The following is a 556,307-nucleotide window of genomic DNA, read 5'->3' on the forward strand; positions in this document are numbered from 1 at the left end:
TTACTGGTGACATGGATTCAGGTTTTTATTCACAAACAGAAAAAAGTTACTGATTTCATTCTATTTTGTTACTTGAGAGAAATAAAATACAATACAAGGTAACATACTGACAATCTCTGAGTAAGAAGATTATGGACAGAAGTGTCAAAATATTTTAACCGTGAACAACAGCAACTGCACAAGAGAAAAAATGAGAAAACTAAGCTTTGTGCATACTTTAAAGTACTAAGCATTTCAAACAACCATCTTGGTAAACAGTTGCACAACAGCCTGGTACACAATTTAATTATAAAGGCAGTGACTAATAGATTTAACAGGGTTGCTGACGAACAGCACTATTCCATGATTAGCAAATATAATTCATCTAAACAAATCAACCAACATTACACTTTCCCTTTAATTTTCAGCTTTGGAATATTTTTGGATCAAGTTATCACTAATTCATACCAGAAATATTCAAAGGCAAGGAGAAAAAAAGAAAAAAAAAAAAAGAAAAAGGAAATTGTGAAATCTATTTCCTCAAGAAACTAACCAAGTTTGATTTGGTGTAACAGCTCTTACTATGGTTAGTCAACACTCAGAACAGGATTCAGTCAATTTGATCTTTTAGGCTGACTAGCATTTAAGAGCAGTCAAATGAAACGCCCGGTTTTGAATGAAGGCATTGAAAAATATCTTCCAAATTAGATGGATTTTTTTTTTTTTTTAAGGTCTAGACACATTAGCCAGGGTATTGAGAAGGCTACTCTATTTCTCCTTGATCAAGCACTACATTGGTCAATTTTAAGACAACATTTCACCAAAATGCCTAATGTGATTTTCTTACATACTCATACAATAAAGGCCTAACACCTAAAGGAAAGGTGTACTAAGAGGTCTGAGATTACTGGCTTTCTCTGTGAATTATTGCACGAAAAAAGCAGCTAGAGGGAAATCAAGGAATCAAAGGCTTAAAGTAGGAAGAAGGCTTCTTTTGATAAATGCTGCAATCACAGATATTTTCTAATAGTATTTTATCAATCTTGTAAAGTTCATATCATAAGTCTGTAAAATAATGTGGCTGGAAAATAATATATCATTTCTAATTAGAAATAAACAATAACAGGCAATAATCATCCCCAATAATGAACAAACTTTTCGGTTATGAGAAATATCAAAAGATTTAAAACTTTGGATGAAATGTACTAACTCATTTGACCTCATTCAAAGACCTATTCGTGCAGGTAATCCCTGGAACTGAACCAGTCAACTCTCTTATTTGCAATAGAGCAGAAGCATAGAAGTTTTGATGGTCATTCGGACAAATATAATGAGGGTGTTGAAACTGACAGGTTTCTCTCTCTAGGAGAATTATCTGGAGTGCCAGGTATGCATATAAACTTATTTTGAATGTTTTCTACAAAACACTTCCGAATAAATTTGTTCTGAAAACGTTCCAGTAAATCCTTTGGTTTTGCAAGCTGTCTCACAGACTCTGGTACTATCATTATTATTGAGAACATAGCAAGTATTGGCAGAAGTCGGATCCTGCAGAGAGAATGGAGGAATTCACTGGTTACTGGAGGGACCTAAGAGGAAATGCCTTTAAAGGATTATTTCAAGCAAAAATGAAGTTACTAGATTAACCACATAAAATCTACTAGAAATGTTTTTTTCATTCTGACTCCCCTTAATGCCATTTGCTGAACTTAAACTGCTTTCAAGACTATCTTTTGTTTTATTCCACCATTGATTCCTCAGGTACAGATGAGAGCTACATGCTAATAACAAGAAGTAAATCCCATAGGCTTATTTACAGGATTACTTCAGGTATCATAAAGGTATGAAGAAAAAAAGTCATACGATTCACGCAAGTTATATGATTCATAAGCTATTTAACAATTTTCTGCTGACAGTCCCAGCATGATGCAACATCTCTAGTTTCTAAATACGGATAACAGAACCATTTTAGCACCAATTGTTGAGGGACTTCTTAGAGATAAGAGGCTTTCCCCAATGAATGGGTCACTGACAAGATTATGCTTGCATGATCTTAAACATCTAAATTCTACATGCACAAAAGTGTCCACTGATCACGACAAAAATACAATGTAAGAAGCAGAACAGGTATTTTCTATAAACACAATACTAAGCAGAAAAGAACTTCCTTATCTGCATTTGCTATTTGCCTTGAAGCAAGTTAGAAGATTAAGTTGCAGGGAATTAACAGGGAGAGCATGGATGTAATTTGGCTTCTAGGGGTTATTGCTGTAAATTTAGAGCTCAGCTCAGTATCATAAATTGAGAAATGCAGCAGAGATCCAGGCCCAGACCAGAAGGAGGTAGAAGTTGCTCTCTTAACCTGAGTGATAGCTTTGAGCTCACCACGTGGGTGCAGTAGCTGCCAGTTTACTATAGATGGCCTCTTCCAGTGGGTGAGCTCCCGTGCCTAGCCAAGCAGGCTACTACTAGCTGCTGGAGCAGCGCTAAATCCAAGATTTTGTTTACTTTAAGAACTTGAGATTTCTAAAAGTGCTTCACAGTTTGCACAGACAGACAGACAGATAATTTGAAGAGGATGATCAAGTCCACTAAGATTTGATCTCAGATATTTTTCTCTCGCCACTGGAAATAGACATGTAATGTGAGCAGTTGCTTAGCCTCAGCATCTCTGATAAGTGCCTAGAATTACATGACGTTCTTCTGGGCCTAAATAACTACAGTACGAGTATTAATAAGTTTCTATCCTCAGGAAGAAAATCTTTTGTCTGGAAACATAGCTATCAGGAATGACATCTATGTATATAATACTGCCTAGGGGGAAGAGAATGAATTCATCCTCCTTACTTCTGCCAGTGCTATGAAAACAACTATTTTTCTAGCTTTCTTCATCTTTGCACCTAGCGAACTATCTGAGATTCTGATAGCATATGACTGGCTATGAGTATTATTAATTTCTCAGGGTATGGCTGTTCAAGAATTTGTAATAAATGTTTCATCCTTATGACTTATTGGCAAAGGTGAACATTGCCATTGGGAAGAAGTCACCTCATCTTTCTCCTCCCTCCCTTCAGTACACTTTCAAAATCAATTTAAGGGAACGCATAATTGGACTTTAGACTTGTACTGGGGGGGGGAACAAAAAAAACCTTTCCCCTTGGTCCACCCCCAAGATAAGAAAAAAAATAATTTTCAGACATACCAGAAAGTACTTCTCAGCATAGTGCAGAGTTAGGATATTGAACTGTAATTTGGGATCAGCTCAGGCCTCATGAAAAAAGTGATGCAAAATCGCATGAAAAATATGAGCAACTCCTGTATAGTGTACGCCATGATTAAAATGGGAAGTATTTAAAAAAGTGACTCAAGTAAATATAGTTATGTTGATAGAAATGAATGATTAATAGAAAAGCAGTGCTAGCAAAAAAAAGCACACACTGGTTTGTGGGAAATAATTTTGTCCCAGAAAAGATGGAGACATTATTTTCCTATATTTTCATTAAGATATAGGATCAACATTTGTAAGACAACAATATGCTAATTAAGTCAGATTGCATCAGTCCAAATGTTTACCTCTAAAAATTTTTAAGTGACTTTTTATTCATAACCTTTATCACTTACAGGGGAAAAAAATCAATTATTTTAAAGTTAAATGTTTTCACTAGAATTTTTATATAAGGCAGTATTTTTCTCAGAATATTCTTAGAGATTTGCAAAAATTGGTCTCTCATAACTGTTTCTTATTTCAAGAGCAATTGATAAGCTCAAAAAATTTCCAATATCTATTAAATTCCTTACAGATATAACATAATTAAAGCAGTATTGATTCCCCAGAGAACTTAAACCTTCCTTCAAACAAGACTGATTACACCATAGACATTTATAACTTCCAGATTACTTAGATCAAGAATCACTATATTGTAGGATGAAGTCTATCATGCAAAAAGTATTTAGATAAAAATACCAAGAAGGGGTCTTACAATAGGTGTAAGGCTGTTTTTTTCCTAACCAATTAGGATTACTTCAAGAGGGTCCCAGAAAAGCACAATGAGAAAAGAAGCAGTACACATATGAATGGCCTGCAAGAATTCTTAAATCTTTTCACCTTGTATAAATTGCTCTTTTTTAATACTGCTTTTTCTTTCCTAAGGTATACCATCATAAAGGATGCAAGGCAGGAGACAGGGCTTTGAAACTTCTTAGGTCAATTTTTGTATCTGGGAAACTCCCTGTGCCTCAATAATAGGATATGAACCTGCAAATACAAAATACTTATACTCAAGATTCTATATGTATGACCATTTATTTAGGAAAACTATTGCTGTTTTAGCTACCTATTTATTTCTAATTATTTCAGGTATTAAAAAGTGTCAAATGGTAAAGATATAGCCAGGTTTCATAAGATGTAACAAAACTATGCTTGCTCAAAATTGTGTGTTGTGGAACATAACAGCACAACAGACCAATAAATGTTTTGATTGTGATAAATTTACCAAACATAACTCTTTTACACTGTTTATATATAAGGAACCCTTTTTGGTATTTAGTTTGACCTTCAAAGGCACTGACAAATACTGGTGCAGAAAACATCTTGATATGAAGGTTATTTCTCAGTCATTGGTGATCCTTTATATCTTCTCCTTTATTCACTTTACCTAGTGCCATAATTACTTAAGTCTGAAAACAACAACAAAGCAAATGACCACCTCCTGCCACCCTCTCCCTCACCCTCCACTTCTCAATCTTTTCCAATCAATAACATTCTGGTGTTGTTACCAAACATGCTCTGGTTAAAGAAAGCTATGACAGAGATATCTGCTGTTGATTTTAGAATTAGTAGAATAGAAATTAATAGATATAGAAATAATTCAATACTTGATGCCTTTTCTATGTTTCAATCATTTTTACTGCAGCAGGGAACAAGGAACCTTCAGAGCATCAAGTACAAGTGGAAAAGTTTAAGTGACTTAGTGCTATCTATGATTTTCAGATTTGCTAACGCTAATTTTAGCTTTCCTCTGTTAACATGTTCAAACTTAAATGAAAGATATGTTGACAGACAACTAAGGACAGGTAGCATCACTAACTGTAGGGAAAACATCCAAGAAATACGAATTCAAACACTATTGTCCAAACAAACATCCTCGGAGCACTTGTTCAACAATCACATCCTTGGCTTTAGATTTTTTTTCATGTTGCCACTGATAGTATGTTGTAGAGGTACCAAGTATGTTTTTTATAGTCCAATAAGAAGGACGTGGTAGTAGTTTATTGCCTGTATCAACTCCTGCTTTAATGGTTTCATCTTTCTCTTCAGCAGTTAGTGCAAGACTGTTTCAATTATTAACGCACAGGATATGCTTCTAATATATGCTTACACTGTACTACGGAGGTCTCCTGGCCAGCACTAAGCTAGCAAGCCCCCCCCAGCAGGGCAAAGGCTGTGCAGTTGTCTGGACTTTGGAGCAGAAGGGCTATAACCGTGTAAGACTGTGTCCAAGCTGACCAGCCCTGCAGATGAAGCTCTTCTGCTGCCTGTTCAGGAGCTGAAAGGCCTCAGAAAATGAAGCCCCTGACAGTTACATTGATACCTCCATACCCCACTGTGATAGTGCCAGTAGGAAGGAAGTCCACAGAATATAGACATGCCTCAGATCAAATTAGGAAGATAACGCTCCTAAAAGTGATGCTAACATCAAGGGAAAGCAAGAGATCTATCAGATGCACACAAGAACAAAGAATCAGGACTTCCAGATCTGTCCTGTTCTGGGGAAAAAATGAGGTGTATTTTTCTTTTCCTTCAAGGGAAAACACCCCTCTAATACTAAGTTAGCTGTACAGTTCTCCCCAAATTCCACCAATAGAAACACACATCCAAGCCGCTATCCTGCGGAGTAAAACCAAAGATCACTTGAGAAAGGTCGTGCAGACAACTGTTGAACTCAAACTGGGAAAAGAATTTTTGAAGGTTTTTTTTTTTTTTTTTTTTTTTTTTACAGTGTGTGTGTTTTGTTTTTTGTTTTTTTGTTTTTTTTAACTGAAATCCAAATTGCTTAAATTTTTGTCTGGGACATTGAAAAGAACATGAAGGAAGTGAATTATAAAATTTCCTCTTACCCAGTAAGCCTACATCCCAGGATGTGGAAAACCTGGGCTGGATCTTTTTGCATGTCTTAAAAAGATATGTAGTTGTCTGAATAGTAAAAAGATGCGAGTATTGGCAAGTGCTCTAAACACTCAACAAAAGAGTGCTTTAAACCTTCTTTCCCTCCCTTCCCACCTTTTTTGGCATTAATCTACTCAGCATACTTACAAAATCCAATGTAAAGACAGGGATTGGATATTTTCTGAACATAGCTTCCTGTACATGAATCTATGCTGTACCCTAGCTATCCAGAAAATTGTCATGTTAGAACTTGTAACCATTTACTTTTAGTTTTTCCATACATTACAGAAAATGGAACCACTCCAAGTGTGCGCACTGAGAGCTCCGCTTCAAAATATTTGACAGTCTAGTGACTAAAGCCCTTAATACTGATGTGCAACATCTCTATTCAATAGAATAGAATGAATTCAACTCACTCCCCACCCCCAACCACCTCTCCAGTAAATATATTTTGAGTAGCAAGATATTGTCAAGCACCCCTGCTGAAGCGCAATACCAAAACTACAGTAACCAGGCTGTAAATTTGCAAAGCAGAACTCTCTCAGTAAGTACTAAGTGTTGAAATACAGTATGAGGGGAATTTACAGAGGTTTTTCTTCTTTTCTTTTTCCATTTCTCTCCAAGTTCAGCTATCTACTATCATTTCAAATAGAGCTTGAAATCTCTGCATCAGAAACAGACTTGCAACCATCAGCTCTACACACTGCCTGTATACTTTCTCATTCTTCAGTTTTGTCCATCTACTTATTACATCTCTCTCCTGTAATCAGTAAGCTGGCTCAATGATAACATTTGTTTTTCATAAGCGGATATAGTAGAAGGAAAAAGGAACACAACTGAAAGGTAGATTGGCTTTTAGCTATCCCAGTTTGTTTACTTTTTAGAAAATACGGAATTTTGTGAAGCGATCCACACCTACTACCTACAAGAACACTTCAAAACAAACAAAGGTTTTGAAACAACAAGATTTTTTTCTTTCATCGATGCAGAAAGACTTTAATCTTGTGGCCTAGTCAGTGCTGGTTAATTGGTTGCTTCTAGAAGGCAATTCATAGTAGAGTCCTTTTTTGATTGCAAGGTAGGGCAGCTCCTTTATGATTGTCGATGCAGCCTAGTGTCCACAGACCAGCACATCACCACCCTTACTGAAAAGGGGTCTAGTGACAACTGTACTCTAAGGAAGTAGCTAGTGCTGGATGTTCAGATAGTACTCATTTCTTATGTGGGAAACCTAAAAATGAGTGGTAAGAGAAAGAGCCAGTCAATCCTAGTAAATTTTGCTGAAACACAGCACAGTAGTTGAGGCCTGTGTCTACTAAAACGCCCAATTCTATCTGAGGGGAAAGTAGGCAAGTCCTAATACTCAGAGCAAGCACATGAAGTGCTTCAATGCTCCAGCTAAAGTATCTTGACTATTCCTAAAGAGATTATGTGATATCTCTTTCAACCGAGTACCTCACTGAAGAGCCAGAAGAGAATAAGGAAAGATTTATGAAGTCTTTGCTTCACTGTAATTGATTCCTAACTCTTAGAGCACTACTCTTCTACTCCGCACGGTGCAATAATTATCCTAAAACATTTTAAAGAGTAAACATTCAATAGTGATGTTGATAATTTGAGAGGCACTTTGTGGAATAATCAAAAGTTTGCTTTCAAATTCAAATAATATATGTTCCCCCCAACAAATATTCAAGTGAATTTTCAAATCCCATAGGAAGTTCAGAACATAGCCCATGGACACTCTTGAGAAAATATTCCAAGTTACACATACTCTCTTTGAGATTTATTCGGTTCTTCTTTGAATATATGTTTGCAAAAAGGCAGTTTTCCATATGCTAATTCTGAGCTCCACATTTAGTTCTAACATTCAAAATTTGCAATTCTTCTTGTACTTATTTACATAAATTATCCAGCCAAAAGCAGAACTAACATCATATGACTTATGGAACTAGTCAACACATTCCAAATTATGAATATTTAAAGAAACTACTTTGCAAGCTAGACATGAAAGAGCAAATTACACATAGCAATTAATGAATATTTGTGAATAACTCTTATAGTGGTAAATTTCACAACGCATTTGCAAACAACATGCAAAAGAAGGAGCTATGAAAGTCTATAAATATTAATTAGTATTCACTCTCTTGTTTGACGTTCACACACTTTTTCCTCTATTTAGTTCAGGAAAGTTATGGAGTTTCACCAGATGACAGAATTTTGTTCACTACATGCTTTGCAATTGGTATTCATACACAGCCATGTTACAGCGTGCTCAAAAGCAGTGTGTTGACAGAACATGTATACATGTTCCTGCTATAGCAAAAGAGGTTAAACTATAACATATCAGTTCATCCTTTGAATCTGCAATAGGTTTGGCAATGTTATTCTCATAAAAGGTCCCCCTAATTATTGCACATGCAGCCAAAACAACAACTCATAAGATAAGCTTTCAAATACCTTTTAAAATGATCAAATGCTGTTTGATATATCAAGATCTGCTTAATCTCAGGGAAAGTGTATTTAAAAAAAAATTCTATAAAAACATGTTTGCCCCAAGCAGGTTATACAATCAAAGTGATATAAGCAAACTATCACAGGCAGACAAGTATGGAAAATGATCTGCAGATTAAGGAATCAAATGAGAATTTGCAGGCTGACTTTTAAAACAAGTTTTATTAGTAGGACTCCCACACCTTCCCACAATAATATGCCATTAGCATTTTCTGTACCAGAATATTGTCATTTTTTAGCCATTGGTTGCATTTGTCCTTATTTCTTTATGAACAAAAGCAAAAAAGTGGTAGGTATAAGATAGCCTGTGTTTTTACTTTAGCTACATTTTCTTCAGTGTTCTAACTGAAAACTAGATTTAACTAGAAATTGCTGCATTTAGCCTGTGCTTAGCTTTATTTTCTTGTTCCTCATCAGATGAGACCCAAAAAGCCTGTCCATTTTTCCAGGTATCTGTTAACTCAATAAAAGGTGTTGTGCCCCATACAAAGTTTTCCTAGTCTTATTCGCACAAATATAGCAAGTTATTTAGCAGAATATGTCATGGTCTAAAAAGCATAATAAAGGTAGCATCAGTAAATTGGCTGACATTAAAGGATAGAAGTGACACATTGCTGTCTTTTTTTTTTACAGCTTTTCATGTGATTTGTGATTTTAAGCTTTAGCAATCTCAAAAAAAAGTTCTCAAAAAGTTCTGAGTATCTTTTATTTAAAGATTGCATCTAAAATTGTTTAAGTGCAGTTAACATTATACATTTATCACTGTAGGAAATAAGTATGGAAAAAGATTGATGTTTTGATACATCTCATTATATTTACAGCAGGAAACAGGAGGTAAACAAGGGGTTAAAAATGTAAAGGTCAAAGTAAACTGTAAACAAAAATTAAAGCAGAGGTTTTCAGTCCAGTTTTGATTCACTCCTGCTCCTTATTTCAATTCTCCTGTAGAAATCTGATGTCCATAGCAATCACAAAAATGTTTCCTAAAGTTCTATAATCTGTTCCCGTAAACAAAAAGCAACTCATTTGAAGTCAGTGCAATTTCAGTGATGTAGAATAAGTTTTATAAGGAGAATAATCACGGCTGAACAGCCTATGGCCATGCAAGGCTACCACTGCAATAAATCCTGTATGGCTTCTTGTCTCCAAGTTTTTATATTGTCAGTTGTGATGTTTATAGAAAGTATTAAATTTGAGATACTATATTTTGACATTAAAGGAATATAGCTGAAGAGCAGTATTTAATTCGTAGCTTGAGTTAACCCTAAAGAGTTTACCCTCATTCTCATCTTACACATAGGGTCAAAAAATATTTATTAGACAGTAAAAACAGTATTTGGATTGTCTTGAATAATTAACAGGAAAAAAAATCTCCAGCAGGTCTAAAGGTTTCAAAAGGAGTAAAAGCCAGCATGCTGTTTTCAGGGACTGTTTTCTTTGATTGAATTGTCACTGGAGATATTGTCAGACCTGCTCCAGAACATCCACTTGAACTAGCGTAGGTGTCTGTTTCACCAGTGAGTTAACATATTCAACTATTTCAGGCCAAGGAACAGAGCACATTCAAAAGCTCTGAGATACTCTTTAAGGCACAGGAATGCCTAGTACACCCCTAACATGGGGCTCTTCTGGAGTTTAAAGATCATAGTCTGCATTAGAAACACTAAACAGGCAGGTCATGTAGAGTGAAAAACACTCCAGATGTGCAATAGCTAGTTTTCTGACTGATCATGTTTCAAGGAGCAATTTCAGATAGGAAGCACACAACCCAGGACATGCTTTGAATGCCATGTCATTGTAGACCTTGCTTTACATCAGTGACATTACATCATATTAGCTTAAATGAGTTACACAAAAATGCATATTCTCAGAACAGAGGGAACCTTTTGAGGCACTGCTACTGATAACATATAGAGAACCCACATACTGCAGCTTTAGATCTAATACGATCATAAAAATCTCATAGTAGTGTTCATTCTGTGCATACAAAATCAATAGGAAAAAAATGTAGCTCTTCTGGAAAGAGTGATTTTGCAGAAGGAGGAGCATCTTGCTTCTTGGAAATACTTTGTCTATAGATTCAGAGTTATATATACACACTGAGTTCGGTGACAAAAGTTTACTGCTTGCTTCTCCTAGTATCAGCGTAGAGCCAAAACAAATTAGTGTAGAGCTAAAACTGAATGAACTGTAGATTCCCCCATGTTGTGCACTATCAAAAGATTTGTTTAATAAGTTTCAATCAGTTGTGAACCCTACCACATATCTTCTAGCAGGAAAAAAAAAGATACCGAAGTAACACACAATCTTAATGATTGAGGCATTGTATGGGCACAACGGAAGAACAAACTTGTGTAAAAAAAGTTTGATAAACCTAATGCTTTAACAGAATAAGAATTTGAGAATTTACAGTTCAGACTTGCTATAAAAAAAAAAAAAGAGATGAAATTCAAATCAGACGATAACTCTGACAACCTTAGGCTGGATTTGCATAATTTGATTCTGAAGCTCTTAAAGAACGATACAGAAAAATCTAGTATCATTGAAATTCTGTCCTGTTTTGTTTGATTTTAATTAACAGATGAGCAGCTGAAGCATCAGGAGTTTTGCTCAAAGCTGCCCAGCAAGCCAAGAACAGGAAGAGCAGTATTCAGCTATCCTGCACCCCAGGTCCAGTAGCATTTGCTAGAAGACACATGAAGACTGCTATAGTATGCTTACAAGGTCATATTTCAAAAAGTATCAAGAATTTAAAAGGGATTTCCTTCATACATATGAGAATAAGTCACATTTAGCAAAGTTATATTTGCACACCAAGAATCAAATTCAATCAGTTACCATCATCCATAGGGGCAGACTGGACCAGCTTAGTCTGATTTGCTCTTGCTTTCCCTCCCCATCTTCTTCTATCAGCATTTCTATATAGATATCATACACAGAGAAGAGAATGATTATAGTTAGAAAAGCAGTACTCACAGAGATTAGGACATCCTTCATATGTACATCCTTGTCTTTCAAGGTCACCCTGACTTGTTCAGACTATCAGGAATACTAATGAGGAGCGAGTGTAAAACTACCATTTTTGCTACCTACTTCTGCACTCGTTTTGGTGTCCAGTTAGTATTTTCTTTAAATTCAGTCCTTAGCATTTATACATTCATAGTGAATAAATTTCAAGCATTTCTAATGAGGACTGAAGAATTCAGAACACTTTGGTAACAATTTGTTCTCTGCTGATATAAGGCTTTATACAAACAAGAGTTTCCAGAATTCTTGAGGATACTGTTATTCCCTCACACAAATAATAATTCAAAACAAAATGAACATCTGAATTTTCAGACTGTTTTCAGTGTCACCCATCAGAAACAGAAATAAATATTAGTCCTTGTCAGGAAAGCCACACATTTTTTGGCCAGCTATTCAGATGATTTAAAAGTGGCCTTGACTGAAATTACTTGTATGCCCAAAACACTCTACAATAATGTTTTCAAGAGGCTATTAAAAGGCATAGAAATCTCAGATTTCCGTATTTGAAAGACAGGCTATTAGAGGAAGGGAACACATACATGCAGTCAAGTACAGAAACAGATTTGAACAAAAACTGGTTCAGCTCAAGATTCTGCAGTCATTCAAAGCTGTCCAGACATTCATATCAAAGTTCACAGGTGGAACAAATTTTTCACCAAGTGACAATCACTTCTTTCATTCAAAAATAAGTAGTATACATTTATATTTTGATTACAGGGAAAGCAATTTTCAATTCAGAAGCAGACTGATCATTGTTTTCTTGTGCTGTTGGTAGTTTCCTAGACTTTCATCCTGAGAAAGGAAGTCCCATAGCCCTCTTTCCACTATCTGCATTGAAGTGGAAGGACAGGTATTTGCCTACATTTGCCAAGAGAACTGCTATCTGATGTTAGAAATGGAAAATGTTTTCTTCTCATATTTTCATTAATTTGAAATAATAAAATGCTAAAATCCTCAACTTTATTAAAAAAAGAGTTATTAAACCCAACATTTATGAAAATGCTATTTTATTGCAACAGTAAACAGTGTGATTGCCTCATACTATTAATTAACATTTTACTGTTATCTACTATTTTGGCAGTGGATTACTTTTATAAACCCTGGTCTCTTAGAACAATGAGAGATAAAGATAGCCTAGTTTAAAAAAGGGAACTGACTTATAGCTATTACCGAAAGTTTCTGCTTACCCTTAAAATAAGACCTAATTCAAGCAGCCCATTCTTGGCTGGGAAGGAGCTAGCATTTCCTCAATAGCATTGTTTGCCCCAGAAACACATTATTCTTAAGTCCATCTGTATGTCCATTCTGATAAAATGAAAGAATAAAAAACTGCAGCAGAAAAAAAATTGGTAGGAGGCATTGATTTGGAAAGGCATGCAGGGCATCTATATTAATATACCTGAGAAGTAGGAAGCAGAGCACATCAGTAACATTACTCCTTCACCACATAAAGGAAGTAGCATTTTCCAATATCAGCAAAACAGAATACTTTCTAAAATCTACTAAAAGGCTTCAAGTAAGAGAAGTTAAAACTCAGATGGTACTGTTCACCTAATTAGATGCATCTTTTGCTGTATAGTAAACTTTCTTGCACTGATGATAATTATTTTTAGACTATCAAGACACAAGCACAGTGTTTACCTGAATAAAGGGATGACTAAATTACAACCTGCTATCATGGAAATAAAACAAACATTCTTTCACTTCATAAAAACCCACAGTCTAAGTCATTCAGTGAACGAGTGTGAAGAGCAAGCTACCTCACTGTCACAATACACACTGAGGAAAACACTCAGGAGCACCACCTGTTGAACTCGACTGTGATAGATTCGGGAGGAGGCAATACTTAAAGACATCAGATATCTTTAGGTCAGATAGAAATTTAAGTCAACCTAGCAACAGCATTAAAAAGATACTTTTGGTCTGAAAAGTGGAATCTATATAGATTTCCTTCTACTAGAAGGAAACAATTTTTTTAAATGGAGACATAGCTTATCAAGAGTCTGCTGTAGATTTTCTGACAATAGGATTGTTTAAACAAGGTTTAGATAATAAATAGAATTTTCAAGGTCATGACAGATATCACTGCTTCCCTTCCCTTTTTAATTGATATCTCTTTAAATCAAAGCCTTAAAATTTCGCATTTGTTGTTTTAAATGCAATAGCCTTTGAGCGCAATATACGCTTATTCTTGGATGTGCCATACACTGTGCCCTGTCAAGATAGCTCGTTTTCAGGGCTGCCCTATTCAGGCAACTCCACAAACAGCGCATTTAGGTAGTCAGGTCACAGAGCTGATACAGCTATAGTATTAACAGAGGAAACACACAGCACACCTGTCTTTTGGGGTAACTTCGAGGGTTTTTTTGCACGTAAAAACTTTGTTCATATTCTTCATTTTCTACTACACTTAGACTTGTCGTAGCAAAGGAAGAAAGTGTACTAAGATAATGCAGATTCAACATTGTAACCAGATGGGGAGACAGGATTGACAGCCTCAATTCCTCAGCTCTTCAAAAAAGAGCATAAAACAGTTTTGGTGTCCTTTCCCTTCTTCGCACTGTAATACCAGCAGCAGGAAGAGGAGGATCAGAACATGAGTTACCGGATTCCCCTAGTCCACACACTGATCCTCCTCTTCAAAGCAGGAGACTGCGCAGAAGCAGCAATATCTTTTCAGAGAGCATGGCAGAGAAAGGGGTTTAATACTGCTTAAACCATTTCCCCAGCTATTGAATTGGGTACTCCATCCGCTAAGCTATTTTATCAGCCTAGGTACATGGGCATATCCTGCTCCATTTTTTTCCTGTAACACTGCCAGCTTGCTAAGAGCGCTGCATTACATAATTCAGTATTTCTTACGGGGGGGAAAAAAAAAAAAAAACACTGTAAACCAGGCAAAGAGGAGACATGTATCATGCATCTCAGTATTTTAAAGATGAAGGATGCTTTTCAAGCTATCTTGCAAAAGTGAATATGATGACACAGATTTTGTTCACATCCTCTATTCATCTTCCATATAATCATACAGTCTGGTTTTGCTGGTAAAAAGTAGGCTGCTCCTGCCCTTTAGAGACTGACAGAGAACAGAAATTTGCATTCTAAACAGAAATGTCAGGTATTATAATCTGTGTTGTCAATCAAAAGAGTTCAGTGCTTGCAAATGGCCACTAAGTGTAATAAACAGAAGTTTATGCAAGAAGGTTGAAGACAGACCCAGAAAAAAAATTGTTCCAATTTATTTTGGCACCACTCAGAATATTCAGCTGATGGTAACATACCTTCCCAGACATGGCTTCACAGTCTTATCTATAAATATCCTTCTACTCAACTATATCTCCAATGATGTTAATAAGGAAACAAAACTGAACTGAGATAAATAAATCTAATCTATCTTGGAATTCATGAATAGAGCTGTACACAAACAGCATGCTAGAAAATTCACTATGGATTAAAGAATGTCATATGGTTCTGCTTTATGAAAATAAGCCTAGAGAAGTCTGGATTTCTTTTTAACTGTTAATATATCTTCTTGTAAAAAGGTCTTCTGAAATAAGTCAGGACAGAATTAGTACGAGACTACTGCATTTATTCTAAAATCTGTACATACAGAAGAAACAAACTAGAGAGGAAAGAGACTATCACATGGATTTTTATAAAATTCTCTTAGATTTAGTATTTTGGGTATAGAAATATGCCTGCTTGGAAAAGTTAAGGTGTCTTTAGCCTTACTAATATATCAGGCAGGAATATATCTGTCAATAATATTACAAAATCAAATCCTTCAATTCAAGAATCTTAGCAACAAGCACTGAATTTAAATTCGTGTTTATCCAATGCCTTCTTGAACATTCACTCACCTGATGTAAAATAGTAACTAGATAAACATCTTTTTCAACCTAATAGAGGGCAGAAGACTAACAGAGTATGCAGAAGCAGTTAAACCTTCTTTAAAGCAGAAAACTAATCCTACAAATCACATTAATTGGTTTGAGCTTCTACATTCTACTCTGATATAATAATGACAGTAAAACATCAGCATCATAACAGAATATCGACATAAGTGTTCATTAGTTGCTCTGCTATAGAGACCCATGACGCCACTTTATGTCACCAGAATAGCTTTCTTGTTGGGCACTTCCTTGAAATTCTTTCACTAAGGAACATCATTGATTCAAACTTAGAGCACATCAGACGAGAGCTATTTGTAATCATCTAGATCAAATTGTTACTAAACAACTGCTATTTCAGCACAATAATGCTATTCAGCTATGTAGGTCTATATACAGTGTGCATGTCAATGCATATAGCTTATATAGTGTGTATTATAATAGGCATTATAATTTAAGTTTACCATATAACTATTGACTTAATACGTAAATTCCAACCGGCCAAATACTGACAAAAGAAACTCTTAATTTTTCCATTCTTTGGTCCCTGCAACATGGGCAATTAGAAGACATACAGAAATGTGACCCTGTTTTCTCTCCATAAGGGATCAAAGTCAACTAAATGAACAGGGGGTAAGATCAGGACAAAAAGAAAAGTGCTTCACAGAGAATAATACAAGTTATTCTAAATATACTGGTTACAAGTACAAAATCATTAGTCATTTAAAATAAGTCTCCTTGAGCAGTAATTGTGATCCTGTATATCCATTTAATAAAGTGAAAGATGGACAGAAAGAACACTTTCCTCCCCTCTCTCATTTCACTCTTTCTTGAAAGATATCCCAATAAATTTCCAAAGTTTTTAAACCAAATGTCTTGACAAGCAACAAACCAATATTTTTCCAAATATAACCATAACCTCCTTTAAAAAGGAAAAACAGAAAACAATTTAAAAAAAAATCAGAAACAGTTGCTTAAGAACAGTTGTCAGCAGGACAACCCTTCCTTAATACTACTGAACTCCTAGAAGACATTTGGGAATCACCTAGAACCTAAATATCTGAAATTCTATAGTGTGACATGCCAAAATGACTACAGAGGGAATAAGTGGTTGAGGGTTAATGCAGAAATAGTTCTCCTTTTTAGCACTTCACCAATCACTCATTTTCATGTAAATGCAGCTTTTCTCAAATACATCAGGAATATTTTTAGTGTTTAATTTGAATGGAAGCTTCAATAATCTTTGAAAGCTAAACAGAGCAATCATTCCTCAAGTTATTCTTAGGTTAACACCGTGGCTGCTGTATTACACCATCCAGCAGAAGACAGCCTCACAGTATTTGCCTTTGGCATGGCCTTACTATAAAGTCGTCAGCTTTTTGTATCACAATACCCTTTGTGTGTAAATAGAGGAGCTAAAACACAAGGAATAGAATAAGCAGAAAGAAACAAGAGGCAAGCGGTCACAGTGGATGCCACACAACTAACTTTCAGTAAGTCTACAGATATGGCAACTTATAACACATGGCTGGCACCACAAAAATTTGCAGTGACAATATTATTTGTTTCTAGTACAAGTTTTGCTAGGCTTTAATAAATTTTCACTGAAGTGATTTTTTTTTCATGCTCTATCAGCCATTTATGCTAGACAAACTCCCCACAGTTTAAATCTCAGTGTTACTTTAGTTACTAAAGTAAGTTTTTCTTGTAGTTGAGGAAAAGAGGAAAATAGTTTGAACTGCAAATATGCAACATTAAGATCAGTTCATTTTTACTGAACTGTACCCACACACAAAGCTGGCAGAAATATAGCTGGTTTGAAATAATTTTTTAATTGAAAGCATAAATCAATTTTTTTCAAGTATTCCTTTTTACTACACAAAATGGCCTGATAGATGATTAGATAAACCTTGGAATTCATGGACAGATATATGCTATGCTGATTGCACGTGGCATTTCACACTAAAGCAGCTGAAGAATTACCAAAAGAATCAGGATTGAAACAAATGCTGTGGCATCTTTGATCAGTGATATGAAGCAATATAGAGTTTTACTCGCATTGTCACTTATCAACTAATCTATCGGTCTGGCAGAAAAGAAAATATTATGCAACTGAGTTTCTCATAGTAAGTGATTATCATCATCTTCGCAATAACCGTAAAGACTGAGATTCTAGTATTCCAAAGTAAAACAATAGAGACAGACCAGGGTGCATGTCTGAATACTGCACCTTACCACCAAGATTCATTTCTTCGAAAAAAATCTACACGAGCTTCCCATGTGTGACCCCCATTTCCATAAAGAAACCATAGATGTAAAACTTAACCCTCTTCTATGGCGGGGTCTGCAGATAAGAGTTTTATATTTATATACAAACTTTATCATTACATTTAATCTATTGAAAATTTATTTTCAATTTTTTTAATCTTATAAATTCAGATGCAGATTTTGTTCAGAAAAGCAAGAGGTTCATTTTCAAAAAGAGTTCTGATGTAGGTGAACATACCCTTCAGCAGCCACTGTTTAAGAAAGTCTATTTAATGAATAATTTCCTTTAGAAATAGACTAATCTGCAAGGCTCCTGCTGTAACAGTCATCGCCCAGAGGAGAAACAACATTAAAAACAACGTTAAAGACTACTGGATAAATATTTGCTTAAATATGACTTTTTATGAACAGTATAAACTAAAAAATTATACATATGTATCATGTGCCCATTCGATCCCCATAGTCCAGTAAATATGGTGTTACCACTGCTTATAACTGGCCACAGTCTTGGCACCAAGCTAACAACATGGGCCTGAGGAGGTGTCAGGCTTTAGTTAGGCTTGTCTCGACATATCCAGACACTTGTTTCAGCTAGTAATAGCAACCATGTAATGACTGGTTTTAACATTTGTTTAACTATCTAAAGTCATGTAGCAAGACACATGTATATCTGTAGCTAATAGATAGCAATGACATCTGTGACTGTAGAATAAAAATAATGTAGTGCAGTACAGGCATAGCATGATAGCGGAGGCCTTAGAAGTGCAGGCAGTGGGCTACAGATAACTCAAAGGTCAATTCCGCTCAGAGAAATGCAACCTTGGGAGCTAGGTAAAGCCAGTTCTAGGGAAAACAAATATCCAACATACGTATATATGAAACATCTTATATAGTAAATTTGGATGTAAAGCGGAACTGCAAACCAGTGAAGAAAGAACAATGTGTAATCAGCAAACTTAAATGGCCTTAAACAGATCCTAGAGCAAGGAGTTGGGTTTTTTTGTTTTTTTTTAAAAAAAAAAAAAAGCATCAAACCAGCAAACCCTTCTGGCAAAGGCTACCTGATGCTGACAACTCACCATACTCCCCTTCCTTCCCTGCTGAAGCCCTCGATCTTAGGGCTCCAAAGGGGCAATAAAAAGATGAGTATAACACCACAAAAAGAGGTAAATAGTAGTAAAAACATGTATATTAGCTTTCACTGTACATGATTTGAAGTGTTAACATCATTGTTAGTGGATTAATAATAATTCTTTCATTAGATTGTTAATTTAATGAAAGTTAACAGTAAATTCTTGATTATTTAATTCATTTCCTTTTGGATATAAACAACTTGGTGGAAATTCGTGCAACCGGCCCAGCAACTTGAACGCAAGAAGTCAATAACATTTGTAAATCAGCTTAGTTAAATCTTAGTTTTGAAAATTTAAGTATATAAATCTAATGCACACCGAACTTTTCTCTATCCATATCATATCCAAACACAGTATCGTACAGAATATTTTCATCTTAAGTTTCCTAAGTATAGTTTAGCACAAATTTGTGAAATTATAGATTTAATTATAGGCTTTTATCTTTTAAATGGATACGTTTAGTCCGCTACAGGTAATTTCCCCCTCCAAAATAGCTTTGTCTACAGCATTAAAATGAAATCATTCAAATGCATTCACCCTTCTCTCCTGGAAAGAGGAGTGAATACTCCTACTCCAAATGCTAATTATAGTACTCAATATGTGTACATTTCTATTAGGCTCCTTATCTATTATTTGCAAACTCAATGAGCAGTAACTAATGAAAGCAAAAGAGTAGTGAACAAATTAATAACAACTAGAGATTATTATTTCTTACCATCTCAATCTGTCCATTGACTCTGTCAGAGCTATAAAGAACCAATCTGCTAATCAAAGTGATATGCGAGTTGTACAGAAAGAAATTCAGCTACAGTGAAGACTGGATACTTGCCAACTTACACCATTTTAGAAGTCAATCTGAGAAGCAAAAGCAATCAAAGTATTAGAATATTAGTAGTGAAAAATGGAACTCAAGCATGAAAAGTTAGCAAAGCCTTCTAATTCTGATTTTACCAGTTTAGCTACTGGCAGTAGATGAACCTCTGACCCAGTTCAGCTTTTCTTAAGCTCTAGACAGATTCAGCTCCCCTCCAAATAGAGGAATCTTTTTTTTATTACACTGAGACTTCTCTGTCTCAGAGATGTTCTTCCTATAAACACGGAAGTAGTTTGTTGTCAAACCATAAATGTATTATTTTCTTCATGGCAGCATACTATCATTCCTAATTGATAATCAAACAATCTAATTTCAATTAGAAATTAGAATTCAATTGTTTGGTACTAGACAAGTCCATTCTTGTGGAATTCTGAGTGGGACAATATTTCATGAGTTAAAGAGCAGTAATAATCATTTTCCTCTGATACAAAATTGAAAAAAATATAGCAAGAGCACAACTTGGGAGAGGGGGGAAGGTTGGTGTTGTCACCTGCTTAGGACAAAATTGCAAAGTATGAACTCCCTCATCGATATTCAAAATGAGATCGCATTAATATAGAATCACAGAATCGTTTAGGTTAGATGGGACCTCTGGAGATCATCTAGTCCAACCTCCCTGCTCAAGCAGGGTCCTCTAGAGCAGATTGCCCAGGATCACATCCAGACGGGTTTTGAATATCTCCAGCGAAGGAGACTCCACCACCTCTCTGGGCAACCTGTTCCAATGCTCTGTCACCCTCACCGTCAAGAAGTTTTTTCTCAGGTTCAGATGGAACTTCCTGTGGTTCAGTTTCTGCCCATTGCCTTTTGTCCTGTTGGTGGGCACCACGGAGAAGAGGCTGGCCTCATCCTCTTGACACTCCCCCTTCAGATACTTGTACACGTTGATGAGATCGCCTCTCAGTCTTCTCTTCTCCAGGCTGAACAGGCCTCTTGCAGTCTTTCTTCATAGGAGAGATGCTCCAGCCCTCTAATCATCTTGGTAGTCCTCCGCTGCTCTCTCTCCAGGAGTGCCATGTCTCTCTTGTACTGGGGAGCCCAGAACTGGACACAGTACTCCAGGTGAGGCCTCACCAGGGCTGAATAGAGGGGCAGGATCACCTCCCTCCACCTGCTGGCAACACTCTGCCTAATGCACCCCAGGAGACCATTGGCCTTCTTGGCCACAAGGGCACACTGCTGGCTCATGTTTAACTTGTTGTCCACCAGCACTCCCAGGTCCTTCTCTGCAGAGCTACTTTCCAGCAGGTCAACCCCCAGCCTGTACTGGTGCATGGGATTATTCCTGCCTAGGTGCAGGACCTTGCACTTGCCTTTGTTGAACTTCATGAGGTTCCTCTCCGCCCAACTCTCCAGCCTGTCCAGGTCCCTCTGAAGGGCAGCACAGTCTTCTGGTGTGTTAGCCTCTCCTCCCAGTTTAGTACTTGCTGAGGGTGCACTCTGTCCCTTCCTCCAGGTCATTGATGAATATATTGAACAAGACTGGACCCAGGACTGAGCCCTGGGGGACACCACTAGCCACAGGCCTCCAACTTGACTCTGCGCCATTCACCACAACCCTCTGAGCTCGGCCATCCAGCCAGTTCTCAAGCCACCTCACCGTCCACTCATCTAGCCCACACTTCCTGAGCTTACCTAGGAGGATGTGATGGGAGACAGTGTCCAAAGCCTTGCTGAAGTCCAGAAAGACAACATCCACTGCTCTCCCCTCATCTACCCAGCCAGTCATTCCGTCATAGAAGGCTATCAGATTGGTCAAGCATGATTTCCCTTTGGTGAATCCATACTGACTACTCCGGATCACCTTCTTGTCCTCCACATGCTTAGTGATGACCTCCAGGAGGAGCTGTTCCATCACCTTTCCAGGGATGGAGGGGAGGCTGACAGGCCTGTAGTTTCCTGGTTCCTCCTTCTTGCCCTTTTTGAAGACTGGCGTGACATTGGCTTTCTTCCAGTCCTCAGGCACCTCTCCTGATCTCCAGGACCTTTCCAAGATGATGGAGAGTGGCCTAGCGATAACATCCGCCAGCTCCCTCAGCACTCGTGGGTGCATCCCATCGGGGCCCATGGATTTATGGATGTCAAGTTTGGACAAAAGATCTCTAACCTGATCCTCCTCCACCAAGGGAGAGTCTTCCTTTCTCCAGCCTTCCTCTCTTGCCTCCAAGGTCTGGAATTCCACAGGACTGGCCTTAGCAGTGAAGACAGAAGCAAAGAAGGCATTCAATAACTCTGCCTTCTCTGTATCCTTTGTCACCAGGGCACCCGCCCCATTCAGCAGCGGGCCCACATTTTCCCTAGTCTTCCTTTTGCTATTGATGTATTTGAAGAAGCCCTTCTTGTTGTCCTTGGCATCCCTTGCCAGATTTAATTCCAGCTGGGCCTTAGCCTTCCTTGTCGCATCCCTGCACGCTCTGACAACGTCCCTGTATTCCTCCCAAGTGGCCTGTCCCCTTTTCCACATTCTGTATACTTCCTTCTTCTGCTGGAGTTTTGCCAGGAGTTCCTTGCTCATCCAACAGTATTCTACATCATAGTCACTAAATTGCTACTACAGCAGTATCATCTTGATACTATAATGTTAAGGTAGCAGTGGTTCCTTGCATCATATCCTAAAAAATTTTTCAGGATTATACACACACACACATATGTATACATGCAACCAAACACAGTAGCTCCTACCACAGAACTGTAGTCACATTATTATAGTCTAGTTATCACATACACAACACTTTCAGGAACCAAAGGACAAACAAAAAAACATTCTTGAGGATTTTCTTCTTTTAAAGTTAGTCTGTCTTTTTTTCGTTTTGACAATCTCTAATCAGCTGAAAAGATTTTCATTTTGTAATTTTTGACTTCAGTTTTAGTTACAGTTGGTACTTAAGGCATTTCCTGAATTATTAGCATTTTGGAATTGTGGCTGCTATAAACTGTTTTGACATGTGCAAGATGGCAGGAGGGGAAATCAGCAGGTTACCTTACTTAAGCACAATTTATTTTTCAACATCTGCTGTTAATGTACGGTTTCTGTAAGCCAGCAAATTTTCACACTTTTGAAGCAGTCAGATATGAAAGTCAGTTAAGTTGCACCAGGGCAGGGGGGAGGACCTCAACTGTGACACCCTCAGTCTCCGATTTTACCAGAACACCTTTGTCTTGAAAGAGTCTTCAGTGTAACTAAAGATTTTGGAAATTTTGCTAAAGCAGAGGAATGAATAGATAAAGGAAATTTGGCTTGAAATAAAGTAGTAATAGCAAAAGAATTCTGTACTTACTTTCCAAAGGACAATGGAAAATGACTATATAGGCTTTATGCGAACTATACCATCTACAGAAAAAGGAAACTTCTATTACACTGTGCAATAATGGAGTTAAAAATACTATCCTAAAAAAAAAAAAAAAAAGCAAAACAAGTAATATTAACCTTAAAGATTTCAGGCGATTATATCTTTCATGGTTCTGATAGTTCATATATATAACTTTGCATTAGAAGTACCTGTGCTGACCCCCTGATTAAAACCATATTGAAAGTAGAAACCAGCTAATGATATGGATTACAAACCATTTCTAGATTATCTTTAATGATTTTTTAAGTCAATAGTAACAATCCTTTTTTTCCCTTCAAGAAGGTGCTTCATCTCTAAATTAGTTTAACTTTTGACAGTTCTTACTTCAAGTTTTTCTGCCTCTCAATGGTAAAGACAGGCAGCTTTCTTCATTGATCAATTCTTAAGAAAATTCTTAAATTCCCCTTCTTCAACTAATGCTGATATTCATGAAAACTATGGAATCCTTTTCAGGACAGAGTTCCTAAGTATCTCCTTGAACTCCTCAATTGCACTTAGCACACTGCTATTTCCCATATTTTATCCAATTTTGCCCTTCAGAAATAAAATTAGACCTACTTTTAATTTAATATTTTATTTAAGCTGAATCAACTCCTTACCTCTTCAAGGCATAATTTAGTACTACCAGCTCATGTGGCATTTTGAAGTCACTTAGTAGCTTAACAAAGATTTAGGGTGGGGTTATACTATACCCAAGCGTACACAATCTCTACCTCTAACCTTAGAGTAGTGTAGCTCTTTTTGTCATTCTGTAATCTAGTTAAACTTGCCTGCAAATCATATTTGCTAGCAGTAAACCACTTTGCTCACCTTTATTTGTGCAAATATCTTGCCACTGAAGATATTTGAGATGAACAAATATTTGTTTTTACTGATAATAGAGTCCTACCTAATTGCAAACATAATTGTCAACTGCCAAACTACTATTCTCATCAATATAGTCACTTACTTTCTTATTCTCATGCCAATTGCCTCTTCATATAGAGTCAATTCTTTTACTCAGGAGTTTATATTAAGAGTTAATATTTATATTGACTAGCTAATATAGGTCAAATGAGAATAAGCAAGCCCCACATGAGCTGCACAGCCTGGGTGAATTCACAGAACCCTCAAATCCAATCCTCTTAACAGATCAAGTAATTCAAACTAAGCAACATCTTGTATTGTGTCAACTTTGCAGGCACCCTATTGTAACTCAATTGTGGCATTACCTCCTCTCCCATAAGATATTCCCAAAAGCCATTTCTGAACTGTCTGAAAAATGTGCAAAAGATCTAACACAGAACATTTGATGCCTCCTCCTTTATCCATTTCTTCACTGTACTTCACAACACTAAACATAGCAACCCTTCTTCAATATCAGGAAGGGGCTACAGAATCACAGCTGTGAGAACATGTCTTTCCTTCAGCCACATAACCAGTTAACTGTGTTATTTCTCTCTAAATACAGACAATTGTTTGGAAAAAAAGAAAAAAAGAAAAAAGGGACAGCTGTCTCCCCAGGCATACATACCTTCATGGTGCAAGACAGTCCTCACTAAAAAATCCTTGTCTAGCTTTAAAAAAAAAAAAGTAAAGCTACACAGCACAGTGTGAAAAGTTTGCCTTATATCCCAAAAGTAGTGTAGTTGCCTTAATGTGGTGCTATGCTTGAGCAAATATAAGTCCTGCATATCAGGATCACCAATTACTACACATGCTGTGCCACAAAGGCAGAATCATACTGCTTCTGGTTCCCTAGCTAGCTCATTTGCAATTAGATGAAGTATCTCTTTGTAATATTAAATTGTACACAAGTCACCCTCAAGAAAGGAAGAATGATCTGGCATATCGAGTCAAGTACTGTTATTTTAATAGTATATGCTAAGAAAGATGGACTCATGGAGAGCCTTTTCCTTATCTTTCTTGTGAGGAAAAAGAACCAGCAGGCTGGTTACTTCACTGTGCAGAGAACAACAGAGGTTAAAACTAACTCAGGAGTCGGTTTAGACTACAGCCTTGCTTTCTTAAAAAGTATGCATCTGTTTCGAACAGATAAGTCTCCCTTACAGGACTGATTTAATTAAGGCATTTTATTTTTTGTCCAAGAGCAACTGGACTTCACTCTTACAACTATATGTAATACTGTACAACATGCCAGTTTTTGTGATAGTTATCCTTGTTCACAAGCAGGCCAAGGTAAGGTGGTTGCATTGCATTGCTTGTGTCTCTTCAGTTTGAGCGTCTGACAAAGCAGGCAGTGCTTTTGCTCTGTCCCATTTCTTATAACATGCCAGAATCAAGAGCTGGATTTCACAAATGAAGTCAGGTAGTCCTATCTCTTACAATATTTAGAACAGGCACAAAAACATACAGAATAAAGTTTTAGCAAGTACAACAGGGAAAAGAGGGGAAAAAATGTATTTTTCTGGCTTTTTTTAAGTTTACTTTTTCAATAGTTGTTCCAAAAAGCTACATAAAGAAATGTTAAGAGACTTAATCTGTATTGTTCCTAATCCCACACCCAGCATCATACCTGGAACAAAATCATGCAACATCACGAGGCAAATGATGGCAATGCTTTGTCCAGCTACTCACTACCAAATTATGTGATGTTATTCTGAGCAGCTAGTAAGCGTGAAGGTCACTGACGTATTTGAAGGACCATCCTGGAAGCGGTACACAACTTGAGGACAAGGTTCCCTTTTCAAAGGCAAGCGGCTGCCAGAGTTCTTTTGGCAAGCAAGTCTCCTTTTAATCAAGTGTTTCCCTCTCCTGAAAAGATGTTTTCTGTAAGAAGTTACAGGGTACTTTGAGTCTAACTGTAGCTATTTGTAGCTCTAGTTATATTTTATTGTCAGCTTTTGTCATATGCAAAACCTGCAATTTCTAGATAGTACAAATTAATAAAAATGGAAATATTAGAATATTAGTACTAATAGTATATTGTCTAACAATATCTGGCTTTATTAGGAATAGAGTAAAAAGTATATACATTTTTATTTTTGTCCTTGCCAAAGTCTTTTTTTATTCCCTATTGCACATAAGCTTTGTTTAGTGCACCTAAAAATTACAAAATAAAAAGTCTTGATCCACTAAATACCAGCATTAGCATTCAACCGTACCTCAAGACGTAGGACACTCACTTGGGAAGTGATAGTTGTACATCTATGCTGTCCATTTCAGGAAGGAGATTTGACCACTTAGTTAACTGTCTGAGCAAAAGTATACTGGTATTCTGAACTGAATCTTTCCTGTTGAAGCTATTTTACTGCACATGAAATATTAGTCATCATGATGAACAAAATCCCCCTAGTCAGGCCAATTTCCACTCTAGCAAGATTTTTTTGGCATAGCTTCTTTTTTGCACATAGCATAGGACAGTGTTGAGAAGAGTGAAGGGGAGCAGCTTGCAGCAGGACAGCATACACTTGACCAGTAAGGAACTCTCCTAGAATGAGGAAAATTGACTTCAACACTCTGCAAAGGAGAAAAGAATTAAACCTTCATTGGACAGGCAACATCTGTTCATATAGAGTTTATCATTTAAGACTTTTTTTCCTGTCCATGCATAGGTGTGGCTAAGCAGCTGGGTGGACACTTGCCTGGTCACCACTCCCCTGACCAGGTGGCACCTTCAGGAGGGTGAGGGAGTTTGTCCTGGAGGGAGAAAGGTCTCCTGCACTGGGCAGGGAGAAAGACAGCAAGCAACAGCCTCTCACCAGAGGCTGCAAAGGGAACAGAACCTGAAAACACGTTTGAGTTGATGGAGAGAAACCCAGAGATTGCAGAGATGTTACAACCTGAGATATTACTAAAATTTAATAAGCTACAGACATGATAAAGAAAAATTCAATCTACAAGAGCATAGCAGACAGAAAACGTTCTCAGACATGCCCTGTTCCCTACCACCCCAGCACTTTTCTATTTTTCTAAGAAATAGTCTCTAGTTTCTAGTATGCCTCTATTTGAAAAATTTACTCTTTCTAGAACCTACCTTCAGATATTGAAACTATTTTGAGTTTTGACTTGGGGGCTGGTGGGGAGAGGGAGGTGAAAGACAACTTTATGGGGTGGAGTAGTAAGCAGTTCTTGTTTCAAAGCCCTGGCCATGTTATCAGGAGCTCCAGGCTCTGGATGACCAGCACAATTCCTCAGGTACTGGAAAAGGTGAACACAGGATTTGCCCTGCACATACATCTGAGCCTACTTAATAATTAACTCACACCTATTTAAAATTTCTTGACAAATAGAAGCCAACTGAAAGTCACATCACTAATTTTACTACAAGATTATAAGCATTTAACAATAAAAATGCGCGAAAGAGCTACAACCACACATCTTTTCTTTACAGCCTAATAAATACTGTCTACTTCCACAGACACCTATAAAAAGCATGGCACACTACAGCCACATTTAACATATAAATGCAAGAGCCTTCTTTCTAGTATTATATTTGCATTTCCAGTTTGTGATGAACAAACCAACTTTTACTAAGGTCGGTCTGAGGACTGACTGAAGATAACTGCCATACTTTTAACAGGTGCCAGAATACTATAGATACAGAAGAAAGGCTATGCAGAAATCATGTTAATACTACAAGAAAATAAGTTGTCAACATTACAGGTAATCTAATTTCATTCAATTGCAAATTACTGTAGTCAAAGCAGTCTAATACCACATGCAGTGAAAGAATTCTTGCTTCCAGAAAGATTTCTGTCAAATGCCTAACAAATTAATTTCAAGATTCTTAAGGTTTTCAAGATACAAGGCAACTGGCAGAGTTGGAAAGAATATCAGCGTGATTAAGTCTTTAATTTATTTTATTCCTGCTCAGTTATGCTTACAAAAAAAGTTGCATTATAACAGCTACAGAGCATATGACCCTATTTCTACATATATCAGTTCAAATTACTTTTGAGCAATTAAAGAAAATATATCACAGTATAGAGCAATATGTTTTTAAGTGCACTTTGTCAAATGAAAATCATGAATATTCAAATCATGTTTGCTTTAATCAGAAAAAATAATGATGAAAAATAGTGATATTTTTCAAAAAGAGAGCCCTTATTATTCAGCAGCTGCATTTTCTTTAAACAATACCTTTCAGGAATATGTGAATTGCATTGCATGCACAATGTTCAGACTGTGACAAGATGTCAAATGTAGCTCAAATAGAAAATTCAAAGTAAAGAGTTAGTATCTGTTACTACACTGCAGGCCTCTGGGAAGAGATTTGGGCAAAACACTGATTGTTTAACAAGTGGAATTACCTCAGTGTATCTGCTACTGAAGCGATCTGACCACTTGCAATCTCTCTTCTACCACAGAGAGAAAATTAATTACTTGTATATGGGCTAAACATTATCTAATCTTTTTCTAACAGATGGGGAAATAAATCTAACAATTTATCCTGTAGTCCTAATGGTTTGGATCTGTTAGTTTTGTTTAATACCATCTATTAACACTAGATAAACAATAATAAAGCTTGTATTAATATTGATACAGTTTTTAGTCCTAAATCCTTAAGATGACTGAATTAATAGATATTGCCTTCAAAACTGCAAGTATAAAATTCAAAAAGTAGAAGCTTGCTATTCCTGATACTGATGTGCAAAGACAAACTAAAAAAGTTGAAGTTATAAATAAGGTCAAAATATAACCCACTTCCACCTTCAGACAACTCTTTCACTGCTACTGAGCTATTTGTTTTACTTAATATTTGATATGCTTTGTTCTCCACACACACCTCTGAATGGCCTAAATTAAAAGAGGCTGACACTTAAGGCTCCTCAATTTTCTTCAAGTCCAGAAGCAGAGTCCATGGAACCTCCATTCTGTTTTAACACAAAAGGTGCTTCTGTACCTATTTAAGCTGAGCACTGAAATTCTGCTCAAAGATATATTAAGACTCCAGGCTAAAAAACACAGTATCTGCAAAGTAAACATTTCTCTTTCCCAGTACCATAACAAAATTATGATAAATAATTTATATAATTAAATAAATTTAACATATATGTAATTATTTGGTAGGCTAGGCGCACCCAGAACCCAGCTGATCAGATCATGTACCTTACAAAAGGCATGTGGAACTATTTTCTCTTGAAAAAGGCAGTAGCAACAAAGACATTTTGTATACACATCTTAGCTTTCACTAAGATATAGCAATACTCACTTCAGTTTAAGGAGGGGAGGGGAAGGCATGGACATTCGAGAAAGACTTTAACCATTAGCAGGCTCTAGACTATTTGAAAAGGTGTAAAATTCTTCACTTTGTTACAAAACAAGGTATTTGCTCAAAAAAGAGACTAGCCTGAGGAGGGAAAAACGGAAAAAAATGCTAGAAGGACTTCCTATTCCACTGGTTAACCCACTCCTCTGAGCCTTCTTCCAATTGTTCAAAGATCTAATAGCACTTTAGCATGGAATAAAAAGCTACTTTCTGGAGCTGGAACTCAGTGAATCTGCATCAAAATAACAATAACCTGGAAGTCACAATACTTTCCAGAGATACAGGCTAAAGTTCTTCAAGCTGGGAGGGAAAATAAATCTTAGCCTCCCCTAGACACTGAAATAGCCTACTTCAAAGGCTAGAGATTTATTGCTACCCTTGATTTCAAATAAAAGAACAATCAAACAAGACATGACAGGAAGAGATCCTATACTGGAAGTATCAACTGGAGAGAGGTAAAAGTCAGATGAAAGCACTAAAGGCAATGATATGCTCTCTCCACCAACCTTCTCTTGGTTGGACAGATACAAGAGACAGCAAACCCTCAAACAGCTGGGAAAAAACAACAGACAGTGATATCAAACATTTAACTTGTTTTCCAAGATGGTCAGTACTTCCTGTTCCACTGACTGCTGAGACAGCCTAATAACCTTTCCATGTACAGAACACTGATTTAAGAAAAGTTATATGACAGAAAATAAAGGCAACAGCCTTACAGAAACTGGCCACTGCACTTCCTCTCCACAGTCTAACATAGCACCATTCAGATTTAATCATATTTCAAACTGTCAATGATTACTCTTTTTTTTTTTTTTTAAAGTGCTGGTTTCCACAGAAAACAGAGTAATATTATATTGCTATTACTCAAGGAATTCTGCAGTGAATGAAGAAGAAAAAAATATATACAGCTTGTTGCAAAATTTGACAAATTTAGTGTTGCCAAAATAACATTGCAATCAACTTTGATTCAGCTTAATTCAACTGGTAGTTGAAATCATACGTTATATTCCTACCTAGGCGTCCTGCCATTTAGATAAAAACTTCCACTAACATCTAGTTACATATAGGAGTAGGGAAGTATATGGTTTTAAAAATGCTATCTGAAATGCTTGTGTTCAAAATACTCATAAAAATTATCCTAATAAGAACCTATTGTAATTGTTTTAGTTTATAATTTGGAGTTAATTAAAATGTGTTAGATTCAGTATTGCTCCTTACTAGGTTCATCATTGCTTTTTCAATAATCTGTTGATATTTAACAAATACAAATAGCATTTTATTATACCTGCACTAAAACCCTATATGATTATAAACAAGCTGCAACAATATTCAGCAGGCAGTAGCCTTTGCTTTGTGGTTAACACTGCCTTATTCAGGCTCCTAATTTTATTTCGTTGGAGATGAGTAATTCACTTTTATTAAGTCCTAACGTAAGATATTAAAATGAACAATTTCATCGCTAACTCAGCTTTACAAAATTCAAGTACAGTAATGTTAATCAATGTTTTTCAGCCAGTAGATGCATCATGAAATACCTTTTTTTTTTTAAACTAAGAAGTTAGCCCTTTCTGCTTTCCCCATATGCTGCATGTTTTTCTTTTCAAGTAATGACTCTTCTGCAGAAAAGCACCACAAATGCTTTGCCAGATCTTATAGGCCATCCTAAAGGCAGCCAAGGACCACTAGTAACAATACTAATAACTAGAACGCAAATTAGTTTTAGTAATAAGCTTTGGAATATATTTGATTATCTTTGTCTTATTCAACAAGGATAGTCCCAATAAGGATAATGATTTGTCTGAACAGAGAAGCAATGCTTCCTCAAAACACTTTTTAAAGATTCATTATAACAACACAGAACACTGTCAAAATGTGCCACTTAGAGTTTCTCCACAGAAAAGACGTTATTGCTGGTTCAAAATATTCTTCCATACGTAGCACACGCACTTGCCTTCTGGAGCTCCTGGAAGTGCTGTGTGGCATGAAGCCCCCCTGCCCCAGCCATAGGAGCCCAGCGTGGCAGAGCATGCCAAGCCACGGAAAGCCAGGAGGCACCAAGGCCAAGCCTCACAAAGGCTGCAGGGGGCGACTGGTGGTTCAATCCCACTGTTGCCTCTACTGAGGCCAGGATTTCAGTGTCAGGAATTCATCCTATCCATAAATTAGTATAATCAGATTGGAAGGAACGTCAGGATGTCTCTGGTCCAAAATTCTGCCCCAAGTAGGGCCCGCTCTCAGGTTAGACCAACTTGCTCAGGGCTTTATCCAGTTGAGTCTTGAAAATCTCCAAGTCTGCAGACTATATATCCTCTCTGGACAACTGGTTCTAGTGCTCGACTGTCCTCATAGTGAAAAATAATTTCTCTTAAAACAACTGACCATAAACGTGCAAGAACTGCCAGCTAAAAGGAAAAGTAGTAAAATAGAAGCATACTTAAAATTGGTGCTCAGGCAATCTTAAGTGGTGCTGCTCCTATACAGACAGGTATTTGAAGAAATTAAGGCATTTAAAGCAGGAACAATGAAGAGCTCAAACTCTAAAGGAATTTGCTAGAAGTTTAAAACAAGAAAAGGCTTTAAGGATTTTAACCTGCTATGATTTCCTTCATTCGCCTTTTTTTAATTAGAACTCTATATGTCCTACTTGCAATCAGAGAAGCACAGAGCTTGTTGATAACATGGTCTTTAAAGACCTAATTTATTTTCATGAAGACTGCTAAGACGATGAGGAAAAAGTAATTAAGTATTATCTCTTTTTTTCTTAATAACCATGAACTTATTAAATGACTAATAGTCAAAGTGTGCAGATGCCACATCCTTTTTAGCATCAGTTAATCCTGAACACTTAAAATGCCTAAGTTATTTACGGAACTACAATACATTTGCATTAGCATACATACATACTCTTTCACATGGACTAGAGTTTCAGGTGTTTTGTTTTGGGTTTTTTTTTGTTGTCCCACCACCCCCCCACTCTAAGGAACAGTACACCTTACAACTAGCTAGTCATACTATACTAAGTATCACCTGCTTTCAATCACTATGCTGTGACTTTAGCAAAGTATTCTCAACTCATAAATAAGAACTGATTTTATTCATAGTTTTTAGAGACATGTTTACCAAGAATTATGTTATTTTTACATTAAAATAAAAAATTAAGTATATGCTAAAGAACTTAGCTAAATACTCATCCCACTTCTACAAAATATAGACATACAAAAGGGAAATATCTACTTTGATAAACATTGCCCCAATATGTTTTAACATCTTATAGGACATATGATCCAGTTAATCTGATTTCAGTAGTCATTAAACACACAGATGTCCATAAAAACCCATGTAGTCAATTATTTGACTATTTACACCTTTGCAACCTGATAACAGCGTAAACTGAGAAAAATGCTTGGTTTAGGCACATCCACTCCCATGGAAAAGATATCATGTTAGTTTGTCTGTCCCTTTAGTATCCTTTTACTCTCTTTTCATCAGTAAAGGGCAATATTTAAAAGTCAGAAGTTTTCTCTGTTTCCATAAAGTTGATACTGAAGGTGAAGAAGCAAGGAAGTAAGGTATCTTATTAGTCTGGGTAAAGAAAGATAAAAATAAGAAACCTAAAATAAGTTATATCCCTCTCTCCTAATGGGAGATTTTCTTATTTCTTACTGCATCCTACAGTATCTGTACCTTTTGCATAAGCCCCCATAAAGGGGGCAGCTATGCCCATCTTAGTGCCTCATCATTTTGGAGGTAGTTGTATTTACGTTCCACACTGAGGCACATTGCTTAATGTCAACAGACAAGGTATCCTAAGCTCACTCTTTGAGGTCTTCTTTCTGCTTGTTTAGAATGGGAGGAGAGGGAAGAGAGGGTAGCATTGATTTAGCTATAGGTTACCAGAAGAGTTAATTGAGATAAGTAGATCTGAGATTCTTCCACTCAAGACAGTAAAGGCTACAGGCCTCACCCTTCTCACAAAGAAATCCTAAACTCAAGTTCTTGACTTCCCTCTCTTTTTAGTAGGGCAAAACAGCTCTGAGAGGAAAAAAACAGCAACAAGAAAATTTCTGCTTCTAGAACTGACAAAATGATAGCTTTTCCTCAAAGCAGACTTTTGAAAATAAGCAAATATTTGTGCCAAACTTTTTATTGAATACTCAGTGTCATGGTCACTTCTTATTGATGATCCAAAAAAGACCAAGGGTTTAAAGAGATTCAGTATTTTCATTAAAAGACTGGGTCATCTCCCAGACGCATTCAAAGGTTACGGAAAATGGATCTCACCCCCATATTCTAACCATGTATATTCGGCACCACTTCCAAAGCCAGAGCCTTTGCCTCTGCTAGCCCCTTCTTTTAATGCTAGGAAACTACATTTAGAGATGTTCATCTGTGGAGGGTCGAGGGAGGAAACCACTCATAGAAAGTTACAATATTATCCCAGATCCCCTAACACGCATTATTGAACTTTTTATGGAGAGCTCAGTCTTTCACTGATACAACATATGGACTGTTATCTACCCTGGCATTTCTGCCTGCTTTGGTAAAGGAGAAGAGCGCGCTTTGTTATAAGCGCACAAAAGCTGCCTTGGTAGTCGTCCAGCGACTGCACCCTTACTTGCAGATCAGACAAGCCTCAACCTTCCCTGGCATCACGTCAGGGTAGTGCATCCAGTTAGGCACAATAGGTTAATTCTTATCTGTAGATTTGAAATATGTCCATAGCTCTGCCAAGTCACATCAGATATAAAGGGATGGATTTTACACCATAAATGAGTAATGTGTGGCATATCTTGAAGTATAATTAGAACAACTTCATTAACTAATGTATATTTTAAGACTTTTTCATAGAATGGGCTTGACTTAATGAAACTGGAATTAACCATTTCCTCAGAATAAAGAAAGTGTCTTTAATATCTAAAAAGAATTCATAAAGAGATTTAATAATATATTCTAATGATCATTTAATTTTAAAAATATTTCCTCCTAGCTACAGGTTGGTACAAATACTATCACACTTGATAAATAGTCCTAGTTTGCACCAATACTATCTAAAACTTAATTTTCTGAGAAAAGTACAGTTCTCTAATCTTTTTTAGATTTTCAAAAGAAAGTATTTGCAGGTACAAACCTCCCAGAAATCATTCAAAGTTGATAAAGGCCAAGAAATACCATTTTTGTTTCAAACCATTCAGTGCTAAACTTCTGTGCATCTCTTCTCAACTAAAGTCAGAAACATGTAAGTGTCTATTTCAGTTCAGCTACCTTCCTCCCTCCACCTCATGGCACAAGAGCAGTATTAATATGTTGGAGTAAAAATGACAGAAAAGTGAAAGAAAGTTGCTATTATTCAGGAAAGCAACTAAAACAGAATATATTTAACAATACGCAATCAAAAAAAAATATTCTGTTCAACTGGAAAAGAATCCTCTTTGGGATGTTTAGTTCCTACATTTGCTTTGAAGTGACATTGATCTTTTTATACCGTAAGCTATCTCAGATATTATCATGGAAGTATTTAATGATGATTAGCAGACAAGAGTTTAATTATTCTGCTACTGATTTTTTCTTAAGATTCAGCTTAGAGAAAAAACATGACTTATCGTTTAAAAAAATATTTTCATCTTTCACATCCTGTCAGGACTGTTGAAAGATGCCATCACATAGTCCATGTCAAACAAAACTTCTCCTTTTCGTGTCAGTGCAGTATATTTAAACAAACAAAGCTAGTCTCTTTATTTCAGTAAACTGCATAATAAGCAGTGAACTCAGAAGAACACTCTCCACTTCACATGCACCATGATAATCCAGTTACCAGTTTCAAACTCAAGCTGGACTTCTCTGCTATTACGCAGAGAAATTAGTGTCAGACAAGGACAAAAGATCAGAGAAACTTCCAATGAATTCCAGAAAGAAGTGATGAAATTATGAGAAATTTCTCACATCAATGAGGACAAAGAACTCCCAACTGTATCTCCCGATCTGATCAAGGGGTAGGAATTTCTTACCAGGATACCTTCCTGGTATCTAATTCAGATACCAGACTTCATTTTAACCACAAATTTATTGGCAGTACTCTCATCTGAAGTTAACAAATTCCAGCAACACCAGCATCCTGCACAGGCCACATCCCTCAACATCTTAGCTTCAGATAGATTTTTCAGGAAATTTGCAATGCTTTAGAGAAAAAGGAAAAATATAGTAGGTGAGCTAAAAATAGCTATCCCAATTTACTGTTCTGCTAGATTTTGGTCTGTTTCCAGAACAAAAATGCATCTGAATAAAAATTAGTATAATATCAGAATAAATAATTAGTTCATTCTGTGTTTTTCTGCCAATAAATTTTCAAATAATCTGTCCTAATTGTTAGAACATTGCATTATTAATTCACTGCACTTGATTAGCTGATCCACGTGAACTTTGGTGCAATTCTGATCCCTAACACAGTTCGCATTTTTTAAAGAATTAATTTGAATGACAACATCTGCCATGCTTTTGGTCCGCTACAAAGGTAGAACAGTTTTACCATACTCTTACATCCAGCTTGATCCCTGACACTCACAAGGATTTTCCTCTCAGCCAAAAAAAATTACTTCTTTTATATATTTCTTTATAGTGTCACGCCGATGATAAGCCACTTTCTCCACATTTTAATATATAGCAAGTATTCATTTAACCTTTTTCCAGCTATCACCATGTATATTTTCTGTATAGATATCTTTCCTCCATTACTACTCTATTCTTTAGACTGCGGGGAAAACTACATTTATGAAATTATATTCTTCCAGAATATTTTACCTGATTGAAGACAGATTACCTTAAAATAATACAAGTGAAATGCTTCCTACCCCTATTTTGAGGATCTTATTCTTTCACCATTAGGTCACTTCACTCAGTAACAGTTGTATATTCTTCCTACTTGAATATACAGAGCTATTCAGCTAGTCACAGATCATGAATATCAGTTATGCTTGATATTTGACTTGTTTTCTAAACAAAATTATTTATGAAGAAGCTTTCACCATTTCTGACAAATGAGTGGCTAGTGTCAACTACAGGATATATAGCCACTCTCTTCCTGTCATTCCCCATATTTTCATGAGAGTAATCTCCCGAGTCAGTAGGCTGTCATGCCTGAACTCCACAAAGTTTTCCAACAGCTGGAGAAAGAACATAAAGCAAAACAATCAGGGTCAACACTGGAGATTTCCTTTTACTTAAGTCCTTGGCTTTCATGCTCATGTGGGTATGTAGATTCAGGACATGCTCAGTACTTAGATCTTGCATCTGGAATTTAACATGCATTTAGAATATAAATTATAAATTAACATAAATATTTAGACCTACTAATAAAAGCTATGATACCTGATTTGGGAAGCATTTCACAATTAAATTTCCAAAACCCTCATCCCATCAAAACTTATTTATCCTTGTGAAATCATACCATCACAACATGGGTAGTGGGCCTAAGGTGCTGGGTGCTATCGGACATAGAATGGAATAATCCCTGTTCTAACAGCTTTCTAAAACACAGAACAGATGGAAACAGAGATCTGAACATAGCAAGCAGTCAGAAGGCCAGAGATTAAGAACAGGCACAAGTCAGTTACCTACAGGTTGTACTGAGAGTTTTTTTTTGTTTGGTTGTTTTTTTGTTTTAAAAAAGCTTGGAATAAAGGAAGTATAATGAATATCAGGATGCTAGGGTTACTACTAATAAAAAAATCAAGAGAAGCATTCTAACACCATTAAGGGAGCACGAAAAGGAATACAAGATGGACGTTTCAGATATCACACACAAAAATAAAATATTTCACAAAATAAAGCTTCTTCATAGATATATACAATTAGAAATATAATGCCCAGAAGAAAAAAGCCTTTCCACTAAGGAAAGGCAAATATAAACAAGAAACATAATATCTTAAAGTTAACGTATGAAGAGGGTATCATATACTTGCCAAAGTTTAAGATGAAAGCCTATTGGACTAGATTTGAGATTCTGTCTAAGACCGCAGGACATTGCACAGATAAACACAGCAACAAAACTGCAAGATACTTATGCCTCATGTCCAAAGTCCTACATTTTCTTTTATATTTCTTAACCAGATCTCAAAGAATACCTCAATTCCATTACAGTAAAACTGCAAATTCTGAGATTATGTGTAAAGGTTGAAATCTTGAAATAACCTTAGTTACTGCACTAAAACTGCCACAACAAATTTGTAGTCTACAACCTTTACAGGACCTTGATCATGGCCTGTTACCAGTGGTTAGAAAATACTATTTTATCAGTTTTTCTCCTGCACTTTTCCTTATGCTATTTTTGGAGCTATTCGTTATGTTTTTATCTCAGTTATTTTAGACATGAACATACATGTGCTGTTATTAATACTAAGTCTAAAGAGCATTGGATAAGTGATTGAATTCTGCAGTGTTTGTTAGAAACTCTCGCTGTTAAACATGAACTTTGTTATAGTAAATCCTAAAAAAATTCCATACTTTTCAAATTCTAGGTACAAAGAATAGTTCTATATCTTGTAGCATTAAAGAAAAGGATGACAAAAAGTTCCTATGCTCCCAATTGCTGTGCCTTAACCTCTATCAGAGGTACTGAGTGGAGACAGATTAATATATTTGTGGAAAAGTCCACAGAGCATATGCAGTCCATTCATATTTAACGTTTAGAAAGCCTTCTTATACTTTCTCCTTTGAATAGTTTTATAGCCTTTTACCAAAGCACCACAGAAGGCAAAAGCACAACTGGGACTGACTCTCGTGAATTTTTCGTCTTTTAAACTACGCGCTTGCTTTAGAGCCGTGCAAACAAATTCGCACTCTTACATGTACCAGCAATGTAATGGATGTATCTACACTTAGATTACACAGCCCCAGACGGCCTAGAAAGGGCTATTTTCTTTAGATGTAGATATAAAAAGGTAGTCTTTTGTTACAAAAAGTAAAGACCTAATACATTGAGGAACTATTTTTTTGCAACACTGCAGGAAATATGTCAAGATGTTTACAAGCATCCAGCACTCCATGCCTCAGGCACTGAGTTTATTTTAAAGTACCCTCTATTTTTATGCCTATTTCCTACAAGTTTTTTGGCAACTTTCCACTTCTCATATACATTTATTCAAGGAGGATTGTGCAGAACTATTGACACAGAATTGGAAATGCGTCCTTGAAACTTAACGATAATGATTATAATGGTGATTATTATTAGGTTTTTCAGTTTAAAAGCTGCAATTTATTATCCTATGTTCAATAAATTATGCCATATAAGTTCCAAAAAAAAAAATTAGAAATAGCACTATAGCATATCATTTCTGTTGAAATATACTGGCATATAGGGTAGCCTTTTTAAATATTCTGTAAAATGGTCAAGCAAAATACATGTTTATTCAGCAATTCAAGCAGCTACCTCCCAACCTGGTTTCACAGTATGCCTTGACAATTACTATGACTTCTAATTTTGGAGTAGAAGATTTTGTACATTCATATTCCATATAGCTTAGGGGATATTCTAACTTCTGTGGCTATTTCTACACTTCAATACACAAACTCTATTGAAAACACATTACAATGAAATATCTTACTGTAATACAGCATGTCAGACTACTCTTATGTAGGAGACGTTCAGAAAGATTGTAAATGATTTCAAGTTCTGCTATACTGGAATGTTCTGCCATCAGAAAACTGTATTACTTGGTTAAGCCTATGAAGTAGTTTGATGTATTGGCAAAAAACAGCAAAAAATATGCAAGGTACATTACAATGGCATCTTCAGAATACCGTACTAAGTAGTTATATAGCAGAAAAGAATGCCAAAACAGACTCTAGAAAATGCATCTATCCATCCACAATATTTCTCCATAAGCTTTGATATATGCATTTATTACATAAATTCTCACGTGTGTACACTGTAACAAGATATGGAAATAGGGCAACTGGCTGAGGCACATGCTATGTTTAACCAGTAAACACTCACTGGCCAAATCAGGAAAACCCCATTTTGCTAAAGGTTTCAACTGACATGTTTAATGCCAGTACGTGAAATAAAAAGCAGTTATTAGATTTTTGAACAGGATTTCTAGAATATAACTTTAGGTTTATATTTTAGAGAAGGCAACTTTGATACAGCTTAAGCAGTCAGCAACAGCTGTGACCTTATGCGGGGGGGGGGGGGGGGGGAGGAGTGACACACAATTCCTTAGCTTTGACCTTTCTCCCCAGTGAGCCTTCCACAGTGCACAGTCCTATTTTTATTTGAAGTGTTAACCCATAAGGAAGATTTTTTTTTTTAAGCTACTAGGGTGGGAACCATCATTTTCTTTCTAGGTAAGTGTAGGTATATAATTATAAAACTCAAATTCCAAAAACCTAACTTCAAAATCAAGATAACATTTAAAAGAGCCTGCAACTGTGTCCAAATATTTTACATGCAGTGTACTGTATAATCAAAAGTTGTTGTATACCTAGTAATATCTTTTAGTTTTCTCATTTGTATACCAGTAATGTCATCAGCTAATTTAATCTAGTGGCTGTGACATTAAACTCATTCAGAATTTACCCTCTAATTCTGCCAGTGTTCCAGCCTCCGAGTTTAAACAAACTGTATGACTTCCCCACGCCTCAGCTTCCAGCCCTGCAAAATACACAGAGTATTTGCTTCTCTGACAAAGCTACAGCGCTGAGTTAGAGTTACATAAACTATTTGTATTATCATCAATTTTAACTCTCAGTTAGCTGCAATTAGCATTACATTTCAGTTTTTTTCCCCTAAGACTAGCATTCGAAATAACACTGCGTTTAGCTTTACGCTAAAACTTTTTGGCTGAAGTTCTTCCACACAGCTGAAGAACTGCAGCACAATGCAGGACAATGGTAGGCATCTCAGTAGCTTACTAACATTAACTGTCCTGCGTTAGTCAATAGTTGCAAAGTGCTACTGAATTCCACAGCTTAAATTTACCTCATAGCAAACTTCAGTAGTTTTAAGTTTATTTATTTATTAAAGCCTGTATGACCTGACTTCCTTAAAATGAGCCGTGGAAGATCAGAAAACTGTAGAAGCCACATGAACAGAGTGCAAATCTCTCAACCATGACTGTCAGTCTTAACCACACAATTATCTTTCCTTCCCATGCCTTGTTCTACCAGTCCCATTAGGTAATTGTCCAGTAAAGCAGAGATCAGCTTCTGAGGATTACAACAAAAACTAAGATTTGACCACAGGCTGCAGCCATCAACATCTCACAAGCCTACACATGACATCTATAAGATGAGCTGAGGTGCCGATTTATTTCCTTAGAGGCAATCCACACACTGTCACGCCTCTGTTTGTGGTAACAGCCTAGCTAAATGTGAGGCTTCGGGTCAAGTAGCGCAGACAGGGAGTTTTCCATTGATGTTGACACAGTTTGTTTCATTGTTTAATCAGTGTCAAATTTGACTATGCATGCACCACTTAACAGCATGGCTGCAAAACTGTTGTCTGTCTTCTTTTAACTGACATTGTCTCAGCTGAGCCAGGGTACAGCTCAGCCTGTTATCAGACATGTTCTTCCGTAGCAGTCTCAAGTAGTTAAAAAGAACACCTGGCAGAGCTGAAGAAATCCCAATAGATCGCAGACAGAGCCATGACACCTGCTATGTTTTAATCGCCAACATTTTTTTGGAGTGTGGAATTTCATCATGTGGGAACACCTTAAACAAGTTGGTATTGAGTTGATTCTTACTGCAGTTATATTAAGTCAGAACAGAACTTTAAAGAGCCTTTTTTTGTCCCCTATCCCTCCATTTTAAAGTATTTGAATATTGTGCCTTTTGTTTACAGACTTTACTACATTAATTCAGGGAGCACATATGATCTTAATTCATGCTGACTTAGGAGATCTTTTGGGAGTTTTCATCAATCTGTCTAACCCTCCCTTTAGATTTTCAGTTTTCTAGCTAACACTCACAAGTTTTTCAGCCAGTCAGGCACTCCCATAATCTGAATATCTTTTGAAGCTGCTCTGTTCAGTTGACAAGTAAATACACCTTAATAAGGTTAAAATAATTTGACTTTTACAAAAATAGAGACTAAAGTTTTTTTTCAGTACAAGTTCAACTGCTTCCCCCATCCTTCCAAATCATTTTTACACAACTCTGAATTGACATTGAGTAAGTCTACTTTGTTTGGTAATTCTGTGACCAGTGAAATTTATTGTTATTATTAATAATTATTATTTTTCACTGGGAAACATCACATTTAAACTACATTGCATTGTAAAAATTATAAAGCAAAGTAAAATGCTGATTGGTTATCAGTGGAAATTCATAAAAGGCAGTTAATACATGTAGAAAAAAAGTTACCACCATCAGAAGTGTTCTCATTCCTGCAGTTTTTCATCAGATTATACAAAGTGCAATGAAACACCATACCTCCTCAGCACAGTTTCTGCAATGTAATAAAGTTTTTGAAGTGCTTCTAGGCCAAAAGGGAAAACAAATTCTGTTCTTGGAAACTACTTCTTCAAAAAGGCTCATAAGACATATCCATGGAAAAGCTATAATTGTGCAAGTGAGGTCTGGCAGGGAAAAATCTATTCCTGGTCTACAGCCATTTGCAAGCTACAGACTAGAGAACATAACCAAGTATTGGATTCTCTTTTGATTGTGGGAAAAGAATAGTACCAGAACTAGAAAGATTGCTATTTGCTTTAATAACTCTATACCCTGGTCAGATACTACTATTTTCATATGACAAGACGACTAACTGTTCTGCTTGCCTTCCAAAGGGTTTCAAGTCAGAAGTATTAATCTACAGCTTTGAGAATTATTTTTTTCTTTTGGTGATATGGAAGGGTGGTGAGAAGGAACAGAAGAGAATTCACTCAAACTAAATTCCCACATTTTGAAACTTGATTTTAGTTTATAACCTGTGTAAACACTTGCAGTGTTCTGTTCTTGTCAGTAGATTTGAGCATTCCAAAGGCCTGTTCGTGGTGTTAATTCACTGAACAGAATATGATTTGTTTTGCACAACTTAGCCAAATGTGGAAAAACAAATAAGAAAACTACTCATTTTGTTAGATGATTACTTTGTAGAATATGTCAAGTAATACTAATGATTGCACATCAATCTGAAGGTAAAGAAGTTAATACCAACTATTCTGAATTATTTGCATATTTAGGCTTTAGAAAAAAGGTCCCCAGTAGATCTATATGGGGATAAAGCAGTGCAGCTAAGCATGTAACTGTAGCTGGGCCTGAGAAAGTTTCAAAGGACCACAATACTAGAAGCAAATGAACTACTTTCCAGGAAGAAAAATTTGTTTTTCTTTCTCATGCAAATATTTGTCTTCATAACAAAGTCTTCATACATACATAGATTATCCTTTTCTTGTAATCAGAACCTTTCTTTGTGGAGCAGGAGCCCTCTAGTTCACTTCTTTTCCAAGGAGAACTTGGAGTAGTTTCATTTACTTTGACTCTTTTAGTTTATTACTCCTAACCCTCAAATCTCTTGAAGCATACTCACCTGAAACATAGTGGTGCTTCTAGATGACTGCAGCGCTGGCATTAATTAACTACGCACTCAGTGTTACATTTCTAAGAAGCCACAACAGTATACTTACTGTAAGCCATGCAGTTGTATTTATAGCATAGAATTACCTCAGCACTTCTGCTGAAGCAAAATAGCTTTTCCAACATTAATACAAAAAAAAAGCCACACACACGCTCCTAGACTATAGCTGCTTGCTTAGCAGAAGTATTTTAATGCAAAGAAAGTCATTCTAATAAAAGCTTCCACAGTTGCCTCTAGATATAGTGCTATTATCACCCTTCAGAGGGTTGAGGGGAAGGGGGGGCCCACTCAAGGACTCAAGGCTTCCTGATGTGTAATGCACTGTGCCATGCACAGATACACATTGGGGGTTACTCTGAAGTCATCAAGTGGCACATTCAGAAGTCTCACCTTTCAAGCATTAACAGTGGGCAAGTTGCCTAACAAGGGCAGACTCCTCACTATTACTTACCAATTTTAATATATTAATTGAATTCCACTAATGCCATCCTCTGAACTGTGAAACTGCTGTCTATTCCCCATGACCCTAAATTGTCCTGTTTTAAATCCATTAAATTAAATTATGTGATACAAAGGTTAATTAATCATGCATACCCAGCAGCAGAAAGTCAGACATATAAACAGAATATTGATCTTCAAGGAGTCTGCTACTGCTTGAAACCGTAATGGAATTAACCACAGGTATGTTTCGTGAGCAATAGTGATATAATTAACAGTAAGAAGCTCTGGCCTTAGTAGTTAATTAAATCAGTTGCAGAGAACATTTCACAAAAATGATTTTAGGAGTGTATGTGCTTTTTTAAAAAACAGCAAGTCATTCCATTTTTCATATGGATAAAAAGGATTGGAAATATCTGTCATTCAATAGTTGAAAGAATTGAAAGTTGAATGGTAAGTCATTAGGCAACAGTTCCTTTAATGGCTCACTGCAGTAAAGCTGACATCATTAACGTTACTGTGCTATAACGGTTTCACACTACCAGTTGCTATTTTACACTTCCTTTTAAAAATGCTGCAGTAGTGTTCTGTCCTTGACATAGTATCATTGCTGCTGGCTAAATATACTCTTCCATTACCACCCTTAAACTAATCTAACTGAAGCTCTGTGCAAATCTTTCTGTAAGCCACATTACTTAATAGGAGATAATCACTTACAGGGTTTCTAGAGACAAAAGATGCAAGTTTTATAGCAATAAATAATTGAAAACATTTGTTTGCATAATCAATTAACATGGTTAAGGTAGCAAGCAGGCCACACAACTAACATAGTATATTATACAATCTGAGACAATATTAAATATATATAACCTATTTAAGACTACAGATGTTGGGGTATCTTAATATGTACTTCCTCTGTATTCCTTTTGTTTGAAAAACCTGCATTAGGCAAGCGGAAGGAAACTGATGCTGCAGAAGCCAGTATGGTCTCCTATAGTCCTCTTGGTGTTACAGTGAAGTCTGATATGTTTTTGACCACACAGACAGGGTAAACTCAATTGCACTATTAAACTAGAAAATTTAATATTTAGACAGATACTCCAGGGCACTTATTTAATTGATATCTAAGAAAAGAGACATTCAGATAGGACTGCTTCTCCTTTTTTAAACTTTCTGGGCATTTGCCCAATTATTGGAACCTCATACTGTAGCTCTATATTTTCAGTATCTTTTATTCTTATGAGAGGTTTTAGTTTTCATCCATTACTAGAAATTTGATCACTAAAGAAATCTTAATCAATGCCCTCAGTCTGCCTAGAAATAATACTTTAAGTTAATTGGGAGTTAGAAATGAGTCAGTATAAAATTATTTTATATGAACTTCATAGGGAAAGATCAGCTTATTACATGATCTGTAGCAGACACAGTAGCATCCAACATATTAAAAAAAAAGCAAATGAACATATATTAAAAAAATAGAGAAAGAGAAAGTTCAGGCTACATAGAGATTGGAGATAAAAAGAATATATACCCAGAAAACAATTTAAGAAGTAGGTAAGTTACTCCAGAAGTTTTGCTTAACGAACTCTAGACTAAGAGGACCTACGCGAGGGCCTGTGTTCCCCAGGCGAAAGAACGAAACACGCAGTTTGCCTTGAGCTTCAATTCTACTGGTCAGGAAGCTACAGGAGTTCCTAGGATAGCGCTGAAGTATTGAACGCTGCACAGCAGGATTCAGGTAGCTTCAGTAATAACAGCAAAGAAAATAGTAACTTTTTGTTGCTTTTGTTAATGCTTCAACAGAAAGATTTTATTCCAGGAAGCCGGGAACTCGGCAGAGAACATCTGTTAACCTGTGGAGAGGCATTCAAAGCTACCTATTCTACTTCCAGAAGAGTATTCTCAAACTATAAACAGTAAGCTTCTCATTGTACCTGGACTATTAAGCAGCCAAGTGGAAAATAACTAACTCCTTAAAACACTCAAGTCAGAAGATGTAGGCATGAGTCAGGCCCCCTGCTTCCCATGTTATCAACTTTCATTTTTATTCACCAAGCAGTGGGGAAAGTGCACACAATCACAGGGCTGAAGACCATTCCAAATATTTTCTTACCAGTCAGACAACTTAAGCGTGCGTCTGGAGTCACATACATGTTTGTTGCATATACTATGAACACTTTATATCTTTATACACAGTGGCCCAGTTTTATCAGAGAAAAAAAGAATGCATTTCATCAGCACAGTTTTTGCCTAGGGGTAGGAGAAACAGGATTAAACACTTTTCCTTCCCAGCCTCCTATCCCAAAGGCTAGGTAGTCAACCCGGCTGAGGCCTTGGGGTAAGGTTTACTGACTGATGTTAGTAAATACAACTACTTCCGTCAGCCACAGGCTACGTTTTGTGAAAAGTAAGCTCTTTCAGGATTTCTGTGCATCCCCCTTCATCAAGCCCTCTGAACAAGTAGAGGAATAAGTATTAGCTGCTGAGCAGCTCAGACTGTAATAAGCTCTGGACATATTTGGCCATGAACTAGCTAGGAGACTGACAAAAAGAGGTGGCAGATAAACAGAAGCTTTTGTGGCTGTAATTTTCAATTGAGGCATTTCAAATCTGCTTATATCCTGCATTATAAACTTTAGTCCTTTACTGGATCCAGCCCAAAGACCTTTTCCCTAAGCATCTAATAATAAGGCAGCATTCACCTTTGAACAAGCCTCCATGAAATGCAAATTTGAAAAGAAGATAAAGAGAAGAACTCCACTTGTAGGCATTAGGAAAGGTTTGACACCCACCAGAACTGAGGGGCAGAGCTAACATGATTAGCAAAAGAGCTAAAATGAATGGGGCGATGCCAGGTTACTTATACAAACCAGAGACTGAAGGGAAAGAAAATGTACATATATTACTCAGCTGGCTGCATAATTGAACAGCTTTCATACTTGTTTAGAAGGTCGTGCTAAGAGCAAAGGCTACAGCTGCCTTCTACCTTTGAAGAAAACAAAATTCACCCTGGCAGCAGCTCAGGTTTTTTCTGAAATACAGTCATCAGGGTAGCATGCAAACTTTCTCTTAAATCGAAGTTTGAAATTTAATCTCTCTACAATTTAATAACACTCCATCAGTGAAATTATAATTTACAGTTCAGCGTTCCTCAGCAGAAATTGTTTATTGCGATGGGTAGCTGTCCACTTGAGCTACCTTCATTTGAGGAAAATAGACATAGCTTTAGTAACTTATACACTGACAGTGTGATTACACATGCAGTTTTGCATACCTGAAGGAGTTGCTGTATGAGTCAGTAATGTAAAAACCTTAAACCCCACTGCTCTATATTCTGCTAGAGCAACGCTGTGCTCTTGCATAGCATTTATCAAGTAAGTACCAAAATATTCACAAGTACCAGGTCATTAACAGCACAGCTATACAATGATTTACATGCACTCTATAAATAACAGAATTCAAGCAAAGCAACTGAATCTACCTTTTTAAAGTAATTTTCCAAAGGAATGCAAAAAGCAGAAGTGCAATCATGCAAGAAAAGTTCAAAAAAACACTGATTTTTAAAGTTTGTAATTACATAAGTATGATTGAAGAGAGGCATTAGCTAAAGTTTCAAATCCATTCCAAGGCTGGGTTTCCTAGGTAATCAGTACAGAGGAGTCTGAAAATATTGATCTCCCATCAGTCAATGGAAACATGATACTCATAACACTATATGCAGTCACATATACCTCTTTTTAATCATATTGGTCCATTTTTTCAACAAATGTGTTATGTTACTTAGCTGGAGAAAGCTTTAAGTAAATTAGAGAAGTTAAAAAAAAAAAAAAAAAACACACACCTAAGACCATGAACTGTATCTTTCATAGAATATTTGGGCTACTGTGCTAGAGTACCTCAAACTCCCATTTACCTTTTGAGACTAAGCTTTTCTTTGTGTAACTTACCTTCAGAAACAATAATTGACAATTACTGGTGGAAAATGGTTTCCAAACTACCATAGGATAATGTTGAAACCCATACCCTAAACTGGAACAAGTCACCTTTATCCCACAGACCCAGAAGGTAGATTGCCTGTGGTTAGGACAGTAAAGGATAACTCTGTAACCCAGTAAGTTGAAACTAAGGCTCAGATTGCTCGGTTTCAAGGCTGAATTCTGTATTCACCAGTTCTGCCCATTTCCACAGCAATAGATACACATGCTGAGCGAAAGAGTAAACAGATCTTGAAAACAGCATTTCCACAACTCTGTGTGTTAATAGTTGGATGAAACATTTTTTCAGTCACCAGAGCCAAAGCGCTGAAAGATTAGCTACAAATTGCATACATCTCTGCCCAGTAATAACACCCAATGGTGTGCTGGCCTGTAGCGTCCCAGCCAAACACAGGTACAATGTTTTAAGATCATAAGGCCCCGAGCACAGAAAGGACACGTCTGTCACCTCAGAGCCAAACAGCAGAAACTGCTGGGAACCCAGAGGACCATTTCTTTCTGTGCCTGAATTCTAGGAGTTATACAATCCTTTACAATCTTTGCTCCAAACCAGTCCATATCCCAACTTCTTAAGATTAAATACTGCAATTTTCCTATTTCATCCATAGAAGCAGTTATATTATTACAGATCTTAATTTAAGTGATCCATTAACTCAACTGGCAACTAACACTCACTCTGATATAACCGTACAGAATAACACGAATGATGAGTTCCCCAAAGACATCAGTATGTTCTGCTTCCGTTAAAGATTAACGAACGGCACAGCTGTGGGATAAGTTCTTGTCATTTTCTAAACAATAGCAGACACGAGGCACAGCAATGGAACTAGTTTCTAGAATTTTTTCCAGAAAACACATACACCCTAAAAATATATATATATATATCTCGATACAAAGACAGAAAGGCTGAAGAGCCTCACTTTGTAAAAGAAAGATGCAGAGATAATAAATAGTAAACCAAGCACCATTGGAGCTCAGCTCTCTCAATGTGCTGCAGCAGTCACTTGATAAGCAACACACGGCAAAGCAACCATACCACCTGCAAGCCATAAGGAAGCAGAAAGCAGTCACTACCTGCACCAATGTGAGTGCATATGATGGGAAGCACAGTATTTCACGCCACCACTTCAGTCAGGATCATATTCTAAATGCCAGGTTGGAGGATTAGCAATGCATTTGTCCAAAGCTGAAAACGGGAATTCAGCACTAATACCACTCAGGACACATGTATCTACACAAGGAAGTATTTTCACTTTCCTTTTGCCTTAGGATCAATGTTAAACATCACTAAAAACAAAATATGATCCCTCCTGGCAACAGTTCTTCGGCAAAACAAATTCCAAGGTGACACACACAGGACTTAAGTTTCCCCTCCCGGCAAAGGGGAAACAAATCTTTCAGAGGTTAGACCATTTGAATTCTGGGGAACTGAAGTGCAAATTGCCCCTCCTCCCCTGAACAGCAATGGCACCACTCCAGTATTATAACTTAGAAATGGTCAATTTTGATAAGCAGCTGCTGACAGGACATACCAATTACAAAGAGACAGGCTACACCAAACAAAGGGGTCAGCATCTGACCTTTATCATAGTACTATGGCTTCACAGAATCAATATTTTCCATTTCGTTATACCTGAAAGCAAATCTCTTGCCATTCACCCAGAGACATACTGTCTAGCACCATTACTTAATTTGCTTTGTTGAAGGCCACTCAAATATTTACAAGATTTATTCTTATCTATTAGCCTAAAAACAACATTGTGCAAGAAATTTCACTTTTTCTTTCTGCGTTCAAAAGGTATCTTTAGGCCCTGTTTAGTCAAATGAAAAGTTAATGTTTTAAAACAACTTCCATTGACATTATGTTACTAAAATCCAAAATTCAATTCTTCTTGCAAGATTTATGAACTTAGAAGATGCTGAAGCATCCTCATACATAGGAAGTAAGAAGTGTAAGGTGTATGGAAGGTATGCATGTAAGGTATAGAAATGTCCCAGTGTCCCTGCGGATCATTCTGTCTCAGCTCTCTTATATATGAGGATCTCTGGGAACAGAAAATTCAGACTCAGTAGCCAATAAAATGGCAAACACCCCTTCCAATAAGTTATGTTAATTATTTTTCTACATAACTCTAGGAGAAGTGTAAACTCAGAACAGATGTCAAGTACAGATTCTGCAATTAAGACTCTTGTCCTAACAGATCCTTGAATGGGTCAGACATAATACTTTACTCAGTGTATTACTCTCCAATCTGCTCTACGCAAAAATATATTCAGGACTGAAACTAGTTTAAAAAAATTTTTTTTAAACTAAATAAAAAATTCTTATATGTACAACACCTTGAATAGTCTGGAGAAATAGATGCATGCACGTACCCTAGCACAATTTATCCCACCTATTTAGGGCACCAGCCTCTCTATGAATCACCCTGACACCTTTTCATTGTTTACATAGGTATCTCAGACTGGATGGCTCAAGCTAGGGGCAACAGGACTGAAGCCTAAGGGTCAAAATTTCAAAATCTTTTCAGTACCTGAGCCAGAGAGAGAACTCACTTGACAGACCCCTCAGGAAAGGCTAAAAAAACTCCCATCCAATTCACTATACGGAGAGAATTCACAAATGAAAGACTAAAGCAGAATAAAAACTTACTTGGCAACTTTCTGATAGCAATTTAAGAAAGAGACTTTAAGGAGAAGAAATGAACTACTTCAATCAGTTTCCATATAACGCAAATCCAAAATCAATTGGCAGGATCCTACAGGCATTATGCCTCACTGGGTGAAAATGGCTCTTCTTTTGCAGTAAACACATTTTCACTGTTACCAACAATTTCTACACCTCTTCAGAATCTGCATTTGTCTTTTCAACAGGTATATGGAAATAGCTGCATACTCATTTTGGAAATGGGCAAAGGCTAGCATTTTAGGAATAGCACATGTATCTTAGAATTCTGTTTTCTGATTTTCAGTACTTGCTTCAAATCTGAGCTTTCAGACTTCTTTGGGTCTGATGAATCCCAGATGGTTTTACAGACTAGTCAGAATTCTTTCCTCCATGACTAACTTCATAGATTTAGAACAAGGGACAAATTACCACAGTGCACTTCTAGAATATCTGCATACCCCTTCAGAAGCTCTATGATTACCTAGGTAAATATAGACCAGAAAAACTAAGTTATATAAATTTAAGGATCAAGAGACCAAGAATTCAGTTTTACTTTTAAGATTCTCATTACACTGATGCAGTGTAATAACTTCCATTTCTCTAGCTTAGCATTTCTTTCTTCAGTTTACTGTGTGCCAAATATTGGCCTCCTTAACAGTGCAGCATTACAGCCTGACAGGGCTAATTTGGAGCTGTCTCCAAACAGCTTTGTCCTCAGTTTCTGGGAGGATTCTATTAAATGCACCAAGGATACTAATATAAGGCTTAACACAGCAGCGAGATCTCTCATGCCAAGATGCCTACCATTGCGCTCAGATAAATTTTAGTTAAACATTACAACTCGTTATTAGAAAAACGGTATGTTTTGGGTTCAAGCTAAGCTTATATAGAAGACTACTTAAAAAAAAAAAGAAAAAGAAAAAAACAACACTGATGAACGCTTACTTTTCCTTTAAGTTTTGGTTATAGTCTTCGCAACTAGTCAGAAAAGGTGTTACAATTGTTTAACAAAACTTTGTAACAAAAACCTTCATGCAGTGCAGCAACTTGTTTGGTTTTGGAAGTCCTGCCTGATGATGGCTATACGTTTACTTCACGATGTAATAGGCAGGTAGGGATCCTTTTAAAGGAACCTGAGAGATCAGCCTGGGGGAAATATATTGCAGGTGTCCTTGTCTAATACAAGAGTTCAGCTTGTCTATCAAATTATTTTTAACATAAGTGGAATATTCAAGAGATATCCAGGTATTCAGTATTTGGAAGAGAGGGGGAAGCCTACAGGAGCTACATTTTGAAAGAAGCATTTGGTACCAGAGTTGTTAAGGACTACCTGCAAGAATTCATGCCCAGGTCCTCCAAGACCGTACAGTCCCTAAGAGCCCTAGTGGACATCCTGTTCTGAAAGCCTTGCCTACTTGCAAGGTGAATACCTATCCCTTCTTCTCAAAGATTTTCAGGAGGGGGAAGAGGAGAGAGAGGAATCAAGATATTTACCAGCCACAGTGACCAAGACTGACACTCCTTCACTCTAGTTCAATACAACACTACAGAAACCTGAGGCGAGTTTACCTCAACGTGCACATTTTATTATGTTTATCATTAGCAAATCACAGGGTCCTTTCATCATACCAGTTCAAGTCTGAAGCCAATCTTAATACTAATCACTAATCCGGGATGCAAGAACTATATTTGAATTAAATCTTAAACCAGTCATCACTTGCAAAATTACCACATGAAAAGAAATATCATATTGTTCTTTACCTTTTGGAGAACAGGCCACTTAATGCTGGGACCTCCCACAGTGAATCTTCATCCTTTGAACAGGTTGAAATTTCATTTTACTCTGTCCTCTCCAACACATAGCATCCACTCCAGTGCAACCTCTTCTCTCAATCCACAGGTCTCCAGTGACAGTTAAGTAATTGTTTTCTCACCTAATATCTGCTGGAAAGGACTGCTGCCAGCAGTCCTTTCAGAATACAAGGATCTCACTAACAGCACTTTCCTTATTTTGCTGAGGAGGGTGACGGCTCGGACACAACAGAGCCTGGCAGCAAAGACTGGAACTGTGCCAGTATCAAAATAATATTCCTTGATGCCACGTTCATTGAGATTTGTGAGATGAAAGGGTATAGGTATGTTGTCCATCATTAAATTAGATTTCTTGTGATACTAGGAAGAAATCTTCACAGCAAGCTGGCTTACTTGTCTGCAGCACAGACATAGCTTCGCATATGCAGGGCCACGGATTTTGTTAGTTAGAGGCAAAGAATCTAAAAGGTGTGAGAAAAACAAAAGCATTAGAAAAATAAGAACATAGCTTTCACATTTGTTACTACATGCACTTTCCTTACAAGTAACATCACTGAATCTGATCAGATCGGTAACATTTACAGTGAGATGCAAAATAAGAAACTAATTCAAGGTAAGTAAAGCTACAAACCTGAGGGACAGTATTAGCCTTCATTATTTCAGTCACTTTAATAAACATTTCACAAGGAAGAGAACTGTATGAAGAAGCTAACGTTTACCAAAACCTTCAAAACCGCTGCTCTTCCAGTTCCAGAGATGAGCAGCCATAATGGGTACCTCTCAGCAAAATATTCAGTTTGGTCCCATGACATTTTGAAGACCTTCCAATAAATTGTTGCATGCTCACATGGAACACCACAATATCATTAAAATAGATGTTTTAAATTACAGAGCACCCAATAACTGACATCTATATATTTCTGGTTTTCAGTCAATGGGAAGTGTTGGCCAATATCATTCACATAAGTCATTTAGACTGAACTAAGATTTTATATTATCACAGCACAGAGTCTCAGGACTTGCCTTGGCCCAAGCTAGTTTTAGCTGTGGTGCAACTTAATTACAAGAAAGTTGTTTATTGCCTAATCTGTTTTAGCATACACTCTATGAATACCAATGGGAACGAACCTTGGTAGGTACCACATAACAAACACTAGTCTTTACAGTAACTGAAGGTGAGGAAAATAGTAAGTCGCTTTCAAACTCCACTTTGGAGTAATAATAAGTAAATAAATAAAGCCAATCAAGAAAAAGGGAATCAAAGACTGAGGAAGAACACCCGCACACACATGCACATACACACACTTATCATTCTTCCTGGTGAAGGACTCTGGAGACTTATTGCTTATCATGACTTCTCCATCCCCTAAACTTCACAAGAAAGCAAATTCACTCTCCTCCCCATAATTCCTCCTTATGCTTAAGTCTAGCAGGTCTTATCATTGTGGAGAACACACTCCTCACCTTCAGAGGGGACACAAATTTGTTCCCCCCTATACTTTAAGATAGCACAGTACAAACTAACTTCAAACCAGCCAACATTGTTCACAACTGCACAGCATTGTTACCAAGCCCTCATGAAAAAGTAAGTTCATTAGATCAATCACAGCAACACATCAAGTAACATTTCCATATCATATACACATCTAACACACATACATCTAACAAAGATTAAGCAAGGAAATTTAAGCTCATCTTCACATGCTCTAGGGGCATAAAAGCTTTCTCCCCAGTTACACATGCATCCCCCAGCAGCACTCTCTAGTCTTTACAGCCTGAAGCCTCAAAGAACTAAGACTTCCCCTTCCACTAATACTTTCTGCATACTGCTCCTACCTTCACTTCCCATAGGCTTCCTGCAAGCACTAGACCATCTTTAACCTTTAAAATCTCTTGCTCCTAATCAGCTGCTTGGTCACAGCTGGGGTGTAACTATGCCCTTCAGTAACCCTTGAGATGCTGTTCTTACTTCTGTATGTATGCATAGAGGTATGGTTACAGGATAGAAGATTTTGTGTATGCTCTATGAGGCTGACATTTAAAAGCAGATGCTCATTCTATATGGCTACTAGATCTATACTTTTTTCATAACCCTGAAGAGTTTATTGAAAATTGGATTATACAAAAGTTGAAGTCTTCAGACCAAATACAGACACATTTTAATATATGTAAAGTGAAACAAGCCACTTTATTCCTTAACCTCTGGTCTAATTAAATAGAGAAGTTCAAAGTAAGCAAGTTAAAATTTTATTTCAACAGAAACTATAACCTTTTCATTTTCACACTTACATACCAGCTACTAACTAACTGTATTTCAATTTCAGGTTGATAAGAGCTGGTTCTTCAGTGACCTAGTAGCATCCATCATTTCAAAGGAGAAAATATGAATATATATGATATGAGCCCTTGGATAAAACAGGTAGTCTGTCAGGTCAATATGAAATCTTCAAGTTTTATTTAAAAAAATAGGGAAATACACAACATTTCTATTCTTCATGCTTATTGTTCTGCTGTATACCTATAATTGATCAAAAAAGCAATATTTTTGTGCTAATCATGGATGAATCAGTATAGCTTTAATAACATGAAGAAACTAGATAGCCTATGCATAGTCTATACTTGTGCCATGGCTATTCTACACTTTTCATAAGTAATTGAATCACTAGAGCATTCTGTATAAAAAAACTTTTTTTTACATTAATTAAACTTATGGAGATATTTGAAGTGATCTTTTAGGAATAACTTTTTTTTTTTTTTAAATCTCCATGTTCTGGAGCTATATTTCATTATGGAGATGTGAATTAGATTCTTCTGAACAGGAGGTCATTGATTTGACTGGAGTGATGTTTTCCTTCTCTTCATTAAACTTGTTGTTATCTCATTATGGATCAGATGGTTTCAGAAGGACTTATTAACACCTTTTTTGTAGAGACTATTAGCACTCTGGGAGTACTTGTTTGTTACTACCTTTCGTCTGCTAGCGTTCTAATCTGCTAGGAGAGTATATCTGGCTCTCTAGGCAACCCTAAGCGTCAAACACATTAAAAGAATTCATTTCCTGCCTCTATAACTGTACAAACCAGATTTAAAATGATAGACCATGTTTTACACAATTAGGAAATAGCACATGGGCCTGCACCTGTAATACCTAATTTTGCTAGTCCTTAATTTGAGAGTAAGCCTGAAAACTTTAAATCCCTAAAATATTACAGATCTATTAAATTGCTTACTTTCTGACCCCACCCATCATTTTTAAAAGGTGAGAAGAAGACAGACCTAAGAATGTTCATAATATTGTAATGGGATTACTGTCTGCTGAAACATGAAAAGGCTAACAGCAAAACAATTGTATATATGTTTACCCACACCTATGGCTTTCCTAATGGAAGATTATTATTCTCAAGAAAAATAGGTTTAAATGAATTCTGCCAGTTCTCTTTTATAATTTGCATTTTTTCTGTGTTCTTTTTACACACTTTATTGTTTGTCTGTAATAATTAGAAGCAATCTATCACATTCCGGTTCTGTTTACCTCTGGTAAATTACCTTTTATCGGCAGGGATATTTGTATGGAAATACAAATGAGCAGTATAAATCTTCTTGAAAATCATTTAAGACAGATTCGTAAGATGCCTGTTTATATGAGTATGAAACAAATGAGAAATATGATAAAGCCTAGGAGAAAAAAAATCAACAGAATAAAGCAGTATCTGTGTGATTTCATAAGAGATGCAAGAGCATTCGGAGGGTTGGAAATTAGAGATAAGTTGTTAGCATTTGAGGAGCTTGTGAAGTCTTAAGATTAGAAATCACTCAGCCTTTTTCACTTTAGCAGAGCCATTGAAGTTTCTGACTAAGAGTAAACAAATTTCAGAAAGCAAAGCAATGCAAAAATAATATAATTTAGCTTTTAGGATCTCTGCTATCCGGATGGAATGCCTTCTAACATGATCTATCTTAAGACAGGCAAAGATATCTTTTCAATTGCATCAAGGTACATCAAATAAGAAAACAGTTTTGCTTACCTGTAAAAAAATGCATTTACTGCAGGGTTTTTTCTTTGTGTCTAATTCTCACGTACAAAACACTACAAAAAACAAAGCTCTTGCCTGCAGCAAGACACAGTTCTATAATGAAGTCTAAGAAGCAGCAGAAAGACTTTCCTAGAGATGACGGGCCTAATGTATCGTGGTTTTAGAGCTCAAGAAACCGCTTCAAGGTTGTGCACCAAACTACACTGACACAATGGACAAGATTAGGTCACAGAAGAAAAAACATTTCAGTACTTTTGTTTTAAACTGTTTCATCAAGCAGATTGTTTACTTACAAGTTATCTTTTTCTAGTTAGTAGAGTACATAACTATAAAGCTATCCAATCAGACTGGTTTAGGTAGGCCCTGGGACAAACTATCACACTAAATAAAAGATCAGGATGAACCTCCCTTCACAAGTGAATGAAAAGCACATGATCCCTATGTTACTGAGGAAGGGTGTAAGGAGGGATAAGAGAAATCCTTTTAGAAGATATCACTAGGTTGCGCTATTCCCATGTACTGCATTTTGCAGATATCTTAGCTGATGTCAGGTGTGAACTAAGTCAGGGCACTAAGAGCTCCTAATGGCCCTATGAGCCTCAGCTGGAGCTTTACCCACATCTCCCCACCCCTTCTCCCCACTCATGGGTCCAGGAGTTCTATTTAAGCTCAGTCCTGGATATTTAGTCACTGCTTGAGCTATGTTGTGGGAATGCTGGTCACTGGTTTAGTTGTCCCTAGGCTATTGAGTTTATTTATTGGCACCCTGACCTATAGGCTGATTTTCTGGCCTACTTGGCAGTTGCTGGACAGTGTCTGATCCTGGATATTCTCAATGGACCTAACCAGCAGATTATTTTCCTGTGTTGACCTTAGACCTGCCTCAACACCATAAGCTTGCCTGATGATCTAGACCCTTGGCTGAATGTGCTCATTTCCCCAGGTCTGTCTTGTTCAGGTATGGTAGGCCTAGGCCCTAGCCAGCAAGGCTACTGCCCTGCTGGCTACGTTATCCTCTTGTCTCCCTCTCCCTTTGGGAGAAGCCAGTCCTTGTTGGTCTCTGGTGAGCTACTACTTCTCTTTCTGTCCTCTGTCTCATCCCACCTGGTGTAGGGTCCCTGGCATATCTCTGCAGGCTTGGGGCTAGACCTGGGTCTGTCATTGAGCAAAAGTTCACTAACTGCCTGCTCAAATTGAACACTTACGCTAAATGAGATTTGCCTAGTGTAGGTCATGGTTTAACCTAATTTTTAGCTGTACTCAACTACATTACTTGTACCCATATCTCATGTTTCAATGGTAATATTAATTAGGACTATAAATGTATATTTGAAGAGTGAAAAACTATAGCCATAATGATTTCTAGAGAAAGCAAGAAAAAGGTCTACTGTTTTTTAGTATATATCTCATGAAAAACATACTGCAGCAACACCAAGGCAACTGAATTCCATTCAGTTGTCTAGGTAGTAAGACAGCTGCCTTCACAGAATTACAGAATGACTGAGGTTGGAAGGGACCTCTGCAGATCACCCAGTCCAACACCCCTGCTCACGCAGGGTCCTCTAGAGTATATTTCCCAGGATTGCATCCAGGCAGGTTTTGAATATCTCCAGGAGATATTCAGGAGACTCCACAACCTTTCTGGACAACCTGTGCCAGTGCTCTGTCACCCTCACAGCAAAAGAAGCTTTTCCTCATGTTCACGTGGAACTTCCTGTGTTTCAGTTTGTGCTTGTTGCCTTTTGTCTTGTTGCTGGGCACCACTGAGAGGAGTCTGGCCCCCATCCTCTTGACATATACTTCAGATACTTGTATGCACTGATCAGATTCCCCCTTCAGATACTTGTATGCACTGATCAGATTCCCCCTTCAGCCTTCTCCTCTTCAGACTGAAGAGTACCAGCTCTCTCAGCCTTTAATCATAGGAGAGATGCTCCAGTCCCTTCATATATTAGAAGTTGGACTTGCTCTGGGAACTCCATGTCTTACTCCAGGTGAGGCCTCACCAGGGCTGAGGAGAGGGGCAGGATCACCTCCCTCCACCTGCTGGCAACACTCTGCCTAATGCAAACCGGTATATCATTAGCTTTCTTGGTCTCAAAGGCACACTGCTGGCTCATGGTTAACTTGTCCACCAGCACTCCCAGGTCCTTCCCCACAGAGTTGCTTTCCAGCAGGTCAACCCCCAGCCTGTCCTGGTGCATGGGATTATTCCTGCCTAGGTGCAGGACCCTGCATTTGCCTTTGTTAAACTTCATAAGGTTCCTCTCCGCCCAACTCTCCAGCCTGCCCAGGTCCCTCTGACTGGCAGCACACCCCTCTAGTGTATCAGCCTCTCCCCCCAGTTTTGCATGATCAGCGAACGTTGTTGAAGATTTACTCTGTCCCTTCCTCCAGGTCATTGATGAATACATTGAACAATACTGATCCCAGGATTGGCCCCCTGGGGGACACTGCTAGCTACAGGCCTCCAACTAGACTCTGTGCCACTGGTCACAACCCTCTGAGCTCTGCTATCCAGCCAGTTCTCAATCCACCTCACTGTCCACTCATCCAGCCCATACTTCCTGAGCTTGCCTAGGAGGATGTGACGGGAGACAGTGTCAAAAGCCTTGCTGAAGTCCAGGAAGACAACATCCACTGCTCTGCCCTCATCTACCCAGCCAGTCATTCCATCATAGAAGGCTATCAGGTTGGTTAAGCACGACTTCTCTTGGTGAATCCATGCTGACTACTCCTGATCACCTTCTTGTCCTCCACAGGCTTAGAGATGGCCTCCAGGATGAGCTGTTCCATCATTTTTCCAGGGATGGAGGTGAGGCTGACTGGCCTGTAGTTCCCTGGGTCTTCCTTTTTTGAAAACTGGGGTGACAGTGGCTTTCTTCCAGTCCTCAGGCACCTCTCCTGTTCGCTATGACCTTTCAAAGATGATGGAGAGTGGCCTAGCAATAACATCCACCAGCTCCCTCACACTTCTGGGTGCATCCTATCAGGGCCCATGGATTATAGGTGTCAGGTTTGCCTAAAGGATCTCTAACCTGATCCTCCTCGACCAAAGGAAAGTCTTTCTTTCTCCAGACTTTCTCTGTGGTCTCCTGAGTCAGGGATTCCTGAGGGCTGGCCTTAGCAGTGAAGACTGAAGCAAAGAAGGAATTCAATATCTCTTTTTCTCTGTGTCCTCTGTCTTCAGGGTCCCTATCCCGTTCAGTAGCAGGCCTATGTTTTCCCTAATTTTCCTTTTGATAATGATGTATTTGAAGAAGCCCTTATTGTCCTTGACATCCCTTCCCAGAAATAATTCCAAATGGGCCTTGGCCTTTCTTATTGCATCCCTGCATACTCTGACAATGTCCCTATACTCATCCCAAGTGGCCTGTCCCTGCTTCCACTTCCTATACACCTCCTGCTTATGCTTGAGTTTTGTCATGAGGTCCTTGCTCATCCATGCAGGTCTCCTGCCCCATTTGCTTGACTTTTTACTTGTAGGGATATACTGTTCTTGAGCCTGGAGGAAGTGATGCTTGAATATTAACCAGCTCTCCTGGACCCCCTTTCCTTCTAAGGCCCTACCCCATGAGATTCCTCCAAGTAGATCTCTGAAGAGGCCAAAGTTTGCTCTCCTGAAGTCCAGGGTACTTATTGCCTCGCAGGATCCTGAACTCCACCATCTCATGGTCACTGCAGCCAAGGCTGCCTCCAACCTCCACATCTCCAACCAGTCCTTCCTTGTTTGTTAGTACAAGGTCCAAGAGCACCCCTCTCCTCATTGGCTCCTCTATCACCTGTGTCTGAAAGCTATCATCAGTGATTTCCAGGAACCTTCTGGATTTTGTGCCTTGTTGTGTTGTTCCTCCAGCAGATGTCAGGATGCTCGAAGTCCCCCGTGGGAACCAGGGCCTGTGATCATGAGACTACTTCCAACTGTCTGTAAAAGCCTCATCTAATTCCTTCTCTTGATCAGGTAGCCTGTAGTAAACTCCCACAACAGTGTCACCCTTTAATCCTTACCCATAAGCTCTCGACCCACTCATCATTCACCCTGAGGCAGAGCTCCATAGATTCCAGGTGTTCTCTCACACAAAGGGCAACTCTACCACCTCTCCTTCCTGGCCTGTCTTTCCAAAAAAAACATGTAGCCATTCATGACAACATTCTAGTCATGTGAGCTATCCCATCAAGTCTCTAATTGCAATGAGATCCTAGCCCTGTGACCACACACAGATCTCTAATTCTTCCTGTTTATTCCCCATGCTATGTGCATAGGTGCATGGGTACATCAGAGAGGTATTCAAACATGCTGATTTCCCAGGAGGAGTGCAAGAGGATACACCATAGTCATGTCTTGTAGGTGCTTCCTTGTCTGCATGCGCTTGCTGGAGGTATCCCCACCTGAGCGCTGTTTTTGTCTGAGTGGTCTCTATAACTCTCCCCTTCCCTCATCTTTCCTAGTTTAAAGCTCTCCTTACCAGGTTGGCCAGCCCATTGGCAAAGACATGTGCACCCTGTTTGGTGAGGTGGATCCCATCTCTCCTAATCAGTTGTCGATCTTCAGACAGGGTCCCGTGGTTATAGAAACCAAAACCCTGTTGTCAATATCAGCACTGCAGCCAGTTGTTTACTTGGAGAATCCATCTTCTCCTCCTCTCATCCTTCCCCCTAACTGGCAGGATCAAGGAGAAAACAAGCTGGGCCTCCAGACCCTTAACCACCATCTCTAGAGCTCTGAAATCCCATTTGATAGTTTCCAAGTTGCCCTTGGTCTTATTGGTGCCCACGTGGAAGAGCAGCAGGGGATAATAGTCAGATGTGTGGACAAGCCTCCGCAGTCTTTCCGTGATATCTTGGATTTGAGCCCCTGGCAGGCAACAAACCTCTCTAGATAAGCGGTCAGGTCAACAGATGGGTGTTTCCGTCCCCTGCAGCAGGGAGTCACCAACAACAATCACTCACTGCTTTTTCCAGGTGATTCTGCATGGCACAGGGTTCATCGGCTCAATTGCTTCACTTGAAGCCATGTCTAGCTCCTCCTCAGCTTGGAGGGCACTAAACCTGTTCATCAACTCCAAGTCTTCAGGAGGAGCAAGAGCCTTTCTCCTCATATGAGAAGTGACCAGTTTCTAGCCTTCATCTTGCACAGATTTATGATCTACTGTTTCACACGGCACAGAGTCCACCTGCATCTCCACTGCAATGGGGGGCTGAGAATACTGAAGCTGTGGGGTCTCTGAGAATATCCTGTCTATCTCTTGCTCATATGCACAGATGATATACAGCCTGCTCGTTCCTCCCATAATTCCCTGACCTGGTGACATAACTCATCAACAACAGCACAGTTTCTGCAGAAAAGATGACTGACATCCCCAGCTTCACAGAGAGGCCACAGGCACTCCTTGCCTCCTGAGACCTGCAGAGCTATATCCAGGATCAGAAGGTCGGTCTGGGTGGAAGCCTCTGATGCAGCAACTCCAACAGCTACTGGGGAATGAGCTCTATGGTGTGCCAAAACCTTACCTGAGGAAACAGATGCTGCTAAGAAAGGTGACGAAGGGGCCTTCTTGTGCCCCTCTGTGCAAACTGCTGTGCAAACTGTTGCATCTGCTGCCTCTGTTAGCTGTGCTTCCTATTAAAGGTATTTCCTTCTGGAAGACATGTTTTTGGTCATGGGAGGAGTAGAGTACTTAGTAGTTCCTTTTCTTCTCTCTCCTTATCTAAGATCTTTGTAAAGAGTGAAGTCTCTTGCTTTCTATAACTGCATTGCCTCTCTTTGACTGTAGTACAGTAACTGTTTTGACAATGTTAAAGTGCTCTCTATTGGGCAGGTATTTATTTATCTGTTGGTAAAAGGCTGTTGGAGGCTTGGGCTTTATTTTCCCTTCCGTTTGTAGCATCCATTGTAATATCCTAGATGTCAGATAAACATGTTTGATTTCTAACTAATCTACCTCAAGAATTTCAAGGCTTTACTATTACTGCTTGTTCAGTCTTTTGCTGGAGGTTACAGCCTAACAGACTACATAGAATGGAGCTTGTTCGCTTATTACAGCTACCATGATTCATAGCTTAGCATGTTAAGTTAATATTACAAGGACTTTCACAAAGGCATCAGATTCCTGTTGGAACATCTGAGATAGTACAATGTTCTGCCCTTTAATTGCTTATAACTCAAATAGGCAGCTGATAACAGCATAAGTAGTCTCACCTTGACCATTTAGATAGTGTGATTTTTGTGTCTTTGGACCTGACAATAATTATTTTATAAGAATTCTTAGTTTGTTTGACCCCTGTGGCTAGTGTTCAAACTGGAAAGGACAAATGGCTATCTCCAGAAATGAAGTTAATTTTACTGAAGCTGTACAGATTAACTTTGCCTCTTTGAAGAAAAAGAGGACCAGAAGTTTTTACAAGCTAAAAGTCCACATTTTTGTAGCTCTCCTCCCCCTGCCCCTTACATGGTAGTGGGAGAAACTGCAAAACCGAATAGAATACATCTAGCAAAGTAGAAAAGTGTAAGTGTAACTATTATATAAGGGGACCTTGTCATTCACTTAAAAGAAACGAACGCACGCACACACACACACACACACACACACACACACACACACAATCAATCAAAAAGGCTATGATCTTTATGCTGAACTGCATCCCTTCTCTGGCCTCAGTTACCTATTTGTTTAAGGAAGCCAACATCAAGAACACCTACCATGCACAAATAAGATAAGAAATGGCTCTATCATTACACAAAATGACATACTTTTCCTCCTAACTTATGGAATAATCAATATATTTAATGATGAAAAGCTATACAATTACTTAGGGAGAGTATGGCTTAATAGTATACTAAACTTAAGCTAAAGCTTTAACTAATTTTTTTGAATCAGGGTGATGTTGAGTGTTCTGAGGAACCATTTGAACATTGTTGACTCTTTGGACAGCCTCATGGCTGAAGTCTGCTAACATACTTAGCATGAATTTAGTGTTTATTTACTAGGTTACTTATATCTATATCCATACTGTATCTTTAGATAAAGGTTGTCAGTTGTGAAATGATTGAATTCAACCATGGAAAATTCATTTATTTCCAAGCACTTTTTCCATGTGTAAATCCTCATGCACAGAAGAGAGGACCTCCGTCTGGAAAGTCTAAATATTTTTGGACACCAGAAAGGAATTTGATTGGGTGATGAGATAAAGGAGATCAAAATATGTGGACAAACTGATCATAGAGAAAATACTCTCCTTTTATTTCTTTGAAATTGAAAGCACAAATGTTAAAGATATTTCAGGAGTCTACAAACCACTTTTTTTTTTCTTCTCACTACACTTTCTAATGTTTGACACCTAAACATTTTCAAAATTAGTGCTATGAGGGACAGTTTTAGAGAATGGTGGCATAACTGTAGAAAGCTCTTTACTTCTGCCAGAACATCTGTTTATAAATGGAGAAGATCTGAGACATTACCAGTGAAAGCAGCCAGTAAAGAAGCCTTGTGGGAGTTCGATGGATAAGTTGGTACAAAAGCCATAACTGAAACTTAAACTGAAAGTCTATCATGCTGATGCACCTGCTGGATTTTAAAAAAAGCTGGTGGAGAGTGGTCAAAAATGAGTAATGTTTCTTCCTTAAATACATATAGACATGGGGATCAGAAAAGAGCAGCTGGACTGTAGAACCAGTATTAATGGGGAAAAAATTCTTAAGAGAGCGGCCAGAAATAAATTCCTGAATAAGAATTTCAGCAGCCTTCTTAGTTAAACACTGCAGGTATGTTCGTCTTCAATAAAAAAAAAAATGAAGAGAATGACTAAACTCTAAGATACATAAAACTCATGGGGATTCTCGTAAAACTCCAAAACTTTTTACTCCTCTAGAGGACGGCTGTTTTGCAGTAGACAGCCTTTTCTTAATGAGAGAAATGCACCTGTACTATTATCACTTTTAATGATACTGTTGATTACCTAATAACAGCAAATAATATTGCGATGCTAAGGAGGGGTTTGGAATATGGAAACTGAGACTTATGGAACGTCTGGGAGACTACTGCCATAACTGCTCTGCTTCTGATCTGACTAAGACTTAGACTGGTGTACAAACAGAAGGGGGTCAGGAGAGGAGGATAAGTTATTTCTGCCTTTGTATCTGGAAATAGAAAGGGTATAACTTGAATATTTTATCCAAATTTTTTAATGCTAAAATACAGCTGTCCACAAAAAAGCCAACTTTTCTTCTAGATGCAAGACATGATATGTAACTGAAATTTCAGCCTCTTATTGGAGGCTACTCTCTTCATAATCAGATGTATACTATGAAAAATACCTTTCCACAGATGTTTGTGGTATCAGGTCTCATGGTTTAATAGAGACAAAGTAGTAGATTTTTGTTAGGGCTTAGTAGTTTCTTGCACATATGTGCTTTCTTGCTCTGTGAATGAACTATTTTCTATGCATTCTGTTTTCTCAAATATATCAGTATATACCTTCCTATTCCTCAAGATACAGAAATTTCACTTTGTGACTTAATGTTTACTGTCTTTAGTGCCGCAATAGTATTTTCCTCATGTTAACTATATGAAGTGCATAGGCATTACATATGCAAAGGTCCACAGCACGATCTACTTCTTGCCATTACTCATGAATGTATTTAGCTGAAGATGGGAAAGTATAGTTTCAAGGATCATAAAAAGCATCACAATTATCCATTAGTATAAGCAAGGTGGAATGGAAAAACTGTTTTTAAGGCTACAATTAAAACTTTCTTCTAGACAGAAGACCCAAACTCAAGACCTATCCACATCTTTGATCATATTTAAGCTTTTCGGATAGGTGTAAAAATGCTAATATAAATAATCTTAACTTTCACATCCCCCAAATCTACACTCACATTTTACTGGTCTTGCCTGAAAGTCTACAAACCTTGTATACAAGGTTGTAATGATATTTATGCAATACTTATCCAATGAAAACTAGGTTCAACTGAATAAATAGTACTTTTCAAATATAATTGCCCATAGGAATTTTTCTCCTGAAAAAAATGATTCTAGTGGGAGTTATTCTCACAAAATTTTGTATATTCTTTTCAAAATTGGAGCTAGTTAGAATGACTTATAGAACTTTAGGCAATGTTATCAGTTGTTGTCCAAATCAATTTCTGGTTTGTTTTTCTTCTGAGTTTTGTTTTTTACAGAAACAACAACGTTTTGAGGAAGGGATTTAAAGTAGAAAGTATATTTCCTCTTTAAAACGTTACTGTATTTTAGCAAAGACTGTGTCATAACCTTTTGCTAATGGACACTAATGATTGCAGCCAGCCATCATTATCTTTCCATTTTATTAAGGGGCAGTGCTGCTATGCTTTCAAATAGCAAAGGCAAATACTACTTTTTTTTGGAGGGTGAAGGGGGAGGATGTTCTCCGGGTAAAAATAAATTAGATTTATACCTACCTCTAAATTATGCTAGATATGAATTTTCCAGTATGGGGGAGGGATAAAGTTGGCATGTAGCAGATTTGTTTTCTTGCTCCTAACTTGACTTTCTCTACCAAATTTGACTTTAAGAATGGCCTAACCATAATTTTAGAATACAATTTATTACTGTTTGTAGTTCATGAATTTGAAGCATCGTCAAAGAAGAATGCAAGAAATAGTTCTAGGAAAATTACTCTTCATTTATACCCTGAAATCATCTTTCTTTGTGGTGGAAGAGTAATGCTACATCTGTTACCTAATTATGTTAGTATGTACATTCTTGCACTTGCATTTAAAAACATAATTTTAGATGGAAGTTCTAACAAAACTTAAGTCTTATTTTAGTGGTCCATTTCCAAAGATGCTGCTGAGATTTAATTATGAGTGAATATGTATATCCAGCTTTAAAGAGAAGTTTATCTTATGTAATTCATTAAAAAGGATTTTTACCTTTATTGAGAAAGGTCTTGACTTATTGCAGGACTTTGCATCTTGCCCAAAGCAAACTGAATGGTCAATCAAAAATGAGAAACTGCAGAGAGATTACTCAGTTGGACATTGACTCTTTCCAATTTTGAAAAATATTATGTTCAAAAATGCAAGTAAGACTTTAGAAGGACAAGACTTGTGTACCTGAATGACTGGTCAGAGCTTCAAGTTATTTTTCTTCAGACATTATATTCAATACTGCCGCAGGACTAGTATGTCTGTGCTAATGTCTGATGTACAAGTGCATAAACTTACTATGATCTATCATTACTAGCTACAGCATTCAAGGTATTAGTGTGTTTGTTCAGTAAAAATGTGTTACTGTATTAGCAATTGCTTTCACCTTTAGACAGGAATATATGTTTGGGATAACTCTGGGATAACTTTGCTCTGGAAGCAAAATTTCTTTCCAAATAATACTCTATATAGTAGTCCTTAACACTGAGTTTAGAATGTAGTAGGACATTGCATGTTAAATTTAGGCAGCATAGACTCTATTTACCTCTTCTGAATGTTAGACAATAGAATGAACTGCTGGATTTGTCTCAGTTTAGTGACTTCAGACAATGATTTTAAATAAATCATCACAGTCTCAACATTTGTTAGAACGTCAACTATAGCCTCAGAATGAGTTAGTCTTTTAACCAATTTTGTTTAAAATGCCTTAAACTTTTTCTACACATAAAACATACTTTTGATAGGCTTGAACCTTGACAGGTTCACAGCAGATTACTGGAAATATTACCGCTAATGACTTTATGAAGGCAATCTTTCAGTCTCATCCTACAGCATAGGCTTTAAAGGCTAAACTTACCCTTTTAATGGACTCATTTCCAATTGATCTGGGCTTACTTTAGAAACTCAGTTGCAGTCATATAATCAAATTATAAATGGGGACAAATTACATCTGTTACTACATGCTGGATATTTCAACTTCAAGAGCAGCTAGTAAGTGGAAAAGAGTGGAATTATCTCTTCAGATAATTCCAGTTTGAAAAAAAGGCTTTATGAATTAAACAACTTTAACAAAATACTTAGATTTTTTTTTCCACTCAATCACAAAATTTTGAAATTTCTAATGCAGTTTCCCTTTTTTGATTTTGATATTCCCTACAACGTCTGAGATATAGTTTTAATGAAACTGTATGTTAGGGAAGACATTTCTCTTACATACTTTTCAGATTTGCTTTTCTTTCTAGATGCATACCTTCCTATTGGTTTAAAAAAAATTTTTTGGAAAAGTATTTAATTTAAATTTGAAATATCTGTACAGCTATTTGATACTATTTCAAAATTATTTGAAATAATGATTTCTTCTGTTCCAGAAAAATATTATTCAAGTAGGATAAAAAATAAAAGCTAATATTGACCTCTGAAATTAATATTTGTTGAGTTAAAATGAGGAAAAACTTGCATGAAAAGTCCCTTTCAGCTCCTTTGGATTCTTCTGTGTTTTTCTGAAGCAATCTTCATAACTTTTATCACATGGTCAAGTATATATCTTTGGCATTGTAGCTGCATTTGAATTCCCAGAAAGCTAAGTGGCCGACACTAAAATTATGGAGCTAAAAAATGTATCCTGTATTTCACATAGCACTGAACTGCCACAGAATCCCCATTTACATAGAGTTACGTTTATACATCCAGTTGTTAGCAAAGAATCTTGCTTTGTATTTCATGGCTGCTTTTTGTAAGATAGTTTCCATCACTACTTACGTTATTGCTGCATCTGTCTGACTGAAGCTAGAGTTTCATTGTATATTCTAGTACCTGAAATGAAAAATTATCCATTATTATGAAAACAGTGACAAAGGGAAAGTGTGAGACCACATTACAGGTGAGAAATCTTTTTATACTACAGTCCAGGCTATCTAATGATACCAACCTCCAAATATCCATCTACCACGGCATCCCATGATTATTTAGATTCCTTTTGTAAAGACTTAAATCTTTCACACCTCTAAGAAAAGAGTAGAGTAATTTAAAAGCAAAAAATGGCTAGCAATAAATAATAATAAATAAAAAAATGAATAGCAATAGATGCAATACCTTCATTGAAGAGGTGTCGAAATATTGATGTTTTAAGAATTAACCCGATAAAGTGTGGTCTATTTACAAATAAAGAAAATTCTTGCCACTTTCCTTTCTGGTTTCTGCTTTCTCATCACAGTTTTCGTTTAAGCTTCTAACAATCCCTTGTTAAAATGTTATTTTACTTGTTCATAATTTACCCCTGGTGTACAGATACATGCATATAATCAATTTTTTTCTGAAAAGTCAGTTCTCATTTAGACCCTCGTTAGAGCAGGATGGTTTCTTTTATTTTAACTTCTTAAGTAAACGTTTTAAATTTGTGCATTATCTGATGGAAAATATCAGGCCAATTTCTAAATATGGGCTTGCGTCTTCAAAGTGAAGATGGGAATCCACCTCACTTGTGTCATCAATGGCAACATTCATTAACTTGATTACAGTTATTAATATGGCTGATAGTCAATCAGCAGTGTTTCGGGCTGCCTAGGCTCTTTCAGTGGCCTCTTATTCCTTACAGAGGAATTTCATAATGTGTTCCTTTAAAGGAATTTCAGTGGAACAGGCTGTCAAATGTGCTGTTTCACACAATTGCTTCCTTGTGTGTGGTGGTGGTGGGAAGGTCCTCACGTTTCAATAAGGTGGTTGTCTCACATATGCAATTCTGTCTTGGAGATTAGCCAGATGTTTGCTTAAATGTTGATCTCCCCAAGTAGAAAGCCTATCTGAATAGGATAAAGGCTATATATTGCCAAGTAAATAAAAATGTAAATCATCCTCTTTTCCTGTAGTCGTCCAGAAATTCTCATTAATATTATAAATTAAACTGAAATCTCTCATATGTGGGGAAAAGCAGCAAACCGTATTTATTTTTTTTATCAGACCTAGTTCTAGACTTTTAAAGTGCCAGACGTCAGATCACAAGAACAAACTGAATGCAAACAAAAGTTAACATATCTAAAGAGACTGTCATATTTTAAAACAGATTTTGCATCATATTTATTTTCTCCTGCTGCCAGTGTTACCAAACTAGATATTTCTTCAACCTTCATATTCTCAAGAGGCCACCTTGCCCTGCCCAGCTGAGACCCCAGCCACTGCCACCAGGTTCCTGTCCCCTGCTCCGGGGCCTCCCCCCCAGGCTTGGAGGGGGACCGGCTCCTCACCTCCTGCCTTGTCTGCTGCTGCCCACCCTGCTCCCTGGCTGGCTGGGATGCAGCGCGGCCCCCGTGGGGCCCAGGCATAAAATTCCTCGGAGACGTGAGGAAAATCGCACATTCTCGGAGGGCAGCGTGAGGCTGGGTTAAGCCCTGTCGCCCAGGGTGTCTCCTTCCTCAGAGGACAAACAGGATTTGCTCCATCATGAGAAAGCATGTACATCTTCAGAACGGACCCTAGCTAGCCGTTAACATATTTTTCCTTTAGAGGAGAAAAAACGGGTTAGGATTAAACAGACATAATAGAGAAAGAATTCGCAAATTGATTCTCTTGTGTGTGTGCCTATAACTCCTCTTAGATACAACTAATCTATAAATTTAAGTTTACATTAGCTTATATTTTAGAGTATGGCTCAATCAAGCAAGAAATATTAATCTGTAGGTTTAGGGAACTGAAAATAGTAACCTATCCTTAAAAGTAGTTCTATATGTAAAGATCCGTACTCAAAGAGTTGCTTCTGACTGTTTGTTACATTACTGTAAGTATTTCTGATTTATTTTTAGTTTAGAGTTGCACTTTGATTTTGATCCTTTTCAGTAACTGCATGTTTTAATCAAAAAACTAGAGGAAATTTTGAAATAACAGTTTTAATTTTTGAAGTCTCAATGTTTACTTCATAACCCATCTATGCTTGCCTCCTGAGTGATGCCATCTGTTGAAAATAGATTGAAGACCTAAATTAAAGATTAAAAATTGAGCAGCATATCAAAAATATTACATCAAGATATGAAATAGTGTGTGATTAATAGGAAATTGATTTTAAATTCTGTTGTTCTGCTACCAACAGCCCAGTTCTAATAGGAGACGCGTTCATGCTACGCTATGGATGCCACCTGTCATTTCTATCTCTGCCATATCTCCTTTGAAAGTTACTTATATCTCTATATTTATATCTTCTTTCCTGAAAATCGTGTATTACCTGCACCATTTGTTGTATAGTAGACATTTGTGGCTTTTCCCTTTTCATTTTGCAGAATGCTTCCTCAGAGGAGGTCTGTCTGACTGACCACTGCCACCACTTCAGCTTTGCGGCCCCGATGCAGGACTCCTCACACATGGCCCCTTGCAGGCCATGACAAAACACCCCAGGAACCACCGCAGCCCAAAAGCAATTCTCTCAGATCAGAATGGCTGCATTCATCAAACAATGTAGTTTAAATTACAGAATCTTACAGGTATTCAGCGCACAGACCAAGAGCCTTATCTTGACTCATCTATATTAGGTTTTTGATTTTTATGCTGGGAGTCCTGAGTCAAACTTTTATTTATAAATTGGAGTTGGTCGGGATTTTCTGCCAGAACTTTCTTTGTTGAATTAGCTTCTGCCAAATTAAAATGCACAAAGGGGAAACATCTTCTTCAATGTTTTCTTTCTTACACTGTAAAATATATTATTTTGGGGTAGCAATATTTATGCATATATATGTATTTTGTTGGCCTAAAATATTTCTTTCTTTGGCAGATCAAGCTAAAGCTATTTGCAAGTTTATTTTTTCAATCCCTCCTACTATTTCATGGTGTGGGTTTTCTGGAGTACTCAGTCATGTAATGTACCTTAGCTTGTTCTCAAGTTATTCTCTACAGGACAATAAGAGTCTACACAAAATAATTATTCAGTTCCATAGAGGAAAATTGTCAAGCTCTTAATGCTTTTTCCTGCCACTTCAGGGCAAGAAAAAGACCTTTAGAAAGTTTTCATAAAATCCAAGTTATTCTGGCAAAGCTGGAATTTGCAAAGAATTGTCCAATTTCAAATTTAGCTTGTGTCAGAGGATTTGGGCTGGCACATTCTGAATTGCACTTCATACATCTGGGCCCTTGATCAGGACTCTGGCCCAGTCATGCCGTATTTTCTTTCCAAACCATTTTCACAAGTTTTCAGCCTACGCAAAGCAAGATGCAATGCACCTTTCCATCCGGCATATAGTCAGGGCATAGCTAGGACAGACAGTCACATTCAAGAGGCTGAAAAAACTTTGTGGAGCACCACCACTTAGACATCGCCAGGTAAACAGCTGAACCAAAGAACAATGCAATAGTCCTTCTGGATCTGTGCTGGAGGATGGCTAGCATGTCATAATGAAATCGGACTCAGTGGTCCTTATATATAAATTTAGACTTTCCAATATATTCATTATTTAAATAAATGCTACAGATACCCACTTTTTTGTGTACTTTTGTGTTATCTGAACAAAACTACGTGTACTTTTGGAATATTCTGAAGGGAGAGGCATACATGAATTTGACAGCAGTCTTGTGAGAAAGCAGCTACCCTTCTGTTTACTACTCTTGGTCACTCAGGAATTATTTTTTGAACACTTTCAAAATGCGTCCTTATGTCAGCTGTTTCCAGCCTCTGGAACATTTAAAGAGAAAACTGAAGCAGATGTTAACATGGCCTAAGACTGCATTTAAAAACAGTGTAGACTTTTATATTTATCTCCAATATTTTCCTTTTTTTTTTCAAAAAAAATAAAATACACAAAATTGAAAACCCTGTAACCTGTTCAGTAGGCCTAGAAGATAGAAAAGTACCTCCAGTGACTTTTGAGTTCTGTTTTCATTGCTTTCTCTTCAGAGTATAGCCATTTATTATAAGTTCATGTTCTGCAACAGTACTGATGCAACATCAAATACTGGTATGCAAAGCTAGGCAGAAGAAAAGGCGAAAGGAAACTATGTCAAAATATAACACCTTTTGAAGATGAACTTAATAAGGAATCTTATTATGCACAAAACCAAAATATATTACGTAGAAGTGATTTGAATTTCACATACTTGTAGCTGCTGTTGGAATCTTGGTCCTCGATATCTGAATAAAGGTAGAAAACACACTGTTAATGTACGATATCACACTTCATACATACTGATATACCCAAACATACCACATACATGCAGCAGTTTTACAAGTAGCAAAACTATAACCTTAGTTGTCCATTTGAAGCAACTGGTGTCTACTAGCTCATTACTCTTCAGATTATGTTCTATTCAAATTCTTTAAAAATGCTTTTCCCAGGTTTTTTGTTTTGGTTTTTCTTTTTAATTTCATTAAGTTCCACACTAAAAGAACAATATTTCCCTCCTTCCAGGAAGAAATTCAAAACTGAGCTGGTGTGAAGTTGTCACTCCTCCTTCATCCGGTCCTGTCAATCATGGGGTTGTTGGAGGGTGTGCCCCCAGGCTGCAGTGACCCCACAGTGTGGTGGTGTTGGCTGTGGTACACCCGGGGTGTGGTAACTCCTGGAGAGCCCCCAGAGCAAACCTCTCTGCTACGGGCTGCACCATCCAGAGTCTCGCGCTTGCCTGTGTGGTGCCTGTCAACTTCATAGGATGAAATGTTTTGAGACAAAAAGCTAAAAATTGAGACAAAGCTAAAAATTGGGTATTTTGCATGATTTTATATGATTTAAGTTTTGCAAATGTGTGGCACGTGTATATGTCTTAGGTCAGATATAAATTTCTGGTTGCCATTAATTTTTTTGAGTCATAAGGAAGGGAAAAAACAAGAATTGACGACAGCAACAAAAGCCCAAGCTATAATCCTTTTTAGTCACAATCCTTCTTCGAAATAGCAGAACCAGACTCAGAAAATGATTTACATGCCTAAATGAGCTTTTCAAGACCTGAATCCACTATTTCACTAGGCTTTTGCTCAGTTTCCAGTGGATTTTAGAAGACTGTATTAGTCCTCGGTATGACTGATAAAATGCCCCAGGAAACTAAAGTCCTGTTTCTTAGCGTGCTCCAGACGTGGCACTGCTGAGCAGCTCAGGGAGAGGTGAAGCTTAACATCACAGCTTCTCAGAAGGTTTCTCTAACGGTTTGGGTTCCTCATCTTCAGTGCATTCTCCCAGCATGTGGTACACTGCTCGTTCTTTTATTTTTCCCCTCAGCTCTTTTTGAAGGAAACTGAGCCCAACACCCTCCAACTCACTGAGAACTTGTCAGTCATCATGCTAAGGCTATGGCGGCACAGCATCCTTCCAGTCCTGGCAGAAGGAGCTCAACTTTCTGTGGGATTGTGAAATATTAACCAGATCAGATGATAGAACATATGAATGATTCTCCCTCCTTGTTATTCGGGCAGTCACCTGTAAAAGTAGAGACCCTTCATGTTCTAACTAAAAGTTCACGATTTAAAATATTTTACAAAATAGGAAAGTGACCTGTTCATTAGACTTCAAAGCTGTACTTGCGCTCTCACTTTCTTTCTCTCACTACATCAATTAGTATGCAACTATTCTAAGCAAAGTTTAACTGCCAACTACTCCTTGAAATGCTGTCCAAAAAGAGAAACCAACTATACCTTGAAATACTGTCTGAGAATGCAGTGTAAGCTGGTATTTAGGGCCCTATTACTTGTTGTCAGAGAATCTGACATAATAAAATGACAAGCCTAGAAAGATATAACATGTTTCAATGAGCAATGAACAGAAGATAAAATTGAAGCAAAGAAATCAATAACAGATACCATATAGATTTTTGTTATTTTCTACCTTTTCTTTAACAGAACACATTTTTTGAACTTCCATAAATGTTGATAGCCCACATGCATCTGCTAACTAAAACATTGGATTCACTTAAGATCATAATTATTAATTAGAGCTGCTTCTTGTATTTCTTTACTGCCTGTAGCAGATCCAAGCTAACCAAGTACGGTTCTATTCATCTTTGACAACTCTGTAGTGTGATTATAAATGTTACATTAGAACACTAAGTAATTGAAAACTCTTTCTTGTGAACTATAATCTTGGATAAAAAACATTAAAAGCAGCAGGATAACTGCAGATGTTTATATACACTCTACTTTTAGAAATAAATAGGGATTCCTAGCTTCTGGGGAGCAACTTCAAAACCACAAACTGTGGGGCTGAAATAAAATCTCAACGTTAGTGCCTATAAAACTGTAAATTTTAATTTTGGAGTCCAGATGAGTTACTAAGGTTGAATATAGAGTGATCTACGTATGAACATTCCATACAAAAATGACCTACTGAAAAACTCAAAGTGCACTACAATTTTTTTTTCTTTTTAAATCGAGTGCTGTTGGGTTAATGTTGTAAGAACATTAATCTAGGCATAATGGCTGGTGACTTTGAGGTTAGTTGACGATATTATTCTTCTACCATTACACAATTCCCAACCCCTCAAGTGAATTGGGAGGAATTTCAGTGAGCAACAAAAAAATTCCTAGGCGTTTAAGACTCCTTTATACCAGCTCAGGACCAGATCCTCCAGCGTATTTAGATACCAGCCTCCCCCCGAAATCAGGAGGTGTTGTATCTGTAAATACCTTTGAGGATATGGACCTAAGTAAAGCTGAGTTAAATTTCAGTAAGTCAGTTTATCAGTCACTGCATTGTATGAACAATCCATCTGCAGGAAGTCGAATTATTTTTTGAATAAGGTGTTATTCTATGTGTATAATATTATCGTAATCTGAACTTTTTTGATTTCATCCTGTTATCTGCTGTAATGCAAGCAGTAAGACATGCATGTTGAAATCTTTCAGAGTGCTTACAACTGCATGTATCATTGTGTTACATACATGACAGTTGATTGTACAGGATCACTATTACTAGACACAAGCAGAACTGCTTTCTCTCTCTTTTGAAGACAACATAAAATAAATATAAGAACAAAGACGAAATGATGAGATGTAAGTAGCAAAATTTTATAAAAGCAGTTCTGAGACTAAAATAGATTGCCTAATATTTTACCAGTTTTCTATTGTATTAGTACACTGTAGTTACAATGTCAAATATACCTGGCCTAGTCTCAATTTAAACATAAATAAAAAAGTGAAAAATAAAATGTAATAAACCCTCCCCTCACCACAGGTGACAGCATCCCATGCCATTACTCTGCTTTTCATTTGGCTATAATACTGTGTAAAAAGCATCTCATTACAGCTCAAAGTGAACCATAATCTTGCAGGATCATTTTATAGTCTATTACCACTCCTCGTCTAGACGCTGTTTTCTTTAAGACCTTTGAAAGTGGTCTAACAGCTAAATCATTTTTATAGGGCGTGCATGCCACATATACATTATAACTCTTTGACAGACCTATAAAAAATTAAAGTCAATTAGCAACCCCAATAATTGTTCACTGACCTTTAGCATGTCATAAACCTAGATCTGTTTGCCATAAGATGTGACTAGCCTTTTCTAGAGCTATCATGAATGATTAATTCACTGAAATTAATATAGAGAAAATTTAAAAGTCACTAAATACCTATGAATAGTTATTGATTATGTGAATAACATGCATACGTGTGCGTGCAAATGCTTAGACAGATAATAGTTAAATGAACTATATAGAGCTTTGCTATGCCATTTAGCAATACTTTGAGTTTCAAAAACACACACATTCAGAAATTTTTAAACACTTATTGATATAAAGCAACTGCATGAGTAAACGGCAGGAGACAGAACGTGTTAATTGTTTTATACTTTATGTGCTGACAGAACAATGTTAAAACGTACAGTATATCCCTTAAATATCATACCTAATATAATAAGCAGTAGAGATGGAATGGAAGTTACCTTTTCTTTCTTTCAGCTCCACATTTCTTCTGTCGCTTATGTTGCCTTCTGAAAACATCTCCTTTTGAAGAATAATAGACATAATGGAGGGAAAATGCTCTCTTGGTAGTTCTAGAATAAGGAGACTCATGAATTCACCCTGCTTATGAGTGATGGTATGGATACATCTTCTCCCCTAGACATAGATTCGAAACTCTCAACTGAGCATTTTTTCTCATTTTGTTCTGGGAAAGGTACAGAAGCCGGTGCTGCTTAGTAAGTCTATACCCTTTCCCAGACATATCGGTATTTTTCTGTTTCTAAAACTGCGATATCTCTTTGACACCTTGCTGTTTTTCAGTATTCTTGTTTCTTTCTTTTTAAGAAGTATTTTTTCCAGGAATAATCCCTCAAGTTATCCTCAGGAGAAAGAAGAAAATGGAAGTCTGTGTATCACGGCATTATACAGTTCCACCCCACAACCTGACTTCATGATAGCAGATCACCTTCTTTTCTTCCCTTAGAAGCTTTTGTCAAGACTATATTATTCTTTCACTAAACTAGGCCTTCACTTCTCCAGCTCGGAGTGGTAATTAGACTTTTGAAAAGCTGCACAAAGGACTGTAAAATCACTTTCCCTGTTTCTAGCAAGGGGGGAGGAAGCTTTTATTAAAAGGGAGCAATATATCTTATAAGCTTCTAGGAGCAGAAGTGACCCTTTGGAGAAGAGTTGCCAATGCATCCATGCAGTCACTGTCTCTTGCTCGCAACACCTCTCTGTGCTGTATGGCATTGATTAAGGGGAGTGAAGAAGTGAAGGGAAATAAAACTGATCACTGCATGCAAAAGAAATAGGCTAAATAGCTTTCTAGCCTAAATAGCAATAAATTGCTTTTCCAGAGAGAAAGTTTTAAACAGCTATACACATTGAATATGCTTCTTACATCTTTCTTTTAATCTACATTTCCCCTTTTCTCTCTCCTTTCCCTCTCTGCCTTCCCTCTCTGTCTTCTCTCCGATTTTCTAACTAATCCCTTTCCTTCCCTCCCCCGTCAACACTATTCAAGGAAAAGTGATAATGTTTGTTCTGCTTCTATGCCATATACTGTTCTAACACACCTGTTTTGTCAGCTTCTGCAGGCACAGATTAAGATCTGTATTTACACAGGGCCTACTGCAATGAGGGTTTGTTTTTGTTTAGAACTTGGGCATCTCTGCAGTAGATATGTTTAATAATGACAATTTCAAACTACCGAGAGTCAAAATCTTGTACTGTATCTAGTGATATTCAACAGTTCTATTGACAGATTCTTGACTTGGAAAACAGGCAGGAACATGATTTTCAGCTGGACCTTCAAAGATCACTAATCTATACTGAAATCTGAAAATAGCAAGATCACTTATTAATGCTGAGATTTTTGTCTTTATGCACAGAATTATTTTGGCAGTTGCTTGCCAGTTGCTAACTCACAGGCTTGTGCTCTAGCTTGTATGTCCTCTGATTTGCTCAAAGCATTGTTCTTATCCAGCCTAATGACCTTCAGACTGTTTTGAGGCTTTCCTGATTCTCTTGTTTTTCCACAATAGGTTGTGGCTTCCAGCTCCAGAAATAATATTCTGGCCCTTATTTTAGTCAGAGGAATATTTCCAGTGTTTACTAGAACACAGCCACAATTTCAAAGCTGCTTTTCTTGCCTATTTATTCTTCTGTCCTGCTTAGGACCAAATGAATAATATACTCCATTACACGGCTGGGAGATCATAAAATGTACACTCTTCTTTTCTTAATATAAGGAATTCAAAATAGAGCTAACATTTAACCTATTAAAGTTAATATACGTTTATAGATCTTTCTGAAATACAAAGTGAATGAACTCTGTTCTGTTTCCTAAACCCTGATTCATCAGTATGAAACAGAAAAGCATGAGAATTTTGCTTCAATATTTTATAGATGCATTTTTCACTACAACAGTAATTGTCCAAAAGAAGTCTTTCCAATTAGTGTCAGAACTTTGGATTAGATAAACAGAAAGCTCAGTATCCCAGAACTGCCCACAATATGTTTTTTAATATTGTTGGAGTTAACAGCCAAAAATTACTTTATGATAGCAATATTAATATTACAATTTTATTTTGGGAAAGATTTAAAAGAAGATTCAGTAGATCAATAAAGACATTTTGACCTATGTATTGCTTGAATTTTTGTTTAATCATTTAGCTGGATCATTTATGCTGGCATTTATTTTACATATCATCTGACAGCAAATAAGGATGAAAAGACTTCTGACAGACTCATGTAGAATCTGTCAATATTTAGGCTCCTCTGTGCCACAACACTGGAAATGTGAACATTTTCTAACTCTTCGCAAGTTCTGGTTCAGAAAGTGGTGGAGTATGAAGAGCTAAGATTCTCCATAAACGCTGTGTTAGTGTGTCTTTGGAGTTCAGACTTCCATGTTGAATTTTCTGATGATTTCAGACTTTTCTTGCAGCAAAATTTGTTTTCAAATTCCTATTCCTTCAGTTTTTCAGCATTTGTTGCAAAATGTGTATTCCAACTATAATTTTGATCAGTTTGATTTTTTAGTTTCATGACTAAGCCAAAAGAAAATTTTCTAATTCAAGAGTTAATTAGAAGAAATACTTTCAGTGTTTTAGGGAATTCAGATAGTACTGGTGGCTAAACATATAGCATTGCTCTGGACATTTTTAACAAGGCAATATGAAAAGCTGGAAACAAAGAACAAGATTTCTAACTTAACTTATGCTCTGTCATTCTCAAACTATTGGCAGAGCTGGAAGCACTAGAAATTCCTCACATTCTCCCATTAAAATTAATAATCACTAGGTAAATATCACACTGGGACCTGATATGAAATTTGATGGAGTTCTACATTCTTCCCAAGGAAAGATACTTCTGGTAGGAGCTTCCAGTAACTTACCGAACTATACTGCAAAACAGTAAGAAGCTAGAAATATTTTTCGTAATCTTTTGAATCAAAGGTAAGTTTCTAAAAGCAGGTCCGACTATGACATAGTGACATACTTCAGAGAGAGGTAAGACTGCATTTGTCACTTGTGGTTCTGACAAGTTATTTTAGAAAAGCAGTAAAGTGAGCTGTTTCTAGTATCTTTTATCAGCGATATCCAGAATTAGTTTGAATAACAAGTATGTAACTTTTATTCTGTATTTCTACTTTGTCCTTGTAAATGAACGCGTTGAATTGTGTGAAGGGGTAATGATGTTTCATGAATGCTGTCAGTGGATAGCTATAGTCAAGAAGATAACTTCTGTGCATCTAGTTCTTTTGAAGAAACATATTCACACTTACCTTCATGGTCTTTTGATTGCTGTGAGGGAAGTCTGGAATGCCACATTTCAAGAATTTTTAAAATTTTATGGAGCAGAGTTTATTTAGCTCCTGCAATGGAAAAGAAGAAACATTTCATAAGTTGTAGCTACACTTAAAAAGTAGAAGAGAAATCACAGCATAAAAATTCACTCTTCATACTTACACAAAATCCTTTCGACTTTTTTTCTTCCTGAGTGAGAGCCAAGAGATCTGTATGGCTGGGATAGGGTGCACTGTCTTTTGTCTATGCCAATGAGCCCTTTATCAACTGCCAGAAATACGGAGAAAATATTAAGGATTACCATTTTCTTCCCTATCATTATTGTACTCTTATGGTTCCATGATCTCCAATCTATGTAAGTAATTACTACTGATGTTAATTAAAGACTGAATTTGATTCGGAATATTCATAAGACATAGATTAGGGATTGAGTTTCTAATGAAAGGCCAGCCATTCTATTCTTTCAGTCTGGCTCTGTTAAAACTTCTGAAAAACTACCCCACAGAGGACATGTGCTGAAGCTTTGTTGAAACATCAGCATAATTATGCCATAGAATTTTGACATCCAGTCTTTCAGTTTTCACACAGAAGTGCAAATCGGTGTTGTTGCAGTGCTATAGTGATCTAAAACATGATCTCAGAATGCTGAAATTTCTCTTTGTATAAAGAACAGGTTACAGATAAGGCCAACAGAGTCCCTTGAATCTGAAGGTAATATTCAGACATGAGAGCAGAACTCTCTAATCTTCCCAGTGGAGATACTTTTTTATCAAAAACCTAGAACTAGAATCTGCCACATTTACCTTAAGCAGAATTCTTACACGAGATAGAAAAGTAATTTCGTGAAAACAGTAAATGGAATTTGACTTTTGGGAGAAGGTAAAGCAGCCTATTTTATAATCTTAGTGTTCTAAGTAACCCATTCAGCCTTGCCCCACCACCATTCACTTATACATGAACAGAGAGAAATTATTGTTGCATGTACATTCCTTCTCTGAAATTTTGTCCAGGATCATTTGGGATTAACACAGAATATTTACTTCTTTCACTGCCTTGAGCACTTTGTTCCATAACATTAATTCAGTGACTTAATAACATCAAGAAATATCAAAGTTACAGCCAATCCAAAGAATTACTTTTTCTGCCTTGCTCCTAACTAGAGTTCTGTAAAGCTCAGTGGAATATAAGAAAAAGGAGGAGGGGGGAAGAGAAGGAGAAGAAGGGGACCTATTACGTCTCTTTATTCCCATCATATAGCTTCAATCCCATCATATAGCTTCAAATAGACTGGATTATGGCAGGTTTCATAGGTCATAAAGTAAAGGTTATGGTCAAATGCAACATTGCAAAGTTAGATAGAACCATGCTTTAATAACAGCACTATACTCGAAGATCAGTAAAAAGTAGTAAACTGTCAAGATTAATTTGCTTGATGTATTTGGGAATACTATTTGGACTTTCTGAAGTATAAAATTGTGCGGGAGTTAAGCGTGTTACCTAATAAGAACAGTAAATTTTATATACACCACCACAAAGAAGAAACAAAAGCAAGACTTGTCATGGTAACTTAGAAAGTAGAGAGAGGGAGGATTTTTTCAAAACAGGTTAGTTTTGGAGATCCAGGTTATTATTTCAGAAGCATGAAAATATAGATCATGTAGTACCTGGAAAGACAATCAGCATTATCATTGTGGTAACCTACTTAGAAATGTTTATTTTATAAAGATATTTTCACCAATTATAATAAAGACAAAAAAGTTAACGTGGTAAAATTATGATATTAATTCTTCATCATATTATATTTCCAATTTACCAATTATTTTTAAAAATAGCATGGCAGTTTTTAACCTTTTTGTTTGCTTTCAACAATGCATTGTTCTGATATCATAAGATACAATGACATCATCAGGCTTTTCTTACAGAGAATGACTTTCAAATACATGCTTGAAATATACCTTGTCATGGATGTGCTGTGCTGCTGACAGAAAAGCTTCAAAAGACTAACTGATCTTTTTTTATGGCAGACAGCATACTGTATCAAAATGTCAAAATTCTCATTTCACATTTATATAGTACGGGAATTAAATACAGTAATTGTTCCCGCTGGGCTCATTGCTTTAAGAATTAATAGTAGCAGCAAACATCATAGTATTTCATGTATATTGTCATTATTTTTTGCGATTATTTATATTATCATTTTACTAAAAATATTTTAAAGCTTTTTGTTGTTTTACAAAACAGTTCTTGTGGATACTGTTTGCAGTAATCATTACAGATGAACTCAACACATAAAGCTACATTCTTGTATATTAATACAAAAGCTGAAAGACCCGAATACAATTTGTGTTATATTTATTGTGAGAAAGACTCAAACTTTCATTTAATTTGAAATACAGAAACATTTAGTGTGCATGTGAGAACCCATTTTTGTTGAGCGCATTTTTACTAGTTGAAAAACAAATGTACAAAGCGGAGTTACACAGCTGTTACAAGGAGAAGACTGCTCATGTGGCAGCCGCAGACTGGGAGCTGGGCCAAGTGGGCTCCTGAGGACACAGCGAGGGCTGCAAGGAGCCGGGGCAGGGAACAGCAAGTCCGGGTCGGGATCAGGGCTGGAGACGGGGGCCGGGCACAGCCCCACGATATCCCAGCCAATCCACAGTGACGAGGCAGGCCCAATGGCTGCAGACTAAACATTAGCAAAGAAGAATTGTTTATTCTTTGAGATATTAATGACACAAACTGAAACAGATGCAACTTACGCATGAATAATTTTAAATTGGAAATTAGTGGGAGCTTTCTAGCGATCCAGAAAATGAAATTCTGGAAGAGATTTCCAAATGGGGCTGAGGGAATAGGAGCCTTAATTTCATTACGATAGAGCTGGATGGAAATGGAAGGGAGTGCGTGACAAGACAAGTGAAAACCTAGGACAGAAATTTTAGCTTGTAAGTCTTGTATATTTTATCTGTTGGTATTCCAAATGAGATTTAAAAGAATACTAGTTCTCCTTTAAAAATACAGTATTTTTTGTTAATATTACATCTCATGGTAGGTCCCAAGAAGGGCTGCCATTTGTTGTTGAATTTTTGCTGAGATTCCAGGGTGCAAATGAGTGTTCACAGTTGTCTGAAGCAAAGTTGATGGGATAATTCAGTTTATACTAGTATTAGTAGTAATTTTCTCCTGTCTGGTTGATATGTCTTCCTTATGTGCCCAGATCTGAAGGCAAAGTGGATGGTGGTGGCAGCATTGGCAGAGAAGAAGTGGCGAAGAAGAAAAACAAGCCCCGTTTCATTTTTCCCACTGGCAAAGTTTCATTTTGCCACTTCACTGTCGGATCATTCAGGAGATATTAGACAGACAGAGAGAGACGGGAAATTTTGAAGAAGGGAGACAAGTAATGGGCAGGCAGATAGAACTGCAAATAATCTTGGCAGCAATGATACCCGAAGCCATATAGATAGATTTGACCAATGGCTGGAATGTTCACTTCAAAGTTATGCATGCTGAGATCTGCAGAAACACCTTCAGTTTTGCTTCCAAACATAAGTATTCATGATGGCTTAATGAAAAATATGCCAAATAATAGAAAAAATAAACCCATATAATCATTTTCTTTACATTATAGAAATTCTGCAAATAAAATACACTTCAGGAAGCCTCTTTAACAGAATTTGAATTATCATCAAACGTGAGCTATACACAATCTATTGGTGTCAAAGTAGGGGGGGAAAGTGATACATACATCAGCAGTTTAGAACAACTACTCCAAGAAGGTATATTCACTGTCATCTTAGAAATAAAAGTAATCTGAAATTCCCTAAAGCTGAACACTGCCGAAATACAATCCATCAGAAAGGTTCTTACGGTACATTTGAAGCAATCTTTGGTAAGATTACAACCACACTCCCTGCAAAATCATCTGAGGGTATTTTCCTATTACAGCAATAATTTTTATTCAACAATGTACTTCCAACCTCCTGCTCATGCAGTCTTTATGTCAAATCTGCCCTAATTTAGAGGCCTGAATTTTATTTGGTAATGCAGAGAGAGAAAAAAAAAAAAACACATGTTCTTAGGAGCTTTAACTTTGCTCATTTATTCCAATACAGCCTGCTGCTTTACAAAATTAAGTGTAATACTTTACAGGAATGTTCCAAGCTATCTTATAATTACCTACTGAATATAGCATACGACGAGTATAACCCTAATTAATTTGAATCTAAAACAGAAGTCTGCAATATATTACTATTGAAATAAAAATGAAAGGCATCATATATGCCAAAAACATGACATTAAATTGTCTGGGAATTCATTTTTGAATTTGAAGCAAACCTGCAAATTAAAAAACACAGATTAGATCATGTCACACATTCCCTTATGTAGTAGCATAAATATTGCAGATGGGGAAAGCTTCAGTCTTGCTGATGGGTATAGAATCCACTAAACTCTGCTGTACTGAAATTCCCTTCCATATGCAAATTTAAAAATTAAGTTGTCTTTTATTAGCATTTTCTTCTTTAAATTGCCGACATGATTCAGTCTAATGCACAAAATGGCGAGTCTTAAATTAAGTCCAGAGGCTTAGCACTTCTGAGTTAGAGCAGAGGCAATTTTAGCCTAGCTTATTCTTCACATCCGTTCAATTAACCTCTCAGAGCTTTAGAACAAAAGTCAGCATGACGAGTGTCATTTGAATTGAACAAATGCCATCTATCTGTCAAGGTATTGACTTACATCAGCCACTCCACGCCAAGACCAGGGTTTGAAATGAGGTGGACAAACTATGAGGCAGTGGGAGCTAATTTTCAGCATTTCAGAAACCTTACATTTCAGATTACATGAAGCTTGGCATTTGATGAGCTTTTCCAACTCGTCTGCAGAAGCAGTAACTCTTTATATACTGAATGGTATTTGCAAAATAAGTATTTTTCTTTCTGCTGTGCCCTCATTTGCTGGGGATAGGCATCTTGTTTTACTGACGGACGTCAATGGTTTCTAACTGAGCAGGGTAAGCGCATGATGTGACTCAAGTCTTCCTTGCTTTATGTTCAAGGCATTAATGTGTACTATTTTACAAACAATTAAACAGACAGTCCAACAATGATTCTGGGAACGACTTTCCATTCTGCAGGACTTTGTTGCTGCCTGCGCACCATTTCACTCGAAACCGAACAAGGGCTTTTTAACAGAAGGCAGACAAACCACTTTACTATTTTGTCAATGCCACAATGTGGCATTGCTTAATGCTTTCTGTATGGAAAAACTGATTACCCTATTTGCTCTGCAATCTGAAAAGTTACAGGGTGGAAGGTGATAGAACACAGATACTTTGATTAACCTTTCTTCTAATAAGTACGTGGTCATCCACCCTGAATTTGGGCATAGCGTCTGGCACCAAAGATGCATGAAAATGTGCTGGCTTCTCAGTGACTTTTTGCTAGGACCAAGGGGAGGGAATACTACAGACCACAGTGACCCACTCCGGAAGACCAGTTCCAAAAAGCCCAGCGCACCCAATGCTTTGCAGGAAGTGGCAAGAAACTCAGTAATGGACTGTTTGTCATTCTGTGAGATGAAAAACAACATTAAATAGCCTTAACAAATTATTTAGCTTTTTCCCTCACATATTTCCTACTGCTTGCTTTAACAGAAAGCATTTATATTTTGATGTAAAAGTTAAAATTCTATTAACCTCAGCTCTGAGAGGGAGCAGCTGGTGCAAGGGAAGCAGTCTGGGAGCGGAGGCAGTGCCCTCACTGACAAGGGACATCTCACAGGACCTGAGCAAGAAGAGCAGGGCAGGTCTGGCAACCATAACTGGGCTCAACGGAGAGTCCAGCTCACCAGGTAGGTCCACAGCAATGCAATAGGTCTACGTCAAGCCAGGAAGTCAAGTCCATGGGTCCGGGAGAGGGTCGGGGAGGCACTGGGATTTTGCTAGTTCAGAAGCTGCTTTTCCTCCTGTTCCATATGAAAATGATTTAGAATAAACTGTGCAAACTTTATTTTTATATAGTTTTGCTAGTATTGGGTGCCTTTCGTGCTTCTCAGGTTGGTCAACCAAACTGTGGCACGCAGAATTAGCAGTTATGTTGGTTTCTTTTCATCTGTGGCCTGCAGTACTAAAGCTTTGCAAAAACTCTGGCATTTGCTAGCTCTGGCAGAGACTCCACATGGCTATCATTACAGATGACATTGATAATGATAGTTTATGTATTTATCAACAGCAACAACAAGAATTCTGACTGAGGGTGACTGAACAAAGAAAACATGAACATCTGGGTTATTATAATAACTTACACTGTCACAGTCTCTTAAATCACTTCTATTTTTATGTATCTTTCTAAAGGGCTGAAGGAGTTGAAATTTAACTAAAGATAAAAGAAAAACAACATTTTCACTTTGAAACTTCAGAAAAGTTGTACCACATACCCAAAGCTGCACTAAATGCCTTTGTAACGGAAATTCAGCAACAGCTCCCATAAAAAACAAAAACCAATAGTCTCCCTGCAGAAAAATCCAACACACTGATAGTGCCTCACAGCAGGAAATGGTGCTGCAAATCTCTGTTCCAGAGATCCAAACCAAGCTCTGAATTTACTAGAGTTTCTCCTGAGAACTATAGATAAAGCTCCAGATACTACTAAATTTCAGGAAAGTGTTAGTGTTGGCTTTTTATATATATCTAATCTTTTTAACATTACAGCTGATCATACGTTTCTGTATAACAGGTAGAGAAAAGTTCAACTCGTGAAGATTTGTCCATTTCCCAACCTAAGGACTATTAGACATCAGCTATTTAGAGTAGTTGGAGTTCAGCCAAGGCTTCAACAAAATGACAATATTGATTCAAAACCCCTATGTAATAATACTCATAGATTTTATTAGGTAATTCTGGGTATTTCAGGTTAAAGGCACATTTACAGTGAGCACGCTTTTTAAACTACCTTCAAGCATCAATATAATTAGAAAGTTTCATTTCATCATATATTGACTTGTAAACGATTAACATAAAAAAAAAATACAGCAAGTGATGATCATTAAGAGGAAAAGTGCTAAGAGTACCTGAGATTCATATTTCTAATAATTCTAAAACTGACCTCACAATCAATTTGATTGAACTTATATACTCTATCCTCCAGAAAACTAACTTACTCCTCCTTTTCACTCAAAAAGTGGCATTCTCTATGTTAAGAAAAATGCTATTTTCATTTCATCCAATTTTGCAAACATCGTTGCTTTGTACGTGTATTTTTATTGTTATTGTTATTGTACAACTATTGCAAATCAAACTGATAAGATTTGCTTAAGAAATGATGCTTATGTTAGAAATGTACAGAAAAACCATAGCAACATGAAATAGTGTAGCACTTGCAACAAGCACACAATGTGTATGAAATAGGAGATGGCCATAAATGCCCTTTTATTTTAAATTGTCATTATTTAATTTGGAGAGTAAATGCAGGGTCATTTGTAAACAGAGAGATTACTAAATTGTTAGCCCTTTCTTCACAGAAGTAACACAAAAGTCTCTGAAGAGATTTCGTGTTAGCCGGCAGTACTCCATTTCTGTAAGCAGACAAATATAGCTCCAGACAGGAGCGCATAATTACAAAAATGAATAAGGAGATCCACTTTTCTCAGGACACATCCAGAGGCTAAACAATAAAAATGCACATTTAAATAATGAGAAATTGGTGCAAAGAGAAATGCAAACCTATCATTAGGTGTATTTTATTCATAGACGTTATGTTTCCTAACGTTATTTATTTCCAACCCATTTAGAACTAACGTACAGGCATCATGATTTTCAAGAGTAAGTATAACTAACTATTGTGAGCAGTCCTAGAGCCAGGGACATCTGAGCCCAACACACTAAGAACAGCGCAAACAGATTTGCTACAGTAGCTTGTGATTTCCTGTGATTCCAGTTTGGGTTGTTTATGTTATTGCTATTAATTTAAATTGATGTTGATGAATTTGCTTCATCAAACAAATAAGTCTATAAATTAGATTTATCTGTGCATTACACAGTATGTCACATTTTTCATTTTTTTCCCTCTGTGACTCTCAGCTCTCAATACTCAGCCTTTAAATGCTTTAGGCCCTGCCACTGCGATTGTATGGAATCATGTTTGATGACATGAATCGAAGCTATTGAATAAGCAAGATTCGTGACTATAACCTGAGGCAATAACTATGAGTAGTTGAAATCATGAGTTCAAATTTTGGAGGAGAAACTGGCGATGAACCTGAGAAGCAGCTTATTCTGCTGAGAAGAGGAGACTGAAAGGCTCCCCTGAGAAGCAGCCAGCTGTTCACCAGGGAGTCAAACTCTCCAGAAGAGCCTCTCAGCGCGTGTGGGGCTTAGCATGGGAGATCACTGTCTTTGCCCCCTGATGTGCACCCTTCACTGAAAGCTAAAATAGTAACTATTCAGTGTCAACTCTTGAAATGAAGAACTTTTCATGAAAAACTATTCCTGTGAGCTTCTGGGAAATTCACTCTGTTGTCAAGATTAAAGCAAAAGGAGCAACGTAGACAGTAACATTCTGGATGGAAATACGAGGTTCTATATGGAAACACTTCTCTCATTTTATTTAATTTTATTTCGTTTTTTGTTTTGGATATCTGCATCATATGAATTCCTTAAGGAATTTGGTAAAGAAGTAAAAGTATCAGTGCATTGACAGAAGGACAAGGAAAGCCATATTTTTGGAAGTGTTAGCTACTTTCATACTTCTGAACAAAAGACAGTCTTCTGCTTGCTCAGATGTTTTGGTACTTTCACAACAAAAGTGTTTTTATTTGTTGTTTCTTGTGCAACTATAGAAAGTACTGTAAAATCAATAGGAAATGTTGACTTGTGTGGAAGATTTAAATAATTAAGTAAATCCACAGAACCTACGGTAACAACAAAAAAAAAAGAGCAAGTATTTCAAAATAAAATTAGATGAACAGTTCCCCTATCTGCAATACAATGTTTTGGGTTTGAGTACTGTAACTTTACTACAAAAGTTAGGAACAGTAAAACTGCAAACTTTGCAAATAAGATTTAAATTAACCTCTTTGTACCAAATGGGAAACAGGATCACTGTTTACTGACACTTTCAGCATCACTTTGCTACATTAGTCCACTGATTTCTCAAGATAATCTCAGTGCTCTCCCATCTTGTGCCTTTGCTTTCTTCTCCTATTAGCTTTAAGATAATAACACTGATCTAAAAGTGTTCTTATTCTGAATCTTTATGCTTTCTAAAAAAGAAGGCATCCCATAATATGATAAAATATTTTCCTTCTATTTAAAGCATTTGTTCCCTAAGGTAAACTTCCTAGGCATATAAGAATGGATATTATCAGAAAATACAAGCATTTCTCTTATTATTTAATACCAAACATCCACAATTTCATAGTTTGTTTTTTTTTTTAAGAGAGTAATTTTAACTGTGAAGTGGTTCTTTAAAGGAGGCAGTTTAGTGTCAGTTGTAGCTCATTAGATACCTCCTATATAAGGAGACTGTGGTACAGCTGTGTGGCTTAGTTTGTTGGTTTTAATGGGGATGGGGTGTCAAGCCTAAAGAGCCATCCTGCACTTGGGAAGGGTTGCACTCTGGGCAGAGGAGGTAAGTTTCTGAGGAAAAAGGATGTGGAGGGGTGGTTGGATAGTGTTACATGTTTTATGAAGTGGGAATCTGAAAACTTGGTGTATGAATGAGCAGTTGTGGGAAAGAGGTATTGATTGTTTGTATGATACATTTAAAAAGTGGATTTTTTTTTTCCTAAACATGTAAAAGTGCATGTGTAGTCTCTGAAAACCAGACTGGAAAACTACCTTCCAGGGTTAGCGCTCTCGGAGGAAAATTTGTCTGCACTATTCAAGCATGTGATTCTTCCCTATTGCTTTCTTGTTTTGCTCTTATCCTTCCCGAGCAAAAGTAATGGTGAAAAAACTTCACCAGAGCCTTCTGCCCCCTTGCAAGGATGGCTGGCTCTTCTAGCAGCACTGATTGCTGCTCATCCCCTTGCCCCTTCTGTGCCCTGTCCTCCTTTCTTTTACCATGATTTCAAAGAATACATTTAGTGCTCATTAACATTATTAGAACAAATGATGTCACAGAAATGTCTCTTTTATCAACTAAGATATGTATATATCCGCAAAGGTGGTCACAACACAGCCTTTAGGCTGCAATTCCCTTTTAGGCTTGCAGTTTCTTTCCAGCCTTGGACTGGGAGCAAGTATGGGTTTACCATCTCTCCTTTTCAGGCAGCTCCCACTTTTCTAACTCCTGTGGTGTAATTATAGCTCTGTAGCCTTATCTATATTAAGGAAGCTTATGTTCTCCTTTGCACAGAGAACAAGGAGAACTAAAATACTATGGCTTGTTGGGTTGAGTTTGTCTGTTAAATTTACTTAGTAAAGAACCACTCACAGCCTGTACTGAAGGATAAGATCTTTATGGAGAACTTGATATTCTCATGACAAATTAAGATTTTAATTCAGTCAATTTAAATTCAGAAATTGATTTAAAGACTCTTTAACTTAATGCAATAAATAAGCGTTGTAAAAACATAGCCGCATGCAAAATCATTTTTGCTTTTGGAAGCATTAATGCTGATATCCACTGATGTGGATGAGAGACTTCCAATGAAACACAGGCACAACACATGTGTAGTGTGTGCTTTTTAATTTGTGTGTAGAGCTGGACTGTGTAGCTATTCTGGTAGCTCTGTTGATTAAGTCATAAGAACTCAAAATCATAAACACATTCAATGGGTCTAGCATGGTAAAAATCAGCATGTTTCTTTTCCTGTCTGTCACTTGTTTCCTTTTGAGTTTTCAGCTTCAGTTGTGGTTGTTCAGGACAATAGTGCAAAGATCTCCAAAGAAACCACTGCATCTCAATACTATCAAGCCAAAAAAGAAGAATCTAATTTGCTTCTTATCTATTTCTAGCAATGCACATCTTGCTGACACTGAGCTTTGATTTCTACGCACACCTTTCTTCAGTAAGCTTATTTTTACTGTGATGTTCTTGGCAATTCAGTGTTATAATGTCTCCTTGGTTAAAGTTCAACATTGGCTTAAAAAAAAATTTGGTTAAAACTTATTACAGAAGACCCTCAACCTTTCCTGCACACTTGGGACAAAAAGAATGTAGTGCAGCGCTGGGGTAGGAGTCATTCTAAATTGCCTATCTGGTACTTGAAAGCCTTACTGCAGAAGAGCGATGGTGGCGATTAGCCTGGTCGTCTGCTGAATCAACAACAGCTAGTCTGCAAAAATAAAGGAATTCACAACTAATTCTTGTTTTGCAGGGGTTCAAATCTGAGCTGGTTTCTATAAGACTATTTTTGAGTGTGCATTACAGGCCACAGTAACTTCAGGAGTATTTTTTTCTCCCCTTCAATCTTTAAAATTATGGAGAAATAAATGTGTTTTTATGCATCCTCTGTCATTTCAGAATAAGTAGCTAAATGAAGGCTTTGATGGTGCCGTATGTTTATCTGAGATGTCTAGGTGACTCTGCACAGATTATGTCATAACTTATTCCTACAATAAGCCTCTATATACTTAAGTGTGTAGATGGAACTAGGCATACATGCAATATAAATGTAAAATCTTTGTTTGCTTTTACACTGTCGAATGGACTTTATCTTCAAATTTTTCAATGCATTGCACTTCCAGATAGCTGAATATTTTTATTCATATAGGTTTTCAAATACATATCTAGAGAGATGAGTGGTCAGCAATCTTTCTATTTTACTTGCTGCTCTAATGTTTTCTTACTGTATGCCCAGCTGTGATGACAATTGTAGTAATAAGCTGCACTAAGTTTTCATGAATTTTACTGAGGCTGTTCTTGTGCTAGAACTTTAAGCAGCGCTTCTTGGGTTCATGTGCAATTTCTGTCAAAGGTATACAATACCACCTGGGGTCAGAATATAAAAAAAATTCTGAAAACTTTATTTTCCATTCTCTCATCTCACTGTGCAAATCTTTTTTGATGTTCTATTTTATTGTACTTCAGTTAAGCATTTGTATGTAAATAGAAATTAATTGCATCAGGGATATGTAGAACTAGAAACAAACAAAAAGGTAAAATGCTAGGAAGATGCTTCCTATTGTCTGAGAAATATGCAGAAACCTGGCTCCATTTTTTCACTTGTAAACAAGAGATTGAAAACAACCTTTTTCGGTCTGCATTTACTTTGAGGCAGAACATAAAACATCATTTTTCTTAACTGCAGATTTGGAAAACTATTTTAACTGTTTGTAATTTCACAAGAGGAATGCAAAGCATCTTGATCCAGTTTTACATCCTCTGCAGTTCACTTAAACTTCATGGCATTTTGTGAACTCAACTGATTGTGTTAAGGCTTTTTGTATTTTTCAACCAGAAATACATGCATAGTCTAGGTGTTTTTCACATTTGCACGGACTGGGGTGTTCTGAACCACCACTTTTACAGTGAATCAGTACAGGGCACATCTAATAAGTCAGAGGAAGTGAAACAGGATTGCCCTATGGAACTTATGCACTATCATCATATGTGCTGTGCTGGGAACTTATACACATGATAATACCAGCCATGTCTAATTTGTCTGGAGTAATTGCTAACCTGTGTGACAGAGGCAGCTTGGGTAAATATCTGAAGATCTCAACTTCCACCCAGTCAAAACATCTGGATGTAAGGAGGACTTGTCTAGGAAAGACAGGCAATACCCCTGTGTGCCAAATGAAATCAAATGGATTAGATTTTCTGCTTCATTCTTACCTGTGAATGTGTTCCTTTCTAATGGAAATCATTGCCTCTGCTTAAGCCATCATGGCAACAGTGAAAAGAAGAAAGCTAAGAGAGGCTCCTCGCATTTCAACCCTGTGAGAAAGTCTGTCACTTTAATCAATGTATTTTAAAATCAGAATCAGAATTAAGAACTTCAAAGAGCAAAGAAAGCAATTTCATATTATTGTGCAGCTCTATTTTTTTCCATTCTTGTCTTAAACCATAGTATAGCACTAAGAATAGAGACTGGGTCTTTAAAATCTGAGCTAAAGGAACCAAACAGAATGACAATTAAAACTCGCATATCTACAAGGGAAAGAGTGACTGACAGTGACAATTCCATTCACTTGCAGTATAGGAACACTGAAAATGCTTAGTGTTTATAACTTCCTGAGAGTGGGAGAATAGGAAGGCTTTGTCCTGGACGTTTAAGTTGTGCTCACTTCAAACTTTCAAGCATCTCTGATTATGATTTTCAAAACTAATTGACAGCATATCAATAATTGCAGGTGGTGGAAAACAAGTTTCATGTTTATCATATTAATATCAGTCTAAAGATGTGCGATGATTACATTACATTTTGTGAATGCATTGCTTTAGATTTGGTTTCCTAAGCATCCATAATTGGTGGCTAGAGTTTTGATCTCTAGCTCTTGATGTTTAAAACCCTGCTTTCTAAGGCTGTTTCCTGTTTCTCCTACACAGGAGAAAGTGTGTTCATCCCTCATCACCAGAACTGTCAAAACATACCAACTACCATACTACTACCACTGAAACTCATGCTCACCAGAGGCTAGAGAGTAGCCAGATGTATTAATGAATAATATGTCAGGGTAGGTCTCTTTGCCAGTTTGAATATAATATATTTACCTTCGCTGGGTTAATAGCTTGGCCAACAGTCTGATGGAACTATTTAAAAACCTGTGGAGGAAACTCAAGTAGCCATGTGTAGAATACCTGATATATTTACTATTCACAGGTATTATTACCTTGTATTTGAAACTTTCTCAGTTCAGCACTGTGAAAGTCATTTTAGTGCCACTGGAGTAATTCCATCCAGTGTTATTCTCCAGGCTTATCAAGTCAAATAAGAGCTTTCAGCTAAAAATCTTAACCACCTATTAGCCCTGTTTGTGACTGCATATAATTGTGTGTATTGACTCAGCTGCTCTGTGTAAGAGTCATGTTGCAGCTTTTGGCTTAGTCACAAGGAACTTTATGCAGACAGACTCTGAAGAACCTTTTCTGGCGAAGCATAGAGCTGTAGAGTAGACTCCATCTCTTTCAGTTCTGGTTGCAGGCAAATAATCAACATGCACTTTTTTTCTTAAATTCAGAGTATCTGGATTCTTTCTGGACAAATTTGAAATTGGTCTTGCTATTGAATTGAATGTATAAATAAACAACTCTGCCCATTTGTACCAGTAAAGAAATCTCTTCTTTCTGTGAAGCATTCTCTATGCATGCTTTCTCATCCCTTGCTAGAAGGGTCGTGTATTAATATCTCCCATTGAAAAGTCATGATCTTTAATTACTTCTATTTTGTAATGGCATTAAGATTCCAATCAATTATTAACTTTCAGACAGATTGGTTTGAAAAATTCCTGAAGATATGCTTGTATCTCAAGCTCCCATCATGTTCTTCTGTATATTGATGTTTATAGGTGTTTGTGGAAGTAAGTAAAAATCCTCTAATGCTAGTATCGTACATTTTAGCTGTGAGCAATATATAATGGAAAAGAACAATGGCTTCTCCATTTTATGAATAAGTCGGCGGGAAGCAATGTGCATTGAATGTTTATTAGAGTAATCTGTGTTTCTGATCAGTTAGGCCAGTAAATGGATATGCCTGGACCTTCTATAAATGTGCATGCAGTAGAGCGATTTGTATTTGGGTGTTGAAGAATATTATTCAGAGGAAGGGGAAGATTAACAAAAATGCAGGTAGTATAAAATGGGAGATTGGAAAATGTAACTTTGAGGGGATGGGAGACAGGGAGAATGAAAATGTTGCAAGAATAGCTGGAGACAAAGGCAAACTACCATTTGTGATCCCTTGAAAGTAAACATACAAGTGCAAGGGGAATAAAAACCCAGGAATAAAAGAATGTCTCCTTTCCCTTCACATTTCACTATCACTTTCCAGACTGCACCATTTAACTGGTTTTCAAAGAGCTTGTAAACTAAGACAAATGTGATTTTTTTTTTCTTACATGTACAAGGAATAATGAAGTGAAGATGGGGAGCACAGATCAACTGCAAGGTATAAGTTCTTGGTTCTGACCGGGCTACACTAGGCTAGAGACTAGGCTGGCTTACATTTGGTTAGTGTCTCTTACCCCCTTCATCCAGAGCCCTGAAGGCACCATATGATCTAGAGCTGCTTATTCTGCCTTCACCGAGTTATGGAGCTGATGCTTGCTGGAGGTTCAGTGACATGGGCTCCATATTGTGGAAATCCAGTTTTGTAGCTTCCAAGGCTAAACGGTTTTCTGGTCATGTTTCTGAACTGTTTTTAGTTAATAGCTCTGCTATTGATTGCAATGGAATTAGACTTGTGAACAAAACCATGCTGCTACCAAAGTGAGTAGGTTACTGCTTGTTTCAGTAGAATCCAGACTAAGAAAGGAAGTAGATTTAAGAAGTAAAAATGTCAGTCTTCCTTGTACTGATAGAGTTAAGATTTAAATCAAAGCAAGCGTATAATTTTATTTGAAAAACACCTAATTGTTTTTTGTCTGAGAAGTTTAAGCAACATTTTTTTTCTGTCTCTGTTCTTGTGACCATAGCTCACTATATTTTGTCCAAGGCAAGAAGAATAAATGCTGCATTGTCAGAAATAACAAACTTTACTGCTAGTTGGAAAAGGCAGTAGAAAACTCATGGGCTTTTATTGTGGAGTGCCTGCTGCAGCCTGTGCAGCCCTTATGGACTTCCAGGAATTAGTCAGAAGTAGTTTAACACAGCATTACACATGCACAGCAGAATTACTTATACAGGTGGTTAGACTGATGTCATGAATTTCTATTCATAATTTAATATACTTATATAATATGAATATGGTACTATTTTTACAGCAACCACTCTACTTGCCTTAACATCTACAATTGTCTAATAAGACATCTCCTAATTGGTCTGTACTTGTGTTGTATATAAAATATTTTTTATACTATTGTTAATGTATGAAAGCAACCCAAAATTAAGAACATTTATTCTGAAAAATTAACTTAGTTTTTTAAGAAAATAGTCACATAAGATGCAATTATTTATAAGTAGGATTGATTACAGAATGATAGCTACTGAGAATTATTTAGCATCAGAAGGAAATTAAATTGAGTCCAGTAGACTGCCACTCTTCTCCCCTCAGGGAAGAAGAGTATTCTCTAATGTAGCTGTTCTATATTATATTTTGGTGAAGCTTATCACCATTTTCTAAATTTCTACATGTTTATTCCTTTCTGAAAATTATTTTGAAGTAGTCAGAGTAATACCCTGGAATACAAAATAGATGCTCCATGTCTCTTTATTGAGGCTTCAGAATAAAATAAGTTATACTGGGTTTGGAAGAAAAGGGACTTGAAGTGTGCACTTGGGCAGGGAGAGGAAGAGAGTCTTTCCTCATAAAGGAATAAGAATTCCTTATGCCTTGAGCCTTGGTTTAGGGTTTTCACCTATGCCTCTTATAAGGGTAAAGATGGCTATATATGTGATTATGTTGCTATCTAAAAAATGAAGAGATATAGCACTACATTTGTTAAATGTTAGGATTTGTTCCTATGTACCATATGCAACAAAAGTAAGGTTACTCGAAGGCCCACAACATATATTTTCCATATTAAGATTAATATTAAGATATTAAGATTAATATTGAGATATTAAATTGTTTTTAATAAGAATTCCTTCTGTATTGGTTCCAAAGTAATATTTGGCAACATTAGCCTCTTCCAGCAGAACATGGAAGTACATTGTTTTACTCCAGACTTAACTCCATTCCTTTTCACTAAGATAATCCATTAAATCTTATCTTATATTTAATAATAAAAAGCCCTGTAAGTTAAAAATGTGCAGTTAATGCCTGGAAAAAGTTTAGAACCTCAAACACAAATCAATGAAACAAATACTTATGTCCACGTAAGATTTTTCAGTCCAGTAAACATGAAATTGGATGTATTTCTAGATTTACCCAAAGCCAACTTTTCATTGCATTTATGTTATTAATGGTTTCTTCTGAATTCAGTACAGAAGTTTACATTTTATTTGAATACAAACTCTGAGGATTTTATTTCTGAGTACAGCTGTTTAAGTTCTATTCAAATTCTCTTTCTAGGACCTGAGCCTTAGATTCATGGATGTCAGCAGGATATATACTTAGTATAAAGCCAGGAATGTGTTTTAAGTACCCCTCAGAAGGAATGGATTCAGGCAAGCTTGTTGGTTTTGGGCTTTTTTACTGAATCAGGTCAAGATAAGAACAAGACGAAAAAAAATCAAACATCATTCAGTTAAATTTGAGATTCCCTATGAAACACATGATGCAGCCCAACTTCTATGATACCAGAACTTGACGTCGTCTTTTAGTAGCAGATGTTTCAAGAGAACAGAAATGCTGCGCTAAAAATTGATTTTTTTTTTGAAGCTCTAATCTGACATCTGAACTGTAGAGAAAGAGCTAGAGATTAGGATTTCAATGTCATGTCACAGTAAAGAATTTCAGTTTTCTGAGCTCTGTTTAGTTTGCCTCTCGATTTTAAGGCTTGGTCTAACTATAAAAAAGTAATAGTTGAATTTGATTTTTCTCTCTATTGCAATATCATAACAATACCTATGTGTGCTGATACTGTTCATGTCCCCTGATTTAAAGGATTGCTTCCTCTATATAATACCTCCTTTCCTCTGCTATTCACTTTTAGAAATGGGAAAAGTGTTTGGTAAATTCAGGGCTAGGATTAGGAAGGGAATAAACTGTTTTCAAACCCTCTTTCTACAACTTTATGAAAGGACTAAAGCATGTCTTTTGTGCTTGGCCAATTTTCAAATTAGCTTTTCTCATCCTTTTATTGGTGGAGTACTTCCATTGGTGGTGGATCTTGCCAATATCTTCATTGCTCACATATTCAGCATATACATTGAGTTACATATTTCTAGTTGTCTTCGCTTTTGTTGCGAAAACTTCATTTGTATTTTAGATAATGTTTTTATTAGAGCCATTTTCTGAAACGCTTTAGCACTTTTTGTCTTCCCAGATTTAGCTGGAGTTAAAATTCATGTCAGAAGAGTCCAGACGACCTTAACTCAATATTAAAGCCTGAGACATTTCATAATAATCTGAAACTAAACCGTTGAAGAAGAGTTAGTAAAATCAAATAGCTCTTCTTACAGTCTTTGTCAATGTCGTCATTATTTTTCTGGGATTTGGAAGTTGCTGAAGTATTACTGGTTAAAATTAAATTATTTTCATTTTCAAAGCAAAACTATTGCCATCATTATTTGCAGATGCACGTCAAATGGTGTCTTATACACAAATATCACAGTTTTTTCATAGTGATATTTGATTTTTAAGCATTTATAAACACTATTTTGTATTTCAGAACCTTCTATCATTAGAACTATTTCAATTAAGCTTAACTCTGAGAAATACGACTTAAACTATCTCTTCTACTTTATCCTCATCCTTAAACTTCACTCTTTAGGAACATGCTCTTATTGGTTTGGCTGTTGGTTAAAGCTAGCAATATTATGAAACGGGATACTTAAATTTACTAACTTCTATTTAGATCTCTATCTACTACATAAAGCATAAACAGTTGGTAACTGCTCATATACATTTTTCAAACTAAGGGGACTGGTATAAAACTAATACAAAGAAAAAACCATGAGATGTAAATTGTCAACTTAAAATAGAACTGTTATACCGTCCAAAAATGTTATCTTTTCTGGCACATCCATGTCCGTAAGATGCAAACAGGAGAAATTTCTGATTTTGACCTAATTAGCCTAAGAACTTGGTATAATCAACAAAAAATATTAGCATAAAAATTTTCAGATGTAATGACAAAGAAAACAATTGTAGATGTGCTAAAATCAGCAAAGCATTGCTTCATTTCAGATGGTCTTTAGACCATTTCAAATGGTCTAAAGTTTAAGGAATAAATTATAATTTTAATAAGCATTCCAACACTATTATATCCCTCCATTGGATTCTCAAAATCTAAAGATGCAAGAGTCTGATTTTAAACAATTTTTACTGGCTAGCATAGACAACTTGCTCCCTTATTGCAACTGCTTCTGGATCAGGCTCTTCTGGCATTTTTTTTAAGAATGGTAAACACACAATTCTGTAGTGTCTGAAAGTAAACTGCAACATTTTCCAAGAACATTCTAACATCTTGGCCGTCTCACTTTTGGCATGTTAGCTGCTGCAGAATATCATATTTTTTGTCTAGTTCCCAGAGATGAGTTTTCCCTCTGTTATCAAAGGAAAAGGCCCTTTAGAGTCTGAACCTTTCTCCTTTGCATGGCTCAGAAGTAATGAGAGACTACAATTTATTTTCATAATTTGAAAATGTTTGTATTATACCCCTCATGTTTCCCATCTCAAAATAAAATACTTTATCACAATTTTAGATTCCTGTAGTATTACTACTTTAGCCCTCAAGACAGTATTTCAGTGAAAGAAGCTGTGAAATGCAGAGAACATAAGCCCCACCCTTATTTTCTGCAGGTGAAACTACTGTTTTGCATCTTTAAACATTTGAGCTTGCAGCCTGTTCTTTAGACTTGATTTCACATATGTATAATGAAAAGGTTGCTACTCCTAGACTTAAATGGAACCTCTCTTTAATTAATGGTTTTAATATGCTGCTTTTTCCTTCAGGAAATCTGTTATTCTCTGAATAACTATTCAGTCTGAAATAATTGGGTGCAGATGTCACATGTGAGATAGAATAAAAAGGAAAATAAAATGCTTGCTGTTCAAAAGCAGTGCCTCAATCAAGCTTGTTTGCCTTCCTGCTTGCTCGGAATATACTGACTATAACTTCAAGACACTAACATTGTTTGCCTTTGGGCCTTACTTTTGTGTTCAATATTTGGCCAAGCGCTATGTCTTGCTGCAAAGAGGTGCAATAACACAATGAATCTAAAGTAACTAAAAGGGCAGAATGCAACTATGAAGGGTACGAAAATACAGGTTTTTAAACTCTATGACCATGAAGTAAATCATGTCTAGGCAAAGTGTGCCATTTCAGGTTCTGATGAGACTGATGCCTAATTTTCTGAGGATAGTAATCAGTCTTTATAAATGAAGACCCATGCTGACACTATCTATGGTTCAGAATTGTTATGTTACATTAAACAGCATTGTGCTGTTGCCCCTTATTAATTATGGAGCCTCTTGCTGATTCTATGATTGCTTTGTTCTGACAGTACTGTTATGTGGAAACAGCTTCTTTCAAAGAAGCCCATCATGCTGAAAGCAGCTCATTAACTTCAGTCTCCTTCTCAGTTTGATCTGACAGACTTCCTTAACTAACTTTAGATGTAAGATCATAAAGTTTTATCTCTTTTCACAGCTTTTTCAAGACTGTTCATCATGCATTTCACTTTCAGTTGGCATCTGAACAGACTTGAGCACATCCAGGAACCCTCTGTATACTTAGATGCCTACAAAATTCAAACCATGATGAGGAAATGGACCTCCAAAACTCAAATGTTTGTTTTGTAGAGATAACAAAATTGTTTCCTGATCTCCCAGTGTTCTCGCTTTGGAAGGCCTGAAACTTTCTCCTCTGTACATGTTCATTTGGTATGAGGATGGATGTCTGTGCAGAAAGCTTCTTGAGACACATAGGAGGTCATGATGCATTCCTACAACTTCAAGCATAGACTGTTTTCAAGGATGAAGCAGGGTAACGGTCTTGTCTCCACACACAATAGTCCAAGAAGGGGTGATGGCAGCAGTTGCTCCTACCATCTTTGTCTCAGAGAGGTTTGGTTTAGGGGAAAAGTTAAGAAAATGGGTTTTACTCAACAATGGGTATGAGGTGCTAATCATCCTGTCCCTTTTGTGACCCCAGTTAGCCTGCAGAAATCTCCCACTACCACAATCTAAGCTCATTAGTGGAGGGCTGACATGTAACCTAGCAGCCCACACAGGTCAGTCAGGCAGAATATTCCAGAAGGAAGGCGAGTCTGCACGGCTGTCTGCAAACAGGTCCATGTTATAACTAAGGATCGAATCCAGACCACTAACAGTGGAGGTCTAGACCAATTTAACCTATCACTTGCCTGCGGTCCCAAAGTGGGATAGGGATAAAAGGGGCACAGGTGAGCCCAGCAGCGGCTTCTGCGGCGGAGAGAAGAGAGCTGAAATCACTGAAGAAGCGGCAGCAGCGAAGAAGCTGCTGAGAGCTGAAATCACTGAAGCGGCGGGGAAGAAGCAGCCTCGGTGGCCTTTTTCAAGGCTCCAAGATGCCAAGCAGCCTTGTCCAAGGCTCCCCACACCCCACCAGGGGAAGCTCTCAGCCCTGGCAGGCTGCGGGCAGCCAGCACTGCTGTGCCCCCTGATCCGGGACACCAGGTCAGACAGCTGGGGATCCCCCCATTACTAACACTGGCAGACATGTGAGTACTGCCCTCCTCCCCGCTCTGGGGAACAGTGACCAAAGCGCCACACCGGCTCGGCTGTGGCCTGCTTGCTTCAGACCATGCATGGCGGCAGCACACCGTGCCTGCAGTGGCCTGCTGAGGTACCCTCGGGCTTGAAGAGGCACCAACCCCCCCACCCTGGGCATGGCCTGCTTGTCCCTTCCTCTCCCTCCCCGCGCCTTCTGGCGCAGCCGCCAGGCACCTTCACCTCACCGGGTTGAGCTCATGTCTGTATTTGTAATGACTGTAATTGTTCCTGTCACGTGTTGTGTGGGGAGTTCAATGTGTGGTTACGGACTGATTAATGGTGTGTTGTTGTTATTACTAGCTTTTAATTGTTATTGTTACCAGTGATACGTCTTAAACTTTATTTGTTTCTGGCTGTTACTGTGAACCCATTCATAAGTGACAGGGACACCTGTACCGCCACCCAAACCTTTCTTGTGGTGTGTGTTTGGGGGGGGGAGGGGGACCAGCGTGTGAGGATGCTCTGCGGTCGGCTCTGCCACCCCTCCCGGGCCTCCCGTGACAATCTTGCAGTATCTTACGTTGTGAGCAGGAAGCAGAGTCTGCTTTGGGAGATTATGCTGGAGAAGGAGTAGCAGCATCTCAGGACAAGATGGCTTTTCCAGGAGAAGAGCGGGAAGGGAACAGCATCATGGCTGTTGCCAGAAGGATTCTCCAGGATGTTCAAGAGTGGTGGCAGCAGTCCTGAGCTTACCTAGCCAGCTTTCTGGCAGAGGCTGGGGGGGCAGGAGGCTCTGGGAAACTGGAATAATCTGCAGCTCCTGCAGGAGGCTCTTCTCCCTCCAGAGTTGCCACTGCTCCTGGGCAGAGTTGTGGAGAAGGGAAGGCAGTGCTCCCAAGGGCGAGCTCTGAGCTCCTCAGTACCTCATGCAGTCCCCGTTTGCACAGCCCTTGTTCATGTGTCCGGGCCCCAGGGTTGCAGGTGCTGTGGCTGACACTTTGATTAGGTCACATTAACCTAGCTAGTCCCAAAGCAGCTAGGGAAACTACTCCGTCTGGTTTTCTGTCTGTCTGCCTTTAATGCTTTCAGATACTTTAGGCTCTGGTTCAGTAAGGTGTTAGAGAAAAATGCTTAGAGCAGCCTTACTGATTTGGTCAGAATGGATTCACAAAATGTCTTACATGCCCCCTAAAGACTGATCTGAAAGACTTTCTACTCAGTTTCACAGGCCCATGAGAGAATGCTGCTTCCCCCCTGCCCTTTCCCTGTGCATCTTTTTACAGCTTATGGGCCACCTTGGCCCTATAAAAGGTTATATATTTCTGTTTTTAATACTCTTGGGGACCATTGTTAGCTATGGTATTCTACCATTCAGCTTCTTGGTCATTGCCTGAAAATATATGCTTTAAGATTCAGAGGAGGGAAGAAGCAAGAGTCTGGGGTGTTGCTGGCTCTTCCTGGGGCTGCGTTTAGTCTCTGAATAGGGGGATAGGCTTACAGAGAGCTGAGGCAGTCTGAGGTGGTGAAAACGCTCTTGGGCAGGACACTGGGGTGTATTGACAACCCGCAAGGTGGCGTGCCTGCTGCTAACCCTGAAGAGTCCTTCTGAGATGAGGCTGAGGACACAGGGGTGGCTTATCCTGAGAGTGGAAAAAAGGAGAGGAAGATTGTGCAGAAACTCATGAATGACTTAAGGAGTGAATGCAGAAGCATTCCTTTTTGCTCTCTGTTCAACAGCAGGCATGCAATTAAATACCTTTTTCTGCAAACAGTACAAGCAAAAAGTGACTGGCTAAAGCTCAGTGTTATGGCATTCACTTGATGTGTTTAGCTCTTTGCCCTCATAATCAAAGTACATCATGTGAAACAGCTTAAAGGATGGAGTGAGTAGGCATGGTTTTTCCTGCACCCTACTGTGAGTCTCTTAAAGAGCACCTTGCACAGGCTGTAGCAAGTGCCTCTGCCTGGAGGAGGAATAGTCAAAACTTTCTCTTTCTAAAGAGTATTTCTCTCTGACAAATTTTACTTTGGTAATTTGATTTTACTTCCATCATTTTCCTGAGGCTCTAAACCTGGTTCAGAAAAGAATCCAGACATAGTTGGAATTATTTTTGTAAATAACACATGGTGCAAATTATTTTTTCTACCAAACTGGCATCACTACAAAGTGCTGCGAGCTTTCCAAGTTATATGGCAACTTATCAGGTGCTTGGAAATAAAGCTCTCTTTTTCATCTAGGAACATAAAATACTCTGTATTAAGCAGGAAAACAGAGTTGTTACACTGAGTTAATACACCCAGTAACTTATGAGTATATATGAGGGTGACAAAGTGTATGACATGCTATCTTCAAATTACTGTTTGTGATCCCATTTAGGTTGGAATAGGCCTGCATGCCCTATGCCTATGTGAAATGCCATGTTATTTTCAATCTGTTCCACTTAACAAATTGGTGCTCTGTAGGAAAGCTAGTTTGATCATCCTTTACATGATCCTAATTTGCATAGATAGAAAATGTCCCTTTGTAAGTCTTCTGAAGAGTGTTAGATTTTTCCCTGTTCATTGCTAGAACATCATCAAGCGTTACACTCCTGCACCACGCTATCTCTCTGGCCTTTTATTGCCTTTTCCCACTGTTTGAATGTTTCTTCATGCTATGAGGAAAGGAAGTTATAAATAAAAATGGGTCTGTAAGAAAACATTTCTTCTATTGAAAGTATATGCAGCTGTCATAAAATGTATCAAAACTCAAGTATCTTGCAAATAAAACAGCCGTTCTCACCAATAACACAAAGCGTTCTATTTCTGTATCTTTCATGAAAGTTGTCATTTCTGTCTGGTAATTTGTGTACCTTATTGCTATTAACGACCTCTGAGGAAAAACTCTGATAATTAATATGAATACAGAAGATGTAATATGACTACTGATGTGAAACAAAGTTTATAATATAAAATTCTCCCAGGAACAGTACTACTTGTTTACATCATGAGACTGGCTTTGGATTTTTCAAAAGTTCACATTCTGGAATCGTGACTATGAGAATATTTGCTTCTGGAGACTGACTTATGGGTAGGGGTTATAGTTTTTTTAATTTGATTAAATTAAAATCAACATTGCAGTGGTCTTCAAGCAGTCATAGTCTACAGCTCCTATAGGAAATTAAGTCTAAGTAGTGAGTCCTGAAAGCAGCAAACCTTCTGTCCATGATTAATTCCTTCCAAGAAAGCAGATACTCCGTAGAACAATGAATTCTTGGGAAATTAGAAATTAGATAGCTATTTGCATGTAACATCTAAAGAGCAGATTGGCCAGAGAACTAGAAGAAGAAACATTGTGTTAGGATTCTCTGGTATAAAAAATACAGTGCAAATTCAAAAAGAATCTGGATAGCTGACTCTGCAAGAGCAGAGGTAGGCACCTCAGGATGGTATCTGTTAATGTAAGTAAGGAAATTCTTCAGCAGCAAGCTAGGGAAACGTTGAAGCTCCTGAAGGAGTGTGGGAGGGGGCTTTCTAGCAGAGAAAGGAAGCGTTGGGAGCTTATTCTGCCTTCCACATTATCTTTCTATGGTTTGAAATGCCTGGCCAATTGGAGCAGCCTGTGTAAATGGCCACTCTGCCTGTTCATTTCAGCTGTGCATCATGATGACACTGTCTTGAGTCCAAGCACTTTTTATGCATGCTCATGAAACTGATACCTGTGCATGCTGGCTGTTTAGCTCATATGAAGTAGGTCTCATTCTCAGATTTAACACAATTGTGGTTCATGGTATAGACGCTTATCTTTGTCCAAGATTATTCAGAGAGAAATCAGTTCTATGCATGGTCTGCCACTTTCTTTGATGCCTTTGCTGCAAAGGCCCCTCAGATTGGACCTGGAATGCATCCCTCCTTCCTTGGTTTAAGAAGAGCAGACTGGCATTAATTATTTTTTTCGAGAGGTACAAGGTCTGGATTCTTTTTAATTTCATTAGTTCTTTTTAAATCAGTTTATAAATGCTGTTTGAATTCCCAAACACTTCTTTACTCTTTTCCATAACCAAACCTTGTTTATCCATAGCAAGATGTTTCTCATGGAAGATTTAAACATGTCAACCTGAAAAAAAGGCCACAGTTCTTCAACCCCTGCTACTGATATGCATTGATATAACTAAAATTGGGATGAAATAACTAGGTCAGCTTTAAGGAAAAGAATTCAATTCAATAGAATTTCTCCCCTTACTATTTATCCCCATTAACCAGATCATCCTCTGAGAAATCTCTATGCAGAAACTGGTCTTTCTTACTCCTGGAATCTGGTGTGCTACTGGTAGCTTTGGCTTGGGAAAACCACCTGGAACAAAAGGAAGAAATGAAGCTGAGACATAATGTCCTCACATTCTTATATGTGGAAAGCTATTTGGAGAAGCCTGTATGGAACTAACCTTATTAACTAAACATGTGGATCCTTTCTCCCCTATTATGTTTCATAAGGGTTGCAGCTGCCATGGAAAAATTTGATTGCTGAGTGGCTTCTCCTGAAGCTGCTTTGGGGGTTAATTGGGAGCAGAGTCAATGTGGAGAGGTAAATGTATTCCCTATGAGGGGCCCTGGCTTCCTAGGGATCTTCTGTGAGCTGTCAGTATCAGGATAGCATTTTTTTCAGGTCAAAAGCCACATAATCACACCTGATGGCACAGAGGCAAAAGACAATATGTAAGGTATCATTTGTTGAGACTATTAAATATCTACAAATCTGTAAATATATATGGCTTTTTTAATGTTCATATGGGAACTTGAAAATCTGTTCTCATTCCTTTGTCTATTCGTTCTTTTTTCAGCATTTTATTTTCTCCAACTCTTCTTAGCTCTTGCCTTCTGCTCTTTTGTGGATGGCTACACCCACCATGAACTTATTTTTTGAACAATTTGAAGTTTTAAATTAAGCCAGACATATTTGACAATGCTTAATTTCCTCTACTTTCCTCTAGAAGCTAAGAATCTAATAAATTGTTCTGAAAAAATGAGTCTGTTCTGTCCAGTTTTAGGAAATGATACCAACACATTTCAGGAAGTTTTAGCTTTTGGCTGTAAGGAATGCTCCAATTAGGGTATTTTCATAGGGTATTTCTGTTTTCTTTTACGTAACTTCCTCCCCACTGACTAGCTTTATGTGGTACAAGAGTGTAGAAATCCCTTTTTCTGACTCATATGTTCATGTTTTGGAAACAAGAACAGATCGGATGCTAATAGCTTGCACTCGTTTAAAATCTTTGGTACCTACTACCTCCCTTTTTCGTTCTGGGTGACTGGATTTGGAGGTCTAATGTTTGTAGCTGTGGATTTCTAACTCAGAAGTTCAATCTGGCTTTAGGGTTGAATTTTTAAATCCTGCAGAATCTGAAGGCATTTAGATTTAGAATTATTTTATGATCCTATTCATAGGTAAAGAGAACCTAATCCTTCCTTCAAAACCTGCTATAGTTCCCACTCACTCAATGTGGTGACAGTAGATCCTTTGGTGGTTATTTTGAAAGTGGGATTTTGTAGGTTTATATATTAGAAGCTAATTACTTCCTTTTTTCCTCCCTTCTGTTTTGTCACTGATCACAAAAGTAACAAGCAAACAAAATCTTTAAGACTGCTAAGCTTCTTTTTTAGTAACGTCCAGTCAGTAACTTGATGCTGTGCAAGTTACCTTCTCAAAATAAAAAGCAAAACAACTTTGAGATTTTTCTCCATAGTAAGCTAACAAATGAAAAAGTTGTTCTGCTATAGGCAAAACTCTTCTAGATTTTTTTCATCAAAAGTTATAAACAATTTTATTTAATACTACATTTGGCATAGATGATCTTTGTAACTTTAATTACATTGCCTTGTACCATACCTCCTAGCCCTTTCATAATCATAGGTATTATTGCAGGTTAATAATAGATAACAGGATATCTAAGAGGAAAGAACGAGACAGACATAGATGGCATATGACAAATTTGGCATAAATATGTATAAACATGTAGAATGTATTTACATGTAATATAGTAAACCATATCTTCAAGAGTCAACATCTTTCTCCATAAAGACTGGATATGCTTTCCCTTTGACTTTTTAAAAATTTTTAAAGCATCTAGAGTGCATATACTTCTGGAACCTTCAATAAATGGAACATTAAGCTGTAAACCTCACTGCCTCAAATTTAGGTGTACAAAACATGCAGTTCAGTGGCATAACATTTTTGCAGCTAAATACACCATGTAATTCAACTCCCAGTATCCTACAGAAATAAATGACTGTTAACAGGGTACAGCATTTTTTTTTACACATTTAAACATCTACAAACTGGCTAGAAAAACACTGCAAAAGTAATCATACTCATTAAAGCCATCGACGGAATTTGTGTGTGTGTATGTATGCGATTTTTTTAACAAGAATGTTCTTGGAAAGCTGAACTCGTAAGCTGAAGCTAGACTTTGTCCAGACAGCCAGGTTCAATCACCATATTTATTCAATAGGCATAACCTATGAGTTGTCAGATCGGTGGGCCTGATGCACGAGTCCCATAAGCCTGTGCCTTAAAAGAAACTGAAAGAAGCAAGTTCGGAATAGAGGAGGTGAGTAAGAACTACTTACTGCTAAGTTGCAGTAAAGTGGAAGGATGGGATGTTCAGGGATAACTTTCCAGCAAAATGTTTGTCATCCGTGATATTTTCAATACAGAATGCAGAATAAATCAGGTTTGGTTTCCCCTAACCCCTAAGAAGTGTGTGAAATACACTGACTTTCTCTTCCGTTTTTCAACTTGTTCAGTGCAATAGGAGCCAGAACTGCTCTATTCCAGTCAGGCTCTTTGCACCCAACTCCAAAGCTAAAAGAATGAAGCAAAGCAATTCAGTCTACTAGGGAAGGGCAGGCGATGTTAAACACCTATTTCTAACAGTAAGGGCAAACTTAAATATCTAGATCTTACTTTAGTTTAGTTTATGTGTGGAGTTTCGTTTCTGTGGGGAGGCTAAGCTTTTTTGTCAAACTGACCCTCGCTCTCTAAACAGCTTGCCTAGCTGCGTAGAAAGAACTGGAAGCTATATTTTAGCGCTTTCTGCCATCTTTTGAAGTGACGGTGGGACTGGGGGGGGTGGGTCTTTTAACTACTGCTAAGGGTCTGCTAGAAGATAATCAGGAAGAATCAACCCACTTATTCCTGGATTTAAATTCAGTAGAAAGCTCTCTGTACTTCCATTACAAAGCTACAATAGTCTGCTAATCAAAGGAAGCTGAAAACTGCCATTCCGATGCAAAACATTCCTATGTGAATCAAAGATGTCTGGAAATACCTTTACAGCTCTCCTTGTGTAGTACATATAATAATCTTTGAGTTTATATTTTCGGCATCTTTGCTGCTTCTTCAGAAGTAAAACTATGGAGGTGTTTAAGTGTATGATTGTTTGTAATTGAGTTTCCTTTTCCCTAGTTGGCAGATGGGTCTAAGACTTGTAAGATCACAGGGTTCTTCAGGCTTGCAGTTTCAGCATCTTAGATCATATTTCCATCAGGTGTGACTGTACTACACTGAAAATTTTGCCAATTTATCTAACAATAAAACACATCTATTCCATATTGTATGTGACCTTGAGTTGCTCCGCAAATTGTTACATCGCAAGGCTTTTTGTAAAGGACAAAAGGGTTTTGCTATTTTGGTTTTTATAATAAAACTCCTTATTCAAATTCAGTTTCTTCTTTATAAGCGGCAGCCTGAGACTTTTTCATTCAAGTTTCTCAGCTGAGCTTTATACTTATTAATACATACTCACTTGAAACTGCTCAATTCCATGGATGTTGGACACAACAGGATATTATTCTTTTTATCTTAATTTTTAAAGTTATCTGTATGTCTTTTATCAGGTAAACCTCTAGTCCATGGTAATAGTCTTCTGATTTCATGTATGTGTCTTTGGAAGTCTGAAGCATGTGCAAAGCCTACATAGTTCTTCATATACATATCTCTATTAGCTGAAACTATTTAATCAAAAATAATATCCAGAAAATATTGCCTTGGCAAAATGCTGGCTAATCTTTGTCTAACAGCTGGTAGTTTTCTATGGGATCAATCAGTGAGTAGGCAGTATTGCCCACTCAGACATTTCTAGTGTGAATATCATATTTGAAGCTCCAATTACTGAAATAACTTTATTAGAGATTTTCTGGTTTTCTATGATTTTGGCTTGTATTGCAACAGCAAAAATTTTCTAGTAAACAAAAATAATCAAGTTTTTATTTTAATGATTTTTAAAAAAATATGACTTTTCAGGGATTTTGAAATGTTTGAGGTTGTCTATGACGAAAGTGTAATTGTAGTAGCTGTGCTCCAGCTGATAAGCCAAAAATTCTGCAACCTGATTTGGGAATCTGGAGTTAAATTTAGCATCAGACCTAAACACATTAAAATTGCCAGGTTAAAAAAACTATGTGAAAACTAATGAGTCAGCTGAAAATCATGAGACTATATGGATAAAATACTTTGCCAGAGTATATGCCCACTATTACATTATCCTTCTTTCAATATCCCTGCTTCAAGTCCAATAATGGATTTTGTCTTTCTCAGAGTATCCAAGTACTTATCAATGAAAACTGAAGCTTTCCTTGCATAAGTCAATCTACATAAGACGTCTCAAGTAACAAACGATGGGATACTTTTTTTCACGCATTCTTTGTTTTTCACTTTTTATTCATGCATCTAACTAGCACAAACCACAAAATATCAATTCAACACAGAAAAAAGACTTTATCTTTGACTGTTCATCACTATAAATGTAACTTCCTTATTTATAACAGGTATGAATTAAATTTCAGATTACTCCCTGTGTTAAGTGCCTTAACCCAAGGGACAGGAAGAGGCAAGTAAGGTTGGATATAACCTTGACTAGGGCCAGGGATACTTTGCAAGAGGAGAGAAAATGTCGATACCCCCAGTTGTGCCATTTCTTCAGGAGATGACAAAATCTATTCCATTGGCTGTAAGCAGAATTATGAATAGGGCTAAAGCCTTTCTAATTTTCAGGAAGAAAAAGCTTTGGAGATATTTATTGGAAAGCTATTGCAGAATCAGCTGGTATAAGCAGGAAAAAAGTTAATGTTATAGTAGGTGCAAAAAGTATGTAGAAAAATGTATATTTCTCATTAGTTTACCTTTTCACTTTTAAGGTTTTAAGAAAACATAACTTCATATTTGGAACTCTGAACTTTTCCAGAAAACTAACTTACAACAAGTTTTTGTCCAATATTCTTTAGTGTAGCCTTTAGCGCTTTCACAGTTAGATCCAAGGTGGGCAGTGCTGGCTTTGGATAGAACCAAATAATTTTAAAATGCTAAACAGGGTAGGATTTAACAGAGTATTTCACTTCCTTCCTCTAATTTGAAAAGATGAATAGTTCAGAGAGCTATGCAGAGAAGTGTATCTCAGCATGGCAGGTAAGAGTTCCCCAGCTGGACGCTTTATACCCAGCATTTAAAACCCTGCTGATATGCATCCCAGTAGTGGAGCATCCTCTCCTGTGGCTTTGCGTCACAGCACCAAAGCCTCCATGAGCATCAGGGGAAGAAGGGAGTTCAGTTCATATGGGAATTCATCTACTTAGACAAACTATTCCTACAACCCGAAGGCATATCCTGTAGCACTATGAGTGCTATTAAATTTCCTCAAGGGACTTTCATAACCATTTCTGCAGAGTTGAGTCTATAGCAGCTTTTAAATAAGTTTTTCATGATTCACCTCCTCAAAGAATTCCCCAGGCCCTTTACTCCCTGTCTAGATGAGAAGCCAATGAGTTGGAAATTATGTGAGAAAGCCTAATCTCAAACATTTCAACCTTGTGCTTGCTACTGCTCCAGTAATAATTTTAAGAAATCCATCATCCACTCTTCAAGATCAAGATTTCTGGGCACACTTTGCAATCAAACTGTTCTAATCCTTCAAGCTGACCTTTCGAGTTACATATTCAAGTTGATTGCATTTTTATGTAGTGTTGAGCAAATGAATTCTATCAGGATAAGAATCTCCTTTGAATCTTTATTCATTCTTGTATGGGCTTAAATCTGAAACTTTTGGGAGGGTTCAGGGCTGAATAATAAATCTATTAAGGTCTCTGCTCCTTTCCAGTTTGTTCTTTGGAAACTTCTTTCCTCTTCATTATCTCATCCTCTGTTCTCAATATTTACCAAGAGAGGCAGGTTGTGCTAAGATTACACAGTGTTAGGGTAGCAGCAGGGAAGGCTGAGCACTGGCAATGTAGAGCATTTAAACCATGCAGATATAAGTTCATTTGTGTTTCTGAACCTTTTTTGCATTAAGTCTTGTGGCACATTGTGATCAGCTGATACTTTATGACAAAATGACATTCCATCAGATGCATCCAAACTTCTCTTATTTTGCCGCTTTCCCTCATAATCGCGTTTGTAGAAATGTCAGCACAAGAGACATCAAATGTGATAAAATGAGTAATAAAATAGGTAGTAAGGTACAGTACCTGTGCTTACTACTAAAGGTTGAAGGAACTCTCTTGGATGACAGGAAATGAAAATGCACAAATGTGAAGAAAAATTACATATTAGAATAAATAAAAGAATATGGCAACATTGGGACTTGTTGCTCAAAGGCATGTGAGCATTCAAGTTCTACAGTGCTAAAAAACTATGTGGTGTAATTAATATGCTATTCACTGAACAATTAAAGTGCAGTTATTGCATCGTCTGGATTCTTATGCTTGCTTAAGAATTACAATAATTTATTCATCATAATTACCAGCTTTATTTAATCTATGCTTTCAAGATATCTTTTTCAATAATTGGCAACATTAGAACTTGAGACTAACACTACCTTAACCTGGCAAATGCAACGTGTAAATATTGAACAGCCCAATAGGCAATATGCAAAGAAATAATTCGATGGAAATTCTTTAAACAGAGTCTGGAGAAACTGCCATAGGTTTCATAGATTATCAATGGCTTTCAAGTTCCTATAAGACAACAGAAGAGGATAAATTCTCCCTAGTATGAAAATAGTAAAAATCAGAGTCCTTCAAGGCTGTGAAGGCAACTTGGTGTGTTAATTTAGATCTCTTTCAGAAAGACTGGGAATCAAAAAGGTTCTCAATGGAATAAGCCTGCTGAGATGGTCTGTGCAATGACCATAAGCAGGCATATACATTTATATAAGGATTTATTTTATCTCTTATCAAGAGTTCAGCCTAAACATGTTTTCTGCCTTTTTTCTTCCTCCCTTTTAACGATAAATATACAGTAGGAAGATGGCATGCGTCTTCTGTCCTCAGTTTCATTCTTATCTGATTATGAAATGCAGAAGAGGTTCCCAATAGTTTCAGTTAACAGTTCTTTTTTCAGCTTTGTGGTTATGGTGTGTTCATTTTGATAGTTACAGGAACCCATAATTGTAGTGTGAAGGAGGCATTGTTCAGGTTTTCTTTCTTTCTTTAATGACTTCATACTGTCAAACCGCAGAGCCTCCTCTTGTTCTTATTCCTTTTAGACAAAAGCAAAGATTGTATTTCTCAGTCATTTTCCGAACACTAAATCTTAATTACTGCTAAAATTAAAAATTGGATGCTGTGTGACTAGATGCATACACACAGGTGGCAGTGAAATTGGTATTTTTCTTATATTGTCAGACTTATTTTTTTCTTTTCTATACTACTGATATTAAATGAGACAGAGGATCAGAAACAAAAGAAATTAAGCAGTTTGTCATAAATTAACATCTGACTTTGGGAAAGTTTGGGGACTGGATGAAGTATCAGCAAAAAATCATTCTTAATTTTTGTTCACACATTGTTTGGAATAAATTATTTGTATATTCAGCTTCATTATGACATGCATGCAGTTCAAATAATATGTAAGTAACATAGCCTGAAGCACAGGGCTTTTTAGGGGGTGAAGGGTGGTTTGGTTGTTGGGTTTTTCTTTTTTTTTCCAAATAGCAAAAATTACACAGTTCTTGCTTATATGTAATCTACTAATCAACCACAAATTACTAATCAAATGTGTGCTGTCTGGGTTATTTTTATATCTATTTTAAGCATGTTCTTGTCAACAAGAAAACATTAGCAAAGTTAGAAGGCAACAGCTTTCCAGGTGTTTCAGTTGTTACTCAATAGCAAGCAGCTGCAAAGGAAGAGTAGAAGGGGAAAAAAAAGATTTCCCTTTCTCCCCCTGTTTGTGCTACCCTCTTAGGGGTGGAGGGGGAAGAGGTAAAGGTGTTGTGCTGACAAATAGAGGCGTTAAACATGGTCAATTTGGATGTGCTACTTTATTCAACTCTGTTAAATGGGGAGAATTGTATTCCTCTGTTCGTTCATTGCTACCTTCCTCTTCTGCTGAGTATCTTTAGCCACTGGCTTCTCTTGGATGTGGAAGTTCTGCCCACAGCAGCCCAAAGCATCTGCTTTATTGGTCTTGCAGGTGAGACCTATGCAAACAGCGAAGGTCCATCCTTAGTTCACTTAAATCCAGTTCTCTTCATAGAGCAATGCTCCAGAGTACTTTAGTGAAATACTCATTTGAATCAATTCATCTTGATCTGTATTTCACACCTATTTAAAGAGATCGATTGCCTTTCACAGGTGAGTCTCATGTATGAAAAATAAACTAAAAATTTCATGTCTTACAATCAATCTTCAGTATTTGAAGAGCTGAATGGTCACCTACCAAACCACCACTAAAAGAAAATAGTGTAGCACCTGTGAGTCTTTAATGGATACTGTGAAATCCAATGTGAACTTGAAGTTTATTCTTCATAGGGTAGCTGAAAGAAATGACAATGTCAAAATATTAATAGACAAACCGCTCCTAGAGATGTTGAATGTCAGCATATTAGGCAGTTTAATTTTTATTGCAAAGATTTATTATACAATAGCTCAAAGAAGGCTGCTGGATGGGATACTGTGAACATTTCAGACAGACAGATTTTAGGAGAGGTGACTTTGACAAATGAAGTAATTATACACTGCAATCAAATATTACCTGTATAAGATTATTCCAGTTGAGACCATATGATAAATATGTGGTCACGAGTGTTTAATCTGGTTGGCAGTAGTATCATCTTTTTGGTGTGTAACATGATAACAGCAGCGCTCATCACAAACCATGTGATTTTAGCTTTCTGCATTTTTCAGTCAGATAAGAAAACTAGCGTACAGCTACTGACTAGATGTGTATACCTTCCAATCTTTTTTCAATTAAGCTTCAGTCTTAACATATTTTCAATGCTCAAATATGGCTCTATGGCAAGGAAAAGGTAGGAAAAGTATTTGATCAGAAAGGTTTTATAAACGCTTGGGGTTTGGTCTTTAATACGTTAATATCAGTAGCTGAAGCCTCTGTGCTGCAGTGGGTACCTCCGTAAGGCGTATTCTCTTCTTGGCAGAAGCATGTTCTTTGCTTTCCCAGCATTTTTCCCCCGAGAATCTGGCTAAAGCATCACCTCCGCTGCCGCGGTGTCTGTGGCAGTTTCAGGCGTTCCTTTCTCTAGAGGTTCATGTGAAAGTAAAGTACCAGGTCGCACTGGGTAGCTTATCCTTCTTTTACAGCTAAGGACTCTTTTACAGCTCTGTTCAAGCACATAGACTATTCTTATACTTTCTTACATTCTTATTCTTTCTGGTTTAACTTCTCCATGTCAGCCTTGCGCAGACTAAACAGATGAGCATATTGGTGTCACAGGACTAGGAATCTTTTGGGTCTGTCTTTACACTGGTATGCAGAGGTGAATAGAGAAGTACAGAGGGGAGAAATATGGCCAAAAACCTGGGGTGGGGAGGGCACTGTGGAATTAGTAAACAATTAGGTTAAAAAAAGGGGGGGAGGGGGAATTGGTTAATTTAGTCATATTTAGTAACTTACCTCAAAGCTTGTTTCAACTAGACAAAGAAAGCTCAAAAAAGGCCAGATTTTCAGATGCTTATGTCCTGCAGCTGCCTATTGATTTCATGAAGTAAAATTTCTTGAACATATATTGGAGTCTGACTTTTAAGGTGATTAAAATATTCCACTCTAAAGGCAATGGGAGCTATAGCTGCCTGTTACATCTGAATAATCAGACATTTAATCCTTTTGTAGTCACAGCACTTTTTTTTTTTTCCTTCTCATAAATGAGCACTTAAACTCTCAAATCCTTCCCTGAACTGCTGGAAACAAAGGAATACTTAACATTTTTGAAAAAAAAACAGACCTCTCATGTAAGTGTTTAAAAAAAAAAAAAAAAGGGTCTTAATATTAGGGCCTCCTTTAAAAAGGATATCTTACATAATATAATCAATGTGTGATTATAATATTAATAAGCTCCTTCTCAAGGACACACTTTACTAATGTATACTCAGGTACCTCAATAATTGAATTAAAAGTTTATCCAAAAAAACCACAATACAGAGTACGAGTCTGTTACTTTATAGGCAATGAATGTAAACATGTTTAAAGTGTTAGAAGTTTTAGAATATTTTAATTTTATTTTTAATACAGACCTCTTCCAGTGTCCACTATTGTGGATTTGGAGTTAGAATTTGCCTGGGATATCAAGAATATTAGAAGTCCATGCTTCTGAGGAGGCAGCACCTGGCAGGGTCTCATTTGCCCTCACTTGTCAAAATCCCCTGATGCTGAAGCTGTGAGATTTCATGCTCCCTGTGCATCTGCCCCGCAATGATCAAAGGAAGGCAGGCCAGCTTGGCAATCAGCTGTAGAAAATGCAGAAAAGGGCAACAGGAACATTAAGACATATAGAAAGCACAGCTTCTGAAGAAAGGTTGTGGGAATTAAGATTTTCTATGCTAAATATAAATACGATAATAGCCTTCAAGCTCTTCCCTCTGTTCACCAAGGATAAGACAAGTAGAAATAGAAGTAAATTACAGCCAAAGACATTAGGAAAAGAATGTTCTGAGTGAATATAGTACCGCACTGAAATGAGTTGTCTGGGGAGGTACTATAAAATCTCTACTAATGGAAACTCTTAAAAACAAGTTAGATATGTCTGTCAGGAACGGTTTTGGCATATTTGATTCTGCCTTGAACAGTCATTGGCTCTGAACAGTCTGTGTAGTAGCAATATATATTTATGAACAAAGTGTAGAGAACTCTTAGCTGCAATGCAGGCTTTTGAAAGAATGGCAGAAAGACAGAGCACAATCCTTACCGGTCCAGATGGGTGGAGGGAAGGGAAAAAATCTGAGGGGGAATTTTTTCCACTGAAATAGCAAGGCTTCTTTAAAGGTTTATTTCCTTTACACAAACAAATTCCACTAGATCCAAATTATAAATAGAGATTTCAGACTTAGTGCCTTTCAAGGGGAATGTAACAAACTTTAAAGATAGAATAAAAAAATGTTCATTGTAGAAATCTTGCTCTTTATATTATTGCAATAATTCAGCATACTTTGCTACACTCTTTGGACACAGTTCACAAAATCACATTAGAAGAGCAGGTTAAATAGGTTACTTGTTTCATTTACATAATGCTTGACATTCAAAAAAGCTCTTCCAATTAGTTGATCACTTAAGACTTCTTGCATTGTGAGATGGCTTCCTATAAAATTAGAAGGCTTAGTTTTCAAGTATTAGCTACGTATAATTTAATTAAAAAGTAATGAAACTAAATTATCATTTTAAATGAAATATGGCATGCACTTTTGCCAACATTGCAGACTTTCATTCTATAGCACTTGTCTCTGTGCGACTGTCAGGTTGCTTTAACATATCCAATGTTCTAATAGTTTGCCTCTTGTAATTGGAAACGTTCTGCCCACTGCTATTGCCACACACAGCAGCTGAGCAGAGCTTAGCTGTCTGCTTAGAGGTGCCATTTCATAACGGTGAATGATGAAAGCAAAGCCAGCACAGTAGCTCCCCACCACTGCCATCTCAGATACCAGCACAGGCAGTGTTCATGGTGGAAGGGAGTCTGACTTTCATTCTGCTCTTAGCAGCTGCCAAATAGCACCTAAATCTTCTGATGTCAGTGCGTCAGTAACCACAGCCTGGAAGCTGCCTCATTTTTCCTGGGAACTGGATCCGTTCGTGTATAACTTCAGGTTCTATATTTGCTTCCATCTCTAATCCTGCATGACTCCGGTTTAGGAGGTCCAAACAATTTGCTCAAGTTATCTAAATGCTCATGACTATTGCATTCTTTGACTCTTCGGAAAAAGGTAGTATTTTAGTTTAGTTAACGTACACTCATTTTCAACCAAACAGTAAAACATGTCTCTGCAGATGTTCTCACCAGAAATCCAAATCATCTGCTTTTTCTATAAGACTCTCTTCTACCATAAAAGACTATTGTTGGTGATAGTCTATGCTTAAAATATAAATTATCTCATGACTCACTTAATAAATAACTGCAAAATAACTGCAAAAGCAGGACCTCCAGCATTTTGAATGCTGCAGGTACTGAATTAATATTTTTGTCTCAGAAGGTTGTATCCAGACACTATTTAGCAGATTAAAATAACTTCTTTCTCTGCTCTGCTGCACACAACCTTTTAAAGAACATGCAGCATGGATATAGGTTTCTATATGAATTGCAAATGACCTTTTAAGACTTTAAGCTGTAGCTTATCGGTAGTACACCTGCTGTACCATCTTTGCAAAATTTATTATTTTTGAGCATGTTTCGTCTACTTCTTTTTAACTATTTGGTGTTCTTTTAAAGTAATAGACCTACAAATCTGTGCATTTTAGAGTATTTCATCTGCTCTCAGAAAAAGCTTATAAAAAAAAGAACTAAATTACTAAATTGTGGCTTCTGTTCAATTTTTTAAAGATCACTTGAATTTTTCATTCTAAACTAAATATTGTTATAAATAGCTAGCCAGTTTGGTAACTCCCCTACTAGCCTGACTACATGACTGTGTAGCAGAACAGAAAATGAGAGAGTACCAATATTCATCAAAGTGCATTTGCTAATCTAAGCTCATTCAGAAACTTTTACTAACAGAGGTTTATCTTGAACTTGACCTCAACCACGTGGCCCTGAGTTTAGTTAGCATCTTTAGAGAGAGACTTGTGCAGTGCAAAATTCCCCCTTTCCAGATTTACTAGAGCCTGTTGAATCTAAACAATGTAACCTTTAAGGGTTAAGTCAGCTTTCAGACAGATACTGCTTATATAGAATTGTCTCTTTGTATTGCTCTTGGTTTAGTGTTAGAGTTGAGTATTTAAGTATTTAAAAATCCTATTGTTTTTCAAAATGAGGTGACCAAACTGTGTATACTCGCTTGACCAGGAGAATATTGGAAGGAAAGGAATTACTATAGACTATAGGCAAGAGTTGGGGAGAGGAGGGTGACACTACCTGCGAGGCTACTGAGACAGTGTGGCCTTTATATCTCTCATTGAGGAGTTAATACTACACAAAATGCACATTCGGACTCGGTTTGCCAACTTTTTGCCTAATTTTGTCTTTTGTGCATTGCTAAATAAGATGCTCCTACCTAAAATGACTGATGACTTGAGCAGGTGTGAGGTACCAGCAGAGGGGCATCCGGGATTCTTTTGGATTCTCAGGTTAGTTGCACTCGAGAGATCATCATTTGTCAAGTATGAGAATTTATTAGAGATAAGGGGTTATAACAAAACTAAAAGTATAGCAAAGCTAGAAATAGAACAGAATTGAAAATATATATGCGTATCAGAGTTTTACACTTCAATCACAGGTGCACGGTACAACAACCACTCTCATCCCTTACGGGCCACCCCCCTCTGGTATAGTTTTCCTCAGTTTCTCCTCGCTGCACCGTTGACATCAGGGGCATCTCTGCTGACAGGAGGGTCCTCAGGTCCGAGGGCCAGCTCACTGTGGGTCCGAGTGCACACCACGCTTATGTGGCTTTCTCTCTTTTACAGCCAGTCAGAACCATGCCAGCCCCAGCTATACCAAAGCCGTACGGCTCTAGGCAGTAGCAGCGCGCGCATTCCCAGGTGACCTCGTGCTCAGCCCGCAGCGCTGCTCCGCTGGTAGCAACATGTCCATGAGCGGGTCATTCTGTGGGGAATGGCTCCCCAGTGCTGAGATGTTTATGGTGTGTCACTCCTCCTTCATCCGGTCCTGTCAATCATGGGGTCATTGGAGGGTGTGCCCCCAGGCTGCAGCGACCCCACAGTGTGGTGGTGTTGGCTGTGGTACACCCGGGGTGTGGTAACTCCTGGAGAGCCCCCAGAGCAAACCTCTCTGCTATGGGCTGCGCATTCCAGAGTCTTGCGCTTGCCTGTGTGGCACCTGTCAGTAGGTCATAAAAGCCATGGTGGACTCCGCATAGTGAGGACCTCAGAACCCTATTCTTCTGTGCTGCTGCTGACGTGGGAAAGGACTGGCGCTTAAGAACAAGTTTCAAGTTGCTTTCAGCTGTCTAACAGTGACAGGCTGCTCATTAATAGGATAAATGATAGTTTATAAGAATATTAACGTGGGCGTATTTAATGATGACATACCTTAAAATAGCCATTCTGTTTTCATAAGACTTTCTCCAGAACAGGAATTTTTTGTTTGTGCACTTAAGCCCCCTTCCAATGTGTGCCTGAAATAGTTATGAGGATTAGACCTGAGAACCTCTGCAAGCTTCACTATGAAACCCTTAGTCTAGAAAGTACTCTAGAGAAACTTTGTGCCATGCTCTAGAAAAACTTCACTGCTAATGTAGCTGCAAGATGTTCTTACCCTAATTTATGGACATGGGATGAGGAGGGTACACCTTAGCTCTGGTTAGCTGTTCACAGAAGTGTGGAGTTTCATATGAATGGGGAAAAGAGATTTTAAAAAAAGAGACTTTCATTTTCTCCTCAGGTTCTGGAAATCGTTATCAGCTACAGCAAGAAGCAATCAAGGATCTCGTACAGTACTGAGGGCAATCTGTGTATTAATAAGCTGGCTTGGGTGGAAAAGAGTCCTGCCATATAGGGAAAAAGACTCTCTCATCCTTCCAGATATTCAGCAATAACTACTCATGATTTCATAAATTTATCTCCCATTTCTTAGTAAATGATATGATAGTCACATCATAGCTCTTCGTTTTAGATTATAAAAAAATATATATTTTTTTCTCAGGAAGATATAAAACTAAGATGTGTATGGAATGAAAAATAAGTCACTCATTTAATGAGTACCTATACCATTTACTAGGGTAGACAAAAGAGAAATTGAGTTCAAATTTCTATAGCACTAGTCCATTCCATAATCATCTTCTTCTGTCAAATATAAAAATATTAGAATTCAAGCTACCACTAGTGCAAATAAAGCTGTGACCTGTAATCGTCTTAGAGAAAGCAGGAAGAATGCTAAGCTTATTCAATGTTTTTGCCATCCAAGTATCATATTCTAGTTAAATTGACCACATCAGGAGCTTGAATATCAAATAGCTCACTAAAACATGACTTATCCATCCAGCTTTTTATATTTCCAAAAGACAAAATTAGTGCCTTTATGTCAGTTCCTACTGTTCAGCATATTTAAACAAAGAGTGCACTCTTTGTTTTGTCATCTCCTTTAGTAACTATGGGAAATTACATAATCTTGTCTAAAAAAGGCCACCCTCCACCCAAAAAAAGCCAGAATTGACATTTCTGATCTTTAGATTCCAAAAATAGCATCAAGGCAAAAGTGACTGCATGGCCTATGAGCACTGGAGATAAGTTATAAATTGGACCACGTGTTGATAATTAATGTTAGTTGAGTCTATGGGGGCTTCCCCAACCTTTTTTTCCTGACACACAGTCAAAGCTGTTCTCCTGTTGTTGCATAAGGGTTAAAAAAAAAAAAAAAAAGGCAACTCTCTAACATTTCTATCATATACTGTTTACTTTTAGTAAAAGGGTAATGAGAAAATTAATCATCCAAGAGTTTTTTCTTTCTTTGCAGTGTATTTTTCCAACTTGTTGCTGCTTAATGAATTCTTGCTTTGCTTTGGCATTAGGTAAAAATTCTATGGTCTCTGCCATAAACTCTACAGAATCTTTGTTTTCATTTGCCTTATATACTTAAGACAATGTTTCTGTTGTCAAGTTTTTATTCTCATTTGAGTTTCTTAAGTCAGTCTTCCGTGTTGGTGGGCATTTTAGCAGGCTCCCTTATGTTTAGTAATTAGCTGCATTTTCTTTCTTTCTTGGGCTAGATATGATAGTTTTAAATCTCATGTAAAACTTGTTATCTAGAGTATAATTTACTTCATTTCAAAATAATAGCAAAGCTCTGAACAATGAAATTGATTTTAAAATCAAAGAAATGGTGGACAGACAAGCTCTTTTAGATCATCTGGTGAATTCCTGCCTTTTCATAGAAGTATTTACAAATTTTTTTTTTAATTTATTGTTCAGAATGACCCTCAGTGTGCCCTTTCTCAGAAAGACAAGTAGTCATTTATCACCTCCATAATATTACAGCTCATCAGGTCTGCATTTGTTAAAATTCAAGATAAGATTTTTTTTTCATGTGTATGAATATGAGGTGCTTCTACAAGACACCTTAGCAATACATTGTTCTAGGGCCTGGTCCAAGAACAGTTTTATAATCACTTCTGTGTATCAAGTGTCTAACAAGTATGATGCTTACATTAAACTCAGTTTTTTTCAAAGGGAAGGCTTCCCCCACTTTATCCATACTTCTTCATCCTCTTAAGGTGTATCTCTGTCTTTATTCACAACTTGCCTCCTTGCCCTTTGGAGCAATAACCTTGTGAGAAGGTTATTACTGTTCTTATTTTCTGGACACGGGGTAAAAATATCCATGTTTTCATTTCATCTCAGTCAGCCTTTTTTTTTTTTTTTTTTCAAGTTATACATATAAGACAGACTACCTTCTTGGGAGTAGTTAACAGCCATCAGGTATTGCAGTCAACCCTGCTTTTCCTATTATACAAATGGGAAAAGAGAGAGGTAGGCTTTGTCCAGTGGGAAAATGTACTAGTATGTAAAAATTAAAGTATGTTGAGAAAAGAAGAAAAAAGCTTCAAAGAGGAAAATGGAGTACATCAAAGAGTAAGTACTTCAGAAAGTTAAGGACATGATTTCAGGTAGACCAATAGCCTGGAAGTTATCCTTTATGAACAGCTAAAGGCAGACATTTTATTTCTTTATGGTTGTCTGGTTTACATAAAGAGAGTTTAAATTTATGCAAGACCCATTATACCAAGGACTTGAAAATTAAATTTTAATTGAAATCTGGTAACATCATTGCTAATGTGAAAAGAAGTCATACACTCACACATAAAAAAAACAAAAGAACTCTCAATCTTTAAAGGGTACATTAAAATCAAATTATGTCCTCAAAATAGGTAATATGGACCACTTTCTTTTGAGGACAAATTTGTTTTAATGATTGTTGTTGGTTTTTAGCACAGCAATTTGTTGTAACATTTGGAATGAATTGTAAACTGAAGCTGTGTCTCAACAATGAGAAGTAGAGAAAAAGGAGTAGAGTCTGGCTGTGAAGAGCTTAATTTTCATTACACTAATGGAATGTAAGATGGGGGTTATATATTTGCTTATTTTATTAAAAGGCTGTGAAAAGTGAATATTTCAGGCAGATATCTTGTAAGAACAAGCCAAACCTGCTGCTATTTTAGAAATCAGATGAAATTGTGTACCTTTTCCATATCTGTCTACAAAATCCTATTAGGATAATAGCACATTTCAATTTTGTACAACACTATTCAAGTTTCATAGAACATTTTGCAAATTCTGTAAGCCTCAAAACAGTCTTATTGGAAAGATTTTTATCTCCATTTAACAGATGCACAGACAGTTTGCAAAAATAGCCACTGCATTTGTATGCCTTGAGGACATTAAAAAATAGAGCAGTTTTTGAAAACATAGAAGTAGCTTACTTATCCACAGTCACAAAGAAATTCACTGCAAAACCACAAACAGCAATCATATAACTTGTCCAGTATTCATCAAGTTTTACTTCATCTTCATTAAAACATACCTGGTGTTTGTTCTTGCCTCTGGTGGTACGATTGTGTGGCTTTGTAATCGTGACAATTATTTTGAGGCAGTTTCTGCCTCAAGGCCTTTGTGCCATACAAATATAAAGCCATCCTTATACTTCCCTAGGAGAAAGTATCTTTATGTTTAAACATCAGAACATTATTTGTTTCTACCATAAGTTTTCTTCTGACCTATAAAGAAAATGACCTTTGTATTGTATCTGTTTGGGTTGGTGCTTTTTCCTGAAATAGAAAACTGGAAACGTGATGACAACTGATACAACTCTATTTGATCCTCTATACTGTACTTTTTATGCTAATTGCTGGAATATATTCTTCTTGTGTCTCTGTTCTCTTTAAAATAAACTACCCCTATCTTTTCAGTCTCTCTTTAGGGGACAGTTTTTCTGTGCACTAAGTCATTCTAATAATCTACCTCTGGACTGCTTACATTATTCTGAAATATCCTTTCTGAATTGAAATATATAGAAAAACATTCCAGATGAGGGAAAGACACTGATTTATATTGTGATATTGTTATACTTTCTGCTGTTTTTCCCACCTTGTTCCTTATGCTTCATTACATTCTGTTTATTTGTTTTTACTGCTGCTGTACATTGCCCACACAACAAAATCCTAACCCATTAGATAGTTTCTCTCACAACATCATGGTCAATTTACTATTCCTTTTAGATATTCCTTCAGCCAGCATTTAGCTCACATGCTTTTTGTTGTTGCTGTTTTTTCTTCTCTCTAGAATGATATTGACTAGATTAAAGAAAATGATTTTATACAATTCTCTGCTAAAACCCAGTGCCTCCTTGCATTCTTATTTTGTAATTAATTTTGTATGCAAAGAAATAACAGAGCATACTTGTTGGTGGGGACTCTGGATTATTACTTTGATGTATACACTTTATATTTTGTTTTGAATGTCATTGTACTTAGATACCTAATGACTGCGAATTGTACTGTGTCCAGTAATTGTGTTTTTAAAGGATGTGCATCTTAGAAGTTTTTCTTCCTTTCATATGCCTGTGAGTAAGCCTAACACATAGCAGTCAAAAAGGAGAAGGTGCAAAGCTTTCCTACATACTCCACCTGTCAGTAGAGTTTGAATAATAGTTGATGGATAATATATCTTTTTACTTTTGATAAAAAGTAAAAAAAATAATTGATCTTTGACTCATATTTTATAACAGGAAAGCCAATCTGGCCATGTATTAGCTAGGACTAATTTTACCAGGACTTTAAAATGTTTGCTCATGTCTCAACAAGACAACACAGACAACAGTTACCAAACAACTGGATGCATTTGTCACTTCCACTTTAGCATGCGAGGCAGAGGACAAAGGCAGAAGCAGTACTTTCCAGCTTCAGAGTGGATTAGCCAAACTGATTGAGTTGCCCACAATACACTTAAGGGAATATACTATCCCATTCAAGATAATGGCAAAACTTTAGTTGTCATGATTTTACAGGGAGGAATTTCCTTTTTGAAAGCTACCCTCACATGAAATTGAAAGAGAGAGAGAGAGAGGGAAAAAAAAGGGTACATACAATGGTACATTTCCAAATAGCAACTCCTTTTATTGAGAAACCCACAACACCTGCAAAACCTGGATTTTTTTGCCTTTCCCTTCCACTTTTGTCCAATCTCTTTGAGTTCCTCTCATTCTGGAGCTGAAGACTTGCTCCTTCTGAGGTCTCTTTCTTGCCACTCTACTGTGATAACTGCTAACTGGTCATTTCATATTTTCTTGACTCTGAAATAAAATTAAATTAAACAACAATCCGTATTTGAAGTCACTGAAGCATACTGATGCCTCAGTCTTGCCTTTGCCATCCTGTTGGCAGTGTCTTGATAAACATGTAATGAGAGACCTTGCATCCTTCTGCATACTCTAAAGAGATGTCTGACACTGCTATTGCTGTCACCATCCATAGAACATCCAGGATTACATCTATGAGGTGCCAAAACCACTGAAGATTTTGGCAACTCAAAGTAACGTTTTGCATATTTCCGCTATGTTCACTGCAGTGACAGCTGCTCAGACAGATTTCTGAGTCTTTTGCGCCACCAGTGCCCTATGTGTTTCTATCCTTGGCTATCCTTTCAAGAATAGAAAATACCAGCTGTTACTTCTGGCCACCAGAGCAGCAAGGGCATTATTTTCTCATCACCTATAAATAACTGAGGCAGGCAACAAAATCTAGACTGAGGAATGGCTTCCATTTCCAAATCAAACCGATAAAATGGTGTTGACTCATAGCCCTCTCCAGTGGAGCACGATGAATCTTAAGTGAAAATAAAAACACAAATGAAAGGGCTGAAAACGGTTCTTGGCTTCTCAAAGTACTTTTAACAGGTAGGCAATGTTTTTTTTTCTCCTCGCTACTTACTCATATACATCTATGGTACAGCGATACCCCATTCCCGTAAAAGAGGTGGGAACGTGTTATGTAGGATCAGCCAAAAAGATTATTGCAGGTCCCAGACCAGACAGTTCCAAAATGCTGAAAAGTCTTTGTGCACTCTGTTTTATGTATCAACGGAATATATTTTCTCCACCCTTACTTTTCAGTTTTCAGGATTTGCATTTGGGCTAAAGCTGTATTCATTTGGCATGATAGTTTTGTACATTAAATAAACTGTAAAAGACATCAGTAAGTAGGTCAAAAAGTAGCTATTTTGTTCAACAACAACTATATAGTTGGGCTTGACTGTAGGCATAAAAGTTAATTTCTGAATATCCTCATACATAGCTGCTGGAGAGAGAAAAGTAAACGAACATGCGTCAGCCATCATCTTTCTTTAATCTCTCCTTGAAACTCCTCTCTGCCCGAAGTGCTACGGTTCCCCGGCGGATGGCAAGGAGGACAGCGAGCTGCGATCACAGTGCCCGTTTAGCCTGTTTCACCCGTGAGGTTGGCGTACCACTAGACTGCTGGAAACCACCCTATTAGGGTTATTCCCTTCTCTACCCAGTGAATTTTACCCTTTGGCTTCTTACTGTAGAATCCAGCTGTTTCAGATAGGTCTTCTCATTCGCTACATGCTTGCATGGCACTTTGCTCAATAAGACCCTGACTCAGCTGCTAATTAGATACTACAGTGGCTACTGTAAGTATATTTTAATATTTACTTTAGAAAGTAAATCTAAATGCACTAATGTCTTTCATAGAAGAGACTGCTCAGACAACAGCAATACTGATTCTAGTTACAGGATAACCAGATTATATTAATTCTTCTAAGATATTAAACAGACTGGGGAGACAGCAGGCAAAATTAGTAAGATAGTCTTTGTTCAGTGGAGTCAGCTGTTAACAGTAGTTTAAAAAACAGGCAAATAAACTTCAGGATTTGCCTGACCCATACATATGTAGCAGCAGGTATAAAAAGTGTGTCTTTGAAAGAGTCTGAAGGCCAGTAACTAATTTTAGATGTCGACATTCCTGTAACTCAAACAAAAGCAAAAAACCCTCCTCATGCACACAAGCTGAGTAGCAGGTTTTCTTCAACCTGCAGTTCTTCTGGGATTAGAAACTGGCCATGAAAACAGCGTGTCAGTAGTCTGAGTTTCACTACAGCCCCTTCATACATGAATAAACAATTCTTGTCTGCTTTCTTCATGTCTTCTTTTCACAGCACTTTAGAGTTCAAATCTTGAAGCTATCGCCACACACCTTACAGTTTTCAATATTAGAGTACTGACCTTTCAAAGGACCACTCTTTGTTAAGCATGAAATTTTGCCTGAATTACATGTATGTCTCCAGAAATAGCTCATTTAGTCAAAAGCTGGGGGCTTGGGAAGTATTGCTCTTATGTTGCTGCTAGCAGGAGAGCAGTATACCTGTGACACATTGAAGCTACACACCTTCAGTGTTTTTGGGGTGTTATCTGATTATAGGAGCTTGCTATTGTATCATAGACCCCTTCAGGTCTGCCATCCATATAAAATTAAAACATTGCTAAGTAGTACCTGCTCTCTGCCATACAGTGCACATTAGGATACTGTGTGATTAAGGAGCGTACAAAACTGAACAATTTTTCCCATCATTGGAGGCTAAGAATGGCTTTATATCATTTTTAAGACAGATGCTGAAGGACATAAAACTACACAATTTTGAGTTTAATTTAGAGAAGTAAAGAAGTTCTGACTTAAACTATGTACATCATGTCTGCTCTAGCAAATGCATAATATTACTATTGTGAGAAAATATACAAAAAAAGAATGATTTCAGACAGAGTCACAATCTGGACTTCAGATGGGCCTTCTGGCATCGTTTTGAAATATATTTTTTGTGGTTTAATTTGTTTTCTTTATAAAAATCTTATTTTAAAATATAAAAATTGATCAATCCTTAGACTATAAGTACGGCTCATAAATTCAGAAGCTACTTCCAGTTTAGAGGCTGTGTATACTACCACATGAAAAGGCCGCTCTGAAGAGCTGAAATCCTGATCCACAGGCATTAACGGCAGACTTCCCCTACATTAGCGTTGCATTATCTCTATCTGTCTGTAGATTTGTAAGCTAAGAGCAATTTGAAGTGCCATGTGGATAATGCATTTTGTCAATTTAGATAGGGAAAAACTGCATTTCAGAGAAAACAACAAAACAAAGAAAATAAGCTAAATGGATGTTGTAGTTAGTATTCAATAAACCCGCAAATCTGGAAATGAAAGAACGAAGGAAAAGGATAACCAGGGGTTAGACTGAAGGAATAAAATCGTTTCTGCATACCAACTCCAAGTAAAACTATGGCTGGGCAGAGAAGTCTGACAGGCACCTAAAAGTGAGTGAGTGAGAAGTTTGATTCCTGCTTTTTATGCATCCCATGAATTCTTTTACAGGATGCAGCAAATATTTTGTCATAAGTAATATTTACTTTACCTGTCTGTACTCCACGTAGCAATTTTAGGCAACTTTCTCTAGTTCTCAGTGAACTCAGTAGTTATTTGTTTGGAGATGGAGAAAAAAATTGGACTGAATCTTTAGAGGCCTTGTAGAGTTTTTCACTTTGCTTAAGGTCGTGGGCCTGGTTAGCTTAGAAAGCTCTACAGATTTAGACCTAATAGAGATGTGTTTGTCTTACCATAACCTGAGAATAACAATAAAGGCTAAAGAGCCACCTTCCAGGATATATAAACCTTTAGATGTAAAGATAATAGTAAGACACAAGGCTGCTTCCTATGAGTAAATTGAAGGCTTTCTAGGGTGACTCCTATACTCCCACAAAGAATCTAGTAAAATACCCAGTGTGTAAGACAGTACAAATAAGAATTGTTGCTATTTATTATTAAGCTTGGGACTTTCTGGCTTCTCACTTAAACCCATGTGGGCTTGATTTGCCTTTGCTGTTTCTCTGCATCAGGGCTGCCATTTGGCTTCAGGTAGAGGGTCAGGAACTTGCATAGACTCCTGCAGTTACTGTAATAATCCAGGTTTTGAAAGATCACAGTGAGGATCATCTTAAAAACGCTGATAGCTTAAGTTAAACAGGGAACTGGGAAAGGGAGGCTAGCCAAATGTGTTTGCCCTAGAATGAGGAAAGAATGAGAGGACTAGGAAAAAGATTTAACAGCTTCTTCAGAGACGTGGTAATAGAGATGTAAACTAGAAGATCTATCTTACTTTTATGACCTAAGCTGTGGACTTTTTTCACAAGTTTGAAATTGCATGATACTTATATGGCTTTAACAGATGCTTTGTAGCTTGCTTTGAAGAAGTTTCTTGCCCAGTCTTCACCTGATTTGTTCAGCTTGATAGTGGTTTCACCCCACCCCACCCCACTATGCGAATGTGTGTTCTACAAAGGCATCGGATCCAGAGACTGCTCTCTGACATAAGAAATCTTAATACTTTTTGATACAGGAAACTTTTACATTTGAAAGAATAACAGTTGTAATTTGAAAGATTTCACAGAAAGGGCACGTTTTATAACGGTTGAGAGTATAAGTTGAGAATATTTCAAGAGACATAATTCAGTAACCGAAATGATGCTGTTTCTGATTATATACAGAATTATCATAAATTTTCTTTTTGTTAATTGTATCAGTTATTCAACTTATTGTTTAATCTTTAAGTGCTGTGCTGCATTTTGGGGAGACATATTTTTTTTGGTTGGTTTCATCTATCAAAATCACCCTTCAGATCATAAGAAATCTCTGAAGTTCCTACAGTTACTAGTCCTGCTGAAGATTTAGAAAGAGGATGATTTAATTTTCTAAATGTGTAGTTGTTCAAAAGCTTTGAGTGACAAACTGCATAAAATTGGCATGCGCGTAGGAGTAGTATATGAAGATAGCTTAAAAAAGCTCCATATGCTTTTGAGCTTTCTTGTACAATTGTGACACCAAAAACCAGTTATTTTACTACATGTCATCATGGCACATCACAATCATGCCTAGCTGATATAACGTAGAAAATAATTACTTCCATTTCAGTTTGGGCCATAATCCCAGAATTACTTCATTTTTTCTTTCTTTCTTATTTTTCAGGTCAATAGTAAACAAAATAATTTTGAGAGATCAAAAAAAAATAGAATTGTAAGAATTTAGAGAAGTCCTAGTTTGTGAACTATCCCTTCTTGAAAAAGAAAATAAAAGGTAGTCAAAGATCAATTAAGGCTAAGGGGTGGCTTAATTAGTTGTTGTAATCCCAGTGATGCTCAAAAGCAAAAAGAAAAATCCAAGAAACGTAAACTTTTTGGCATATGATTCAGTATTTTGCTATGTATTTTTCCTTCTGTTCTCCTCTCCAGTGTTTCAGATAAAATGGACAGTTTTCAAAGTCACATCTATGCAACATCTGTGATGTTCTGGAAATGCTAAAAGCTGTAAAGAGTTTCTTGCAGGAGGTGTTTTGAGCAGGCAGGAGGAACTTGTTCCCAAAACTTGGTCCCTCAAGTTTTATCTGTCACATGGACCTTAGTGTGCCTGGGCTCAGCTTAGTGCAGGACCTTACAGCTCCTTCCAGGCACTCTAAAACTTCTGTGGTGTGGCTCTACTATGCTTTGAAGTAGGGAAATGAATCATTATTTCTTATCCAAATAAGAGCATACACTAAAAGTTATTTGCTCTTTCTCAACTATTTTCTATTTTTTATATATATATTTTGACTCATGAGCCTAGGAATAAGAAAAAAACATTAACCTCCCAACTGATGCCAGCACCAGCTGCCCTTTGCTAAAACTTCACTGTGATTTAGGTTTCTGGCTCCAGGCAACACAAATAATGACTCAATAGTGAATATTTCACTAATTGTAGCTTCAGAATTATTATGGGAAACTACTCTGTTAACATGAACAAGTAGCTAAGAAAAGCTAGGATGAACTTTCTTCCTAACAGTTCTTATAACAAGAAATAAAAATGTGTTTATTGTTATTATGAAAATCAAAATCACCTTTAGTCAGCTGTGTATATTACAATAGATTTCTATTAACCTCTGGTAAGCCTAAGACCTTCAGACAGATCCCTGACAAATTTATAATTTAAAAATGTCGGTTTGGCTTTCCTAGTTTGGATAGCAACCTTATTTAAAGGCTGATGGAGAGAGGAAGGAAGTTTTTTACTTCTAAGCCTTTACAGGCAAACACAAGTCTGAGCTATGACATGCTGGCAGACAGGCATAAAATTATGTCATTCATTAATTGGATTTTGTCAGGTAATTCACCACCAATGGACGTAAGTTTTTGTGATGCTGGCACAGAAAACATAGAGCATCTTTGCAGAAAGTCTAGGAGTAGCTGACCGGTAGATTATGGCTAACGGTGAAAAGATGTATCTATATTAACCAGCATGTGCACAGAACAAAATGTTTTCTATAATACTTTGGCCATGAGTATCTTCTTTAGTAGCACCATCAGTGAGTGCAAGAAGTTAGCAAAGACTATATTTGACATGCCCTCCTGCTATCTGAGACAGGACAGAGTTCGCAGACCTGTCAGCCCAAGGGAGAAAAGGATCTGACTGCTAGTCTTATAGCTCAACCGGCAGATAATGGGAAAGTCAAAAGGAGAGAGAGGAATAGGCACTTCTCCTCTGCCCTCAGTCAAAAATGCCTCAGATGTCCAGTGCATTCTCTATCTAAGAATCAGGAAAAGCTCAAGAAATAACATTTTTGAATCAGCTATTTGGGAAGAAGAATGAAGTGATGCAAGTGAGGTCCCTGAAGCAGTAACAGGCAAAGGCAGAGCGCTTCCTGTCCGTATTCACTCTTTAGACTGACGACATCGTGCTCTTCTGGTATGTGCGGAGTACATATGTCCAAAAAGATATCCTGAATGGCCTCAGTTTGCAAGTTTCAAAAAAATTTGAAACTGAAAATTTATAAAACACAATTGTATTACTTATAGTCATTGGTTTTATGCAGTTCAGTGAAAGAATATACAGTTTTGAGGGCTGAGATTTCCAAAAGGAAAAATAAGAGGGACCTAGAATTTCAGTGAGTGAATGTAGTTCCGTAGAATACCTCTGTCTTGATTTCTTCTTTCTTCTCCTTTGAAAATGCCAAGCAACCCATACAATGTATGGGTCATACAGTATGTATTAAATAGGATTTTCTTGAATTTTTCTAAAAATTCAGCTATTTTCATTGAAGTTATTTAAAAAACTACTAGTAATATGTATAGAGCAGAATCAGACTAAAATTTCATTATTATTAATTATTATTGTTACTTATTCATACTATAACATAGCACCATCCAGACATGGAACAAAAGGATAATTGTGATCTTGACTACTTATCTCTCATTTAGTAGATAGTCTAATTTACTACCACAGCCCTCACTATCGTGTTTTTCGAGGATGCGCACACAATAGTTACTGGCTAATCAGTCCTGTATGACAAAAAGATCTTTCACATCTATTTCAGCCAGGCTACTGCTATGCCTCAAATTGCTGCTTTCTGCTCTTGCTAGGGAAGAAAGAGAAAGAAAGGGAACAAGTCCCCTCATGAGCGTAGCAAAATAAGAGATGAAAAAATCTCATATGTGTGTGCTTAGCATTTACTACATTTACTATTAGCTCCCATGCTTGGGGAAATGCAACAATTCACTGGCATTCAAGTACTTAAGAGCCTCATAACGCTACTTTTGTTGTGAACTTGGATGACAAACGGCGTTGTAGTTACTATCACTTCAAGATCGTAGGCTTGAAAGTGCTCGTTTAGCAGAGATCAGATGTCTAATAAAAAACTTGACACAGCTCTAAAGAAAAAAATACAAAAAGCAAGTATCTGTTTGATAATGCAATAATAACAACTAAACCATGAAGACTGAGGATAATGAATGATGATAGTGTTGAAATGGTAGCTGAAAGTACAAGATTCTACTGTGAGGTATATGATTTGTCCTCATAAAATTCTCATATCACCTGAAGTGCTGTCTGGTAAAAACAGAACATAATAGTCCTGTACAGTCATTTTACTGATGTATAGCCCTGAGTTTCTGTCACTTCAGCTTCCTCTCAGCCAAGCAGCTCAGTAACAATGGCAGTCATTTTAAGTGCCTTATTGTAAAGAAAATGGGTGTAATTGATGAAGAAAGTCATGTATTTCAAACCAAATGCTTGTGCAGAATGCCAGGTGTTATCTTCCCCATTGTTTGGGGTCAGGCTGAGGTTGAGAACAGTCCTACTCCGAATGCTTATTCATTGATCTATTTTTTAATGTTTCTATGAAATATTTCCCTCCAACAGATGTGGAGGCTATCAGCATTTCTTTCACTCTGTTCCTCAAGGAGTGTCCTCTAAGAGGAAAATATTGCTTCCCACTGTTTTTGATGAACCCAGCTTGCATAAAGAAGTTTCTAATTCCTGCACAGAATTTGTGGCAACAAACCACAACAATTCCTTTAGAATAAAAATAAATACATCTATAAGTGTAAATGAATGTAACGTTTCGGGCTCATGCTCACGTTTCCAGTGTAGTAAGCTCTTCTCATCATCTTTTTAAAAAGTAACTTGACAGAGAGATTTCAGAGGGTGCAGATCAGAATTTATAGCTTTGGAGTCAAATAAAAATCATTCAAGAACTTAAATATCTGGAAGTAGCTGCATAATTTAGTGAACTCATTAAACGCAATGGACAAACTATAACTCTAGTAGAGTGAATGGGAGCTTTGCTTTTAATTTCTAGAAAGTCAATAAAATTAAGGTAAACTAGTGCAAAAACATTTTTAGGATATGGGTAAAGTTCAGTCTGAATTTGAACCTTAGGTATTCCTGTATAGATATTTGTTCCTTTAGGAGTCCAAATGAAATAATTCTTAGCCTAATCGTGAGTACCCCTTTACAGACAGGGAGGACATTAGAACAATTACAATTGAATATAAAGTAGTAATACTAATAGATGACAAGGATGAAATGGCATTAAAGACCGACTTATACACTGCAAAATCTTTTCCTTTGGTCTGACAAGTAATCTACCCTTTATACATACAATACATTAATGAAATGGTTATAGTCCTTGCTAGCTTGTAAACAAAAAAAGAAACAAAAGGAAATTAAAAGGTTTAGTGAATAAAAAAAACCTGACAGATGTAAATATCTCCAGTCAAGGCTATAACAGGAGGATAGCAGGGAAATGATTCTTCTTACTGTTGTCACTGTTTAACCTGTTGGTCTTTCAAAGCAAGTTCACTTATCACGAAGTTTGGAAGGAAAAAAATGACCATGTATGATTGTATTAGGTCAAGGAGATGATTTTCCTTGGTAATCAATAACAAGAGCAGCAGCTACTCCAAGTGAATGCAAAAACCAAATCACCTCCCTGCAGGTCATACAAGGAACATGGCAATTTCGAGCTTCTGGCTCACTGATGACAGTACTTGGCACTGCCATCTACCCTCAAGGGATTTAACAGTATGTAACCTTAGTGACAGAAGAGATATTTAGAGAGACACTTGGCCAAATATTTGTTTAAATATAAGCAGCAATGCTGTTCATTACAAAATGATTTATTTTCCTAAGTGTTCCTAGTGAAGGATTAAGCAAGACACATACAATCACCTCAGAGACCAAATTTTCAAAGAAGGTATTCTTTGAATTAAAAACATGTAAGATGAATTATCTGCATTGATAGATCAAGAGATTTTTTTCTTCCCCCCCCCCCCCCCCCACTGGTTAATTCTTTTCTCCCTGGCATATATTCAAGTAGATTTTATTGTCCATGAAAGTGAAAGGCAGACAGTACAGTGTCCAGCTGAACATGGCTTAGGAAATGAGATGCATAGTAAATGATCTGCCTAATCCCCTGCACATTTATGCTTGTGACAGGGACTCTCAGGTGCGAAAATTTGCAACACCCCATCTGTTCCAAATGGAGTCCTTTTCTGCAGGGGGGAAAATAGAAAAGTAAAGGGCCTTTAACTTTCAGTCCAACTCTGCAGTGCCATTTTTTGTTGTAGCCTTAAAGATATGGAAATAGAGAAGTATTTTATTTAGAGAAGTACAAAATTGCAAAGAAAGCAACTACAAATTCTCCCCCAGATAGTGCTCAGATCTGTAAATTAATTGTGTGAAAGTTTCTAGAACTCAGAAGTGGTTCTTAGTGTGCGTGCGGGATACTGTGGCATACTGTGTGTGTGCGTGCACGCCTGTGTGTGTACACACGTGTGGGAAAGGCCAGTGCTTATTCCTTGGCAAAACCTTCGCATAGAGGGTTGGAGACATATTTAGTGTCCCTTAACCTGTGACGCAGCTAAGTACAAGACAGAAAAGAGTGCTTCCAGACTTTGTTCATGTATTGGGAACAGAAAAAGGTAGTTGTAAAATTCTGGTTAACTACTGTAGGCAACTTGAGTCTGCTTTTAACCTGTCACCGTTGAGTAAGAAGCCAGGTCTTACCCAAGAAATAACCTTGTATAGTAAGTGATTGGAAATTCACACTACTTACCTTCCTCTTGAAATCAAATACCATATTAAACACTCACAACTATTTCTGATACCATAAGAGGTAAACACGTCTCATCACGACTACTTTGGTGCAGAGCAGACAGGTGGTAAACAGAATTTCTTGTTATTCTACCCACAGAAGCTCTTAAAATATTAAAATTTTTGTTTGTCCCTTCCTCCTGTCCACAAGATTATATTTTAATTCTACTTTTTTGTCTTTTTAAGGGGTGGTTTAAAATGTGTATGTTATCTACTTTTAGGTACTCTAACATATTTAGTTTTATCAAATTTTCTATTTTAGCTAAAGACTAGAGTATAGGAGGATGTTTTGTGTTTAAGAGTTCAAGGCTGAAATGTATGTCCTCAAAAATCCTTGCTACCTGCTTTTTAACACATCTCAGGTGTATTTTTAGGGGATTACCTTTTCATTAAAGTGGAGTTTGCTACATAGCAGTTAAATGTTTCCCTGATTCCTAACCCTTGTCTGGAGCAATTCTGGGTATGCACAAAGTCTAGGTCATACTGGAAGGTACCTGATAAACTTGTGTATTTCCAGGGTAAGGTGAGCACCAAACAATAGTTTTTCACAGAAATTTTAGATTTGGGAATCTGCAATTATGTTACATCCTGTATTAGGCTTTAGGCTTAGGCTTGGGTTAGGCTTTAGGCTTCGCTTAGGCTCAGGCTAGTCTATGCTTTCGGCTAGGCTTAAACTTTGGGTTTAGGCTTTGGGCTACATTAAGGTTTTATTTTTGGCTTAGGCTTTAGGCTTAATTTTAGGCTTCTTCTTTTAGGCTTCTATTTTAGGATCTGGTCCAGGATCACAACTAAACTTCTAGTGCCAGCTTGCAGCTTAAACATCTCCCTGTTTCAGGAAATTTGCTACTCTCAGATCTTTGAATGGATTCTTAAAATTTTAAGAATAAACCGTATGGGAAAGAGAGCATTTCAAATGCACACCTGTCCCTTCATTTTCGTTCTCAGTCAAAAGATGAACTAGATGAATAGCAAAGAAAAATGCATGTTAAAAGCCATGAAAAGTTTTAATTTGCTATTTTTAAGCACATTAGCAAGACTCTGCCTGCATCTGCCATTTCAAGCATTTACAGAGATCTTATTTTATCTTCAGTTAAAGATGTATTAGAGCTGTTTCTACAATGCTGCCTTGTTATTTTCTCAAATGTATTTTGAAGTTTGTGTAAAAGAGCAATGGGATGTCATTTTGTAGTTGCGTTTTTATGAAAAAAGCACTAATAGGCGATATACTATATATAAAGACTCAGGAGAAAACTATCCATACGCAGAATTAAAGGTGTCATATATTAAATTTGGAGAATCAGAAGCCAAACATCTTTTAAGTACTAGAGATACAATTGTTTTACCATTTTAGCTTGGCTCAAAGCCTATGTCAAATACAGGCAAAGAATCCATCCATCATACACTGCAATCCAGAGTTTAAACATAAACATTCGTTTCTCTTCCATTTGTCTTATTCATACCCCTCCTGCACATGAATAAAGGAGGAGTCCGAGGAAACAAAAATGTGTCATCAGGCAAGAAAAGGCTGTCTGCCAAGCTGCATAAAAATGACAAGCAAATCTCTCTTCAGGATTTGAGGTCTTACTGAATAATAAGAATCATAAACTATAGCAAATCAACACCAGTATCTAATGTATTCCTTGTCCCTGACAGAGCAAACTTTCTTTTAGACATAAGCACTTTTTAACAGCTGCTTTACCTGGATAACAATCATTGTCATGTACGAAACCATGACCTTCAGACCATGCTTGGCACAGATGAAAATATTCAAAAATAAGAGAGTATAATCACTTCCTAAAGACAAAGACAAAAATATTTGGAAGCTTATAACATAACAACCCAGCAATAATTTTAAATTAAAGACCTAAAGTCTTTTTTATTACTTCATGAATATATCCTGAAAAGATTTTAAATGTCAGGTCATTTTAAACAGCTTTTTTCTCCTAATATTTTTCCAGAAATACCTAAATGTTATTTTCCTGGGAAAAATAAAATCAAAAAACACTAGGCTCTGTCAGAGAGCAGGCTGAAAATAAATATTTGTAATATTAGAAACAATGGAAAGAGTTGATGATAAAATTTCCAGACAACCTTAGCAAAAGGTGCTAATAAAACTTGTTTGATGCACTTGAAGAGTGGGGAAAAAAAAACCACTTGAACATGTTATGTTTCACTGATGATGTTCTTGACAATGGCTTACTGCTGAGTGCTGCCTCAGCCGGTAACAGTCTGCAAAAGATAATCTGACAACAGGGATGAAATTTAATGTGCTCTATACCTATCACTGACTCCTCACAGCATCTCTCTTCTCTTAAACCAATATTGTGGTGAGTTTGAACTAAGAGCTGGAGATTTGCTAAGAGATGCTCTTACTATAGGAAATCAACCAACAGGCTTAGCAGGTAGAAATACATGCAAGGGGAGAGTATAGACAATGTAGAAATCACATGCAATCGACTAAAGCTTCAATGTAAGTCCCAGGGAAATAAAGATATGCTTTCATAGATGCTTGTTATCGAAGTATTCCTGGAATTTACTGATGCTGCATCATATGCATAAGGATATCTATTTAAAGTAACAATTGGACATTAACTGTCTTGTATTTTCTTTTCTTTGATAAAAATGTTATGAGTATCTCAGTCTTAATATACATTTTTTTTTGTTTCTCTTATGGAAACTAGTTACTATTACTAACTGCATTTTATTAACACCCTATTCTAACAATGTCTCCTTATCTCTTTTTACTATGAAATTCTCCCCCAGAAGTAGCCATCTCTCAGATTGTCAGATTCTTCTGAAATGATAGTGAATGGACACTCTGTGATTCAGAACAATTACTTAGCACCATGCGTTACTTTAATAGACACATTACTTTAAGACTTCACCATCTGTTCTACCCTCTAATTACAAACAAAAAAATAGCATAATTCAAAATTACATCTTATAAGTGATTTAAATCCATGTTTGTTCGTTATACAGTAAATACAATGTTCGTCTGCTATTTTCTGCTTGTATTTCAAAAATCAATAGTTTTCTCCTGACATAGACAAGATTTTATGGTTACATGAATTCACATTTAGAGAGTTTCTTTACCTATTACTTTTGAAAACAGCTATGTTAAAAGTAGAAATCCCCCAAGTCTGTATTCTGTTGTTTATTTGAATGCAGAACATCGTGCCAAGGTCTCTAACCTTTAAGAATCATAAGAGCTAGAAGAGGGTTTGGTAAAACTTCTTTGTTGTGACTGAAAATCTTCCAAAGTGGTAGAAGAGAAACCACTGCAGAGAGGAGACGATGAGCTGGCTTTGAGCCTAGAGCTTTATTAGGGGTAGTTACAAAGTTAATGTAAAACTCACAGCAAAGAAGGAGATACTTTTCTAGAAAAATGCAGAAAATAACATAATACCATCAGGTTCAAAGGTGCAGGAGGGGAAAGACCAGGAAGGTATACAGTCAACTGCATGAAGGAAGAGCAGTATATTGTCACCCTCATAAGCAGCCTACCAGAGAGGAAAGGAGAGTGCTGGTGCTCTACAATCTGCCATACTCCAGCTGTCCTCATCCCATAGCAGTTGCTAATGGGACACTGTAAACTGGCACAATTAGGACAGTCATTTAGATGCTACTAAAGTCCCTGCAAGTTAGCATTTCCCTCATGCTACCCTTACTTCATTTGTTTTCTGTAAGCCACCATGCCTACTTGAATGTACAAACTCTCTTTCATTCTTCTTGTTGTTCTTCGATTTGCTCCTACTTTCTGTTTATATTCATTAATCTTAAAATTCACATGCTATTTCAGTGGTCCCCCAGTCATCAGTAATGCCTGGGAGATAAGATTCTCAGAAGCACTTTAATTAACCTTCCATGGAAATCATGACCCCCAAATCACTTATATGATATAATCATTTTATCTTCAGTGAAAACATCAGTTATCTTTAGGTTACATACACACATACTATCCTTTACCTTTTTGGTGCATTGAATGAGTGAAAACTTGGTTTGACTCTATTTTTGCCAGTGTGCACATGAAATTTTTTTTTATAAACTTGAAGACAAGTTTTTTGTAACTTGAACTGTTAAATATTAAATACAAAGCTGTGATTTGCTGTAACATAGGAAAACAGGCCTGTTTTGCCCTGCCTGAAGTAGTCATCATAAGCTGTATCTATACAAAAGTTGTATCTATATATAAACAACATAAATTGTATCTATAGATAAAAGTGGATAAAAGTGAATAAAATGTAATGCATATTTATGAATACGAGTATACTACAATTTATAAAAGCCACTAGTAAACACCCCCAAATGAACTTCTAGTAGGGCTAAAACAGATTTGCTCTATGGTTACGAAATCTCTCGCTAGAAAACACAAAATTAAAACAGCAACACTTGACAATCATGGCAAATCATTATTAGCTCCTTCATTACCCATTAAAACAGTACTAACTATAATGAATATTGCCTTAAGTATATTCACATCCTCCTCTTCTGTCCAAGAACATTATTGTGGTGATATAAAACACTGCTGCAGAAACCATGCAAAACATTGAGCCGGGCATATGAGACACTGCAGTTCCTGAGGAGGCTACTGCGTGGGTTTGGGGGGCAGCAGCCAGCACAAAGCACGTGCAGGGAGGGGTGCTGCGCTGGGCTAAATCTGCGTGTTTGCACGCGGGCTGGCTTGTACTGGCTTGGTGGCACCTAAGGAGAAGTCAGAACCTGAGAACACAAGTCTTTAATGTGCGTGCATAAATTAACAAGCACCAGAGACGTGAGCTTCTGTGGGAGGGAGAAGGATCTGGGTATAATTAGCTTGGGCTATGGATGCAACCTCTCTGTAGTGTCGACTACTCTATTTCAGACTAGTTGGGGACAAAGAGGTGTTACAATTCAAACAGGGCTCTTACAAGGATAATTAGCCTCACAAATAAGTCTACTAATTTTAGTCAGTTAACTGAGTGGCGGAACTTAGTAAGAGAGCGGCTTTTAGCACAGTGCAGTTTTGTAAGATATTTAGAACGTGTTTTAGCAAGAATCAGGTTTTAGCCATTGGAAAAATTGGAACATTATTGACCTGTTTTGTTATCTTTATTATAAAGAGCCTGAGGTTCTTCAGAGAGAGATCATTATATTAACTGGAAATTAGGTAATCCTTGAATCTTACGGATGACGTTATTTTATTGGAGTTACAGCTGGTCTGAGAGAAGTGTGACAATTCATCATGCAGTTGGAAACTTAAGGCAGTATTATATTGTTTTGGGGCCTTATATCCATCCTTCCCTGTATCTCAGCACAGCACAATACCTGGATCTGAGACAAAAGGGACGTGAGATACTGGAAGAATTAAAACGTCTCTCTCTCACTTCTGCTCTCACGTTCTCTCTTTCCGTGATAGACAGGGCAGGCATTTAGCTATCTGTGGTTGCTAGGCGGGTATTTAGCTATCTGTGGTTGCCATAATGAGTTATAAGAAAAGTCAGGAGTAGTTTGACAAGTGTTTTTGTTGTAAGAAATGCATTCAGTTAGGAAGATTTTTTTTTTCCCCTAAGAGATTTGCAACTTTCTGCCATTTAATATTTACAGTCCTCTGTGTCTTGTCTTAGATGTCTCTTAACAAAAAAGAGCAAACCAGGCAGGTAAAAAAAGTCTTCATAAGGATCTTGGTAGGGGCTATATGAATGTTGAGGCAGGGAATAGAATAGAATAAGAATAGGAAGTTGAAGTAAAAAACAAAGCAAGAAAAGCCCAGAGGCTAGGGAAAAAAAGAACATGCAAAAGTATGTTTTTAACCAAAATCAAGTTTAACCAAATCAAGTTAAGAGGCTTGCAAAATGTTGTCAACTGTCCAGGCAGATTGCAAATAAGAGGTGAAATGATTTTTTTCTTTAGATGGACTTTCACTCTTATAATATTACTAATTTGAATTCTTGTGAGTGATAAAAAAACAAAACTATCACTTCAAAAGTTAGAAGTAGCATCCTGGGTATAAAGAAATCCCTGCAGAACTTATATACAATAAGTAGCAGTACAGAAAAAAAGCAAATATTGTATATGTAGTTTCCTCTCTACCACAGACATATATTAGCACAGGATATGATGTTCTTGCTTTTCAGCTACTTTAAAGAAAGATGTTAATTAATCTCTTTATTACTATCTCTTACTGCACTTAAAATAATGTTTCTGATATTTTCTCCTGACCAAAAAATAAATATTCCAAAGTAAACATACAAAATACTGAATTTGAAAGTATTTAAAAGTTGGGAATTGCAATTACTATACATAACTTCAAACAATGCAAATTTAGTCCGTTTTTTCAGCCCTTTTAGTTACCTACTGAGTATCAATGGCAATTTGTCTGTGATATCTTGCGCAATAGTTATCATGCCTGATAACTTTGAGAAAGCGTTCCTTCTAAAACAAAGACTAATATAACACTCAATGTATGTTCAGTTTAACTTTCTCATAATAAAAAGCACCATAGAATTCCAATGATTATTTAGCCATTTTCTTCAGTATAAACTTTGTAGGTTATTTTCTTGCCTGTAAGTTAGTTGTCCTTTTAAGCAAACAGAAAATAGAAGAAAACACATAGTAAAACGGAAAAAGCAGTCTGGAGGAGGGATGAATGGATGCTGAAAGAGACAGATGCCTAATTTTCTTTGCCTAATTTTTCCCCTTTCTATTTCACTGTCATTCTCTAGGTTGTTGTACTAATGCAGGCAAAAGCATCTACTATTTTAAACTAAATATCATCTGTAAGTAATCACATCCATGAACACAAGATGAGCTTTACTAGGAGTTTGTCTTTCTGCCCTTCGCTTTAAGGGTGAATCTCGTTGGATACTAGGCAAGTTTGGTTGTAACCCACAAGAAGAAACTAGCAAAAGCAGACCTCTAAGAAACTTAATCATATGTCAGAATGGAGATTACAATTCGTATTGTGAGGAATATACTAAAATCCAGTATTGGGTACGTACGGAGCAGTATTAAGGAGACAATGTATGTCTATACCTGTACTATAAATCTATACAGGTGACATAAAGAACAAGGGAACCTCTTATAATCTTCAGTTCCCCTAGCCTTTGGACTTTCACACTTGCTTCTCAAAATGACACAAAATAAGTAAATGTTGAATCCTTGTTTACTTCGGCAACAACAATAGCAGCCACCACTTTGGGAGTCCGCAATATATGTGCTTTCCTTTAAGTGTCTATTCTAGCATTGCAATCAACAGATGTCGAGTCAATGGAGCATACGATATGATAAGTGTTCTCTTTACATTAAGGTATTTCACAGTGTAAATTCTCTTGACAATGTCACCATCAGCTATTGTAACGACAGCTTGGACAACTAATTTGGATCTAAGCATTTAACACTAGGGTGGGTTTCTGCTCTCAGTTAAGAAACCTGTTTCCTTCAGCATACTGACACTTTTGGGGTGCACACACATTTTTCCACACATGCACACTTTCCTCCTCTTCACGCTTCCCAAATTGCATCTCAGACCTGAGAAACTTTCCTCCAAAAATGCCACCAAAACTCAGTGTGATGGTACAAATCAGCACTTTTGGCAGAACTTGTTCCATCACAAAATTCCCAACTAGTTCTAGTAAACAACGCTGTAATTGTTTGTAGTATGTCAACAAGCAAAGGCTTTGATAATTTTATTTTGGCAGCAAACAATAGTGAAGAATTAAGTTCATAAAACTTTGACTTAATTGTGGATAAAACCCTGGCATACAAGTCAGCTACATTTCAGAAGCCAATTAAAGTGTTTACAGATTAGTCAACATCTATCTATCCAATTCACATCATCAGTATGCAGTCTGCAGTGGAAATGCTAAACAGAAATAAACAAATGCCTATAATTTATTGTTGTAGAAAGCTGTCATCTGCTTCCCTCAGCTTTGTGGCTTGTCAGGATTTCTTTTCTAAACTATCATGCTTAAGAAGGTTTATATTTTGCCTCAGAGTTTCTCTGGTCAAATATTTCTGTAAACATTATAGTTTTCCAAAGACAAGGATAGCTAGATAAATCTTTTCACACTTGACCCATATTTACAGTTCAAACTGTTCCTTTTTTAAGATCTGAAGTGATCTAATAAAAACCCTTTTTGCTTGATCAATAATGAACAGCACTCAAAAGGTCAGCTAAACTTTCATAGCAGAGAAACAAGAACTCATTCAGGGAAATTTACTGTCCACAAGTATAAAAATCACTAATAGGAAGAAACCTGCCTGGAAAAAGCACTTGTTTTGCAATTTAAACTATGGTATTTGCTGCCGCTAAACGAAACCTGAGAACATCCTGAAGTTCATAAAAGGTTATTTTTTAAGTTGGTTCAAACAAACTACATAAGTAATGCTAAATTATATTTATTATATAGTATAAAATGTTAATAACAATCTTTTATAGTTGCATAAAGTATAGAAAAATCTGCCCTTAGCAGCAATTACCTTATATGTTTAAGAAGAATGTAATCCTTTTTAAGGACAAAAAGCAATTACTAATGGAAGATTTCCCTAATGGTCATACCATGATATTCAACTTTCAGTCTTGGAGACAGGACACGAGTATATCAGAATATGGCTGGTTTGCTCTGGAGCAGCATCTTGTGGTCTTGGGGCTATATCCCCTGAAAGCAAAATTATGGCATGTTTTAGGGGGAAAAATTTTTTGCTGCATAAGATGGCAATACAAATATAGTAGCTTTAAAAGTTTCTTGACCTAAACTTTAACCTGTAACATTGCAGTAAAATGTCAGGACAACACCCAACCTGCACAGCATAAAGATTTCAGGTTTTGTTTGTCAAAGATGAAAGTTGTTCTGCTCTCAAAACATCTTATAATCAAAACCATATAAGGGTTCATGAGACAATTTAGCTTACATTGTCACTTTGTATTAAACTACAACCCCACACTCGAATACCATATGCTGTTGTTTATGGAAAAGGAAAAAAAGAAGGAAATGGCATAGAACAGCATAACATCGGTCATTTATCAAGGCTTTTCTGAGTTGAAGGGAGTGAATATTCTGTAGATCAATTTCTAAAGAAAACTGAGAGGGCATGTCCCCTCTTTTTATGAATACAGATTTCCACAGGAGCGGCAGCTACATTCAGAGATGTGAAATGATAAGAGGCAATTTCATCTCCTCTTAATTTTTTCTCCATACAAAGACATCACAGATGTGAGAGATGTTTGGTGTTCTGGGTGCCCTCTCAGCCCAGTTTAGCTATGTCTAAGATCCAATGCTAAAAGCATGATTTTATTAACCCCTTTTTTAATAGTAGTAAGGAAAATTCCCATTTCCATAGAGACAGAAAGAGAGGGACGACCCCAGGAGAGTCAGCGCATAATAACCCATGGGTTCAGGCTCACCATGCTGGAGAAGCCCAGCTGTTTCCTCTGCAGTGAACTATAGTCAGTCTCCTGACGCGCAGCTCCACCTTGTACCGATAAATCAGTTATTCGTTGGGTCCAGTTTGCTGGACCTGATTTAAAAATAAAGCTGAAAAAGCTCTCTCTGCTTTTCAACTAAGGGTTCGCTCTCTTTATTAAGAGTAAGGGAGCTAGAGCAAGGAGAAAGGAGTCAAGGAGAAAGCTTGAATGAGTGACTGAGAAATGAGCTAGACAGGCAAATGCACTGGGTTCAGTCTTAGGCTCTGAGACAATCTTCCTCCACGGCCTGGCAAATTTTTCCTGCCATATCCACACTTCAGATCTCTATTTCCTAAACTAACAGTGATAGTTCCTGCATTTACGTCCTGGGATCTTCAGGGCGAGGGCTCTGTTTTACTGTTCAATTGCACAGTGTCTTACACAGGGAGGCTAGACCTTGCCTGGGGACTATTGCTGTTATTGCAAAAAGAAAAGCAGTAGAGAGCAGAGGATGGTTTTGTGGGACTTAATAAACAGAATTCGTAGGCTGTCTGGATTGCCCTTCTCTCGGCAAGGCTGGAAACTCTGCAGGGAGCTGGTAATTCATTTCTACTGGCTAACTGAGCTGAGCGTGCCTCGTTAACTTTGCCCTCCGTATTAAGATACTTATCTTAAGTATGCTTGTTTGAGCAGAGAGAAGCAGCAGAAAAGAAACTGCTGGAAGTGTGCAAAGTATAATAATTTAAAGAGATCAATATATGGATTTCTATGCACCTAAATGAAGCGATAGCCACCTCTCAAATTGCTTCTTAGAAGGAATCACACAACAGGATGGTCACATATAAAAAATAGAAGCCCAGGGCATTTGTCTTCTACTCAACTGTAATTAACAATTTAGGGGAAAAAGGGTACTCAAATGCTTAATATACTCTAATGCTTTATATCTTAAATAATACCATACAAGAGGATCACAAGAACCTCTGAATTGGCAGTGAAAAAGTAATATTGATCCAAACATGACTATTTCAAAATAAAAAATATAAGATGGATAACTCACAAGTTCAATACGCTTTGACTGAAAAGTAATCTTTGATTCAATCTACCCGATTTGTTTTTTCTCTTCTTCAAGCTTTTAAAAACTTTCTTAGGGTTGTTATGTCAAAGTAATAATTGAAGCCACAAAATATGTGAATGTTTTGAAGTATTTTCTCAGGAGCACAATACAGTTTCAAATCTGTGACAGAATCTGTGTTTTGTAAATAGTAACATTAAAACAAAAATCTCAGAAAACTAAATCACATGACTGTCTTTCTATATCAAAGAAAAAAGTCATTAATGTCTTACAGTAGGAAATAAATAGAATTTCATAAAGAAAAATTAATTTCCAAGACAATTTAACTTCATTAATTGTTTAAAGTTATTTGTAGACTACTCTCTAAAAGCTGCTCTGGATCTGTAGATAATTTGCAAATGATTGCAACTAAAGAAAAATGATTTTTTCCCCCTGATTAGAAGACTAAAGCCTGTCCTGCGTCACACTTCCAGTTCTGTTACTTGAAATGTTAACTTCAGAAGTCGCTTCCTGTGTGTTTTCTATTCTTTTCATCTTAAATATTTTAGTAAAAAAAATAAAAAAAAAAATCTAAGATACTATGGGGAAACTATGCATTAAAAATTTCACAGGAAGTATACAAAAGGAATATTTCCTTGTAAATAATCAGGGAAAACGTTGTCCTAGTAGGCACGTGATTATAGAAACTCTGATACTTGTGCTATCCCAACATAACTGTGAATCAAAGCCAAATGCAGCCACTTAGAATTGTTGAAAATCAAATTATCATATCCATTACTACTTTGCATATTTAACTTTCTTTAGTTGCACACAAAAGTAACGCATGAGCATATTATGTCCTCTGCAATTTCTCGTCACGATTAATAGGTTGATTAACTATCATAGGTTGAAGTAGAAATCACAGATTATGGACTGCTATTAAACATCAAAGATACACAGAAACAGCATTTCACTTGCACAGTCAATATCAAAATAACTGAGACTGAGTAGTGAAATGTCATTTTCGCTCAGATTTGTGTTTTACTGTTGCTTAAATGGCTACATATGCCAACTATATGCCTGGATAAACCACTACTAGAAACAGAGAGGATGCAAAAGCTTTAGGGTTTAACTGAGGGACGACAAAAAAGAAATGATTATAAACTTTTAAAATAGACAACAAAAAAAGATTTCATGCTAATGTATCATACTTCATTTTTGGAAGACATCAAAACATTTTGTGATTTTTTTTTATTGGTTGCAATTTTTGGAAGACATCAAAACATTTTGTGATTTTTTTATTGGTTGCAATAAACTGTAAAATATTATTTTTAAGACAGCTTTTATTTATAAGTGACTATAGAATATATATTTCAACACAGGCAAAAGTGTAGGATGATAGACTAAAATAATAGCTTTTCAGCCGAGGGAGGGGGTAAGCTGCTGTATTTTAGATGTTGCTTAGTACACATATTTTATTCATAAATAACAGTTCAATCTCCTCCTGGCTATTTACTGATGTAGTTGTTCTGCCAGCTATTACCAATACAAAGAAAGGGCTAGGCTCAGTGAAATGTGTGCAAACATGGGTTTCTAGCTTTCAGCTTCTGGAAACTTAGCACTCCTGCTGAGTTGGTCCTTTCCTATTTAGTATGCACAAGCATCTTTAGGGAAGGAATCTGTTAACAGAGTTTTTCCTAAAAACAAGAAAACTATCATTAAGTCATAAGACTTAGGCAATTCTAACCCTTCCCCAGACAGCTTTAGTGCAAGAAAAGATTATTTTGGCTGGTGAGGTGAAATGGTAACAGACACGTTACCTTAAAGAGTATATAAGATTTAAAGAGTATATAAAGAATTATAAGACCAGAATCTCCTGTTAGCCACAATTCTCAGGGCCTTCAATGTCCTTCGTGATTATTCACTAGGTATCCTACATGCAAATCCCAGCTCAGTTTTCTCTAACACCTAGAGGAATTAAACTGAAAATGTGTATTCTAGCTTGTAATTTTCCCACAGAAAAAGAACATTACATTTCTCTTTTTTGCTTAACGCCTACCTTGAGGCTGTGTGCTTTCATCATTTAGTAGATCTTCAGGCATGTGTATGAATACATCAGCATAACATTAAACATGGGTGAAAAGAAGGAATACCTGACAGAGGTCTACTTTGTCTTTAGAGATGAATTATGACTTTCAGTTAGCTTCTATTGAAAGTGTTCTTCCTTCTTTCAGTATGAATTGGACAGATCTGGAATCTGCTGAAGGAATCCTAATTTGTTTGTCTTTCCTTCTTACAACCTGTGTGGCCTATTCCGCTTTTTCTCCACAGATGGTTGACCTGTTATTAGATACAACAGTTCTTCTCTCTGGACTCTATTGCAATCACTCAGGTTTTGCCATCTCAAAGCCCAGTTTACCAACTCTTCAAAAGAAAGATGTACAACTATATTCTGAGTTTGATACTAATCTATTTTGAAATTAGAGTATCTCTATGGAGTTTTATGTCAACAGATTCTGTTCTCAAGATTGGTAGGTTCTGAGCAGAACCCACATAACCATAACAAGCATCATAATAAAACTGACTCCCAAGTTATGCCAAAAGCTTATACCTGGCTGTTTCAGGCAAGGCTCTGTTGCAACTACTCAGAAAAGTGAGCTTACATCTGCTTTGAATACATTGTCAGGGTTTGAGGTATGACTCCCATAAGATTCCTTTTTGGAGTTCTTGTATCACTGTCTGCTTGATATAATCTGTAAGAGTTCATGCTGACTTAAGTCAAGATGTAGAACTGAAAAACTGTGCGAACTCCTGTTCTTAATATTTGAAAACTTCACTCAGTTAGTTGAAATTTTCTTCACTGCATGGCTATCTAACTTGATTTTGTATTATTATTACTCCACACAAATTAGAATGCTTCTAACTTAGGGAAAAATCATGCTTTTTGTTCATATGTAAAATTACTGTTAGTAATCTTAGTGAAAAATGTGACTGTATCTATGCCTGGAGCACATACTGAGACGGGGTGGAACACTCCAAAATGGACCTTGACAATTCACATGAAAATCCACTCCAGTTTGATCCGGTTATAATTCTCTCATTTGTTAAAGATGGTTAGTGCTTTGTAAAGATATATTGTTTTGACAGCCAAATTCTCTAAATATTTGGATTTCAAATGAGTCAACTTAGAAATAGTCTAAACTGAACATTTTCTACTATGATTTTCCTCTTTGCAGAATTATGGAAATTAGGGAAAGCATCTTACCTAGGTACGGCGCCTAAATGACCACAACAGCCACTTAACAGAATTGAGTCAGCAGAGGACAAGCAGAGATTCCTCAAGCAACGATTTAGAATAAGAGTACAGAAAAACTGGACAGAATGAGGACGGAGGAAAACTTCAGAAGCACTTTGCTGTTAAAATCACTATGCACAAGTGTGTAGATGAAATTAAGGCCAGTGAATTGGATCCTGTTCAAGCCTATTCTCAGGAAAAAAAAAAAAAAAGGGATCCAGTGTTTGTCAGATTTGATTAGAAGAAATTGTGAAACACTCAGTTCCTTCCTGAAATCAGATGCCACTGTTCTAAGCACCTGTTGTAAGTATTCTTTAGGTGCTTTACATCGAGTATGACCCTATATCATGACATATATAGGCATAAGGGCTATTGTGCAACAGTTAGGGCATTTTCAAATTTTAACTGCTTGATAGTGCAGATGAAACAGTATTTTTCAATATTTTCTGCCTATAATCGCTTTTGTTACTTCATATAATGGTTGTTTACATTTCATTTGTAGCTCTCTGCAGATACGTGAGCTGCAATACACTAGGTACTTTATACTCAGAATGAAAAAGTAAAATAATATTATCTCCCTTATCTCAACAAGCTTGCACTCTAAATGTATGACACCAGACAGGGGATTGAAAAACAAACAGGGAGTGTGATATGAAGGACAAAATGGCAGTGAAATGATTACGCTGAAATAACCATTGTGGAAGGACCTGGAACAAAACACTTCAGTTGTGTTTATTTTGTTAAAACCACAAATGTCTTTTTAACACACCAGTATTATAGTACCTTTTGGTCATGAGTAAATAGAGTGTTTCATGATGTTTTTGCTAACATCAGGTAGGAGACAATTAATTTTATTATGTAATAAAACTTGATCCAGAAAATAAAACATAGAGAATAATAGATGAATTGGAGTCAAATACAAAGAAATACTCTATTAATTCTTCTGCCCTGAAATAAAATAATTTCAGTACTGCATTACTTCTCCTTTTTATGATCTATGGACCTGTGACTGTTTCTTCCTGTTGCAAATGAATTTTTTTCTCATGAACAACTTTTCTTTGAAAGTGCTGTAATCAGAGGCAAGAAAAACCAAATAATATCTAGAAGAAGAGGTAGGTAGTGTTGGAGCAGATACTAGAAAATACAAGTTTTAAATCTGAGCTATTATGGAATACCAAATAAAAGTAATTAGGGAAAAGAAAATTACATAGCATCAGAACCAGAAAAAGTGTTGAGGCAAAGTTAGTTTCAGGTGAAGGCAGAGTTGATTTTCATAGGCCCTCTTGAAACAAATGTTAGAAAATGTATCCGTCCTGATTTTAGGATCTGATTTTACATTTCAGCTGAGAACCATCTTTGTATGGAGTACGATGCAGCTATTGGTCACTTTTAAGACATGTTGGCTTTACTCACATCTATATCTTTCAAAAGATGTGTTAAGAGTGTTGCCTTGAACGTAAGAAAAAATTATTTCAGAAAGGAATGCTTGCTTCAGCTAGAAATTCATCCAACTGATAGGATAGTGTTAGCAAAAATTCAAAGTAATCTCAGGTCAGAAATGAAATAGCAGGATGACTGCACTCTAGAATGCTCATTAGGTATTCACTGGAAAGAAGAAAGGTATCCTGACTTTTGATCTTTTTTGGTTAATGACTTTTATATTTCATCTAATGGCATTTAGTGCAATCTGTAGTACTGGTCTTTGGGAAAAGACCAAGGGTAGTGTCCTACCTGCACAGATATGCCTGCTGCAATGCTCTCCTTCCCCACCCTTAATTTGAATTATTAGCTGCCCGGGTTTAAAGGGAGAGATGACTTGCCTATTGGCTGTTGTTAGGAATAATTCTCTAAAAAGGAGGAAATACAGTTTTGAACCTGCAAGCAAAAAGGCAAGAGAGTTCAGATGCTGGTCTTTCCATCAGGTTGCAGTTTTTTCTTTCTAAAAATTTTAAAAGAAATTACAAGGCTTTTTCAGTCTTTGCAAACTCCCAAATGATAGAATCACCACTTCAAATCCTGATGTGGGAAGAGGTTTCTAGTGCTTGATGTTTCCTGCTGAGGAGAGCTACAAAGTGTTCCATTTACTAGCTTACTTAAGGCTTTGTATTTGTGAGCTGGAGAGAGTTCTCTGAAGATAAAACCCCAAATATTAGGTTTTATTAAGAAATCTACTTATGTACTCTTATAAAACACTTTGCTATCTTTGATGGAGACTAGTATCGTTATTAATTTGTATGTCATGCAGTTCTTATTTACTTTATCATGTTCACCCATTGCCAGCGTATGAGGCTATCCACACTAAAGTATATTCACAAAGGAGGGATTCTAACAATGGCTTTGTTTGCAGTGAGGCAGAGGTTTAAATAACATAACTTACTTAACGAACATGCAACTGGGTGCAAAGTTTTTAGAATATTTTTCTCTAGTTGCTAGGATTATTTAAAATTCCAAACCAACAAAGCACTAATTATAAAATTAGAAATGTCCTACTGAACAAATGGACAATGTATCCATTGCATCAAATGGGAGTGCAGATATGCTTAATTTAAGCATGTGTGTAAGCACTTTGGTTCTAATCTAATTTTGACTGGGTTCTAATCAAGAAAACAGTGAAAAGCACCATCTGCTCAGTGACATTTCACAAGAGAGTGAAAAAATGATGAAGTCAGCTGTTCAATATATATGAAAAAGAGTTCTATCCAGAACAACAAGCTATCACAAAATTAATTTACCAAAAGAAACAAGTAATCTCTTTCCTCCGTCCCAGCCTCTTTAGCTTCCTCACATTAATTTTCTAGATTATAAGAAAAAACAAGTTATAATGCATCCCTGCTGCAGGCACAAGATTCAGTGAGGATGACTAAGAAGTACAATTTTGTTTTTTCCATTCTGTTAATAATGGCAAAAGAAACCAAATATCCCATTTTATGTCTAATTTACGAAAGCCAGTACCAATCATTATTACTTATAATAATAGTCTATAGTGAGAACGTCATCACTGTAAGGTGCTGCTTTTTCTCATTAGTCAACCTTGTTTCTGAAAAACATCCATTCAGCAGGCAATCAAGTCTTCCTAGGGATGAAATCTACCACATAAATTAAATGATTGATAGGTAAAAAAAAAAAAACTAGATACATGTCCCCATGTTGCCAGACATTTTTGTGCAGCAAAATTCAATAAATAAAACTTCCAGATTGATTTAATGAATTATATTAAAAATTCCAAAGCTTGAAACTGAAAAATGAGTGTGAGCTACACAATCTGCTCCCAGTTTCATCTGCACTGGGAAAGAAAAACAGTAAACGATAAATATTACTCAGTAGTTGGATGAAAAATATGCCAAGTCAATAACGATTGATCAACATGCTCAGATTCAAAATCTTCCTTTGTTAGTTAGCCTCTGGCTTGAACACTTTTCTGTGCTTTAGGAAAAGTAAGAAGTTTTAGCAGTCACAGAAGCAGAAACATAACAGCTGGAACTCGGCAGACAGCTAATTCCCACATCTCACGGTGTCTGGCATTAGGTATCAAACGTGCCTGTGTGTTTGGGGGGTGTCCTTTCTCTGGCATTTCTAACCAAGCAGGCTCACCTATAAGTCTTATGTCACTCAATCAAGATGTCAGCACGATCTATCACTGATGTAATGAAATATGCACTGAAGTGTATGGATCTTCACGACGTATTATTTCTTTCCTTAATGCACTGAATACTCTGTCATCAGGTAGGGTCATTCTTCTGTTTCCATACATGATAGGTCATCAAAGAGATAGCTATATTTAACAGATCAGCTGACATAGCTGTGATCCAGAGTTAGTAATGTTAATGAGGTGACTGGGACGATTCACACCTTGCAGTGACTGCTTCTGACTGTCTGCATACTTGGGCAAATACCAATGAACCACTTTCTTCATTTGTAATATGAAGGTTATCTTCACAAATATAAAATATAGAGAATGACGACCACATCTTCAGCTGCTGTAAGCTGGGATACATTTGCTGAAATCAGTGATGATGCAATTTACAACAGCAAATTACTTGTTCTTGGTTAACATGAAATGGAGGATTAGATTTTGAAATTAGACCTCATGAAAGCAACACTCAATTATCTCCTCCTACCCCTCTCAAAGACACAAGGCAACTCTACTGAACCCCAACTAAGGATTCCCTCAGACCATTAATACTGCACTTGCTTCATTACAGTTATCCACCAAAGGAGTGATATTAATCTGGAAGTTGTATAGCAGATATGAAAATAATCCACCTAGCCTTTTCATTTGCTAGCATATCACTGACCCTTCACAAATTATATAGCAGTAGCTAGCTCATCCAAAACTAGGCAGAAAGAAGAAAAATGATGGTAGATAAAATGCCTTTACAAGATGATATACCTTACCTGCAATTACTACAGCAGATCTTTAGCTGTTACAAACTGGTGAAATGCTTGAATTCAATGAAGCTTTATCCCTCTTGATTGTGTTGTTGCAGATATTAAAGTCTAACCGAAGCAAAATGGCAGGATAAGTCCACTTAAGGCTAACTATTTTGGAGCAGTGCTGATTTAATGGTTCCCAGGTTCCCCCACTTTTCCTCACTACAGCTGACACTGGGTTTCAGGAGTTTGGAGTGGGAGCGTTCACAGCAGCTTCCCATACTCAGAAGAGTTGCAGCTGGTGTACCAGTCCTCAGAGGCCAATTTACATAAAAGCAGATTTGATGCTGTTTTAAATTGAGCAGAAGGCCTGGCTCAGCACAAACTTGACCCTCCTCAGTTGAACTGTGTACTCTTGAACAACAGCTGCATGTCCCTATCTTGTCCACTTCAGCTGAAGAGGTCAAGAAGTTTTTCCATCTGTGCTCAGAGTACTGCCAGTAGACTTAGCTAACAAGTAAAGTGTCAAGGATTTTTGGATAGAGTGACCAGGTCATCACATATCTGTCAGCAGTTAACATGTGATTAAGTCAAATCAAACTGAAAACAAAAAATTTCTTAGAATATCCACTATTTGCTAACCTGGCCAGCATCATTATATCTCATCAGCTGTAATCCTCAGCTGGTCTAAAAATGCAACAAAGTGTATCTAGCCTCAAGAAAGAAATGTATTAATATTTTAATCATGCTTTTTCCTTGATTGAGTATCTCCAGACCAAACTGAGTATCTGGAGCTAATTGCAAAAATCTTCCCAGTTTTTTTTTTTCTCTTGACAAATATAGTTCCCATTTTTAAGTTCTTGTTGTTTCTTTTGTTTCCTTAATGCGTTATACAAAACTAATTCCATATTACATATATTCTTATGTTGCTAAACACATATTCACTACATGCACAAATCGTATTACCTGGTCAGTTTAATTAAAATTGTCTATATCCAGTCCACAGCCTAGTTCAGAATTCAAGTGAATAGAGCAGTTTCCAGTAATTGGGAAAGGTCAGAGGTAGCAAATTCTCTGCTTTCCCTAACAGGCACTAGGGAAACTGCAGTGCTGCTTCAGTACTATTATTGCATTTCTGAGTATTGAGTAGCCATCGTGAGGTTAAAATTCCTTCCGGGGAACCTGAAAAGTGTTTGCACAGGCACACATTCTGAGAAAATATTGTACAAAGGATGCTGATAGTGATATTTAGATATATAATCTAATATCATATAAAAGAAGCAGTTATAATACCTGCTCTTTTTTGGTGCCTGTTTTGTTCTTTGTTCCTTAGCTAAAGTACAAGCTTGGAAGCTATCGGTCATGGCTTAGGTCCAAGAGACTGGCTGTATAGCAACAGGAGTGTGTATCATGTGGAATGAGTTTCCAAAGAATATGAGAAAATTTAATATTTTTCTTTTGTTTTTATGAAATCGCACAGATGTCTTGCAAGAGGAAGGAAGAACACAAGGTCATGTGCACAAGCTTTAAATATCCATGAATTTGTTTAAGGTCTCTATCTGTGTTAAGTATTGACTATGTAACAATTTAGCGTAAAGTAAATATTAATTACCTATTAGAATTATTATCTCAAATTAAGTACTTTATCAGGGACAGGCTGAGTTTAGCAAATGATCTTGCAAAGCTGTTAATCCTCAAACCTGTCTTCAAAAATCAATATTTTTTAATTAACACTATATTATATACTGCCCCACTGAATCTATGTTAATTGTGTAGAGAATAGAGTTGTAACCAAAAGAAATTCTTTCATATATATTTTGTGTGTGCGTGTGTGTGTGTATGTATATGTATACATTTATGTGTGTACATATACATATGCCTATATACATGTGTATGGTATATGTATACATATATGTGTACACATATATATATTGTTATATATGCACACATATCAATATGTATTTGTGTACAGATATTTGTAAGTATGCATAGATATAAATTGAAGTGCAAAATAAAACAAAAAAAACCTTTGAGATATACAAAGTTAAGTATTGTATTACATACAAATTCTGGCCAAATTTAACTGTTGAGCAGCTATCTTCAAAAATCATTCAGGATAGGTCCTTAACAGCTTACAACTTAACAACAGAGCCTCTGTTGGCAAGAATATTAAGAGTAAGCCCCCACTGGGGCTTCTCACAGCATCAAGCTGGCCCTGAGCCCTGGCTGACAAACCCCCCCAAACAGGTGGGAGAGTGCACTCAGGGCCCTGACACACGGACAGCCAGAGTTTGACTTATTCATGCTGTTTACTTGTGCTTGTGCCTGCATGTGCACTTGTGTAAGAGGGAGAAGGCAGCGTAAAAAGTACCTGTCTGTGACCCAGTAGAATGGAGACAATTCCTGGACTGCCCATGTCTCGCATTAGGCACGGACAGCTTCTAAATTTTGCCATACTGCAGGTACTCTTGATTTGGCAAAACCCTAATTGAGCAATGCAAATGTCACTGTTAAAGTAATTTCTATATTTGGCATTAGCTAGGTTCAATCAACAAGATGAGCAGCTAAAGGACCACGGAATATTCTGTTTCTTTTTTGTTTTATTAATGTTTTTGGAATGCTGTCAAAAGTCTTTTCAGGTAGACAAGCTCTGATTAGGCACTGTATATCCCTTTACTGTTATTTATAAATCTGCACAGAATGGCATGTGAAGGGCATTATTCACATCCTGTAACTTCCACGGTCTGTAAGGTAGGCATTCAGAATCCCTTGCTGTGACTGATGCCTTTCATTTATTCAATACCTGATGTAATCTTAAGATGTAATTTTAAGACTTCTCAGCTAAGCTAGATGATGTGATTTATTTCCATAGTCTGTAGTCCGGTTTAGTAATCCACTCTCCTCCACATATGAAAAATGAAAGCCTACTGTTACGCAGTTTGATTTTTCTGATTTAAGAGGAATCTATTTGCTAAAACTAAAAGTTATTAGATAAATATTATGTAAATTATTGTCTCATTAAATTCATGGTTTCACTGATTTGCAGAAATTAACTGAGCATTTATAGTAAGAATTTTCCTATCTTCCTCTTTAGTAATGTAGAATTTTACTTGATGAGAAACAATAAAAAAGAGGCTTTTATCATTACATGAGCTCTCTGTCACCTCAATTAACTATCCTAGAGCTTATAGTTCTAGTATTTGAAGGATGTATATCAGATGCATCAAACTAACTGGAGATGCAAAAAGAGCGAGTCTTGGCTGCAATACCCTTTCATTCTGTAACCTGCCTGCCGAGATTGCCAGAAAATGGGTCAGATTTGATAGTAGTGAACCCTAGGAAGTCAACTGACCAACAATTCCTTTCACACAAGGAGGTGTATCTGTCAGATGGTAATCACTGCTTCTCTATCTCAGCCTAGGATCCCAGCAATGAGGAGCTCTGCATGTCTGTCCTTGTCCCTTGAAGTAGTTAGTTTTTTTTAAAAAGTCCTTCCCACTACAGAAATATTTCTCAAATGTAAGTTCAAAGAACTAGATACACAAGAGAACTTAAAAGATACCTCTGACTGCAGGGTGGTATAGCAGTATCTCAGCTACTTTTAAACTAACTGGCTTAGGTAGTAGTAGTAGCCTGCTATGGTGCCATAGAGCTTGGTGCTGCGCTACAGTAATTATTTCTAATGAGAATTAGGTGCATGCATTTTCACGCATCAAGAGACAATTGTCCCAATATTTTCAGTTTTCACATATGTTTTTGTAGATAAAAATAGATACCATTAAATTAATTTATCCATACATTCTAATTTCCCCTACTGCCTTTCTTGCTGAATATTTTTCCCAGAATTACAACATATTAGATTCAGGGAATGATATTTCATCACTACAAAATAAAAAATTCAGTGGAAAGAAATGAAATTGCTGATATCCAGAGATCAGCATAGTAAATAACATGGCAGGAAACATAGTCTCCATTCTAGCTGCTATGGATTAGCAAGCACCTCTGTCTTTTCAGCAGTACCTGCAACATCGTTGTTCTCTAATCTCTTTTTCTCAAGGTATAAAGTTTTCATTCTATTGCTTTTAGTATATAACAAGTGGCAATGCGAATGCCATTCTGTCAGAAATACAGGCCACAGAGAGTTTGTATAGCACGGCAGCATCTGTCTGATTTAGAACTGAGTAGGTCAATGTAAGGTGTATTATAAATTAATATATAGACATGTCTAAAATTACAGAGGGAAAATGTATAGAGGTGCATTTTCAGGTGATGCAGCATGTAATGCCCTCAGTGGTAACTGAAATTTGAAGAAATGACATGAACTGCAACAAGCATGGAAAAGGTCTTTGGTACAGTTTCTGGTAAATATATGGATTCTTGTAATCTTTGGATTGGAGGACATACAATTTAAAAGTACCCTATATTTTATGATTATCATAAAGGGCTGCAGCAAGTAGAACTGCCCCACACAAGAGATGAGTTCACCAGAAATGTGTATATAGAGTGAGCTAAGAAATGAACACATCTAGAAAATTCTGTGAAACATTTCAGATGTTTTGAGATACCACTAAAATCTCTGGAGAACTTAAGTTTTGTTTCAGGATTTCTGTTAAACCTAAGTTTCTAAGGACCTGGACTTCTAAGGAAAATATCAAAGTTTTGGAAGTGTGTAGGAGTGTTTGGACTGTTGAGCAAGACAAAAACATCTAGATAAAAGCTGCCAGATTTACAGTATCTTTATGCTGTGAAAGAATCAATATATATGCTTGATATTATTGAAAGTATTTATTCATGTGTTTCCTACTAACAGTTAAAACTTATGGCGTGCTTGCAAGAAAATATACTGACAGCTATATATACTGGACAGTACTGAGATACAAATGGCTATGCGCAAAACATTGCAATGACTCCCCACGCTGTCAAAAATTACCCTTGCTATTTTCTTTGCAAGCCTACTGTTTTGTAATGTTCAATTACTGCACTTTAAACATTTCTGCTTTTAATCTTAACCTCTTTGTGGAATCTTTCTTCTGGTTACACCTTCTGTTTTTGTAGCAATATTTTTCCTGTTCTTTACTTCATGCTGCAATGTATAACATTTCTTCTTTTTTATATGATAATAATAATTCTCTGCTTCCCAAGAGTATTTTGAGGCTAAATTCATTAATATGTATGAGATGCTCAAAGTATAGTGATAAGCACCACTGAGGCTGTCTGTATGTGTGTGTGTGTGTGTGTGTGTGTGTGTGTATCTCTACAGAAACACACGTCTACGCACATATATTTAAATTGGTGTATTTACTGCTAACTGGTGTGTATATAACTACGACATGGATATATAAATACTTTGCATTTCCTGCGCATTGTTTTCTCCCACTGCCAGATCAAGTAGATGTGTCTGTTTTTTCATGGGCCGTATTACATTCATTACTCTTATCACTATTGCTACATTGGTTAAGGCAATGTCTATGCTGAAATGTGGGAGCACTCCATGGCATGCCTCATACTCTCAGTTCCTGAGCCGTTTCTCCTGGAACTTGGCTAGAGCACATCAGGGCTCTTTTCCAGCCTGCCCACCTACCTACCTTTTTTTCCTTTTTTTTTGCATGATCGCAAAGGTATGAGGTGCTGATGCATGTCTTCAGCTTGTTTCAGTATAGAAATGGCTGGACTATGGGCTGAACCAAAGACTTTTAGGAAGCACTCCAAAGCCCATAAATATTTACATAGCCTACATGTCTCAGATGAGTTTGGGCTTTGCTTTGCTAAGCATTATAGAAATACAGAAGTCACAAGACACAGTCTAAATGGACTAAATGCTAAGTGAAGCACAAAACAAGGAACTTGTCTAAATTTGTAATTTTTCCTTCACACACCTGACCCTCTCTCTAGGTTTTTGATTCTTTACATATTAACACATAAAATTCTTTACATATTAACACTGTATCTTCACTGTATTTCAAGCATGGCTTTGAGTCCAGCTTCCTAGTGTTCAGAACTTCAGATATGTCCCAAGGTATAGTGGGCATCCAGGGCATGCTCTAGCCCTGTATGCTAGCCTATGCATATACCTGCGCTTCCAGAAGTGTGTACCTACCTGAAGACTGGATGCTTGGGGCACCACTAGTTATCTCATCTGCCCTAAGCTGCCACCATATGGCTGGTATCATCCAGGCAAGTAGATTTGGTAGTTTAGATCACTTCTAGACCTAGCCTCCTCCAAGCTTTCTAGACCTAACTTAAATATCGATTTCTAGCACCGAACCACATAAACTATGAGGATGCTGAGCAAATGAGCACCTACTAACATCTAGCTCCTGCCAGGACTGGCAAAACAGATATCCTCAGCATATCATGGCTGCACCCAGGAGGTGGCCCAGGGAATTCCAATGCATTCCATGTTGTAGGCGGCATGCTCAGGGCACTTGGTACTAATTAACTTGGCTTCAGATCCCTAATTTCTCAGACAGACAGAGATAAAAAACCCTTTCCATATACCTTCTAGTATCCTGACATAGCTCTGTGGTTTTGCCTTTAGGAATAGAATCAATGGAGTCTGAACTGCAACCTGGTTAACTAGAACAAATGTATTTTTTTACATCAGTACTCACACATCTCACCTTTGTTTTTTCCATGTAAAGTCATATATATGTAAATTTATAATTTTGACACTTAATGGGAGTAATTGTAATTTTACATTTTAAATAGAGAACTGTGGACATTTTAATCTGTGTTTTATAGCACTATACTTTATGATAATAGTTGAAAAGAACAGTCTGTGTGATAACATTACCAGGAATATTTTAATTACATGTCAAAAATGTAGCATTTGATTTCAATCATCTGAAAAGTAGTGTACTCAGAAATGCTTTTCACAGTAAGAATTTATTTTTCAATGATTTTTTAAAATCTAGACTGAAGGCCGTTTATCTAGCAACTTGCTTTAAACATTGCATATTACATATACAATACCTGAATTCAACTATATCCATTGGTTGTTAAATGCAATGAAAATGTTCAAAGTGTTAATCAATAGAGATTTTGGTACTAAAAATCTGTGTTAGCATAAAAAGTAGACTATCTGTTAATAATTCAAAGGCCCTGATGGACTGCATTGATTTTTGTGGCTCACCTGAGGGTCCAGAACCTAGTCTAAATTCCCATTCCAGCCAAAAAGTGAACCACTCGCTGTTGAGCCTCAGAGCTGCTCAAAATCACTCACTCAGAGCCTCTTGATGTTTTGTGGTAACCTCTAGAAGCTGCAAAGAATGAACAAAGATGAGAGAAGCTGCTGGAAGAGCAGCCGAGAGGATTTGTATGCTTTCTGGAGAAAGATTTCATGGTAGTGTATATTAAACCATGTTAAAGCGGAGGACAAGAGACTCCATCCCACAATAGCACAAAAATATATTAATTGCTGTTTGTGATCTTATTGTTTCTTCAATTGCTGACTCATTAATAGTTGACAGCAGTTGATCTGTTATATTCCTTGTGAATGAACTGGTTGCCTGTATCTCTAGGTAAAGTTGTAGCAGAAATGCTATATTTAGAGCAGAAAGTTTACTTATGAAAAAGCTGGATTTGCTTTTTGATGCTGGGACCTGACAGCTCCCAGTACAGCACTGCAGCGTGTCTCCAGCCCTGCACAGAGTGGAGGACCTGACCCCTCTCTGAAGAGGGATCTGACACAGGGACCGCCAGGATACAGGATCTCCTCCTCAGAAGCTGAGGAAATCCTCTCTTCCAGTCACATGGGAGCTAGTTCTGCCTCAGATTATTCTCAGTATTCTTTTGTCCTTTTCTTGTGCTTATTTTATGCCAGCAAGTGACTTGATATTCCTATTCTTTTAGAAGGCAACGATGTGAAACTAGGTTATCCAAGCTGACTCTCCCCATTTTGGGCTGTTAGTATTTCTTTCATTAGTGTCACGGAATAGAAAGGGAAGAAGGGGAAGTGGGCTTCCTCTATTGCTTTGACAATTATTTCCCTATCTACAAAGTGGGTACTTCTGAAAAGAAAATTGAGATTTACAGATAAAAGCCTGCACATAACTGCCAAAACAGTATTATTTACACTGTGAAATTTAACAAAATATCTCCTTTAATGAGCCTGAACATCTGTGCATGTGCTAGATCAGATCTGCATAGAAGCTCAGTAGCTGTATGTGCAATTACTTAGTCTGCTTGTGAACAATTTTAAGGGAATTTTTAATTTAGCAGAAGTCATTTAGAATCAGAGCTATCTGATCTATCAGACCTATGTGATAGACTGATGGTCTAGCATCAGTCCAGGCTCAAGCAGGCACTACGACCACATGAGACCACACCTTTTACCAAAAAATGGGAGTTCAAAGTCAAAGATAAAAATCTCTTCTGATCTTGTAAGCAGTAGGTTTATATTAGGCCTAGATTACTAAATCCCAAGTTAAGATTTCTGTCCCGTTTTTTATGTCAGCAAGTGACTGTTATTGAGAAAGAAACTGCAGATATTGAGAGAGAAGTTATAGACATTTGGACTCACATTAACCAAACTCTAGACACTAATGGTTAGTTAAAACAGATAAGACAGTTTTGAATTCTGCACTACACTGGAAGATCTTGAAAAGAGTGAAAAAAGAAAAAAACTCCCTTGTAGAATTCAAAGACATGAGAAATAATGGTGTCTGCAGAAAAAGAAGGCATTTTCCTGACTTGAAAAACAATTATAGGTACTATCAATTACTTGGTATTTATTACTTATGTTGAGTAAAGCATCCTTGCTGTAGCTCTTTTTATTGCTAATTTAAAATTTAAGTTTGGCAAAGCAATTTAAGGCAACTTAAGCCTGGAAAAGTTTGGGTGCTTGGCTTTAGTGACCAGTCTGAGCATTATTTCCATCATGCATAACACAAAAGAAAAATACACATAATCTCTAGTCTGCTCTCCTTCTAGAATATATTTGCAGAAACCCATAGGCTATGATTGCCGCCTCTTTTATGTTTTATTCTGCCTTCAGCTTTCTCTAACGTTCATACATTCTTTTTTGGTTTTGCAGTAAACATTTTATCATCACAGTACTTCATTTTATTAGTTCTAAAAGCCTCTGGCCAACTCTTATGTAGGCAATTAAAACTATGTCTAACATGCAGCATGCGTATGTATAATCCTATTAATATCTTCAGTGTGTTGAAAATTAAGTAGCCCCTATAAAAATGGATTGGGGGCAACAGTAATTTTCTTTAGAGCTGAATAAAATTTTTAGATAAATATGTTCCCTCTATTAAATTTACCCATGATTATTCTCTGGTGCTACAGCTGATTAACACAACAGACCACAGCCATTCTGTTCAACTTCTTAGCCTCCCAAACAGGGTGACCCCATGCAACAAGCTTATGCACTGCGCTTTAGAATTGCTTGGGAGAATGTGAGTTGGCTGGATCAAAACCATGCCCAACAATATTCTAGCAATTTAGAGGTAAGGTATGCACAACGAAGTTTCAGTGCTCAGGAATGTTTCCTGGTACTGTTTAATTTACTAATATAAATAGCATCATAGTTTGTTCACCACAGAAAACATCATCTAGAGTTCAAAAGGATAAATACTGAATTTAGATTAAATGAGAAAGATCTTTAGAAAGATTTCAATCAATACAAGTAGAAATGGGTTTTCAAGGTAAAGGCATTTTAGTGTTTTATTTTGAAACTTTTGAATTAAAAAATATTAATATCAATTATTTTATTAATTGTAATCATATTAATTTATATTTCTTAACATTCATGCTAAAATAGGCTTCGCTGCTCCTACAAAAGATACAAGAACAGCAAATGCAAGATAGTACTGACTAAATAAAAAATCACATTTCACAGACGAGATGACAATATTTTAGTATACTCATGAGTAGAAGACTATAAAAGAGAGACTTAAATATGTGATGGAATTTGATGGCATGACTGCAGAATTTCTTGTCACCAATTGCATAAGAATGCATACTGCAAGGGGTGACATGGATTACTGATATGTACTGATAGGCTCCAACCTAATTGCAACCTTTGAAAAAACACTAAAAATCTCACAGCAGTGTGTAGGTCAACTGATGGGATCAAACAAACAATAATAAAGAGAAATGTTGGGATATAAAGAACAAAACTGAATTATGGTGTCATTATATAAACTTAACTGATAGCAAAAAGTGGCCATATTAAGTCAGATCAAAAGTCTGTCTGAACTTGTACCTTGTATCTAGCAGGTATCTTTATTTTAGATGCCTAAATAAAGATGTAGAAATAGACCAAGCACTCTAAAATTTTTGTAAGTCTGAAATAGTCTTAGTTTCAGGGAATCCTAGCCAGAAGAGGTAACTCTGCATCCAGCTGCTGATCTTTTAGAGGTAAAAGGATAAGCAGTAAAAATGATGAGAAAGATGAAAAGATAGAAAAATATGGTAGAGAATTAAAGAGCTGGAATTTAAGATTTTTGAGAGATGAGAAAATAGAGCAATATAGAACAATGAAGGGTATCCAGGTCAGTGGGATACCCATTTTCAAACCAGGAGAACTAGTTTATATCATATAAAATGGAGAAGTAAAAAATGAAGATCAAATACAAGGAAATTATTTTAATTATACAAGAAGTTATTAACCTGTATATCTCAATTGTACATGACAACTGAGAACAGGATTTAAGAAATGAATAAGTATATGGATAATAAGGACATCAAGAAAATAAATAGGATAAGTCAACAGTGTAATTCAGTACTTTCTCTTCCAGGCTAACATGAAGGGAGAGTTCTCTGTGTTTTACTATATGTAAAAAGGATCCTCATGGTCCTATCACATAACTCAAAGTACAGTCCTATTAATTTCACAGATTCTGTAAGATATATTATCCAATACTAGTATGTGGCTTTTTTTTTTTATATTTTAATATAATTAATCAAATGAAAAGATATTTCTATTTTTAACCCTGTCTAAGAAAGTGAATGATAATCATGATATATAAATTCCAGTGGATATGGTATACGGCAGGATCTAATAAATTCATCCAATTTAATAATGCAAATATAAAAAATAACATCACAGATACTATTTTCTGCTTATTTCTTATTTTTAGCTGATTCCAATGAACAGTAATAAGGAAGGTGACAGTTATTTCCATGCATTTTGAAATTATGCTATTTTAATTTGGTATTTTGCTTTAAAAATATAATTTTGCTTCTTAGTGGAAAATCTTGAAGACACAACACATGTCTTTTCTACCTTATCAATAATAAAGGGTCAGTGACGAAAGAACTTGTAGCCCATGTTTAGGCTAATAATCCTTACAGGAAAATTCAGGGTTTGTGTGAGCATGTGTATGTTTGCATGTACCTGGTTGCAGTCTACACATGCATATGCATAAGTCTGATAGGGGACAGTAGTCACAAGTATTTTCAGGCTCCTTTTAAGTGTCAAATGACCAAAGAATACTGCTTTCTAATCTTAAATTTTCTGGATAGAATTATTACCCCAAAAAGCTGAGAAGCAGTCAATGAAATGGAAGGAGAAAATTCACACCTTCGAACATACAATTGGAATTTAGCACTTAAATTTATGTGAATATTATTTTTATAAATAAAATATTTTAATTTTGTCTAGAAGATATTGTATTGAGAGGAAGAAAGATTTGCATTTAGGAAAAAAATGTAAGATACAAGAATAAAATTGTACCATTGTAATGAGTATTTTCAAGAAAAATGTCTCATCTGCTTATTAAAAATGCTAGCAGAACAAATGCTGCCAGTAGTGTGGCCCCAGGAAAAGCCTGACACAATCTGCATCACTACAGTAAATACATCATTCCCTGGGATTTAATCAGAGAAATTACTCCTGCTTTTACCAACCAATGTTGTACTGGTCTAATTTAGGAGATATACTGCTATAGTCAATGTTGTTTGGAACAACCGAAAATGCAAGCTGTTCTCTGATTAAGACATATTTAGCCTTCTGACAGAGCAAGATATTGTAAAAGGTAGCATCTTCAACAGCAAGATTTCTTATTAACTACTCTGGAAGTTTTATAGATTTTGGCAAAATTCATAAGCAGGCTCAATCTTTACTATGGCTAGAGCTAATCTTATCATGCATTGTAACGCCAGACAGACCTTTGTAATCTTTAATTAGAATGAATATCAATTTACAAGTTACCCTTGTCTGCCCCTTCAGATTCTGTCTATAGTCATCTTAACAGCTTTGCATTGTTTATTGACGATTAAAGATCTTTAGCTAATCTCTCAGCTCATGACGCAATGACAGACTGTTTTACTTCCAGGCTTGCAGTCATCATAAGAGACCTCACTGCCTGACTAAGTGAAGAGTTTTGGTTTTTTCACAAAGAACCAAAATATATGTCCATCTTCATGCTTGTGAAATCTCACAATTCATTGACTACAGGGGAAGTTCTAAAGAACTTTGATTTAGACAGACACTACACTGGACAGTCATATGTTAAAAAGGCGTTACTGTGTTCAGTGAAGTCAGATAAATGGTTACTAGCATTAGAGTTACTCTTAAATGTTTAGTATATTCAGATACTAATAGCGTTATTTTCACAAATGCTTACAATTACTGCAAGTCTCCTCTTGTAGATGTCTACAATCAATAACTGGAAATAAAAGATAACTGTTTTCCCCAGAAGTCATGTCTTTTCTGTTTTGCTAAAATTGTGAAAAGGGTCTTATTTTCAGTAGAAGTAGTAAGTAAATATAGTATTTGTTTTCTTCCTTTTTTAAAGAAAAGTATTTCCATTACTAAAAAAAGGATTTGTTTTTAATGTAGCTATTTTGAATTTGAAGCTACAGAAATTTAACAATTTATCATGTTTTCAATTAGACCGTATATACAATTTTGTGCACTATAGCAAAGAATTCCACAGAATTGAAAAAGACATTCTGATTTATACTTTTGTTTTATACAAAATACTTCTGTTTTTACCTTACATAACTGGACAATTTACCAAGTTCAGAGCCAACTGTTGCCATACTTTTTGCCCAAACATAGATTAAGAGAAGGCCAAGGCATAACAAAACTCTTCTGGGAGCCAGATTGCCCTTTTTCCCAGGCTTTTCTCTCCCTCCCAATTTACTTATCATTTGACTGGAAGTGTGCCCATGAAACAATTAGAAAAACAGATGTATGTGTGACCGTGTGCTGACACATACATGTGTCACATACATGTCAGGTGAGGTCATACGGTAGGAGTTGTCTGCCTGTTCCATAATGTTGACAGCCATGTGATCTTACATGAGTGAGGTTGCCAACAGTTGGACACCTGGTTAACAAATTTCCTATTGCATGATGGAAAAAAGGCTGCAGGTCCCGTGCTCCTCCATAAGAACCTGCACAACTGCCCTTGTCTGAAAGTTTGGACACCATTATGGTAGAATAAAACAAGGTATGAGGGACTGAGTGATGTTTCTTTTCTTCACTTACAACCCATCAGGAATTTTAGTTCAGAGGTAATGGAGCTCTACCACCCTTATATGAGATTGTTCATCTCAAATAATCAAATAAGTTGTAGAAACTTCCCTTTTCCTGAAAAACCTTCTAAATTACAGAAAAGCTTGCATAGTCTTCCCTTGAATTTCAGTTATTAGGACTTACGCATTGCAAAAAAAATGAGCTTGCTGAAAGTATACTCTTCATTTAAAAAGAAGTCATTCATAAAGACTGCAATATTAGCAATTATTGAGTTATTTAAGCCCAGAAAGCAGTCATTTTCACACAGATTTCTCTGATTTTCTTGTCACACTCTCTGCTCACTACTTCTTTTTGATCTCTTTAAAATTGATAGCTCTAACTAGCCAATAATAGACTGTGCAGGCAGTCTTCCACCACACTTCCCATAATGATGTGAAATAGTGGGACAAATTCAATCTCCTTTATACTCATGTGGTTCCCATTACTCCATTACATGAGGGCAGAGTCCGATTGGTGAAGAATTATCTAGGGAAGCAGGAGATGTGGGGTCTGAACCTTTCAGTGGAAAGGAAATTGAACTCATCTGACCCAGGTGGTGGATGAGTACTTTAACCTTTAAGCTGCTGGGTAGAAAGATGCTGATCTCTTTGTTGATCCTGGAAAAAAGGTAGGATCTTCTCAGCTCTGAAATAAAAGAGCACAAGCTCCAACATTTAAGAAAAGTTTCATATCTGCCGATCTTGACTGGAGAGAATAACTGAAGTTCTAGAGACCGCTAGAATTTAAGACGCTATTCAGCATTTCTTACTAGTTGTCTTAGGGCAATCCTAACTTTGCAGTCTGTTTTTTATGATATTCACTCTGAAGTATCTAACTCCCTGTATGATATGGAGGCAATATTTCTGAAACGTTATCCAGGAATTATTTATTGGTTTGTTATAGATTACAGGAGCTGGGTGCTATAGAGCAGGGAGTTAGGCTAGGACTTTCAAATCCTATGCAGTACCCTAATCACTTTCCCTTTATCTGGCCTATAAGTAGCTGAACTATTATTCATCATGAAACCATTAATGGAGAAATAACAAAGAACATAAGCTGATGTACGCATGCAGAAAGATCAGTGGTTCTGCCTGGACTTTTGGTGAGGGATAGAATACGGGCAAAGGACCAAAACAGTGAAGGTATATCTCATAGTGTATATCTAGGAGCATTGTTTCGAGTGGCCTTGCTTCAGGTCCTCCTTCTCATATTAAGAATGAATTACACAGGGGAGTGTGTGCAAGTAAGCAGATCCATCAGCCTGCCTCACGTTTTCCCTGTCAAAGAAATGGCTGTATAGAATTCACATGATTCATGCACCTTGTTAGCACATTCTTTCACCTTTCTACACATCTCTTAAATGTACAGAAGCTGGGTGAAATCCTATGCCTTATAAAATTTAAAACAATAACTCAGAAGCTTATAAAAACTTTAAAGTTGAATTACATGCTTTACCACTATGTAACTATATCATTTGTTTATATTTTTTAGAAGCATTGCAGGTAGAAGTGGAAAAAATAATCAAAAGCTAATCTAAGCTAAATCTAATTTATCTAATGAAAACATGTTATGATTCTATACATTCATTCATTCATAAATCTTGCCTAGAGTAAATTGCCTGGCACTAGCCTGACTTGGCATTGACTGGCAACTGTTTTAAAGTGTTCTTTAAAGGTATCAGAAATATCATGGCGAGTTCCTTGTTATCTTTCCCTGATTTTTACATTACCTTACACAACACGTGTGAAAAGTTTTCTTCTCATCACTAGGTCTGCAAACTTATTTTTGTACTGTCAGCAGAAACTTTTTTTAGGATCTAAAACGTGGTATCAAATGTGATGGTTAAGTACGATTCAGACTCTCAGTTTATTTACAAAACTCATCCTGACTGCCTGACTTGGGGCTGAGAATGCAACTAGATGGTAAAGTACCTTAATATTAATCTTAACAATGCCCAGCATTACAATTGAGGTATTACAATACCTTAATCTTTTTTATTTGGTCCTTGTTGCCTTCCCGTTTCAGTTCCCTTGCTAAATGTGCTCTGATACACAGTCAAGATTTTGGCCCTCAGATACTGAAGTAGCAGGAGCTATATAGGTACTTACAATAGATGTTTCATTTTTCCATGAATGTGTTGCCATTGGAATAAAGAACAGCAAGAACTTGAATTTAACTTTAAATTAATTTTGCTATGTAAAAGCAGATTTATTTTACACATACAGTTCCAGATGATAAAGTAACATAGAAAACTATATATCATGACAAATTGTATTTATCAAAGTAGGCTTTAACATACTTGCTGCAACTAACTCCCATATCTTTTATGTAACCTGGCCTAGCTAAGTTTCCTTGATTAATGTCTGCAGAAGCACTCTTTCCTTCAGTCTTTGTCTTAGTAGTGAAATAGGCATTTTCAATCTTGCTATTCTTGTAAATTTGGAAGCCAGTGCCCTTTTCCAAAATGCCATATGCATCACAGACCTGTATCTTCACTGAAAGCTAATTTTATTGTCTGCATAAATGAAAGCAGAATCTACAGAGTACATTATTTCAGACAATTACCTCAGAGGCTGTGTATGACAAACAAAATGAGATATAAAACACAAAAATGCGGTGAGATACATGTATATACAGCGAATGTGCCCATGCATGCATAAAGAGGAACACTAATCTAGAAAGTGGTGACTCTGAAAGGATTTAACTCATGGTAAGCAACCCCAAAAGAACTTATTTTTTCTGCTCATGGAAGCTGATGTTGTATACAACTAATGAATAGTAAACGAGAAGTAATTTTACCTCTATAGATGTGGAAAATGTATAGAGAATCCACTATCATTCTGTGTGCGAATTTTGCTTTTTTTTTAAAAAAAAGAAAAGTTGGTCTGAGAATAAATCACAGAAATTATTGTAGGTACTGCGGCTAGTCCTATCAAACCATTCTGCCTAAAGCAATCTGGCAGTTTTACTTGCTTTCCTCTAGCCTAGATTATTTTGATCTTTACAAGTATTGTAAGATAGGACTTTTGGTAATGAGGTGACAGTTTGATTACAAGCATTAGTTTGTATTTTTATTAAGAGCTTTTTCTAGTTTTGAGTAGCTCGTATCTGTATTGTCCTAAATCTTTGCCTTGGCTTAAATCCTTGCCAATGCAAAGTATAATGCCTTTTATGAATCCATTATCATCTACTGGCAGTCGTTCTTGACCCAGAAGATAAAATTTATAGTTTCTTTTAGATACTATTATAGATGTAGATGTTGTTCAACAATTTGTGCTCAAAGACTCCTAAAATGACTGTAGGTCTTTCTGGTATTCAAAGAAAGTATTCTGTGAAGAGTTTTAAGGAGAAAGGGCATGCTTGAAATTGCTTGAAAAAATGTGGCATTTTTGATTCTTTTAGAATGCTTGTAAGCTCAAGCTACTTGACCAATAAGGACTTACAGATAGGAAAAAGGATGAGAAGCTTTGCTTTTATGAACTTAATAAAGGGATCCACCAAAAAAAAAAAAAAAAGATATATATGTATGAATAATGGTGGAAAAGAAAACAGATATTCTCATTATATTTTTGATGCATTTAAGAATACATAATAAACCTTAATGAGGTCCTTTCTGTATAGCATGCATGTACATTACACATCTATCCTTCCATATTCTCACTCAGGATATCAGTTTTTTGTAATCTTTTTAATTATGACAATGATTAGTCTGTGCCATAGGCTAGATGACATGTGCTCCTTTTTAAAAAGAAAACAATTTAGTGTTAGGTGGAGAAATATAAAAAAATCTTATCCAATTAACTTTTTTTGGTAGCCCTGCAAATTGAAAAATGATTTCAAAATTTGTTTAAGAAAAAATTCCATGGATCAAACAGACCTTATATGGCATGTGATATATCTGTGCTTGTAATAGAAATGCTGACAAACTATAAAGTATAATGGGTCTATTGGGCAATGTTCTAATACAACTAATGTAAAAATGCCAGCTTTCCTGATGTCATCAAAAATTCATTTCATTTCACATTTGCTGACATTTAAAGTGCATACACAAAACAACTGATTTCTTTTGGGCTTCTAACAATTTTAAATAAAACCAGTGTAAATTGATTCTTTCTTGGTTTCCTGGTATATCTATTTAAATTCAGTTTATTGAGCCAAATTCTTGAAAATGAAGAAATACTTCAAGATAAAATTAAAATAAATGCTTACCTCTCTAGAAGTGCTAAGGTAACTTAAAACCATAATCCTAAAAGAAAAAAAAAATAACGTTAACTTTACTTTTCTGCTATCATTTCAAATGCATTTAGCTTACTTTAAAATGTCTGAATTTAAAAAGTCTTATGCAGTGTTTCTTCGAGTGTCAACTTTTGTTTTTCAGAGTATCTGATAATGCTCTCTACTACATAAATATAAATTATGTTGCCTGTGAGATGCATCTCAGTATAATGCATAATGGAAAAAAGAGAAAAATATATATTTATTACCTAACAGAAATAAGTATTATATATGATTTTACATGGTAGACTTTACAAATTCTGCTTTACCATAGGCAACTTTATAATGAAAAACAATTAGTCTATTTTTACTGACCTTCTAGAAAAGAATTTGAAGAAGTTTCCAAATTTCTTGAATGAAACTTAAGAGCTTTAGCAATTCTTTCTTCCATGATGATAGTACATGAGAGAAGCCAAATTCTCTTGGTGTCCCATCCATTTGCAGAAGCTGTAGATGTTGTTTCAGGTTAATTTGGCTTTGATCTTGTTGTTGTCCTAATCCAAGGAGAGACTTATGTTTAATTTTAATGCAAAAGAATCAATTCTTTCTGTCTGAGGCAATCAAAACTCACTAGAATATGCATCTTTTTATCCACGTGGTCAGCACACTTTGCAGAGTTGAACACTCTGAACATTGTCAAACACTACCTAAATGCAAAAAGTAAATCTGTAGAATATTATTAAATTAACATATACAGAAGATGGAAGCAACACCCTAGACATAAAAGAAAGATGTAGTTGTATTAACTTATCTCTGCCTAAACTCTAGACATTCCCGACAAACAAACTTGCATTCACCAAATTACAATTACTGCATTCTTGAACACAGTGCTAGGTGAAGATCTAGATTTTTATTTCCATGAGGATTTTGCTATTTTGCTGTTTGATTTCAGTCCTGTTCAGACACAAAATCAAAATATTTTCAAATTTTCTGAGAAATTGTGCCCTGAAACTTCAGCAACCCCAAGAATAGTGTTTTGGCAGCTTGGTTTATCTGATAATCAAAGCTTTCAGCATTTCCAAGGTGCTAAGGAGCTAGGACTCTGAACACACTACTTGTTTTGCATAAGGAAATTGTATTTGGAGGTTCCTTTGTAACTGAGAGCCTGGAAGTGCTGGTGCCTGATAGCTGAGATTTAGGGCTGATCAGGCTGTTAAGCTTCTGGTTACTGTAAGACCAACACAAGGGTTTCTCCACAAATTGGCACCCCACACTTCTGCACAGCCAGTAAGGAAGTATGCTAGGTAGCCACCAATTCTTCATTGTTTTGAAAAGAGCATTTTCGTGTCAACATATAGGTAAATTCAAAATTGCATCAGTTTTATTCTTCAACCAGCTCTACATAATACAGATAAACTAATTAGTTGTAGTAGGTGATTAGAACTGGACTATTGGAATGGGAAACACATCGACTGGGGCAGCTGGTTGAGAAGACTCACTAGAGAATAGTATAAGACGAAACAAATATTGGCAATCTATATTTGTTGCTTTCTTTATTGCTTAAACTATTTAATCCCCCTGGTTTTTAAATTCAGAAGGTAATACTTCATTCATTTATTCTGAGCACCTCCACAACAACTTCACTCATGAAGTCCCACACCCTGGGAGGAATAACCCCATGCACCAGTATATTCCAAGCAGTTGGCTCTGAGAAACCATCTTTGCAGAAAAAGATCTGGGGTCCTGGAGGGCAAGTTGAACGTGAGCCAGCAACATGCCCTTGCAGCAAAGAAGGTCAACAGTGTCCTGGGTAGTATTAGGCGGAGCGTTGCCAGTAGGTCAAGGGAGGGTATCCTCCCCCTCTACTCAGGCCTGGTGAGGCCACAACTAGAGTGCTGGGTCCAGTGCTGGGCTCCCCAGTATGAGAGAGACAGGGATGTGCTGGATCAAGTCCAGTGAAGGGCTACAAAGCTGATGAAGGCACTGGAGCATCTCTCATATGAAGAGAGGCTGAGAGAGCTATGCCTGTTCAGCCTCGAGAAGAGAAGGCTCAGGGAGAATCTTAATGTGAACAAATATCTGATGGGGCAGTAAAAAAGATGGAGCCAGACTCTTGTCAGTGGTGCACAGTGACAGGACAAGAGGCAATGGGCACAAACTGAAATAAAAGAAATTCTGTTTAAACATAAGAAAATCTTTTTTACTATGAGGGTATTCAAACAATGGATCGGGTTTCCCAGAGAGGCTGTGGAGTCTCCTTCTTTGGAGATACTCAAAACCCAACTAGGCATGGTCCAGGGCAACCTGCTCTATCTAACACTGCTTTGAGCAGGTAGGCTATACTAAATGGTCTCCAGAGGTCCCTTCCAACCTCAACTGTTCTGTGAATCTATGAAAAATCCATGTTGCTTCCAGCCAGTAATTGGAGTTATATAGTTTTTCAGTCAGGAAGACATCTAATCCTGATTGAAAGATTATAGGAATTCATTTCATCCTTAAAAAGTTCTTATTTAATTAGTCTTACCCTTGCTAATAAAAAATTATATGCTTTATTTCCAACCTACATTTGTGTAACCATAATTTCTAAATACTTTATTTCATACCTTTTTCCAAGACACACAAGGTATGTTAACTATCTACAACCATTATTTTCAGTGGAGTCCTGAAGTCATCCCAGGTATCACGGAAAGAGATGGAAGTGCTATTATCTTTCAATAAATTCTAGACAGTTGGTGATCCAGTGCCAGCAATATGTCCCATGAAAGATGTAAGCATGAAAGTTGTTCCATGAAAGAGACAAGCTCTATCTTCATACATACCAAGTATGAGTATACACGCAAAACATAGCAATACATGCAAAACATGTTGATGCAAAATATTTTGCATTATGGATACTCAACAGAAAACAGTTTCTCTGTGTTTTTATAGTACACTAGATACTTGGCCTGTCTTGGCTGAAAGGGCAATTCAGTTCTTTGATCTCCCAATCTTTTTTTAAATGAGGCTATCATATTGGTATAGTGGTTAGTATTGGAGGCACTTGTCTAAATGATGCTCTAATCTCCATTGAATTTTGAATGCTGTGATAGTCAAAAGGCCATCCATCTAAAGGTAATGTTCTTTGTACCTCACTGACATTCTGTGAAGTTCCCTGAAATGCTACTGGAACAGTAGGAGACCCATAAGCTGTGGGAAGTTATAATTTTTCCAAACTTTAGGAAAATTACAATGATGAGTAATAAAAGGTTTGTATTTTATTGCATATTGGAGGGATATAGAGTCTATAACTTTTCTTTCAGATGACTGACTGACTAAATTTTGATTTTATTTTCTTCAAGGGGACATTACACAATGGTTTTGAGAATGCTAACTCTTTTTTTTTTTACAATGTTGAAACTTTAATTTTCTTTTAAAGTTCATTATGAACCTAGAAATGTCCAGCTTATTTTATTATACAGAAATAGCATACAAATTAAAAAATACTCAGTGTGGATCAGCACTTTGTTTTAACCTCTAGAGAGTCATACTAACCAAATGATCTTTTCTAATGATACTTATAAAGCTCTTAACAATTTTCAAATTACTGTAGATATATTCATCAATCAGTACAGAAGCACTAATTTAGAAAGTAACTCAAAGCATCTTTAAAAAAAAAAATACAAAACATAAATGTTTGGATTTCATAGAGAGCTTTTTAAAAAAGATTTTCCAGACTGGATCAGCAAAAGTTTTTTGTAATGAGAATGGAAGATTACAAAGTGCAAAAAAGGTATACTTTTCACTGATGTAAATTCTTGTTACTATATTGTTTTCAGAAGAGCTATAGACCACTGACAGTGTCCTTAAAATCAACTGTTACAGTTACAATCAAATGGAATAGGTCAAACAGAAAAACTAAATAAATAGGTCTTTGCTTTGATCAATTATAACTCTTGTATTATCTATATTTATTAACTTAATTATAACTAAAACCTCTAACTAACCAGAGAACTCTAAAACAGTGCTGGTCAAAAGTTCAGCTGCAGAAGCCACAGGATCTCTTTGAGATTGAAAGTTAATATCGAGGTCAGAAGTTTAAAGGGTTGCATTTGTTTATGTCTCTATGTGAAAGAAGGAGAGAGCCAACAGTAAGAAGCAGAAATCCAGAAAACCAGGGGAAAATGTTAGCCTGGGAAGAATCCAGTGAGTATAAACTATAGTTTTATGATCAAAAGCAGCCAGCAGCAATACCAGCTGAAAGCATTACATCTTTTTTCTTATGGTCACTTTTTTTTTTTTTTTTTTTTTTTTTTTTTTTGCATTTCCCCACTATGCTGCCCCTATAGTTGTAGTGATGGAGGGGAGGAGGGGAAGAAGGAAAGCACTAATTGGCTTAAACAAGTCCACCTCTCTGACCTAGCTCACAGTGCCAATCATGAAAGCCTCCTGGCACAACTATGGAGGCAGAAACAAGGCAAAATAAGGAAGAGGTAAAAAGGAAAGTGCTAATCTCTAAGCCAGTTTTGTTGCTAAGTAGTTTCTTACATGGATCAAAAATACAGTTTATTTTACTCCAATGACTTTGCACAGCCTAGTGCAGTATGGAAGATACCTGTGCTACTAGATTTGGTAATACAGTCTTTTAACTTTCCACCTATATAGAATTGTCTAGTGCTTTTAAATATCTTCCTTTGTGAAAAGACTAGCTTATTGATGGTTCAGCTACATATTTTAAAACTTTAGCTTTAAGGTTCTTTTCAAGTTTACTTTCTTAACCTGAAATAAATCATTCTAATTAAAATATCAATTTTTTTTAAATTAAATTAAAAAATCTTTTATCCAAAGGCCAATATATTAAGAATTGAGGGTATTTTAATTTAATTTAGCTTTTTTATTTTAGGAAAGTAAGGAACTAAAAAACTGAGCTACAAGAGATGAGTACAAATTTTGAAGAATATTTCTTTTGATAACTAACCAAGTTTTCCTAAGAAAAAATAGGAAAATAGAAGACTTAAATCTTCACTCGTAAGTATATGAAATGTAGATCCAGATGCATTATCAGCTGATAAGAATGCGTTTTAAAATGCAAGACCTTGTCTGCAGGTATCTGTCAGAATGCCCTAAGTCTTCACCCACTCACTAGTGAAAATAAGAGTTGTAAAAAAAAGGGCAAATTAATAGAACATGAATATCCAATGGATTCTAGGAATAAAGAACAAATAACTGCATTTAACCTATGCTGCTGATCCAGGTGAATGAATAGGCAAGAACTGTTTTTGTGCCAGACATGTAAGATATACAAGATCAACTAATACAACCACTGTTTCTGGGAAGGCGTTCCATTCAAGTTGTAAAACACGGCAGTACAAGCTGACATTCATTTTTGCAACATGGTTGTTTATCTGTATTCTGCAGTTTTGATGCACAATAAAATTCTTGATTTAATTCACTGGAGTTGCTTTGGAAAGAAACCTGTGATAGTGATGAAATGAACACTTGTTCATCAACAGAGAATGCCAGCTGTGGCTGCAGAAACCAACTCTCAGTAGATTGCGGGATTCAAAATTGATTGCTTGTGTTATGATTTATCCCAACGTTAATGGAAAAACCTTCTAGAGTGGACTGAAGGGACTTTTTTCCCCATAAATCCAGACTTGGAACTTATCAAAGAGTTGAATTTTTTTTTTTATATAAAGAAACAATTTTCCTCTAGGCCCAATGCTTCATTCAAGTACACCATCTAAGACGCTTTTTTCAAATGAGCTGCAGTCATAAAGAGATCAACTTCCTTTCAGAGCTGAAAGGCAATACTTTGTGATGACCTGAGAAGCACAGGAGTATGGAGGAAGAAAGGGGAAGCAGTAAGCGCTCTCCCGAGTTAACCGCAGTCACAACAACATAGAGCCCCACAGGGGCCAACAGCAGTGGTGTCTGGGCGCCGCAAGGACTGGCGGCTCTGGCAGGGCCAGACCTCTTCACCTGGGAGGGAGCGGGGTACTGGGGGTGGCTGGGGCAGCCCCATGGAGGCGTCAGGCACCGCCACAGGGATGGGACAGGCTGAGGCCAAACCAGGAAGGTGCCTGCAGGCCGGCGTCGTGGTCAGGGGAGCCCGTGGCTGGGCAGGGGCAGGGTCATGGTGGGGCTGGAGCTGGCACCGCTGCAGGGCGGGGACTGACGCCCTGGGCTGGGCTGAAATGGGGCAGGGGCTGGGGGAGGAGAGGCCCAGGGGTGGGCAGGGACAGGCAGGGCTGGCAGTGCCTGCAGGGCCTGGACACATGGAGAGAGAGAGATTTTTCTGGAGGACAGTTCAAAACACCTAAATTAAGCTTTCAGCATAAATGAGAAGAATGAGAGGATGAGAGGAAACAATACTTAACCGTGATCTCATTTCTCAAGTTCCCTGTTTGCCTGGTGCCTTTGGTGGTACGCTGTCCGAGCCCTTATGGGGCACAGCTATGGCCACCTTTTCCCCCTGTGGCTTGCAAACCTCCAGGAGCTGCTGCTAGCCCCCCAGGAGGTTTTGGGGAGCTGGCAGAAGGGAATTCCCCAGCTGGGTCCTCTGGGGGTTTCACAAAACATGCCAGTTTGGACGGGTCGGGGGGGAGCGTTGCGCTGCGTCGAGGGAGATGAAGGAGCAGTGAGCAGTAAATGCTGGGTGGAAAGCGCTGGGCTACCTCGGAGCCAAAACGAGGTGGTTTTGCTTTGGGGAAGAGGCGAAAAGTGCTGTAAACAGAAAATGTGTGATGAACCAGGATTAAAAAAAAAATAAACTGAAAAGAGAGATGAAATTTGATCCATTGCAAAAAAGTATTTTTCACTAACCTCGGGAAAAAAAAAATACATAAATGAAAAACTATCAATCACGCAAAAACTTGTGCCCTCCTGCAGAGTTACTTTGCTTTCGGTCTCACAGGACCTTACCGAAGGAAAAACGGAAACCCTAAAGCGTTCGAAACAAAGCGGACGCCGGCGGAAGGAGAGGCGCCCTGGGCACGGCGCCCTCCTCGCGCTGCGGGCTGAGGCGGCGCAGTGAGGGCCGCGGGGCAGCACAGCCAGCGCCCCATGAAGCCCGCAGGCTGGGCGGTGGCGCTGAGCCGGCAGCCGAGGGGGCTGCTGGCCCTGCCGCGGCCTTGCTTTTCGTTCATTGAGAACGCTTCACAGCTTTGCAGCGTGCGTGTCTCGCCTCACTGTCGTTTTTAATGTGTGTATGTGCCACTTCATGGTCTGCACTTGGTAATCTTTACTTCCCGCTGTGCTGTTACTCATGGCAGTAAACTTGGGCTGTGCTGTGAATTTTCCCTCTGCATCAATTTTGCGCGCTGTTCGTTTTTTTTCTCTGTGGCGCTTGGGTGTGTTTTTATGTCTATATCCAAGTCGATTGCTAGGGTTCTTGTTGACCTTTGTGTAGACACTGTTTTGTTTGTGCAGTATTCCCGTGGAAGTTTCCACACAGTTGGGAGATTTTGAGATGGTGAGTTACTTAGTTTTAAGAGGAGCAATTTAGAGGGTTTTTTTAAGAGGTAGGATTAGTACTTTGACACACGTTTTACATGAAGGGGAAAATCAGACTGTGCTGTAGGAGCCTCGTAGATGCAGCAAGGAAGCCGCAGTTGGTATTTCCTGTGTTGTCCGAGGGGTGGCATGGATAGTTAGTTTGGGGTGAGTTTGTGAAACTGACCCAGAGGTTCCTGACTCTGCTTACTTAGACTACTTCAGACTGTTATCTTTTGCCTGTGTTGAAGGCAGCTCAGGGCGCCCCAGAAGCTCAAGCTAAACAAAGTCGAGGGAAAATGTCATGACTGCTTAGAGAAGTCTGGTCTTGAGCTGTAACGTCCTCTAAACAGGTGTTAGAGCACTAACTAGTGAAATCTCCTCTGTCCAGAGAAGACTTGAGTGTCCTGCTTGGGAGTGTTGGGGTATGCAGTTTGGATGGGAGAAGGGGATAAGGCCGCAAGGATCACAAGGGTTGTGCAGTAATTGTAGGAGATGGGCACGCGCTGGGATAAATTCAAGTTATTTTTCTTTTGGAATAGAGCCATGTCTTCAGGGTCAGCTCTGCCTAATTGTCCATGCTTCTTTTATGCCATATCCTGATCTGGAGCCAGTTTACTCTAAGACAATTAATGCACCTCCTGTGTCAAGTTATGAATTTACACATGAACCAATTAAAAATCATACAAATGCATTGCAGAATTTGGGAAGTGTTTTATCAGTTGTTTTCTTTTATTCTTAGCAGCAGATATATCCAACAGCCTATCATCGTAAAACTTATAACAGCAGAACAGTAAAACAGTATATATTTCTCATCTTTCAAAGCTGAGGGACTGTTCAGCAATACACATTTCTTTGGGCTTAAAATGTTGATCTGGAATATGTAGCTGTAAAAATGTTAGAGGATATAGGAGGATTTTGAAAAGCTAATAGTCTGTTGACTTGGTGGCTTGGTTACAGGAGGAAAAAAAAGCAGTGCATAATAAACAGGATACTGCTGAGCTGTTTAAGACAGTACATGTGTAAATTTATGAGCAAGTGGTAATTGTTTGAAAAGGACAGTTACTGGCCTGGTCAGGTGTCAGCCCAGATGGGCTAAGGGTGGTGTGTTTTCTGGCTGTTCAGTCAAAGCATCTCTGGTTTCCTAGAATTTGTCTGCACTGGTTGGTAGGGGGTTTTTTGGTTGGCTTGTTTTTGAATTTATTGTTCAACAGGTACTTCTTAGTGCTATCAAAAGACATCTAAAAGGGACATATCTTTTTTGAGAACTTAGAGGGGAAGGAGGTTACCAGTCTTGCTCTGGTAAGACTAAGGACTGTAGCTGTATATTTGCAGCATCTCTCTCTAAACCATAGAATTCCCCCAGCAAAGATAAAAGCTTATCCTACCACCTATAGAATTGATTAACAAACTTCTGTTTGGTGTCTGGGGGATTATGGGACAAGGCTTGGAGGAATTAGCAGCATTGTAAAGAACCATTGTGCTCAGTGTATGAAGAGTAGAAGGATCCTTCCTTGCCATACTGCATTTTAAATGAAATCCTTGTGCAAGTGCAGGCTACTTTTCCTGGGTTGAAGGAAACCTGTCTGATCTGTTGGTTTTACATTAGTACTGTGCCGATTTTTATTCTGCTGTTGCTCTGTAAAGCTTAGTGTCTCTCATTTTAATCTGAGGCAGTGACTTGACATTAGTCTGAGATTCCCGTTTTCTGCAGAAGTGCAGCTCCAGAACACCAGCTTCTGAAAGGCCAGTGTTAGTAACAGAGTTCAAGCAGATCCCCAAGGTTCCTAAGTGTTTGGTGAGGGCAAAGCATTAGAAAATGAAAGGGTTAATGAACTTGTAGAGGTCTCCAATGTGAAATTATTTCAAACTATGTCTCTCTCACAGACAGATCCTGGAAGAAGTTAAAGTTAATTAGCATTTATTTTGGCAATCTGCTCGGTTTAATTATTTTGTTATAGCCTGTTATGGCAGAGTATCCAAATAATAATGATAAAAAAGACTTGCAAAAGTGCTTGCTTGGCTGAGGAGCTGCATCATTAATGGCTGTTCTTGTGCCTTTGCTGTAGGTATGTTTTATGTATTGACCTAAACAAACTGTTTCTAGCAATGCAGCCAGACACCTAGTTGCTCTGGGAAAAAGGGGAGTTAAATACTGTTGGGATAGATGATGAGCAGTCTTGATTGTTTCCCTTGGAAGAAACAAAAATAAATGCACACTATTTAGTGGGTTAGAGCCTCTAAAATTAAAGTGAAGAGAGAAAGATTGTTGTTCTAATGTTACAGTACCCTTCAGAGTTTCAGGAGATCCTTTGGGCCAAGATCTTCTGAGCACTTTTGCACCGTAACTATCCTAACCACTCAGGAGGATGACTTTCTCGGGAAAATGGAGAGTACACATGCTATACCATATGTATACAGTTTGGGGGTCAGTCAGTGTGGTTGATACAAATAGATCACCAGTGTAAATCAAACTATGATTTTGTTCTTATGATATAGTCTGAAATCCATCTTTTGGGCATGGCTTTTGCATTCAAACCAGTTGGTGTTCCAGCCAGCCTTAGCAAAAAAGTACTTGTTTTTCTTTCATCCACAAACAGCCCACAGAAAATGTTATTCAGCAGTCAGTAGTGAACTTCGCATGAGGATAAGTTTAGTAGGAAAACCAGAAAATAAGGTGATTATGGTTCTTTTCCATTTTCATCTGTGTCATATTATTCAGGCTGTGTTGGGCAGAGTTCCTGATTTTGTTTTTTAACTGCTGTAAATCAAAGCCCTTGACACTTTGGAAACACATTCATAACGTCAGAGAAGCGCACCATGTACCTGCAGTCTCCTCAGGTACACTGTTTCTATCCTAAATCTCCTCTCTGGACAGGTAGTGCAGTTGGTAGCAATTATGGATGCTCACTGTCAGCGGCACGCATCTATTTAGACCAAAAAGACTGCAAGTTTTTTTTTGTTTTGTTTTCTTTTTTGAAGAAGAAGAAGCCTGGTCAGTTGTACGTCCTGTTCAGCTGGATACATGCTGTCAGTCTTTGGCTTTTGACGGTTCACTGTTGATAGCAATGTGAACTTTATTTGACTGGTTTTGTTTTCCAGTGAGAAATGTGGGATCTGTGATTGAAAAGATGTCTTGATTGTGTATGTGAGAATTTTCTCAGTCTCTCGACATCCAAGCTAGAGTGATGAATCTGCTCCCTGCTGATCCCCAGAACAGAATAAACTGAAGCATAGCTCAGCAGCATGCCTACACGTTTGAGTTTGCCTGCAAGATTCAGAGCAGAAAGACAAATGGTGCTAAGATAAAGCTGTTCTGCGTGGTAGGACTGTAATAATGGTAGGAAGGAAGTGATAACTTTTGCAATTACCATATTCAGAGATGAGAATCCTGCACACTTAGGGGATGATGAAACACATAAGGCTCTAGAACAGAGCACACATGGTAAGGAAAAGGTAGCTCACCACTGCATGCAACTCCCTTTAGAAGCTGACACGTTACTGGGTTTGGGTTCATGAAGTCGTAACACAGCTTTTGCATGCAAAGATCCTGAGGGAAGGAAAGATCTGTCAGGATGGTGGACTCATGAATGGCCAGTTCCACAGCTCAGCGCAGAGGGAGGTGCAACTTGAGCAAAGTTTTGCAGGAGCACTTAGAGCTGCCAACAGTGAAGGCAGAAACATGTGAAAGTAAAATGACAGCTCCAAATGCAAAGCTTGTTCCATCCTGCGTTACCTTCCTCGTGTTAGCTTTGCCAGGTCCGTCCTGCTGGTCTGTTTGCAGTGAGGGGTTCCCTCACCCGGGAGAAGGCTCACACAGGTTTCTGCTTAATGGCAGCAGTCATGAGGCTTCCATTGTTATTTCTGAAATGATCAAACAAACAATAACCTGGCCAGCTCTTTCTGAGGGGAAATGAATACATACAGTCATCAAAAGTGAAGGAAAAACACCCAAGTTAAACTCAAAAGTTCTCTGTTATATTGTGAGACTTCACTAGAGCAAAGAAGAGGGGTAATGTCCCTAGAGAGCATTTCTTCAAATCTTAAAAACAAGGCATATATGAAGTAAACATTATTTAAGAAAGCTTTTCTCACACCGTTAAAAATTTCTTTAACTATAAAATGATCAAAATTTTTTTCTTACTCAGAAATAGAATAGTCTTCCATCGACTTTTGTCAATGAAAGTATATCTCCTTTCTGCTTCATAAAGCTTCTCAGCATTCCCACCAACCCAATAACTAGCAGCTAAAAAGACTTCCCTTACAACATTTTCCATTACCTAGCCAGAGGCTGCTCTTTTCTTCTGTATTTCAGAAATACTCCATTCAGCTCTCATTCTGCCCCATGGCATCCTCTCTTTTTGAGTCTGTCCCTCAACAACATACATTCATTTTTCCTTTTTTTCATATTTGGATCCCTTTCTCCACTAGGCATCTACTGTAATGTTTTTAACTTGTTCCGTATTAATAAAACACATCAGGAAAACCTCTGGATACTTTTAGAAAACAATGCTGATTTAGAAACTTCAATGGAAAAAACTTAAGTTCCTCCCAAGAAAATAATCTCCTTTGATATGTCAAGACGTTTTGACAGTGGATTGTGTGGCAACCCTGCTCTAATCTAACAATTACATTCTGTAAAGCCTCAGTGATTAAAACTTGATTCCTCCTAATTTTGTTTTGGGACTGCCACACATCTCTTTTTCGGTCTTTGCAATGAAGCCATTGAAAACCTACATAAATATCCTTGCAAGTGTAAGAAGAACATGCTTGTAAATTTCCTTTGGGTCAAAAAGATTAATTTGTTCTATTAATTGGCATTCAGGCCACTGAGATTTAAATATAACTTGTAGAATGCTAAGCAAAATAGTCTACCAGGATCTAATATCTACTTTGTTCTACTTGATTAAACACAACACAAGTGCCACTGGACCTCTTGGAACTACATAATATACTTTTATACCCAGATGTCCCAGTTTCTCCTTCATTTGCATTTACTCAGACTTTTAAACTACAGTACTTGCTATCAAATCTCCCATGCAGAGAAAAAGTCTGAAAGAAATTAGCTCTGTTCAACCCAGCGCTTTTTTTTTCCCTTCCCTTTCCTCTCCTCTCTCTCCTTTTCCTTTATAGCCTAAACCTGAAATTCAGGGAGAAATGATAAGCTGCGGTGAGATTTAATATGTATCAGAAACCAAGGGTCAGATTTTTGTCACGCTTATTCATGCCAAGAGGCAGCTTAACTATATGAAAAGGGACTTTACAGGTAATAAGATATTGCTGAGAGCAAGTATAGTATAGTCTGATTCTTAAAGTATAGTTCTAAAGAAGTTACTTTGAAAAAGCATACTCAACAGACATTGTACAGTGCTAGGGTGTTTTTTTGTTTTGGAGGTTTTTTTGGAATGGAACAGCAGTTAGAGACCTTTTTAAAGAAGATTGGAAAGGAAGATGAATCAGATATTTGAACTGAAACATCTGGTTAATAACAAACTGATGTAATATCTTAAAGAGAAACATTGGTATCGTTGTTTAACCAAGCAGCCTTATCACAGTTCTGAAGCTTCTCTAAAAAGATCTAAAGCTGTAGACATATCAGAAAACATTCAAGAATATTCATCAAGACCATAAGCCTTCATATAATTAGTACCTGAGAAATGAATATTAACGGTATATGAAGAATAGCTGTGGCAAGTCCCCACCAGCCATGCTGCTGATAGGCAAGATGCAAAAGGTGGTATTACTTGTCAAATCACAAATAAAAATAAGCGGCATAACAAATGCACTGTTCTCAGTCACTAGAAAAGTGCTCCTATGGGTTCAGAAGGTGCCATCAGCTACTGAGTTAGCAGATATGTGTACAAGAAATACTCAAGAGAGAAGGTTGAATTACTTCATTAACAGGAGAAAAACCAGTAAGTACTGGACATGAAATAGCATTATTATTGAACATACAGATAAGAAACCTTTCTGAAAACATTCCAGGGGGAAAAAGTAACTATAAAAATACAATGCATGCTCCAAATTAAATAGCACAATTCCTGAAACCTTTTAGGAAAGAATTTTTGTTCCAAAAATAAGTGAGATAGATAATATTTTTATGAACACTAAGCTTTGGAAGTAGAATTTAAAATAAGTGACATGAATTCCAGACTTCTTATTTATAATCTTTCAGCTATAAATTTTGTATTTCTTTGAGAAAGACAAGTTGTCTTCTCTTCATAACCAAATGAAGAAGCTAAATTGCAAATAAATTGCGTTCCTACCAGAACTGATTGCTGGAGCTGAGAGCACTGAAGTAGTCCATTTGACCACATTAACTCCGGAAAAATGCACATCCCGCAGTCCCAAGCTCTTCTCCCTGACCATATTATAAGCATTTTCTACTACTTAAAATATCGCATCAAAGGACCATTTTTCCCATTATTAAACATTAAATACAATATTTGTAAACAATGCATGTGTTGTTTCAAACAATTCAAAAAACCAAATATGTATGTTTGTGAATAGGGAATGCTTTATGCAAAGCTTAATCTATTCGTGAAGGTAAAGGAGGCCTGGGGAAACTCATTAATTGTGCAGAAAGCGCTGTTAAGTGTTATGAAGGGGAGAGTTTTATTAAGGAGAGAATGATCCCTCCAGAAACTGGAAGTGCATTGCATTTCTGTACCTTCTCAGCCATAACAGCCAACTACATTGCTCACCATGGACTGGAAGAGAGCAATAATATGACCAGTTCTCTTAAATTTTTTATTAGAGTTGTCCATGTGTTCAAAAAACACAAGGAAACTATTACCATGTTTAACCCAAGAAAATGACAGAAAAGCAGAATGAGACAGGAGAGAGGTGTATGGGAAGACAAGAGGCTATTGGAGAAGGTCTCGTTTTGTTATCATCTGTTCCTATTATTCTTAATGCAAGAAAGCCTTTCATTATTTTCCCTTTATTCCTCTGGAAAAAAAGCCACTGTTTCATCTTGAGATTCCCTGTCCTTCATTAACGCTCGGTATAGTCAGTCACTAGTATTCTTTGCCTGTCTTTTTGTTGCTTGCAGCTTCTGCTTGTAAGATCAGGTAAATCCTTTTTGTGCTCATGTTTCCAGCTGTTCTACCTACATAGCAGAAATCTCTGCCCTACTTTATTCCAACTCCTAAATCCGACATCATCCCTTTTTAACAGCTTGGGAATGGATTCCTGGGAAGACACAAAATAAGCCAATGATGTGAGATAAGCCCCAGGTGAGTTACTGAAAGAACAAGTTATGAAGGACTGCGGTTGTGAGAATATTCCTACTAATGATAAGGACTACAAGGGATATTAAAAGTACATGTGTATATTTAGGCAGGCTTCGGCAATTATAAAAATGTCTTGTTTTTAGAAAGTGAAAAACATTGTGTAGTTCTAAACTTGAAGGATATAGGAGCTTAGAGGATTAAGGTTGTATTTGTACATTTTCATGATTGTATACACCAATCTCTGCTAAACAGAAAGCATTTTCATGAATTTTGGTCATTAGAAATGTATTTCTCATTTTTGGTTTGCTATTCATATTCCATAGTTTTGATAAAAGTGTAACTTAAAATGTTACAGTAACAAAAGTTAGTTAAATATTTTTAAATGATCAAGTAAAACTGAAAGGCTAGCACTTCATCTACTGAAAATTGAGCTTTTCAGTGACGGATGTGATCACTACTAAGTAATCAAAGTTTCCCATGTGTTAGATCATCCAACAAATTTCCCTTACTTAATTAACAAATCATTCATGTCAAAGTCTTAAGTAGGAAGTAATTTAGAGGAAATAGTAGTGAGTACATTACTTGGTTCACTTTTGAATCTTAAGAGAAAATGTCCTTGGAGGTGTATGCAATAAGGCTTAATCTTACTATTTTACTGGTTTCTAGAATGGAAAGATAATTTGGACAGGAGTCTCAGGTGCTGTTAAATAAGTTTGGCTCTACAATGTTCAGCTAGTCATTTCATATTTGTGAAGATCTGGGAGAATAGTATATTGCCTTCCATGTGTTGATGCTTAAAACCTTATTTATCGTATGTGACAACTGCATTATGCTTACCAAAGCTAGTGTATTTTTGTCGTTTTGGAGAGCTGCAACGTATGCGCACATCTGTTAGATGTAAGCTCTTCTTTTGGCAAGTGCAAGAAAGTAAGTGCCCTTACAAAATATTCCCATTTTTTTCCCAATTGTATAAACTCTGTGAATTCTCATTCCATAATAGCAGCTCTATTAATCTACTGATCTTTTCATGTTGCTTGGTAAAGCCAGCAGAAAAACAAGGAAGCATTGTTTATTGATATATTACTATAATGGCTGCAGTGACAGCTTTAGTCATACACTGTACTGAAAGAATCATCAGCCAAATGGAAATCTGAGGCCAGCTAACATTTTGGATGTTCAGTGAGATAGTGCAGTTATTTGAAAAGCAGTGTGTACTTCATCATGGAAGTGTCAAATTCTTTCCCAAGATAATTCATTTTCAATCAAAACCTCGGTAATCTGTATTTGCAAAAAACCTGGGAGGTTTCAGAAATTAAAATAGTGCTACCCAAGTCTTCCCGTTGCTTCTCCATATTGAGGCAAATACTTGGTGCTACATTCTTTTGCTCTGGATCACTACACCTATAAGCACACTATGACTACAAATCGGTGTTGCTTGGACACTGTAATATCTCCTGGGTCTCAATTCCACATTATTTTATTAGTTTTACAGACGTGTTAGACAATCAGACTGTAAGTCTTTGTAGCCTGCTGTAATGCCCAGTGAAATTAGTTGGAAAGGGTGCCGTTCATTTCATGAGATTTTTTTTTTAAATTTGATTTAATATTAATGCTTCATAAGTTAGCAAGGAATATTACTGGAGCATAAGCTTTAACAGAAGCATAGCTGATAAGCCACTGAACATACTATAATGCAGAGAAGCCACACAAGGCTAAAACCAACTTGAAAAAGAAATAGCGTCCCAACATGCTATGCTGATACAGCCAACGCATGGTAGCTCTTCTGAGTAGTAAGGATAGTAAATTAATTGTTACTCCGTTTTCTGAGAATTTGAAAAAAACCTTCTTGCCCTACCAGGTCTGACTTCCTCTGCAAAACTGGCTATTTAAATATCATAACTTTTAATGCCAAATCCCACCTTCCTTTCCTTCTATCATTTCTATACAACTGATCCTCAATGCCATTGCTTAACCATGGTTCATAGTTTAAAAAAAAAAAGAATTTTTACCAAAACAGTTATTTAGAGACCCACTGAGTTTTAGACCCAAATGTAATACAGAAAACATTTCTTATTCTCATTTACCTTTTAATTTTGATTATTGCCACTGAAATTCTCCTCTTTCTTGTCAAAATTTTTCTTTCCATTCTAATAATTTCTTTATTAGAATTAGCATGCATGCTTTGCCTTTCTACTCCAGGAAGGTGCATACAAGTTGATGATGTTGCACTAAAGCCATCACTTACTCCCAACAGTCGGATACCCAAAACTTGTCCTTTGCATCAAAGTTAATACAAAAACAGTGCCAAAAGTCTTCCCTTTCCTTTCCCACCAAATGTAGCACTTAAAGAACAAGCATCAATGGTTGTCACCCAGACCAGCAATCCGAGAACCCGGATAAAAGCATATTGGTTAAAATTATTCATGCTTTTCTTTGCCCAGTTCCTTGGTGTACCACATTCCTCAGCTATATTTTCACTAGCTAGATATGTATCTCTTTTAGTCATATCATCATATGATCATAGATCATAGATCACATTGTGATTATGAATTTTGCATAACTCTGTACTAGAGTGACATCAGGCTTATTGGTCTCATTTTAGCTGTTCATTAACCCAGATTTTATAATCTGTTAAGATTTCTGAGGTAAGAGGCTATGTGTTAATCCATTACAACACAAGGACTGTGCCTAAGAAGACTCTTGTGAATTTGCAATACTGATAAAATATTTCTTCCAAGGTGGCCTGCTGTCTTGCTCAGAAAATCCCAGAAACTTTACCGCCGACGTGCTCCTGGGCCTTCCGTGTATTTGCAAGGAGCAGCGCAGCATGAGCTGTATAAAATATTATTAACGTTTCCGTTAGACCTTTCGTAGCAAAATGGATTAAACGCTACAAAAACATCAGCCAAAATAGGAAGCTTAGGGTCTTATCCAATGGAAAGCAGATGTCGGGGTAGACTCTCAGGCACACAAGGCGCACTGCCTTGTCAGAGTTACTGCTTTGGCACTGACCATATAATATTGCTCTACTAGTGACAGGAAACCGTTTTCTCCCCAAGACATTCTGGGGACGTTCTTCCCCATTACACTCCTGTTAGCTGTGCAAATTAATTTATGCTCCTGAATGAGGTAAATACATATCCTAGCACACTAAGTTGCACATACCTGTTTGATACCATCTATTTTTGTGCCGACATAACTTTAAATGCTTTCAAATGAGGCTCGACAGTAACTGTCAAGGTTTGCAGACGTCGCTGGGCAAAATAAGGCTGTTCTGCCATGAGACTGCGAATGTGCTGCTGTCTGGGAGCAGAAGACGTGCGCCCGACGGCTCTCTCAGATTTCCTCACCGCTTTTCTTCTCCTCGCCCTCACCACCGGGTCATCTCCTGCCTCCAGAGGAGCCGCAGCCACGACTGCGGCTGGGTCGACTCGAGGCGGCTCCCGCTTAGGAGCAAAGTTTTGTTCTTCCAACGTTGCCCCTGGTACCAGACTGCTGCAGTTATGTATATACAGACTGGCCAATGCTTACAAAATCCTATTTTCTTAGGTTATTTTCCTTGAACTATTTTCCGCAAGATAAAAAGCTTTCTAAGGTGAGAGTTCCTGTTTTATTACTGTCATCCATTTTCATTACTGTCACTTCTGAAAATAGTAGAGGGGAATAACTAAAAAGACCTCTAGAATGTCTTATTTACTACTTTTGTGAATACATTTTAGTCATTTTATGGGAAAACATTTTTACTGGCTACATTTATAACACTTAATCAACAGCAATATATGTACGGTAGATTAAAAATGCCTTAATTCAGTGAAACTCCTAGCAGTTGTTAATTCACTGATTTATGCTAACCTGCAAAATTAGTAAATATTTCCTTGATTTTATTAGAATATATATTGTTTTAATGGCGTGGTGTCACTGCTGTTAAAATTTTTTGAATTAATTATTGGAAACACACATTTTAGGAAAAAAAGCATTGCTCAGCTATTAAAATAAGTGTTACGGTAAAATTTGGCAGGCATTTGCTTTGTCCATTAGTGAATTTCCTTTTAACATTTCTTATAATTGGCTTGCTTTTTTCACTACTTATATTTTATTAATGGATAAAATGCTTTTATTTTCCACAACAACAGAAGAGGAACAGATGACTTGTAATGAGCCAAAACCCCCCTCAAAAAAGGTTTGCAATCCTGCTGATTTCAGAAGTAGTTGTGAAAACAAATTGTCCAGATTTTGTGAAAAAAATAAAATTCTGCATAGTAAATTGTAGTTGAATTTTTTGATGAAACTAATACTTCTCTGCCCAGGGATCTGCAGCAAATCTTGCAGTGCAGAGGTTTATGAAAAAAAAAAAAAAACAGCCAGGAAGTTAATCAAAATATGTCAATCCCCAGCAGAGGTTTGACCTAAATGAAGTAGTGAAAGTCTGGGTCAGATCAATCAAATTTTGCTTAGTGCTATTGCACATTGACAGCTCTACTGCTTAAATCAGGCATCCCCTTGACAAAGACCACTTTGAAATCTCTGATGAGGACAGAGATACAGAGGCTGCCAAATTCACATCCACCTGGTTCTCCAAAATTGTCTAAACCGGAAGCATAGCCCCAGAAGCGCTCAGGGTGTGAGTGTGGGCAATTTATATTGTAAATGAAGACTGTGCATTACATACTGAGCTCCTGCAGAGTGGATTCCCAGCTCATTTCCCGTGCAGCCGCATCTAAATGGCGAGGCCAGTTCTGCTGCCTCGGCACGGTGCACCCCAGGGCCGTGCAGCCCCAGGGTCCAGCTCCACGGCATTGCCCGGGCAGGGCAGCTCGCCTGCATTAGCCACGGGCTCTGCAATACCAATCTCAAAAATAATGAGTGCAACTGAAAAAGGAGGTAGAAAAATAGTTTTGTGAAAAGACACAATGTAAAATAGTAATACCTCCCTGGCTATTAACACAGAATAAGGACGCTGCCCTAAAATAATACAGCTGATCTGCTCTCCCATGCTTCTCTCTTGAATTACTTACTAAGGGCCCCAGGGATTACTGCAAAGCCAGGAATTGCTAGAGTGGAAAGAAACCGCCATCGTCTGTGTTTCACTTTTTCCCTGCCTATAGCCCTTGTAATTATTATAGATGGAAATGACATATGGGAGCGTTTGTGACAGTCTTGCATGTTTAAGGACTTGCTACATGGAGGACACCCACCCTCCTGCGCTGTTCTGGTACTATAAATCTGCTTTTGGGAGAAAATTTCAGCAAACTATAGAATAACATTGTGAAAACTTGCTAGATCATTGCAAACTTCTTCAAGACAGAGTCCACCCAGTGCTTGAAGTTAGACAATGTCAAGCACAAGAGTCTCAGTTCCTGTTGGGTGCTGAAGACAGTATTCAAAAGAAGCAATACTTTTTGCAATGTATCAGAAGAAAACAAAGGCTTTCATAGCAATATAGGTCCTTACTGAAAAATGACATCGAAATACAATTGTGATGAATCAAATCAAAGTTATTTACAATGAGATATTTTTATGTATTTCCTTTTATAAATTGTAGCATATTAGTTATATACATGTAAAGTAATGTGTGTGGTACAGATTATTCTGAAACTATTGGCATGTTACAGAATTAGAAGTGCATGATTTCCTTAGTGCTTAAATAATTTCTAGGTAACCTGGCAAGGTTGGCAAGGATATATTTTGTTCTCGGTAAGGGAGGAAGAGGGTGAACTGGAGTATGTTAAGAGCTTTATAAAAGCAGTATTTTTTTTCTACAGCTGTTTCGCTAAACGTAAATTTAAACAGTATGAGCTACGCAAAATGGACTCCTGATAAAACATAAATGCATCATAACAACAAAGATCAGCAGGATGAAAATGCATATGGTATGTCCCTAGGTCAAAGACTCTTTGGCATATGTAAGAAATATAGTTTTTCCAATGATGCCGGAAGAGTTAGAGGGCAAGGCACATTTGACTACACAGCAAGGAGGTGCTCTGGCTGTCTGCTGAGCAGTACTCCACCTTCTATAAATGTCGTTCATGCCCGAAAGGAGCCTGGTTTCGGGTGGTACTGACTCTAGCAAAACAAATCCCCTACCCAGCTGGAAGGACACCTCGCACCCGCAAGAAGATTAATGTCTGTCCTCTCTTACCTAGACAGTAAGTTAAGAAAAAGCACTGCAGAGACTACAAAATGAGGGCCTGATCCTCTATCAGGCCTTTTATGGCAAAAAGGCTTTATGCTCCAAGAGAAATTTTCTAATTTAATACATGCAAATAACTCTTAGCTCTGTACTTCTAAGGATGTGGCAAACGTGTCTTTATCTTACTGATAGCACTTGAAAAAAAGAAAAAAAAACTTGTGTAGCCCAAAAAGTTTTTCTACAGAAGTGACCGTGTTGAATGGTAAGGGAAGTGTCTGAGGTTTTTAAGTGTCTTTTTTTCTTTAATTCTGCTTCTCATCCTAACCGTAACCATTTTCCCTCTCTTCTTTCATATTGTGCTTTATGAGACTCCTTAAAGAAGCAACGATTTTGCTGCCGCCGGTGGGAGCTGGGCTTGAGCAATGGATGGCAGGATACAGTCTCTTGTATTATTCAGCATATGCAAAATGGAATTTTCCAGGGGTGCCAAAATGGGCCTAATCCTGAGTGCACGGAAGGTTCATCACATCATTCACCTCTGAAGCAACTTGCTGTACTGAAGCTGAGTCATTAGGAGACGCCCACAGCGCGGTAATTGGACCCAGCAAGCTGAAAGCTCTTTTTTGGAAATGGGACAGCCTGTCTTTTTAACATGCACTTCGTGCTTATGCGTTCAGGTTCTTCAAATAGTTCTCTTACTAAAACCATAAGGGAAATATGTTCTGCTACTAACAATGCCAAGGTATGTTTAAATTTGCAGGAAAAGAAAAGAAATAAACTTTTCAGTAGTGCTATTTTGAATAACAAGAGGGATGTAAATTATCTGTAATTATCTGTAGTGGAAGAATGTACTGTACTTTAAACACTAATAAGTAATACAAGAAAAAGAATATTAAATATCACTGTCTAATCTACAATTTTGTCTGCAGAGTTCAAAGTACTTACCAAAGACAAACATAGTTGTGAGTGCTGAATGCTGTTTATATACCCACACTGGGCCTTGCTGCGTTCTTGTATCGTCATGCATATCAGCAGGGTGTTTTTCAAAATTATAGTTTTACCAAGTAAAGTGCAACAGAAAATCAGAGGCATTTCAGATTTTTTTCTTCCTAAATGCAAACACAAGCTAGTTTTATCTGTAGAATGTGTTACCAGATTCATTTTAAAGCATATCATTCCTTCAGTTAAATAATTAAGCTGAGGTTTTCCTGTGTGTTTCATTGCGCCAAAGTGAAGACTAGTTACAAGTCAAATAACTCAAAAATCTTTATTTTTTATGACTAACAAGCTTTTGAGAAAATGTACTAAGACTTTTATTGAATAGTGTCTAAAAATGAATACAAATCTTATGTCCAAATTATGCAATTAGCTCTGGTTGAAAGCTTCAAATATTTCATCTTGTCTGCTTTTTTTTAATGGCACACCAGACATCAGTCATATTCTTACTGAATTCTTACTGAGTCTCCAGAATTTTAATATCCTTGAGAAGCATTTTGAGCCTAATTTTAAAAGTTACAGACCTGAAACTGAAAAAAAATCTATTCTAGACATAAAAGCATTGAAGTATAGAACTCAAAATTTAGTCAGAATATACATTTCTCAATAACATATTACTAGGAGGGCAGCATGTAAGGTATCTTACTCTAGTTACCATAGGAATTACCTATGGATGCAGCATCCCAACATTTCCCATTAGCAAATGTTATTAGGCATTGCTTGTCAGTCTGCCTAACTGCAATCACTCAAAAATTCTCCGTGTCAGGATAACTCAGGGTGAATATGTTTTTATTTCAAGGTTTTAGCCATTTCAAAGAATAGTGTTAGAGAGGAGGTATAGCTTTACCCGCAGTAAGAGTTCTTGCGGTCTTCTGAACTCAGGAAGCTCCTTTATTTGGATCAGCCTAGAAAAATTTAGCAAGGTGATCGATCTGGACAACAGGGGTGTCAACATGTGGAAAACCGTTCAAATCTGACCATGCTGGAAGGATACAGCTGTCACATATAACAGCTGTGCACGTGCTGTTCAACCTCAGTAACTAGTGGAAAGGAGCTGAATCCCTGGTATGCCGGGGATGCTTACGGCATTACCTATAGGAATTGGTGTTTAATTTCGGGTGGACACCATGTGCCACACCTTCTCCAATCTCTACACAGCGGCAAGCTTTAAGAAATGCAGGCAGGGGTGCGTGGGAAGGTGGGCAGCCTGAGGTGGGCCGGGCCACCCTTCCGGCTGCAGCAGGGCTGGGAGCTGGGAACCCGCAGCCAGCCCTTCCCCGCTTCGGTGCTCTCCGCCTAGCCCCAGCCCGTACGGGGTGCAGGCAGCCAGACTAACGTGGAGGGGACACAAAGAAATCCCTGGAGCCCGGGAGCAGAGGTGCAGAAGGGAAACGGAGGCAGGGGAGGAGACCCATGTGGTGATGCAAAACAGCCTGCACTTGACGGGACGAGATTTGCCCAGGTTTACAGGTAAGCTGAGGAGAAGTACAAGCACTAATTTTTGTTCACCTGAGACTCATCAGTGTATGACCTACTTCTTCCCTCTGCGTTCCTTTTCAAAGACTGCAGAAAAAAACATTGTCATTATGATATTTACATATGTGAGCTGAGAACAGAAGGAGAAATTCTGGGCGTGGGATAATCACGCCCGAAGCACATTAGGAACTTAATTTTTTATTTCACTGCAAACTGCCCTGCATTCATTTAAAGTAAGCTATTTCTCATGGAAGAATATCCTGAGAAAGAAAAAAAAGTCAGCAAAGACATCAACAGAAATATTAGTATAAAATATTTTAAAGAAGTAAATGTGATAGATATTAAGCTTGGCAAACGTTGTTCTTACAATATGCAAAATCTCTGCAAAGATCAAGTTTGATGTTCTACAGCAATCAGCTAAAGCTATCACGTGAAATGTGCTGAAGTCATTAATTGATCTTAAAACCGAAGAAAGGAATCTGAGACCCACAGATGAGCCCAGAGGAAGGGAGTTTAATAAGAATTTTCCTGATTTTATCTTCAAGGGTCTTGATTGTCTGATTAATTAGAAAAGCAGCAAGAATTTAGCAATCGGATAATGCCCTATTTAAAAATCTTTCAACATTCAGCTTCACTTTCTAAGATGGTTGCTTCTGTGGTGCTTTTTTTTTCCTTTTTGTTGCTTCAGATATGAAGTTTGGTATACATATAAAATTAAAGGGATGTGGTTTTTTTCTTTGTTTTAGGATCGTGTTCAAAGATTTCAAAGAAAGATGTAATAAATATCTGTCGAGTCCTATCAGAATGATTGATGTTTTCCATTCAGTGAGTAAATCCCAAATTACAGTCAGGGAGAACATTTTAGGCCAGTTTTTTTGAGATACTGAACATCTCTGGGGAAGTCATAAACACCATGAAGTCCCGGTGACGGCAGGGCTGGACCTTGGTTTGTTTCATGTGTTATTGCACAGGGCTTGATCCCATCAAAGCGCCACGCAGTGAGTAACAAAAATCTCCCTGCCAGTAATGGGATTTGAATAGTCCTTTTACCTGAGATCATTGAAACAGTTTCTAAAAAATGAATTGAAGATTTTATCTATGAAGCACCTTTCACATTCATTACTGAGATGAATATTGCAATGGTTAACATTTAGGGACCCTGCCAACCAGTACTATCCACACTGTAAAATAGATTTAGGTGCCATAAAAATAGATTCACAGGAGTTAGCAAGGATCTGCTTAGACTTGTCAGTAAGAAATAGGGGGGACAGGAGGGGGAGGAAAAAGTACATCAGAGTGGCCTTTCTGCATCACACCAAATGTCGAGAGGCAAGTGCTCAGTCTCTGAGCGTAGCCTGTGAGGGCTGCTGCAGCAGAGAACAAAAGCAGGTCAAGTATACAAAAGACTTTCCCAGGATTCAGCAATATAAAGCTTCGGGATTTCCTGAGACAGAGATGATACCACCAGCTTTGTTCTTAACTGGTCTTAATGAACTTTTATTCCATGAATTTGTTTGTGATTTGTTTTTGTTGTTGTTTTGGTTGTAGGTTTGCTGCTGCCAGCCCGTATTTCACCCTAGGGATGTCCAGATCTGTTGCAGCTTGAAGCATGACACTTGAAAACAAAACTGGTGATGTTTAAACTTAAAATTCTGTGCGCTGCAGCTCAAAAATTGGGTGTTAGCCTTATCCTTTGCCTGAGGGTTAAATGACCTTGCCTATCCATCAAGTCTCCTAAGAGTAAGAGCACTAACCTGTGTTATGAGAGTTTTTAAACCTCCCTATTCTCTGTCTATATGCATGTTTAATTTCAGCTCTCATCACATATCGAGCAGCTGAGACCACCAACCAGATCAGCACTAGCTTGTGAATTTTGCTGGAATTTAAGTGATGAGCTGGCCATCAGGATGTCTTTTATTCTAGATGATGTGAAATAGCGGATAATTCATCTCATCCATAATCTAAGAGCTCATCTAATCTAAAATAGATTAGATGACTACGTGAACAAGTGACTATTTCTCTCCCTTGGCTAAAAAGGGAAATGTTGATATATAATATAGCAGACTTACGAAGTTACAGACTGGCCCAAGTACGGCCAAGTATGGAAGAATAGTCTATGTTTTTTCGTATTATTGAAAAAAACACTGTCAAGCTGATGAAAATGCTGTAACTTGAGGCCTTTTTTTTTCCTGTCAGTGACTTTCCATTGTTTCATATCTTTTCCTATTTCTGGTTTGGTAAGCAGTTAGTCCTACTGGTGCACATACCTGGAAGTCGTTCATGGCAATACCCCCTAGTGCCTAACTTTTTCTCTTTACATTCATTAGTATATTCTGAGAATAGTGGAAGAAAGAATGTCTCCTCCTAGAAAAAAATAATTTTGATCTTGTGGTTTCAAAGTACAACTTTGGTAATTATTTATTATCTTTTTCGAACACGGAGAGGAGATTTGCTTTAGGATTAATTTAGGCTTATTTTCTTCCCGGGAGAAATTTTGTAGAGGGACATACTTGCAGGGCCGTAATCTTCTCTAAGCATTAGTAATTAATTGACTATCTGGTATATCTCAATTGAAAACGCTAAACAAGTAATTAGAGTCAAGAATGCTATCAACAATTATGCAAGTTAGGATAAAATTACAAAAGCTTCCAGTCTTCCTAAGCCGCAGCCCACAGGGATGAGTAGCAGAGCCCCAGGGGATATTTCTGTTTCACAGCATCAGAGGTTCCCAGTTGTGCCCTTCACCATTCAGTTTTGGCTTTTCTCTGAAATCTCCTCTACTGTGTTTGACACCCTCCCCCGAGCTGGTCCTGCGGTGAGGAAACATGTTCATTTGTCTGAATATCACTGAATTTTTTTGTGCCAACCTTTACTGGGTGATTTTTTTTTTCCAATAAACAAATTATTCAAAGAGTAACTTTCCTGTGACAGATCCTGTCTCCTGGAAGACAAGCAGTCCCCTCTTGAAGAATGAGCTTTACTTGCAAAAAGCATATATTTTATAGGTCATTACAAGTTTTTCCCAAAAGTGGAATTACACATATTCACTTTTCTGAGAAAATTTATAAAATTATAAAGAATAGTATTTTGAATAATTCTAAATTTTATCAGCCAAACAATTGTTACAATCTTAAGCCAAAGCCCACTGAGGTAAATGGGCATTGATCAAATTTGTCTCAAGGAAGATAGAGAGGGAATACCTGGAGGAAACAGAGCAAGGAAGAAACTTAAGGTTCTTATAAATTCTACTGAAGAAAAAGAGTTGGAAATATTGATTTGCAATAATTAAATAATGTAACTAACAGAATAAAGTCATTTACTGAGGTAAGGTTAATTTAATAGGGAATAAGATATTTGATCCTGTTAGCAGACTCTAACATTATAAAGTATATCATACTGAATGTATTCTTGATTATTAAGTCAATAAAAATGTTAAGAGGAAAAATGTAGATAGAGCAGTGAGGAAATAAGCTTAACAGAATTTCCATCATAAAACTTCCTAACTCTGCATAAATAAGGCTGTGTTTACCATGCACACTGTAGGCAAATCTGGGTTGCTATAGCAGAACTGCTTACGTTACTTAATTTAACTCATTTGCTATTGAATCCTCTGTCCTTACAGCTTCATCATGCACAGTAGACACACCCTAGAAAGAAAAAAAAGGGAGGATCTTAGCTGGGTTTTAATTTTCTGGTGATATTTCTAACTGATAAAAACACTTCTTCCATAAGCTTTTAATTTAGTAGATGAGTAGTGACGGTGGACTCTTCAGGACCACCACATACGGTCTAATCCAATTAGTACACTACAAAACCTTCATTAGCATCACTGAAAGCTGAAGTGAGAGACTGGTTTACAATTTGTAGATCGTATGCTATATCAAATGTGGTATATTTTTATCTAAAAATATGCCAGTATTTGGTTTAACATATTAAACCGATTAAGTTTTTCTCTTTTATCAGGAGATGAACCCTAATTACATTGTTCACTCATAAAAATAGCACTCTAAGCTAGTATACTACTTGGGCATTTATCTCACAAATAGTTTTCAGAACTTACTTAAAAATCAGAGGTACTGATTTATACTGAAAGGAAGACCATTTTTTGTTTTCTTTAACCTCAGAACATCCTCAAAAAAATATCTATTTTCAAAAGTTATGTTCAGGAGGAACTGAATACTACAGGGGATGATAACATACTTCTGAGAAATTCTTACCAAAGTTTTCCATTCGAATTTCGTGCCAACCAACACTTATGTTTCATAGAAGTAGTTTATCTCAGGTCACTTTTTTCCAATGCATCTTTGTACCATTTAAATGAGTGTCACAGTCTGTCATGCTTTTTGCAAATGTGTCCAGCATCTTGCTATTATATAGCCATGATTTTTGTCTTGAGAAGTGATCTTTCCAAAACAAGGTAGGTCATACCAAAAATTATAGCTGGTAAAATTGTTACCGTCTAAGGGACTTCAACTTCCTATATTGTCAGTTTGTTTATTAGTGTTGTGTTCGTAATGCCTATGATAAGACGAGAAAACTGCCCAAAAGATAATGGGTAACAAAAATTATAAAGGTTGGCATTTTTCTAATAATGTTATCTTCTGAAATGAAAAAAGCCCGGAGTACGAAACCTAATCAGCAGACATTACTAGTATGTCCTGAGTTTTTCAGGATGCTTGAATAGCACTTATATTGCATTGCACATTTAAAAAGAAAGAAAGTTTCAAGTAGGAATTTCTTGACAGCGTAAGTTCATTTCAGGCTGCCTTCAAAAATATGATGTTATGGTTCAGGTGGGGTCAGGGTTATTTGCAATTTTTTAAAAATCAGCTGCTTTCATGGAAATTGAATGAAAATTAACACAATGGCTTTGAAGCCAGGTGTTGCATGTGCAGGGTGGCTCAGAGTTTAAACTGCCCCTGTAGGTAAGCCTTCCTTTGCGCTGCAGATTCCCAGCAGTGCTGCTAACTAGTAGTTTTTTCAGAACTTCACTGCGAGAACGGAACAAATCTATCCAAAGTCAGGTTCATCCCAAAGCTGCTCAGACTCTGTTGCTCAAGCAGCGTCCAATTTTTTTTTTACCAAATTCAAAAAGTCACCCTAGGTACACCTCTATGACTGTTAATAGTTATCACTCCAGAAATGCTGATGTAGTCTGTCTTTCACCTCTAGGCCTGAAACTCGACTGAAAAAACATGCCAGTCCATGCATGCCAAAAGTAGCTAAAAGAGCTCCATTTCCCCTCTCTACATAACTTTCCTCAAAAAAGTGAAGTTTTGGAGAAAACAGCAGTGGAGGATGTTAACATCCAACGACAGCTTCTGTAGCAAAGGCCTAAGCAATTTGCTAAACCCGCCTGGCAGCTTGCCCACTGAACAACAGCACTGCTAGCTCCTCGTCCTCGTGGAGGCCTATACCGTTTTTGTCCATGTAGATTTAATTAAAAGTGACATAAAGTACATGTATTTGTGCACGATTGTCCCATACAATTGTCCCAGCATAAGTTCCACAGTAACTTACAATTTCAGCACAAAACGTAGAATGACCATATTTTAGGGGAAAACCCACTTATAATGTCAATAGGTGAAAAGACAGTATTCCAGTCAGGTTATATGGTTTTCCCTCAGCTTTATAATAACAGTTTTGAGGCCGAGGCTTCCACAGCCAGCAAGGGGCAGGTTTGTCCCCAAATTAAGCATTTTTAAATACGAAATGGTCAATTATTTTATAATGGCATAATATGAAAAGATAAGTTAGGAAAAATAATCTTAATAAAAATCTGATTCTCCTCCATCTGAAGAAAGCTTTGAAAAACACAAATGATCATTAAGTATTTAATTCCTCCTGGCTTTCAATAGGAATGATGTCTGACTTAGAAATCTAAATATCCTCTACTGAGAAGACAGGTAAGTCAGCTGACTTTCTCGTGCTCCAGAGATGAGCAACTGCCCTTCAACTGAAATAGTACCAAACCTTCTGCAGGCTGCTTTTATGGCACAATGATCCACAGAAGTTTCACCACAAGAAAAAGCCTTCAAAAAGCAAAAAAAAAAAAGAAAAACTCAGGAAAAATGGATCTCTGAACTCGTCTGGTTTGGTTCAAATGAAAGATTATGGGGCAGTAATCTGTATGTCTGAAAGTCTCATAATTCAGACAGTTAAGGAACTCGTCTACACTGGTGGTCCCACTGTATCGCAGGTTTGTCACCAAGTGCTATATACCCGTGTAATTAGAAGGATTTCTCTGTTGCCCTCTGCCCTCCCTCACTCTGTACCTCTCCCAGGTCCTGCATTGCTCTCTCACATTCCTCTCATGTTTCCCTGGGACCTCAGAAACTCAGATATTTGTACCCTGGCTGTCAACGAGCCTATTTTCAAACCTGAGGCTGATGACAAAGAGCCGTGCAGACAGCATGCGGCTGGGGTCGAGCTCGCTCGTGGGAGAGGTCGTTCGTCCACCTGGTCTGAAAACCCACAACCCCTCTCAGCATTTCCAGTGCGGCGTCCGGGCAGATGCCTGGGTGCAGGTGCCAGCAGGGCGCAGGGAGCTGGTACCTGCCAGCTTGAATTGTTCTTTATCCATGACAACGAACAATTTTTTTTCAGCTGTTTTGAAAGGCTCCCACATGGCCACATTCATACAGATGCAAAACAAGCGCATCCGTTGTGCTGACTCCTAAGCTGGCTGGGTGCAGTCCTGCTTCACGCTCCAGGCTGATGCAGCGCTGGGCATGACTGCAGAGGTCCTGCCAAGGGACCAGGTCTCTTAAAGCAAGATCAGCCACATCTGCCCTAGACCTGGCGTGTGCCTGGCTGAACTGAGCCATGTGACTATGTGTGTTAGCCCATACTCTTAGACACCTGAAGAGGCTTAAGAGGAACCAGGTTTTGTGCCTAGCAGGAACTCTGCAGTCTAGTTATTCAAGATACTTTATTTTTGATTTCTATTATCAATAGTCATGAGCTAGAGAGTTTAGATCCAGATCTGAATGTCAAAGGAAAGCAAGGATTTTCATAAAATTCTGCTTTAAATGCAGCTCTTACTCTTTTTTAATGCATTTTTAGCACACTGTGGGCTTATTCAGTTGCTCATTAACATTTCCCATAGAAGGTAATTAAGGTCTATTGAACACTCTCTATTTCTGAAGCCATCGGAGGGAGTGGAAAGGAAGAGAAATCTTACTACAATATCCTAACTGTTCTCCAAAGCCATTCACTGGATATTAGAGGGTTCTCATTTTCTGCAATCATAATGATAGTAAGAAGGGTGTCTGACCATACCCAATTTCCATCTTCAAAAAGCTAATACATTATAGCTTTTACTGCTTTACTACTTAATTCAATCCCTCATCATGAGGATACTATTTGATTCCCAAAATCTGTATAACTGTGTATCACTGTGCCCGAACAAATGCATTTTTCTCAGGTGTTTATTAACCCATATTAATGGTACTTGCAGCATATTTTATTAGCCTGATGATCATATAGTACAGCAAGTAGTAGGGCAGAGTGCTAGTGCCGTTGTATTTCAGTTTGGGAGCTTGCAGGGTCTCTTGCTAGCTGGGGCATCTGCACTGCGCAGTGTACTATGTGTAAAGCAGGATGCCCCTGTGCTGGTCGCGGTATGAAAACAGCTATTATTCCAAAGAGAAGCCATGACTGGTCCATCTAGAGAGGAGCACCCCTACATTGCTTCTTTCTGCAAGACCTGAGATGTCAAGCTCTTTAGGAAGCACATGTTGCAAAACACTAGTAGACATAAAAGGGCCTAGGCTTCTGGAATAACCCTGGCCTAATTTCTAAATATGTGAGTGGGGAAAAAAGAGGGGACAAACAGGTTTTGTTAAAAAAAAACTTCAGAGGTTTACTTCAAATTACCAAAATGTTATGATAGAAATAAATGAATAAATGGTAAATTAAAACTGGAATAGACTGCAATATCTTCTCTCTGTTCCATCAGGAATAGAAAATGAACTTATGGTACCTCTGCAGTACATTTAAAATAAGTAATAGTCGTATTTTGTCGTTAAGATTTTTTTCTACTGCATCCTACACCACTGAAAATAGAGATGTAAATCTTCTGTAATGTCTATTCAAGTGACTCTGCTAAGCATTCTAAAGCTCCTGAGGGAGAAGAAAGCCCCACCTTAAACAGTAAGTATGTATAAAACTGCTCCACAGAGACTACTCCAGCCTCAGAGCGGAAGGAGCATCTTTTGTTTCAAAGTCCACCTCCGCAGGGTAACGCTATGAGAAAAATACTCTGTACAGCAATACTAGTGCATGTAGTGATGCTTTCCCAAATTCTCACCTGTTTCCCGCAGCTTTTGGCTTAAGAACTTCCTAAACTAGTAGTAATGTTCATGCACTTAATAGCCTTTGCTGTTTTTTTTCTTTCAAGAATGACTTCAAATTGAATTTTGAACACTACAATTAATCGGCTTTCACTGACTGGAATAAGAGCTGTCTGAAACATACTTAATATTTGAATTCACGATATTTGGCATTTATGGCTAATTTGAAATAAAATTCATTTGTCTTTCACATACATAATGCATCCAATGAGCCTGATCCTCAAAGTTTTACTTATATGAGTAACTTCATGTAGTGACAGCTAAGTAAGATTCACAGCATTACAGCTAGAAGATCAGGCTCTTTGCCTGCACATGTAAATACCAGCTGCTGTGTATATTTTTTATATGGCAAAAATAACACCTCATTAGCCTCTGATGTCAGTGAACACAAGACTTTTCCTTATCTAAGCACACTGAAATTTTAGAGCCTAAGGAATTGTTTGCTAACCTGCGTGGAAGAACTGTAGATTTTTGAAAATATGTGTGATTCACAATGAATTATTCAATGATAGTAAAGGGCAGATAAGTTTTTCTGCAGATAAGTTTAAGAGAAGTTCTTATTCTTTTCCTTATCAATGGCTTCCAGGTTGCATTAATTAATTACTACTGAAAGATTCCATAATCTCTTAATGTCTTCTGCAGAGCCAGCATTGCTCCTTTTATTGACAGAACTCTTGTCTTTATTCTGTTATTTTTCATTTTGAGGTGGGGAGCTGTGTCTTATCTTTTTTTTGAGATGGGGAAGGGGAGCGTTACTTAGGCCTAATCTGTCATATGATGCGAACAGGCTAATCTTTCCCAGATATTCCCTTTTGATTAAGCAGTCGCCTCAGAAAAAGTAACCACTCTGCTTTTATGACAAACATAGGTCCAGTAAAAGAAAATGGAAGCTAAAACCTTTAACGTTCCTTAGAGGAATGAGTTTCCGTGTGATTCAGAGGAAACCTGTGAAATGTGATGAGATGGTATGATAAACTAATGAAAATAAATGATGTGAAACATATTTCTGTACGAAAGGTCTTCAGACCATACATTTCAGTGGTTTATATGGTCCACGGGAGCATGTGAAGTTAAAAGTTGCAACTGGGGAAGGTAAACGGGAGAGGGAGGGGAAGGGGAAGGGACCATCCAGCCATATAAACAAAAATATTGACGTGTCCTGCTCTTTTATTTAAGGGCATGGCTGAGCAAAGTGGAGTTCATCTCAGTCCTGCTAGACCTTGATGCCTGAAGGGAAAGAGCTTGTGAAAACAGGCAGCAGCCGTACAGCTAACCTTTGAAAAAGCAGGTGGTTGAAGGATGAAGGGACAGTTTGATGGTCATATCAAATAATATTTACAGTCTGCCCGAAAGAAGAATCTACAGATAGTAGCTTGTCTCATCTGCAGTAATAAGGTGTTTCTATGTTATCTGATTTCATGACAGATGTCTCAGTTTAATAATCTAAGTTTAATAAGCCAAGGTAGTTTGCCAGTTTCCAGCTTGAGCAGTAAATATCATTTTACCTTTTCTTGTCTACGTTTATATATTTTCCCCAGAAGTAACAAAACCCACCAGAATGAGTGAAGCTTATGAATTACTATCAGCCAAAATCTGATGTAGACACTCTGGTAACGAATGGTCTAAAAGTGCTGAAGTGTATTTACCAGAAGTGCTTCCTTCCCTTTAATAAGGACTGCAAGGACGTGAGTGAAGGGTGCAGCATCCTGTTCCCCTACACACAGCGCAAACACGACACAGAACCAATTTTAGTGCCAGTAGAGCCCATTTATTTCAGAGCTCAGAACAATATTTTTAAGATTTACTATTCTGTGGTCTTGGAAGAGGACGGTCAAGAAAAAAAGTAGAGAAACTCATTGTTATAATCCCTTTTTCTACGTAAACCATTTATTCCCTTCCTTGGTCTAACAATTATTTTAAAAAGTTACAGAAACTGTGAGAATTTCATACTTGGCACCATATTAACAAGGGTAGTTAGTCAATGCAGAATTTTTCTATTCTCTTCTCCCATATGTTCAGCAAATAACAGAAAAAAATCCTTAGTTATTTGTTTATTCATTTCTGAAACTGAGTTTAGCAACGAGTCTGCCTACTCTTCAAATAAACAAATAACAGAAAATCTTAGAAATCAGTAACAGAAATATGTTAGTCACACATATAAGACAGACGGACACACAGAAAGAGAGACTGATATTAATGCATGAACCTGTCAAAGTTTTTTTTTTTCTGCAAAAAGAAAAGGGTTTCATAGCCAACTTTGTAACAGTGAGCTTCATTCATATTTCAAAGTGTGGTCCTCAGTAGTAGCATCTATGTGCTGGCAATAGCAAAATATTCGTGAGTTTCATCTTAAATTTAACCCAAGATGTTAAGTCCATTTCAAGGAAGCCACTGTCTGAGGATTAACGTTGTTTAGTTTCTCATTAACAGAAATGTAGGCTCTTTTTAATATGACTTACTAGGTGATGCTTTCAGTTTGGTGTTTGATATTCCTTACAACGATTTTTCTCCCTCCACTCAACCCTAGTCCTTCTAATATTTTTACAATAAGTATCTATGTAAAAGCACTGCTGTGTTTCGTGTACTGTAGCTGCTGAGTGGCTCCTTTGTATTTATTGCGCTGCAAATACCTTCGCCCGGTCAGAAATCAATATCATGCCCGTTTACAAAACAGAGCAGGTGCACATAGGATGAATTTATATCGCCCAGAGCAGCAGAATTTGGTTGGGCACGTGCTAGGGCAGGAATACGGAGTTCGTGTGCAGGTGGCCGGGGGGAGGCGCGGGCGGCAGGACAGCCGGGGCGCTCCAGCTTTGGCACGGCCAAAACGCTCCTGTGTTCGCTGCCTGGCACCAGCGAAGCAAAGCGGGACGGGAACCAGGTGCAAGTCAGCTCTTGAGAGCTGCTGTGTTAAAATTCAAGATTAAAAGAAAAGAACCAGAAAAGAACTGAAAATGTGTATGTAAATTACTTACTTGGGTAGCAATAGTCATTATATATATATATATAAAAAATATATACATTTAAGGGATGTCCATTATGTTATTTTCTGAAGGTGCTGTATGTTCCTTGCAGGTAGGCCTGGAAGCATCTCGGTAATGGAGAAAATCGGACTGTGCTGCCTTGGAAACAAAACAGAGAAAGACGGAGCCTGGTAACTAAGTTCCCAAGACTTTATCTTCTGTAAAACGTCCATGGAAAAGGATTCTTGCCTTTTTTCAAAAAATATCTGATTTTTGTAACCTGACTAAACCTGACTTACTAACTAATTAGCACAACTTAAGTGTTTTACATTTAAGATATCATTTTTGTTAAAGGATAAAACTGGGGAGAAAAGCTATCTAAAATGTTCCTTTTTTAATTCAGAGCTATGCTTGAGTTCCTGTAAGGGAAAGCAGGTGGGTCCTGCAGGCAGAAATCCCTTGTATTGTCCTTTCTACAACAGCTTCCAGCAAAGGAACCTGTATGTGTTGGTATTTCAGGTATTATCAAAATCTACTACATTTCAGTGTAACAATTGCCAGCACATAATATTAGATATATAACAAAAGTTTTGTTGGATGGATAGAGATCTTGGATAATTTTCAGGTGCTTCACAGCTGCTTATTTTCTTCCTATTAAGGCTGACTTTTTTTATACACCTAATGAGTAAAAGCTAGCAACAATATTTTTTAAACAACTACAACCTCTAAATAGTTTTTACAAGAACTCTGCAGCATGAACAAATGACATGGTATGTGGTTGTTCATGCCTCTGGGAGGAACGACCTGCATTTCTCACTTGTTTTTTCAGCCATGATTGAAATAGCCACTGCAAATGAGGGACAGCTGGGTCTTAATTCTGCTCCAGCAGACACCTTTGTGAGTTCTTTCTCCCTATGCAAGAAACAAAGAAAATCTAAAAACACAGAGAATCAACCTAAGTTGACCGTAGATAAACAACTCAATGTATATAAAATAACAATAATTAAAAGGTAGGAAAAATTACAGTGAAAGTCCAGTCATTTTAAATGAATGTCAGAAAGGTAATTAGAGAATGGCTGCTGCATCTTTAAGAGAGCAAAAAAAGGCCAAGGTGACTGCTTGGCCTCTTGATAGCAGTTCACCACCTGCAAGGCCTCTTGGTTGGTTGTATCATCACTACAGGCAGTACCATGAAAGAAAGATTGTGCTAGCTGGGAAATCACGTGTAGGAAGGGACAGAAATGTAAGTACACAAGGAAATTATTGCTGTTATGTTAAATTGTACTTTATATATATATATGTATGTATATCAGGAACTTAACAGCTATTGGTGCTTCGGTCGTAGTAAACGATTCCTGAGCTGGGCCATAAGAACTGTTGCCTTGCTAGTTAGATTTGGCTGACTTGGTGGTGCTCCTCATGGAGGATTTCTGTAGGTCACTATGGGAGGCTCTTTTGTTTTCAGACAAACAGTGTTTAAAAGGACAAATAATTTTTGTGTAGGGAATAAGAGCTGGTGATATATTGGAATGCAGCAGAGCTGAGCTTTTGTGGAGTTATGAATTTAGTAAGTGTATATTTGATGTTGAAAGCTTTATCTGTTAATCTATTTATCACATAGTGCCAGTCGCTCCTATGAATAATTTAGTTTTTACTGAACAGTTTTTCTTAGTTTTGTTTTTCTGTAAACTTAATTCTTGTGTGCGATGGATTCATGGAAAAAACAAAGGTAATGATCACACGAAACAGAGGAGAATAAAGGTGATTCTAGTGGGGTTGTTTTGCAAAGGCTGATTAGGTGTTCAAGTCTTAAAACAGCACAGACCTCAGACTTCATAATGCTATATAGTTTTTATAGCAGGTTTTGAAGCATGTTTTCCTGTTTTGTTAATATATTATATGACATGTATGTACATCATGAGCATCCTTAAAGTAGTCTATTGGAAGCAAGTTAGTGTTTTCTACATTAAGATGCTTATACTGATTTTTAATTTGATTCAGTGCTGGGTGCGTATATTTTAATACCATGTGTTTGGTGACTTGTGTGTGGATTAAGAGGTGACAAGATACAGGAGTGCAGTAGAGTTAAGAGAGGCTGTCGATCAATCAATCCATGAGTCTACTTTTCAAAGAACATAAGTAAAAGGCTGGCAAGTTATAGACGTTAATAAATGTAAACTCTCTTCTCGGGTATTTCTACTCTATTACAGGACCTGTAGAAAAATTGAGCTCCTGAGTTACTAAATTAGTATATCTCATCCAAGGAAAATCAGGTGTTTGCTCTCCGTTATTCTGGCTAACTTCTATGGTGTTGAATGAAAGACAATTGCCTGTGTTTAAACCCCAAGAAGGAATTTTGTCTTTTTGTTACCCAAATATCAGTTTTTCAGTTTGGGATCTGGTTTGCTTGATTATTTGCTATAACCCATATCTGTTTCTTGCAGTCAACTGTGAAAATATTTTTAAGTTTCACTACTGTGGAAAAATACTGGAGACGTTTTAAATATTCTTTCAGTAAAAATACATTGACTTTTATTTCATGTTTTTATATTTTCTTTTAAATGACCTGAAGAGAGCGTCCAGCTGCAAATGGGAGGAAACATTTGTCGGAGAGCAAATAAACAAAATAATTGCTACTGTGTATGACAATGTATATGTTGAAATATATTTCTTCAAAACCTTAGTCATGAAAGTCTATATGACTAAGTCACTAAATGGTGTTATTAACTGAATTATTGGTTTTGTTTGTTTATTCAGACTGTTGATATTAAGTATTACAAAGCATTACAAATGTTTTGTAAATGACATCAAAAATGTCAGCACAAAGAGCAGTGTGACAAGGGCTGGTGCAAGTGAAACTCGTGATGAAAGATGGCCTTGTGTTCCTTATATGTGAAGCTTCAGATATTGTGAATTGATAGCTCAAATGAGTTACAGGAACTGTTCCTTGATTCTTAAGGATGTAGTATGTATTCAACTGTCTATAGCTGCCCACTCTTCAAAAAAAAAAAAAAAAAAAAAAAAAAAAGGAAAGCACCCCTGAATCAAATGAAAATGTATGAGAAGATCATTTAAAAAGAATGAGTTCAATGGGCAACTCTAAAGCAGCTGGAAACGGGAGGTGATAATATCAAAAACAAGCTGCAAACTGAATACAAAAAGCATTTAAAGTTCGGGTAGGATATACTAACTATTGATTCTAGTAAACACTGATTATTTCTGTTAAATAACATCTACTGCTTTTATTAAAGTTAATATCTCGGACTTTATGCATTATAGTTTATTTTACTCTTTTAAAAACATTGGCTAAATGTATATTTCTAGCAAGTGATCAAAGTGTTCACGTCAAGCTTTGTTAAGGGATAGCTCCTCCTCTTCTTTTTTTTTATTGTGTATGGTGCCATGACAAGAGAGAAACGTTTGTGTCATTTTTACAACAAATAAATACACTTACGTTTGATATAATAATTTTCACTCTCAAGTCAGAAGAAAGATAAAAGAGAGACTATTTCAATAAAAACTATTTTTTTTCAGGAAATAGCTATATTTAAAAAAAAAAAAAAAAGGAAAAAATCTGTAAGCAGCTGAACTAATCAAGCCTGGCTTCCTATACGAGTGTGGTGGTGGTGGTGGTGTGTGTGTGTTTGTGTCAAAATCTACTGCAATAACTGCATGATGCTCCAGCCATGGTAATCTCTGCGCTCCAGTATGCATCCACGCTGCAAAACCCTCAGGTCACCCCCTTGCAGTAATTTATTAATATTTCTGCTCCCCAACACAGTGCTTTTGTCTCCCTTCTGTTCTCATAGCCATTGATGATATTTCAGCTTGCTTTCCGTGGTCGCCCGATTACAAGATCCTGTGCTCCTGTGTCCGCTTCTCATTCTAGTATCTCCATTTTGCTCTCCCGTGAAAAGCCCGCTCAGCCCCGCGCTCCTGCGGTTCTCCATCCCCTCCACAGGGTGAGCGGCAGCTGTTTCAGAGCTGTGAGCACCTTTCTGCCAGCCGAGGGACAACAGTCTCTGTTTGGCCACTGCCCTTCCCTGTGTGTCGGGATCCATCAGGTCAAGGCATCCATCTTTCAAACAGCTACACTTCTACAGAAGTTATTTAAAATGCTTTAAAAATATATATTGTGAGTACAGTGGGAGCATGTTCTTCTGAAAGTCTCATTTCCTCAGGAAAAGAGTCTACGAAATATTGATCAAGGGAAAATCAAAAGTGTTTTGTTTAGAGTGAAAACCTTTTAGGGAAAAGCAGAAACTGGGGAAAGAATAAAAGCTAAAAGACAGAGGAATTTGGGAAGAAATAATCCAGATTGAAAGAATCAACTTTGGGTAACAGGGAAGACTTCTGGGTAGCAGTTGGAGCCATTAAGTTCCAGATTTTCTAAAACTTTTAAGTTTTCTTTAACAAAAAATGCTTTTGGTGTGTTTGCAGTCTGAACTGAATGTACTAGATCACTCTAGGTGGAAATAAAAATTATTATAATTTTTTTGAGGGATGGGGGGGAAACCCACTTATTTAGATTGCCATTGTTTCCAGATAACGTGAATTAAGTGGATGTAGCAAACCTGTGCAGCAAAAATGTGGAAGTTGAGCTTTGGGATAATATAGTGGATCAAGTACATGAGCAATTTTTGTGTCTCTAACTGTTTGCTTCATTGTTATCTCAGTGAAAGGTTTTATTTTTCAACCCTATAATCAAAAAAAAAAAAAAACAACACCATCTGCTGACCCAAATAAACAGGGTAGGGTGGGGGGAGCTCTCTAGAGCATAGATGGGCTGGGCCATCCTTTTGATCTCTAGAGATTTTTGATTGTCAGAAGCAGGAATGATAATTTAAAAAAAAAAAGGGGGGGGGGGAAGGGTGAAGTTAGGCTTCTTTCCTATCCGCCTGGTAGAATATGACATTTCTTGGGGCTCGAACGTCAGAAGCTTTTTGCTTCTCAGATACAATTATTCTTATACTGATCCATGAGGATACTAAAAGAGAAGTTAAGTCTTGCCTAGGCTGAAGAAACACTTTTGGCTAGGAAGAACTCTTAGGGTTCCACTTACCTGTGTGCATAGATGGTTGAAAAGTTGGATCTTAAAGCATCAATTTGTCAAAGGTTAATGACAGAAATCATTAATTTGGCATCTTCGCCTATTCTTCTCAACTCTTGCCTCTTTCTTCTCTTCCCCCACCCCCTAGCATGAAAAGAGGGAGTCTGAAGTTTAATATTTTCATTCTCTGTGGTTACAGTGTTCCAGATATCAGATATTTGATTACCAAAGCTACAAAAACTGATTGTTGAAGTGATGGAGAACACTGTTCCATCTTCGGTGTATGAATATACAAGAATATAATATGCAGTATATTGCAAGATGCTAAAAATCACTGAATGCTTATATTGTCAATGAATCTGACCAATAATATACTTCCATATTTCATACATCAATTGAATTTTATAGCAGTAATTAATCTCTATTTAATATGCCAGAACCAAATGACTTGAAAGAAAGCTAGCTTTCTGAAAATTCAGTTCTTTACTAAAATATCATAAAAGACATTTCTGCATGTACATTTTTAAAATACTTCATGCTGTCATGTGCTTGTACAAAAATCTCTTAAATTTGAAGGTCTTCCAGAATGAGAAAAATAGAGAATGGAAATTACCTTTTAAAGAGTTCTCAATTAAAACAAAATTTGCAATTGTGACCATTAAGCAAAATCTCTCATATGACAAAAACACTCAGATAGTCCTTCAGGGTACTTAAATGAGTAAGTGCAGGAACATATATAAAAACCTTGGAAGAAAGGAAATACTTCATATAAAAAATACACAAATATGTTAGGTCTTTTCTATTGTACTAGAACAGTTTATACATAATGCATTGTAAATTCTGTTAAATAATCAAAGCACTCGCTCTGGGATACTGCAAACATTGTTTGTGCTAGGAGCCTATGCTTAAATAATTTTTTGTTTTGTGAGATTTTTTCCATTTTTGCTAATGGAACTCTTTTCGTTAGCGAAGTGGGCTGCTAGTGGGAGAGGATGGGACTGCTGCCGCCACCTTTGCCGGGGAGAGACGTCCTGATTGCAATGCTGGGAGAGATGAGGGCTCTCTCTCAGGGGCTGGCACTGTCCTTGTCCTCACGATATTCCTGTGTGGGTCCACCTGTCGGACTGAGGGGATCCGTACCAGTAAGCACCTAAGATTACACATAGAAAAAAAACTGCATGGATAGATTTTACCTTGTGGTGAGGTGCTTTTAAAAATTCTGGCTCTTGTGATTTCCCATTCATGTTCTCTCCTGTGCCTTGTATTTTCGGCTGTAACCTGAAGTGAGACCCCTTCAGGGAAGGGACTGCTACTCCTGCACGTTCGCACAGACTCTAATGCAGGGGGGGTTCAACCTCCAGCCCTTACTAGAGCTGCCTGGAAAATATGTTTTAGCTGTGCGTAAAGACAAAATCAGTGAGATAAAATGAAGACCTCTCAAAATCATCATGGGGACAGAAGTTGGGCACCCATGAGGAGCAGGAAACAGTCAAGATATGTAATTGATATACAAGAAAGCTGGATGAAGTGGGAAGTATTGCCTGAATCGGAGCATGGATGGGAATCTCTCCCTTGTCTCAGGCCAAGTTGTCTGACTGCTATACCACTTACCTCCTGAAAGGGTAGGAGGACAATCTTGTGAGTGTTGCTTTAGGTGAGTGCATACTTTTCTGCTTTGGCGTTGCACAAAAATGTTCTGCTAAACATGAAAAATCTTGACTTTCAGAAATTTAATTGGAACTATAATGCATCTCCTTTTTTTTTATGATCATCAATTTATAACACACATACTATCTCTGGGGGCTCATTCAAAAAAAAAAACCCACTTAAAGATAATTATATGTGACAAGGTAAAAGAAAAGCTGTCATACATTGAGACAAGATGGCTCTGTCAGTTCGTTGCAGTGGCATACAAGTATTCCTGAAATTTCTCAAGTTGCCAAATTCTGACCTAACTAGTTTATAAGGTATCATGATAGGCTGGCAGCTCATCAGAAAGTGAAACAAAATACTATATTTCAGTTTGTCATCTTCTTATTTCAAAAATGATTTTTTGAAAAAATACCTGGAAGTCTTATCTCCTTAATTCACACAAAACCAACAGTAAAAAACTTCTGATACACGTATGTTGATTTGAAATGCATTCCACCATGAGAGATCAGGTGTCAAAAGTCTTCTGACTCTCTTATTTTGAAATGACAAGGTCTTTGGTTCAGTTTGCAGTTAAGTCTCTGAAATGCAGATGGCACAACTCCATTAAATGCTTTATTGTAATTTAGTGGTTCCTCCCCTGGGTTCTGGAATATAGTGTGAATGAGCTGTTAAAACTAACCCTGCGATATAAGTGCTGAAAATAAGATGGGAGAATTTTTTTAAATTATGGTCTCAATCTCTTTTCTCTTTTTCTCTCTCAGAATAAAAACTTAAAAAAAAAAAACAAACCTCTCATTTATTCTGTAGCAGAATATATAGGGAAAGGGAGCCTCATGCTTCAAAAGAACTGTAGGTTTACAGTTTAAATGGTTAAAGAATATTCTTGCTAAGATGAAAATATCTTTTGAAGGTATCTGAAATCAACTTTTTCACCAAGTTGATTGGTGATGTATCTTGGAATTGTAATCTGAATAACAGTAAACTGCAGACCTTGATACAACACACTTCACTTTGCAAAATTGCAACTTCAGCATTGATGTAGCATTGCAGCAAGACTAAACTTGATCATTAAATTCCGTAAGATAGAAACTTCAGCTTTGCCTGCAAAAGCTGCGCTGAGACCCAGCCACCAGTGCCGAGGAGTTCGCCTCCTGTCACAGCCTGGTTGTGTTGCTTGCCCCGGATGCCCTAGGCCAATGGCTTTCCATCAACAAGCTGGGAAGCACTTGCAGGCATGGGCTGTTATCCCGGGGGCTGAATGTGAAGCTGAATCAAGAGGCAGGTCTGCTGTCCTAGAAAATTCAGGTCTTTATACCCTTACTAAGAAGAGCCCTCCCTCCTATGTTTTTGTGACCGCTTGTGTTGTGAAACAGGACATGAAATATATGATCTGGTACTTCTTTTCAGATGTCTCTTAGGTAAGTTTTAACTGTTCAAACTTGCTGTCCCCTCCAGAACAGGGGGCCGAGGAGCTGGAGTCCAGGCTAAAAGCAAAAGACAAACTTGAGAGTAGCAGATGTCAAGAGGAACAAACAGAATTTATTCCTGTGGAAGAGTAAACAAAGCGCACATGAATAAAGAACAAAACAATACAGTTAAATCTATTTCTAGAGGCAAAATGATTTCTAATGCTATGTTTAGGCTACTTCCATATGTTTTAATGTTTCATTATAGCTAAGTTTTATCCTTGCTATAGGAGACATATGAGGTCCTGGGTCTAGAGAACAGTTTTGAGTGACCCCCTGAGCACAAAGTTTGAGAGTGGCAGTTCAGGAGCAATGTGCACCTGAAGAGGCAGAAGGCAGCTATGCTAAATCAAAGTTTCTTTCGCCCATGGCTTTCAAAAGAAGATCTAGCATTCTCATGATACAAAGAAATTAAAATACAAAAAGACTCAGTATTTTGTCCAGGTCTGATCAGAAGAAGTGCCTTTTTCAGGTGGATGAACAGAGTCTGTAGAAACTGGGGATTCATTCCCATGCAATATATGTTGTAATCTTTGAAATCTGTGTATTCCTAAGTATTACTGCCAGTTGATCAAACTCATTTGAGGCTGAGGCTGGATTTCTGCAGACTGGAGTGTAAAACAACCAGAGGAAGTGGTAGAAGAAAGATGATGCTTTACATGCAGTATTTTTGCAATGATTCAGGGTGGAGAGGTCTGGGACAGCTGGCTTATCTGATGTGTCTTAATAGTGGGGGGGGATCTTTACTGGAGATTTCAGAGAACTACCTCCATCTTTTCTCTAAACATCTGCTTAGAATGGGATTTGTGTTTGATAATGATTTAATGCTGTCAATAAGGATTTAACGTTGTTGTAAAAGGGAGGACAAACAAGCAGGGCAGAACAACCTTTGCTATTAGAAGAGCTGAAAGTCCTGAGGCATCCACTGGGCAAGTGGAGAAAACGGGACCCATGTGCCAGTGAGGGTGACAAACGTAAAAATGAGGTGCGCGTTAAGTTGCCTTTGTAAGGCAGTGAGGTTTATTCAGTTGGATGGTATCTTGCCCGCTGACTGATTTACTTTTACGTTCGGGTGAAGTTTGGCAGCTGGTGGCAGTCTGGTTGGAGGTGCAGGCCACTGCGGGCCCAGAAATGCAGTATCTGAGATGCCAGACTACCCTTCACCACAGGGTGCAAAAGCATTTTATTTACTGATGCAGGTGGCAAAGTATGAGGATGTCATGTACGCTCCGGATGCCCCTTCTTCCCCTCAAGCTATCCTGCGTACCCAGCAGTCCTGTGGCCAAAGGGCTTTCATTCACGTGAAAACAACAGCCATTACAGCATCGCCAGGATATTGCTGTGCTTTCAAATCCGAAGCCCCACTACGTGCCCCTTACTCCGAGTGACGGGGACCCTTTACTGGAGTGTGTCTTTGCCTTGTCGTCCCTCTGCGTTGAGGACATTAAAGACATTAAAATGACATATTAGTGCTTAACTCGGAGCTTCCTATAGAGAAAGTAGTGAAGCCAGGTGAGGAGTCCTCTGCAGGAGCTGTTATCCCGTGCACGTTAGTGCTCAACCTCTGCACATGACTCTCTTGCTGAAAGATCGACTCTTCACCATTCCTATAACTCCGAATTGCTATCCTTTTCTCATTTCACAAGTGTATAGGGAATTATTTCAGCTGACATTAAATTTCTACTTCAGTGACTTCAGTGGTGTATAGAAAGACATGTAAAGCACAACACGGTAGAATAACATTTTTCCGGGGTTGCTCTCACACCTTTCATCTGTGCGTCCTTCTCCTCTTTTGTGTTCTTGTGCATTTTACATATTCACATTATGGGTTGCAAAGAATTTGTTTTTAAATACACTCAGACATTTAGCTGTTGAATGACGTTTTTGTTGGGTATCTGTCCTTTGTAAAGGGTGAAAGCTCATTTCCATGATAAGAGAGGGAATCCAAAATGCTTATGGCACCGATTTTTTTTGTTTCCTCCTTCCTGCAAGCATTCGGAAAGAGAAAATCCATGGTATAGGAGGAAAGAAAAAAGAAAGAAAAAGTACTGGTTTTTTTTGTTTATTTTTGCATTGAGTTTGAGTGTGTTCCTGCACTGCATAGCCACTTCTCTCATTTTCCTCTGATGCAGCATTACACGATACTACTTTTGAACCATAAAGGTTTGAGGAAAGAAGACTATTCCTTGCTTTACGCAACAAAAAAATCTTGTTAACTTAACTGGAAACTTTGCATGTCCAAGGAATGGAGGATCTGACTGACTTTGGGAAGAGATTAAAAAAAAAATGAAAAATTTCCTTTTGCAGAACCAGTGTCAACCAAAATAAGAATTTGGCAGTATTCCCGTGGTGGTGATAGAGACAGTATATACTCTTTTTTTTTTTTTTTTTTTTTTTCCCTCTGAGGGAAATATATGTCGATGACTTACAGAATCACAGTAGCCACTTATGGTGAATGGTGTATGACAAATCCCCGATGAACAAAATGCACATTATTAGAAAACATTGTGGAAAGAAATACTGCTTGAGTGCAGCAGTGGCTTTTTTATAGCCTTAATCATAATTGAGGTAGCAACATAATCTGCATCTGCACACCTTGGACTCAGAGCCTGTCTGATCCCTCACTTTAAGAAGGCTCAAATCTGGCCAGTGCTTTGATGGGAGTCTAGGATAAAGCTAATCTAAGTAATGCTGGTATCCAAGATACCCTAAGGTGTTACAGGGTAATTCTCAGGTTACACTTATGTTTACTGGCCAACTTCTAAAATTGGCAAGAGGTTTACCAGTGGTAAAGATAAGCTTTTCTTATTACTGCACCACATAAGGGAGTTGTTTGGTTCACCTTTTGTATAACAAATACTAAAGCTTACATGCTTTTAAGCATTGTTAAGATTCTTACACTAAAAAATGTGTTCCTCTTGTGCATTACGAGTATTTGCTGTAGTGGCTTTATTGATGGCTTTTTATCTAAATTTAGTGTGGTAAACTGCTGTCTCCATTGGTAATGGCTATCGGCTTCTCCCTTTGATGTTGTGCTGCATGACTTCAAGGGGTTAATTTGAGCATTTGAGGTAGGACAGAAAGTAATAGTGAAAGGAAGGGAAAAATAAGGTATCAGTGAAGAGAAGGTGAAGGAAACAATAAGGAAATTACTGGCTGTGGAATAGCTCTTGCCTGTCTCCAAAGGAGCTGGCAAAGTTGTGTTTTCTCGTGTGAGGGTAATGGTTGTTTTGTTGCTCTGCTCCACGCGCTTCCACTCTAGAAGGTCAACAGGGATCCTTAGCCTGCACGCGGGTGCCGCGCGCTTAGGCAGCCTCTATGGGTCCTGTTGCCAGATTATGCCAGGCAGAAACTTGGGTTCAAAAGTGCTGATTGTCCAGGAGGAGGATGTGAAATAAATTAGATGCAAAAGATTTCCTGACTGAGTGATCAGTAAATGGCAAATAAAATAAATACTTACTAGAGTAGCTAATTAAAATCCAGGAGAAAATTATCCTGAAAAGTGGAAAAGGTAAAAGAGGTCTTCATTTCCTATCTTAAAGCAATGGATGGGAGAAAAAAGGAGGACAGAATGGATAAGGCATTAGTATCTGGCACTTCTTAAGCCTTTCATGTTTTTGACAGTGAATCTTGGAACAGGAAGCACACCATGAATTTGCATGACACAAGGTGGGATCTTGCGTTCCACATAAATATTAAAACATATAAAAATAATATTAATGTATATTAAAATATATAGGAGAAAGCGAAAAATATCATCAGTGATTACAAGGTTACAAGGAGCTACACGAGGGTTCCTGCTCAGGAAAGGGAGCGATGCCACGCTGGAAGGGGGTGATGTGGTGTGACTTGCGCCTTTTGCTTCCCAACGCGAGGGTGTCTGCTCTGGCCGCAGCGGCTCGTGCGCTCGCTCCTGCCTCATCCCTGCTCCGGCCGAGTGCCTATGCTGCTCGACAGTCACTGAGGATTTTTAGATATGTAAGCAAATAAGGGAAAGGGAACCTTCAAGATGACCTGGATCCTGGCGTTTTCTGTAAGAGAATAAGTTTGCGTGCCTATAATATTCATAAGTGGTGGTAGAGTCAGCAGTCAGGTTTCCCACAGTCACGTAAAGCAGTTGCTTCAAGAAAGATGCACAGGACAAACAACAAAATCCACTGTTTTCAAACAAAGGACAAAGAAAGACACTGGGTGGGAGTGCTGTGCCATGCTGCAGCCCCGACAACTGCATTTATGGCCTCCGACGACAGCACTCGCAGCTGAGCCCTCGCAGAGGAATTGCAGGCTGGTTCAGTAGGAGTCGTGGATATCCCTTTTGCTAGCACCGTACATAGATTCGGCTTACAAATACTAGAAAATTGGTACTGTGAAAATGTTGCTATGAATAGTTACTACGTTTGACTTGGGAGGAGAGAAGGCTCTGCATCACTGAGCCATCCTTGCTGCCCCGAGCTGGGCAGGGTATTGCCTTGCCCTGTGCTGAGCAAGGCTCCCCTGTGAGGACGAAGGTGCTGGGTGAAGGGCACCTCTAGCAGGATGCTCTCCCCCTCCCCCCACCTTGGTCTGGGGGTTCCCGAAATACGGGTGAATGAGCCGGAGGGGAGCAGCATTTGGAGAGGAGCCCAGCAAAAGGGGCACCAAGCAAGATGCAGGAGCAGCCTGATGCGCTTGGGTGGGAAGATGGAAAGACTTTGGTTGACTAAGACTTTTTCAAAACATGAAAACAAAAAAGCATTGCACTTTAGGTAAGAACCAAACATAAAAGCCTTTTTGTCTTTTCATTCCTTTTGGCTGAATAAACAATGCCTTGCTTTGAAGAAGCTATTTTTGTGTCATTTTAAGCAGCTGCTAGTCATAGGATCTCGTAGAAAAAGGCTTCCAAGTACCAAATGGAGTTAGGCCCTTTAGTTTTATCCTAATTGGGGAAATAGAGGGGCTGCAGTACGGGATTATTCCCTCAAGGGAAATAAAAAAAGGCAAGCCTGCCACTTGGGGGTGCATGCATGCTGGGCTGCCACAGCAGCTAAAGCACAGCTTGCCTTATAATTATGACAGCTGGATCCTTGGTTGTAAACTAAAGATAAGCAGTAAAATTAGCACTGCTGTTGAGAAATGATGCGTTAATATCGGAAGCTTTGTAAAGGCTTCCTGAATTCCTGCTATCTCTGTATTGATAGTAAAGCAACCCTCCAGGAAAAAAGTATTTTCTTCTCAGATAGTAGTTCTTTGGGGAGATCTCTGGCATGGAGACTGAGGAGTAAAATCCAAGTTGCTGTAGAAGTAGTGATGTAATTGCAGAGTATGTTAGTGCAGCAAAGCGAAGGCATGGCTGTAGCCTGCACAAGGGCTGCCAGATAAAGTAAGCTAGCATGCTTAGCAGTGAAGGCACGATGAAGTTTTGGTGAATTCTCCCAGTTACTGTATATCTGGCTAGATACCCTGGGCCAGAGCCCATGCTTCCCTCTTTCTTTGAGCTTCCTTAGAGTAGAGGAGGTTTTCTTTTTTTTTTCTTTTATTTTTTTCCCTTTTTTTTTTTCCACCTTGTCCTAACCTGCTGTTCAATTTTGGTCTGCACAACTAGAGTGGCTACATCCCACCAGCGAGGCTTGCACTTCGGTGGTGGATGAAGCAAGTGCTTAGCATGCGTCTCTGCTCTGGGTGCCAGTAGGAAGTGCTCTGGGATGCTGGGTGCGCCGGGTAAAGGAACGTTATTTCTCAGAATTTTAAGCAATACAAAAAGGCTGATCCTTTTAATTCTCTCCTCACTATGCAATATGTTGAAACTTAAGTCTTTAAAACGTCAAAGAAAAATGTGTTTAATTGCAAGCTCAGAAATAAAATAGGAGCTTTAAGGAAGGCCTGTCACCCTGCCACTTACAGGCATTTAATGGTAGACAAAGAGCTTATAAAATGAAATATTGAAAACTATTGTGAAATGGTAGCCAGCAGAGTAGAGGACTTAACAGGTCATTTCCTGTTTTGTGATGTCTCTCCTTGCTGTCATGTAAGAAAGCCTGGCCATGGATTCAGTTGTATCTGTAGAAAAGCCTTTTAACAGCATAATGTGTCCTCACTGAGCAATTACATTAACATTTGATATAATGTTGTGGTTTTTTTCCCTATGAGGGCATGCAGAGGGGATGCAAATACAATTTCAGAAGATCCTTTTCGTTCCCGCTGCACAATTAGTGCTTATTTCACTCTTATATGTGTATACATGTGGGCAGACATATATATTTATATGTGGTGTTTCTGACACAGGACATTCCTCTCTTGCACCTTGGGCTGCTTCTGCAATCTCAGTTCTTGCTTTGCTTTCCTTGCTATGAAAGACGGGATGGCATCTACCCTCGCCAGCTCACAGCGCTGGGAAGATAAATACTTAAATTCTGCGCCGTACCCCCGGTGGCAGGATCTTGCACGTCCCTGGGCTGTTTGCACCTTTAAAAAGGACGTGGAACGGGCCATTCAAACGGCGCAAAGCGCCAGCCCTGCACACCTGCAAAACAAAAAGTTTGAGGGCAAAAACCAGCCGTGGGACCCGCGTTGGCCCCCGCCCGCTCCTTCCCCGGGGAGGGCACCGGCGGGGGGTGGAGGGAGGGGGCGGGGCAGCGCCAGGGTGTGGCCGCCGGCCCCGCCCCCTCCCCCCCGCAGCCAGAGCCGCTTCGGGGCGCGCAGAGCGGCGCCGAGCCGGTGCGGTGCGCGCAGCGGTGCGGTGCGGTGCGCGCAGCCCGGCGGCAGCGCCCCGCCCCGCCCGGTCCCGCCCGGCCCGGCCATGGTGGAGGCGCGGCGGCGGCCCCCGCTCGGCGCGCCGTGCCGCCCTGTTCCGGGATATCGTCCCCTGCGCCGCCGCCGCCGCTGCTAGGGAGGAGCCGCGCGGGCCGAGGGCGGAGGCAGCGCGCCCAGGGGCGCTTGGCCGCGGCGCGGCGCGCGGAGGCATCGCGGCGGGAGGACCATGAGCCGCGCGGTGCTGGCCTGGCTGGTGCTCTGCGGGGGCCTGGCGGCGCCGCGCCGCGCCCGAGGTGAGCGGCGGCGGCCGGGGCTGGCGGCGCGTCCCGCGCGGGCTTGCTTCTCTCCCTTACCCTCCTCATCCCCCTCACCCCCCCCCCCAAAAAAAAAAATCGTTTTGCTTGCCCCTACGTTTTAAAAACCTAAGGGAAGGAGCCGTGCTCGGGCATGTTCTGTTTAGAAACTGCGCTCTTAATTAGTGGGGGAAGAAATGCCGTGAGAGCTTAAATGTAATCCAGATGAGCGGCTGGGGTGATTTAATAATATCCGCAGAGCTGTCCACATCTCCCCTCCCGGTCCTCCCTTTCATTTGGCGGCTCTTAGGTCGGTGCTGAAGATCCAGCGAGGCGCGGAACACTTTGCAGGCGCATCCAGGGGCTTTCGTGTCGCTGTGGCAATGAACAGCTCTGTCAGCCTCCCCGCTTTCTGCCTCCCCCGAGCTGGGGCAGCCTTCATCGGAAACATGCATGCAAGCCCTTCTCCCTCCCCTTTAAAAAACAACCCCAGGAAAAAAAAAAACAACTTCAGAGCTCTTCGAGTAGCGCTCTTTATTTTCATTTAAAACCCGTGCTTCACCCGGCGTATCACAGATGGATTTTTCTCTCCTAGCTTTAAAGAAAGTTGCAAGGGCTCATCCTGTCACTGTCCTCGCGCCGTAGGGCGGCGGCAGGCGGATAACGCGGCGCTCTGCTACGCGCGGCGCTCTGCTACGCGCGGCGCTGCCGGAGGGCTGGGGGCGCGGGGGCTCCGCCGGCTGCCGCCGGGCGCGGAGCGGCAGGGGGCCGGGAGGGTGTCTGAGTGTGGGCGTGCGCCCCTGCCCGCTGTGCGCGCACGGCGGAGCCCTGGCGGCGCGCTCCGAGGCGCGGGCTCCGCGCGTCCCGTCCCGCCCGTCCCGGGGCGCACCCGGCGCAGCGGCCCCTTCGCCGGCGCTGGTGCCGTCCGCGCGCGGCGGGCTGGCGCCCCACGCGCGTCCCGCGGCGCGGAACCTCCCCCCCGCGGGGTGCCCCGAGCCGGGGCTGGCGGCCGCGCCCCTGCCCCTGCCCGACCGGCGGCGCCCGCAGCAGCCTCTTCGTCCTCTGAGGCTGAGAAACTTGCAAGCGGTGCCGCTGTGCAGAGACTGTTTTCGTCCTGCCGTGTGGTACAAGGGGGGGAAAAAAAAATCTCGCGTTAAAGACCTCTTTTAGTCCTGGTAGGATCTTCCCGAAGCTTAGTAGAACAGCTGTTATCCTAATGAGGGACCGGCTGATTTCTTTAACTTTTGGAGCTGGTCTTGTCTTTATTCGTATTTTTTTTTATTTTTAAAATGAAACCGATGTATCAGTAAAATTGAATATTTTATTAGCTCTTAAATTATTCATCACGGTGGCTTCTCAAAATCCAATAACATTCGCACAGTTGCAGCGAGCATGTGATAGCTTATGCAATCTGTCCTTGTACCTGCAGTTTATGCCTGAAGTCTTTTAAGCAAAAGACGGTGTATCTGACACAAAGTCTAGACATGTCATAAATACTTTGCATTGGGTTTCTGTAAGACTTCGAACGGTTCACATCTAAGACATTTTTTCATTTAAGTCTATGATGTTGAAATGTTTTTAGGTAACTCACCAACAAGGAGAGCTTTATAGGTTTTCTACAGCAAGTGAAATAGAAAGAAATAATCCATTGGTTCTGCAATTACTAAAGTTCTAATTGTTTAGTTGAAAGTTTGTCCATGGGCTTCAGAAAGGAACAGAACAAAATTGTATCGAGTCTTTTTTTTTTTATGCTGAAGCTGAATAAAATGCTGCTCGACAGGTCTGATAGAGTGGGTTAATTTTGCTCACTGTCGTAGCATTCACTTTTAATAGACCTTCTCAGAGTTATGATGATTGTAAGCACTGTAAGTAACTGGAAGTCTTCAGAGATCAGTTTTTGAACAGTACAAAACTTTTTGTGCACTGTTTGAAAATTGTGTGCCTATTAGTCCATCTGTATAATGGAGAATAATGAATGTATAATGAAAACCTGTGCTGGTGCCATCTCTGCAGCGGCCGATTCTTTTCTCATTTCTTTTTGGGTAAATTCCAACTGCAGGTTGAAGTTAAGCCATATATTTCATTCCTGCTCTGTGTTTTAGGTCTGCCATTAAAGAACAGCAAAGATGAAGGAGGGGTGGGTGGGTTGTTGGGGTTTTTTTTGGTTATGTATGTTGGTACGAAGATATGCTTCCCTGAAAATTATTTATTATAAAATACTAACTGTTCATTTTTATTGCGGCTCTGAAAAGTAATGACAGAAATCAAATTCCTTTTGATTTATCATATCTTAACTTTTTAATTTTTTATCTATGGAATACATGTATACTGTATCGGCAAGCCCTTAAAAAAAGGCGGGGAGAAGAGGAGGAGAGAGAGAGATGATGAAAAAGTCATCCCAGTGCAAGACTAGAATTTTATTCTTTGTGGCCAGTGTAATAAATTTGCAATCTCATGCACTGGTACAGGAGTTTGATCTTGAGAAATATGTTTATATGCACATGTATGATGAAACTAGGCTTCAAGGGTGCAGCAGTGTCTAATCCTCATCTTGCAAGAAAGATGCAGATGCCTTTTTCATAACGGATGTCCTCTTATATTTATTTCAACATGGCTGTAAGGGTTAACGTTTGCTGCTGTTGCTGTTCCCTGGTCAAATCTGAACACGAGCCAATCTGATGTTCCCCCCTGTAGTGGACAGACAGTAGGCGCAGTGACTACGAGAGATTCTTTTGGGGGAGCAGATATAATGCATCTTGCCCATAGCAGTAATGTAGGCTTCTTAGTTCCCCTCCCCCCCCCTTTTTTTTTGAAAAGCAAAACAAATAAGATTTGTTATGTGAAACCTTGCAAACAAACATTTTAGCTGGGGTAGTCTAACTTGCATTATTGTTAGTTTTTAAATGCCAAGCATCACTTTAACATAGACGGCTGGAACAACTTCAGTCATTTTTTTTAACTTTTATTTTTAGATAACTTTGTTTTTTGTTGTTTTTCTGAATATTCTTTAGCGTATTACAGTAATGATTTGAAGAGGCAAAGTTGTGGAAACATTTTCAAGCGTAGCCAATTCTCAGTAACTATTGAATCTCATATTGGGTATACCACTTCCTAAATTTATACTGGTAATGCATATTTCAGTTGAATCAATACCATTACAGTGAAACTCCACAGTATTTGAAGAAGAGCACATAGATTTGCTGTGAAAATGTGTGTGAGGTAAAGCACATCATTGCCAATAGGTTTCGGAACAGTCGGTAAAGATTATGAGATCAAATGAAAGGAAAACATAATTTGTAACTGATGGCTGTTTTAGTCCTCAGATTTACCTCATGGGATGGGGTGAGCTGATCAGCTACAGCAGCGGAACTGCAAGTGCATAGCAAATCAGAATACTCAATGCGCATGTGTTAAATGCGTTTGCAACAGGATCTTGTGAATAAGATTTCACCATTTGAGTTGTATTTATTGTGGAACTGATCCTTAATTTGTATCGCGCTTTTTCAGTCAGCTTGTTGCTGAATTGTTATGTGTGGTCTGCCTAAAAATGATATTGACCTTGCCAAAACCAGACAAACCTAGCTTCATTTTCTTTATTTTATGTCTATGTCCTGTGAGCCTGAGATAAAGTATTTGAGGACTTCTAGGGAACTACTTCAAAGATGTTGCTTTCTCTCCATTACTCTGGGAACCTTCGCTCTACTCTGAGGCACAGAAGTTTCTATAAAGCTTCTTACTGCAGCTGGAATGAGCTGCAGGGAGCAGAAGTGCTGAGAAACAAGAGAGGTAAATTGCACAACACAATCATTCACATATAACTATACTGAAAGACCAAAAATATCACTGACACTTTTTAAGACCAAGATTCTTCTGTGTTACTGAACGTTTTTGCATCTGTGGACAACATCTGCTTCTGTGCAGACTGCTGACAATGTGACCCAGCATAATGACTTTCACTGTTCTTTTAACAAATTACATTTGTATTCAAATTGATTTTCCATGACTGCTACTATAGCCTCCAGAAAGCGTATAGCAGCCATAGTATAGCATCCTGCGTATGTCTGGTCAGCCTAGGACAGCATTTGGTGTCAAGCCATGTATGGTTATAACTGGAAGGAATAGTCTTAGTGGTACTGGTTATTTTTGTTTTGTTTTGTTTTTTGGTTTTTTTTAAGTCTCTCCAACCTTCTTCTTTCTGTGTCCTGTTTAAATCTTTTGTCTCTTTTTTTAGAAGATACATTTCATGTAACGCTGTATATCAATGGTAACATAATGAAAAAGGGCACTTTATTATCCTTCCCCACCGCCTCCCCCCCAACATTTTTCCAATAACCATCCAGTTGAAAATCAAGGAAATCATCCTCTTTGGAAGTTATTTTGAAAGACAGTCACTTTCCATTAAGAGGTATGCGTTTTAATGAATTGTTATATACAGCACGTAGTTTTGCTGTGGCAATGACAAACTCGTAGCCTGACGTATGTTCAACATAAGTAAGGTATCAGAATCTGGCTCTAAAAAAGTTGACCTTACAAGGCTGCAAGACTGAGAAACAAATCTGTGTTACTCTCAAATTCATTGTCAGTTACATAAGAGTTAGCGTGTTGCTCTTTTCTGTTTTCTATGTATTTACACATTTCAAACTTACACAAATCACAAGAGCATTTCCGAAATCTTAAAGGATAATCAGGATTGCATTACAAGTGATATTGGGCTTTTCTGAAGCATGCTTGAAGCTTAGCTGCATCAAGTTTGAAAGAACATGGGTTGAACATCACAACTGTATTAATTTATCTCAACTTTAAAACCAAGTTCATGGTGAGAATGTGAGTTTAATCCTTTTTGGATTAATTCTCCCATAGTAGAAAATGGGAGATTAGTTGAGAAATTCAAACCTGAATAGCAGATATTAAGAACCTTAAAATTTGCAAACTTGAAAACCTTAAAGTGCTGTCATATGCTGGAGGACCTACACACCTTTCCTATTTAAAGGAGGTGGGTGGAAGGAGTTGGGTATATCCACTATATAGTATGTACACAGTTTTCAGCAAGTATATAGTGGAAGTACATTCACTTATACTGCCGTATGTCTGGTCTGATACTTCTTAAAAGACTTTAAAAAAAAAAAAAAGTTTGAGTAATGTTAAATAAGATTTGATCATCCTGTGAACTTAGGATGCAAAACTCAGTGCTTCAAAGCAAAATTGGTTGTATTCAACAAAAACTGCACTGAAAGCAATGAATTTCTAAAACTGGTTTCGAGACTCTCAGTAGTATTCCTCACTCCGTCCCACCAAACTCATTTTTAAAGTGCCACTTGTACGCTAATGCCCTTCACTACTAGAAGGGTTCTGAGGAACTTATTTAAAATACAAAAGGAAATATCTATCTCCATTTGAACCAAGTAGAGAAAAAGGATATCTGGAGTATCTGAACTGTAGCACTCACGGCTGCAGAAAGACAATTTTTCGATTTTCAGAATTTACAGTTTTGGCTGTAATATTTGATGTAGTAGAACTTAGCACGGAGTAGCAGCAGATGACTGGTGATAAAGGGCGCCAGGGAAGATGCGTTGTGTGCACTGAGCTCAGGGCCTTGCGTGCCCAAGCCCAAAAACGAAGGGTGCGAGGGGGAGCTGTGGGACCGCCGCTCTTCTGTGGCCCTGTGGTGCTGGAGAGTGTATGGGAAGTCGCAGCCTCGTGGGAGCAGGACGTTTGCAGCTGTGGTTTAGTTTGTTTTTAGCAATTCTGAGCTCTTTTCACTGTCTGTAATGACAATAGGGTATGGCTGATTTTCTAATGATATGGTATGTATGGGGCAAAGCAGCTTCCTTCTTGCTCCCTTATAGAAATACTGGTGTGTCCCCCCAGCTAGTTTCATTTCAGTACAGAGCAGAGAGTATTGCAGTCAACCTTCTTTCCTTCTTCCTATCCCACTCCCCTTGCAAGCTGTTTTTTCCTTAATTGTTTTCTGTTTTGAATGGCACAGTGATTTGTGCATAGCTAGATGTGGCCATACTTTAGGCTAAAGTTAAAACTTAGGCTCATAGGACATTTTTATCTTTGAGTATTCTTCCAGCAGTAACTTTTTGGCAGAGACGCAAAAGAACTTGAAAGAGCTGATTACTTTGTCAGTTTTTAGCTGCAGTAATTTTTTTGCCACATTTCTATGTTGAGAGGCTGACAAAATTTCTACAAAAACTACTTTTTTCCCGTCATTGTCAAGAAGCTGGGTCAACCTGTATAATTATGGAGAGCTGTGACAGCAGTGGGTAAATAACAGTAATTTCTGCCCTGTGATTACTCATGTCCCTATGTTTCTACAGTAGTGTAGCTATCATAGCCAATACAGGAAATACTTTCAGATAAGACTTTTGTATACCGTGCGTAAGTGTGAAAAATAGAAAATAAAAGATGTTTGATTTATTTTATTTTTAACATTTATATCTTTATGTCCATCTCCCCTTCACATATGACAGCTTCTATCACTGCTGGTATCATTGCATACAACCAGTCCCTTTAATCCAGGCTTGCTATCTGATTATTCTCTAGTATAGTCCCACAGGTCATACCGCTTTAACCTCTTTGCCAGTTTTTATTTTTCTAGTTAAGTGTTACATCTGGATAATTCTGTACTAATATACATTTAAAATGCTGAGCCTGAGTAAAAGTAGAATAGTAAAAGGTGTGGCTCCAGCCGATGGTGATGCAGCCTCCTGGCCACTGAAAGAATGAAGCACGGATCTAGTTTGCAGAAACTTATACTTCCTAAATTGGATAGTATGGCCAGTCTAGTTGCTGTTTGCTACTGAAAGACTCTTCCTTAGTGCCAGCGCTGGTGATGGTCTTACGCAGAGCAATTCACTGTCAGAAAAGTATTATTTTGTCTGCAAAGTTAATTGTCAGGTAGTTGAGCTTCCTGGCATGACTTGCCTTGGCACACAGCAAGCCCCAGCACCAGGGCAGGGAAGGGGATGGGAACGGGCAGAAGCGAGTGGCATGGGGCAGTTGGATGTGGCCTCCATGTCAAGTCTCAAGCGGTTTCTGTAGGGTGCAGCTATCACTGAGTAAAGTATCTGCAGCTTAGGCATTTTTTTGCTGAAAGGTACATTTCTGGACTTGCACCTCCAAGTACTTACTGACTATCGATGGCTGTATGCATGTCCCAAGTCTATTGTTCAGTGCAGAGTCAAACAGATTAACTTAAAGCATTTTGAGTGGTGATACAAGCTCACTCGTCTACCCTACCCGAAGACCTAAAAAGTTAAGTTTCTCCTTACTTCATGTGTATAGCTATATATCACCTGCCATGGAGACCAGATATAAAAATCAGGCTTGTTAATATGCATTGTATTCCTTTCAACATGTGTTTGCTTTGCCGTGGTGTGAGCGCGGAGAAGTAAATCCTGTGCTTCTGCCACCCTCTTCCAGTCCTGAATCTCTGTGTGCTGCCTTGCCATCCCGGGGCAGATCTGATGCCGATTAGCTAAACTGTCCTGAGAGGTTATTTTGATGAGGACAGATTATAGTGTTTTCTTTCCCTAAGTATTTTGTGCCAAATATTTAGCTTATGGATAAAGATCACTGTTCCCTGGCCACACAAAGTAAGCAAGGATCAGGCGTTCCTCTTATGCTCTTAGTAGAGCGGGAGGAGCTGCATTCCTTAGCACTTCTTCCCGTGCTTTCAGGTAATTTCTAAGCAAGTAAGCTGCTTTAAAACCGCTGATGATTAGACGTGGTTCTGTCCCTTCCATTCAGTCTTACTTTATGAAGGCTGAACAGAAAGAGAAACAAGCAGTCCAACTGAGTTGTTCAGCTGGAGATATTTATTTTCTTGTCAGTTATTTTTGACACTTACACTTGGGAGGGAAAAAAAAACACTAAATGCTTTAGTTACTCGAGGAGCCAAAAAAGAAAACTCTTCAAAATATTGATGCAAAATATTCCAGTTAGTTGTTTCTTTAGAATCTCCTTTGCCCTTCATGAGCATATTGAGTCTAGCTACTGGATTCAGTTGTACAAAAACTGCATCTTTTAGCGAGTAAATGACTTGACAGGCAGTGCTGTGGTATTTGCAAGTCACAAAGTCCCTGCAGCCCAGCTTCGTGCATGAACTCTGTGGGAGCTGTGTCTCTTCCCTGGGTCTGAAACACCAATGAGTCTGCTACTTTTTTTTCTTTTTTCTTTTTCTTTTTTTTAATTTCCATATAAAGCAATAAATAGCTAAAAATAAGTACTTTACTTTCTTTTTCAATAATGAATCTGTGCTTATGGCCTTATACTTAAAGAAAAATTTGAATAAAATTTTAAAAACAAGCTAGAATTTTCCATTTAAAGCAGGGGAGGGAAGGAGGAATATCCTGGAATAAAGATCATTCAGATATAATTACAATTGGTTACCTGAACTAAGCTTTTCCGCTGGTACAGCGTCTTCTTCAGAGGTGAAGAACTGCAGCAAGAAATACAAGAAGTTTTGGAGGTTCAGGAGGCTAGTCTTTCACCCCATAAATATTCTAGTCTGGTAGATTTTCATAATACTTTATGCTAGCATCTCTCATAGCAGTCTTGTCTCTTGTGTCACATCAAGCTTTCATGATTTTTTTCCCCCTTTCTTTCTTGAAGTGTATGTACCTTCCTGATAACACAAAGAGCATCCCTAAAGTCTGAAAATAAAGGTCAATACATCTCGTAGAAAGGCATCTCTCTTTAAGGGAAATAATGAGATTTGATGACTTATATCTGGTAAAAGCCATAATGGATCTCTCTAATGCTAGCTCCCGCGCTGCAAGCGTTGCAGCTGCTTGCCAATTTAATAGCGTGTGTGTGAGGTGTTAGTATAGGGGTAATACTTGCTCACAGAGTTGCAGGGATCTCGCAAACAGGTAATCATCTGGAATTGCTGTTTCAGGGAAACTCTGTTAATGCTATTCAGTTTTTTCACTTTATTACTATATATATATGCAAGAGACCTTCATTTCTATTGCATTTTCAGAACAAGGTTTTAGAAGCTTTTAAAATTCCTATTGCAATGCCTAGTCTGTTTACAACATGGTGTATGTATTTTGTAACAGTTGGAATAGTTTTTAAAGGCCTTTAGTACAGGAACTTGGACTAAATTTTCTGTAGAAAAGGTATAGTTTCATTCTGCCCATTTTTCCGTTAAGATACGGCAGTAAAATTACTGAAGATTTTAGACATATTACATCTGTTCTTTGAAAGAGAACAGCATAAAGACATCAAATTACTGTTCTAGTACATTACATGCTGTAGTGTATATCTGCTGAAATTGGTTTTATAGAAAGTACTTTTTCTGAGTTGATGTATTTTAAAAATACTAACTTTTTTTGGATCACACCCTCACTGAGCGGTGGAATAGTGCTAATGGTCGCCTCTGCTCTTCGACCATGTGGACTTTCCCTGGAATTTGGGCTTCGGGGAGCAGGCTGAAGGCTTCCGAGACAAAAGTGGAGAAGTGCTTCGCTGGTGGCTGAAAAAGGAGGCGGGAAAGTCATATCCCATGTACTTCCTATTGCTGTCCAAACGGAAAAGGGTGGGGGAAGGGAAGGGTGCCTTGAAAAGGGTGACAACTAAATACACCTTTCTTACTTTCCTGGTGAAAATGGAGACTGGGAAGAAATTTTATCTCTGCGGGGTTTTTCTGAGCTATATTGCCAGTGTTGTTCTTGGAGTAGCAATAGGTCCGTCCCCATGGGATCCTAACCAAGTTCATAGGTGGTCTTCTTCTGAATGGCAGTATCATGAATTACAAAAGAGATGCATTAGGTGGAGAGAATGAGGTATGGTACATCATGCAATTGCTATGGTTGTTTTTGGCTTACTCTAATGTATCTGAAAGTACTAATGCAAGATAGATCTTTATATAGTCTTTGTTTTACAATATTCACCAAAAAGTGAAGACTGGAGATGATTGTTTCTAGAGAAAAAGAGCTTCTGCATTCAATAGAGATACCTCAGGCTTTCCAAAAATTTTCTGGCAGCATTTCTGCTCATTAGATATCCTTGGTATCTATATAATGAACTTATTTGTTTTTCCACTAACTACCTTGCATTTTTAGACTATATGTACTGTTGTCTGGAAGAGTAATGGGATTTTTTTTTTTTTGTGATGAGAGGTATTATTCTTTCCTACTTGCCTGCTTTTTTTTCTTTTGTTTTTTTTTCCTCTCTCCCTCAAGCCTATGGTTTTCGTGAGATCATACTTTCTTACTCTGCACAAGACCATGAAGTTTTTTTCTTTTCTTGGAACTCTCCTGGTAAATTGAAAGCTTCTCATAGTTTTGAAAATTGTCAATGTTAACAGACCCTAATGGCCAAGGACTAGAATCAGCTGCAATCGCAGGACAATTAGGGCAGGAAACGCAGACAAAAGGCTTTATTTTGCCAAATGGAGTGTTGTTTGAAAGTGTTTTTCATGTTTAGGATTTATATTGTACATTAAACTACTGCTTCTTTTTCTACAGACTGTTATTTTATCCCCCTTTTCCCCCTAGTGGTGGACTGACTTGAACCTCTGGATTTTTGTTTTTTTCCACTTGATATTTCAAATGCCAAGAACCCTGGCAGACGTTACTCCAAGTTTGATGTTGAAAATAGATTGCTCTTAAATTTTAGCTCTTTCAGAAAGCTGAATTTTTGTGCCTTCTCTTGATTTTAATAACTCAAAGACACTGCTTGTAAATACGGCAGAATAGCATTATGCCAGAGCTTCCTTTATATTTATTCCTTTGGCTTTGCCAGAACCTTTATCTATATTGCAAGCTGTCACTTCATGTCTAAGTCAGGTAATTAAATCTTCAAATCAGATGTGCCTTTTTTATTATAAATATAGTTTAGGATTTTATGGTTTCATAGAACCTTGGGGAAGCAGCTGCAGAACACCTTTTAGAGAATAGGCCAAAACCTCTCTGAAATTTTGGGTTGTAAAGTTACATTTTCAGATTTGGACTCTTAAGTCATGGGCAAAAAAGAAAACTGTCAGCAGTGAGTTAGGTGTACTTATGTCCTAATTGCTGCAAGTCTCTTTATGGTCTGACCTAGAGCCCTTGGTCTGGGTTGCTTGCCAGCATTTAAATAAAACACTAAGTGCTGAAATCGCCCTTTTTCAATAAGCTAGTTGAATAATGCAATGTATATCTGAAATGAAAATCACTACCTTTCTAATGTGTTGGTAGAGCTGTTGTAGTCGGTTGTTTACTCTTGGGAGAGTGTGGTTCACTTGCCAGGCCTGTGGTTCAGATTTGGCAAAGGTGAATGAGGGGCTACAAGAGCCTTAGACTCCTGGTCCCACTCCCTTCTTGCAAGGTTGGGAGCCTATCCACAATTCTCAGAGCTGAAACTGGCTTTTGTAAAAATGCTTAGTAGCAAAAAAAAATTGTTTTGATCTTCATATAATGTGTGCATGTACATAGTATCTGTCCTTTTAAAGGACAGATTCCAAGTTTGGAAGATTCATCTTAGAGATACTTACTTCAGAGCTTGAAGCAGGTGACAGAGATGGAGCAACTGTCAGAGTAGGGTGGAAAGGGGCCTCCCCTGGGGCTGGGACAGTGGTGACCTTGGCTGCTGCAGGTGTGCTCTGCTTAGAGCACTATGTCCCCAGGTGAAGGACTTGTGGGAGAAGGTGAGCAGGCTATGCATCATCTGGGAGGACAAGCAGGAGATCGAAAGGGTCTTGGCAGAGACCCCATAATGCCAGCAGCTCAAGCCCTGCATTGCAAGAAAGGAGGGGAATCTGGAGGACGACCTTCAAAGGAGCAGTGGATGGAAACTTCCAAGGTGGGGGAAGCTTGTCACTACTGTTGTCCTATCTAAGGCTCCTTCTATGGTTCTGCACTCACAGGTACAGAGCCCTGGAAACATGTGAGGAGGATGCCTACCTTTTGGAGGGGTGAGGGGGTAGGCAACAGAGCCGGCTGAGCATCAACCAAGTGTCCACACAAGGAAAAGGAGAGTGATAGAGACTCTCCTTTGCCAGGGATGGAGGCACTGGCTGGCCTGACTTGTTATCTTGGGTGCTTGAATTTGGGATGCTGCAGAGACTTTTCCAGCCCTCAGACTTACCCCTTGTTGCTCATCCATTTGGGTACCAGTGGTACTAACAGGGGAGACCTGGCAAGGAAAATGTGGGCTTGTTGCTGAATGGGGCAGATGACTTAGTGACAGAGGACAGAGATAAGGCTGAGACACTAAATGCTGCCTTTTCCTTAGTCTTCACAAACAAGGTCTGCCAGGCCTCTGCCCCTAGTAAAAGGGTTCAAGGAGGGGAGTAACCAGCAGTGGGTGAACACTTTGCTGGGGTGACTGGAGAACTCAACCGCTGTGGGTGCATAGGACAAGATGAGGTGTGTCTGAGAGTGTCACTTACTGGGGCTGTAACAAAGCTTCTGACGCTGCCAGTGTTCTCGTATCCAAACTGGGCAGTGCTGGTTTGGATGGGTGGACAGCTAGATGGGTAAAACGCTGCCTGGATGGCAGGACTTGGAGAGCAGTGGCTGTGGGTCGGATCAGCCTGGAGGCCAGCAGCAAGTAGAGTACTGCAGAGGTCTGTCCTGGGACGTGCCTTGTTTCACACCTTTATCGGTGACCTGGAGGAGGTGACAGAGTGCTTTCCCATCAAGTTTGCGGGTAACACCAAGCTCAACTGGTCGATACAGCCAAGGGCAGGGCTGGCATCCAGAGGGACCTATGCCGGCTGGAGCAATGGGCTGGCATGAACCCTATGGAAGCCAACAAGGACAGATGCAAAGTCCTGCCCCTGGGCAGAAAAAGCCCCCTGCAACAGGACAGGCAGGGAGTGGGGGGCTGGGGAAGAGCTCTGTGGAAAAGGTCCTGGGGGTCCTGGTGGGCAGCAAGCTGAGTGTGAGCCCACAGGGTGCCCTGGGACCAGCAAAGTCCAACAGCACCCCCAGCTGTACTGGCAGGAGCACAGCCAGCAGATTGGGGAGGGGATTGTCCACCTCAAGTCGACTGTCATTAGACCACATCTAGATACTACATCCAGTTTGAGGCCCCAGTACAGGAAAAACATCGATAAACGGGAGGAAGCTCAGGGGAGGGTCAGCAAGCCGGTCAGAGGCTGGAGCACTTGACCTGTGTGGAGAGGCTGCGCGGTCAGGGCTTCTGACTTCTGCCTGACACCCCCTTCTGCCTGGGGAAGGGGTGGCTGTAGGGAGCCCCCAGTGCCCCTGGGGAGGCTATGGAGAAGATGCAACCAGGCTCTTAACTGCGATGTGTGGTGGGAAGATGAGTTACCTCCGTAGGTTTGACCCTTCCTGGAAGGTCAGCACGAAGACTCCTATACCTTGTAAGCCCAGTTTTGAATAGCTGTGTGAGATTAAGACTGTGTTGTTCAATTAGTGTTCTGCAGAGAGCAATGGTTTGTTTATCACCTTTTAATGTAAAGAATGGGATGGTGTTTTAGGTACGTGCTAGCAAAAATAAAATCTTAAGATCTGCTACGTGGTGCATCTGGTGTTTTTTCTTTTTTTTTTCCTCTTTCACTTTATAATTGTTGCTTATTATGAATAAAGTAGACTAAACAACATTAAACATATGCTGAAATTTTCAATGTTAAGTATTTTTTGTTTTGTTTTGTTCTGCAGTTTTCATTTTATAGTCCTGTGGCTGTGTGGGCTGGCAGTAAGAACCCAAGAACAAAGATTTACTTCTATTATTAACTTTTTAATGTTTGTTTATGAAATACAAATGGGGAAAAAAGGATAACAGTGTATAGAGATTCTCAGTGAACATTTTCCTCCTGAAGATATTGGTATTAGAAATGTCCAATTTCCAGATTATAACAGAAAACTACAACTTCTAAGTATATAGGTATGAAGTTACGAGTTTGCATTTTAAAATGCAGTCTGGATTTGGCACAAGATCTCAGATGGAAACCTCCTGCTTAGATGATCAGATTTACAGACTTTAAGATTCAGTGATCATGCAAAGGGTTTAACAACTCTGCTGATATGAGTGTTAAGGGAAGAAATTAAAATGAAGTGAATTGATGATTCATTTGGTTACGCTCTGGGAGAAGACGAGACATTTTCTAATAATTAATTATCTAATTTAAAGCCTCCCTGTTTCTTGGCTGAAGTAAGAAATTAGATATTTTGTACAGGAAAGCAGCTGATCTTTAAAACTAATGGGAAGTGCTATTATATTTTTCACAAAAACTATAGGCGTTTCAATTCACTGGGCTCTGCCTACAGAAATTAGTTTTGAGGAAATTAGCCAGTAGAATGAATGCATGCTACACTGATTTATTAATAAAACTGCATGTAAACAGAACTGATCGGTATATAGCAATCTGCATAAGAAGAGTAATAAAATATGTATTAATTAATGTCTTGATTATTGACCATTGATTTTGAGCTGTGTTTCTCTTAGTTCCATATGAAGTGTTTCTTCTACTTGAAAAATGAATAAATGTAGGTCATATAAGCTGAGCATTTCTGGGAAGTTTTCACTGCCTTTGCTTTGATTGCTTTCATTAGAAAGTGAGAGTGTTCACTAGAATTTAGAATTAAAAAAGGCATAATCCTGCAATGCAGTGAATTCTGCAAAATGTGCTATGAGATGTAAACATCAACACTTTCTCACAGAAGTCATCAATCTGAAATTATATTTAGTGTTAATGTTTAGATTCCTGCATGTTTTCAGAAATATTATCTCCCAGCCAATTGTACATCAGTGTGAGATCCCAAAATTAAGGGCATACCATCCAGTTGAACCTTTTCATTTGGGTCCAGAAACAATAGCAGTGCTGCTGGTACTACGTTGGTGGCATAAGGTGTACAGACAGGTTAGTGTATCTAATAGAACTGTTACTCCTACATAGTGCGTTTGACTGCAATAAGGTGACTATTTTTATTATTGTTGTTGTTGTTGCTTTTTCCAAGCCATTGGCTTGATTTTTTTCCAATTGTGCAGCTATCCTATTGCTGCTCCTATGACTTCTATCTACAGTATGAATTTGTTTTGCAAATATTAAGGTTTCCAATTGGAGTAAGAAGCCTCTTTCTCCTTTTGTAAGAAAATACAGTGAATCACAGCAGAACCAGTGCCATGGCACAAGGTTATATGGCAAGTCTTTGAAGACCATGGTTAGATTAAAAATATCTCACTGGTTTTAAGTACCTCTGCTCTCAGTGTCCAGGGACGTACCACCTGGAACCATTGTACTATATATAGCTGACTGTACAAAACAAGAATCTCAAAACCTTACAAGCCAGGAATAAGAGAAAATGCTGTTTGAACACAGATAGATCAACACGCAGCCTAACGAATTGTGGGGCAATAATGGTCAAAGGGGCTGTAGTATTAGTGATTCTCTGGTGTAACTAAAGGTCAGCGCTGTGGTGCAACAAGGCAAGTTTTAAGGAAGAGTTTGGAGGAGAAGAAAAAAAAGGCAGCTTTCTTGAACTTCTCAAGAATATCTTTCCAAGGATAAAGGGCAACATAGAAGAGAACGAAACACACAGTCCTTTGGTGTTGAATTTTCAAACACATGGCAGGTTCAGCTGGACTTCTTGCTAGTGAGATCCTTTTCAAGAGCTTTAAAAATAAAGAGAAGTGACGTATGTTTGGTGTGATGGGAAAGGGTGAGAAAGTGGAGGTATGAAAGGAGAGGAATGATCTAGTTAAAGGAAAAGGCTTGTGTGACACTTTGCAGTAGCATTTGGAAAGTCACAAGCTGTTGCATTTCAGAAAGCATGAGTGAAAGATGGAAAAGTAATACAAACTCAAGCAGATGAGAACTTGTGGTTAGCTGTACCAACGGGTAGGAAAGGCTGTGTCTTAGGGAAACAGGAAAATTAAGGAAAAATGGCAAAAGGTCAACCAGGCAAAGCTGCTGCTCACTCGCCCCTCTTAGAATCCTACGTGGCAAGCAAAATAATAGTGGTCAGCACCATAATATTGTTCTTTCTACTATAAAAGCTTTTATAATTCAGTATCTTTCACTGGGAGAAACTGAAGGTCAGTGAAGACTTTGAGCGCTTCTCAGAGAAGCTGAAGATTAAGGCTCAGATCCTTGTTCCCTTTTATTCAAATGTGTCCAGCCGTCCAGAACTTCTAGTGCATTGGGAAGAGCTCTTCTGTCTGGAAGAAAAAGCTGTGCTGTCGCCACATTGTGCTTGAGCTGACAGACAGAGACTGAAAGGGGAGTCTTGAGCAGGAAATGATAAATCTGTAATAGACGTTTTGGAGAAGAAGCTGAATTCATTTAAGTTTTAAGCTCTAGTGCATGGTTTTTCCTTAAAGAAAAGGATTTGCAGGGGAGAAATCTTGGTCTCCTCTCTAGAATGAGAGACATGAGGAACTTCTGAGATGCCTTTACCTTCCAACCTGTCATAGCCTCTTTCTTTGTCCTATTTGCAGAATCTGTGTGCTACCAATGGAAGATAAGGAGCTATGCGTTTTTCTTGAGCTCCCACTTTCAAAATATTTTAGGTGCTTCATGCTTAAATAGTATTAAGAAAACTGTGTCTATTAACACTTAAAAATAGTGGAGCATTAAGAAGGAAAGCCCTTGGGGAATCTCTTGCACAAACTGAGGAAGGGATTGCATGTTCCGAGGACTTTACATTAATCTCCTTGATTCTTGAAACAGATGAAGCTAAGTTTTTATTTCTTCTTAAAGATTAAAAAAAAAAAAAAAAGCCTGGTCTTGAACTATAGCAAGAGGTGAAAACAGATTGAAAGGTATAGATTTTTTTTTTCTTTAACCTGGCTTTTTGGGGAAAGGGGATGAGGAGACCTGACTGAAACATAGCAGGTGTCATTTCCCCCCCCCCCCCACCCCTTTATAAAATGTCAAACTGTAAAAAGATTTTTTACATGGACACTTGCTGTCAGAGTAAAACTAGAATAAAAGAGAGATCTTAGGCTAACGGTTTTATTCAGACCTACTGGAAAAAAGTTGGCAGAACATTCTTGTTGGAATAGTGATAGCAGAGAATTAGAGGAAACAAGTCATGGAGGAAAAATAACTTAAGGTTATTTACGCTTTGTCTCCGCAGCCTTCTGTCAGCAGTTGCTGTTTTCAGAAGGTGCCCTGTTTGCTTCTGGTTGAATGCCAGAGACCAGTTCTTGGGCATCTTTGGAGCAGCTCTGATTTGCAGCAACTGAGCCTGGCCCCAGGTTTTTGACAGAGAACAGAATCTTAAAACATCTGCTGCTCTTTTCTGCTTTTTTATTTTATTCACATGAATTTTGCAAAGTTTTGATTGTTAAATGACTAATGACTTGTACCTGTGAGGAAGTTGTACTGGGTAGTACTTCCCATCACCTTTTATACAGTACTGTTAGTGAGCATCTGTCTAACTCATTGATCACCAAAAAAATATGAATGTTATGTTTGAAAATGCCTGTGTAACCATAAGAAAAGAGACTGAAAGTAAATTGAATAGCTTTAGATTATCAAGCAATACTATAGTAAAGTCAAGATACTCTTGAGTATGATGATAGAGCTGAATTTGCTGCAGCTCAAGTGCCAGGTTATATGTGTCTGTGCGGTTCTCAGAAAACGGCAAAGGTGAATTTTGACTTAGCAGTGGACGTGAGCAAAACTGTGGCTTGTCATGGACTTTCTGGATTATTTTTTTCTATGATAAAAATATCTCATATTTCGATTATAAGTATTTCTTAAGAAAGAAAATGTTCTTAACCTCCTTCATCTCAGATTAATTATGAGGCTGCTTTATGTTACGATGGGGCAAGCTGTATTCTTATGTGTCTCTTTGAGGTCTTTCGTGTTTTTGAGCTGGTTAATGTAACCAGGATACTGACTACATGAAGATGGTCTACAGCAAGTACCATATCTGAATAGCTCACCCCATTTTTACTGGTGATGTTTGTGCTATGGTGACCTTTTAAGAAGAAATAGTGAGAGGGATTAGTGCCACAGAGGAGGCACCTGTGGAAGTTAGGAGGAGGTGTATACAAGCAGCATCCTTCTCGAGCAAGCTGAAAGTCTCTCTCCTCTCTCTCCTGTGTTGGAGAAAAGTCAGGAATGTATTCACAGAATTTAAATAAAATTGAGTTATAACATACATCTGAAAGAAGAGAAGAGGAATGTGACCTTTGACAAATCCAAAAGAAGGAACTTCCTCTTTAGGGGGCTATTGTGATTTCTTTTCTTTCTTTTTTTCTTTTTCTTTTTTTTTTTTTTGTTATTGCCACCACCCCCCTGGTCATCAAAGTTAGTAAACCTCAAATCATCAAATAACAGATCATCAAATTGCTGGACACATAGGATAGTTATACTTAGTTTTGTGTTCAGTACCTGAAGGGGTGTTTCTTTCAAGCTCTTTCTAAGACCTACAGGTTTCACATGTTCGTGCTTCAAAATCAGAGGTTTTATACTTCATTGATTTCAGCTATGCTACAGTTATTTTTAAGCCATTTCCCATTTCTTTCATTAACTTCTTAACTACTGAAGTTTTAAAAGTAAGATAGTAAATCATACTGATTACAGGCTTTTGCTAGGCAGAAATAGTCATTTTCTGTGCTAGAATTACATGCCTTTTTCATTTAAAAATAACTAAGGTGTACATAGTGAATAAGCTTAAAAATTGCAATGAAAACCACTGAATAATGTAATAGTACAACTTCTTGAAGCAGATATAATTCCAAATGTTTTAATCCATCCTCAGAAGAAAATATATATATTTATATATGTAATTTTTTTTACAAAGAGATTAAGCTATTGCTCTTCATAAAAGGCAGAAAGTAAAGAGAAGGTGAGTACTTGTATTATATGAGCCATAGGAATTCGATATTTCATGAACATAATGGCTAGTATCTGGGATGTTATGGTCTGTCAGGTCTTCATGATCATCTGGATCTTCTAAATACTGCTTTAAGGAAAAGACACATAACAAAAGTAACAAAAAACAGAGTCTGTTTAACACTATAGGAAGATGCACACATTCCTTCTCAAGTTTGTGAAAATTTAAATGTTGAACACCTAAACACCTAGGTATTTATTTCAGTGTTCCCTCTGCAATTATGTAAATGGAAGCTGGTGTTTTGGCTGTACTTCAGCAGGGTCTTATTTAGCTTGTCACTCTTCACTCTTTAGCAGTGATGTGGCCATTTGAAATGGGAATGATGTAGTCTGTTTCTCTAGTAGCGCGGCAAGAGGATTTAAGTGGTCTACCACCATTTTAGTTGGGAGCTATTCTAGCACAAAAGCCGAAGGACAGCAGAGTCCTCAAAATGATAGCCTAAGATAAGTAAGTCAAAGGGAAAAGGCAACTTGGTGGTATAGACAATAACAATATCATCTTAGGAATACAAGTATTAAGTCAAATGCTTCATAAACAAATACAGTCTTTAAAATATCTGTACTCTGTTTTTTTGGCTTTATTTGGAAATATTTTAACTGTGTGTTACAAAAGAATTTATTTAGTGACCAGGCTAAATTTTTTTAAAAAACAACCCAAACACCAAAAAAGCACTTCAAATGAGTCTCTATGTAGGCTTGTATAGAAGACCTCTTGCAGTACTCCTCTGTAACACAAACAGTGCCTTCTCTATGTGTGTTAATAGATTAGGTACCAGTAGATGGGGCTCAAGGTTATACAGCTTTTACAGATTTTTACGAAGGTCATGAACCTTTTTGTTGTCTACTCTGACCATTAGCCCATAAAAATGGACCTGTGTAGAAATCAACACTGCTGAAATATTAATTAGAGTTTTGGAACATTCACATCTGAATTGGAGTATTTGAACTACTGTAACTGATGAAAATGTTGTCCTTTCCCTGGACAAAAATTATGTCCTGGGATTGTAACTTTTGCCTTTGGGAATACTTCTTAATCTGCATGCATAAAATATTTGGCACCATGAAGACCTACTTCATGACTAGTGACATATCTAGACAGCTCATTACCCAGAGCGCTGGAAGTTTAGGAACTATTGCAGGGTTCCCTGTGGTTTTTTAGGGAATACAGGCGCATGTCTTGCAGTTCTGTGCTCCTTGCTGATAATGCAGAGCTTGATTTTCAAGAATATAAATTCTTTATTGCATCTGCTTATATGTATTGCATCCCTTGCTATTAATAACACTGCTGCCTTGTGCAATTCCCAGCTTCATGTTCAGTCAATGGGAAGAACTAGGTGGCTCTGAGTGAGATTAACAGAAGCCGCCAACGTAGGCGGCTGGGGGGACGTGCTGGGGGGAAAGAGAGAGAAGTCTAAATCCTTTTCTGGAAAGACTTTGTCAAAAGTCTGCATTGAAGAGAATGACCTACATATGCAAAGAATTGTCAGCCCAGGCTAGTTAGTGCTGACTACTTTTGTGCAAATGTTTTTGGGCACGCGCTGTAGCATGTTGGTGTGCAGTGGTACACCTGCAGTCAGAAACCACTGCAACACGCACTGGTGCGTCCGTGTTACTTTCAGGGTTAGTGGGGATTCTTTTACCTTCAGGTCCGTTTGAGCACCTCTGTACTGCACAGACATGCTCTAAATTGGTTTTTATAATTGCTCACATATGGGGTTTTGTTTGTATCTATTTAAAAAACAAAACAAAACAAAAAACTGCCTGATAAAAATAGGAAAATCAAGTGGAAAGCATAAATAGCGTTTGCTATCTCTTAACTACTTTCAACTACTAGTGTTTCCTAATCGTTGGGCAAATATTTGGCTATCTCTAGCATGCTCTTTGAGTTATGTTCAGCTTGCCGGTTAATTAGCTAGTCATATGGAAGATGGCAGTACTGCAGTAGTCACATCTGTAAATAGTCCCTGCTGAGGAGGTCAGTACTTTAAAACAGGGAGAGAGTCGAACTGCCATGGCATGCATAGGGAAGCTTTGGAAGCAGTCAAGTTTTTCTGATTTACACCTCCCCCCCTTCCCCACTGAGGGTGTGCATGCATACAGCCAGCAGGAGATGAGACCGTGAATTACATGACTGCGCTTGACTAGGAAAACCTCTTTTATTGCAGCCTAGCATACCCTACTCGTGCAGAGGCTGGACCCCTGTTTAGCTCCTCTGTGCTGCACTCGTGCCGCTGGAGTGCTGGATGATGGTGCTCAGTGTTGGGTGTGCCAAAGGCAAATTGCCAGCCCCTGAGCAATGGGGAGAGGAGAGGAAACTGTATTACGTAGGGTGGTGTCATCAGCAAAAAGTGTCCTAGGTCTACTCCTTGCTCGGGGCTGTGCCTAAAGGCACAGACTAGCTCGAGGGTTTTGTATTCTGTGCTTTCATTTCTGTCTCTTTCCCATTTTTCCTTAGTTCCTTCTGCTTTCCCTTTTTTATCACATAAACACTCACATCCTTGGTTTAATAATGAAGTGTGAAGGGTGCTTCCTGGGACAGAGGAGCTGGAAGAGCATCCTGGGAAGAAATTTGAAGGCTGCCCTTTGCCAAGTGCTTAGAAGCTGTGAATCAGCAGAAGGGAGGAACTGTCATAAAAAGATCACCTGGCTGTTTCATCTGGGTAAAATCAGAGAAGCTTGTCATAGTATTGAACAGCCAAGTGTCTTTTGTTAATTCCCATCCCATTTGCTAGGTATTCTGTATTTATAAACCCTATCAGAATATAAAATATTATGATATTCAGAGGTAGCTCATATCAAAGATATCTAAATAGCAGCATCCGTTTCTTTAAAATAATCTTTTTTTAATTGGACAATTAAAAATTAGACATTTTTACAGCCATGCATATAATTGTGAAAAAATTATCCTTAACTGTTATTGCAGTATTGTTCTCTTCATTTAGAAGTGTTATCTTAATCTGATAAATATTTTTTAAAGTTATATTGTTTTTCATAATGGAACAAGATTTATGTTTTTGAATATGTAAGACTTGACAGTTGTCCTTTCCAGTAAACTGATCTTGGTCATCTGAGGGTTGAGATGTCAAAATATGAGAAGAATTTAATAGTTGGAGAGTGCTTCTCACACAGTTCTCTAGTCACATGTGGGAATATGTGAAATGAATAAAGTAAACACTCAATGAAATTTTCCACATTCAAACATTTGGGATTTCTGTTTTCATGATAGAAATCACTGAATGACTTTTAGTTATTTGAGTTAGTCATGTCTGAAGCAGATGTATTATTTTGGAAATGCTAATTAACTAAGAGGCAAGTTAAATATGTAATAGTTTGAAGTGTAAACCCTTTAAATATTATCTTATAACTTTTATAAAACTGTTCATGTAGTAATAACTGGTTTGGTATGATAGTTCTATTTATTGTTTTAGGTATGCATAGTGACAGAGGTTATGGAAATGACAGTATGTTTTAACAGCCAAGTTCAACAATACCCCCATGTAAAGCTGTGTAGAAAGTCTTTAAAAGTCATTTTTGTGCTGAGGGTATTCTAATCATTTAGTCTGGAAATAAAATTCTAGCTCCCAGAATCATTTCATTAAGAAAAATACAAAATGCTTTGATTTGTGTTACTTTGTCGTCATTTTTTTAAATTGAAAGGTTTGTGTAAGCCTTTCATGCGAAGCTTTAGTGCATGTGCCTGTATCTCTCCTGTGTAACTCGAAAACTAATGACTAGATCTACTGTGCATAATAAGACTAATTGTTTCTGTGCCAAAAGAAGTGAATGTGTGCACTTGATCAAAATCAATTGGCTGAGCGAAAATTGGGAAGAGAGAAAGAGATCCATGTATGTATTTCATTATGGTGTTCATTGGGGATCCAGACTGAATATAACAAGTCTTAGACACCTGGAGTAGCATAACTCTGTGCTCCCAGTCAAAAGCTTCTGATCATTCTTGACACTAGACTGGGGAATGTAATACTTGCATTGAATATTTTTGCTCCTTATGAGACTACCTTTTACCTGAATTAGTCATTGCTTCATAAAATCAGCATCAATAAAACTGTTTAGGAGTAGAAATTTTGAAAGTTCTTGCCCATATGACTCCAAATGGAAGGTTGTATCAAACTTTCCAAAAAATTAGGTCATAATTTTGAGAATTTATGTTTAAGGCTTCTGGTTCCAGATCAGAATTTCCCAGCTCTGATGCAAAATAATAAGCTAGTATAGACTTGCTCCTTCTGCTGGCATATATTTGCCATAAATTATGTATCGTTTGCTGCATCTGACATGATGGAAATAAGTGCTGCCTTCACTTGATTTGGTTCATAGGTCTGATATTAATTATCATGGAAGTAATTTGCAGACAAGTCTTCTAATTTTCAGACTTTTATTTATGAATAATTTTCATATATGAGTTATTGCCTCAGTACTGGTACTTTAAACATGTAGGGAAATCATCAGGAAAGAACAGATGTTGACATTAACAGGAAGCTGTTCTGTTCTCAGCATTGACTTAACTAAAGAGTTATTTCAGCTTTTGCCTGCATGGTGAGCTCTCCATTCCTCTGTGCCTGCTTTAATTCACTTTTTTTAGCGACCGTGACTGCACATAATGACTGTATATAATGATTCTCATGAGACCTCACTGAGATCTTATAGAATGATATTCAGGTTTCCACATCTCTACTAGAAGTACCTCATCTAATACATCCTTAGTATTCTACTTGGCTTTTTCATGGAGTGAAAACAGTATGGATCACATGATTGATTAGATCTTTGAGTTCCCAGCTCAGAGGACCTGTTAATCCCTAACTACTGAGAGCTGGCATGTTGTTCTAGTAAATGTCATCCCATCTGTATTATTGTATTCAGTGAGTTCGTCCAATTATTCCTTTGCTATACCTATCCGCTTCTGTATTGATAATATTCCCCAGCTTTGTGTCACCAGCAAGATTGCTAATGGAGATATTAAAAGACCTATTCAGTGGCCCACTTCAGAAGTGATACCTCTCTTTCCTTGATAGTTACTTTTTCAGCATGCTCATTATCCCCATGAAGTCCTTATGCACCTTACATTTCTTCCGCTAATGATGCTGCCAGGAGGTCCAACTGATACCGAGTTGGTGCACATGACTTCTCTAGTATGTTGCGTGAAGAGTAGCAGTTACAATTAAATTTTATAGAGAATAAGAATCTAGTTGACCTGTAAAGATAATGATGCATTTCTCGATCTGTTGTGAAGATGATGCTTTTAGACATCCATTAGACTCATTACAATTTCACTGCATACAGCCTGAGTCCAAAAAAAAGACACTCATAATTGAGCTAGGAAACATGGGTGCAATGTCGGTTGCCAAGGACGTCGGCAGACCTGTGGTAGATGGAGTGTGCAAGGCAAAGCTGAGGACTGCCGATCGCTCTGGAAGAGTCAACAGCCATAACATATGGCTATGCCTCTAAGCGTCCAATGCACTTATGGTGTAAATTTAAGAATTGATAGAAAAAAAAAAAGAAAAAGAACTGTTCAAACACGCTTGTCAGTGCTATTACTGTCCACGTTTCAGTAAGGAGCAAGATCAACAAGAGCTATTTTAGCACAGCAAAAGTTTTTTAAGTGGCATTGAAGACAACTTTCACTTTTATTTTATCTATTAGTTTATTGTTTAGAGAGAAAAAGGTCATGAGGAAAGAGAACAATAGCTTTCCTTTTCCAAATGAAAGATTAAAGAGAATTTCATAGATAGTGGCCATAAACACAGTAAAGGGCGCTCCTAAGTACTTTTTCAAGTAACTGGTAAGTGTCAGATGTTCAGTGGTCCTTCTTTAGACCATTGTGACCCCCTCCCCCCCCACCCTTTTTGGCAGCAATAGAACGTTAAGGTTCAGTTGTGTTTTACCAACAGCTCTGTCTTTGTAAAAGACACTTCTCTGTCAGTAGCACGGGTGTTACCTAAACCAGCTTGCCCATAACATTCTTCACCACTGGCTAGGAGTATTCATCTCGTTTGTTTGTTTGTTCTTTTCCATCCCTCCCCTCTCTCCATTTGTGCTCCTAATGGACGTACCAGACACACTTGCAATGCTTTGTCAAATTTCATGTAAGGCTCTTTTGCTCTTTCTGATAGTATTTCTTCTATTGTTCCTTGTCCTTCTAACTCTAAAGCTTGTTATATCAGCAAGAATGTTTTAAATAATGTGGGAGCCTGTGGAAAATGGTGCTCTGAAGAGATCTGTTCGAAAACTTTGACTGTGGTCTGAATTCTCGCTTTCAGCCTAATCCTGAATGTGGGTTGTTTACTATAAGCAGTCTTGTTGATTTCAGGGACATAATGTTAGCAAGAGCTTCAAACATCAGTAAACATATTGCTTTTAGGTGCTTATCATAACCTATTAAAGAAATAATGTCTTGCACCTTTTATTGTTTCATATATTCTAAAAGTTCAGAGTAAATCGGTAATAATATAATATCTAAATATAATGTTTACTAATATAGATAGTAATAATATTTGAGTCTAATATCTAGACTGAACAGCTTTAAATTAAAAAGCTCTTACTTTTTTGGCTAAGGGAGGATTAATAGTAGACAGCAAAATGCTTGTAAAAAGACAGATAATGCCTGATTCCTTTTTAAAAGCCCAAAGTTGTGTTAGTGTCTGTTTGACGTGCTTATACTTCACCAAATGTTCTTACTGTTATCGCTGGAAGGAGAACTTGTCCTGTCAAATCCCCTCTGTCAAAATATGTGAATTATTATAGAAAAAGTACTCCATACAACAGTTATCTTGGAGCGAGGACGAGTCTGCTCCTGAAAGAATGAAAGGCCAGTCTAAAAACACAGAATGAATGTTTACAGGTGCATCTAAACACAACATCACCTAAAAAGAAAAAAGAAATAATAAATTGTACATCAGAACATTACACTATACTCACAGCTGTCCCTGTGAAATTATCACAAGAGAGCACAATCTATTTTTGATATGCATATGTTTACCTGCCTGTCCGGAGGACACCCACACGTCATTTACCCAACGCAACACCAGAGCAGAAATCTGGTAGTTGCGGTGCTTGAACTAATAAACTGCTGCAGGTCCATAGGAGCGGCGCCACATGAACATGCTTACAGTTTGACTTTTTGAATTGGAAATAGTTGGTATTAGGCAACTTGCAGCGCAAGTATGGAGATTCTACTTCTGTAAGTAAAAAATTGTGTACTGTGTGGCTTAATACATTTAATGGTGGCGAGGTTCTAGATACAAGGGTGGTACAAGCCAGGGTAAAACTCTATACAGAATGTAGAGAATATAATGACTAAACAGACTTAGCCAGGAACAAAGATTATATTATTAATATATTCTAACATATAAAAAAGAGTATTTTGGACACAAGGAGTTTGTGGTCTGTGAATACCTATAAATTTTATAAACATGTTCTTTGGTAATTTTTATTTACATGGCTTATGTGTGAGAGTTTTGGTATTTCCGAGGTCAGAGTTTTCAAAACGCTTTGCTAAAAAATTCTAAGTGTTTGAAGCCTTCTGTTAAGCATGCAAGAGTACAGGCTCTGGCTCCTTATAGCTTCCTTGTTAAACTGCAACAGGAAATCACTTAAATTAGAAAGAATAGAAAAGGAGTGAATCTGGAGCTGAATCTTTCGCTTTTGTTGTAAATTTTCAACATCTATTTATTTTCCTCTGACTGTTTGTGTAGCTAGTACAGCATGCACTGGAAATGTGACCAAAGGTTCAGGAAAGATAGTGCAAAGTAATTAAACAACAGGCTCTGCATCTCCTACGCTTCCATTTGCTTCATTACATTTTTTTACCTTTTGTTGTGGGCGGTGAGCTTTTTGTTTGTTTATTTTCCTTTGGTGTAGTTTTTTTCATAATAAGCTGTGATGCAGAAGCCCACTCAGTCACAGATTAAACTACTAAAATGATTGCTCAGAGGTTGATGGACATATAAACTTGTATCTGTAGGCCAGTAAAGTTGGCTAGCTGCTGAATAGAAGATGTTTTTGCTTTGCTTGTACCTGCAAGGGCCACTCCTTCCTTCTGAAGCACACCACATTCCAGTGCTTTAGAAAGGGTGATGATAGTTCCTTAATTCTCTCACTAGTCACTGAAAGACTTTAGTAGCCTCACCTAGCCTCTGCTGTAGTAAAAGCTCAGTGAAAACTGGGACTAAAAAGCAAAACAACAATTATCTCTGAAACTTTAGTTCTGGAATTTTACCTGCTGAAATTGAAGACGTTTATTCTGTCGACTTCTACTTAATCATCTAGCACACATCACACTCATTGTGTAGGATAGTCTTCTTATCTGCTGAACATGCATTAGTACTTAATGAGCTGACTAATTTTTAAAATTTAAGTCATGTGCCTGCCGCTGTTCTCCTTCTGAGGCAGTTCCAAAGCTTGCTATCAGGAGAAAACTTGACTTAGCTCTGAAAAGATCAGCAGGTTGAGAAAATCTGCTTCTGGCCATTGAAGGGGGGGAAAAATTATAAAAATTCCTGCATATCCCTTGAGTGGCTCTTCACAGACTTCCGGAAAGAGAGCTAGTAACTATCCACAGTATTTGTTTTGAACTTGCATAGGATTCAGTTGCTTCATTTAGACGCCAACAGCATAGTCCATTTCATTTAAATACCACATCGTTTCAAATATTATTTTGTTAATCTGTAGTATGAGTAAATTGTCTAGCTTTTTATTCTGTTTTGATCATGGACTCATAGTGGGGATGTGGAACAGTGAGCGCATTTGACTTGTGAGAAAGGGTTCTTAAAATATTTGTGTAGGTTGAATGAAACCTGTTTTGTAATGATGCGTGTCCTTTGGCTGTAAGAACAGATTTGAAACAGTTCCTGGTATTTAGGATGGTTATAAAGATGGCAGTCTGATATCTGACGATGAACAAGTTGACTGCAGGTTTTTCTTATTAGGGACATGAATAAATTCTCTCCAGCCAGTCAGTTATTTTCACAAAACTCCTAAGGAGGTAATTATCTTTGTCTTTTAATATTCTGCTCAGTGAGTTCATGCACATTTAAAACTTAATTTAATTAAATTGCATGAACCTTTTTCTTTAGGAAAGCAGACAAAAACAGTCCCTGGAAATTAGAGGTGTGTTTGTCTGTGTGTTTTGGGGGGAGGGGAAGAGTCTAGCCATCCATACTGAAGAAGGGACCTTTTTTATTTCCTTGTTGAAGAAGGGACCTTTTTTATTTCCTTGTAAGGGAACACATATTTGCAGGTCTGAGGCCTAGGCAGTTGTGTGGGTGCGGGAAATTGGACAAGATGTGGGGAATGGATTCAATTTACTTTCCCTTTTTTGTCTTTACTTTGAAACTTTCCTGGAAGAGAGAGCTGGAGTCTGTATAGTAATAAGGATGTGTCCAATTTCCTCCTTCCTTCTTTCATCTCAGGGAAAAGGGTATACCTGGAAGGAATCTGGCTACAAGGGTGGGTGGCAGATTTGCCCTGGGGGAGAGACGTGGAAGGAAGAGCGGTAGAGAGGGCATACCTTTCTGTAGTCTGCTTTGGAAAAAGGGGAGCGCAAAACTTTCCCCTGCACATACATGATGCAGGAATATCACGAGAGAATCCTCCTTATAAACAGGGAGACCGGTGTGATGTGCTAGATCTGCCTAACACCACAAACACTGAATTAAAATTTGGCCTTGGCAGCTTACAGAAAAAATGCAAGAAGAAAAAACACATCAAAGGTTAGGGTCTGAGAGACCTGGGTTCAAGCTCCTGCTATCACCACAGACTTCTTGGTACCTTTCTCTCTGTTCCTTTTTCTATTCTCTTTACTCATATTTATGTAACTCAGATAATTGTACTTGCTTAGTAGATAGTGATAATAGTGCTGATTGAACTTCAGGTGTAAATAAGATAAGAACATTAAAACATTTAAAACATTTCTTCTTTTGCAGTAAAGAGGACCATGGCAGCACTGCAGATAGTCCTTCCTGAGCATGTCTCATGACGAATAATATTTCCCATTGGAACAGGAACTAGGAAAACTAATACTTAAAAGTTTGAGAATATTTTTACCTGCCCTTCTGTTAACTTTAAATCTGCCATCTGATATGTAATGCAATTACTTTGTTTCAGCAAAAAGTGGGAATCAGAGTTCAGAAATTCACAACGTTGTTCTCTTTTTCTCTGTCTGAACCACTGAGGTTAATTACAAATACCTTCACACAAAGAACTTATACGAGCTAATTTCCGTCATTTTTTTTCAAATATTTCTTTCAAAATGTCTTTTCAAATATATCTGCATATGTGCCTTCTGTTCAGGTAAGGTAAAACCTTTTCTGGCCAGTACTGGGATTAAAATAAACCCCAAACTTACTAATAGCTCTTCCTGGATGGAAGATGATCAAGTTAAACAATGCTTAAAGATTTGCTGGTAAAGACAGGCTTGTGCTAAGACCTCAGACTGGACTAGGCCCTCTGTGTTGTGGATGCATATTTTCTTATTCTGCTGCTCTTGCTGTGAGGTGAGGTAGCAGCATCTTAAAGCATTAACCCTACCAGTGTTCATCCTTCTGAATTTTGTAAGTCAAGGCTACTGAAACACTAAGAGTCTTAAGTTATTATAAGATGGTCAGAAATCTTAATGGTAAGTGGAGTAAGAGGTATGTGTAGAATTGAATGTGCTCTGGATGTGGCCTGCAATTACACAGAACTGGATTCAATTATCAGATGAACCTTCTGACTTAAATATTTATTTCCAGTGACAAAGCCTTGACAGCTACAAAACCTAGGTTTTGGGTTTGGGGCTGAGAGCCTCCCTGCCACACCTTAGCAGCCGTTCTCACAGGTATCCCACCTCTGGGGTATGCCATGAATGAGGCATCAAGTGAAAGCGTTATGTCCAAAACAAACAGAAGGAAGGACTTCGTAGTCCAGTGTTTTAGTAAGCTGTGAAACTTTGACATATTTTGTTGCAGAAGTTTGCACAGGTTCAAAAAGCAATATGGACGTTTTCATAGAAGAAAAGCCTATGCAGGATTTTTCCTGCTGTAAGGATGACACCTCTGATTTGAGAAGCCTCTCACTTTAAATTGCTGGAAATTGGGAGAGTATGGTAGAGCAGTGTTTGCTGTTTGCTTGTTTTGTAAACTTCTGCTACTGTAAACCGCTATTACTTCTGTACTTCTGGCCTGGTATACCTGCTCTTATATTTAGTTTCTTGCTGTCTGGAGGAGTTGTTTTTCAGCTCTGTCAAGAAGCACTGTTGAAGTTGTCCTTTGGACCACGCTGTCTATGCAATTCTAGCTGAAGAACAGGAAAAATAAGAGTCCAGAGCCTAAACCTGCATGAAATAATTTTTTTTTCCTATTATTTATCTCAGAGAAGAGTTGTGGTTCAAAGCCCGTTTGCCTCATAATCACAGCAGGCCTGAGAATTATTTATTGCATTCTTTTCAAAACCTGCTCCTGAAATAGAATGATTAATTTCTTTTTAGGCTTATCCATGCTCATCCTTGTAGTATCTTTGCATGCTTCCTGAAATAGGAAACTGAGGCAGGAAGAGACATTCTGGATACCTGATTTATTATATTTTTAAAGAGAATTTGAAAAATTCAGCTCACAGATCATATTCACGTTTTTTGTAGATCTGTTCCTGCTCTTCCTGCAATTACCTGTGTCAGCTATTACCTTGCAAAGTAAATTAAAAAAACAGTGATGGATCCATGTCTTTGACTAAACAATCCTGATGTGAGCTTTGTGAATAATTCTTACATTTTGGTCATCAGAATGGGGAAAAAAAGAAAGTTTCTTCCAACATAAATTGTGATTCTTGGATCCTGAACTAGATTCTATTGTTTGGGAGTTGGGAGTGGTTGTTTTTTTTTTTTTTTTGGCTACTTTGTGAAGGAAACCACAAGAAAGGCATTTCTAAATGAAATTGTTTCAAGATATAAATTGAAAATGCTTCTGTCCTCTGTAAAATTTCCCCCCTTTTTTTTTTCCTGGTTTTGAAATCCAAAGTATTCATGCAGTTCAATTGAAATTCACACAGCTCTCCTCAGAGCATTATTTCCTGAGTAAATAATCTGTTTGTCCAGCAACTATGACTCACGCAGGTCCAGCCTGTGTGCCTTTGGTATGGCTAAAACAACATATTTTTCACTTCTCTCATTTCCATAAATGCCTTCAATATTTTCTTTCCCTAAATATTGTTTGAGGTAGAAAAGCTGGACGACTTCAGTTCAACAGGAAATGAGGTTTTACAGATGTGGATGAGTAATGAAACTAGACAGTGATAGCCGAATTGCCTGTTCTAGATAACCTAAACCCGTATCCTCTTATTGAACGTATCTTCCTCAAGCTGTGCTGTCAATGCAGGCACTGAAGCTTGTTTCCTCTACTCATTTTATCTTCCAAATGAGTTTAGCGCAGAGAGCGGCTGACTGGCACGCTTTTGTGCTAAGTGTTTCTGCGTTTCAGAACTTGCAAACAAATACTGTCTTAGTGCCAAGGTTTGTAAGTTGTTCTGCTTAAAACCTGGGTGTATCTCCCCCTAAATATTAATAAGGAGTACTTAATCAGTGGAATACAGCTAAATACATAGTTTTTTTCCAAGTGTTGCCACAGGCTACTAGATCAGCCTGAGGACTGATGAGCTATTGACCGTTGTTGGCCACTTTTAAAGCTAGCGGGCACAGGGATGTTGCTCCCTGTGCCTCGTTTGACGCTGTTTTCTTGTGTCCCCATAAGGCTGACCGCTGTATGGAGGACCCCAGCTTTCGGTAGGCCTTGCCTGCCTTGCCGGTCGAGGCTGCTTTTTGTCGTGGTGAGGTGCTGAGCAGCCTGTGTTTAGTCACCGGCCGGTGGGCTGAGGCCAGCGCGAGGCGGCAGGGCTTGGGTGTGCGGGGAGCCCGCCCAGAGGGGCACAAAGGCTGTGTTTGGGGAGCTTGCGGAGAAGTGTGACCATATGTTTACATAAACACATCTTAGGGATGAAATGGATTATTTTTTAAATGCTAGGAGCCAAACGTGCCATTTTTCAAGGGAAGGAGGAGCTTTTTAAAAAAAAAAAAAAACCACCCTGCGTTATTAGCGAATACCTTGGCAGCCGCCGCTGAAGGCAGCTCTGGGGCTGGCTGTGGCCTCCCGCCGCGCTGCCGGGAGCCTCTGCCCGGTCCCGGCGGGATGGGACGGGACAGGACGAGGTGGCCTCGGCTGCGCTGGCGCCAAGCTGGGCCCGGCCCCCGAGCCCTGTCGCCGGTGGGGGGATGCGACATCTATCCTCCTCTTCCGGATGTTTATAAACCGCTGTTCTCTCTTTGGGGCTCAGGGACTTCCCTGTGGCTCCTCTGTGGCGTTTGCTTTCAGCCAAGGTATTCGCTAATAATGTAAGGGGGTTTTTTAAAAGTGATTTCCAGTTGAGAGGAGGAAGTTGTGGTCAACTTGAATATCTTTTATGGGCAAGCTTGGTTTGTTATAAAGGATATGAACTCAGGAGCTTCCTGCGTACATGCAGCGCTGGAAAGCGGTTCCTCGACTGTGATTTCAAGCCAGTCTTCCCAATTGGCGTTTCTCTTGAAGACGCCCTCCCTTCACCCCCTTTCAGGACTACGCTGACCGGTGTTTCCTGGCCTTCCTGTGGCTGTGTTTCCCAAAGAAATTCCAGCAACCCAGACAACTCCAATTAATGAGTACCATTACCAACTTCTATATTTTCAATCAATCTAGTACCCCCCCGCCCCCCAAAAAAAAACCAGGAAAAAAAAAAAAGAGAGCTGCTGAACCATTTGACTTTGTAGAGGGGGTGATCCCCTTAATTATCAAGCTTATTGATAACAAATAACACAGCACCTACTAGAAAATAGGCAATATAAATTTTGGTTGTTTGATGGCAAATTAGCAGCAAGTATAAAAAAAAAAAAAAAAAAAAGGAACTAGAAGCATGGAGTCGGGTAAGTTAAATTCTGCTCTGCTTAAGACTTCCAGTATCTTTATGCTCATTTGACTGTGAGAGGCTTTAGAGGCAAATTTTGGAAAACGACATATCTGAGACCAATAGTTCGGCTCATAGTAAGTATCATCCGTGCCTAACTTCAGGACTAAGCAGTTATTTCTTACAATATGTTTTCTTTCATCTAGTTATATACATTTTTTTCTTCTGTTCAAATACTACCAGAAGGGAGCTTTATTCGGGTGTTTCGGGAGAAAATTAGCCGTGTTTCCCATCCAGTGGTGGCAATAACGGGCGGGGTGGGGGAACAGCCAAACTGGTAACCAGGGTGCTGTGAGATCTGAATTCAGCTTCTGTACAGAGAAGGCCTTGGCAGTATTTGCTTTTATTGTGGGTTCCAGTCTTAATCTAGAAGCTTTGCTGAACAGAGCTTTGCTGTGCAGAAATATCAATGAAAATACAAATTCTATCCCTAACTGACATAGATTAGGCCAAAACCTCAGCAGAGACAAGATACTGTAGCTAGAAAATCCATAGGTTGCTGTTAGCTCCCTACTTATTTATTTTTTAGTAGGTGATACTCCGTGTTGGAGTACGGTGATGCTGACAAGACCTTTTCAAGTAGAAACTGATTGAACTTAAGCCTTGGCCAGAAGTGTGTACAATTCTTTATGAATCTATTGATTCATAAAGAAGAAAAGTCATGTAAAGGTAGATATCCTATGGCTAATGCATTATTAGACTCCAGGAGATAGATTTTGGAAATTTTAAATTACTGTGGTTCAAATATTATTGCTTAATCTGTCTACGCAGAGATAGCTGCCTTTATAGTAAAGAGGGCAATGAAACATACATCTATATCTTAATAGTCTCCTGGGTGGGCAAAAACTGTTATCAAGGGTTTAAGCTAATATGCTTAGTAGTTAAAAAAAATAAATAATAAAAAAAAATTCTTCGTTACTTAAAGTAATAGCACAGAGCATGAGTTATTATTACAACTTGTTTAATTAACTTCATCCATGGAAGCTGTTATTGGACAGTACTGTGGGAGAATCACCAGCCCTTTCTCGCTAGGAAGGCAGGCCTCTGAGGGAAGGCAGAACGGTATCAGGTGATGTATTGAGTCCCAGGCTACAACCTCAGCTTGTGTGTCCGCAGGAGGAAGTAATGGGTCAGGTGAGGAGCTGGACTCGATGGGATATGGAATATTGTCTTTTTTTTTTTTTAAGTTGATATTTGTATGTAAAAATGTGGGAACCACTATTCTCAACCTTTTCTGGTTAATTTTATTGCATATCTTGTGTTTATTTTAAATTATCAAATCTCATGTTACAATATAATGGACAAAACCAAGTACTGAATAAAATACTTTTTCTGTATTTGTATAGTAATCTACTTCTTCCACTTCATCCATTTTTAAAAGGTTCTCTTAGAGACTCAAAGTGGACAAATGTTTATCTTGCGTTGAGATAACATCATAGCGTGCAGGTAGCTTCCCTAATCCAAGCTGTTCAATTGTGAGAGTATTGAGAATAGAGAAAGGCAATTAGGTGTCCCATCACTTACAGCAATAGCTCTTAGGAATTAATCTAAAGTGGGCAGAAGTGCCCATGTGTGCTATCATTTGGGAATAGCTACTGCAAATAAATTCATGTGCTAGTTAATCACAATAAATTTTGCAAGCGTGGACAAACTGTGAGCTATATTAGAAGGATCAGATAGGAGGAGTAATCTTGGATAATGTGCATGCAGTAAAAATTTCAGGAGGGCGGTGCCCTGAGGAAGAGAAAGATGATATTTAGTCAAGACAATCATGGGACAGTTTGGCTACTTCACAAGTAGGTGGTAATCACAACCCCATTTTATTCTCAGGTGGCAATTCAGAGTGTTGCCATAGCAATTAACTATTCAGATATAAGATGGATGTTTCTATCTGACTGATTTTCAGGGGATACAGAGAGCTTCCCAAATAAAAGAAAATATGAAAATCCAAGAAGGTTCTCTGCTGAAGAGGGGCCTATACAGAGGTCTAGGGATATCAGCCAGGATAAATTTACTGTCTTTGTTGTGATACCCAGGATTGAAAGGATTTCACATATATTTGGGCATCACCAAAAAAAAAAAAAAAATCAAGTCTAGAATCTTTGCAAGGAAAGGCCGAGTATAGATTTTCCTTGCAAAAAGAAAAGGTACAAAATGTAGGGGAAAATGTCATTTGCTTAATGAAAATAAGAAAAATAGTAATATCTAGAAGCTTTATATGGTAACAGTGGAGCTGAGGTTTCCAATAAAAGATTCTGTGATAACCTCTAAGGAGAGGACAAGTGTTCCTTTGCAAATGTATTTCTTTCTGAAAAACCCAACGGGCAAGGGCAGAGCAAGTAATCTGAGAAAAAAGCTATGAAAGCATAGCTCTTCCTCCATGGGCTTTAACAGTGTCTGTTTCTCTTGAATCAGATGTTTAAGGGTTCAGTCAGGGAGTTGGAGAGAACTTACTCTGCACTCAGTATTCTTTTTTCCTGCACTGCTGAGATCCCCCCACCTCCGCCAGCATTCTCTGGTGACTGGAGATTCCCAGGCAGGAACCTAACAAATAACATGAGAATAACCACATGTTTTTTTTTTATCAGGTTGTCTCACAGACACCATCTCTATTTGATATTACGTATTCCGTTTCTCCCTGCGTCTTTACTCTTCGTATAAACGTCAGTTCTGCCCTTGCTGTCTAGTAAGCTAGGAGCAGGCACAGCAAGAAGGGTGGAAGCTATTTTCTTGTTGAGGATAGCAGCAGAAATGGGATGTGAACTTACTCTCCTAGACGACTTCTCTAAAATGGGAAGTGTGGGTAGTCTAGTGTCTGATCTACTTAGACAAGAATGTCGAAGGTTCAGAATTCATTAGTATTTAGGCATGTGACATGAAAGTGGGAAAGGACTACTGAGTTTGAAGTGAAATCATTCTGTTTCGCATCTTGAGACTGAGACACAGCTGCAGGGCTCAGGAAATGTTGATTTGAGAAGCACTCAGAGAAATTTTTACCGAAGACTACTTTTTTTTAAAAATCAACCCTCGATGACAATTATCATGATACAGATCTGAGGATATGAATTCTTTGCAGAGTAAATTCTAATCAGACAACAAATTTAAAAAGCAGATATTTTGAAATAAATTTTCAAGTTCCAATTTTTCAGATTTGCTCTTGAGGAGTGAATAATGATTATGCTATCACAATAAGATCTTCACAGGAAAAATGCTTACGACAATTAGATAGTTCTCCACAGAGGGATAGAGTTCCCAGCATGTTGTTATGACCCACAAGAAAGTGATAGGTTAACCATATGACTCCTAAAATCACAGCCTAAGTATTTTGGAAGACTTATTTTGGAAGATAATCAAGTTATCGTGTATCCTGAAAAATGGTAGCGTTAAAAATGTATGCCAGCATTCAGAAGTCATTTAGAGAAGGTTAAGTTGTAAACAATAAGAGCCTTTTTTAAGGTCAGAAACTTTTGACTTAATAACAGAGCAGTGAAGAAATTTTTTAGTCCCAGACATACGAAGAAATTGTAACGAATTATCACATGCCCCATATTAAATGATTGTTGCAAGAAACAGTTAAAAAAACATAAGAGACCAGCTCCTGACTGGAGCCTTGACTACTAGTTGTATATGTCTTTCTAACTTCTGCCCCAGAGATGTAGGATTTTAGTAGCATTCATCATTGCATAGTTCTATCCTTTTGCAGTTTGGTGTGAAAACTCTTCTGGTTTTATGTGTGCAGCTGTTGGCCAATAATAGTACTTTTAAAACTTCTAAAACTTTTACCTAAATAGCTGCTAAATGGAAACTAGAACTGTCAGAAGGTGTCAGCGATGGGATCAATATGGATACTACAATATGTCTATATTACAAAACAAGAAAATCTCGTGAAGAATATCATCAGATTTTTCCTCTAAAATAGACCACAATTTCTTTAAAAAAACAAACAAACAAACTTTTTTTGTTTTGTCCAGAGTTCCATGACACTGGTAACTAATTCACAGCACAAAGATTAGGATAAGTGTGTTCTTGGAAAACTGTACAGGAGATCTCAATCATCTTTCATGTAATGATTTTAGTATCTTTGTGTTATGATGGCTGGCAACAGATTAGAAGTTTGAAAGGAAAAGCAGGTAGCGTAGGTTGGTTGTGCATCTTCTAGAACTGTTTCTGCCCCTTGCTGATTTACGGATTGAGGAAAACTTTGAGTAAATGGAGTAAAAAATGGAGTGAAACTTTTCAAGTTTTCAACTTTGTCAAGTGCTAGTTGACAAATCTGAAATCACCTGGCAAGATGTTTGAAGTGATGGTTCTCTTTCTTGCGCTCCTCTGTGCTTGTCCTGTGGATGCCCTTGTCCTTTCCAACGTTCACCAAGCAGGTTGCTCTTTCTCGCACAGAACGCTGGTTTATTACCCTCATACTCTTGGATTGTCCTTCTGCTACCCAATTATGCCTTTCTCTTGCGACAGGCTTTTACCTGATCACCTGTTCTCCCCACCTCCCACCCCAATTCCCTGTTGACTTTTGCACAGCTTTTGTGTTGCCGACATGGGTGGCAGGCTGCAAACAGTAGGACCGAAGAAGAGTAAGTGGTTTTGTCATGAACTGTCAGACTTCTGCCCCCTCATTCATGAAACGTGATGGAGTAACCCTTTTCTTTCCCAAATCTTTTCTCCTAAAGGGAATGTAGAGTGCTCCCTGGATGGCAGGAATGCTATAAAATTGACTTACTTTCATTTTAGGAGAAGTTTTTTTTTTTTTTAAAGATGTCCTTAACAGCACTGGAACAAGGTGATTAGGAGAAATCAGTGAGAGGAGGGTAAATCTGATACTGATGTAATTCTAAGGAAACGACAGTGGCAGAGAAGCTGAGTTTAGGACATTACTTGTATTAAAAAAAAAAAAAAGATGCATCTATGCAAACATGCCTATGTTCGTAATAGTATTGTATCTTTGTTTTCCCTCTGCTGGCAGTGTTCTTGCTTTTATGTGCTCTTTGACTGCCTTTTGATGTTGCATATCTGTTGAACTAAAGGCATATGTAAATTTGGTTTAATTTCCCCAGTGTGTTAATAATTGTAGTTGCATGCACTTCTAGATTAATATCTGCTTATGTGTTCGTATTCCTAGTGACATAATGATTGAGAGCCAGCATACTTTGATACTATTAAAATAAGCTCACAAACTTACTGTGAGGCTAGTGATTCACATTTCACTGAAAACAGAAATGTAAGTTTTAAGATGTCTTTCCTTTTAGCTGAGTTTTCTTGCAAATAGCATGTTGAAAGAGTGAAGTTACACAGTCAGCATTGCATCAAGCTGCTTCTGGTACTTTGTATTCAGTTACACTTTGACTAATCATCTGAAGACTGTTATGAAAGCAAAGAAACATTGGAGAGTATTTTCTTGATGTCACTGATTTTAAAAAACAAACAAACAAACAGTGGAGAAGTATAATTAATTTATTGGATTTATAAAAGGTCCTCCCGTGAGTAGTGCAATCTCAATGCTCCACCTGAATGCATGGTTTGGATTTTGTGTGCACCTTAGTCATCCACTCTCATCCAGCGGTTGTTACTACAAGGTAGAAAAAATTATACTGGCAATATAATCTTAAAATAAATGGATTTTCTTTGGGATTTTTTAAATAACAGCACCTGAAGGCATGTTCTCACTGGCAAAATTATCCCTGAAAAGTCAAACTAATATTGCAGACGTGGAATGACAAAGCTCTGAATTTCTCTCCTCTTGAGGAAGGTCATACATGTCGGAATTTCATCAAACACATATGTGAATCTCTGCAGAGAGCTTTATTCTTGAGGCACTCGTTTGGAATCTAGGGAGGTTGTTCATATAGTGACACCTTTTTGAGAAGCGGTGTTTGGAGTAGACCTTTATGACATAACGGTAGTAAAGTCTCATTTTGCATGTACATTCACATGCACACACTCTTTTCTTAAAAGTGTTATTTTAAAAATACGTGATGCTGAAAGCTAAACAAACCGATGTGAGACTTTGAGGGAAGTAATCCACCTTAGAAGTGTTTCAAGGGGACAGCTATCTTCATGAAAATTTAAAAAAAGCCCTATATATCAACTAGGTTGTATTTTCTTATGGACCCGAGAAAGTGATTATTACCACAATTACCAGAGACGCTTTCTCTGTCTCAGGGTTAGGAGGATTGAAAACCTATACAATCTCTTGTACGGCCACACTTGCCCTTGCAAGTGAAAGGATGGCAGGCAGTGACTGGCACTGCAGAGCCATTCCTCACCGCTGCTTCTCATTAGCCGAATTATTGGCTGTGAAGGACCGGGGGGGATTGATCTGTCCAGTGTAACAGAAGGGAAGTTGTTCCAACAGTAGATCCTTTCTGAAACAGCACTTACCACTGTTTAAAGCTTAGCTAGATCCCTGAATAGTACATAGTCCCAATAAACTTCATGCAGTGTTTAGTAGGAACTACATTTACACATAGATGGGAAAACGTTGCAATTTTATCTATCTAGGTAAAATGATATGTGTGCATTTTGAGAATAGTCATCCTATTTTTAAAGCTGAAAAATCAGGTTGAAGAAGAATACAATCCAGCCGAGTGTCTGCTAATTAAACTGGTTTATGCAAATTTAAAAAGCTCCTAAGGAGCTTGGTTAAAAATTGGAAAATTAAAAATACTAATGAGTCCTATGTCATACGTTTTCTAACATATTTAGGTATGGTTCCAAACAACTTGTGAATTTTGATAGAATTCATAATAATTTATATACCTGTGCTTTAAAATGTTTGCGCTATTATAAATTTACCAGGCCTCATACTTTAAGTATTAGAGCCTAACATTTTAAAACATGTGTCAGCAATACATTTTTATGCTAATATTTATGCCATCTAGGCATTATTGTTAGATACATTTAGAAAATATCTTGTACACAAGGACATGTTACAATGTGTTGTTATTTTTTTAAATAGCTTTCTCACAGCAAAGTCACAAAAAAGTTTAATACCTAGTTTAGAGAAAATGTTTTATTTATTTGCCATTCATCTTGTAGGACTCTTGTGAAGTTGTGTCCCAAGATTTAGTGATGGATTGGGTTTTCATAGTCTGGGGGCTCTTGATTTGTTTCTTACTCTTCCTCCTCAGTATTCCTGGTGAAATCTAATCACTTTTCAAAAGAGGAAAAATTGTCAATATTGTTCTTTCATAGACAGGAAGTTTTATTCCTTTCAAACACAACAAAATTATACAAAATGCTTTTTTACCATTAAAAAGGGTTAACATCAGGTAATTCAATTTATTAATCTGAAAACTGAGATAGTGTTTCATTTTCTTTCTCTCAGTGGTGTTAGATATGTAAAAACTCAACTCTGGAGGTGGTTTATATTTGTGTGTTTACTATAAATCTCAAATTTAGTATTCAGATCTCTAGCTAACCTTTTGCATATTTTTCATTTCTTAGAAATCAGAAAGCATATTCAACACACTACAAAGTAGTTACTGCACATGTTGTTTTTCAATAGTAGTTAAGCACTGAAGTCATTCATGTTAGAATATACATCGTGTCAGCTTTGTGCGCCTGCTTACATTAGGATGTGGTAAGAAGCAGCACAGAGTCCCCAAGGTGCTTTAAAAAAAAAAAAACAACCCAAAACAAAACAAAAAAGCACCACCAACTTGTATTATTATTTTTTTAAGATCTAATAACAGAGGAATTTTATATATACACAGTATTATTTTTGAATTATGTCAGCTCTGTCATTTTGTCTGCTTAAATAAAACTTTAAGTAGCAATTAATGCCTAGCACGAAACAGCATGTGCATCTCACACGTTCGGTATCTGCCATGCACCTGAGACCTGTTTTCTCAGCTGTGCAATGTTTGTATGTATGTATGCAGCCGCCCAAAGTGAATTATAGAAATGAATTTAGAGCAGCTATTTTAATTAACCACTCTCTATATAGAAAGCACATATTTTTCTAGCTACAGGAAAAATTGGCAAAATCATTTAAATAGAACATTCAGCGTAATCATTGTATAAATGGCAATGATACAAGAATTTGATGTAGTTCATTGTTATGTCTTCATACAAGTAATTCTCATAACTCATAAACCCACACAAGCTATGCTCTCTGGCAGTGTCAGGTGTTTCTGAGAGAAGCAGTTGCCGTGGAGGTGCGAGATGTGTGGAGATGCCTGTACGCTCTGCAGCCAGCGGCACAACTTAATTTCCTGCTCAGACTCTGTGCAAATTCGCAGCCTTGTCATCAGTAAGTTCTGGAGACAAGTGCTTGTCCCAGCTAACGACCGAGGGTCGTCAGTCCACGTACGCACATCCCACAGAGCTCTTGATGAACTAGTGTTTCCCTCTGTTATGTTGCAGCTGGTTCATGCTTCTGGACTGAGCTGGCTTGCGTGCAGCAAGCTACCAAGGGCAACAGTGTCTGAGAATATCGTATCTGTTTAATTGTTCTTTACAGTATATGTGTTTTAATTTGAAACTGTTTCGCTGATTGTGGCCTGTGCTGCAGAAAAGATCGAGTCTACCATTTTAAAGCAGATTGAGATCTCTGAGTTGTTTAATGAAAATTCAGTTTCTAGTTTTTGTTCTTTCTTTTGGTAACACATTTAAGCAGTTCTAAGCAAAGCTGCAGAAGTGTTTAGAGGAAAAAAAGAACAACTGTAAGCAAAAATAGAAAATCACCTGGATTGTGTAGGGAGGTTGTTGCAGTCACTTAACTGGGGACAGAAAGTAGCTCAGCTGTAAACCTTGCAGCATAGACTTTTGAAGTTAGGTAAGAGGAATCAAATCATTAATATGATGAAAAGACTTAGTCTAAATGCTAGGCTGCTTTATGGGAAAATCATATAGCTTATTTAGTCTTAATTGTAGGCGATAGTGCTAATATCTAGCAAGCAATGTGATATGTTTGTTTCCTACCTCCTCTTCTTAACTGCACTATTTGATAATGGTGCTTAGCTCTGCCAGAAGACAGCAGGAAAACGGATGTAATATTCCAACCTGAATGATAAGTTGGGAGGATTCAAACCAGTGCTAGATTCTAGAATATAGGGGGATTTATTTTTGTGCATTAAAAGACCCCGGAAAATTGCTCCAAACAATGTTACAGGTTTTTAAGGTTTATTGGACAAATAATCACTTGGGTGATCTTGTTAATAAAACAACCTCATGAATCATATAAGAGAAATTTGAGGTCAAAAATGGTACTAAGCATTAACATTTGGATGTATATTTATTCAGCTTTAATAATGCCCTTTAACTGCCTTGATAGCATATAGTAATTTAGATCAGCTCTTCATTATGAGTAAATATATTTCATGTCATCTTGAAAGAAGCTTGGAAATTTTCAGAGTTACTTGAATTACTATGTTTCTCAGTTCTCCACTGAAATTGAGAACGACAGATTTTGGACAATACTTTCCTATATTCCTTTGAACTGTTTGAATCTGCACTTTGCTGGGAAAATAATTAATTAAAAAAAAATCAATTTCAAAGCCATGATGAGGCACTTTTAATTAGAAACCTTCCTTAAATCCTGTATTTATTTTAAAAAGTACCCAACACCCGTAGCCACATCAACAAAAATCAGAGGGATATCTGTGAGTTCTCCTGCATTATACCATGCAAAGATCTGCTAATGTTTTGGCTAAAGCAAATCTCTTTGTGCTCTTAAAGAGCAGCAACGTTGTACAGATGTAGGTATGTGGATTCTGCTCTGCATCTGTAACTGAAATGTTTTCCTTCTAGGAAAGCCTCTGAGCTTAGTGATACCAAGCCTTAGTATTTGTATGTTTATATGTGCCCTTTCTGTTTCTTTTAAAAGAAGACATTTATATTAGGGAATGAAATTTAATTGCATATTAGTATGATAAGCTTTCCAGAACATGTTTTCTCAAGCATATTTGCTTCCTCCCTGTGTGTTTCAGGCAGCCTTTTAGTGTGCAGAAATATTCAAGATGTGGTATTTACGGCAGACATTTCAAAATACGTGCTGTATCATAGCATGAGAAGTAGAGCGTTTTTGTGAATGGGTTAACCTCATAATTAAACATGCCAATCCTTGAAATTCACTACTGGGAAATAGTTTGCAAAGAGGAAAATACAAACATCAAAGTAAGCTGGTAAAAATGAAAATGGATCAAATGGACAAAAGCAGTCTGATTGGAACGTCTAGTGTCCAGCTTATAAATTTGGAGCCGTGTCAAAACCCCACTGACTTTAATGAGACTTTGAATATGTATCCGAGGGGATGGATTGTATGGCTGAGGCTCAAATTAATACTGAATTTTTGTATGACAACTTCCTCATAGCATTCATCTTTACAAGCGATCCGTTCTGACAGGTTATTTTGTGAAGAGAACTGGGCTATTTTTTCAGTGGAGGAATTTTCCTTTGCACCTGATAGCTGCTTTGGCCCTGTGAAAATGTGTCAGATGAACTCCTCGGGGCTCGTGGCTTCTTTTGTTTTTATCTGTGACGGGGGGAGTTCTTCTGGGAAGACAGAAAGGTGTCTTGTGCCGCCTTTGGATCCTGTGTCTACTTTCCTGCTTATTGTCTGTGTTTGCATAAATGCTTGTTGTAAGCTAGACGTAGGTTTTCAAATAAAGACGGTACTTAGAGTTGAGTAGAGAGAGGCCTGTGTATTAATAGGGCAACATAACATGCAAAACTTCTTGCAACAACAGAATAGGGACTGAGTGAGTAGAGGCTGGTTATGATTATGGAAAGTTGATCCACCCAGTGAGTTTTAATGCCAGGCGTCCTAGAAAGCCTCTTCTTAACCATGTTCTTCTGAGAAGAATAGATGGTGCGCTGAGGCAGCAAGGAGAAAGTTAACAAATTTCTAACTGATATTCTAGATATTCATAAATATATCCAAATAATGAAACTACATCAGAGTAACTTCCCCAGGCACCCTAGGTGTCACTTTGCATGATGATTGAAAATATCATAGTATCAGTGCCAACAGACTCCTTGTAGCTCTAGAATGAAAAGAAATATGGGCCTGCGAGCATAACTGTCTCAGAAGTCAGGAAATGGTTAACTTAAAAGGAAAATTGAGAGAATGGTTAGGTTTCTATTTGGCCACTTTTGAACTCTCTGGCTGAGAATGAGGTGTGCTAACCTGAGTACCCGTCTGTGTGGCTCCGTGAGTGAAATGCGGAATTTGTCAAAACTTCTGGCAGCAAACTGCAGCTTGTGAATTAGAAAGAGCAGTCAGTAACACAAGCATTACAGGAAGGACTTCTTTTCTCAATTATTTCTTTTTAGCTCAATCAATCTTAATATTTTTCCTGCCAGCCCTGTTTTTCCTGGTCATTGACTGCCATGTTGATTGTTTAGATGTTTTTGCTCCGAGGAGAGAAAGCAAGAGACTCTGCAGAGATAAATTGCTTTTCTCTTTCCTCACGACAGCAGTTTCAGTAACGTATTTGCGCTGCATGTTTCATATGACCTGTAAATTTTTAAAATCATTATTGTAAAAATTTTATTGCTGGTTTGTTGTAATTATCAAGAAGCAGGCACCCAGGAAAGTCTCCCTGTTGTGAATGTTTATTGCTTGCTTGTTACTATGACTTATTCTGTATACCATTCCCTGAAGCTATTACTTAATGGGGGTAGAAAAGCTGGCTCCCATTAGATAAATTATATTGTTTGGGAAGTTGATTGTTTGACTGCTTGGGATTAAGCCAATACGACAAGCAAATTTCAAAAGGATTTTTTTGTCTCTGGGAGAAGTTGGGATATTGTAATCTTAAGTGTTCTTAAGTGTTCTTTTTTCTTTGCCCCTTTGGTATGCTGATAATGAATCTATCACAACTGTGATATTGCTGCTTCTTTGTAAGCTTAATTGGCGCTAGAAAAGTCCAATCTATATATAATCCATTATATACACCACCAATGTTTCAGAAACGCTAGAATTTTAGTAGAGTGGTATTAAAGTTTTTGAAAATTCATACGTTCTTTCAGATCGTGACTCAAGTCATGAACTTCTGTTTTTATATTTAAAAGCAGGACTCTTGATTTGCCATTGATGGTTTTTGTTTTTTAGTTTGTCAATTCTGGTTATGATCCTCTTGTTTTCCAAATTCACAAGTAAGCTATAAACTTAATTTAAAAAAATGAAACTAACAAACTGGAGAGGCTCACCAAATTGCTTGCTTGCAATATTGAAGTTTTCAGAGAAAGTACTTAAACTATAAAATTTTGGACATACATACTTGGTGACCATTCTGGGGGGAACCAGATGTGGAAGGTCCAGTCCACAGCCACAGAGTGCTTTCAGTGTCTTGCCTGAGGAAGAATCAAGTTACATCCCTGTTTCAGTGTTTTCACACTGTTATTTGGAAATCATCTTTTTGCTGTTTGTTTATTTGATGGTTGCATTTTCTCAGGATGTAGCTTTAATGTGATGGAATTTTTTTTTTAAGCTGATACTGCTGTGTTCAACATAGTAGGACAACTACACTATTGTCCTGTAATGAAAAGGACTATCTTAAGAGACTTGGAATAAAGGGACAATTAAAGTAGGCCTTGTCCAAAAATTAGGTTTATATCAACCATATTAATACTTTTATTGGTAGCACCATGTATGTAGAGAATACTGTGTGTGTGTGTGTGTATGTATATTTTTTATATATATATATATATATATATATATATATGATAATCTGTTCTAGAAATATATATTCAGTATGTGGACTGAGAAGAAAAGGATATGGTATTTCTATTCAAGCCTATCTTGCAGGTTGGTTGGTAGTGGGCTGACCGTAAAAGACATGGCATTTTAAAATTAGTAGCCTCCATATTGCAGAAATTGTGGATTTTCAGTGAAAACCATTAATATGTAATGGGTAACGCAGTTGGGTTTTTTTCATGCATATTTGCTTGTCACTTCAAAAAACAAGACAAAAAAATCCCAAACAGGTAGCAGCTACTATGTGGAAAAGAAGTTCTGTAAGAGTATGCACAAATCACAGCTAGGACTGTTGTATAGAATTCCAGGGGTTCGGAGCTCATATGAAGTAGTTTAAATAACTTAATATAGTTAATACCATGCTTTCATCTCACATTTGAGGCTTTCATGGCAATCCTAGAGAGACAGGCATTTCATCTTAAATTGCCTTTCTTCCTCATATTAATCATATTTCATCATGAATTACTATGATTGTTCATAACTTCAGTTGTAGCCTGTATGTTTTTGGACCTGACTGAACATGCAATTACTTGTAGAATGTCAATTTTCAGCCCTTACTATATTAATGGTAAATTTAATTTTGGAGAGGTTGCAGTGGTTTGCTTGTATACTGGCTACTCTGTGAAGAATTGAAATCGGAGAAAACTAATAACTTGAAGTGCCTGTAGCCTAAACGAAAGTCAGAAGTTGGATTTGCATCCTCTAAGCCCTCATTTAAATAGCTTAAATAGAAATCCAGCATTCATACTTTCCTGGAAGCCATATAAATATTTAGATGCTATTAAAGTGCCTTATTATGTCTTGCAGTGTGATGCTGTTCCTGGTAAAATTCAGAGGTTTTATTATTCAGATAGTAAATGAGTTAAATTGTTTCAAAATTAGCCTAGTAATTTATTTGTTTGTTTGTATTATATAATGATATTAAACAAGTAATTTTTGACTGCTCTGACAATACACATTCTTTACACACAAAGTGTGATTTTTCATTTAACAGATTTCTCAGCAAGGTCATCATCTTTTAATTTAATATAATCAAAGGCTTAACAATTCTTTCCACATCTGTTTTTGTTATAGCAGCCGTTAGTTACTAGGAACATCAACACATACTTAGACGGAGGTTTTTTTTTTCCCTCCAAACTGAAGTGTAGTAATGATAATTTTTTCACAAGTTTAAGGAAGAATTACTGTTTTCCATGCTCCAAGTAGGGATTTATGCTGACTCTGTGTATGAGGTACATTAAGCAACATTTAATTAAAAGAAATAAAACACATCAGACTGTATGAGCATTATATGCAGCTTTATATTGTATTTTAACAGCATTCATAATCATGCCAACTCAAGACCTCAGAAAAACTACTATTTGTTAATGATGACTTTTCCCAGCAGCAGCTGTGTAACCAGGTTGCGTATTTTTTTTCTTTTTCTTTTTTTTGGTAATCTTCACTGACCTTTTAAAGGAACAGAGAACAGCATGATCTGATTGCAAGAAGCAAACACAGTCTTTCCCTAATTATGGGCCAGATAATCCTTTTTGATTTTTGCAATGGAGAGGGTGATAATAACAGCAAATCTGTTAAATGGCTGAAAATCTGTTGGTGTGCGGAGCTGGGCTTATCTGATGTTATCTTTTACTATCTTCTGATTTTTATTTTTATTTTTTAACATCCCTTTTTATTTCTATGTGCTTGAAGAAAAATTGAGATTCTTGAAAGGGCTGGATATGAAAGGGCTAGTTACGGGTGAAAAGATTCTCTTGACTCATGACATAAGAAATATATAGGGATTGTCTGATTAATATTTTCTCCAGTTTAACCTTCTGGCTGGAAAGTACTTTGGGAGGGTACTGAATAAATCACTTAGGTGCAAGTATGGAGAGACAGCAGCATGCTTGAGCTAGAAGAGGAAGAATAGTGAATCAAGTAGGGAGTAGCTGCCATGCAAAATAGTTTTTCTTCCAGAAAGTGCTGAGATCTTCATAACTAAGATGCAGTCTGTGGTTATCAACAAGTCTATTAACATTCCCCAACTGCCTTATCAGAGGAAGACCCTTACTGTGTCTCTGCTGCGATTCTGCAATGGAAACCTGTGCTACGTCAGGATATCGCCCTCATGTAGGTGATCTGTAGGAAATGAAATTCCTGTCCTATCGCAACTGCCAAAACCCTTAGATGACGGTGTGCAATACCCATGCAAAAGGGAGGGAGTTGCTCATCTGTCGTAGTGAACTGGAGTCGTAACCTGAACTTTGCTCCAGGTGTTTCTGCACTTGGCCAGGTACTGGCTTTAGTTACACTAACTGTAGTTATTATTTCCTCTGTAAGGACTGAGAGAAGGGACAGTATCAGGCCAGTTACTTTAATGAGATTTCTCCTGCTTTATTTTCGTATGGAGACAAAGGAAAACCAAGGCATATATATGTATAGAAAGTGCATGTGTAGGTCTAGGTTTTGAAAGGGGAAAAAAATTAAGGATTTGTATTGCACACTGAAAAGGAGTTCTCGTTTTTGCCGCTGAAATCAGCATCCTATTTATACCTTAGGTTAATTCATCAGGCTGTGACTTATTGATGCCTTAGCTGAGTAGCTATAACATGTCGGTTGCATTCTCTAAAAGCGTATTTTGTTGTTGTTGCTATTGTTTAATGCCGTTGGTCATGAAGTAGAGAGAAACAACTAGCTCATAACAGTCTGTCATGTACAGTCAGCACTTGCTGCATGTAATAATATTAGAATTTTTTTTGCCATTGAACATAAAAATATAGCCCGTCATACTTTTTTAAACTATAATAAATATCTATCTCAAATTCTGTAGTCAGATTGTTTTTAGTCTCATGTGTAAATGATTAAAAAAATGGAAATGAGCTGTTCCAGCTATTCTAAAACTGGCAGACACATTACGTCAATGATGTGATTGTGTATTGCCTGTGCGTGGCTTAAAAATTTACGGCATTATGTTATGGAAACTGGCTTAATTTTTATATTAACACTGGTGATTTTGAGCTAATGTGTCCATAAGCAAAGTTATTGCTATATAGGCAGAAAACACCTTACAGGTAATTTGAATATCTTGCAAGAATGCCTCAAGTTGATCTCCTGGGTAGTTATTAGCATTGACCAAGTATAATCTGTCAGAATCCTGGGCTAAAATTTTGTTAGAAAAAGTTCTGAGCTTCACAATAAAATAAAGTAAAAATATAGGTACTGGCTTCTTAATGCCTTTCGTATTTAGAAGCTAAAATTATTATGACTTCTCCACATTTTTAACATGCTAATCACAAAATCCTGGGAAAGCCCTGGAGGGAGAAGAATGTTCTTTCACACCTACTACTTCTTGCCTTGACAATGAGAAGTGACAGCGTCTCTTTCACTGTAACAAGTTTCTATCGGTGTTGGTGGCTTGACAGTATATACTGAACAGGATCTGTGTACTGGATTATTTGCTTCGTCTTCCTGCTTAAGTCCCGACAGCAACAGACCCAGAAATGGTCACCATGTAGAGTATGCTTTCCTGGCACTTTTCACAAAGACAATTTTGTGCGTCATGTATCACACAGTTACGTGGAATATATCCTCATTATGTACTCAACGCATGGCAGTGGAGTGTTAAAAATTCACAAGTTGTAGATCTGCAGATATAGAAACATTGTGCAAACAACTGTAAAATAGTAGGCTCAGTCGAAATGTTTGTGTTAAAGCTGATCAAAAATTCTTTCATTCAGTTCTTTCGAATGGAGTTTCATGAGAAAATGTCAAAAAGTCAAAACATAAACTTTGTGGAGATATTGCACATGAGTGTTATTGCCACAATATTGCCAAAACTGACCAAACAGTGTGAGGTCCAGACTGTTGAAGATCCAAGCTCGAATCTTGCATCAGGTTTGACAGGAAATAACGCATTTTCTTCTGTGTTTGTGAATGCTTATTTTGTTTTTCAAACAATTTTCTAAAAAGCCATAGGTTTTGTCTCATTGTAGAATAAAAAAAAACCCATAGCTGTATAAAATCCTCCTCACACACACAAATTATTATAATGGAGCCTATCCATCCAAGTTTAGCTTTGTTGAATTATGTATTTAGAGTTATTACTACTTACTATTCAGGGGGAGTCTGACTACATAGCAGCTTCTCCAGTCAGCGGATGAGACAGAGTTTGCTAGGTGAAGTATAAATAGCCAGAGCTGGGAAACATGCACAAATGTCTGGGTGGATGTCATACGAGGCCAAACACTACGATGTTTCCCATATTCTTTATACATGCAGTTAAGGCAAGGACAGTCTCTTATTATTGCCTGCATAAAATCTGGTTCTACAGGAACATAACCTCCTGATTGCTATAACAATACCAAAACCAGCAACAGTCGCAATAGTTTCTGTGTCGAATTGTAATACAGATAAAAACTACAGGATTATGAATCCATTTTGTGATGTTACACGAAGGAGCTACTGAGGAGCTGGAACGTAAGCAGTGTTGATTTTAAGGAAGCACGTTGCTGACACGATACCTAGTGTACCTGGTGGTTTCCATTCTGACTAGCAGGAGGCGGGAGAAGAAGAAAAGCTGGGTACAGGGAGAAGGAAGGGAAAACTAATATATTTTTTTCTGAGCATCTTCAGACAGACAGGAACAGAGAGAAACTAGAGAAACTCCAACTTATTACTCTGTAATAACCATTTACCAATTTGTTATTCCAGAACCATTTTTCCTTTTGTAAACTGTTGTTCACAATACACTCCAGCTTAAAATAAGCAAAACATATTAGCCACATGGTTGTTTAATGAGAATCTTGGTAGACACTGACTGTTTTGCTTTATTAAAGAAAGGAGGAAAGACTAGTAGTTTGTTCTTGAATATGTGTACATGCATCTACACTCTTGTGGCCAAACAGATGGGGAAAATACTGGCATTATCTAAAGGGTCTAAATGCCTACTATGATAGACCTGCCAGATGACATTTCTGAAGAATTTTGAATTTCATAACTAAAATTAATGACCTATATTTAAAATGCCCTATATTTATAGTTTTATTTGTGAGTGTCTGTAACCCTGACTCCATTCAGGTTTTTGTTCAAGACCTTAAGTTCAAGTCCTACCAGCTACTCCTGATAGAGAGGCTCCTGTGATTATGAAAAGCCCCTTTGATGTCAGTGGAACAAATTAAGTTTGAAGTCAGGTGAATCTTTGAAATGTTGTCATTGTCGTGACAATTTCCATTCAGAAGATGGAGAAACAAAAGCTAACACTGCAAAATCACTACTTTAGGATATACTAGTATGTTTTATGAAGGTGCTATTCAGTCTTGCAATGATTTATAATCTGTATATAACTGTTAGTATCTGTGGTTATCATGGGAGAAATGGTTGTCTGCTTGCCCTCATTTGGTGATTGAATCTTTGGATAGTTCACATGTTCTTCCTTTTTTTTTTTTTTTTTTTTAAATGGGTCAAATCCTACATGCAACTGCTAAGGCATCTTAAATCCCTCACGATTGTCTTGATCGAAGGCTTCTTCCTGCAGCAAACTCTGAGATAGCTTTCTGTGAATAGTAATCTAGAAAATTGTGTTTATTAACTTTCATTAAATTCTTACCAGTTGAGATTGTTTATTGGTAAGCTGCAAAAGCATCCACTTCTCAGGAGAACAAACATCAAGCTGTTGCCTAGCAGCTTTGAGAGTCAGGATCACTCTCTTGCTGCTTGGACTGTAGCAAGGCAAAAGTCCAGTTCAAAGGCATTGGCATGCGGGAGAATGAACATAGGAGAGTGGCTTTTAGCTTGTAATTCTAGCAGGTGGTGTTGTATTTCCTTTCATCCTCTTTAAGAAACTCAAAAATCAAAAAAATCAAAAAAACTCAAAAATCACATTTAACATGCTAATATTCCCACAGAACAGTACTCAAGTTCAGCCATTGTTGGTTTAACATAAAAGACACTGACTTTTTCCAGGAGGAAGTGAGGGTATGCACGTGAGAGATGTGCTCTGAGACCTCCTTTTCTTCAGGCTGATGAGCTTTTTTTTGTCTTGCTTTGCCCTGAGAGCTGGCGTACCCAGATTCTCAGCTATAGGCTGTAATTTAAAACATAAATGTTTAGTAATTTTGCTTCTGTAACACATTCAACTGAAACCTAGGTCTACATAATAGCAGTATGGGGCAGACACCCAAAAAAAAAGGGGGGGGGGGGAGGAGGAAAGGAAGAAAGAAAAAGAGAGAGAAAGAGAAGAAACAAAACCTACAGGCACTGACTAGTTTTATTTAGAGAGCAAAATCACTATTTAATCTCACAAAAATCTATAAGCCTCATTATATATAGTTTGGATAGCACAGCAAAATGAATGCTGCATTTTCTGAATGCTTTGTATACTGCTGGAAGAAGGATGTAGGGAGAAAGTGTCAGTCACCTTTCCCTTGACCGCTGCAGCACAGATTAAACAATAGCAGCAAGAAGAGGCTTTTCCCTTCCTTTTTGGCCTCATGATGACCTCTGTGTGCATCTGGAAAAATAGTACAGAAGAGGCAAACCTTCTGCTCCTAAAACAGAGTCTGTATGTCCTGTGCTTGTCTGATGAAGTAGTTCTCATTATTTAGTTGCTGATATCAGAGGAAAGGGAATTTTGAAGTCTGCAAAGGCTACATCTATCATAATAAAAGAGGCCCACCGCGCAGAGCAAGGTACAATCCTGTAACACTCTATACTGTTTAATTCTTGACCCCTTCCTTGATATGGCTTTGAGGTATGTCAGCCTATGTCAACCTGGACGGGACCTGGGTACAGTCTGGAGGGTGTGGAGATTTAAAGACTTGGCAGCAGACAGAATGGATGAGTTGCCTATGGGAAAAGAGAATTAGGGGGCCTCATAATCGTTTTATCAAGGTGGCCATAGGCCAGATGCGGTTGTTGTGGTCTACACACTGTATTTTTAATAACTTATGTTTTATTTTGCTTTGTCAGATTATTCCTACTGTGGTAAGAGGAAGATTTACAAAAAGCTAATCGATAAGCTTTGGACCTGATGTATTAGAAAACATCTTGTACTGGTTTCTCTGAGACTATTTAGCTGATGAATTTATGAGGAAGTAGATGAAGAGGATGGTAGTGATAGCCTTCTTGTTTAAAAATAGAGGCAGTATGGTATCCCAGCAAATAAAAAAGTTCATGCAACTTACATTTTGCACAACTGAATAGATAAGTGTCTTCAGTAGATTTTAAACCATTGATTTTTGAAGATAATCACAGGTCTCTCGCACTGATAAACGCTATATTTTCTGTTTTACTTTTCTTTTAACTACACTGTGATAGCAGTTTTCTTTCTAATTTACATGATAATATGTTTTGTCTGCAGTTGGAAGAATTATTGTCTCCATTGCACTGCTAACAAAGACCATGACCAAATTTAGTTTGTGCTTACTTTTATTTATTTATAGCATGCTTCAAGAAAAGACAAGAATTGAGTATTGTGCAGTAGTGTCTGGCTTTGATCTGTAATTATTCAAGATGCTTTCTATTGTGGTGCCATGTAGATTGCTTTAATAATTAAGCTTTTTGAATGCAGTTGTCAAACTTATAATCCCCCCTCCCCCCCCCCCCAGCTAATATCCCAGCTTGTTTGGCGTCTGCTAAAAGGAAAATTTTCGTCTTTTATTGTGTTTTTTTCAATCTCCTACTAGGGTAGATGCATAAAGAGGAAGCAGGCTGCAAAATGCTGAAATCTTGCAAGAGCTTTGTTTAAAGTGATTGTCTTGAACTGTGTATAATATCCTGATCTTTTGAATGTAGCTCTCGTGACCTAAATCAGTTTTTCTTTGAATAGTTCATGCAACTTACATTTTGCACAACTGAATAGATAAGTGTCTTCAGTGGATTTTAAACCGTATATAGTTTAAACTTCCTGAATAGCAGGAGACTCCCTCAGTATCTTTATTCGGTGTAATATAAGTTTGACCCCTTTCAGTTTTTTGATATAACACAAAAGCAAATAGACAATTAATTTTTTTAGTGGTTTCTTCAAATTCCTTTACATGTATCTTGCCTGTTTGATTTAAACAGGCCTAGCAGGAGACATCCACAGCAATTTGTGTCTTCATAACCCAGCAATTGTGACTAATATGAGAAAAAAAATGATAGGCCAGTAGAACACGTTAAATGGCTCATAAGTTTGGAGACACTTAAAATAATAGCTTTGAAGTTCTTAGCACGGAAATTGTAACAGATAAGTAGCAAGTAGAAAAATCCTAACAGGCTGTACGCAAATTGGAAAGCAAACACTAACTACCCACTGAATGAAATTCAAATAAAAATAAATTAGGCTAAAAAAGAACTAATCAGAAACTTCTAAGAAATAGAAAAAACAGTTAAAATATTGCTAGGTTAAAAAATAAATGAGATAGGAAGTTGGGGGAAATAAAAGCAATACTGTGAGGAAGTAAAATCCAAAGAAATTGTTTGAAGAACTGTTTTGTTCATACAGTAGAATTAAATAAGGGAGAAAATGGTTTCAAATACTGCTTTTGTTGACAGTATCAAAGAGGAATAACCCCATTAAATTAATCAAGTTACTTTGGGTTTGTGTGAGAGTAATGCAGCATTTGAATTTAAACCAGTCCTGTCGATCTTGTTAGAAGACGTTGTGTAAGAACTCCTTGCTTAAATAAGCTCATGGGCACCGGTGGTCTGATCCGGCTTTATGGAAGCCAGTAAGAGTTTTGCTTCAAACTTCCCTGGGAGACTTATTAGGCCTTAAACCTGCAGGAGCATCAAGTATAATGCAAATAATGCTTTTATCATTCAGGATGTTCAGCACTGCTGCGTGTTATGTACTCTTCCTCTTTGCCGGTAATGAGGCAGTGTGATCGCAGCGACCGACCGACCGACCGACCGCTGCCTGTGCCTTTGGCTACGGAGCTCGTGCGGACCAGCAGCTCTGCCTTGAACTCGGAGGGGGAGACAGCCTAACGCAGAGGGATGACAATGTCTTCACCCCACAGTGGCAACCAACTACCAGGGTAACTGCCTGATGGTAGGCAGTGAAGAGTGTTTTCCAAAAGTTGGTTTGAGGCCGAGATGAAAAACGAATCGCAGCGCTTAGCGCGGTGCAGTTCTGGCCTGGGGCGAGGGTTCCTAGGCGATGCGGAGACACGCACAGCTGTGGTGCTCGTAATCCGAGGCTGGGAGGGAGAGGGATCAATAGCTGTTTAAAGAAACATCTGAAATTGTTCTCGGAAAATAAAGACATTAAAAGTTCCAGTGATGAACATGCAAGTGCAATACGTTCAAAATAATGGATGATTCCCATAATGAGGCCCATAAATACATGGAAATTTAAAGGAATTCCATAATGAGCCTCCGGGTTGTTGTTAATGGCTTCATTTGAGAAGAAATATGTTGAATCTCAGACTCCACTCTTAGCTTCTATTTATCAGTCTTTTTTTATTTTAGTCCCTTTATTTGTCAAGATCACGTACTGGCAATCTGTTTGTGTACTTGCAGTAACTCTTTTATATTTTCTGTCGGTGAATAATGAGGCTTCTCTAACCACCTGTTTGCACTATAACTACTGTGTTCTCTTCTGTCTGAATAAATTGCTCGATACAAACAGCAAACAATAAAAAACGATAACAACAACAAACATTTGCAAGTTAGGGTATGGGAGTGGAGACAGAAAATGGTCCGAATTTTATTGTTGGGAGAGGAAGGCAAGCAGATTGAAGTTGATTGCATGAGCACATTTGAAAATCAGTTGATGTGCACAGACAGAATTAGCGAGGAGAGCGGTAGCGCTACCGAGCGTCGCCCTGCCCAGCGCAGTCATGCCCATGCTCCAGCTGCTTGCTGCCTGCTTAACGGCTGAGCTCCAGTTCCTGATGGGCGCATCACACACTACCCTATCGCCGGCGTTAGTTTGCAGTGAGAAACAATTACTGCTTTTAAGAGGCCAAAGCTGCCTAAGAACCAGCTGTCCTTTACTAGTTGAAGTTGTGTCAGTGTAGTCTGGGAGCCTGCACCGGCACTGGCCATGGAGGTGCTGGCAGCAGGCGTTGCTCTCCGGTGGTGCCTGGAGACCTCGGCAGTGATTGCACAGCACTGCGCTGCCCTGAGCACCGGGCGCTTCCTCACCCGAAGCAGCTCATCTGCAGCCTATTTTCTGCAATCATGCTTTTGTGTAAATTCAGCTTCTCTTTTTTAAACTTTTTTCAAGTCTGCTGGCCAGCTTTGCACTTGTTTAAAAAGTATTCCAGGAAGCATTAATTTGTCAAAACTGTGAAAGGCTCCATAGATGTGTCATATTTCAGTTTAGGAAGTATTTGGTCAAAACTTGAAGGAATGACTTGGTCAAAACATTGTTTCAAACCTATCAGATCAAAGTGTACTGAATTTTCTTTTTACTCATCTTTAGTTTTCAGATTAATCTTTGTTATAAAAACAAAATAATAAAAACTCACACCAATTATAATTACTGGAGATTGAACCAATATTAACTGGAATACTATTGTAAAGTTTACATTTGAAAACATTACACCTCTTGTAACTCTTCAGAAAATGCTATTTCTGTATTTTAAAGGTTTAAAAACTGTTCAGAGATGGTCAAAATTCCAGAAAGAGCAGAACCAGTATTCTTAGAATGTAAACAAGCTCACTCAATCTGAACTAATTTTTTTTAGCTTGTCTGTTTCCTATGCAACAGAAATCCAATCGTTTGACCAGTAATATCCCAATGCTTTATTTTAAAATGAAATAAACTTAACCTGCTCTTACTTTGGCCTCATTTAATGTGAAAAAGGATCACTCATTTTTCTTTTGGACTTGAAGCCGTTTGAGGTTTTATAGGGCAAAGTCAATTTTCCATGGAATACTGCGTTGCCATTTCCATGTATACCAACATGAGACACTGTACTTGCCTAAATTCTTTGCAGAGAAAAGCTATTCATGTTCAAGGCTGTTTTTAATCCTGGATCCTTTATTTTTTGCTGAAGGTGATAGTTGTCTAGAATCTTTTTTTTTTTTCTTCCCCCCAAGTAGGATAAATCTACAGCCAGGCTGTATATTTGAGAGGAAGATGTGAAAGAATTGCATTAGATTTAAAGAGCCAGTCAAGTTCAAAGATCTTGACTTGTACTAGAGGAGCATTAGTGCAAGCCCTGTTCAAAGCAAGGCTAACATCAGGGCTCCATGAGGTTGCTCTGGGCCTTGTCCAGGAGCCTCCTGAGCACCCCTGAGGTTGCAGATGGCACCTCCTCTCTGGGCGTCTGTTATAGCGTTGGACCACTGTTGTGGGGAAGAAGTCTCCTTTCACCTTGGCCTCTTGTGCCTGTGCTGAGCACCTCTGAGAAAAGTGAGGGAGGTGGGGGGGAGAAGAGAATCAGGGCACTGGTAAGATTGTACGGTTACAAATACTTATGACTTGAAAAATTCCCTGTTAAACTGTAATTGCATGCCTTCCTTTGGCACCTGCGCTCTATGAAATAGGCATTAATTTGTTCATTGCAATTGAACTTTATTTCATTATTTTCACTTTCTTTTAATATTTTCCCCCCTTCCTTTAGTATTAATCTCTACTTAGTCTTGTGTTTTAAAAAAATACGCGCTATCCATGCAGACTTCCTCAGGCCTCTCGTAAATGGCACACAACAGCAACTGCATTTCAAACAGATCATGGGGGATATCCTATACATGATTAACCATGTTAACGTTACCTGAATGCAGTTAATAACCAAAGCTGCAGATGTTAGCAGATCAGTTAGGTAAGGCATCTTTTTCTTTTTCCTACTGACTGAAGGAAGAATGGGAGACCAGCTTTATTTTCGGGCTTAAGGCATGGCAGGGAGTCTGGTATGTATCTAGGATGTTGATGGGCTTGACCTTCAGACAGCAAGCAATTATAGTGCACTTCAGTTGTCCAGACTGGGTATTTTGGTTGTCTTTAGATGCCGGACAAGAAAGATTTTTTTTCCTATGTTGTTATAGGAACATTTTCTACATTCAGAATTCTGCTGAAACAGTCTAATTATTTAGCTTAATTGCCAGGCGTCTATTTTCATTACTATTAAAATTACAATTAACAGCCGTCTTGGAAAGCAGTATACAAAAAGTATTGTATTCTCAGCTGCTCTATTGTTTTAAGATCTTTCACTTATACTACTTTCTCTCAGCCATATCTTTTGTTTTCCTTCTATCTATTTCCTTTTTCAAATACTAATCCTAAATTTTTATTTAGGATCTCACTCCGTAGCGATCAAGCAGCAGCATGCATGTTCAAGCTGCTACCCTTCTTTGTTTAGCTTTGAACAAACTATAAGCTTCCACAAATTATAAGTGGAAGAAAAAGTTACCAAAACCACAGTTTGTTAATGCAGATTGACCATACTGAGACGAATTTTTGACAAATACACAAACTATTTTATTACTTTAGACTCCCATAAACATTCATACGTGCTTTAAAAGTGTTCATCAGACAATCGGCGCAGTGCTGCTGTGAGGTTAGATGGCCCCTCTGTTTGCTTATCTACACTATTGAAGAGGGGAAAACTGCGGAGCAATGAGGCTGTGTAGTTTAAGGTCTGGGCGACGGTGCACAAGTGATTACGCTGTAGAGATGGGTGATAACTGTGACCAGATGTTTTTACATAATCCCTGAACGATATGGGTTACCTTCTTGGCAAAGCACTGTTGTGGGCATCTTTGCCTCACATGCTACCACATGGAATAAGCGCTCCTCAAGGCTAAAACTAAATTCTAACTTGATTCCTCTAGTTAAAATGTGCCTAGTAGATATGTTACTTCATAGAATTTTACATGCTATTTGAGGAGATCCTAGGGCTAGAAGAAACCTTTTACAGTAACAATATCCTGTACGTTCTATGCATGAGTCTCTATATGTGCAAAATTTTGGGGTTTTGTTCTATTGCTGAACAAAGTCTAAACAAGTTTAAAATTGCATCCGTACATCTTTCCAGAGACTCTAACAATAATCAGAAGGGTATGAATCATTCCTCTGCAGAGCTAAAGCTCTGTGTCACTGCTAGCTACATCATCTGAAATAAACAGAACCACTTCTTTATTGTAGCTGACAGCTCTAATGTCCTTATTATTTCATATCCTTCACAGGAGGGACATATATCTGCATTACATAATTATTATTTCAAATATGTTCAGTAACATCACCTTCCTATAAAGTCAGAGAGAAAATGATGAAAACCAGCAATGTGGTTTTAGCTGCTGAGGTGACGTTTCTTTTCTGATTGTGACAGAACTTTCGTGGTGATGGATTTAAACATCCAAATGACAAAAAATGCATGAAATGAATGAAGTAAGATCGACTAGTTGTAAAAATAGAAACCTGCGGAATATTTTTGCTTGCTCTCCTTTAACTGTAGGGTTCAATATAATCAAAGCCTCTCTTAAAATAACCTTATTGTTATATAGTTTAAAACGTAGAGTAAGTTCATTTAGGAAAGAGTGTTTGGTGCCTGCATCTCTAGTAAAACAGTAGCTTAGTGTTCCAGTGGGCTTCAGAAGTGAATACTCCTGAATATTCCACATACTCCACGTACTGCCCTCACTTCGGTTCAGTTTGCAGAATGGTTTTGACGTGCACGAACTAGAATAATTTCAGAGGACATCGGTCTGGAAGCTCTACTCAGGTGCAGGCCAAGTACACTTCAACCCTAACGATTAGTTAGGGGCATGAACCAATGACTGGTCGTTTGGGCAGCTGCAAAGCACACGAAGGGAAGTGATTAAATCTAGTTTGAAAAAAATCCTCACTCTTCATGTAATGTGGGTGGAGAAACTTGAGTACGCTCTGCTTTGAAATACTGATCCACTTCTGTTGTGTCAAGCTATTTGTTAACTGACTGCTTCTCATGGTGTATTTTCAAATCTATTTTGCAGTTTGGAATACAAACTTGAAAACAGCGAGTGTTCTTGCATTTTTAATATATGCTATAAAACTTGATGGAGGGAATGTGTGTGTATTTTCATATAAATCTACATATATGTTTAAGGGTGCTTATGGGATTCATTTGGTACTTATTTATAGTTATATGATTCTTCAAAATTTTGAGGTGAGAGTAATCAGTTTTGCATGTTCCATTTTTTGGATGCTTCGCCTGACATATTGAATGTTGTCCATTCCTCAGAAACTGACTGAATAGTGAGCATCTAAAAATAGAAGTAACTAAAAATCTCTGGCTACTTTTCAAGGAGTAATGAGAATATATTTAGAATTCATATTATTTTAAGGTGTTTCATTTTGAGGAAGCTAGGAAGATATCATGAAATGTAATTAGAGTTTTAAAAACTGTTGATTGTGACTTTTTAATTGCTTAGCTCTCAAGTCAGGATTTACATATGATGGGAAAAGATAAATTCAGCACTGCTGAGGAAACTAATAATTGCCTAGCAACCAGTACCTGCATAAATCCAAAACAGAGCAAACAAAGAAAAAATGAAACACTTTTATCTACATACGTATAATGTATGTATACATATATATGTATATATACACTCTTGTGCTTCCAAATCACTAATCTCAGAAGTTGTGGAGCTTAAAAAAAAGAAATGGAAAGATAAAACTGAGATGTAAACTGAATGAAAATTGGGATTATTTATTTAACAATCCAAAAGTGATGATTCTGCAATCAGTAAAAAGGTTGATTTTGGCACAATGCCCTCTTACTTCACTGCTGAAGTGAAGGTAGAATAGAAATTGGAAAGAGAAGATAACTCTCAAAACATGTAGGAACCTGAATTCCCTCAGTCCATGAGGAACTGAGGAAGAAGTTATTTACCTCAAAAAGGTCTTAACTATTTAGTACTGTTTGTTTTAATAAGAACTTTCGCTCATGACAGTCTGTATTCCTCCATACTGCTATAGGGAAACAAAAGCGTGCGCATCAAAAGGGTACCTTTTGGACTGCTGATTTGACTGCATAGAAAGCAGGGGATGGAGAAGGGAGAAGGTGCTGTGTGTCTGAGTTGTTTCCCGACAGGGGCTGGGACAAGTCCAGAGCCTTGGGAATGTTGATTTTCTGAAAAAAGACTTAGAAAGAGTTTGTGATTGAAAACTGAATTTAGATTAATTCAAAGCAGAAATCTAACTCCATATATTGACTGTCTCATGGTCATGGATATAGAAGAGTTTGCTAGCAGTTGATGGACAAACCTTCAGGAGCCCAGGTGACTCTTGAGAGAAACCACTGTATCAGATCTGCAAAACACAGGAATTTCTAGTCAAAATTTGAATATTATATTCGTTGAGAAATTTCAAGTAAATGGCTGTAAGTGGAAATTATAACGTACTCACATCATGACTTTAAACCTAAGCGCCTTGTATACTGGAAGTCTCAGTTTAAGCTCCTATTCTTTCCCTATTCATAAACCAATCTCACTCTGTACATGTAATCGGATGCAGAAATATAGATTGATTCACATGAAAGTTGGCGATAGCTAATAAGTGTGTAAACAAGACTGATATGAACGACAACTGGAATCAGAGTATGCATGAGGAGTGCATGGATGAATTTTGCCAGGTTTATTGTGCATGCGGATAAGAGGATGTTGCAGGAGGTTTTATTGGTAGGGATTAGGGCAAATGCATTAAAGGCATTTATCAGCTACCTCACTGCTTGTGCAGTAAAGCATTATTGCAGTTAGTTGAGGGTGGATGCCAGGGATGGTACGCCATTCATAATATCAGCTGATCAATTAGGGAGAGTGTATCTCCTTTCCTCTGACGAAACAATTTCTGAACTGATGGCCGTTTTCCCTAAATCCTCATTTAGCGACTATAGATTCCTTCATTCATTTAAAAAACAACAACGCTGTATGCATAAAATCTTTTCCACAAGTTGTAAACGTGTTTAGAAGCTTATCACATGACCGTATTCCTTTCTTAATCACATTAGATCCTTTTCTTACCAATAAAGATTTGAAATGAGAGAAGTAGTTTCTCTTTTCCCCGAAGAGCAGTTGACATAGAAATGAACTCTCTGTAGCCTACGATAGAGAGAAGAGTTTACTTTTTAAGCTGTTTTCTGTTTCTAGCTATTTTTTGCATTGCCAAGCATCAGATGCTTGAAAAGGCTGAAACATAGTAGGTGTAGTACAGTGACCTACTACTACAGTGACCTACAGTGACATAGTAGGAAGTACAGTGACCTACTACTCTTTCACTTCAAATGAATAAAGTAGCAGATAGTGTAGACATTTAGAAAGGGAAAAGATTATACGTTTTAAGGCGGAAGGGGATTTGGTATGATATAAATTAATCTGGCTGGGCAGTATGTTAGGGCTGTATGCTAACCCTGAAAGTAGGGGCACACCTTTACAGTATTATAGCATTAGACTAAATCTAGAGTTCAAGTCAGCATTTGATCTTCATCTAGGATTAGTGGTTCACTCCAGTCCTAGATTGGTAATCTAATTCTCTGATTAGAGTAATTATTCCAAATCTAAATTTCTTTTCATAACGCTATTTCAGATTTTCAAAAATCAGCTGTTTCATCTTCACAGATTGCAAGACTGGGAAAAGCTTAAGTTTAAAGAAATGCTTATTTCTAGTTACACTGGTATTTTGAAACCCTCCTCTACAGCTACAAGCTACAGGAATTTTTATTTAAATATATACAGCCTCTTTATCTCGGGCGTTTTCAGAAAAAGAAGCAAGCCCCTCAACTCTCATAAAACCTGCAATAAAACCATGAGTTTATTGAAATTAGTGTTCTCTTGTAAGTTTTCCCTTCCATTTTAGATGTAGATATCTAGAGCTAATAATATTAGTGTATTTATTTTATAAAACTGTTTAGACAGTCTGCCATGAGTATTTGTGTTAGAAAGTTAGCTGAACCTTCTCTCTGCATAGTAAGCAAATCAGCCTAGAAAGCAAGCAGAAGGGAGATAGATAACTTTAAGCTATTAGTATCTAAAATTTTTAACTTCCTTTTCAGATACTAAGAGATACAAGTTAATTATTTAGCTGTCTTTACCATCAGAAAACAAATTAGCTGCCTCACCACTAAATCTGAATGACAGCCTACATATTTGTTAAAAGGACTGCAGAGCTCAGAGCTGCAGAGGACTGCAGCTGTTCACGTTTTGCATGTCTGCACAGGTGTGTGTCTTCGATATGATTTATGGTTCTGCTTCTCAGTAGTGCTGTAGCTATGGAGGAATAGATTTGAACTTGGACAGCGTACAGATTATTCTGTAAATCAGAAAAGTATTAAAGCTCTTTTTTTGAAGATTGATTTTTTTTTAACGTAAAACTACTACTGGTAGCATGTACTTTCTCAACTGTCTTCTGAAATTTAGTTGCTCTTCTTGGTTTCAGAACTGGGGCTCATTTTTACTATCCAGAGACCAAGTTTCTATTGACGGATTTATTTTCTGGGCTGTTCATTGTTTGGTTCCACCTGGAGAATTCTTCTTCATAACAAGCAAGTTTTATTCTCATTGAAGGGAATATCTGTTAATTCTAAATGAATATTTAGAGAGGACTTTAAGCTATATTTCGTGTAGAAATCGCAAGGAATTTAATAAAACTACACCTACTGTTTTGGGTAGGAATGATGGTCCTCTTTCCTCAATGGCCCAACGAAACGCTTGAGTGAGAGAACATGTGTAGAGCCTCAGCCCTTTATGTAGCGTACGCAGAAAGGATATGGTATCCCCCAGCAAGGTACTTGGCTAGCACCCTGGACACGTATGTTACTACGTTTGCAACTGTTCAGCTGTGGATTTCATTATGCCTTTTATTTCTGTTGGTGTCTTCATCTCGTTGAAATCCTGCTGGGCTACCTACCTCAGTATCAGCTTCTATAAATTTCACTACTTCCGTATGTAATGCATATTACATACTGCGCGTTAAATATGCATGCAGTTGTATGTAAGCCATACATAAGGATGATTTCTCTCCATGCATACTTCTATATTTGTTGTTTCACTGGGTATGCCATGTTCTTAAACTAGGGAAAAAATTGTGCTCAGACAGCTAAATGATCTTTCCTGCTATCACTTCTTTCCTTCCATTTTTGAAATCTTGTGAATCCATGGGATTTTTTAAAGACATGTTCCTTTCTTCTTGTTCACCGTTCAGTTGTCTCCAGAAAATGATTTTTAAGGTTTCTGGTGGAACTGCTTCTTTAACAGTTGTCATTCAGATGTTATAAGATAGTTGAGGGAAATGATACTCATTTCAGGCTAATAATTTTATGAATATGTACTCAAATGCTTCTCTCATACCTAATCCAGGATACTGTACTTGAGCTGTTGACAGCTATTCATATCCCAGGAATTACGCTGTTACAGAGCGTAATTAAAAATAAATAATAGAAAGAAAAAATCATTCTTTTTCTTTTATTCGTTGACCAGCATTGATGATCTGCAACAGCAGATTGATTTGCATGTTGTAATAGTAGCTGACTGTTCTTCGTAATTTTGCAATAAAGAAACGTAAGAGTGCTTTACAAAATAAGACGTACAGATAAGTGTAGGATGGTACCTTTCTGTCGGCACAGTACATCTTCTTTAGCCTTCATATCACAAAAACTGTTTTCATAAACTCTGTGAATTCTATTCTTGACAGTGATTGATGGTCTAACTGTTACCATCATGGTGTGCTGCATTATTTATATACAGCAGTTGAATTTCTTCTTTCAGGTTGCCCTTTACTGTCAAGCAAGGTATTGCACTGTTCAGTAAAGAAGAGTCATGTAATATAATTTGTGAGGGCTTTCTAGAATTTAAAAGTATGCTGTATAAAATGTATAGCTTGTGAAACACTTTGTTTAGCGTTGTTACCATCCTCCCTGTACCCTCTGGTGGAAAGAGAAGCAATAAATGGTTCTTTCCACATTCCTTGAAAGGATGTTGTAAAAGTGATTCTATAAAGGTATGTAAGGGAGCGAGGTGGACTTAGCAGAACCGTTCCTCTCCCAGAGCCTCACATAAAAGAGATGTTATTTCATCTGTCATGGCCTTAAAAAGGCCTAAATGTTACTAGTGTGCACACATCTCACAATTTTATTTGGAGTTTTGCTACATACTTCTGCTGTGTGTTTGGTGGGGAGGAAGAGTTGTTCATTCTTAAAATTCTAATTTAAGGGTGTTTGAATCTCTCTTTTTTTTCTTCTTTTTTTTAAACCCAACTTTGTTATCCAATGAGAGGATGGACAAGGGACTCAGACTTTTTGGACTAAAGAACATTCTGAAAAAATCAAAGATGTGAGGAAAAGTTGGAGAAAAAATAAATTAGTATCTTCTGATCACTTAAATTTTAAGAGTACCTCATCTCCAATCTTGTTTACTCTGAGATATTTTCAGTTTGATTTCAGCTTAACTCCTCTGTGAATAAGGTCATGGAAAAAGGAGCGTGTGCATGTATATTAAAAATATGATATAATATTATATCAAGCACATAGTTACATGTATAACATCATTCCAAAGCCTATGTTCCCTAAAAGAAGTGAATACAAAATGTGTAATGAGTTCTGGCAGTTTTACAGGAGAAGCATGTGTGTCTTGCAGATGAAGGTTCTCTGTCAGTTCACCCCAAATCTCAGTAACTTGATGCAATGAAATTTTACCGTCTGAGATTTTCCTGAGGATGGAGTAGAGGCAACAATAGCTGTAGTGCCTACTTTATCTACATAGTGTTATAACATACCTTAATGCTTGAGTAACCTCATAATGAAGTGTACAGTGTGAGTCAGGACATAAAAAAGAAAAACACAAATTATTGATTTTTTTGATACTTGTATTCTTTATTGGACCTTATCCAGAACATATTAATTAACCTAAACTAGTAAGGGTCACTTGATGTTTTTTAAATAATTGTTAAAGACTGATGTGAATGACAGCTGGAATCAGAGTATGCGTGAGGAGTTAAAGATTACATAATATACAACGTAGTACTCCAGTGGTAACAAATCTCATAACCAGTTAGGTTAAAATAAAATGCACCCCGTATAAGTTTTTCTTATTAAGGACAGAGCCTTTAAAATCAAATTCTGTGCATAAAACTGAGTAGAATTTATAACGAGTTAGATACTAACATTTCAGGATGAATGGTCTCTCAAGAGGCGCAAACGTAAATTGAGAGGCATGTTGTTGATTCAAAGGTGACGTTTATTTTTGTTCTGCACAATTTCACAGGCGCTAAGTCATAAGGGTGCTAAAATTTTAAGTGAGTTTTGCTAATTTGAGTATGCAAATTTGCACAAACTTTATATGTAGTCTTAAGTAGAGTTATTGCTCATTTGTGGCTGTACACTTGCTTATTTCTCTGACTGTATCATATTTAATGTCATAGTGAAGTCTTAATTTTAACCATTGCTGTACAAAGTTACTCTAACACATTTTCCCGCTTTAGTCCTCTTTCGTGTTATGTGAATCAGACAGCTTGTGTAAATTTTTTTGTGGGAGCTTCTTGTCTTTTTTTATTGTCGTTTAGTCTTTGTACTATTTCTGACACTCTGCAGATTCCTTCCAACAACTGAGGCAGTTTAAAGCTCACTGCTTATTAACTTAAAGAACAATACTTAAAGAACAATAAAATGTAACACAAATATATGTGAATTAAGCTTGGCACAGTCTAAACAAATAATCATTTAAAACAGTAATATAGAACAAAGATTTGTGTCCCTTTGTAACTCTACTATGAAATGAATTAGAAATGGTTACATTTTTTTCTTATAGATACTTTGCTGGAAGCTGATGTGGCCAAAAACTGGACCGCTCTAGAAGCAAAAGGTTTTTTCTTAATTCCTTGTCAGTGTGGATGTTAGATGTTTTATTATCCTTGCTAGGGTTTCCATGCTTCTTGGTGATCGTGAATTCTGAGAACATACAGGACACGTTGTCAAACCGTATCCTTTCCTGCCCATGATGATTATGCTCTTTGGACAATGCTATATTACCTCAGTGAAAAAACAGGAAAAGTAAAGGGAGACATAAGCAGCAGATATAAACAGTAATAATAGTATCTCAGTTTAAAATGGATGAAAACAGTTGAACCTAACAATATTTTGTTTATAATTATTCATTATTTATAGAGAGGTCAAAGTCATGTGTTGTGGCTTTTTTGTTTTGTGTTTTTGTTTTCCAAATGAAGTTACTTCAAAATTATTTTGGCCTGAGTCGGAATATATTTCCAAAGCATTTTGAGATGTGATGCTACTGATTATGTTCTCTTTTTAATAGACCCATTTTCTTCACACGTGTGTTGTATTCATTATACCTTTCTGATAAGAGTAGCAAGATATATATATGTATATAGTTGGGTCGAAAGAACACTTATCACAGTTATTTCCTGGCCATGGAAATAAATGGCCATTGTTAGAGGACAGTATCTGCGTTATTGGTCCCAAACTGTAGGCTGGGCCACTTTGCTTCAGACTAGAAAAGTCAAGATGCATTTTCAGACAAATGAAAACTACACAGCTGAGTATACACACCTTGAGCGTAGTGGGAGGCTTCAAAGTCTAGAAATGTAATGGAAAATTAGGGGTTCGTTCTGCTTGTCAGCCAATATAAAACTTACAATGGAAACAGTAGTTTGACTGCCAACCTTTCTTTTTTGTTCTTGTCTTGTATAACTAAAACCAAAAGAACCACTGCATCAGGAAGTGCATAATAAAAGTGTCCCCTCTTATTTTACTCAAAATATCCAAGTGGATTAACATAGCAAATGTTCCTCTTCCAAATTAATTATTAATGCTATACATTATATATATTATATATTATATATACATGAATACATTTTTTTGGAGCATCTATGTGCTGTATGGGACCAGTTGATACTAATTGTCCTTTCAGAACTAAATATCTAAGCCTCATGAAGCCAAAGCAAGCACCCTGTGTTACTCAAATAATGCAGCGAGCACTCAAGACGAGAAAAAACGTGCTAACTAGTTTAGATTCAAGTAGGAAGACAAATGATTTATATTATAGAAAGAGGTGTCGTTGACTCTCTTTTTAAATAGCTGTGCTTCTCCTTCAGCTGGGCTATCTTCAAGATAAACTGTTACAAAGTAGGTAGGCACATGACAATTCTGTGTCATAAAGGCAATTTAAAGTTGACAGGTTCAAAAAAAAAAAAAAAACCCACCCCCAAAAAACCCTAGAGTTTTTTGCAGTTAGAGCACAGAGCTCAGTAAAGGAAATCCTTGAAATTTGTTGAATCTGTTAAATTTCTTACGTGATTATTGGATTGGAGTTCTCATACCAGATGCTGGTCTGTAGTCTATGTTACAGAAAAGTGTTGAAGACATTTTCGGTCCCCTCACTATCACTATACTGCTGACATGAGCAATTAGACTCTCTGTAACTCTTTCCACATTTAAAAATTGGCAACTTTTTAATTTAAAAAAAGAGCACAAATTAATGTACTTATTATTTGGTAATAATTACCTGTCTGAAGATGTTGCTGTTAGGTGGCGTTTGCAAAAATTTTGGGAAACAAAACTGTACTGCACAAATTATTGGTATTTCTAAAGAACAATAATAAGCTTACTGTAGAATAGCAACAGTGAAATTCTGAAATCAAATACCTCACCTGTAAAACAATGCAGCTATGGATAACTACTGGATATAATGCCTATGGAAAACAACTTGATATTCCTTTCAGATGTATCAATTTACATTCATGAACAGCAATTACTTTGATTGACATACAAAGTTATATGCATACAGACATTATATATAATGTCTACATAATAGACATTTTAAGTGTTTGAAGTACCAATTACTATTGCACTGTACGATAATACATGCAAATATTAGGAAATTCAGATTGAGAGAGCCTATGTGAAAGTGCATGAAATGCATTCCTGTGGCTTTTACAGACATGTTATACTGTAAAATAAAAATATGGAAAATGATAGCACAGATCTGTCTTACAAGATGAAGGATGAAACAAATCAAAATGCATCTAAATATGTATTTAAATATCTGAGGAAAAAATATGCAATCGAGGCTGCCCAAAGTCCAGGGCATTCTTTAGGATTGATTCTGGTTATCCCATCCAGAGGTCTAGAGCATGTAATTACCACTTACCATTCTCCTGGAAAGCAGATGTAAAATATATCACGTCTTGATACCTGTGTTACGTGAAAATAGAAGTTATTAACAGAGTAACAAGGCTGTTGACTCACTTCAAACTTTAGATAGATCTCAAGCAGGCAATAAGTATTTCAGATGATTTCAGCTGCTGTGAACATTTCAGAGAGTCCGCTAAATTAAATCCTGTATTTCACTCCACCATATTTATAGAACTATAATAGGGTGGTGGGTTTTGAGGTTTTGTGTTTTTTTTATTTAAGATTGTTAAAACTGAGCGAGTTTTAAGAGTTGGACAGACTCTCTGTTCTCTCTTTCACATATGGAGCAATATCTCATCATGAAGGCAATTTTAAACAAAAAATATTAGATAAGAAATCACAATAGGATATTATACCCACCGGTAGCATTGGAGACATGTTCAAGTACTGAGCATGTGAAGCAACTCTTTGGCTTATCTTTCAGAATTTACATTTTTCTGCTGTTGATGGCCTGAATAGTAGTCAACTGAATAGGTGTCTTCACTGAAGAGCAATTCGAGCATCAGCAAAATTTGTTATTTTAGCCTTATTTAGGCAGACTCAAGCTACCCACTGGGCCTGCGCTTGCCCTATGTCATGAGGAGTTTTGAAGCGCATCTTCCATTAATTTACTCTTATTCTGTGATGACGAATTATAGGAGAACTTGACAAACTTCCCTGGGACATGGCAGGGATCATAGAAGAGCTACAGGATTGTGAACACCCAAGCGCTTCGGCCTCTGTCCCTGCCTCAGAGCAGGTGGATTACAAGTCTGAGTGAAACCTCTCTCTAGGCATAGTGTGGCCATATAGCAGCTCTGCCTCTGGGACTCCTAGTACTAGATAAAACGTTCACGGGACGCAAGTCAGTGATCTGGTATGAACTTACTATTAGAATTAAATTGCTCAAAAATGTTTTGATGGCTTTACTTCGTGCTGTCAAACTTTATGCTGGGATCACATACAGTTGGTCTTCCTATGACTGACGAATTCAACATACAGGCACGCTGCTAGCCTAAATGCCATACTCTGTATTCAGCGGAAATACAGCTATGTGCCAACACCTGATCTGGATCAAATTTGTACTACGGAGTGATTTAAGAGTGCATAAATCTGGAACAAATGATGATGTAACCGTAGCCACTGTTCTTAGCTTATGAACCGAGAGATAAGCTAATAGCCAGCATACAGCTGGTAAGGAATCTGGAGAGGTAAAATCCTAGGTTAATTCTGTTCTAAGTCTATATCCTAAATGGTTTCAAATGTGCGGCGGGGGGATATTTTTTGTTAAATTTTAGGTTTTCGGTGTTGCAACAGAATATATTTTTAAGGAGGAGAAAGCTAGGGAAAAAAATGAGTTGTCCTGTTAAATATAAAATTGAATTAGCTGAAAAGTACTTAGAGGAATTAGTTTGTCATTCCTTTCTGTTCTCAGTTATCCTTAATCTACAGAGTGGATAAACTTAGAGTTTATGCATAACTTCTGAAGAGCTTTTTTGTAAGAGGCTGAGAATCTTTTTCCTTTAACCCACAGGGGATGTGTGTGACTCCAACCCCTGTGAAAATGGTGGCATCTGTCTATCAGGCTTGAATGATGACTTCTATTCATGCGAGTGTCCTGAAGGCTTCACAGACCCCAATTGTTCTAGTGTTGTGGAGGTTGGTAAGTGCAAACTAAATGGTGGAATAACTGTTTGAATACCCTATTAGTTGTGACTGGCAAAACAGTTACTGTGTCTGCTGTTTTGTGTAGTGCTGCAGTCGATGCATTGTTTGTTATTGGTGCCTTGTCCCTATTTCTACATCATAGATATCAACGCCATAATTAGAAGACAGTTAAAACAGTATCTCAGAAGTGTATCTGCAAATAAAAATCACGTAGAAAGGTTCAGTGCCCTACTTACAAAAGAGAAAAGATCATAGTTGTGACTTAACACGACCACTGTTTCTCAAAAATCATTGTAGTTAAAATACTTGTGAATATCCTTCTGCTAATTTCAGTGGTTTAATCTCGCTTCAAGCTTCGTTTCTAGTAGTTCTATGCCTAGGTCTAGACAGTAGAGTAATTAGTAATAGAAGCTAAGTTACAGCAACAATATATGAGAAATCAGAATAAAACATATTAGTCATTTGTTTAAATTTCAGAATGATTACCCGACTGAAGGCTGCAATTTATCATTAAATGAGAACATAGAGTGCAATTTTTATATATTGAAATTTTATGATGTGTGCATGCCTCAATGTCACTGTAAATATGAACGATAGCTGCAAAGCATGCAGCAGTTCAGAGTTCTGTCTTAAGAAAACTTAGGAAGAAAAACAAAGTGCAGAGGAAGAGATGGTAGACAGCTCGTTATGTCATGGGCCATCCCACTATCTGCAGTGAAGCAGAAGAGCTGCAAGCTGATTAAGCTTTTAAATTATTCTGAAGTATGTATATACGATAGAGCCAAATAATAAATAGATGCTGCTGTTTAAATAGGTACATCTCCTGTATGTCTTTTTCTGGTAGTCGTGACTACTACAGCAGGAAGATAAAAGATTTCAGGGATGGAAAAGCATTGGCTTATTCACGAGAAGGCAATGTCTGTGTTTGTGTTAGGAATATAAGCTACAGAATGTGACTCTGGGCAGTATCTCTTATCTGAAAGCCTTGCGTGCCCTGTATGCCTTTCTTTTGCTGACAGCCAATTTATATGAAGGCAGTACCACCTTGCACGTATTTCATATCTTGCGTCCATGTTTGTTATTCATTGATCTGGGTTACACTAATATGATTGAACGTGTGGCAGTGGAGTAGAGCTCACACATTTTATATCAAGGCAGAAGGGCAAAACCAACAGCTGAGATCCTTAGCTTTTATAGACGCCTCGTTGTAACCATCAGAAGTAGTCTCAGCACCTTTCTAACACTAATGCTCCTGAAGGTTTGTTTATTTTTTTTATAAATAAATAAAGACCACAGACAACCTGAATACACTCTTCTGGAATTAAGTATGTCTGTCTTCATCATGAGATAAGACTGGCAGAATTTAGTCCAGGAACTGGTGGATTTTTGTGTGTGTTTGTTTTTTTCTGAATTTTTTTTTTCTAGGGAGTTCAAAGAAAATTTATTCTCTTGTTTGGTGTGAGCCTGGATGTTCTACATACACATTAGACACGTTACATTGTAGGTAAAATCATCTTAGCTTAATTGGTTACTAATTATTCTCTGAATGCAATTCATTAACAACTTTTAAAATGTCCTTTACCACCTTAAAGCATGGATGAAACTAGCAATTAGTCAGTGAGTGATTTTTAATATATTAATATTCACTTTTAACTAGAATCTCAGATTACAGAATTTTATGCCAATTTAAAAAATTTTAAGCTCATGTAGTTATTTTCTATTCTGTGTGGGATTGGCACAGCAGTGTTTTTGGTGACTTAAAAAGAAATAATCATATTTTTCATACTTTGCACAGCTTGGTGAACGTATTGCTCTGAGGGAGTAGATGATATTGTCAGTCTGTAGCTGAAGTGGGAATGGGGAGAATTGTTTCAATTCGAATAGTTTCAGACTTTTCATTTAATCCAAACCAATCCATTTATGCTTTTGAATAAATGTCCTGTACTACAAGGAATAGAAAAGTAGCCTTGGAATACTTTATTTTAAAAGGGCTGGAGTTACTAGCAAGCAGAAAGTACTGATGAATCCCCCTACCAAACCATGGAGTCTTTTGACTGAGACACTCAAATGTATGCCTGAATTGGAGTAGGAATTTGAAAAAGGGTTTTCCACCTTCCAGGGAGATGCTATAAAGTTAGGGAGAAGAAGGGGACAAAAGGACAAAAGGGGAGTAAGCTTTAATTCCACCATTGTTTTGGGAGTAGATCCTAAGTTTCCACAGTACAATTGGAATTATACTAGAATTGGATTGAGTTTGGGTCCCCTGAAGTTAAATTTTCTAGCAGCAAAAGTAGTAGTTTCTGTGGAAAATCAATAACTTTGGTCAGACGCTTAGTGCGCTTTTTTTCTGACTACAAAATGTTATCAGACATAGTAGCTGGTTATTACCTAACATCTGAGTTGCACAAGAAGCTTCTTTTTTCCTTGGTACAGCCACCTAAGAAACGAGACACTGCCTTCGAATCCTTCTTTCCATCCATTTCCCTCCCAGTTTTATGCATGCATGAAGGATCTGAATTTAGCCTACAGCTATATCTCATGCTACCCTAAAATGGCCTTGACATGGGTTTATTGGCAGGAAACGTGTGGATTTATCACGTACCTGGTTGGCAGGAAATTGCATTGCACATAGCTGGGAGGAAGGCAGTCATGAGTGAATCTGCAATGAAAGCATGTTGTAATATCGCTGCTGTAATTTACAACTGAATATTAGCAGGGCTTTAAAGTACATATTTATTCTTAACGAAATTCTTCAAACACTTCTACAAAATCTCAGTCTGGTGAGCAGAATAAAGCATTAGCAAGTGAAGAATTGGGAGGGAGTTAATCACAGTGCCTATGCAGACAGAGTATTACATTTTTAGTTTGCAATACAGAAGCAGTAATGAGTGGACAGCATTTGCTAAGTGAAGTACTTGATTAATATTCTTATATTAGCTAAAATATAGAGTGTTAATTCAATTTATGTTTGGCCTGTACAATTATGCTATGTGTATGCAAGCGGAGATTAAGCGTAACTTTCTGAAAACTTTAAAAGTAGTTTGCTTTAAAAAGTTACTTTAAAAGTAATATTCTGATTTCTCCTATGAAAATGATAACAGATAGTGTAAGTGAGGTAAGCATAAGTCCATTAGACTTGAGTAATTTGAACACTGGAGGGTTTCAGTTAGCATAATCAGTTGAAAGGTTGGTCTGTTAGGAGCCAAGCAAAGTGCTGCAGGAGTCTGTGTGATGACTTTTATTGAGACTATTTATTAGAAGATATAAGATTGGAGAAGGAATACTAACACATGTTACTTCCCTTTGGCTTTCTAATGAGTTATTACCAAAAAGTTATTTCCCTTATCCCTTAGAAATTCAAAAAGGTTTTTTTTTGACAATTTCCTGTGTAGCTGAAAATACTAAGCTGGTTGAAAAGTGGTCATTTAGGAAGTCAAGAGTCACAGAGTAAAAAGGAAAGAGGAGAGCAAGGAGGAAAAAAAAGAGGAAGGAGTCTATGTCTGTGTCATTCCTTCCTTCTCTCTGAAGTGCTATACAGCACATGTGAAAAGCGGTTGGGTGTTCTGTACAGCCCTCTCATTAGATGCTCCAACATTAGACATTATTCACTAGTGTTGGCAGGATACTATTGATCTCTAGACCTTAGCTGGAAAGTCACAAATTTTCAAGAAATGTACCTCAGACAGGAGGATTTCACAGCAACAGATAACAGGGATTTTACTTAACTGAATTGTGCATTAAAATGAGTAAATTAAAAAAAAAAAAAGAAATGCACATGTAAATTCATGGAAAAGAAGAAAGGTAGGTGCATAAAAATACATAAAGTTAGGGAAATTAAATATTTTGACAGAAATCTTACTTAAGTTCAGCAATCGAGTTTCAAGATGGTTTGGGTGCTGTATGTATGTTCAAGGACATAAGAATGTAACTTTTTAAAAAATTATTATTATCTTAATAGTAAGTAATCTGACATGATCATAGCACCTTATTTCAGACTAATTGTTATTGGTACTTTTTCTAAACGTTACCCGTGGCAAGTCCTGACTTCTGTCATACAGCTCCACTATTTTCTGGTCTTATAACTTTGACTATCTAAAAATAATAATAATAATAATTCTTATTCTAAGCTGTTTGTAATAATAATTCATATATTTCAAGTTACTAATCATATTCTAATCATACTCTACCTGCAGTGGTCTAATGGTAATCCTGCCTTATCTGCTTTGTTACCATATCCTAAATGCTGTACGTAGACCTACTAAAAGAGCTGAGATTAAATGATAGGTCTATGATATTACCCTGTTTGTATAGCCAGGTAGTTTCAATGGTCTGTGTATCCTAAGTGATTCTAAATATCTCATAAGCTGGTGAAAGGTAAGATGGAGGCAAGCAGGAAAAATTACATTTTAATTATTTTCAATGCAGCACATCATCCAGTGAGGTAGAAGAGGATTTATTTAAACAGATAAGAGTAAAAGGTAATTATATCAAACTTCTCAAATAGCAAAATGTTTTCCAGAGGTAATAAGCATACCAAGGCCTGAATTACTTTCTCTAGCAGACTTTTGTATCGTTGGCAACGTGAATTTTAGCCTAAGTGAAAGAGATTAACATGTAATTAATATTAACATTAAAATGCATTACAGACAGTGAATTGACAGAGTTGACATCATTTAAGTAGCACACAGGTAACTCTCAGAAACCACGTAAATTACAGAAATACCATAAACTGTGGCTCTTACATGCCATGAGTAGAACTCTTATACGCGCTCTTCAGGAAGACCATTAATGTCATGGACACTGCTTGGGGGGAGAAATAACAATGTAACTATATACTTTGAAATAATATTGAGGAAAATATTTCATGAGATTAAAAATTGTTATTCCTGACTATTTGGTGTATGCATAGGAGAAACACAGGGAGAGAAATACAGGACTGATGGTAAAAGTTACAGAAAAGGGCAACTAAGTTTAGTGTGCAGCAAGGCTGTCAGAATGTGTTCAGAAGTGACCATGCTGTTCATGTTTGAAAAATGAGCAACTTAAAGTATTAAGTTTTCGTATTTCAAATCTGATACTCACTTGTTGTCCCTGAGGGTAAAATGAAGAACAGATTTAATCTGCGTAAGAGAATAAATGATGTACGATGACAGGGTGGGTAGAAGAGGAGGAAGCACATATGAGTGTACCTGGGAACACTCTCCAAAGCTGGCTTCTAATAGGCTATTGGGACCCTTCTGGAAGGTATCTTTACCTTTGCATTAGCTCTCGGCAGTCATTGAGAGGAATTTGTTATTCAAAACCTGGTAAAATGTCTATGTGCATTTTAAAAGGCTGGAAAGGCAAGTTAATGGTATAATACATACAGCGTAGGCAACTTGTGTCTAAGTGCAGAACAGTGGCTGTGAGAAGGGAGGAGAGCTGAAAGGGAAAAAATATGCCAGTTTTTATAAATGAAGTCACTTGGGAGAACAAAACAGAAACAAAAAAGAAGTGAATGTGGGGTTCCTTGTTTGTCATACTGTAGTGTTTTCCATATCCATTTAGCCTTCCCAGTTCCCAAGGGAAACTCTTTGACAGCTTCTCTCTCTGTTAACCAAACCTGGGAGACAGGAATCAAAGGGGTTTTTAACTTTTCATAGTGTTAAATAAATATTCAGCCACCTAGATTAGACCCAGAGTGAAACTACTTTGATCTCTTGTCTTTGTGGCCTTCTTTGTCTCTACAGTTGTGTTGTACCGATTTCTCCACTAACAGAGCATGGTCTTATTGCAAAAGTTAGTAAGGATAAAATGTTGCCATCAGTTTCCCATCAGTGTTACAGATGCTTTTTAATGCCATAAGCAGAAATGTCTGAATGACTTCAAAGATCCGTTTATAGTCCTAGAACATATGACTTCAAGGAGGAATGGACTTTGCTCATGTTTAAGTGGAGTTTCCTGTATTTCAGCTCCTGCTCCTTGCCTCTCATCCTGTCACTAGGCACAACTGAGAAGAGTCTAGCTCTGTCTTCTTTATTTCCCCACCCCCATCAGGTATTTCTACACATTGATAAGGTCCCCCTGAGCCTTCTCTCCTCCAGGCTGAACAAACCCAGCCCTATTAGGCTCTCCTCGTATGTCAGATGTTCCAATCCCTTAATCGTCTTAGGGAAATAATCATCTCCCTCAGCCTGCTGGCAACACTCTTCCTCATGCAATACTGTTCTTGTGCAGATTGCCCAGGGTACTAGAAAATATTTAGACTATGGGCTCCAGGTTTCAGCATCTGTTCTCACTGCTGTATTTGGAGTGTCACCCAAATTCACTATATTTATTGTTATCATGACTGACTTATCTGCCTAAGTGACTTGTTCACAGTGTGTCTCATTGCTAACATGAAATTCTTATTAGATGCTTACAAATTCTCTGGTTGAGTGTCATCATGCTTTGATCTTGGTATTGCTTTATTAGCTTTTGCAAAAGTTGCAAAGGAAAGGAGTGTTGTTTTTTTTTTTTTCTGGAAAATTGCTTCAATAGTTATGTTAGTATAAAGGTGAAACAGCAGAGTGGTGAATTGGGCCCATGTTTATTTAGATGTAGAAATAATAATCTGCTTTCGTGGTAGAAGACAACTGTCTTTTGGGGTAAGAGCATGATGGAGCCGGAGAGGGGCACAGAAAACAATTTCTTCCCTGCTGGGCTTCAGTTATGACACATTTTAGGACTCTGTGTAGTATGCTGATTTCTCTTCTAATGGACCGAAAGGTAAAGTGTTAGTTTTCTTGAGCAACTGCTTTTTGCTAGAGTTCTTGATAATGGCCAGGCTTCCATTTCTGAGCAATGTTAGAAGTGATTAAATGGAGCCCTATCAGCACAGCACCTGATGAAAATGAAGCTGATCTTGTGTGAATCTAATCTTTGTTCATTTGTTTCGAGTGGGATATATCCCAAAGGCATTGCTAATTGGTTTGGAGGGCGATCTTGTATTACTTTCCTTATGATTAGAATTTGCGATATGAGTATGGACTACTAAATTTCCTCTTAGTATGGCTATGGCTGTTGTTATATGTTCAGTATGTTGATAGCATTCCTCACAACATTCTCTTCTGTAATCTGTATAAATAGCTTCGAATCTACAGTGGTTAATGTGGAATTGATGACAGTAAAGCAGTTTTTAAGCAGGAGCAATCACATATCAGGGCACTTGGCTCATTAAGAGATATTTTCAAAGTGTATAGAATCCTGTTGGACTTAAAAGGCAATAAATAGATATTAACAAAAAAAAAAAAAGACAAATTAAGATTTAATTGTTAGCTTCTGAGGAACCTGAACAGCACATGCTATACAAACATCTGAACTGAGTAGACTAAAAGCATGTAAGTAAAAGGCCTTAATAAATGGCATTAGCTACAGAAAATGTTATGATAACCCTACAACATCTGTGCTGAAATAGTTGCTCTTAGTGTTGCTTACTGTTGTGGAAATATGGACTGAAGAAAAGTCAAAATTGCTAACGCAGGGGATATTACATCAGTAAATTAATCAAGTAATTTATGAAACACTTGAGGAATTTTCCCCCAGAGTGATATACGATCATGTTCATTTAGGCTGGAGCTAATATTTTATTAAAAGAACCTCTGTATTTGAGTACTGCAACTGAAATTCATTGGAACAATATACTCTTGGGCTTAATCGGGGTATATCCTTTATGAAGCATTTTGAAATGTAGATAGTTATATCCCATTTCAGCAAGTTGAAGCATATGACTAACCTTAAAAATCTACATCGTAGCATTAATCTCAAGATGACCACGCACAATGTCTGTAGGTAGTGTAGAATCACTTTTGACAAAAGGATCCTGCCAAACAAACACTATCCTGAAAATCTTGTCACACTTCTTTTTTTCCACTTGTGAATTTATGATTTGAAAGCTGAATACAAAGCGGCAAGGAATGAGTGATTGTAGTCGTGTTCTTCAGTGCATTCGACAAAAGAGCAGTTGAACTTACTGAGGAAGATTTTATGCATGTTTGTCTAATTAAAAAGACAAATGAAGAACATCGAGACTGTTGTTGCCCGAACTACTGCTCAGGATGAGACCTTGCAAAGATAAATAAGGATGTGAGCATAGGATGGCCTGCAAAACACATTCCCAGCCCCTATTTTCATTTGGAGGGATGAAGTTCTTGGTAGCAGAGCATATTTTGGTTAAAAGCTCTGACACTGATGCCTAGCATCTCAGGAAAACATTCAGAAAAGCTTGCATGTAGGTCATACAGAACAGTCGCAAACCGGGGAGGTGTGGACTCTCAATCCAAGTCCCATTCTGTTGGAAATTTCAAGCACATAGAGTTGGTGTGCTGAAGGCCTGGTGCTCCAGAAGTGAAACTTGGCATGCTGCAGAACAGACCTCCCCATGCTGTCTGTAGTAGAGGGGAGGCATCAGGGAACACTTGGTCAGTTCCTACTGCTGAGGTTCATTTCCACTGGATTCCAGTCTGCGACTGACTAGGGTTTTTATCCCTCAGTTTAAGGAGGGAAGAAGAGATGGGAAGAGGTAACAGAAAGAGTCAACGGTTTCCGTAGTAATGTGTCTGTTCCTCAGTGTCTGTTTGTCATGCTGGAATAACTAGGAACACACAACTAGTAGTGTTGTGTGTCTGAAAGTTTTAAACTGATTTCAGACAGGTAGGCACAATAAGTCAGTTATGATTTGCCAGATAGGCCAGTTAAACAGATAGCACACAAAATATCTGAAGAGCTTTATGTTAACAGCCAAGGAAAGTTACTCTTTGGATAGATATTATTACATTGTCCTCCAAATGAGGACAATGAGTGACTCCAAAAAAAGTCCTCCAAATAACTCAACCGTTAGGAAGGAAAGAGGTCTTGGTAGGCAACAAATAGCAGATTAAAACAGGTGAATCCAGTACATGACACAGCCACATCTAATGCAGTAAGTATTCTTGCATGCAACTGTATTAACCTTTCACATCAATTATATTCATAGTGAAGTTCCATACTATGTTGACTTTATTGTTCAGTATTGTTTATTTTTGGCTAGTCAGGAAAAATCTGGAGATCTGTACTTTGTGTGAGATGATGCAAGCACTAGTTGAAACAAAGGGGTGTTTTCTGCAAAGGCTCATGTGATGCTCATCGGTTGCAGCACAGACGTGGCCCTGCCCTTGGACTCGCTGGCTCTATCTTGGCTTTCCTGAAGAACTAAGTGTTTAACTTAGATCTCTCTCACGCGTTCGTTCTCTTTCTCTCTCTCTCTCTCTCTCTCTCTCTCTCTCTCTCTCTCTTTCTCTTTTATTTATATGTTTAAAACATATGCAACATTTATGTTTTATTTTTCAACTTAGTGAATTGTCACAGCTATAATATGCCCTAAAGAGAGAGCCTTCTGTTAGATTGGTTTTGTATGTATGGCTATATCTTTGCCAAATATGAAATTACAGATCTGTCTGCTTTTTATCTGATTTTTAGGAGAATGGAGAGTAGCAGAACATTTAACATTCTTAAAACATGCCATTTGATAAGAAATATCAATTAGGACTAGGGATAAATTGCTTTTCTATTTAGCTGGAAATGGGGTGGTAGATACCTAGATTCATTTTTCTGTTCCTCTAGTTTCTTGACTAACATAAAGTAAGTATCTTTGATGTTTTTGAAGAGCCCAGACAACATAATTTCTCATAAAATGTAGATTTCAGAAATGGATGTTATTAAAGTACAATTCCTATTTATGTTCCTGTTTTATATAATCTAGTGTGCTCCTGGATTTTTATGCAGAGGGATGTGACTCAACAGCTTGGAAACAACTTGCTAAAATAAAAATGCCAGAAGGGAGCTGATTCTTTAGCTGAAAAGGCAAATTGGTCTTTAATGAGATGATAATTCTGGCATCCTAGGAGATTCAGATTAAAAGATTTTAGACTTCTTAAGCAAAAACAATCATATGCTAAACCTAGTGGTGTTCAGGTTAATGCAAGTTCTAAATGCAGTGTAGTTCCAGAGTAAAAGACACAAAAGTTAAAAGAAAAATATTGAAACTTAAAGACAGATGGACTTCACTGCGTAGCTGAGGTTTCTTTCTTTTCTCCTCTAAGTTACTTTCCAGATGCTTTTTGCAAAAGTATTTATGTAAAGGGCCTGTTAAGCAGAGCAAAATTCAACATGGTTTGGAATCAGCTTTGCTTACCTTTTTCTCCCCATTTGTCTTTAATTATATTTAAAATTCCGAAATAGGGAAATATGGTTTTGGAATGTTGATACTGTAAAAAAAAAAAAATAGTTTTTTGACCTCTTTTCTTTTCTCCAAAAATAAAGCTCAAAAGCAGAAGAGTAAGGATGCCCAAACATTGCTCTGAATAAATGTAATCTTTGACTGGGAAAAGTTGCTATTTATAGCTCCGAAATTTCTTTTCAATATGCAGCTCTATGGGATCTCATGCCTTTGTATGCTCATTTCTTTTTTCTTTAAAATCTCTACTAGGGCACATGGAGTTTTTGCTTGAGAAGAGTGCAAAGATCTGATCTTTGTTGTTCAGCACTCCATTCCAGATGCAAAATTCTCTCTTACGTTGTTCTACATCGGTTCAAACAGTTATCTTAATATAAGCTGTAATGCTGCATATTCAGTGTAGCTATTAGTGCTCTACTAAAGTGTTTGCATCTAATTAGAAGCATAGTTCATGCATAGTATGTTTTTTTCTTTTCTTTTCTTTCTCCAAGAAAAACCAAAATATCTTTCTTTTTAAATACAGTATGAATCTTTTCTGGTAGGTTTATAATAAAGCTATGTATTTATTAAGCTTATCCTGGTACGAGCATTGAGAAGCAGGTTGAGAGAGTTGCTAGAGACTATCAGAAGAGGAATTGGCATGTGTGGTTTGTTCTGAAAAAAGACTAGATGTATGTAAAAAATGAACAAATGAAGTAATAGAATGTGAAGATTTGTAGCTTATTTCTATATGGGAATTGTGAACCAGTACAGGTTGGGGATTGACCTACTGGAAGGCAGTTCTGCAGAGGAGCACTTGGGAGTCGTGGTGGTCAACAAGTTTAACCATGAGCCAGCAATGTGCCCTGGTGGCCAAGAAGGCTGATGGTATCCTGGGGTGCATTAGGCAGAGTGTTGCCAGCAGGTCGAGGGAGGTGATCCTGCCCCTCTCCTCAGCCCTGGTGAGGCCTCCCCTGGAGTACTGTGTCCAGTTCTGGGCTCCCCAGGACAAGAGAGACATGGCACTCCTGGAGAGAGTCCAGCGGAGGACTACCAAGCTGATGAGGGGACTGGGCATCTCTCCTCTGAAGAAAGACTATGAGAGCTGGGCCTGTTCAGCCTGGAGAAGAGAAGACTGAGAGGCGATCTCATCAATATGTACAAGTATCTGAAGGGAGGGTGTCAAAAGGATGAGGCCAGCCTCTTCTCCGTGGTGCCCAGCAACAGGACAAGAGGCAATGGGCAGAAACTGAACCACAGGCAGTTCCATCTGAACGTGAGGAAAAACTTCTTCACTGTGAGGGTGACAGAGCATTGGAACAGGTTGCCCAGAGAGGTGGTGGAGTCTCCTTTGCTGGAGATATTCAAAACCCGTCTGGATGTGATCCTGGGCAATCTGCTCTAGAGGACCCTGCTTGAGCAGGGAGGTTGGACTAGATGATCTCCAGAGGTCCCTTCCAACCTTGGCCATTCTGCGATTCTGTGAATTCTGTATTTGCCTTTTTTTTTTCCCCCCCTTCTCTTTCCTCTTGAATTCTGTGTTCGTAATGCTAACCTTTAGGGGCATTTGCTGACAGTGCCTTAGTCTGTCATTTGAAATGCAATCTGGAAGCAGCTACAGATTCAAATGTGTATTTAATATTAAATGCCTTGGCTATGAGTCAACAATTAATGTGCTTTATAAAACAAAAAAACGAAGCAAGGCAGAAAAAAATGAGAGTACCCCCTAAATTGTCAGTAGATGTGTTGTAGTAAAAATTTTCAACAGGGGAAAACTATGAACAAAGTATGCTCGTGCTTTATGTTCTTTCTTTGGGCTGAGGGGATGTAGAAGAGGTTAGATCCAACCATATGAAGAAGGTATTGTTTAGGGGATCAGGCAAAGAGAACACTGATTAGCACAAAGGGGAAATGGAGGGTATGGAGGCTGGGACTAACCAAAACAACCAAATCTCGGAAGTTAGGATACTTAAAAGAATCCTTTGTCATGGCAGTATTGCTGAACTGTAAACATGACTGTTTACTAGGAAAAAAGGGTGTGCATATGTACAGTTATGCTATTTCAGAAGTTTCTTCCGTGGAAATATCTCCATTCCTTGTTGTAACTCAAAAAGGATTAAATCTATAACCAAATTATCCATAGAGAGAAGATGCTAGTTACTGTACTGGTCTTGTGGCCTCTGGCTGTTTAACACAGTGTCCTACTTATGAGAAATAACAGAAGAGGAAAACTGCTTGTGAGGTTGCACTAGAGAGGCTGAAGAAGGTGCCTGCAAAGTTGCTCAGTTACAAAGTCCCGAGTGCTGCCTCTTGCATAGTGTTTTTCCGTGTGGGTTTCGCCAAGGCTTTTCATCAAGGTATGGTAAACAGTCATGTACTTTTGAAGTCTGAGCTCTGTATAAAAGCAAAGACTTAGGGATTCTAGATACAAAGTGGCATGAGATACAATGGTAAGTGCCAAGAAAGGGCATAGCTGAGAAAAGGTAATCTGTTATTACAAATGTGTGAGAGAACAGCAATCTTTTCTGTTTAGTTCTCCACTGTGATAGTAACATATACATTCATTTAAAAAAAAAGCTTCATTCTTAGATTATTCAGCATTTCTGTTGATTAGAGGTTTAGCAAAAAATGAAAACCTTGGTTCCAAGGTGTTTATGCACAAACCAAGAAGTTGCATTTAAATAAGAAAATTAGATCCTCTATGAGAACCTACAGTGATTACAGAAATCAGTATTTTGGAGCTTCTTAGTGAAAAATATTTGTCTAAGCAGTAATGTTGTTTAAAAAGTTGCCTTACCGATTAGTCAAAACACTATAAAAAAACAAAATACCCCTTTTACAGACATGCAAAAATACTTTGATTGAAGCTTTAGCTCGTACTATACAGAAAACTGCTGTTTTCATGGTGGATGATGAGTCCTTCCACTGCAATAACCTGCTTTCTCCTGTACAACAGTATGAACTAACGACTTTTCTACTGTGGTAAGAGAATTATCATCATTAGTAGGCTTATGGAGTGATGACCATAGCTATACAGATATGCCTGAGCAAAGCTGCTGAAAAGTTATTGCAGCCGTAGAAATAAACAACACTCCACTGAGTTGTTAATATGGTGAAGCATATTGCATTGGATTAAACAAAAGGTAGATGTCTTCACAGGTTTCTGCATGTGCATGTCGAAGTAAGGTGGGGGGCAGTAAGGGTGTGAAATAATGAGAAGATAGAGAGGCAGAGCAATATCTTTAAGTAAAAAATGTACTCTTGTTGAGAGAGAGAGAGAAAGGGAGGAGGATTTGTTTTGCTTAAAAATTTTGTTAATTTCCTCCTTTTCCTAGCCTTGTCAACTTTTTAATTATCAGTTATATTGTTCATTATGAACAGTCTAATGAGGCGAGAATTTGGTCCTGTAAGATTAATTTTTGGAGATAGGAAAATTGCACTGTCAGTATCATTTGATTTCCTCAAAAGTATGACTGACTGGGGCATAATTTGTAAGGGGATCTATACTGGCCATAAAAAGAAAATATTTAATTTCAGCTTCTGCTTTTGCTGGCATGAAATAAGAAACATCTGCAGGAGTCATTAGCTCATAGCTGAACAATACATTAGCTTAAGTCAGCAGCAAAAGTCAGCAATGGATTAACTTTGTCCTTACTAGTGGTGTCATTGGGATCGGTCTTAAGTTATATAGAACACACCCTGACCAGTGCGGCATAAAAAAGGGAATTAAGTATATCAATCATAATATAAGTTACAGATTCTTCCAAAATAATAGCATGTTCATCATTTACCCTCTCAGGGTGGAAGAAAAGATTCGAACACTTTGAAAAAAATCAGTAATCCAACATTAAATGGATTAATGATGTTTCAAGTACTACAGCTGAATATATCAAGAGCTAGAGATCAGGAAATAAAGTTTTCTAAAATAAGGAATGGGAATATTAAAATAGCAGGCTATGAATCTTGATATAGTTTGGAATGGTGATGGATGTGTGAAACATTTCTTTCATACATCTTTCAGTTAAACAGAGAATTAAATTACAGACTCCACTTCTGGCCCTGCTGAGGTCAAACGAACAGCAGTACTTTCAAAGAAAGATCACACCCCTGCTTTGGAAAAGTATTATTGAAACTACAATAATCTAGTTAATCGAAATTGAATTAAATGGCATCTTTTTTGTATATAATTTAATTTGCCCCAAATTTAATTTCCCATCCTGCCTGTAACAAACAGCATTGCAAGTGTGTTTCTAATGAGTTCTGTTCATTCAAATATGGTCCGTAGTAGCTCCAGTATTCTTCTGGACTTGGCAGCCCTAAGTCGCAGCTATTTGCTGTTTACCATTTGCCTTTCTCCTTCTGTGCAAATTTTCTTGTCAGCATCACTTCTGCAGGGCTGATTGCCTTGTAAGACATGCGATGTTAGTGATTGTCTTTGGCATATCCAAGAAGAAAGGTACATTTGCTGTGCTGAAGTGACTTGTCTTGATGTGGAAGGTAAGACAGTCCCCCTGGAACCTGAGAGAAGTCTCCTAGTTGTGTAGCAGAAGAGCTGGAGCTGGAAGGGGTGGGCAGGGAGAGAGAGAACTTAAAAATCTAGTTTGTTTATACCTTTCTGTGGTGTTAGCTGTAGTATTTGAATAAGAAGGGGCTAATTTAGCTTTATAAGCGCTGAATTTTTTCATGTCATTAGCTAGCATGTGGTACATGAAACATAGTGGTAGCTATCTATCTGGTGAGAATAGGAACAACAAAGAGAATGTGATAGGAAACCCAGAGTGTAGTACATGAAACATAATGGCAAAGGTCTACCTGGTGAGAACGGAGCGGTGAAAAGAATGTGATTAAAAGGAGTCAGAACAGTACCTAGCAAAACAGCTAAGTAGTAGTATAAAAAAGTAAGAGGAGGCAATTGTTTCTATAGCGTTCAAGTGAAGCTTCAGGAAAATTGAGTCTTACTGATTAGTAAGCAGCATATGGATTTGGTCCTTAGGACTAGGCATTTCCACCCTATGGGAATACAGGAAGTATTGAAGAACTTAGAGAAGGGCCTCAAAACAGTGAAAGAAGCTAAACAGGTCTTAGTCCAAAATCAAGTGTTTTTTTAGCTCAGCTTCCTACATTTGAAGGCTAAGTGGTAAATGAGTAGCTGAGAATACAAATGTTAAGCTTCAGGGAGGGCAAAAAAATTTGTCCGGGGAATGTATCATAAAGAAAATCTTTCCATATTCCACTTATATATGACTACATCAAGAGGTGACAAAAGAAGCAGTGTATTCGGTGCAATTTCCAAAGTGGTGCAGCATAGCACTATATCGTAGTACTTTTTTTTTTATTATTTTTTGAAATATGCATGCGCTATAAAGATTACCAAGTATTCAAAGTCTATTATTCACAAGTATGCAACTACATTTCAGTTGAATTTCTGACTGACTATGGAATTTCATCAACATTGACCAGAATAGACGGTTAGGAAATGTGTGTGTAAATCACAGGACATCAAGTCGCACCCACATAATGCTGCGTGAAGCCCAAAGAGTCAGAATAAAGTTTTGCAGTTTTCAGGAAACTTGCATGTGTGATACGCGCAAAGAGGAGGAGAACTTAGTGTCAGAGATTTGATTAGATGAGAAGTGTTCAGATAATCCAGTTGGCAATCAGTGCCCTAAAAGTAGTTGAAAAATGTCTCTGTTTTGATTATCCAGATATCTAGGTAAGCTTGTTCTTGACCACTAACCTGACTACCAGCATGGTCCAGTGTACAATTAGGTACAATTATACATCTAGAAAGTCGCATCACATTTTGAGTTGAATGTCTCTAATTTACAGTACAACTACTGAACTTTTTTTTTTGTCTTTGTCACCAAGGTGTGTTGAAAAAGAAAGAGCTGCTCAGTATTGGATTTATTTTCTACATGGAACTGCTGATAGATATTGATCTGGGGATCTCTGTTTATGTTTCAGTCAGTGGAATATCAGAACTGCCTAAGCTTTATTCCTAATATTTCTAGTATTTCTGGTTCTGGTAACATTTGTGAGGTTTTCATTTTAACTTTCTTTGATATTTTCATGTGTTTGCTGCAGTGTAGGCGCAAGAACTGGGTAACTTAACCCAAATCTGTCTTAGCAGTGTCGTAAGAACAGACAAGTTTATTACTGTTATTATTTTAGTGTGATTTGGTATTCCACTACATACAGGAATTGTATTTTCTTTAATATTTACTCCTAATATTAAAAAGCAGTGGGTAAGATGATAGAAATGGGACTGTATGATAATTCTTAAGTCAGTGGGTAAATACAGACATTTGATGAGAAAGCCGTGAAACAAGAAAAGATATTAAACAGGCATAGAGTCCTATAGCACGGTCATTGACGTGTGCATTGACGTGCAGCTAGGTATCGTGAACTACATCACACTACACGTAGTACATTATCAACAGTGGTCTCAACTTGAAAGAGGAAGCAGAAAGCTAGTGTGTGCATTTGAACAAAATATAAGTCTGTAATTCAATGTGATAAACAGCTAGAGAGAAGCTGAATATAGGCATACAGTTTCCTTTCTTTCAGTGGTGATGTTGATGAAAGAAAGAATGAGCAGTGTAGAACCTCATAATGTTCTCAAGTACACCAGGACTGATCAGCAGCTTAGTGTCAGGGAGAAAGTCTCTTGGATAAACTGTGGACCTCCTTTTACCCTATATAACTGAAATAGTTGTTTAAAAAGATACTGACAATTATCCAGTGTAATCTAATCTGCCCTGAACAGAATTGGATGAGAAATACTAAGTTCTTCTGAATCATTCTGACTTCTTTAAGACATTTTTGGAAGATATTCCTGAATGTAGACTGCTTGTGGGTCCAGATGTCCTTGACTAACTGAAAAGGTGCAACTAGCATTAAGGCAATGAATTCTTATATTAAAAAAAAAAGAAAAGGAAAAGGAAAAAGCAACCTATGATCATGGTATAAGGTGATGGCAACTTGTGATATAATTTTATCGCAGAGCAGAAGCAGATTATAGGCTCATAACGTGAGAGGCAGTGCAGGCCTGAAAACAGTGACAGGATGTCATTATGGAAGCCTTATGAGAACTTGTTCTCTGTCTGGTTTGGCATATGATAGCTGGAAAAAGTTTGATACACAAGCAACCTAGAGAATTAAGATCATTAGCATCATAAGGGTGGAGACAAATCCCCAACGAACAATAATTATGCAGACAAAATTTGGTTGACTGATTCATGACTATCATGATTATCATACCTGAAGATGTCTTAAAGTTAAATCATGTCTGCAAGTTGTGCCAAATACTAATAACTCGTGGTCCCAGCAAACTAGAAAATGTTGATGCAGAAATAACAATGCTGCAAACTGTTTAAAAAGAGAGGTATAACATACAGTAAACAAGAAGAAACAAAGAAGTTTCTATCAAGTAGAAATTCTGATTTAATTTGCAAGATTTCTGTCAGAAGTTTTTTTTTAATTAACTTGGCATATTTTTATCTAAAAAAAAAAATCACTCATGTCACTACACAGTGCAGAAAAAATAATATAGAAAACAGACAAAAACACTCTGTAAAGCTTCAAGGTGAATAAAAAAGAAAAGGACTCCTAGAATATAAAGGAGAGGGAATATGAGCAGGGCATGTTTTGGTGTGCTTGATCTCAGTTTACTTGTTCTACTTTTATGGATAACATAGATTTATCATTAACTTCTTTCCTGCTTATTGTTATTAGGAAACAAACATTTGTCCTTCCTCAGCTTTTAGGAAGCCCCTCAATCCACAAAAGTGGATGCCCACTGGTGACTTTGAAAATTGCTTGATAAATCATGTATAAGACTAGCTGATGGAAAAGAAAGCTCATTAAATTGAACTTCTCTCTCCCATGAGGATCCCAATGGCCTCTGCCTGTGTAAAATGAAGGGAAAAGGCTCTCCCGTGACCTGCTTGCCCTCCTTCGCACACAATCGCCTGCCGCGGCACTGGAACTACTGACCTCCCTGAGGCTTGTGTGGCCTCACATGGCGTGAAGGCTGAAGATTTTTGCAGTATGATATATTTTGGAAAACAGCTAGAACCTCATTAAGCCTCTCACTCATTGAGGTGTGCATTTGTCATGGCAAAATGGTAGCAAAATTTACATGATCAGTTTCTGCTGGGAAATCTTGACCTAATTACAGAGGAATTATCCTGGAGTCATTAGCTCAAATTCTGCCCTGGTTAGACCTCCAGTGATTTCAGGGGAGTTTATATCTGCGTTATATAGGTCTGAATTGGCTCCTAGCGATGTGAGAGGCCATTTAAAAATTTCTCATACTGAGAGGTAGTACAGTAAAAGAAGCACAGCCAATGAAAGGTAATAAAATGTGTATATAATTGATTTATTTCAGGTCACCAGGAGACGGCGAATTCAGTCAATCACTTTCACATTTATAAAGTAGATCTAACGTAAAGACCTTTGTGTAGAGCAGAGAATCAGTAAGAAGATACATAAATGAGGGAAACGGCCAAATATTGGCTGTTTCACTTCAGTTGTTGAATACTGGTAGCAATCGGGCATTTTGGTCTACCATCCTATAGCATATATGAATAAATATATATGTGTACATATTTATTTCTTTCAAATATAGTGTATTATTTTGTCCTTTTAATGCAAAGTCATGGCTAAAATTCACTAGATTAAAACACGGAATATTTATAAGTAGAAGAATTTGCCTACCTGATGAATTTTTCATGACTACAATTTTTTCATTCTAGTTTCTTGAATATATCTTATATTTAGTCATAATAATCTTTGATGTAGAAAGCTCTTGCAGAATGCTGTACATAGTAATTAACAGACTTTAAAATACATGGCTTAATTTAAAATTTAATATTCTAATGAATTCCCTTAAGGGGAATATTTTCTGTTCAGCAAAGACATCATAAGATTCCTAGTGAGGAAAAAGCTTTTGGGGGAAAAAAATTTTAATTTCGTTTGACAAAATATAATGGGATGAATTTTTTTCTTTTGATTTAGGTCAGTAGAGTTATTTTGATTTGACTTTGTTATTAGATTTTATTTTTAGTTACTCTTTCGTATTGATGTTAAAAATGTTGTAATAAAGTTAAGTAATAGAAAATAAAATAAAACTGCATCTGCTAGCATTGTAGGCATCTAGCTTGCTCATCTTTAAGCCTGAAGTTTTTTTGCATGAATATTAAATTAATTGGAAAATGCCATGGGAGACATGCAAATTATTCATGAATATGGGTTAAATTCAGAATGAGTTTTTGACTGGAAAAACTAACAAGTGTATCTTTAACTTAAAAAATAACAGAAGCTAAGCTTCAACCTAAAAACTTGGGAAAATTCTAATGAAAAAAATATTAGTGAATTTCATTTTGATTTTTCTGTGAGACAGTGTATTGATTCCTAGTTCTAAATTTAAAACAAAAAAGATTTCATCTGCTTAAAAATTGCCCTTTTTTCTTTTGTCTCTTAAAAGGGCTGAAAATAAAATTAATTGTTTTACAACAGGCATGGAAAAAGGATTTATTCGGCCCAAATATGTAGAGTTTTTACTTCTGCTTAACATACTCTGCTCAACATTTTCTTCTGGTGGCTGAGAAGACAGAACAACAAAAGAATATTCTTCTGGTTCTGTCCTGAAGAAAGCAGCCAATGGCAGGGAAACCAAGTTGTTGATTTCTTTTTCCTTGGAGCACTTAAATATAGCAAAAATCAATCAAATTCCAATCAAGATTTGATCAGTTGTTCTGAGCGGAAGAAGTTTTCCATCCCTGTGATTGTAATTAGTCCTTTAAATGTAATTTACTTTAATAATGGTAGTATGACAATCAATATATCATAAACTACATGTTAGATTATTACGCAAAGAGATTGGAAAGTGACAAATACTTAAAGGAAAAAAGTTGAGTAACTTTGGCAATACATTTTGTTATTCTCTCATTGCTCTATTCATGTCAATGTACAGCCCTATAAGATAAATATAAAAATTGTACATATTGTCAGGTATCCGTGGAATCCAGAATGGTGACCCCTTTGATGGCCAAGGAAAATTGCCGTGCCATCAGATAAGAGATAAGGTCTTGTGTGCAACGGTTTAGAGCAATATATGGCTTCATATTTGCACCCAGCCTTTTTATATCCCCTCTTCTTGAAGCACACAAGGCGTTCCTGAATCCAGATGCAAAGATCAAAGTATTGATTTGCATTCTTTTGACCTGAACTAACCAAGTAAAATGCACTCTGCAACATCTCAAGTGCCTAGGAGCAGAGGTTATAGGAGTAGTAATCCTTTTTTTTTTTTTTTTTTTTTTTTTATGCTGGGCTTCAGTGACAGGCTTTCTCACGCGCTGGAGCTGCCGCGTTGTGGAAGGGAGGTGCGAGCGTGCAAAGGTGCTTTAGATCCCATCAAACAGCATTCGAACTGGGGTGGCTCACAGGGAGGCTGAGCCATCTGTTTCGCAGCGCACGAAGGGAAGAATTAAGGACAGATCCAAGAAGAATTAAAGACAGATTTTTAATGCAGCTCGCCAGAACCCGACAGCTCTCATTTCCCGCAGTGCGAGGTGCTGGTTCTGATTCCTTTTGAAATGTAGCCACAGGAGAGGGTGCTAAGCCTCTTCTGAAAATGCAGAGCTCTGTTTCTAAACGAAGATACATGGAAAACGAACGTCTGTTTTAAAGAGCGTAGGCAAAAGTAGGGATGAGGTGGATTCCATAAAATCCATATACTCGGGAAGAGAAAAATCTAAAAACAACCACAGTTCAAAATCAATAGGCCTCAGTCTTACACTAATGAAAATTGAAAGACACAGAGGAGTACTGGAATGCTGACTGACAGTTACATTTAAAATGCTTTTTACAGAGGTTAAGTCAGGGAAGCTGATAAACTTTTGACTCCCAGTGGCTTCATTCATTAAGATAAAAGACAAATCAGTGTAAATTATCTTCATTTTACTTATTCTAAAAAAAACCAGCCTTGAGAACTAAAGATTTAATTATTATCTGAAGTTTTATGAATAGTGTATACATGACAAATTAGGGTAAAAAATTATCTGAATACTGTTTTAAACTTGATTTTGTTACGATAGTGACATTTCTGAGAAGAGTAGAAAAACCTCATCCGAGAATGTAATGCCTCATAGCACCATGTTCTCTCTTGTCCTGTTTCACCACATAGAGAGAAACCATGTTAGTGTTAGCACTAGAGAAAAACATCTGTTTTTACACTAATTAAGCATGGATTAAAAATGTTACTTTTTTCATATTTCTGTTCATTGAAATATCAGGGAAGAAATTCCTGTGCTTAATGAAATCAGTCTGTAGTGCAGCGATCTGTGGTATTCGAACTGCTCCATGTTTGAAGTACATTTCGTTGTCACACATATTTTAGGTCAGACAATCGGTTCAGGGGCACAGAATAAAGTGCTGGATTTGAAGAGGTCCAGGTTCAGTACTCCCTCTGTCACTGTCTGTTGATATCCTTAGATAAACTGATACTTTCCATGAGTCAGTGTTCCCATTTTTAACACAGACATAAGGTAGGAAGTTCTTTGAGATCTAGAGGAAGACAGGGTTTTATTAAAGTTGGACATTATTAACATTGTTTTGCTGCACTCTACATCATAAGTATTTTACAATATATATTTTCCCGTAAAAACCAGCAATGTATTCAAATATATTCAGATATTTATTCCAGTTATACTGAAGTCAAAGATAAAACCAATATTGAATTCAAAAGTAATAGGATCTCTCGCTTCTGCCCAGTCAGAAATGTTAAAAGTACGTACTAGTATGTTGATTATTCCTTAAGCATTGTGTTCCTACCTTCAGAATTAACCTGGACAATCAAAATATTTTTTTTTTCATTTGAAAATGTCTGTTCTTCCTTACTTTATACCATGACTCAAGTCTTCTCTTTCCTGTGCCTATATTTATGCTGCATAGTTTTATGGTGGGGTATTTTCCATTCCTCATTCCTGAAGTTATTAAAAGACGATTGAAAACATATATCTCACCAAAGCCTTTCCCCTTTGGTTTTGCCTTTGCCTTGTTGGGAGTCCTCTGACTCCGTATCCTTCATTTTAGCTACCATCTGCTCCTTTGAATTCTCTTCTTGGCACGTTTTACAATTTAGAGCTCAGATTTTCTGTGATGGAGATTGTGCTGCATGGAAACTGTCTCAATAAAGCAATATGCTAATCCTCAGTCATGCTCAAAACAGTATTGTAGACTTGAGTTAAAAAAAAAAAAAAGTTAATTCTTCTGTAAGGGTAATGAACCAAGCACGACATTTGAACAGAGAAATGTATGCCATTGGTTCTATGCAATTTTGTTTTTTTCTGTTTTGGAATGTTTTCTCTTAAACAGTGACTGTGGAATGCTTTTCATCTTCATACAATCTAAAAAGTTTTCTTATAATGATAAAGCCCTTGTCTGTTAGTTCATTGGTTTGCACAGCGTCCTGCTCCAGGAAGAAAGGAAGTAGTATTTTTGCAAATGATATATTAGAAAATCTTAATTTTCAGAAAACTGCCAAATGTTTGGGAAAGCATCAAAAATTGCAGGATCCGTATTATGTTTTAATTTGTCCTGAAATTTTAGGATTTGAAAGTTGTCAGTTTTCCCTGTGTGTTAGTTGAACTTCCTAATGTTTATTTCAGTGAAACAAGTTAATTTGGGAGTAATTTACTGGCAGCAGACTAGCTGATTGAGGTGGATCTGGGGTGAAAAACAGCACGATAGGTTCAGGAATCAACGTGCGTGTCTGGTGTTACTGTCAGAGAACTATGTAGAGTTGGAGTGAGTTTGTTTAATTCCACTGTTTTTGCTTGGTTTTGAGCATTGCTTATTGTCTTTTGAATCCTTTCAGTTTTATTGACTTCCTTTTTGAGGCACCAACAGGTAAAATTAAATTTGTATTTCGGTACTGGTTATCGCCAATATCCCTTCTGTTGCTGTTTCTCAGTTCCTCAAGGAACTTTTTCTAGTAATTGATTATCATCTAATGTGATAGTAATTCTGCTGCCTTCTTTCTGGAGGAAGATTTGGGGATGCTCAAACCATGCTCAACCATTCCACTACATATCTCAAGCCTACTTTGTTTCAGCTTGAAATCTTGTAGTGGCCACAGGATCTGAGAAAGCCTTGTTCTTCTCCTTCCAGAGGGAATTAGTCTTCAGAGCAGCCTGCTCTCAAAAACAGACCAGACTACCCTCACTCACTCAGCTTCTGCTGCATGAGCCTCAGTCTGCTCCCCTGCTCGTATGGACAAGTGGTGTGTGTGGCACTGCATCCAGGCAGCTTTCACTTAGCCTAAATCAAATGCTTGGGTACGCATCTGCAGCAGGTCATCTAACTTGGCCTCCACTGCGAGTCCAAAACCAGACTCAAACACATTGTGAGCATCTGAGTCAGCTTTTATGGTAGCTTTTTTTTTTTCAAGGGAGAGAATATCCATAAAATATTTTTTAAAAATTATCATCATCCTTATTATTGTTTTACAGTGTGAAACACTGTTTTTTGAAAATTCTCCATTCACATAAGAGTAGCTGATCAAATTTACTGTAAAATGTCCAAAAAACCCCAGGTTAAAGATCTTCAGGGATTCATCAAATGTGAAATTATTTGAATTGGACGTTGAAGCTTTTCATGTATACAGATGGAGATATAATGGATAGGGTTTTGCATCCTTAAGTGTAACAGTTGCTAGCAGTTACCTACTTAACTGTAAATATATATTATAGCCTTTTTCAGTATTTAATTTTAAGGTTTTGTATTTGGATGTTAGAGAAGGCTCTTAAAAACTTGAAGCAAAGACTACACTGTAGTTTATGGTCTTAATCCCTTAGCTATTTGAGTACACTAACTTTTGTATATAAAAATGCTAGGATATTTTCTGAAAATTTTCTTTGTTCTTTTGCAACATGCGTGTCTTCTCAAAATAATGTATATGGCTCTGTGTGTGTGTGTGTATATATATATTATATATATACACATTAAAATTATGTGGTATTTCAAGTCATGACAACTACTGATTTCAGAATTACTGCATTAAGTATTGTTGTACCTTTAGCAGCATTTAAAACGTTGGCAAGAATTGCATCTGACTAAGAACTGAATAACTGTTTTAAAAACAAATTTTTTTATACTTTTTTTCTTAAGCAGAGCATTCTGCCAAATATATTAGGTTCTGTATTTCTTCAGTGGGTGCTAAGCTGATTTCCTTGTCTTGCAGAGTTGTGAATGCAAAGGCAGAAAACAAGTATCATTCTCTAATATTGTCTCCTGCAAAGTATAGAATTTAATCTGCCAACTAAATCTTTCTGAAACATCTCGTTCATATTTCAGCATTTTCTAATTCAGCACCAGGCCCAGATGCGTTCACTTGGGAAGTAAATAAAAATCAAGTGAGAATAAATTAACTTACCTCTCTTGGCATTTCCAACACAATCATTTTAAAATCAGCTAATATTCTACAGTTTAACAATACCTGAAATTGTGGTCAGGTGCCCAAGGCATTCACAGCAAGAAGACTATTTTAGAGCAGAAATATCTTATTTTTATAATGCAACAGTGAATTTCCTATGCCTGCTTTCTGGAAATTTCTGCCAATTTTCTATTAGAAATTTATTTCCTGAAACAAAAATTAAGAAGAGAAGAAGAAAGAAGTCGCTTTTGGTAGGCTTCAAGTGCTTAAATGAATGTAAACCTATGAAAATAAGAATGCAGGCTTCTTCTCTTAAGTGCCACAGGCGTTTCTAGGGATTTTTAATTAAAGACTTTGATTTGCCCTTAACATCTGTTATCCAAGCATAGTTTTATCAGTGCATAGGTTGTTATCATAGAGATGCAGTAGTGAGTTGCCTTGTGTTCTTGATGTTAGTTTTTAAAAAATAGCTTCAAATACAGCTTAGCCAGCAGAAGGTATAAAGAGGCATTGTCCTTCCTGAGGAGTTGTGAAGAGTGAAGGATGTATTGGTGTCCCGGTATTACCTACTAGATGGAAAGAAAACATAGCGAAAGAAAAAATCCAACTTCTCCTTAAACCTGTGAGACCAAACCTCTTCTTCACGTTAACAGATGTACCCTTCACCAACTAGCATAAGTGCTGTGTTTTCCAAATTCATTGCCAACCAAATTCTAGACCAGAATCTAGAACTAGATGCTAGAGTCTGGAATCTAGCAGAATCTAGGAAGAAAAGTTTAAAATTAAAAAGAGATACAAAACAGTTTAATATGATAATTGCTAATGCACATTTCAGTGTCATCACTCAGTGTTACTGACTTGAAGAGAGAAATAATGGCCCCAGCAATCACATTGTTAGACCAGATTTCTAGATTTTGGAGGTGGCAGAGGGGAGAGAGAAATAGGAACAGGGGGCAGATGCTTTTGTAGGAATCAGGAACAAAGCTTAAAAAATGTTTTTACTTAATCTGTTATCTGTATTCAGTCATCATCACAGGCAAACTTCCTGTGTTCATTACCTCCAGTCAGTATCACGTAGTATCAGATGACCTGCTCATTTTCATTTCAAGCAGTGGTATGAACCGATCTAAATATAGACAGACAAATTATGCTTCTTGAAAGAATTCTCGTTTTCATGGGTTTTACTTGTAGTGAAAATTATTTATATCACTGCTTACAGCGGCAACCATTGGAGCTACTATGAATCGGTGAGTTAGTGTTAATCATCCAGGCTGTGGCTTTGAGATGTCTTTATCGCATTTAACATCATAGGCAGAGTGGGACAAAGGGATCCTGTGGTTTGATGATACGGGAGCTTTGGTGGAAACACTGCTTGTCATGATTAGTCCTTTGCTTGATGATACCCTACCTCATCAGTTATGCCAATACTGCCTGCAGTGCCGTGCTATGAACCAGAGAAGAGGACTGAGCCAGCTTAAGGAAGAGTGAACTAAAGTCTGTAGACTAGGGAAGAGGAGAGGAGACAGACTTCTTAAGCTGTTATTTTCAGTGAAACATCTGTATCATTAAAACTGCAGTCTTAACTACTGATGCTGAGTTGATTGGAAGTCAGTAAGCCATGGTAGTTTGAAGATCCTTTGATACCCTGAGATTTAATGCAGAGTAGAGTATCACTTAAAAAATTTTTAAGTTCTCTTAATTTAAAGTTGAAGTCAGAAAATGTTGTTTCTTGCTCTTGGATCCTACTGCTCACAGGTGATTTATTTGGGCTATTTTGCAGAATTCTTCCTGCATAGGCTTTCACATAGAGACAATACAGTATATCAAAGTTTATTCTTTTGTATATGGCTCTTACCTTTTATTTGAATGTTAAGGGCAAGCACACTTCACATCAATATAGGATTAACACAAGCATTACTATAAACACAAAACTAATATTATAGTGATTCTACCTCTCTCAACTTTTACTATGCTTCAAAATTCAGATTTTTTCTAGATTTCTCAAGTCATCTACATTTGTATTAGAAATATTCTGAAGCTTTGCATAGTTACTCAGATACTATCTGAACGTTTCTTTCTCATATTGCTCTGAAGCTAATAGTGTGATACATGCTGGAGGATACATACTTGTCTTTGAGGAAAACATGATTGAGTTATCCCAAATGTGCATCAGACTTTTTCTAAGAAAATAAAAGTTAATATCTGTGCTGCCATATGTCTTATTATATTTTGTCAATGATGCATGACAAGGGAAAGAAACGCGCACTTGAAAACAATTTAAAACTGCAGGCTAATTTGCAGCTTAAGGTTATGCAATATTGTTATCAGGCCATAAGTTTAAGATGCCCGTGACAGTGGCTGGGGGATGTCGTTGTCAAATACCTGGCTCTGGCGTGCAGTCTCGCCCCTGAGTCCCGAGGAGGGAGCCTGGGCAGATCCACGGCCAGGCAGAACGAGTCAGCGGACCGTGCCAGCTCACTGGTGCAAGGTGATTCCGGCTTATTGCCTCTCCACCCCTTTGAAATAAGTAGAGAAAGTAATTTACAGCTAATCACTATGGATATGACTCACTGTATAAATAGCTTTTTAAATTAACTTCAGGATAGGAAGCTCTCATGGAAAAGAAGTGTTGTGTGGGGATTTTTCAGTGTGATAATTTAGTGAATTTACTTAACTAATGGAGAGTTGAGTGCTGACATGCCAGTTGAGGCAGGATGATAAAACAAAAATAGTGTATTCTTTGAGTATTCTGTGGCTTATTAAAGGCTGTTTTGTAAACGTGGTCTGTCAAGCTATGTGGGATGAAAGAAATCCTCCTACAGATAACAAGAGATTAAGCTCACTTGAAAATCAATAAATAAATATGTGCATGAAGTACAAACAAGTTCATACCTGTGTTTTCATATCTCATTTTAATATGCATCTTTCATTCAGACAGATGCCAGGTTAAGAAATACAGTATTGACAACTAGACCTAGGTCCTTTTACAAAAGCAGTTCTAAACTCCTGCTGTCGTATATCATGGCATGCCATTAGACCGCAGCGAGGAAGATGAGTTAATTTTTCATCAGTGACACATGTCTATTCATATTATATTTATTCAGCCAGGCAGGGTTTTGAATTTAAATATTTTGGTCTCTGATAACATATATTGAGTAGTTATAATCTCACTAAAGGTTACAGTGGCCTTCTCTGTTTAATAGGCATGTATTATATACAATACATGTGATCTTATTGTCATCTTTTAGGTTACTGATTTTAAAGACAAAGACTTTCATTGTATTGTGCTTGATTTCTGGAAAAAATGTGAAACTACAAAGGATCAGTTGTTATGGTTATTTGTTAGAGAATTGAGCTTTACTGGAATAGAAACAAACACAGTCCCTTTCTGAAAGAATTTACAGCCTAAAACAGCAGTCAAATAGTCACAGGTAATGAAATAAGCAGAGATATAATGTTACCAACATAACTATCTCAGCATCTCAATGATTTATTTCAGTTGAGATGCAGTTATCCTATTTTATTTAGATGTGTGCCTAAGTACAGAGTGGTCCCCTTGAAACATCCATCAGAGTAATATCAGAATCCGATTTTGAATTGCCAATGCTAGTATTCATCACAAAAATTAATTCTACAAATAATATTTAAATAGCTGCCTGAAAAAAAAAGTAGTTAATGGAATGAATTTTGAATATACGTTGTGTAATTGAATATTATTGTTTAACTAATTTTAGTATGCCTACACAGTCACGCATACACAGTCACATATTTTTATTTATTCATTGTTCAAGCAAAAGTTGAGCTTGTAGTTAATAGAGATTTTGGACATTTACATAATTTAATAACCGAACTTCTAACTAACTTTTATGTTCTGTTCAGCTTGTCTAGTTTTCCTCTCTACCACTGATAGCTTGAGAAATTGCAATATACATAGTTTTGTAGTTCGTTTATTTAGTTTTGGTTCTGTTGCTCTCAAGGTTTAAAAGTCAGTTTCTTTCAGGGGAATTAGCTATCATGTTGTTATTGAGCTAATGATGTATCTGACTAATTTGAAAACAATAGGATAGTATTTTCTCTTTGTTTCTCTGATTTTTTTGAAACCATTTGGTATTACAAGCACATTTTCCTTAAATTCGATGAATGTTCAATAAAACAACACTTTCATACTGTAACTGTAAAGTTTAAAAGCTTGATCTAATTTTCTCTGTATGTGTGTATATATGTGTGTGTGTGTATATGTGTACACACACACACAGACACGTAATAGATCCATGTAATGTCACAGTATGCATCTAGATTCTGAAAACAAAGTTATAAAAGGGAAGGGATAGACTGCTAAGTACCTTGTTTAGGACAGTTTATATTATACATTTCATAATGTTCTGTTCTTGTAATATATCCTTCTTAATTGTTTAGTTGAACACAAAGTTATATAAATAAAAAGATTTTTATTCACCTATTTACCTCAGAAAACTCTAGTCAGAGACAAGATAGTTGGCTGGTGCTTCGTTCAGCCAGTAATTCATTATTTTCTATTGACTGGTTTGGACGGCCCTAACAGAACACTGCCCTACTTTGCAATTAGGAGTGATGATGTTTCCTGAGTGATAGTCACATGCAGTTGCATACAGAATGTTGTATTAAATTAGCCAGAATTTATAGTTAGTAGTGAACGTAGTTCATGTCTGCTGAGAGGATGCTCACGGTCATAGGGCGTCTGTTATGTCTGACAAAATTGCACTAAAATAAGAAAAGATTTTCCTGCCCCTTCTCTGTTTTGTCCTATCATAATACATGGGTTGATACTGAAGGTAAACAAGCTAATTTACCAGGCGTGGTGCTGATCTTTGAGGAAATGTTTGAAATCCTTGTCCTTGCCAAGTGCAAGTTCTAAAAGCACCATGGTGAGTTAATGCCTCCAGGGACGTTAGGAGCTTTGGGCCCTTCGGTCTGTTAAGCCCCAAGTAAATGGGCTGCGTTGTCAGGCTGAAAAGAGGACTCCTTCGGAAAAATGTGTGTGTGGAACAGATTTTGCAAGAAATCAAACAGGTTAAGCTTAGGTTTCAACTGATGGAAGAGACTGATTAAAAGAAAAAGAAAATGGTAGTATGGATACATGTCTCTAATAATTTAAGAGGGTTTCTGTATCACGTGCATGGAGAGTCCCCTCAGACTTCTAGATGCTTTTAGAGCATCCAAGTGAGAAGCACTTGATTGCTGCTTTCTCTTTTGTTGAAAATTTTTCAGGACTGTAAGAAAACCATTTTATGAGGAATGTGTATATAAACATTCTGACTGCAAGGAGAGAAAGAACTAGGTCACTGACGTGCTTTTAAAATACGGTTTTACTGTGAGTATGTCTATCTACTGGCTTTAGTTTGAATAGGCAGGTAATACGTACAGTCTAAGGTGAAATCTAATTGTAACTTAAGGCAATTTAATTTACAACAAAAAGGGAAAGGTTCTAGTATGCAGACACATATTCCTCTTGCTTTCTTCAGACAAATGTTTGGATTGGAGAGTTAAGCAGACACACACGCACACGCACACACACACACACATATCTCAGATGCAATATCTGATTTTACTGAAGTTGATTCAAACTGTATAAAATAAACTAGCTTTTGGTGATATTTGATTGTTTATTTCATATATTAAGAAAATGTAAATAACAATAACAATTAGCGCTATTTGGATTTCTTCATCTCTTTCTCTCTTTCTCTCTTTCTCTCCTTCCTTCCTCTCCCCCCTTCCCTCTTTGTGCAGCCTCAGATGAAGAGGAACCAACTCCAGCAGGTATGAGTAATTTATGATTGCACCTGTATCTCGGTAACCATTCTTAATGATCGGGTTTTTATTTTTGTTGTTTTAACCAGAGTTGTCCTTGTGCATAACACATACTAAATATCTATATCAATGTAGGGTTTTTTCCCTTCTGCCTGCTCCCCTTCCTTTTGGCTGTTTTTTCCTTGATTCTGGAGACATTGGGATATATACTTTGAACGTTTCTTCCAGCAGTAGTTCAAAATCTTCCCTGCTACTTGTTCCCTCCGTTGTGTTTCTTCCTTGGCCAAGCTGGCACATGGGGCTCCACACAATGAACCAGGTCAGAAACAATCAGGAGTTCAAAATAATCAGTTTTTGTGCTCATTTTTAATCTGGCTTTATGCTGATGGAGCTCAACTGCATCTTCCCAAAATTGATATCCTTAAAGACAGTACAGCTTGGGAACAAGCAGTGAAGGAAGGGAAGGAAAGAGGATGCAGAAGCATCCTGCTTAAACTAAACATTCAGCAAACTATGGCCTGGATATCTGCTCAGAGAACTTTTATTTCTCTTGACAGACTGCCAAGTAGTGAGAACGGTTAGCAACGCAGTCATAAAAATTAGTTTAGAAGCTCCACAAGAGATACACACGTGAAATGTTTATTCTGTTGCTAAGATTAACTATTTCTAATTAATTGGCAATCCATTAGCTTGGGAGTATTTAAAAAAAAAAAAAAGATACACCAAAGGAGTGCTGCTAAACAGCTTAACATATTTAAAATATATTTAAAATGGCATTAAGATGTATAAACTCAGTGAGTTAAAACATCAAATGAATAGAAAGTTACTTTTTAGTGGTTTGTTAAAGAAGTCATGGTCTCTAGAGGAGCAAAGCAGAAAAGGTAAGGAGAGTAAAAGAAGAAAGGAAGATGGCACGGAAGGACAGTGTTTGGAACACTAACCTGCAACTTGGGAGCAATATACGTAATTAGGATACAATGGAGAATAATAAAGGAAAGGACTGAGAATAAAGCCAGTAGTGGAGAGGAAGAACAGTTCAGAGTTACGCTGAATAGAGGAAGAAGCAAAAGAGGGCTTTTAACATGGTGACTGTAGCAGAATAGAAAGCAAGCATGACTGAGACAAAGAAAAACACTGCGAATTGAGAAGAAAGGGAGAATTTGAAAAAGAACCTTAGAGTACCAACATGCCCTTGAAGAACATATATTATCGTTGTTAAGCATCGGCCTCCAACTATCTGAAAGCTGTCAGTGTTGAAATTTTCATGGAGAATGTCTATTAATAGAAAGCTGCTGCAGCTGTTCTTTTCAAAAGAAGAGTCAATTACAAAAGAGGATACACAAGGTCTTGCCTGCCCTATTTCTTTTATAGGAGAGAAAAAAGAAGAAAGCTTTTGTTTCCTCTTATGGAATTGATTTGGCTATGCCCCTTTTTTGAACAGATAGAGTTTTGAGGCTTATTGGAATGCCCAGCAGTAACATCCAAAACGGTCTTGTGATGAGTGTGCATTGCAAAACAGTCATGCCGGTTGCAACCAATGGAGCATCTCATGAATATACGGCATCTGTCTTTGAACTTGCAACACTACTGCAGCTTTTGTGAAAATCCATATTCACAGGCTGCTCAAGCTAACCGAATACATCAACTGCAAATGGACCAAAGAAGGAAATGAAATTTATAAGACAGTTGCACAGATTCCACCACAAATCCCGGCTAAACTCACTGGTTGGAGTTTCACAAAAGCCCTACAGAGTCTGTGTTCAGCTCCTCAAGAATACTTGCCTTCTCGAATACCAGACAACAGAGTTGGTTGTTTGCTTTTGTAGTGATATAAATGTTTTCTTGTGTGTTTGTTTGCTTTAGGCACTTCACACTTCTTTCCTGAATGTGCCCTGTAACACTGCTTTGGTTATTTCCCCACGTAAATCTTGTGTTTGACAAAGCTGAGCTCATAATTTACAATGAGTGTCTTTTGAGTATTGTTCTGTCACAGAGTATTCCTAAACATTCATAATCTCCTTGTATTCACTCGTTACCAATGGTATTTTTTTCACATGAGGATTTTTCAAATATTTTCCTCAAAGCCTTGATCACATATGTTTCAAATTCAAATCATGTTACTTACTTGTGGTTGGTTGAGTGATCTGCACATAGTTTTTAGCTGTTATTTTTACTGTTATGGTCCCTTAGTGTTTCAGGGTTTGTTGTCATCCAGAAATGTCTGCAATTATTTCATGCAGTAATAGCTATACTGCTGTAACTTTCTGTGTGGATACTCTTGCTGGAAACACCAATGACCTCTTTCCGTGGTACTTATGCCAGAAAAGATGCTATTCACCGCAACGGTATATGTAAGGGAGTTACACTGACCCAGCAGTGCAGACAGATATTCCCACACAGACAGATCAACAGTTATTGTTGGCTAAGACCTCGGTGTGCTGCAGATACACAAATGCAGAACCGGAATGTTTTTGCTCTTTGATTTGGACAGATGAACAAACGCCTCTGGCACAAATCATACATGATAGATTTACAGTATGAGACAAAATACATATTTGTAAACATTTGTGCCAGTAAATCTCAACTGCTCATAAGTATGTTACAGGGAAGCATGACGAAATACCCACTAAAGAAGTATGGGTATTTAATGTTAGCCCTTTTTGTTATTTAACCTGGTTTTAGAATCTAGCTATTTCAAACGATTAGTTTCCGTTGGGGATTATTTTGGAAAAAGGTATTTGGAAACATTTTGATTAGTTTGGAGCTTTTTACAAGAATTGATTTGACTAAACTTCTCCAGCTACAGAAAGAATAGTTTTTTCTTCTTATTGAAAAGGAAAGCTCGCACTCAAAAATAGTCAATAGTCGCCTACCTTCGGAAAAACAATTCCAGTCTCTGCCTTAAGTAGGATAGAGCGGTTCTTAAGCTTTTCTGATAGGTGTTAACCGAGTATAACCTGACATTATATCTACATTTACAAAAAATGTGACTATGAAGAAAATAGGTTATATGCTAGCATAGATATGATATTTTAGAAATTGCATAGGCTGGAGAAAACATTTTCTGCTCCACTGTATCCTGCTTTAGATCTTCATCAGCAAAGCAGTTAAGCACATAGCATGGGAAAAGTCCCTTTAAATGAATGACCTACTGTCTTTGCAAGCATGTGTTTAAGCATGTGTTTGCCAGATTGGAGCTTAAAAAAAGAGTACAGTGAAAATGCAACTTAGAAGCACTATGTAAGTTTTAACAAAAATATGCACTACCTTGTTCCTGAGGAAGTAAAAATCAAAATGGGCCTGTTGCATTAAAAATAGGCATAAAGTTTTATATATGGTGATGAAGGCTTAAGAAAAGGAGTTGCTTCAGGAATTTTATAAATAAAATGTAATTGTTCTCTAGCTAAACAATGTTATAAACAACTCTAGATCTTCAAATGCTTTGTAATTTATAGTTTCTTTGTAATTTATAGTTTCTGTTCGTTTTGCTTTAAGATGTGACAAGATGGTGCTGTTTTGAAAGTAACAGATTGAGACGTTCTTCTGGAATTGTTTTAATACAACTTATTTTTCAGATTGTTTTGACATTTACGAAGCTGTGTTCCACACAAAGTAGATATCTGTTTCTTATAGTAATACTCTTGCTGGTCTTACAGTTTGATGAAAAATGCAGGGGTGCAAAAATAAATAGATACTGCATCCAAAGGCTAATGCACTCACCTGGAGCCTTTTACAGCGATTTCAGTGGGATATGGTCATCTTGGAAAAGAGAGAGCCTTGTGTAGGCTGAAAGTAGAATTTTATCAGCTACCAGATTTTGTTCTTTTTTTAGAAAAGGCGTATGTTTCATCCAGTTTGTGAGATCTATCTTAGTTGGAGTATCATTAACCTTTTGATTCTAGTGTTGATCCAGTAGTGTTACTGAGGAGGTATGTGCACGCTTCCAGCAACAAGGCTCAGAAGTCATCATTTAGCATTCAAAATCATTATAAGTACCTTATCTCTCCCAAATACTCTTAGATGGGAGACTGTATTTAGTATAACACCTGCAGGGAAGGAAAGATGAGAAGTATCATTAGAAGCTAGCATGTAATGATAATAGTTATTCTTTTACAAATTGCCACACGCAGTATTTTCCCAAACAATACCATCGATTATTTAAAAAAGTATCATGTAGGCAGGAATATATTGCAGTTCATACACTGAACATTATCCTCATTAAAAACTTCTAACTGACCTATGAGTGGGATCAAAATTGGTATTTCTTCTTATGTTTAATCAAAGGGATAAAATAATGCTGTCTCCCAAACTCTGCTCTTAAGGATAGGGTATCGCTCCTCTGACCGTGACCCCTCTAAGTAATCTCATAGAAAAGAAGTTACTTAAATTTTACTGTTGTTGAAACTGTTAGGATGAGCAGGATTAGTAAATGAAATAGTAAATGTCCTGTGCTTACGTCTGTATAGAAATGGTATTTTGCAGTTGTTCTTTTGGTTTCAGAGTGTTGCAGTCCGAGCAATGAACTGTAGTTTTAACTCGTTGAACTTATTTCATCTAAGGCAAAGCTTACTTATTTCTGAATGCTTTTTAAATAAAGCAAAAACAGTTTTCAAATGATCCTCAGTTTCAACAAGGGCTTTCTTAACCTTACTTCTGGATAAGCATTAATCTAGAGCTTTTTTCCCATTCCACTTCAGCACCCTACAGTTTTATGTTGTCTTAGACATCTCTTCCTCTCTCTTGAGCCACTTCTGTGTATCTGTCCATTTCTTTTGCATTTTGGATCAATTGAATGGTTTTACTGTAACAGAGCTCGTGTATCCTGTGAAAGCAAGCTAGGAAAGTCTTCTCAGAACAGCTTTCTTGAAGACTTGTTCCCATTTTTTTTTTCTCCCATGTCCACTCTGATGTGTCTCTTTTGAGCTGTTTATTGAACTAGGAGGAGGTTGCTTTGCATTGTAATGCTGAAAATTGTTCTTGAGCTTAGTGTATCAGCTTTTGTTGGATGTCCTGCTATTTGAAGCTTTGTATTTCAAAACATTTCTCCGTGGCTTAATTTATCCCCCCCCTCCCTTCAGGGCTTTCAGTCTTGTTTCCGTGAGTCTGGAACTATTTTTAAAGACACCAAAAAATAATTCTTCCAAGACAAGATGAGAGGTGGTGCAGCTTAACATGCTGCACTTTGTTCACTTGCTTGTACACTGTGACTTTGACTGAAACAATAGATACAAGCCTTTTTCTTTTGGAGATCGTAACTCTTAACTGGAGACGTTTTGAGTGGTTGTCATTGAAAGCTGTTTAAGCCTAGTGTTTTAAGTAATTGACATTTATATTTTTGTATTCCATCTATATACAATATGCAAATATATTTACAGTTTCATGACAACAGCTATCTTAAAGTTTGAATTTAATATTGTTTTAATAGAATTTAGATGTCGAAGAGATAGTAGACTCAATACATCAGAGTGCATTTCTTCTTCCAAGTCATTATTTAAGTATCAGTCCCCACTACAGCCCTGTGGCACTGTTATATGTGCACAGATATTTGCCTTGTAAACTTTTGTGTAACTACTACAGGCAGTCTGTTTTTTTCCCCCATGGAAAATAACGCTACTCTTCAACAGTTCTGTGATATTGAATCTTTTCTCTTCCGTATTAAGAATTTCTACTTTTATAAACCTTCTTTTAACTTTTTTTTTGTCTAAAGAAGTAAAAATTGTGGGAAAAATCACTGCTGAGAAACAGCAAAAGTGAGAAATACCCTGTAGAGCGGAGAAGGAGACTTGTATTGGAAAGGCTTGCTGTTCCTACCGTGAAGTTTAGTTCAGAAGAAGGAATGAAAGGATAAAGGATTAGAACAGAAAGGCACAATAGCAGAAGTTCCAGAAAGAAAAAGTACTAGGGATAGAACTTAGCAGTTATAAAAAAGTCATAGAGAGCATCTAGGAAGTTAAAGACTTGCCCCTGCGACTTTGTCAGAGTGGGACCTTTCTCCATGAGTATGGTGTTCAGCGATCACTCTGGAGCCAAAACTGCTTCCAAGTCATTCTTTATATTCAGTTATGAAAGCTCCAGATATACCTGCGTATCAGAACAGGTGCTTCTGTAAATTTTCCTCCCAGGTTTCTTATGTCTAAGAAGTAAAGTCTATTAAAAGTAGGGGTTTTAGTACCGTAGAACATTTTTTATTGTCTGCCTTGGACCCTATTTGCAGAATAGGGAGCTATGAACTCAAGAAAAAAGTGGTAGAATCAGTCATTGTATCTGAAGAAAAAGGGATGAAAAAAGATGAAGAAATAGAAGTAATTATACATTATTTTAAGGAGTAGATATTTCAAAGCTTGCTTATGGGATATAACCTGGATATTTCTTAAGGCATAACCTGATAGACTCCCTCTGGATATCTATAGTAATGGTGGGCTTTTGTTTTCTTTACTGTTTATTTTGTAGATTTCTCTTTTTCATTCATATCTATACAAGGTGAGTATTACAGTCTGGTTTGCACTACTAGGATATTAGGAAGAAATATTGCTGTTTTTCTCAGAGGTTGCCACTGGACTCGATGAAATAGCTTCACTATACAAGAGGTAGTTTATCGTGCAGGTTTCTGAACCACAGGTCCTTCCTTAATGCCGTGTCTCAGTGCTCACACGCTGGCTCTGTTCTAGGAAGTAGCACGCTGAAATGGCAAAGCTAAGCCAACACCTACTTTCTAGCTTGTAATGTACGATAGAATGAAAATTGCATACTTACTCCAGTAAAAAAAACCCTCTGCCATGGGTTGCGTTTCCCTTTATGTCCTCGCGGAAATAATATAGCAACATATTTAATGTGTATTTGCCAGGTATAAATACTAAACATTACCAATGCCTATATTTAAAACTAATATGCAATCTTATATTAGTTGAAAGTAGAATTTTTCATCTGTTCTCTGATGAAGTTGTAGATTCCTCAGGGATAAAATTGTTCATAGAACATGAAGAGTTTAGAAAAAACAGAATGGAATAATGCATTTTGGAAGAGTGTTGTAAAGCTTTTGGTTACGTTTTGGCAAAAAAAAAAAAGTATTAGTTCTAAAAATCTTTTCATTTAAAAATTTACTGAATTATTATTTTCATAGATGTTAAGCAATACATTTAAAATTATTAAAATCTCAGTGTTTCCACTCTCCTAATTTTTTTTATTTGTTGATAAATTCATGATTTCAAATTTTAAAAATTTTGATTTTTTCGTAATTATTTATGGGAGGAGGTAGGAAGGTGCCCTTAGCTCCCTCCTGAAGAAATATAAGAAGATTTTTTTTTTTGCTTAAACTGAGAAACAGTGTAATCAATTTCTCAGCATCTTTCCTTCCTTCTTGTTAGCAAATGTTTTTGCTTTTTGGTACTGGAAGAGGTTTATCAAAGAGATCCAGTTGGTTAAAGTCCCGGCAATACATTGTTGATTTTTAGAGAACTATATTATCAGTGGAACTGAAAAAGATTTTAGATCTTATTGAGATAAATATTTCCATAGGAAGTATATCATTATATCCTCAGAGGGTAAATATAGTATATATTTGCTATATTAGTATTTAACTGAGTGTGGCCATGAAACTGGATTTCACAAAGGACATCTCTTCTTCCTGCACATAATGCCCTAGTGATCTTTTGCTGATTGTAGCAAGTGGAAATTGAAACTCCTTCAGTGATTATCAGAAAAGAAAGCTGCAATATGCACAGTTCTATTCTATTGAAATGAAATTTCCCCCAAAATCCATGAGGTAATTAATCTGCTTCATCTCTTACCCTCAAAACCTCAAAGATGCATTTAGCCTAGTCACAAGGATTTTAATTTATCACCGTACAGCAGAGATCAACAGTCTCTCAAAAGTGTTGTAGTTTTGTGACAGCATGTTCTCAGGCTAGCTTTTGGGGCACAATAATTCTGCTGTGGTATGCAAAGCTATTCTGTCTCACGCATTTTGAAGAGGAAAAGCATCTTTCCATTTTATTCTAAGGGAAAGGATCTCCTTCTATATTCTTATCATACTTTGCTATCCCCCAGGGTCTGTAATGGAGCTTTCTTCTCATGTTCAACTTGGTTTACACATTTTAACTGTTCCATTTCTTTTTCTTCTTGATCTACATATTTTCTTTTTCAGTGCGTGAAGCTACCTTGTTAATTATTTTTCCATATAATCTAAGCAAAGCATAGACTAAACCAGGACATTATCTAAAGCTCATATTGAATTCTATTCTGATGGAAATGAGACTTAATGAAAAAGTAAAAATAGCTCAAGGTGCCAGGTGACACTGAAGGCTATTACAGTAGACTGTCACATTTAAAAGCTGGAAATCTTGCTTAGGTCAGGCATGGAAATTAATTAGTGTTTTCAGCCTATCCCTTAGTGAATGTTTGTCAGTATATCATAAAAATAACTCAGTTCAGCAAAATTGCTCATTTCTTCTCAGGATTAGACAGAAAGTGGTTGAGCTTAGCCTGCAGTGGTGGTAACTGTCTGAGAAACTCATACATGAGCCTTTTGCCATAATCCACATAGCTTTAGAGAATGAAGTTTGTGGTGAGAATACAATGTTCGTCCCCATGTACAAATATAACTGGAAGATCATATAACATCCCCTATACTTGCTGTTGCTTTGTAATGAACATTTTTCTTTTGGTTGCCTGTCAATTTCCTGAACTTTGAGATGGAAGTTTTTCATGCCAGGCCTCTGCCTCAGGCTGAATTCAGCTCAAATAGTTGCACTGTTTCTCATAGTGAGGTTAAGGAAAAATGTGTTCTGTGGCTCGTTTTGGTTCTTGCAGCTATTCTACTGAGAAACACTTCTGCTTTGATACTTTGCAGCAGGGATGTGCAATTTGGCAGCATGGTGTTAGAGATTTCTTGTTTTACTTCTGTGAAAAAGCACATGGATTCAGTCAAGATTGTAGTCTTAGTTCACACTTGATTAACAGAGACTTGTGCAATAACCCCTAATCCTCATATCACAATCAAGGAAATCATATAAGTCTTTCATCAGTCACGCACAGGCAAGCCTGCAGTGCATGTGTTATCTGAAGGAAGGCAAAACCAAGCCTGCCCTTCCGACTACCAGTGTGTCACTGTAGCAGTGGGAGCAGGGAAAGGAACAAACGGAGATGTCACCTGGGAAGGGCAACACCTTCAGCTCTCTGGCTCCAGTGCTGTCAGCACTCTCTAGGATTCCCACGCTGAAGCTGTAGTGATAGGTTAGCTTTATTTAGATGCTCTTCTAAGAACCAGTATTCCCCAGAGGTCTCACAGGAGTCTAGACCTAACTTGGACAGAGACAAAAAGCAGAGCTAGCACTTAGGAAGGGGTCATGTGGCTAACGTATTTATAGAGTCTAATTTTCTGTCGATTGCTTCATGCTACACATGAAGAATAAACTACTATTCTTCTTGCTCCAGGGACCTCGGAGTACTGTCTCTCCCTCCCTGACTTCTCAGTGCTTCCAAGAAGTAGAGCCCAAGCACAAGAGAAAAGGTGGCAGAAGGCTAGCCTTGGTAGAGAACGGATTAGCTCGTGGTGACAAAACTCTATTGTGTTAGAAGGAACAGATTTTCATCTGAGAAGTGATGGATAGTGAGATGAGAAGTTGCTGAGGAAAAAGGTATTTGATAGGCAAAGAAATGAAATGAATGAGTTGAGCATGAGCTCAGAGCGACTGGCTCTTTGTTTGGGCATACCAGGGAAAGGCTGCAGTCTGATGGTTTGCCTTAAGCTGGCTGTGATTGGAAGACATGGTTCCTCCCCATTCCTCAAGCACCCACTTATTTTCTGATTCCTTCTTCCAACCTGTCCAGGCTTTCTTGCTCTCTCTATTATACCTGTGCTAACAATTGTACAAACAACCTGCAGCTGCTGCAAGCTGCAGCAGCTACTTGATCTAGCTGAAAACAGCCTATTCCCTAATGCCGTTTCCCTGATGAAGCTGGTTTTCATCTGGATCAGTTCCTTAATCTGATTTGCCAGGTAGGGGCATAAGTGCCCTTGGTAGGAAGGGAAATTCAGTGGAAACGTAGCCAAAGTTAGAATGAAGAAGAAACAATTCCTCTTTGGAGAGAGTCTGTAATTAAATTAGATTAAAGCAATCAAGGAGTCACAGGCAGGGATGAGATGTAGTGCTTGGAAAGTGGAGGGGGGGGGAAGGGGAGACAAACAAACAGAAGCAAAACAAAACATTACTAGTGATTGGTTGAGGATTTGGAAGCAGAATAGCAAGCCTGATGCAAAGGGCTCCGCTCAAAAACAGGATCCCAAAGAGGATTCATTTTCTGCATATTTTGATTTTAAACTGCGTCTTATGTCCACCTTTGAAGAGCTTAGCTACAGCAGTGAGAGCATAAGGTTACTGAGGAGGAAATTACTCATTTTCTGTTTAGTGCAGATTTAAGTGGTTTTCAGTTAGTAAGGCTTTGTATTACATATTCAGTGAAGAAGATAAGTACTGAATAATGACACATTTATAGAATGACCAGCCCTGTGAAAAGATTGCTTAGTAAGTTAAGAATTATAAAGTATGTATGTCCATAAAGATGCTAAATTCTCATTTTACCAGGCTCTTTCGTGATAGATATTGTAACCTAAATAATGGTCATTAGTGTAATAACGGTCATTTTTGTGATGTCAAATGCATTATGGGTGCCAGCTGTCACATTCCTTTGAATTCAGAATGCTCACCGATCCTACTGCCAGGTGTGCTTTGGGCGCTAAATTGTGCCAAGCCTGTTCGGGCAGCAGTAGTGAGGAGTGCTGCAGCAGAGTAGAACTCATCTCATCCTGATTTACCCTCTAAAAGGAGGAGTCAAGCCAGTCGTGCACGTGCACATGCTCTTTGCAGTCAAAGAAAAGAAACAGGAACCTACAGAGGATGGTTCATCCCAGTAAGATATTTCAGACAGGCGGAACAGTTAATCCCTCCCTGTTTCCTCTATTGACCACAGAAGGCCTGTACATGATTAATGTCAGTTAAATGCCTAACCTTTAAGAAGAAACTGTGAAATTAAATAAGTGCCCTTCCAGATGCATCTCTAACAGCTCCACGGTGTGACTCTGTAGCAGAATCTCTAGAACCTCACAAGTGTGCTGAGATGCTGGAGCAGCCAAGGAATCCCCTTCATGATAAGATCCAGAATGTATCTGGTTGTGTGTTTGTTGTTTTAGTAACTTTTTCCCACTGTTTTCTATCTTTTGTTCTTAAATAAATATATTTTCTATTCATAACTGCTTTAGCAGGTTGAGTAGCTGCTAAGGCAAGTGAGTGGGTGGAAGAAATGCCTAGGAAAGCTCTCTGGCATACGGCAAGGAAGTGGAGAGAACTGATGAACCCAGAGAGTATAGGGGTTGACCCAGGAGGCAAAGGAGGCCTCCTTTGGCCTCCTTTGCAACAGGTTACAAAAACAAAGAAAGATGAGATGTTTAGGAGCAGTTTTTGATGTAGGTACATATGTTGTATTGTATGAATTAATAGTTCTGTTGGGGCCAGAAGGATGCAAAGAGGAAAGGTTTGCAGAAAGAGACAGTATCTTTCATTAAATCAACTTATGTGATTAGACAAAAGGGAGAAGCATTCAGTCATGTGAGCTTTTCTTCATGTCTGAAACAGAAGTATTATATTGATTGTGATCATGGATGTGTTTAACACCATTATAGTACTGTGGATTTGTAGTGCGTCGAAGCTCAGGAAGCGTTAAAATGGACAGATAAGTGGCAGATGGAACTAGGTGCCAGAGAGAACAAAGAGCAGTGTTTAAAATAGAACTAAATACTTTTTTCCACCTGATGTTTCTTATTATGAAACTCTGTCTCCTCAATTACTGATTTGATGCCCAATGTCCATACAAATGAGTTTCTTCCTGCGTTGCATTGTTTACTGTTTTCTCTGCCTACTAATAATCCTCCATCTCAAAGACAAAAAAAACCAACCAAACAAACAAAAAAACCCACCTATCCTAAACTATTTCCCCTCTGGCTGCAGTCAGAAGTATTTGCCAGTCCATATAAGCAAGGCAATAGGACTATCTGGTTAGCTGTTTCAATGAGATGTTGAAAAGGTCTTATAGTTCTGTTCTAGCTTGAACAGGAAAAGATGTGTTGAAGGAAGATGTGACATTTCCATTAAAAAAAAAATAGTCACAAGTTGCCAGTCATTAACATTGACCAAGAATAAGCAGCACTCTGAAATGTAACATTGAAGCAATATTGTAGGTGAAATGCAAATGTGGTTCCTAGAGTGAAGATAATAAAAAGATTTTAGGGGAATAGAAGTGTCGAGCAAAGATGTTAGAAAATTCATTCACACCAGGATGTGTGCATTTCTGCACATACGCAGCAAGTTCTATCTGCAATAACTAACATGTCACTTCATTCACAGATACTAATTCTTAGTACTGTTCTGACTGATTGACTCTCCATATGCTAATGGTTGTTTACCGTAGCCAAGACCTCCCTTTTTTGTTTTATCTTAGAAATGGAATCGATTCTTTATATATACTTTTGAATCCTTTACTACTGCAATTAAAATGCATTTCAATATTTCCCACTGTAAGTCTTTGAAATAAACTATGTTTTACCTCAGACCGTGAGTGCCTGTTAGTAGGCTTAAAGAAAAGACTGCATGTAATATTCAGTTGTTCTTTGCTATACTATATAATCCTATGTATACAATTATGGTGTTTAAAAATATAATTTTGGAAACAACTAATTTTTTTCTTGTCTTTTATACTTTTATAAAACTGTTTATTTCAGTAGTATTCCTTATGATTAAATATTATATGACTTCAGAATTGTGGCAAAAACATTTGCATAAGCTCCATAGTTCTGTAAAGCAATAAACTGCCAAATGGAAATTATCGGTATTACTGGAGATAAGTAGAACAGCTGAAGCTCTCACAGTCCATTCCAAAAGTATATATTCATTACTTATTCAAGAGACAATTTCCATTGGCTTCCGTGGGAGTTGTGCTTGTATGATGACTGTTCTGATAAAAATTGTAATTAAGTGTAACCTGTTCCCATGATTGTCCATTTGTCTGTTGCTAAAATTAATTCTACTTTCATAAACTCTAGAAGTTACTTGACTTGTTAAATATACTGAGAAAAGACTTGAAATTCATGAAGTTTTATTAAAAAGATAAGCTACAATGAAGTCCATAGTCCATGAACACAAGGTCTGAACATAGATTTATATGTTCGTTTTGCCTACAGTAACATATTTTAATTTTTAGTGGCAAAGTATGGATTAAAACTCTAAAGTAATATTACAAAGTCCCTGTTGTTACTCATGAACTGGTTTGTCAAGCTATATCATACATCAGATCCTTTTTTGTAAAGAATTTGAGGCATAATTGCAGAACAGCAATTATTTGTTCATATAGACTAAGGGAAATGGTGACAATATGTCAATAACTGAATCTTAATCTCTCCATCCTGACGTGGAATTTCTCACTTTTTTTTTTTTTAAATCTAGCTTCCTCTGGGAGAAAATCATTCTAATAATTTTTTTTGCAAGATAATAATACTGTGGCATCTTTTGAAACAAAATATGAATCAATGTTTCTGTCAGGTCAGCATTCTGGTTTAGAACCCTTTGAGAAGTGGCAGAGGTAAAAGGTATGATGTAACGTTTGTTAACTAGTCTTGTTCCACTCTAGAGTTTTCAGTAGTGAAAAATAAGCAGCAAGTTACAACTGCTAATAACTTCCAGGAAAGAAATCTGCTGTAAATTATAGGAGTAGTGTACGTGGGGGTATCCTCAGTGAAAGTACACATTAAATTTCTAGAGTAGTGAGTCTGTTTTCACAATATAACATACTGGTAATGTTTTCCGAACCTTTTTGCAGGATCCGTATTTTACAAAGGCAGATGATAGACTTTTGACACCAGGCCATCAACACATGAATGACATTTTGGATTCCCTTTCAGAAACCATATCCAGCTAATAATTAGACTAGATATGGAAAGGGAATATCAACATGCATTCAGGTCTTCTCGCCTAAGGTGAGGTGAAGTTCATTACGTTTAGGTTGTGCCCTCAACTTTTGAAGGCACCCAGGTGAATGTGGCCATCCGTATACCTTTGCACAGACACGTAAACTTCCACGGATCTTGGGACACAGAGAAGAGCTGGGTCTGCCGAGCTGCACCTGCCACAACTAAGGCTGGATATGAGAAAAAAGTGTGTGGCCCCAGAGGGAGTCTGCTGTATCGCTCCTTAAGGGAATATGTTTGTGACCTAATAAATTGAGGAGTGCTGCAGTTTATGCCCCAGCCCTTGCTCAGGGCCCTGTTGAAGGCAAGTATTACCCATTCAGAGAACTATACTTGAACCAAAATAGTGATACCTGTATTATTTGTAATACAACAAAAAAGAGTTGAAGTTAAAGCATTGTTTATCATAAAAGACTAATTTCCAGTATTGCTGTACAGAAATTATTACTATTATCCACTGAAATAGGTCAGGATTTTCATCCATGTGCAACTGCATCTGAATCATATTAATCAAGAGCAATTCATTTAAGTTTGTACTGTGAATATAGCAGTGCAAAGGAAGCAGAAATCCAGTGATTCTGCTGTGTATCTTAAAAACTGAAGGCACATAGCTGCAAACATGAACTGCAGTTTTAAATTGGAAAGGTTATGCGCTATGGTTTGCTGAGCTGGCAAGAGACCAAAATGAAGCAGGGTTTGGGTATGAGGAAAAAAGAGAACAATGATCTAGCTAAGAGAAAAGAAAGACAAGGAGAATAGTGACAGAGCATAAGATTTGGAATTAAAATGGATTTTGGAGCGCATACGTGAAATTGGGAAGGTTGACAACAGATGAAGTAATGCAAAGCTAAAAGGATATATTTCCGTTCTCCTATCTTCTACAGGAAGTAAATGACTGGAATGCAAGTCTTGTCTATTTCCCTTGATTTCTGTTATGGATGACATTATGCCTTTTTGAGCTTTATATACTTCACGTTTAGTAATTCTCTTTCATCACATTGTAATAATATTTTGTGTCATAAGGATAACCACCCTCTGAGATTTTCTTTTGCTTTTGCTGTGTCTTTAATACAACACTAGTAATTAGGACATGACTCATAGAAATGTGTATAATATAAGTTTAGGCCATTGCCTTATTTAGTTTCCGCTAATACTCAGCAAGAGGACTAACTGCATTTTAATCTATTTGCTGTTATAATTAAGGTTCAAATTATATTTTCAAGTTTTTTCCATTTTCCAGTTATTGGAACATAGCTTCTCAAAAAATGGTCAGAGGTCCCGATCACTGATAGTTTAAATTGAAGTGAAACAATGAAAACTGATATTTTCATATAGGAGGACAAGAGATTTGAGACTAAAACCAGTGCTGTTTCATAGAAATCCCACTGGCACTGAGGTGTACTGAGTTAGGTGGTAGTCTAGGTATAGTTTCCTTATTGCTGGTTAGCTTTTATTTAGGCAGCAGACCAATGTAGTATCCATAGAGATGGGTTTGCAGTAATGATAGAGAGTGTATTCGGAGAGTTTATTTTAATGGAGGCCTGTATCCAGAGATCTGTAGATAGGTCTACATTAGTGTTGTCTGGAGGGCGCTTTTGAAGTGAACCTCTCAGTCATCCCCGCTCACTTCGCTTTGGAGCATCATGGAGTGGTCTCAGGGAGCATGGACTGGGTACCTTTTAGCTGAAACAAAACTGTAATATTTATTCCAGTGGCGTACCTAATGGACACTCACTCCATAGGACCAGCTAATCTAATGTAAAATGCCCTGAAGTGTGTAAGCTGTGAGGACCAGGTTCTTCAGGTCACTTGTTACTTGCGCCGCACTACTTACTAATGTAAACATAGCCCTTGACTTCATCCTAATTATTGGATATTTTTTCTCTGATTTCTTTTGCCGTCGTTTGCTGATATGTAATTGCATGATAGCCTGATGGCAGGACACTGGCTTCACAGTCCTGTTAGCAAAGCTGTGGTGGTGAGCCCATCCCTCCCACTTACACGGCAAGCTGCAGTTTGGATACACGGTACTTTTGTTCAGAGGTTCTGTTGTCTGGGTTAGAGCTAACATCATTCCCACGCTCGTTTGAATGTGTGCTCTAAAGCCTCTGGTTTCTTGACTATGCTCAAACCCAAGTCCAAAACCCTCTTCTCAGATTTGGCGGCCATCAGGTGATTTTAGTGATTCAAATTTCTTCAAAACACTCAAAGTTTTATTGACGAGCAGAAAAAGAGGAATGCAATACCAAAGGTTCTGTAAGTCCAGGTCTTTTTAAAGACTAAGTATTTGTTGGAATTATCTGGCTCCACGTGGAAAAGAGAAAATACCTCTATACACCTGTCAGACAGCCGTCTCCACTCCTTGCTGCCTGCTTTTGTAAACGGTAGTCTTTAGTGGGTTAGTATTGCTTTGAACATAAATTCAAGAAGGTCAAGCAGGTAGACCTTTTCAGACTAATACTCTCAAGTGGTTTAAGGACTCTGTTCTCTGAAGACAGTGTTCCTGTTTATACTGCTTCATTTCATCTTTGTTCACCTACACAGTTTTCTTCTGTTTGAGTCTATGGATTATATCTCAGCATAATGTTAGTCAGCTGAACTGTGGTGATTTCCTTAAGGATAAGATATCTAAGTCCTTCATGATCCATAATGCTTCTCTCAAAATCTTAACCTACAGAATTATTCAAGTCTTTATATTCCTCTAGCAATTTTTTAAGAAAAATATTCTTTGTGTTTACAGAGAGCTCTGTTTGAGGTGAACCAGAATCCACTGAAAAACAGATGTGGGAAATATTAAGGAGCATAAGTAGGAAAATAAATGTGGAGTTAGTGATAATACAAAATAAACCATTAGCACAAAGCAACACATTTTACTAGGAGATGGCTTTGAAAATTGTGACTTATCTTGAGGAAAAAAGTAAAGAATCTAAAGATCAGGAGCCAGTCTTTTATTTTAAAAGTCTTTTGTATTTTAAAATTTGTAGAGATGAGAAAAATGAAGTGACTAAAGAAGCCAAGTATAGCAACTAAGCCCTCCCCTATTTCGGTTAGCAAGAGTGGGAGAAGTCAGTGATGGAAATGGTGTCATCAATTTAAAAAAAAAAAAAAAAGGATGATGCTGCCTGCATGGGAAGTTAGAGGAAGTGAAGTGAAATGCCCTGGACCTGGGTTTTCTGTAAATGAAGCAGGTACTGTTGGAAAGAGAGGACCCTTCTGTGGAAGGGAATGAGGAGACCCAGCATAGGTCTCACGTGAATTTACTACAGTAGATTTATGAGATAACTGATTGGGGAAAAATACTGTGGCTTTAAATCAGCAATGCAGTATCAGGTATTGAAGGGTATACCGAGCTGGAAAACAAAACGGCACTGGAAATGGGAGAGAGAAAGTTCTGGAGCTTGGAAGCTGAGGAGTAGAAAGAGTTAATGAGAGAGAACGGAATTTGGGAAGAATGAATTGTAGTATATTGCACACTGTTTTTCAGTTTCGGAACGTTTTTAGACCTCACCATATGCAGTAGCCACTGTGTTGCTTATTACACTTGACCACAGCTTAACTTTGGATGTAATCTATCATTTTCAGTAGATGGCAGGATTAAGTAAGAACCTTATTAGTTAAGGAAAGACACTGTATAGCTCCAGGTTTAAACAGGATCTTGTCAGACCGTATTCTACTTATTCAGTTAAAAAAGCATTGGGAGGTGGCTGGACAATTAATTTAAATTTCTCTGTAGTAGAAATCCACAGAACAGAATTAGAGGGATATGTGCGGAAATGACCTAAAGCATTTTGTGCTCAAGGGGTGAATCTTAGCTTTTGCTGCATCCAGATGGAGACACCCTGATCATTATAATCAGCATGCTCCATTTGCTGCATTAAAAACAAGGTAAATATTTAATCACAGTGCAATCAAGTCTGGATCTGTGCCATTAGTTTATGATGAATATATAGTAAGGTAGGATCTAATACAATACTAATATATTTATGAGCCAGGCTGAATAGATTAAAAAAAAAGATATTTTGAGCATGTTAATGAGATATAAGGTAGGCATAAATGCTAATTATTTTTTATTTTCTTCATAGATTAACTTGAATTATATATAGCTATCAGTTAATATTATCAATATTCTGCTTACAATTTGAATGATGTTCTACAATGCTCATTCTTTTCAGTTTAAAATAGTCAAACAAATAACAAGCTGTAGATTTAATAAATATTTGTTGATATAAAGTTCATTTGTATCCTAATAGCAAAGTAGAATTGACAGCGGCAGATTCTGAAATGAAATCATGTGAAAAGTATTGATCTGTAAGAGCTATTGTGTATATTTTTGGTTTTTACGTTTTATGAATATTCAAGTATGCTGAGCAAGCAAGGATTTCTGATTATGCTTCTGAAGACTTGAATAGTGTGGTAGTTCAGAATACTAGAAGTTTAACTCGTTCTGGCTTTTAGTTACACTGAGAGAATCCTTTGTTTTCTTGGAGCCCTGTCAAGATATCTCAGTGTAATGAGAACTGGGCCCTAAAATGCTTATGTAAATTTTAAAGCCAGAATGGCTTGGGGGGGGGGGGAGGGGGCACACCTATGAGTAAAAAAGAGCAAATATTGGACTGCAAAGTATTCATTTATTACTAAAGATGCATCATACCTACATTGCAAAATAGGCATATTGACTGAGAGAAGCTCTTTTCCTTTTCATGGTTACAGTCTTCCCTTTTGTCAAATGTACATTTGCTGGGAACGCTTTCCTCAAATTTCTTCAAAAACGTGCACTGGCAATTGGGCAGCTAAGCGTGTGGATGTATTTTCAAGTAATGAACGAACATGCTATTCTTTGGGACCGTTTATGTCAAGAGTGTTCTTGGGAAATGGTAGTTTAGTCTTCTAAACAAAGGTGTAATGGAGAAAATACTTCAGCAGAAGCTTGGTCTTAACCACAGAGGTGGTGCATGAACTTGACTTAAAGTACATGCACTAATGAGACCTAACTCTCTGCACGAAATTAGTGGAATGGGTATGTCATACTTGCTGGCTTGAACCTATAGGTAGGCTGAAACACAAGTGTATATTTCAACATGAATTAACTATCCTCAGAACTCAGCAGGTGCAGGAACATTTCTGTCAAGTTGTTAAAAAGGTCTCTGACTAAAGTAGCACATCTGCCACACAGACACACAGCTGGGAGCAAGCGTCCTTGTCAGGGAAGCCTTGCACAATCGTATTAAATTAATAGGCAAAGTAGTAAATGTGAGGAAGATCAGAGCCCCTGAAAGCTTTTGTTAGATTCCTACCCTTTTTATGCAATAAAGCAGTTCTCTGTCTGAACATGTAAAGAGCTACACAGAGACATTCCTGCTGGTTTTGAATGCTCATTTGTGTGTCTCCGTGGAAGATGGTCTCTTCTGAATAGAATTATTTTATGTTTTGATTTTATATCTGCCAAACTTTGAAATCTATAAGTTTACATTTGAAGGGGCACACCTTTCAAAAAATCCACTTAATTAGGTACGTCTTTAAAAAGATGATGAGGAAAAAAAATCTATATACTTCTGAAAAGGAGGCAGCTTCTCATTTGCATATATGTAGGTGGTGTATGCATCATTATTTAACTGTATGGAGAAAACATACATGCTAGTTTGGAAAGAATTTCAAGTCAATCTAATTACTTATAAATTGAGCTTCTCTCTGTTGCATATTTTGAAGAAATCTATTGTAGTTTTCTAATTATTCCTATTTCAGTGTCCTTCGACTGTCTTCTCAAATTCCAGGAAGTGAAGAGAGGCAGAGATAGGGTGTTGGATTACCCAGACTGAGTCTAATCCTTACGGTCTCGGTCATGGGAAGCTTGTGCTGGCTCCAGAAGCAAGAAGATTAGTTCTCCCCTTCTCATAAAGATGATAGAAATCATATATGCCACTGGCTTCTTCTACACATCCATTTCAAAATATAGGCGTTCCTTCTAACTGAGCTCTATCACAGTTCATTTTGAAGGCTTTGCATTGGCAGAGAAATCATCTAAAGTATTAAATGTTATCAAAATCTAGAGGAATAAAAAAGACTTTAAACTACTGATGTTAAAAGTGTTTGAGAGGTCGCTGATAAGGAGTTCAATTTACCAGAGGGGAAAAGATGATGTGATTGACATTCCTGAAGAGCCAAAAGGTAGTGGTGTAATGACAAGCCAACAGAGAATATTTTTCTTTAAAATGAAGTGTAGAAAGAACCCTTTTGTCCATTTTATTAGCCTGATGATAATTACTTCATTTTTTTTGATATTTTGGGGGCTTTACCATATCATCAGAGTAACATTGTCTATTAGTCCTACTTCAGTAATATTCCACAAAAAAAAAAAGAAGCAATTAGCTTTGTAGCTAAGGGTATTTTCATCTTGATGCATATCAAGGTCAATTTCTAATTTAGCATTTTTCATTAAAGTTACATAATTTCTATATAAAGAGATGGATAGATAGATATTATATTAACAGTTTTTAGTATTTGTTTTACACTGCCTTTAATCTTCGTGTTACGGCTGCTACTTCAACTACTTTCTGGTTTCCTAGGTTTGGTAAGCTAAAGGTATACAACTCTACTATTGTACTTCAAAACTGGCTTTTGTCATATTTTTAAGCCCAAGGTACAGATTTACTAGAACCAGTAAAAAGATCTGGTAAAGCTTCTGTAGACTTCTTGATAATGCCACCCGATGCAGTTTATGAAATCTAGTGTATTATGCCCTTAACATCTGCACGGCCTATCCTTTCAGACAGGCACTGTGGTTCTGCCTGGTGAGGTTTGTATTAGAGCGCCAAATGACTCTTTCTGGCATCAGCTGGGTGAGGAATGGGAGGGCTACGCTGCTTCATCAGCAGTGCACTAGGAACCTTGTAGGGGTATGTGGGTGTCGGGGAAGGGGGGGAGTTATTGTTTGGGGTTTTTTGTTTTGTCTCATTGCTTTTTGCATTGCTTAATGCCTCCTAGACCCTTAGAGGGGACAGTGATTAGAATGTTATTTCTTAAATGTGCAGATACTTACTTAGGAAGACATTAAACCTTTTTTGGAGAATTTTAATGCACTTTTCCCCTCTGTGTGTATCGGAATTTGAATAACGCTTCTAGATACCACGTAACACTGAACAGGAGCCGATACCTACAGATTCACCCTCTTTATTTTTTTCAGCACCTAACATGAAGCCTAATTGTTTCTGTTCCACATACAGATATTGCATTTGTCTAACACAACACTTTAGATTAAATCAAGAATGCACTTGGCAGTAAATCTCTTGGTAGTCTTCACTTACTATGCTTTGGTCACGTCGCGTGGTGCACAAACTGGGTTTCTTCAAGATGTGGCTAAATCAGAAGGCTTCCAGGTATGCGTCTGCTTTTCCCCCAGCCACTCAGAGTGTTCAGGCCATTGGACCAGACTAGAATTAGGCCAAAGTAGCTCTCCCTCCTCCCTCTCAAGAGAGACGTGCACTGCATGGACATTGGGTCCTTAGCTCCAGCCAAGCTATTTTAGAGATCCCTTCCCATCGCACTGCATTGCTTGCTAATGTAGATGCAGTCTGTAGCAGAAGTAGTTCACTTGCTAAATGATTGAACTGAGAACAACTGGAATTTTACTTAATTGATGTTTCCCCATTTTTAAATGTGCTTTAAAAATGGTGATGCCTCTAGGCTTCCCTACCACCACCAAAAAAAAAAAGGAAGAAAACACAAAAAACAGCCTGAAGTAAGAGTATTTTGGGAAAAAACGTTTCCTCCAAACAGTCAGGAGCAAAACGTAGATAGACAGTCAAACGCTAATTTGTATTATTTCCAAAAAAATTGAGTACCCAGCAGAACAGAATGAATCAGAATTTTCCTACATAAGCTAATTCACTCTTTGTAAAAATAATCACCGTCAGAATTTGTTTTTTTGTTGATGAAATAATGCCTTCCCTGCTTTGTATGTTAAATACAAACTAATGGTCTCTTTCTCTCAAGTACATATTTATCACGTCAGTATTGGATTATACAAGACTTTGTTTTTATGAAGTTTTAATTGGCTGTAGTTGTCAAAGAAGAAAACAGATAACACAATTCTGTCTTGAGCTCCTTTGTAGTTCCACTAAGGATGCATTTATTTGATTCCTTTATCAATAAAATTCTCAGATATTTTAGTCAGAGCATCTAAAAAATTTGACACCTGCTATGCTTATAGTTAACTTTCAGTTTTTTTCAAAAACAGCACGGGATTTCAATTGAATAACGATATTCTGTATTTTGGAGAATACTTGTACGATTATTGTTGGCTCTTACCACTGGAGCTGTATAAAGAAGGACTCAAAAGAGCAGCAAACTGAATAGATCTATTTCTTTCAGTGCATAATTAATCTTGTTGACATTACTTCATATGAACATGGATACAAGTGCCTGAAAAGCATACCATTGAATTCAACTGCTCATTAATATTGATCAAATGTTGTTGTTCTCTTTGTGTTTGAAGCTACTTAAAGATTACCTGCAAAAGTATTAGAGTGCTATTGATTTAAACAAACAAATCCCTGAAGCCTACTTTTTTAAAAAAAAATTAGGTGACAAGTTTTTTTGTTGTGTTTTTTTTTGATAAAGAAGGACGTTTTCAGGCTTGCCTATCTAGATTTGAGTAACAGAGAATATTAATCAGACTGTCACGGAACGAATTACCTAGCATTCAATACAATTCAAAATAAGCCTGAAGAGCCTTATGGATGTGACTTAGGTCCTCTCATCATCTGACAGTAGTGTCCATGCATATCATTTTTGTAATGTTGATGTTTAAAATAGAATGATTACAAGGTTAGGTCCCAGATTCTTCAAGATACTTAAACCTGTATAACATCATATCAGGGATCATCATCACTCAGACTCAAGTAAGAAAAAATGTATGCTTGGAGGTTCGTGCAGTCTAAATGTCGTAAAGAACTGGAATCGTGGGGTATGGTCCTCCGGAGAATTGAGTTAGGAGAAAAGAGGTATGAAATTACAGGGTTTTTTTAAGTTTCAGTCATGCATTCTTTTAGAATGCAGATAGGTCTGTCCAGTGTCCTATTTAAAAAATGAATGTTAACTGTTGAAAATTAGATGATTATTGTTTACTGGTTTCAGTGCACTTAATTGACAATCAGTCAAAACAGTATTCATATTGTTGGTGATTTTTTTCAGAAGGAAAGCATCATAGAAGACTAAGATTAGTTAGAAATACTGGCATGCACCAGTATATTTATTATTGTGTTCCTCAAATGACCTGTAAGACTCAGTGCTTTAAACTGATCTGAGAAAATGCAAAACCTAAAGAAAATCGATGAAAGTATGCTAAGCATGTGCTCAACAAGCCATATGGAGAAAGCAGTAAACAAAATGAGAAAGTAATTGTTAAAAGATGTGTCGTTCTTGGAAGATTAGGGATCTGTTTGGACTGATATAATTACCATATGGGGCCACCTGTAGGTACTCCCCAAATTGCAGCACTGTATTAGAAAATTGAAGAAAATAAAAAGGGCAAATTATTAAGCATGTTTTTTCTCAAAATATTATGGAGGAGAAACAACATGAACAGAACCTGTGAGACTGAAACTGTGAATCTTCATTGACTTGTTGGAGTGATATATGTTGTCTGGAAAAAAGCATACAACGTGCCCTTACATTAAAAGTGTAGTGGAAAATGAAGGCAACAAAGGCCATAAGTGGCTGGTCTTTCTTCCCTTTCATCATCATGATTTTTGCATTTTTTTTAGTACTTACATACATTTAGAATAAGTTGCAGAATATTCATATGTTTTATTTATTCAGTTCAGTGGGACGTGTCTCATGTTTAACAGCGAGCACAAGCGTAACTTTGTCAGGATTGTGACCTGTATAAGGCTAATGACATTAAGTTTTAATAGAAATGTGTACCTGGATAGTTTCTTAAACTGCTGTAACTATCTGGGCAATTATAATTGTCGAATGCATTCTGACGTCCCTTGTCATCCTGTTAATTCATATCTTTTGTAAATTAATATTTTCTCAGAGAGTGCAGTTGTCACTAATGTGACGTTCTGAAAGAATGCTGTTGCTATGAACATCTGTCAAACCTTGTATCTGTAATTGAAAACATAAACTAATAGGCAGACTCGCAGAAACATTAAACTTACAGCTCTTTTAAGTTTAAATCATTCAATTCCCAGTGCTGCTTGTCAGTAAATTATGCTGTAGAAAGAAACTCTTTTCTAGAGTTTCTTGAAAAATGTGATTTTAATTGGATGAATACTTATGACATTGCATTTCAATGAATGAAGATTAACATCTTTGTGTATACGTAGCAAAGACTGCAGATAACATACTTTATTTCAAATTCACAGACCTTTTAACTCGCAAACTTGTTTCTGAAGCTTTCAAATCAATGATTACCAGTTCTTTAAAGTGTGATTTGAAAAAATATTTGTCAAAATGCTAAAACGTTTTATTCTGGTAGGATGTTTGTTACAGATGAGAATAGTAAGGTAGTAAGATGGCAAAAGCTTTTAACACATGTCATTAAAAGAATAAACTTTAAATCCCAGCTGAAGATATGCTATTACCTGGAGATATATATAATCTTTACAAATCTAACATGCATTACATTTACAAAATGCAGATCACTACTAGAGCGCTCTAACAGACTTTAAACAACAGCAAACAGAAAATTGCTGCTCAAATTTTAGATTTCATAGAGTGTGGTCAGCTGCAAAAAATAATTTAATTTAGCCAGAGGAACTTTTTGAAAGCAACCTGAGGTGGATATGCTAAAAAGGCACTCAGTGGAAAAGAATAATTGGTTAATAACCTAACTGCTCACCCAGATGATCACACATGCAGCGAGTCATACAAAGCCATAGCAAAGATCTCTTCCAACTACTAACTTGCCATGTAGTGATTACTCAGGGATATTGTAGATGTCATTTCCTACATGATAGGCACATTTGATTAATATATATTGCTTCAGTGATATAAAAGTTAGAACGCCTGTTATCTTTAATAGGAGAGCAAGATTTAGCTTCTCTGTCTCCTGTCTTCTCTTACATTAAAAAATTATGTTGTGATTAATGAGTAGTGACATGCTTCATATTTTTTCTTGTTCATAAAAATCTGTGCTGGCAAGTTATCTGAAAAAGTAAAGGGTATGTTCTAGTCATTTGGGGAATATAATGGTCTACATATGGGATTTAATTTCTTTAATGCAAGCATACAAATAAGTGAAATTATTATTGTTACTATTCTAAATGTATATATACTTTTTTCTCTCTCTCTCAGGACCCTGCCTTCCTAATCCATGTCATAATGGTGGGATGTGTGAAATTAGTGAAGCTTATCGAGGTGACACTTTCATAGGATATGTTTGCAAATGTCCAGAGGGATTTACTGGGATTCACTGCCAGCACAGTAAGTTCCACATGATAACTTTTACTGCATTTATGGACAGAAGCCTTTTTGTAAGCAAGTAATATAGAAGTTTAGCACTGGCTCTGATTTTCTGAAGTATATCAGTCTTTGGCCTTCATTTTGTGACCAGACTAGTGCTGCTGAATACTATCCTTCAGAAAATGACCTTTCTTCCAGCTTACTGGCTAACGCATTGGCAGGAAAGAAAAGAACAGTGTATAATTTGCTATGCATATTCTAAAACACTATAAGGAATGGTTACCATGCTTAATTTAATTTAATTTAAAACAGTATCTGAAATAGTAGAGATCTCTTTTTCTCTTGGAATTGTTCAAGGTTTCGTTTTGGTTAATGATAGCAAAAAGTGGAAGAGATCACTGAAAAAAAATCTATGTATAAATATGTCTTCTAGATCTTTCTTTACCTATGTATTTAAAAATTAAGAAGAAATGTTTCGAATCATGTTGCTTGACTCCATAGAAAATCCAAGGGTAGACGTTCCAGACTCAAAAGGAGTATACTTTTAAACCATGCTTTAAATATAATATCTGGAACTCTTTCTTTTCATTATAATTTCTTTGAAGAGTTTCTCCTGGTTTTAAATTGTGAATATCAGGATGGTATCAGTTACATCTTAAGAGTGTGGAGATATAAAACTGGAAAGTAGCAATATTCAAAAAAAAAAAAAAAAACTAACCTATCAGTAGTATTTCTTAAAGGACGTTATAGTAAGATCTACGCTTGACGAATCAAAAATTATAAAAAGTAAATAGCTGTTGCCTTTTGTTACGATTATGTAGGAAATTACAGGTCCATGTTCTCTTAGTCAATGTCATCAGAAGTCCTGTACATTCAAAACCAATTAGTAAGAGTTATGCATTTTTGTCAGCAAGTTGTCTGATCAGACCATTTTTTCACCTAAGAACACAATCTCCATTATCAGTTGGTAACTTAAATAGAAGCTCTGTTTTTTTTTTGTATGTAATACTCAGAACAAGTGCTTGCCTAAGGAGACACTTAAATGCTAAATTTCTGTTTTACTTTGTGGATTAAAGCACAGCATGGTTCTTCAAATCTTACGTTACTGATGATTTAGAAGCCAACTGTTATGCAGTTAGAAGGTTAAAACTCGAAGAAACATTTGAGACTCCAGTCCAGTATTTCCATCTGCATGTAAAAGATAAATCCCCTCATCAAAATCAGAGTGAATAAGCATTGACTCCAGTCTACCTCAATTATGTACCTCATTTAGATACTTCAAGGAGTGAATACAGTCCAAATCGAATAACTACTTATGTTTATTTTATCCCTTCTATACTCAATGGAAGAAGACAGCATCTCCAGAGACCTGAAGAGGAATATTCAATTCCATCAATGTTGGCCATACCCTCAGTTGATTGTAGACATAGGCATGTACAGATGGTATGAAGTTATATGTCTGAAGTTACTTAGTCCCACTAACTTGATTAAGTTACATTATGTGTCTGCCTTTTCCACTGGGAATATAGGATAATATTAGCTATTAACCATGATGGCAGAGGATAATCATTGCTTGCTTTTACACCATGTAGCCAAGCGTTTGAAGAGTCATGGGAACAGGAGAGCAGGCAAGATTGTATTTAGCTGTAACTCAGGAGTGACACCAGCTTAGAAGTTGCACTACACAAAATTGTGAGCGCAGTACCCTATGGTTCCAGACCCTGTTTCTTGGCATTTGCATGCGTTTTACATGAGACTGCCATTTGATAAATGAAGCAAAAGTCATGGGGGAAAGTGGCAAGAAATGAAGCTCTACCTCCACCCCCATGACTGCTGTTAGTAGGGGTAGAATCAGACTGCTTACATGTGCCATTCTTGTCCAGTCATATGAAGGCGCTTGCAGAAAAGCATGGTCCTGTGGCCTAACATTCTCACGCACACTTCATCATAAGACCAAACACGTACTCAACATGTGACATACAACACTACTTCCATTCTGCCAAACAAATGACCTCTGTTAGGTAAGCAAGAAAATGAATGTTTCTCTTCGAAATGTTTTCATTTGCGTATGCCAGATAATTGGCTCAGAGAAGGTATGACGTCTACTGCCAATAGCAGCACAAATTTCCATCAAGCAAGATGGATGCATAATACGTACTGTCCAGAAAATATTACCTCTGTTACTTTATTCATGAAAACACATGTAGTAGTCCATTATGGAGGGATTCATCGTAATTGTGTACCCAACATCCTTTTAAAAGTATTCAGGTATGTAGCAGTTAGCTAATGTGATCCTCGTAATAAGCAAAGTGCATTTATGCCATCTTCAGAATAGAGTCGAATTGTCCCATGAGGTGATCTATTTCCACTGTGGCAAAACTAGAAATGAAAAATGTAAAACGATTTCAGATAAAACTAGTTTATGTGAAAAGTTAAGTCTTTTGGGGAGGATGAAATTCACTCTTTTTCAGAGAACCTGTTTTAAGATGTGATAATAAATCAGATACAATATGTGCTTGTTCAGAAGGTCTCTAAGGATATCGGCAATTAACAACAGTAGAGAAAGTATCCATAATCAGGAAGAAATACATAACGATGAATTTAATATAATTCTTTTACATGACATCACTGTAGCTCACTTCGCAAAGCTCCTTTTATTCAGACTCCTCCACTTCATGAAGTCCAGCAATTCAGTTCTGAACGCATTGCAAATCAAGTAGGTAGTCTGTCAAAGTTCCAGCATAAAACAGTAAGTTAAAACGACCTCATTGCAAGATACGTATCTTCGTCTAAAACCATTACAATTTCTAAAAATCACATTATAGTTCTGTTGTGCCAGGTTATTTTATCTTGGATTTCTTTCATATCTAATATTCTTCTGCTAAATCAATTAAGCTAGGTGATTGATTTTGCAGTCAAGATACATTCCCAAAGCTGATATTCTGTCATTCACATCAACCAACATCCCATCGATATTTCTGAGCTCCCTTGACATTTTGCCTATGTAAATAATTAATATGTAAATTATAAAAGAGATCATTAGCAGTTTCACTGACTGCATATTGTAGATTTATTGCAAAACTTGTATTAATTGGTAATGATTTTCTGAAAAGTTTCTGATTCCCCTGTGGCAAAAATGGAAACAATGTGTTCCAACTAAAGGGTCCCATTTCTGGGTTCATAAAGTAACCAAAATTTGGATAGGAAAATCTACATTGGGTACAAATCTTGGGAGATTTTCATGGTGACAATCAAGAAACAATATATTATTCAGATATTCCTCAGATATTTTGAGAGGCAGCATTCCACTAACTGCCTGATTCTGATTTTGTCTTGTGCATTGAATTCAGGCATTTAATGTCTACGTATTATTTGCAACGGATAAAAAGACCATATTAGCATTGCCTGCTACCTTTAGGTATGTGCAATGTAAGTTATAGGACTTATCTGCGTGGTATGAAGTTTATTCCCAAGTCCTGTCCAGATTACAGCTTGTCATGGTGTTAATCTGTGCATAACAGTTTGGTTTTCAAATGTGTATATAGTCAGTATGCAGCGAGAAGGAGGGAGCTGTTCCCAAAAGCTAATATGAGGCAAGGAGACAAGTCTCCTTAGAGTCTTTCTACACTGGGAAAGTGGCTAGTCCAGAAAGTAAGATAGAACTCCTAAATTCTTGACCATACATCTAATCTAAATTCCACCATACAACTCAGGCCTAGCCAGACTAGGGTGTGCTGTGTGTGTGATGCTCGTTCGTAAGAGCGATAAATCATTTTTTCTTTAGATTCCTTTTGACTGAAAGCTATGTAAATAGAAGGCCTTGTCATCCATCAGAAACAAGCACGTGGCCATAGGGTGGATTATAATTCCCCCTTTTTTTTTTTTTTTACAGTGGACTTCTAGAAGGGCAATCTTGAGAGATCTTCCCAGCTTTTATTGGAAAAGGCAGAGGGGTCTACTGTTATTCTTCAACCATCATCTATTGCTAAACCATTTACATTATCAGCCTCACTAATCGCTCTTCAGTATGGCAGATGAAAATACTGGACAGGTAGCTCCTGTTCTGTTAATAAATGCCTTCATGTACATGGAGTGGAATTATGTTCTTACCCATAAAAACACCCTTAAAATACAGTCTTAAATTCTACAGAACAAGTCAAAATGCATGGAAAGACCCAAAAGATGTGAAATGCAGAGATTTTCCACATCCTTCATCTAGGCAATCCAGATTCTTTTCTGAACAAAATTGAGAGATACAGTCAATATACGTTATTGTGATTATCAGATAGAGATCCCTTGTTGAAAAATATGAAACTGAGGCGTTAGTAACGGTATACGTTGAGGCATGAGGCTGCCGCTCAAATGACTGAAATGAGTGAAAGCCTCATCAGAAAAAATCGAGTTTGAAACATGAAAGAATTCAGATTAAAGGTTTGAATTGGATGTGGTTTTATATTTTGAGGATCATTAACATTGTCAGCCATATATAAATGCCTTGCACTCTTAGAAAATAAAGCTTATTAATCAAGCACATTTAATAATTTATGCAGGCTCTTTCCATTACAGAGTTCTCTGCTTTCTGCCTTCACAACACAGATGATCTATGGTATCCAGACTTGCCACATTAGCGTCTTCTGAAACTGCCCAGATAGGGGAGGAAGGCGCACGGCAGAATGTCAGCTCAGTTTTTGACAGTACGTTGAGGCATGATCCTTAGGCTCCCCTTAGGCCGTTTGCCCACCTGCGTGTGGGCTAGGGGTTTGTACCTGCCCCGCTGCCACTGGCAGGGCCTGTGCCGCCTGTTTCAGACCCAGTCACGATGCTGTGTAATCTACAGCTGCAACTGTATCAGCAAATTCAAATCCAGCAACTTTTCCAACTACTAGGATGAAATGTATGCGAGGAAGGTGTTAGAACATGCTGTGGCATGGATTTTGTGCCTTACACAGAGCGCTCGCACCAAACCATTCCCGGCTGCCGTTTGATGGGTAGTACAGTCCTGAAGCTGTTCCTCACGGGTGGATTGCATGCAGCTATTCTGGAGGCTAAACCAGGTTACATCTGGCATACAGTAGGCAGGTTGTTGCAGGCCAGCTGGCCTCCAAGCCAGTGGGCAAATTTAATTCACTGAGCTAAGTTCACTGTAGCTTCACGCTAGCAGGTGTTCACCCCAGGCTTCTGCTGAGGCTGCTCCTTGAGTATGGGTCTGAGTTCTAATTCCAACCTAGGTGTTCCTTTTTGTTTTGTTTTGTTGTTGAAATTAGACATATGCATAGACTCAGGGAATTATAGTAGTAGTAAGTTCCCTAGGACATAATTATGTTTCAAGAACTTTCAAGAAAAAATTAGCATACGTCTAAGCTTTGTTGCGATGAAGTCTGAAAACTATTCCTGCCTCTGACTGTTTGTTTAGATGAGAAATGAAGAAGGGCAGCTATATTCTTGTTCATTTGGGAACCTTCTAGAACTTTGCTTAATTAAAACAAAGAGAAAGTAATTGGTTTGATAGAAATCTATGAGAGATGAGCAGAAGGAAGAAAAGCCAATAAAATGTTTTTCCTAAAATGGGAACTGTAGAGAGGGGCAAGATGTGGAGCATGGAAATGCCAGACCTTAGGTCATCAGAAGTAGTCTGAGGTGATGGAAGGAACATCCAGCAGGTGCAGGAGAGGCAGCATGACAGGTGTTTGCTCTTTCACAGAAGTCCAGAAAGTCTGTGTGAAAGTGCCTGGAAAAATGAATGCTCTAATGAGGTGAAACATAATGGGGTTGTTGGTTATTCAGAGGAAGTTTTGATGATGAACAAATGTGTGGTGATGATGAAGAGTGACAAGAATTTTCAGGCTCTTGGGTAGGGGCAGTAGGGGTTATGTTTTGCTCGAAGCTCAAATATCTTGGTCAAAGCAGTTGGTGGCTGAGATGAGACTATCTGATGCCTGGAGAGAGAAAGCATTAAATCTCAGGAAACAGGCTAACACCAGATGCTTCACAGGAGGGGTCAGGACACCCCCAAAATGAGAATACAGGGTGTAACTTGTCCCCTACTTGAAGATTTTAGTCCATTTTGTAATTGGCTTTAAATCTCAGCTGGGAATAAAATATTCTTTCCAATTTTGTTTCATTTTTATTAGCACTTGCTTGTGTAGCACTGTTTATTTTTCTTGTTGATATACACTTCCAATATCTTTTTTTGTTCTTGTTGAATTACTGACCTCAACAATTTCCTGATGCTTTGAGTCTCGTAGTCTAATTATGCTGTAAATTGAAAAAAATCTTTTTCAATTTCGAACTTGCTGTCTTTCAGTGTCTTTGAATGCTTCTTTCTTTGTGTATTGTAAGACTAGAAGAAAAGCAGCTTTCGAGTGCCTTCTATATGCCATTTATTATTTTGCGTACTCTTATGTTCCCCTGTTATTCTTTCTAATGCAAACAGTCCAAAGTGTTTCTGTTTCTTTTTCACATGACAGTTTTTCCAGGACTTTATAATGATTTCTCACTACTCTTCTCAAACCCTTCTTTGTCCTACGGTATATTTTATTGGAACAATGACCTATACTGAAGATAAAGCTGTACCATTTATTAAGTAGAACATCCTTACAGTACCTTCTCTATTCTTTAAGCAGAATTTTGTGGCCGGTTTCTTTCCTATTTTTCTTATTGTAACCAGAAGTGGACATTGAGCTAAGATTTTATGAAGCTGCCTACTTTGATACTGAGTTCTTTTCATAGGATATTGTAGTGGGAAGAGTGTAGATTGTCAATTTCTTTTGTATTTGGTAGGGATTTTGAACAGAGGGGTGGATTTCTTATGACCTATAGACTGGCTAGACTACACAATGACTGGTGCTTTTGAAATGTGTGTTTCTGTGGTATAAAAGTCATATAGATTGTCAATAGATCTAGATAGCCGGTGTCATTCTCTAATTACTGTCTTTCTTAAGGTTAGGTATTATTCTGCTATGGAAAGAGATTAATGTTCCAAAACATACATATTGCTGTTTGACTGTGAAAGGAATTACAATTGTTCACGTTCTATGTTAAAAAGGTAACATATGAAGGCGAATTTGCACAAATTCCTCTCTATATTTCAGTTAACAATAAACATGGAATCAAAACCATACTCTTTAAATTCACTTGTAATATTGTAATGTCAACATCTATCTTTATCACATAAATACTATAATATACTTTTTCTGTGGATTTCCTCAGAATAAGAATAATTGTTTATATTCCTGAATACGTTGCAGAAGAATACTGTCAGTGGTTCTTGCTCATGCTGAATGAAAACACGTTTACAAAAACCACAAAGTTTCCCTTTCAGATATTCTATAACTAGACAACTCTTTTGAAAGTAATATGTAAAGGGTCTTATCTGGCTTTGTGAAATGAGAATGCGGATGAGTGTATAGATTATTCTATTATACTCATTTGATAACAAAGAAATATTGCAACAAAATAATGGGTACTGGACACTGATTCATCTGATCTCTTCCACTCCTACTTTCATATGGTTTCTCTAAGGATATTGTACCAGTGTTTGGAAATTACATTTCTTAAATGTCTCATGCTTAAACAGATAGAGGATTTCAAATAAAGGCATGATGATGCACTCATCATTCAAACAAGCATACTGTTTCCTTCAGTAGAAGCTTTTCTTGGATAAGAGCTGCAAGAATGAATCCAATATCTCTCGATATGTTTATGCTCATTCCTTATTGCTTAATACTGCTTCTATGCCTTGCAGTATGTATTGTATAAATATTTTCAGTTTTCTTCAAGTTTAAGCATTCAAACAAGCAAAAGCTATTATCTAAGACTTCAATATGAATTTGTTCTTTTATGTTCTCTTTTTTTGGGTTCTCTTTCACACTTGCAAAAAAATACATGTTCATTTCAATTCTGTTACAAAAAGTGGTACAGGATTTTTTTGAAAAAGTCATTTTCTAATGGTCACATACAGTTCTTTCCTTCTCTTTCCAGAACTGGGAAGAACTTTCTAGAACTTCCAGAACTTTCTCCAGAAGTGGAGAAAATATGTATTTCTTACTACTTTGCTTACTGTATTTCCAAAACACAACATTCTGGTTCTGGCAGCTTTCCAGAAGTGTGACCATTGGTCATTTCGTTCGATCTTTAGTCCTTTCCATTCAAATGCTTGCAATGCTGTCTTAGCATGGACTTGGCATAAAAGACTCAACAGAGGAAAACAATGATAAAAACCGTAAACTCACCTTGTTTCTTAATATCGTCCTAAATAAATAGCATTACTCTTACTAGGTGATTTCAGTGATAGTAAGTTCTTAGGTTCACGTTTCTCAGTTTTTCAAGTATTACACGTTACGAATGAGATATAGTTCCCTGCCAGCCTGCTCTCCATCTATTTATAGGACTCCATCTTTTAAACACTCAAGGAATGCTTATTATTGAGATATCCTTGACTTACTGTACAGGCATGAGCTGTTTTCTAAAAGCTGTGAACATGCATTGTTTGATGCAGCCTTGAAATATTAAGTAACTTATAAAATTGGGCTGTTCCCAAATTGTTACTTATATAATTTTTCTTCAAGGAATTGCTTAAAGGAGAAGCTTTAATGTGGTGTTTGATAGCCATATTATTACATGAATACAGAATTATTAGTGTAAAATGTATTAATATTTGCAACTCTAACCTAGTAGATGATATAGATTACGCACAAGAGTTGAGGATGGTTAGAAGAAGAGCAGCACAGTTTGCTGATGATGTATCATCTGTTCTGTGTTCCTTGTCCCCGCTTTTCATGCCTGTTTAGATCGAAATAGGAAATTCTAAGGCAACTTCAGCCATTGTGATGATTTAGGATAAACACAGCCACACTACAGTTTTAAAGTGCTCCTTTGCACTTCTAAATTCATTGCAGAGATGGCAGCTTGTTGTTTTAAGCTGATAAATGAAATCTTGAAGTTGTTTCTAATAATGTAATTAGATAAAAGTTGTCATTTAGAATTCTGTCAAGCAGTAGCACCGTGAGTCTGATCTCTCTGTGTAGGAAGCAGCTGTTAGAAGAAGATGGGGTTTGTAATTCAGATATTTTCCTTGATTTTTCTTTTTATTGTTCTACTGCTATCAGAGCTACTGTGCTCAACCATCTGAGCGTGTAGGTGTGTCAGGGATGTGGAATGGAAATATTGTATATGTGTTATGAACTCAGGCAGGCATATGACTATGCACTTCCCTATTAATCTGTAGGATATTAGTATTTCCATTGATACATTGAACTAATTGAAAATGTTATGACTGACTTGTTTAATGTCTGGAACTTGAACAATCCACATGGCACACCAAAAAATTGTGCCAGAAATTAAAAAAAAAAAATGCATCAGGTATTATCTTCATGCTGTAAACCCAGTATGGTTTCAAGAAGCCAAAGAGGTTTTAGAAAGAAGATCTAGAAATCTATTGAGTATTCTACCTCCTCTTTTGAAATCATAAGTAGTACTTATTCATGTGAATACACTCTTGAGATCAGTGGTTTTATTTGTAAGCAAGCAGTATACAGAGGTAGAGAAGGATATAAGGTCAGACCCATTACCTGTGTGAATAAAACTTGAAAAAACAGTACTTGGACATGAAGCTCAATATAATAAGATGATAGTCTGACAGTATATACCATTCTGCATTACAAACGTATTCATAAAATATCTCAAGAAAAACTCATGATGCAGTCACATTTGCCTGTCAATACCTAGAATATTCTTCTAGTTTGCATTTATTCTAACATATCAAGTAACATACAATTATTTCTGTAGATTATCTATATGAGTGTTTTAGTTTGAATCAGGGCGCATTTTTAAAGAAAATCTCTTGATATCTCCACCTACAAGCTTTACCTCGTGTAACAGAGCAGTCTCAGAACATGAACTGAATTTCTTCCAGATGAAAATAGGCTGAAAGATGTACACCAGGGATTGACATAATACATTCCAGGGGGTAATGGAATTCCTTCAGTCCACCTGACCTGGAATATGTGTAATGTGGATATTGAGTTCTCAGCTCGAGCCATTTCTCTCTAACAAATATAATCCTATGAGACCACATGACTTGCAAATGTAGACATAACGTATCGGTGTTCAAAGTTGTTCTCCGAGTACATTGAGAACAGTGAACAGATATTTTCTCTTCCTTTTCTTATCACTTTTTAATGTCTGGCATGACAGACACTTCTCCTATTCTCTAGTCTCATGAGCCAGACTGTGTCCTAAAGTCCGCTTAGTCCTCAAGTGTAACTGCCTGATACTAACAGAAGTGGTGGTGCCTATTTCCCCAGGGAATATATCCCCGTCAGACTTAACGGCGCTTCAGTCTGAATCAGCTCAGCAAGCTGATCACCCACAGGATGGGATTTTCTGTGGGATCAGATCACTGAACTGGCCTTCCATGCAGCCACACAATTGCGAGGTCCAGCAGAAGACGGGAGACAGGAACGTGCAGAGGGAAATAAGGAGTGCAATTGGCAACTCTCCGTTTTTATCAGATTAGATATGATGTCAAAACTGATACAACCCACTTTGATAACTGCTGGTAATAAAAGTGTAGCAGTTCTAAGGCTTTCCAGAGGAGCTTAGTAGTTCTCACTGTGATACTTTTCTGCCCAAGTACTCGGATCTTTTGTGTCTCTGACCCTCTGACCATTAGTAGTTGCTTATCATCTTAGAAAGTTTCCCCTGGAGTCTGTGCTTGGCAATCAATGAGCAAAAATGGTGGCATTCAGGAATTACTTACTCCCTTACCTACAGAGGACTGGCAGGGACGTGGTGTTGTTTGGTCCGGATACCTATGTATTACTCCATAAAAGATAATTGAAATTGCAGTTTGCCTGCAAATAATAGATACATTTTATAATCTTGTCAGATTTCTTTTTATCCTTAGTGCAAGTCACTAAGGCATGTGCTTCTGAAAATGCATTCTATTTGATCCTTTTTTTTTTATTTAGCAGAGCTCTTTATGCATAACAATCATTACTCTCATGCGGTTTTTGTAGTTTAATTAAAAGCAATATTCTCTTGCAAGACCACTCGTTTTCATTGTTACAGAGAAATTAGTCTACTGTTTTCTATAGTGAAATTCTCATCCGTTCTCTTTGCCAATCATGCTTAATATTTAAGAGTGCTTCAGAATAACATTGCATAAGGCATATCCCAAAATGCGGACAAAAGTAAAAGGTAAAAAGAACTTTCCTCTGCTTGAGTCTAAAATTTACAGTTTAATATATTTGCTTCTCACTTCATTAATGCAATGCTCTAACAGAAAGAGAGTGTCATCCCATTTCTCAGTAAAAATACAGATTTTTTGCAAAGGTTGTATCATCCATGGCCCTGAGATCTGGTTCAGATAATATCTACAGACTGGAGTGCAATTCTTCAGTTGCTAGACACAGTCTTGGAAAATGCATGAACTTATTTGGATAAGTATCATTTTATTTGAGCATCAAACAAAGGTGACATTGCCAGGCCAGCTGCCATAAATACAAGTTCCAGTTCTGAGGGACGTTTTTAGTACAGGACATATAACTCCCAGTGAGTCATGAAGAACAAGTGGGGTTTATGTGCCCTGAGATAATAGAGCTGTCAGGCAGATGGAGACAAAAGTCACTGCAATAAATACTTCTCTTCCTGTACTAGACAGTCATTGATGATGGGAGGAAGCTACTTCATTCACATTTTGCATCTTCTACAGGGAGGGAGACCTTGTCTCCCTTTTCACCTTTGCAGAAGTGGCAATGACATTAAAGTAGTCCAAAAGATAAAATAATTAACAAGTGGTTAACAAATAAGTTTGCTTGCCACAGATAACACATAGCAGAGGTGTATATGCGTGATATTTTATACATATATTTATGTGTGTATATTTATATAAGAAAATTTTTAATCCTTATGTATGTTAGGTTTTTATCTGTGGACAGAACAAAAATACTGATTTTCTGTAGTCCTTAATGATATAAGAGAATTGATTAATGATAGGAAAGCATCCAGTACTTTCGTAACCCTCTGCAACAATTAAATGACTTACAAATGTACTCTTAATTTAGCATGTGTCCGTGTATGTTAAATGTAATAAGGTGTGGCACTCCACAGCCGCTACAAGGGAAAAAAGCTTATAGAAGAACTGTGTCAAAACATCTAACCATCTAATCCCTTCTATTTACAGTGTTTGATTAGTTCTGTGATTAAATCTAGCAATAAGAATAATAAGCAGTAATGCACTGGTATACTTACGAGCTATGAGGAGTATGAATTTGTAAGGTATTAGAAAAGGGTAAAAATCACCTTTAAGCAACACCCTGATGTGCACTTGTGCAAACATAAGTATATGTATATAAGTATATATCTCCTCTGAAAAAGAGATAACCCTATAATCAATCTGTTTTGAAATACATAAAACAATTGCATTTTGAAAGAATTATTTTGAGACCTGGGAAAGGAAATACGGTAACTTACTGATCTGTGTTCATATTTACTTTGAAAATAATTGGACTTCTTGTTGTGAGCCCAGCTATGCTATTTTCACAAATAACCCAGTTAGAGGCTAGTCTTATGCTTGGATAATTTAAGTTTACCCATGAAGTGGAGCATTTTGGAAAATTTGCTTGTAACAAAGATAGATTAAAAAGATAGATTATTCACTTTTTAATAAGATTTTTTTCTCAGCTACAGTTAAACTGATTTGTCAAAATGCTTCTTATATAAATAATCAATTATTTTAATATTCATTGAAATGATAGGAATTGTTGCACTGAAGACATACATCTACAGTGTAAAATTCAATGATAAGTAACTTAATATGACAAAGATTTCCATGCCAGGATACATTAAAAGCAATTAAAAATGAAAAATCTGCTTCAGTTTATATAAAAAGTTTTGAAGTACCAACTCTTGCAAAACCAATAAAAAAAGATCCTGGGAATGTGGTTCCAAAATTCTATTAAGTGTAAATTACCTTAACTGAAAAGCTATTAATTATGCATTTAAACACGTGAGTAGAAGGTCAGGAAGTAGTGACATAGTCCGGTGTTGGAAGTGTGACTGCGCAGAGGAAATTATTATAACCTCTAGTGGCTACAACTGAAAGATAGAAATTTTGCCAGGCAGGCAATAGGCGTCTGTGTGGTTTCACATTTTCTTGCATAATCAGAACAATAGTCAGTTTTCTCATTTATTTTAAGAGGGTTTTCAAGACAAAAGCACGGATAGAAAAGTGTCGTTGAAATACAAAAAAAGTGTAAAATAAAGCCACAAATATTGCCGTGAAATCAGCAAGATGTATAGTTACTGGAGCAAAGATTCCTGTAGAGCCCTACCTTATTTAAAATGTGATCAAAGCCCTTTGAAGTCAATAGGAACCTTTATAGTACCCTTTAGAAGTTCGCATTTGACTTTTATAAACTTAATTCTATGATCTTAACGTTCTTTTACATAAGTTTCCAGTGGTTTCCAGGCCGAAAAAAATGAAAAACAGCTTTTCGAGTGTAAAAATACTAAAATAATTACTATTGGCACTCATCCTGGAAAACTCACATACTTTATATAATGGACATAGCACATGCATAAAATGTTATATTTGCATATACTGGAGTGGTGCCGTGTTCACAGAGATTGCCCATGTAGTTCCCTAGCAATTCGTAAATTAAATCACAGGTTTTTTTTCTGAGCTGAATGCAAAGTGCCAAAAGAACAGTATTATGCAAAATAATTCATTAGTTTTTTCTTTATTTTTTAATTCTAATTGTTCTAGAGTTCATCTTTAGCATTCATTCTGAAAATTGTGCTTATAATTACTATTATATAGAGATGCGATTGATTATTCTGGATAACATTTACCACACATTGTATCAAATATTGCAAGACAAGGAAAACTTTCTATAAAATCGTGAGAGTAGGGGTAGAATAATGCTATGTATTTAAGGGTAGGGAGCAAGGGGCTTGTGCTTTTTCATTTACGAGTGTAATACTGTTTTCTGCACTTTTTGAAGATCAGATAATCAGGATATCTAAACAGTGAATGACTTCAGTATGACATTACAATTCATATTTCCTGCAGGTTGTTTGGCACAGGGATTTTTCTGCCTTCTGTGGTCAGGAAGCTAGCTTTCAAAAAGCCACCAAACCACTAAATTTAAAAAATGGCTATGCTGTGTTGAATAAATATTGAATACATTCCATTTAGATTTAATAATGTGTATTGAAATTTAATAGGACTATACTTCAGTTCTTTTTGAATGTCTAACAGCAGAGTTATGCTTGTAATATATTAGTACTTGTATTTGCATAAGCCAGGTTAAATCAAGAAACAATTTTCTTGGCTATAAGATAAATAAAATAAATTTTTTATTCATCTTACAGCCAAAAACTTCAGAAACTGCTTAGAAACTTTCTTAAAGCTATAACTAACAATAACAAAAAGAATTACTTTTGCATTGCCTCCTTATCTCTTCTATATCTTTTAGCCAGCAGCTGAAAGATGATCTACTTGTGTTTCTAAACTTTTAGGTGAGGCTTATTCATTCTATTTTTGAATACAAATTTCCAAGATTTTTAGAAAATATGAGGTTGTACCTTTACAGTTTAGGATGGTTTTAGTAGACCACAGGAGCAGAAGGAAGGACATTTATGTGACAAATTTTATGTTTGTAAATATTTTATTGAAAGTTTCCTGCTTTTAAAGCAGGCATGTCCTTCAGGTGCTTTAATCCTTCACGTTTTATCATTTAACTAAGTAGCTCTCTGTTAAGATAGTATTTAACATGTCTGTCTTAATATTTAATAAGTCTATTTTAATAAATCTCTTGACTCAGATACTTTGCCGGATAAAATTGGTAGAATTTTATTGATTTCAATGCAGCTGCACCTTTTAATATCTGAGAAAAAATGTGATGCTTGTACAAATTGGCACAAATCTGTAGTAACAAAAAAGTGTATAATCCAACTTTAATGATATTTATTAGAAAAGTAGTAATGGAAAGCTCATATTTGAAAGGTTAAAACAGGCTATTACAGAGTTCTGCAGGCAAGATCATACGGTATATATGGTCTTACTAGTATGATACTTATTCATGTAATTAAATCTTTCAGTGCCAATAATGAGGAAACATGGAGAGTTCTGTTAAAAGAGTTATCAAGAACCAGCAAATAACTCCAACTACAAGAAAAGCCTAGTCTAATCTTCAGCTAAAAGATAATTATTCCACACTATGTATTTCCCTATTTTATGTCTTAAACATTCCCATATCTGAAGTAAAAGTATTTGAAGACAGTGGTCAGTTATCAATACACTTTTATTTTCAAGTAGTACTGGGTTAGTGAAGTTTCTAAATTTTCTGGTTTTCTTTTTAAAAAAAACAGGGTCTTTTTCATGCTTTGGTCTTTATACAGTGTGTAGTTGTTGGTCTTCATAGAAGCTAGTTAAGATACAGAGATTATAACCAGTTGATCATCTGCTCCAATCTCTTTTCTTTATATAAAACTGATAGTATTACAGAAAAATATTTGCAACATTATTGAGCCACAACTGCGGTGTGTCTAATAAAATAAGGGCCAAGCTGGCTTCCTGTATGGAAACTGGAATCCAGATACTGTGACTGAGATGGGTCAACCACTTTATCAGGCTAGAAGGCTGATGAAAAATATGACTTGGAACAGAGCTGAGCTCAGAAAGTACGATCAACAAGCCAAAATGAGCAGAAAATCAAAGGATAGAGAAAGAATGGGTTTGTAGGCGGGAGGGAAATTCAGAAAGTGCATACTATGAAAGGTAGTCCTGGATCAGAAACAAGGGTTCAGATGGCAGGAATCAGGGCTAAGTAAAGCACAAGCAGGCAGGAGACAGGAACAAGATGCTGGTGTGCGTTTACAGCCAGGAAGCACGCTGAGCTGGCAAAAGCAATTGATCAGGCTTATCTGTCCCTCAATCACAAAGAATCAGGCTGGCAACAAGTAGCTAGCAGAAGAACTTGAATAAATGACATTAATAGTTAAATATTTGATTATAGCAGTTATTTAATTAATTTATACATATTTGGGGGGTACTTTTCAGGAAAATACGTGTGTCTACAGTTAACAGTCAAAGTAAGGCGTATATTTCTTTAATTACATTATGTTTATTTGTACAGTATCTGTTTTTACTCACGTTATACTAAATACTGAAAGGATTTTAAAAGCTATAATCCAGCAAACAAGAAACAAACCCCTGAGCTCTGCCCCATGGTGAATGTCCAAATCGCCATGTTACATAGTCAAGCGCTCTCTTACTTGCCCAGTTTCTGACAGCACATTTCTCTTCCATGGTGGCCAATGACTCAGCTTCAACTGGGCCAGGGCGTAATAGCTTTGTAGCTATGGTCTGATCTTAGGAGCTAGTCTTTCCTCATTTGTCAAATGTAATTTCTTTGTTTGAACTGATGGCCTCAAAGCTGCCTGAACCACTGAAAAAAACACTGTAGTGACTAATATAATAATCAGACTTTCTTCCTTCTGCATTGATCATAGCTGATTGCTCCATAAGGATAGAATATGAGGAGTGGTTTAAAAATATCTGGTACTTCAAGTTCAGTCTTTTTTTCACATCATCTTCACAGACGATATGAAATATACTGAAAAGTCATGCATTTTATCCTACATATTTCACTATGAATGGTGAACCAGAGAAATTTAAATATCTTGAGAAGATATTATCTTTACACAGAAAAGCTTTTAAGAGGATAAATTACTACCTTTTTTTCACCAAGTGAAAGATAGCTCATATGCTTACTTAATGTTTTTCAGTTCACAATGACCTTGATATTTTTTTCCCACACATGTGTTAGCTTGTATTAAAATGATGAATAATCTGACAAAAATGTAAGGTTAATGGGCTTGGCTTAAAAAGAGAAATAAGGAGCTGAAGTGTTGTGTTAAATTTTATAAGTATGTATAAAGAATTTAATTTAGAACTGATAAGTTCTGTTCTTTGGTCATTTCCCATGGTAGATTTTATTTCTAGCACACTGAGCTGTTACTTCTATTCTTCCTCTTTAAAAGACAGAAATTCAGCTAAGAACCCAGTGAATTTTTATTACTCCAGTATGTGATATCTTTATAGGCCACAAACAGTAAGACAAGAGTGATGAAGAGAAGCTGAGAGGTCAGTAGAGGTTACTAATTTTAGCATAGGACTCTGGAATTTTGCTGATTCAAAGACCTGGAACTAGGCTCCACGTTCAGTGAAGGTCTGTCCTTGTGTTTCTGTTCACAGCAACAGGAAGAGTGTAGATACAAAGTCTGCATGCGATGTATGTTTTGCTGGCATACTATACAGAATCCAGATATCATTTGGCTGAATATAAGTGGAATTCAAAGGCCTGCTTGCCTCCCAGTTATTTCAGTAACATAACTGAAAACAATCCAAAGCATATCCATATTTATTGGAAGTTAATTTCACAAAACACAGCAAGAGTAACAGACATAATGATTCCTCTAAAAATGTAGTTTCTAGCTGTATGTGTCACCAGCTTGTTAGTGCTCCTTGGTTGTTTGCAAACTGATGCTCCAGAAAATTGTATACAGAAATATTGTCCTATGAATACACAGAATGCCTGGGAACCCAATGGAGCTTTTGCAACAGGTATAACTGAAGTTGCACTAATACAACTGATTAAATAATGTAATAAATTAGTATTTTGTAGCTCTATAAACGTTTAGATAAGAAGGCATAAGAAGGCACTCTTACCTTTTGTTATGAGTTAACATTCTGGGGGGGGTCACATCATTATGAGGGTGTAGGTATAAATGATTGTTACAGTCAAAGTTCATTTATGTTTATTCATATCGTGAAGCAGCCACATTGTAATGGGATAATTACACAAATTATTGTAAGGGTGAAGGAGTTATCTTCAGACTACTTGTTGAAGCAACAAGCTTCAAAACAGCTCGTTAATGTAATTTCAGTGTAGATGTATGTTTGGCCACTCTTTAACTAGATCTAAGGGTGAGCTTAGCTTACAGAGATCTAAAGCTGGATCTCTGAAGAGAATAAGAAATGCCCTACTGGGCCAGGCCAGAGGTCCATGTAGCCTGGTATCCTCTCTGAAGAAGAGGCACAGGAGGCTATTTAGCAAGACCACATGCATCTGGCCAGTTACTATGATCCTTTCTCATATATTCTCAGCACCCATAGGCCATTCATTTAGTTAGGTTGAAGGATACATCCCTGCTTTTTAGCGTTTGTAGACCGGGTATCCATGGCTGCTAGCGCGTGAGTAAGCTAAGTGTTTTTTACCTTGTCTAATCAGTGGGTGATACTTGGTGGTTGCTATGTGCTTTAGATAAGTAGGAGATTGCTGAGGCTGCTCTGAATGTAGTAATTATTTTGTGCTGGGACAGAAAAAAGAATGTAAACTGTTTCACAGGACAGCTGTATAGAGACCAAAGAAGCTATTCTGCTGGAATAAGGGGGTAAGGGAAGGAGAGGAAGGGACATGGGTAAGGGATGGCAGGAAACAATAATAGCAAAGATCAAGCCTGTCACGAGCAGAACACGTTGTGTAAGCGTGCTCTAAAAGAGTTGAATGCTTAGGCTCGTCGTTTGACTACAAAGTTAGATGAAGGACTTTCCTGTAAAAATCTTTCATTAAAATAACCCTTAGCTTGAGCTGGAACCTGGAAATGTATTTTAACCCTGAGATTTTAGACTTCCATGAAACTCCACATAAAACCTAACACACATAAAACCTAACTACTGAAAAGTTTGCAAGAAATTAATGACCAACTCTTACATACGAGAAATTGGTAAGGAATAACCTGTTGCATCAATACTTTGACTTCCTCTCTAATTTTTCCTTTATATTCCAAAACCTAATGCTTCCTCAGCAGAAGTAAAGGAAAAATTTGTCTGGACAATTTCTGTGAAACATATATTCTAAGCAGAATGTTATGAGCCCATCACTTCATGAAATGGAATAACCCACATGCTGTGTTTTAAATATATTGCTTCAGTCACAAAGAGGTGTCTTCCCAACATAATTTTGACAGTCACATATATCCAGTGCACCTGAGTTCTTAGAGACAATGACATATATATCCATACAAAGTCTTTAGTTTATATAGACTAAACATGAATGCACAGACTGAAAATTCTAATTGTGGGATATCATTGTCTTTCACATGTCTATTTGTGTTGACTGAAAAATGCTGTATTGCATTTGAGAAAAAGAACCTGATACTATATCTGAATATTACCATACCAAAAAATGCAGAGGAGTATTAGTCTCTCAGCATTTGACAAGCAGGTGCTGAAAGAAGGAAACTCAAATAAAATTAACCACTTTTCTGTCTTTTCAATTTAATGAAATTTGCAAGCTCTTAGATCAAGCTATTAGTTTCAATTTGTCCACTAACTCATGTGCAGAAAGGAAAATTTTTGGACAGTTAAAACAACCTCGTCAATTAGAAGTTTAATGAATTAAGGTGAACTCAGAGGCACTCTTAACTGGCATCTGTTGCTAAAGAAGTAACTACATTTCTCAAAGTTGCAAGTGTCACTAATTAGTACTCTATTAGGACTAATTTAATTTGTTGATTTAAGACCCAACTGTGACCTCCAGAAGTTGCATAGCAAGTCCCTAAGCAAAACTTTTAATTCTTTTGTTGCAGAAGTTGAGTAGGTAAATGAAACTAGCTACATTTATGTGAGATTGCTTTGATTTTTCCTAAAACATACCATTTAATCATATTCATTCCTCAAAATGTTTGATGGCAGGCATCGTAAATACTGTGTGTTATAGTGCTTTAAAACATGTGCTTGTTATTTTTAGAATTCTTTGCTAATCCTGATGTTGTATGCTTCCTGCAGATGTAAATGAGTGTGAAGCTGAACCATGCAAGAATGGTGGAATTTGTACAGATCTTGTTGCCAACTATTCCTGTGAATGTCCGGGTGAATTTATGGGAAGAAACTGCCAACACAGTAAGAATCACAATGTTTTTACAGCTCTTTTTTTTTTTTTTTTTTTTTTACAGTTTATGTTTTCTTTTGTAGAAACAACTACACAATATGTAGAAATATTTCTGTAGTCTACAATAAATGATGCTTAAAATAGCCATGATATTCTTTTCAAGATGAAGGAAATTTAAGATATCAAATCTATCAGGCATTTAAGTAAATTGATACGGTTTTCTGATATGGTGCTAATATGGAAACATTTGATATGCAAAATGATTAGCTAGGATGGAGATGAAAAGGACTAAATAGTGTAAAGTAGAATAATGTAAAAGCTGATTCAGGCTAAGGGTTCGTCTAGCCAAGTGTCCTGTCCTCAACAGTAGTCATAAGCAGATGCCAGCGAGTATAAGAACAGGCCAAGAATATATGATACTTTCCCTGAGCTTTCTCCAAGCTCTGACTATTTTGAGCTCAAGGGAGTTCCTGAGCCTGATATGTTTTGTTTTAGTTTCATTTATTTATTTAGTACCTCAAAAAAGACTCTCTTGCAGTCCAAGTGCTTGTCCAATCTCCTTTGAACTCATGTAAACTTTTCTTATTTGCAATACCCTCTGGCTGGGAATACCAGCAGGTTATTTACCCAGTGTGTGGAAGTAAAACAACTTTTACTTTGATCCTGGTTCGTACTAGCCGTCCTTTGATGGTCCTGCATGAAAGAACTGGTGGCCAAGTGAGGGACTGGCCTAATGGGAGGACAAAAACAGCCAGATGGAAAGTGGACTCCTGGGAGAAATCTTATATGGTTTTGCTAATTACTTTGATTATGAGTGGACTGTAAAGATCTAATTTCCGTAGTAAGAAAACACTGTAAATACAGAGGAGTCCTTCACATGTGAAAGACTGGGTAATCTTGAAGATCGGAATAACAAAAGTAGAATAAAATGCTATGGTACAAAGTGCAAGGTATCTGAACTTAAAAGTTAATATATAAGATTATTAGCTCATGAATTTGAAATAACATGGAGAAGAAAGGCTATATGATTTAGTCTATCCAAAGATGATTTGTCAGTTGTTAATATGATGCAGTTGTGAAAAAGGCTGGTGTAGTACCAAGATATGTCAGGCGTGGTACCTCGTGGGGAAAAAGGAAAGTATTTGTGCTACTATACCAAATACCACATTCAAAATATCTGAAACTGTGTAGCCATCCACCTTCAAAACAGGCGATTTCAAATAAGAGCAGGTTCAGGAAGATCTAACCAGTGTAGCAGGAAAACCTAGACTGTGTTGCAAGTAGAATATTAAATAAATCATGTAGTGGTTAGCAAACTAACGAAGGTGAAGAATATGATTTATTTTTCTGTGTTCACATTGTGGATGCATGGGGAAGCGGAAAAGAAAATGTGGATCAACAACCACAAATGAAAGGCTAGGAATTTTTTCAAGTAGCTTCAGTGAGTTCCCAGATTTACAGCAGGCAAACAAACAGAGGCATCCAACATAAAGTGTACAAAATGCTAGAGAGAAGTCGTAGGTTAAAATTGGAGTTGAGAGCTTTTACCGACCTAGATGCCTACCTTACAGAATTTGTATGCTGTACTTAGACAGTTACTAAACTTGACTCAAGCACTTTATGGCGCAAAAAGATAAACATCTATTACAGTTTTATCTAAAAGTTGCTGATGGATTATTTTATCTACTTCATTTATTAAGGGCAATTGAAATGCCATTTGGAATTCTGCTGGGAAACACGTCCGTCTCTTTAAGGTTTATCCCTTCTGATTTTTGGATGATACAAAATTACAGAGGAATCATTATTAAAATTGCTCAGGTTATACATCATATGAGACCAATTTGCTCTTTCGCTAAAAATGGATACTCGGAGCTATAGAAAGTATAAATTTCCAGTATATTGAACTAGCGAAAGAATTCTGCTAGTGTCAGTAAAGCATTATTGAATTGCAAAACACTTTGCCTGTAGCCTGTCTTGTAGGAGTCACAGTGGGAGGCTTTATACTGGTAAGCCAGTCACCCAATTAAGTGATCTTACCTATTTTCAACAGAAATGCTTCCATAGATAAGCGCTCACAAGTGTCACCCAGGACTCCGTCATCTAGCCCATAGAGAAAAAAAAACATGTTTGGAAGGATAATTCTCTTGGGTGTCAATGAATTTTTACAATTATAGTAAGTGTAAGATCTTAAACAGCAGTCGAATTGCTTTGGTATAGATATTGCTGCTTTTACATGCAGGTAACAGGGACGGTGATTTTTAAATGTGCTAGACAGTAACTGTTAATTTGTTAGCTCCAGGGTGTGTATGGCTTGGTAATTGAGTGGGCATGGCAGTACTACAGTGTAGTAGTAAAAGGACTGTGTTCCTTCCTTTCTCTGGGTAAAGGACATGTGGATTTCCACCTACCAGGTATCTGAAGGAGATGGAAGGAATGTAAAGTCAGATGTGCTATAAAGAATTCAGAAAAAAGTAATATATTACTTACATCAGTAATTATAAAATACTGCAAAATGCAGGTGTTTGAATACTTCAGTTATACCCCTCTGTACTCATACTATTCAGGAAAGTATATGAAGAGCTATAAACAAGTAACAGATAATTAAGGATGAAAATAAGGTTTGTACTGACTGTAGATCGTTACTGAATTACCCCTGTGCTGGAACTTCATCGCATTCTTCTAGCGCTTTAGCACAGTTCACAGACTTCTCACATTCACTACTTTTGAGCTAGCTTTAACACAAGCGATGTTAAAATGTTAACTCTCCTTCTTATACCAATGTATTATTGTGTGCTATACAAGCTCCTGTAGCTGAGGTTGTGCATGCCCATTTTTTTCATGAGAAATTTTATGTCATTACACCTAATTATGTAATTACATGTAGTAATTACACATTCTAATTACAACATTAGAGTATTACATATCTTTACAGTAATCATATAATTAAATACTGTTACACTAATTATGTAAACGACAGATTGCTATCTCAGAATTACCTCACAGAGCTCAAGGATTGCTAGTCCACATCGCAAAGTGTGTGAAATATCCTGGATAGAAAAGAGAAAAGACAAATTACATCATGCAGTCCATTTTTCTGTCATTGCAAGTCTGTTCTCTAGGATGCATTTTCTAATATTATATGTAGATTGATATATCCCAAATAATGATGCTTTGTAATATTGACTTGTCATGTTACTCATCAGCTTAAAGTAGTTTGATATCAGGGAGTTTTTCCTAATGTTCAGACTAAATTTTCTTTCTTTCTTTCTTTCCTTCTCTCTCTCTCTCTCTCTCTTTTTTAAACCACCCCATTTCTCTTGGCTAGTCTCCTAAATAATTCCTTTCACTTTTGTCTCATGTTTAGCACTTTCCAGATTTGTGAAAATGGTTATATTTTACCCAGATTCTGCAAGTTTGGTGAAACACCCACCCCCAATCCTCCTTACTCATCCCAAGAGCCTCTTCTAGTAACTAGTGCAGCTGAAGCGGGAGGGAAGGGCTTATAGGCTTGTCTGGAACTGAATACTGAGAGGTTTCTTACCCCTCAACTCCTTTTCTTGGTATGATTAGTTATAAAGAGTAGAGAGAACCTTTCAGGATTCACACAGTCGTAACATTAAAATGGCTCATGACCTTGGAAGAGTAAACCATGTTTGAACCACTATGACTATCACTGTGTCTCGTTCTCAAGTGGATGAGGTTTGGAGTTGCTTTCTGAGGGCTCAACCATGGCGTTCTCAGAAGATAAGGAAGGAGATGGGGCCAGCTGATCTCCAGTTGATGTGACTCCAGTTGATGTGACTCACACTCCAACAATGCTCCTGCTCCTTTTGGACCTTCTTATGTTTTATTTATATACCTTTCTTGTTTTGAAGCACTGGCCTATCATCTCAGTTTTTTCAGGATAGATTTAAATTCAGTTTTCTTCCTTTCTTATTAGATACTGTTATCTGTACCAATGCAGGGATTACTGATACTAAAATCAGCTGTTTCTCATTGCTGCACAGCATGAGATGAGGCAAAGTCAAAGTAATGTGAAGTACAAAAGCACTGATGACTTTCAAAAATACTCAGTTGTTCTGGAGTAAGCTTATCAACCTTTCAGAGATTCTTCAGTGAGCATCTGGTATTTACAAATTTGTCTGCAGATATTTAATAACCACAGGATAGAGAGAGAGAGCGTGCCTTTTCCCATCCCATGAAAATAAAAACTAAGCTATATTGTTTGTATATTACTTTGCAGATTCCTTAAGTCCTCAGTGTTTCTTTGCAGGAGATGAAAATCCTACTGTTCTTGCACTCTCTAAAACTATTTCTTGCTTTCGTGCTGAATTCAAGCTATCAGTGATGATTGCCTCCATTACAGCTTTACTCAGTCTTACAGTCTCCATAAATAAGTACTAGTTCCAACACAGATTCTCCTGAGATTGAAGTCTTTTACTTTCTGGATCACAAAATTCTCTTGCAGGCAACAGGGAGACGCTTTCCTTCATGTTTAACTGTTTTCATTATTCTGTACAAATCTGTATTGTTAAAATCTCCCACGAGCAACATAGATTGCGAATTGCAATAATTTGCGAGTAGTTCCACAGGTATTTTTTGTTCACTTTTTCTTCAGCAAGTGGTAGTCTGCAGTGGCCACAATACAATTTCACCATTATGCTTGTGGAGCTGTAGCTTGCTGATAGCGCTAAGTGTTGCTTCCATTAAAGCTTATAGCAAATTTTGTTTTGTTTTTTCTTTGAAGAGATGGTTACAGAATAATTACAGTGACTAATTTTACATATGCTGCAGCCTCTTAAACTCCTTTTCTCCATATTTCACATACCCATAGGTTGTAAGACTACGTTTAGTGCAAGTGTATCACTGTGATTTGTCTAGCGTATCACAAGTCCTGCTAACCACTGTACCTTCACATTATTTTTGTTTGTTTCTTGTGCAGTATATTTTAGTACGCTAGCATATATTTATACTGCACTTGGTCATCTTCTACCTTCCTGTCTGTGGAAATTAAAGCAGCATTTTTAATTTAAATGAAAACATCCCTTCTTTCAGAGTCTTTCATGCATAAAAATTATGTAAAGACCTGACAAATCTACACATAAAGAGACTTTCAAGATTACTGTTTACATGGAGCCTTGTACTCCCAAACTAGTTATTTTCATCCAAAACATTTTGATATGCTGTGATTTTAGAGTCTTCTTTCTTCTCTCTCTGATTTGGCTCCTGGATATTTTTCTATTTTAAAAATCATTCTGAGGAATACAGGACACCTGCTACTTTCATGACTTGTAGTGTGGGAGACAGAATTAATTTCACGGTATTTCGTTCTTTTGGTGTCTTTTCTCTGTTTCACTTCTAAGCGTATTTCCAAGGGAATGTCTTCATTTGCTGGGACTTTTTGGCATCAGGTACTTGTGGTCTAAACTTCTCTGTTTAATGCTTCACTGAGACATGATTATTCCTCTCTTCTGCAGCTCCAGCTCTTACCAACCTTGGCTCAGCAGCCCAGTGATTCAGAAAGCCTGCACTTTTAGGTTCAGAAAAACCCAATACAAAACAAACACGACGGAAGCGTAAAAAGTGCGTAGGAAGAATAGAACAATTCATGAAACAAAAGCTATATTTTCAGAGGAGCATAACTTTTATTTAGCTATCCATCTTTTATTTAGGTATCTATGCTCGGAAATGATTGTGTGATCGTCTTGTATGCAGACTTGTATTGCAGACTAATAGGTTTCCTCTAGCTGCCCTGTGTTAAGGTCAAAATTAGGAGCAATGAAAAATGTGTGTCTGGCTAAAATTTGTCTTCCAAAAGCCTTAATTCCCAAAAAAGATAAAAATGAGAACGTATCATTTTCCTGAATTAATAATTAGAGCTCATGACAAGCTTTCTGATGAATTCAGCTAGTGGAAATGTCAGCCTAACATTAAACTATTAAACATTAGGCTGCTTAAACAAGAGTCCCTTGAAACCACACCTCATTTCCTGAATTCTCATTGGAGAACTTAGGCTTCAGAGTGTGAGATTTTTTTAGGCGCTTCCAATCTACGGTATGTTGTGACTTAAAGCTTGCAGTGAGCTACTGTGAAACTGAGGTCCTGAAACTCCTGTAAATCACAAACCTGAGAGCCTGGAAGTCTCAGGAAGGCAACTCCAGTCCAGAGTGTCACCAAAAACATGGAATCTCTGGGATTTTCAGACTTTAGAAAAGCTTATATGGTGAGCCCCCCCGCCCAGGCCAGTAACTTCTCAAAACCTGGTACTGCTGACAAAAGGTGATGTCCTAAGAGCACCTCCAAAGTTGGAAAGGAGTTCGGTTGCTCTGTAGTTCAGGATATTAACTATTCTCATTGATGTCTACTAACTTTTCCTATTTACTGGGATGATTCAGGCTTCCGTTTTTGGTTAGCAAAAAAAACCTATATCAAGAATTGTCTCTGGAAATAGAGGCTCCTGTATTTAAATTAAGACCATTAAAACCAACTGCAAAAGTAGTACATTGGCGTATTAGTTGGTCCAAATATACATATTTACCTTTTTATACTGGAGTTTCTGTTCCATAAAGTTACACTTCACTGATGTATGCAATTGTCAGGAACACTAGCCCTGACTTTCACTAGTATAATTCACAAACAGCTGTCTATAGAAATGGATGGAATCACAGCTATACAAAATTATTGGGAGATCAGAAGCGAACTGATTTCGTTGCATCATTGTGGGTTAGCACTACCTCAGTCTCTGTATATTCTGCATTTTCATTCTTCTGACCCGTATGCACTGGAAGCTTTGTTAAAGCACGTGCTAGATGTGGGAGAGCATTAGATGACTATAGAGGGATGACCAAATTAACAGTACCCTTAAACTTGATCAAAATAGGTTTCCTGCTCTTCTCTTGTTTTTCCAATTCTTTAAGTAGGTAATCTCTTATAAGTACTTTAAAATTTCAGAAATTTCTAAACAGAGCTTCAATATTTGGAAGGAACATGGGACAAAAATATCCTACCCCTGTATTTCATTGCATCATACTGTGAAGTAACAAATACTTGCAACTTGGCATAAGCCAGCCCTGCTGCCAACTGCAGCAGCCTTGCTTCAGCTTGTCTTTGTCCGTCTTGCTGCCTACGCAGCTGCTCATGCCAAGCTGCCATGTTCCCCGGTCACTGGGCCTCTCTCCGTAGCTCGACGCTGAAACAAGCCAGCAAAAAACTGACCAGGAAATTAAAAGGATAATTAATCAACTAGATCAATACCTTGATTCAGTGAAGCGTACAGCCGCACGTATACTGGGCCAATACAAAGGAATGAGTGGCAGGCAGAGATAAATGGCAGGGGACGGAGCATGGGTCTGAAATGAAGACTAGCACCAACTGAAAATGTAAATCAAGCTACTGTTTTTTAATTCATGTCTAAGGCAAAGCTAAAATTTATTTTAATTTTTGTTTTGTTTCTTGTTTTGTTTCTCTTTGAAGACTGTAATATCTGGGGGGGGAAGCTAGAATCTTCCCCTTGTTTGCCACGGATACAGCAGATAAAAAAAAAAAAAAAGTAAGCATTCCTGTTTGTCATTATTTAGGATGATGACATGTTCAGACTAGCTGCACAGAAAAATTAAGGAGACTTTATAGATATGTGTGTGCGTACACACACACACACACACACACACACACACACTACATATCACCCTCAAACAAATTAGTTTACTTTTTTAATGTACTTGGGGTAGTTAATTTATTATTCGTATGATGTCATTGCTGGTTTAGGAAATGAAGCGTAGTTCTTCCTACAAAAATGGAATAATTCTTGTGCCTGGATAGAAACATATCAATTTAATATAAAATTAATGGTGGTAATTGACTTCTGGATTACAGAAAGACCTTATAACAGAAACATATTAGAAATACATTTTGAAAATGCAAGCAGGGAAAATTCTTACATGTTGAATGTTATTTTAGCCTATGTAATTCAACTCAGTCTTGGCAATTTGTCACATCCTTTTTTTGAACTTATTATAAGAAGGAAAATAATTATTTAAGAGATTAAATAAATGCTAAAAGACAGGCTGAGTGCATCACTAGTAATGGTGATGCTTTATTTTTTTATTTTTTTTTTTAGCTATTTCAGCTTAACATGGGTGGAACGCCATTTATGAATCTGCACTGGACAAAACCCTCTTGAAGCTCTTGCTGAAGCTAATGAAGTTTGCTAAGGGTACATACTTCTGAGAATATGGTTTGGCTAGCATATCTGTGATATATACATAGGTATGAAAAAGCAAAGAGGCAGAAAGCGCTATAGAAATGACAGAATACATTGTTAAAAATGAAATAGTCTCCCAGGCATTTCAGTGACCTAGTGAAAAATATTAATCAAACTCTCAAGCTTTTAATATTGAGTCTTCAAACAACAAAGCACACACAGGAATTTCTACTACAGACCATTTTTGTCCAGACATCCCTTTTTTTTTGCACACTAAGGTGTGCAAAATTAGGCTCAATAGTTAGATCAGAATTGTAGTTCTTCCTTTCAGCACAATAGGAAAATGAGACTGAACTCTCAGTATTTGATGCTGAAACAAAGTCTGCAGTACTGTGCCTTTGGGTATGTTTTCATCTCAGTGCTGTTGTGCTATACAGAAATGTTTCGCTCCAAAAATTCGTTTCTCTGTATCTTAAAGTGATTAAGCAGTAGAGGATACAATTTTCATTGTATCCTCTGACAGAAACTCATTATAAAATATTCATAAAAGCCTCTAAGACCAACAGGCATGTTTTACACATTTAATCATCATCTTTAATCATCAGTCTCCTAGTACAGCTTTTGGCTTGTGTCAGTAACTCCATTATGAAATCAACCCCCCATTTTCTGGCATATGTAACTTGACTTTGTAGCATCTCATTTTAGCTTGAACCACCTTGCTGCAGAGATGTCTTTTCCATGCGTTCTTACTTGCACTTACTGATCTGTCTCTTCAGCTTTGTCATTCTTGACTCATGGTGCCCCTTAATTACCCACTGTAATGAGAAAGGAAGGTTGTATTGGGGTTAAGATTTCCTTCCCCTACCTGTCTTGAACGAGTTTGTTTCTTCAGACTGAGGGAACGAGATGACCCTACGTTTTCTGTAATGTGCCGCATGACTGATATTAACAAAAAAGTAGAGAAGGAAAAGAACTTATTTTAGAAAAATATCCTCTCTTCCTGTGTCAGAGGAACTTTTGTGTGCGTTTTTGTGTGGCAAAGCCTATGCCAATGCATATTTCAACATTTCTAAGCCTTAAAAAAAAAAAAAAAGTTACAGCACGCTTATTTTCAAAGTAACCTGTGTAGCTCTTAAGAGCTTGGTATGGTTAATAACGCATGTTCTTTTTCAAGTTCTCCTCACAGAAATGACAAATAATTTGCAGGTAAAGAATTGGTACTATAAAAAGAAATAAAAGCCAGACTGTAGCCAGAAGAAGCAAGCTGGAAAAAAAATTGCTGGTGGTTATGACCAAAAAAAAAAAAAACAGTCCTTAGGAGTGTGGAAAAGCACCTTGAATAAAAGCACTAGTGATTATAAAGGTATGAAAAACACAATTTGCAGGTGCAGTAGGCTCAACAAAGCTCCCACTGGTCAAGTCACAAGACCATGTTTTCTGTTTAAGGTATTAGTCCGATTGGAAAATATCTTATTTAAAAGCTTAGTATTTATAAGGTATAAATTGTTTATTCCATAGTATAAATTCCTCACAGAGGGTTGTTTGCCATCTGAATCAGGCTAATCTAGTCTGTTGCTACCCTTTGGTGGACACAGAATGAGCAATGAGAGTAAGACCATCTCTAGGAGCATATAAGCCTCTCATAATGAAACTGCCTTGACATTTGCTGTAGTGAATGATGGAGCAAAGGATAGAATTCCAGGTGAATACGTCATAAACCTTGTAAAAGGTAGAGGTTTGACAGTTGATTCACATTTTGGAGATTTGTTTGGGCTCAAAATTCAAGCTAAGCTGAGAAAGGTGAAGATCCATGTTAACTAAAAAGAAAATGGAACAAAACATCATTCCGTGAGCCCTAAACGAGCTAAAATCTCCAAGCTCTGCCCAGCTCCCACCTGCAGCTTTCAGGAGGAGAAGGAAATGCAATATGTTCAGTGATCAACTTCCTGCTGCTTTGGACAGATGGAGAGTCCAGCAACGCTCCTCTTCCAGACTTTGGTGCAGCGATGTGTAAGGATACCTATGAGGGGAATGAGACGCTAGTAGCTTACATCTATTTTAGTCCCTGACCACCGCTATGCTCATTTGTTGCATTCCATTAGATATTCTGAGGGCTTAAAAAAAAATTGCAAACTATTATTGATTTTATATAGAAGAACAAAGAGCATGTAGTTCATTGCAACTTAGTTTGCTTTTTAGCCTCTTGAGGGTTCAGCATTGGAATGGCAGTCATTCGTTGCCTGTCAGATCTGAGGCAACCAGCATACTTTTGTGGCTGCAGACTGCTCCACATAAACAGTGGCCTTCAGCCTAAAAGCTGCCCCAGGTGGATGAACCCCTGCAGCTTGGCAGTGTTATTTAGTCAAGGCTGTCACTACTTTAAAGTAAATGAAGAGATGAACAGATATGAAAAATTCTACTGCAGCTCAATACTGAAAAATAGGATAGAATTTATGTCTTTCTGACGTGCTGTAGGTAAACTGAGACTCAGAATGAGGCAAGTGAGTTTTCAAAGAAAAGTTTAATTAAAACTCTCAGAATCCTCAACTGTCATAGAGGATTATTACTTACTTTGCTGAGGAAAAAATGATGGAGTTACTCTCAGTTCAAATTCTTTTTGTTTATATCAGTGATTGTTTTCTAATGTTAATGATAAATGCTATTTAGGCAGCTTTTCAGTTTGATGTAGTTACTTAGAAATTTTGTTCACAAAAAAGATGTGAAACTTTAACCCTTTTAAAAATGATCATCTGTTACTGATCCAGTGAAGTCTGTTTGCTAGCGAAATCAAACTAGCTGAGCTCACCCATAAATACAGTTTTCCTTTGCTGGCAAGTCTCTGTAGTTGATAGTAATGTTACATGCCTTCACTGAAGATAAGTTTCAGTGTGTAGTTTATAATACCATATCTATTGTTATTGTAGTTATATCTCTATTCCAGGTTATGCTCATGTTGCTGAATCCTAATTTCCTAATTAATCTGTTCCTATTTTTATGCAATCCATTTTTACCCATCTGTGTTTTGAAATTTCAGCTTAAGCATAGCATAAAAAGTAACCATATTGTAATTCTCATTGCATCAAAGTTAGAGAAAAGGAAATATTACTGGAAAAATTATTTCCCAATATTCTCTTGACTCTGCAAGTGAATTTATATTCTCACGTCCTACTGTGTCCAAATATGATTCTTTCTTTTTCTGTAAGGTTTCTAAAAAGTGTCACTTGTCTTCTGGATAGCAGTAAAATTTCCATACAGGAAGTTATTTGCAGATTTTACTGTGCAGATTTTACTGTGAAACCTCTTCTACTTTTCTTCTTACTATTCCTTTCCATCTATGAAATAAAGTCGGTGATAGTGTATTCTTGGTCCCATCAGTGTCAACACATGAAGAAATCTTAAAACTCCTTTATATTTTTCACAATGAGTTTGTTTTTTCCGTTAGATGCAAAATTGAATGAGTGTTATTTTTTGTTCATTCTTTGACTTAGGAAATTATTTCCTTGATAAAAATTGTCATTAGGAAAATCCTCAAAAATTAAATTCCTCTCCCAGAATGCATGATGTGATCCATTCAATGTTGCCTTATCTGTACTGAAGTCAATGTCAGAACTCCCACTGAGTTCTCTGCAGGTAAAACGGGGTGCAAATTAAATGGTGTCCTTGAAAAGCTGTGCCTTAGTCTTAGACATGCAAATATAACTATTGAAAGTAAAATATTATTTAAAAATGAAATGCAGCATGTTTAGTCCCTTAACATAAGAAGTTAAATCTCTCCAACACCAACTGCACATTGATTTAAAGACTTACACAGTAGTAAGATAATTCTGGTTTTTGATTCTGTTCATTATTAATATTTAGTGACAGAGAATCCTAACTTCAGACACCGTGATATATTTTAAAAGTGGGGTTTGATTCCCTATGGAAATGGAAAGCCTAATCAGCAGTCGTCATGCGTCCTAGTGACATTTGAGTCACCTTTGCCTCCTGTACAAAGTAGAAGGAGAAATAGACTCCAAAGAATTTATCAAGACAGTTTGCTGGGTAGGGAGTCTTTTTCCTCAACTTTTCATATTGACTAAGACGCGAAAGTAACGCTCAAAGAGAGAAAGGTCTCTCTAGTCTGTAGGGGCACCTGCCTGAAGGTCCCATCATATAGGCAGGACTATAATACAAAAGGGTACTTCCTTACAGGAAAGCAGACAGGTCACTGCACATGTGTGACCTAAAGATGGGGCCTAGGGAAAAGCAGGTTCTGGTCGCTGATGTAATTAGGTGAGAGGATTTTATCCACAATAAGTATCCAAAATAAATCTTTATTTATGCAAGTATTTGAAAAGTTCCATCGGAAGACACAGGAAAATGCTAGCAGACTTGGCTTTTGGTGACTGGATGGTGTTGTTTCATATGTTCTATCTCTGCTCTAAACAGCTGCAACAGAAAAATCACAGCTTTCTAGTGGCTTCATTGACAGTGTTTATTTCAGAGGATTTCAGGACAGGGAGTATCATTTCTTAGTTTGTCAGCTTAAAAAGTACTGCACTTCTCTTGGTAATCCCCTAACGAACATTTTTCTTTCCATGTAATCTTAAACTACTGGAGAATTAGGTTTCCTACAGGATGCTGAGTAAAGAGCCTATAAACCACGTTAAAAGGGGATGCCTTCTGAAACGGTAGCTTTTTAAAGTCTAGTTTCTATTCCTAATTGAACTGTTGTTTATTCATTATGTATGCAGTGTGTTTTCTTGGGGAGTCATTTTTTGAATAGGCTATTAACATGAATACCATAATGGATTCCTAACTAAATTTCACTAGCATTTTATTGCTGATTTCATAAGAACATAAAAAACATCATACTGGGTCAGATGGTTGAACAGTCTGTCTGGCCTACCATCCTGACTCTGACAGTGGCAATGACAACTGCTATTTAAGGAGAGCATGTTAGCTTGGCCACTTTCTTCTGTTTATTCTTCTAGTCCTCCTCTTGGCTCGCAATTTTTATATTAAGAATATTAGAGGATACATCCCTGACTACTCTCTGTAGTATCGTTTGTGGACTGTTGCACATGAATTTGTCTAATCCCTTTTTGAATCTGTTGAACGTACCTCCAAAACTACTTGTGGCAGGGCAGCAGGCTCCAGGAGCTCACTATGTACTGTGCAGAGTAGTATTTTCTTTTATATGTGTTAAGCTGATCTCCTATACATTTCAGTGAGTGCTCCCTAGTTTTAATATTGTGGGATCTGATGAACGACATGGCATTCACCTTGTCTACCACCTCCATGTTTCTGTTAAATTCAGTCATACCCCTTTCTCAGCCTTCTCCTCACCAACTGAAAAGTCCTAGTATTTTTTAATTCCATTTTCAGAAGATAGATGTTGTATCTCTTTAATCATTTTAATTGTCGTTCTTTACACCTTCTCTAGCTCCGCTCTGTCCTTCCAGAGACTGGAACTGCACACAGAGTGTGGTCACACCAGTTTCATATACCTTCAAAGTGATATTCTGTGTCTTGTTCAAAATGCCTAACTTTGTGTTAACTTCCTGGCTGCTGCTGCATGTTGAGCCAGTGATTTCAGAGAACTGTTGGTGATGACTCTAAGACCTCTATTCGAAGTTGCAACTGCCGTTTTCGAGTTTAGTATTGTTCAAGCGCAGCTTAGGCTTTTTCCTAGATGTATTATCTTCCATTTGTGTACACTGAAGTTCATCTGCCATCCTATTGCCACTCACTCAATTGTTTATGTCTTTCTGGAGCTCACCATCTTGGTGACATTTGATCAAGAAAGCTACCTTCAAACTTGTTGATTTTCCCATTACACTGTTCTCAAAGTCATTAATAAAGAAGCTGAGTAATACTGATTCCAGCACTGATCCCCAGGGGATCGCACCGCTGACACTTCATCTGTTCCTGCTCTTTAGTTAGATTTTAATTTATAAAAGGACCTTTTCTTCCATCTGTGGCAATAGCCTTTGATGTGGAAACTTCTCCAGTGCTTTCTGAAAACCCAAGTATACTGTGTACACTGAATCCCCTTTTTTCCTATGTTTATTGCCACCATTAAAGAGGATGATTTCAGGACAGGTAAGTGAGGCAGGATTGCCCTTTGCAGAAGCCATGCTGGCTTTTTTCCGACAGATTATCTTTATTGAGGTACTTAGTAATCTTGTTCTTAGTTATAGACTCGGAAGCTTAGAAGGCATAGAAGCAGACTTACCTGTCTGTAGTTCCCACAATGCACCCAAGAGCTATTTTTTGTAGATGAGTGCAGAGCCTTGATTTATCAGTGTACCTCTGTAGTGAGAACCTCTGTATCTAGCTGCTTCATCTGTGCAAAATTTCTGGAAGCACTAAGTGATGAAATCACATTAACACTGGAAAAAAGCCAGTAATTATTAGGTGACACAAGAACTCCAAAAATTCTTTTACTTCCACTCTTTTTTAAATCCTCAGACCACCTAAGAATTGCCTAGCTTTATTTTTATACTTTTTCCTCAGCGTAGACCTTGTAGACTAAGTAATAGACAAGACTGAATCTTACAGCCTAGCCATAGAGTTATGAAGAGAGTATTTGGTAATGGAAGTACATGATAGTCACTTAGCTGTAATAGCACTATTGAGAAGTAGAACATAATGTTCAATTTCTTTCTATTTGTTTAGTTCTGAAAGACATTGCTTACACACATGAAGTGTATTGACCAGTATGATAACAGAATAATGTGTTGCTATTTTCTGAGATGCTACATCAGCACAAAAACATTTAATCTGTTGGGACATATCAGCAAATAGGTAACAGTTCTTCCCATTACTGTCTGAAAAGCTGTCTTCTGTTGCATGGAACGTAACTAAACACTTCATTTTCATGTCAGCTCATAGAGATTTGAAGCTTAATGTAACATTGTTTGAAAAGTTTGCTTGTCTGGAAGTGTCTCTGTGCTCATTAGTTGCTGCTGATGCAAATTGGTAAAGATGTTGCCTTTGACATACAGTATTTTATGTGGAGACGTGAAACAAGATTGATCATATTCTTCACCTTCATGCCAAGTACCACACTAGCTACTTACATATTCTCAATCACATTTCTGAAATGATAACAATAATAGTTAAGATGTTGGTAGGTCAGGAAAATCTGCTTTGCTTTTTTCTAATTCTGTGAAGCAAGCTTATGAAGATAAATGCTTTGTGTGCTATTAACCAGATTTCAGAACTGAATGGCTCTACAAGTCCATCATGGCCAGGCAAAAATGTGCTATTCCATTGTGTGGTTAGAGTCACTGGGAAGTTATAACCCCTGTGACTTTACATTTTTATCTGCTACCTGAAACAATAGCTGACATTGTGTGTACTACAAGTCTACTGACTTGTAGTAGGTTGTTTAACTAGATTTCAGGCTAATAAAGTGAGGTTTTGTAAATGCATTTCTGTGTTTTTATTTCACATTGTGATGGACTAGAAAGAGGGACACATGGTCAGTTACCATGTCTCAGAGGAAGTACTGATCAATTTTAAATTTCTTCAGGGGAAACACAAATATTGATTTGATCTTGCCCATGGGGTTAATCTTCAAAACAACAATTAACGTGAGTTGCTACAACCACATTACTCAATATCACTCAGATTAAAATACTGGATTGTGCAAAAAACACTCAAACTACATAGACTAAGTGAATAATTTGATTAGCTGCAGAATAATTAAAATAGCAACAGATAAAAAATGTTAAGTTGAGCTTGTGGCCTGCAGCTGTCTCCCCACTACACTATGCTCATCATTGACAGGTTGAACAGCTCAAGTGTAAAGCACTACCTCACTTGAGCTAGAGATCTTCAGGTATGGATAAAGATCCGATTACCGTCACCAGACTTGTAGGTAATGTAGATGCTGCAGTATTCATCATCCTTTGGGGAAATGGTGATTTTTATATTCATTTTAGAGATTTGCAGAATTCTTATGTTTAAAAAGTTAGTGCTTTCTACACAATTCTTGCATTGTTTAGGATTCATTCCAAGGAAAAATCTGTATCGGTGTAGGAGGGACTGTAGAGAGCTTAGGCTTTACTTGTGTTTAAAAGCGATGGGTTAAGAGATGGGATAAGAAGCAAGAGCTGCCAAGTGAGGGGGGGAAAAAAAGTCTCATGATCCTGAGAAAGGGTGAGATAGCATTAAGAATGTCCTTGACAAATAAAAAAACCAGCAAAAAATAGGCATCAATTCGTTCAAAAAAATGTATTTGTAGAACTATACCTGCTATATCTGTTACCTGCAACTCTATTGAAACATTGCTAATGAGTGCTCCTGGACTACTGAAGCCAAGCCATGAGACGACTAATCAGAGAATGAGTTGGGATATGTGACTCAGTCCTTCATAACAGGAATGTCATAATACCGCCAAACAGTATGTTTACTTTGTGCATGACTAAAGTAAACAGAATATAAAAAAACAAATAGAGTGCTTCCGGTAGCTTAAGACTTTATCTCTTCTTCGGTCTGTCAGCCTATACATTTACACATATGGTCTGCATACATATGCAAAAAACAGGGTCTTCTGGAAAATAAGTCTCTTTGACGGACAGTCAAACTCTACCTTCTCCTGAAAATGAAGATGTAATTGCCGTATTTAGATGGAATGAAGAAGTGAAGATGCTTCAAATTTCTTAAATTTACTAATTATCCCTGCAGCTAACAGTAAAAATTTAATTTGGTCTAGGAAACTAAATGGGATTTTTGTATGTCAGGCGTCAGTCTAACAGACTGTGACCAACTGGGACTGAAATGTATTTATATTTGACTTCAACCAGATAAATATGAACAGCAAACACAGTTGTACAAAGTGTTCTGCTTTGGAATGGCTTGCAGATGAGCAAATTATTTATTATTATTATTACAGGTAGTACTGTATATTACTGGATAAAGTGAGCTACTTAAGGCCAAATCCTCAGCCACTATAAGTCAATATCGCTGAGAAGTCAACAGAACTATATCAGATTATTTCAACTCAGGTTGGGGTCCGCTATGTTGGTTTGACTTTGCAGGATTTACTGGTATGAGAATATTGAACTGAAAAGAATCTGCAGTTACAATTTTAGATATAATGTAGACAGAGCAAGGAGTCAGTTGGTATTTCTATGCAAATAGCTTCCTGAGGTTTGGCATGCGTATTTCAGTGTGGATTACTTATTATTACTTATTACCTATATCAGTTGTCATATCAACTTTTTAATTATTGTCTTTTTCAACAGAAAACCCCAAATCTGGCAAACTATTTGTTTGCTGTTATGCTCATCTCTTCTTTGTCATCTATTTTTAAAGACCTTTTTCCATAAAGTCCCACTATATTAACTATCTAGTAAATGTATTTGCAGGAAAATGTGTCATTATGTATTTGTAATGTGATCTCTTTTCAGTGTTTTTAAGACTTGTCTGACTCATTTCACTTAACTTTAGCCTCTTAAAGTTAGACACTAAGTTGAAGATAATGGTCTAGGGTCACTCCTTGGTCAGCAGAAAGAGAAAAGATGGATCAAATCTATCTCAAGCACTTGCTTCAGAGACTGAATAATGGAAATCGTGGTTTAGAGATGCTCAGTTCTTTGCACAGGGAATAGAAAGAGCCTAAGCAGAGCCTAAACAGAGCTCAGAACAGAGACCCAACTTTAAGGTGGTTGAAGTTGGATGGGATGAATATTATCCATTATGTTTGCATTGTTTGGTTAGCTACTTTTTCATATAGACATTTTGGGATAGTATCCTCTTTATGGTGAAAAGAGATGATGATAAAAAATAATGAGATAGAAAATCTCTATATGTGTGTGTTTGATTTATGTTTAAAATACTTCATGGAGTCACAGGTACAACATTTCATTTTATTACACAGCTATAGTAATGAAAGACTTCTTTTACTGCACATATTCAAATATTACTGTGTGAATCTTTATTCTGAATTTCTTCCACCCTAATAAAAGTCTCTGACCTTTAAATTAATTCTGTATTTTAACATAGCTGCAAGCTCTGATCCTGAAAGCTGCTTTACAGGGATATAAGGTTATACCTACATCAAATGGCTTGCAGAAACAGGATCTAAATTCTGATATCTGAATTTGCAGTTATTAGAAAGTTAGCTATTTTATAGAAGAAGATGGAAACAGCTTAGAGGCTGAGAGCTGCAGTTTCTGGATAGTTGGATTTAAGTAACAGTTATTTACATGCAATTAGTGTTCTCTACTGTAGTTATACCTCATATTTAGCTTATCACTTCAGCATTATATCGTAGGGAAGTCCCGTATAGTTAGTTCTTTCAGAAGGACATGTATTCTATCACAATGTAGAATTCATAGTAGTGCCACTAGTGTTTTTAAACAATTTCAATGAATATATTTTGTAACTAGTAATATTGTCATTTCTAGGAGCTGTTGCTGTTCTTATGAAAACAAAAGAAAACACAAAGACAGAAAGAGTGTATCTAGCCTGCAAAATGAGATTTTGCACTTGAAAAGCACATATTCCTTTTCTCTGTTGAGGCAAACGGACATTCTCATTGTCAGCCTGGCTTTCAGGAATGCTAATTACACTGATGTTGTAATCCCATTGATTTCCGTTGTAGATCTGCCAGGAAAATGCAGGCTTTCAATGTAACTATATCTTGTCTTTCCAGTTCTACTTGCAAGAGAAAGTATGTTTTTCAAATATTTTTTCAAACTTTTTGGAACAGACAAATTTTCAAATGTCATGAAGTACCTTTAAATTAGCAGTAGTGAGCGCACGCACACACAGACACACACATGGTGCTGTCCTCTGGTTCCTGTGGCAAATTCGGGGAATCAGTTTAGATCTTCCAAACAGTCAGCAGTTTAGATGGTCAGAATCCAGATGTTTCACCTCTCCTTGATAAGATTTTTAATAAAAGTTGTAAAGGAAATCAATGAAAATTCCTGTGCAATTAGCACCTGTGAAATTACCATTCCCACCAGCCAGCAAGACTGTGAGAATGTGCATTTACATCAGCTGGGTTACTGCAATAGAGAGGGAGAATATATGCTTTTCAAGTGGTGAACCTCATTGTATAGCATTAGCATGTATATTCTTTGTCTTGCTCTTCTTTCCTGGGAGTGCTGACAGCTCCTGGAAATGGTGGTATTACCAGTTTAAGATGTATTTACCTGTTCTGTTTTTAAAATTTTTAGTTATTCTACTACTAATGTTGCCTTGTGACAGAAAAAAGCATGACCTCCAAAATGAACCTAGTGAAAAGGAAGGAATACACTACAATATAATACATTTGCCATTTTAAAAAGTTCTTTGGTACGTTTTTTCCACTCCACAGCAACCCCCTCTCTCCCTGCCTCCGGCATTGTAGTAAAGGCAGATCAAAATAATATAAAGCCAAAGAACTGCAAAAGGTGAGGCTATCTGCAGCCATCTGAAATCAGGCTGAACTTCACAAAATATGGTGCCTGATTAGCAAATTTCCTAATCTAATTGGAAACCTGCTGAGTTTTCTTTTCTTGTATTCTTGAGAGAAATTTTTCTAGCAATACATGAGGAAGGGAGAGGTGCATGGATTGTACAGTATTCAGTAGAAAATAAAAAGGATTATTTTGAAATCTAGTTGGATTCCTCATTTTCTTTTTACATGCTTAAATAAGTGATTGACTGTGCTCTGTGCCACAGCCATTTACAGTGGCTGAAAGCGGGGGATATAACTAAAAAATCCACAACCAATGACTAATAGATCCACAGCCATGCAATCTTCTCCACCCGCAAGGGCCCAAGTCTACATCCATAAAAACCTTATGCTTGGTAAATAGAACATGGTACCACCTATTTGTTCATGTCTTATGTGTAGCTATGATCATATGTCCACTACTTTACAGTGCAACTTGAAAGCCCCTGTGAATTTAACTGCTATGATAAGTATGTGGTTTTAATTCTTGTATAAAGTATTTCAGTGTTACTCTGTAATTTCTGTTTTATTCAGATTAACTTTAGTACTGTTTTAAAGGCTCTGAGTTACATAAAAATGGGTTACGTTGCTATTGAAATATGGCAAAAATGTTATTTTTCACAGTTCCAACTTGAAATGTAAAAATCATTTTTCACAGATTAATACATTTCTATGTGAGAGGTCAGCAAGGGAGTTTGAAAAACTCCCCTAACTCCTTACTGCAATATAATTTTGTCTTTTATTTAAAAAAGTCATAGTTGCTGCTCGAAAATACAGTAAAACTGAAGTAATGCTTATCAATGAACTATTGAATGCCATAACTTTAGTAACGGTATAGACTTACAGGAAGCATTTTGTATCAGGCAGTTGCATGGCATGTCTGTCCTTTCTCAAAATGGTGTAGAACGATAGTAGCTTTCTGACCTAGCTGCAACTTGACTATATGGTACTTCATTGTCAAGGTTCAATTAATCATTTGGGAGATTTTGAAGTCTCTCCTGACATTCAGGAGTTGTGCCTCTCTGTTCTCCTAGTATCCAGCACGGCTAGGACAGCCGTGTTCCTTCAAGCTTTGTGCTGTGCTGTCTACTTGGCGTAGTAAATAGTGACTATTTGGCATGTCTAGCTAGAAAAGAGAATACTGAATGGAGACAAGGGTTATGTTTTCAGATGCACTAAAGGCTGTTGCGAAGAGACTACACTGCTGTCCCTCTTCGTAGAATAAGGACAAGAAATAGTAAAACAGAACAAGGAAGATTCAGGTTAGACTTTACTCAAACACCACATGGGATTGTTGAATAGTCACTGCTGGAGCTTTTGAAAAAGGCATTTAACAAACATTTATCAGGAATAGCATGGATCTGGTTGGCATGTCTTGGGTTAAAGAAACTTTTCCAGATAATTAGAAGCCCTATTTTTCTTTGACGAGGATCCATAAACAGTGTGCTTCATACCAGAAGTCCTCTTTCCAGACCAGTTCCATTAAAAGCATTATGAACATGCCTAAGAGTGGTGTTAATAATATTAATATTGCTGAGTTCAGCACGGAACATAGTGGAAACGTTCACTTCATGTATTATGAATATTTTTCTATTTATAGTTTTGGAGATTTGAGATTTTATACACATCCTTCTTTTTGAGCATAAGAGTAGCTACACTTGGTCAAATGAAAGTTGACCACCTGTGACAGTGATCTGAAGTGAATGCTTAGTGAATTAGTGTAAGAAAAGAATAAGCATTAAGTGTTCTCCCATTGTGTTTTTCCAGCTTCTGGCTGTCATTGGTTTAGGGACTTCTAAATCAGTTCCATCTTCCTTTAATTTTGTTAATTCCTGTTGGATAGAGTCCTCTTTAAGCATGCTGTGTGTCGCAGTTCCCCAGGCATTGGTTCCTGTGCTTTGCATAGGGAATATCCTTTCTATGCAAAGAGCAGAATGCAGAAATCACCAAAGAAGAACTAAGCAAATCAGCCCATGAACAGCAACCTTTCATTTCAGATACAACACTATATAAAAAAGACCTGATCTGGTTTCCCTGAGTTGCAATCTCCACGTGCTTCTGTCCTGTGTGGGAAGCATCAGCTTCTCAAGGCTATCTCAGTGCAGGAAATGCCTCTGGCTGTCCATCAGAGGATTCTCACAGGAAGGAAAGCTCTGTCTCCCGACCACCTCTCTACAAAGTCACTTTGCATACTCTTTACAAAGAAAGAAATTAGAAACGTTGATTTTATCATTAGTGTTTCATGGTTTTGAAAAAAACAAGCCCTACAGAAACCTTCATATTTTCTGTGTACCTTCATATCTTGAATATGAATGGATCTTTAATAGCAGATCACTAAGCGATTGTCCATATCCATGTAACTGGTTCCTATAAAAACAAATTCACTGTTATCAGAAGAGAGGTATCCTTGATAGAACAAACTAGGCAAAGATATGTGGGTGGCAGGGGGAATAAGAAGAAGAAATAGGCTGATGCCTTTCTTGCACGGTGGGAAGCTTATGCATGTATCAGCATTAATTACTGCAATATCAGAGGTCTTCTGTAATGCCATTGTCAGGGTTTGTGTTCAGCACAATTACCATGCTATGCTAAGCACAGCCAGAGTAATCTCATTCCACAAAATGAGGTGCTTGGAGAAAGACAGGAGTACAGATGCCTAAAGCAGATTTGTTTTCTGCATGCCTTCAATTTTGCATCTGTTTGTTTTGATGACGTTACCTGGAGACAAACCAACAGAAGAAATGAAAGCTATATATTCATGCTACAAAATCAGACATGCTACATTGTCAATAACAATAAATCTTTTTCTTCTGTTTGCAGAGGCATAATCCTCACATTTGCAATCAGTGTTTAAACCATTTGGAGGTTTTGCTTAATTTATGAACTGAAATACAGTATAGAAGTCCACATTAAACGCACTCGAGTAACATGTTTACCCAGTGCTTTCTGCTTATTATTATCTCCCACTGTGGTCTTTCTTTTTTTTTTCTTAAAATAGTTTGTCCTTCACTTACTAAGAATGAGCATCAGTGGCATATTTCCCTATTCTAATTTACTTCTAAAGAGTTATCTGTGTAAACTAGAGTCAGCTCTTTTCTAATTGTTACCGTCTATTTCCTTTTGCAACAATATTTTTGGTCTGCTGGAGGCCCTTATTGTTGGAAGAGCTGATGGTCCTCATACCTTTGGTCTAGGAGTGAAACCTGGAATGCCGATCATTTGCTTTGTGGTAAAAACCAAAGTTGCATTTCAGATGTAGTTATGTTTGAGATTGTAAAAAAAAAAATCTTCAAGGCAATTTTATCACCGTGCCTTCTTCAACTGATTTAGTGGAGGTTTTTAGGAGAAATGAAAAGAGAAAGGAATCTTTAACTTCTCAGATATTGGTGTCGACTTTTACCATACTTCACTGGATCTTTTCCGAGTCATGTAGCTTATTGGTACACCTTTGCGTTTGTGTCATCTTTGTGCACAATGAAGTGAGTGTTCTGCGCATTGGTATATGTTTAATGTGAGCAAGAGGAGCATCAATAGTGTTTCTTTTGGTGAACACCAGTTGTCAGTGTAGGATTAAAAAAATACTGCTTGCATTATTATTTTGCTATTTAATGACATAAAAAGTAACAACTCTAGGTGACAAAGTCTTCCTCATGAATCTATAGCATGAACCTGCTATGCAAAATTTTTTATTTTTTTTTTTACTTTCTTGCATCAAGTTACCTGTCATAGTCCAATGTGTCAGCATTAACTAATAAAAATGGTTGACTGTTTAATGACTGGCATTAACCGGCCTGGATTGTACAGGGTCATTGTAGTGATGCTGTTACTTTCTTGGAGACTCCAGTTTCCCCATTTGTCATGATTTTTGTTAAATGAACTGTGAATTTCATTTCTGTGAATAGAGGTGTAACAGCAGTAAAATATAATACAGTGTGTTATTATATTTTGCAAAAATATGCACCTGCTATTTAAAAAAAAAAATTAACAGTTTTTTTTTTATTTAATGGATAAAAAATCGCCAAAAGCAGCATCATCTTGTTTCCTTCATTGTTAGTAGTCAATGGCATATCCTAGCCGGTAAGAACTAAAAGGAGTAATTGCTACTTTGATCTGAAGAAAAGTATTTTTGTGTCTCAAATTGAAGATCTTATGCAGCAGCTAGCCTGTTGCTAGTGCTTCACTGATAAAAATGTGTTTAATAGAACCAAAAGTAGGTAATTCAGCTGCGAGTTTTCAGGCAAAGGAAATGCCTGGGGGATTTAGAGAGTAGTAGCCCCATTATAACTTCTGTAAGGACACAGCATTCCCCACAAATCTATTGGAGTACTTGGAAGAAGTTAATGAACACATGGATAAGGAAATTCTTTTTGCTCCCCTGTATTCAAATTTCAAAAAAGAAAAAAAAATTCAACAATTTCCTTTCAACTGATGAAAGAAAATAAATTGGAAAGTTTTCTTGTAGAATAATGTTGGGTTAAAAATAAAGAGAAAAAGGATGGATAAAATGGTCAGTTTTAACAATGGAAGGAGCTTACTTGTAGAGTTCTAGCAGAAACTGTACTGAAGTCCTGACTGTTCAATATCCTTCTAGAAGAGTAAGGTAGCAAAACGTTCTGATAATTTAGGAAATTTACTTAGCATTATTAAAATGGACTAAAGAGTTTCAGAAAGATCTCAAAATACTGATTGATTTGGCTATAAGATGGTAGATTAAATTTGGTGTTGTCAAATTCAAAGTAATAGTACTTAAGAAAACAACCTTAATTATGCATGCACAGATATCTTGGGTATGCCTCAGGAGCAGGTAGCCTTGGGTAGGCGTCTTGAAGGCCCAGCTGTCAGGCCTTTGCCTAGGAAATTGCTTAATTGATCAGCATTGCTATGGACAGAGGACTAGGATTATATTATAAATGCTAAATTCTGTAATTTAGACCAGCAAGATAACGCTTAATTCAAATTTCCCATCTCATGAGAACGATCTGCCCTTCAGGGCAGTGGATAAAGATGGTCCTCTGAAGTCATATCTTAATAGTGCATACATGTATATTTTATTGTAAATGTAGTATTGCTTAGAAATGGCTATCCAGTGTCACATTTTCTATACATCTCGTTTTGTTTTGCTTAGAATAAACACCAAAGTAGAAAGTTTTGCTAATGTGTTTTTTTTAATTCTTGTAAGTGGTAAATTTTGGGTTTAACTCAAATTGGCAAGTGTCAGCTTGACAGGGGTAGAACTGCAATTAAAATAAGAAGCTTGTACAATGAAGTACCTATTCCCTAAAGGTACAAATTTGCTTTGGATTTTAGGACTAATCCTCCTAAAGCTAAGGAAGGCAAACACTTCTGACCATATATGGTCATAGTTGACAGAGCATAGTAAGGGCTGTACTTGGCAATTTAACTGCCTTTGATTTTGAAAGGAAAATTCACATCTCCTGTAAGAAGTTCATACATATTTCAAATACGATTTAACACATATTAAGCATGAAAACAAACATGGCTTCCAATCCAAACTATTCACTATGCACCTTAGACAGAGGCTGATAAGCAAAAAACTGCATGTCCATTTCTTCTCTAGGATCTGCTGAAGCTGGGACGTTTATAGGAGGTTGAGGGTCTCAACATCAAGTATATGTTCTGCTTCTGAAAAATACTTCCCAAAGCCAAACACACTTATTTTGGAACCCCATCAGAGCTGATACTGGTGTGTGCTGGGGCTCTATGCTCATGCACACCTCTTTCCCCTTAGGTCACCGAGTAATGCTAGCAGGGTGGGCAGGTGTCCTCCTCCCTGGGCCTTTCACCATCAGGGGACAGAACAAAGCTCTATGCTCTACATCTGCATTAAAAAAACCTGCAATATTGGGTAGGTCTCCATACCTCCTATTTAAGCTCCTCTTAAAGGACTCTATTCTGTTTTCTTGCATGTCTATTTTTAGGTATTTCTCATCCATATTCATCAAATATTAGGGGTGGCTAATTACATTGTAAGCTGGAGTTGGTCCTGTATGTCTGCATGTGTTGCATATACATATGAGTTGCATATACATATAGGGAAACATGCTCGTACTTTCTTTTATATTGTGAAATGGCAAAGATATTCTAATAAATAAACCTGAGAAATTCTTGAAAATGGACATTTTCCTTTGAAAATACAGAATTTTTTCCCTGGCTCGGAAACGTGTGGCTTTAAACCAAAAGGATTTATTCTAATTAGCTGAAAAGATTTCAGAAGCAGGGCTAAGATTTGAATAGGTCTTTCAATGTTTACATATCACTTGATAACACTGTGAAAAATAACATTTTTCCAACAGATGTGGGTTTTTTTTGAATCTATCCTGTATTGTATTTGGCTACACTAGTGACAAAGACTTTATTTTCTGCTGGCACTACTATGCGTCTCGGACAGCTGTGGGAGAGAGAGCTGCTTTTTGTTCTATCTTGTGCAGCCTAAACAGAATTGATAGCTAAGTGCTGATTACAACGAATTTATTGTTGGGTGATACGAAGGCAGAACTGGATCTTTAGATCTTAAAGGACTCTTAAAAATATGGGTGAAATCATAGTATGGTGGAAGTCAGTCATAACTTCAGTGGGACCAAGATTTCATTTAGCATCTTCCTAAATGTAAACCGATTTTCTCATCTGAGAAATAATACATTTGGAACTCCACCAGTATGGGGTTTTTAGTTTCGGTTGTCAGAGCATGCACACATGCTTGTCCATGGCCCCATAATGAACTTAGTTTTGTTTTATATTTGTCTCCTTTACCAGTGACACACAATACCCAGGGATTATGTTGCTAGGGACTCCCAGCACTGTCTGCCTGCCTCAGCTTCTCTCAAAAGCAGCAAATTGCACTGATCGCTTTTTCTTCTCAGTACGTTTTAATTAATGAAGAATTGAATTATATGTGACTTTATGACCATATGATGTAATGATTTCATAGCAATACCATTCTGGAGTTTATTCTTCAGTAGTGCTAAAGGTGAAAGCACTGCCAGGCTTCTGAGAAAACCTTAAAAGTAAGCAAATGTCTTCTCCATTCTGTTGGGTTTAAAATTGCTAAAGTGCAGTTGACTATAAAATAGAAGATCTTTTGAACAACTGAGCAGATCAACTGCTGCAGTAAGTCCTGTAATAAGCTTCTCTTTATATCCTGCATCTGAATTGATTAGAGGAAGAGAATAAATCTTTTTCCTTGAAAGTGGTTGGGGGGGGTTTAATAGTAGGTAGCCTGCCAATCATTTGTATATCATGAATTTTCAAAGTTCTCCGTATTTAGATTACTCACAATAATTATATAGTATTGTTCCTGTACCCTTAGTGGCTTTGGAAATCAATATATGCAAAGATATCTTGACTCTACGAAAGGTTACATCTAACTATTACTTCAGATGAAAAAATTAGTGATAAACATCATTCATAAATTTGTGCACATTTGAACATTATAGTTAAATATATACTACATGTTTTGCTGATTAGATATGTAGGACCTTTATTTTTAATGTTCCTGAACAGTATCATGTTTCTAATTTCATATTTCTAAAGATGAATGCAGTAACAGTTTGTAGCGTATTGGCTAAGGGGCTAATTGTTATGGTGCAAGCAGCAATATGGAAACCTTATAGTAGTTACACAATCTGAAATTTGCTTTTAGCAACTATTACCATATTTGAATATGAGAATCATTTTTTTTTTTAATGTTTGTATCCATAAAACTGAAACTCACAACTCTCCAGAGAAAGCAAACTAGAAGAAGTTACAGACTTGATTTATTTCCTTAATTTTGTGATGGGAATAGTTATTTACAAGCAATATTTTTGTAGTATTTACTCATTTCTACAAATAAAGAAAATCCTAATCAGGTGCTTTAAGTCTTTTCTAATAACATATTTGGCACATGATATTTTGGTTCTATTTATATGCTATTCATAGGTACAGTCACTAGTGACTCAGAAGAATTGATAATTTCAGTTATATTCATTTCTTTTCTTGTTTTCATTCATAGGATGCTCTGGCCCTCTAGGAATAGAAGGAGGTATTGTGTCAAACCAACAAATTACTGCATCATCCACTCATCGAGCGCTTTTTGGACTCCAGAAATGGTATCCATACTATGCGCGACTTAATAAGAAGGGTCTTGTAAATGCTTGGACTGCTGCAGAAAATGACAGATGGCCATGGATTCAGGTAACAGATGGAGCTGCGGAGAGAAAAAAAATCTCCTTGATTCAATTGTCGTTTAAGAAACTGATGAAGACAAGTGGTAAACTAATAGCTAGATTCTTATTCTCTGTCATAAGTGTAGCCTAGACAAAAGTGGACTATTGAGTTGCAAAACAGTAAAAATTTCAAGGTTATAAATAAACAAATCTTTTTGTTTGAAAAGTGTATGCCTATGTTCTGTTGTGACTCTAAGAATCTCTAGCCACAGAAGCAGATTTAGAGTCTTTTCAAGGAAGCTCTTTTCACAGGTGCTACGTTTGCTCAGTAGGTCCTTAGTAGTGTTTAGCAGCAATATCTCTTGTGGGACATGCTTTGATACACTCCTACAACCTTCTTTGGGGTATAACTCTAGTCTACTGTAATATGTTTTTCGCCATACCGTGGCCTGTGGAAATAGTTTATCCTCTCTGCCTAGCTGCTCAGCACGCACATATGCTTTAAGCAGTGTGTGGATCACTCTAGAAGTAACAGTAATTGTTTTATTTAAGGTTGAAATAGTTGTTAGTTCAACCATGTCTGTGGGGCTGAAAATAATTTTTTTTTTCATTCCTGCTCAAAGGATGTTACCTCTAGATTCAAATGTCACTGTACCCTTTGTGGACTAGATTTCTCCAGGTGTAGCAAATGTCTTCAGAAAAAGTCTTGAAGCAATGGAATATGAAGTCCTGTGGCTGTATTTTAATGAAGAGCTAGTAATTTCTGTAGCTCTTTACTCTGTGCTGTTTTCTTTTTATGAGGTGTGGGTTGGTCTAAGCTTTAGCATGTTCAGTTGTTTACTCGTGGCAAAAACTTGCATACTAATCAGTATGTTCAGTATGTGAAAAGGGTGTTTCCCTCCAAGTGCATCCAGCACAGGAATGGCAAAAGCCAGTACAGTGAGGGCTGCTGCTCCTTCGGGATGAGTGGGAGGCCGTGGCATGGCTCAGTCTCCTTCCCTCACAGGCCCTGCCTCTGACCGTAGTAGCAGCCAGCTTCCCTTGAGCTGCGCGAACCACGCTCTGTGGATGGCTACAGGTGTCATAAAAGGGCTACAGATGCAGAAAGGAAAGGTGGGAGTTAATGAGGAGTCCTGTCACGATCTTCTGCCTTGGCCAAGCTCTGAGAATCCTTCAGCTGCTCAAGCTACTTGGGAGGAGGCTGCAGAGGCCGGATGAAGTGTCTTCACCCCCAAAAGGAAGTGTGCAAACGCTTCTGTACAAAACAGCAACTCTGCATGTCCCACTACTACTGCAGCCCCGGCTCATGTGTCTTGATAACTCTCCCGTCTCCTTCACTCACTTAGACAAAAGTGGCTCCTAGTCTACCGGCGTTGCGAGTATGTTGAACTGCAAGGTCTTTGTGTCCCTCAGTTGCATCAGACACACTCTTCTTGATGTTATCCTTGTATAAATAGCGTAATTTCTATTCACGTTTCAGTCTTCATAGTGGCTACCAATTGTGATTTTTCTGAACAGTTCCCAAATGCTATGGGAAAATGCGTACAGGATTTCCTGTTCATTTTTCTTGTTTAGAAAGCAGGTGCAAAGCACTGTTTGATAAAGTTTTCTAAAGCTAATGTGGTGAGAATACTGGCTTTTGTCAGTTTTGAAAAATGTAGCCTATGTTACTGTTTGTTATTCACTGCAGAGTGAACGCATAAAGGCCCTTCAATGTATCTTAAGTCAGTTTTCTTCCGTGAAGACTAGAGGGGTTAGGAAGTTTATAAAATTTATACATTGAAAAAGAGCTGGAATGAATAATGCTAGGGGGCTTGAGCAGAATTATTTTCTCAGGAATAGAAAGCTAATGTGACTTTAAAGGATAATGAAAAGCATTACGGTAGCTTTTTGGGCTGCTTTAGAGCGTGAGTTTTATTAAATAATTTGGAGAAAAAAATTCAGAAGTGCTTAGCATTGGCCCCCTAGGCATATCTTCACTAGAAGATGAATTGGAAGGGGTCTATTAATGGTTAGTTGCTTCCCTGCAAAGACACTTACCCATCATCAAAGTAGCTGTCAGATGGCTGTGGCTATTTCTACCCAGACCAGAGTTATGTTTGCCTTGGACTTTGTTACCAGGAAAGACATTCCCTTGATCCTCTCTGGCAAAAAGGTTGGACCAATGGAGAAAATGTTTCTAAACACCTCAGCTGAAGGGATCAGGTTGAAAAATTTGTTCTTTTTGGAGTTAACCTAGGTAGTGCCAATCCTAATTTTGATAGCCATAAGATAAAAGGACTTTATAGAAGCTGATGAAGTGACATGGTTAATGTGTACAAAGCACCTAACATTCTCTTTCTTTTTCTTCTCATTCTTCTTCAAAAATAAGTTTTGGTCTATAGTTTACACAAAACTTGCTCAGTACTTTTTGGAGTTCAGAGAAAGGAAAACACTCTTTGTTACTTAAAAACAAAAGTTTAAATCTCGAGAGGACTTATTTTTTTCCTCCCTTTTCTGAAGACTTTTTGCCTTCATACAGTTGGGGACAGAAAATCTAAATTTGGCATGGAGGTGATGCTTGTGAAGAAGTGCTTTTGAGCATTCTCCAGAAACCCTATTATGATTTGCAAGGATACAGACCTTTCTGCACTCCATAGTAGTTCTCTACATCAGAGCACTGTCTTGTTCTTTAAGCACAGAATACACAGTAAGAGACAGATACTTCCTGACCCTTATATGAGTAAATAGTTTCTGTTGAGAGAAGAAGAGTGGCAGAGATTCCATGTCTTGTTTTTGTACAACTTCTTTAAAGGCCAGGGAGATAGTTCTTAAGCATTTGCGGAAGGTTACAAAAAGTGAGCATACTCTGATTCTGTATTAGATTTCTGGCTAGCTTCCTCCTGGTCTCGTGGAAGAAATGCTCTTTCTAACAGCTTGCTCTTAGTTTTACTAAGTTTTCCTTAGTTTTACTAAGTTTTACTTTATCATATTACCACCTTTTCCCCAGATACAGATGCTTACCCTGCAGTTGGCATTTTTGTGGGAACCTGGACTGTTGACAAAGGCAGAGGGGAATCTGAGGGCCACACAGGCAGGTGACTTTGGTCACTTCTAATGTTGAGGTTCTGTATAATGGGACCTCTTCTATGTTGGTCTGATTGATGAAGCAACTGGACCAGAAGATAACTTCTGAAAAAAGTTTAAATGTTTGACAGAGATTAAGTGGAAAGTTATGAAAGCAGAAGCTCCTTTTTTATGAAATGTGAATTAGCATCTAAGTGCAGTGAACCCAAAACAGTAGCCTGTTACTCTATTGCAGCTCCTAATGCTGGATACATTCTGAAGGAAGCTGTTCTATAATGGGCAAAGTCCCCAGAGTATAATTATTACATGCCTGTAGCTATTTTTGCCTTGTTCCATCATTATCAATTTTCTTTGTCATTTAATTTCTTTATTTATATGCAGCTGAGCAAATGAAAGGTTTGAGTGCTTTGCTTGTAACTCACTTGCAATGAGTGCAAGTTTTTTTCTCTAATCTTTCAGGTGTCTGACACACATGAACTAATTAGTATGCAATTTCATTTTCCTGCATTCTCTCAATGAACTGAAAATTGAAATTGCCATTTTAAATTTACACTCTCAGCATGTAATTAGTAATGGCACTACAATGTTTGTAATTGGCTTGTGATTTAAAGGGTCATTGACCATGTTTTTGAAAGCAAATTAAACTCAGACTAAGTCATATCTCTCTTTTAAAGTTCTGCTGACCTGTCTTTCTCCTCATAGGTTTACACTGTGATAAAATAACATCTGTGTATACTGTTTACTACTTTACTAGTGACATTAGCTGATAATATTTCTAAATACAATGAGGAAAAACCCTATGCTTTGTACTTTTTGAATTGCTCATGAAACATGACTAAAATGGTTGCTGTGCTTATTCCAGTGATATTCTTTTCTGTCAAAGCTCTCTTCTTCAGAGATCACTAATTTCCCTAAACCTCTGTCCTTTTGCCTGAATGATTTTAAAATACATGGGGTTTTTTTGGTTTTTTGGTTTTATTGTTTTTTTTATTTTTTTTTACTATGATTCCATTTCATGTCTGCTCCTACCTTGTCCCAGAGCGCACAGTTTTCATAGTTCATATTTTCTCAAAGAAGTGTGGATCAGAATGGAGATGGCCGTGGGCAGATTTGTTGTTTGCATTCTTTGTCTACCACATCCTAAATCTTTCTAGATGCTTCAGGGAAATGGATCCAATCCTAAATTATGATTCCGACTTTCTCTTGTACCTATTTTCGATCATTTCCCTTTCCCTTTCCTATCACATTTTCTGGGTCATTCTCCTTTCCACTTACCACTGCTCCTCTCTGCAGTGCTCTCACTTCCTGTGACAGGATGATAATATTTTAAGAATAACTGTTAATCTCTAAGAAAAACCAGCTAACAGGTGCTTCTAAATCTGACTCCTCTCTACTGATTTTTAATCTAGAGATCCATGCATATGCTTTACATTTCTTATTCACTCCCAGTTTCTCTATCCAAACATTATATTTCTTAGTTCTTTTTTCCTCTCTTTGTGGCTAATTTCCTTTTCTCTTCCATAAACTATTACCCTTTTTTATACCATGGCAGTTATTATTATTCCTGTAATGTACAAAGACCTCGGCTGCAATGGAGATGCTAAAAATGCCTAAACTGGAATGTCATAAAGAGTAATGTAAAACAAGACTGAATAATTTGGCAGAACTAAGGCTACTTGACAGCACTGAGGTGATAAGTCACATGGTTAAGATGCATTAGTAACTTTGGCAGAAGGGTGCATCTTGAGGAACTATGGGAGGAAGGGGGATGAATTTTGTTCCAGAAGATGTGAGTCTATTTCTTTAGACTTTTGGAGTAGAGGTGGCCTTTTTGTTCTATCTCTAAATAATACCAAGACAGTAGACTCTTGATCCATAGAACAACCTTCCTGTGTCTTAATTTGCCCAAGAACAGTAAGATGTACACCACCAATGTCTGGGAGCCTGGAGTGGAGAAGTAGCTCGCAACAGAGCTTCAGTGGCTCCTGCCACTGCACCGCAGGACAAGCTGGGCTCGGTTGGATGGTAAATGTGCCAGGGAGGCCTGAGAATGTCAGCCCCAGAAACCTGTTCTGTTTTCCTTTTTCTTGCAACCATGAGCTCAGTTTACCTAAGTATCCCTTCACCCGCATGATCCAGTCATGTGTCATAGGACTCTGTAAAAGTTATCCCTGAATTCTCTGCAAACCCCGAATGCTCAGTTAACCTCAGGCTGACCACTCCTAAGTGTCAGCAAGTCAGACTAATAGCTTGTCTAAATTCAAAGCAGGATTGCAAATTATGTCTGTATGAGAAGAAGGTGGGTAAAAGCATACAAGAAGTAGAGGTTAAAGGTGTATTTAAGGCTAGACAGCGAAAATCAGGGTATGCCCTAAAGGCTGATAGGAAACAGATATTTGAAAGCATCATACAGCAAAGATTAGCCCAGATGATGTTTTGAGTCAGGAGGGGACTGGATAAGGTTTGATTAAGGAGGACATAGGGTAAATTTGATGTCCTGGTTCTGGATTTGGCCATTTGATTAGGCAAGGAGTGGAAAACATCATTGCCAGCTGGCTCCTGTGTAATTGCTGCTTTTGCACTGTGACTTAGCACGTGTGAGAACAAGAGATCCCTTAATTTCTGCTCATCTTAGGAATGTGATTGTGAAGTGTATTCCTGTGAGGAATATGTCTGATAAAGGCAGTAATTTTAATGGTGTACAAGAAACTACCAGCTTTTTTTAAGTGCTTAGGGGTCTTTTGGGTATGAAAATTGTTTTCACAAGGTCAGTATTAACCTATAATCACTATGAGCAGATTTGGGAATACCTGAAATCTAGAGAATATTAAGAAAACGAACTATTTAATGTCTCATACTGCTGTCTGAGAACAAGCACTAAACATTTGAATTTTTGCTGGAGACTGCTGTGCATAAATGTGAGTTATTAAATAGAAAAATAAGAAAAATACTGAGTTATCCATCATTAAAATAGCAGGAACTTTGTCTCCAGAGACATCAGCATGGTAACCAATTTACTATTAAATAAAATACTTATACTATTAAATAAAATACCCAAATATTTTGTTTTATTATTGTGAGAAGGAGGAGGATTCGTTAACAGAACAACTGGACAGCTCAGTTTGGCAGAATCAAAAAATGGGAAATAAATTCAGTTCAGGTTGAATAATTTGAGTGCTTTTTTTCTCCAGTTTTTATAAGAAGCAAAAATATCTAGAATATTTAGTTTGAGGTTAGACTGAAATGTTTTTCTCTCTTCAAATAATTAATCCCTTTCTAGCCCTTATTTATTTTTATTTTTTTATTCTTATTTGGGCCAATTTTAAAAAGTAAAATGTGACTGCAAAATGAAAAAGCTAGAAGTTTTATTTAGAATATATTAAAATGAAAATTTCAGTTATTTTTTCCAGTTTTCCTCCCCAAATAACTTTTCTGAAAGTATTTACTAAAGTTTAGGTGAAAGTCCATATTTTGAGGTGTTACAGTTTAATGAATAGAGTGCCCAGCTTCTAATTAGAAATTTGAATATATGAGTATCCTACTCCAAAATAAATGCATTGAGTTTACTTACTTTTACCTTCTCAGTGCAAATCTTTTAAATATTATTTGTTTCTTTTTAATAACTATTGCACAATTTTAGATATTTTCTGCCATCCTCTTTCTAGACAGTCTTTCCATGGAGACCCTCAATTTAAAAAGGTCACCTGTCATGGAAAGAAATCTTTGCAGGCAGATGAAGGGTAAAACATTCCCAGGCCCCTGTGTAATTTATAACTTTAAGGCTCCTTGTCTGCTAAGTCCAGTTGGAGCCGCAAAAATGTTGTTCTTGTAAAGCTTGTTCCCACAGCAGAAATCATAGTGACTACTTAGGGACCTAGTCTGTAATGCATGAGACATCCCTTGAAATGCATGGATATGTTCAGTGCCTCAAGGGGTGTACACAGAGCCAGCCTGCTGCGGTGAAGATGCCAAAGTCGATCCAGAGAAAACAGAGTATTGGAGTCTTCCTTAAGTGTTGTCCATACACAGCAGTCACCGAAAATACATATTGAGACAGTAGTATTGACGTGTTATTGTCTATGATGTTTACTTTAAGGCAGCTTAGAAATCAGCAGGGTAGAAGAATAATTATGCAGCACAGTGATTAGGGTACTTGTCTGAGATCATCTAAATTCTAGTTTCTACTTCAGAAGCTATGCCAGTGTTTTACTTAGTGATTACTGATAATGTTTTTATACTTTTTTTCTTACTTTTTTATTCTCAATATTTTGGAATATTGTTTCTCTTATGTAGAATGTATTTTTTTATTTTTGTTATTTTATTCATTTTTTTATATCAGTGTCTCCCATACCACCTGCAGTTTCAGCCCCACTGCTGGCTCTCGGCCTCGCTTCTTTCGGTCTTCCAATGCCTAATACTAGCATAATTAATTGTATATCTGTGGATCTCACAAAACTACTCATCACTGCTGTGGCATACGAAAAATATACTTAAAATAAAGACTTTCTAAGTTCCATCATTCTGTCCCCATGCAGCAAAGAATTCAGGGTTTTTTTTTTTTCCGAAAAAAGGTAAGTAGGAAAAAAAATTAGCAACTTCATCATCAAGACCTTCCAAAGGGCACGCATGCACCAGGTGATAATTATTTGCTAATAAAATGATAAAACCTAAAATTCACAGAGGTCTTGCAGAACATTCATTCAAACATCTGTTAGTAAGAGCTCTAAGCAAACTGCCATCTGTCAAATCATTCATTTTGTCAAAGTTCATTTCCTCATTCGTGAGTACTGTAGTATCAGCTTCCAAAAAATACCTGTCGTCATAGATTAAACATTTCATATTACTTAGTATAGCTGTCAAATATGGCAAGTGAACCTTATGAAATACAGTCTCATAGTCATGATGTAAGGTGACTTGAACCATATATGAAGACTTAACTGGTAAGCTAAGCATTAAAAAATCTGTTAAAGCTTTTCATTTTTTATCAATATTCCAAAATATGACTTAATATTATACCAGGATTTCCTTGGAGAATAAAGACAATTGGTAGTTAGTACGGGAAAGCCCTTGGCAGGGGAGAATAAGGTACAACTGAATTCTCTCAAAACTCTTCCATGTAGGACCTTTGAACTGCAGCAGTTAGAACAGATCTTCAAGTGGTCAATGTCTGTCAGAGAGTCACTGGCTTCAGTGAAGCCAATACCAATGTCAGTCAGCTGCAGATCTCCCTCACTGTCTATATATTTAGCCTTCAGGCTAAAAATGTAATTTATGTACCCAAAGTAGACGAGAAAACAAAAGGACTGTAATCATCCATACACTCCCTTGTGTCCTGTTCCTCAGTGTCTATTTGATATCGTCTTATATTTCCCAGTGTCGTTCTTCATACACACAAACACCCACACACAAACATTTTCAAACAACTTTTGATTGAGGTTGCACAAAACCAGTCAGTTCAACATTAGAATTCCTATGGCAACAGAAACTTCATTCTGTTATGAGTGCCGTATGTAACATATTCTGTCAGCTTTCTTTAGTCACTCTTTGAAATATGGCTGAATGCTTGCAGTACAAATATTTTTAATGTATTGTTTTCTACATCTACAATACCAACTCTTTTGACTGAATAGCTGTTCGCATTTACCATATTAAAAGTAATTAAAACAGCAAGCAGTGGCACGCTGAAATGAGCAAGTGTTTGTCTGTCTGGTTTCTCGCTCCAGTAATAAGTTTCTTGTAAAGACACCACTACGTGGTGGCTCACTGACTTTAATGGAACAATGAGTGTGTGGGCATAGCAGCCTTCCTCTGGGGAGGATAAGGGTCTAAATCAATAAAACAATGCTATGGTAGTGTTACAAGCATGCAAATTGCATTTTATGTCTTAAACACTCACTTTCAAAATCAATAAAGCAAACAATCCTCACTTATGGCAGGCTTCTGCTAGTTTCAAATTCTAGAAAAGAACTATTTCAAGTTATCTCATTACAGCTAAGGTGCAGGATATGAAATTAAAAAAAAAAAAAGTAAAATTACATACAGATATATTAAAAAATTTTGCATTGTACGGAGGTGTGTATACATACTTATATATGTATAGGTGGGCCCAGAACAGTGCATAGGTCCTGAATTTTTATGTATATAGATGAGTCACAGGGATGTGCAGCATGAGCACTTGCTTTACTACGGTGGAAATACCAGCAGAGCCTTGATACAGCTCTAGTTGTGGAGAAGCACACAGTCCCGAGGTTGCAACTCAGTATTTTTCTGATATTTTAGAGGTGATGGAGAGAAAGTAATGGTGGAAAGAAACTCTCCTGGTAACAACAAGCATGTGCTTGTTATCTCAAAGGTCTTCTAATTTCAGTGGAACCGCATGTACTCGGAAAATCAATCCTATGGCCTGAAAAATATGTGTGTGTTTTATGCTTGCAGTGTTATAATCTTGATATTCCATGAGTGGTTGAGATAAAGAGACATCCTTCAGATCTGAGGCCTTTACTGAGACGTTTCAGACTTTGAGGGTTTTTTTTGTCTTTTACTGAACCGAGTGACACTGTACCTTTTTATCAAATCTATTGTCTGTCAGCTTTTGTGGAAAATCTCCACAGCTTTAGTGGAAAGTATTTTTTCAGGAAAACTGCAGAGGCTATTAAAACGGTTGGAAATTCTTTGTGTTTTCCTGATCATCAGGACTTTTGAGTGTAACTTTTTGTATTATGAAAAGACCCTAAAAGTTCTCAGCTCTTATTCTTCCAAAGTATTTTGAAAAAAAAAAAAAAAAGGTTGTAAAAAAAGTTAAAGTCAGTTGTCGGAAATTCCTCTCATACCTATTCTTGGTCTCAAGATCTGAAGTGCGATTACGCTTTCTTCTCTCTCAAAGAGAAGTGCTCACTAATCTACCACTTCCACTCCACTTCTATCTAAAACTTTGGCCTGTCTCCATATACAAACAATCACAGCAACTAACATTATTCTCGAGGATGACAAACTGTGAAGAGAATTGCTATTACTTACTCCTATTGCCCCGTTTGTATTTCTCCCACAAATTCTGTCATGAGGTGAACAGACAGTATAACAGCTGCTCTAATTATTTGCTGGTATTGCCAGATCAATCAGAAGTCCTGGTTGCAACTGGAACTGCAGTGTGCTTTGGGTTTTGAATAAAAAGAGGACTAAAAAGATTCTGCACTAAATAGAGGAGAAACATGAGATACTTGCCAGATACAACGGAAGAGCAAAAAAGATTGTTAAGTTGATAAACATGATAGGTGCATAAAGCCAGCTGGATATGATTGCCAGGCTCATTGGAAAAGACAGTTTCAAGAATTTATATGATGCTTACCGTTACCTTGGCCAAAGTAGAAAAGGGATAAAGATATGTAGTTTACCTGTCTTAGGAAAACTGCAATATGGTATTATTAGCAACTGAAAACAATATTTCATTATTGCCTGAGGAAGTATAACTAATGTGTGGTAGTATGAGAAGTGGTAAGCAAGCAGCTTCAGTCTCCTTGTGAAGGGAACGTAAATCTGGGAATGTGCAATGATCCCACAGCTCGAGAGAAGTCTTATCTCCTGTATGTTCCCTGCTATTCCAATTTTTGCTTCAGCTGCCATCTTTCTATGGGTAGGTTCAATTCCAGATTTGGTTTTAATGTTCAAAACTAGTGAAGAGGTAGGCTTCATGTGTTCAACAGACTTGTCATTTTCCAGCACATTTCCTTCTAACTTAACATTTCTTGGCCTGGCAAGCTACGTTAGACCTAGGCAAAGCCTGCTGGAGTCAGAATGGGAATTCTTCCCAGTTGTCCTTAGTGGGCTTCAAATGAGATCTTGTTTGTTATCATAGCTTTTACTGGAGTGCAACTACCAGAGTGCCTTAAAAACAAGTGGAGACAATGGAATAGAAAGTAGCTCTGGTCTTTATGGGCAGAAAAATAACAAATTTTCCCTGAATAGATTTTCATGGTAGTTTTGATTTTTTACTTTTGGAATTTTTTTCTGTTCTCTAAAGATGAGGGTCTTTGTAGGATTAAAACAGAAGTGTATGTTTTTGTTTCTGTGACCTGAGTCTGTCGTCTTATCTACTAACCTCTGTCAGCCAGATCAAACCTATTTTACATATGGAAATACATATTGATATTTTCTCTGACAGTTGTTTTCATTTACACGTTGTTTAATTGATACTTTTCTAGATGTTTTGTGGACATTTTTTTGAGAGGCATTAGCATGCCAAAGGCAGGAAGAGGAGTCACAAGTTGAAGGTATATGAAGGGATTAATAACAGCAATAAAACACTCTACTGTTTCTTAGCTAAACTTACATTGCAGGTGGTTAATAACCATTTAATCAATTCTTTGCAAATGAGATGAAATTTTCCTGGGCTACAGAACTCTGAACAATGTGAGACTGATTATGAGCCTCTTTTTGAGATGACAGTCTAAACATGCCAGTAGTTGAATAATTCATATCATCCAGTTAATGACATTCATAACAACTACCTTTGGGACTAAAACAATGACTTAGTAATAAGAAGAAACAGACCAAGCAAGTTTTTAGTCTGTCTAATTATGTAAGCTCTCTGAGGCATAAAGTGAAAGTTCTCAACAAAAGCCAGATCAGGTGAGTGCTTTTTATTATTATCCGTAGCATATGCTACTCTATATTAACATTACAGTTTGGTCTAAACAACCCCTGTGTTTATGTTTTCCATATAAGTGGATTTTAACATATATGCTGATCTTTTCACAGAGGGCAAATGAAATTAATAGGGCAGTTTATGGCTCTGATCCAACAGATGAACTTGAAGCATGGAAATAGTCTAACTGAAGATAGCGAAGATGATGATATGCTTCCAGCTAGACATGAACTTCTAGATGATTGGCTGGGAACAAGCCATAAGTGAATGTAGAAAAGAACTGAGAGTTATTCGTTGTTGCTGTAAGGTGTGATAGTCCAGTGAGACAGAAGAAACAACAGTGGCTGGAAGATGAGTTTGGAAAGGAGTTAGTGGCAAAGCTTTGAAGAGGCTTTGTTGGCTCTGCATCCATGTAGGCAGGACAAAAAAGGTTTGAGTTTGTACAGCAGATCAGAAATAACTGAATACTTAATTGATTTATCTGCAGGGTACAATCTCGCAGTTAAGCTAGGAATTGCCACTTGTAAAAATGACTTGCAGCAAATGACTGTATGAGTTCTCCTAGACTCTCACAAATATAAGATAAAAAATGTTGGCTTTTCTCCTTGTAATAATCCCCTTTCAAGTATGGCAGCAACAGTTGGAGTACTACTGTGGATAAATCACTATATTACCTAATCTAGATGCTAGTTAAAGCACATATCTCTGCTGCTATCCTGACTACAATAATGCCCTCAATTAAATCTGGAAAAGCTCTGCTGGCAGTGCTGATTAGGAGAGTGACAAAACGACACAGAGGGGCAAGATGTACAAGCCTCTTACATCACAGGTGCAGTGATAGCGTGCAATGAAGAGCAGAATAAGAGCTTCTGAACCTCCTCACGCACTGAGTCCTGCTTTGCAACCTGTTGCTTTTGACATGGTATCAGAGTGAAACAGCAACGCTCGGTAGCCTTCAGGGCCCCTAGTGCTTGAGGAGGGAAAGGGAAACATGGGAGAGAGCTTTCACACTCGTTACATTTTCCAGTTCATGGTGTCAGAGTGAAACAGCAATGCTCGGTAGCCTTCAGGGCCCCTAGTGTTTGAGGAGGAAAGGGAAACATGGGAGGGAGCTTTCACGCTCATTACATTTTCCAGTTTTGCAGGAATCATGTCAGGGTACTCCTTTCCCGATTTCTTCAAGCTCCTCCTGCTCAAGACCAATCACTCTTCTTGTCCCTGTCCTTTTTTATTACAGGCTGTTTCAGAGCCTTACTACTTTGAGGTACAGATTTTTGTTCTAATGTCCAGTCAAAAGTTACTCTTGGACAGTTTGCACCCATTTAGTATTAGACTAACTTTAACTTTATACTTGGCTGTTCTCCCGTTCTGGATTTATCTTTTCTGTTTATGAGTGATGCCTCTTAAGGGTGGAAACTAAATATGTTTAAGATTTTGTTACAAACATGTCCATTGGCAAGTGTCCCTATTTCTCATCAGAAGATGTTTTCTGTGGGTGCTCTCTGTCTGGCTTTATCAGGATTATGACTTTAAAAAGAAGGAAAAAAATTAAACGTTCAAAAACTGATGAAATCATCAGAGAAAGGTTGCTGTAAAGAGTCGTCACATGCCAGTATAACATTGATACCGTGTTCAACCCTAGTTTTTTTTGTTTCTTTTGTTTTTAGTAAAAGAAATTTACTTGGTGCCAGAAAAGATGGAGAATTATTTATAGCAATGCTATTGTATCTCATAACTGAAACAGGTAAACACTATAGTTCACTATAAACTGAATTTCTGTTACAAAGGAAGGATCATTAAAACATACATATTTACAGTCTTAGAGGTCAATATTTTGTGAGGTGTTTAATCTGAGCGTTTTTTTGGAAGCTTGTACTTAACGTAAAGTTCAGGCAAACTTGTACTATCAATGTTAATGGTGTTATTGCTAATTGTACAGTAACAACTGAGGGGACTATAGTTATTTATGCTGGGCAGAAGCATCGCATATGGTATCTTCCTAAAGTCACTGCACCTTGTCATCCTTCTTCTCTGCTCTTACATTTAATAATGCAGAAGATGCAGATGCAACTGATTGTTTTCAAATTTTTTTTGTCAAGTACCTAGCTTCTGGATGTTGAATATACTCTAATATTTGATCTCAAATTGCAAAGTACATGAACTTCTTCATTCAGGCCACATAGGTTGAGACTACAAAGCATTGGCTTCAGAACTCTACCAGAGAGAATTTAACTGACCAAAGCATGTATAGAGAAAACAGGCATAAATGGAAATAAGTTAGAAGACCATTGGAAAAGCTCATCTTTTCAGATTATTGAGCTTAGTGTCTTAAGAAAGAGGAAAAGTTATTCATATTTTCTTTTACTAATGTTATTCATAATAGAAAAAAATAGACTGAAAATAATATAAAAAGAAAATGGATTGCACTCTGAAGATGGGGTATGTGTAGTGAATTTCGATATTTTACCTGATTTTAGCTGATTGTCCTAATAAATTTTTCAGCACTCTAACATGTGTGTGGTGTTTCCCAAATTCTAAGTTCCAAAATTGTAAGTTAGGTCCTTAATGACATTTAGGAACTAATCTTGCCTTCAAAATTAAGCATTTCCGCTTAATTCAACAGCCTTATTGTTACCTTAAAGTAAAAAAAATCTGAAAATAAATCCTTCATGTATGCTTTTTGAATCTGAGGAACAAATTATACAAACAGAGAAAGAAATGAAACGTTATGGAAATATATGTATATATTTGTCCACGGATAGACGCATGCAAACTTATTCTTCACAGCCAACAAGAATATCTTAAATGGCAAATGAGCAGCTTGAAGTCTAATGCTTTCTATTTCATTCCATTCACTCTTTCAGCCTTCATGTATTAGGTCTCCCAAATATTATCAAAAAAGACTTCTTAAAAAGATGGTATATAGGTCAGAAGTTAAACCACACGCACATATGTGGAAACCTCACTTACCGCAGGAAGACTGTACTTGTGTCCTGGTGTCATATTATCACTGCAATTTTTGGTCTTTGTTTTGTGGAGCCATTTGGACTAGCAGTTTATTGAACAGCTGCTAGCCATCATGGGAAACAAGCTTCAAGTGGTTCCATCCCGTCCTATGCTCCTACATATACTCACACCTGAAACTGAAGCTGTACACGTCATGCAGATTTACAGGATTAGTTCTGAATTGTCTCTAAAAATATTATATTATTTTTACTCTATGCAGTCTGTAAAAACTTGAAAATTTACCTTGTTCATATCGCTCTTGGGAAAATACTTTTTCCATTTCTTTTGTTGGCTTTCTGATGTGGGTTCTTTTAAGTTAAATTCCAGTTAAATGATCAGTTTTGGTTGGCTACATCTTCAGCATAGGTATCTGAATGATTTAGCACCCTAAGACAGATTTCTTTATGAGCAAATTAACTGTATGATACAGTATAGAAGGCACCAAGTGATGGGCCGTACATAAGTTCAACCTTGGACATTTTATACAGCATTGAACCTGGTGTACCATATTTTGTCCCTTGGCACTGTTTATTAGCTTGAGTTGTCTCCGATGTTTGTTAGTTGCTGAACTTTTATCTGACTTGTAATATCAGCATAGTGATTTCGTATCGTCCACCGTATATCATGTAGACATAATCTATTTCTTGTAGAATCGGATTTAGATTAATTGAATCAGTATGTTTACACCACCATGAAACAACTGCGAGTCCGGGATAATTTATTTCCACTGGAGACGAGATTCCCCAGGCGGGTGTACATTATCTACTTTCTTCCTTCACTGCCAGTTCATCTCTCTGACCGCTGAAAAGCAAAGGAGGATGGTAGCTATTTCCAGAGAAATCGCTATTTTCCAGTAGCTTTCCTGTTAATCCTCAGACCCAAAATTCAAATAAATTTCCTCATTTTGGAGAGCTGGGGGGAGGAAAGATCTATTGAAGTTCTGTATCCAGTTCTACTGTAGGACCAAACTTAGCATACTCATGTGCCCTTCTATTGATTTATCTTGAGATCTAACCCAAATCAAGAGGCTAATTTTAGTTTTTCATCCCACAGATTACTGACTGTTCTGTAATTACACCGATATTAAAAAACTACTTGAGGCAGACTCTATTACCTGTATGTGTTAAACAGCACCTTACTCAAGTTTCATAGAGTGCTACTTAATCATAGGAAGAAAGGCAACAGGCATCCTTTACTTTGTATGCTTTTGAACATTCCCTGACCTGTGTTGGGTGAATTAGGCTAGATATAAATTGCTGGACCCAGGAGCACCCCCAGGTGCAGTACTATGCACAAAGGCCAACTGGCTAATCTGAATCTCCTCCTCTCGAAATAACTTTAAATGTAAGTAAGGGGAGTAGAACTGATTAGTCTCTGGGGGTTTTTTTTGGTTCTTTTTTTTTTTTTACTCTTTTTTTGTTCTTTCCTCAAATTTCAATGCGAGTTTCTGCTTCCAAGGTCTTTACCATAAATTAATACTTTGACATTATTGGGATTTTTTTTATCTTCTCTTAAAGTACTATTGGCCTTGATTTGTCTGGTTAGTCTAGGTAAGAATATGGGTCCTTTATACTTAAATAAGCTATTGTATTTTCAAAGTGATTTATTAAACTCTTGTTATCCTGATTACTTTCACTTCTTTATTTGTTATAAAACTAGGACATGTATGTAATTAGAATATATAACGTTCTATCCTAAATCCATATTTCTCCTGTATCCACGAAGCAGAGCTGTCTGAAGTTGGGTTTTTTTTTTTCCACAATTGCCAGAGAAAAATGCGTTTAAAATGCTTTTAGTGCTAAGAGAGCTAGTGCACGTTTCACATGGGGAGCTCTGCTTCCTACTGAAGTACATTAACTAAGAAAGATTTCAGCAGCTGCCTCATTATAGTCCTTGCACAGTTGTAATATTTTGTATTTTGCTAAACACTGACATGAAAAATTTAAAGCACGTAGAAGAACCCAGACACAAAGGGCCACTTAATTCCTGGTGTACCCTTATGCACTGAATGGAGATACCCCAGGCGTAAAGTCAGCCCCATGACAATTTTGTACATTCTAAAGCTGTAGGGATCTCTGAGTGTTTTTTTCTCCCCCTTCATTGGGGTTCTCCTGCAAACTTTGACAGAATATATAGACCTAATTGCAAAACAGTGTGTCCCATTTTTATTTCCTAATTTATTTGAACCTCAATACTGTTTAAAGCCAAAAATCAGTTTGCGACTCAGAGTAGGGATGCTGATCCAGAAAAATCCTAAAAGGAAAGATACTATCTGTTAAAACACAGATGTAAATAAAATTGCATAGCTTATACATGCAGATATCCAGATATGAAGTAAGGGGATTGGTGTATAGCTGAAAAAAGGGAATGCTTTTTGATTCCTGAAGGTCAAAGAACACAGGTTAAACATTATGCAGATTAAGTGAGTATTTAAAAATTAAGTTATTTTTATTTACTTCTGATAATTCTGTAACTAAATCTTCCTTTGATTCAATAGGGCTCTTTTTTCCTCAGTATTAAGCTCTTTGGCAGATTAATTCTGGGTGCTTTTTTGTGTCATTGTTTTACTTCTTAAATTGCAGTAATTGTTTTGTTGTGCATTAGAGATGGAGGCTGGGGTCTGGAAAGGAGCCGGTCTGTGAATATATGAAGTGGTTAAAGCCATGTTTTCATTGGAAACTACTCTTTCTTCCATTAAAGAAAAAACATTTTCTACATAAATTCTCATCCAAAAAACCTTCCCTAGATCATTAGCTAAAAAAAATTTGGGGAGTAATGCTGAAAAAATACCAACTTCTATGCCTGACTGGATCAAAGAAAACATGTTTGGTACTACACTATATCTTCCTTTTTTTCCAAGCAATAAAATGTCTTATGTGTGCACATATAAAGGCAAATAAGCATATGTGAAAGGCAAATAAGCAAAGACTATTTTATTTTTGACTGTACTTTTTCTAATTTGATTTTGGAGATGGTGGTCTTTAAGTATTATCACTTTTGTAAATATTAGATGACAAATTCTTTTGTTTCATCTTGCCTGTTTAAGTATAAGAGTATTCTTAAATTACATATAGAGAGTAAAACTTGCCTAAGAAACCTCTAGAAGCCTTTGTGTGTAATTGTTTGCTATTCTAGGTTAACCTACATCTTGGAGTACCAAGTATGTTTCACTTTACTTACAGGCTTGTCTGCGTTCAGGGCTGATGATAAGCTCTGGAGTTGTCCTCTTAGGATAACATTATCCTTTTTTTTCCAGGAGAACATAGGTGTGTGTGTGTGTGTGTGTGTGTGTGTGTGTGTGTGTGTGTGTGTATTTGGGGGGAGGGAGGTGGTTTTTTTGAAAGACTGTGGAAAGAAGGAAGTTTCCCAAGACTGTAAATGGATTGGACCTGAGTCTCTTCTTTCTTATACCTGTCTAAATTCCTGGTTCCATTCACTACATTGGAATTGCAAAACTTCCTGAATTTTCCTGATATAGATCAGAATTTTTACAAGATCTTTCTTAACTTTTGTGGGGCTGCTTCTCTTCTCTCGCACAACAATACAAATCAGATCTAAATCTCTTGCAAAAAAACATTGTTATTCTAAAGGTGTATGAATGTTTACTCATTATTTATATGGGGCAAATGGGGTAAAACTAAAATGGCGTTTCTCTTGCCTCAAAAAGAGAAGTATGAGAAAGCCTAACTATTTCTGGTAGCTGAGAAATAGCTAGCACTCCTCAGAAAGAACCTGCAGTAAAATATCGTCTTTCCCCACTCTCCAATTGTGTATGTAGTGAGATATCGTAACATTGGCATTTGATCTTTACGTCCTTAGTAGACCCTAGGTGACATTAGCAAGTGACAGAAAATCTTCAGACTGCCCTGCAATGAGGCATCTTACCAGGTGATACGTGGCCTGTCTCTGACTTCCCGCGTCCCTGCCTGGGGGCTGCCAGCCCAGGGAGGAGGGAGCGCGGTGGTCGCCCCACCAGCTGGGGATCACTGAGAAGGTTCTTTAGGAGGAAGCAAGTGCTAAAGTAGCCTGATGTGTTATTTACATTTTCCCGATTGATTACTCTTTATTATTCCCACTCACTTCCTTTCTTCACACATCTGCCTGCACCTTTATGCCAGCCTGACAGTATGACATCACTTTGTTACGCTTCATTTGGTATAGCAGTTACAGGTTTCAACTGCCTCTTGGTAAGGAGTGGGAGTGCAATTGTCAGAGATTACCTCTTGGTAGTCTTCATTACAGGGATGAGGTTGAGGATGCTAATATTATTTGATTTAGAAGTATAACATTCTGACTTTTGTAAGAATATAGTTAGCTTTCACATATCATGCATGGATAAGCAAGGAAAAATTAAGGCTGCGTGTTGTACCTTGAACTCTCTGTACACCTTCATTTTTTACTTCGTGGTGTGAAGGCTTGCTCAAACAAATACGTTGGGAATGTTCACATCCCTTAGTAGCCGTTAGTATTTTGCCCTTGAATGCTTTGGAACTGGCATTTCGCTCATGATCTTTAAATCTATGAATTTTCAGTAAGTATCAAGGAAAAGTCTGTTTAATTGCTTTATAGTGCATCTGTGTATTTTTACTTAGGCTTTGAGAAAAAAAAGTTGACCTGAAGTTAGCTTGGACTCCTTCAGATGGAATTCTAAATTGTCTTCTAGTAGAATGGAAGATCCAGCCTTTAATAAACAAGTGTATTAAAAAGTGTTGTTGCATTTCCTTTTTAGATATATACCAGTGCTGTGTTTGTGTGTGTGTCTGTGTGCATACACATACACACAAAGACAGCAATATAGTGCATGCTTATTGTTCAATTTTTTTTTCATTTATTTTTTTAATTTATATATGACATGAATGAAAAATAAATGGAGTTAATGCAAAAATTGAGATAGTCATTTAAATGCTACAGTTCTCTTTTTTTTCCTTGGAGTTAGAAAAAGAAAAGAATCTAGTAACAGCATTGTGTCCCTCAGATATTTAATGATGATATTGTGTTGTTATTTCAGATAAACCTGCAGAGGAAAATGAGAGTCACTGGAGTAATAACCCAAGGAGCCAAGAGGATCGGAAGTCCAGAATATATAAAATCTTACAAAATCGCATATAGTAATGATGGGAAGTCTTGGTCAATGTACAAAGTAAAAGGCACAAATGAAGATATGGTAAGATTAAGTCATCTCTGTATGCGTAAGTCTCATGGTTTAGCTGCCTTCAGAAGTATGAGATATCTCTAGTAGATAAGCGTAGTTGCCTGACAGAGAAACAGAGAAAGCAGTCTGAGATGTTGCCTTGTTATTATTTTTCTCCGAAAAAAAAACATGGCCAAAAATTGCACTTTCTGTCTACTAGGAATTTCTTATACTTTAATTGATGGTTGTAAAAATATTGTGTCCCAAAGCTAGAATAATCCTGTTTATTACACTTAACTGATTTTCATTTTAATTAGTTTACCAGTAATTACTCATTACTCTGTTTTCAATTTAGTTTTATTACACTAGCAGATTAATGTTAACCCTTAAAAGCATAGCACTCATTCATCAATGCTAATCTCTGCATTGCACAAACAGTATCATCCAGTAAGAAGTGTTATAGTTACAATTTACTTTTATAGAGAGTTCTGCATGCAGAGCAGCAAGAATCACTTTACTGTGTAAGTTAAGATAGCACTCAAGACACTTAGCAATGTTTGACATAGTTTCTCTTATGCAGGCAGAAAGTTGAAACGCAATGTGAAAAGGTGTATAATGAGGGAAGAAAACAAAATATAATCATATCTGGTCAGAGCGAGGAGAATAGAAGAATGTTTTTAGGTTTAATTCAGCTCCCGCTGAGATCAATGGAAAGGTTTCAGTAGACTTCAGTAGAAGCTGGAGCAGTTTCTTGAACTATAGGGAAAAAAATAAATGTCAATCAGTGTAAATAATTGCAGGCTAGATTGAACAGGGACTATGTGATACACTAATTTGAAAAGAAGAAGTAGGTTAGTGCATTAGAAGCTCCAGCTTCTAGGAGTGACAAGTCAAAGGCCCTGATTCGGCAGAGGCAGCAAACGTCTGCATGCGTAAGTAAGTGGCAGTTATACCTTCCTTAAAACCCTGAGTGCTGGGCATGAGAAGTGAAAGAACAGCCTCTATTTGTGAAAAAGTCACAGAGAACCGAGGAGGGAAGGTTAGAAGAACAAAGGGGGTATGTTTGAGCCATGGAAATGAAATGAACATCTCAATTCTCTTAGCGTATTTTTATGAATATGTCATTTTATTGTAGGTGTTCCGTGGAAACGTGGACAACAACACTCCATATGCCAACTCCTTCACACCACCAATAAAGTCACAGTACATACGGCTGTATCCTCAGGTCTGCAGAAGGCATTGTACATTGAGAATGGAACTTCTTGGCTGTGAGTTATCAGGTGGGTTTTACAGCAATTGTCGTATCTCAGAAATGAACAAACAAGCAACACGTTTTTGTGCCAGTGGTCTGAAACAGATCCAATTTATTCATGGTGAAATGCAGTTGGCATCACTGAGGTTAACCAGATACTTACTTGTCTCTTTTTATGTACATGATATAAGCAAGAATAGTTGCTTATGGCAGGGTAGTGGTAGTAGTAGTAGTAGGGTAGCATAGAAGCAACCTCATAATTCTTAGTAAATCTTTTTGAGCACATTGGCCTCCAGTGATGTGTAACCTAGAAAAGGTCAGTTATAGCAGTTTTAATAAGTACCAATAGATATCAGGAGCTGTAATAGTACATATTGAACAGACACTGAGACAGTCTCTAACTTGCCACTTGGTACAGCCAAAACAAAGCATAGGAAGAGAAACAGTTGCTGAGAACTGAAGCTGTTGGTTCGGTATTGCACAGCAGACTCAGGGCAGAACCAGGAACCAAAGTCAATCTGAGTCATTTCTCATGACTGCTGGGTGATCATGCTGCTGGTTGAAGGTATGTTGCATGGCATCCTTGGAGGTACAAGAGGGCTTCATCTGGACTGGAATAAGATATATTTTGCTGGGCTGCTTTAGAAAACATTTGAGTTTAGATTTGTTTTGTGACTTTCCAGCAGAGGCAGTGATTGTGTCTTGTAGGAAAAGTAAGTGAAAAAGTAGAGCTAATATAAACCCTCTTAAGGTTCAGAGTAGCAGACGTTATAGCTCATAAATGTAGAGCTTGACCTCTAGCTAATCTCTGCAAGAACCATGTTCCTTTACAAATTCAGTAAAGCATGTAACTTTGTTTATCTTTTTCAAGGGATCAACCTTTTCCAGTGGGAGCGCGCCACAAATTCATTTAAGAATGATTTTCATGTGGCTACCTGCTTACTGTACAAACAGTAGTCATCCAGTTCACGAATGATATATCAAAACAGTAGGAGTTAAATAATTTTCAGTCCCCTAGTGGCATCAAAACCAGATTCAGAAATGAAAAGCTAATGCATTAATCTCAGTGTAGCCCTTTTCCAATATAGATAGATTTGATAGTAAATAGAAAATTCTGTCTAGCTGCTTTAGTCTATTAGATTTTTTTTTTTGTCTTCCCTTTCTGGAACCACAATTTAGAGTAAGTCCTTGCCAGAATGACCAGGAATTGTTTTGCTCAAAGAACTGTGAAAGCTACTGAAGTGAATTCATTTCAGCGGTCTCCTTACAGTTTCAAGGTCATCATTTCTTAGAACTGCAGGCAGCCAAGGCTCAGCAAAACAATTTCAGTCTCTGCTGAAAGGAGAGTATAATTATACATAAAGACAGTCTAATGCACTCTTATTCCAGGTGGTCTATTTTAGGCTGAAAAGCACGTTGAGAGATCTGGCTTCTCTAACAAGTGATGGAGCTAGAGAAGAGAATAACTACTGAAGGGAAGGAGACTATGTTGCAGGACGATCATCCTAAAAATGGATCCTTTCTTGGGTCGTACTTCAGCAATATGTTCAGCAATATGGTCAACTATAGTCTCATTAATAGTTTAACTTACCAGGACCCGTAATCAGATTTTTTGAAATGCATTTTCAGTGCTTAGCCATCAGTAAAATATGCATTTATTAATTCGCATGGCCTTGTGTTCCTGCCTTTACTTGTGTTTTGCACATCTCTGTGCTGTAAATTCCTTTCTCTCGGAGTGTACTTAGTTGTGAGGAGACACAGGTAACAACTAAGATTTCTTAGAATACCTTTTATTCATTTAAGCTGTTAGTAGTAAGTAGAATCGAACTGTTACTAACAACAGATAGCTGTTCACACAACACATTCACTTATTCACTCACGCAGTACATTCACACACTCAAACACTCACTAATACTTACTCACTCATAGTTACCTGTCTGCAACAGCAGCTGGGAGGGAGGGCAAGCCCAGCTGTGTCCTCAGGAGCAGAGGGTCACACTGACATGCCAGTGGACACGGGGTAGATGTTTGGGAAGTGCTTCACGTGGTCCTTTGTTTCAGTCCAGTCTGTATACAGTCACATAATCTTCGTCGGCTTATAGCAGATCCTGTCATCTTGCATATGCTCCAAGTTACATGTTGTTGATGTTAGTGTTTTTTAGTGGCCTTGTAGAGATTCAGCAGATTCTTGGTGTTCTGAGTTTATCAGCTCTTGCAGAAGAATGCTAGTGCCCAAAGCTTATCAGTCCTCAGCAAACTTTCACACACTACCTTCTCAGCGCTTACTTTTATTCACTTTGGCCTGTTGTTTTCTGGAAACTGTGTTTCCATCCAAACCTACAGGTAGCTATAGAATCCTTTCGCACCAGCTCACATGCAAGGGGCCTTTTTAACATCTGCATTTAAAACCAGATTCCGCTGCCCCTGTTCATCTTCAGCAATATCTAACCCTGAAAAGAATCCTGTGTGCATAAACGGGAGCATTTACTGGCTAAAATACTACTTGCAGTGAGCAAAAGGAGTGGAAATTCTCTTCATATTTGTCTGTTAAAAGTTTCAGACAGGCTCGATGAAAAAAAAGATCATGGACTTCATGTATTTTTTCCTATCCAGTTGCCTATATTTTTATACATAATTTTGAAAATCTCTTTATTTTCACAAAAGACACAATAGCACAGTATTGATCAAAACCACCCTTGGCCTAGCATAACTGCCTACTCAGTACTGCATGAATCCTGCTCTGAAACAAGACAAATGTAGACCTTCACATGCAAATCTGGGTGATGGAGCTTTTCTGAGTGCCACCAGCACTTGACATCTACACAGGCTCTGGTTTTGCCTCCACTGTATCAGAAATTTAATATTTCGTTGAGAGGTTGAGCTTCCTTGAAAGAATGGTGGATGAGGGCACTGTATGGGACTCAAATTAGAGAGCAAAATGTTGTGCCCCCAGAAGAAACAACAGAGAATAGCCTCAGTGTGGTTTCTTTCAATTCTCAGACCCTCATCCACACTTTTCCAAAGTGTAGATTCCTCATGATTTCAGTACTGTTTCATTGGGCTAGACCAAATAAGAAGCAACCATGTACTTATATCTAGATAGATTTAAACGTACATAGTTATCATTTATCACTACTTAAAACATATGAAATGTGTTGGCCTAAAATACTCCACTGAGCTTAGCCATAAATATCTCTGCATTAGCTCTCATTACCTTCAACAGGTTTTAAGAAAGGGAAGGGAGATTTAATCCTTTCACAGGGATACTGTGAAACAAACGTTAAGAAGGTAAAGTATAGTGAAGAGGAGACGTTCCAGGGAGCCCTGAGCATTCTTATAAATGTACTTCTATAGGGGTGATTATTTACTGACAGAAAGTTTTGTAAGAGTTTGATCGTTCTGTCCTTTGTGCTCAGGGTGAAAGCTCACCTATCAAAAGGGGTAGTCATTATCTTCTGTCTTTGCAGCAGGGTGGAGCAGGGGCTGGGAAGTGATCTGTTAGTGTTGTCTTTGATAGGGCACTAAGATGTTGTTCTGTCACCTGAGTGCGCAACAGCATCCTTTTATGGTTCTCGTTGTTTTTTCTCACTTTCTCCGTTTCTTTTAACAACTGTCTCCCTTCTCGTTTTGTTTTTCTTCAGGGGCAGTGGAGAAAGATTAGTGTAAAAACCCATCACTGGGAGCGCTACGCATGCACACACGCAAAAGCACACACGTTTGTTGTCTTGTACATCAGTAATAGCATTCAGAAGAGATAGAATGGGTTCATTCTCTTTGAGAGATTGGACCATTGCTGAAAAACAGTTTTGACAACCCGTGCTTTTGTAGCAGAAACCTCCTTCAGATTCTTCAGGTGAAACAATCTTGCTGACAGCCCTTGTGATCTAGTAGTGATACCTCGGAATTGAATAACAAGAAAAAGCCTTTTCTAAAGCAGCAGATGTCTTTCTCTCATTTGCTCCCCTCTGCTCTCAAGAAAGGTGTTTTGCTGTTGTTTTAGACTAGATGTTTCTTTCTACAGGCAAGGCTATGCAAGCTTCCATTTAGGCATTAAGAATCGATTCTGAAAAGTTTTTCAAAAATTAGCTTGTTTGTTTTTAAATTCAATATAAAACATTGCAGTACTTAAACATTCAAAGTTTAAGTAAAATCGTTAACATACTAAAGAGCATATTATCCTCACCTCTCCCTGGTAATATGCATATACTCCTGCTATTGTTCGCTCACCTGAAGAGCCTGGTCTTATCTCCCCTGATTTGAATACAAAACAATTCCACTTAACTCTGTGGGTTAAACCAACTGGAGAAAGTGAAAGTAGAATCTGACCAGAAGGTCTTTGCTGGTAATATCACAGAAAACAAATCCACAGAGAACAAGTAAGAGTCAGGTCTTTAAACAGGGGTAAACCTACTATAGAGGAAGCAAACTTTTAAGAAAAAGACAACCAGCTTCTGTACCTAGCTCAAATAAAGAAGAACAATATAAAGACTTTGGGTATTTTAAGTGATCACGTTGCGTGCTGGTTCTCTCAAGAGACACAAGCTGAGCGAGGTCCTGTCACAGCAGTAAAGCCTTTGTGACTTACAGGTATGCTTAAAGAAACACAGCTGGTGACTTGGCAAATGGCTATTTGTAAGGAACCAGCTCAGCAGCTGGGGATGTGAGAGTCAGGTGGAAAACAGAGATCTTCCCAATGATATTTAAAATCAGGGTTCCATATATTCGCAGTCATTAAAGGATGACACACCTCTTGCAAAATGAGGTGTGTTAAATCCTGGGCACGTTCTGACTCAGTGAATTAGAGTATACTAAAATATTATTTGCAGGTTGAATGATTCAAGTGAATTAATTAGGGTCACTAAATTTGTAAAATGTAAACTTGGACACAGCTGCATGTATGCAGATTTTTGACAGCTGAGGCAGATGGGAAATGAGAAAACACTTTTTATATTCCCTCACCATCTTTCACCTTTTCTTCAAACACCCATCAAACATTATTCCATTGCTACATTTCTTTTTCATAAAGGAAAACCTAAACCACTTACAGAGATAAGTAAGTAGTATCACAGATCTTATTTTGCTCCTCCAGGTTGCTCAGAGCCCCTGGGGATGAAATCAGGACATATACAGGACTACCAAATTACTGCCTCCAGTGTTTTCCGAACGCTCAACATGGACATGTTCACTTGGGAACCTAGGAAAGCCCGACTCGACAAGCAAGGCAAAGTTAATGCCTGGACCTCTGGCCACAATGACCAGTCACAGTGGCTGCAGGTAAAGTTTCTCATAAATTTTCACATTTACTTTATGCCTCTGGCATGGAAAAGGTTGACTGATTTTGGGTTATATCTTGCTTCATATTCTGAGTGTAACTAGCCTAAGTCTGCCACACTTAGATGGTAAAGCTAAGAAAACGTACACAGATCTTCATGTCATTGCTACTTCAAGTGCACTGCTCGATTATAACTCAGACTGTGCAGGATGCGGAAAAACTTGGCCGGGGAAGCCTTCAGCTCCAGTAGGCAAACCTTCAGCTCAAGAGGTACAGAGCAGCCATGAGTATTTCTTTGCTAATGAACACAAATAGAAGTCACAGAGCTGTTTCACTGACTTCTGGATAGCTTGTTGAGAGAGATTTAATTTTTTCCCTTCTGTCCTTCCAAAGCTCCCTGGGAAAGCCCATTTACTTGAGCTTTGTGCACGTTAGCAAATCTGGCCCACAGAAAATACCTTTGTCTAATTGCGACTGCTCAAAATTACCTTCTAACATCATTCTGAAACTGGTAAGATTGATTCAGTACAGGAATGCATTATGAAGTTGTGTACAGGGGGTTTTTTTGAGTCTGAGAGTGATTTATACAAGTTGGTAGTAGGCTAACGTGAAAGATTGCGATAAAACACCATGTGGAAGCCTATGTGACCAGTCACCAACACATTTACATTTTTTGAACTGTTGAAAATTGTGATGTTTTGAGTCAGCTGCCAGTTTGCAGCCAAGTTCTCAGCAGGAAGCTTCAATAGCGCTAGACGTGTGCTACTAACCCCCTGCAATCTTTTCACATGTAAATTATGATGTATTAGCTTTTCTACCTGTGGTTGCTAAGCAATTTAGCAATGTGATCACTGTCTTTTCTCCAAGTTTACACACACACAGAAAAGAAGTAGCAGTTGCCTTGTCTATCATTTGCATGATTGAAGATACAAAGATTTGGTGAAGGTTTTTTAGAACAGCTTGTTGATATAGCAGTTAGTACCTTCTGGAGAGGAAGGAGATGTTAGTGTTGTATGTTATGGTAGAGAAGCAGAGAAAAATGTTTCTCCACATAAAAGAGAGTCAGGTGTACCAGAACCAGTTTTAGCCTCAGCAGTGGTTCTAAGAAACCAAGAGTACTCAGAGACTCTGCAGAAATATTCTGTGGTGTGTTATTCCTCCTATGGATAACAGTGGATTTTTTAATTAGGTACAGATGGCAAGGAGCTGCAAAGCTAATTCTTATATTCTAAAATCTTCAAAGTCTTGCCATATTTGAACCTACCTGAACATACCAATTGATTCTGGATCCATGTGACCACTTGCAGGGTCTCTGCAAGTCTCTGAAATATCAGACATAATTTTTTTATCTTGTCAAAGGGCAAGTTATGAAAATATGTTTATATTTTAGTTATTTTACTGATGGATATGATTTCAGAAAAATTCGAAAGAACATTACCATTTTACTGCCTCCTAAAAGTCATTATATTTATGATATTTTTCCCAGAGAGTATCATAACAATTCTTATTTGAAAAAACAAGAGGCATTATAAAACCACATGGTTTTTCTGTGCTTAAACTGATCTTTAACTTCTGCTATTGGGTGATTATTCTGAATTCAATCTGTGAGTAAACCGGGGCTCAGAGCTTCAAGTCTGTGTAACAATTCCGTATGAAAGATATGCCTGTCATTTAAATTTTTCTGTTCATTGTTGTTCTCTTTGCTGGCAGTTCTCTGTTTTTTCTTTAACACTCAGACACTCAAACTTTTTAACACACTGACTGTAATTTTATCATCATGCTGCTTTTATGAAATTTAGTCAAAACACTTCTAAGAAAAAGTATGTGAAAGCAAAGTTATATATATATATTTTTTCCCCTCAGCAATTACATCTTACAAGGAATGACCCCAACGGCAACTCCATGATAGCCCAAAACAGGGTTAACTTTGTTAAAATAGCTGGCCTATCAGTGTGGTATTCCACAGTGCTAGCTTTCCATAGCTTTTGAATTTTGCCTGCATGCTATCTCTTATAATTTTCATTAGCAAGGCTATAAAATTGAGTAAAACCTACTGAGTACCTTCAAAAATGATTGTCTTAATATTGTGATATAAAGGAATATCTTGAGTAGATCTGTTGCGACTTGCAGTTATTTCAGGGAAACCTTGCCTAAATGTCACTGTTATCAGCTGTTCCTCTTTTTAAAAGCTTCTGTGCCAACATACATCTCCGAGTGCCTGCTGTGATAATGGTCACTGAGAGCTGATGTCTGTATCATGTACATAACTGTTGTTTGGTAGTTATGGGCAGTTCTCAGTTCTCAGCACTTTTGGATGAACCCTAAACATAAATTCTCCTCTATCATAGTTAGTTTATTCTGTTTATTTTGTCACTTTCAAAAAGGAAAATTTTGAACCTTCTGTCTACTTGTTTAAAAATATAGCCATTAAGTTCTTTATCGTGAGTGTGCTGGATTGCTACATCTATAATTTAGCCTCGGCAGCAGGAATTTGAAGTATTATGTGGCTTGGCACGCAGACATTTCCCTAGTTAAGAAGAGTACTCACCTTATCAGCTACAGTTGTTGAAAATCCAGTTGTAATCTAAAGGCTACTCAATTAAGAACACCAGGATCCCCACACAACACACTGTTAGACCAAACACCATCATTAGTAATGGGAGAAAGTATTCTGTGATGTGGAGGAAAAAGTAGTGAGTGTAGGTGACAAAGATGGTCCTTTTCCAGCACTCAAATCTGTCAGTTCATCCAGAAATCCTCCGAAGTCTTCAGGAGAATTTATTTTTTAATCAAAATTTGGGTTTGAATTCTCTCATGTGCTTGCTTCAAGAGACGCTCTTGCCAGTCCTTTACAGATGATGCTACAAAAGCCATACTGCAGCTGCTTGGCCTAATTCATAGTGCAAGAGCTTCCATTCACTTAGGTAACGTGCCTCTTTCTTGTCTCTGTACTCTCTGTAGTCTTACTCTATGCAGCTTACTGATACAGAACAATGTAGGTGTTCAGTTTGGTACTAGATCTAATCGGAGTCCTCCTGGACACAATCCAGGACTGTCGTTCCAGCCAGTCACCCCACTTCTCATTTCTTCAGTTATTTCCCATTAAAGGAAGTATCAAAGTACTTCCTGCCTTGTTCCCAGAAGGAGACACTGAGAATATAAAGGTTATTCAAAATAATTACCTTTCAAATTCTTCGTGGCTACTCTTGTAAATAGATTTTCACCATGCTGTATCTCATTTTCCTAGCCCCTATTGTGATTCAAGGGGATTAATATTTTCCTCAAAATCCATTCCCTCCACTCTACTACATTCCACTCTCCTACTCATTTTCTGTTGCTATACATTATGAAATCAGAGCAAAGATTCAAACTGTCACAGTAATTACTGTTATTTAAGGTTTGGGGGTTTAAAATATTTTCCCATTTCTGCTAAATAGGCAGAGGCGATATCCATCATTGTTTTGCTTTCCCACTCTGTCTCATTGTGTAATTAGGACAGCAACACCTTGTACTTTAATGCCTTGGTCTGCCCATTTGTCCTTTGCCTTATGCTTCAGCATATAATTTCTCTGAAGCTGTTTCTCTGATCTGCTGTCCTCAGCAGTACTCCTTGGAGCTGAGGCATCCCAGTTCATTTGGTGTCTCCGAGCAGCTGGAGCTTCCTTTCCATTGCCCTCTCAGCTCTGTCCTTTGCAAAAATTGTTTTGTCTGATTACCTTAATTCTAATTTTGTCTCTGCATCTGATTACACATAGTTATTGATACTTTGTTATGTTAAAGTTAGTGATAAGGCTAGGTTTTTTGAAGGTCCATGTATCTACATAACACAACTGGATTAAAGATTGCCCATCTTGGAAACCTGCTGAGGTTCCTTTGTATCTTTGTGTTATCTTCAGGTCACCAGAAGTGCTGGAGTAGCTTTATGTTTCTAATTATGCTTGGAACTTCAAAACAATTTATTCACTGCAAATATGACTCTCTCTCATCCTAGTTGCTTGGCTTGTGTTTTGTGGCAAAGCTAGTGAAAAGGTTCTGCAGCTTGATGTGCTTGATATGCTTGATAAGCCTGATACAGTTTCCTCACAGTTGTTTTATATTGTTACCACTGAGCTCAGGTGATTTAAGAAAATCAGCCTCCCCTTAAATAATAAACTGGAGCAGCAAATCATGTCTTATTCTAATGTGTCCCTTGCTGATTGCATGCGATGGAATCAGCTAAGCGCTCTTAGGAAAAAAAACTCATGTTGATAAAGACAACAGCTAACTGTGTTGAAGAGTGACAAGTGCAACCTCTGCAGCCAATCATCATCACTTTTTTCAAATCTGATGATTGTCAACGGTATAATGCATTTGGTGTGTGTGTTTTTGTTTTATTTTCTGCCAACCTAATCTCCATTATGAGATAATATTCTGGAGATTTTTCATCAATACCTTTAGAAATCGATTGTCTCAGTGATGCAGTTGAGTTACACTTTCAATTTAATACATGACCATTTTTTTCTGTCTCACAAAGCCTGTTGTTTGAAAACAAAGGCAAAATTGAATTCAAAATAATTCTTCACTTTTTGTCATTATTATACATGCAGAAAACATCTCCATCTACAAAAGTCTCGTGCCATCGTGAAATCTACTTATCTTCATTGTATAGCATTGATTTACAATATTCAAGCTTCTAAATGATCAAATGAAAGAATTATAGTTTTTGGAAGGTTAAAACAGACTGGATACCTACTCAGTTTTTCTTATAGAGTCCTCTTAAAGAAAGTAGACTTTTTGTGCTGATTCTCCAGTATGTACAAAACTTGACGTGTTGTGCTTTACACCACCAGCATAAGTGGTGTGAAACGATCATTGAGCTGCCATGAAAGAGCAAGAGAAGACATAGAGCAGCTATGCCTAATCCCAGATCAGTTTTAGAAGCCTTCTGCAGAGCACACCTAGCATGAACCTAAAGGGACAATGTAGCCCGTTCTTTGGGTGTTACTAAGTTATTGGCTAAATAACCTGATTTTTAAATTTATGGATTTTACATGTAAAATTGACATATGCAATTAATAGCTATCCTAAACTGTCTACTTCAGTTACTTAGGTTCCTTCTACAGTCAGTGGAAAAGGACAGCACTATCAGTGAATAATTCGTCCTAACCAAAAGTAGGTGCCAAAGTTTCCTGTTATGAATCACTCTGGATATGCGCCTTTTACTCTCAGTTGGTCATAGAGAGCGCTAGACAATTCACTTAACCTAGAAGATGAGTTTTTACATGGTTAAAGTTACGCGAGGTGAATCCTTTCCTTTTACAACATTAGGAAGAAAATATTATTTTTCCTCTCATATTGATTAGCAGTGTTTATTTTAATGTCGGTGATCTTTCACTCTAGCACAAAATAGGAAATATATTTTTCTATATCTTTCAGGTGATATTTGCTACTCCTTTATTGTACCTGCCACTTTCCTGTTTTTGTTGCATTTACCAGTTTACTTGTGAGAAATTCTACAAAGAAGCTTGCTAGATAGGGAATCACTAAACTGTAGCATTTCATAAATGCTGAAAACAACACATCAGCTGAAAATTAGGCGGATTGTTTAATCGTCTTTGAATCGTGTCATTAACAAAGCAGGCATTTCTACCAACAGTGATTAAAGTAGACAAATAAGTGGTTTCTGTGTAGCCACCAACTTAAATATTTAATTTGCACGCCCACACCGTGGAAAGAAACAAAATGCTTCACAACATCTTAATTAAATAAGGACTTGAAATCCCCCAAATTGGAATAAGATTAAATGATAGTTTAATACCAATTTGGTAATTAACAGAATGAGGACATTTGAGGGCTTGGAGTGCCTAAACAGTGTGTTGTGACTGGTGTTTAAAAGATATAGAAGTATTCTGTGGGAATTGCAAGCTTAATTATAACACATTATAACAGAAGAGGATGAATCTTTCTCTGCAGCTCCAATAAACCACAGCCATCATCAACAGATCAGGAAAGGAATCAACGTCCTTTCAATGTAAAGCAACAAAAGGTCTCTCTCTCATTCTTCAGAAGCAAAGCTGGTATTGATTTTTAATTGTAATTTCCCTCCAGCAGAAAAATAAGATCTCTCTGATTTCAGATAGTAGAAGGTGAGCTGTGCAGACAGAAACCTTTTTTTGTGCCACACCTTTTACTAGGGTACTGAAAGAGAGTCAATATTGTTTATTTTATCTTTTCAACTCATTCAAAGTCATCTTTTCGTTTTCGTGTGTTCTTGGAAAGTGAGCTTTCATTTTCTGTTTGAAGGACTTGACTTGGACACTCAGTTTTGGCATCTCATTGCTCTTACACCTACTGGGATGAGCAGTTCCTCGGAGTAAGATACTGGTCAGAGAATGTGTTAGTTCACAGGAAGCAGCAGCATAGCAGAGTGGGTTCTGATTAAATACAGATTTAAATGTCGAGGAATTGGTTAGGTAAATTTGACTACAAAAAGTGGCCACTGGTGGAATAAGGAAGGTGTATGGACAAATAGTTCCTAGTGGTCCAGTCAAAGTCAAAGGCGGGTAAAAAGAGGTACCCTTTTATAAATTGCACACCGTTAAATTTTCCGACTTTGCACTGCCTGGCCTGGAGTGCCAAACAGATCATTTTACTGACTACCTCATTCACCAGTAAACCATGGACTTCGTTTTGCAACTAGCAGGTCCTGGCCTGTTTTTAGCACACTGTGTCCTAAAAGCTATATCCTGAGGTGAAGAGCAAGAATTCTTTTTTTCCTCTGGTATCTTCCCCAAAGCGTTTTTAACTCTTCGGTAATAAATACATAGTAATAAATAAATACAAGGCACTAAGAGGTTTGCTTTGATTTCCTAGCTGCAGTTACCTGTCACCAAGTATTTGATGGCCATTCCAGAGGTCACTCTCTAACCCAGTTTTTGCCTCAAATCATTTCAAGTTAAATGCATTATTCACATTATTAATGTTACTAAATTGTGCATTTCAGCATTGCCCTTCCTAAATTGCTTATGACTTTGCAAAGCTTTCTTCTGCAATTCATTTTATGGAAATGTTTATAGTGGTAATTGAATTTAAGTCTCAAAATTAAATAAGGCAGCATAAAATCTTGGTTTATTTTGACTTTTCAGTGCTATATTTAGGCTGTATTGTCAGTTAGTTAGCAAAGTTTACAGCCTTGGTAAAATCTTTGATTTTACTCTGACTGGCCAAATACAAGGAGATTATTAGGACAGGCTAGGTACAGAAGCTCTTTGTCGCAAGGTATCCAGGAAATAGGTAACAGCTGGATATAGTTTTTTAATTATTTCCTGGGGTTTGAGTTTGTATAATGACACCTTCATAAACAGGTACGAAGGAAAGAGTCCATCTGAGCAGTAAAGTTGTTATAGTCAAGATTTTATAGGAAAACCAAATTTCACTGCAGTGTCCTACTCTGTTCAGTGAATTTTATTTCCTATTCCCCCTATTAAGTCTGCTGTAGAGAATTATAAGAGGTTAACTCTGTGTTCCAGACCTTATCTTGGAAATCTAGCAAATTCATCCTCACTAACAAAAATTGTGAGTTTTCCTAAGCAGCTGAAGCATGTCTAGCTCTAAAGGATTGCAAGAAAGTACTATCAATTCCCTTACTGACTTGTAGTTTTTCTCTGTGTATCACTGTCTTACAGATGAAAGTTAAATTGAGTAATGACCCATTTGCTGTTACAATAACAGTTTTTGATCTTACTTCTAAAAAAACTGGGAGCGTAAGCCAAAGGTCCCCAGTTGTTCTGCGTTTTGATGTACATAGAATTTCACTCTGAAGCATTTTTTGTTACTGTGTATTTACAATAGGATCTTTGCCATTACTTGATGCCCATAGCAGTGCTTTCTGAAAATGGCATGCATTAAATTTTAATAGGAAGGTGTTAGTTTTTCATTATTTTAAATTCCGCCTTTTTTACATAGCCATACTTTTCACAGATTTGAAAAATATTCTCTCTGTATTAGTGAAACAAAACCATCATTTCCTTTGCCTCTGTTGAAAAGACAAAATGGCTACAAAATTGAGTAGAGAGGAATATAGAAAGAAAAAAGGTGCAAATATGTTTCTCATTCTTACCTTCTTAATTAAATTCCTACCTTCTTCTTCAAAGGCAAAATTTCTAAAAGGCGTCCACTTTTTCATAATAAAATTGTTCATTGCTTTCATAGCTGTATCTCAGTTAATTTGGAGAATTGGGCACAGTTGTTTCCCCACAATACTTTCAATCTAGACAAGAGAAAAGGATGATAAAGGAAACAGATGAAGGAGAGAAATGAAGTGACCTTGGCAAGGTCAAGTATGCATCAGGTAGCTTGAAGCAGCAAAAGCTACCTGATGTAAAAGCAGATGAGACAAAAGCCGACGCAAGGGTGAAAGCAGAATAGAGTGGAACTAGGTCTAGTTCTGTTTTCCGATAGCTCAAAGCTTTATTGACTGGACTATGCTATTTTTATTACCCTTTTAGGGGTGTATAATATTTCCCAAATGTTTCTTCCTTACTAAGCAAGGCACTTGTGTATTTTCTTCATGCATCTGTCAAGATCTTATCAGCGAAATATACAAAAGGTTGAGGAAAGCTACTCTTCCCTGAATTGCTCTTAATTTTGCATTCTTACTATTTCACTCTTTATGCCACATTAAAAGCACAGTGAAGCTTTTATTGTGAGATTCTGGCTGACTTCAGAAAATTTTTGTTCAAAATCTGCTTCTTTTTTTTTTTATTCTCTTCCCTTCATAAAGTAGATAGAGACAGATCTGTTTCCAGCTCGGCAAAATGTGAACAGAGATCTTTTATTACTTTCCATTAAGTAAATAATGAAATTGAGATATTCACACACATACATAAACACAAAGAAGTAGTGGTAGAAAAGGGACCTCAAATCCTAATTAGAAGACGGCTACATTACAGCCTTCTTCAGAGCTAGTAAGAGGAGGGAGGAAAACCCTTAACCAGGCTGACATTTACCTATCAGCAAGAAGAAAAATGGACCAGCCATATCTCAGCATATGAAAGCATCAGGTAAGAGCAGATGTGGATATTTCTCTTGCTGTTTAGGAATCTTAGCCTGTTCATTAGTTTCGCCATATATTTTTCTCTAATAATATCCTGCTCATGGTACAGAGTTGGTCTCAGTAGAATACCTGCTAGCTTGACTTTTTGTTTTTAGTTTCCATGTTATCTCAGGCATGTTTATACAGTAATGTATTGTGCAAGACCCTCTTTCCTCGCTCTTTGATAGCATCCATACTGCTTTATCCTCAAGTAACACAAGAGCAGTTTCCCTGTCAGAAAACGTGACATAAGAGAAAAATCTTAGCAGAAAAGGTGAGAAGGGAGGAAAGAGAAGTGAAAAGGGAAATGACAGTAGTCACAAAAATGAGGCTTCTGAACATTTCTTCAATTATCTGAGTCTTGTTCAAAAGCACCTTGAGACTTGTAATAGCAAGTGTCAGAATATGCCCTCTTAAGAATTTGCTCACTGATTTAGGGCCTGTATCTATGTGTACATTTATTTACAGGAGTTGAGAATTACTCAAAGTGTGTAAGGATAGAAACAAAGGCAAATTTTCTCACAATTGGGCCATGGTTTTCATCTATAACTAGTCTTTGACATCTGGACAGAGCTGAGAAGTACTCTGAGTTGACAGTTCTCGGTGCTCTCGGTTTGATAGTATTCTCTAAAATAAGTCAGACAATAGGGTATTTTGAAGGAACGCATGCTTTAAAAGTTACTCCTTTGGATTACAAGAACTGCCTTCCTAATTATGCTTTATATGTAACCAAGTGTTAATTGCTTTTGTTGTTGGAGTGATCTTCTTAGAAGCTTCATGTTTAATTAACCACAAGATGTATTAATCCTATTTCAACCCAGCCTTTCTTTGTGGTATAATTAAGCAGAAAAGTATTTTCTCAATTAAAAGTTAATTCTATATATAATTAGTAAAAGGAAAACACCTCTGTAAAAACCACGGAGCTGTTATTTCTAATGACAGAAGTAACAATTTTAGATGCATCTTAATGGATCATCTTTAGTAAGAGGTAAAGAGACTTATAACATACCGATACTGTTTTCAGCCCAGAGGTATTAAAAAGATATGTATTGGAATGTTTTTTACAGTATGTACCACAGATGGTTAATGATTCCTCTTTGGCAACATCTGAAAAACTACAGAGGCCTGATACAGTACTTATGAATAGAGGAACAGACCCTCATTGCATATTCCTTTATCTGAATTTATTTGTATTGACTTTACAGTGGGATGCTCTTCAGCTTGTCTTATTTATCCTTCAGTTGCATTGAACTCAAACACTGCGCTGCATACCACATATACAGACATTATCAGTTCAGTTGTGTGTACCCCTACATAATGCTGAGCTTCCTAAACTCCAAGGAACCTCGATAGCGCCTTGCCGGAGTAGCTAAGACTAGCTTTATTTGAGAGGTACCAAATGGCTTGCTTCAGCTGATGTCTTTTCATAGAATCAAAATAATGTAAGTAAGAGATTTTTAAAGGGCAGTTTACGTAATCACTAGCTAACTCCTGTGGCAGTTTTGAGACTATAAAACTCTCTGACCTGAAGTGGCAAAAGATAAATGCCTCCAAACTTTATGATTGGAAAGGGGTCTAAGAGTACAGTGGTTACCTAATCTGGAGCAACAGAGAAGTCTACCACAAAAGAAAGCCGTATTATTTTCATTGTCTCTCACTGACATTTAACCCATGATTAGACTAACACACATCCTAAATTAGATGAAAAGCTTTTCATCCACTTCAGCAGGACTTCTAATTGCTGGAGGGTGGGAGGGGAGAATCGCTCCATGCCTGCTTTCGTTTTTATACATCCTGAAGTCTGACCATTGTCTGAGGCAGAATACTGGATATTTTTCTAAATTAGCAGGATAAATATGATGTTTTTCTATATATAAATACCTGTGGTGCATGGTAATACCTGTATGATGAATAGGGTCAACAAAACCTCAGTCAGAAAATACAGACAACACAGCTCTAGAGCCCTGGTTGGAGCACGCGTTAGGATAGCACCAAATCCTAACAGGCTGATAGGAGGCTGGCCTCGCCGTAGGGTCGTACCTGGTGGCTAATGAACGAATGACAGGCTCATTTTGTTCCTTGAACAAGCTTGCCAGTTTTCTGCGCGCAGACCTGTCTCCACTGGGAGGACTGTTTCACACAAAATAAACCTCAGAGCTGCTTTAAAGCAGCTGCCAGTTTTGTTGTTAGTTGTTGACGCTTTTTCACGGCATCTGCCACCAAACTCTTTATTCTTTTCACTCCCCCCAGATCTACATGGATATAAATTACAGGAGCAGCACAGGGTTGGCTTAGTGTTCCAAAATATATCGGAGAGGTTTTTATCTGAGAGGTTCTCAGCAATTATTTCTAATCCTAGAAAGTCTTTTGATATTAAAAATTAAATTTGTCATTTATAATAATTTAAGAGTTATTTTAGTTTTTTATCAGAGTTCCAACATGGTTTCATTTGTTTTCTTTACTCGCCATCCTAGTGCATGTATTTTTGTCATACTAAGGCATTCTAACTGTAGAGCAATATATAAACAGAATATTTTATACTTTTAAAATAATTTTCCATTTAAGATCAAACACATGAGAATGAAGAAAGTCTTTTGATTGTTTTGCATGTGTGAGTTACTATATATGTCTATATATGTGTATGGGGAGGTGCACTCTCTTGCTTTTACTACTATAATTTTCTTTTTATGTTTTTAAAAATATATGGTTGCATTCCACTCTTCTGCTAAATTATCATAAAATATCATCTATTTTTAGTTCTAGTAAAACAATAATGAGATCTTCTATTGAGGTAAGGAAGGATAGACAGTCAAGGACAACATGTTGTATTTTTTGACCCTCTGTAAAATCAAACTTAAATGGAGTAATGACATTCTGGAAAAAAAAATGGAGCAACAGGAAATAAATATTGTCATGCTGAGAGAAAAGTAACCCAACATCTAACTCGGTGATTTTAAAGAGTCTATCATCTATTATGGAAGCTCACTCAGAAGGAGGAAATTGTGGCTAACCAATTTGCATTGGTGATAGAAGTCCTTCCGCATTACATGAGCCTTTCCATGTTATTTTGACTGAAACGAGAACTGAATTCTGAGAATTAGATTTTATTTCTTACATTAAAAAATATAAGCAAGTTAAACTTTAATGCATATGGAAATAATTGAAAACATTAAAATTAATTATACAAATTTAATCTGTTCCTCAGTTTTACAGAGAACTGTAAATCTCATTTGAGCATTGCACTTCAACTATTTAGGCAATGTGGTCTTAAACTGAAATAGAGACTACGTATGAGGAGCTTTCTAGACAATTTGATCATCTGTCACATTACGTTGTATCACTGAACAGTGAGTCCCCATTATGTGGCCCAGGTTAAAGAGAAAAGTTACAAAGTCAAGTAAATGCCAAGATGTTAACAAAGGTATTTTTTTATAAAATACAGATCTTTTCATCGAACTGTATCTGATGTCAATCATCACATATCAGGGATGAAAAGGGAGGCAGGAAGTTCTGTTATTTTGTTAGGCTAATTAGTTTATTACACCAGCTTTAGTACCACATTGCCCACAGAAGTCTGCAGTAGCTATTTGGTAGGTTTTTACAGCTGTGCAACTGCCATTAACTAACCTATTACACTAAAATAAAATCGTTTAACAGAATACTTAATATCCAAGATAAACAAGGTCTACTTGAAGGTTTTTATATTGTAAAAGTAAAAGAAGCCAACTGTTATATGTTCAGTTATGGGCAGCATGTTAACCTTCATTCTTTGAATTAGATTTAAGAATCCGTGCAGTGACATTTCAAAAAGAAGCATCAGAAGCCTGATCCAGAATGTAGCAAAGTCAGTGTAAATCCTAGTATTTATTTCAATATATTTTTGATGCAATAGACAGGATAATGACTGGAGTAAAACAGTGTCTTTGTCTGCAACCCCTAGTCATATAGCTTTATCTTACCAAAGCAGCAGTTCCTGGTAACTGCAGGATTCTTTGTCCATACCGTGTGATAAATGATTTCTGGCTCAGTTGCCTAAACTAATTAACAGAGTTGTACTTTTTTTTTTTTTTAAACTTGGAGCTGAGTCTAACAAGTCCCCTCTATGTAACATCATAAAAAAAAAAAACCTAAGAACAGTATAGAGAAAGTGGATCTGGAATGATTATGCAGTATTTTTCACAATGTAAGAATTAAGGGAGACGCTCAGGAGATTAGCAGGCAGTAGCTTTAGACAAATAAGGGGAAACATTGTTTCATATATATTATGAAATATTATTATGAAATACATTATGCTGTGGGATTTTGTGGAGATCCAAAGTATAAATAAATTCATCACAGATTCAGTAAATTCCGGGAGGATAAGTGGCTGTTAATATGCTAGTCCAGATAGAATTTCTGATTCAGAAAGTCCCTAAACCAAGCAGACACAGGAAGATTTTCCTATTAGGGGAAGGCTTGCTTTCAGCATGCCCTATTCTTCTGACTTTTTCTAAGTATTAATGCTTTCAGAGACAGACTCTGGGGCACACTGTGGTCTGATTTATTATTTTCATTGCTTTAGGTAGCACGTGATCTTTGCTTCCTGGTAAAAAAATAAATAAGTATTTATATTTCAGAGGTGTGAGCAGCAGTGGTTGGCAGCCATGACTATGAATTCTTCTGAAAAACATCTTCTCAGTCTATTCTCTTAAAGAAGATTCATATAATTTAAAAAATGAAATGATTAAATGCATAAAAGTATCTGAACCATAACAGTCCAAACAGGGAGAAGAGGGAAGTACCTAAAACAATATACTTTCAAAACTCCACACATGGGTACAAAATCTTGCTACTTATAACAATTAGCAAATACCACAGTCTTTTGTTGTGCCACCCATCATCCTTTCAGTATGTCCTTTACTAATCTGCCTTTACTAAGATAATACCAGATGCAGCCTGGAGAGGTTTGTGCAATAGGAATGATGTATATGTTATGAGTTAGCATTGATCCCCCAAAAGTCAATACCACTGACTGCCAGTAGACTTTTGCTGTTGTTGACTGTAAGCTGGGAAGACCCCCTAGACATCTGGTCAATTCTGTTGCTTTTGTCTAATAGTGCATCTTTGCTGTGGGTAAATGATCTGGTAAATGTAGATATGAGATTTCAGTTTTCTATAGACTGAGGATTTAGGAATTTTATGCTTTTTGCGCTCCCTTTCTTCTCTGTGTTGCCCGTAAGTGGGAATAATCCCAGAAGGGGAAATAAGTACTCTGCACACTGACCCCCTACAAGATCTGCAGCTTTGTTTTTTTGTATATGAGGAAGAGAAGTATGAATGACTGAACCTCAAATTTGAGTCTCAGTGTCAGTATTTCGTTAAATGAAAGGGGAAATGAGTGAGGTAAATGGATAGAAAGTGCTTCATGACAAACTGGCATATATTTCTTTGTTTTCTGTCAATCAAAATAATTTTCTTCGTTGAGCTTGTTGACTCAGGAATAGTGACAAAAAGAAATTCGTCAGCTATATGGATGCTCTGATTTTATCCAACTTTCAGGTTTATTTGTGCAAAATCCTATCCTGTAATTGTTGCTTCAGTTTACAGTAGAAGTCTCCCAGTTTTATAATCCTGTAAGAAGTTTGTTTCAGTATGACTCCTTACTGTGCGCAGATGTCTGTATTTTCTCCTAAATCTATTTAGGCAAATCTCAGCAAGTCACTGAGATGCCACCTCTGTAGTCTCTCTTAGAGAGAGTCACTTCCAAAGATCAACTTATGCTTTCCTGAGGTAACTATCTAAGAGAGACTTCATAAATAGCCTTCTGCAGGAGACTGTTTTCCTCCATTTACTGAGTTTAGATGATGATGAGTTATTTTTACTTAATTATGCAGTTGATTTTATTTTGGTATTGCTAGCTTACGAACCTCAATAACATTCCTACACAAGAACTTCAATTTTAAGAATGATACTGGGTCAGCATGTTCTCCTAGCAGAATTACCACGTAACATTACTAGTTACAGCTCAGGAAATGGAGAAGATCCTGTGGGTTGCACAATTACCTGAGTGAACAGATAATACTAAGTATTCAAATTTGTTTGAGCAGTTCTGCTGGTTCTGTATATAAAACTGTACTAAAGAGGCACTGTGAGGTGAACAGGGAGGACCTGAGTTCTTGCAAAAGGGCTTGCTTTTATCTTATAATTCCTGTATGTGGAAGGGAGAGCTGCTTAATCTTCTGATTTGTATAGATCTCATCTCAAGTACTGTGCTGTATTTTGCATTATGTAGCTGAAAGATCTTCACCATGAAGTGAATTACCTGTATGAGCAATTAGGTGAGTAGCCATGTGAGTAGCAACAACTTGCGTTATGTTATTACCTAATTGTTTCATTATTGGTATTTCTGAACTCTTAAAATAACATTGTGCGGGACAGCGTTAAATGATCTTCACAATATTGTTTGTTATTAAGCAAAATAGCAGAAAGTTTACCTCCAGTAAAGAAACAGATGAGCTATTGTATAAACAGACAGAAGAAAATTTTCCACAGAATTTTGAATTATTACTGAAGGTCAAAAAAATTTTAAAAGTGTTGACAGTAGCCTTGATTTGTATAAATGACAATATTTTCCTGCCTGGTTGAATGAATGACTAGAGAATAATAGCCTGGTTTGCTGATAGCAAGCTAGGTACCAGAAACTTAATTTACTTCAAAATCCAACCATGTTTGTACCCACTGAAGTGTAAGTAATCAAGGCATAGGAGGAAATTACCTATGCCTGCTTTGTAAAGGTTAGTAGGGGGACAAAAAAAAAAAAGATTCATAATTTGATTAGTGCAGTCTGCTTGGCTGTTTTAATACCAAAACTGCTGTTATTAAATACAGGTGCTTTAATAGTGCTTGTAAAATGTCATTGCCAAAACACACCAAACAAAAAGAGATGGCTTATGTAGAATTTAGTGTTGTATTACAAATATTACAAGGAACACAGTTGAGTTAATTTAGAAGCATGAGCACTGTAAACTGTATCAAAGAGTAACTTTCTGCAAGAAAAAGCTTAAATTTTTGTGAGAACGTATCCCTTGTTCTCACAGCAGCTGAAATATTTTCACTCTACTTTGTTTCACTTTTATTGAGGTGAAAGCACTTTGTATTACCTAGAGCTCACAATAACAACAATATATGATTTAGGCTGAAGAGATTGAGGAAACACAGAAAGCCTGACACTCACTGTGACAGCATAAGCTGCTTTAATATTATAGAGGGGCCTTATAGTAAGCAGAAGAGGCACGAGGAAATTGCCATGTAAATAAAGCACTTGTCCACCTAACAGAGAAGAGCGAGGTGCATGTATAACATCTGTTCTTCTCACTACTTCATGTGGCAGAGCGTAGTGAGGTAGCAACTGATTTCTCAGAAACAAGGAAAGAGGAGGAAGTGCTTTGTGTAAGACATCAATTTTTTAGGGTTTTTTTATTTTTTTTTTTTTTTACTGCCGTGAAAATGTTAATTTGTACAACTGCTCAACAGATATTGCATGTATGGTGCAATTTCATGCTTAAAGACATACCTAAGTCCCAGACTTCAGGGTTTAAACTTTTCATCATAATTGTTGTGTATTAATTTTTGTTCAAATTTACAAATCAGTACATATCTATACAAACATACATTTTTACAAATTTCTACAAATATAGAAATATTTGCAAAATTATTTAATTTTTCAAAATAACATTATCAGTGCATTTGCACTTTATTTTTACTGAGTTTTATACACACTTAACAATTAGTGCGTTTGCTTGGGCCATGCCACATATTGAGTAATGTCTAGCAGTAGCTGAGCTTTCTTTGGGGGTTTTGGGGATATTTTTGTCTGCCCAGAGGTCTCACCAAATTCTAAGCAGTATCGATAAAGGCTGCAAGTGCTCTTCAGGATGTTATAGTCAGCTCTGCCTTTCTGAAAGTGCCTAGTCTGAAGGAGCTACTAACTGGAAATTTTGATTCATGTGGAATAACTTAGTGAGAAGTTCAGAGCTCTCAGCAAAAGTTACGGTTTTTGGCAACTATGTAGACTGAAACCTTCCTTCATTATGATCACAACTGGTCTGCACGATAGGTGGCTTGGCCGTTTTCATGGCTAGAGAATTAAGTTAACAGAGTCTGAATTTTCTTTGCGAAGTTCCCAGTGACTGCGGCTGTTGCTGGCCGTCCCTGGGTGCCAACCTGATGAGCTATTCTTGATTAGCCCTATCACAAGGGATAGAGTGGTGGCTCTGTTATTTTCATAAAAAATATCTAAGGCTTTAGATGATGTTCAGATTCATTGGTCTAATGTATCACATTATATTGCATGGTACATAGCAGGCATGCACTGGTTACGTTGCCAGAAGAGAAATTAAATCAGGAATATCCATCTGAGGAGAAAAGACGCTGTCACTAAAAGTGTTCTTCTTGTCAAATTCCTGGAGAGGCTTCAGTAGCTGTAATCCACACCTTTGCACTTCTCCCTACTACCATGCCAAAATCTTGGGATTTAGAAAGGGAAGAAGGTTATCCTCAGTTGCATCTTATAATTAAGGTTATCCTGAGTTGCATCTCCGTTGATCCTATAACGCAAGTACGTCACTCCCAAAACAAAAAAGGCAGAGTCTTTTGAACGTTTTATCAATAAAAGGCAACACAAGTGCCAGACTCATGTTAAATATTAGTCTGTTTTACTACGGAAAAATCCAATACAGTCTCCCTACCTTGAAAAATGATTCATATTAATGTAACAGGAGTCTAGCATGTCTTAAAATAATAGCAGCCTGAGTCACGTTGCCAACATCCTGTTACAATTTTCTTGTGGATATTGCATTTCCTTAAAATAAACAAAGGACTGCATGTACATGTCTGTGCCACCTGTGCTGTTGCCTGCTGTCCTTGCATTCTCTCGGTCACATGGACGTTTGGTGCCGGCTCCTAATCACCGTGTTTGTCAAAGCATGCAAGAGCCACAGTGCTGGAGCCTGGGAAGGGACGTTGGCCATCTGTCTCCTCTTCGCCATATGTCGCGTGGGCTGGCAAGCCCCGATGCTATTGCTGCCCTACGCCTTAGGCCACCATGTTGCTGCTGGATATCTCTTTTCCAGCTACATAGCTGATATTTCCATGGCAGTGGGGTTCCTGTGTAACACCACTTTCCAGCTCCTTCATTCATGAGAATTTTTATTGAAGGTAGGGTGCAGATATTTCATCTTAATAGGAGCCACTGCGTTACTTTTGGCTTGCAAAACATGTAGGGCACCTTAATTTGGAAGCAGTACTTAAGGCATCCATGACACTGGAGTCATTTATTACTAATCAATATTTATCACTGCAGCTAGCCAAACAATCTGTAAGGTTTTGGCTCTTTTGCATTTATACAATCACAAAGCAGCCAGATGCCAAGATTTTAAATCAGCCATGCTGAATACATTGTAAATATTCCACAGTGATATGCATCTAATGCTTGTGCATCAAAAGAGAAGCAAAATTATGAAACCAGAGAAGTCTTAACATTCACTAGTACAATACAGGTAGCTTAGGCGAAAAGATTTGATTTTGAGACATCCAGTTTAATGTAAGAGAAACCAATTACAGCATGATGCATCATAATCAACTTCTTTTTTACAGTGGTTCAGTTTGTTACCTTAAACGTCACATGCAGTTTTATGCGTTCAATCTCTTTGGTTATGTTAACGTATTTCTAGTCTATGCTTCAGTGCGAGTAGATGCTATAAAATTCAAGTCTCCACAGGAGGCTTTACGGTGGTGAGCTTATTATGGGTTTTACATTTTAACCAGTAAGTAAAAAATTGAAAATATAATTTTTTTATTACTTTCAAAAGTAAACAGCTGGTTTTCATCCCCTGTGGGAAAAATTACAAAAATTTTGTCATAATTAAGTAGATTTAAATTGTGATGTGCAAATAGGACTAGATTTTTACATTGCTACCTTTTGTTTGTAACGTTCTTTGGGAAACAAATTAGAAAACAAATAGTACGATGAGGATACTTCTGATTCAGCGGGGAGCCAGGACTTTTTGTGCCAGCCACTGGAGTTGTCACTGCTACAACAGCTCCCAGCTTTGTGTCAGACTGTAGCAGTGGAATGAGAGACATGCAAGGCTAATCAGTGCATTTTTGGAAACTGGGAGTAAGACACTACATATTTCCCTTTACAGAAGAAACCCCATGAAAACTATGCTAATTTAAGGTCATGCCTGCAAAAGGCAGAAAGAGAAGCCTAGCGTCTCGCTGTTCCTCGCGTGACCTTGCAGATGAGAGACAGTCTCAAGCATAATTGATATATGTACATAGTTCTGAAGTGCTGCATATTTGTTTGTAATATGTTATGGATGAAAGCATAATTTCTTTTAACCAGCTCATCCCACTATCACCAATACATTGGCTATATTTTAGGAGAAATCCACCACTATAGTAAATATGTCAAAACTTTATCCAGAATTTTTGTACTCTTGATTTCCGATGTAAGGATGAAATAACATCAGATTTCTGAAATGTGAGCCAACCGGTGCGCATTAGATGACTACCCATAATAGTTGCAAGGTTAAAAAAAATTAACTTTTCAGAAATCATACTTCTAATGACTTTAGTGGTCCAGGAATTTAACTCATAGAATTTGTTTGACCTCTGGAGAGGATGATATTACATATTTGCAAAGAACACCTATCTATTCTATCAGAAAATTACTACATCATTATGCAGAATACTGTGGTGAGGCAATTATCACTCCTATACCCATCACACATAATAATTGTATCTACAGTCTGATTTGAAGTAGTAAAAATAAAGCTGTTAGAGCATAAGTGCAGGGTGAACGTATGATAGTAGGTCTGCTTCCTCGTACATTTACAGAACGGTATGCAGCAGCGGGGGACTTATTCTGTGGGAATGTTCTTCTCTTACTCTGTCTTGTGTAACTTTTCACCTTGAGGAATCAAGTTTCAAATCTTCTTTCCTTCCATTAATGAGAAATCAGTCAGCTGAGCAGGGCTCAAGTTGCTATATTGGTGTTCTCTAGCTATTTCTGAGATCTTGATCAATATATTTCACCTAATAAAAAGATTTTTTTCGCAGGAAATAAGGAACGAAAAATCATCCTGAAATGCTTCTGAGTATTAGCAGTGCTACCAGAGAAGAGACTGGACAGACTGTTGTCCCTGCTTGCTGCTCTGAGTAACACAGGAGAGGATCTCCTTAATGTGAGCAAGAGCATGTGAGAATGTAATTAAGCTGAATGAGTAGTGGCTGGAGAGGACCGGGAGACCGTTGCGGTGCCCTCTCTGAGTGGGGCCTCAGAAAGGGCTGACCTCTTTCTCAAGAGCATATGGGTTCCTACCTTTGACTCCTTTGGCCCCCCTCACTCCAAAGAGGTTGTGCTATATTTCCCATCATGCAGAGACCTCTGCAGGGAAGCCCGCAAAGGAGAGGAGCTCTTGGAGAAAATCTGCGTCGGCCCTGGGCACTAGGAGCAGAATACTGACATGCCCATCGCGAGACAGCCAGGCTGCTACTGCAAGCTGGCAGATGAAGGGCATTCCTATTGCTCTTAAAATTATTCTTTAAGGACTTTCAGGAGCTGGTAAGACTACCTTTTATCACCGTCCACAATCTGCTGCATGGCAGGACAGCCCTCCTGATTGCATTTCAGGATGGTTTGACAGCACATACCAACTAGGACTGGGCTATGTATATAGCTGTGAATCTTACTTATATGAAGAGGCAGCCCTAGAACAATTAGGACAGTAATTTGATAGAGATAAAATTATCAGCATTTAAGGAGGGGAAAGTGTATGTCATGTCCCTTTTTACTATTTCAATTTTCTATTTAGAAAAGGCTTAGCTCTTTCTGGAGTTTTTGCAGCTAGTAATACATATTGCAGAGCTCTACTGTAAGCAATACATAAAAATACTGCAAGCTCTGCTTCATTTCTTTTAGTTCAGCGCTTTCTTCTCAAAAAGATTAGTTCTGTATTTCTCCAGGATCATTACATTTCAACTCCTGGGTTGAAATAAACCTAACTTACCTGGTATGCAGCTTGAGAAACTGTAAACAAATGAAATATAATGTGTAGTCGGCAGTACATTTCTTACTGTCATAGTGCTAAATTTAAGATGCCCATGACTTAACAGAATTCTGGGTAACAGTGCACTTGTCAACAGGTTAAATGCATTTTCAGTGCCTGGTAAACTTTTGTGAAGTCTTTTTTGTCTTATTTTGGCCTAAATTCTTCTTGTTAATTTTCAGAGAAGTCGGAGAGAATGGGATAGTAGGAGGAAGTGAATGTAAACTGTTATAGAAAACATTAATAAAAGAAGGATATTCCTACAATATTCCAAAATATTTAAGGAAGCACAGGTGTGTATAGGGAATGACACATCATTTGCATGCATTAGCGAGAATGTAACTACAGCAAGGTTTGCAGGGAAAATGAATATATCATGTGAGCCTGATACATTTGTTATCATTAGTAAGAAAATTATGTTCCTAAATTTGACAGTATCCCCTACTTCCAGGGAATCCTGAAGCATTCCCAGTTGTCACTAGTGGGCCAGGAACAGGACTAAATGTGTGCTATTGCACTTAGATTTGCTCTTGAGGACTTCTACAGGCCAAAAATCAAAAAAATTAAGGAACTGGGAAAATAGAGTACACTGGCAGGTGATTGTTGCTTTCTAATAATATTGAACAATCAAGTCATAGAATAGTTTGAAACTGTCAGATAAGATGTCAAACTTCTACTCACTCTATCTGCTGTCGCTGTGGGTGCTTAGAGTTAGGAATTCTTCGTTTTGAGCTGTTGTCACTGGTGTTCTTCAAAAGGTACCTTCCACACTGAAGCTCTGAGGCTCAGTTATTTGTACCGTTATGGGCAAAGAGGAGGACACCAAAAGGGCCTGTCCCTGTGGACAATATTTATTTATGTTTGATTTCATGTTTTGCTTTCAACCAAACACTAGCTGCTATTTTAAAGTTTCTAAGCGTGACTACATTTTTTTATGATTAGAATTTATGGCTATGGTACCCAGAGCCTAGAGAAGGAAACATTACATAGAGTCAATAAAGATAATATAAATATATGTTTTTAAGATTTCATGTGGCTTTGGTGAAGAATATTAGGAACTTAAAATCAGCCAATATCCAGCTTGTTCCTACACCTTCATAATACTGAAGATGTATGAGTGCTTAGCTACAACTGTCCCAGTTACATTAGCTATACAATTTTGCAGAATTTCATAGCCATTGTTTCACTAGCTCACCTACATTTTATCAGTCTTTGATTTCCTGTAATTCAGGAAATTTACTTTTCTTACTTGCTTTTGGGAATATTTTTGCTTTCTCAATTTGCTGCTGCTTCCAAATATACTTACATCTCTTGATGCAAGTATACTGTGATTCGACATCACAGTTGAATTTATCCTAAATTGTGTGTGTGTGTGTGTGTGTGTGTGTGTGTGTGTGTGTTTATTTATTTATTTACTTACTTATAGCCCTGACATAAAGACCTACACAAAGCAATGATAGGTATGGTAAGCAGTAGTGCCAGTGAGCAAAAAAAATCAGAACTCAAAGTTTTAGTGGAGAGTTGAAATAAGGAGTATGTTTGTGAGAGTTTTACTTGTGTAACCCAAGTAGCAGCTTCATAGTTCAGGAAATGTGAAAACCCTTAAGCAAAAATGCAGTATATTTTGAAAAAAAAACCAATATATATAGGTAGTTAAGTATATGTACTATGTGTATGCATTTAATGGAAGAACACTTTTCAGCTTCAAAGGATTTTCAGCATAGGAAATAGAACTTGCCAAAAGTATGCAAATGCACTGAAAGAACTGCCTTGTTAAAAACAGAGTTTTTTTAAAAACATTGCATAGAATTTCTTCAATAGGCCTTGCATGAGTCATTTGTATAGCATCAAGAAAGCAACAGGAATGAATCGAGTTCCTTGTTACCACACAGGTCTGTGATGCTTTGCCATGCATGCTCTGCTGAGCTGCAGCCAGCAGGAGAGTCTCTACAGGCTGCTCCTCCCACCCGCTCTCAAGAACTGGTGCCACCTGACAACATTTCACAGAAGAGCTCTTTCGAAATTGTGCCAGTCTAAAGCCACTCTGACTGGCTTTTGGGCACTCAAAACGCAGCCAGGCTTGGGCTTACAGATAATTTCACCGCCATCTCAGTCAGTGAGGCTTTCATGAACCATGTGAAGTCTCAAGAAAATGGAAGCGATTGTGTGGGGTTTTTGTGTGCTTTGTAAATGAAAGCCCATTGCCTATTTCAAATGTATATAATTTGGACAAGCAAAATAAAACTACTTTTCTTTTAAGGTTCTCTTTTGCAAATGGAGAGTTAATCAAAAATAGAAGTAAAGAAATGCAGAGGAAAAAGTAACTTTAAAAACCTGAATGCTCTGGTTTAGCCTCTGACCTTTAGGTCCTGTGCATTACCACAATTCATAGACATACATGCAAAGTCTCTCTTTCAGTCCAAAGTTCAATATGTGCTGTCATCAAAGGATCTTCATCTCATCCTTAGAAATAAATTACGGAATACAGCAAATAGTACCTGGGTTCATACGATTTGATTTTGTTGGTAATTCTGGAAATACTGGGGATTCATATATTGATGTTTATTTGTTATTTTTAATTTAGGAATTATTTAGTTCACCTGCGGTGCTACAAGCAAAGCAACTGCTGTGAGTAAAATAGTAAAATGAATTTCCGCTCACTTTTTATTAATAAAATCAACACTTCTTGTAGTACATAAGTTATCCTTCTTCCTAGTTTCTCTCGTTCAAGATAGTGTGGACCATTTAGCCGGAAGAGTCACAAAGGACTCTTAAATCACGTTAACCCCAGTGTGTTTCTGTTAACTCCACTCGCCTTCTGTGAGGCCAGGTTTTTTGAAAATCAAAAGTGTATGTATGAAGAGCTTAATCTCCCTGATGGCTGTGCAATTTAAAAGGATTGAAATGCCTAACCTAACTAAAATCTTTGTGGATTACAGTTTTTGGGTGAGACTGATGATGGCCTGTCATATAAGTAGGTCAGGTTCCCTGAGCTATTAATTCCTGTTACTTTAGGATCTCTGGTGCCTATACCTGCATGCATCCAAGGTTTTTATTGAAATTTATGGGGATAACCACATTAGTAGACATAAAGCAGGTTAATCAGGCCCTTTGTTTATGTGTTTTGGGGGTAGTATGAAGATGTTGTTTAATCCCAACTGAAGTGGAGCACAGTGCAGTGCAGAGACTTGCTCCAGACAGAACATTCTTACTCAGGTTCACAAAGCCTTTAAATCTGCCGAGCTGAACATTTTTCACATTTGGGAAAAACAAGACAGTTATATCCATCACCAAGGCCTTAGGAATATCTTGATTTTCCTCACCTTGGAAAGACCCTTTTGAGAAAACTTACTGGGAATCTATTGGTGCAGAAAAGCACTTCAGGTCCTATTCCTCTAAAAAAATATAAACTTTCTATTAATGCCCATTTTTCTTTAAAACAATTCTTTTTTCTGTGGTAAAAATAAATATTTATTTTCATTATTTGGTGCCGTAGCTTACAATTATGTTGTTTCACTGGGTCATCTGATACAAGCATGATAATCTATTGCAAGTCAGTACACAAATTATTGCTGATTTGCTTTATAGTAATAGAAGTATATTTTCTGCTGCCTACAGAGCAAATAGATAGGAAACAGTCCAATTCATGGAATTGCAATACATGAGTGAGAAACGTCTACTTACAGTCAGTGGAGAAAATCAAATTGCAAAGTACATATGAGTAATTTTTTACTTGAATTATAGATAGAAAGCTGTACTTAGCAGATATGCTTCTTTAGTGATGAGCTAAAGATCTTACATTGCTGTCTGCCAGCCAATGTACTGCTTTGCTTTCTAGTAGATATTGATTTATATTAGGATGTGCTTTTTATGTAGACTTTTGACTCATAAGCAACTGATAGGTGTTCAAGTTTATTCCTCTGAATTATCCTTTTAAAATTATTTTTTAACCACTAAAGTATGAAAATGGAGTTGTCACGACATCCTCCACATGCCTGAAGTTGAATGAAAAATGCTCTTTTTACTAAGCTTTTCACAAGGATGTAGACACAAGGATGCTTTGACAGTAAACACTGGGTTTTAATAAATTAGATTTGTACCCACCTGGCAGAGTAAGGGCTGCAGGAGCCATTTAAAAGATTAATCTTTAAGAAGGGAACATTGGGAACACAAAGGAAGAACAAAAAACCCAAGAAATATGGGATGGATCTACAAGGAAAACTCATTGCCCAAGCTGAAAATACGTTCTTTTTAGATTTCCTAATGCTGTGATTTCACAGACTTCTCTGTGTGTTTGTGCTCAGAACTTTTAAAGTGAAGATTTCAACTTCACTAATGATGCATCAGCTCATTTCTTTCTACTGTTTCAGGGTAGCCCAGAGTACTGTTATATAGTACACATACATCTGTGGTATATGTGTAGCTCTGTTAGCTGCAACAAGTGTCAATGAGGCTTGTGTGAGTATACAGAAATACAGATTTTGGCAAATATTCTGCTTCACATATTGCTTTAGTTGGGATAGAGCCTTGTTTAATAGATAAAATAGCTATGTTTTTGAGGGGATTATGTTTGCTTTTACAGCTATAGCTATACATTTCTCTTTTACTGTCTCTGGGTCAAAAACCATAGTTTTCTTCTTTTTCAAAAATGTTAGTGGCAAGCAGTTGCTTTGAAAGTACTCTTAGGGAATTTTGGTACTTGAATTCTATTCATATATTGAAAAATGATTTAAATGTTTTTACTAGCCTACTCAGTGTAGACATGATATAACTTTGGTTGACAACTTAATCTTTAGTATGTTAAACATAGAAAGCAAGAAGCATGCGATTTGGAATGCATGTATAGTATCTATACTGGAAATGGCAATAATATTATTAAATACTTTAAAATTACACAGCCACAGTGTGACTTTCCACTGCCTTCTCAAAGATATTAAGACTCTTTATGGTGCCCATTAACAATCACTAAGTTCGCTCCATTCATTTCAGCAGGATTTAGAGAGGCTTTACATGTAGGAACCTACTCTAGGTTGCATAGTTATAAAAAAAAAAAAAGAAAAAAAAAAGAAATACCCATATGATTTGTGTTTTTTTTTTTTTTTTTTCTAGTGGAAGTACTGTGGAGCATGGTAAGAATCCTCTTGAGTTTTAACAGTCTTGAAACTGTTTCCCACCTCAGTCAGATAGATCCTCTGTTTCTTAACCTTATAGAAATGTTTAAAACCCCATTCTAATGTCAAAAGGGAGAATGAGATGGATACATTTATGGGCCAAGCTACTACACTATTTTTGATGTTATCTCATGGGGTTCGGGAGCAAACGGGTTTATTTTGATAGATCTGAAGAAAAATAATGAAATAATAACATTATTCACAACTAATTTGACTTGTACAGACCAGTCACTGATAGTCAGTTGTTTTCCCAAGGTAATGGTTCATCAATGCCTAGGGAGATGTATTTAGTTCCAAAAGAGATGTTACTTTGACAACCAGCTTCCATATTCGGAGAGCTCCAGTCTTCTGTGTTCTCTTCTTTTAAACCGAGAAGAGCATGGATAAGCTTAAAAAATCATTTGGCTGAATTGATTTACCCTGCTGCCAGGCATCAAAGCATCAATATCCTCTTGATTAATTACTTAAGGTACAAAAGATGGAATAACTGTCAATTTAGAAAAAAAATCTTTTTTCAATGGAGATTCTCTTCCCATTTTTTAGAAGAAAATGGAAAACATTATAAGTGAAAAAGCAGTGCTTTCTCTATCAACTTTAATATATGTTTAATTCATATTTTTGCAAGTTGTTGTTATGCAAATGAAATATTTTGATAGATCATTTTGTACTTCTCCAGTACAAACGCATATCAGAGTTAAAGTGGTCAACTTTAATTTTATGAAAAATATTCAAATTTCAGAGACAAATCAATTTTGAATCACTTCCCAAAACTAAAACTTTGGTTGCAAATCTGTTTTATTTAATATTTAATTTATTGTCCTGGACTTTGAACTAGCTATTGCTGCATCTGTGGGATCCAGTTTAAAATCTGGTTTTGAACTACATGAAAGTTATTTTAAGTCAAATTCCTTGTTGAAAATTCCTGAAATATCTCCCAAAGGAACCTATCAGTATTTGTGCAACTTTCATTAGGAAAAGTTTTGCAGCTCTAGAATGAAATACATGGTAAGAATGAGAGAAAGTTATTAAATTTTCACTCCCATCTGGAATGTGGAAGTCCATTCTAATAACTCTGCTTTTTCTAATCTAGATCAGAAGCTGAACCTGGGCCAGATAGACCTAATGACCAAGATACTTATCAGCTATTTCAAAAGCACACTCTTTCAGCTTATATTTCTGTGGAATCTTTTTCTGTTTCTTACAGCACAATGTGATTTCTTTATTTTTTAAACTTGGAGGCAGGAGGGAGGGGGGAAATAATTTCCATTATAACTGTAGGCTTGGTCAGCAATTATAGCAAAATTTTAATCCCTTAAATCAGTCATGCCTTGTGCTTTCCACACTCTCCTCAGTAGGTGGAAAAAGCTGATAAGCATGGCAGCGTGTTTGGAAAGCCAAGAAAATATGCCAGTGTCAGATCAAAGACAGAATTGAGGCCCCGGGTTGAATATGTCCTGCCAGGAGCCTAGTCTTATTTTGACCACAGGTCTATTTATGAAACTCTCTAATAGGTGCTTCAGGGTGTTCTTTTGACTAATAACAGATAATCTTTCTTATGGCCTGGAGAATGAAGATTAATAGACCTTTTAATTGTATTCAAATCAGTATATTATGAGATTATTGCCTTAGAAGTGCCAAGCCATTTAGTCTAAACAGAAGAAGAAACTTCTGATTTCTTCTGTAAATCTACAGCATTATTTCTCTAACTAAAGAAGACATTACCAAGGATATCCCTAAATTGGACAGGAGCAATTTTGTTTCTTTCTTTCTTTCTATTGGTCATTAACAGTGCATCACTGGAGGCAAAAGCTTGTTGTATCATTCTTAGTTTGTAGCTACAGCAGCATAGCTGTATAACACAGGTTAGGCATAATAATCTTGGCTGACAGATGGGCAAATTCATTCTTAAAAAGAATGGCTGAATGATGCTGTCTTGGCTGCATTTGCTATGAAAAGAAGGGGCATACACACTCAGAGCTTTTTAGTACAAGAAGGAGCTTTCAGCTTAAACACCACTTATCTTTCCGGGAGATTGAACTTTGCTAACAAACAGGCAAGTTTTTTAGTCACCTTGCAGTATCTTGTGAGCAAAGTTATCTTCAGTTTATTTGTTGATCTATAGCCCAGGTACCCAAAGATTTTTGGGATGTTTTTATGTGGCACACAAAACATTTTGCAACATTATTAATCAACTGAGAAAAAGAGACAGAGTGAATAATGACGTTCCATATTACCACCATTAGCAACCATTTTCCTTTTAAAAATAAAATGAACTGCTCATGCTTAGGTGAGCCCATTTATGATCTCAAAATTTTTACAAAGATTTTTTATCCTCTAGTAAAAGGAGTCACACCATCTTCCCTAAAGAGACCTGAGCAGAAATTTTAGTAATCCATTTCCAGGGAAGGATTTTGCTGGTCCAGGCCTTGAATAATCAGCTTTTGATTTGAATTTAAAATAATATCATACAGAAAATCTTAAGACAAATCAAATCTGAAATATCTAGATTTCTGCTGATTTCAATTCAAAACCATATGCTGGTTCAAAGTGTTGGCATAAAATGTTAAATTCTTCACCCTTCGCTTCTCTGATTATCAAGTGTCATTCGGAAACTTATAATTAAATAGATGCTTTTCCTCAGCTTGCCTCCCAAGTTTTCTCCTATCTATGTTTGCCAGTGTTGTGCTGTCATTTTACCCATTCGGTTCCCTGAGATTTCCTACAGTGGTCTTCAACAGAAAAGTAGCATATCCGCACTTGGAGAGAGAGCCCACAACACGGGCACGCAGGAAATTTTATAGATTAAATTTACTCATCAACTTGAAATATCTTTTAGTAAAATAAGTAAAAGTAGCAAAAATACTTTCCTGCTCTTCTTACAATCTAAAGAGAGTGAAGAATGCCCATCTGAAATCTCAGGATAATCTGAGATTATCCTTATTCATAGATTGGAGGAAAGAGAAGCAGAAACTGCAATGGTTGATATTTTTCGTGGTTTTTTTTTTGCTTTGATAGTTGTTCTTTTGTGTGGTTTTTTCCATCTTCAGTCATAGTTGTAATTTTTTTGAGCAAAAGTTATCAACATTATTATTAGTAGTACAGCAATAACTGCTTTAAATTGTATCATCCAGAAATTATATTCCCAAAAGGCACCTCTTATATCATCCAGTTTTACCTGCTTTTCTGCTTTTAGAGACAGATACCATTATGTAAAGAAATGAATGTAAATGAAATTTTTTTCCTATTTCCATATCTGTTTCTATCCGTAACTAGCTGCCGGGGGTGGGAAGGAAGAGTGGTCACGTTCTTCACTTCTTCTTTGTTCTTCATTTAAATTGGCTATCAGTGAATAGTACTGCACAGTCACTGCCTGCAGTAGTGTTCGATTGAAGACCTTGGCAGAAAGGTAGCATAATATACTGTCAATGTGTTGTATCACGAACTACTCATGCTCGTATTCATAATCCTTTTTTGTTCTGTTATATTTTTAATGACTGTGTGCCGCATATTGCTTTGTCCTTGACTTTTCCACACGAATTCCAATTGATTGATCTAACACAGACGAGTGTAACAGATCTTTATCAAACTGTTCAAGCATCCTAATAGAGCTCAAAAGCTTCTTCTAACTCCACCAGATGTCTAAACCTGTCTAATCACTGGTAATTTCATGGACTATTTTTAAATCTCTTAGCATCATCACAGGGACTGATAAGCTTTGGTTATTGCACAGAAGAAAGAATAGTATTGCTATTTTATTAATGGCTTCTTGCAATATAGTGACCAATTGCCATAAGCTAGGTAATCGCTACGAAAAACCTCCAATCACATTTTCAGAAAAAAATATTTCTATACATAGATATGTTTTAATTTTGAAATACAAAATTCTCTTTTAATTCACAGTACTTTCAGACCTGACCATACTAGGTACTGCCATTTCCTGTGAGGAGGTGAGTACTCCCTGATAAGTTCTGGGAGTCACCAACACCCAGAGAAGTGATTCCAGTTAGGAGGATCTGTATGAAAGCAGTGGTATCTCTTTTGTGCTGCGGACAGGATTTACCAGTGTGCCCCATATGACTTTGGAACATCAGCCACACTAAGTTCCAATAGGAAATGGGTAGCAACTCCCTTTGGTACTTTTGAAAATCCAGATCCTAAGGCTAAAATCTGGGGGTTTTGAGGGGTTGTTTTTTTTTTTTTTTTTTTTTACATTTTAGGTTTGAAATAACAGCAAAGTGAGATTAGACATGGTTTAGTAAAGTGGTTATTAAACTTTTCTACGTCAGAAATATACGTAACTCTTAAAGTGCTTTTGTGGTTGGTCATACAAAGTTGATTTAACTGGATGTTTTACTGAAATTCTGAGCAAATTACTTAGTAATTCAGTGAGTTTTTTTTCTTTTTCTTCTAATACCTATATAATAGTAATTAGTAAGTAAATACATTAGTAAGGAATTCACACAATCTATACTCTTTAAGTAGTAGCTGCTACTTATGCAGTTTCTCATTGAAATGAAATTTTCTGTGAGCTTGTGTGTTTGTTTCACATCAAAATATATCAGAATTTCAGAATAAGGATCTGAAATACGTTTTCTGACAGTTCATAAAGATTTTCGGTGATGTGCCTCATACCCCAGTTTCTAGCTTTTGAATTGTGCTGAGGATAGCTAAAGTTACGTAGTATTCTTTCTACCGTTGTTTCCTCTGTGCTGTTGCTGCAGATGTAAGGTGATTTAAAGTGCATGCGTTTTTTAACAAGAGCCAAATAAGACTAAATAAGAAAATAAGTGTTATATTTATTATCTTAACCTAGAGGACTACATCTGTTAAAAGTATACGGCATGATGTTAAAATAATGTTAAAGGTCTAAACTAAAATTGAAAAAGAAGCAAGCAAAACAAAATCCAGAATTTTGGAGAAGAAAAAGAATGGCAGTCTTTAATCTTATTTCATCTGAAAAGCACCCATCTCTACCTAGGTACATGCGCAAAAGTGTAGCTTTAAATGTTAAGTAATATGGATCCAATTAAATGTAGATGAATTTATTTTATTTTATTTTATTAAGAAAAAATGAAAATCCTTCTTACAGGAATACTCTGAAATGTCTTCTTCCTGTCAAATTGCTTATGGAGGATTATGACTTCTTCTAGAAGATCTCCTTTTGTCTCATAATCCATTTTCTTACTGTTAATTTTTCAGCTTGAATTAATAAATATTTACCATAATAGTGTATATCTAAGTAACTGTACTGAAAATACTCTGCTATTCATGAAGCTTCTTATGGAAATGAGATTTTTCCACCAAAGTGTATATGGTTGCTTGGTTGAGTTTTTTTGCTTAAAAACATTTTAGCTGCAACTAGGCATGATGGATTATTTACTAAATAGTTCTTATTTTTTTAATCTGATCCTCTGGAAAACAGCCTGAAATGACAAACTTCACGGTTTACAAACAGAGATACTGCTGAAATGTTGCTAGAGACCTTTATATATTGTGCATCTGTGGCAAAGGTACTATGTTGTCACCAATTTTACTTTTATCTCTGGTGTTTGAACACAGAGGAGAATGCTAGCCACAGGGAACCTGGGGCAGTACCTACACCTGATTCAATAAAATAGAGAACTGCAATTCTGCCTTTATGCTTGTAGATACTCCCAGCCTGTCCTTCCTTTCCTCAGGTTGGGTACAGATAGCCGTTGTACCTGTGTGCCAGTTTCCTGTCGGGGAGGTTTCGCTGGAAAACTTATTTTGGGAATTGTCAGATTTTAAATGCAGAGTGAGTAATCTGCATTGGAAAGCATAAACATACTCAGCAGTCTTGGTGGGATTCAGTTGTCTAACTGTAAGTGTCTAATGCTATTTAAGCATACCAAAATATCTAAGATATCCTCCTCAGAGGGCTGGCATGTATGGTAGAGAGGTCTGCATCCTGGTGAAATAACAGCTGGAGACCATGCAAGCCTTCTTTTGTCAATCCCCTAAGGTTAGGTACCATCACCACCTCTGCAGTGTTTCTCTCCTATTCATACATGGGCCATATTCCAGATTAACTTCTTTTTGGTCCTTCCTTGGTGCTTCCAGTCCAAGAAACTCTTTCCTTTGCCAAACAGAGTAGGACCCCTCAGAACTAAATCAGTATTAGCTGCCAAAAGAGTTAAAAAACAGTCCACAGAAGACAAAGGTAAATGATAAAACCCTGGCAGAGAAATGACACCCCTAAAAATTACTATAAAATGGGATGGGGGTAGCTCTACTGGGATCAGAAACAGCACCTGTATAAGGAAGGGACTGAGATGACCTGTTTAAGTAATTATTTATAAACATTAATGAACCAATAAATACCTCAGCTCTCAACACTCCCGAAATCTTCCATTCCAGCTCTCCCCTTTGCATCTTTGAATCAAAGCTAGCATTGCGTGTCCTGAGATGAAGGGATGCGTAACTGAAGTATTGCTTAGGTCAAGTAAGCCACTTTGTTACTATCTTCATTGCAAAATAAAGAGGGTGCATTGATTCTGAGGGTTTGTCTATGTTAACGTTATACTGTAGATAGGAATATGTTATTTTTTCAGATTGTCTCCACTTTTCGTGCTTTGGTTTACATCATGGAGTGCCCTCACAGAGCATAAAATGGATTCTTTTCAGATGAAACTAAGCCAAAAGATGCGCATAAAAACCAATTATATTCCAACCACTGAATTGCACACTTGTGCATCGTGTGTCCCCTGCAGCACATATTGTGTTGAAATCCAGTTCTCAATATCAGCTGATTTGCTTCACAGATCTTTTCCCATTGCACTCTGCTGCTTGTTACTATAAATATAGTCCAACTGTGTGTATTGATTTCCTAATCTAAAGTGCTTTAGGCCACCTGGCTGGGTTTTGCAAGGTACTGCCATTTAGGTCTCTCTGTCTCCCTTGTTAGTCTCTGAAGCACTGGAGACTTCTACATTTTGTGTTTTCTTGGGGCTTGTCTTCTGAAAGCCAGTGTCCCTCTGGTCCAGGAAAGAGCACTCAGCCTGAGCTGCATGGTCACTCAGCTTCCACATGTGGTCTCTGTCTCTTGAAAACCACTTCCTTCCTTTATCTGCTCTCCTGAGTCCTGTCCACACCTGGCCTACCCTTCAAGTGCTCTGCTGCCTCCCTTATAATCCCAGCAAAAATCTGATACTGAATTTATTTCCACTAAGTGTGTAGGAGAGGGAAGAGGTGTGTTGGGGGATGGGGCCACTCAGAAAGCAATGATAGCTGTTTCACGGCATGTCTACTGCACGTGGTACAGAGATTGCTGAGGTAACGGAGACCCAAGTTGGAGGGCCGACTTGAGTCCAGAAGCAGTAGAGCCATGTTCAAGCATGACGCGTGCAAAGGTAGCTGTATTGCTTCCAGATCCAAGAAGCTGGCTTATGGGCAGCTATCTCCAATGTCTACAAGTGTCTTGTCATTATGCTTCTGGTCTTGAGAGGAGTGAACGTTGCCAATTTGAAGCTCCAAAGGCAATTACATGAACTTCAGACATAGTCAGATGCTAATAGTCAAGGTTTATTAGCTCGGGACTGATGGTTAGGCCACTCAAAGCATGGACAGAGGAGGTATATGACTGTTTCCTCCTGATCAAGTAGACCTCCTCTTAGTGTAAGTAGAAACACTAATCACTCTATGTTTAGTTGCACACTGGCACATAGTTCTGCATGTTCATGCTGTATTTTATTTTAAAAAGTGTATTCAGATAGATTTATCTTTGTGCTTTCTTAAATTAATTGTTCTCCAAATCACACTTTAATGCTGAATTGCCTTTAACATCTGAAGGTGGGAAACATATATACAAAGAAAGTAGTTATAGTCCAAGAGAGTTCTTTCAGACACAAGATGTTAAACTGCTTTTTGATCAGCTGCTTGTAGAAATGTACAGTGAACTGTAAACCATGGTTCTTCCTGTAACCAGCTAATGCTCCTATCAGTCGCAGACTAATTGCCTCTACCACATTCTGAATTTTGCTGCATTGAAAAAGACGAAGTCACATTCTGATCCTGTTAATCACATTCAGCTTTGAAAAGTATGTAGTGGTTGTGCGTTAATTCAGCTTTTCTCCCTGGTAATTTGTTTGATTGCCTGCTACTTGCAGTCTGCAGTGTCTGAATAAATGTGTCCTGATGGGAAGTTATGACTTTCTGTTAAATTATTTTAACGTAGATGTTTTGCCTAGAAATTGGGGTAAATTCGGCTTGCCTTTCTTATCCAAAGTAACTTAAATGTGGAGGATGAAAAGCAAGGAAGTTTTAACCCTTTGCAGAAGGTAATAAAGGCACACCGTAGCACCTGTGTTCACTTAATGCCAGATTAATAGCAATCTTTATTACTCACAGATCTGAAGACTTCTTACCAGTAGTATGAGTAAATAAATAAGTTGCTAAAATATGGGAGGGAGATACTAGTGCCATATCCATTGCTTCTTTTTCTCCATCCCCCATCAATTTAGCTTGTCTGTACTGTCAAGACCTAGAACAGGCCCTGTCTATTGGTTGCTTTTTAACTTCAATTTTTCAAAAACTTCAAGTTTTTCGTATAGCACATACACATATATTTTCTACACAGTGCTATGTAAGTCTTTCAGAAAAAAGATGAAACACATACCAAATTATCTTTCAGCTTCCCACATCATTTTCCTGAACAAGAGTACAAGGCCAATGGATGTATCCTGTAAGCACGAAACAACTGTTACTAGGACATTTTTATTAACTCTGGATCTGTGTGATAATAGAGGTTTATTGTGATTTTACCTGTGAAATCCTCTGAATCTTAATGAGAATTTTTCTTCCCTGTTCTGAATTTCAGTGAGAAATACTCTGAATGTCATGGCCTTGTTAAATATTTGCGAAATCCATTTAGATTACTTTCAAGGTTTTAAAAATTCAACAACAGTTTCATAGAGGCATGGTTTTTGGTTAACAAGAGGTACATTCATTTTTAGTATAAGAAACATTCTCTGCTGAAAAGAGGTTACACCTGGAAAATGCTACTGTCAGAATTATTTATAAACAAAACCTAAAGCTGAGTCCTAAATTCTTTATTTTATGCTACCTAAAAGTGTGGACCAATCAGTGATTCCTCACCAAATCAACCTTTTTGAAAATTAGACTCCAGAAGTATTTGGAATTTTAAGTCTAGATACCTAGTGTTCAGTAATCCGTAAAAGACAAGGAGACTGACAGACCTCTTCATTCTGCATCTGAACTGTAAGTGAGGAGAAGTAGGTAGCATGAGGTCTCGCTCATCTATTTCAATAATTGGAGCTTCTTCTAAGTACAGTTCTACACGTCCTCTTTTCTCAGCTAAATGTAACAATAAGTAAAAAGCAACTGTAGCAATGACATCCTACCTTGTAAAAAAGTGTAACATATCTTTTTACTACCTAATTAACAGTGTTTAATTCACAAAGGCCAACTCAGGCTATGAAAGCAAGTCTCCCTGCACTCCTTACACCAGAGTTTTCTTCAGTGACTGAGACCATCTAAAGTAGACTCCAGCTCTGAATGATCACTGACCGAGTCCCCCCCCCCCCAATTGATTAAGGAGAAAACAAAAAGAGTTTAGCCTCCCAAGGGATACTTCCCTTAGAGCCTGGGGTGCTCTTTGGAGGCATCAGCACTGCTGCTGTCAGATGGCAATAAATTCATTCATTCTGCCGGAACCAAAACCCTTGGATCATCTCTGGACAATTAAGTTTTGTATTCACTGTCATAGTGTCTCAGTACTGAAGCCTCTTAATTTATTCCACCTCTTTCTTAAAATGGTTTGCTACTCATTATTTGTTACCCTTATTTGAATGTTTAGGCAGGCGTCTTCAGTCTTCCTTGTCTGATAGCTCTAATGACTCATTATTTCTCTTCTTTTCTAATAATATGTACTCTCATAGTTTTCTGCATTATTTTCTTAGTGTCCAAACTATGATTTCCATCTTTCAGAAGCTTTGGCTTAGGCTAGATGACTTCTTTTGCTTGTTTGTTTTCTCTTCCTTTCCATGCTTCATTTCTTGTACTTTGCATCACGTTTGTCCTTTTGTTTGCCCCATATTCCAGTCAAAGCCCAGCCTGCTCTGAGGCCTTCGGCCTCCCAAAATCACAAGACTAGATCTTCAGCATTTGATAAGTCACAGATTCTATAGTTTTTCATGTTCTCTTTTTGATTTTTTGTTGTAAAACGTATCCCTCATTTTCTCATCGAGTTCATCGCTCCTTTTATGTTATTGTAATATTTTTACTATTAGTGTTCTTAGCCTGAGTTAACTGACAATATTAAGAATAGCTACTGTTTCACAAGTATTTATTGTCAGAAATAAATCTACTTTTTTTTCTTTTTTTGGTAGCACTCATTGCTTAAGTCACAAAATGAAGCCTCAGTTTTACCTCTGTATTTCCAGAAATGTCGGTTCTGATAGGGAATTTAAATCCTCCGTTCTGCCCCTAAAAATACATTGTTAGGTCATTTTACTTCTGTTGTTGTGTTCTGTTCCTTAATTACCTTAATCTAAAGAGTGTAGCACAGATCTGTTACAATCAGTGTTGAGTTCTAATTCAAGAGGATTGATCACAGATGTGTCCCCAAGGAACAACACTAATTACTTACAACTGACCCATGTGAAAGCCACTTGAAAGCCCAGATTTTATTAGGCAATAAGGTTTCTGCCTTGAATTTTTAAAAATCTTGTGCTAAGTTTACAAAATAACTCAAAAAATCAGGAAATGAAAAAGTTAGAGCTTTGTAAGAAGAAAAAGAAATAAAATCCCAAAGAGAAAAAAAAAGAGAAAAGGTCAGTAAAAAAAGAAATGTGATAGCAAACGTTTTAGAAGGCTTAGTAAAGCACAGCCTCTGTTATTGTAAAGGAAATGAAAAGGCAGTGGAGGAATCAAACTCTGGCTTATTGTGTTCTGATTATTAGGAGCACGTGGGAGCACTTTTTGGTTATAAATTCTTTGCAACAGAAAACACTGTTTCTTTGAGAATGCATACAGCACCTAGCACTATGGGAACTGGTTCAAGATTAACACAGTTCTACCATAAGGAAGTGTAAACAGTAAGTAACAAAGAGAAAAGAAAAGCGGAGTGATTAATTATGTAACATTGACTCAGCGTTTGAAGAAGGAAAAAGTTACTGTATATTGTGTCAGCATTTGAGTTGGAAGAGCAATGCTGGAGAAAAGTATTGTGTCATTCCCTGCTAATCCTAATTTCTTCCCTACGCAAAGTGAATTGAACTAGACCTTGCAGTAGTCACAGTTTTGAAACTGTGCAAAGCCGCTGCTCGAACTGGGTCCTCAGCCACCTGCCTTTAGGAGTTTCTTAACAACTTTGGGGTTTTCCTGCCTTGTTCCAGATACTATCTGCCACGATGCAGCGCTTTTGCTTTTGTGTAATGTGAAGTCAGGCTGTGAGCAGAACCTGTTTAAATTATGTTCTCATGTATTTTGTTTTATTTCTGTATCATTTTTTATAGGTTGACCTGCTTGTCCCTACAAAAGTCACTGGCATAATTACTCAAGGAGCTAAAGATTTTGGTCATGTCCAGTTTGTGGGGTCCTACAAGCTTGCTTACAGTAATGATGGGGAGCACTGGATCATATACCAGGATGAAAAACAAAAGAAGGATAAGGTAAAGTAATGAGAAAATTTATATCTGGGTTGCATTTACAGAGGTTTAAGTCTGTAGAAACTCCAGTGCAGAAAGCTTGTAGATTATTGTCTGCTTTATGCAGTTCCGTATGCCTAGGGTTCACAGATAAAAGTCAAGGTGAATAAAAGAGAATCATATAACAAAATGACATTCACAGTGCTTGTAATAGCATACCTATCGGTGCAATGCACCTGGTTTAAGGCTATTAAATATGAGACATAAAACTTTACAGTTCTCCATTTATTGGAATTATTCCTTCCTTTAACTTTACAGGAGAATGTATATAAATAGTAGTTTATTTGTGTCTTGGAGAACAGTGTCTCAGTGCATATTTTGATAAGGCGGTACTATTTTTTGTAAAGTACACCTTTAATATGCACCACTATCTAGTAATTTTGTGTTGTTTTCTTTTTTTCTGGAGATTAATCACTTCAGGGTTTCAAATGCCCAATGGAAAGATCCTTTTTTATTGCACTATTAAATTAATACAAAACATAAAAAGTTTCACAACTTCCTTTGCAAATGTTTAATGTCCAGGCATAAAGAAAGTGTAAGTTTATTGATAGATTTACCTAGAAGCATTTAACTTTTCTCATGTTATTTAGGGTATTGCTCACTACACGTTTCCTTTAAACTGTATAACACTTTTAAATTGCAAATAGTTGAATTCATAGTATGCTCAAATGTCTGTTAAGAAAGTAATTACAGTATATGCATTACTTAAAGAAAACATTAAGAAGTCTGACAAAATGTTAATGATTTATTAAATATTTTTGAGGAATTATGTCTAATTGGAACGAAGATACATTAATAAAAGTACCAGATGGCTGATATGTCTGATAATAGAGGTCTCAAATCTGGTATTTTCACCATCTGTATTCAGAGGAATAAACATTCCCGCTTGTATGTATTTTTCTTAGAATAAACAAAAATTCTTCATAAAAATTAATACTTTTCATATATGACAACTCATTTTATTTTTTTTGGAAGCAATGAGATTATGATGCCTATTGATATATATTGTATGAATACGGGTGTGTTTATGGATGAGAAATTAGACTTCAGCATCTCTTAAAATTTCTCTGATTTTAATGGATTGATCAAATGTACACTCAATGTTAGTGGGAGATATCCTACATTCCTGGATTAATATGAACATACCTGTATGTGTGCATGCATAGAAGTAGTGTAAGCAAATTATTTTCAAAGGAATATGCTATCGAATCACAGCATCAAGAGCAAAATGGCAGTTTGCTGTGGTTTTATCCTGCAATGAGATTTTTGGTTATCAAATTCTTAAAGGTTTTAGATAGGGAAAACGAAATCAGTTCTTTTATCCATCCATCTGAGAAGGTCCTGACGCCTATGATTATGGATGTGTCTAGTGTAATTGGATGTCAGATAAACACTGGAAACAAAAAACTCTCCTTTCATAGAAATACCATAAATGCATTCAGTATAAGTGACAGATGGTCCCTTCAGTACTTTGTACGCACCCTATTTTAAATCCCTGGCATTTAAAAACAAAAGCAAAAGATCTACTGTGAAAGTAATACCTTCTTCGAGCCAAACTTCTATTAGCAAACTGTTGCATTCGTTATAGTGAAAAAGACAACATGCATTCAAGTCTCTAGTGAGAAACACAGTGACAGTCACCATCAAATCTAAAAGAAAATGCAGTCTCGCTTAACAGCACTGTGCTAGTCTACACTTGTTTATAGCATTTGCCAAGGTAATTAAATTCTCTTTGCTTTCATCATCAGATGGATTGTTAATTGCTGTGTGTATTATCCATTAGGAACAATGGAAAACTCTTTAATCATTGTCTTATTAAAACATCTCACATCCTGTATTAATTAACATCACTAAGAATAAAATAGACATATCTTCTTATGATTCCTTAACAAATCAGAAACAATTAAAGGCAGAATGTGATCAAATACGCTTAGCTGGAGATTAGAAGTTACAATTTCTGAGTTTAGGTTTGTAGAAAATGTACAAACAACATCACTTGATGAGTCTAGATCACATCCTTTCTGTTTCACAGATATTAATATAAAAAAACTTTCCTGTTTTTAATTTTTTTCCAGATAACATTAGTTATCCAGAGTCTGACCTTCCACAGTTCTAGTTGTCAGTCAGTGAACTTGACATAACTTCACAGAAGATAGGCCTGAAAAGGATCTTAAGAAATCACCTAGACATGTGTGTCTCAGCCTATGAAGAGGCTACTCTCTCACCCATCCCCTCTCAGAGAAAATGGGTTTCAGTAAACCCATTGCTCCCTCACTGCTACCCTAGGATCAGGTGCAAAGAATCCTTAGTTGTTTGAACTAAGGTTACAGACTGCCAGTTTAAAAAGTTGAGGCAGTTACCTAGTTCATTCCCCTGTCTTTCACCTGACCAAGGTACAACACTCATATCCTAAACCATTCTCTGACAGAGTATTAGTTAATATGTTTGTAGAAACAGCCAGTGATTAAAATTATACAATGTAAGCAATCGATTCCAGTGTTTAAATCTTTAAAGGTAGGAGGGTTACTTCTCCCCTTTCCTGCAGTAAGCCTGCCCTGTCCTCAGAGGACACAAGAAACAGTTCTTTATCTTCTTCTTTTCAGTTTTATATGGTTGAAGTCTATTAACTTGTTTCTTCTCTGGGGGGAAAAAAAACAACTTCATCCTTTCATTCTTTCCTCAAAGGTCATATTTTCTAAACCTGAGATCATTCTTTTGGATTCTCTTTGGACCACCATCCAGCTGTTCACCTCTCTCCTAAACTGTGGTTTCTCAAACTTGTCTTAGTGTTTCTGCTGAGGCCTTAATAATACTGAGTAGAAATATTATGTTATCTGTTTTACATGAGATAGTTCTATAATGATCCCCATACATTCCTTTCCTCTCCTTACCTTTTCTTAGAACAGTATGTCATTATTCCCTTAGATTCGATTTATGATTCACGCTAATCTGTACAGTCTTTACTGCATAACTACTACTTTCCCCATCATCCTCCATATTTTATCTGTGACACTGATTATGACTTCCTAAGGTACGTGCTTGGTACTCATCAATATTAAATTGCATGTCGTATTTTCTGACCACTTCTCCAATTTGTTAAGACCACTTTAAACTACCAGTCTTAACTCCATTTTTGAAAATTGAGAAACTTGGCCTCGTCTGTGCGTTTAACAAGCTGATCTGTTTCATTAGACATGAACGTTGGAGTTGCTTATTTCCCTCGTCCCTTCAATTGCTTAGAGTACAGAAATTCTGTTGGACCCAAGACATGGAACGTCACCCAGGAAAACCTTCCAGTGCGTCATCACTCCAGCAAGGTGTGCATTGATTCACTGTGCTCTCGTGAGGTTTGGCCACTGAATCTGTAGAGCACCAGAAATACTGTCCACGCTCTGGCCTGTTCCTTCATCCTGAGTTTGCATCAGAGTGCAGTGGCACAAAAAAGCAAATGAAGAATGAAAACAACTGAAGAAAAAGCAATGCTGTGCATCATCCATGGGGAGCAGAAGAGAAATAGTGTCATCAGTCCTGCCTGATACAGGACCGATCTTTGCACCAAATCCACACCAATTAACCTTCCTTAACTTAATGGAAGATGCTAAATTTGACGCAAAATGCAAGAACGTTTTTGAAGGATCTGTGTTTTCACAGGACAGTGAAACTCTAATAAAATGTTTCTTCTGTCCCCTGGGGGTAAAGAAGGCAGATTTAAGGTAGGCACTGGCAAAACTACCAACTGCACTAAGTATAAATTATTCATAATTTGCCCTTATTCATTCCATTTATTAGTTGAAGCACTTGATTTCTTCTGAGAAAGATAGAATATGGAGATTTCTGACTCCCTTTGCAGGTGATTTATTCGTTCTGTGTTCATCTCATGACCCTTGGTCAGGGATCCAAAAATTTAGGAAAAAGTTTGTTCCAAAAACTATGAGGGAAAGGAAGACTGAATAAAATAAAAATAACTGCAGGATAAAAGAAAAATAACTAATTTTAAGATCCTAAGAAAGTGGTAATTTTACAGTCTGGAGAAGCAAAGATAAAAAGAACATCTCAGACACAGAAATAATGGAGATATTGGTAGGCTAGTAGTGAAAAATAAGGATTTATGGATGAATATCATGACTTTAAAACACATTAAAATAGGAAGTTACTGCTTAATCTTATCTAGTGCTGAACATCTTACCTGTTCAGTAGTTTACAGGATGAATGTTAATGTATTAATGGGTTTCGGTGAATTCCTGAAACTGTTCACTTCTGCCTCTTCATCATTTGTGGAGTTACTTTTCAGAGAAAAAAAGATCAGTATCTCTTGTTCGCAAGTACACTATTTGCAGCCGCTATCTTTGATGAATCTGTAACAAAGGAATTAGTTGTTTCAAACAGAAGGAAATGTGGTTTTTGTAGCTTCAGTTTTCTTCATTGCACACGTTCAAATGGAAAAATATACCAAGAACAGTAACTCCTGCAGCCTCTATTTGGCCTCTGCTGTTTTAACTGCCGTTCATTTGAGTTCATAACTATGCTGAACTTCTTTGAATGCAGAGAAAAAGGTCCTGGAAAGAAAGCATGTCTTTAAAAAATGATGCCTTTCTCATTTTTGTAAATAGCTTGAATGAGATCCCTGGAAAATATCAATGTCTTTCCCATTCTCCTGAAGAAACAATAAAATTACAAACACTTAGACAGCTTGCAAGAAGGAAGAAAATATATTTTAGAAAAAGGACCGGAGTTAATAGCTATCTTGTTTTTCTCAACTAGAGGTCAGTAGCTCACTATGCCTCCGACGTTAAGGACATCCAAACCAAATTTCACCTTTTTTTTTTAAATCACATTCGAATGTGATTCATAAATTGCACTACCTGGTCTAGATAACCCAAGGCTAGCTGCAGTGTTAAATGGCATTTTAGAGGCTATTTTTTGAAATAAGATGGGGACGTTTGAAAGTAGCCTAAAACTGAGTCTAGAAATCTGCAGCACTGTCAGTCATTATGAGCAATCAGAGGTGCAATTAACTGTAGATAGAGACTATCCAATATGCAAATAGCCACTGCATTTATGGAAAAAAATGAAGAACTAGAGATATAAATTGTATCAGTGGAACGTCTAGTTAATTGCATGGCAACTGAAGGCAGGAGCCTACTTGTAAGTGAAAAGTTGCTCGTTGTTAGGTTAAAAATCTGACTGACTTCTGCAAGGTTTTGCTAATTATTTTTCTGTAAAAGGTTTAATTACTATAATACCTGGTTTGCATGGATAGGTTGGATCCCTACATATAATCCACACCTTCAGCATTATTTAACACATTCTCTAAATGTCATATTTGATTTGTTAATATCTGTTGTAATACACAAAAAGGTAAGAAAGCACTTCAGTGTTCCACTGTTTTGCTCCTGTTATTGCTACTTGTTTGTGTTTTAATTTTTTTCAAATTTCACTAAAAAAAAAATTCTCCATTGTAATTGATATTACAGTCAAATGCAGATGTGAAGAGAAACCACAAGGCAGTTAGGGGTCACGAAGTCATTGTGTGAGTTTGTGTAAAAGGACAGTAGTTTTTTGTTTATAAGATAGAATCTGCATCTGTTTTTTCCATCTGGTGTGGATGGTGCGTTGTGCTTTCCTGGTAGAGGAGTTTTGCTTGAAGAGACTGTACTGTGGGTAAGGTGAGAAGATAAAACTCCACGTAAGTGAAAGGTCTTCCTGGTTGAGAAAAGTAGATATGATGTCTGGAAATGAAAGTGTTTGTCTTATCAGTTTAAGGATATTCTCATATTTCTGCTAGCTTTTAGTTTTCTCCTTCTCACTTTGCCACTCCAAATCAAATGAATTTAGTTTCTCTAAATCTTTAAAACCCTCTAACCAGGTTCTCCCGTGGTTTAAATTATGGTGGCTTCTATTACCTTCAGTGGAACTATTACGATTTATATCAGCTGAAGGTCTAGCCATACTCATTTTAGGTCATACCTTCATCACACTTATCTCTCTCCTGCCTAAGAGGAGAGCTAAAACAAGGCAATCTGCTCATATTAACAGTACCTACCTTTGAGTTCTGTAAACATGTTTGAACGGAAGTTAGTCTTTGAAATACTTCTCTTTTTGCTTGACTTGGACCTTCTGTCATAAACCACTTTTGAACTACATAGAGTGGAATAAATTCCAATTGAAGTGGCACCGGGAGATTTCAGGTGAAAAATATAAAAAATGTGATAGTATGCTTTATGAGTTCAGTACTATTATTTGCATGTTACCTGCTCTGAACTAGAGGAAATAATAAAGGCTGTGTAATAAATGTTCTCATTCATTTATCACAGAGAGGGCAAAAACAATCCTTCTCCTGACACTGGACATTTTTTGTCTAGTTATCCAGTCCCTGCCAACCAACTGCTGACTCTTTATCCACTTCCCGACAAAGTAGCAGGTGAAGAAGGAGGAAGTAGAATGACTAAGACCAGGAGTGGAAGATCCTGACCTACCCAAAAAAGAGTTGGTATATACACCAACTGAAAAGGAATACTATCTTTTTTTCTTTCTAAATCGCTACATAAACTTAGTGTGCACATGCACACATATGCAAACACATGCACGCATACATATGTACATATGTATGTATGTATTTATAAAAGAACACACTCAAACTTACGTAGCGGTAGGAATCTTCCATGGGAATGCAGTAGTACTAGAGTACAACCAAATGTCTGTGAATGGTAGCTCTGCTTCTGCTAAGAAGCTCAAGACCTCTTTCACTATCTTTGACCTAGCACTGTTCACTGGTAACTCTTCGTGGTGAAAAGAGTTTCTCAAAAGGAAAAAGCTTTAAAGCATAGGAGCTGCTCAAATTTGCAAATTCTCTTTTGCTTGAGCAGATCTTCTTCAATGAATGGTAATAAAGGAATAAAATGTTTCCAGAAGAAGGGAACATGACTATCAAAAATTATTTTTCTGTGCAGCTTGTTTTTGGAACTGAAATGAGTTCATGTTATTTTAATACTGTGCCTTTAACTGTTGTAAAGTTGAGATAGTCTACGCTGAAGCAACTTCCAAATAGAAGCCAGGTCTAACTATTCTCTTTAACTGAGCTGCCTCCAATCTGTGCAGAATTAACTTTTCCAGTTAAAAAAATGTTTAAAATATTCTGCTTAGAATAAAAATTGTGTTTAAGACTGAGTGGCTTCACCAATCTGAGGCTTGAAAGTTAAAGTCTCCGCTCCCTTCCATTATCATAAGTAGCACCAATCAATAATTCTGTGGCCGGTGCAGACTTTTCATCTAATTTAAGTTTCTACAAGACACGAGATCAAGCAAGATTCTCTGTGGGGAATTAGAGTCCCTGAATTTCCATCCTCCTTGCACATCCCTTAACACAGCTCCGCAAACAACCTTAGGTGCTGCAGCCACCTGTTTAACTAGTCCTGGGGACATGCCCTAAAACCTGGTTTGGAGCTCCACGTCTGGAGCAAAGCAAACATCAGTTTCAATACATTCTGGTTTTCCCAAGCGATTTTTCTTCAGATATTTCTTCTAAATTATTATATCATAAAATATATAATAGTTTTCTTTTAAAAATAAGAATCAACTTACATTGTCATGATTCAGATTTGGTGCTTATGCCATAAAATACTTCATTCCATTGAAAAATCTGAGTGAGTGCTTGAAGGCAAGACATCAAGATTGTTTGTCTGGCACAATTATAAACAAGAGTTATAAATATTTCAGAAATCTGTGCGCAGAGAGTATCATTACATATTTTCCAGGTTTTCACTCTCATTTGCATGAACGGATAATAAAATAAGCTATTATATTAAAAGTGCAATAATACACATTTTTTGCTTTTTCAATAACAGCTGTAGGAGACTAAGCTACACAGGAGCTGCACATGCGTGTGGGGATTGTATATGTGTAAACTTGCTGCAGCGTCTAAGTAAATATTTCAGTAAATGACATCTTGTAAGCATGCAGACTGACGTCAGTAGATAAAACCACTATATTTTTTAGCATTCTAGAACAGGATTGTCAAAAAGGAGGAGCTTGAATCCACTTCTACAAGCACAAGCAGCTGGCACGTGGCAGCTGCTGTGCTGGGTGAGGCTAAAGCTCTACCCACACCAGTGTCCTCCCTCCAAGGCAGGGAGCATCCACAGCAGGTGACTAGAGCAGAAAAAGCTATAGGGCAGTTGTTGTTCTCTAGCGTACCCTCCCAGCCTCCGGATGTCTTCTGTCTATATGTTTAATTGCCCTTGACTGATTTTGCATCTAACAGTTTATCTGATCTTTAACAGTACTTAATTATTGTGGGAAATAGAGTGCCACAGTTTATCATAGTTATGATTAATGATCATACAACAGAATTAACATTAATGATTTTATAGGCATTTATTATCTCTCATTTCAGAAGGCTAAGTCTATTTAATCATTTTCAAATGGATATTTTTTTCATGCTTTTGACCATCTTGTCATTTCACTCTGTGTTTCCTATCCAGTTTGAGACAGGGGAAGACTGGAGCATTACCCATCCTGAACTCAAAATGTGGATACATATGCTCTGGATTTATGCACTGAGACGTTAATATTTTGTTCTTGTTTGTACTTAATACTTTGTTCTCTATTCCTTGCCAGCTTTTCAGATTGTTTCTTACTGTTCCTGGGCGTTGATCTGAAGAATTTCTTAGACCTATGTATTATAATTTCCAGATCTGTTTCTTGAATGCTAGTAAATAGTTGTTAAGATTTTCAGAAATGTTGTACACTAAAAAGTACTACTTAGAAACCAGTGTGAGCAGTGATCTTTTATGAAATGAGGTTACCAGCTTTTTGAGAGCTTTTAATTGCTAAGTTGAGTCATCTAATATTAACTATATGGCCACAAAGCAAAGGTAGTTAAAGACAATATTACTCTTGGCTACTGAAACAGATTTTTTCTGCTGATTAAAAAAATGATTTTTTTTCTCATTATCCATACTCTTTCCTAGTATCTTGTCTCCGTTAGTGAAGCTAGGCTGAGGTAAAGATTAGGAATAACAAAGAGTACACTTTTCCCATAATAAATTCACTGAGTCCACAGCAAGGCTAATGGAACAAAACAGTGAATTTGCTCTAGGAATATTATATTTCATGCTAGTCTCATTTGTGGATGCTGGCAAAGCTCCTCTCACTTTCTGGTAATTTTTTTCCTTCAAATCCTTGTTCTGGTCTAGCACATTAATTTCTTGAGACTCGATCTTGGATTTTGCGGGGGGAGGTTCCAAAATGCATTTCAGATTTACATAAATTAACTTGGCACCTCTAAAACAGGTGAGTTTGACTTCAAGTACTAATGAAATCATGTTTGAGTTAGAAATATAATTTACCTCTTATTTTCCTGCTCTAAGTAAATGGCATAATTCCTACCTTGTTTTGCTGTATTTGTTGCTTGGTTTGCACCACCTAATTTTATTTATTTTGCATAGCTGTATGTGAAGAGGAATACTGGGGCTCTAGATAGGTTCTTCTGGTAAACAAATAAGTTTTTTACTCTAATTTTTAGTTTAAATACTGTCTCTGAATTACATCTTCCATAGGGAAAATAAAATAGAGAGTAAAAGGATTTTCCATTAGCTCTGCAGCAAGAATTGCTACTAGTGCTTATCATCTGGCTTGGTAAAAATATTTTGAAATATCAATGACTATATTGCATGCCCGGGCAAGAAATCAAATGAGGAAAACCCCCTATTTTTAGGCTTTTTGGGATCCATATTATATGCTGGGGGGCTACCGCTCTACAATTTTAGTAATGAGCTTGTTGTCTTTTATTGTATGTAGTATTGCCACAAATGAAACACAAATTCAAAAGCAATCTTGTTAGCCCAAGCTCCAGCTGATTTATATAATCAATACTGTATTCAAGCAACAAACAATTTTTCTATGGTAAATACTTTTTTTTTTCCTTAGACTCATAGCACTGTTGTTTCCGTGGTCCATCTTCTATAATTTTATCTATCTATCTTGACTGCTGGGTGCTTTAATGCTCCCATCTCTGTATTAGTGAGGTGCCAGACTAGAAGGGAAATTTATCACTTGTGAAAGAACATCACTTCTGGAGGATACACATATTTTGTTTGAGATGCCAAATTGATAGCACCTGAGAGAAGCTTTCAAAATTCAAAGAAAATATACAGCATAGAGACCAAAAAGTGAAGATTTTCATACAGCGTGTTGTAAACATGTCAAGGAGGAACCAGCTTAAGGGCTAAAATAGTAGGTTAGTCTCTTTTGAATTCAACCTCTGACATTTTTCCTCAGAACTTCCAACAAACTTATCATTCTGCACTGATTCGGTCACATAAGCACTTGTTCCAGGAGGTTCATATTCTTTTCTGGTTGATACAAACTTAACTCATTCTTTCATTTCAAATAGACCACCGAAAAGCCATCAAATACAGATTTTGTAAATGAAAAGTGAATTGGCTGACATTTGAAGGGCATGAACATTTCCCATATAAACTAAAAATACCCGGGGAGAATAATTTGATCATTTTGCCAGAAAATAGTGCTGTGGCCTTTGAATTTAAATAGTAGCTGTTAGGGGAAAAATCTGGCATTGTCTTAACACAAACTGAAGTCGGGGTATTCACTTATATATTGGCTAACTCATACCAGTGGAAATAAATCTGAACATGCACTACACTCCGTATTATGATTTTTTAATGCAGTCACAGACTTTCCTGCAAACTGATATTATATTATATCATATGCTGACTTTTGTTTGACAGAAGATGTGTCTTTGATAATCACTAACTTTAGAATGAGATATAGGTTTGCATCCAGAATGTATTCGTAAGTGATAAAGTTTGTTCTATACTTTACTAATGTTCTTCTATGTGAAACAATAGCAGCATCTCCCTGGATTAGCTTGACATGATACAAATGTCAAGTAATAAGACATTTAATTTTTTAAATGTTAATGATTTTGATGTAACTTTTGGAATGAGGCCATGGATGTTCACAGAACAGCAGATAAATCTCTGCATTTTGAATCAAAGGCTGGATCTGCACCATGGCTGAGCACGTTAGACTAATAGGCAGCTCTGAGGACCCTGGCAAAGAGTGAAATCTATGGGCCTCAATTAAGTGGAGGTGCCCTATGGAGCATCAGTCCGGTGTCCAGCCTGGGACCAAAAGTCAGCAAGGATGATCAGGGAGCTGGCTGGAGACACCAGAACTGTGGCATAACCGCAAGGGAGGTAGTGCCTCCTCCTCCTCCTCCCCGTGGATCCCACATTGCTGCTAGGTCCCACAGCATCTGAGGGATCTCGTCAGATCCTTGGCCCTTCTCTGGTGCCTACAGCAGACTCTGACGGGTTTCCACTTCTGGGGAGCATGTCCTGCACACTGAATTTCAGGATTTCTGAGCTGGATATCTCTCCCACTTGGCCCTGCTCTGCAGAGTTTCAGACAAGTCACTCCTTTTGTCACTTCCTTTTGGAGCCGCACTTTAGGGCATCTGGAATCTGGCTTAAGATGGGCAATTATGCTGTTAATTCAGCACTGCAAATAACATTTCCGTAGTTAAGTGTATCTCGTCGGCACTGCAGAATTGAACATCACAGTACTTAACCCGTTATCCACATCTTAGCCGTATCCCATGCTTTGAAAATGTTTCAGACTGTAGCTTGTAGTGGAGATCACCGAGTCACACAATAGTCCCTGCTTAGCAAGGTGACATTATTTTTCGGACATTTTTCTGTTTCAGAAACATTCAGAAACATTTACCCAATATCATAATAACATACATTTTCCTATCCCTTTGTGAAATACTGTATTTATAGTTTAATTAAAGAAGGGTGCAGTTCTGGTTCTGGGCTATGACTGATGCAGTATTTGTCAGACATAATCCAAACGAGTAGGAGCTGTTTGCTGTGAAACCAATTCTGCGTATAGAGGAAGAGTCTGTCATATCTGGCAGGTGTCTGGTTTTACTTAGGGTGGAAAGAAACACTTTCTTTCGGTTTTCTTCACTCTTTCTGTCATTGTTCAGCACTCACAAATGCCAATATAGATATAAATCTTTCTGTTACTTACCTTACAGGTGTTCCAGGGAAATTTTGACAATGACACACACCGAAAGAACGTCATTGACCCTCCAATCTACGCTCGGCACATAAGGATCCTCCCGTGGTCGTGGTATGGCAGGATCACCTTACGGTCTGAGCTGTTGGGCTGCACAGAGGAGGACTGACACGGATCTTCGTTAGAGGCATCACAACTCTCTATATCCCTAAAAGTCTCTCTGTAGAAGAAACTGTGCAAAACCTGTAGGAAGCTGAATGGGTTTTTCATGAACAAGTGCTCACTTTATGGTAGGCCGCTAACTGTCTTTCGCAAGGAGGTCTAAGCCTGCCCTTTAAATGATCCAATCCGATTTTGTCCTTTAAATCCGTTACAGTGTTGTCCCTTTTGCTGTGGAATTATCTTTCTAGTTTTCTTTTAAGTTGTTCACACTGGTTGAAATGTGTTAGGGAAGAACAGCAGCATCCTTTTTCCAAGGAAAGAGAAATAGCATGACAAAGCTCATTTACAGCTTTAGAAACACAGGGCCAACAAGTTCTCCGTAAATCATACTGTCATCTTACTTGCAAAAAGTGATACTGCAGCTTTTAGCAATAAGTTTTCTCTGGGATGACTGCATTATAGTAATTGTTTCCCTTGTGCCTATCAAACACTGTCAGTATGACATATATTTTGAAAGATACTCTGTGGTACTATAAAAATACAGTACCTGTGATATTGCAAGCTACCTTTCATTACATTTGTCTGAACTGCAGAGTTCGTGCAACTAAGGGTTTTCTTAAGTAACCCCACTTTCTTTCTCTATTTTGCATGCTATAGACACAGTCTCCATTTTTTCTGTTTAGTATCACTGTTATTTTCTTTGGAAGAGGTGACCTGCCTGCATATGGAACAAAATCTGCTATCAGTATATTATGAAGTTAATGAATTTGTCAAAGTTTATTAATTCTGCTTGAGATGCTTTTTTTCAGGGAGTCTGAGCTCAGACTCCAGGCTGCTTGTGCTATCTCACCTTAAGCACTCACATGGATACAGGCACATGGTGTAGCATAAATCTTGAGCCCATTTTGTGCCTTGCCCAGGAGTGAGCGCACAACCCTAGATGGAGCTGCCTGCCTGATTACTTCGGTCGGAGGGCTCCTTCATTTCTCTGAGGAGGAAACTGTGGGATGAAGGAATTAGGTGCTAAAAGATGCACAGAAGGAATGACTCCCTCACTCCCAGGAGGCCATCTTGTTAGGCTCTTTTTGCAGTGCCTGTCACAAAGCTCCTCCCAAACATGAGTGCAACTGAGGTTGTAGGCGCTCATAAAAGCTGGGCACTTGGGATCTGCTCCTGACCACGTCTTTTCAGACGTGTGTCTCTGAGCCACGTGGAGGCTGATTTTTGTCATGTCTTAGCTACAGAAATGATTCATGTATGCTACATTGTTTTACCAACATGATAGTCAGCTATGAGCCAATTCTAAGGTGTCAAAGGTAGGTTTAAGAAGAAAAATTACAGAACACTAGGGAGGACATGAAATATTCCAGGGCTGTAGTAGTTAGCAATCCACGGGCAGCCCAGACCGGCAGTGCGATAAAGTGGGAGCGGGAGGCAGTGGGCCCGGCTACGCCTTGCTGCAGTCCCTGGAAGCAAAGCAGCTGCCAGGCTCCCCAGCAGCATGGCAGGCGACTCGCTCACAAGCCACCGCTCCTTGAAGCAGCCTCTGGGAGGGTGCGATTTAGTAGGTCTCGGGTATAATACAGGAATCAGGAAAGTTTGTTGCAGTCACAGTTCTGGGGCTTATTTGTCATGCAGTCTTGGGCAAGTCACTTCTCTGTGCCTCAGTGTCCCTGTGACAATGGGAATAGTGATACCCAGCTTTGTAAAGCACCTGGAGTTCCTGGGAGGAAAGCGCTATGTGAAAGCCAGGTTTTGTTATTGTAGCACCCGAATCTTAAAAGTTCTTGGAGCAATGGGTTGAGGGACTGTTTTATTTATCTGAAGGCATGAAATGCTTTTACTGTCACTATTTTAATTTCATAACATGCTGATGTAGATGTATAGGGCTGCATGTTTTAAGAAGTGTTTCTGAATTTCTTTGTTGCCACCATTGCATTCTCACTGAAACTAAAATACTGAGGTATGAACCTGGGCCCTGCTTCCCAGATAAACAACTAGCTGGCCCACAATATGCAAAGGGCAAAGTTTACTTTGGAAGCAAAATGGTTTGGATTTCAAAACCTGCATTTAATCTCACATTCTCCACCACAGACGAAATATAGTCCATTTTACTGTGAAAGACCCCAGAATAGCAGCCAGGAATTTTCCAAACAAGAATTTAGGATTAATTTGTGGAGGTTTTCTGATAAGTGTCACTTAAATTTTTGCATTTTAAAACACAAAACATCCTGCCCCTATAAAGTGACTTACTCCTTAAACTGTATTTACACAAGTATTTATTTTAGAAGGCTTAGACATTTAAAGACATAAGACTTTTAAGGAAGAGTCTTATAAAGGCAAAAGGTAAGAGTACGTGTAAGAAATGTTGAGGTCCTGTGCAACACTGCTAAGTTTGTTTTTTTATTTTTTACTTTGTGCTGCATAACAAAAGCCACTAGACTGTTACTGTCTTGTCTGTAACTGTGTTAACAGCATTCCTTAATGATGTATATATGAAGCGGTCTTCAAGCGTAGTGAGCAATTTTAAAGAGAAAGTCAATCATGATGGTATTTTTGAAGAGCAAAAAATTTCTGAAAAATGGAGGACAGATGTATTCCTAAATTATTTACTGCCCATGTTTTGCACTTTAGGCTCCTCCAGGAAAAAAAAAAAAAAGAAAGGTAGTAATATTAATATTTTAAGGGGGCACATAATATTTAAAGGGGTCCAAAACCTTTTTCCTGTTTTGGGAGAGCAATTGACCATGAATTTAATTAAAGATATGAATAGTAGCACATAGGTATTTAACTACTTGACTGTGTACCCCAAAAATGGAAGGCCATTTTTGAAAATTAAGCTTCCTAGTTCAGTAGTTCGTTTTAATGTGTTTGTTCTGTGTTCTTAAGTGATTTTTTTCATATCTATTCATCCTTTGCAACTCCAGTTTTGATTTAGTTTAAACTTTTGGTTTAGTAATTTAGTTATGTTACCTGTTCATCTGCATATTAAGTGAGTGTTGTCATGCTACCTAATGTAGTCATTTTGTTTTGTAATAATTTAGAGTTGAATATTTTCATCTTTTGGTTCATAGTCAGCTTTCATTTATTAGCATTCTTCAGAATCTGAAAACAAAGCTCCGTACATTGTGATAGCGCTCTGCGATAATTTCCAAAAGCATCATGTATATGTTGCCCTTACATTTTCAGCTGATGTACTGGAGCTTTTTCTAATGATATAATTAATTCCTTGGTTAACCAAAAGCTTTCTTTAGATGGCATTGTGTAGCCATGGTACCAGATTCTGCTGCTAGTGCCAGCAGTTTAAATCTGAAATAACTCTTGATTTCTATGGAATTATTTCAGGTTTAACAAAACAGATGAGAGTCAGATGTGGCCCATAGTTAGGATTATTTCCTTTAATTTTATTTTCCTCTTTGCATGAAAATGATCGTCGTTAAGGGACACATTCTAAACGGACACTACTGTATTCTCCTGATGAAAGCAATTGGCATTCCAAACACAGGACGCGTATAGGGTATGTTCCTTTAAGAGCGGACAGAAAAACGTTCTGAAATAATCTTCCAATTTTGTGTTAGTTGTTACAATGACATTGAACAAGAGTGAAAATGTTCTCCTAATTAAATTTCACCCTGAACCAGTTAAGTATTTGCAGGCAGACTTCACCTTTCTATAGCTCTATAATGTGCTTACTTTTATAGCCTAAGAAGTAAAACAAAGGCACAAGGCTTAGTTTTATCTCTGTTCCGTTAAGGGCTTATCACTTTAACTGGTTCTGGTTTTGAGGTTGACTTTCTCTTTTGAAATGACTGCATACAAATTAGTGTGAGTTTTGAAGACTAAGGATACTAAATGAGTGTATCTTTGCTATACAACAAATATGAACTATAATATTCAGTGCTGGCTTCTGATGTGTCAGTAAGTACAGAAGTATCTCAGACACAATGACCTTTGCAACCTTTCAAGCTGTGTAATATTCAAATGGTTTTGTATATACTTAAATCATGTAGAATGATGTAAAACCAGTATGACCTTGTCTAGTCTTCAAACTTAACAATAAAACTTTTGAAAAATGAGGTCATTTTTGAAGCACTTATAATGCAATACCTTGAAGAAGATAAAACTTATCTCAGTCTGAATGGCAGCAAATGCAGACTGGAGATATGATGTGGCATTTTGCTGGATTCATTCACTGGGTCTTTGAGGTAGGTAAGTTTGTTTCTGGCAAAGTCAACTGTGGTGTGGTGCTCCCTTCAATGTGTTCCTTTTGTTGTTTCAGATTAGAAAGCAACAGTTTGAATGAGCCTAAAATATTTTTGTGTCTTACTGCTCTTTGAATGAGCACCAGAAGTGTAAACTGACAATTTCATTTCCTTTAAATCAAATTTCTAGGGATATTTACCAATCCCTATGCTCTGTTCTGCCCTCCTGCATAGGGAAAAAATAATTTCAGGAAAGATAAATACTGTTTACAGTGCAGACCCACTAGGAGACTGGGAGCAGTGATGCCAAGCAGGGCCTGTGCTTTCTCACATCCCCGCAGTGGGTGGCTGGCATTGCGCCTAGAGCTGAAGCTAGCGCTTCCCATGCTTTTCTGTTGCCTACTGTACAACCCATTTTCCTGAGGTTCCTGCAAAACTGCCCTTATTACTTACCTCTAAAATCCATTCTGTTATATCACTCAGGAAGGGATCAAGTAATACTTTAATGGAAATCCTTTCAAAACCCAGGAAACTTAGTGTAGTTAACGATGTGATTTCAATTTCGGAAGAAGACTAGAGGTAAAACAGTGGAAGAGCTCTTCACTCCCAATTCTGAATACTGAGGAGATTTTTTTTTAAATGTTGACGTTGTATGTATTTATTTGAGATGGAGCTGTAGTGATGTACTCCTCACTGGTTCCAGAAGGTTAAGTTCATGGATATAAATGTTTTTGTTTCTACTCCATTTCAAAATGTGTCCTTTCACCAAAAATTGTCTTTAGAGATAAAAACCATCCAGGAATATACATTGATGACAGTTACCTTTTCTGCCGCGTGTGCGGTCTGAACACTAACGGCCTATCATCTTTCATCAGAAAAGTCACAGTATTTATGTTGTGATCATTTCAGATTACATATCACTATCAGCCTTAAAAATCAGAAGAATAAAATGGTGCACAGAGAAAGAGGATATCTTTTGGTGAATGATGGCTGAATATTAGCATTTCAATCCTGCATTTCTGAAAATGTACAATATCTTGACTCTTTCTGACTTTTAATTAAAAATTGAAACTGTTTTATGAAACACAGGGCCTGTTCCTGGAGAAATGAGATGTGATTTTCCTCTCATTCTTCATAACGTAGTTCCCCAGGAACTTTAATGAAGATAGTGATAGAAAATAATGAGTAATTCTCTTCAGAATAGCAACTATTTATCAATGTTCATCTTCCCATACCTGTTGCTAATGAGCTCTAGAGATTAACATGCATATCGGCACTCTAAATCATTATGAAATGGTCTCTGATCCTTGTGTAGTGAATGCAGGGATACTTATTTTCTACCTTAGATGCAAATAACAGGTAAATCTTCTGATCAGTTAGTCTTATAAAATAAATCATGGCAAAATAGAAGATAATTGTACTGTTACAAACTTTTGATTTTTTTTTTTAAGTTTGAATAATTTGCTTTATTGGGAATATACTGTAGGATTCAGAAAATTATGTTAAAAGAATGTAAAGCATAACAGGCAGACCTGATCCTTGTATGACCTGATCCATCTATCAGCATTTGGGGAGATGTAAATGTACATTTAAATGCATCTGAACATAGGAACATGAAAATATTTCTTGAACTCACAGCTTAACTTTCTAAGATAGTAGCAAAATACATTTTTACCCGTATATGTTAGTAAAAATACCAAATATGTGTCAATATAGAGATAGTGTATCTCAATATAGAAATAGGCTTATATGCAAGAGTATATGAGAATCATGGATAACGTACTGAAATACAGACTGAGCACAGAGAATGAGGAGAATTGTCAGAGCATAGTCTGTTCATCGAGATAATATTTCTGATGCTACTTTCTTGCTGATTTAAAAGCTAATTCATCGTGGTTATCATCTGAGGTTGCACATCAGGCAATAGGTCAGTGGACACATTTCTGAAGGCCACAGAACTAGGTGAAGGAAATCAGTCCTCAAAAGATGGTATAAAAGGTCACTAAACATTTGCATCAGACCGGAAAATCAAAAGCAAACTGAATGAACAACATCCTGAAATATATTGATGTTCTGGGACATTGCAAGAGGTCAGTAGGGGCTCTAGAGAAATGTATTGTATTGCCCTGACCACAATAAGTACAATTAAGTACTCAGACTGTTGGCCATAAAATATATATGCTATCTGTTGAAGTTAGGTCAGATGGATCAAAGATCTCTTAAAAAATGATACTTCATATTCTTACGAAAGTGTGAAATAATAGTTATGATGTATATGCTGTACACTTTAAACATGTAACATAATTCACATCTGGGGTCCAGAATTAAGAGTCTCTGAATTTTAGAGAAAATATTTTGTCTGAATCTTCTTTCCTCTCTTTTTAAATTTGTCTTATTCTTCCCTTAAATGGTGATGTCTTTACTATTTTTGACTTGGGGAAATTCCTTTTCTACATGTGACTCATGTTAATATAGCACATTTAAAGCTTCACTTGAGGAGGCATTGATGGAGAACTTTTGAATAAGTAATTGAGCCATGCATTACTTATATTGAAGATGGAATATAGATGTGCACTTTCTGCAGGCCACTTTTACCAGTTTACCTTGAATAGGTATGAGAATAGAGAGCAAAGAGGAGGTATAAGGGTGATTCTGGTTTCCGTGCCAAAGCAATACCAGTAGCTCTCTTTAATATTTATAGAATTATCCAGTGCGCATCAACAGACTCATTACTGAGCATAAGAGTTCATTTCCTTTCTATTCAGTCTTTTTGGATGTAGGAAAGATCAATGATGTTTGAGTACATTGCTCTTTCACTCACCATTTTCTTCAGTTCCTTTCAAAACAGATTGGAGATGCTAGGATTTGTCATATGGAAACCACACCTCTTCCTATTGGATGTCCTGTTTCTGTTTCCAGGATGTGTGGGTGTTGTATAATTATGAGAATAATTTGCTTTTCCATACAGATGCAATCATTATTCAACTTTTTTTTTTCTCTCTCTCTAAATGGAAATGAGAAGCAGGGCTAGTAGCATTGTCTATAGTAAGAGCTCTGCATCTGGATGGTCTGTATAATTTTTCGTGACCTTTAAACATCCTGAAACTGAAATGTGATGTACACATTTTTTTAGGCTTAATTTTGCATAGAATAGCCTTCATCTCAGGGATATGTCCAACGAAAAGCTACCCAAACTCATCTAAGCTTATACATATTTAAGGTACACATGTGCCAACCAAGTACCTTTTTTCTTGAAGTATTTTGAGCGTCCTGTTGTTGCACAACTGATACAGAAACTGCAGGAGCAGCTCTAGGTCTGTACTTCCAGCTGCTCTAGGTCGAGGTACAAAAATGCTCTGATCTAGGAACTGAATACTTCAGCTGTGTTTCAGAAATGCTCCCACTGAGACCCATCCTGCATGGTTGACAAAGTCCACTGCTCTGAGTATATAGAGAGTAAAAACTGTAACAAGGAGAGAGGAAAACCGTAGGCTGATGGGACTAGACTAGAATGAGGAGAGAATTTGGGAATGGATAAGCAGGAGCACTAGGGTTTCAGGTTAGGAGGGCTGCCTGGGCTGGATGAAAAAGGTTACGCAAATAGCAGTTAATGTACATCAAGCATATTAAACTTGCTGTGCATTGTCCTCAATGTTTCTCCAAAATTCATTGCTTTTGTGTCTCTGCTCCTTTCCTCAGAGGATGTAAAGAGGATGAATAGCTTTCATCTCAAAAAGCACAGTCACTGTGAAATTTTTGCAAAGGCTGCATGACAAGGTTGCCACTGCATGTCAACAGGATGAAAGGTCTTCTGCTGCACTACTGAAGAGCTATAAATTGTTGTAGCATAGTGCCCACCCCTACAATCTTGGCAAAGTCCACTCCTACAGTCAGGTTGTGGGTTCAGCACTTACGTCAGTGAGTGACCGCACATCTAATAGTGCTGCTTTCATTGTCAGCATGATGCAGCTCAGCAGCTGCTCACCAGAGCAAGGGACCGTGCTCGGTGTTTCCTGAATTAGTAGCTGCAGTGGCACAAGACAGAAATAACACCTCCATCACCCCTCTGGTGCCACTCTTCTGTCAGAGATGACCACCCTTGGAAAAGAGTCAGTAGGAAAGCCAGTGCCTCTTACTCGCCTGATCCAGTTCACAGGCAAATATCTTGGACAAGGGGGTCTATTATTTAGCGTAAGCTAGCGTAAAGGACTGTGACTGGAGCCACTGAAGAGCAGGCACGCTACTGAGCCGGCTCCATGCCGTAGCAGCGTCCCACTGCAAGGAGAGCGTCTTTGTCAGGGCCTGAAGGGGCTCCTCATCTCTCTCTGGAAAACTGTAGCTGAACAAGAATACCACTAATGTCTGAGATTTTTTCTGTTGGTTAAAGCCTCAGTAAGCTCCCAATGAGAGGAGCATACAAACTATGGGCTGGATGCATACCCAATTTGTAGGTAAGCTGGTTCACACCAGCTAGGGATCTAGCCCTGTATATTCAACAATGTGATTTTCTAAGTCCTTTTTTCTACTTTTCTTATTCTTAACATTTTAGAACTACCATTTCAAGGATGTATAGTGCTTCATGTTTTACATTCTATATGACAGATATATCAAAAGACATTTAGCCATTATATAATTTTGACTAAAAACTTGTTGGCTTTAAATATATAAGCAAATATATGGGATTAAACTGATGTGAAAAGATACCAATAAATTAGTTTCTCCTTTAGACACACCAAGGGTCTTATTCACTGTCACTGATGGAGAACATAAGTACCGCAATGAGAAATTAAATTCATCTACCTGATCTCGCTATTCATCTTTACACATGCTGATACAATTTTCTTCCATTTAAAAGAAGCAAGTGGGGATTTGTGTGGAGCAGGGTGAGGGGGAGTGTCATTTGTGGATAGTTTATATACGTTCCTGGTTTCTTTGCCTATGTTTGGCTTAGAGGCTAGCACAAAAATGGAATTCTCTTCACACAGGAGCAGACAACATCACCTGAAAGTCAGAAGCGCTTTGTTTGAAAGACATTTTTCCCATTACCGAATGATTTGTAAGTATTTTATTAAAAACTCCATCACTAGCTGTTTACTGTGAGCAGTAAGGTTTTTTCCTTTGCAGATATAAAGATATTCCATTTCAGACAGGTGTCAAAGCTTTTGGCTTCCTGAAGAATCTGATCCTGGTATTTGTATGATATACATATATAGCACATGTCACTCATCGCTCACATTGACTGCTCCACCTTTCCGTTTCTTGCCAGTTGCTGTGCTGTTAGAGAAAGTGTTGTTTCACTGGGGGAGTGAGCCCGTCTATTAACAAACGGCTTTTCACGAAGAACACGTTTAACTTAACGGTCACATTCCTCGAATATTTCTTGGAGTCTCAAACCAGCCTTCCCAACCAGAGCAGCCTAGAAACTAGGTGTGATGTGGTGAAGGAAAATTTGCCCAGTCCCATTGCAACTGCCGAGCTGACTGAATGGCATGCACGGTTTACACCTGTAAACACAGAGTGGGTAACAGGAATGGCTCAGTAAACATGTCCCAGTCAATTCCTCCATAGTATAAAATACTGCACTTCAACTAAAATCATTTAGATATTTTTAAACATTTAGCAATATTTTCCCTAACCTCTACCACAAGCATTTCTATGGCCTGCAAAAAACGCATTTGTGGTTAATTTTTTTTCCCAGTGGGTTACATTCTATTCAGATTAATGTCTGCAATATAGATGGACCCCCCTCAACAAGTATGTTCCCAAAGCCAGAGAATGGAAGATGTTCTTCTGTAAAATGTAATTTAAAATAGATTGTCCACTATGAAACGTAGGACACTGGTCTATCATCATTGTACCAGAGTAAGCAGCAGTTCTTGAGTCATTATATTAACTAAAAGTACTACAAATGGAAGGGCTGCTTGAGATACCCTTGATACCAAAAGCCCATGGTTAGCAGTAAATAGTCACATGAGTCTGCGCCTTGAATTTAAGGAGCCTCTTCAGAGGTGTGAGTACTTTTCTTTGTTGAGGGAGAGTGAAATATGCCAATAATGTTGTAGTATAACTGATAAAGTGCTTTCAGATGGGTGGCATGCTTCCTCTCAGGCTCCCAGGCAACAGTTCCATATTGCTAGAAACTGAATGAATAATATTAAGTTCTTCTGTGATATCTGTCATGACTCGTCGTGAAATTGTCTTGCATTGTCTGTCTTGTGAAAAATCTTCACTGGTACACATTTGTTAGTAAAGTCCTGAGGACTGTGCCATAGCTGCTTTTTTCTCTTGTTTTGATCCTTCTGTATAAATCGATTATCCTTTTGGTTGTATTCCAATGTCACAGTGAATCAACTGAATGTATTGATGCTTTTGCAGATCGTCTCCTGAAAAACAGTAAGGCAGTCCTTTGATTTAAGAATGAGACAAGACTTCAGACTTAAACTAGAAAATGCTCATAAGGATTCATTTGCTGTCTCAAAGCAGCCAGAACTAGTTCTTTCTGGCTACTGTAACATGATTTTAAAACAGAGAATGTATATTCTGGGCTGTGCTAGGGGAGGACACTGAAGAATACACCCTTTTTTCATCCTAAATGTTTACAAATCAGAGTCCTCCCTTGTTAAGTCTACAGCAAAAACGTCCACAGGACCAGCCCCCAGTACTGATGGATCTTACACAGATCCTTGTGTTTGCACCTCAGCATTGAGAAAAGGCAAGGTTTCAGCTATGCTTCCTTGATTGTATAGCAGTAATTGAGCTCTAACATCAGTAACTCTCCTGGCTGTTTTTTCAGGCTAAGGTAAGCAGTGTTGGAAGGTGGCACCAGCTCCCGCTTTGCCTCTGAGTCCCTGACCCTTCCCATGATGTCCCTTTGTTGGCTTGTACGTCTCTGGACTGGAGCACAGAAAAACTGAAATGAAGTCGGAAGATGGAGAGGGAAAGGGGGGCCTGACCCACGTACACAGCTATTCAAACCACAAGGCTCGAAAAAGGCAGAACGTGAGCATCGCTGCCAGAGACTGTGGAGACACAGTCAGCACCTCCCATTCAGAAACAGTGCTCCAAGTATCTGTGTTATAGAATGGTTTTAAAATTTATTTATCTAAACTTTCAGGAGTGAATATTCATTACATGAGGAAGGGAAAAAGGGCAGTGCCTCCTCCCCACACATCTGTGACCCTCCATGTCTTCGAGGCTCTTGTGCAAATCCAAGGCAATGCACTAGAATTTCTGAAGTTCCTAAAGAACAATCTGGGGAGAAATGCAGTTGGAAAGGAAGCCTCACTGGTTATGCATGCAAAAGCTGGATGATGCCACTACAAAAGATATCTTCTAAGCATGGTCTGACTCTCAATCATTAAGTCACCATTAATTAATTTAAGACAAATTTTAAATCAGCCTCACTGAAAGACTGATTTATATGGCACAATTTTGGCTAATACAATTGCAAATGTCAATGTTGTCTTAAAACACGTCTATTTCACAAGGTTTTCTTCATCTATTTTCATCTTGAGGCAATCTGATTGCATTCAGTGTAATTATTTACATCAAGAATAGGAAAGAACGTACCTATGAACAGTAATCCTCAGCCTTTATTAAACTGAAGTTTATATGGGAAAAAAAACAAGGGAACACTATCTGAAAACGTAAGCCAGAATCTGAGAAATATTTGTGCAAGTGGAAGGAAAAGAGCAGTAAGAGATACCTGTTCTCTGTAAGCAGTAAGAGAAACCTTTTCTCTGTGTTCTCCTCAGGACAATCATTATAGCACTGCACACGTGTGTGCTGGACTTTAATCACAGATAGGTGCACTGATTTGATGGGACTGCTAGAAAGATTGTAATATGCAGAAGCAGCTGCAAGACTGGCATCTTTGCTCAGTTCTTCACCATAACCTTTCTACCTTTCTGTTACATTAAAGTCTTTTGACTGATTATGCAGGATCTCAGCCTGCCCTCTGATCCTGTTACTTTTAGGCATAATTGCAAATGAGACAAGAAATCTCAGCTGTATTGTTCCTTATAATGCCATTCATTCTTTGTCTAATGTTAATTATTCCTTGCAGCTGACAAGAAACACAAAAAAGAGTTAATTTTCAGTACAATGAAAATTCGATACATGTTAGTATGTTTCATGTTACTTACTTTATTTATGTAGCAAAACATTGTTTTGTCTTGTTTTGTTTTGTTAATACTCAGAAGCCAGGCACTACATAAAAGGAGAAAACAAAAGGCACAAAGAAAAGCACATCATCTGATTTGTTTGCAGGCCAAAGAGGATTTGCCACAAGCTGGGTTCAGAGGAACTAATTACTGAGCAGGGTGCTTTGGAGGTTTCCCTTCTGTGGCCTGCAGCTCGTTGGTGCTGAGCCTTGTGGCTCCCTCCCTGCGGTGCAGCCCTGTCTTTGCCGCCACCCGTTGCCCTGAGCCCAGGATCTGGTGGTCCTGAGCACCAGAGAACTAGCAGGGAGGATGCTAACGCCCTCATGTGTTGCCATCTAACCCCTCCTCAGCCCCTAATAGCTGTCTCATTGAGTGGGATGAGAGAAGTCAGAAATCTGCTGTGGAGGTAGCTGCTCCCCTTTTTGGTCGGAGGGTCAGCAGAGAGCTGCACAGGTAGTATCCCAGCTACACTCGTGAGCCCCAAAGAAAAAGCTGTTGTGGCTTAATGCAAAATAAGTCTCTTGGTGTTGGTGAAACCACGAGCAGAATCCACCCCATTAGATCACGAAGAAGGACAGAATTCCCCTTGGAAATTTTAGTGTCAAAGCTAGCATATGAGTTATTTCTCCAGTGCGCTGTGGTATCTGCTTTGCACTCATATGCATACCTATGAGTGAACAGTGCAATTCATCATCTAAAACTTGTCCGATTCTGCATTATAGCTGAATGCATATTTTGCACATTTGTGGGTATCTGTTACGCTTATACTTCACAACCAAACTTTCAGAGAAAATGATGCTCAGCTTTTCTCTGAATTTGCGCTTTATTTAGTTCAGGATTTTGGCTTAGAAAGACAGAGGAGTCCCTAAAGACAGGATTTTTTTTTTTTCCATCAAGCCTGGCAGTGACTTCAGCTGTGTGTTCATCTGTTGATCTAGTGTTTTGTTTTGCTTTGTTTTGTTTTGTTTTCTACAGCAGGTAAAGCATATTACCAGGGCCACTCAGCTCTGTTCAGCATCAAGCATTACAACATCAGTTCAGGGAAGCACTGGAACTTTAAGCCTGTTCAAACTCCATTGACTTCTACAGGACTTGTATGACCTCTCATATTCAGTGGATACTTAAGTGCTTTGGTATATTGTGGTCCCGAAAATGTGTTCATTGATAACTGCTTAATCCAATAAGAGGGAAGTGGAATTAACTAGGTATCATGATAACCAGAATTTTTCTGAGGCTATTGCCTAGAACTTAGGCATCATCAAAACATATTAATCAAAAATTAAGAGTTGATCCTGTTCCCTTTGAAGTCAATGGCAAAATCTTTCGTTTACTTTCTGTGATGTGGTTTTAAATTCACAAAGTCTAATATTTGCTAGTCAAATATTATGCACAGATCTAACACTGTTTATTCGTAGGATCTTTCTTAGAGTTTTGTGGAATTCCTTGTGATAGTCTAGGATAAGGCGTTCTTAGTCCCTCTTATTGAGCCCATTCCTCCATCCATGTTTTGTGAGAAAGAACATAAATGTGATAAAAGTAGCAAATACCTCCATCAGGAGAGAGGTTATGCCTCATCCTTGCAGCAATGAATGCTGTAACACCTTTTGAAGGCTGTAATGCCTTTTTGTAGTTCTAGCCTCTAATTGAGGCAGGGTTCTGTTCTTTATGAAATATATGAAATGCAGCTCATAAATTTATAGTCATTATTTGAGAAAATTACAGAAGTAGACTATAAATGTCTCAAAAGGTGAGATCTTCTCATTCCTAATTTCCATTGAGATAAGGATTCCCCCGTAGTGGGAAGTTAAGGGGAAAAAAGCTTTATTTTTTTTTAATTCAGGTGATTATTTCCTCTTTTAATCATAACTATTAATTGCATACATTTTCAGAGGACTACTAGTCTGGATCTTCCGTCTAAAAGTACTGGATCTTCATTTGGGGAAAGTAGGAGGTATCTTGGGATGGTGATGCAGAACTGCTGAACTTTCTCTGCAAGATGCCTCCAAGGATTCATCATTTTGTGGGAATCATGCTGTTGCCCTCTGAAATGAGCCATCTCGGCTAAATTTATTTCAGCTTCCTATCATGGGAAGGAAGGTAAGAGGCCCGTTTGACCAGTAAGATCATGACTAGGTAGGTAGCCAGTAACTTAGGTCTATACTCTTGTCTATTTGGTAACTGTGATTAATAGTGGCGTCTCAACTAGAAACAGGGACTAAATTTGTCCCCACTTTACTACCCTTTCTTCAATGTAGTAATGAACATTTTTCTTGAGCTATAATCACCTGTAGTATTTCTACTTGAGTTTAGAATAATAATAATGGCTGAAAGCAATATGTGATACGTTTTTTTAGAAAATTACCGTAGAGACAGTATCTTGTTTTCTTCAGCAGATGTGGAAGTTTCCAATCTTAAATTGTTAGGGCTGTTCTCCTTGATGTTCTCTGAGACATAACAAATGGAAGTTAACTATGGCTAACGTTTAAGGCCTCATAATTCTGAGAGTGGACATGAAGTTTAAAAAAAAAAAAGTTAATATTGGGTTCCTCCATCCTTGACTTCTCAGATTTGACACAAGGGACGTCTCACAGAATTCACACATTTGAGTTATGTTTCAGCACGAACCTTTTTCCACTTGTTGAAATATGCTTTATTATAACTAACTGCTATCCCATCTCACTTAACTGAAGCTCTGCTTAATAATGAAGTGTATATGTTACTTTTTTTTTTGTGAACTATTTACCTTCTTTTTACAATTTATTGTTTTGGAGTCACAAAAATCAAAATGTGGTACAACCTCCTCAGAAGAGAAGCTGAACACAGAAACTGTCAGCATGCATTCATCTTCATTATTCCAAACCTTACTTTTTTGCATGAAATGTTGACACATTCTCACATAGCCAGCTGCAAACATTTCCCTTCAAAGCGTAGAAAGTACCTAGTAACATTTGCTTAACATTTTCGTACACACTCACACTTACACAAACATGCACAGACTTTGCGGGAGATACGGTCAGAATCTCATCGGGTATAAAATGAACAACTTGAAAAAGCTGTGAGACTCTCAGGCAAATTGGGATTTATTAAACAAAGACAACTGTGGGATGCTTAGTAGGAAATGTTCTCAGTACTGAGATAGACTAAACTGTGATTTGGTGTGTGAGCATGACCAGTCTTAGCTATGGAGACCAGCCTTTAAACCCAAAAGTTTGAAGCAATCATCTCAATCTGTTAGTTTGTTTTTGGAAAGAATAAAAATGTAATTCATAAGGAACTCTGCTCTGAAACACAGTGCACTTCAGGCAGGCAACTCCTCTGTGTCAAAGAGAGGAGACCTGTAGCAGCAGCGAGTGCCTCTGACTCCTTTTGATAAGAAGAATGCCACGAGATTAGCTGTATATTAGCTGTGCCCTCCCTTTTCATATGCTATGAGGTGCAGACCCATTTGGTGATTAATTTATGTAGCAGGTATAATTATGGATGAAAGGAAGCTAAGCTGCTTCACTTCAGAAGATTTTATTCAAAGATGAATCCAACTGCATCCCAGGTGACTGTCATTCCAGCCTTCTGAGTATACAAAACGGCGAGCTTGTTTCATTTTTCAAGTCACGTTACGCTGCCAGGATCTTTGAAGCAGAAGGCAGGCTGCCATTGTGTTTAGCTTAGAGTGGTAGTAATTAGAGTGACCTAGAATTTTTCAGAACTACTACATCTTAGGATACATAACTTTACCTCTGCTGACCTTCTCTGCAGCTGCCAAACTGAACAAGTACTATGGCACTAAAAGCATAAATTAACTTAGTGACTCCTTCAAGACAGTATTGATTCAGGAAGTACAATAATGGACAATTGCTTCCTCAAAACCTGCACTTAGTTCAAGTCACTGAGCAAATGTATAGGAGGCCATTAATTTAGAATTTTTTTACAATATGATTTAACTAATGTAATAAAGATTTAAGCTAAGCGATTTCAAACACATGCAATCTAATATGAAAAGGGGTGTTTTCCAAAGGGATGGAGAGTTCTATTTCTTGTCCCTGCAACATTTTTTCACCTTCAGACTTTTCCTAATTCTCAGAATTTTTAATTTTGAAATGTATAGCTTCAGTGCACTTTGTATACTTGATATTGCCCAAATAAATATGCATATGCATGGTGAGAACAAAGAAAAAGTGTTTAACTCAGCATATGAAAACTGAGCAGCTCAAGGTTAGTCCCTGCAAAACATATATTTGTTCTTTACAAGACCTCCATTCAAAAATATCTATATTATCATCTAGATTAATCACCTCTGCCTTTTTGCGTGCCTCGGGTTCGCGTGGTCTTTAAAATAGCAGGATCTGGGAGGCAGACTGTCGGTCTGCTGACGAGACTGCCAGGCTGACCCCCATGACAAGCCACCCCCAAATACAGCGGGTTTCTCTAGCACAGGCACGAAGCAGTGACCTTCATGCATAATGCAGAATCCTGACGTACACCGGCTGCCAATGGGGTGGAAAGTTTTCAGCTGCATTTGGAGTTTTAAAATAATCAGCTGTAGAAACCTCTGTCAGCCTGAAAGAAATATGACATTGCAAGTGAGTTACTGTGGGAGCTGTGGGAGACTGGTTCTGGGGGTCTGTCAGTGCCCTGTGACGGCATCACTGAGCAGCTTCATTGGCTTAATGAAAATGAGGCGACTTCTAACGCTTTAAAAGTATCCATCTTGAGAGTCCTTCAGCTTGGACCAGTCTCACGCCAGGGTAACTTTAAAAGGTTTCAGTTGCGTTACTTTGATGTTATACTGATACGAGCCAGAAAAGATTTTGATACCTTATGTTTTGTGACAAGCACATCTAGATGGAAGACATCTATGTGGGTAGCAGAAGGAATAATAGTGGAAGGGTTTTGTTTGTTTTTTGTTTTAATGAGATTGCATTTCTGTTTTGAAAAATTGATTAGTTCTGGTTCATCTTTCCTGTGTAATTCTGATGATAATTGCTGAATATGTTTATCTTGAAATCTTTATGGTATTAGAGTTCACTCCTCTTTACACTCTCTGGTCTCTAAACAGAAACAGCTCAGAGGACATACTATGCATGATTTACTCTTTGACAAAGAAATAATGCAGCACAATTTGACAGAGACTATTAGAAGAAATGTAATTCAAGAGCTCCTTTCAGTTGTCAGTATGATCTCCTTTTCTATGAATAAATTATGCCTTCAAAATCTGTTTGGGGGATGAGCGTGAGATTTAGAACTGAAGGCAACCAGGTGCAGAGAAAAACAAAAATAAAAGGGATGAGGGAGATGCTGGAATTTCAAAACACTGCAGTTTTGAACAGCAGTAGTGATGTGCATGCATTTGGATCCATGGATTTATCATTAAACTTAGCCTTCCTTGGATGGAAAATGTTAGAATTGTACTAGGTTTTTTTTTCCTACTAGGTAGGAAATATGTCAGTTTGTGTTTGGCCTAGGTGGGGGCGAGGGGAAGTCCCGTGTGCATAAATCAGTTGCAACCACAAATCTTATTTACTTTTATTTGGTAAAAGTCTTTGTTTCCCTCTTAAGACACACTCCAAACTATATGCAGAGTATCACTCTCATCAGCATGTAGTTGTCACGTATTTTTGTTTAAGGTCCTTTAAAGTGTTTACTCTTAAAATCTCAGCTACTGCCACCTCTGAAACCTTAACTCCCATGTGAGATAATTACGAGCGCTGCTGTTCTGGCCTGGGCAGCAGGACTGCCTGCATTAGCACTGCAGGGCTTGCTTTGGTAACCTCCACTCCTCCTACATGAACGTGCACTTCCCAGCTTCAGACAGCAATGCTGACTTTGTGTGTTCGAGCAGGAGGATTGTTTGCATGTCTGCACGTTTAGTTAAGTTTGCAAATGGGATGTATCGTATCAGCCCATGCTGAGTTTTGCTTGGGCACAAGAGAAGGTCATAGAAGTAGTCCCAGTATACTGCTAGTCTCAGCTGAAAACAGGACTTCATAATAGGTCAGTAAATCCGTTTATGAAAACTTCAGCACTAGCTATTCCAGCTGAACTTCTTATCCACTACAGATCAGTGGCAGTAAAATACTGACGGACAGAGGGTAACATACCACCAGGAAAGATTAGCAGGATGGCTTCTATTTTCTTTGGGAGTTCATCATAACATGCAGCATAATTTTTTCAGTTATGGGGGACAGTTGAGGGAGCACAGAGATCTTGTGGGTGTTTGCTTACATGTATATTGCTTAGACAAAATCTTGTGACATGCCCAGCTATTGAACTTTGCAAAGCTAGTGCAATGCTTGAGTGAGTCAGTAACAATGTTGCAAGATTTGTATATTTTTCATTAAAGCCCCTTTCATCTTAGCCACAAAGAAGGATGAACCAAAAAAAAAAAAAAAATCTAGGTATTTTAATAGCTCTCATGCATGTTGGTAAATGTACGCATTAGCAAAACAGCACAGGGGACCGGGAGGTGCATCTCATTCAGTGTATGTGCCGAACCTGGCTGGGACGGCAGGCTGTATCCTTACACTCGGCTGTTTAATACACAGCTGAAGCGGAGAGAAACAAGTAGGGCAGTCCTACAATTAGCGTTAGGCCCCTACGGCTGCCAGGAGTTGACCATCTTATTGCTGTTTGCCCAGCTGCTTAAAACTATTTTCTGCTGCACACTTTTTATTAGCAGTTTAGGAGGCCAGCACAGATTTTGGTGCAAAGCTATGGTATTATCCTTTTGCAGCATGAAAATGAAAAGGCTGCCGGCCATGATTATATTCTTTAACTTGAATGTGTGGGTGAAAAAATTTAAGAAACAGTGCTGACAGCTCCTTAGATGATGAGAAATACCTGTATTGGCAACAAGGATAAAAAAAAAATACTTACTGTTAGATTAATAAAACCGGTTATGTAAGAAATTTGAGCTAAAAAGAGAAATAAACATTAAAGCAAAAGGGTAATGATCTCACAAGCAGCACAATTATTGCTGCACTGCAGTGTGGGGAGATCCGCTTTTGATGTCAATCATGCAACACCACAAATGATTCAGAATCTTTTTTAGAAATTCCTTTATTCAGTGGGACTCAACCCATATATCACACATGCATGTAAATCACCTGTCTATCTATCTGTCTATCTATCTGGTTCAAACCTCTTCTTCCTTTGTTATTACTCACAGCTGCCCCTAAGGGTACTGTTGAAGCTGAACATCACTGAGTAAATCGATATATTTTAAAGATGAGCTTCTATGCAAGTGACACTAATTATCATGAAATAATGAAACTATATCTTCAAACCGCCTGACCATATATGCTTTTCATATCTAATTTTTTATGTTCAGTCATCCTTTGAGTGCCTCTGAGGGTTCCAGTAGGAGCTTTGTTTTGCTGTTGTTGTTGTTGAATTTTGTTCTTTTTCTTTCCATGAAGCATCACTATTCCAACCAACTAAAAGTAAACTGTCTCAGTCCTAGAAGAGCTAGAAAACCTGCAGTAATGGATAGTCAGTCCTTTCAGACAGAAGCAGTTGTACGGACTTTTTAAAACTTCCAGAAACTGTCACGTTCCAACAGTGGGGAATTCTTCTTGTGTTCCTCTCGAAGAAAACTAGCAAACGGTAGCTACTCCTTTTTCACATGTAATCCCATGAGATTAAAATTTTATTAGAAGCAGATGCTTATTTTTAGATAGAATTTCATTGCCGGATCATAAGACGAGAGTTCAATATTACAAAGGAGAGAGGAGTTTTCACTGATGGCACTGTACTAATTGCTGTCAAAATCTGGTTCCTGAAAGACACAGTAACTTCAGAAGGAAAATAAATATGAAGCTAGGTCTACTGATAAATTGTAGCAAACAGCTAAGCCCCTTGCTTTACTTTCTTTGGATAGTACCCTTCAGCCACCAGGCAGGCTCTGCAATGGCCTTTACCCTGGCAATATTTGCACAAACTTGCTGAATGAAGACAGTGAAAATGCAAGGAGTCTGTAAGGGAACCCTGTGCATGGTATTGTGCAGTCTGGAGCCCCCACACAGTTTTTTGGAGATAGATGAGCACCCCATGCTCCCAGAAGCAGGAGGAGTGAATAGGTGTCCAGCAGCACCTGCAGCTTCGAACCTCAGTGTGTCCAAGTAAAGCCAAACCATGGCAGTACATTAGAAAATGTCCTTCCTGGTGTATGTAAGTCTCATAGCTTTGATGAGGGCTGAGGAGGAAATAATTACACTACCCCTGTGGAACACCTTGACTGTTCGTAGTTGCTTCAGAGCCATACACCCAAAGACATGGCTTAGCAGCCCTTAGCTTTGCAAATCCCAACCCACTTCCTATCCAGGATGAGCAGAAAGATTGCAAGCTCTTCCCTGTGCAAAGGTACAAGGCAAGAAATGATGGAAGATACAGAGGTGGCAGACCACATATCCAAAAAGCAACATAGACCTTGCTATTGTCCCATTTTACAGCCCACTAATATGATTTTTTAGCTTGACAAAATGTTAGTGTGTCCCGTTCGTCTTAGCTAGTGGTCTGTCCATTCATTGACGTGGACAGTGACCTGTCATACTAGAAAACGCTCTCCTTGTGTAAATAATGTCCTGAGAGTTGTAAAACTAAACGGAACCAGACGAGAGCTCTGATGAAGAGCCTGGCAAGAAGATCCAGGGTAATGCCAGGCAGCAAGCATGCTGTTCCTGCAAGGGGAGATATCTCTCACTGGCCTCACGCTACCAGCACTCACCCTTTCCACAAATGTCTGTATCTCCTTTCCCCAATATTCTGGACAAGAAACAGTCACCAAATAGTTTCGTGCCCTGAGAATATTTGTGGTTTTACATTTTAAGAAAGGAGCTAACTGCAACTGTAATTGGACGCTTGGGGGGTTAAACACAAAGACAAAAACATAGCCCCCATAGTAGTGCAAACACAATGTTTGTGTGTGTGTGTGTGTGTGTGTGTGTGTGTGTGTGTGTGTGTGTCTGCGTGTGCATACAAGTGTGTATTTAGGATTTCATATGGCCTCTGCATTGGGTATTTGGCAGTCTGAGTCATATACTGTCTCCCTGTGGGTATCTGTACAAAGTCTAAAGCACTCACAGCTAGGACCTTCACTGTTGCCCACTCCAATCCAGAGATAAAACATATCCCCTGCCTATCTGCCGATTTCTGAAGTTCCTGTCGCCTACTTACCCTCTCTTAGGGTTGGTTGCTGATGGAAGCTTAGTCTTCAATAATGGTACCCACCCACAGGGAGGTGAGAAGAATAAGCTTCACTTTTCCTTAGAAAATCTGATATCTCTAATGTATTAGTATGTAAAATACATCCCAGGTGATGTGTGCATATTCCTCTGACTCACGGGTCCAACCATAAACTGTTATTTTATGTTTTTTATCCTAATGGGACTGACACCAAGTGTTGATTCAGTATCATCTATAAACTGAATTACTGTGTTTTTGTACATTTATCTCAGGCAATTAATCCAGTTATTATATGAAACCAAATCTATTGCAAACCCTTTTGATAGCCTAAATGCCACCTTCTGACTTCTCAGCATGTTACTGTATATCGTGGCCCTTTTTTAATGATTTTCTGACAATTTTCTCTTCCTATTCTTCCCAATTGACCTGAATTAATTTTTTCAGGTCAAATGTTATGAGCCATTGTATGAAATTCTTCACTAAAATCGTTACTTACAATCGTATTCTAGTCTTCTTTGCCTTGTTATATTCTTCATTTGCTAATGCACAGATTTCCTTGCACTTGCTTCCCCTTTGTCTGTCTGCAACTAATCTTTCACTTACAGCTAGAGATAAAAAAAAAAAAGTCCACATAGTTTTTTTTTAAATAGCTATAGAAGAAAAAAAAAACAGCTAAGAAGATGTACGTGATATCCTTTTCTTTGGGAATGAATACATTAAATAATTTTTTTTAATGTTTTAATGTCATGTAGCTGTATTATAGTGGGACCATTTAGTCATTTGGTTGTGTTACACTCCACTACAGGCTTGGCCATACTGCAGTTGCAAACATGACTACAACATATATAATTTATTCTAGCTATTATGTGCAATAACAGCAATGAAGACTGCACAGTTAGCTTTTCCATGTGAGCTCACATACACATATCTGGAGGTTTTCAACCTGAGCTGAAGTCCCTTTTGCCATGTGTTCTTCACGGCTGTTTCCAGTATCAGCCCCCATGTGCTTAAACACACAGAAATCATTTATAGATGCATTGCACAGAGAATGTTGCATTGCAGAGAAATGTGTTAAGTGCCCTTATTTTCCACAAATCTTCAGTGTTACAGCGTGTTATAGTTAGTTATACTCCCTCCTCAGCAAAATACCACTGATGCCCTGCTAAATCTCTTTTAAGTCACAAGTTACTTGTATGTGTCAATGCTTGTAGTCTGGGGTCTTCAACAGATGTAACAGGGTGCTGAGGAAGGATATTTATTTTACCTGAATATTTAGTAACAAGTTTCAGGTGAGAATCTGAAGTGGTTTCTCTTTCCTACTGCACAGAGTTGTACTGAAGGATGTTTGAACTCTTCATCCTTGTAGGAAGCTGAGATTTATTTCTTAAAATGCTGTTGTGGGGATGGAACTGTACTACTCAAAAAAAGTTTTGCTTAGCGGAGAAAATGCTGGAGGAAAATACTCACAGCATGGTAAGCACTTTTGGAGAAGAGCTAAGTCTTTACTGTATGCTTTAACAAGGTCTGGCACAAAGAGCTATTGTCAGATGTTACAATGAAACAGACCAGAGATAAGCATAAAGCTATTAACAACTTTCTGAATGCCAACTTGAGTAAGTTGATAAATAATATTTCAAAAGAAAGAGTAATTGAAATTTTAATGACAAATTTTTACATTGAGATTGGCCAGAACTTGAGACAGTGTTCAGTAGGGAATAAATCTGCTGTGACAGAGAAATGAACTAAAGGTCTCAATAGATGTGCTTAATCATTTAGGCTTACAATTCTTTGACTTCTTTCTCATTATCCAAATGATTGTTTTTAATCTATGTTTCTGAATAGAAACAGAGGAGAATTTCTCATAGTTATTCTACTGATCTGTTTCTCTAAGCATTTCCAAATAGTATTTTACTGAACATATTAAAGGTATGTTGAATAACACAAACACAATGGAAAGTGACCAACATTTCTGAGATTGTCGTTTGCCATTTTGAGTTCCTCACCTCCCTAGAGGTAAGTCTTCACAAACAGTGCCTTTTTGAGATGTGCCTGAAATTCATCTGAAATTCATCACATATCACCAAGGCAATATTGCTATATTGAAAATATTCTGAAAGATATTGCATAAATAAATTCTAAAAATTCCAGCGGGAATAAATGTATGTGACATACAACTCAGGTGGCAAGAAGATTAAAAGCTATTACTTTCCATCATTAGTAGTCCCTGAGGCTAGAGCATTCAGCTGCGAAGCCTGCTTTGTGCTTGCAGTGACACAAGGTCATCATAAAGAAGTTATTTCCTGTGGTGCTTCGCTGGAGTATCTTTTCAAAAATGACTTCCATGGCTACAAGTAATTGTCTCCTGAGTGCCAGAAAACAAATACAAAACAAGTAGATGAATCCAGGCCCAAGCTCCTATATCTTTGCAGAAAGCTGAATGTCAAGAGAAGTTTAAATTTATCAAGAGGTACAGATTTCTGAATTTGGACCCTTCAAAAGCCACTTACGAATATTGAGTATAATGTATTTATTGTTGCATGTGAAATTATTCAGCAGATATAAAGAAATAGCCTATTATATACCAATTTACTAGTTCATTTCACATTAGTCCATGATTTATACCACATAGCTTCAATGGGATGAAAGAAGAGAAAGAGTAAAATGATGAGATTTAAGTTTTGAAATATATTATGAACTGGACCAAAACAATAATATTAAAGAAAAAAACTTTTTAAAAAGTCCAATCTTTATGCAAAGAAAATTGAAAAATAAGAAGAAAGTATAATTGCAATCTTTCATTTTAACTCGATTTTCCCTGTTTGCATTCTCGTCCAATACCACTCTCTGTTCAGTACTCATACTCAGGGCAGGCAATGGTGAAAGTAAAAGGGCTGGAAATTTTATATTAGCATTGGCCATTGCAGAGGTAACTCTACTCTGCTGGCACTTCAGGGTTTCTGGAATTTCAGCTGTTGTTTTCTTTCCATTTAAAATAATTGTGAAAAGAGATGCTTTTGTTATCCTTGTGAAATCTGAAATTGCACAGCTGTAAATAGTAATCTAAATTCTGTTAATAATAGCAGCCTGGAGCCTCCCAAGTGCTGAGATCATTAGTGTGTTCAGTCAGCATGCAAGGCTCTAGCAAAAATAATAAATGCTCATGAAGTATAATTTCACACAACTTGATGGGAATACTGGCATGGGAAGGAGCACCTGCAAAGACTGCGACCAATCTTGAAATCTTGAAAAACCAGAAACCTTCTAATGATAATTTGAAATGTTAGGCTGACAAAGAATCCTCGTTTCTTGGAGAACAATTACTGATCAGACAGGCTGGTGACACGCTAGAGGGCAGAGCACGGGCATCCGCTGTGCTGCCCAGGGGCATCCGCTGTGCTGGTGTTGATGCAGCAGGGCGCAGCAAGAGGCAGATAATGGAGACAGGGAAACCTCTTCTCAGAATAAAGGGGGGAAAGATCAGGCTGCACGTTCTTGCATCTCCTGTAGTTTTCTTTGAGATCCTTCTTGGTCTTGACTGGTCCTATGAAACTTGAGCTCTCTGATGTGCTGAGGTTCTGTGATTAGTGCAAGTATAAGATAACCAAAACATAAACTGATTTATGTAGAAGTAACTAAGAAGTGCTATTCCTTTGTGCCGTTCTTTTGAGTTTATATTTTTTCTAGCTATTTTGTCCTTTGTGGACTTGTTTACCCCAGGAAGCTGCTAGGGACGTTTGCCCCAAGCTCCTACAGTCTCAGTTTCTCTTCAGCTAGAAATACATTTTCAGGCTGAAGGAATATAATATACAATTTTAAATGCCCAGGCCCAGACCGGTGGATACAGACTTTAGCTTTTAATTTTCCACTAGGAATATTGTTTTTAAATAAGAAATACAGGACATGGATATTTATGAGCAGTAGAGACAGCCAAAGCTGTATTCACAACTTATATCCACTAAAAAAAATGTCAAGGTTGAAAAATGCCAAAGTCCCTCAGTGGTCAACTGCACAGGAATGAACTTCACTCAGCTGGTGTGCACGCGAGAGGAACAGGCTTCATTTTGGGATGTTCAGTGGAGCACTCCAAGTGCTGAGAAAGAAGAAGTGCCCCTTCCAGCTGTGTTTGACTTGCTTTCCTCAAGGGAAGAATGTGGAGGAAAATCTCACTTTTACTTTTTTGGAGTCACGGAATAAAAAAATATACATAGCATATGTTATACAGATGATGATAGACGAAATTTGCCTTAAAAATTTAGATTTAGTAACAAAAATGATAATTAGGGCTTAATAACTCAAAGCAAGGGATATCAGGGCAAAAAAAAGTTGCCTGAAGACAGAAGTATCTTCCATTTTGGAGCCAACTTTGGAAACTTTTTGGAGATTTGCGTGCAAACAAGCTGTGTGGTCAATGCGGTTAAAATTACAGAGCGCACGCGCGCGCGCTCATAATGACAACGCGTCTGCTACGCGCATCGAAAGCCCCGAGCTCGCGAGAGACCAGACAGCAACGGAAGCAGGAGGTAGGCGCCGAAAGGGCCGGTGGAAGAGGACATTTCCTTAACCGTCACAGGCAGCCGCCAGCCAGCGGGCGCCCTTCCCAGCTGCCGGTCGGGGCTGCACCTAGCAGAGACCCCTGCCCCTGCCAGCACGGCCCGGGCTCGGCTGCGCCAGGGCCGCGGGGCCGGCGGCGGGCGGTGGACAGCAACAGTGGGCAGTGCGAGGGGAAGCGCCGCCTGGGTTTATGGGGCCGCCTCGCCACCTCGCTGTGCCAAGGAGGTCGGCCTGCCTCCCTCAGACTCCCTGCCCAAGGAAGACGGCCCTTTCTCACACTTCCCTACGTTGATCAGGAGCGAAAGGTAGGTTCCCAAACCTCTGATTTCATGCCACGGGCCAGGGCCTGGTGGCATGCCTTGCTGACGGGACCTAATTGTGTCCGCTGCTGTACAGACCTGCGACAAAAAGCTGTTTTTGATGGCAGAAGGCTCGTCATCGGAGAACGAACAGCACTAGGAGATGGAGTCGCGCTCGGTATTGCGTCCTGTTCCACGTGAGGATCCTTCTGTGCTTTCATAGTACACATTAATTTTAATTTCATATTTAAAGTTATGACAAAAGAAAATAACAAAGCCAAAATTATGTTTTATCAGCCTATTTCCCATTTTCTATGGGAATAAGAAAGAGATAGTTCTACAGGGAGATGTCAAAGGGCATTCTTCCCAAGTACAGGAAAAAAACAAGTAGTGCCGACTGGAAAACAGTTCGGTTTCCAAGTGCAGGAAAGAAAGTTGTAAACACCGCAATCACCTCAGTAGGTTTAGGTGTTAAGAACCGTTGCAGGATGTGTATCTATGTAGGGCTATATCTTAGAGAAGTTTTGCAGAAAATATCTGTATGATAAAGCCCAAATCTAGGGTAAAGGTTGAATTAAATATAATTATGCCCCTCTAGGCATAGAAGTAGCAGCCTACTGCTTCCTGAGGCAATAATTAATATTAAATTAATGCATAATGAAAATTCATTTGTATTAATGAATGGTACATTAGGCAGGCATTAATATTACATTAATTTTAGATTATAAAAATTAGATAATATGAAACTTAAGAATATGACCTATCCTTTATTTCTTTATGAAGGCCTGTGGGACTCTAGAAGAAAAAAATGCAAACTATTCCCGTTCGAGAAAGAAGCATAGTCATGTCTCCCAAAGAGCTCCAGTGGGATCATAACTGATCATTACAGGACAAAATGAATGGAAAGACTGACACAGGATATAATCATTAAAAAAACTGAACGAATAGTAGCATAATTAATGTTAATCAATTTTTTGTAAGAAGTAGTTTTGTAAAACTTGGTTTCTGATATGGACATTCAAGCCAATAAAGCCACCTGGGTTGACATAATATCTTTCAACATCTCTAAGGAGTTTGTTATAAGACAATGTGCAATAGTGTGATAAATACCCAATCCGATATCACTGTGGTTTAATGGATTAATGACAAAGCTCAGAAAATATTTCTAAAACAATTATTGTCACCCTATGCAGCAGTGTAAGTGGAGTCTTGGAAGAACAACATGGGATGAATAATATGTGTTGGCTCGTCAACAGTACCTTCGTTACACCACCAGAGAGTAAGTCCAGGTCCCCAGATTAATTAGTGTGATAGCTTGTGTTGGGTATGGACCCCGTTTATGGTCCAACCACCACTCAGGTCCCCCTACACAAACATTTGTTTAGTCGCTCTGGACAGGAGCAGAGGGTCTGACTCGTACAGTGTGGCTGGCTTGGGGGGCGAGAGCCATGGAAGGAAGGGCAGAGAAAGACAGTCTGCTACTATAAATGCACCTAACATCTTTAGCTATGCTTATGAAAAAAAGATAACAGCATTGATATCAAAACAAGCAATAGCAATTGTGAAGTGGCAGATAATATACTGAGGAATTTGGATTACCTGGCTTCTTTGAACAATTAACTTTAACTTCTTTAATCTGTAACTTCTATATGGTTAACCATGATACTTCTAGGTCAACCTATATAGGTCAACCTATATATGACTTCTAGGTCAACCTATAGTCAACCTGATACTTCTAGGAGCAGGAAAACCGTCTGTCTCATTCAAAGGTGGGAAACAAAGTGACCCTGCAGTAGACCTAAGGACTACAGCAGCAGCAGAGCATAGCTCCGGCCATGATTCTCAGAACCCAGAAGGGCAAAGAGTACCTAGTTTGACTGAATAAGCGAGGAGAAAACTTGTGAAGAAGCTTTTTAGTTCTCTGTGTGACATTATGTTGAGATTAGCCTTACTGTAAAAAAGATGACTGGAAAAAATGTTTGAAAAGATTGGAAAAAGATTCAGATAATTAAAACTTGTCATACAAAGTCTGGAAAGCATGCTCCAAAAGAGCTTACTGCTCAATGATGTTTAAGTGAAGGCTGAAAAAAGACTAGGTCATGGTTTATATACGACAAAGTGGAAAAGATATTTCTGAAAGTGAAGGACAACTCTACTGTTGAAGAATATTCAGCTGTTGAAAGAAGAAAGAGACAAATTAGAACTGGAAAATAGGCTATTGATGAGTAATGTTTAACTACTAAAAATACAGGAATATTACCATTCTGTTACATAGGCGTATATTTAGAATATTTCTGAGATCTTCTGCAAGGTTAACTGAGGTATATCCAGTGTAATGAAGAGATGAACTAGGTTCAACCTGCCCTAAGCAAAGAAGAGAAATACATGAGTCAAAAAAGTAGACCATACTGCAAAGCAATATCACAATGGCCATGGTAATGAGAGTTTGAAATGTAGCATTTCTTACATAGTTGGTGAAAAACAAACCTGAGTTCTAAGTTCTTGGAAAGCTGTGGTTGGAAGCTAAAGTTGTCATAGTCGTAAACAGCTTAGAAGTTCCTTTGACCTCCATGAGATTTGATCTTTGAAATGGATAGTATTATTTTAAAACTGAGATTTGTGCTCCTACTCACTCCTAAGTTACTTCTAAGCATTTTACCTAAACTCTGCTTCTACACTTACTTTTACAGTTACAAAATTGCGATTTACTTGACTCAGAAAGAATTTGCCCTGGTATGAGTTCTGTACTGAAGCTGAGGTGAGCCTTACAAAGAGCACTTCTGTGCCATAGCTAAACCACACCTGTACTGTGACTATTTTCACCTCTGCTTTTGTCATTGCAATATATTCTAACCTTTCCATTCTTGGGAAAATTAAGAAATACAAAAAAATGCAAATTTGTTAGACAAAGATGGCCAAGCACAAGGAATTTATTGGAGCGGGTTTATCATTCACAACTATAACAAGCATGGCAAAATCAGAATGTAGATCTGACTTGGATATTTTTCCTTAAATAAGGTTGTAGTTCAGGCAACCAAAAGAAACATACCTAGATGGTAAATAATTCCTCTCTAAACAGACCAGTTTGCTCTCCCATCGTGCACAGGTTTTTTTTAAGTATATGAGTGTATCTAGCTGTATTGTCTTGTATTTCACCTCATTTACTTGATTTTCAAATGTTCCTCATACAACCTCTCGACCCTATCCGTCCCCACATCAGGCCACTGGACATGGCAGGTCAGATGAAGGGGCAAGTTCTGCAGCGTGAGGTTGCAGGTGGGGGACATTGCTTCTAATAGGATCTCCTGGTGAAATGAGACACTTAGCCTCTCTTTTTCTAATGTTTAACTTAATATGACAGCTGGATTTTTTAGGCTCAGGAGAAAAAAAAAAAGGTCTGAAAGTAGGAGCATTTTCCCTTGCAACGATCAATTATATGTAATAAATAAACTCTGTAAAAATACTTTTTAAACTACTGGAAAATAGCCTTACTGTATAACTTTTTTCCACAAGAGACCCTTCATTTAACTGAGATCTTTAGCTATATGTTGCACAAATAAAATAAAACTGAGTACTTTTCTATATTTGTAATTAAACCTAATGTCCACAACAGCCCTGTAAATAATCACATAAAATTGGAAGTAATTCTTGGGAAGTCAAAAATACAGTAACATGTTCCTACATTACAAGTGGCTATATTTCTTAAAGCAGAAGAAGTACACAAGAGAACTAGAATAACCTTGACAGTCCTAAGCATGTCTCCAGATTACTGGGCATGAGATATAGTGTGCCTACCACCCCCTACTCCAACGTGGCCTGTTAACTGTCTCAATATAGTAATTTACAAGTCTGGGGAAAACTTTCTTAGAGGTGTTAAGTCATCTGTCCTGTCACAATATGTGAGTATTTGAGAAGTTAAAAAGTAGAAGCAAATAAATCAATATTTTAGTTTAGCTTCAAATTCCAAGAGAGACAAGAAGCAAGTTCCACTTCTGGGATATTTCACTAAAAATTCCTTTCCTAAGGAACTAAAGGAATATCTTGAACAAACAGATCTTGAAATAATTTTTGGGGATTTCTCTTGGTGAATGAGAGCATACATACACAAAAAAATACTTGTTGCTGAACCACATCAATGCATGAAATCCTACAAAGAATTTCTGGGAGTTGTGGACCTTCCTTGAAGTGCGTTAAAGATAAGCCACAAAACGTAAATCAATGAAAAATTGTTAAGTACATGATTTGTACTGAATTCACTGACTAGCTAAAAGCTTCATTATATTACAGACTACATGTAAGACCTTAGCTAAAGGCCAGGTGCGCTTCTATATTTTTATTATCTTATGAATATTTGGTTACAGGAAAAGAAAAAAGAATGGTGCACCAAAGACTGGCCTTTATCTATTTACTTTGATTAGAGAGAGTTGAAAGTGCTTCTGAAAAGCAGTAAAACTGCTGTATCAGTGAAACTGATTTTAGAACTCAGTTTTGATTGCCAATAGGGGTGACTTGCAACTTTGAGATTTGCTTGATAAAAATATTTTCAGAAGTTCCTCACTTAAAAAATTTACTTTTCAGTCAGAGCTCTAATAATAACATTTCATTTTAGTAAAAAAAAAAAAATTGCTCTCTAAATACTACCTGCATTTACATGCCCTTCCTGCCCTTCTTAAGCATCAAATAGGACCAGAATACAAGGCCCTTTAAGCTATTTCTTAACTTTAAAAGTCTGAAATTTGCCGAGTTTAGACAAGCACCAAATTAATTTCCTGAAATGTTTGCAGTCTAAGTTTTAGAAAAGTAACAACAATCAGTTCCGAATTTTCTTTAGAATACCATTCTCTGATATATTTTGAGGATTTCTCCCATCATCTCCAGGAAGCTGGCTAACCACACTGTATGAATTTGAAGACATCAGATCTCTATTCTTTTCCCTGTTCCTCTCCTCAGACAGGTTCCAGCTCTGAATTACTTGGTGTCAGAGCATTTATTTCACACCAGTATACATTTTTCTATCCTTATCCCCTCTTTCCTTCATGGATTATACTAGCCTTCCAGCAGCAGTGTCCCAGCTGTTCTTTCAACACAGGGAACTTCTTTTATCAGATTAATTGAACAATTTTAGATAAATTGGCACCATTCCGAACCAAGCACCAAGGAGCAGGCCTTCTCTATTCAGTTAGCTTGTGTTTCCTAAAATTGCTGCAAAGTCCAGGCCTTTGCTAAACTATGCTCTGGTATCTCAGATTTCTTTTCTTTCTTTTTAATTAGGTTAACCTTTAAGAGGTTAACCTTAAATTCTTACTGCAGCAGAAAATATGCCCTTGCACTTTTGGTCTTCATTATCAAAAGAAAATTTTACCAGTTCAAAAAATATGTATCTCAGCGGATGTGGTATCGTCTTCCAGAGGCTGTTGAACTGGAAACAATTGCTCTGAGATATGTACACAGCATACTTCACCTGGAGGACTGTGGAAGGCAAAAAACATTAAGGTAACATTTTAAAAGGCAACATTATCAAGGTATTTCACTGCTGCATCGTAGCAGAAATATCTTCGCAGTATGTATTTTCCCCAAGCTTTCTTACATGTATGTCAGAATCCTCAGCCACTCTCCCAAAGCATCAAAATCTCCAGCTTCCCATTTGAAATCCTCTGTAGTGGTTATTTATTTGTTACAGGTTCAAACATCTGCATCATACCACTCTAATAACTGGAAGCGCTACATGAAATGAATTGAATTTAGTCTAAAAATAAACGGTTGTATAAAATGAGTTAATAGTAATAAATATGTAAAAAATATAAAATCATGTAGTAAATGATGTGGCAATCATGTGGTAGTGAAAATGAGCAGTCCATTTGCTTACTGAAATTGATAATACCTCAGGCTTTGAGTTTACCTGAAGCACTGTGCAATTTATATCTACTGCAGAAGCCAGCTGTCTTGTTACAGAATTTGGGAAATTATGTTACAGCATAATGCAATATAAAAATCCAGTTCTTTCCACCTATGTAATTTAGATATTTAAATATGTTTTGTGATCTGGGCCTCAGTATCTTCTGTCTGGTCTTAAACATGAACTCTGGAACCTTTTTAAGCTCAGGCAGCCTGAGATCAACTTCAGATTCAAACCATGTAATAATGACATGTAATAGCATCCAGCGGCACTCCTACACCACTTTCAAGTTTGCCACAGTTAAGTTAACATACATTTCTGAGCATTATTTCACCTTTTTCTCTTTTCTTTCTGGCCTCTTTTTTTCTTCCTTGGTCTTTTTTTGCCCAAAAAATAAAAGGAAGGGGAGTGGAAATGTTTCATTTAATCATCAGCATGTCAGGGGAAAAGAAGTAATGTCTTTTTGCTATAAAAATATAGAGTTATTCTTTGATTACTGACTGAAATCTCATAACTTTTGTGCTGTGAGGCATGAAACTCATCCTGTCAAAAGACTAGCACCTTCAGTGTAAAGTCACTAAATATTTATTTCGGTGGCAATGTTCTGTAAAGCTTTGACTGCTTAGATTGAGTGCTACTCCTAGACCTTTTCCTTTTTATTGATTACATTAACACTTTTAACACTCTGCCTTCATAAATAGTCACCAGAGAGCCTTCATTCAACACTCAGTAAAACACTTTTGCATTGAGTAGCATTATATTTGCACATACATAAATCAGATGAACAGTCTTTATCCATTGAGGTCACAGAGCGTTCAGCTTACACACTTGATACCAACTAGTACCTTGAATGAACTCTCAAGGCAATGTTCTTCTGTTTTTCCCAGAGCTATTTTTAGAGTTTGGTAAGTCCTGCTGAATCTCTTGTTCCAGGTTCAATATAAAAGTAAAAGCAAGGGTGCAGCTCGAATCACATGTGAAAAAAATGTGCACAACACATCTGTTTGCGAGGAAACGTCCTCTTTAAAAGACAGTATAATTTTGTAGGAATTGAAGTATTGAAGTAGTTAAAATATTTTCAACATAATGAAACTTTAGGAAGCCAAATCATTTCACAGGTGTATGAGTGAGAATCACAAAATTTAAGGAAGATGGGGAAAGAGTGACCTCCTGAATCTGCCTTAAGAGGAGCATTTGCCATGGTGAGATTAAATGTGAGTTGTGAGGAAAGACTCCACATGAATCAGAGTAAGGAGTTGGTCCTGGCTCTCCCATATCTGTGACCAGTGCACTCAAAGCAGTTCTGATCAAATACCATCAAAAATGCATTTTTCAATCAAAATAGAGTTTTGACACAACTTGGGCTTAATTTGCTCTTTTAATAACTTTTGCAAGATGTTGCCTTGTTGCACTGTAGAAGCACAAAAAATTCTGGGACTTTTGGAAAGCTATTATGAAATGGGATTATTGCCCTCTGGGCAGCTCAGCAATTTAGTGTACACAATGCCATGGGAAATATATGGTTACGAAAAGTAGGCACCCTCAGGTTTCAGCAAAGGGGTTTTATTTAACTAATACTTAACAGCCTATGGTTTTGATGTCTTACTTGAAAAATTTCTAAACTTTGCCTGTCGTGATATCTCAGTCTGCGTGCCTTAGATAGCCTTAGGGTCAGTCCACAGGATAGCACTGTGCCACAGTAGGTGCAAACATCTTGAAGACACTAAAATGACATTAATAAGAACAGTATAGTCTCGTCATAGCATTAAGACCTCTGCTTATAAAAAGAATCATTCCCACTTGCACATACCAAAGAAGAGAATTGCTTCTTGAGTGGTAAGTAAAGCTTTCCCTTCCTTTTCAAGCTAATACGTATAGTTGGATACAATACCATTTTGGCACATTGTGTGATATTGAATTGAATTGCATTGAATATGATCAATTAAATTGAATGTGATATTCCACTTTTTTCCCCCATTCTCTTTGGCTAGCAATGTTTAAATGAGAAGAATGTTAATTAAGGTTATGAGAGGATCAGAACAAAAAGAGATTTGAGTCTCACAAGGATGGATGACAGTGTGAAACTCTGGAAAACAGTAAATTAGGTCACTTCTGCAGCAGTTAGGATATTGTGCTCAGAGCTTTAGAACTGGACAAATCCTGGCCAACAAAATACACAGATTAAAGGTACTTTAGAAAATTTCTCATTCCTACAATGGGCAGGTCAACCCACTTATTTATTTGATTAAAAAATTAATTTTCAAGGTCTGATTTTTGTTCCAAAGTGAAACAAAGCTATACTTACTGGAGCCTGCTTAAGTAAATCAGGCCTAATGGTGAGAAGGGGTTCTGAACCATCCTTGAGAAAGTGTTCATAAAATAAAAATGTCTGTATAATCTTGTCTGGATACAAATGTGCTGTTGCTTTCAAGAAGACTACTTATTTCTGTAAATTCTAAGAATGCTGCTGTTCTGCCTGTATTTTCATGCCTGGCTCATATCAAGTCCGTTGGCCTAGCTACCTATTGTTTCTCGGATGAGACACATTCATCGTCATTTTATAGGCCAATTGTAAGGGCTCATCTGGAATATTAGATGTAATTCTAGTCACTTCTAGTCAAAAATAAGGTTAATTTCATCTGGTCCCGGTATTCTGTAACCCAGAAAAACAGAAATCAAAGGCGATATGATTCCTCACTGAATGCTAGTAGTAAGTGGATATAAACTGACCGTGAATAAATCTAGACTGGAAATTAGAACATAGTTTCTAACCACAAGGTAAGTATTACTTTTGTACAAATTTTAAACAGGTAAATTTGGGACCAATAACCTATACTATATCAAAATGGAGCCTGATAAATGAATAGGTGGGGTTAACAGCAGAAAAGTCACGCTGCATCTTTTTGGTATGTTCACGATATTATTATTACAACATATTCATCATTAAATATTTTTGTTTTTAAGCTTCTATTGACAGCCTGTAGGGATCAGGTAGCAATTCGCCCTTTTGACTGAGAAATTCTAGGGATTTTTTTTCATTATATTTGACCATATCTAGACTCACGGTGTTGCCTGGGATGGACTGCTGCCCTTCCTCAGTTTGGAAAACCACTCTCCTGTTTGACACTTGTGCCTTATTTATGCACTCAGAATTGAACTATTCAACAGATTTAGGATCAGAAGAAAATTTGCTAAATTAGAAGAAACCTTTGGAGGCATTTTTGTCTTGTTCTATAATTTACCCCCTATGATCATCCAGGCCTTTTCCAAAAGCCACATTTCCAGATACTACATTGATCTCTGTCTTTGTCTGTCTCCACCTGTTGCTCTGTAGTTTCTGAGGCCTTTGGACTTTTATATTTTGTTAGTTTTACATAGTACAGTAGTTTCAGAATGTTTGTAGCTTGTGGGGCAGAAAGGTTGTTCTTTAGAAACTTTGCAATTTTACTGATTATCACCAGTGAATTATTGCACATGGTTATAAAGAATAGGGACTTAATGCTTTACACAATATTTGTCCAGGCCTGTGTTGCTCTTGGAATAAGGTCAGAACTTTCTGTAGTAACCTTTCTGTAGTACCAATGTACTGTTCTACATATACTCATGGTCACTCAAGCCACTCTTCACTAATAAGAAATCACTTCTCATTGGACACGACCTAGTTGATGCATGTCTCCACAGGACTCCTTTCTCTCTAAATTTATTACCTATCTTCATTGGTTTTAGTTATAAAGAGAGAGTAATTCACAAGTTCTCTGTATTTCCTCTGGTGTAATCTATGTGGGCAGAGTGGACAATTTACTCACAGAAATGCTTTTCACTGCTTCTTTTAAATCCAGCCAGATGTTTCCCATGTCCAAATTTATGTTGTTTCTGTTCCCCAGCTGTCACCTCTTTTTACTATTTGCTAATGGCGGGCAGGAGTCTCAGCTATGAACCTGGACCCTACAGCCCTCAGTACAGATCAAACACCAAACAAAAAGATAGCCCTCAAAAAAAGAAATGGCCAAACTTTGTATTAGTACTTTATCACTAATTTATGTTCATGTGTGAATGTCAGCCTAAATCTAAGAAGATAGCTGGTGTTCATTTGCTACCATTCAACCATAAATCTGAATTCTCATAGGGCAACATTCCTCCTCAAAGGTCCCAAGATTCATCAAATTTACATTCAAAAACAGCTCTGAATTCCGCTTTGCCACCAAGCATTTTCCAAAAATCCTGGAAAAAGAAATTTCCTGACAGAAATTCAGGAGCCCATATAATGTTTAGGTGATGAGTTCTCAGGTAGTTTTCATAGTGTTGATAAAGAGCGTCTTTGTATGGGAAAGAAAAAGTGATCACTCTGTCACCACCTTTCCAAAGAACACAGAGCTGGAGATACCTAATGAACCCCTAATTGGTTGATACAGCTGTTTATGTGAGAGGGATTTAAATAAGAAAATTACAGGCAAAAGGTAAATTGTTGCAAAACAAACATGAATTTCTTAAATTTTTAAGAATTTTTATTTCTTAAATTTTAATTGGGAAACTGTTTATCTTCTTTCTGCTTTTTCAATTACTCTTTCTCCACCACGCCCAAGAGCTCTTTTCCTCTTTCTCTCCCTAGGCAATGTTTCTGTGAACTGTGATTCAGCTCTGGAAAACACTCAGCTGCTAATATACCTGTCCACCTCCTTGTAATGCTGGCAGAGGTATGCAGCCAAAAAATTGGCTAGGAATCTTGAGGGAATAAGCTTTCTGAGGCGCTGAGCGTACCTTGTTCTGTCTGTCAAGTTAGGTCCAAAATTAGATTTAAGTGTAATACAACAGCTCCCTATAGGCTCTTTTAAAGTCTGAATTTCTCTCTCCTAAGTTTACCAACTGCAGTGCAGTTAGTTTCTCAAATTACCCTAGTGCTGTTTAACTATAATTCAGTAGCCAAATACCCAGTTCATCTTTATACCAAATTAGTGCACTTTGGACGTCTAGGCCTGTGTCCTAAACAAGGTATATCTCATTTACTCCTGTCGTGGAGGGCTGGACACCCCATCCTGCAAGATGTTCTTAAGTCATTTCCACTGCAGGCCTTCCTTTTTTTCCTTGCTTCTCCATTATGTTTCACTTACTCAGCGTAATGTTCACAAGACTCTTTTAGAAATGGACTTTGAATGCACAGGTCCTCTCACTTCTGATCACCCCTACACAGTAAAAAACAGTGCTGCAGAGCAGACCTGCCAAAAGTGACCCTTCCCAGACCAAAGCGAAAAGCAAGGCACAGCTCACTTGCTCTCAGACTGTGCAGTCAAGGCTCTAGTACTACAGGCTACCTCCTTCCTCATCCTCTGCTACTCCTGCTCTGTCACCACCTTTTGTTAAAGACTCTCATTTAGCCAGAAGTCCTACCGGGGTTTCAGATGGTTTTTGTTTTATTTCGCACAGTTTCTTCCCTGTATTTCTTCTGTTTTTGCAATAAAGTAGTTTTTAAAAAAAAAAAAAAAACTTCCCCTATTGGCCTATTGCATTTTATTCAGCAGCAGAACACCAGCAGGTTATTTTTCCTGAAGCCAGGTAAGCAGCTACTGCACGGGTTTGCAAGCTGTGACAGTGCTTGGACTGGCTGAGAAGCTATGGTAGAGGAAATAGGTGCAGTCTCCTGCGGAGAAAGGGAAAAAAGGAGAAGAAAGACTTGGCTTTTAGAGTTCAGTTTGCATAGGGACCTGCAAGAATGAGTAAGATATGGTGTTGTTCTTATACACTGAAAACTGTAAGTAGTCATAATAAATAAGATCCCAAACGATGGCATATATCCATGTAGCATCCCACTTCTTCTTTGATGACCTTGTTGTATAGGCTGTCAGTGTGGGTTCCTGTAATTTGTATGTGGTTCTTCAGTCTTTAGTTCCCACCTTGCTTGTGCTCAGCTTTTTCTTTAATGAGCTTTGGCTTCCAAATTTTAATACTATTAGCTTTTGACTATATTTTAATATCTTTGTCATGTAGAAATCCAAGTAAAATGGGCTTCTGTTTACTCTTTAAAATTCTTGCCTGAAAAAAGCTGCATCTGCAGTGCCTTATCTTTGTCACAGTATGAATAATGCCCTTGTTTTACGTCATCTCATAACTATTTGCTTTATCCCTTCCACAGTAATCAGGGTTGAACTGAATCTGTCCCTCTTTGTATTGCTGATTAACTGGGAGGGGTGACAAAGAAGAGAAAGAATGCAATACATGGTCTGTTCATTTAAGAAAAATGGAGGCTATGTACATAAAATGACATTACTTAGGCCATATCCAGAAAAGGCTATTTCCTTAAGGCAGACACTTTCAGACAGATGATAGTCGTAGTCAAAGGAAGAAAACACACCTACCTAAAAGCCAGTCATCTCCACAGCTGAAATGGAGGAGAGGCTGGACCTGGATCATACTGTGGCTTTGTGTACAGACCCTAAAAACCTTCCATAAGAGATACCTACACAGAGATTCCCATTATAGATGGCCACTGAATTATCAGTGTATATCTACTCTCAACTAGTGGCATTGCAGTGGTCTTTCTAATGGTAGAGACTTTCCATTAAACTAAAATCTGGTTCTTTCATATCGTAACAATTTCTGCATGATCCTTCCACTCCAGGGTATTAAGGAAAACAATGGACTCTCTTCTTCACAATGTCTCAGTAAATTTCCCTGGTTTCCACAGAATGGTTCCAAAGAAGGGCTAATGCTCCTACTGCCTTCTACCTGGTGGTCTCAGGCATAGCAGCCTTGGCTTCTAGTCAGTGTGAGCCTTGAAAACTAGAAATACAAAAGTAAGAGAAATAGAAGCTACATGAAAAGTTAAATTGACTATTTTCATTTTATTTTCATTCTCCTTCAAATTATCCTTAAAATGAGTAGCTTGATAAACTATATATTCATAGAAATATGAAGTCTGTCACAAATTTTGGGCTTGATTCACTTACCTTTTCTATGAAAACAGCTGCTTATCTATATATGAGCACAAAAGCCAGTCAAGATTATGTCACAAATAGAGCTTGGATATATTGCACTCAAAATCTTGTAAAGGGCAAAAAAGGAATACACCTTATAAGTAAAGCCAAGAATTTATTGTTACTATAATTAAAATCTTGCAGGCTACTCAAAAAGATGTTATTAGCCCAGACCTAATTATTACAGAGAAGAGAAGAGAAGAGAAGAGAAGAGAAGAGAAGAGAAGAGAAGAGAAGAGAAGAGAAGAGAAGAGAAGAGAAGAGAAGAGAAGAGAAGAGAAGAGAAAAATACCATAGCCAAAAAAGCCTCAATAATAACAGTATAATTAAATAGTTATAAGCACTTTTAGTTTCCACTCCTTTTCCTGGTGTTTTACTCACGCTTCCCTGGTTCCATAGGGTCCTAATGGTGATGACTTCAGTCTGGCAAGAGGCGCAGCAAGCTCTCGGCATCTCAAGTCCTTTGATCAGAGTGGTATGTTGTTAGTGGCTTCTTCTGTGTCACTGTAGGATCTAGGGCATTTTTATATGTTTGCTAACATTCTTTACACCTTGATCCTTCTTCATTGGTCTGTAAGTCCACATTACATGTGAGTTTACAATATGTATGTTAGATACTTGTTTCTTGTTCTCTTTGCTATCTCCAAAATGATTTGCCCAGCTCCAGGCCTGCATTTCGTTAAGTGACCATGGATGAGTTGTTCATAGCCATGGGGTTTCCGGTACCAAGCTGTGCCCTCTCGCTTATTGTCCTGTGACTACTCCTCCGCACCACATCCTGTATCTCCACTTTTCAAGGCTTCTGTTATTGTACCAGACTCTATTTCTCCACACTGCATCACTGTATTAGTCATAAATATGTTAGTCTACACAGAATAACTTCTTGCTATTGCTATCCACATAAAAACTATGGTTGTGCTATACGAAGACAAGCAAAAGTAAAACAAATTGGCTACGGCCATCTGGTCTTTAGAAAAACTAATGCCACAGCTAAACCATGTTAAAACAAAGCCCCAAGCAGGCCAAGAAAGGTGCAGACGAAATAATCCCAAGAAGCCACCGTCTTGAGGTCTTGCAAACTCATTGTAACATCTGTTGCATGTTAATAACAATGGCAATATTCTATTTACTGGTCTACTAAGCTACATGTGAGTAGTAAACGAATGCCTTAATCTTACCTAAGTGTCTAAATTGTTGGTCCAGACCATGTTTTTGTGTTACCAAAGACCATATAGCACATCTCATTTACTTATTTACAAAGAATTGAATCTCCAAAGCAGAGATGTGCATCCTGACAGCACCAGAAAGAGGAATTACTACAATGGTCTTCATCACAGCAGCTGGTCTACTGTTGACACTGTTTCAGCTTTCAAGGCTGCCAGTTTTGCACTGTTCAGGAGTACTGCTTTAACTCATTTATAAAATATATACACAAATTTGAGTTGGTTAATGTCAGCTATTTCTCTTCATTTTGATATTTTGAGGAAAAATATATTAAAAGATCTACTTATTTTCTAGAAGAGTGGCTTTTTTGCTCAGAATGTGGCTGTGAAAAGACCCACCACTACATTTTGCTGGGATGATCAGAACAACCAGAAAAAATGCAGTTGCCACTAGAATCTATTAAATTAGACATAAATATTAACATATTATGAAAGTAGGAGGCTTTGAGGATTTAATCCGTTTTAGTTTTCTTAGAAAAATGAGATGTATTCAGTAAAGCTGGTGCTAGCTCTTACTTTTTTATCAAAACCACATATAGTATCAGATATTTCTGCATAAAAGTTAAAATTCTCACTGATTCCAAACCTGAAAGATTAAATCCACAGTAATGAAAGATACTTCATTTGCCCTGGAAAGGATTAAACAAATTATCTAAAATGGAACTTACCCAGAAAATTAAGTTCTAAAACTGAAATCCTGAAAGCTAAGCTCATCTCTAATTTTCTTGAAGGAACTAAAATGGTGGCCATGTTGAGCATTCTTAAGATGCAGCACATGCTGAAGTTTAGTTAAATGCCAGACACTGTGTATCTTGTCCAGTCTCATCTGTCACTCGGGGCGGTACATGTTCTCAGGGTATGAGACAGAGCAAAGCGATGCTAATGAACAGAACGTTCCTGGTGCAGCTAAGCTGAATTTTGCTATCAGTTTTTGTTTGAAGAGGTCAATGTAATGATGAAATAAGGTGCTGATTTTTGAACTTTCCAAAATGTCACAGTTATTTTTTTTTAACTTTAGCATTTTTGACTTTTCATTTTGAAACCACATTTTTCATTTAAAGTTGAACAAAACCTAAAGGGAATAAAAGGCCTATATAACTCAAAGAGAAAACAACATAATATTTTTCTATTGAATGAAATATTTCAGGCTGACTTAGCTTTTGGTTTTGTGTCTCTCAGTTCACCAAAAAGCTGAAGAAAATATTTTTAGTTTACCAGTATGAAAGTTTTCTCACTGTTTTCATCCATCCACAAAAAGTAAGAAATGTTATTTGCTTTTTAAGGTTTTCTCAAATAGCAAATAATACATGTTGTACTCCTTGTGTTTTTTTTGTTCCCCAGAGTATTATCTGCATTTTTGTTATCCCTGAAGGGTTTTTATTACAAAGAATCCTGAAGTTATGGCAAATTTAGTCAGGTAAAGTCTTATAAGCTCCAGTGATTCAACATTTATTCATCATTAAGAAGAGCACTATTTAGTTTGTATTAATGCATCAACTACTGACGAAATGAGTGATAACACTATCTGGACAACCCGATATGAAGTAGTATTTCAAAAACATGTCTGCATATCAACAGCTAATATTATATCAGACAGATTTTCATTACCAGGAGGCTCATAAATTCAAACCATAATCAAATTAATTATCAAGACTGTGGGTTATAGGCAATCCCCCGGAGGTATGTTTACACTCAGTAGAAGCCTTGGTGAGTAAAGCCGTTCATTAAAGACAGACTCTGTCCTAAGTCATGGATTCCAATGCAGAAGAGATGATGCCAGATGGATGTGGCTTATTAGAGGAACCTGGTGCTAGCTCTAACAAGCTATGAATCCTTGCTGTCAGCTCTTGGGTAAACAAACCGAATAGAGACTGGAAATCAAGCCAAGTACAGCAGGCTAATAAGGTATGTAATTACTTTCACAGAATCACAGAATCGTTTAGGTTGGAAGGGACCTCTGGAGATCATCTAGTCCAACCTCCCTGCTCAAGCAGGGTCACCTAGAGCATATTGCCCAGGATCACATCCAGACGGCTTTTGAATATCTCCAGCGAAGGAGACTCCACCACCCCTCTGGGCAACCTGTTCCAATGCTCTGTCACCCTCACAGTGAAGAAGTTTTTTCTCAGGTTCAGATGGAACTTCCTGTGGTTCAGTTTCTGCCCATTGCCTCTTGTCCTGTTGCTGGGCACCACGGAGAAGAGGCTGGCCTCATCCTCTTGACACTCCCCCTTCAGATACTTGTACACGTTGATGAGATCCCCTCTCAGTCTTCTCTTCTCCAGGCTGAACAGGCCCAGCTCTTGCAGTCTTTCTTCATAGGAGAGATGCTCCAGCCCTCTAATCATCTTGGTAGCCCTCCGCTGGACTCTCTCCAGGAGTGCCATGTCTCTCTTGTAGTGGGGAGCCCAGAAGTGGACACAGTACTCCAGGTGAGGCCTCACCAGGGCTGAGGAGAGGGGCAGGATCACCTCCCTCGACCTGCTGGCAACACTCTGCCTAATGCACCCTAGGATCCCATTGGCCTTCTTGGCCACAAGGGCACACTGCTGGCTCATGTTTAACTTGTTGTCCACCAGCACTCCCAGGTCCTTTTCGGCAGAGCTACTTTCCAACAGGTCAGTCCCCAGCCTGTACTGGTGCATGGGATTATTCCTGCCTAGGTGCAGGACCTTGCACTTGCCTTTGTTGAACTTCATGAGGTTCCTCTCCGCCCACCTCTCCAGCCTGTCCAGGTCCCTCTGAATGGCAGCACAGTCTTCTGGTGTGTCAGCCACTCCCCCCAGTTTAGTATCATCAGCAAACTTGCTGAGGGTGCACTCTGTCCCTTCCTCCAGGTCATTGATGAATATATTGAACAAGACTGGGCCCAGGACTGACCCCTGGGGGACACCACTAGCCACAGGCCTCCAACTTGACTCCGCGCCATTCACCACAACCCTCTGAGCTCGGCCATCCAGCCAGTTCTCAAGCCACCTCACCGTCCACTCATCTAGCCCACACTTCCTGAGCTTACCTAGGAGGATGTGATGGGAGACAGTGTCAAAAGCCTTGCTGAAGTCCAGAAAGACAACATCCACTGCTCTGCCCTCATCTACCCAGCCAGTCATTCTGTCATAGAAGGCTATCAGATTGGTCAAGCATGATTTCCCTTTGGTGAATCCATGCTGACTCCTCCGGATCACCTTCTTGTCCTCCAGATGCTTAGTGATGACCTCCAGGAGGAGCTGTTCCATCACCTTTCCCGGGATGGAGGTGAGGCTGACAGGCCTGTAGTTTCCTGGCTCCTCCTTCTTGCCCTTTTTGAAGACTGGCGTGACATTGGCTTTCTTCCAGTCCTCAGGCACCTCTCCTGATCTCCAGGACCTTTCAAAGATGATGGAGAGAGGCCTAGCGATAACATCCGCCAGCTCCCTCAGCACTCGTGGGTGCATCCCATCGGGGCCCATGGATTTGTGGATGTCAAGTTTGGACAAAAGATCTCTAACCCGATCCTCCTCAACCAAGGGAGAGTCTTCCTTTCTCCAGCCTTCCTCTCTTGTCTCCAAGGTCTGGAATTCCTCAGGACTGGCCTTAGCAGTGAAGACTGAAGCAAAGAAGGCATTCAATAACTCTGCCTTCTCTGTATCCTTTGTCACCAGGGCACCCGCCCCTTTCAGCAGCGGGCCCACTTTGTTCCTTTGCTTTCCAAATCTAGTAACTATGTCTTTAACTTTGCCCTTTCATAGTTTAAAATTCATTTTTTTCATCAAAATCTTGTCCTATGAGTCAGAGTAACTTAGTTGAATTGAACAAAAATCTGCTGTCAACATGTCTCATGTGTTCAGGTCCCCCAAGCCAACAAGTTTCATTCTACTGAGCTGCAAGGGCCTGGTATGAGGTGCTGATCATGAATCTTAAGGTGCAGAGAGGAGGTTCCCTTTACCTACTGTTAGAAGCTTTATGGCCTGCATCAAGACTGGAGGGAAAGAGCCTGCGGTTTCAGATTCACATAGCAGTCCAGGACATTCAGCCAGTCCAGCTTCTCATAAATATTCAGAGTCACCAGTTTCTTCTAAAACTGTTCTAGTTAAAGAGATGATACCTCCCCTCTACTCAGTTTTGAAGGACAGAACTCACCTCCAGTCTGGGTGTCCCAAATGAAGATGAGCTATGCTGAGCACTATTTGATGGTAGTGCTATGAGTAGTACCTACATCTGAGAAATGGTAAGATTTAAGACCCTGACCTGAGTACTTACCATTCATCAGCTCTAGGCTGTTTCCATGCTTGGTATTCTATCTGATTTATATATTTTCTGAAATATCCCCATGAACAGCTTAGGGAATTCAGTTACCTGGGATTTCACTCCAGGAGCAAAGCATCAGAAAATTACATATGGCAACACTCAACACTGCAGTACCTGAATCCTTTTTTGGAACCAAAGTTTTTGGATTTAACTTGCATTATCTACCCTTCTCAAAAAGGAAGCAAGAGTGTGGTTACTGCTGAGAATTAAAATCTTCATTGTATTCTTTGGAAAGCAAAATAACAGCAACTGTTACTGCCTTGCTAGATGCTAGAATGGTAGCAGAATATATGTGCACATCCACACCTGACTCAATCTTTCTCAACTAACAGTGCAAATTTATAGTTCCAGTTAAATACCAAACTACACAATTGCAAAGGAAATAGGGAAAAACTAAGATAAACCCTTCCCTTTTTAAGCTTTGCTCTGAATGTGCAGTAAACGTTCCTTGTCCTTTTTCATTGTACCAGCTATCATTTGCTAAATATGTTGAAGTAAAGTTCTATATCGCTCTTCAGAGAATAACTCACTAAAATCAAGAAGTTGTTAATTGAGGATAGTAGATCCATGTTGTTATTGGAATGGTGAATTTGACAAGAGAAAGCATACTGTTTCTAAAAAAAACCTGATTTAGTTGACAACTGTGGGGTATAGCCAGTAGAATCATTGCCATTTAAATTTTATATCCTCCTGCAATAGCTATGCAGATGCTGCTTCTGACATAGGGGTTACTATTTAGTTAAAAATAATTATGAGACTAGTTTGAGATCAAAACTAATTCCTTGGGATACAGTATATATTATTGTAGCTGCTGTGTTGACATATATGACTTTCTAAGCTCAACATTAAAACATGCTCAAGGAGGCCCTGGCAAAATAAGCTGCAACAGATTTAAAGAAAATGTAGTTCCATCACATTAAAAAAAAAACTTCTTGCAAATAAGTGTGCTATTAGACCATGACATGACTGTATCACCACTAGGAGCTCACATGAAATCACATGGCAGCTGTGTCCTGATTTATATAAGTGCTGTGATTCACTACCTTTTTTCTTATTTTCTTTATACCTTTTTTCCCTGAAAGGAAAAAAGAGAAACTCACACTCAACTTCAACTAAGCTATTTCAGAGTAACGTTAAAGCTCTAACTTAGGCTGACAAATGACCTCGCCATACGGATCTCTTTCTCTGCACAAAACTGGCCATTGAAAAATATTGTAATCAGACATAGTGGTGATTTTATTGGAATAAGCTTATTCATTCCTGCTGGCTGTCAAGCAAGTTTCTGCATGAACCATTTATCAAAAAATCAATGGGAGGCTTTTGAATAACATTTTTCTTGAAAATGTATAGAAATACTAAGGTTTCATAAATGTATTGATGTGTGTCCCTATGTGTGGGGGTGAGTGAAATGAAACTGTCTGGAAGATGAAAAATGATAGAGTTGTGAATTTCTCTCAGATGAGGTCCTAGTGTTTTTGGAAATCCTGGTAAAACTTCCCATCAGGTAGGAACACCTTATGGAGATTTTCCAGAGCAGTAGAACAAATAAAAGAGCAAAATTACTTCCAGAAATGCAAAATGTAAGATAACTGTGGTGATAAGAAAGAATAATACTTGAGAACTTCTCAAACTCAGCTTGCATACTGGGAAAAGAATCATCCTAGTCATGTTCTGTTCTTACTGAACTCTCTCATCTAAGCATCTGCTACAGACCAAGTCAAGAAATGGGATATGGAACAGATGGACCTTTGTTCTAATATTTTACAGTTGTTCATATGTTTCTCATGTAAAACAATAAAGAGAAATTTAGGTAATTGAAATAGATGTTAACAAACTCCCATTTTGCAGACAGAAGTGAGCCCCCAAAATGCTAGCAGTCCCAGTACACATATCTGGATAAATCTAGTCCATGAGATTCTCAGCTGTTTGAAAGGCCTACCAAATTGAAAGCTTCCATTATTCTTCTTGGGCCACCATTACTCCTCAGCAGCATAGAGCTATCATTGAAAAGATTTTGGGAATCTGTGTTGATTCCTATAGTTTGGTCTTGTAATCATGAGCACAATCAGTTTTGTCTGCTAATCAATGACTAATTGCAGAACTGTGAAAGATTTCTGTCATTGGAACCACTCTGATGGAGTATAATGACCCCAGGAGGAGAAACAGAAATGGACTCTAGCTCTGCTTGGTTCTGTTCTCCATTGTCCGGTAGAGTATGCAGGCGTTCCTGTAGTGCACATATAAAGACACATCTGAGCTCATATACGGTCTGGTAACTTTCTCTTCAGGCTAACCGAAAAATTGCTTATATATTCAAGCTTGGTTAAGGATGCACTCTGTATAAACAGAAGAACTACACTTACGTGGGTGGTGGTACCACATTTGTAATATGCATGAAACAGGAAGATAATTTTATGCAAACATACCTGGCTAATTTGGATCTGCTGCATAAATGAAAGAAGACCTCATGACATTCCCTTCTCATGATATTAGGTGTGTAGTGAAAGATTGTCTCATTTTCATGCATCTTGTAATGTGTGAAGCCCACGGGACTGGACTTCGCAGGAGACTTCACCTTAGGCAATGTGCTTTTTACCTCAATTTGAGGCTTCTGTTAATGTTTCAAAGAGAACAGTGGAGAGCTCTGTATCCCAGTACTCTCACCTTGCATATTGAATTCTTTTCTGTATGTAGATGATGCATGATCACAGACGTTTCATTTGGTCTGCCAGCTGGGAATTGTGGGATGTGGTGTATCCGTAAAAGAGAGAACATTTCTGAAACTAAGTAGATTTAGACCTGCTTAAAAACATTGAAGAACTTTAAAAGTACTTTGATACCAGTAACATTTTTTCTTCAAGTTCTGGCTATAATATATGAAGACTGGAAGGATGGATGGATGGAGAAAAAGACAATTGTGATCCTTAACTAAAATTTTGAAAGATGAAGATAGGTTGAAATAGCATAAAGTAATATCATTTGGAAGTAAAGGTGGCAAAAGGATTAATGTGATGTAAATGTAATAAAGAATGTCAGAAAAAGCCATTTGTTTTAGTGTGACATTGATAAAAAGACAAGGAAACATACATGAAAATTAAAAGGAAAAGAAAGTTAATGAGGGCTTCAGGAAACATTTTTCATGCAGAGAATCTTAACACTCCAGCCTGCATTCAAGAGCAAATTGTTAAGACAAAAGCTGTGTGATATTCAGGAGAGAGATATGTAAAATGTCATGCTGTTATGCTGATTACTGGCTAGATTTATGATATAAATTTCACAAATTACAATATGTAGAGTAGAGAGGCAGAATAAATATTCTTTCTAAAACTTAATCATTTTATAACATGAAAGAGCTACAAGGTGATTCTTTAGAGACCAAAAATGTAACTTGAAAAAGCATTAATTTTTTCCTTTTTTTTCACGGAAGCTTAAGCTTAATAAGAGGAAATAGGAATGTTCAAATCCATCTGAGACCACAAAAATATAGTATTAGCACAGTAAATTACTCTCATGTTTAAGCTGCCAAAAGCAATTTAGTCTATGTATACAGAAACAAAATCACAAGATTAAATCAATATGTTTTTCCCATGTTTGTGGAGAAAAGATAATTGATTGGAAAAGCAGGTCACATCTATGCTAGTGTACCATTCAGCAGCTGACATCATCTCTCTATCTTTAGAATGAACACGAGCTCATAGCACTCACTTACATACCTTTTAATTGCTTTGCTTGATAGCCAGAATGGAAAGCTAACTCATTAACCTTCTTTGTCTTTCAAGGAGGTCAGTTTTTTCCTAATGTTTATGCCTGTTTGGATCTGTAGTTATTCTCATAGACTGCAGAGATAGCTGTTGGTTGCAGCTGGTCAGCTGCAAGTTCTCTGTCTTTGCTTAATGTATTCAGCAATTTGTTCTTCATGATTCAAACCCATATTCCAGTCTTAACAGTAAATGGAAATTTCATGTTTTTTTTTTTTCCTGCTGTATCTAGGAGTGCAAGTGTTTTGCAAATGCTGAAACAATTCTATAGATTGTTTTACTGGTGACAGACAATTAAGAAAGAATCTTATAAACAATGATATAAAACACTGATTTAAAAGGAAGACATTCTACTTGTAACAAGTATTTCTCTTACTTATGACTAATGACTCCTATTTAATGCGTTGTTAATGCCTTCCTAAAGCAGAAGCATCAACGTGCCAGGAAGAAAAGAGAAATAGATTTCATGGACCACTGTAGAATTTTTCAAAGTCAAGACTACAGAATTGGATAAAGACAAATAAACCCAAATTAGAGAGGGATCATCAGAAAGTAATAATACTGTTCTCAGTAGTTCTTTTTTCCTTTTCCTTTAAGAAGCCCTATAGAAAGCAGAGAACCAAATAATATAAGTTCCTCTAGAAAATTAAAATATCTTTACGCCCTTCTGCAGGTTAAAGGCGCGTTAAGATTGCATCATGGGTATGCAGAGAAATGCAGAGAACTAGAATTTCTTTCAACTCCTTACCCTCTCCCTGAAGAAGAAAGCCTAGTCAATTAAACAGAACCATAGGGGAGTGTGACTGCATCCAAACTCGTTAATATTTTATGTGCTTGCTAAGAAGCTATGATAAGCACAAGGGAACAATTCTGCGCTTCAAAAGAAGCGTTAAGAGATAATAGGTTAAAACGGTCTTTGTCTAATCAGATATTTAAATACCACTAATCATTTGGGCTATATGCCCAGGTGAGCGCCTGTAATTGGAGGTTCGCCTCATATTCAGGTCAGCTCTTTTTATGTGCCTATAGGTTATACAGGGACTCCAAGAAAAGCACACAGCAAATTAAACATTATAAACCTTAAGAAGAGGTTATACAGTGAATATGTAAATTACATGTTTATAAAATCATAGGATCATGTTTTAAGGAAGCTGTAAGTAGAGGGAAACAGCCTGAAGCCAGGAATGCAGCAATTAAGGTATATAGTAGAAATGGTAATTCAAAGGTCTTGTGCAGGAGGAAAGAAAAATATGACTTAATTCAAATGACAGAAGGCCAGGGTAGCAAAGCTGCGTTAGTCTATCTTCTCTCTTTTACACCCATCTGCACCTTCTGTGTTGTTCCCACTGTTGTACCTTCACATCTACTTGTATATCTGAACAAGTCTGGAATCCAGGAAATCTTCAATCTGAAAAACAACCCTTCTTATTACTTATTTCAAAATAGGTTTTGCAGACAGATCAATTAGTCTAGTTCACCATATGACCACACAGTAGTTGGACAGAAGCAGAAATTAAAGATTAGGAATAAGCAGGGAGAAGAGACTGCTTACGTCAATTTATGTATTACCACTACTTACCAGAACCCAAGAAATAAGAAACTCCTATTCAACCCTTATAAGGAAAATATAAATACCTATGTCTTTACATTCTGGGCTAAACAAGTAGCTGGAGACTCAGTGCACTAACTTCGGTAACCACCTTTAATAAAGGGAGCTGAGAAGATTTTGTTCCAGGAGATGTTCCAGCATACAGCAGCCCTGGAGCAGTTTGCAGGAACTGATCAGCCACCTCACAAGGCACCTGTGCTTCTGGAGCCAGTAAGAAGGAAGCGTAAGCCTAGTGATGCTCTCTGTTGTTCTGTTATATGTAATGCTTTTCTATTTTTGTAACTGATTTTAAGAAAATACAGAAGAGCAAAGACTGACAGTTCCTAAAATGGAGCCTGTTGTGGAAGTAGCACAAGTTTGAAGGATAATCCACCAGTAATCACAAAGACCACAAAAAGGTAACAAAAGTTGCTAGGATAAGGTTCAAAGACAGATTCATTAATACCTCAAAATCTTATTGCTCCTCTGGTAATTGTGTTATCATTACGCAGACTTACAGTGGTGTAACCCCAGTGATCATCAGCAGGATGCTAGGATGAATCAATCTCAGAGGCTAAGCTCCTCAGAAGAATACTCTGCAGTTTAGGCTTGGTATTTTATTTTTTTTGAAGCTGGTATGATAACATATGCCATTTTCCATCATCACAGCACTATATACGATCCAATATTTATGACTAAAATATGTTACTATTCCCAAAATGAGGGAACTTGTGGCAATATCTATCACAGTGCTAGCCTAGTCCCTAAATTGGGATCCTAGAAATGGTCATTATGCAAACAATAAGAAATAATGACAATGTACTCTATATCCTTGCTCAATAGCAAATTGCTGTGTATGCTTTCTGCTCCCCTATGCAGCTATTTCCTTCTACTAGCTTCTCACAAGACTGTAGTATTGTTCCCATGATGTTCAATATTCATCTCTGTAATAGTTGCATAATGATTTTGGGTAAAAACTGAAAGAATATTTTATGAGAACTGATCAGGAAGTCATGCTGACAGCAAATATAGACCTGACGACAACTTTCTTTTGAGGGCAACAATAGCGAGCTTACATGAAATATCAATGATAGTAAAAATTAGTAATGATATAAGAAAAACTGTATGTCTTGTAAACTTTTGAGGGCCAAAATAAAGTTCAGGGCATATAAGACAATAGAAAATTGAGGAAAATTCAGTGGGGTGCTATGCAATGAGAGACAGTTAATTTCAGAGCTGACAAAGATGTATCTCATTAACTGACTGTGCTTTGAGAAATAGGAAAGAAATTCTACTCCACAACTTGCAGGGAAATCAAAACTAATGTCTAAATTCATGCAGAGGCAATGGAGCCCAAAACTGACCACAAGGATAGTACAATGACATACTCCAAAAGGGGATGAAGAAACAGATGTTAGAAGCGACAACAGGGCCCAATCCAAACTGTATTTATTATTTCTTCTTCTCCTTCACTGTCTCTTTTTTTTTTTTTTTTTGCGTTACCTCAAAAATATCTTGAAAAAACACTGTGTTGCAGTATTATACCCATATACCTCGAATGGAGAGAGGAAGTTACATTCAGCAGTTTTAATGGCGTGTACATCTATCTTCCTATCTTCCTCTCTCGTTAAACCCAATAACTTTCAGTATCTGCGTATCATTGTGTCCAAATATTTTTGTACTATTGTATAAAATTCAACAATGAAGACGGTTTTGAGATTAAATAATGAATATATTGATACTTTAGAAGACGGGATCAGAATTCAAAATTATATAAGCACAGAATTTTCCCGAAATCCAAGAAGAAATTCAATGAGAATAAGTTCCGCCTGCTTGGCTAGAGGAAAGTGCATTCACAAATACAAACTGATGGGTGTGTGACTGCCATAAGTCATGTGGCAGAAGAGGTTACAGGGGTTATCAGACCACAAATTTAAAGTGATGTGTACTAATGCTGCACTGCTTTATGGAAGACATAAAAAGTAACTACTCTGCTTTATACCTATTAGGGGTGATGCAGGCACATCCCAGAAGGGTTCTCCATGGAGCTTATGCACTTTGATTCTTCTTGTGTCTCACAAGGGAGACAGTAGGAACCACTAGACTAGTAGACAGATACCCATTTTGGGCAGCTAAGTAGGTTTATCCAGTCTTGATGTGTGGGAATTGACTGTATGTCCTCTTGAGCTCCTTTTCAGCCCTTTTTATACCTGAAATTATACACCAGCTAACTAAAGGGAGAGCAAAACATAACTGCCTTCTTACTAACAGGTGTTTTACCCATGTCTCCGTTGCTTCAGGTTATGTTGTGTCAGCTGATAAGTTTCACGGTGTTGAATTTGAACCTTTAAACCAATGTGTGGTTTCAGAGGTGGTAACCTAAGAGATTCCCTCCCTCTCTCTCATGTTAAACAGCTGTCATTTGTATCAGTGGAGGCTGTTCAAAATAAATGAAAAGGGTCTAAAGGCTGTCTCATACTATAGTCCAGATAGCTCTAATGTCTTACAATTTTAGGTAAGATGCCAAGTCCATGTATTTTCCCATTCATGGGGGGGGGAGGGTAATTGCAAGGTTGGAGTGAACTGACTTTTCTTGCCTTCAGTGGGCACTGTGTGACTTCTCTGACTGCTATGAAGAGGCCTTTTGTAACTACGATGGCTGAAGTATATATTTTTGGGGGACTGGGAGAATTTCATTCAACAGGTATGCGTAACTGCACAAAGCTCCTGAGGAGCACAGTTTCTCATACAGAATGTGAAAAAATAACTCACTAAAACTAGGTAGGTCTAGAAATTGGATTTTCTAGGTATTCTTTAAGGAGATCTGTTACATTAAAGTAGACAGTGACCCGCAGAGTATAGAGCAGGAAAAAGTTCATTACTATCTAAGAGCTGTACACACTTAGACTTTGATAATGAAGGTCATGCAGGTTTTTCCAAAAAGTGAAAGCTCAGGTTGTGAAGGGAAAAGTGACTTCACCTTAAAATACACCCCAAAATGAATCCAGAAGTATGACTGTTACCAAGTTTTTTCCATAGTTCTTTAGCTGGAATGTGGGACTGGCTATTTAAGTATCAACAAGAATGAGCGTTATTCTAGGTTATTATTCTCATCTTGATGCAGAGGACTCATAATGATAAATGTCCATTAACAACTGCAAAATTCTACCATGCATTATTTGGAAATGTATACAACTTCTATATGAAGTTTAAATGAGTTTATTCTGATCAGCTTTAATCAACCATCAAATTAATTCATAATATTTGGATTAGTATTACTAAACTCCAGGAAATCAAGCTCATTGAGCACATATGCGTTACTTTTTGAAGCACAATGAAACCTAAAGCACTAGGAAATGATATATAGTTATAATGATGCTAAAAGCTGACACTTTCCTAACTGAAGAAACTATCACAAATACACAAATATCTCTTCTTTATTATCCTAGAATCTTTTTCCATTGTTAATAAGAACTTTGATTTTATTTCCTTGTCATGTTGGGATCCAGCCTACAAAGTCATAAATAGATGGCTCTGAACCATTTCACTGAGCAAATGGTTACAACATCCCCTCCTCCGTCGGAGTTCCCATTCCCATAGCAGAGTCTGCAGAAGAGCGAATGCAGCTGCATCTCAGCTAGTCCTGGTCACACAGAGCCTATTGTCGTAAAACCAACTTCATGGATGCCAGTTCTCCTCAGCCAGCTCCGCAATGAGGTTAGTATTTTTTGGAAGAGTGGTAGGACAGAACAGCTGAGGACAGTAAAGTCTGTAACCTCTGAAGTATGATTTGCCTGAAAAAAAAAAAAATGCTACATGCCTACTATTTTTCTGCCCTGTGTTCCCCTACCCTGCCAGGTGGACCACCGGAGGAAGTTTGAGTTTAGCTTCCTCAAGCAGGTAACCCACCTGAGCTGATATGGCAGCAGAAGCTTGTGAAGGAAGATATTACAGCCTGCCAATAATTAGCACAAGCTGAATACTACTAGGACAAGGGAAATGTAGGGAAGGAATGAAAAGTCACCTTTTATAAGATAGTCTGGGAGGTGACAAGCCACCCCTTTTTCATGTAAGCTGGTCTTTCAAACTATAAAGTGGTTTGAATTTGCTAGCTTGGTCATTTGATACAAGAGCGAGGCCAGGTGATCAGACATTAGAAAACATTCCAGAATAATATGTCAAAAGATGTTCCCTGAGTTGTACCACCTTTCAGCTTCATTATTCAGAACACAGTTGCTTGAAGAGTTTGCTGATTTGTTCTAAGAAACCAAAAGTGAGTGTTGTTTCAATGGATCTAAAAGATTGATGTTACACTTATTTCCTGGTTTTGAGGCTTAATTATTTTTAATATTATTTTTCATGGAGTACAGTACAATATTTTAAACCCAACCAAGCATATCTTTCTATTGAACAGACTTTCCTAAGGCTGCGCCTTTTAGTTTCCTCACAGACTGAGCAGGTTATTGAATGAATGCACGACTATGCCACATCATGAATCACAGAGTAGGAAGTTTTATTCCTTAGCACAAGAGCAGCCAGCTCTAGCTTTCCCTGTAGACTAGAAACTCAGGAACACTGTCAAGATATGACATTTTTGTCACATTTACTCTTCAAATGTCAGACCACACTCAGATTTGAACATGGGCAACAGGATGGAAATTTGCTGGCCTTTCCCTTATTCTATCTTTGTTTGATGTGAAATTACACATTAATACATATAGGTGTATGACATTTCAAGATAAAATATTTCCAGTAACATTAAAAGCAGAAAAGTTCTGAAAAGAGTCATAATTTTCCAAACTTGTCAATGTATTGCCCAGTATGTTCGATATAAGACTTAGCCTTGTGCATTTGTCATGACACAAACTGCACTTCGTCCTCAAGGGACTTGCTTGGTATGTTCTAGCATTTTTTGCCTGGAGATGAATTACTGCATTTAAAGGAGAGCACAGAGGCTGCATTCTGAGGCTTAGGCCTTACTTTGTTCTTGGTTGCAACTCAGCTCACAGAAAGCATCATTCACACGCACAGACACTCACAGGCCCAGGTTTATGATTAATCCCACCGCAGTGTGCTCATACATGTATAACAAAAATGGTTCCTTTGTGGAACTTGATGGGCTAAAACAAGGAAACAGTATATTCAGTCAGTTTTTTTATTACTAGGTAAAAAGTTCAAATTCAGCCCAAACTGAAAGATGACTCAAGTTTCTTTTTGGATTTTCTGAAAATGCTCTCTAAAAACAGTGTGTGTGTGTGTGAGTACAGATGTACAGGAAAAAGTGATTAAAGGAGATGAGATAAAGAAGGAGCATGTTCAAAACTCTGTAATGCATTTGCACTTCTGTTAATAATAGCACACAAAAAGTCACCTGAATTCAGCATGCAGTTGTTCTTTGCCTCTCTGAAGTCTTATGGAAACGTTCCCTTTAGCACTTTGATTTTGTTCTCTCTCAGCTTAAAAATACATGGGCACTAGTATTTGCCTAATCTGGTCTGAAGCAATGGTATGGTGCAGATTTAGCATAGTGTGACAACAAATTAGGAATAAAAACTCTAGGGAAGCTGTATATCAAGGCTGCAGTAATTCTCTGAGTGTCAAGCAGAGAGCCCCGTGGAGTATCCTGAGTGCTTCTGCCCAGCTGCTGCTGCCATTCACCTGCAGGATGCTGTTTTCCCCACCTGTACAGGGGGACGAGGCAAGTGATTAAAAGCTCTTGGTAAATCAGCTAGCCCCACCCCACAGTTCTTCCATTTCCCTACCTCTTGATGGGAACTGTCCTGCCCTTAACTCGTGGAGAGTACTCCCTCGACAATAGACATCCTCTCTGCCTCCACCTGAGGATTTAGCACTTGTATTGCAGTTCAACCCTGGCACGGTGCTGTGAGGTGGGGTACAGTTTGCTCCACAGATTATTTTTCATACTGCATGCTTTGATAACCAGCTGTTCAAATAGATCATCTGCAGTGGAACTGATGTTATTGGTAGAGAAATCAATAGTAAGCCAACTGCGATAGCTTAGCTCTATTAAGTTCATAATTTATGTGTTCACTATTCAAACACTGTTAGGAAAACAGTGGAAACAAGAAAAAAAGTTTGGAAACTTTTGAATTTGTTTTTGACAGCTGAAATGGTTACTGCAATGTGACTTGCATGCTTTTTACCCTTTCTACAAATAACGCTGCTTTTTTAGTTATAATGCTGAAATGACAAGGACAAAATGAATATTTCGGTGAATAGATAGATGCATGTTTGTTCATCTTCACCACTCCTTTCACATATCACGAACTGACTTTAAACAGGGCAATAATTATTTTAGTAATAAGCTGCTAAATATAAGGTCAGCGGTGTTGCTTCTTGAAAGAGAGAAGAACAAAACAATGACAGTGACAATGCTTTGTTATATTCACGAATATAAAAAGTTACTCTGAGAAGGAATAAGTTAGAAAAGGAGCAGAGAAGTGTTAGAAAGAAAACAAAACACCACACTGGATGGTGTATGGAAAGCACTGAGAATCATCTAACGTTATATTTCAACACTAGATGGGAGCAATTAAACTTTTAAATAGCTCTTTTAATGTCAGTAGAATGGTGTTAACTTAGTGAAGCTGGAGCAAACACTGAAAAAAAGGATTCTGAACCAGGTGCTTTGTTCACGGAAAAAGTAATTGCTTAGCATGAGTAACAAGGACATGTTCTGGGCCTTAATTCGAATGTTCACTGCAAATAGCAGGCTGAATTTTATTTTGTTGCGCACAGAGCTCTAACAAATTCAGTGGAATGCCACAGAACTACGTCAGTATGTTATTACCTCAGCATAAAGTAACTGTCAGCTCAGCGTGTGTTTTTTAGGATGTATACACGTCCACTTGTAATAAGGTGACAGAAAACTCAGATTCGCTTAAGAGTCCTGCTTAGTCTCTGACCAGGACACCATCAGTTTAGGTAACAGATTGCAAGGTTCATGGCCATATTCTGCTGTTCTTTTGCAGAGAAAAGTCCTATAGACTTAGAGGAAGATTTTTGCTTGGAACGACTGTAGGGCCTGGTTCATTGTAATTAGTGTCTCAGAAATAAGGGTGGCCAAACCAGTCTCTGTTAAAATAAGTTTATCCTTGCTCTTGTCATTGTTCAGTGTGAGGAATTCCCACTGATTCTGGCAGGATATCTGTGTCTGAAAAGGCAGTATGAGTGTGCCTAAAGTAATCATAACTGTCTTTACTTCTTACAGCTTTCCTGTGGAGCTCCCAGAAATGAAATCCGTGTGTACTCATCTTTGTCGGGTGGTAAGTCTGTGGGGGAATCTGTACCAGATCATACTAGCTTACACACCATTCCTGTGCAGTTTCCACTGCAATGAAGTGAAAATGAAAAGCTGGAGTGCTACTATGTGTGGCCAACCCTTAAAAGCTTAATTGGTGCTTGTGTGCTATTCACAGCTCGTAGGAAAAAAAGAGCAGCCTTGTGTCCATTGTGAGTGTTCTGTTTTATGCTTAAAACCAAAGATGACACTTGGCTATTCTAGGATTAGACTAAAGAAGGAAGGAAAGAAAAAGCTACATAAGGATATTTTCACACCACCTGCTAAATGCAGGTTAACCTTCCACATGGAATAAAATCTGTACCATTGTATTTACATAATGTAAGCTTTATGAAAAGCTGACCAAAACATTAAGGGGATTTTCTGCTGACTTTAGTAGTTTCTGGATGACCAATTTTCAGATTTACTAGGATTGCCAAGGACATTAATAAGCATCTTGTAGGGTTGTCTGTGAAAGCTATGTACTGTTCAGTTACCTTTGAAGAACCTCCACTCGGTACCAGTATATAACTTCAGGAGCCTAAGGACCTTTGTAGAACATGTCAAAGTCATAAAGCAACATTAAGGCTATATCTGGGAATGAGCAGTAGCCATACAGGAAAGATTAGTAGGGGTTGTTATTAAGTGGCCATCAATCTTAAATTGTCTCCTAAGGCTTCTGAATTGTTTATGGTTACTCCTTGACTCTTTGACTCCCCAAAGATAATTTTTTCTTTTTTTTAATCTATCAGCAGTCTGGGTACTTAGGTTTCTTCTCAATTAAAGATCAGATCCTGTAAGTTCTGTTGATTTAGGAGTTTCAATAATTATTTTTTTTTAATTAGCAGAGGTTGAAAACGTTATGCCATTATTACATACATAGATGTGGCTAGCATTTTTTTTACCTACCTATCAAAACACATTAAGAAAACATAAAAGAAAAAATCCCTCTCTTTCTCTCTCTGTGCCTGTAGCAACTTAAAAGAAAATGATGAATGGCAAAATATAAGAGCAAATGCTCCCAAAGTAAAGGAAGTGGCATGAGTAGGTTCTGTATTTTCAATTATAAATAACAATTCTGAATACATAAGCAATCAGATATTCATTTATATCCTGGCTATAAGCTTGAAGATTCATTAATTGCGATGAAATCACACATAAAATGAAGACTTCTTTCAAAAAAAACCAGACTTAGTCAAAGAAAAACTTAATATTTTATGATAGTATTTTCCACACTAGGTTTCTGCTCATGGCTAAGTCATCGTGGATAAACACACATATATTTAGACAGAGAAAGGGCATACTCTTTCAGTCTAAAAACTGAGCCATAGAAAAACCACTAGACTGAATACTGATTATTCATATGAATCATTAGTCAAACAGAGGTGAGAACCAAAAAAATATGAGTAGCTATTTCTATTTATAATGTTCAAGTTTGTGTGACATTTCTAAAGGCCTTTTTGTCATACCCAGTTGCTCCATGTTGTTACACATAGAGATGAAAACTAGATCAAAGGATAGCCTATGCTGCTAACACTCATCTAGTAAACATCCCGTCTCCACGTTCCTTTCAGTCATATCCTTTTTTACACTAAACAAATCTGGGGCAATTCCTGTGTTTTTACCACTTGGGTCATTGCATGATTTCCACAGGAGGATGCACCGAAATATAGAAAAACATGGGAGAAATATTCAGCAAACCTGTATGAAATATTGAATATTCCTAAATTGTCTTTGAGAAACAAATCAGTAAGTCCACTGATATTTCTTGAAAGATTTAACTTTATACATGCAGCTGAACCACTCAGACCAGGAGAACTCGTGTATGTCATGTTAAACCCCCCTATAATTGTTCACATAACCAGGACCATATTTTGTATGAACCAAGAAAAGTCATCTTTCTAAGCAACAACAACAAAAAATGAGGCTTTTATCACATCTTGAGAGCATGCATAATTTATATTTCTACATTTTATAAGCATTTTACAGACTATTTCATATTCAAGAGAAATATGTACTTCTCATGACAGGTATTACAGTGGATCATTGCAGTAGTTAAGCTATAGCTATAGAAAAATTCCTTTATTATGACAATTTAAAGGAGTACTGTAATTCTTCCTTATACTCCTTCCTGAAGTTTGCATTGTATGATTTGTTTCACACCTAGCCAGTCTGCCACTTTTGTCCTTTCCCTACTACAAATTTCACATAGTTTATCTACAGACATGAGACAATCTAGGCAACAAATAAGCAATACGAGGAAAGATAGAAATATTAGAAATTTTGGGCTCACAATAACAACATAAAAGTTATTAAAAGACAAGTGAAATCTCTAGTACGTCTTCACTATCTCCTCCTCCTCCAGTTCTGACATCTTTCTACATAAAAACTGTGAATCACTAACATGTCCTCAGCCCCAGCAAACATTTTTCTATTTAATAAAACCAATCTGAGTCATGCTCACTTCTCCATATGCCCTTAATGAAGGCAGTCTCCGAACGAATCTTCTAAGGCTCTTGCCTTGCCCATTTTACTGTTTTGCTACCCTCTGCTGGCTTTCTTTTCTCTGTCACATTAAACAGAAGCTGCTGATCTTCATTTTGAAAGCCTTTCATAAGTAACTTCAGGAATCATATTTGGGGCTGGAAAAAGAGAATGGGGTGAAGCTAATAAGGTGCTACTGATTTCTTCCATCTCCATTGCCATAAACAGAAATTTTCATCCAGATTGGTAGGCTTTAGTGAAGTTTCTTAAAACCAAGAACTCTGAAGCATATCGTTCTTATGCATGCTCAGGTCTCCTATACAGTGCATATTCATTGAGTCTGGTGCATAAATATGATAAATATGCCCATATTTCTGACAGAACCTCTTAAGCAAAAATATGAAAGCCCTCTATACGTTATCACATCATTTGGATGAGGTTTTTGTGTGTCCTTGATCTCTGGACTCCTCTGGATCATTTTTTTCCTGTTCAATATTTGTATGAGTCTCAGGACAAACAAATAACAGTGGGCATCTAGTAGCAAATCAGGTGATCTTGACAGCAAATAGAGCTTCCAATGCAAAATTGCAAGGGAAAAAACATAGTTTGCAGCTGCAAATACATCACATTTGAAATCACAGATAAAATTGTTTCTCTATAGACAGCATGTGGCTGTTCTCAGAATACTATGCTTAGCCCTGAAGCTCTCATTATTGAGAAGAGTTGTAAATTGGAGAGAGGTCACTGTAAAGCCGCTGATATGATTAAAGGGGACTGGAGGCATTGACTTATGAAGAAAGATGAAAAGATCTAAATAAACATGGCTTGGCTGCGAAATGCTTAAAAGGCATCAAGATAACCATTAACAAATAGCTGAAGGATGTGAAAACTAAAGAGAGAAAAGAAATATCTCAGAATAGCCGAAGGTAATGAGACGAAAATTAAGAGAGGGAAATTTAAGCCAAGTCTCTGGATAAACTCCTGAGGTGTAATGCATTATAGTGTGGAGCGCTCCCTAGATATGACGGATGGCCTTATTGACTGAGACAAAACTGGATTAGACAAAACTAACATTATTTTACAATGGGGATTAACTCTGCCTTTCCAGAGAGATAGACCAAAATCAACAAATAGCTCTTTATCGTCTCTTATATCTCTGAATTACTACTAAGATAACTCAGCTACTTATAGAATTCCCTTGTGAACGAAACTGCTCGTGTCCTGGAGAAAGATGGTGTAAAGTCTGTAAATGGTGCAGTTTCAGAAGACAGGAACTCTGCCAACAAAATGGTTAGACAGTTCCCCCAGAAACGTTCACGTGTTATGCAATGACATGAAGTAATGCTCTTCAGAAGTATCAGACCTACAGAATGTGCACTGTACAATTTTGTTCACCATGAACAAAACTGTGAAGCAAATCTGACGTTTTCCGAATCTGTTACAGCTACAGCAGTGGTGCCTTCTAGAAGTTTTGTATTTATTGCAGATGGCCATACCACAGAGCAGACGCTCAGTTCTGGCTTGGTTAGATATTTAGCAACTTCAAACATTAGTAGTCTGCACACAATCTGATTGACTTGTTAGGGCTACCAGACATAGAGCAACTGTGGACAAATTAATGAAACCCTTAAACCTTCCTGAGCAGCATTTCCAGGAGAAAAAGAGGATGTGCTAGGAAAACCATATGTAAAGTAACTCTTCCTGTGGCTGTCAAGAAAGTTAGACAGAGAATAATTTTTCTTCTTCTCCTTTCATTTACTCCCAGTAGGCAGTGGAATACAAGCAGTCCCTGTTTTCTCTTCAGAAGAACAGTCATGACTTGACCCAGACTAAGCAGACAGAATCTCACTCCCTTTCAGTTATATTTTCAGCTGCAGTTGCTGCCTTCCCTAGCCACAATAACTTTAGCCCTTTGGGAGACTTTAAGTACTAGAAGGATGCAACTATAACCTGCTATGATTGATAAACTGATGGCACAGTGACCCTACTGTCCACTGGAAGAGTGGGCAGTCCACATAGTATTGCTAGTATCAGAATGAAGGAGTATTGTGTAAGGTGATACTTGTTCCTCCCAAACAGGCCAAATCTCATTGCTGTACCTGCAGCAATGAGAATAAAATACTTAGGAACATACTTAGGCATGCAGGAAAACAGAAGAAACGTGCACTGTCTGTGCCACAGTCTTAGATGTGCAACAGCAAAATGATTTTTTATCCTATTCACACTTCAATATGCTGAGCTGCTTCTTGTACACATCTGATTACCTCAGTTGTGATGTTGTCATTCTCTCTCTTGCGATTTTGCACTGCATTCCCTCTTACCCACTCTTTACTACTTGTCTGCTTGAGCCTGTTGATTCTATGCCACTTGTTTAGTGTTACGTATACCATCACAGGTCTGAGCCAACTGTTGCGATGACAGACACAATTCCACTGTGAGCCTGCCCTTATCTTTCCAAAAGTAACTAAAAAGCTACTTTTTCTTTAGTTAGCTAAATAATGGTTCTTCCTTGAATGAGGAAGCTATCCTCCTTAAGAACCCATGCATAATTACTGGTCAGATTACAAACATATCTGGATCAACCCTGTCCAGCAGGGTGACATTAGATCTTATAAGAAAGACTAGTCCTCAGAAATCTGACTCAGCTCTTTCATTTAGTACTCTCCACCTAGGATTTAGTCCTTAAAAATGAAGGTCCTAATTTTATTTTTCAGGAGTGCCATACCAAAAGCATAAGGAAGGAGTGAGAAAAACTTCTAAGGAAAGATATGTAAGATGATAGGTCCTTATTGAACTCCGTAATGATAATAACCTTCCTCAGATTTCATTAGAGTGAAGAATATTTCTGTAATTGTATTATATATACACATAATGTCAGGTTTGGCAAATTGGCTATAAAAATCTTCCTGGGCTGAAAGTCTGCATATAGGATTTCAGATATGGGATAGTTTTTGTGCCAAGGGATATTCTTTTCTATTGCATTTGGTTTAATTCACTTTAACCTTTATTAACTACTTTTTGGCACTACATGCAGCTTGACAAAACAAAACAGCCTTCTCTCCCAAACACAGAAATACTAGAATAATACAGAGTTAATGAGAAAGATAGATACCTAGGCAGGTTCAAGATATATTATGTTCAAATCAGCTCTGATAAGGCACAGTTGTGTAACCTGGAATCAGATCGCCGTGAAAACAGCTGCAGGGTGAGAAAGACCTGTGAGGTGCCTTTTCTGGGGCTGCCTCCTATGGCTGGAGCTGCATTTAAGCTCAGGCCTTTGCATTTGGTCCTTGCCTGAGCCATATTGTAGGTGTGCATCTGCCTACCCTTATGCCTTGCTGCTCCTGGCTTGATCTTGGACCTGCCTCATGGCTGAAGACCCATCTGGTGATTGCTGGACCCTTAGCTGACCCTGGTCTCCATTGCTGGACCTGCTCTGCCCTCCTTGTTCAGGTACTGTGGGGCTGCCCCCTGCCCTGCTCCTGACACTGTTTCCCACTAATATAAAGGGAAAAGTTGAAGTATTTCTCAAGACATAGATTTGGTTTCTCTGCTACTCGCTCTAGTGGTTAAAATGGACAGATCATATAGCCTTTCTGCTTAAAGGCTATTTGTAAGGTGATTTTTTTTTCTTTTTCTAGGCAATCCATTTGGACCTAAATCACTGGAGTTACTGGAATCAATGAGACTTTAATTTCTGAATAGGCCCTTATAAAAGCCTGACCTGTGGGAATTGTCCAAGCTCAAGTGCTCAGCCTATGTCAAACTGGGAAATTGAAACCAGATCTCTCAATGGCTAACCCAGTGGTATAGCCACTGGGCTTCCCTGCCTATAAATTAAAGATGTCTGAACTGATCTGAGCCTTGAAATGTTAAGTTTACTTGTACACATGAAGATTGTCAAGTCAAACTTTTTAAAACTATGTTATCAGATGAATCATAGCCTTCTCATTACAGACAATGACCCTCTGCACTCTGATTAGGTGGATGCTTACTCACATTTTTGATAGGGTATCAGTTTTGGAAGCACCACGGTTCAAATTTAGAATTATGGAGCCAAAGGGAAAAGGGGGAGTTGGCAAACTGCTGATTCAAAACAGTGCTTTTGCTTTTATACCCTGAAGTCATTAACTATTTTACAGCTGTAAACTATGGTAAAATGTCCTAGTATGTTCTTGGCAGGGTCATGATTTGTTGATGTCTGAGAGGCCAGTGCAGTGTGGTTTGACAGGTGTTTGGGTCAGATAAAATGACTTTTGTGCTCCCACTGGAGAGCTGCTACCAGTCATGCACAATATGCCAAATGAAGATCTACTGGGAAAGTTTCAATTTGACAGATGAATTGCCTGTCCAAGATTTTGCAGTGCTTGGGCATCCAAGAGATTGCCCCAGTTACGTTTTATGCAATGTGCAGGCATCCTAATCAGGTTTACTGACATTTTAGCAAACAGTTTGCCTTTGGTATTGCAGGTAATTAGGTTTGTACGTATCTTCAAAGTTGAATCCAAGAAGGAAAAGGAAAAATGCAGAATCCTGCAAACTTGCCACTGAAAGTTATGCACAATGAAATTGTCCAGAGTAAATGGTAGAATTTTTTTTTTTTTGTGAAGACCAACAAATTGGAACTTTGTATACTCAATACAGGTTAAGAGTTAAACAGTTGGTCTTGGTGCACCTACGCTTATAAAAATCTATTCTTATGCTAGAGGTGCAATCAGTGGTTTTTATCTACTGATTTCTCAAAGCAGAGTAGTGAAAGGCTTGAGGACAGATATAAAAGTATCCTGGAGAGACAGGCAAAATCTTACTTCAGTGAATGAGTTAAGAAATCCTCAAAGTGTCTGGAGAATACTCTCTTGGTTTACAATCTCAACAGATCAGCTAGACAGGGCCTTATTGGGCAAGCTGACCATGATATTAAGAAATGAACTAGGAGGAATAGCAGTTCAGGCATATCTCCCAGTACCAGAGATCTGCCTTGAAGTGTGTGTGTGGGGGGGGGGAACCTCCAATTCAAATCAGAGCACTAATGGATTGCAAGAAAACAATTTGTATGGGTTTTCAGGTTGGCTTATGTGACTCCTACATTGTCCTGGTTATGCCCCAGCACCCATCCCTTAAATTTGGCTTTTCAATGAAAGATGGAAAGCTTAGAAAAGCTTAAAGCATCATTCAGATTAGAAAGTGAACAATTCAATGCTTACTCCTAACCACTTAATTGTGGTTTTCAACTACATATAGAATATCTACAACCATAGTACAGTAGGAGCATGGAAGGAAGCTTTCTCCCTCTTACAGGACTGGCACGATACTGAGAAAGAGAAGAAAGATGGTGCTTCTAGCCACACAAGATCATTAGCCATTATGTTGGGGCATTGACCTCTCTCTGAAAGAGGAAACTATTGGCTATAAAAAGCTTATATATGTAAAATAACTTCAAAGCAGAAATGAGACTTGAGCTTACTATTTAAGCTTTCTGTTGGGACTGACCCAAGAAAGGGCTCTTTCCATTACCCCTTCTATAGGGAATCAGTAGTAGAAGACCTTTAAAGGTCTTCTAAAGGTAAATCAAATGTCTGTTCCCAGGCGAAACTGCATCAATTTAGTGTATTAAATATATCAGTTATACTAGCAAAGTTGGACAAAAGGGAGGAATCTTTCTCATTTGTAGTGTTTATTTTTTTATTTGTTTTTAATGACTTGTGGATTCCATGAGATAACACAACAAGGTTTTTTGTGTTTGAAGAAAGGCCTCATAATATACAGGAATGGACAACAGAAAAGGCAAAATAAAGCACTTTTCGTTAATGTTTAGAAATTTTTATTATGACAACTGTGTGCTCTTAAACTTTGAAAAAGGAACACAGTGACTATTTATAATGGCAAATCTGAAGAGATTAGTAACTGAGATGGTGAACTTATTTACAGGTTTCTTAAGGAGCATTTATTGTTTCTGTAATCTACGTATTAAGGGTCTTTGAGAATACTTGTTGACACAATAGGAGATACTATGCTCTAGACAGTAAAGGATTAACTGAGTTCTAGAAATGTTTCTGAAACCTAGTGAGTCTCTTACTTCAAGCTATTGTTTCTGAAACCTAGTGAGTCTCTTACTTTAAGCTATTGTTAAGACTGAAGGAATTTTAAAAAACAAACAAGCAAATAAACATTTTAAAGTAAATATACCTATAGACAGAAGAAATAAAAACTGGCTATTGATATTTTGACTCCTCAGTACAAGGGCTGAATTTAGTCTTGTGATATAAATCATAGGCTCATAGGACGACTCAGGTTGGAAGGGACCTCAGAAAGTCAGATAGTCCCCTCCCCAATCTGCTGGCTGTGCTCCTGCCAGTACAGCTGGGGGTGCTGTTGGACTTTGCTGGTCCCAGGGCACCCTGTGGGCTCACACTCAGCTTGCTGCCCACCAGGACCCCCAGGACCTTTTCCATAGAGCTCTTCCCCAGCCCCCCACTCCCTGCCTGTCCTGTTGCAGGGGGCTTTTTCTGCCCAGGGGCAGGACTTTGCATCTGTCCTTGTTGGCTTCCATAGGGTTCATGCCAGCCCATTGCTCCAGCCGGCATAGGTCCCTCTGGATGCCAGCCCTGCCCTTGGCTGTATCGACCAGTTGAGCTTGGTGTTACCCGCAAACTTGATGGGAAAGCACTCTGTCACCTCCTCCAGGTCACCGATAAAGGTGTGAAACAAGGCACGTCCCAGGACAGACCTCTGCAGTACTCTACTTGCTGCTGGCCTCCAGGCTGATCGGACCCACAGCCACTGCTCTCCAAGTCCTGCCATCCAGGCAGCGTTTTACCCATCTAGCTGTCCACCCATCCAAACCAGCACTGCCCAGTTTGGATACGAGAACACTGGCAGCGTCAGAAGCTTTGTTACAGCCCAAGTAAGTGACACCCACTTCTCTTCCCTCCTCACAAATCCAGGCCTTTTATCACAGAAGGCAACTGGGCTGCTCAGGTGGGATTTGCCCTTGGTAAATCCAGGCAGACAGCTACCAGTCACCACTTCTCCTTCACATACCCAGAAGCACGCGCCATGCTTTTCCCAGGAACCGAAGTGAGGCTGACCAACCTGTAGTTTCCCAGATCTTCCTTGTGGCCTTTTTGGAAGATGGGTGCAAGGTTTGCCTTTCTCCAGTCACTGAGCACCTCCTAGGATCTCCATGACCTTTCGGAGTCTTGCAAGGATGTATGCCAGTTCTTCCACCACTCTCAGACACACCTCATCTTGTCCCATGCACCCACAGCGGTTGAGTTCTCCAGTCACCCCAGCTCAGTGTTCACCCACTGCTGGTTACTTCCCTCCTTGAACCCCTTTTACTAGGGGCAGAGGCCTGGCAGACCTTGTTTGTGAAGACTAAGGAAAAGGCAGCATTTAGTCCCTCAGCACTCTGTCTTTTGTCTCTAAATCAATTAGCGTTTTAATCACAGCATCAGTAATATAGCTACAGAGCAAAAGGGACTGGAGCAGATTTTCTCTTCATCAGAAACAGATCAATAACTACTAAAATATTTCTTAAATCTCTTAAGGGAACACTGCTTTGGGAGTAGAAGCATATTACTTTGGAAGTAAACATATACTAATGGTACAAATTTACTTACTAAACTACAAAATACGATTAAATCTGAAGAAATTTCAAATAGCTTTTATATTTGGTTTACTGTATCTATCTTGCACATGTGGGAAGATATCAAGTGCTGTCCTTTGGTATTTGTCTTTTGCCCACTGAGCTGTGGATGGTTCCATTGTGGAGTGAAGCTGTCGCCAAGTCTGGCAGGAAGCACTGACTCTGTGCTTACTAAATGCACTGCTTCAGTACCACTGAAATTTTATTAACTGCTCACTTCAGAAAACAGCCAATATCTGGTCTGGCTGAGTGAACTGAGATTTCTACACTGATTTCAGTGAGTTTTCTGTATGCTCTCAGCTGGCTTACTGCAGACTAAGCTGAATAATTGGTTAATTCTGACTGAAATTAAAACCACACACATGCAGCATACATGAAACTTGCATCCCTGACAAGCTGGAGTTGTAAGAGCTTTCAAGAGCCTGGAATTTTGGCCTTTCTGTGCAAATCTTGATTTAATATTAAGCAGGTAAAATTTACAGTCAGTATTTACATTTCTTGAACTTTTTTTTCCTGTAAGAGTTCAGGCATGATGACTACTTGCAGTTTCTAACTTTTCTTCCTAATTGCAAAGCCAGGGTAAGCTTTAGCTTTCACTTGAAATGAGTCAACATTAAGGTGATAACTCTTCTGCTAATGAGTGTTGGACAACTTATTTACTACATTTATTTTTCATTGATTTCATTAATAAATATACTTCATTGCCTTTGAAATACTAAGTAACTGGTTTTGCACTATCATTTGAAGATCTTCCATTGCAACATCTAAAACCTCCTAATTTTCCATGTCCCTCTTTAAAATTGAAACCAATACTTCCTCATGAAAAAAATCTATCTTCCACAGTGACTTCATTTTATATCACTTGAGTGGTTTTTTTTTCTTGTTTAATATTCTTTTAAACATTTTTAACTTGTTAGGCTAGTGGTATTTTTACTAGCACCCTGGCATGACAGATTCAATTTGTTGCAACTGATTGTTACCATGATACCAAACTTGCAATGATATTAGAACTGCCTTATCTGCCCAAGATAACTTCTGATCTTCAGCTGTCATTAAAGTTGTATCTTACTATTGATATGATTGCCTATAGTATGCAAGCCACAGTGTACATTCCGATAAACAATTTATCAATATTAATTCCATTCTTCCTTTATCAAGGAGATAAGACTACTTGTGTTTAAAGTCTATAAGGATGTCACACTTTCTAGAAACTTCCACAAACTTCTGAGGACATGATCAGTTAGTGTTGATTCCTTTTGTCATTTTGACACTTTAGAAAGAAGTTTTCTTTCATCTAGAAATACAAGTTGAATAATATTGCAATCAACCTTATATTTCAGGTAGAATTTGCTGCTTGTTTTATAAACTAGCATTTTTTTTTTCCTCCACGTCTCTACCTTGTTTCTTCATTAGCATATTCCTGATTTCTTTTAGCTACTTTCCAGAGCACTAAAAATAAAATTCAGTGCTAACATTTTGTGAGGTCTTCCAATGAGTGTCAAGTACTTTTGATGACCTAAGTTGGAGAGTCTTCAGTTTACTTTTAAATATTTTTGTTCGAAAAACTCAGACCCTGGGAGATCTTTGACTGCATATTATTCAGAAGGAGTTTTTCAGAAAGATGTCTAGTATGTTCACCACAATCGTCAGACTGGGAGAAAGAAGAAAGCAAGCTTCTCCCCTCCTGTCCTACCATGATATATCTGAGGAGAGCAATGTGTGGACAGTGTTTCAGAAATGTAAATATACTGGGTATCAGGCACTTAGTTTCTTCTGCAGTGAAGGTGGAGCAAGTTCAGCGCTACAGTCAGCTGAGACTGATTCACTTGCTGTGAGGTTTGCAGTTTTCACCTTTCATCCTGGTCAGCATGTGTTAGGATGGCACAGATGTGTAGATTTAAGGAAAAGAACAAAGCTTTCCCTGGACAAATAGTGGATTTCAATCACTATAGGATGCTCTTGAATGATACAGAAAGGAATCGCTTACACTTATTCTGTTTATACTGAAAAGCAGTTACTTACAAATTTAGCTTTATCTTCAGTACTTGAGTGCATGGCTACTCCACACGTGTTCTCTGCATCATTAGTCTTCCTTTCCTTGCTAGAACAGACTCCAAAGTGAAGTATTCTATGCACTTCAATGAGTGATTCTTGCTAACAGGAGTGAACGTCTTCCAAGGAATTAAGTTTGTACCGAACTGCACCTTTAAGGGTGGTGTACAAGTTTGCAGCTATAGAATAGTTTTTACTCAAATCACCCCCCTAAGCACCTTGCCAATAATCCAACTAATAATATGCTAAAAATAAGACATTTAATAAGATATAGACTTATACACACTAAGATATAGTCCCAAATAAACACTTAGTGAAAGGCACCATGTAAAGAATCATTCACAATATGCCTAAGTATTGTAGTATGCAGCCTTATTGTCCATGGATGATCCTTATTAACATATTTTGAAAAGTAATATAAATATTTCTAATTATTCCCAGGTTTGACATCACTTTTAGTTAACATTGAGCTGGATCTCCAGCTTTGCATGAGCTATCCACCACTGTAAAAACAGCAGGAGGTAAATTTTATTCTCTGAAAGTCTAAAAAGTATGCATGGAGTTAACAAGAGATGAAGGATAGCCTTTAGCATGAATTTTATCAGCTGGCTCTCTTTTTCATGTGGGCAATAATGTTGTCAGGTCATGTTGATTTCATTTCTCTGAGGAAAGTAAGACATTCAAGTAACAAAAGTGAGAAAGCTCTTTCCTTTTGGGCAAGCAGTAGTTGTTTCTGTTTTCATTAATGAGTTTTCTTGTAACCATTAAAAAGAAAAAAAACTGTTTTTTCGGTAGATGCCGTTTCAGAGTAGTCCAGTATGTTCCAGTAGGCCTCTGCACTGAGACCTTCTGACAGCTCCAGAAAGCCTGGAAGGAAGTGCTGAGTACCAGGAAGGCTTTGTATGCAGAGCCTTTGAGTGGGCTCTTTATGAAAACCTGGAGGAACACCTTGATTGCCATGTTTGAGCCAGTAATGTGCCCTTGTGGACAAGAAAGCCAGTGTATCCTGGGGTGCACTAGGAAGAGTGTTGCCAGCAGGTGGAGGGAGGTGATCCTGCCCCTCTCCTCAGCCCCGGTGAGGCCTCACCTGGAGTACTGTGTCCAGTTCTGGACTCCCCAGTACAAGAGACATGGCACTCCTGGAGAGAGTCCAGTGGAGGGCTACAAAGATAATTAAGGGACTGAAGCATCTCTCCTATGAAGAAAGGCTGACAGAATTGGGCCTGTTCAGCCTGGAAAAGAGGAGACTGAGAGGGGGATCTCATCAATGTATACAAATATCTACAGGGAGGGTGTCGAGAGGATGGGCCCAGACTCTTCTCAGTGGTGCCGAGCAGCAGCATGAGGGGCAACAGGCACAAACTGAAACACAGGAGGTTCCATCTGAATACGAGGAAAAACTTCTTTCCTGGGAGGGTGAGTGAGCACTGGAACAGGTTGCCCGGAGAGGTTGTGGAGTCTCCTTCTCTGGAGATAGTCAAAGCCTGCCTGGACACAATCCTGTGCAATATGATCTAGATGACTCCTTGCTTGAGCAGGGAGGTTGGACTAGATGATCGTCAGAGGTCCCTTCTAACCTTGGCTGTTCTGTGATTCTGTGAAATGCCGCTTCATCGCTATCTGCTACCTCTCTTGCGATGGGTGAGTTCCAAAGGTCAAAAGGATGGCAAAGGGGTGTGAAATGGCTCCTTATATCACGTTTGCATTTGTCATCTTTTCAGTTTATTGAGCATTTCTTGTCTCTCCTAAGAGAGTGGGAAGGAATCTGAGTACTCTCTCTTGTTCCATCTTCTATTTTTCTATTTTCTGCCCTCTGTATATTTAATAGTCCCAATTGTTTCAAGGTTTCTTCACAAGAAAAATCCTCTTACGTCTCTAATAATTTGCTTTGTGGTTGTATCTTTATTTAAGACAAGGTGACCTTTATGTATAGATTTTATCTCACTTTTATTTATGATAGTGTTATGGGAGTAAATACATGTTCAAGCTTTAAGCACTGTTTTTAAGTAATAAAAACATCGGTATAAATAAAAATAAAACTAGCTGTCATCTCTCCCCTTAAAACCAACCAAAAGATAACCAAGCTTGCATACCTATATTTTCCTTATATCCTTAGCCACAGATTCCTGAAGCGTTAAGCACAAAAAAAGATAATGTGTTTGCATACGTAGTAGTACTGGATACTCAGTATTACTCTATATCTTTTCCCTAAAATAACCTGTTATCTTCTTTGCTGCTTTCACCACAATGGCACATTGAGCAGATGTTCTTATTGAGCCTGTACCCCTGTGAGGCACAGGTCTTTCTCCTGAGTGATTACAGCTAATTTATAACCCATCAAGGTATATGAAAAATTCAGATGGTTCCTCCCACAGATAAGAGAGCTTCCAGAAGTGAAGCTTTTGGAATTCACCTGAGATCAGAATTGAGATTATCTGATATTTCAATATCACATCACCAGCAGCTGTTCAATATTTTCATGTCTGCCATTTGGCCTCACTAGACCTGCAGCAGGATTACACTTTGATGTTCTTATTAAATAGACTTATATTTTGCTTTTATAATTTCTCAAGGTCAGGCATTCTCCATAGGATCCACTGACTCTATTACTGGATTGATGTCACTTCATAGCTACAGAGAGAAACTAAAACTGAGCCATTGAAAGTACTGACAGTCCCCTAATTAACTTTTAAGTCACTTTGAAGAAGGAAAAGAAAGCATGAGGTAAATCACTGAGATATGAAAGTCCAGGTATTAGGAATGATAACCGAAACTGTAACATAAACAGTATGGAGCCAGATAGGATTCTTGCAGATTCATGAGGGGAAAAAGGATATATTTATGAAATACCTGGTCATCTCAAAAACAAAAAAAATTGGAGGGTATCTAAAAGCCTTTACCTTTTCAGAAGAGATAGGATTTCTGTTACTGGATTTTGAGTAAAACATGAGCATTTGTCCTTCCTTCTTGACTCAGTACATGGAAGCAGACTCTCAGAAGTGGTGTTAGGAGAGCTGATGAGTATGTGCAGCAAATTAATAGTCCAGAAGATGGGAGCTGGCAGGCAAGCACCAATGGGTGTTCCCGGAGAAGCTCAGGAGGCTGCAAGAGGGTTACTTGGCTGATAGCATTAGCATGGATAGAGGTTAAGACTGGCAGTCAGTGAAATCTGAACTAGCATATAGTGTGTTACGGAAAAAACACAGCCTTTGTGAATCTTGCAATCATTTGTGTTTTAAACTATATTTGTTTAGTAGTTTGGGTGAGTGAACAGGAACTAAACACTCACAGAGTTTCCACTTCCGCTCAGTAGTTCAGTAGCTGGGGCTGATGCCGTAATCCAGGCTGCAGCTTCTTTCTGTGCCTGTGAGTGACCAAACTAGTGCACTGTAACTAGAACTCTGTCTTTCCTGCAATATCTGTTCTGTGCTGTATAAATAATTAAACATCCACCACTAGGGCGACTAGTACTCAGATGTCTCACCCAAATGCTAGATGAGCCAGACATGTTTTCTTTCCCTCCATAACATCCGATACAACTGGAAAATCAGAGACAGATCCACATCTGGCATGCTATGTGCCAATGGTTGACTCTGATTCATATCCTTGTCCTTGCTCAGTCAAAATGGAGGCATGCCATCTTCTGGGTATATGATTTAATTGATGCACTATGTGATTATTCTGCTGCTGGAATGCTTCTGTTTTTAATAAAATATGTAAGCAGAAGGAAAAGACAAGTGACTGTCGGCAGTGGTGAAAACAGTTGCCTGGGAAGTGCAAAAGCTTAATTACTTGTTCAGGAGGGTAGAGTTTAAACAGGAAACTTGAGAAGATCTCTCTTTTTCTCTCTCTTTTTCTTTCTCTCTCTCTCTCTCTCTCTCTCTCTGTACCTTTTTTTTTGGCTTAGCTCCTTCAGCCCATCTTGTAGACAGATCTACTTCCCCATTTCAGAACTCATTCTTAACCCTGCCACTGCTCACTCCTCTTGCACCCTCCCAAAATAAACTAAGAACTGGCTTCAGATTGATTAGTCAAAATCCAAATCTGTTAACATATCTGCTGTACAGTTTATAATCAAATAAATATGTTTAATTGAAATAGGGTAGCCTAATAGAGCACGCTTTTAATTTCAGGTTATCTACAGCTGATCAACAGCACAGGGTAGTAATTGAATGCTGTGAGTTCAGTTGATAAAGTAAGGGGGAAAAGTGGGCACAGTGTGAAAACCGTTCTGAGTAATTGCCAAGTAGAATTCCAGAAACTGCAAACAGATCAAGGATAATGCCTATGTATAGCTTAAATGGAGGCAAATGTTAAAGACCATTATTTAACTGCAATATACAAGAAGCGCTTCTTCTGTTCCATTGGGATGCGAAATCTTAGAAAAGTGGCAGCGAATAAGTGTGTTCAGTACTTAAGTAATACTTAACCTGGAAGAACTTCATTTATTTCTGGAATACTTCAGCATACTATCAGAAAAGGACTTTATTGTAGTGAAGGAAAATCAGAGAGATTTGGAAAATGATGTGGAAAAGTGATTAGGAAAGATGAAGCCTGGTGGCACAAGTAAAAGCTAGTGACAAATACTAGGAGACTGCATGCATTTGCAGATAATATGTCTGAAAAAAGAATAATATCATAAGAGAACAAAACAGAAAAAAGGAAATGTTAGGGAAATCACTCTGTGAAATTTCTTAGGTTGCTCTTTACTGTTCCTCAGTATGACTTTCAGGTTTAGCACGAACCTAAGCCAGTACCCAGAGTTTGACAGGTCTTAACATTATTGTCTAAAATCTTAAAAGATTATTGTCAGGCACAAAATAGGAGCTTAACCATGGAATATTTCGTAGCATTTCAGACTCTGGTACTACACGCTTATGTGGAAATTACACCTTTTGCATCGCCTTACTCCTGCCAAGCATTGGTCACCCACAGAGTATGGTGCACATGAGCAGATGTGCTGCACTGCAGTATCTCAGAATATGCTAATTGAAGTGTTGGAAGCGGTCTAAGCAGGGCGTTATCTCCAAAGTATAATTACCCCTACAACTTAGAGTACACGGCTTAGATAGCTTTCTGCTACTTAAATTAGCCCAATCTGAGTTCCCTGCTACTGAAACAATTGGCTCAACTACCAGTGACTAATGATTACCCATTCCTAATGGCAATGTCTAGCTTGAGGAGCTTTTCACTGCCCTGCAGCGTGGCTAGACCTTCATATCCATAGACACTCCCAAGATCAGAAAGCAGTACCTAATTTTACTCATTGCAAATGACTACCTATAGCTTTCGGGAAGAGATTCTCATTTGCTTCATTTTTTGCTCCTGAATTTTTCACAATGCCTGGTACCCTTAGAATAGACTCTACTGATGTTCATCAAAACAAAGTCATGGAACAGAAATGCAACAGACAGTTGTAAACAATAGGTATATGGCATCTATGGATGAACTAAGAAAAATCCTCTTGAGGTAAGTTCTGTAAGTTGCAGAACGGAAGCCTTTATCAGCTCTCCGTTCCCAGTCCTGCTTTAATCTTCTATTTTTAAAATGAAGTAAGTGTTGATTCCTTATCAGTAATCCACAAGTTTCTCAGAACACACGGTCAAGTCCATATAATTTCGGTAGGACAAATAGTATCTCATGTAGAAAGGTTTTGTTTTTTTCTTTTTGTTCACTTAATGATAAGCTTTTGACAGAAGGTATTTTTTTAAAGTGTGTACCACTATTATGGGCACATTTCGATAAATTTATTCATACTGAGTAGCATCTTATTTTATGAAATCAATGGGACAACTTGTGAAATAATGTTTCTTGGTATCAGTAGAATTTTCAGAATGTGAAAGGTGATTCCCTCTCTGATCTCAGCCATGCTGTACCAAATACTCCTCCTTTACTCTTGAAAGTCTTGAACCAAAATTGTGATTTTTTGTATGCTTAGTTTGCATAGTGTTTTTCAGATATTTTAAAATAATAAGGGCAGTTTGCCCATCACCAAAAAAGGAAACACATGAATTTAGAATTAGATGGTAAAGGCCAGATCTAAAGCAATATTATAGGTACTTTAAAACTTCCTTAGTGATTTGGGAATATTTGTTTTCATTAAAGTTCGTTCTTTGTATTCCTTACTTCAGAAAAATTGTCATTGAGATCAGTAGGTATTGTGCCTAAGGGAGGCAGGAGAAATCCATTTTAGTCTGATGTTACATTAGAGGAACATGGTAAATCCAATATTCAATATTCTGAAGCACAGATCTTTCAAATTGGGCTTCCGTCCAGTGGATTGCACGGAAGCCTTAATCTGCATGGTTCAAAAGTCTGCTGGTATGAAGTAGGACTGAGATCCAATAAGGTTATTTAAATAACATTCACAAACTCTTTAAAAATAAGGTAATATTGCCATATTGTTAATTTTTCCTCTAAGTGCTTACTGTTACTATGAAATTTTTCCACTGCAGGAAAGAAAGATAATTCTTTCAAGAATTATTTCAATAATGCCATGCTGTAGCAAAGGCCAAAAAAGAGAAGTGTGGAAGGCTGAAAAACACATTTGTTCTCTGTTGGCACTATCTACTGAAAGCATGCACAAAGAATCAGACAAAAAAAAAAAGGATAATATTAGCTTCATCAGAAAATTAGTATATACCACAGGAAAGGACTAAAGAAGTTTGTTTATTGACTATGACATGTTTGAAAGAATTATTCATTAGTGAAGACAGAAATAACAGTAAGATTTAAGAAAAGACAGATACGCACACACACATACATAGTCATGTAGCAATTATTTTTAAAAGTGCAAGTGAATCAAAAATAAAAATGCCTTATTTAACAAGTGTATTTTAGGAGTGAAAATATTTATGAAGCTATGAAAACACTGTGATTATTCACTGTATTTTTTAACATAAAATTGTATACGACTGACTTTTTTTTTTAAAAAAAACTAAGCAGTTATTATAGCTTATCCTAGCTGGCCAGTTAAGCTAGTTATTTGCTTACTGCTTGTGGTGAATGGTTAGTGGTTAAGCTCAAAACGAGCAAAGGCTCTGAAGATAGGAAACTCTTTAAATCTCTGATCCTCTTTATAGTTCAGGGTAAGGGTCCCTGTGATTGGACTTTTGCATGGTTATATCCTGAATTGCTATTTTAGTTTAAATCCTCTACAAATGATAGAATCCCTCTATTCATTCAGGCTGTTGGCCAGCAAAGCTTCACCAGACTTTTTCTTTTTCCATTTTTCATCTCTTTACCTCTGCTTCCCTTCTTATAGCTCCTCTATAAAGGCCAGTGATGTACCTTTTAAATATTGTCATGTGGCAAAGAATGTATTTATGCTTGTTTGCTGCAAAAGTATGGATAACGTTGGGGTAAACTGAAAGACTGTTAATGAGCAGGACTCCCTTTTTAGTAATGTGGCACAGCTGACAACTATAGAACTTCAACACTCCAAAAAAAATTTGGCTCTCCTTCTCATAGGAATGGTTTCAAAGATTGTAACTCAGAATTTATGCAAGTAAAGCTAATATTAACCCTGATGAATAAGATTTTCTGCCATTTAAATTGTTTTTCTCAAATAACCATCCTCATTTAGAAAGGGAAAGAACTTTGAATCTTGTCTCTTCAAGACCGTTTCTAACTAACCTCAGAAGACCTGTTTCTGCATGAAAAGTTAAATCAACATTTTCTTATTATATTGATTTTCCACTTACAGTAACTGCAAAGATTTTCAGTCTTCCTAAGAAGAAAAAAGGATCAAAGTCATCCTATTTTTGTAACCTGATGAATATAATATTCTCCAAATTGAATCATTCAGCAAATGAGAAATAAGAGTCTGTAACATTTAAAATCAGGCTGAGAATACACCCCAGTGTACAGATGCTGCACTTCTGAAGATTTAACATGATTAAATTCTTGGCAGCTGTATTTTGTGTGCTTATATGTGTAATATATTTACATTTACAGAGCTTCCATTTCAAAACACTCCATCCAAATAGGGATCCAAAGACAGTATCATCAATGGATCTTGATAAGTTAGACGAGGTGTTCTTCATGGCAATTTCTCCAAGAATAAATAAACAGGAAATGGGAATATTTACATCTAATTTTCATTATTGTTTTAGTGTGTACAGCTACACAGACAAAGCCCTTCATAAAGGACTATTAAAATTATCTATGTGGGCATACACATATTGAAATAATTAATCTTGATTCTGACACTCTCAAAAAATACTGTGAAGGCCACACAAACAGGTAAAAATGCTGCTCTGGAAAGGGGATATTCCATTACAACGAAACAGCAGGGCAGAAAACTTCCTGCAGAAAATGATTTAATGGCCTCACAAGACAAAGTGAGTATTTTCGTTGCAGAGAGTCGTGTAATCCATAGCTTTCCAACAGCACCACAAATAACTTCTAGACTGCTGTACATGACAGCTGAAACTGAATTACCTGAAAAGCTCAACAGGTCATTGTTGTAATACTACCCCAGAACTGTTGCCTATACAAACTGCCCCGAGATAACTGAGAAACAAATGACTGTCGGGTTCTCTTTCACCAGCTCATGACTATCAATCAAACCGTTTGGAGCTACTATTCTTTGATAGCTAGGACACAAAAACATTAATACTGGACTTCAAACAATGATATGAAGTAGAGTCTTTTAAACTATACCAATGATAAAACCTTTCAGACAGCTTTATCTTTCACAAAATATGTTCCAAATATAGAAACACCTCCCTTCTCAGGCATGTCCCATAAGAAACCGCAAAGCACTACGTAAAGAAATAAGAAAGTGATAGCAGAGCTTTACCTGGTTATTTTTAAGAAATCCTAACTAATACTTATTACAATCAAGGTGATCTTTATTAAAATAAATTAATGAGATTTGGCAGAATACGAATTTAAGCCTGAATGCCAACAATGTCAAGCTGTCAGCAACTGAAATGTATTAACTGAAAACTGTTGCATTTGATTGAAGGCTCTATCACGCAAAATGAGAAAAGAGGTCACTCTGGACCTTCAGGGAATCTGTTCTTACAGAAATCTTAATTTTGTTCCCAGTCCCTGGGAAGCAAAAATAATGAATTGCCTTGCTCAGAGATGTGAGAGGTGTACCAGTCACACACTGACAGCACTGCAGTTCAAATTACCTCATCTACCTACAGGAAACATTCAGCTAAAATGGCAGTAATAATTGGGACTAGATAGCATATTCCTTTACTCTTGCTAGAAATACCACTTAAATGGAACTGCTGATCTGAGCAAGTGTTAATAATTGCCCAGAATATTCTGGCCCAGAAGAAGTGATATACCATGTTCTGTTCTGTCTCTTGTTTTAGTAAGATGCAGAAAAAATGGACGTTTGTACGTGTAAGTGTAACACAGTAGCTCCTTACAAAGCGTGGAGGCAATAAAATGAGGTAGAAGAGAGCACCGTACATTCTTTTACTAAGGACTCTCTCGATCAGTTACTGAGAGTAATCCATAAATGCGGATGTCTGAGCTTGTGCAGTTTTGGATGGCAAAAACATTCACTCATCCAGATCTCAGACTGCATTTGCAAAGCTAGGTACCAATATGTGCAAGTAAAAAGTGACCCAAAACTGTGCCACACAGTTTCAGTCATACGCACTTCTAGGCCAGCTGGCCTTGGACTGCAAGCCAACTGCAAAGCCCCACTCCCTGCATCTGTTGTAGAGCAACTTGTCTTTTGCCCTAATGCCTGCAGGCAAATGTAGTGTGCTGTATCTGCTGCTGCTTTGACAGCAAAGTGGCTGTGGTTGGTGGCTCCTGGTTGGACTTCATGATCCGAAATCTTCCCGCTCCAAAATTTAGAGTCACTGGTATATAATCCTTTAAAGATAAGTACAGCTTTCCACAGTTACATATGCTTTCAAAAGCCTCAATTAGTGTAAGACAATCATATTCCAAAATAGCGGCTCCCACAGGGCAATCACCTCACGACACAGCGATGCCAGCTATCCAAGCTCAGTAGCGTAGGATCTACCTGCATAACAGACACTTGAAAATACTCCACAGGAAACCTAAGCTGTCTGTCTTTCTTTAGACTGGTACCACAAACTGGTTAATAGCTGTATTGAGATGACACAGTGGGTGTTTTGGAGAGTGGCCAAAATCTTCTCCTCTACACTTCAGTTGTGATAATTTGGGAAGTCATGCAGCAACGAGCAAAAATATTGTCACTAGTGGGCTGGGCTGCCTGGTAGTTCAGTCAGGAGAAGTGATTTTCCTGTCCGAATGGTTTGAAAGGTAAGCGTACAGCCAGGAATGGTGCCTCAGTTTAGCAATATCTTCTTGTTGTTGGCCCAACTTTGACTGGAAACCGCCTTGGTTTTCTGTGAGAGTAGGCCAATCCCTGGGCTCAGTTCTTTCAATTTTGAGAACACCGCATTTGCCTGAAATGATCTATTTCATGCTATCAAATACCAAAGATCAGTCATGTTCATATAGATTGAAAAGCTGTTATCTAGCCTGTGGAGGAGAATATCTGTGATCCTTCTGCCATAAAACGTTTCTCACACACAGAAGTCACTAACTTTTCAACAGGCAGAGTGGACGTTCTTCAGCTATTTTTGAGAGACACATTGACAATGTAGGAATATGCACTATTAACAAATGATTGTGGTGAAAGCAAAGCAAGTAATGTAAATGACAATTTTTTTATCTTAATGACTGAAAAATCAGTATTTAAAACAATTGAAGTTGGTAGCTTAAAAGCTATCTAAAACACTATTGAACTTGCAGTTGAAGGGTTACCTCAGATAATTTTCTACTTCTATGACTTTCTGAGAAATACTCCAAGGCTCTGTTTTCTCCTATCTAACAAAACAAAATCTACTTTTTGGGGTGGCGTGCCACTATGCAGTGCATGAATATTTGTGGGACCTTTAAGATTTGCAGGAGGTTTGGTATTAAGTGCAAAGTACTTTTATTGCTAACTTGCATGTTGATAGGAGAAACAGTTTTCTGGCTCTGCTTATAGATGACCTAATACATCACAGTCTTTCTTCTTCTCTTCCTTCTTTCCATTCTGCCTTCTTTGCTTCTTGATCACAGTCTATTTCTATGTCACCGATTCATCTTCAGGATCTCCTAGGAAAACAGAAACATCATTAAGAACATAACGTATAGAGCTTAGAGAAGATTAGAACAGAATATATAACTAATCTGGTGTGTTGAAGAGGCATAACCACTTGAAAAGTACAATATTAGCATTAAAAGATTTCTCAGAAAAGTCTGGAGCTGGCCCAATTTTATAATAAGACCAATCAACTTCCAAGGCAAAGATAACACAGAGCGGAAGACAAAATCAATGAATATTCTGGAGGAAAATGTGTAAAGTTTGTGTGATGAAGAACTAAGTCAAAAGTGTATTTATATGAAAATGATTCTCCTGATATTATCAGGCTAGATGAAGGCCATGTAAATTACTTTTACATAGCCTGTACAGCTATCTCTAGAGAAACTGATGCCAGAACTGATATAATCTGTATTCCTTTGTGAACTTTCTTTAGTGTTCCATTTCTTTACTAGCAGAAATGAGAATATCATAAAAAGAAAAAGTTATATGGCTAGGACTATTAAACAACTGTGAATATCCCAGCCACAGTCTCATTGAAACCTGACAATTAGTTTGGAGAGAACACCCTCAAACTCTAAAAAGCCTAGCTTGTGAAAAGAAGGAAAAAACACTCTAGGCTGAGAAAATATAAATAATGTCAAATGGAAAAGCTGGCTGTTTGATTGGCATAAAATAATTTCCTTTATTTTCAGTCAGCTTGGAAAACTAATGTTTAATACATTGCCTTTTGTTTTCTTTTTTAGTTTTTTGTATGTGGCTCAGTTTTTCTCCTTGTTTGTGTTTCTGTTTAGTGCTCTTCTTTATTTTTTAAGAAAGGCATTTCCATAAACATTTAAGTTATATTTTAAAATGAGTAAGTTCCACTGTTTTCTTTTCTGTAGATTTTTGTAGCCTTATACTGGTGAGTCATAGTGTCTGTTTTGCTGAATTTTCTAAGTAGAAGAAGTGTTCATAAGCTATACTTTTCACCATAGTACTAGCCTTTACCATATATCTTCTTCCTCAATAGGATCAAGTGTGCTTCATTTTTGCTTGCAAGCAAACTCTTTAACAGCTTTTTTCTTTTCTGGATTAACACTGAACATCTCACTTAATACGAATATATTACCAAAAGATAATCAGTGTTAAGCTATAACTGAACAGCTACAACAGCTAGTTTGAACTCAGTGACAATTGGGGACCAAATAGTTACCAAATAGTTAAGGTAAACAGGATTTTTTTTTTTTTTAAGCACACAAAGATCATATAAATCTTGTCAGGTTGCTCCACTGAGTATTGTAGCCAAGGATTAGTTGTCAGGGCCCTGGAGTTTCACCTAGTCATTTATTATTCTTTAGAGAATGTGATTCACAGTTATTAAGACTGTCTAGCTAAAGAAGATCACTATCACATGAATTGGAAGCTAACTGAATGACTGCAACCTAAAATAATGATGAGTGGCACTAAACAGAACTGAGGGAACATATGAAGGCGGTAGTGTCTGCAGTGCCTTTGGGACTGGTATTATTTAACACACTCATTACTGATCAGGAAGATAAGGTATGTGCAAGAAGAATAATAATGAAATTTGAAGAAGACTTTAAATTAAGATTCAAGAGTCGGTGAATAACAAGAATGGACAAGAAATTTCCTGCAGGCTAGGAAGTTCATTAACCTCATTTTTAGCAAATCCTAAACAGAGTACATTCCAACATTGAGGAACTCTAATTTTTGTATCGGATGTGTGTGTTTTGATGGTTGTGCCCCCCAAAAAATAATAATAATGACACCAACTGCTGTGATTTGAAAAGTTGTATGAGGAACTTCAGGATGGCAGAACTTTTAGGTGCTCAAAAACAGGATAACTCAAGAATTCAGCAGTTCAAAATCAAGAAAGTTTAAGAATGTATAAACCTGTTCAAAAACAAAACAAAACAAAAAATGAAATATGAAACTCTTCCTCTCTTTTTTTGGTGATTTATCAGATGCCTATGTTTCAGCTCCTTTTTTGCTAGTATATTTTTCCTCAAACCTTGAAAAATAGACAGCTGTAAGTGATGCCAGTGGGCATTTCCAGATGATTTTCAAAAGTGGTCCTGTGCAGCATGAATTACAATATTTGCTTTTGCAGTGAATAGCATCCTGATATCCATGTTGAAAAGGAAAATTCAGAATAATTGGGATAATGATGCTGAACATTTTTTGGAGTTGTTGCTGTGATCTGAGGTGAAGAACAGCAATCCGTAGGACTATGAATTTGCTGGTCGTGGCAGTGCTCCTAGGTAAGAGCAAACATAATGTCAGTTCATCTTGTCGAGGTTGGATTTAAGCTAAATAGTTTTCATTCTGCATGCTTTCACAGTCAGATATTAGGAAAAGAAAATATTCTCCCAAAAGAAAGGGAATGCAGTATCTTTTATCAGTATTATAGATAAGATCCCGCTGTTACAGATGTTTTACACAGCTGATGACCGTGTATGGGGCCTCCAACTGTGAGAGAGCAATATGAAACCACAATTTTTTTTCTTTGTCTTTTGTTTTTTTTTTTTCTGCTAATCAGGTAAGTGACCTTTGAGACAGTGTGCAGTAGTTTATCCTGTTCTGTACAGAACTTTTTTGCTTTTAACCTTAGATTTTTGAAATATCACTATGATTGAGCCACAAATTAACAAATTAACATTACGATTATTATGAAACTACAATCTTTGTTCAACAAGATGACAACATCTTGCTAGAACTTAAAACATGGAAACGTTCAAACTGGTTCAAAACAGTGTCCTTCTAGCCCAGCATCCTGTTCAGGAATAATATTTGGCAGTGGGGGCTGAGAAGTGATTGTGAAAAGAGAGCAAAGAGAAAAAATGAGTCTTTCATTGACACATGCTCCTGGTATCCAGCAACCAGAAGCTTAGGAACTTCCTCAGCCACAGATTACTTCTGAGTAAATAATCTGCACTAGACTTCCAGCCATGCCTCTAGCTGTGACTGTAACGTCCCTAAAACCAGTATAAAATTGCATGTGGATTTCAGAATTTAAAAAATGGCATAAAATAAAACAAAACAATAGAATTTTATAAGCTAATTCATTTGTATTTGTATTTCTATTTCTAATATATGTACCAAACTGATTTTTTTTTGTAAAAGATTTGGGAAAAAAAATCATTTTGCACCCTCACAAGCGCTGCTAAGGACCCCCCTAACAACAGAGGACGGAAGAATTCCCACATGCCACTACTTTCTTTCCAGTTCCACATCTATTAAGAAAAGAAGGAACAGATATTTCACTTACACTGCTTGTGGGCTTTATGGAATCACAGCGGTGATATTGTACTTACAGCAGTTTTTCATAAGCTTTTAGTTGCACAATGAGGGAGCATTTCAGCCTCACTCAGTCCAGGATCAGCATGAGAAAAGCTTACTGCCTTCCTAATTTATAAAGGCCAATGCTGCATTGATAATAGTTAATACCATTCCATCATCACGTCTTCAAATGCTGTAATGCACTGAAATGAACTTTATTTTTAAGATTTTCTAGAGGGATTTATATGAGACTTCCTGTTGTATGTTCTCTAGCTACCTGCTTCCGATTTCTAATTGGAAAATTTAGTGAAAATCCATGTAGGCTCAATTTCTGGGATATTTCAGTTGTTTCTTTTTGTTTGCTGTTGTCTCATAGAAAAAAAAAGATAGAGCCCCTGAAAGACTTACTCATATAAAAGTCACAGCACAGATACCAGGTCAGAGCACCAGTGGTATAAATTAGCTTGATTCCATCACTTTCCAGGAATGAGAAACCAGCCCAGTTTAATTGCAATAGCTTTCCCAAGACATTTCAATTTCCCGGAGTCTTTTTCAATGCTGAATCTGGCATGACCCTTTTTAACTTCTTCAAAGTGTTTTGACTATTATGAGGAGTAAAAAAAAAATAAAAATAAAAAAAAGAGAGAGAGAGAGGCTTTCTTCTGTTGTTGTTTACTGATCAAAAAAAGAGCGTTGGGGAGGGAAACGTAACGGTGGTGGGAAAGTTGGGTAGAACGCCCGCTTCGCATCACGCTCGCAGTGTTTCCCAAGCCGCAGGGATTTCATGCTTGTTTCCACAGCATGGGAAGCAGGGGCGGCGCAGAGACCCGGCCCGGCTGGGTGGGTAGGCGAGGGGTCCCAGCAGCCCCCAGCCCTGCCAGCCCCAGCAGAGAAGAGTCCCACCGCGGCGCCCCGGGCCTGCCCAGGCTCCCACCGCCCTGCTGCCGCCGCTGCCCCGCCGGAGGGGTGTTTTCACTCCCTGCCCCATCAAAGCTCCCTCTGTTATTGAAATATGAGGCCGCTTCCTCTCCAGCGGAGGCCGCTGGCTCGAGGCGGGAATCAATGGGCCTATATATTCTCCCTGGGGTTATAAAGAAACGTCTCTTTGTTCTGCAGGGAGGGCCGAGCCCCAGGCACTGCTCCCCACCCATGTTATTTTAGGGGCGTCCATGCTTGTCCAGGGCCACTCTGGGCCCTGTTGGGCACTGAGGCCAGCTATGCCCTCAGGCACCCCCCCAGGCATGCTGTAAATACGGCCTGGGGGCTGGGATTGCCCCACATGCTGAAATGCACACCCACACCCACACACATACACATACATGCACACAAATGTCCCAGTTCCGATGCAGTCTGGGGATGAATTTGGATCTGGCCCTGAGATCGCTGGAGATCGCCTAGCTTTCAGCCTTAGCCTTCCTTCCCTAAAATTCAAAATGAGGCACCTTTAGCCACCCTTATCTAATTTTTTTACATTTGACATATGTACATTGTGTGTATTTTTACTGGCCACAATAACCCTGAACTGATATCTTGATATTTTTAGACAGAGTCCTACAACACCGGACTTTTTCAGTGGGGTCTGCCACGAAACATCTGATCACACACAGCTCTGGCTGACCCCTGCTCGACGAAGCTGGTAAAAATGATGGCTTCAGACGTGTTTTTGCACCAGGATGTGTTAGGCTCTGGCATTTCCTGATCAAGAAGGATTGATGAGCTGTAGTCTCTTTTGATGGTGCAGCCTGAGAGTTTGACGCCCACAATGATAAAGCTAACAAGGTTCAAGCTGAAAAATGAAGTTAGAGAGTTGCAGTTGTTGTGACACCGTTACAGTCTACTGTTTAGCATTTGAGAAAGGGAAGAAAAGAATAAAATGAATCCACAAGACCAAGTTGCCTGGGTTACCTGTGTTTTCTAATCTAATAGAATTCAGGGGTGGAGGAAACAAGCACACATTTTCTAGTGTTGTTGGAGAGGAAGCTC

General features: G+C 37.6%; 1 protein-coding gene across 2 annotated transcripts; it reads left to right on the forward strand.

Moving 5' to 3' along the window:
- The first annotated feature begins 219,759 nt into the window (after positions 1 to 219,759).
- LOC104144888 (EGF-like repeat and discoidin I-like domain-containing protein 3) lies at positions 219,760 to 474,431 on the forward strand. Of its 2 annotated transcripts, XM_068928088.1 has the most exons (11): positions 219,760 to 219,912; positions 290,010 to 290,138; positions 320,557 to 320,586; positions 345,890 to 346,018; positions 365,856 to 365,969; positions 393,607 to 393,788; positions 413,482 to 413,637; positions 414,740 to 414,884; positions 419,946 to 420,130; positions 457,957 to 458,112; positions 470,213 to 474,431. In XM_068928088.1, the coding sequence occupies exons 1-11, from the start codon at positions 219,846 to 219,848 to the stop codon at positions 470,360 to 470,362; spliced, it is 1,443 nt and encodes a 480-aa protein (XP_068784189.1). In that variant the 5' UTR covers positions 219,760 to 219,845; the 3' UTR covers positions 470,363 to 474,431. The 2 variants fall into 2 exon arrangements, with proteins under 2 accessions (XP_068784189.1, XP_068784190.1); XM_068928089.1 differs by lacking the exon at positions 320,557 to 320,586.
- Positions 474,432 to 556,307: the final 81,876 nt, after the last annotated feature.

The sequence above is a fragment of the Struthio camelus genome, chromosome Z, assembly GCF_040807025.1.
Source record: "Struthio camelus isolate bStrCam1 chromosome Z, bStrCam1.hap1, whole genome shotgun sequence".
Lineage (NCBI taxonomy): Eukaryota > Metazoa > Chordata > Aves > Struthioniformes > Struthionidae > Struthio > Struthio camelus.

Bases quoted from the DNA above. Each gene is read 5' to 3' on its own strand.
- LOC104144888 (XM_068928088.1), top strand. From the start codon at position 219,846: ATGAGCCGCGCGGTGCTGGCCTGGCTGGTGCTCTGCGGGGGCCTGGCG. The intron at 290,139-320,556 runs GTAAGTGCAAAC...CTCTTTGTGCAG, and splicing joins TTCTAGTGTTGTGGAGGTTG to CCTCAGATGAAGAGGAACCA. The intron at 414,885-419,945 runs GTGGGTTTTACA...TTGCTCCTCCAG, and splicing joins TCTTGGCTGTGAGTTATCAG to GTTGCTCAGAGCCCCTGGGG.